This window comes from Cetorhinus maximus, chromosome 5, assembly GCF_964194155.1.
Source record: "Cetorhinus maximus chromosome 5, sCetMax3.hap1.1, whole genome shotgun sequence".
In the NCBI taxonomy this organism is placed as follows: Eukaryota; Metazoa; Chordata; class Chondrichthyes; order Lamniformes; family Cetorhinidae; genus Cetorhinus; species Cetorhinus maximus.
The window spans coordinates 164,903,936-165,480,651 of NC_135883.1; the positions used below are offsets into that span (position 1 = coordinate 164,903,936).

The 576,716-nt window shown below is 44.0% G+C and overlaps 2 protein-coding genes and 1 non-coding gene across 13 annotated transcripts; 1 reads left to right on the forward strand and 2 right to left on the reverse strand.

The window, feature by feature from the left end:
• Positions 1–11,228: 11,228 nt before the first annotated feature.
• disp1 (dispatched homolog 1 (Drosophila)) lies at positions 11,229–468,531 on the reverse strand. 11 transcript variants are annotated; one of them, XM_078542763.1, is made up of 12 exons: positions 468,468–468,531; positions 460,108–460,191; positions 385,019–385,128; positions 286,576–286,695; positions 237,996–238,079; positions 174,693–175,269; positions 57,073–57,102; positions 49,863–49,986; positions 37,461–37,588; positions 31,688–31,785; positions 21,079–21,176; positions 11,229–16,679 (listed from the first exon to the last, which is right to left on the reverse strand). In XM_078542763.1, exons 6-12 carry the CDS (start codon positions 175,229–175,231, stop codon positions 13,806–13,808), a joined length of 3,891 nt encoding a protein of 1,296 aa, XP_078398889.1. In that variant the 5' UTR covers positions 175,232–175,269; positions 237,996–238,079; positions 286,576–286,695; positions 385,019–385,128; positions 460,108–460,191; positions 468,468–468,531; the 3' UTR covers positions 11,229–13,805. The 11 variants fall into 11 exon arrangements, with proteins under 11 accessions (XP_078398889.1, XP_078398888.1, XP_078398886.1 ...); XM_078542762.1 differs by having other exon boundaries at positions 460,108–460,195; positions 468,468–468,510; XM_078542760.1 differs by lacking the exon at positions 468,468–468,531 and adding an exon at positions 468,205–468,387.
• Positions 468,532–469,398: 867 nt separating this feature from the next.
• Positions 469,399–469,480, forward strand: trnas-gcu (transfer RNA serine (anticodon GCU)). Its single transcript has one exon. It is a non-coding gene; the product is annotated as a tRNA-Ser (tRNA).
• Positions 469,481–530,921: 61,441 nt separating this feature from the next.
• Positions 530,922–541,962, reverse strand: LOC144681076 (protein FAM177B-like). The gene is made up of 4 exons (XM_078542785.1): positions 541,820–541,962; positions 540,227–540,293; positions 537,390–537,487; positions 530,922–531,706 (listed from the first exon to the last, which is right to left on the reverse strand). The coding sequence occupies exons 1-4, from the start codon at positions 541,883–541,885 to the stop codon at positions 531,482–531,484; spliced, it is 456 nt and encodes a 151-aa protein (XP_078398911.1). The 5' UTR covers positions 541,886–541,962; the 3' UTR covers positions 530,922–531,481.
• Between the last annotated feature and the right edge of the window lie 34,754 nt (positions 541,963–576,716).

Genomic DNA, 576,716 nt, shown 5'->3' on the forward strand with positions numbered 1-576,716 from the left:
TTGCAAGCACGAGCTGGTTGGGTACAGTCTGTACCTTGCCTGTTGTAAACAGCGGAAGGGACATGCTGTTTGATACAATCCTCCAGTCTTTGGGATGTATGGCCTACATACCTAACATCACACTGGCACTGAAATTCATATACCACATGTGTTGCAACTGTATAGAGCAGCGTGAAACAGTTGCTTCACCTGTTACTCAAATTTTTAAGAAAGCTTACCCTTCCAGGGTAATTTGAGGAAGACTGAGCACTTATCAGGGCCAAAAGTGACGGCCTTAGGCCTATTCATGAGTTTGCACCATATACAGTGTGAAATGTTTAACTTAAGGTACAAAAGCAAGGAAGTTAAGGGGAAAGAATTTGAAGATCTACAGGGATTGGGATTAGCTAAATTGCTTTTGTAGAGAGCCAGCACAGGTTTAATGGGTCGAATGGCCCCCTTCTGCATTGTAACCATTGTGATTCTAAGTTCTGCTCCTGCAAAATCTTTTTTTTTACTCCTTCACGGGATGTGGATGTTGCTGGCGAGGCCAGCATTTGTTGCCCATCCCTAGTTGTCTTTGAGAAGGTGATGGTGAGCTGCTTTCTTGAACCGCTACAGTCCATGTGGCGTAGGTACACCCACTGTGCTGTTAGGACAGTAGTTCCAGGGTTTTGACCCAGCCACAGTGAAGGAATGACGATATATTTCCAAATCAGGATCGTGAGTGGCCTGGTGGGGAACTTCCAGGTGGTGGTGTTCCCATCTATCTGCTGCCCTTGTCATTCTAGATGGTAGTGGTCGTGGGTTTGGAAGCTGCTATCTAAGGAGCCTTGTTGAATTCCTGCAGTGCATCTTGTAGATGGTACACACTGCTGCTACTGTGTGTCGGTGGTGGAGGGAGTGAATGTTGGTGGATGCGGTGCCAATTGAGCGGGCTGCTTTGTCCTGGATGGTGTCAAGCTTCTTGAGCATTGTGGGAGCTGCACTCATCCAGGCAAGTGGGGAGTATTCCACCACACTCCTGAACTTTGCCTTGTAGATGGTGGACAGGCTTTGGGGAGTCAGGAGGTGAGTTACTCGTTGCACGATTCCTAGCCTCTGACCTGCTCTTGTAGCCACAGTATTTATATGGCTAGTCCAGTTCAGTTTCTGAAAACCTCTTGTATACCAGGGCATCGAAAGGGTGAACCTTCCACCTGCCCCACCCCACCATTAACATCCAGGGATTTCTAAGAAATACCTTCTCTTTCTCATCTACAAACCGATCCTTCATAAAATCATTCTCAGCCATGAAGTCAGCAATCATACATATGGAGACAACAATCACCTTGATCTCTTCTGGCCTCTTTACAGTCTCTGTGCTGATTAATTGGTCTTCCTGCAGTCTGGAATGAGCTGCAGTTCCTCACCTCCACCACAAACTCCTTGCCCTCGTACATGATTCAATTTCCCTTTCGGGCCACTTTCTCAGCCTGACCTAGCCTGTTCAAAACTTTGCCATCCTAAATAATCCCAGGCTAAACTTCAAATCCCATTGGTTCTGTTGAAGGGTCGTGAGGACTCGAAACGTCAACTCTTTTCTTCTCCACCGATGCTGCCAGACCTGCTGAGTTTTTCCAGGTAATTCTGTTTTTGTTTCAAATCCCATATACTGTCACAGCCCAAAGGCCATCAACTATCACCTCCATAACATCACCGACCTCCATCTAGCGGGCACTGAAATCCTCATCCATGCGTTTGTCTCCATAAAATGACACCCATCCAACCCTCTGCTGCCTGCATCTTCTTCCAAGTCCTGCTCCTCCGTCACCCCTTTTGTCACTGATTTAAATTAGTTCACAGATCCCCAAAACCTCCAATTAAAATTTCACATTCTTGTACTTATATCCTCCCTATTCTGATAACCTCCTCCAGCACTGTAGCTTTTTGAGAACACAGTGTTCCTCCAATTATGATCTCTTGTCCATCTCCAATTCTTTATCCCATTATAGTTTTTTTTTAATTCATTCATGGAATGTGCTAGCCCATCCCTAATTGCCCTTGTTCCGAGGGCATTTAAGAGTCAATCACATTACTGTGGGTCTGGAGTCACATATAGGGCAGACAGACCAGGTAAGGACGGCAGATTTCCTTCCCTAAAGGGAGGGAACATTAGTGAACCAGATGGGTTTTTATGACAATCAGCAATGGTTTTGTGGTCATCATCAGACCACAAATGGATTCAAATTTCGCCATCTGTCTTGGTGGGATTCGAACCCAGGTCCCTGGGGGATTACCCTGGGGCTCCGGAATACTAGTCCAGTGACAATACCACTCCCGGCTATCCAGATCCAAAACTATGGAATTTTCTCCCAAAACCTCTCCATCTTCATACGTTCTACAAGAGCCTCATTAGAACCCACATCTGGCCAAACTATTAATCACCCCTCCTATTATGTCATTCTCCGAATATGTTTGTGTGACACACAGAATCTACACTCCATATAATTGAGCATGTGATTAATAAATAAGGAATAAGTACCTGGCACTGTGTTGGACATGTGACTCAGAACTCATTTCCACAGCATGTAACATATTTGTATGCTCGCTGGTAAAATGGTGAGATGATCAGCAGAGCTTGAGAGTATCTTTTGATCGTTGAGAGTATTTTGCTTCCTTGGTTACTAAATAGAGATAGATGTTTGTCAGGGAAATATGAAATATGCTTACATGTATTGTGAAAGGCACTTTCTACTAAAATTAGTCAGTGGCTGAGAAAGTGCAACAGCAGTGAAAACATCCACCAGTTAGCAGTTTCCATTGGATAGGACATCAATGAGACAATTCTGCATGATAAAGGCACCCACGCACCAACCCCCATCCTACCATCCAGCGTGTGACAGTGTGTCCTCACTGCCCCACTTCCCCAGAGACAGGGTGTGACAGTGTGTCCTCACTGCCCCACTTCCCCAGAGACAGGGTGTGACAGTGTGTCCTTACTGCCCCACTTCCCCAGAGACAGGGTGTGACAGTGTGTCCTCACTGCCCCACTTCCCCAGAGACAGGGTGTGACAGTGTGTCCTCACTGTCCCACTTCCCCAGAGACAGGGTGTGACAGTGTGTCCTCACTGCTCCCTCCCCAGAGACAGGGTGTGACAGTGTGTCCTCACTGCCCCACTTCCCCAGAGACAGGGTGTGACAGTGTGTCCTCACTGTCCCTCCCCAGAGACAGGGTGTGACAGTGTGTCCTTATTGTCCCTCCCCAGAGACAGGGTGTGACAGTGTGTCCTCACTGCTCCTCTTCCCCAGAGACAGGGTGTGACAGTGTGTCCTCACTGCCCCACTTCCCCAGAGACAGGGTGTGACAGTGTGTCCTCACTGCCCCACTTCCCCAGAGACAGGGTGTGACAGTGTGTCCTCACTGCTCCCTCCCCAGAGACAGGGTGTGACAGTGTGTCCTCACTGCCCCACTTCCCCAGAGACAGGGTGTGACAGTGTGTCCTCACTGTCCCTCCCCAGAGACAGGGTGTGACAGTGTGTCCTTACTGTCCCTCCCCAGAGACAGGGTGTGACAGTGTGTCCTCACTGCTCCTCTTCCCCAGAGACAGGGTGTGACAGTGTGTCCTCACTGCCCCACTTCTCCAGAGACAGGGTGTGACAGTGTGTCCTCACTGCCCCACTTCCCCAGAGACAGGGTGTGACAGTGTGTCCTCACTGTCCCACTTCCCCAGAGACAGGGTGTGACAGTGTGTCCTCACTGCCCCACTTCCCCAGAGACAGGGTGTGACAGTGTGTCCTCACTGCCCCATCCCCAGAGACAGGGTGTGACAGTGTGTCCTCACTGCTCCCTCCCCAGAGACAGGGTGTGACAGTGTGTCCTCACTGCCCCACTTCCCCAGAGACAGGGTGTGACAGTGTGTCCTCACTGCTCCCTCCCCAGAGACAGGGTGTGACAGTGTGTCCTCACTGCCCCACTTCCCCAGAGACAGGGTGTGACAGTGTGTCCTCACTGCTCCCTCCCCAGAGACAGGGTGTGACAGTGTGTCCTCACTGCTCCCTCCCCAGAGACAGGGTGTGACAGTGTGTCCTCACTGCCCCACTTCCCCAGAGACAGGGTGTGACAGTGTGTCCTCACTGCTCCTCTTCCCCAGAGACAGGGTGTGACAGTGTGTCCTCACTGCCCCACTTCCCCAGAGACAGGGTGTGACAGTGTGTCCTCACTGCCCCACTTCCCCAGAGACAGGGTGTGACAGTGTGTCCTCACTGCTCCCTCCCCAGAGACAGGGTGTGACAGTGTGTCCTCACTGCCCCACTTCCCCAGAGACAGGGTGTGACTCCCAGCTTGAATGCGAGAAGAATGTTTAAGACTAGTATCATAAACTTAAATAAGGGCAACTATGTGGACATGAAAACTGATCTAGCTGAAATGAACTGGGATACTAGGCTAGAGGATAGATCAGAGATGCAGTGGCAGACACTTAAGGATAATTTCAGTATACTCAGAATAAGTATATTCAAACTATTGAGAAAAATTCTAAGGAGAGGACCCACCATCCATAGTTAACTAAAGTAGTTAAGGAAAGCATCAAACTTAAGAATAAAGCATATAACTGCACAATGATGAGTGGTGTGTCAGATGACTGGTCGGAATACAAAGAACGGCAGAGAATGACTAAAAGGTTAATCAGGAGAAAGAAATTAAGAGTATGAGAGGAAGTTAGCTAGAAATGTTAAAACAAAAGCAGGAGTTTCTATGGGTATTTAAAAACATCAAGTACCACTACGTGCTGAGGTTCTACCTGTCCCCGGTGTTGCGAAGGATGGGTATGGCCACGCTGCCGCGGAACGCTCCAAGTAGTTGGACCGTGCCGTACCACCTGTCCCTCATGGAAAAATTTATGCAGAGAAACACCTTTGACCACAAGTCCATCAGGCAGTGGTTGGACAAAGATGCAGTGGTTTTTGTCGAGGTTCATCCCGAGCAATTCTGTGACACAGGACTTTGTGCTCTACGAGCTGGTCCCAGGGACACACACTGAGACAAACATCAACTGCAGCTGGAGGATCATCAACTCGGTGAAAGACGCTCTTTGGTCTGCCCGAAACTTGTTCCAGTGCAAAGAATTGTTGAAGATAATGTCCTAGAGGCCCTGCGGGAAAAGGAGAGGGTGGATCCTGTGGGATGGTTCCCCAAGCAGACTGTCCCAAAGTCATTTGGCAGAATGCCTCATCGCCAGAACTTTCCAACAAGCACCAAGATGTAGTTTGGCTGGTGGTGAGAAAGGCCCTCCCCATCAGATCCTTCCTGCACGCCAGGAGTCTCACCCCCTCTACACATTGCCCTCGAGGTGGCTGTGGTGGGGAAGAGACTGTTGTTCACCTCCTTGTGGAATGTGCCTTTGCAAAGGAGTTCTGGAGAGAGACAAAGTGGTTTCTGTCGAGGTTCATCCCGAGCAGTTCTGTGACACAGGACTCTGTGCTCTACGGGCTGTTCCCAGGGACACACACCGAGACAAGCATCAACTGCAGCTGGAGGATCATCAACTCGGTGAAAGACACTCTTTGGTCTGCCCGAAACTTGTTGGTCTTCCAGTGCAAAGAATTGTTGCAGACTGGCACATTCCAATGTCCAGGAGTACTTGCTGAGGGACGCACTAAAGCTTGGGGCAGCCGCTGCAAAGGTGCAACGGGGAAAGGTCGCTGTCTAAGACCTTTCTGCCACAGGGCACCGAGGGGCTGGGAATTGTATAGACCTCTCCAGCTGTATGACTCACAAGGAATGTATGCAGTGAGTACTAAATGTATCATAATTGTACTGAAGCACTTCAGAGTGCAACGTGATCTATGTCGATAACTTGAATACCATTGCACTGTCTGTAATGGCCTTATTGAAATGTCTGTAATGTTCATTGATTGTATTGAAGCACCTCATGATCTATGTGGAAAAGTTGAATATGATTGCACTTTTTGTGATGGCCATTTTGAAATGTTTTGTAATGTTCGTTCAGATATTTTATGAATAAAGTATATTTTTCCAATATAAAAAAAAACTTTAAAAAGGAAAAGAGTAAGTAAAGTGAGTGTTGGTCCTCCAGACAGTGATATTGGGGAGTTAATAGATAATAAGGAAATGATGGGTGAAATTAACAAATATTTTGCTTCTGTCTTCATTATAGAGGGTATAAAAAACATTCCAGTAATAGCTGTAAATCAGGAGGTGGAAGGGAGAGGGGAACATGGTGAAATTACGATCACTAAGCAAGCAGTACTGAGCAAACCGATGTAGCTGTGGTCTGACAAGTCTCCGGGTCCTGACAGACTTCATCCTAGGGTTTTAAAAGAGGTGGTTAATGAGGTAGTGGATGCGTTGGTGTTAATTTTGCAAAATTTGCTAGATTCTGAAAAGGTTCCATCAGACTGGAAAGTAGCAAATATAACCCCTCTATTCAAGAAGGGAGGGAGGCAGAAAACAGGAAAGTATAGGCCAGTTAGCTTGACGTCTGTCATGGGGAAGGAGTTAGGATTGATCATTAAGGAGGTTATAGCTGGACACTTCGAGAAACTCAAGGTAATAGGGAAGAGTCAGCATGGTGAAGAGTTAAGTAAAATGAGTGTTGGTCCTCTGGAGAGTGAGAATGGGGAGTTAATAGTGGATAATAAGGAAATAGCGGATGAAATGAATAAATATTTTGCTTCCATCTTCACTATAGAGGATACAAAAAACATTCCAGTAACAGCTGTAAGTCAAGAGGTGGAAGGGAGAGGGAAAATTGGTGAAATTACAATCACTAGGGAAGTGGTACTGAGCAAACTGATGGAGCTGCGGGTTGACAAGTCTCCGGGTCCCGATGGACTTCATCCTAGGGTCTTAAAAGGCTAACAAGGTAGTTGATACATTGGTGTTAATTTTCAAAAAATTTGCTAGATTCTGGAAAGATTCCATCAGACAGGAAAATAGCAAATATAACCCCGTTATTCAAGAAGGGAGGGAGGCAGAAAACAGGAAACTACAGGCCAGTTAGCTTGACATCTGTCATGGGGAAGGTGTTAGAATCGATCATTAAGGAGGTTAAAGCTGGGCACTTCGAGAAACTCAAAGTAATAGGGAAGAGTCAGCATGGTTTTGTGAAAGGGAAATCATGTTTAGCCATTTTATTGGGGTTCTTTGAAGGAGTAACATGCGCAGTGGATAAAGGGGAGCCTGTAGACATGCTGTACTTGGATTTCCAGAAGGCATTTGATAAGGTGCCACATCAAAGGTTTATGCAAAAAATAAAAGCTCATGGTGTAGGGGGTAACATATTAGAATGGAAATAAGATTGGCTGGCTGGCAGAAAACAGAGAGTATGCATAAATGGGTCTTTTTCTGATTGGCAGGATGTGACGTGTGGAGTCCCACAGGGGTCTGTGCTGGGGCCTCAACTTATATCAATGACTTAGTTGAGGGGAATGAAGGTATGGTAGCTAAATTTGCAGATTTGCAGAAATATTTTTTTTTTATTAGTTCATGGGATGTGGGCATCACTGGCTCAGCCAGCATTTATTGCCCATCCCTAATTGCCCTTGTTCACAGGGCATTTTAAAAGTCAACCACATTACTGTGGGTCTGGAGTCACATGTAGGCCAGCCCAGGAAGGACAGCAGATTTCCTTCCGTAAAGTACATTAGTGAACCAGATGGGTTTTTATAATCGGCAATAGTTTCATGGTCATCATTAGATTCTTAACCACAGATTTTTTTTTAACTGAATTCAAATTCCACCATCTGCCATGGTGGGATTCGAACCCAGGTCCCTAGAGCATTACCCTGGGTCTCAGGGTTACTAGTCCAAGCAGAAGGATGGGTAGAAAAGTAAAAACAAAAACAGAATTACCTGGAAAAACTCAGCAGGTCTGGCAGCGTCGGCGGAGAAGAACAGAGTTGACGTTTCGAGTCCTCATGAAAAGTATGTTGTGAAGAGGACAGGAGGTTGCAGACGGATGTAGATAGGTTGAGTGAGTGGTCAAAAATCTGCCAGATGGAGTAGTGTAGGAGAATGTGAAGTTGTTCACTTTAGCAGGAAGGATATAAAAGCAGAGTATTACATAAATGGAGAACAGCTGCAGAATTCCAAAGTGCAGAGGGATCTAGGTGTTCCAGTGCATTTTTTAAAAATTCGTTCATGGGGTATGGGCATCGCTGGCTAGGCCTACATTTATTGCCCAGCCCTAATTGCCCTTGTTCAGGGGGCATTTACGAGTCGACCACATTGCTGCGGGTCTGGAGTACATGCAGTAAGTACAGCAGATTTCCTTCCCTAAAGAACAATGGTTTCATGGTCATCATCATCAGATTTTAAACCTTAGATTTTTACTGAATTCAAATTCCACCATCTGCCATGGTGGGATTTGAACCCGAGTCTCCGGAGCATTATCCTGGGCCTCTGGAACACTAGTCCAGTGACAATACCACTATGCCACCACCTTCCCTGAAGCACTAACCCTCCCTTCACGGCTGAAGTTTAGAGCAAGGTCTTGTCTCCCTGTCAGGGAATTGAACCCCGGTCACCTGCTTGATAGGCGGGGATACCAACCACTATACTAACATGAGTCACAAAAAGTTAGTACGCAGGCAGAGCAAGTAATTAAGATGGCTAATGGAATGCGATCCTTTATTACAAGAGGAATTGAACATAAAAATAAAGATATTATGCTTCAGTTATACATGGCATTGGTGAGACCTGTCATGAAACTATCATGTTTTCATAATATTATTGTGGGGTATTGTAAAGTAGGCTTATGTTTGTGTGTGTGTGAATGGTTGTGTCTGTATGGCTGATTTAATTAAATTAGAGACGGATAAACTGCAAAGTTGAAATTATCAAAAGAGTTAGATGCAAAAGGGCATTTGAAATGCTAATGAGTGAGCTAGGGTAAAGTCAGCAGATAGGGTTTGAATGAAATATGCATTTTAGGATAAGTGGAGAGGTGTTTGGTTTTCAAGGAGACATGGTAGGACGTTTACAACTAACAAGATAAATAAGGCAGGTTATTACATTGATTTTTCCCCAAAAGTGCTGACCATATTGATAACATAAAAGATTTTTAAATTATGGGAGAAGTTGCGTTAAAAGCCTTTGGAATTCCACTGTCGATTGGGTGCTTGTGGTAACCTTGCTGAGTTGTCTGACTGTGAAAATCTATTTTGGACTGTTGCCTTAAAGCGAGTGTGTAGTTGGGAGAATAGTTAACTAGGAATTTTGGGAATTGTTATAATATTAAGTAACCGTGTCATTGTAGTCTTGTGTATGTGTTTTATTCTTTACCTTTATTAATAATTTTTACAATAATTTTAATTTAATGTTTAAAATCTCTAAAGGTGTTAGTGGACTCATTACTTCTGAATTCAGTGCACAAATCTTCTTGTAACAAATACAAATGGCAAAACTGTTGTGATAGTGTGGCCAAGTTTCCCTTGTGGATTTGGTCAGCATGGCAAATATCACCTGCCATATCATAACAGATCACATCTCGAATATTGTGTGCAGTTTTGGTCTCCTTATTTAAGGATGTAAATGCATTGGAGGCGGTTCAGAGGAGGTTTATTCGATTGATACCTGGAATGAGCGGGTTGTCTTATGAGGAAAGGTTAGACAGACTGGGCTTGTTTCCACTGGAGTTTAGAAGACTGAAGGGTCACTTGATTGAAGTTTATAAGATCCTGACTGGTCTTGACATGGTAGATGAGTAAAGAGTGCTTCCTCTTGTAGGGGAGTGCAGAACTAGGGGCATTGTTTTGTAAAAAAAGGGCTGCCCTTTTAGGACAGAGATGAGGAGAAATTTTTCCTCTCAGAGGGTTGTGTGATTTTGGAACTCTCCAACTCCGAAGGTGGTGGAGGCAGGGTCATTGAATATTTTTAAGGTAGAGGTAGATAGATTCTTGTTCGGCAAGGGAATCAAAGGTTGTCAGAGGTAGATGGAAATGTGGAATTCAAAACACAAACAGCTCAGCCATGATCTAATTGAATAGTAGAGCAGGCTCAAAGGGCCGAGTGGCCTACTTCTGCATCTATTTCATACATTCTCATGTAGGCATCGCTGGCTAGGCCAGCATTTATTACCCAACTCCAATTGCCTTTGAGAAGGTGCTGGTGAGCTGCCTTCTTGAGCCGCTGCAGTCCATGTGGTGTAGGTACCCCCACAGTGTTGTTAGGGAGGGAGTTCCAGGATTTTTACCCAGTGACAGTGAAGGAGCAGCGATATATTTCCAAGTTGGGATGGTTTGGTATTCTTGTTCTTCTAGGTGGTAGCGGTTGTGCGTTTGGAAGATGCTGTCAAGGGAGGCTTGGTGAGTTCCTGCAGTGCATCTTTTAGATGGTACACATTACTGCCACTGTGTGTTGGTGGTGGAGGGAGTGAATATTTGTGCATGGGGTGCCAATGAAGCAAGCTGCTTTGTCCTGGATGGTCAATGATGAAGCAGCTGAAGATGGTTGGGCCTCAGACAGTGAGTCCCTACTGACGCCTAGGGTGTGACAGTGTGTCCTTACTGACCCCTCCTCAGAGACAGGGTGTGACAGTGTGTCCTTACTGACCCCTCCCCAGAGACAGGGTGTGACAGTGTGTCCTTAATGTCCCCAACCGAGAGGCAGGGTGTGACAGTGTGTCCTTGTTGCTCCCCACCCAGTGACAGGGTGTGACAGTGTGTCCTTACTGTACCACCTTGGTGAGACAGCAGTGTGCCCGTGTATCTCAGTTGTGGTCCCACCCTGGGAAACGTATTTGCTGAGGCCAGACATGCACTTTTCCACAGGGATTTACAGAGCAAGAGCAGCAGCAGCCCTGGAACCACGCTCCTCCACACCTATCCTAACGCTGTACTGTGGGGGAGTAAGGATGGAGCTGCTAGGGGTAATTCATAGAATCAAAGACTCCCAAGCTGGAAAAAACAAATTCTAATCTTTACCAGCTCTATTGAAAATCACAATTCCCATTCCAAATACTGACCCACACCCTACCCTTACAATGCATAGGAAGACCAAAAGGTAGGCTGGGAGCAGGACTTTCATGTGGCAAGGGCAGGCATGGGAGAGAGAAAGAGGGAAGAGAGCTTGAAGAGGGGCAGTAGCATGAATAAAAAGGATACTGAAACTCAGCAATTAAGAGGAGCTTTTCAATTGCACAGTATCAAACTGGGAATCATCTTCATTTTCATAGCAGCAATAATTGTAAATCCCCAATGTGTTTGAGTAAATACATTGCTTTCCTTGATAATGCATACACAACAAATAGGAATATTTAGTTTAATAGCTGTAGTAACATTTTTTAAATAGCAGAAAGCATACATTAAGAATGCAAGTATTAAATTATTCTCCCGGTACTTAACTCGGGTCAAAAAGAATAAAATAAAAAGGGGAAACGGACGGGAGGTGAATGGGTTCATTGACTGAATGTTTCAACTTCACCGTTGTCACTAATTGCTCCCGATATGTGTACAAAAACCTGTGTGTAAAAACGTGATATGGTCACAGTTGGGCCTGACGTTTGCTGGAACCGATGGTATATGGTGGTGGAGGGGCGGTGAGGGAGCAGAGAGAGACACTACTGACCCAATGGATAATGATGCACAATATTCTGAAAGCTTTGGTGGGGACTGGCCCACTTTTATTCTTGGGGGTCAAGAGATTCGTGCCTGGATCAAAGATTTGTAATGATGTCCAAATCAATAAACTGGACTGAGTCATCAGTAATTAAGTGAGCAGTGGTTATGACAGGGTGAATTAGTGTTAATAGATGGTTGCATGGTTGCAAAAACCATTTGTCTTGAATGGTAGATGTACATTGACAACACTCTCCAATGGGCAGAAGGTGCTGGATTCCCAGCTCCTTCGAAAAGCAAACATGGGTGGTGCAGAGAATGGGGTGCCCCCTTTTATTGCACTTCCAACATGGTGTTGGCAGCATCACACTGTGACAATGAGAAATCTAGAGCAGCCCTCTTCAGGGCATTGCTCTCCCAGGAGCCCCACCAAAGGAGAGTTGTCCTACAACAGGTTTTATTCCAAAACAACAGGGAAGGGAGGATAGCATGGAGGTGACACAACGTACTGGGGCAGCACAGAGTACTTGGGCACAAGTACAATCTCCATTCTCTGCATCAGCATTATGAAAGGGAATGATGGTGGGGAGGGAGGGGTAGGGAGAAAGACAGTGTGTCTCATCCCTCGGTCTCCTTTTTGCAGCCAAATAAAGTAGCAATAGATAGACTTTGAAACCTTCCTCTTTGCAGCAGGTTGTGCCTGGGCCGGTGTGGGCAAGGAAAGAAATTAGGGAATTGTTTTTATTCCAGATTTAAGCTTCCAAGAAATTAGTTCCAGTGGGTCATTTTGTTTTTTTATGTCAGCAGGACAGTGGAGCTAGGATAAAGAATAGGGTAAAGAATCCAACATGCCTGCTTTAATACTGAGCCATAAGAACCAAGGTCATCTTTAGTTCCATCCTTGGTTGTTGCTGAATTAGCTGGATGACGGGAGAGGAGGTATTTGTGATGCTGTAGTTGGCATCAGTATCCTGAGGTCAGGGTGAGTAGGTTTTGCCAATTTTCCTGCTTTCGATGGCTATTCAAGAACTCCTGCTGTAAAGTGGGGAGGTGTGGAGGAGCTGGTGTGAGGATCTGATCTGATTAACTGTAACGCCTGTCTCCCCATCTCATAGACTAACAGCCTGCTAACATTGGCATGATGCGGGGAATAGCCTAACAGATAAGAGCTGTTGGCGCCTGCAGAACAGTACCCCAAAAAGATGTGCTGAGGAAGATCGGGAAAAAAATAACTGGAGAAAGAAACAAAGACTTCCCTTTAAAAAGGAATTATCATGGCACCATCTCTGTCTTACATAAGTGTCTTTAACTGCATCTTATTTCAGTTTTTACTGTTGGGCGTCGCTCCCCTCAGCCCTTGTCCCTCTCCCATCCCACCCACCCCTTTGAAAAGGCATTGAGACATGTGCCTTCATCTCGAGGTAAAGCACTCTCGCAGTGTTCTCCCCTCTGTACACAAAGGGCTCACTGATTAGTTCTGAATGCCTTGTCCAGACAGCAGGCACGCTGGCTTCATTCAGCCTTTGGAAGAACGGAGTCGATACAATTGCACTTTGTTATCACTGGGGTTCAGTTGCTGGGCTGTGACATATGGCAGCAAATGGAAACGAGGGCGCGCCGTCCCTGAGTGCTGGAATCCTGTCCGGTTCGGTCCCGGCCAGGAGGGTTCCGTTTGGCCGGAGCGTTGGGCCCCGTTACTACTTGGCCCGTTTTAATTTGAGAATGTGGCTCTGCCATGAGAGCATGCGCTCTCTGTCCATGATGTCTGTGTTAGCTGTTCTATTAAGACCCCTTTGGTTTTGGCATGTGCTGTCCTGAGGAGTTGCCATTATTAACACAGGGACAGAAGGAAAGAGTACAGGGTTTGGTGTCTGCAGCTGTCCAGAGAAGATGCTGCTGTCTGAAGGGTCCCGTGGTTGCTCCCACTTCCAAACCCCTCGTCCCCACTGGACAGTGGGAGCTATGAGATTTTTTGGCTTTTAAATCTCTTGTGGGGCTGGAAGACAGGCAGAAGTTTCCAAATGGAGAACTTTTCAGTACCTGCCTCTCTGTATGAAGCATGGCAGTGTGGTGGGCAAGGTGATTGGGGGGAGGGGGGGTGGTTGTAGCAGAGGTGGCACATGGCACATGAGCACGTGCACAACATTCTGGGCGGCCCAGCGGTGGCATCTAGTTGCCCCTGAAGAGCTGGGTGCCAAGGAAATGGGATGATAAACCACACGCAGTCCACTGACTACAGAGACTCCAGATCGCCCCAGTCGGGGGCTTTAATGGGGGTTGGCATGTACCCGGGCGGTGACGCTCTCCAGCGAGCTGGGGATGCTGTTCAGCCGTGTGCTGATCTGGACAAACCGGACCTGAGGCAGCGCTGGCTTGGCTTGGGCTGACAGGTTAGTTGACCCCCGGCTTGGTGTGGCAGGGCGGTAGGCGGGTATGCGGGTTCCATTTAACAGCCGGGGATCAGTGCCCAGCACTTCGCCATCACCACTGGCGTCTAGCTTCTTCTCACCAGCCTCACCACCCTCACTGGCAGCCAGGGGCTCCAGTTCGTAATGCTCATGTTCCATCTCCAGCCGGTCTCCCTCGCCAGCTGGCTGGTGCTTGTGGACACGGCAGACCCTCTTGCCCTCCTTCCGTCCGCGGCCAGCATGGGGAGGGGATGGCTGAGGCAAGCTGTGGCATTGCAACCTTTTGGGCAGGGGGATCTGGCCGCAGGAGCCCTGTGGCCCCAGGCAGCGACACATACACTGGAAGAAGAAGGTGGCGAAGCCCCAGCTGATGCACATGATGAGCATCATGAAGGTTCCAAGCTGTGTGTAGGCCAAGACAGTGGAGGGCATCATCATAGCACCAGCTACAAAGGTGGTTAGGGCAGCCATGGCGATGGCAGACCCCATCCGGCTCAGGGAGAAGACCACCTTTCCCTCGCGGTCCGACTCTGGGGCCAGACGGTAGGCCACACCATAATGCACAGCAAAGTCAACAGCCAAACCCACAGCCACAGAGATGGTGACAGACTCCAGAACGTTCAGCTCCCAGCCCAGCAGTACCAGTGAGCCCACTGTGACGAAGATGGTCCCGGTGATGGAGACAATGGCGTACAGGCTGATCACCACGTTGCGGGTGGTGAGTAACATGACGCTGAAGGCCACAGCCACCGAGAGCCCCATGGCCACCAAGGTGCCATCCGAAAGGCTGTCCTGAAGATCGAAGAACTCCAGGCCGCTGACGAACCAGCCGTTGCTGAGGCCAGCCGGAGCAGCTTTCAATTCCTCCATGATCCAGGCATCCACCTCCTTGTAGAAATGATTCATCTTCTCGTAGGCCAGCGTGAAGAGGTAGGTACTCTGAAATTCCAGGACCACAGCTCGGATAGTATCATTGATGTCAAAGCGGGGCCCTGGTGTCTTGCTGTCCAAGTGGTAGCCAGTACTACGCTCAAGCTCCATAATGGCACGTTTGATGCACAGCTCAAAAACCTCTTGCTTATAGGGGAAGGTGGACTGACTGCAGCATGGATACAGGGTGGGCTCCTCGCAGTCTTGATTCTCCATCCATTGCCGGAAGGTCTCGACGAAGCAGCTGGTGAAGTCCTGCTCATCGGTCTGGTGGAAGAAGGTCTGGTTCCTCAGCCGTTGGCAGAAGCGCAGGAGCCACAACTGGGAGGTGGGGCTGGCCACATCGAAGGTAGCGTCCAGCCGCAATCGACCCTTGTTATGAGGGTTGAGTGGGTCACCACCATCCACAGGTGCGATGCCCCACACCAGCGTGATGGGCATGTGCAGCTCCTCACCATGGTGTACCCGCTCGAAAACAAAAAGCCGGCGGAACTCCGCATCGTAGCGCTCAAAGGGGTGTGACGAGCGAAACACCTGGAACTCGGAGAGCTCCAGCGACGGCAACTTCATCTTGGGGTCGACGCAGACGATGTAAGCGCCACCAATGGTCAGGGCCAGGAACCAGCACAGCCAGATGTAGCGGAACTTGATGACAATGCAAGGCAGCACCTTCTCGAAGAATATCCGGGACGTCTCGGATGCAGCCAGCAGAAGGCTCTGCAACTTGCGGCATAGTCGCGCTGGCCAGCTGTCGCGGTAGGCCCGCTGCCCGGGCTTCTCACCGCACTGGAAAAAATGCAGCAAGTAGCGTTCGTGCAGGACCACCACTGCTGGGAGCCAGGTCACCATTAAAATGTAGTTGACCAGAATGGCGGTGCCAGCATAAACGCCGAAGCACCGGATAGCGGTGATGTTGCTGACATAGTTGGCATAGAAGGCAGCTGCGGTGGTGAAGCTGGTGACAAACATGGAGAGGGCTGCATGGTGCAGGGTGACACTCACTGTTTCTGCCAATTCTGCCTGGGGCTTGTCAAACTTAGTGTGGTTCCAAACATCGCACAGCACAAAGGCATCATCTGCCCCGATCCCCACCAGAATAATGAGCGCCGTGAGGTTCATGAATGGGAAAAATTTGAAGCCAAAAACGATCCTGTAGAGGAAGTAGGAGACGATCAAGGAGCTGATGATGGCGAACATGGTCATCAAGGTGATGAACATGGATCTAGTATACATGCACATTATCAACAGAACAATCGCAATCGCAATGGCAGGATACACGGTATCCATCAGAAGGTAGTCCTGGAACAAGTTGTGCTTGATCCCAAACTCTATTCCTGCAATGGTGGTGACACCATCTGAACAGTTCCAATTCTCAAAGTTGTCCAAATAAATGCCCATCATGCTTTTCCCTTTCTCTGTGGGGATGAACAGCATGCTGTACTTTAATGCTGGAATCACATAGTCCAAGGTCTGGGGGCTCAAGAAGTCCTTGTCCACCAAATAATGGAGAATTTGGTAGACGGCATTATATTTGGTGCACTTGCGTGGCACAGAAGTGCACTTGAGCTGGTCTTTGCGACGGGTGGTCATGTCCCAGCAGTCAGGCCCCAGAGTCCCGTTGTGGTAATATTTAACGCAGGAGCGGAGGAGTTTTAGCGTGTGTGCCACGTCTCGCTCAGTGATCTTCTGGCAGGAGGATCGGTTGTTGAGGATGGCGATGTAGTTGCCCAGTGTCCAGCTGGGGCAGCAGGAGGCAGCCGACGTCCTCTGGCAAAGGTCCCCAAACTGAAAGTGTGAACGGATCTGCAAAGAAAAAAAATTCAAACCAGTTTTAAATATTGTGGAGTATTGTGTACAGTTCTGCGTGCCAAATTATAGGAAGGATGTGAACACATTGGCGAGAGTGCAGAGGAGGTTTACAAGAATGGTTCCAGGGATGAGAAATTTTAGCTATGAGGATAGATTGGAGAGGTTGAGACTGTTCTCCTTGGAGAGAAGAAGGCTGAGAGGAGATTTGATAGAGATATTCAAAATCACGAGGGGGCTGGACAGAGTAGATAGGGAGAAGCTTTTCCCACTCATAAAAGGATCGAGAACAAGGGGGCACAGATTTTTAAAGTGATTTGCAAAAGAAACAAATATGACGTGAGAAAAAAACTTTTTCACATGAGTGGTTTGGGTCTGGAATGCACTGCCTGGAAGTGTGGTGGAGGCAGGTTCAATCGAGGCATTCAAGAGGAAATTAGGTGAATTTTGAATAAAAACAATGTGCAAGGGTACGGGGAAAAGGCAGGGCAATGGCACTAGGTCATAATGCTCATCTGGAGAGCTGGTGCAGACATGATGGGCCGAATGGCCACATTCTGTGCCGTTAAGGGTCTGTGATTTCCATATATAAACTGGGTTTTTTGGGTTTGAATTTGTTTTTAAAATCAGTTGTTTAAGGAATTGAATAATTACCGAACTGTCTAGATTCATTTCTAGGCCTGTAGTGTTCCTCAAAGTGGAGGGGATTTGAGGAGATTTTATTGCCTGGAGGGATGGTGGAAGCAGATTCAATAATAACTTGAAAAATAAATTTTATTGAAAAGTTTGCAGATCTATCGGAAAAGAGCAGATTCAGGGTGGTGGGGTGGGTAAGTTACTGGGGGTTGTTACTAATGGAGTTCTTTCACAGAGTCGGCATGATTGCCGAATAGCCATCATCTCTGCTGTGCATTTCTGATTCAGTTTCCTCATACCAGGCAACATTGTAGCTTAATCTACGCTGCATCCTCTCTATCGCCTCAACAACATTCCTTTAGTGTAGAGCCCACATCATTCTAACTATGGTCTTGGAATGGTTTAGACTCCCCGTGTCAAATTCCATGCATCTTACCATAAAACCCTGTGTTCTATGAGCTTTTTCATGGCCTTGACCACTTGAGCTGCTGCTCTTCATGTCTTATGAACATGAACACCCAAATACTTGCTTTTCCATATCACCCAACCTCCCTCCATTTACTGTTCAATTAATGGAGAAATCTGGAGGGCAAAAATCAAAGGGAATTTAAAAAAGGCAAATCTCTAAACAAAATTATTTCATTCCAAAAATAATTCCAATCCTATTATGAAAACTGTTAAAGCAGATGCTACAAATGGGTTCAAGAGGCTAGAGAGGGAAAGGAAATGAGGGATATGATGCACGACAGTGAACTGGGCAACACAGGAGATGCTGAAGTAACGACTGAGGGTGGTAGATGTTTGGGATTCACTACCTGGTTTGGTGGTTTGGTGATGGAGGCAGAAACCCTCAACATTTAAAAGGCACCTGGATCTGCACCTAAAGTGTTGTAACCTGCATGGTTACGGACCAGGTGCTGCAAGGAGAGGTTAAAATGAGCAACTGTTTTTTTTTTATTTTTTGGCTGGCGCAGGGCTGAATGACCTCTTTCTGTGCTGTAACTTTTCTATGGTTCTGTGAAACATAGAAACATAGAAAATAGGAAGAGTAGGCCATTCAGCCCTTCGAGCCTGCTCCGCCATTCATTATGATCATGGCTGATCATTCAAGTCAATAGCCTCCGACTTTCTCTGCATACTCTTTGATCTCTTTCGCCCCCAAGAGCTATATCTAACTCCTTCTTGAAAACATACAATGTTTTGGCCTCAACTACTTTCTGTGGGAGCGAATTCCACAGGCTCACCACTCTCTGGGTGAAGAAATTTCTCCCCGTCTCAGTCCCAAATGGTCTACCCCATATCCTCAGACTGTGACCCCTGGTTCTGGACTCCCCCACCATCGGGAACATCCTTCCTGCGTCTACCCTGTCTAGTCCTGTTAGAATTATATAGGTTTCTATGAGATCCCTCATCATTCTTCTCAACTCCAGCGAATATAATCCTAACCGACTCAATCTCTCCTCATATGTCAGTCCCGCCATCCCAGGAATCAGTCTGGTAAACCTTTGCTGCACTCCCTCTATAGCAAGAACATCCTTCCTCAGATAAGGAGACCAAAACTGCACACAATATTCCAGGTGTGGTCTCACCAAGGCCCTGTACAATTGCAGCAAGGCATCCCTGCTCCTGTATTCGAATCCCCTCGCTATGAAGGCTAACATACCATTTGCCTTCTTTACACCTGCTGCACCTGCATGCTTACCTTCAGCGATTGGTGTACGAGGACACCCAGGTCTCGTTGCACATTCCCCTCTCTCAATTTATAGCCATTCAGATAATAATCTGCCTTCCTGTTTTTGCTACCAAAGTGGATAACCTCACATTTATCCCCATTATACTGCATCTGCCATGCATTTGCCCACTCACTCAGCTTGTCCAGATCACACTGAAGCATCTCTGCATCCTCCTCACAGCTCACCCTCCCACCCAGCTTTGTGTCATCTGCAAATTTGGAGATATTACATTTAGTTCCTTTAGCTAAATCATTAATATATATTGTGAATAGCTGGGTTCCCAGCACCGATCTCTGCGGTACCCCACTAGTCACTGCCTGCCATTTGGAAAAAGACCCGTTTATTCCTACTCTTTGTTTCCTGTCTGCCAACCAGTTTTCTGTCCATCTCAATACACTACCCCCAATCCCATGTGCTTTAATTATACATGCTAATCTCTTATCTGGGACTTTGTCAAAAGCCTTCTGAAAGTCCAAATAAGCCACATCCACTGGCTCCCCCTCATCAACTCCTTACATCCTCGAAAAATTCCAGTAGATTTGTCAAGCATGATTTCACTTTTGTAAATCCATGCTGACTCTGTCCGATTCTGCCACTGTTTTCCAAGTGCTCAGCTATTAAATCTGTTATAATGGACTCTAGAATTTTCCCCACTACTGACGTCAGGCTGACTGGTCTATAATTCTCTGTTTTCTCTCTACCTCCTTTTTTAAATAGTGGGGTTACATTAGGTACCCTCCCATCTGTAGGAAATGTTCCAGAGTCTATAGAAACTTGGAAGATGACCACCAATGCATCCACTATTTCTAGGGCCACTTCCTTAAGTACTCTGGGATGTAGACTATCAGGCCCTGAGGATTTATCGGCCTTCAATCCCGTCAATTTCCCCAACACCATTTCCTTACTAATACTGATTTCTTTCAGTTCCTCTCTCTCACTAAACCCTGTGTTCCCCAACATTTCTGGTATGTTATTTGTGTCCTCCTTTGTGAAGACAGAACCAAAGTATGTATTTAGTTGGTCAGCCATTTCTTTGTTCCCCTTTATAAATTCCCCTGTTTCTGACTGTAAGGAACCTACATTTGTCTTCACCAATCTTTTTCTCTTCACATACCTATAGAAACTTTTACAGTCAGTTGTTATGTTCCCTGCAAGCTTACTCTCCTACTCTATTTTCCCCTTCTTAATCAATCCCTTGGTCCTCCTTTGCTGAATTCTAAACTGCTCCCAATCCTCAGGACTATTGTTTTTTTAAGCCAATTTGTATGCCTCTTCCTTAGATCTAATACTATCTCTAATTTCCCTTGGAAGCCATGGTTTGGCCACCTTTCCTGTTTTACTTTTGTGCCAGACAGGAATAAACAATTGTTGCAGTTCCCCCATGCGCTTTTTGAATGTTTGCTATTGCCTATCCACCATCATCCCTTTAAGTAACGTTTTCCAATCCATCATAGCCAACTCGTGCCTCATACCATCATAGTTTCCTTTATTAAGATTCAGGACCCAAGTCTCAGAATCAACTACGTCACTCCCCATCTTGATGAAGAATTCTATCACATTATGGTTGCTCATCCCCAAGGGGCCTCGCACAACTAGATTGCCAATTATTCCTTTCTCATTACACAATGCCCAGTCGAGGATGGCCTGTTCTCTAGTTGGTTCCTCAACTTATTGATCCAGAAAACCATCCCGAATACACTCCAGGAATTCCTCCTCTACGGTATTGTTACTAATTTGATTTGCCCAATCTATTTGCAGATTAAAGTCACCCAAAATTACATATGTTCCTTTATTACATGCGTCTCTAATTTCCTATTTAATGCCATTCCCAACATCACCACTACAGTTTGGGGGTCTATATACAGCCCCCACTAATGTTTTTTGCCCCTTAGTGTTTCTCAGCTCTACCCGTACAGATTCCACATCGTCGGAGCTAATATCTTTCCTCACTATTGTGTTAATTTCCTCTTTAACCAGCAATGTATGTATATGGTGTGTGTGATAATATAACGTCAGTCTGTACATACCCTGGTATTGTCGAGATTGCACATCGATTTAATTGATTGTGTTCGCCACAAGTTCTCCCCATCCGCTGAGGCAAATACGACTCGAGAGTATCGATCACCTATGGGGTAGAGCATGGAAGTAATGAACTTGTGAAGACCTTCAGCATGCAGCAAGTCACCCACCATCATGACTTGGAAATATATCACCATTCTTTCACTGTCGCTGGGTCAAAATCCTGGAATTCTCCAAAAGCACTGTGAGTGTACCTACATCATATGGACTACAGCAGTTCAAAGCAGCAGCTCACCACCACCTTCTCAAGGGTGAATGAATTTTTAAAAAAGTACCCCCATGGCTTACTAAGTTAAGGGTAAGGCAATTACATTACTGGATTACGAACTGAGAGGCTGGGTGTGAGTAAAGGGTAAGGTATTGTGGTTACAGTACTGGACTATAAATCCAGAGACCTGGAGTATTTGAACATGAGTTCAAATTCCTTCTTGGTAAGTAAAAAACTAGTATTATTCAAGGGAAAGGGTCCAGGCAGTTGTTGCATTGTTGTAAAAATTCAACTGGTTCACCAATATCCTTTGTCCGTCTGGCCTATATGTGACTCCATTGCTACATCAATGTTATGTTAATTGTATATCATACAGACTCGAAAAGTTAACTCTGTTTCTCTCTCCACAGGTACTGCCAGATCTGTTGAGTTGTTCCAGCACTTTTTGTTCTTATTTCAGATTTCCAGCATCCAAAGCATTTTGCTATCATCATTGAAAAAGGTGCTATTGGTTGGAGATGCACAATATGTAACGTGTGTCTGTAAATCAAAGCCTGTAAGTGTATGAAGGCCAGACTCCAGTTCTATCCTTCACTGCCTGGCGATCTGAGTTGTAACATGTTACTGACTCTTGACAATCTCTGGTAACTCTAGGGATGGGCAATTGCTTTGTGGAGCCAAGCCGTACAGTTGGAAGGGCTATGCTGAGTACAATTGGAATCATTGTTTATGGGGAAAGAATCAGGGCTCCTGTTCCTGATCATTGTGTGTGATCCCTCATGAAAATGTCATGTATGAGGGTGGTAGTGAGAAGTGATTGCGAAGCATTCTGGGAGAAGTCAGCGCAGTCACTGCAACTCAGAAGGGGATCGAGAAGAAGGACACCTGCCCTTAGCAGGAGGAAGAGCATCCAACAGAGGGCGGTAGTGAGAAGTGACTAAGAAGCATTCTGGGAGAAGTCAGCGCAAGCAGGGGGAGTGGCGGACGGTGAAGAACAAGAAAAGTAAGAGGGAGCGAAGAAGAAGCAAAGGCGTTTCCCAGAGAAGCGGCAAGAGGCGTCTCCCATCCGACACGGATGACAAGGGCAGCAGCTCTTCGGATGAGGAAGTGCCAGAGCGGCACCGACAGAAGAGGCGGCAAAGCTCCAGGGCGTTGGAGGACGAGACACCCGAGCTCCAGAAAATTGGAGACAACAAGGAGACCAACGCACCCCAACTTTGCCTGCAACCTGAGGAGGCCAGTGCACCACAGCCCCTGGAATCTGGGAGCAGTGAGGCAATCATCGCACCCCAGCTCCAGGAAGCCGGGAACAGCAACCCCCCAGAGGGGGTGAGTTTTGGAGAAGCTTCTCCAGCAAAGGTCATCTCAAAATCCGCTCACTACGTGAACCTCCAGATGCCACTGGAGCAGAACACGGCCAAGGAGATCTACCTCAGCCCATCCAAAGTGAAGGAATTTGAGCTCACTACGGGTATGAAGGAGCAGACTAAAGGTCTGGGACTCTCAGAGACAGTGGGTTTGGTAGGAGAATAAATGCTTTAATATGGGTTTAAAGATTGTATCCATAAATGTGCGTAGCATTAAATCTACTACGCGATGTGTTGCGACCTTGGACTACCTAGCCAAGGTCAAAGCTGACCTGTTGTTTCTGCAGGAGTGTGCGATACCGCACCTCAGCTCCTACAGGCAATGGTCACGATGGTGGTCCCACGGGCCATCGATCTGGTCGGGCGGAAACGACTCTCGTTCCTCCGGCCTGGGTATTCTGCTGCGGGGAGGCAACTTCACCGTCTCCGAGGTCAAGGAGGTGGTGGGCGGGCGACTCCTGGTAGCAGACGTAATGTACAAGAACGCTCCACTCTGGTTAATTAACGTGTACGGCCCGGCACAAGGGGCTGAGCGGCTGGAGGTTTTTCAGCAGCTCCCACTGCTGCTGGCGACCTCCAGGCCGGTCATTCTGGGCGGGGACTTCAACTGCATCATCGATGAGGCTGGACGATCCGGCAGGGCCGGAAGCAGATTGGACGCTACGTCCAGATCCCTGATGGAAACAGTTAAGGATGCCAAGCTGCACGACGTCTTCAGCAACCCTGCAGACGGAGCGCAGCGTAGATACACCTGGTCGCGGCCAGACGGGTCCATTCGTTCCAGGATAGACTTCCTGTTTGTGTCCCGTGCATTCACAGTCAGATCCACCGACGTCAAGCCGGTGTTCTTCTCTGACCACTGCCTCCTACTGGCGGACTGCCACTTGGAGGAAGACCTGAGGGTGGGCAGGGGGGCATGGAAGCTAAATGTGCAACTGCTGACCCCAGAGAACATTGAGGAGCTCAAGAGGGATTACAAAGGTTGGAGAACCGTGAAACCCCTCTTTGAGTCCCTGACACACTGGTGGGAAGTGATCAAGGGAAGCATCAAGAGGTTTTTCATCCTCAAAGGCACCCAGAAAGCTAGAAAGGAACAGAGGGAAATGTCCCGACTCCAGGAAAAGATGCAGAATCTGCTCCGGCTGCAGTCGATGGGGGTCGATGTCAAGGAGGAGCTCCAAGAGGTGAAGGGCCAGCAAGCCTCGCACTTTGCCTCGGAGGCCTCCAAGATCATCTTCCGTTCCAGAGTCCGCTCCGTGGAGCAGGATGAGACGTGCTCACGTTTCTTCTTCCAAAAGGTACACAGAGAGCGCTCTGTGATCAGCAGCCTGAAGGAAGAAGACGGCTCAGTAAAGTCATCACGGTCCGACATTCTGAGGATCAGCAAATCCTTTTATGCCGGACTGTATGACGTGAAGCCCACGGACAGCACGGCCTCCCAGTCCTTCCTGTCCTCTATCACGGAGGTCCTAGACCACAGTACGCGGGAGAGCCTAGACAAACCGCTAACTCCTGACGAACTGACTAAGGCCCTCGAGTCCTTCGAGAAGAGTAAAACCCCCGGAAGCGACGGCCTGCCGGCGGAGTTGTACTCGGCTCTGTGGGACTTGATCGGCCCAGACCTGCTAGAAGTGTACGAGAGTATGCTCCTGGCCGGCAGCATGTCAGAATCCATGAGGAAAGGCATCATCACCCTCATCTACAAGCACAAGGGGGAAAGGGAGGAAATTAGAAATTGGCGACCCATTTCACTGTTGAATATGGACTATAAGATTCTGTCCAAGGTCATCGCCAACCGGGTCAAATCCGCTCTGGAATTGGTGATTCACCCTGACCAGACCTGCTCTGTGCCAGGCAGGAAGATCTCTGACAGCCTGGCGCTGCTCAGGGATACGATTGCCTATGTACAGGACAGGGGTGTGGATACCTGCCTCATCAGCTTGGATCAGGAGAAGGCCTTTGACAGAATATCGCACACCTACATGGGGGATGTGCTCTCCAAAATGGGCTTTGGGGAGGGAATTCGAAATTGGATCCAACTGCTCTACACTAACATCAGTAGCGCAGTCTCAATCAATGGGTGGGAAACAGATAGCTTTCCGATTAAATCTGGAGTCAGGCAGGGCTGCCCTCTCTCGCCTGTCCTTTTTGTGTGCTGCATAGAACCCTTTGCCGAGTCCATCAGGAAGGATCCGGGCATAAGAGGGGTGACGATCCCAGGCAGTGGAGGCACTCAGGTAAAAGCCTCCCTGTACATGGACGACGTCGCCGTCTTCTGCTCGGATCCGCTGTCGGTGCGCAGACTGATGCACGTCTGCGACCAGTTCGAACTGGCCTCGGGAGCCAAGGTAAATCGTGGGAAGAGCGAGGCCATGTTCTTTGGGAACTGGGCTGACCGATCCTTTGTCCCCTTCACTGTCAGGGCTGACGGCCTGAAGGTGCTGGGGATATGGTTCGGAGGGACCGGGGCATGCGTTAGAAACTGGAAGGAGCGAGTGGCTATGGTGAAAAGGAAACTGGGCATGTGGGAGCGACGCTCCCTCTCCATTGCAGGTAAGAACCTGGTCATCAGGTGTGAGGTACTCTCGCTGTTGCTGTACGTGGCGCAGGTCTGGCCCATTCCACACTCCTGCGCGATGGCGATCACTCGAGCCATCTTCCGCTTTATCTGGAGGTCGAAAATGGATCGTGTCTGCAGGGACGCGATGTACAAGCCTCTAGATAAAGGGGGAAAAAACGTGCCCAACATCGCCCTCATACTGATGGCCACCTTTGTGTGCGGCTGCATCAAGCGGTGCGTAGACCCTCAGTACGCAAACACCAAGTGTCACTACGTGCTGAGGTTCTACCTGTCCCCGGTGTTGCGAAGGATGGGTCTGGCCACGCTGCCGCGGAACGCTCCAAGTAGTTGGACCGTGCCGTACCACCTGTCCCTGGTGGAAAAATTTATGCAGAAAAACACCTTTGACCACAAGTCCATCAGGCAGTGGTCAGCACGTAACGTCCTAGAGGCCCTGAGGGATAAGGAGAGGGTGGACCCTGTGGGATGGTTCCCCGAGCAGACTGTCAAAGTCATTTGGCAGAATGCCTCATCGCCAGAACTTTCCAACAAGCACCAAGACGTAGCTTGGCTGGTGGTGAGAAAGGCCCTCCCCGTCAGATCCTTCCTACACGCCAGGAGTCTCACCCCCTCTGCACGATGCCCTCGAGGTGGCTGTGGTGGGGAAGAGACCGTTGTTCACCTCCTTGTGGATTGTGCCTTTGCAAAGAAAGTCTGGAGAGAGATGCAGTGGTTGCTGTCGAGGTTCATCCCGAGCAGTTCTGTGACACAGGACTCTGTGCTCTACGGGCTGTTCCCAGGGACACACACCGAGACAAACATCAACTGCAGCTGGAGGATCATCAACTCGGTGAAAGACGCGCTTTGGTCTGCCCGAAACTTGTTGGTCTTCCAGCACAAAGATTTGTCCCCGACCGATTGTTGCGGACTGGCACAATCCAAAGTCCAGGACTACGTGCTGAGGGACGCACTAAAGCTTGGGGCAGCTGCCGCAAAGGCGCAATGGGGAAGGGTCGCTGTCTAAGACCTTTCTACCACAGCGCACCGAGAGACTGGGAACTGTTTAGAGCCCCTCGGGCTGTACAGATCAAAATGAAAGGCTGTAAATGACTGTAATATTGTTTGTACTGATGCACCTGGTGATACATTTTGTAAAAGTTTAACCTGGATTGTACCCTTGTAATGTTGTTTTTGAAATGGTTTTGAATGTGATTGAAGATTTTTATGAATAAAGTATATTTTTACAAAAAAAAAAAAAAATTCTGGGAGAAGTCAGCGCAGTCACCGCAACTCAGAAGGGGATCGTGGAGACGGACCCCTGCCCTTAACAGGAGGAAGAGAATCCAAATGAGGGCGGTAGTGAGAAGTGATTGCAAAGCATTCTGGGAGAAGTCAGCAGTCACCGCAACTCAGAAGGGGATCAAGGAAGACTCACTGTCAAAGAACGGAATAGCCCCAAACATTACATTGCTGCAGTGTTTCCATCCCTTCCTCCTCCTCAAACCAAAAAAAGAGAGAGAGAGGGAGAGGCAGTACCCTTCAGGAGTGCACCAGACCTGTGAGGGACACTATTCCGAAAGTGGATTTTTAAAAAAGCACCTGATTGGTGAGTAATTCCTGGTGAGTTTTTTTTTTCTATCTATTAAAGTAAATCATTGCTTAATACTGAGGTAGGAGCAAAAAATTTTTTTTAAAAGTATAGAGTAGTACTGTACAAGTATAATTAGTCAAGAAACAAGGTTCCTAGCTAACATAAATAAGGCCCCGAGCTAGCATATTTTTTAAGTGAGTAACCAGCTTAGTCGAGAGGGATGTCATGGCAGGAGAACTCAGGCCCGTGATATGCTCCTCCTGCAGGATGTGGGAAATGAGGGACGCTTCCAGCGTCCCTGGTGACCATGTGTGCGGAAGGTGTGTCCAAATGCAACTTCCAGCTAACCAGATTTCGGAGCTGGAGCTGCGGGTGGACTCATTGTGGAGCATCCGCGATGCTGAGCAAGTCATGGATAGCACGTTTAGCGAGGTGGTCACACCACAGGTGAAGATTACACAGGCAGAAAGGGAATGGGTGACCATCAGGAACAGTAAAAGAGTCAGGAAGGTAGTGCAGGAGTCCCCTGTGGTCATCCCCCTCTCTAACAGATATACCGCTTTGGATACTGTTGGGTGGGGGATGGCCTCTCAGGGGAAAGAAGCAACAGCTAAGTTCACGGCACCATGGGTGGCTCTGCTGCTCAGAGGGGCAGGAGGAAAACAAGTGGAAGGGCTATAGTGATAGGGGATTCAATAGTTAGGGGCACAGACAGACACTTCTGTGGCCGCAAATGTGAATCAAGGATGGTATGCTGCCTCCCTGGTGCCAGAGTCCAGGATGACACGGAGCGGCTGCAGGACATTCTGGGGAGGGAAGGTAAACAGCCAGTAGTTGTGGTACACATTGGTACCAACGACATAGGTAAACTAAGGGATTAGGACCTGCAAGCTCAGTACAGGAAGTTAGGAGATAAATTAAAATGCAGGACCTCAAATGTAGCAATCTCAGGATTACTCCCAGTTCCACGTGCTAACGAGAGCAGGAATAAGAGGATAGACCAAATGAACACGTGGCTGGAGAGATGGTGTAGCCGGGAGGGATTCAGATTCTTGAGGCACTGGGACCGGTTCTGGGGAAGGTGGGACCTGTACAAACCAGACGGGCTGCACCCAGGCAGAGCTGGGACCAGTGTCCTTGAGGGGGCTTTTGCTAGTTCTGTTGGGGAGTATTTAAACCAGTATGGCAAGGGGATGGGATCCCAGGAGTAGGATCAGATAGGTCAGATTCAGATCAGAAAAATGGAGGTAGAACATTGCTAGGGACATTGTGATAGACATGGAGTTACAGGAGAAGCCAAGTTTAAAAAGTGTCCAGCAAGGGAAATTGATGGGGTTAAACTGTTTATACTTCAATGCAAGGATTATTACAAACAAGGTAGATGTGTTAAGGGCACAGGTAGACCCATGACAGCAGGGTGTCATTGCTATAACGGAGACCTGGCTAAAGGAGGGACAAAACTGGAAGTTTAATATCCCTGGTTATAGAGTCTTCAGACACGATAGAGTAGGAGATAAAAAAGGAGGGGGGTAGCACTAATGGTTAAAGAATCAATTCCAGTTGTGAGAAGGGATGATATACTAAATGGGTCAACAAACGAGGCTTTAGGGATTGAGCTTAGAAATAAAAAAGGGGCAGTCACACTACTGGGAGTATACTACAGACCCCCAAATAGTGAAAGGGAGATAGAAGAACAAATATGTAGGCAAATTTCTGCTTGTAAGAACAAGAGGGCAATAATAGTAGGAGACTTCAACTATCCTAATATCAACTGGGATTCAAACAATATTAGCACTGAGGGAGAAAAATTCATTCAGTGTGTCCAGGAAAATTTTTTCAACCAATTAGTGACAAACCCAGCGAGAGGAGATGCAATTCTAGACCTAGTCTTGGGGAACGAAGAAGGGCAAGTGGGTGAAGTGACAATTGGCGACCATATCGGGGACAGTGATCTCAATTCAGTTCGATTTAACATTACCATTGAAAAGGACAGAGATAAGGCAGGAGTAAAAGTCTTGAACAGGGGGAAGGCAAATTTTGTAGAAATGAGAAGGGACTTGGCTGAGGTGGACTGGACAGCACTGCTGGTGGATAAACCAGTGGAAAACCAGTGGGAAGTACTAAAAAGCGAGATCCTAATTGTACAAAGTAGACATGTCCCCAACAAAAATAAGAGTGGTACTGCCAAATCTAGACCCCCCTGGTTGTCTAGAGGAATACAGGGGAAGATCAAACAGAAAAAGAAAGCGTACGATAGGCACAAAGAACTAAGCACTGCAGATAACCTAGACGAATATAGGAAGTGCAAGGATGAAGTAAAAAAGGAAATAAGGAAATCAAAGAGAGGGCATGAAAAAAGATTAGTAAGTAAAGTTAAAGATAACCCAAAGATGTTTTACCAATATATTAATGCTAAAAGGCTAGTTAAGGAAAAAGTGGGACCTATCAGAGATGAAGATGGAAACATGTGAGTAGATGCAGAGGCTGTGGTAAGGGTTTTGAATGAATATTTTGTCTCCGTGTTTACAAAGGAAAGGGAGGATGTAGATATAGTAGCCCAGGAGGAACACTGTGAGATATTGGACGGGATAGTCATAAAGAGAGAGGAAGTACTCGAAGGGTTGAAATCCTTGAAAGTTGATAAGTCACCAGGGCCAGATGGATTGTTTCCGAGGCTGCTGAAGGAAGTCAGGGAGGAGATAGCAGATGCTCTGAGGATGATTTTCCAATCTTCACTAGATACAGGGGAGGTACCGGAGGACTGGAGAAATGCAAACGTAGTTCCATTGTTTAAAAAGGGATCAAAGGAAATGCCAAACAATTATCGGTCAGTTAGTCTTACATCGGTGGTGAGCAAATTAGCAGAATCAATCCTGAGAGATAGGATTAACTGCCATGTGGAAAGGCATGGACTAGTCAGGGATGGTCAGCATGGATTTGTTAAAGGAAGGTCTTGCCTCACAAATTTGATTGAATTCTTTGAGGAAGTGACAAGAAGGGTTGATGAAGGTAGTGCAGTGGATGTTGTGTACATGGATTTTAGCAAGACATTTGACAAGGTCCCACATGGCAGATTGGTCAGGAAAGTAAAAGCCCATGGGGTTCACGGTAATGTGGCAAACTGGATAAAAGGTTGGCTTTGTAACAGGAAACAAAGGGTAATGGTTGATGGATGCCCTTGCGAATGGAAAGTTGTCTCAAGTGGTGTTCCACAGGGCTCGGTGTTGGGACCCTTGCTGTTTGTGTTATATATTAATGATTTGGACATGAACGTGGGGGGCACAATTGGGAAATTTGCAGATAACATGAAGATTGGCCAAGTAGTGGATAGTGTAGAGGATAGTCATAATCTCCAAAACGATATAGATGGGCCGGTGGAGTGGGCGGTAAAGTGGCAGATGGATTTTAGCATAGAGAAGTGTGAGGTCATACATTTAGGGAGGTCAAACAGTTACAGAGATTACACAATAAATGGGAATATACTAAGAGGGGTAGATGGAGTGAGAGATCTTGGCGTACAAGTACACAGGTCCCTGAAGGCAGCAGTTCAAGTAGACAAGGTTGTAAAGAAGGCATATGGAATGCTCTTCTTCATTAGCAGAGGTATAAAATATAAAAGTAAGGATATAATGTTGGAATTGTATAAAACACTGGTGAGGCCACAACTGGAGTATTGTGTGCAGTTCTGGTCGCCACATTACAGGAAGGATGTAATAGCTCTGGAGAGAGTGCAGAGGAGGTTTACAAGAATGTTGCCAGGATTAGAAAAGTGTAGCTATGAGGAGAGATTGGGTAGGTTGGGGTTATTTTCCTTAAAACAAAGAAGGCTGAGAGGTGACTTGATTGAGGTGTACAAAATTATGAGAGGAATAGATAGAGTGGACAGGATAAAATTGTTTCCCTTGCTGGAGGATTCTAGAACCAGGGGACATAGATTCAAGATAAGTGGCAGAAGGTGTAGGGGGGACATGAGGAAGAACCTTTTTACGCAGAGGGTAGCGGGTGTCTGGAATTCGCTGCCCAAGTTGGTGGTAGAGGCAGAAACCCTAAACTCTTTTAAAAAGTACCTGGATCTGCACCTTAAGTGCTGTAAACTGCAGGGCTATGGGCCGGGTGCAGGAAGGTGGGATTAGAAAGGGCACCTGGGTGTCCTCGGGCTTGCATAGACAAGATGGGCTGAATGGCCTCCTTCTGTGCTGTAACCTTTCTATGGTGGGTGAGGGAGCTGTCTGGATCTGGTGTGAAGTCCTCCATGGTATAATGTTACGGCAATACCATCTAAGGAATAGACACTTGGTGTTTTATGCCCTGGGTGCCAAGGCCATTGGCACTTTACATCCTTTCATGTTGTCTTATGCCATGTGTATAAGTGGCATAAGGAAACAAAACTGGAAGGATGAAAAATAACATATATACCAAGTGATTGCAATATTGTAATATATCCTTTCCTGTACACATTTTCTTTGTCAGAGCATGTGTATGGTTTCATCTCCTGATGCAGTCATCATACTCCATTTGCTGCTGTTTTTTCTGACCTTAATCAGCTAGCTGCCCCAGGATAGGAGCCAGTGATTTACAAATATTTGGCAATCTACTGAAACTTCCCTAACATTTAGCCTCCATTTGGCTTCAGGACGTGCCGACTTAGACAGACCTCATCTCCTGAGCAGCGTGATTAGAAAGGGCAAGTCAAGCTAAACACAGCTGTCAACTTAGGTACTCAACAACACAACTTGGCTCCAGACCTTAAGATAGACATGAACAATGTTGCTGACGATCGATTAGGTGTTTAAACAAGGCTAGGTAGCTCTATCAAGAGCACAACACTTACTTGGAACATCACAGAAGAAACTGTCCTTGTGGAAATTCCACTCTGCCTGCCGCTTGTCTCTCTCATAGGGATCATCTGACCACCTGTCTTCTCGATGGCTTGTACAAAATCAGAAAGCAGATATAAAATGAAGAACCATTGCTACAAATAAATGAGGGGGACTTTGTATATCTCTCCCCTTTCATTTTAATACAGTACAAGAATGCATCTTTGTCGGAGTAACCAGTAACCACAAATATTAGAACATAATGGGCACCATATTGCTTTGTTTTGACTTTATAAAAGCATACATCAGTCCAGAAATTACTGCTGGTGATCTTGGAATTTGAATGCTCATCACACTCAAATGACAGTTGATGGACACTGGTGGTGATAGCCCTGTTATGAGTGGCTTAATGTCCCCTCAAGGAGTGTTTGCTAATATCTCTAATAGCAATTTGTAGCTTAGTACATTATATCCATGTATAACAGTGATTATTTAACAATAAATAGCAGTAGTCTAAAGGGCAGAGAGGATCAAGAGTTTCCAGAGTGTATTCAGGAGAATGTTCGACAGCAAAATGTTTCCAATCCAACAAGAAAGTAGGCACTGATGGACCTGGTTCTTGGAAATGAGGTGGGCCAATTGAATCAGGTGTCAGTAGGGGGATATTGTATCATAAGATTCAGATTTGTCATGGAAAAGGACAAGGAACAAACCAGAGTAAGAATAATTAACTGGGGGAAAGCCAACTTCAATGGGGCAAGGATGGAGTGGACCCAGATAAATTGGAATCAAAAGTTGGCAGGAAAAACTGTAACAGAACTGACTGCCTTTAAAGAAGAGACAGTTTGTGCACCAACAATGTACATTCCCACGAGGGGGAAAGGCAGGGCAAACAAATCCAGAGCTCCCTGGATGACAAAAGAGATAGAAATTAAGATGAAGAAGAAAAAGTGTGCACATGACAGATGTCAAGTGGATAATAGAATGGTGAACCAGGCTAAATATAGAAGGTTTGGAGGGGAATTGAAAAAGCAAATAAGACAAGCAAAGAGAGAGCAGCTAATATATAAGTAAATAGTAAAAGAGTGGTAAAGGGAGGAGAGAGGCTGATAAGGGATCAAAAGGGGGATTTGTGCATGGAGGCAGGGGGCATAGCTGGGGTATTAAATGGGTGCTCTGCATCTGTCTTTACCAGGGGAGAAGATGCGGCCCAGGTCATGGCGAAAGAGGAGATAATCCAAACTTTTGAACGGTTTAAAATTGGTAAGGAGGAGGTCTTGGTTAGGATGTCTGTACTTGAGAGCTGATGAGGCACCAGACCAGATGAGATGCATCCAAGGATACTAAAGGAAGTGAGAGAGCAAATTGCAGAAGCACTGGCCATAATTTTCCAGTCTTCCTTAGACTCAGGGGTGGTTCCAGAGGACTGGAGAATTGCAGATGTTACACTTTTAATCAAAAAAGGGTGTAAAGGTAAGCACAGCAACCACAGACCAGTCAGTTTAACCTTTCTGGTGGGGAAGCTTCTAGAAATGATAATTCCGAACAAGATCACAGAATTGTTACAGCACAGAAGGAGGCCATTCGGCCCAGCATGTCTGCACCGAATGAGCAACTCACCTCATGCCATTCCCCTACCTTCACCCCATAACCCAGCATATTCCTCCTTTTTAGATAACATATGAAAGTACAAAATAGGAGCAGAAGGCCATTCGGCCCCCAGAGCCTGCTCCGTCATTCAATGAGAGCATGGCTGATCTGTTTGTGTTTCGAATTCCACGTTCTCATCTACACCCGATAATCTCTGATTCTCTTGCCTAACAAGAATCTATCTACCACCACCTTAAAAATATTCAATGACTCCACCTCCACCTACTGAGGCAGAGAGTTCCAAAGTCACACAACCCTCAGAAAAAATTTCTCCTCATCTCTGTCCTAAAAGGGCAACCCTTAATTTTAAAACAGTGCCCCCTAGTTCTGGACTCATCCACAACAGGAAAGATCCTTTCCATGTCCATTTTGTCAATACCATTCAGGATCTTTTATACTTCAATCAAGTCATCCCTCATTCTTCTAAACTCCAGGGGAAACAAGCCCAGTCTGTCACACATTTCCTCATAAGACAACTCACTGATTAAACCTCCTCTGAACCGCCTCCAACACATTTACATCCTTCCTCGAATAAGGAGACCAAAACCGCACACGATATTCAAGATGTGGTCTCGCCAATGCCCTGTATAACTGAAGCATAACAATTGCAAGATCTGAGGCTTCTCCACTATTGTCCGCTCAGTCCATTTACCTGCTTCACTCACGGTTACATCCTCCTGTCCCTCACTGCTGACCAAAACATACAACCATGTTCTAAGAGGCATGCCCGTCTTCTGGAACAAAATGTAAAGCTATTTCTCCCCCTCCCTTTTGCTGTGCAGTGTCTGCAGTTTGGCTTCCAGGTCAATAATCCTGATCCGGAATTCTTCAAGCTGCTTACACTTTCTGCAGACGTGTTTGTCATGGATTGTCTTGATGTCCAAAAGATCCCACATTCCACAGCTGCAACATAACACCTGTCCTGCCATGGTTACTTATGTTATTTAGTTAACTTAATTTAATTACTCACTTAATTAACTTAGAATAATTCCTACGTATACTACACCTCTTTCCCCCATGCACTGAATTGCTACGTGAACCTAATTTGCTACTCACTCAGTCTCTGTCTCACTCTGGCATAGTCGCCTGTCTCCTTGCCCGCCCCTTACTCAACAGTCTAATTTTCTTTTGAATGCCTTGATTGAACCTGCCTCCACCACACTATCAGGCAGTGCATTCCAGTCCTGAACTACTTGCTGTGTGAAAAAGCTTTTCCTCCTGTTGTCATTGCTTCTTTTGCCAGTTATTTTAAAGCTTTGCCCGCTTGTTCTTGATCCTTTCACAAGTGGGAACAGTTTCTTATCTATTCTGTCCAGGCTCCTCATGATTTTGAATACCTCTATCAAATCTCCTCTCAGCCTTCTCTTCTCCAAAATTAATAGTCACTTGGGCAAATGTGGGTTAATTAAGGAAAGCCAACACAGATTTGTTAAGGGAAAGTCGTCTTTACATAACCTGCTGGAGTTACTTTGATGAAGGCTGATGAGGTAATGCTGTTAATATGATATATGTGGACTTCCAAAAGTCATGTAATAAAGTGCCTGTGAGAATGGATGTTTTTCAAAAAATATTTTAGGGGAATATTGTGTTATTCTGTAAAAAAAGGCTGTGTGTGTGTGTGTGTGTGTGTAGACAAGTGTTTGACAGGAACAAAAATAGCTGGAAAAACTCAGCAGGTCTGACAGCATCTGTGGAGAGGAATACAGTTAACGTTTCGAGTCCGTATGACTCTTCATCAGACCTGCTGAGTTTTTCCAGCTATTTTTATTTTTGTTTCAGATTTCCAGCATCTGCAGTATCTTGCTTTTACCTTAGAGCTTGACAGGAGTCAGGTTGTTTTGGGCGGGGTGGCTTGGAAACATGAAAAGGTTAGAGGTGTTCAGTTTGTGGTACAAGGCAATAGATTAGATCTAACATTTGCATTTTTAGAAAAGTTGAGAGGTTGTTTGAATATCAAAGGGGAGTCAGAGCTGCCAAGAAAATGTTTACATCTTGCAGGAGTTCATAGGTAAACAAGTAGCAGGGATGTGATATTTTATTGACCCAAAAGCAAAGACCAGTTGGAAACATGAAAGATTTGGAAGGATATGAGTTTCAAAGAGGTGTATGTGAACAATGGGACAAGCCAGTGAAGTCTTGGGCTGCAGCAAACAGTTTTAATCTGAAGTGGATTCCACCACAGAGCGGAAGAGGGTAAAGGTCATGTGGTACACCTTTACTGAAGCTACAGCAGTTTGCCTTGTGTAATTTTACTGGATTTCATCTATAAGGAAGTGTTGCCTAGAAAGTGGTGACTTGTGGGTTTGACCAAATAGAGAGTTTTTGGGGGAATGTTTTGTAAGACTAACCTTAATTGTGTAACTGTAATCTTGTGTGCTTAAGTTTTCTTTTATATTTTGTGAATAAAACTTTGACTTTTAATTTTTTAAAAACCCAAACGTGTTACTGAGTCTCTTACTGCTGAGATCGGTACAGCTTCTTCTCATTATCAGAACACAAAAAAAAAGGTTAAGGCCCATAAGCCAAATTTCCCTCTGGGATTTGGTTTGCGCAGCAATTAACATCAACTATGGTCATAACAATGCCAAACAGACTTGAGAGTAAAATTAGAGCTCATGGACTCAAAGGGACAATAGCAACATGGATGCGAAATTAGCTGAGAGACAGGGAACAGAGTGTAGTGGTTAATGGTTATTTTTCGGTACTGGAGGCAGATTTATAGTGGAGTTCTCCAGGGGTCGGTGTTAGAAACCCTGCTCTTCCTGGAATATATTAATGACCTAGACCTTGGTGTACAGGGCACAGCTTCAAAGTTTGCAGATGATTTAAAACTTGGAAATATTGTGAACTATGAGGATAGCGTAGAACTTCAGAAGGATACAGACAGGTTGATGGAATGGGTGGACAAATGGCAAGTGAAATTTAATGCAGAGAAGTGTGAAGTGATTTATTTTGATAGAAGGAAAGCAGAGAGAGACAATATTAAATAAAAGGTACAATTCTAAAGGGGATGCAAGGACCTGGGTGTATACGTACATAAATCATTGAAGGTGGCAGGACAAGTTGAGAGAGCAGTTAATAAAGTATACAGTATCTGAGGTTTTATCATTAGGAGCATAGAGTACAAAAGCAAGGAAGTTATGTTAAACTTGTATAAAACACTGGTTGGGCCTCAGCTGGTGTATTGTGTCCAGTTCTTTTGGAAAGATAATAAGATATTAGAGAGGGTGCAGAAAAGATTCACGAGAATGGTTCAAGAGATGAGGAACTTCAGCTACGTAAATGTGTTGGAGAAACCCGAAGTGTTTTCTTTGGAGAAGGTTGAGAGGAAATTTGATAGAGGTATTCAAAATTATGAAGGGTCTGGACAAAACAGACAGGGAGAAACTGTTCCCATTGGTGGAAGGATCAAGTTGGTGATTGGCAAAAGAGGTAATGGTGACACGAGGTAAAACTTTTTCATATGAGTGGTTAGGATGTGGAATGCACTGCCTGAAAATGAAAGGCAGACTCAATCAATGTATTCAAGAGGCAATTGGATTATTATCTGAAAAGGAAGAATGTGCAGGGCTATGGGGAGAAGGTGGGGAGTGGCACTGGTGAATTGCTCTTTCAGAGCCAACGCAGACACGACTGGCCTCCTATTGTGCCGAAACCATTATGATTCTATGTTAAAAGAATAGGAGAATTTCAAACTCAATCAATTATTTTGCAAATGCAGTCACTGTTCCTTTAGCAAATGTTGAATCCTCTCCCTCCATGAATGTCTGGCTTTGCCGAACTTCCTCCTTGGTTATGCTGATCTGTTGGTCTCCCCAAATCATACACTCTTACTGTTCAGTTTCAATAACAAGGTCCCAACATCAAACTGTCCTGCTGTGAAATCAACAACAGGATGCCAAAATATCCATTTGGGAAAATAAAATTGGCTGATTTGTCAGTTCTCAAGAAAACCTCAATCTGTGCAAACTGCAACCCTTTCAAAAGGTTTTTGAAGCTTGTTACAACATATTTTTCCTGGGATACAAAACGTATCTGTTGCACTAAAAAAATCTGGCCAAATTCTCATGGTTTGATGCCCTGGTCCCCGAATACATATATTTTTACATGCTGTACTTACTGAGTTATGTAACTCACCTCTTGGCTTGCTCCTCCGCATATTTGAAAGGATAGTTTGCAAGTGTCGCTTGATACCCCGTGTTTTTCACCATGTTATTCCAGGTGACTAATCTCTGACCAATTGCTGTTCCTCTGGGTTCAAATCCCTGCAAACATTCCACAGCAAAATGTCATCTTACCAACAGGAAGCATTTCATTCCCTCCTCCAAAGGTGCAAACTAATGCGCCACTGTTGCACACCAACCAACATTTTCAACATGTTTAATGTTTTTTCTTCCATTCCTTCCCTTAGTACTTACTCATGCTGCTGGGGTACGGTTCTTGCTGCCAGGAATATAGTTCCTGCTGCCCTCTGCTTGCTCACTTAAGTTGCCATTTGATGGAGGAGGTACATGGGATTAGAACTACTGTTCGGGGAAGGATTGACACCAGCTGGCTGGACTGTGCAAGAGGCTTAAAAGAGAGCATGGCCAGGTTAGTCAACCACAGACAACACGGCCGTCAAGCCCTATTCAGTTCTTAGAATCCACATGGCACTTTTTGGCAGGGGCCATGAGATTTTGCCAATAGAGCCCCTGCTGCCATGCTGCCTGAGACCAGCTAGCTGAGCAGAGGCCTGGAATAAAACTGGGAAATTGCTGGTGTGTGTGGCTAGTACTGTACTCAGCCATCAAGGAAACAATCATTTGAGGATATCTATGGCGCATTTAAATTATGCTCGACTACCAGCTGAAAACAAAACTATTCATGAAACTGGTGCCTGCCCCAACCCTCCACACAATAACCTTGAGTAAGAAAAATAGCTACAAAATAGAGGTCTGACAACGTCTCCTGTTCAGCTAGCTGTTTGCAATGCATTGGACTGACGCAAGTCTAATTCTTCCTGTTGCATCCTTCCCAGCCTCCTGTAGGTGGCGATCTATCCCATCAACAGCAAAAAGTAGACAATCCAAACGTTCTGCTGAATTATCACCTACATTAGAGGAAGCGCATCGATGTCGTTAGCAAACCCTTGTTATTACATGTTATGCTTTAGAATTGCTCATTAGAATCAGCTCATTAGAATAGAAGGACCCAATTATATCTTAGAAACATCACAAGACTGTTCACATACATAGTTTGCGGTCTTTAGTCAGTCCCCAGCTCCTCAAAATTATAGAATCATACAACACAGGAGTCCACTCACCCCCTCATGCCTGTGCTGGCTATTCAATTAGTCCTATTCACTGCTTTTTCCCCATGGCCCCACAAATATTTATCAAATTTCCTTTTGAATTTTATTAAACCTTTTTCCACCTCTCAGGCAAAGGATTTCACATAACTACTCACTGGTCGGAACGGTCCTAGAAATCGACAAAGTCCGATATTGGGTCATACCTAGCACAATGGAAGATGGTTGTGGTTGTTGGAGGTCAGTCATCTCAGCTCCAGGACATCACTGCAGGAGTTCCTCAGGGTAGTGTCCTCAGCCCAACCATCTTCAGCTGCTTCATCAATGACCTTCCTTCCATCATAAGGTCAGAAGCGTGGATATTTGCTGATGATTGCACAATGTTCAGCACCATTCGCAACTCCTCAGATACTGAAGCAGTCCATGTCCAAATGCAGCAAGACCTGGACAATATCCAGGCTTGGGCTGACAAGTGGCAAGTAACATTTGCACCACAAAAGTGCCAGGCAATGACCATCTCCAACAAGAGAGAATCCAACCATCGCCCCTTGATGTTCAATGGCATTACCTTCAATGAATCCCCTACTATCAACATCCTGGGGGCTACCATTGACCAGAAACTGAACTGGACTAGCCATATAAATGCTGTGGCTACAAGAGCAGGTCAGAGGCTAGGAGTTGTGTGACGAGTAACTCACCTCCTGACTCCCCAGAGCCTGTCCACCATCTACAAGGCACAAGTCAGGAGTGTGATGGAATACCCCTCACTTGCCTGAATGAGTGCAGCTCCCACAACACTGAAGAAGCTCAACACTGTCCAGGACAAAGCAGCCCGCTTGATTGGCGCCACATCAACAAACATTCACTCCCTCCACCACCGATACACAGTAGCAGCAGTGTGTACCATCTACAAAATGCACTGCAAGAATTCACCAAGGATCCTTCGACAGCACCTTCCAAATCCATGACCACTCCCATTTGGAAGGACAAGAGCAGCAGATAGATGGGAACACCACCACCTAGAAGTTCCCCTCCAAGTCACTCACCATCCTGACTTGGAAATATATCACTGTTCCTTCACTATCGCTGGGTCAAAATCCTGGAACTCCCTCCCTAACAGCACTGTGGGTGTACCTACACCACATGGACTGCAGCGGTTCAAGAAGGCAGCTCACCACCACCTTCTCAAGGGCAACTAGGAATGGGCAATATATGCTGGTGTAGCCAGCGATACCCACATCCTGTGAATGAATAAAAAGGGTGGGGAAATCAGTGTGTAACCTGCCGATGGCAATGGTGGTTTTTTCTGCCTTAGTGTGTGCCATTTTGTTTAAAAAATTGAGAGGCACAGGTTTCACATCGGATCACTGGCAGGGCAGCCTCAGATTCCCCCGCCCCACCGTGACCGCAGGCCTTCAATAAACTGGGCGCCATATTTAAAGGCTGTCCCTGGGCACAGCTAGCAATCTTCAAGGGACAGGAAGCTGCTGGGAACTGATGGCTGCCAAAGAGCTGCCCCCCAAATTTAACGACGCCTCGCTCGAGTGCCTACTGGATGCAGCGGACGCCCGCTGCAATGTTCTCTACCCCCTCTCTGGGCAAAGAACCTCATCCAAGGTGACAAATCTAGCATGGGAGGTGGTGGCAGCGGTGGTCAGTGCCAACAGCTTCCAAAAGAGGACAGCCACCCAGTGCCGCTTTTGGTAAGGTCCCGCATGGGAGACTGATAACGAAAGTAAGAGCCCATGGGATCCAAGGCAATATGGAAAATTAGATCCAGAATTGGCTGAGTGGCAGGAAGCAGAGGTGATGGTTGAGGGGTGTTTTTGTGACTGGATGCCTGTGTCCAGTGGGGTTCCACAGGGATTGGTGTTGGGTCCCTTGCTGTTTGTGGTATATATAAACGATTTAGACTTGAATGTAGGAGGGTTGATCAGTAAATTAGCGGATGACACGAAAATTGGTGGGGTGGTAGATAGTGAGGAGGATAGCCTTAGATTACAGGAGGATACAGACAGGCTGGTCAGATGGGCTGATCAGTGGCAAATGGAATTTAATCCGGATAAGTGTGAGGTGATGCACTTGGGCAGGGCAAACAAGGCACGGGAATACACGATGAAAGGTAGGACCCTGGGAAGTACTGAGGATCAGAGGGAGCTTGGTGTGCATGTCCACCGGTCCCTTAAGGTAGCGGGACAGGTAGATAAGGTGGTTAAGAAGGCGTATGCGATATTTGCCTTTATTAGTCAAGGCATAGAATATAAGAGCAGGGAGGTTATGCTGGAACTTTATAAAACGCTGGTTAGGCCACAGTTAGAGTATTGCGTGCAGTTCTGGAATCCGCATTATAGGAAGGATGTGATTGCACTAGAGAGAGTGCAGAGGAGATTTACCAGGATGTTGCCTGGACTGGAGAGTTTTAGTTATGAGGAGAGATTGGATAGACTGGGGTTATTTTCCCTGGAGCAGAGAAGATTGAGGGGGGACATGATTGAGGTGTATAAAATTATGAGGGGCATAGATAGGGTAGACAGGAAGGAACTTTTCCCCTTGGTGGAGGGATCAATAACCGGGGGGCATAGATTTATGGTAAGGGGCAGGAGGTTTAGAGGGGATGTGAGGAAGAATTTTTTCACCCAGAGGGTGGTGGGTATCTGGAACTCACTGCCTGAAAGGGTGGTAGAGGCAGAAACCCTCATAACATTTAAGAAGTATTTGCATGTGCACTTGTGATGCCATGGCATACAAGGCTATGGGCCTAGTGCTGGAAAATGGGATTAGAATGGTTAGGTATTTGTTTGACTGGCGCAGACTTGATGGGCTGAAGGGCCTTTTTCTGTGCTGTAGACCTCTATGACTAAGATAAATGATCTCCTCCGTTCCACCAGGGTAAGCCACTCTTCTCATCATTCTCAACTCACACACTCACAAACCCATCACACATCCACAGGGATTTCAATCACTTCCAGGTCAAGGGCCATCACCATTCACTCTCTCACGCACACCTTCATCTGGCCTGTGAATCATGTCCTCATCCTGTCCATGCCACCACTCAGCACCCACACATGCCAGGCATCCTCCTCATCTGACATTCTCTCCATCTGTATTCATGCATGGCAAGCTGTCACACAAGAAGAGGTTGCAGACTGGTGGAAGAGTGCCTGATATCAAGGTCCTCTGTTTCAAAATAGAGCCATGCAGCTGGCTGGCGACGATCTGGACCGTTCCTGTGATGACGTTGAGGTTGGCGGCCAAGTGAGGATCCAGCACTGACCCCAGCAGCTTCAACTTCTCAAGCCAATGAGGGTGCCACTGCCATACAGCAGGGCCCCAAAAGCAGGCCAGGGCCCTCCAGGTCTCAGCCCTCCAGAGGACACCTGCCAAGGTCATCACAGACAACAGGGCGTAGAGTCAGCAGGCCACCTCACCTGTAGGTGTCAAAGGAGCATCAAGATATACTAGCAGGAATAGAAAAGGTCAAGAACGGTGTTTATCACTTGTACTAAATGCTGACCATTGTAAATACACTCCCAAAAATGTCTCATCTCTGTGTGTGCTCTCAGTACCTTAGAGGTGGGTCTGCACCCCGCCTCTCTACCCCACCCCTATCTCGACACCATTCCTGACAGGTGAAGCTGTGGTGCTGAAGGGAAGAGGTGATGAAGCCTGCCAAAGGATCAAGTTGTCTTGTTCATGTCAAAGTCCATGTGCCTGCTGTGTCTCAGCAGCTTCTCCACGATATGAGCCTCTTCACAGAGTGCATGTGCGCTGCCCTCAGCTAGACAGGTGTCAAGATGTTCCCAGTTGCAATGTGAAGATCTCAGGAGTGTCCTCACTGCGTCTCATCATCATCCTACTGGAATCTTGTGGCAATGAGGGCCTCATGAGTAAGCCTGCCTCATCTGGCCAATGCAATGGCCTCATTGCCTGCATCCTCTCCTTCCAGGACCTCATCACCCTCATCCCCTTCGTTTTCTCATCGGAGGACACATGAAGCTCTTGCATCTCCTCATCATCCAGGTCCTACCCCCATTGCATCACCAAGTTGTGTAGTGTGCAGCAAGCCACTATGATGCATGACACCCTCTGGGGAGTGTACTGGAGTGCTCCGTCAGATCTGTACAGGCACCAGAACCTCATTTCCAGGATGCCAATGGCGTGCTCAACCAAACTCCCCAGGAGACTGAAGCTGCTGCACGGGCATCATCAGCCACGTCCTTCGTGGGTAGCCCTTGTGCCCAAGGAGCCAATTCTGCATCCTGTGTGGTCCCTGGAAGATGTCAGGGAGACCTGCTGAGGATGTACGAGTCATGGATGCTTCCAGGGTATCTTGTACACAGATGCATGACCCATTTGTTATGGTTGCAGACCAGCTGAACATTGAGAGAGTGGAAGCCTTTGTGGTTCACATACTGGACTGCTTGTTGCCAGGGAGATTTAAGAGCCACATGAGTGCAGTCGATGGTACCCTGCACCTGTGGGAATCCGGATGTCTCAGCAAATTCCAGCGCTCTTGCTTCCTGGCTTGCTTGATCTCTGTTGAAGTTGGCAAAGTTGTGTGCCTTGGGAAAAAGGGCGTCTGTGATGTCCTGGATACATTTGTGCGTGGAGGTTTGTGAGTGGGTAAACAGAGTGCAGCTGAGGAAACTGAGAGCAGACTTGGAGTTTGGTCAGCGGGGGATTTTGGTGAAGGGATGAAGGAGGTGATGTGTCAAAGCTGCAGCATGTGGGTGTTCCTGGATAACATTGTGATCCAGGGCAAACACGTCTGCAGTAAGTGTTTGCAGCTCGAGGGACTTCGGCTCAGAGTCATTGAGCTGGAAGCTGAGCTGCAGACTCTGCGACACATCAGGGAGGGGAAAAGTTACCTGGACACTTTATACCAGGAGGCAGTCACACCACTTAGGATAGGGTCTTCTGATTTGGTCAGTGGTCAGGGACAGGAGGGTGTGACTGTGAGGGAGGCAGGTAAGAGGGCCCAGAGGGCACGAGTGCAGGAGTGTCAGCTTCTGCAATTGTCCAATAGGTCTGAGGTTCTCTCATCTTGTTTGGATGAGAGCGGGGGCTGCGGGGTGGATGAGCAAACTGACCATGGCATGGAAGCCATTCAAGTGGGGGGAGAAAAACAATGTCGTGGTAGTAGAGGACAGTATAGTGAGGGGGATTGACACTGTTCTCTGTAGCAAAGAGCGAGAGTCCAGACGGCTGTGTTGTCTGCCCGGTGCCTGGGTTTGAGACATCTGCTCAGGGCTGGAGAGGAACTTGTAGTGGAAGGGGGAGGATCTGGTTGTTGTGGTCCATGTAGGTGCCAACGACGTAGGTAGAACTAGTAAAGAGGTTCTGCATAAAGAGTATGTGGAGCTAGATACTAAATTGAAAAGCAGAACCTCAAAGGTTATAACCTCTAGATTATTATCTGAGCCGCATGCAAATTGGCACAGGGTACAGAAAATTAGAGATGAACACTTGACTGGTGTGGGAGAAGTGGGTTCTGATTTGTGGGGCACTGGCACTAGTACTGGGGAAAGTGGGGGCTGTATCGTTGAGATGGTTTACACCTGAACTGTGTTGGGACCAGTGTTCTTGCAAATCGCATAACTAGGAAAGTAGAGAGGGTTTTAAACTAAATAGTGGGGGCAAGGGATCAAATGTGGAAAGATGTGGTATATCAAAGAGTGGAGACAAGGTAAGAAAGGAAAATAGTAATATGGGAAATGAGGGCCGGAGAATGGTAGGAAGCGCCAGAGGGAAAAACCTAAGAATGCACCAAGAATCAAGACTAGATGTCACAAAGATAACAATAAGTCAAAACTAAAGGCTCTGTATCTGAATGCACTTAGCATTCATAACAAAGTAAATAAATTGATAGCGCACATTGAAGAAAATAAATATGTTCTGATAGCCATTACTGAGACGTGGCTGCAGGATGACAAGGATTGGGTCCTAAATATTGAGGGGTATATGGCCTTCAAGAAGAATAGGAAGCTAGGTAAAGATGGAGGGGTAGCACTGTTAATCAAGAATGGCATTTGCAATAGTTGGAGATGACCTTGGTTCAGGAGATCAGGATGTAGAATCGGTTCGATTGGAGATGTGGAATAGTAGGGGAAAGAACTCACTAGTGGGAGTGGTCTACAGGCCCCCTAACAGTAACCACAATGTAGGGCGAAGTATACAAGAAGAATTATTGGGTGCTTGTGATAAAGGATGGTAATAATCATGGGTGACTTTAATCTACATATAAACTGGAAAAATCAGATTGGCAGTAGTAGCCAGGATGAGGAGTTCATAGTCTGCTTTCGAGATAGTTTCTTTGAGCAGCACGTTCTGGAACCAACCAGTGGGCAGGTTATATTAGACTTGGTATTGTGTAATTTGACAGGATTAATTAATGTCCTCAGAATAAAGGCACCCCTAGGTAGCAGCAACCACAATATCATTGAATTTTACACCCAGTATGAAATGGAAGAGAGTGGGTCTAAAATTAGTATTTTAAACTTAAATAAGAGCAACTATGTGGGCATGAAAGCCAAGCTAGCTGAAGTTAACTGGTTTACTGAAGAAAAATGCGAAAGGGAGGACCCACCATCCATGGTTAACTAAAAAAGTTAAGGAAAGCATCAAACTTAAGGAAAAAGCATATAACTGCACAAAGATGACTAGCAGATCAGATACTTGGTCAGAATATAAAGAACGGCAGAGAAAAACTAAAAGGTTAATCAGGAGAAAGAAATTAGAGTATGAGAGGAAGTTAGCTAAAAATGTAAAAACGGATAGCAAGAGTTTCTAAAGGTATTTAAAAGGGAAAAGAATAAGTAAAGTGAGTGTTGGCCCTCCAGACAGTGACAGTGGGGAGTTAATAGTTGATAATAAGGAAATGGCGGATGAAATGAACAAATATTTTGCTTCTGTCTTCACCGTAGAGGATATAAAAAAGATTCCAGTAATAGCTGTAAATTAGGAGGTGGAGGGGAGAGAGGAACTTGGTGAAATTACAATCACTAGGGAAGTAGTACTAAGCAAACTCATGGAGCTCCAGACTGACAAGTCTCCGGGTCCAGATGGAGTTCATGCTAAGGTCTTAAAAGAGGTAGCTAACGAGGTAGTAGATGGGTTCGTGTTAATTTTCAAAAATTCGCTAGATTCTGGAAAGGTTCCATCAGTAGCAAATATAACCCCTCTATTCAAGAAGGGAGGGAGGCAGGAAACAGAAAACTATAGGCCAGTTAGTTTGTCATCTGTCGTGGGGAAAGTGTTAAGAGTCGATCATTAAGGAGGTTATAGCTGGGCACTTAGAGGAACTCAAGGTAATCAGGAAGAGTCAGCATGGTTTTGTGAAAGGGAAATCATGTTCAACCAATTTATTGGAGTTCTTTGAAGGAATAACATGCACTGTGGATAAAGGGGAACCTGTAGATGTGCTGTACTTGGATTTCCAGAAGGCATTTGATAGGGTGCCACATCAAAGGTTGTTGCAGAAAATAAAAGCTCATGGTGTAACATATTAGCCTGGATAGAGGATTAGCTGGCTAGCAGAAAACAGAGAGTATGCAAAAATGGGTCTTTGTTCGATTGGCAGGATGTGACAAGTGGAGTCCTGCAGGGGTCTGTACTGGGGCCCCAACTTTTTACAATTTAAATCAATTAGATGAGGGGAGCAAAGGCATGGTAGCTAAATTTGCAGACAACACAAAGATAGGTAGGAAAGTATGTTGTGAAGGAGACATAAGGAGTTTGCAGACGGATATATATAAGTTGAATGAGTAGGCAAAAATCTGGGCAGATGGAGTATAATGTGGGAAAATGTGAAGTTGTTCAATTTGGCAGTAAGAATAAAAAAGCAGAGTATTATTTAAATGAAGAATGGTTGCAGAATTCCGAGGTGCAGGGGGGTCTAGGTGTTCTCGTGCATGAGTCACAAAAAGTTAGTGTGCAGGTACAGCAAGTAATCAAGAAGGTTAATGGAATGCTATCATTATGAAAGGAACTGAATATAAAAGTAAGGATGCTATGCTTATACAGGGTATTGGTGAGATCGCATCTTGAATACTGTGTGCAGTTTTGGTCTCCTTATTTAAGGATGTAGATATGCTGGAGGTGGTTCAGAGGAGATTTACTAGACTGATAACTGGAATGAGTGGATTGTCTTATGAGGATAGGTTGGACAGGCTGGGCTTGTTTCCACTGGAGTTTAGAAAAGTGAGGGGTGACTTCATTGAAGTATACAAGATCCTGACTGGTCTTGACAAGGTAGATGTAGAAAGGATGTTTCCTCTTGTGGTTAGGGGGAACTTTATGGGCTGTCCTTTTAGGACAGAGATGAGGAGAAATTTTTTCTCTCAGAGGCTTGTGCGGCTTTGGAACCCCCTGCCTCAAAAGGCAGTGGCGTCACTGAATATTTTTAAGGCAGAGGTAGATAGATTCTTGTTAGGCAAGGGAATCAAAGGTTATCGGGGTAGATGGGAATGTGGAACTCGAAACACAAACAGATCAGCCATGATCTTATTGAATGGCAGAGCAGACTCGGGCTGAATGGCCTCCTTCTGCTCCTATTTCGTATGTTTTTATATATCCTGCAAAGATCCCCCGTGGGGCTCTGGAAGGAGCCACTGCTGTAGAAATTGAGTGCAGCAGTAACTTTAACTGCCACGGGCAGTGGATGCCCTCCAAGATCCCATGGTGCCAAATCCTACAGAAGGTGGCATATGTGCGTGACCAGTTCCCAACGCACAGGCGTTGGGGGCACTGGTTCTCGCTCATCTGCAGATAGCGCATGCGCCATCTATAGACCCTGAGCCTAGCGATGTGCCTATGAATGATGACTCTATGGGGTACATCCTCTGCATGCCCCTTGGTCTTCAGGGTTCTGCTCCTCCCTTTGGTGAGCCAGGTGCCTCCGTCGCATTCTTCGCCTTCTTCTCTCCTGCCTATAAGCAAGCAGGCAGACAATGAGATCATCAGGCTCCATGTTCCTGATGGTCTCCTCACTGCAGTGTCAAAGAGAGAGGCGCAAGGGTCAGCAATTGTCACCTAAGGACCCCTCTTGGTCAAGTCATCACCTGCGGCTGCCTCTAAAGACTCCTTAACACATGCCAGAGAGTCCAGATCACCACATGGATGCCCTGTGTTTAGTGCGCATGATTGTTCACCATGCCCCCACCCAGCACCTCCCCACACGATATAACCGAGTAGCGACAGCTTCAGCTACTCGACTGCGTCCTGAAATCTCATCTCATGCACAGGTATTGTCCTAACCTGCACTCCAAGGCTTCGCGGTTTGCTTAGACCATGAGGATGACTTTTCAATGTCAACTGAAAGATAATGCAAGGGACTTGGGAGCACATCCCTCATCAGTGTTCGATGGCCATCTTTCCCAAGCGGATCCTCAAGCTTGCCTCAATGGTTCTGCAGCACTGTAGCATTCATTCAAGTTTGAAGTGTGTGCACGAAGGGTTAACTGTAGATAAGCAATTATTGGCACTGTCCAGAATTAGTGCAATTGAGTGGGCACAGTTGCCCCTGACTCCAAGCATGTCAATTGAGCTCAAGCTACATGCTCACAGCTGCAGAAGAGTTCTCATCTTTGACTCGTTTTGGCACTTGCACAGCCGTTTTCTCCACCCCCCCCGGCATGTGTTTCTGTTCAAACTTTGGTCTGTGCTGCCATGAGCCCCCCCCATTGCACTGCAGCCCTTACCCTGATGTTCCCTTCTCCCTGGCACTGTCGTCCCTGCCTGGAGGTTCCCTTCTCCCACTTCCCCTCTGGCACTGTAGCCCTTGCCCTGACGTTCCCTTCTCCCTGGCACTGTCACCCTTGCCCCAGCATAACAAACCAGCCATGAAGAAGCCGCTGTGGAGGCTCGCCTGTGACCAACACTACCCACCCCCACCCCCAGAAACTGCAGAGCTGCTTCCTTGCATTGGGATCATCGCAAGCACTGCACAAAGTTGTGTCCACTAACCTCCGAGTTCCCCTTTGAGTTCAGGTTACCAGGTGCGTGCCTTTTAAAGACAATTGTAAATCATGCTATCGTAAAATCACACCGACGTGGGCTTTAAATATGATGTGGGGGATGATTCCAGTATGTGGCCTCAATAATGCGATACAGATATGTTCAAATTAAGTTCCCGACTTCTGATGATGGAAACATAGCCTGCCATTGATGGGGGGAGGGGACAATCACTACGCCGGGAAACAGGCCTACGGCCTTCCCACACGATTCTCTGATCTCGCCACCGACCACACCTGACACGATTGGGCGCGGGAAATCCTGGCCACTGTCTATAAAACAATCTCTCCTCATCTGCCCTCTGTTTCTTTTGGCAATTATTTTAAACCTGTGTCTTCTGGTTATTGATCCTCCTGCCTTTGAAAACAGTTTCTCCCTACTGTTTAAAATAATTCACACAAAGTAAGTTCACACTAAGTTCAGCGACATGCCATGTTTGCAGATAAATGACATGCCCATTTTGTTCACAGCAACCTCCCATAAAAGTAATAGGAAGAATGACCTGCTAAACCAGTTTCTGACAGTGTTAGACAAGGGAACGTTAGCCAGGTCACTGCGAGAATTGCCTGTTCTTCTGTGGATTCTGCTGTGGAATATTGACTGCCCTCTGTTTAACATTGCGCCCAAAAATTGAAAGCAGAAGTGTTGAAATACCCCTCCCAGCAAAAAACCATGAAGTTCCAGTGATGATATGAACAAGCAGCGCTGCTGACAGCAACTGGAATAACAGAATATAATCCTCACTGTTTATCCAGCTGTGATCTAACTTTACAGTAGTGTCAATAGCTGTTGTTAAATACATCAATACATTGCAGTCTAACTACTGGAACTGGAGATGGTGTTTTAATTGCTCGGTGTTGAATGCTGAGCTGCAGGTCATCCCACTCATGTCCAGTGGTGAGTGTGATTTGATCTTGATCTGGACTGATGTAACAACTATTTATAAATTAAATTGTGTCTGCTCATCTCTCAGCTCATCTCTTTGCTTTATTTCTTGCTCCCCCAATAATATGCATTTCTAGCAGAAGTCACTGGATAGTGGCAGCCACATCTGATGTTTTCTTCTTTACTCCTGTGGCGGTGTGGATGCTCATGATCCCAAGATGAGCTTCCGCCATCACAGAAACCACTATTTCCACCTAGAAACTACAAAGCTACATTAAAGGGAATAAGGTTGCATTGATCTTTAGAATTTGATGCAGCTTCAGTTACTTCAGAGAAAAGGGTAAATCACTCACCAGCAGTGGGTCAGAGAAGTCTGGAAGGTCTGGTACCAGGATCCCAACCAGTGCACATATCACTATTAGCACTGTGCATAGCCCCAGGACCACCACTGGCCAGTCAGCAATTAGAGCTGCGTAGCTGTAAGGCGGAAACACCATCGTCACATCACACACAGTTTACAACATGGCATCTCTATTTCTTAGAATAAAACAGCGCAAATATCTAACTCTGTAGACTGGACTTCCAGAAAACTTTGCACCACGAGGAACCCAGACAAATATTTTTTTAAAAAGCGCCATCAACTGAAGGTTGAAGTAATAGTTCCAAAGGCTTGTATTCCTCCAGGATTTGATGAGGTGCTAATGTTTTACATGTGAACATTGTGATGAGCATCTACTTCATGGTTCATGTTAGTACTTTAGAGGTAATGTTTAGTTCTGGGAAGATTAAAGTTTAACTATAAAAATTAGGATAGATGCAATGAAAACAACTTGGAGTCTATTACAATTAAAAGGTTGGGGCCATGTTGACTTAAGGGGTTAACAGCTGGAAAGGAAAGACCATAAAACAGTAGGTGGACTTACTTAGCTGGAGAGCTGGAGACATGATGCCTACATTGCTTGTAAAAATGTTCAGTCCAGGGAGATGTTTTGTTTTGGGAGTTGGAGCTAAATTAGTTCAAAAGCATTCTGTGAACCCTAAAAGAATACATCTTCATGGAGATGGGCGGAGCTTAAGAAAGTTCTCTGGTTCCTATTTAGGTTAGTGATCTGCAGTAGCAGAATAGGCTATTCCAAAAGGGTGCTGCTGTTAGCAGGCTCCAGGCAGATAGAGCTCAAAGAGGCCCTGGCAGCCAATAGTCCAGCTGTTGTTACAGTTTGGACTTTGTGTGGTTTGCAGCTCACAGAGAAGTCTTGGGGGGATAAGAAGGTGGCAGAAGGTCACTGGTTCTGGGCTGGAGGTAGTTAAGGTTCAGGAGAAGCCCTAGGAGCCATCTATAGCTCTGTGCAGCCAGGAAGCTGGAGTCTGGAGAAACCCAGGGGCAGTGCTACCTTAGTGAAGCTACTGGTTTGCAAAAGAGTTGGAAATGTGCCAGTAATTAGAAGATGGAGTGCAGCTTTGTGAATCCTGTGGAAAGCAGTCTCAGGAGAAGAGATTGAAACATCAGGAGGTGAGCATTCATTGAGTCCAAGTCGGATAAAAGCAAAATACTGTGGATGCTAGATTCAGCTCCACCTGCCCCACCCCCCTTTAACAGTATAACTTTCATCATATTTCCACTTCTCTTCAGCACTGAAGAAGGGCCATACGGGCTCGAAACGTTAACTCTATTTCTCCCTCCACGGATGCTGCTAGACCTGCTGGGCTTTTCCAGCATTTTCTGTTTTTGTTTCAGTCCAAGTTGGAGTCACTTCTGAGGGAATTCACAGACTAGATCTTTGAAAGTGAGGAGATAAAATCCCTCACGGGGAGACAGTTTTAATGAGATTTTGTGACTCACAGGGAACACTGATGTCTGGGTAGGTTCCTGAGAAATCCGTGGGATTGGTCTTAGTCGCATCTGCATTTAATGGTGGTGTGGTATGTTTGCAGTTTGCCTGTGTATTCATATTTACCTCATGTTAATTCTGAATATTAGAGTATAAGATATATATTGCAAATGGCATTACTTTTCTGATTCTGTAAAGTTTGTTTTGGAATTTCATGGCTTTATTCTCCTAGTGGGTAACTGCGAATTCAAACTTTGTCTACTTTAAATAAAAAGGTACTGGTCCCTACCTGGATCATAACTCAACAATAAAGTTAGCAAATGTCACTTAAGAGGATAGAGAAATATCTAGCTGAAAACAGGAATGGAGCTGGTTGAAATAGATGGGGATAATCACTCTTTGGGCATGATAACAGTCGCTGCTGGGCTTGGAGAAGCAGGTTATTGAGGTCAATGTTGAATGGTAGGAGAATACTTTGGAGTTTTCATAAGATCAAAAGAAATAGGAGGAGTAGGCCATTCAGCCCCTTGAGCCTGCTCCACCATTCAATAAGATCATGCCGATCTGTTTGTGGCCTTTCCTAGTCCCCCCCGCCCATAACCCTTGGCTTCCTTGTAGATCAAAAATCTGGAATTCTGAAATAAAAACAGGAAGTGCTGAAAATCTAATTCAGCCTTGAATATATTCAATGATCCAGCCTCCACTGCTCTCTGTGGAAGAGAATTCCAAAAGCTAATGACCCTCAGGGAAGAAATTCTTCCTCATCTTCTTAAATGGGAGGTTCCTTATTTTTAAACTGTGCTCCCTAGTTCTCGATTCCCCTTCAGAATCTTATATGTTTCAATAAGATCACCTCTCATTCTTCTAAACTCCAGTGAATATAGGCCCAACCTGCTCAACCTTTCCTCATAAAGCAATCCCTTCTTCCCAGGAATCCACCTAGTGAACGTTCACTGAACTGCCTCCAATGCAAGTAGATCCCTTCTCTAGTAAGGAGACAAAATCTGTATACAGTACTCCAGGTGCAGCCTCACCAAATTATAGCAAGGCTTCCCTACTTCTATATAAAACCAAAATACTGTAGATGCTGGAATTCTGAAATAAAAACAGAAAGTGCTGGAAATACTCATGAACTACATCTGTTCAAGATGGTGGCCAAGGGCAAATAGGGATGGACAATAAATGCTGGCCTTGACAGCGATGCCCACATCCCGTGAAAGAATTTTAAAAAGGCGGTGGTGTAGTGGTAATATTAATTGACTAGCAATCCAGGGGCCCAGGCTAATGCTCTGGGGAGATGGGTTCAAATCTCACCATGGCAGTTGGTGGAATTTAAATTCAATGAATAAAAATCTGGAATTGAAAGCCAGTCTGTGATGGTGACCATGAAGCTATCATCAATTGTCGTAAAAACCCATCTGGTTCACTGATTTTTTAGGGAAGGAAATCCCCAATCCTTACCTGAGCTGGCCTACATGTGACTCCAGACCGACAGCAATGTGGTTGACTCTTAACTGCCCTCTGAAATGGCCTAGCAAGACACTCAGTTGCGAAATTGGGGATGGGCAACAACTGCTGGCTTTACCAGCAACACCCATATCCCATGTAAGAATAAATTTTTTAAAACTTGGCCCCTCATTCCCCCCTCACTGGAACCTGGCAGCCTTAACCAGGTGAAATCCCCACTTTGGTGTCCAGCTTCAGCGATGATCTCCATTGGGGATTGCCCAGCAATGACCCAGCAATCACTCCTGCCTAGCACTGCTGGGATCACAGAGCTGCCAGCCATCCGATTGGCCAGCAGCTCTTTGAGGCAGGACGTCCTGCCTGAGAAGTGAAAATCCTGACTTCATCCTAAATGACAGTGGGGCAGCTGTTCTTCTCCCAGGCGAGATCCCCACTGAATTTTTGCTGGGGAGGCCCCCCAGTTTAAAAATTTATTCTTATCAGCAACATCCATATCCCATGTAAGGCCAGCAGTTGTGAGGGGAAGAGTGAGGTCGGGAACCAAAGTGCCCTTAAAATCCAGCCCAAAAGCGCTACTTGCCAAAAAAGACAACTAAAGAGACAAAAAACATAGAAAACGCATACAAAAAAAAGCACAGATCCTTCCTTCCTGACTCCACACCCACTGCACCATTTCCCATTCTGCATGGATTTATCTTGCTCAACTGCAGGATAGGCTTTCAATATTTAAGACCACTTGCTCCAGGTTTCCATGCATGATGCTAGCCCTGGAACCAGAATGTGTATCTGACTACTAATAAGTTATGCATAAAGCTTGGCAGAGGCACAACAATTAGCTCTAGATCCTGCTGAGAATGGAATTTCCTTTCAGAAAGGTTTGGCTCTGTTCAGTGTCTGTGGAACCCACCCAAGGAAAAAAGAAAGGTTGACAGTCCTATATTTAGAGTGCTTCTTCACAACTTGAACTTCCTGCGATATGTTGACAGACTGAACAAGAACAGACCACTGACTTTGGCACAGGGACACGTCACACGAAGAAATGCAGGGCAATCAAATCAAACAGCTACTTCAGAATTAACTGTGGCGATTAAAAGTGAGGTCAATATGTGTTGAGGGTATTACGGGATATGGAGGGAGGCAGGAAAGTGGGATGCTAAAATATTAGTGGAGTACGCTCAATGGATCAAATGGCTTATTCCTGATCCTATAGTTCTCACTAGCTTAGTTGGTTAAGGCAGCAAATAGCTGAGCCATACTGAAGATACAGACTCAATCCCCCAAATATAAAATAAAAACAGAAAATGCTGCAGAAAGCAGGTCTGGCAGCATCTGTGGAGAGAGAAACAAAGTTAACGTTTTTAGCGTGTATGGCTCTTCTTCAGAGCTAAAGAGAAGTAGAAATGTGATGGAATTTATTCTGTTTAAGAGGGGGTAGAGCAGGTGGAGCAAAACAGAAGGTCAGGGATATGTGGGAAATAAGGAGAAGTTTGATAAAGATATCATGGACACAGGCCAAAGGGAGTGTTAAAGACTATAGAAGGTGCTGATAGTGGCAGAAAGGTAAGATAGCAGAATGTGTTATAGCAGAACAAGGGTGAACGCTTTGTGAAAGCACAACATAGAAACAAGTGTCAGATGACCCTGTGTGGTTGGGGGTGGGGGGCTGGGAAAAAGGATTTTTTTTTCTCAAAATGAATAAATAAATAAATAAAAACAGGAAAATAATTCAATCAAAAAAGGGGTAAAGACGGAGGGGAGAGTTTATGGTCTTAATTCGTCGAACTCGATATTAATTCCAGAAGGCTTTAAAGTGCCTAATTGAAAGATGAGCTGCTGTTCCTCCAGTTTGCATTGGGCTTCACTGGAACATTGCAGCAGGCCAAGGACGGACATGTGGGCATGAGAGCAGGGTGGGGTGTTGTAATGGCAAACAACAGGAAGGTCTGGGTCACGCTGTCAGACTGAGCAAAGGTGTTCCGCAAAGTGGTCACCCAGTTTGCGTTTAGACTCCCCAATGTAGAGGAGACCGCATTGGGAGCAGCGAATACAGTAGACCAAACTGAAGGAGGAGCAAGTGAAGCGCTGCTTCACCTGAAAGGAGTGCTTGGGGCCTTGGACGGTGAGGAGGGAGGAGGTAAAGGGGCAGGCGTTGCACCTTCTCTATCTCCCTGACTCAATCCCTGTCTGTGCTGAATTAACCAATCTCACCTAAGAGTGGTGTTAGAGGTTGGGAATAAATTGGCTAGGGTGTCCATTCTAGTTATTGTGGTTAAGAAAAAAAATATTCATTCATGCGACATTGGTATTGTTGCCAAGGTCAACATTTATTACCCATCTCTAATTGTCCTCAAGAAGGTGGTGGTGCTGAGCTGCCTTCTTGAATGTGGGTCTGGAATCACAAACAGGCCAGAGTGGGAAAGGACGTCAGATTACCTTCCCTAAATAACATTACTGAACCAGATAGGTATTTACGACAATCTGGTGCTTTCATGGCCACCATTACAGACAAGCTTTTCAGTTCCAGATTTATTTATTAATTGCATTTAAATTCCCCCAGCAGTTGCAGTGGGATTTTAACCCGGGTTTCTGGATTATTAATCCAGTAACATAACCACTGTTACCATACTCCTGACTGTTATCCCCTATCCAGCAACCCAGAGATATGGGTGCAGATCTCAGGCAGAAGCAGATGGGACTCGGCTGACAATAAAGGCTTCTTTTGATTGGAGGTTAATAAAGTAAAAAACAATTGTCCTCATGCTGTTTGAGAAACTATTCCATCTCAGTGTTCTCAAATGTGCAATAATGCTATTACATTGTTACCTCCAGGTGTCTATGCATAATACGGTTTCAAAAGTAGAGGAAAGGATAGCATAATCATGACATTCTTCCTCTGGGTATCTTTCACATTCTTAGTGGATATTAATCATAGAGTATTTGTTGGAGTATCTGTGGCACCTAATGGTGGGAGAATGGTAGCGCACAAGCTCCAAATTCTCCCAACAACTATTAAATCATGAATTCAATAAAAACAAAATACTATGGATACTGGGAATCTGAAATAAGAACCGTGAATGCTGGAAATACTCAGCAAGTCAGGCAGTATCTGTGGACAGAATAAAGTTAGCATTTCAGCTTGATGACCTTTCAACCTTCCAGTTCTGATGAAAGGTCACTGGCCTGAAATATTAACTGTTTCTCTCTCTGCAGATGCTGCCTGACATGCTGTGTACTTTCAACCTTTTCTGGTTTGATGTGCTGTGTATTACACAGACTAATATGATAATTTCTGCAGTTGCCAGCTCAGAATACTGTTATAATTATGAGGTTTATGAGATTTTATATTTTGTGACTGTAGCTTTAAATTTAAAGTAAATGAAGGGGGTCATGTGGCCTTTTCTGCAGTTTGCCTGAGAGCAAGCCTGGGTGGTAGAGATCAAAGGAAGGCTCAGATTGTCTTACTGACAACAAGGTGCAATACATTTATGCTTGGAGACAGTAGCAGCAGTCTCTGAGTATGCCAGAATACCTGAGTATAGCATGAATGCCGGAGTCTGCCAAAATCCCAGAAAGGTGTTATAGGTATTGGGTTGTAAACAGTTGCACTGTAAACTTTCCATTTACTTCTAAGATGAAAGGAGTTGGGATCAAAGATAGTTAATTAGCATTTCTCCCTAGATACAAGGCTAATGTGCTTCACATTGCCATGTGGAAGAGGGAAGAGGAAGCCATAGTTGAGATCAGGTTACAGGCTTCCCTACAAATCCATGAATATCACAGATAGACAACAGTTGGGTTTGGGGTGGTCTGAGAGCTGGAGAGCAAGAAACAGAGGCAGCCAGTTCTGCATCTGAAGCAGAGAAAATGCTGACTCTACTGTTCACCATACAAAATCCAGGCGGGAGCTTGTTCAGATTGGGTGACCATGTTTGCAAGGGTTTAAAGGAGGTGAAAGATTCACCTATCTTGGGCTAGTGGGAAGGAAGCTGCAGTGTAACCCTCACAGTGAAAGTCAGTTCTGCAACCCACTGGAAGCTGGGAGCAACTGTGGACTGTTTGCTATAAGGACGTTAATTCTGCAGAGATTACGATATGTGATAAGTATAAAAGAGAATGTACCTTTCTGTAATTTAAAGTATAAATTGCCTACAAAAAGAAAATATTGAACACTGCTCTGCACATATGGCCCCAGGTCTCAGACTGGAACTGGCTGGGAGCTCTGTACAAGACATATTTGGCAGCAATGCTAGTACTCTAAGCCACTGACCTTCGGGGAAATCGGAAAGGCCTTGGAGGTCTGAAAGGAAAACACAAAGAAGTAAAGTTAAATGCACATGCTAAAAAGTGATCATTATTTTAATTAAAAAAACATTTCCACACTTTTCTTCCTTTATTCTTTCATAGGATGAGGGCGTTGCTGGCAAGGTCAACATTTGTTGCCCATCCCTAATTGCACTTGAACTGAGTGGTTTGCTAGGGCAGTTAAGCGTCAACCACATTGCTGTGGTTCTGGAGTCACATGTAGGCCTGACTGGGTAAGGACAGCAGATTTCCTTCCTTTCAGGACATTAGAGCACCAAACAGGCTTTTACACAATCGATGATAGTAGTCATGGTCACCATTATTGAGGCTAGCTTTATATTCCAGATTTATTTAAGTTTAAATTTCACCGGAAGCCATGGTGGGATTTGAATAAGTGTTCCTAGGGCATTAGCCTGGGTCTCTGGATTACTAGTCCACCATCCCTCCCTAACTTCCCTGCCCTCCCCTTGTTTCACCCCAGGTAGGAGAGGTTGGGCCAACAATCTAAAAGTTATTAGGAGATAGGAGGATTAGCAGTAATCCCATGGGAACTCTCTCTGCAATCTTCCTCTCTTCTTTTGGGAAGGTTCATGTGGCATCTCCCTTCTGTAATACCACTTAACATTGATGACTGCCAGATTGGTAATATAGTACTGGATGACATACAAATCAGATCTCAAATGCGCGAAGCCAGTGCCTCAATGTGACGCTGCAAATATTACAACAACAACTTGCATTTATATAGCACATTTAACATAATGAAACATCCCAAAGCAATTTCACAGAGGCAGTTATGAGACAAAAGTTGACACCGAGTCACACAGATAGTTTTTCAGGCTGGTGACCAAATATTGGTCAGAGAGGCTGGAATTGAGGAGCGTTCTAAAGGAGGAGAGAGAGGCAGAGAGGTTTACTGGGAAACTTCCACAACCAAATGGTAAAATGAAGGAAGCAAAGGTGGGCAGAAAAGCATTATCGTCACACTGATGCTCAGTTGCTAAGTGTGCCTTGTGGTATTGTATGAGCCCTACAGACCAGGAGGCTCATGAGTTACATCTCTGATCTGTGTGAGATAGTTGATCTCAGCTGTGGCAGAGATGGGGGTTCAACGTTGTCTGGGTAAAGAGAAGGGGGGCAGGTATTGCTCTGATCCTGAGCACTGCGTCAAGCGAGGACAATGCTCTGAAGGAAGGTCCTCGCCCTGAAATGTTAACTCTGTTTCTCTCTCCACAGATGCTGTTGGACCTGCTGAGTATTTCCAGCATTTTCAGTTTTTATCTCATATTTCAAGGATCTGCAGTATTTTGCTTTTGTCCCAGCAGGAGTTACTTGTTTTAGCAAAGAAACCTGGCAGTGACTGAAACCTTTGGTATTTTTGGCCCCTCTCAGTAGGATTACAGTTGCAGTTTGGGAATAGTGTAATTTACCATCTGTTCTTACAAGCAGCAATAATTGTTAAATAAACTTCCAAGAGCCTCCAAATCCTCTAGTGTACCCTGTAACCTATGTTGAGACACCTACATCTCAGCTGTACAAACAGAGTGAATCAGCTGTTGATGAAGTTTCAGCTTGTCTAACAGGGAAACTGCTGCCTTCACCTCCCCAGTTTAAACACTTAAGCTGTTGCAGATTCTATTCACTGTTGCTCACTACAATTGTACTGAAGGCTGGACCAGAGCTACTGGCGGTTGGCTCCTTCGCTGCTTTAAAGTGTGTGTTATGGACTGGCAAAAAAATACAAAGGGCAGGACCATCCCAGATTTACACTGCGAAGTAGCCGGCGTGAAAAAGGACGTTTTACCTGCTGGTCGATGGATGCCCTTGCGAATGGAAAGTTGTCTCAAGTGGTGTTCCACAGGGCTCAGTGTTGGGACCCTTGCTGTTTGTGTTATATATTAACGATTTGGACATGAGCATGGGGGGCACGATTGGGAAATTTGCAGATGACACAAAGATTGGCCGAGTAGTGGATAGTGTAGAGGATAGCCATAATCTCCAAAACAATATAGGTGGGCTGGTGGAGTGGGCGGTAAAGTGGCAGATGGATTTTAACATAGAGAAGTGTGAGGTCATACATTTAGGGAGGTCAAACAGTTACAGGGATTACACAATAAAAGGGAATATACTAAGAGGGGTGGATGGAGTGAGAGATCTTGGCGTACAAGTACACAGGTCCCTGAAGGCAGCAGTTCAAGTAGACGAGGTTGTAAAGAAGGAATATGGAATGCTCTCCTTCACTGGCAGAGGTATAGAATATAAAAGTAAGGATATAATGTTGGAATTGTATAAAACACTGGTGAGGCCACAACTGGAGTATTGTGTGCAGTTCTGGTCACCACATTACAGGAAGGACGTAATAGCTCTGGAGAGAGTGCAGAGGAGGTTTACAAGAATGTTGCCAGGATTAGAAAAGTGTAGCTATGAGGAGAGATTGAATAGGTTGGAGTTATTTTCCTTAGAACAAAGAAGGCTGAGAGGTGACTTGATTGAGGTGTACAAAATTATGAGGGGAATAGATAGAATGGACAGGATAAAATTGTTTCCCTTGGTGGAGAATTCTAGAACCGGGGATATAGATTCAAGATAAGTGGCAGAAGGTGTAGGGGGGACATGAGGAAGAACTTTTTTACGCAGAGGGTAGTGTGTGTCTGGAATTCGCTGCCCAAATTGGTGGTAGAGGCACAAACTCTAAACTCTTCTAAAAAGTACCTGGATCTGTACCTTAAGTGCTGTAAGCTGCAGGACTATGGGCCGGGTGCAGGAAGGTGGGATTAGAAAAGGCACCTGGGTGTCCTCGGGCTGGCATGGACAAGATGGGCTGAGTGGCCTCCTTCTGTGCTGTAACTTTTCTATGGTTCTATGGCTGCACTTGCGGGTTTTTGCACTGTATCGTCCCAATCCCGTCTCATTAATCATGCATTCCTGGGAAACACGCCATTTCGCTGGCGAGCGGCTTCCGATTCGCCCGTCACACCGTCACCTCACCACTTCCTCACACCGGGACCCATATTTAAAGTGCAGCCGCGTGCACACCTCTCAGTGCTTCCAGCCCAGGATCGCTGCACAGAAAACATGGTCCTGAGAGGAAAGGAGACTGCAGCCCCCCTAATTCAGTGATACGTCCCTGGAATGTCTTTTGGACGCAGTGTAAGCCTGCCGCGATGTCCTCTACCCCAGCTCTGGGAGATGGCCAGTAAGCATGGCCGCCAATCCTGCATGGGAGGCAGTGACAGTGGTGGCCAGCGCCAACGGCCTGCAAAAGAGGACAGCCACCCAGTGCAGAAAGGGGATGAATGGTCTCCTCTGTCCTGCCAGGGTAAGTCACTCTCCTCATCACTCTCAACTCACACACACACCCACTCACCAGCCCACCACACATCCACAGGGATCTCACACCTCAGGAGAAAATACCACTAACTCTCACACACATCCTCACATCTCCATCAGGCTCATATCCTCTGGAGCTCACGTCCTCATCCTGTCCATGGCTCCATTCACCACACAAACATTCCAAGCGGTGCCATGTGACCTGCTCACACTCTCTCCATCTGTTTTCATGCAGGAGAAGCTGGCTGACAGCAGCAGGGAGAAGTCCCAGGCTCGGGGTGAAGTGGCCCACATTAGGCCCCTCACTCACTTTGAGGAGCATGTTGTCCCGCTGACTGGCGAGGACTTGGACCGTGCCTGTGGCAACGGTGAGGTTGGCTGCGAACACCCACCTGAGGATTCCGCACCACATCATCTATCTCATTGCAACTGTGAGTGCTCTCTCTCTCCTGCTTTGCCATGTACTAGTTATCTCTACTTTGATTCACAGGGAGCTCTGTGAAGTGACTGACAGCCTCGGCCAGCCAGTCCCTCAGCTCTATCCAGATCCTCACCTCCAGTCAAGAGGACACCTCCTCCATTGAAGAGCTGGAAATAAGCAGCCTGAAAGACCTGTCACAGTGCTTACCCACACCCTCCACCAGCGCAAAGACACACACCATGGTGGGACCCAGATCAAGAGCAGGCTCAGGTTCACAATCTGGTGGTCGCCGCACGGAGATATGTCCATAGCAGGAGGAGGCAGGTTCAGTTGAGCCCCCGGCACTTGCAGGACTGTTAGGGAAAAGGCATCTATGAGGTCCGAGTCAGATGACGAGCCTTTGGATTCAGCCTTCCAACTCATTGTGGGGAGTCAGCAGAAGCTGGGGGAAGATCACGCAGAGCTGTTGGAAGCCCTCAACAGAGTGGCACGCGAGTCGGAGGAGTATGTCCGCCTGCTGTCTGATGAAGTGGTACCCACATGTATGCATAGGAAGGTCTTCATGGGAAGGATGATGGACGCCATGGAGACCCTGGTCCAGCAGAACACGGGGTGTGCTTAGACCTGCACTCCATCACAGTAGCCATTGGCGTGTTCCTTTAGTGGCAATGTGAGAGGGAAACAGGGCACAGCAGCATCTCTCCAGGTGCTCCTTCCCCTCAAGGAGTCAGGCCAGGGTCCTCGGGCAGCCCAAAGGGAGGAGCAGCAGCTGGACAACCCCAGGTCATCCAGTCAGGAATCTCAGAGGCTGTCCTCTCCCTCTGAGTCCCTTTTGCTTCTGCCCCCACCACAGCCTCATCATCTGTCACCACAGAGGAAGCAGCTAGCCCACAAGAGGACAGCCTAAGCAAGCCTCGGCTCCCCCAGAGGACCCATGCCAAAGTCATCAGAGGCAACAGGGCCAGCCAGTGCACAGGCTGTCTCCAACCCTGCTGTGGATGTCAGGGAAGCACCTAGAAGAACTGGTAGGCCTAGAAAAGTTAAGAATTTCTGATCACAAGTGGTTGCACGGGTGAACATATTTTGTCACTTTATAATCTGAAAATATGTTCGTTTTCATTGAATAATATGTAATGCTGTCTTTCAGCTTCATTTACAAGCTTCGTGAGTCCTTCCACTGCATCCCCTCCCTAGTAGCAGTTCAGAGGCATGCAGCTGGCCCACGAGTGATTCTGGAGGGGGAAGTGCGTGTGTGACAGGGTCTTTTGGAGCCACATGCAAGCACTCTCCCACGCACATGAGGCCTTCCTCCATCACACTCATCTCAATGTTCTGAGCATTTTCAATGCTGCCTGTTGGGGTTCTCTTTCAGTTGTCCATCTGAGCTGACCTGCATCTCCACCCACCAACTAACTGCACTCCCATACAACACCTGGTCTCCCAACACAAAGCTCCTTTCACTTATGATTTTGCAAGATGGTACTGTTGAAACACGCCCTTAGCTCCCCTGTCCTTTCCCCTCCCCCAGTCACCCATGTCCTTTCTCCCATCACTGTTTACCCCTCTGGCATCACCTCCCCATCGTCACCTATGAGCCAGGACCATTTTCTTTCCAGAATGTCCAGGTGAACGTGCACATGCCCTACCTTCCTGAGAATCCCAACCCCATCCACATTGATATCCCTGACCTCCTCCTTCCCACCCTTTGATTCCATGTCAGCCTCTGAATCACTACCAGCCACCCTCGCTGGCTCTTCTACCGCTACGGTTACACCTTCACCCTCCCATCCTACCAGCTCACTCTGCCCTCTCTCATTCTTACCATTCCTTCCTATCACGCCCACCCTCAGTTCACTCCCTAGGAGGCAGTCATCGACTCCACAGACCCCTCCCTTGCATGTTCACCTGGACATCCCACCCCTCCCACCCCCACACCCCACCCCCAGCACTTTACTCTTTCCTCCGCCCTTTCCGCAAACTCCCTCCTCCCCTGGGACTTCTTCCTCCTCCGGGACTCCATCCCCCGTGAACTCCTTCCACCCTCCCCCCACCGACTCCTGCTCCCCTCCACAGTCCTTCCCCCTCCAAACTCCTTCCCTTACACCTTCCTCTCCAGTTGCCGCACTCTCCACTTACACCCTTCTCCCCTGTACTTCCTCCCACCTCCCAACCTCAGCCCCCTGATACCATCATTTGCCCCCCTCCCGACACCATTGTTCCCACACTCCCAACCTCACTCCCCCCGGTACACCCACCTCTCCCAGTCAAACCTAGACCTTCCTCTCCCCCACCACCGCCCCCCTCCCCCTCCGGTACACATTTCTGTCCCACTCAGAGCTGGACCTTCCTCTCCACCCCCCTGACAATCAACCATAGCAGACCATGGCCAAGATACTGATGTCCTGAAGCAGATCCTCAGCGGTGTCCTTCCACCTTCCATGAGCTGCTCCACAGCAGAGCCATGTCCATCAGAACCAGCCAGCATGCGATGCACGTGTTCCTCCAGGGTCCGGTCGCAGTAGTGCTCCAGCATCTTCTGCTCCTTGGATGTCCGCGATGTGAGCAAGGCCCTGGCAGTAAATCCTGACTCCTGCACATCACACTTGTCAAGTCATGTTCTGCACCAGCGTGTTTTCCTGCCAACATGGACAGTAAATTTGATGTTGGGGGAATGATTCTGGTGAGCAGGGCTTATATATTAAAATTACGTTCCTGACATCTGGCAGTGGGAAAGGTGGCCCGCCATTAATGGGCGGAGTGGACAGTTGCAAACTGGTTTCATGACAGCATGAAACCAATTTTTGGCCTTCCTGCATATAGTCTGTTCACGCCCGCTATGACGCCTGACGCCAACAGGCATGGAAAATTCCGCCCAAAACCTGTAAGAAGTTTGCACATGAATGTTGCGTGGTGTATTACTAGGGAGAGACCAGCTGATACACTGCACTTGGAACTGAGCACTACACCTGTGCAGGCATTCCAATTTCCACTCTTTCACCATTTTCCCTCAAAAATGTCCTCCTGGTTAAGGTGCAGCTTCATACTGGATCACTGTTCCACAGGCACTGGCAATGTACCTCTTGATACATTATCTTTATATGTGGCTATTTCAATGTGTGAGAAAACCCTAGCTGGGTATGATCCCATTCTTTCTGCCCATAGCCAGAGTCACTGAATGGCGATCAGGGCCTGAAATCCAGGGTCTTTTTTATTTTTGCGGAATCCAGGGGTGCTGCAGCATCCAAAAGCTACCAGCTCCAAATCATACTAGTAATATTTTCCTCTGTTGTCCTCTCTTTTCTCCAATCTACACCCCTACTCCACCTCCAGCCAGGAAGCTCGCCTTAGCTAAGGAACAGTCCCCTAGTCTGTGCCACTGCCATTCAATGGATCGTGGTTGATCTGTACCCAAACGCCTTGGTTCCATATCGCTTAATACTCCTGGCTAGCAATGAATTCATTACTCCCAGATTTTAAGTTATTAATTAAGCTAACATCTACTGCTTTTTATGGAAAGATTTCCACACTTCCATCAGCCTTTTTGAGAAGAAATGTTTCCTAACTTTTCTCTTGAATGGCCTGGCTCTGATTTTATGGTTGTGCCTCCTTATCCTAGACATCCCCATCAGTGCAAAAAGCTTCTCGCTCTACACTATCAACTTCTTTCAAAACCCTTAAAATCTCAATTAAATCAGCCCTTAATCTTATACACCTTGTTTATGTAATCCCTCCTCATAATTTGACCCTTAGAGCCCTGGCAACTTTCTGTTGAATCTGCATTGCAGTCCTTTCGAGGCCAATATATTCTTTCTAAAATGTGGTGCCTAGAGCTACACAGTGTTGAGGCAGAAAGCAAAGCCTACCTGATGTACAACATAAATCCAATAGCTAGGGATGCATTGTATGACTTGAAAGAAGCCAAGGTAGTCGTGAAAAACACAGCACAAATAAACAATGGATCAATGTATGTGAAGAAATTCGAACTGCCAGTGATGATGGAAATCTATGTGCTGCGTATGATGGGATGAAGGGGGCATTTGGTCCTACCATCACTAAAGTTGCCTCTTTGAAATCAGCAGATGGTGAATATTCACTGACAGGAGCAAATGGATGTACCACTGGGTCGAACACTACTCTGAGCTGTACTCTGTGAGACGAACAGCTTCCTGTCTGCACTTGAAGCTCTCCCACAACTTTCTGCCGTGGCCAAATCAGATGCAGAATCTTCATTGCTTGAGCTTCAAAAGGCTATTGATTCCTTAGCAAGCAGAAAGACACTTGGAAAGGATGGAATTCCAGCCAAACTGCTTTAGCACAGAAAAGTTCCATCTGCTGCCACACTTGCATGACCTCCTTCTTCTCTGTTGGAGGGCGGACATACGTTGATGCAAATATCATCATGTTATTAAAAAACAAAGGCGACAGAAAGGATTGCAACAACCACAGGGATATCTCACTCCTCAGCATCACTGGGGATGCTTTTGCTAGGGTCATTCTGAAAGAACTCCATCAACCAGTAGACCGAGTGTATCCAGAAGCAAGTGCAGTTTCTGTGCTGGCAGATCTAAAATAGGCATGATCTTCCCCATACGCCAACTACAAGTGTAGGGAACACTGCATACCTCTCTACCTTACTTTTGTAGGGCTTGTGAAAGCATTTGACTCACTTTGCAGAACAGAACTATGCAAAATTTTTGAAAAAACACTGGCTGTCCACCAAAGCTCCTTAGTCTCATCCAGTCCTTCCATGACAACATACATTGTACTGTACAGCTTGATGACCCAACTTCCGACAGTTTCAGAGTGAAGAATGGAGTCAAACAGGGCTGTTTCTTAGCCACCACTTTGTTTTTCTTCTCTTTATTCTTTCATGGGATGTGCGCATTGCTGGCAAGGCCAGCATTTGTTACCATCTCTAACTGCCTTTCAAATGAGTGGCTTGCTCAGCCATTTCAGAGGGCAGTTAAGAGTCAACCACATTGCTGTGGAACTGGAGTTACATGTAGCCCAGTCCAGGCATATGGCATATTTCCTTCCCTAAAGGTCAGTAGTGAACCAGAAGGGTTTTTACAACAACTGATGATAGTTTTCATGGTCACCATTATTGAGACCAGATTTATTCATTGAGTTTTTAAAATTCCATCAGCATCCATAGTGGGATTTGAACGCATGTCCCCAGGGGATTAGCATGGGACTCTGGATTACTAGTTCAGTGACATTACCACAAGCCACTATCTCCCCATTTCTCTCCATCTTCCTGACTTTTGCCTTCCCTGCAGATATGAAAGGAGTTTACCTGCATACTAAGTCAGACAGCATGCTGGAGGATCTGTTCAGACTGGAAGTGAAGACAAAAACACAGCGCATCTTGACCAGAGAAGTTCTCCATGCTGTTGATGGCACTCACACAGAAGCTCAGCTGCAAAGACCCATGGATTTGTCTCTCCAATGCCTGTCACTTGTTCTCCCTCATTATAAGTGGGAATACCATCACATGGAAGTTCCCCTCCAAGCCACACGACATCCTGACTTGGAAATATATCGCCGTTCCTCCACTGTCACTGAGTCAAAATCCCGGAACTCCCTCCCTAACAGCACTGTGGGTGTACCTACACCACAGGGACTGCAGCGGTTTAAGAAGGCAGCTCACCACCACCTTCTCAAGGGCAATAAATGCTGGCCTAACCAGCGATGCCCACATCCCATAAATGAATTTTAAAAAGTCTCTAGAAAACAGTGGTTGTGGGACAGGGTGTCTGTCACATTTCTGCCCTCAATCAAAGCATTCCACTGAAAATGGTTAGCAAATTCTACTACCTTGGGTCCACAGTGACAGATATGACTTGATGCAGAACTCAATACACACATAGGGAAAGCAGCTACCACAGGCTGACCCTTAGAACAAAGATGCTGGTTTATTGTTTTCTCAGCATCTTGTTGTACGGATGCGAAGCATGGAGGACTTATAGCTATCAAGAAAGGAAGCTCAACAATTTTCATCTTCTCGCCATCTCACAGAAGGACAAAATCGCTTACATAAAAGCCCTCCCAAAAGCAAATCTCCTAAGTAGGCTAGCACTCATCAAGCAGAGGCAACTTCGCTAGCTCGGGCATGTTTGCAGAATGGAAGACAGATGCATTCCCAAGGATATGCTGTATGGGAGGCAGCTGGAGCCAGAAGACCAGTAGGATGTCCAAAGCTCTGGTTCAAGGGTGCTTGCAAGTGAGACATTAAGGCCCTAAACATTGATTTTCACACATAGGTGACACTAGCCAACAACAGAGGGACATGGCGACATTATCTGTGGCATGTGCCACCATGAGGATTGGTGGCTACAGCAGCTTGGCAACAGTTGCCAACACTAAAAATAGCACCCATAATGCCCGATAACGACCTCATATTTTGCACTTGTGGGATAAACCTGCATTTTACAGTCTGGTGTCTTCAGCCATCAGAAATGAATCATGTGAAATTATTCCATCACCAATGGATTGACTGCATGTTCATCATCTTATGTAGATGGAAGGATGCTGACCAACACACCTGATATGATCTAACCAGGTATTTGTATAGGTGTAGCAAAACCTCCTCTCCTTTATGTTCTAGCTCTCAGCTCCATTGCCTTTTGGATTATTTTTGTACCCGATGACTATATTTTATTGAACTGTGTGCATGGGCCTCTGAATCTCTGGACCTCTAAAGTTAGTAAGGTGCCTGTTCCAGGACCTGAGGGAAACCATTTTGTAACCAACCATTATGAAAGCAGTACTGGGATCTGACTCCCTCTCTGAGGCTAACTCTCTGCAGGGAACTGCCTGCTCTCGACTTCATTCTGCTTGAAGGCATAATCTTAAAATTAGAGTTAGGCCATTCGGGGGTGACATCAGGAAGCAACAAATCATACAAAGGGTTGTGTAAATTGGAACTCACTACCCTACAAAAAGCTGCTGAGGCTGGGGTCAACTGAAAACATCTAAACAGTATGAATAGATTTTTGTTACAGAACCAAGCGAAGTTAAAATACAGATTAGCTATGATCTAATTGAATGGCAGAACAAGCTTGAGGGACTGAATGGCTTAATTCTGTTCCTGAGTTAAGCAGACGGTGACTATGGAGATAGTTTAGGAACCGACACTCAGTTCCTGAGTCACAGCAGGTGGGCGAGTGGTGGTAGTCAACAAAAGAAGGGAATATCAAAGAGAATATGGTCACGCCTAGCTAGTCCTCACCACTGACTAGCTGTCTGGCTGGGAGTAAGTTGTGCTCCTCCACCTTCAGCTGCAGAGTTATACAGTCAACAAGAACCAAAGGGATTCAAATAAAAGAAAAGAGATGGAAGCTTTCTCAAAGACACCATAATATTGCAAGCCACCCAGAAATAGGAGCTCCATAAAAATTTAAGAAATGCTGTAATTGAGAACAGACGGAGCTGTGAATAAACAAAGATCTCAAAGGAACTAGGCCACAACTGACACATCAATTTAGATCTTCAATATACCTTTTATTGACTGCTACATTTCTTATGTTGCAATAGTAACTGCACTTCAAAATAAAGTACTATACTGGCTGTAAAGCACTTTGGGGCGTACATGTTGAAGCTGTGAAAGTCGTTATATAAATCCTTTCTTTTTGGTATAACCAGTACACCTAATGAGATGGAATACAAGCACAGAGCAGGGGTGGTGGGGGGTGCAATGCTCTCTAATCCAATGCCTTGACTTCAGGCTTATTTCTGATTCTTGCTATCTGATGGTCCATTGATAACAGAAGTTCAATTGTAGCATCTTCATTGCTGCTCAAGCAGAGTAGCAGTTGAATTTGGGACCTTTCTGGCTTATACTCACTCAGCAGAACAATATGTGCATGTATTTATCATTTGTTTAATATACAGCAGCAACACAATGGAGAAGCTAGTTAGAAAACTGGCTACGAGGCTTAGTAAATCTGGAGAGTTTGCTTGAAGGGTGCTTGAGAACCGTGAATCGAGATCCACTGGCTTGAGCATTGAACTAAACTCAAGATAGAAGCAACTTTTAGTAGGAGAACCATAGAGGCTTATAGGACAAAAGGAGAACATTCAGCCTGTCCTGTTTGTGCTCACCCTTCAGAGGCGTCAGGGCAATGGAGGCTGTGCTAAAGGGTTCTGCATTCAATATAAAGGGGGTAACTTGAACCCTCTTCTTTAGCTGTGAGAAAGAAAGACAGACTCAAAATGTCCCAAAGAGCCTTACAGCCAATGAAGTATTTGTGAAGTATAATTACTGTTGTAGTCCAGGAAATGTACCATCAATTTGTGCACAGCAAGATCCCACTAACAGCAATATGCTATGTTTGAAAGTGGTTTCCAAAGGCAGACTCGGAATCTTGGTCCGCAAAAGACTGCAACATGAAGAAAGTCAGTGAATTCTTTCTACAAACAGAACAGGACGATTTCATCAGGGTATTCCTCATTAACAGGCTATAACCGGAGCTATTATAGGAAACAGGTTAAAGTTTACTGCCTTGACCCCAGGGGCCTGTGAGAGTCATGCAAGCCCTGCGGTCTGTGCAGATCTTAACATTTACCAAAAACAAGGAAAGATTTATTTTCTGACAGACAAACATAGTCCTGTGTCCAAAACAATTATTGCAATTTAAATGGTCTGAGAAGGAAGGTGGACTGTATGAGCACAGCTATTAAATCTCCTCAGGCACTTTCACCCCGTCCTGGGGTTTATGTTTCAAAACATACCTTATGAATACAATGAAACATGGCAGTTACTTCAAAGCGCCTGTTTAATTGATGGAGCTATCTGAGCTATGCAATAATGAGCAAGTGAATCACGCTGATTGATAGTTTTAGACAAGTGGGCAAATGCCCTCAGGAAGAGCAGGCACAGCTGCTGCCTCACTCACACAGCTGTCTCAGCATGTGCCAGTTTGGAACCACTGCACCAAATTCTCAGATCAGAAGATAGACTAATCCACTCTCCTCCCCTCAGATACAACTAGATGGAGGGCAATGGTACTTTAATATGGCCATGGGACACTGCCTTTTCATTCATGTCCCTCGGAAGACACATTGTTCTATTAAGACGTGGATCTCAATTCTTATGGGTGTAAATGAGGAGCAGGGAGGAGGTGCTGGGAGTAGCAGTGGGAAAGATAGAAACCAAACCTAACAAAGATATCAAAGTTGCTTTAAGATATATGAACGTACGAGTTAGGAACAGGGATAGTTCACTCGGCCCTTCGAGCCTGCTCCTCCACTCAATACATTGAGTCTCTGTTTCTGGAGACTCCTGTAAATTGTGAAACACTATCAGGGGCACCCTGTAAATGCTAACACATGCCCAGAGACTTCAGGAGACCTCCTTTAAATACTGACACACTCCAGGGGACCCCCTGTAAACAGTGACACACTCCCCAGGGACCCCTTGTAAATACTGACGTATTCCTGGGGAGCCCCTGTAAATAGTGACACACTCCCCGGGGAGCCCCTGTAAATACTGACACACTCCAGCGTACCCCTGTAAATACTGGCCCACTCCCAGGGACCCCTTGTAAATGCTGATCCACTTCTAGCGACCCACTGTAAATACTGAGACACTCCAGGGGACCCTCTGTAAATACTGACACACACCCGAGAACCCCCAGTAAATACTGACACACTCCAGGGGACCCTCTGTAAATACTTCACACACCCGAGAATCCCCATTAAATACTGACACACTCCTGGGAACCCCCTGTAAGTACTGACACACTCCACGGCACCCCCTGTAAATACTGACACACTCCACGGCACCCCCTGTAAATACTGACACACTCCACGGCACCCCCTGTAAATACTGACACGCTCCACGGCACCCCCTGTAAATACTGACACACTCCACGGCACCCCCTGTAAGTACTGACACACTCCACGGCACCCCCTGTAAGTACTGACACACTCCACGGCACCCACTGTAAGTACTGACACACTCCACGGCACCCCCTGTAAGTACTGACACACTCCACGGCACCCACTGTAAGTACTGACACACTCCACGGCACCCCCTGTAAATACTGAAACACTGCTGGAGATCTCCTCTAAACACAGATGAACTCCCAGACAGTAGATTTGTTGAAACCCAGCTTTGAACTCAGCAAGTGACAACAGATGTAATGAATTTGGAGCATCACAGATGCCAGTCTTCGGCCAATTCGAATCACTCCACGTGATATCAAGAAAGAGCTGAAGGCATTGGATACTGCAAAGGCTATGGGCCCTGACAATATTCCAGCAATAGTGCTGAAGACTTGTGCTCTGGAACTTGCCACGCCCCTAGCCAAGCTGTTCCAGTACAGCTACAACATTGGCACCTACCCATCAATGTGGAAAATTGCCCAGGTATGTCCTATACACAAAAAGCAGAACCAATCCAACCCGGCCAATTACCACCCCATCAGTCTACTCTCGATCATCAGTAAAGTGATGGAAGGGGTCATCAACAGTGCTATCAAGTGGCACTTGCTTAGCAATAACCTGCTCAATGACGCTCAGTTTGGGTTCCACCAGGGCCACTCAGCCCCTGACCTCGTTAGAGCCTTGGTTCAAACGTGGATAAAAGAGCTAAACTCCCAAGGTGAGACGAGAGTGACTGCCCTTGACATCAAGGTAGCATTTGACCGAGTGTGGCAACAAAGAGCTCTAGCAAAACTGGAGTCAATGGGAATCAGGGGGAAAACTCTCCATGGTTGGAGCCATACCTAGCACAAAGGAAGGTGGCTGTGGTTGTTGGAGGTCAGTCACCTCAATTCCAGGACATCACTGCAGGAGTTGCTTAGCGTAGTGTCCTAGGTCCAACCATCTTCAGCTGCTTCATCAATGACCTTCCTTCCATCATAAGCACGGATGTTTGCTGATGATTGCACAATGTTCAGCACCATTCGCGACTCCTCAGATACTGAAGCAGTCCATGTCCAAATGCAGCAAGACCTGAACAACATCCAGGCTTGGGCTGACAAGTGGTAAGTAACATTTGCGCCAAACAAGCGCCAGGCAATGATCATCTCCAACAAGAGAGAATCTAGCCATCACTTCTTGATATTCAATGACAATCACTATCACTGAATCCCCCACTATTAACATCCGAAGGGGTTATCATTGAACAGAAACTGAACTGGACTAGCCATGTAAGAGCAGGTCAGAAGCTAGGAATCCTGTGGTGAGTAACTCACCTCCTGACTCCACAAAGCCTGTTCACAATCTACAAGGCACAAGTCAGGAGTGTGATGGAATACTCCCCACTTGCCTGTATGAGTGCAGCTCCCACAACACTCAAGAAGCTTGACACCATCCAGGACAAAGCAGTCCGCTTGATTGGTACCACATCCACAAATATTCACTCCCTCCACCACTGACGCACAGTAGCAGCAGTGTGTACCATCTACAAGATGCACTGCAAGAATTCACCAAGGCTCCTTCGACAGCACCTTCCAAACTCACAACCACTACCATCTAGAACGACTAGGGCAGCAGATAGGTGGGACACAACCACCTGGAAGTTCCCCTCCAAGTCTCTCACCATCCTGACTTGGAAATATATCGCCGTTCCTTCACTGTCACTGGGTCAAAATCCTGGAACTCCCTCCCTAGCAGCGCTATGTGTGTACCTACACCACATGGACTGCAAGAAGGTTCAAGAAGGCAGCTCACCACCACCTAGTCAAGGGCAACTAGGGGTGGGCAATAACTGTCAGCGAAGCCCAAATCCCGTGAATGAATAAAAAAAAATGCATTTACATCCTTGCTTAAATTGGAAGACCAAAACTGCACACAGTACTCAAGGTGCAGTCTCACCAATGCCCTGTATAACTGAAGCATAATATCCTTACTTTTATGTTCAATCCCTCTTGTAATAAAGAATAGCATTCCATTAGCCTTCTTAATTACTTGCTGTACCTGCATACTAACTTTTTGTGACTCATGTACTAGAACACCTAGATCCCTCTGCACCTCAGAATTATGCAGTCGTTCTCCATTTAAGTAATACTCTGCTTTTTTGTTCTTCCTGCCAAAGTGAACAACTTCACATTTTCCCACATTAAACTCCATCTGCCAGGTCTCTGCCCACTCACTCAACTATCTGTATCCATCTGCAACTTCCTCATGTGCTCTTCACAACATACTTTCCTACCTATCTTGGTGTCATCTGCAAATTTAGCTACCATGTATTCACTCCCCTCATCTAAGTCATTGATGTAAATCGTAAAAAGTTGAGGCCCCAGTACAGACCCCTGATGGACTCCACTCGTCGCATCCTGCCAATCAGAAAAAGACCCATTTGTGCATACTCTCTGCTTTCTGCCAGCCAGCCAATCTTCTATCCATGCTAATATGTTACCCGCTACACCATGTGCTTTTATTTTCCGCTATAATCTTTAATGTGCCACCTTATCAAATACCTTCTGGAAATCCAAGTGCAGTACATCTACAGGCTCCCCTTTATCCACTATGCATGTTACTCTTTTAAAAAACTCCAATAAATTGTTTAAATATTATTTTCCTTTCACAAAACCATGCTGACTCTTCCCTATTGCCTTGAGCTCTTCTAAGTGCCCAGCTTTAACCTCCTTAATGATCAATTCTAATAGCTTCCCCATGACAGACGTCAAGTTAACTGGCCTATGGTTTCCTGTTTTCTGCCTCCCTCCCTTTTTGAATCCACAAATATTCACTCCCTCCACCATCGACACACAGTAGCATGTACAAGATGCACTTCAGAAACTCACCAAGGCTCCTTAGACAGCGCCTTTCAAACCCACGATACTGCCATCTAGAACACAAGGGCAGCAGATACATGGGAACATCACCACCTGGAAGTTCTCCTCCAAGCCACTTACCGTCGCTGTCGCTGGGTCAAAATCCTGGAATTCCCTTCCTAACAGCGCTGTGGATGTACCTACACCACATGGACTGCAGCGGTTCAAGAAGCAGCTCACCACCGCCTTCTCAAGGGCAATTAGGGATGGGCAATAAATATTGGCCAAGCCAGTGAAGTCCACATCCCTTGAATGAATAAAAAAAGGCAAAATACAGCTACTGAGCCACTTACTGAGGTTGAATCACTGGGACGCCCACCACCCCCTGCACCCCCAACAGTTACCACGCTAAATCTCCCTTATTTCACAGATGCTTTGGACTTCTCAGTGGGTTTACAATCCTGCTGGAATAAGGGGGTTGGTTTCAGCAGTATAGTTATGGGAAGCAAGCACATGGGCTTCATTCTACCACCATCCTAGTTAAATAAGTGCCAGTTGAAAAAAAAACCTTGAATCGTTCCCAGCAGTGATAGACCTGTACCCACTAACACTTTAAGGTACAGTAAAGTCCCACCATTCACAACTTCCTCTTTCGCGAATTCGCTTATCCATGCAGAAGTCTTTGTAGTTCACCCATTGTGGGTCCAATGATCACTTATCCACGGTTTTAAAAATAAAAAATAGAAAATGCCGAAAAAAAGAAAAACCGCCTATACAAAGTTTAAAAAAGGAAGGTTGATGTGTTTCCTGAAGTAGAAAGTGCGCACTGCGTGTGCGTCATCTGCTGTTGTTTGCATGTGGTTGTTCCTTGTTGCTAAGATTTAATTCCTGATCACAGTCCACCTCCACTGTCAAATAAAGCACTGTAAGTGTGACAAATTTCACATTTTTCTTGTTTTCTTGTTTTATTCAACAATTTCTCCAGTAAATTTTTGCCTAAATTTATTAAAAACAATTTTTATTGCCTTTGATCTTTTATGCAGGTAAGATTTTAGGATGGCTGGAACCTATATAATTGACACCCATTGTAAAGTGTGTTCGTCATTCGTAATTTTGCCATTTGTGAGGCTTCGCAGGAACGTAACCCTCGCAAATGGCAGGACTTTAGGTGTATCGTTCAAAATGCTCGCCAGGCACAGCCCATGTTCAGAAAGACAAAATCTATTATATTCTTCAGTGGTTTTCACTGCTGGATAGAGTATAAATGTTTCCCATCATAACGCTTTACTGAAATCCAAAGCAAGTATCTAAGCTACGTAGACCAAAAAGATTGTATGCTCTATTGTCAGTCTATGTCAAGTTCGCTCATCTCTGCTGGGGAAGGAGAGGTCAGTGGAGGTGCTACAACTAGTGTCATAACCCCAGGTTGGGAAAGGGAAATATTCCTGTGTTTCCACTCCTGCTCATTATCCAGGATCTCTGTTGTACGTGTGCATGTGAATGCAGGAGAATCATAAGAAATAGGAGCGGGGGTAGGCCATTCAACCCATCCAGCCTCCTTTGTCATTCAATAAGATCATGGCTGATCTGATTGTGGCCTTAACTCCACTTTCTTGCTTGTCCTCCATAACCCTTGGCTCCCTTGTCAATCAAAAATCTGGCTAGAACTCAACTCAACTGTCCAACAACCCTGGAATCACTCAGGAAGCATTCAGATGTCATGCTAGGCAAGGGATCAGTTTCTATAAGACATGAGCAAGGGAAAAATCATCTGTACTTAACATTGTAATCCCACTTCCTCCCTTCAATCTGTCAAGGTGTATGAGAAGACTGGCTTTTTTGATGCCTGTTATGACTGCTCTTCCCAGAATAAGCACAGGAGACCATTCAGCCCATCGTTCCTATGCCGGTTCTTATAAAGAGATACTCTATTAGTCCTAGGCCTGTGCTCTTTTCCCAAAGCACTGCAATTATTCCTCTTCAAGTGTTTATCCAATTCCTGTTTGAATCTTACTATTACTATTACAAGAAGCTTAATGCCATCCAAGACAAAGCAGCCCACTTGATTAGCTCCCCATCCACAAACATTCACTCCCTCCACCACTGACACACAGTAGCAGCAGTGTGTACCATCTACAAGTTGCACTGCAGGAACTCACCAAGGCTGCTTCGACAGCACCTTCCAAACCCACAACCACTACCATCTAGAAGGACAAGGGCATCAGACGCATGGGAACACCACCACCTGAAAATTCCCCTCCAAGCCACTCATCATCCTGACTTGGAAATATATCACCGTTCCTTCACTGTCGCTGGGTCAAAATCCTGGAATCCCTTCCTAACAGCACTGTGGGTGTACCTACACCACATGGACTGCAGCGGTTCAAGAAGGCAGCTCACCACCACCTTCTCATGGGCAATTAGGGATGGGCAGTAAAAGCTAGCACATACCATAAATGAATAAGTAAAAATCTGCTTCTATTGCCCTTTCAGGCAGTGCATTCCAGATCATGATGTGTAAAACAAAAAATCCCTCATCTCTCATCTGTGATTTTTGACATTTACATGATAATGTAAAACCATTTTGACATGGTAATAAGGTAACAACTTGTTGAATTTGACTCATGACCTCCAGGCCATGACCACTACTCTGTTGCACCCGGGGCTTAAGTGGCTGTTAGATGAGGGTGGAAATCTGCCTCATCTGGGATCCCAAGCAACACATGAATAATGATTGTGATTGAGGTACCACCATATAGCTGCTGGTGGCCATAGAACTGTACCCCAGGGGACAATGCTTTCAAGAGGAGGCAAGGAAGAACATTTTGTAAGAGGAAAATGATGTGGGCAAAAGGAAATGATTCAGCATTTCTCTCTGTAAAATATACTACAAATCTATAAACCATAGGAAAAGGTCTTTATATAGGTCTTCATGTGCCCAATGCATAAAGTTAGAAGCCAGTTACTATTCAATTTCTCAGGGCCAAGACCATCTTGGTCGATTTAAAATCATTGTGGAAGGTTCAGGTCAAGGCTGCAAATGTTAAAGGAAACAGCAGAAAGTCAATGCTCCCTTTGTGTCATTACCTTTAATATTCATATACGTGGGATAGGAGTCAAACTTTGAAGCCTTGAAAAATCCTTCCAAAAACAGGAGTCGACTTGTACAGCAAGTATAAAAGTACAGCAATCATACCAATCATCAAATGGGGCAGCACATATATTTCCACTCTTTGTGAAGGTTTTTTCTCTGTCAAACGTCCATCTATATTCCATTCAGTGTGAACCTTGAATGGCTTTTGAGGCTCACATCCAAAGCTTGAACTACAGGCCTTGGACCCCTGGTACAACTGCAATTTGGGTGTTATTTCTTCGCAGGCACCTCTTGATCTCATCTGTTATATGGGATCTGAACATGACCCACGCCAATAAGCTGTGTTCTTTGCATAGGCCACTGGGACGCCCATTCCACACATTATCAATCCACAACTTCACTCCAACCTCATCCATCCAACCGCTGTCATGACATGCACAAAAACCTTTACAGGAACTTGATTTTTGGCATGGTTTTATGTTTGAAAATTACCACAGGCTTTAATTTAATTCTGTCAGGAATGCAGGCTAGTACCACCATGAATCTTGTCTTCTCCAGGCCTCTGGTTTTCATCAGAACTATTTTTGAAACTTTCCACTCCACAGTTCGTTTGCTGGGCATATCGAAATTTTCATCCATGTTGCCAATATGACATAATGGGTACTTGTGTTTTTGTTACTGTCTTACGATGAATCGCTGGGAACTGATAATTTTGGCACTGAGGTTTTTTGGTAATTTCTGAGCGACATTGATCTTCTGCCCCAACACCAGGCATTTTCGTTCCATAAAGTGGCTACACAAACTAGTTGTTGCCCTGAAAACTTTGCTGGACTCAGGGTTTGATTTGGTCCACTTAAGTGGTGATACTTATTATTTAGTTTTGCATTTCTGGTGGCCATAAAACCATTCTGATGATTTTCGAGGACCCATTCCGATGCATGCTTTTCAAGATCAGGCCAGTTGGCTGGTCCCTATTTTCATGGTGCATTTGGTCTTGGGCATCTTGGGCAGATTCCTTATTCTTCCATTCTCGCACCAGTTTTTCACTAAAACTGAATTCTGTCGCTGCAGCAGTTTTTTGACGGGTTAGAAACAGTTACTACTTTTAGCTTGAAACCAGCTTCATACTTCATTTGGTTTTGCCAGAGGACCCACTTGGGTTTGTCGTTCACCACATGTTGTCTGCTGTGAGCGCGTCTTAAACTCCTACGCATCTTCTTGGTAACATGCCCCATATCACCTGTTTGATTGCATGTGTCGACTGACAAGGTGAGTGAAACACGTACTTTAAAGGTGAAAAATCACAGAATCACAGCATTGTTACGGTGCAGAAGGAGGCCATTTGGCCCATCGTGTCTGCACCAGCTCTCCGAATAAACATCATGACTTAGTGCCATTCTCCCGCCTTGACCCCGTACACTTGCATTGTTTCTATTCAAATAATCATCTCATACCCTCTATCAAATCTCCTCTTAGCCTTCTTCTCTCCAAGGAGAACAGTCCCAACCTCTTCAATCTATCTTCATAACTGGAGTTTCTCATCCCTGGAACCATTCTTGCATACCTTTTCTGCACTCTCTCCAATGCGTTCACATCCTTCCCATAGTATGGCAGCCAAAACTGTACACAATAAACCTCTAGCTGAGGTCTAACTAGTATCTTATATAAGCTCAGCATAACCTCTCTGCTCTTGTACATTATGCCCCTATTAATAAAGCCTATACTATATGCTTCATTAACTGCTCTCTTCACCTGTCCTAACACCTTCAATGATGTATGCACATATATACCCAGGTCCCTCTGCTCCTGCACTCCCTTAAGAATTGTACCCCTTATTTTATATTGTCTCCCCATGTTCTTCTTGCCAAAATGAATCACCTCACACTTCTCCGCATTGAACTTCATCTGTCGCCTATCTACTCACCCCACCAACTTGTCTATGTCCTTTTGAAGTTTTATACTGTCCTCCTCACAGTTTACAATGCTTCCAAGTTTTGTATCATACGCAAACTTTGAAATTGTCCCTGCGCAGCAAGTTCTAGGTCATTAATATACATCAGGAAAAGCAAGTGTCCCAATACCGACACCTGGGGAACTCCACTACAAACCTTCCTCCAGCCATTACCAATGACCATTGACCATTACCGTTTTCTATCACTCAGCCAATTTTTTATCCCTGTTGCTACTGTCCCTTTTATTCCGTGAGCTACTACTTTTCTCACTAGTCTGTTGTGTGGCACTGTATCAAATGCCTCTTGAAAGTCAATGTACACAACATCAACAACATTACCCTCATCAACCCTTTCTGTTAGCTCTTCAAAAAACACCAACAAGTTAGTTAAACACGATTTCCCTTTTAGAAATCCATGCTGGCTCTTCCTAATCAACCCACATTTTTTCCATGTGACTACTAACTCTATCCCGAATAATTGTTTCTAGAATCTTGCCCACCACTGAAGTTAAACTGACTGGTCTGTAATTGCTGGGCTTATCCTTACAACTTTTTGTGAACAAGGGTGTAATGTTTGCAATTCTCCAGTCCTCTGGCACCTCCCCCGAGTCTAGGGAAGACTGAAAGATTATGGCCAGTAGCCCTGCAACTTTCATTACATCCTTCAATATCCTTGGATGCATCTCATCCAATCCTGGTGTCTTGTCAACTTTAAATACCGACAGTTTATCCAACACTTCCTCCTTATCAATTTTGAAAACTTCTAGTGACAGAGTTTCCTCCTCTGTCACCGCAACCTCGGTAGCATCTGCTTCCTTGGTAAAGACAGATGCAAAGTATTCATTTAACACCTCAGCGATGCCCCCTACCACGTTTAAGTCCCCTTTTTGGTCCCTAATTGGCTCTACTCCTTTTACCACCCCCTTACTACTTGAAGATTTGATAGAAGACTTTGGTTGCCAGTTTTTTCTCATAATCCCTCTTTGCTTCTCTTATTTGCTTATGCACCCTATATTCCGCTTGGTTCTCAATTGTATTTTCTACTTGACACCTTTCATAAGCACACTTTTTCTTTTTATCTTAATTTCTATCTTCTTTTTCACCCAGTGAACTCTGGATTTTTTTGACCTGCCTTTCCCTTTTGAGGGAATATACCTTGACTGTGCCCGAACCATTTCATCTTTGAAGGTAGCCCATTGTTCAGCTACAGTTTCTCCCACCAATCTTTGGCCCAGCTCCGTTCTTGCTCCATTGAAGTCAGCTCTCCCCCAGTTAATTATTCTTATTCTTGATTGCACATTGTCCTTTTCTACCTTCATCCTAAACCTTACAATAAAATGATCACTGTATCCTAAATGTTCCCCCACTGACACTTGATCTACTTGGCCCACCTCATTTCCAAGAACCAGGTCTAACAGTACATCCTTTCTTGTTGGACTGGACATAAACTGCTGTAGAAAAATCTCCTGAACACAATCCAGGAACTTTTGCCCCTCTCCGCCTTTTACACTATCACTGTCCCAATCTACATTCGGGTAATTCAAGTTCCCCACTATAACTACTCTATAATGTTTGCATCTCTCTATAATTTCCCTGCAGATTTATTCATCTACATCCTTCCCACTAGTTGGTGGTCTATAGATTGAGCAATGCAATTGCACCCTTTTTGTTCCTTAGCTCTAGCTAAATTGATTCTGTCCTTGAATCTTCTGGGGCATCCTCTTTCTCCAGCACTGCAATTCTCTCCTTAACCAGTACTGCCGCCCCTCCTTCTTTTCTTCCTTTCCTACCTTACCTGAGCACCTTGTACCCAGGAGTATTTAACACCCAGTCCAGCTGTTCCTTGAGCCAGGTCTCTGTTATCGTCACAACATCATATTTCCACGTGGCAATCTGCACTTGTAACTCCCCAATCTTATTTACTATACTCCGTGAATTCACGTACATGCACAGTAACCCCGATTTAGACTTCATGACTTTCTCCTTTACTCCGATTCCACCTATTAATGTACTATCCTCTATACTAGTGCTATCTGTCTCCCTCCAATATTTTGTGCACCCTGGTATTCCTCTCTAATATTCTCTCCTGGTTCCCACACCCTTGCCGAGTTAGCTTAAAGCCATCCCAACAGCACTAGCAAAACACCCCATAAGGAACTCAGTTCCAGCTCTGCTCAGGTGCAACCCATCCGGCTTGTACAGGTGCCAATTTCCCCAGAGCCAGTCCCAGTGCCCCAGGAATCTAAAGCCCTCCCTCCTGTGCCATCTTTCCAGCCACGCATTCATGTGCCTTATCCTCCTATTTCTGTACTCACTGGCACATGGCACTGGGAGTGATCTGGAGATTACTACATTTGAGGTCTACTTGCTAATTTTCGACCTAGCTCCCTAAATTCTGATCGCAGGACCACATCCCCCTTCCTACCAATGTGGACCACGGCCTCTGGCTGTTCACCCTTCCCCAGAAGAATGTCCTGCAGCCGCTCGGTGACATCCTTGACCCTGATACCAGGGAGGCAACATACCATCCTGGAGTAATGTCTATGGCCACAGGAAAGCCTGTCTGTTCCCCTAACTAATGAATCACCTATCACTGTTGCTCTTCCTTTCTTCTTCCTACCCCCCTGTATAGCCGAGCCGCTTGTGGTGCAACAAACTTAGCTCTGACTGCGCTCCTCTGAGGAACCAGCACCTCCATCAGCTTCCAAAACGGAAAATTGATTTGTGAGTGGGACCCCAGGGGACTCCTGCACTACCTGCCTAGTTCTCTTGGACTGCCTGGCGGTCACCATTCCTGTTCTGCCTCCATGCTCCTAAGCTGTGGTGTGATCACCTCTCTGAACGTGCTGTCCACGTAGCTCTCAGCCTCGCGGATGTGCCACAGTGACTCCAGCCACCGCTCGAGCTCTGGAACCCGGAGCTCAAAGTTTTGGAGCTGGCAGCACTTCCTGCACGTGGTTGTCCAGGACACCAGTAGCGTCTATGACTTCCCACATATTACAGGACACACATTTCACTTGACTGAGCTGCCCTGCCATGTCTTAACTTTATTTTATTGTGGTTTATTTATATTACTTTATTGTATTGGCCTTGACTTTCCTTTATTCCTGGTATTTCTCACTTAAATCCAAGTATAGCTACTTCTCTAAAAACAATGCGCTTTTCTAATTTACAGAAATTTAAAGACAGTCCTTAAGTCCTTAACAGCAGTTTCTTATCAACAATGAACTTACGGTTTTCCTGTGATATCACCATTTGTTTTTTCTCACTCTCCTTTCAATCTCAATACGGGCCAGTTCCGACTGGCTGACTGGTCCCACCGCCTCTCAGGTAAGTGTAGGCCTCAAGCCTTAGTTCAGATTTATATTCTCCCACTCTGGGTTGCTTCCTTGCAGGTCCACCGCCCCTCTGATTCCCAAGCTAAGTAATGTAGGCCTTAAACTTTGGTCCCAATTTATCCTCTCTCGTTCTGGGTTGCTTTCTCGCAGTTCCGCTGCCTCTCCGACTCCCAAGGAAAAATTCAGCTGACTCCTAATGGGAGTCAGTATAGAATTCCTCGGCAGAAAACAGGGTTGACTTATGTGCCAAGTATAGGCCTAAACATGAAGTTTGGCCCTGAAAAAGTGGTCTTATATGCCAAGTCGACTTATATGTTGCAATCTATAGTATATCTGCAAAATGACCACCACAGGACTGTGGATCTTTTGGTCTCTTGAAGCTTCAGTGAATCACCTACACACCAAATGTGCTTTTCCCCCTCAACCCTTTACTTCAGCATGATTTCATGGGTACCTATCGCCCTCTACTATCTCTCGTGTGCAAAACTAAACAATGAATATTGTTAGGCTATCCAATTGTGGGGACTGTTAAAGTTAAGCACAATGCTGCTTTTGCATGAACAAAAATATCCCAAACATACAATTAGCAGACACTGGATAACAATGGGCCAATTTCAGCTAAGTAAAAACTTCATGCGCAGGGTCATTTGGAACCTAACAGGTCAAAGGTTGGTTGAGACACTAATGGAAAACTTGTAAAGATGCAAAGTGTACAAACTGCACAAAATGTCAATCTAATAAAAAGTCATTGCCACACTACTACACTGACACTAGATGTCAACATAACACGGTGCTGAAGAAGTAGGAATACCTGACTGACCTTAGAAAACGACGCTAAAAAGGGAGAAAACACAGGGTTCTGGCTGCAACCTGAACAGTAGAACTCTTGACCTCACCCAGTGGTTACTATCAACTAGACTTTCTGACCTTAAGAGGGCACAGCTTCACCTTAGTAACAGAATAACACATTGTTCATGACACATTAAAAAGCATATTGGAGCCTCGCTTTATATACAGATATATAGAGCACGAAAACAAGGAAGTTATGCTAAATAATTATAAATCACTAGTTGGGTGTCAAAATGTAATAATTTTCATAATGTTATTGGGATTTATTGTAAAGTAGGAATATTGGGGTCTCGATAGTCTGTATGTGTGTGTGGGACTTACTTGATTTAAGACAGCTGGTCTGAAGGCTTTGATGTATCAGAAGAGAAGCTAGGTTTGAAATGCTAAATAAGTAAACATGGTGGAAGTTTTAGAATGTGAGGTATAAAGAAAAATTTGCATTTTTAGATAAACCAGAGTAGTTTGAATTTCAAAAGAGGGTGAACTATTACACTTGGCCAGAAGAAGCCAAACAGTGTGTTTATTTTTCCCAAAGCTTACTGATAAAATCGGTACTATGAAAGATTTTTATTATTAGATAGGTAAAGTAGCAAAATTGAGGGCTGTTTGCAGGATATATTTGAAACCTTGCTGGTTTGGAGTTGGTGAATCTTAAGGTTATGAGCACGAGAAGCACTTTGAATTCAGGAGTTGGTGTTTTTTTTAAAGTGATGAGGCTGTAATATGGCTTCGGCCGTTGCTGAGACTTGTCTGGGATTGGATAATGAGAGGGTACTTGAAAATTTAAATGTAATATTGAGTTACCTTCCAGACAAGTGTCAAAGTGATTTGGAGAAGTTATTGCAGTCACACAAAGCGATTTACGGGAATACGCTGGGGAAGACAAATTTAGCTATACATGGGCCTGAATTTTTCCCGCGTCGGGCAGGCTCAGGCAGAGGTGGTCACGGAGCCTCCCGCACCCGCAATCTGCTCCGCACCGCGATTTCACAGCCAATTAAGGCCCGCCCAGCTGAGCACTACCTGTGCGGGTGGGGGGAGCAGGGAGAGTCAGGTCCAGTGCTTCAATCTTCTTCAGATCTGCCTCAGGGAGATTCCTGCGCTTTTTACAGAAATTATTAAAAAGATTAAAAATTTAATGAAACATGTCCCCTCATATGACTGTGTCACATGAGATGGGACATGTTTTTATCTTTCACAAAAAGTTTTTATTCAATTCATAAAAACTTTAGGAAACCTCATCCTGCTCGTGGATGAAAAAAACGTAAAGGCCACTTGGCCTTTTCGCCTGCCTGCCAACCATTAGGTTGGACGGGCAGCGTAAATTTCAAGTTAATGTTGTTGCTAATGGCCTTAATAGGCCTTTTAATTATCAGCGGGCATGCAGCCAACTCCGGCATGCACCCACCGAACGAAACATCACGAGACTGTGCGATGACGTCGGGACACACCCCCGACATCATCGCGCGTCATTTTACATTCCAGCGTGTCGGCTCCGACCCCGCACACCGAATGTAAAATCCTGGCCCTGATGTGTGTAGAAGTTTTATCTTCGATAAGGCAACATCCTTATAGATCAAATCCGGCAAAGTTATCACAAGTACAGAAAGAAATTGAATTCATGCTTCAAAATTATATCATTGAGTCTAGTTTCAGTAACTGGAGTTCACCTATTGCGCTGGTACCAAAACCAGATGGAAAACAAAGGCTGTGTGTGGGCTACCAAAAGGTGGATGCAGTGACAAAAGCAGATTCGTATCCTATAACACGGTTGGAAGATTGCATTGAGAAAGTGGGACAATCGAAATTTATCACAAAGATTGACTTGCTAAGAGGATATTGGCAAGTACCGTTATCGGAGAGAGCAAAGGAGATATCGGCTTTTGTGACGCCAGATGGACTATCAGTTTAAAGTCAGGCCATTTGGTGTGAAAAATGCACCTGCAACATTTCAAAGACTGACAAATAAAGTAATTGCAGGACTGACCAGCTGGAGTAGTGTGTCTGATTCTGGGCACCGTACTTTATGAAGGATGTCAAGGCCTTGTATGGGGTGCAATGATTGTTTATTAAAATGGTACCAAGAATGAAGGACTTCAGTTACGCAGAGAGACAGGGGAAGATGGAACTGTTCTCCATAGAGAAGAGAAGGCTAAGGGAAGATTTAACAGAGGTGTACAAAATCATGAGGGGTTTCAATAAAATAAATGGGGAGAAGTTGTTTCTAGTGGCAACAGGGTCAGCAACCAGAGGACACAGGTTTATATTAATTGGCAAAAGAGCCAGAGGGCATGATGAAAATTTTATTTATGCACAATGAGATGTTATGATTTGTAATTAACTGCCTGAAAGAATGGTAGAAGCAAACTCAAAAATGACTTTCAAAAGGGAATTAGATAAATACTTGAAGGGGAAAATTGCCCAGCTCCGGGGAAAAAGCAAGGGAGTTGGACTAAATGGATAATTCTTTCAAACAGCCGGCACAGAAATGATGGGCCAAGTGACATAAAGCGCTGCATGGTTCAACAATTATATGATGTAATATTCTGTCCTTATAAAAGATCAAGCCCTGTGATTAACCATGAGCAATGTAATGAAGATCCATTGGAACGTACAGTGTGTTAAATGTGCTGTTCATCACTGCGCCAACCTCTCCATCTGGACTTTTTCAACCTGACAGTGGACTACTAGTGATTAGATAAGAGTGTCTGAACATTTGCCAGCTTCATAATCCTTGGATTGGCCAGGGGTGGAGGGTAGAACCAATCTCACAGACACCAAGCCCCAACACAACATTCCAGTGTTGTGAGCTAACTGTAATTGTCAGGAAAAAAACACCATCTCTCTCTTGCCCCCATGACTCATCTTGTAATCACTAATCCTGATTTATCACATCTTCTGGGCTTTTCATCCTTTCTGGCACTTTGTACTATTGGCCTCTGCCATTTCCCTAAGTTTCTTAAAAAAGAAAATCAGACTAGTGCTGATCGGTTTACCATCTGGAGCTCTCTCCAAGTTTCCAAGAGCTATCTATGTTTAAGCTGCTTTTGTTGCTGTATGATGCTGGTTCAGCAACACCAATTTCAATTGGAGCAAAGTCAAGAAGCTGTAGCATGAAATCATGCCATATTTCCTAGTAGGCCCCAGTTCAAAGCTGTCAAGGCCTTGGATGGCGTGCCATTACATTTAAGAATACCAGCACAGTAGGGATGCTAACTCTGATTGATTTGATTCCTGAAGGTTTTATAACATGATCTCCCACTTCCTAGCATCCTGCTTAGTCAAACAGCTGTTTACAACTATTAAACAAGTGCTCAAAGAAAATGAATAACACACAATTTTTTTAATGCCCCTCCGGGGTGGGGGGGTGAGAGAGCCCCCCACATCAAGGCAGCATTTGACCCAGTGTGGCATCAAGGAGCCCTAGCAAAACTGGAGTTAATAGGAATTGGGGGAAAACTCTCTGCTGCTTGGAGTCATGCCTCACACAAAGGAAGATGGTTGTTGGAGGTCAATCATCTCAGTTCCAGGACGTCACTGCAGGAGTTCCTCAGGGTAGTGTCCTAGGCCCAACCACCTTCAGGTGCTTCATAAATGAGCTTCCCTCCATCATAAGGTCAGGATTGGGGATATCCACTGATGATTTCACAATGTCCAGTACCATTCACAACTCCACAGACACTGAAGTAGTCTATGTCTATATGCAGCGAGTCCTGGACAATATTCAGACTTGGGCTGATAAATGGCAAGTAGCTTTCAAGCCACACAAGTGCCAGGCAATGACCATCTCCAACAAGAGAGAATCTAACCATCTCTCTTGACATGTAATGACGTTACTATCACTGAATCCACCACTATTAACATCTTGGTGGTTACCAATGACCATAAACTTTGCTGTATCTTTGCCTTCAACCGTTTCTTGATATCATGTAGAGTGAATTGAATTGGCTAAAGACTGACATCTGTGATGCTGGGGACTTCAGGAGGAGGCTGAGATAGATCATTCACTCAGCACTTCTAGTTGCAAATGCTTCAGCCTTATCTTTTGCACTGGTATGTTGGGCTTTCCCATCATTGAGGATGGGGATATTTGTGGAGCTCCTCCTCCAGTCAATTGTTTTAACTATCAACCACCATTCACATCTAGATGTGGCAGGACTGCAGAGCTTAGATCTGATCCGTTGGTTATGGAATTGCTTAGCTTTGCCTATAACTTGCTGCTTATGCTGTTTGGTACGCAAGTAGTCCTGTGTTGTAACTTCACCAGGTTGACACCTCATTTTTAGGTATGCCTGGTGCTGCTCCTGGCATACCCTCCTGCACTTTTCATTGAACCAGGGTTGATCCCCCGACTTGATGTAATGGTAGGGTGGGGGATATGGCAGACCAAGTTACAGATTGTGGTTGTATACAATTCTGCTGCTACTGATGACCTACAGTGCTTCATGGATGGCATGTTTGAGTTGCTAGATCTGTTCAAAATTGATCCTTTTTAGCATGGTGGTAGTGCCACACAACACGATGGAGAGTATCCTCAATGTGAAGACAGGACTTCGTCTCCACAAGAACTGTGTGGTGGTCACTCCTACTGATACTGTCATAAACAGATGCATCTGCGACAGGTTGATTGCTGAGGACAAGGTCAGTTAGGTTATTCCCTCTTGTTGGTTCCCTCACCACCTGCTGCAAACCCAGTCTAGCAGCTATGTCCTTTAGGATTGGGCCAGCCTGGTCACTAGTGGTGCTACCGAGCCACTCTTGGCGATGGACATTGAATTCCCCACCCAGAGTACATTCTGTGCCCTTACCACTCTGTGCTTCTTCCAATTGGTGTTCAACATGGAGGAGTATTTATTCATCAGCTGAGGGGTGGGAAGTACGTAGTAACCAGCAGGAGGTTTTGTTGCCCATGCTTGAACTTATGGCATGAGACTTCTCATGGGCTCCAGTGTTGATGTTGAGGACCCCCAGGGCAACTCCCTCCCAACTGTATTCCACTGTGTTGCCACCTCTGCTTGGACTGACCAGCTGGTGGGCCAGGACATACCCAGCAATGGTGATGGTGGAGCCTGGGACATTATCTGTAAGCTATGATTCTGTGAGGATGACTATATCAGGCTGTTGCTTGACTAGTCTGTGAGACAGCTCTCCCAATTTTGGCATTAGTCTCCAGACGTTAGTAAGGAGGACTTTGCAGGGTCAACAGGGCTGAGGTTGCCATTGTTGTTTCCGGTGCCTAGGTCGATGCCGGGTGATCCGTCCAGTTTCATTCCTTTTTTGTGAGTTTGTAGCGGTTTTGTTACAACTGAGTGGCTTGCTAGGCCATTTCAGAGGGCATGTAAGAGTCAACCTCATTGCTGTTGGTCTGGAGTCACATGTAGGCCAGACCAGGTAAGGGCAACAGATTTCCTTCCCTAAAGGGCATTAGTGAACCAGATGAGTTTTTACAACAATCGACAATGGTTTGATGTTCATCATTAGGCTTTTAATTCCAGATTTTTATTGAATTCAAATTCCACCATCTGCTATGGCGGGATTCAAACTCGGGTCCCCAGAGCATTACCCTGGGTCTCTGGATTACTAGTCTAATGACAATACCACTACACCATTGCCTCCTTGGCCAGCTTTAGCAAGGGAATTGTACAATGTGCCCAGTCATCCAACTATTCCGCAGTCCACTAAAACGCTCATTGATTTGCAGTCTGCACGAGAGGTGAAAAACTCTGGAGCACTGGGTGGCACTTTAATGCCTCTGTGTTGCTTGAGTGGGCAGATAAGCTCGAGGCCTGGTCCACACATGTCAATGTGACTACGTCTGAACTGTGTCAGTTGCAGAGGAATGGTCACTTTATACAAGGTTTCCCTAATGCATTGCTGCTTCCCTCACTAGCTTCAGCACTACCTTCAACTGCAGGACAGCCCCTGCCCACCCCCCAAAATCCCCTCAACTGCAGGGCAGCCCTTGCCCCACCCCCCCGCCAGGTCGTCTCAACCTTGAAGTCCAACAGGTGATCCTCACAAGCACTGCGTTTTGTTACTGTGCACTCACCTCCGAGTTCCCCTCAAAGTGGAGGTGTCAGCTGTGGCTCAGTTCATAGCACCCTCGCCTTTGAATCAGAGGGTTGTGGGTTCATGTCCCACTCCCGGAAACCAAGAACTGTGATTGTACTCGAAAGAGTTGCAATCTGTGACTGGTGATAACGCGAAAGAGTTTCCCCTCAAAGTGGAGCCCAACAAGTGCACGCCTTATATATGCTGTTGTGAAACACGTTGGCGTGCAATCACATGGGGATGTGATTGCGGTGGGTTGGCCTTATAATGATATGCAGATGTCTAACAATGAGGTTCTCGATGTCCAGCGGTGGGAAACGTGGTCCGCCATTGACGGGCTGAGCGGACGGTCGCAAACTGGTTTCATGACATCATGAAACCAATGTGTAGCTTTCTCGCCATATTGTCCCCTCATGCAGCCGAACATGCCCAACGCCAGTGGGCATGGAAAATTCTGCCCAATTACTTCAAAACATCTTAAAGCAGAGCAACTTAAAACGTGATGTATTAAATTCCACCTGCCTACTTGCCTGCCCATTGTATTAGCCTATTTATGTCATGTTGCAGGCGATTTGTATCATCCTCACCGTTTGTCACTCTTCCAAGTTTGGTATTGTCTGCAAATTTTGAAATTCTACTCTGTATTCCAAAATGGAAGTCATTTATGTATAGCAAAAAAATACAGTGGTCCTAGCACTGATCCCTGGGGAGCACCACTGTTTACCAGCCTCCAGTCTGAAAAAATAACCACTTACCATGACTCACTTTTTTCTGTCCTTAAACCAATTTTTTTTATCCGATTGGACACTGACCCTCCTATTCCGTGAGACTCAATTTTGTTAACTGTCCTTTTATGTGGTACTTTATCAAGTGATTTCTTCAAATCCATGTAGACTATATCCACTGTATTGCCTTTTATCAACCTTTTCTATTACTCAATGAAAAAATTCAATTAGGCTAGTCAAGCATGATCTGCTTTTTACAAATCAGTGCATAATTAACTCTCCAAATGTCTGTTGATTTTTTTTCCCTGTGTATTGTTTCTAAAATATTACCTATTATTGATGTTAAACTAACTGGCCTGTCGTTGCTCGAATTTTTCTACATCCTTTCTTGAATAAGGGTGTACGCTTGTCACTCCAATCCTCTGGCACCTCCCCCGTATCATTATGCAGGCAAACAACAGTCATTATCTGCATTTGTCTTTGCTTAGTCTTGCACAAATACTGTCAGATCCTAACATCCAGGACCTACGCAGCTACTAAGGCAGTAGGCTGGGAAGATCAAACAGACTGCCCACTAAGGGATCAAATAAGGCCAGATCAGAGGTAATAGCCATTGGGACAGTGAATAAGGCCAAGGATTGGGGGAATGGTCATTGAGGCAGTGAGTGCAGCCTAGATAGAGGGAGTACAGCCATTGAAACAGCTGTAAGGCCTGGGTAGCAGGAGATGGGTCATTTAGGTAGTGACCATCTGGCATCAACCTGCGCACCAAAAAAGACAACGGCGCCTCCAGCCTTGATAACCCTGCAAAGTCCTCCTTACTAACATCTAGGGGCTTGTGCCAAAATTAGGAGAGCTGTCCCACAGACTAGTCAAGCAACAGCCTGACATAGTCATACCCCGAAATCATACCTCACAATGTCCCAGACACCACCACCCCCATCACTGGGTATGGCTTGTCCCATGGACTGGACAGACCCATCAGAGGTGGCAGCACAGTGGTATACAGTCAGGAGGGAGTTGCCCTGGGAGTCCTCAACATCAACACTGGACCCCATGAGAAGTCTCATGGCATCAGGTCAAACATGGGCAAGGAAACCTCCTGCAGATTACCACGTACTGCCCTCTCTCAACTGATGAATCAGTGCTCCTCCAATTGAACATCACTTGGAGGAGGCACTGAGGGTGGCAAGGGCACAGAATGTACTCTGGGTGGGGGGCTTCAATGTCCATCACCAAGAGTGGCTCAGCAGCACCATTACTGACTGAGCCCTAAATGACATAGCTGCTAGATTGGGTCTGCAGCAGGTGGTGAGGGAATAACATACATGACCTGATCCTCATCACCCTGCCGCAGGTGCATCTGTCCAAGACAGTATTGGTAGGAGTGACCACCGCACAGTCACTGTGGAGATGAAGTCCCGCCTTCACATTGAGGACACCCTTCATTGTGTTGTGTGGCACTACCACCATGCTAAATGGGCTAGATTTCGAATAGATCTAACAAGTCAAGACTGGGCATCCATGAGGAGCTGTGGGCCATCAGCAGCAGCAGAATTGTACTCGAACACAACCTGCAACCTCATGACCCGGCATTTCCCCCACTCTTACCATTACCATCATGCCAGGGGATCAACCCTGGTTCAATGACGAGTGCAGGAGGGCATGCCAGGAACAGCACCAGGCGTACCTAAAAATGAGGTGTCAACCTGGTGAAGCTACAACACAGGACTATTTGCGTGCCAAACAGCATAATCAGCATGTGATAGGCAGAGCTAAGCGACTCCACAGTCAAAGCGTCAGATCTAAGCTCTGCAGTCCTGCCACATCCAGTCATGAATGGTGGTGGACAATTAAACAATTCACTGGAGGAGGAGGCTCCACAAATATCAATGAAGGGGGAGCACAGCACATCTATGTAGAAGATAAAGCTGAAGCATTTGCAACAATCTTCAGCTAGAAGTGCCAAGTGGATGATCCGTCTTGGCCTCCTCTGGAGGACCCAGCATCACAGATGCCAGTCTTCAGTCAATTCGATTCGCTCCACATGATATTAAGAAACAGCTGAAGGCACTGGATACTGCAAAGGCTATGGGCCCTGACAATATTCCAGCAATGGTAATGAAGACTTGTGGTCCAGAACTCACCATGCTCCTAGCCAAGCTGTTGCAGTACAGCTGCAACACTGGCACCTACCCAGCAATGTGGAAAATTGCCGAGGTATGTTTTGTACACAAAAAAAAGGACAAATCCAACCTGGCCAATTACCGCCCCATCAGTCTACTGTCGATTGTCAGTAAAGTGATGGAATGTGTCATCAACTGTCAGACGGCACTTGCTTAGCAATAACCTGTTCACTGATGCCCAGTTTGGGTTCCGCCAGGGTCACTCAGCTCCTGGCCTTACTACAGCCTTGGATCAAACATGGACAAAAGAGCTGAACTCCCGAGGTGAGGCGAGAGTGACTGTCCTTGACATCAAGGTAGCATTTAACTGAATGTGGCATCAAGGAGTCCTAGAAAAACTGGAGTCAATGGGAATTGGAGGAAAACTCTCCACTGGTTGGAGTCATATCTAGCATGAAGGAAGGTGGTTGTGGTTGTTCCAGGACATCGCAGCAGGAGTTCCTCAGGGTCGTGTCCTCGGCCCACCCATCTTCAGCTGCTTCATCAATGACCTTCCCTCCATCAGAAGGTCAGAAGTGGGGATGTGCGCTGATGACTGCCCAATGTTCAGCACCATTCCCGACTCCTCAGATACTGAAGCAGTCTATGTTCAAAACAAAAACAGAACTACCCGTAAAAACTCAGCAAGTCCGGCAGCATCGGCGGAGAAGAAATCAGCTAACGCTTCGAGCCATCATGTTCAAATGCAGCAAGACCTGGACAATATACAGACTTGGGTTGACAAGTGGCCAGTAACATTTGTGCCACACAAGTGCCAGGCAATGACCATCTCCAACAAGAGAGGATCCAAACATCGCCCTTTGACATTCAATGGTATTACCATCACTGAATCCCCCACTATCAACATCCTGGGGGTTACCACTGACCAGAAACTGAACTGGACTAGCCATATAAATACTGTGGCTACAAGAGCAGATCAGAGACTAGGAATCCTGCAGTGAGTAACTCAGCTCCTGACTCCCCAAAACCTGTCCACCATCTACAAGGCACAAGTCAGAAGTGTGATGGAATACTCCCCACTTGCCTGTTGGATGAGCGCAGCTCCCACAACACAAGAAGCTCGACACCATCCAGGACAAAGCAGCCCGCTTGATTGGCACCACATCCACAAACATTCACTCCCTCCACCACCAACGGTAGCAGCAGTGTGTACCATCCACAAGGTGCACTGCAGAAACTCACCAAGACTCCTCAGACACCATCTTTCAAACCCACAATCACTGCCATCTCAAAGGCAAGGGCAGCAGATACATTGGACCACCACCACCTGGAAGTTCCCTTCCAAGCCACACACCATCCTGACTTGGAAATATATCGCCATTCCTTCGCCGTCACTGGGTCAAAATCCCGGAACTTACTCTCTCACAGCACCGTGGGTGTACCTACATCACATGGACTGCAGCAGTTCAAGAATGCAGCTCACCACCATCTTCTCAAAAGCAATTATGGATGGGCAATGAATGCTGGCCCACGCCCCATGGATGAATATTAAAAAGACAAATATCCTTCCTAAATTGCAGCGGCCAGAATGGGGCGCAATACTTTAGCTGAGGCCGAACTACTGACTTATACAAATTCAACATAATCTTCTTGCTCTTGTACTTTATGCCTCTATTAATAAAAACCCAGGATACTGCATGCTTTATTAACTGCTCTCTCAGCCTGTTCTGCCGCCTTCACTGATTTATGCACATATACATCGAGGTCCCTTTGCTCCTGCACCCCCTTCAGAGTTGTACCCTCTGTTTTATATTGTCTCCCCATGTTCTTCCTACCAAAATGAATCATTTCATATTTCTCTGCATTGAACTTCATCTGCCACCTGTAAATGAGCCAACTGATTATATTAAATTGCTTGTTGTGTATGTATTAACACACTCAGGATTGTTCAGCAAGCACTTCCTAATCGGACAATCACATATAACAGTAGACATTTTGTTCTGGGTTTTGCAAGTGCAGGTCTTTAGGGAAGGAAACCTGCCATCCTTACCTGGTCCTGACCCATAGCTATGTGGTTCAATCTTAACTGGCCTCTGAAATAGCCTAGCAAGCCACTCAGTTATATTAAAGGGATAGCTCCTCATCAACTTCTCAAGGGCAATAGGTCCTAGCCTTACCAGCGATGCATGCATCCTGTGAATTAATAAATAAGCGTGTGTGTGTGTTGTATGTATATACTTGTGTGTATGTGTGTGTATATATACTTGTATGTGTGTGTGAGTATATATACACGTGTGTGTGTGTGTGAGTATATATACACGTGTGTGTGTGTGTTTGTGTATATTTATATATATATATGTATACATATTGCGTGTGTATATGTGTGGTTTGCATGTGTGCATAGTGGCTTGTGCTGTGTCTTCATGATGCAGTGCAGTTGAGATCAGAGCAAGAACCTACATCTGGATTCAATGCCCTTCTAAAATCTTTTTAAAAGAAAGCACTATATTCTGGGACAATTCAAAATCCAATGGAGACAAATTTTAATGAGAGTAAGACAGTAAAAATACAGACAGAGTGAGGTTTTATGTATTTTCCCCACAATCCCTCGTGGTCGGAAACAACTATTCCAATCTGCCACCAATGGTCAATAGCTGACAATTACATAAAAGCTCACATCATGACAGCAGATCAACAATAACTTTCACTTCACTACTCCTTTAAGGAGGAATGCTTAAAGCAATAAATCCAAAAAGGGATTCAGGAAAAAATTATCGACCCAGAGAGTAGTTAGAATGTTGAACTCATTACCATGTGAAGTGGTTGAGGTGAACAACATAGATGTATTTAATTGGACTGAACAAGTAGATTAAGGAGAATGGGACAGAAGGATATACTGATAGGATTAGATGAAAAGTCGTGATAGGAAGCTTGCATGGAACCTAAACACTGATATAGAGCAGTTGGGCCGAATGGCCTGCTTCAATGCTGCACATTTTATTCAATATTATTGCAGTTCTACCTTTAGTCTTTTCTCTCTGCAAAGCATCAAAGAATGGTTTCTGGATCCGTACCAAGGTATTTTGCCACTGGCAGGTGAGAGGCATGCTGGGCAAGTGGGAAGGAGTGGAGGTTTGTCTCTGTCTCCCTCCTTCCTTCTATCTAGCTAGGCTGTGCTTGGAAACAAAAGTTATTTCAAGGTTGAAACAAAGTATTCAAAAACTGAATTGATGCAGTTGTGGTGGGAGGGTTAAAAGGTCATAGTATTTTCCTTTTACCTTCTAATAGGGAATTTGTGGAATGTGGTAATTAGAGGTTGCTATGGAAGTCAGAGGCAGAGATAACAAAAAGCCACAGGTTGGAATGTTCCACCACAGGGATGCCTTTTGGAGAGGCCATTAAAGCTCCTTTAGAAGTGGCTAAGGATGTGAGCACTACAAACAGATGTGGGATAAAGTGTAAAGGAAGAGCCGTTAGGGGCAATGTTACTTCAATTAGTGTCAATTTATTTTAGTTTCTGGAAGAAATTCATCTTAATGTATTATGGCTAGAACCATTATAAAAGCAACTTTTGAGACTGAACATCTTGCAAATTCTATAAGTAATAGAAATGTCCCCCTCCCCAAAATCCATCTATTTGATCCAGTCAGTCATTACAATATAAATCAACATGAATCCACATTTGATATTTCTGACAGGGTTGATGAAAAAATATTAGCAATTATGTGCCAAGTTAGCTGCTGTCAATTGGGACAGTATTTGAGCGAGCTACAATTGGTATCAATGCCTCATACCAGGCACTGAAGGCAAAAACAATATGAACAGCAGAGGCCCCACTTCTCACTGCTATCCAGTGACCCGGCTGTGATTATTCTATGATCTCTCGGACGTAAGGTTTGCATGAGGACAGGATAAGCTGTAAGGTCCCTATGGTCAAATAACACACTCGCACTCACTGGCTGCAGTCCTGTATGGACAATAAACATTTGAGAGAGGTATCAGAGGAAGGCAGACCAGCAACCATTTGGACCATCAACAGAATGACATTGTGGTAAAAAGGTCATTCAGACTAACCAGTCCTTTTTTTATTCTTTCACAGGATGTGGGTGTCGCTGGCTAGGCCAGCATTTATTTCCCATCCCTAATTTCTCTTGCGAAGGTGGTGGTGAGCCACATTCTTGAACCGCTGCAGTCCATGTGTTGTAGGTACACCTATAGTGCTGTTAGGGAGGGAGTTCCAGTCTGTTTTGGTGTTTATTCTCCACGAGCAGTAATCTCATGTACCTGTCTAGTTCTTTTCACTTCGCTTCAAACTGCCTATCTAGCTTTCTTTTCATTGTTGACCTGGTCTCTGCTTCAATGAACAAATGGCAATACACTCCACAACCTCTGGGTAAAAAGATTTCTCCTGCTCACTTACTTAAATCTTATACATTTAATCTTGCATTGATCCCCTTGTTCTAATCCTTCAACTACTGTTAGCAGTCTGTTTCTATCTGCTGTGTTTCATCTCTTCATTACAAATACCTCCATTAAAATCTCCTCTTTTAAAGTCCTTCTTTATTACTTGTATTTCCATATACAAAATTCCTGACCTTGGGTCAATTGAGGCCCTTAAGCGGCCAATTAATGGCCTCAAGGGCTTCATCCTGCTGCCGTGGGTTTATTGGCAGTGGGGAGCCCACACCACATGATGATGCTGCCTGGTATATAATGGCAGCCTCCCTGGTGGAGGGGGTTCTTGATTGGACACTCTATACCCCAACCCCAAGTGGCAAGGGTCATTCCTCTCTAAGAACCTCCCCCGCCCTCCAATCCTCGAGTCTGCACTGGGAGGTGAGTGAGTGAGCAAGTGAGTGAGTGACTCCTTTCTTTTTCTGCTTTTTTTCAGCCTCCAATATATGGCTCTTACTTCGGTACAGGGGAGAAAGCTGATTGGCGGGTAACTGGTAAGTTATTCTACTTATTCTAAGTGTAATAAATAGTTTTTAAAGTTATGGTATGGCAGGTCAGCTTGGCCGAGTGGAATGTACATCCTGTGGTATGAGGGAAGTCATGGACGCACCATGTGTCCTAGATGAACACACCATGTGTCCTAGATGAACACATCTGCAGGAAGTGTAACCAGCTTCAGAAGCTTGAGCTCCGGGTTTTTGAACTCTAGCAGCAACAGGAGTCACTGTGGTGCATCCGCAAGGCAGAGAATCACATGGATAGCACGTTTAGGGAGGTGGTCACACCACAGGTTAGAAGCGTACAGGCAGAGAGGGAATGGGTGACCTCCAGGCTTTCTAAGAGAACCAGCAGGTAGTGCAGGAGGCCCACAAGTCTATCTTACTTGCTAATCGGTTTTCCATTTTGGATACTGGTGAGGGTGATGGTTCATCAGGGGAATGCAGCCAGAGCAAAGTCCATGGCACCACAGGTGGCTCAGCTGCACAGGAGGGGAAGAAGAAGAGTGGAACAGCAATAGTGATAGGGGGTTCGATAGTCAGGGGACCAGACAAGCATTTCTGCGGCAGTAAATGTGAATCCAGGATGATGTGTTGCCTCCCTGGTGCCAGGAAAAACGGTGTCACAGAATGGCTGCAGGACATCCTTCTGGAGAGGGCAAACAGCCAGAGGCAGTGGTCCACATTGGTACCAATGACATAGGTAGGAAGAGGGATGAGGTCCTGAAAGCAGATTTTAAGGTTAGGAACAAAATTAAAAAGGACCTCAAGGGCAGTAATTTTAGGATTACTCCCAGTACCACTTGCTAGTGAGCATAGGAATAGAAGGATTGATCGATTGAATACATGGCTAGAGAACCGGTGTAGGAGGGAGGGCATCAGAGGCATTGGGACTGATTCTGGGGCAGGTGGGACCTGTACAAGATGGACAGGCTACATCTTAACAGGACCGGGAATAACATCCTTGCAGGGAGATTTGCTAGTGCTGTTGGGGAGAGTTTAAACCAACTTGTCAAGGGGATGGGAACCTGAGGGGTAGCTCAAATTTGAAGGAAGTAAAGCTGGTAATAGAACATAGAAAAGTAGCAAGTGAAATTATAAGGTAGCACCAACTAAGGTGAGCTTCAACTAAGCTTAGAATGTGGAAGTGTGTCAAAAAGACAAAGCTAAGGGCATGCTGCCCAAATGCAGCATTCGCAATAAGGTAGATGATTTAAAGGCACGAATAGAGATAAGTGGGTATGATCTAAATGAGATAAATGGGTATGATCTAATTGCCATTACGGAAACGTGGCTACAGGGTGACCAAGACTGTGAACTGAATATTCAAGGATATTCGACATTTAGGAAGGACGGAGGTGGTGGTGTTGCGCTGATAATAAGGGATGGGATCAGTACATTAGTAAGGGAAGATCTCAGATCGGAAGAACAATGTGTGGAATCTGTTTGGGTGGAGCGAAGAAACAGCAACGGGCAACAAGGACTGGTAGTTGTTTATGGGCCACCAAACAGTAGTAATAGCGTGGGGCATGGTATTAATCAGGAGATTAGAGAAGCATATAGCACGGGATGGTGGAATTGTCATACCAGGAGAGACTGAGGAGACTCGGCTATATTGTCTAGAATTTAGAAGATGAGAGCTGATCTCACTGAAGCTTACAAAATCCTTATAGATACAAAATAGATACAGGAAGATGTTTCCCTGGCTGGGGGAGGTGGTCTAGAACCAGGGGACACAATCTTAGAATAAAAAGTAGGCCAGTTAGGACTGAGGTCAGGAGGAATTTGTTCACTCAAGAGGGTGATGAATCTTAGGAATTCTGTACCCCAGAATGCTGTGGAGACGCAATCGCTGAGTTTATTCAAGCCAGAGATTCTAGATATTAAAGATATCAAGGGATATGGGGATAGTGTGGGAAAATGGCATTGAGCTAGCAGATCAGCCATGATTCCTATGTTCCTTTAGCGAGGAATCAACTAGAGAATGTGCTATTTTAGATCTAGTATTATTTAATGAAAAAGGGCTAATTAGGAATTCTGTTGTAAAGGAACTTTTAAGGATGAGTGCCCATAATATGATAGAAATTTACATTGTTTGAAAGTGAGGTAGTAGTTTGAAGCCAGGGTGTTAATTTGAACAAAGAAAATTATGAAGGTATGAGGGGAAAATTGGCTGAGATGGATTGGGAAAATACATTAATAGATATGATGGTACACAGGCAATGGATAGTCTTTAAAGAATTATTACATAGTTCACAGCAACTATACATTCCTTCAAGACACAAAAATCTAAAGCAAAAAGATTGTCAACTGTGGCTAACAAAGGAAGTTAAGGATTGTATAAGATTTAAAAAGGCTTATGAAGTTGCCAGAAATAGTAGTAAACCTGAAGATTGGGAGTACTTTAGAATATAGCGAGGGAGGATCAAGAAACTGATAAAGAAAGGGAGAAAAGAATAGGAATGTAAACTAGCAAAAAATAAAAACAGACTGTAAAAGCTTCTATAGGTACATAAAAAGGAAACATCTGGCAAAGACAAATGTGGGTATATTACAGGCAGAGTCAGAAGAATTTATAATGGGAAATTGGGAAATGACAGAGAAGCTAAATGATTACTTTGTGTCTGTCTTCACTGAGGAAGATACAAGAAATCTCCCAGAATTGGAGATCCGAGGGACTAGGGAGAATGAGGAATTGCAGGAAGTTAGTATTAGTAAGGCGGTTGTATTGGAGAAATTTAAGGGACTGAAGGTTGATAAATCCCTGGGACCTGATATTCTACATCCCAGGGTGTTGAAAAAGGTGCTATGGAGATAGTGGATGCGTTGGTGATCATTTTCCAGAATTCTATAGATTCTGGAACAGTTCTGCAGATTGGAAGGTAGCAAATGTCACCCCACTATTTAAGAAGGGAGGGAGAGGGAAAACAGGGAACTACAGACCTATTAGCCTTATATCAGTAGTAGGGAAAATGATAGAATCTATTACAAAGGATGTGGTAAATGGACACTTGGATAACAATGATCTGATTGGGCATAGTTAACATGGATTTATGAATCAAAAATCATGTTTGACAAATCTGTTGGAGTTTTTTGAGGAGGTTACTAACAGAATTGATAAAGGGGAGTCTGTGGATGTTGTATACTTGGATTTTCAGAAAGCTTTCTTATTGACACAGAGGGTTGGTTAGCAAAATTAAAGCACATGGGATAGGAAATAATATACTGGCATGGATTAAGGAATGGCTAACAGGCAGAAAACAGAGAGTAGGAATAAATGAGTCATTCTCACATTGGCAGGCTGTGACTAGTGTGGTACTGCAAGGATCAGTACTTGGGCCCCAGCCATTCGCAATATATAGCAATGATTTGAAAGTGGGGACCAAAGGTAATATTCCCAAATTCACAGATGACACAAAGCTAGGTGAGAATGTGTGTTTTGAGGAAGATGCAAAGCGGCTTCAAGGGGATTTGGACAGACTTAGTGAGTGGGCAAGAACATGGCAAATGGAAGATAATGTAGAAAAATGTGAGGTTATCCCATTTTGGTAGGAGGAATGGAAGTGTTGAGTATTTCTTAAAGGTTAAGAGATTAGAAAGTGTAGATGTACAAAGGGACCTGGGAGCCCTTGTGAATACATCGCTGAAAGCTAACATGCAGATGCAGCAGGCAATTAGGGAGGCTAATGGAATGTTAGCCTTTATCGCAAGAGGATTTGGGTACAGAAGTAGCGAAGTCTTGCTTCAATTGTATAGAACCTTGGTCAGACTGCTGTGTCCTTATCTTAGGAAGTATATTATTGCCATAGAGAGAGTGCAACGAAGGTTCACCAGACTTGTTCCCAGGATGGTGGGACTATCCTATGGTGAGGGATTGGGGATACTAGGCTGGTCTTCTCTAGAGTTTCGAAGAAGTGATCGCATTGAAACCTACAAAATACTTTAAGGGATAGGTCGGGTAGATGCAGGTACGATATTGCCCCTGGTTGCAGAATCCAGAACCGGGGACACAATTTCAAAATAAGGGGGAAGCCAAAGGATGGAGATGAGGAGATTTTATTTTACTCAGAGGGTTGTGAATCTTTGGAATTCTCTACCCTAGGGGGCTGTGGAAGCTCAGTAATTGAGTTTAAAGCAGAGATTGACAGATTTCTAAATACCAATGATGTAAAGGGGATGGGGATAGCGTGGGGAAAAAGACATTGAAGTAACTGATCAGACATGATTGTACTGAATGGCAAAGCAGGCTCAATGGGCTGAATGGCCTACTCCTGCTCCTACGTTCCTAAACTGAACCCACCGCCACACATCAGGGCCCGCCTGACTGGCCTTGGTGAGACTGTCTGCCCATCTCTTTTTCAGGCCTCTACTGATGCTTCTGGTCTGGGGCCTGCTGCAGTCCCAGCAGTGGCCACTGCTGGATATAAAGCTGCTGGCCCTCTTATTGGAGACAGGATCTTCACTTTTAAATGCCCAGGAACCCTAATGGCAGGTTTCAATGCGATCACCTCTCATTGTTCAAAACTCTAGAAAATACAGGCCTAGTTTCTCCAGTTTCTCTTCGAAGGACAGTCCCGACATGCCGAGAACAAGCTAGTGAATCTTTGTTGCACTCCCTCTATGGCAATAATATCCTTCCTAAGGTAAGGGGGCCAAAACTGCACTCAGTACTCCTGGTGCAGTCTAACCAACGTTCTATACAATTGAAGCAAGACTTTGCTACTCCTGTACTCAAATCCTCTTGTGATAAAGGCTAACATACCATTAAATTAAATTCTGTTGGGGCTCCTGGAAACGGCCACACAGGGTTGACACTGGCTTTCTAGCAAGTGAACCTGGACAGTGACACGGCCATCAAATTCGGCTAATTATTTCAAGTAAGTAGCATGGAGTCCAGTTCTACAGACGACTGCTTTGATAGAGTACTGAACTCTGGGAATTTGGAGAATAATGGTAATTTTAAGGGTTTTAAGAATTGATCTCTTTCTAAAATCTAGTTAAGTTTTGCATTTAGCTTAACTTTCACCTTAGCATTGATGGGCAGCTGAAATTTGCTGCTTGCAATTCCTGCTCCATGTGGGAACTTCAGGAAACTTGATGTGTCTTGGGGAACCAATTGTGCAGGGAGTGTCTCCAGCTACTGGAGCTTGAGCTCAGGGTTTTTGAGCTCGATGGGAAGCTGGACTCACTGCAGAGCATCAGGGAGATGAGAGTTTCTTGGATTGTATGTTCTAGGAGTTGGTCATCCCACAGGCAGTATGTAGTGTGTAGTATTATGTAGCAGTAGTCCCACATAATGTGCTGCCTCCCTGGTGCCAGGTAAAGTACATCATAGAGAAGGTGCAGAGTATTCTGCAGGGGGAAGGGAGTGAGCCTGAATTTGTGGTACATATGTCAGCACCAACAACAAAGAGGTCAGGTTTTAGGTCCTATAGTCAGATTTTCAGGAGCTAGAGAGGAAGTTAAAAGGCAGGACCTCAAAGGTAGTAATCTCTGGAAAAACTTGCAGTGCCATGCACTGACAGCAGTAGAAATAGGAAGATAGGGTGGATCAGTGTGTAGTTTGAGGCATTGTGCAGGAGGGAGGGCTTCAAATTCTTGGGGCAAGATCCACCTATTCAAAAGGGACAGTTTGCATCTCAACAGGACTGGGACCAATGTCCTCAAGCGTAGCTTCATAAGTATGGTTGACTAAAGTTGAAATTAAATTGGCAGGGGGTGGGTACCAGGAGGCAAAAATAAATAAGAGGAATAGGGTGCAGAAGAGTGGGAGTGTGTTGAATAGTACTACAGAGGAGAGTAGTACCCTGTAAGCTGGGAGCCTAAGAAGGGTTACGAGGAATACAAGGACAGGTTTAGAATGCATGTATGTGAATACAGAAAGTGTGGTAAATAATGCTGGTGAGCTAAAAGTGCAAGTAGCCATTTGACAATATGATGGATTGTCAATAACAGAAACGTGGCTTAACAATGGTGAGGACTGGGTACCTAATATTTACCAAGTCTAAGGGCAGCATATTACGAGGAAGCAGGCATTTGCCCCCCTGGAAGCAAAGTCAGTGAGGAGTTGACCCACTCCACGCCAGCCTGCCCCGCAGCCATAATGTGCTGTGGATGGGCTAAATAGGCTGCCAGTGGGACTTCCACTGGGGCGGAAGTCCCGTCCTCGGGAGCTACCAGCCAATTGGATGGCCAGCAGTCCCGGTAGAGCAAAGAGGACATCAGTGGGCACTGCCAGAACTGCAAGCAGGCCCCAAAAGGCCCACGGATCCTGGAGCAAGGCAAGTCCAGGGTCTTGGGCATGGAGGATGTGGGTAGTTTAGGGAGGGGAATGGGAGGGTGGGGGTGCTGTGTTTTATGAAGCAGGTGGATGGGAAGAAGTGGAGGCACTATCTTAGGGGGGGCTGGCCCCGATGCACAAAGGGCATCCGCCCCACCCTTCCTTCCCGCCCTTTTAAAAAGTTTTTTGAAAAGGATGGCCTGCCCACTCCCGTGTTTATGGTGTGGGCAGCATATTATTGGGGTCAATTGGCTTGTTAACAAGCTCATCCACCCTTGATTATTTCAGCACCCGCCCACTCCTTGTATTATGTGGCTGAGCTCGGGGATAGAAAGGAAGGTGGTGGGGTTGGCACCTACTTTACGTTCCCCCTGAACCCCCCACCAAAAACACGCCTGGTAGGGGCACATAAAATCCAGCCTTAAGTGTTCAGAAAAGATAGGGAAGGGAGAAAGGAAATTGGATGGCAGTACTGATTAGGGAAGACACATTAGAATTGGAAAGGGAGTACGTCCTTGACAGGGTATGGGTAGAATCCATATGGTTAGAGTTGAGAAGCAAAAAGGGTATAATCATGCTACTGAGGATATTTGATTAACCTCCTAATAGTGAGAGAGAGACAGAGAAGCAAATCAGAAAAATGGAGATCTGCAGAAACTATAGAGTGGTGATACTGGGGGACTTTAATTACCCAAGTATCGATTGGAATATAAACAGAAAATGCTGCAAAAACTTAGCAGGCCTAGCAGCATCTGTGGAGAGAGAAACAGAGTTAACGTTTCGAGGCTGTATGACTCTTCTTCAGAGCTGAAGAGAAGTGGAAATGTGATGAAATTTATACTGTTTAAGGGGGGTGGGGCAGGTGGAGCTGGATAGAAGGCCAGCGATGGGGGCTAAGGGGAGATTGACAAAGATGTCATGAACTGAAGGACAGAGGGAGTGTTGATGTTGATGGTAGTTCTAAAAATGGTGCTAATAGCGGCGTAAAGGTAAGAAAGCAGAATGTGATTATGGAAGAACAAGGTTAGCATTGTGTGAAAGAACAACATGGAACAAGTAACAGATGGCCCTGTAGGGGATAGCGTGGGGGGAGGGGGTGGTGGTGGGAAAAAAAGGACAGAAAATGGGATAAAAAAAGGGGATAAAACCACAGATAAATAAATAAAAATAAGTGGATAAAAAATAAAAATGAATGTAGAAAAGAGGGGATGAAAAAAGGGGGTCAGGATGGAGGAGAGAGTTCATGGTCTGAAGTTGTTGAACTCAATATTAAGTCCGGAAGGCTGTAAGGTGCCTAATCGGAAGATGAGGTGCTGTTCCTCCAGTTTGCATTGGGCTTCACTGGAACATTGCAGCAGGCCAAGGACGGGCATGTGGGCATGAGAGCAGTATGTGGCAAGCGACTGGAAGGTCTGGGTCATGCTTCCGGACAGACGGGAGGTGTTCCACAAAGCGATCACCCAGTCTGCAGTTGGTCTCCCCGATGTGTAGAGGAGACCACATTGGGAACAGCGAATGCAGTAGACCAAATTGAAGGAGGTGCAAGTGAAGCACTGCTTCACCTAAAAGGAGTGTTTGGGCCCTTGAACGGTGAGGAGGGAGGAGGTAGTGGGGCAGGTGTTGCACCTTCTGCGATTGCATGGGAAGGTGCCTTGGGAAGGGGATGGGGTGTTGGGGGTGACAGAGGAGTGGACCAGGGTGTCCCAGAGGGAACGATACCTGCAGAATGCTGACAGGGGAGGTGAGGGGAAGATGCGTTTGGTGGTGGCATCATGCTGGAGTTGGCGGAAATGGCGGAGAATGATCCTTTGAATGCGGAGGCTGGTGGAGTGAAAAGTGAGGACAAGGGGGACCCTATCATGGTTCTGGGAGGGAGGGGAAGGTGTGAGGGCAAAGGCGTGGGAGATGGGACACGGCTGAGGGCCTTGTCAACCACAGCAGGGGGGCGGGGGAACCTCGGTTGAGGAAGAATGAAGACATGCCAGAAACACCGTTTTGGAAAGTGGCATCACCCGAACAGATGCGACGGTGGTAAAGGAACTGAGAGAATAGGATGGAGTCCTTACAGGAAGCAGGGCCAGTCAAGATAGTTGTGGGAGTCGGTGGGCTTGTAATGAATGAATATTGGTGGACAGTCTATCATGAAAAATGGAGAAGAGAGGTCAAGGAAGGGAAGTGTCGGAGATGGTGAAGGTGAGAGGGGTGGAAATTGGAAGCAAAATTGATAAATTTTTCCAGGACCAGACAAGAGCATGACGCAGCACCAAAACAGTCATCGATATACCGAAAAAAAGAGCTGTGGCAGGGGGCTTGTGTAGGACTGAACAAGGAATGTTCCACATACCCCATAAAGAGACAGGCATAACTGGGGCCCAAGCGGGTATCCACAGCCACATCTTTCATTTGGAGGAAGTGAGACAAGTTTAAGGAGAAATTGTTCAGTGAGAGAACAAGGTCAGTCAGGCGGAGGAGAATGGTACCATTACCATCAACACTCCCTTTGTCCTTCAGTTCATGACATTTTTGTCAATCTTTGCCCCCACCTATCCCTGACCTATCCAACTCCACCTACCTCACCCCCCCTTAAACAGTATAAATTTCATCACATCTCCGCTTCTCTTCAGCTCTGAAGAAGGGTCATACGGACTCAAAATGTTAACTCTGTTTCTTTCTCCACAGATGCTGCTAGGCCTGCTGAGTTTTACCAGCATTTTCTGTTTTCGTTTCAGATTTCCAGCATCCGCAGTATTTTGCTTTTATTGACTGGAATAATGTTAGATGAAAAGGAAAAGAGGGGGAGAAACTGAAACATGTTCAGGAGATCTTCCTTGACTAGTATGTTGTCAGTCCTATTAGAAAGGAGGCATTGCTGGATCTGGTGCTGGGGACTGAAGTGGGCCAAGGTAGGGGAACCAAAGCCTAGGCTCCTTAGGTGACAAGGGAGATAGAGGGTGTATGATGAAAGTCAGGTAAATTCTTCAAGTGAGAACCAGGCCAAATAAAATCAGTTGAGAGGGGGAGCGAAGGTGAAAATAAGACTAGCATATGGGAATAGAACAGCAGTTAACTTAAAGGAAACCCAAAAATCTTCATATAAATAGTAAGCAGGTAATAAGAGGAGGGGTAGGGTTTATTAGGGGCAAAGATATTTGCTTAGAAGTGCAGGACAAGGCTAGGAAACTTAATGAGTACTTTGTATTGGTGTTTTCCAAGAAAGAGGATGCTGACAAAATATTGGCAGAAGCAGAGGTAATGGAGGTGATGAATGGGGTGAAAATCGAGAGGAAGGATGTACAGGAAAGGCTGGCTATGCTTAGAGTGGATAAGTCAACTGGTCCAGATGCCTTGCATTCCAGGTTCCTATGGATAGTGAGAATGGAGATAGCAGAGGGGCTTGTCACAATCTTCCAATCTTTTCTAGATACAGGGGATGTGTCAGAGGACTGACAGTGGCAAATATAACCCCGTTTTCAAGGAAGGATGTAAAGACAGACCTAGCAACTGCAGACCAGTCAGCTTAACTTTAGTGGCGGTTAATGTTTTTAGAAGAATAATCAGGTGAAAACTCAACAGGCGCTTGGAGAGGTTTGAGTTAATTAAGAGTCAACATTTGTAAATCACATTATGTTTGTCCAACTGAATTTTTTGATGAAGTAACAGAGAAGGTTGATGACGGTAATGCAATGGATATTGTCTATATGGATTTTCAGAAAGCATTTGACAAAATACCACATAAATAGCTGGTCAACAAAATTGAGGCTATGGTCTTGGGTCGGTGACAGCTCGGATAAAAAACTAGCTTAAGGACAGAAAACAGGGAGTTATGGTAAATGGTTGCTTTCAGACTGGAAAAGGGGTAGACAGTGGTGTTCCCTAAGGGACCACTGCTTTCTTTGATGTATATAAATGACTTGGATATTAGAATATAGAGTACAATTTCAAAATTTGCCAATGATACCAAACTTGGAGGGGTGGGAAACATTGAGCATTATACCAATCAAGTGCAACAGGGTATAGAAAGGCTAGCAGAATGGACAAGTGGCAGATTGAATTCAATATAGAGAAGTGTGAGCTGATGCATTTTGGCAGAAGTGATAGGGAGAGACAGTGCATAGTTAATGACAAAGTTCTAAAGATGGACCTGGGGGTTTATGAACATAGATCTTTGAATATGGCAGGACATATTGAGATTAGTTAACAAAGCATGTGGGATCTTGGGCTTCATGGAGGTATTGAGTACAAAAACAGGGAAGTATGGGGTTGGGCATAGTGGTAATTTCACTGGACCAGTCATCCAGTGACCTAGGTGAATGCTGGTAGAATTTAAATTCAAAGCTAGTCTCAGCAATGGTGAACACGAACTATCATTGATTGTTGTAAAAACCCATCTGCTTCACCAATGACCTTCAGGGAAGGAAATCTGCTATCCTTACTTTGTCTAGCCTACATGTGAGTCCAGATCCACAGTAATGTAGTTGACTCTTAATTGCCCTTTGAAATGGCCTAGCAGGCCAGTCAGTTCAAGGATAATTAGGGCAACAAATGCTGGCCTTGCCAGTAACCCTCTTATTCCACAAAAGAATAAAAAAACACCTTTATAAAACTCTGGTCAGGCCACAACTAGAGTATTGTGTCCAGTTCTGGTCACCACACTTTCGGAAGGATATGAAGGTCCCTAAGAGGGCGCAGAGGAGGTTTACCAGAATAGTTCCAGGGATGAGGGATTTTAGCTACAAGGTTAGGTTGGAGAAGCTGGGTTGTTCTCCTTGGAGCAAAGAAGATCTGATTGAGGTGTACAAGATAGGATAGACGAAGCAAAGTTGCTCCCATTAGCTCCAAGGACTAGGGGAAACAAATTTAAGTTTTTGACCAAGAGATACAGGGGCGATGTGAGAAAGAACTTTTTCATGCAGTGAGTGTAACTCACTGCCTACGAGGGTGGTAGAAACCGAGCTGATCAATGATTTCAAAAGGAAGCTGGATGGGCAGTTGAGGAAAATAAACTTGCAGGGCTAAGGCAAGAGAGTAGGGTAATAGGACTGAATGAATTACTCTGCAGAGAGCTGGCATGTCTTGACAGGCTGAATGGCCTCCTTTGCTGTAATCACTCTATGATTTTATGAAATGTGGTTTAACTATGGTTTAGACTTCTAGTGTCATATTCTATGCCTCTTGCCATAAATCATAATCTTTTTCATGGCCTTAACCACTCGTTCTGCTGCTTTTCGTGTCTTGTGAGCCTGAACCCCTAAATACCTTGGCTCTTCCACGTCAGCCAACCTCGCTCCATTATCATTATACCATTATTAGAGGAATGGAGAAATCTGGAGGGCAAAAATCAAAAGGAATTTTAAAAAGGCAAAGCTCTAAAAATCCATTCCAGTCCTATTGTTTTTCCTTGTAAAAGATGTTAGGGATGGTGAACTCTGATTTTTACTGTAGCAATTGACTGTCACATAGATTTAATCTGCAAACAAAATCCATTTGCCCTGAGCTGCAAGTGTCCACATGTGCATCTCTACCACCACAGGATTCAGATATTTTCTAATTTGTCCTCCTATATTTCATGTGCTGGTAAACCCGAGAGGCTATGATTGCAAGATAGTCATTAATAAATCATCATTATCATATCTGCTCTGTCCGAAGGCTCATAACCTTCTCCAGGACACACTGTCCTGTGTTAGTCCTTCCATTTTCCAAAACTTCCTTCAATTTCCAAGCCATCCGGCATTGATATTCTCTTCCTTGCTTTTTTTTTCTTGAAATCTTCCTTCCATAATGTCTTTTACTAGTCGGTTTCCTCTTGAGATGTGCTCTGGCCACTCTCACTAACTTTTCCTAACTTACATTCAGCAAATTTCTTTGTTCATTCACTCTCCTCAACACTTCATCATTTGTTATTTTCTGTTCAGCTGATCATTTCTATTTTCCTCCAAACCCACATTTCAAAGCTATTTAGCAAGTTGGTCTCTTCTTTCCATCAGGTCCAAGTTTCACACCCATACATAACTCTCCAAATCAAGCTCTTTACAAGTTGCTATTTGAGTTGTTTATTTCAGCTTTCCATTCAGCAACTTTCTCATCCTACTAAATATAGTCTTTCCCATTGCTATTCTTGTTCTTATTACTGTGTTGCATCTGCCAACTGCAGATGTTATGCTTCCTAAATACTTGGATTCTTGCACCTGTCCTAGTTTTTTCCTTTTATGAATATATAAATATTTCTTGAAATATGCATCACTTTGGTTTTGCCAATATTCACTTTCATTCCAAAGTCTATGCCTACTGTTACCAATCTACTAGTGCTTGTAATCATTCTATGCTTGCTACAAATGTTTTGTCATCTGTGAATTTTATCATTTACACGCCCCCACCCCCCTACCTTCCCCCACCCTAATCTTAACCCCAGACTCTGTGTCCTCAAATGCTTTTTAAATCATTGCTTCTGCATAAACATTGAAGAGGACTGGTGATAAACATCATGCTTATTGAACTCCTCTTCCAATTATATATAGTTCCAACTCCCCATTAGGCACTCTCACTGTTTCTGTTTGTCCCTTATACAGATTTCTTATGAGCTGTCTATTTCTTCACTCTATTCCAATGTCGTTCAGTGCTGTCAAGAGCTTAATCAAGTCAACCTGATCGAATGCTTTTTCAAAATTAACAAAACAAACATATACTTCCTGTCCAAACTGCGTTCACTCATTAATCTTATAATACCAAATGCTCCTCTCATCCCTCAAAAAATTCCATCAAATTTGTTAGGCATGACCTCCCTCTGACAAAGCCATGCTGACTATCCCTGATCAAACCTTGCCTCTCCAAGTGGAGATAGATTCTCTCCTTTAGAATTTTCTCTAATTGTTTCCCTACCACTGATGTGAGACTCACTGGTCTGTAGTTCCCTGACTTATCTCTACAAACCTTCTTAAATAGCAGAACCACATTAGCTGTTCTCCAGTCCTCTGGCACATCTCCCGTGGCCAGAGAGGAATTAAAGATTTGGGTCAGAGCCCCTGCGATCTCCTCCCTTGCCTCCCTCAGCAGTCTGGGACACAAAAAGTCCAGACCTGGAGATTTGTCCACTTTTAAGCCTGCCAACACCTCCAATACCTTGTCACCCACCTATATGAAGTTGCTCAAGAACCTCACAGTCTCTCTCCCTGAGTTCCATACCTTCATCCTCATTCTCTTGGATGAAGATGGATGTGAAATATTCGTTCAACACTCTACCGATGTCCTCTGGCTCCACCCATAGATTTCCCCCTTGGTCCCTAATGGGCCCTACTCTTTCCCTGGTTATCCTCTTCCCATTGATATACTTATAGAATATCTTGGGATTTTCTCTACTTTTACCAGCCAGGGCTTTCTCATATCCCCTCTTTGCTCTCCAAATTGCTTTCTTAAGCTCCACCCTGCAATTTCTGTACTCCACTAATGCCTCTGCTGATTTGCTTCCCTTGTACCTGCTAAAAGCCTCTCTTCTCTTTTCCTTCTCATCGTATCCTGAATATCTCCGGTCATCCATGGTTCTCTGGGCTTTTTACTCCTTCCTATCACCCTAGAGGGAACATGTTGAGCCTGTACCCTCCCCATTTCCTTTTTGAACGCCCCCCACTGCTCTTCTGTAGATTTCCCCACCAGTAACTGTTCCCAGTCTACCTTAGCCAGATCCTGCCTTATTTTACTAAAATCCACTCTCCCCCAATCCAAAACATTTTTTTGCAACTTGTCTATTTCTTTGTCCAGAACAAGCTTAAATTGAACCATGTTGTGGTTGCTATCACTAAAATGCTCCCCCCACCACCACCTCAGCCACCTGTCCGGCTTCATTCTCCAGAATTAGGTCCAGCACTGCGCCGTCCCTTGTTGAACCCTCTACATATTGACCTAAAAAGTTCTCCTGTACACATTTCAAGAAATCCACTCCATTCAAGCTCTTAACACTATGTCTATCCTAATTAATATTGGGAAAGTTGAAATCACCTAATATAATTACCCTATTGTTATTGTTTTTACACATCTCCGCTAATTGTGTACATATTTGCTCCTCAATTTTCTGCTGACTATCCGGGGGCCGATAATAAACACCTAACAATGTGGCTGCCCCTTTTTGATTCCTAAGCTCTACCCACAAAACTTCATTCGATGCCCCCTCCAAGATATCATCTCTCCTTACTGCAGTAACTGACTCCTTAACTAATAATGCAATGCCTCCTCCTCTTTTACCCCCTCCCCTGTCTCGCCTGAAGTTTCTATATCCCAGAATGTTGAGCTGCCAATCCTGCCCCTCCCTCAACCACATCTCAGTGATGGCTACTATATCCATGTGTCAATCCTCACCCTTAACTCATCTGTTTTACCTGTAATACTCCTGGCATTAAAGTAGAGGCCATCCAGCCTTGCCTTACTCCCTTGAAACTTAATGCAGCTGTACTCCGTCTGACTTGATTGTTTTACTGTATTATGATGTGTCCCTATTCTGCTAACATTCTGTGTCCCCTCCCCCTGCCGAATTAGTTTAAACTCCTCCCAACAGCACTAGCAAACCCATCCACAAGGATGTTAGGCCCGCTCTGGTTCAGATGTAGACCATCCCGCTTGTACAGGTGCCACCTTCCCCAGAAACGGTTCCAGTGATCCAGGAATCTAAACCCCTCCCTCCTGCACCAACTCTTAAGCCACGTATTCATCTGCGCTATTCTCCTATTTCTGAGCTCGCTAGCACGTGGCACTGGGAGTAATCCAGAGATTACAACCCGAGCGGTCTTCCCTTTTAGTCTACTGCCTAACTCCCTGAATTCTTGATGCAAGACCTCATCCCTCTTTCTACCTATGTCATTGGTACCAACATGTACCATGACCTTTGCCTTATCACCCTCCCCCTTCAGGATGCCCTGCAGCTGCTCAGTGACATCCTGGACCCTGGCACCAGGGAGGCAACACACCATCCTGGAGTCACGTTGACAGCCACAGTAGCGCCTATCTGTTCCCCTGACTATAGAATCCCCTATTACTATTGCTCTTTCTCCCCTCCTGTACAGAGATAATAAACAAGGGACACTTCGATTGAAGGGAGTGAGGTGGGGGTTGGGGAGGAGGGGTGGTGCTGGTGAGAGGGGGGGCCCTTAACAAGAATCCAGTTAATGAATAAAATAAGGGGAATTTAAACCTGTCATCTTCAAGTCACCTTGTGGCTGAAAGTGGAAGCATAGTGTGGCTGCGCAACTCACAAAAACACATAGGGAATTGCAAGAGGACACTCCAGGCTGTCATCCAAGTCACTAGCCAATCAAGGATGTAGAAATACAGGACAATTGGCATCCTGGGAAGACGAAAAGAGACACAGGACAATCCCATTTAAAGGACGAGATGGTTGGTCACCCTGCCGGCATAGGCCAGTTGGGCTGAACAGCCTGGTTCTGTGCTGTACATTCTAGGTAACTCTTATATTAGACAGAGACACAGAGTAACTATTAACTATTCTGGTGATATGAATATCCAATCCAAGCACTGTATCCTGGTTGACAAACTGCACAACATTCACTGCTGTTTAAAGAATTCCTCTGGGATATGGGTGGGTGGGGGGTGGGGAGAGGGTAAGAAAATCATTTAAATGCAAAGGTAAGACCATGAAATGCTGGAAACACAAAGCAGCAGACCAGACAGCCCCTGGAATATTGGTTTAGTGGCTTCATCTCCTGATAGACAAACCTTCTACAATTGGTGATAGCAAAATTGACTTTGGATCCAAGAAAGACAAATAAATAAATGGCGAGAGGTTAAAAGCTGAGAAGAAGTAAAGGGACTTAGATGTCCATTTACAAAAATCATTAAAAGTTGGTGCACCTGAATAAAAAATAATCACACAGGCTAATGGAATATTGGCCCTTATCTTGAGGGAGTTGGAATTCAAAAGGAAAGAAGTGAGGCTTCAATTGAACAGAATTCAGTTCTGGGCACCAGATCCCAAAAATATAATGGCCTTGGAGAAAGTGCAGTCCAATTTCACCTGAATGACACCAGGTTTTAAAGCGCCAAATTATAGGGCAGTTTCATTTAAAAAAAAAGTCCTTTGACTTTATATGGTTAAGGGCTGATCTAATCGAGCTGCTTAAAACGATAAAAAGTTTCATTCCGTAGGGTGGATATGGAGAAAATATTTCCTCTGGTGGGAAAAAATTAGGCAAAGGCCATTTAACAGTAAAATCAGGAAGTACTTTGAAAGTCTGGAATTTCTCTTCCCATAAAATGCGTTGGGTCAACTGAATTTTTAAAAAAGAGATTGATAGATTTTTAGTGGGTAAGGGTATTGAGGGATGTGGAGCTAAGGTGGGTAAACGTGGTTGAAGGAGTGGTCATCTAGGATCTAACTGAATGGTGGAAAAGGCTTGAGGGGCAGACTTCTCTTTCCACATTCTAAAGTAAATCTGCTGGTTCCATTAAAGCTGGAAGCCAGGAAGACAATCTCTTTTCCTTACTGGGTCAACTTGGACAATGTCTAGTGAATTTGGTAATTTACTTTGGCATTATCAGTGAGATCTGTGTGTTGGGTATTGGTGGTTTAGCACAGGGTTACCTGCAATTTAAATGTATCTAGAGCGAGGTCAGTATTTCAGCTAGGGGCCTTGGGTCAAATCATCTTCCTCTTCTCTGCCTAGGAGCTACAGCATAATTCCAGCATTTTCCATTTTCTTTCAGATTTTGAGCATAGGTTTTATTTCATCTTATTTAGATGCAAAATTCTGACACAAACTGTTCTTTTGTTTTGAAATATACATTTGTCATAATTAACAAAATATTGAAGCTAGTCAATCCACACCAATTACTGTGAAAATAGCAGCTAGCATTCAAGTGTAATATTTGTGTGCCATGTGTACAGAAGGGTGCTGAGCTTTGCCTCCACAAATACCTCCCAATAGACAAAAAAGAAATAAAAAAGTTTCCAATAACAATAATCAACCCAAGTTGATGATTAATCCCACATGTCACCTACCAGCTGTGGGAAGATGCTAGTGAAGCAATGTAGATAATTTCCGTTGCTTTTGTAATTGACTCAATGAACACTTGACTGAAAAAGGGCCATGATACAAGATTTAAAATGCCCATTTACACCAGCTATACCTAAAGACAGTTAACAAGATTACAAAACTAAAATAATTGAATAATTATTCTTTACTTCACATTCACAATCTTGCTTTCCAAAAACCCATGGGATGAATCGATAGCCCTATCACAGATATCATTTCACATTTCTCTGCATTTTATTTCATCTGAGATCTATCTGCCCAATCTACTGTCTATATTCACAGAATCTTAACAGCACAGAAGGAGGCCATTGGGTCCATCATGTCTGCACCAGCTCTCCAGATGAGCATTATGATCTAGTGCCATTGACCTGCCTTTTCCCCATACCCTTGCACATTGTTTCTGTTCAAATAATCATCTAATATCCTCTTGAATACCTCGATTGAGCCTGTCTCCACCACACTTCCTGGCAGTGTATTCCAGACCCAAACCACTCGTTGTGTGAAAAAGGTTTTTTCTCATGTCACATTTGCTTCTTTTGCAAATCACTTTAAATCTGTGCCCTCTCGTTCTCGATCCTTTTACAAGTGGGAACAGCTTCTCCCTATCTACTCTGTCCAGCCCCCTCATGATTTTGAACATCTCTATCAAATCTCCTTTCAGCCTTCTTCTCTCCAAGGAGAACAGTCCCAACCTCTCCAATCTATCCTCATAGCTAAAATTTCTCATCCCTGGAACCATTCTTGTAAACCTCTTCTGCACTCTCTCCAATGTGTTCACATCCTTCCTGCAATATGGTGCCCAGAACTGTACACAATATTCCAGCTGAGGTCTGAGTGTCTTATATAAATTCAGCATAACCTCCCTGTACACTATGCCCCTATTAATAAAGCCCAGGATACTATATGCTTTATTAACTGCTCTCTCCACCTGTCCTGCCACCTTCAATGATCTATGCACATTTTTTTTTATTCATTCATGGGATGTGGGCTTCGCTGGCTGGGCCAGCATTTGTTGCCCATCCCTAGTTGCCCTTGAGAAGGCGGTGGTGAGCTGCCTGCTTGAACCGCTGCAGTCCATGTGGTGTAGGTACACCCACAGTGTTGTTAGGAAGGGAGTTCCAGGATTTTGACCCAGCGGCAGTGAAGGAACGGCGATATATTTCAAAGTCAGGATGGTGAGTGACTTGGAGGGGAACTTCCAGGTGGCGGTGTTCCCATTTATCTGCTGCCCTTGACCTTCTAGGTGGTAGCGGGTTTGGAAGGTGTTGTCCAAGGAGCCTTGGTGAATTCCTGTAGTGCATTTTGTAGTTGGTACACACTGCTGCTAGTGCGTCAGTGGAGGAGGGAGTGAATGTTTGCAGATGTGGTGCCAATCAAGCCGACTGCTTTGTCCTGGATGGTGTCCAGCTTAATTAGTGTTGTAGGAGCAGCACTCATCCGGGCAAGTGGACAGTATTCCATCACACTCCTGACTTGTGCCTTGTAGATTGTGGACAGGCTTTGTGGAGTCAGGGGGTGAGTTACTCATCACAGGATTCCTAGCCTCTGACTTGCTCTTGTAGCCACAGTATTTATATGGCTAGTCCAGTTCAGCTTCTGGTCATTGGTAACCCCCAGGATGTTGATAATGGGGGATTCAGTGATGGTAATGCCATTGAACATCAAGGGGCGATAATTGGATTCTCTCTTGCTGTAGATGGTCATTGCCTGACACTTGTGTGGCACAAATGTTACTTGCCACTTGTCAGCCCAAGCCTGAGTAATGTCCAAGTCTTGCTGCATTTGCACATGGACTGCTTCAGTATGAGGAGTTGCGAATGGTGCTGTACATTGTGCAATCATCAGCGAACATCCCCACTTCTGACCTCCTGACTTTTGCTCCTACGTCTTATGGCCTTAAGAAGCATTATAGCAACTTACCAAAGCTCCTTCGATAGTATCTTCAAAACCCATGACCTTTACCACCTCAAAGCACAAGGTCAGCGTAAGTGTGGGAACTGCACCACCAGCAAGTTCCCCTCCAATTCACACACCACCCCGACTTATAACTGTAATCACAGTTCCTTCATTGTACCTGGCTCAAAATCCTGGAACTTCCTCCCTAATGGCACTGTGGGTATACCTACACCAGTTGGAATGCAGTGGGGTTAAGAAGGTGGCTGACCACCACCTTCTCAAGGGTAATTAGGGATGGGCAATAAATGTTGGCCTTGCCAACAACACTTACATTCCATGAAGGAATAAAAAAAATAAGTTAGGCTAACTGATCTATAGTTATCTGGTTTATACCTTTCTCCATTATTGAACAGATGCTACATTTAGTAACCCTCCAGTCCTATGGCACAAATCTCAGATCCAAAAGATTGTCATCAGAGCCTCCACTATTTCCTCTCTGACTTCCCTCATATTTTAGGATAAATGCCACCAGGGCTCCACTGTCTTTCTCACTTTGAGATCCATATTTATCCCATCTAATTGTTCTGCCTCTTCCACTTCCAGCATTTCAATTCCACTACCATGCTCTCCTGTGAGCACCAAAGCAATAATATAAAGGAAAGGACTAAAAGAACTGCTGAAAGCCATAGAAAGAAACAAGAAAATGGCATATAACAGGTTTCAAGAAGTACTGTGCATTTTAGGAATTAACATCGAAATTCTTTGAATAGCTAACTCTGTAGTTTTGTGATCCAGTGTGGAACAGTCCGACAGGTTACAGATTGGACTCTTTGGGCTGGATTTTCGCAGAGTTATGGAGACTCCAGGGACCAAAAAAATGGCAGGCAGGAGTTGGATCTGGAAATCCCACCCTCATTTCCAACAGATCCTACTTTTGTCGGCATTGGAAAGGGGGCGGGACATGCCTCACACGTGGAAAACCCAAACTCAGCAGGGCCATTTGAACTCAGTGCTGAGTTTGGGTTGGAGTAACAATGTGGCAGTCATAAATTTATGGAGGGAGACATAAATGCTCATTGAAGTGCAGATAAAGTCTGTATAATTGTCAAGCTGTGAAGTTATTTAAATCCCCAGCCCTTTATAAATTTAAAAAAACAGCCTACTTATGTGAGCTGAAAAAAATCTGTTCTAACAGTTGCAATAGCTGTTTATTGACATTACTCGAAGGGCTATTTTTATATCATTATTAATGTTTGGCTGCTTTCCCCAACCTTCAATTATCTAAGCAGGGGCTCCCAATTTCACAGTTTGATTGACAGCTCAAACAGGTTATTGAAGAATTAGCTGTCTTTGATGTGAGGTTATGAGTTCAAATCAGTTTATAAGAGATTAGTACTTGAGGGGCTTCTAAAGTTTTGAACAAGAGTACTTATTAAAAAAATAGTGTGAAGGCTGTAATGGATATTTAGACTTTTATTTCATCTTAACATGACTTCTGAGGTCTGTCCATGGTGGGTTCTGAGTGAATTGGCATGGAGGGTGTACGGAGAAATGGTGGTGGATGGGTTGGCATGAGTTGGCACAGGGACTACATGGGCCATAGGGGTAGATGGGGTCATGAGTTGGTCTGGTGGGCATGGGGAGTGGGTGAGGGGGTGATGGGGTGTGATGGGTGAGGGCTAGAGTGCCTAAAATTTAAGGGAACAACTGGGATCAAGTCCCAGCGAACCAAGGCAGGCTTTTTAAACAGCCCGCTTTTGGTATTTGGCAACGTTGAATTCAGTTCCTAACAGCACTATGGGTGTACCTACACCGCATGGACCAGCGTGGTCCAAGAAGGCGGCTCACCACCGCATTCTAAAGGGCAATCAGGGATGGGCAATAAATGCTGGCCTTACCACATCCACTGAAAGAATAAAAATGAAAAGCCCTTATGGCAGCCTCTAATCCATGTCGGGGGACGGCTGGCCCGAATCCATCCTGCACCCGCGCTCCCCCAGAGCGAAAATCAGGTCTTTTGGCAGACTTTATCCCGAGGCGGGTTTGCCTGGCAGGGAAATTTCCCGATTTGCACTACCCGCCTTAGGAGCAAAGATCTGGCTCTTTGTCTGTGCCAGCTAGCTGAGCTCAGTTGCGCCATGACAATACATGTTAGAGATGAGAAGGTATTTCCAGAGGGATCTGAACTGATGACCAATGATACCTGTCGGAGGTGTGTATGTGCATGCAGTAAGGGGAAAAGCAGTGATTTACCCACAAGGTCGAATAGCCTGTTGTGTTCCGAATATACGCTTTCACAGGCAGAATGACCCACTTGCGTGGGGGCCAGAGACTGCCTGTGCACGAGTGGGCACCTTCATGGGGATGGGGGAAGCATGGGATGTGATGGCTGCATTTGTCTCACTCACAGTAAAATCAGCCAGACAAATCACTGTATAGAACTGAATGTCAGAATTTACAAACCATTTAATTCTTGTTTTTCAACCACCGAAAATAAATGTCAGGGGGAGAAAGAAATCATCTCCCTGAAGGCAAAAGAAAAAGAACAGCTGATACTGCTGTTTTCCCAATTTTATTTACTATCATGCTGACATTTTTTTTCATAAAACATAAGCAATATAAATTTATGTAACTGCAGCAGTGAATACTGCAAGACAATATAGATGAAGCTACTGCATTTACTAACCTGACATCATCATAATCTGAGATTACAGCAGCAGCACTCCATGATGCTGTACTACTGCTCTGAAAGATTTCTATTTTTTGAATTCATTCCTGGGGTTGTGGGCATCGCTGGTTAGGCCAGCATGTACTGCCCATCCATAATTGCCCTTGAGAAGATGGTGGTGAGCCACCTACTTGGACTGCTGCAGTCCATGTGGTGTCGGCACACCCAGCGTTCTGTTAGGAAGGGAACTCCAGGATTTTGACCCAGCGACAGTGAAGGAAGGACAAGATATTTCCAAGTCAGGACGGTGTGTGGCTTGGAGGGGAACTTCCAGGTGGTGGTGTTCCCATGTATCTGCTGCCCTTGTTCTTTTAAGTGGTAGAGGTCGGGTTTGAAAGATCAGAGGAATTTGGTGATTTGCAGTAGAGCATCTTGGAGATGGGTGAGGTTGGGTCTCGGTTTAGCTGTGATGTCCTAACAATTAACCTATCTACTCAAACTTACCATAGGTTGAGAAATGGGAACTGCGGCAGGGTAGAGAAAGCAGTCTGGTGTCAATAAAACAGTTAACTAGTGAGCATTGGATTCTGGAAAGGAGGGGCAGAAATCGCAAGTGCCTAAATAAATTCAGGTTAGGTAAATCATCAACAGCCTGGCTCAGATAATGAGTAAAGTTCTCAGGCAGGTGTTCCTCCAAGTGGCTGGCACTTCATCATGCTTTTTTCTTATCACTCATACACCTCTTCCAGCAGATGCAAGGGTGAAAGATTTCATGAATAGCACAGACGTGAACATCTCCCTCTAATCTGTTTTTCATGAGCTCTAGCAGGAGTTAAATGATCTGTGGCAAATGGGAGTTAAAAAATAAACTGCAATGAATAACTTTTTAAATAATTGCGCCCTTGTGGAAGGCAAGTTTGCAGTTGAAAAGGTAGAGAATGTTTCTGGGAATGATTTATACAGCAACAATACTCTGATAAGTTGACAGCCGGTCTCACACTCAATTCAAAGTGAGGTCTGGTCTCTGTGCACTTGGGATTTTACTTCCAATATTTATATATTTCTTTTCCTGCCCTCCCAACCTCAGTCAAAAGGGTGAGAGGAGACTTGTGTGAAGTGTAAAGACTGGCACAGACCAGTTAAGCTGCAAAGTATTTCTAGCCCTAGGACCTCAAATCCACCTCCAATGGCATAATGCACTGGGCAGTGGATGGTGGGCAAGAGTGGGAAGGCCATTTTTTTCACCCAAGTTGGTGAAAAAGTGGGAGGGAAGGGGTGGGATGCACATACTTTGGGAGGGTGCCTTTGTGCATGTTGGGGGCACCCCCATCCCTTAAGATCGTAACACTGCACCCCCCCCATCCCGGCTTTGTGGCTCCCCTCCTAGCTTCCAAATCCGACCCCACCACCCCCTCCTCACCCCCCTCACTAGGGTGCCCGATCCCTCCCTGCCCAAAAACTCCAAGACTTAGCTGTCTCCGCCATCCATGACACTTCCTTGTGAGCCTCTTTGCAATCCCAGCAGCACCCACTACTGAGGTCTGGCACTGCTCGAGGCTGGGGCTTCTTTCCACTGAGGGATGGAAGTCCCACCCTGATCTTAAGACTGCCCTGCAATGTGTCATCACTGCAGGGGAGCCTTTGTTTTGGGTCAGTTGGTTTCTGACTGACTTTTCTTCCAGTGTGAAGCAGGAAAAATTTAGCCCTCTAAATCCCAGTCCCTTTCTATTTGTGACCATGGTGTATTATCTCTTCTCATTTTCCCTCTGTAGCCTTTGACACTGTCAAGCACACTATCCTCCTCAAACAACTCTCCTTAGCTGTACAGATCAATGGGACTGCCCTCATTTGGTTACACATTTGCTTATCTCATCATAGCTACAGCATCTCTAGAAACCACTTGTCTGTCCACCCCTGCACTGTTAACCAAGATCTATCCTTGGTCCCCTTCTCTTCCTCATTAAGGTGTTAGCCCTTGAGATATCCATGCACGGGGTCAGCTTCCATAAGTATGCTGATGACACCCAGCTCTACCTCTCCACTATCCTCCCCCTGTGCCATCACAGTGCATCCCACATCCAACCTCAGTTGAGCTGCAATTTCCCTTGTTAATAATCAGCAAGATTGAAGTAATTATCTTAAGCCTTCTCCACAAACCTCGTAATCTTTCCACTGACTGTCCCCACCCTCACCAACTGTCTCAGGCACCTTTCCTTTAATTGATTCATGGGATATGAGCATCGCTGGCTAGGCCAGCATTTATTGCCCACCCCTAATTCCCCTTGAGTGGCTTGGAGGGGAACTTGCAGGTGGTGGTGTTCCCATGTGTCTGATGCCCTTGTCCTTCTAGATCGTAGCAGTCATGGGTTTGGAAGGTGCTGTCTAAGGAGCCTTGGTGAGTTTCTGCACTGCATCTTGTAGATGGGCCACACTGCTCTACTGCACATTGTTGTGGAGCAAATGTTTGTGGATGGGGTGCCAATCAAGTGGGCTGCTTTGTCCTGGATGGTGTTAAGCTTCTTGATTAGAACTATAGAAAAGTTACAGCACAGAAGGAGGCCATATCTGCTTTCTGATTTTGTACAAGCCATCGAGAAGACAGGTGGTCAGATGATCCCTATGAGAGAGACAAGCGGCAGGCAGAGTGGAATTTCCACAAGGACAGTTTCTTCTGTGATGTTCCAAGTAAGTGTTGTGCTCTTGATAGAGCTACCTAGCCTTGTTTAAACACCTAATCGATCGTCAACAACATTGTTCATGTCTATCTTAGGGTCTGGGGCCAAGTTGTGTTGTTGAGTACCTAAGTTGACAGCTGTGTTTAGCTTGACTTGCCCTTTCTAATCGCGCTGCTCAGGAGATGAGGTCTGTCTAAGTCGGCATGTCCTGAAGCCAAATGGAGGCTAAATGTTAGGGAAGTTTCAGTAGATTGCCAAATGTTTGTAAATCACTGGCTCCTATCCTGGGGCAGCTAGCTGATTAAGGTCAGAAAAAACAGCAGCAAATGGAGTATGATGACTGCATCAGGAGATGAAACCATACACATGCTCTGACAAAGAAAATGTGTACAGGAAAGGAAATATTACAATATTGCAATCACTTGGTATATACTCTATTTTTCATCCTTACACGTGGCATAAGACAACATGAAAGGATGTAAAATGCCAATGGCCTTGGCAACCCAGGGCATAAAACACCAAGTGGCTATTCCTTAGATGGTATTGCTGTAACATTTTACCATGGAGGACTTCACACCAGATCCAGACAGCTCCCTCACCCACCATAGAACCATAGAAAGGTTACAGCACAGAAGGAGGCCATTCAGCTCATCTTGTCTATGCCAACCCGAGGACACCCAGGTGCCCTTTCTAACCCCACCTTCCTGCACCCGGCCCATAGCCCTGCAGTTTACAGCACTTAAGGTGCAGATTCAGGTACTTTTTAAAAGAGTTTAGGGTTTCTGCCTCTACTAACAACTTGGACAGCGAATTCCAGACACCCACTACCCTCTGCATAAAAAAGTTCTTCCTCATGTCCCCCCTACACCTTCTGCCACTTATCTTGAATATATGTCCCCTGGTTCTAGAACTCTCCACCAAGGGAAACAATTTTATCCTGTCCACTCTATCTATTCCCCTCATAATTTTGTGCACCTCAATCAAGTCACCTCTCAGCCTTCTTTGTTCTAAGGAAAATAACCCCATCTTATCCAATCTCTCCTCATAGCTACACTTTTCTAATCCTGGCAACATTCTTGTAAACCTCCTCTGCACTCTCTCCAGAGCTATTACGTCCTTCCTGTAATGTGGTGACCAGAACTGCACACAATACTCCAGTTGTGGCCTCACCAGTGTTTTATACAATTCCAACATTATATCCTTTTATATTCTATACCTCTGTCAATGAAGGAGAGCATTCCATATGCTTTCTTTACAACCTTGTCTACTTGAACTGCTGCCTGCAGGGACCTGTGTACTTGTACGCCAAGATCTCTCACTCCATCTACCCCTCTTAGTATATTCCCATTTATTGTGTAATCCCTGTAACTGTTTGACCTCCCTAAATGTATGACCTCACACTTCTCTAAGTTAAAATCCACCTACCACTTTACCGCCCACTCCACCACCCATCTATATCGTTTTGGAGATTATGACTATCCTCTACACTATCTACTACTCGGCCAATCTTTGTGTCATCTGCAAATTTCCCAATCGTGCCCCCCATGTTCATGTCCAAATCGTTAATATATAACACAAACAGCAAGGATCCCAATACCGAGCCCTGTGGAAGACCACTTGAGACAACTTTCCATTCGCAAGGGCATCCATCGACCATTACCCTTTGTTTCCTGTTACAAAGCCAACCTTTTATCCAGTTTGCCACATTACCCTGAATACCATGGCCTTTTACTTTCCTGACCAATCTGCCATGTGGGACCTTGTCAAATGCCTTGCTAAAACCCATATACACAACATCCACTGCACCACCATCATCAACCCTTCTTGTCACTTCCTCAAAGAATTCAATTAAATTTGTGAGGCAAGACCTTCCTTTAACAAATCCATGCTGACCATCCCTGACTAGTCCATGCCTTTCCACATGACAGTTAATCCTCTCTCTCAGGATTGATTCTACTAATTTGCTCACCACCGATGTAAGACTAACTGGCCTATAATTGTTTGGCATTTCCTTTGATCCCTTTTTAAACAATGGAACTATGTTTGTGTTTCTCCAGTCCTCCGGTACCTCCCCAGTATCTAGTGAAGATTGGAAAATCATCCTCAGAGCATCTGCTATCTCCTCCCTGACTTCTTTCAGCAGCCTCGGAAACAATCCATCTGGCCCTGGTGACTTATCAACTTTAAAGGATTTCAACCCTTCGAGTACTTCCTCTCTCTTCATGACAATACAAAGAACAAAGAAAAGTACAGCACAGGAACAGGCCCTTCGGCCCTCCAAACCTGCGCCGATCATATTGCCCATCAACTAAAACATTTTGCACTTCCGGGCTCCGTATCCCTCTATTCCCATCCTATTCATGTATTTGTCAAGCTGCCTCTTAAACAACACTATCGTACCTGCTTCCACCACCTCCTCTGGCAGCGAATTCTAGACACTCATTACCCTCTGCGTAAAAACTTGCCCCGCACATCTCCTCTATAGTTTTCTCCTCTCACCTTAAATCTTTGTCCCCTAGTAATTGACTCTTCCAACCTGGGAAAAAGCTTATGACTATCTACTCTGTCCATGCCACTCATAATTTTATAAACTTCTATCAAGTCGCCCTTCAATCTCCATCGCTCTAGTGAGAACAATCCAACTTTCTCCAACCTCTCCTCATAGTTAATAACCTCCAGACCAGGCAGCATCCTGGTAAACCTCCTCTGCACCCTCTCCAATGCCTCCATATCCTTCTGGTAGTGTGGTGACCAGAATTGCATGCAAATTGGACTATCCCATCCAATATCGCGCAGTGTTCCTCCTGGACTACTATATATATATCCTCCCTTTCCTTTGTAAACACGGAGACAAAATATTCATTCAAAACCCTTCCCACAGCCTCTGCATCTACACACAAGTTTCCATCTTCACCTCTGATAGGTCTCACTTTTTCCTTAGCTAACCTTAACTAACCTTTTAGCAACATTTATTGTCGTTAGAGCTGCACTCATCCAGGCAACTGAAGAATATTCCATCACACTCCTGGCTTGTGCCTTAAGATGATGGACAGTATTTAGGGAGTCAGAGGTGAGTTACACACAGCAGGGTCCCTAGCCTCTGGCCTGCTCTTATAGCCACAGTATTTATATGGCTAGTCCAGTTCAGTTTCTGACCAATGGTAACCCCCAGGATGATGATAGTGGGGGATTCACTGGCGATGGTAATGCCATTGAATGTCAAGGGGCGACGGTTAGATTCTCTCTTGTTAGAGATGGTCATTGCCTGGTACTTGTGTAGCAAGAATGCTACTTGCTACTTGTCAGCCCAAGCCTGGATACTGTACAGTTATTGATGCGCTGCATTTGGACATGGATTGTTTCAGTATCTGAGTAGTCGCAAATGGAACTGAACATTGCACAATCAAGAGCGAACATCCCCACCTCTGACCTTAGGATGGAAGATGGTCATTGATGAAGCAGCTGAAGATGGTTGGGCTGAGGACACTACCCTGATGAACTCCTGCAGTGATGTCCTGGAGCTGAGATGACTGACTTCCAACAACTACAACCACCTTCCTTTGTGCTACGTATGACTCCAACCAGCGAAGAGGTGTGACACAATAGCAGTAATGATTTCCATTGACTCCAGTTTTACTAGGGCTCCTTGATGCCACATTCAGTCAAATGCTGCCTTGACGTCAAGGGCAGTCACTCTCAGCTCACCTCGGAACTTCAGCTCTTTTGTCCACGTTTGAACCAAAGCTGTGATGAGGTCAGGAGCCGAGTAACCCTGGCGGAATCCAAACTGAACATCATTGAGCAGGGTATTGCTAAGCAAGTGCCACTTGATAGCACTGTTGATGACCCCTTCCATCACTTTACTGATGATTGAGAGTAGATTGATGGGGTGGTAATTGGCTGGGTTGGATTTTCTTGTGCAATTTTCCACATAGCTGGGTAGATGCCAGTGTTGTAACTGTACTGGAACAGCTTGGCTAGGGACGTGGCAAGTTATGGAGCACAAGTCTTCAGTACTGTTGCCGGAATATTGTCAGGGCCCGTAGCCTTTGCAGTATCCAGTGCTGTCAGCTGTTTCTTGATATTATGTGGAGTGAATCGAATTGGCTGAAGACTGGCATCTGTGATGCTGGGGACCTCCGGAGAAGGCCAAGATAAATCATCAACTTGGCATTTCTGGCTGAAGATTGGTGCAAATATTTCAGCCTTATCTTTTGCCTCCACGACCAAAGTTTCTTAATATTCACTGACTTTGATTCACTTGGGGTTTTTTCTATATTAAAGGTGTTAAATAATGCAAAATGCCGTTACTGCTATTGTGTCACATGTACAACAAATGTTCTCACCAGACAAAACCTGTCTGGAAAAGTAAAACCTCGAATTTCTTGAGCTTGTCCTTTCCCCCACTTCAAAGTTACTTGGCATAAGAACCTCTCACGGCCACCAATAACCTTCATTGAATTGGAATTGCAGGTCTGGTTGGATCATATAACCACTTGCCTTCCTCTGCCCCTTCCTCACAGACCTGCCATTGGTCATCCACTACGTCCAGCCTCACAGAGTACTGCCTTCACATGCCAATTAGAAAGTGAAGCGAGACTTCATCACCCATGTGGATGATTCTTTGCTGTCAGAGAACATTATTCCCCCCCTACCCCATATCCAATATTATTCTAATAGTAAACAAAACTGTTCAAACAAAATTTTAAAAACATCATTGCCTGTATGGTTTTTCTCCTAAGTTGCTTTCAGTGGTATCCTTGAGATCAGTAGTTAATCCTTGGAGACTCCCGAACAACCCTGGAGGCTTGGCAACCCTAAATGAAATTCTAGTGACAACACTGAAGTGTGGGCTGAGACTTGGAGGTTCACCCTCAAGATTAGGGAGCCTAGTTCTACTAATGGAGCTTTGAATTGAAGCCAGTTAGTTCTCAAATGGAAATTGAAGTGGTAAATGAGAGTGTTTTGATAGAAGTGGACAAATTGAAAGGCTTCCAGTTGTCTAGAATCATCATTCTCCATAGCAAATTCAGATGATTTGTCTGGAAATGAACAGCTTCTTTGTTATTGGATAGGAAATGTAGCAGTTTGCATCCTCCTGCTGGGTTAAAGGTTACACCTGCCAACATTATATTCCTTTGCTTCAAAAGAAAAAGCCCAAAATTCTGTAATGAGAATATCACTGCATCAAAAGTACCTCACTCTGGCCATGATAATCATTAGCAGCCATTCACTGACCAACGGGGAAAAATTCAAAAATTTGCAGCTCAGCTTCTGTTAACATTAACTTGCAGGTCAAATACCTGGATGGGCACCAGGGAGTTGTTACAAGGTTGGAATTTAATGGAGAAAGGGTAGATATGTAAAATAACATAACTGGGAATGATTGCATAGTTGGAATGTAATATCGGGCCTCAGATGATCTCTGTATGTAGAATAATGGACAGCTGAGTATTTCAAAGCTAGAATCTAATTGTAGGTTTCAGATATCACAAACCATAAGAGTGAAGCTTGAGCAGTCTCATATTAAATTACAGCAATAAGATAACTGTTGATATTTTTTCAAAATGTAGACAATTAGATTTTTGACTTTTTCCTCATCTAAAAAAAATCATGCACTATATTGACAATCTGACAATGGTTTATTGTTGTCATTTCAAGCTTGCTCTACATCATCAGGGGTTCAAGAAAAAAAAACAGCTGCTTTACCACATCAGTACTCCCTGTACTCCACTCTACCCAAAGACCATTCCACCCAGATGTTGTAGGGGTATCCATTGATGTCACTATCTTTGACCACACACTATCTATAGATGGGTTTGTATTGAATTCAGTCTCACTACTTAGCTGCATGCTGAACTTGTGACCGCTAGGTTGCTGTACTATAATGCCACAACCCCAAGGTCAGGTTGCTGCAGCCAAGGAGACTGGAGGTGCTACTCTCCAATAGCTGATACTAAACACGGGGATGTTTGGTGTCCTAGTTACTTGGCACCTTTTCAAGATCAGTGCCCAAAAAATGGATTTTTGAAAAATGTCCCAAGAAACAGAAGACCATCCAGAACCCAACAGCAGAATAAGAGTCGATGAGAAGCAAAGGGAAGTTAACAGGGGAGAATGTTATATCCAAAAAGTGCTCATTTTTTGTAAAAGTTGTTTGATTACATGATATTCCTTCAACAATTTTGAAAAAAGTCATCTGCAGCACTAACGTGGAGGCCCTTCAGGGGACACACCCTCCCTGCTGGGCTACAATTATGAAGAGTGTTCCACAGTCTGTGAAACGGCTTCATTGGAAACAGCAGTGGCATAAGAACTGTTCCAGAGGCATGTGACCCCCAGGAAATGACTCAATGCTTTGTGGGTGCAATCCTCTTTAGAACTTCCAGTGTCACTTTCTGTAACGGACATCACTAGGGCAAACAACAGTGAGAAAGACTGTACTGTGAGCTCTCTGCTCTCCATGTCAGTGATGATGCTGCATTTTAAAATGACAAAAGGAATATTATTTTCTAATGTAGAAAGGAGCAATAAGGCTTTAGGGCAAAAGTAGTCCACCTACACACTTCTGTTCCCATTTATTGCAGAATATCTTAAGATGGAAAGGTGTTCATGAACAATGGGGTATCTTCAACTGGTCTCCACTACAACTATTCTACCTCAAAGCTGTTTCTCACAGTGGGCAGAATTTTCAGGTTGGCATGCAGGCGTGCACCTGACCCACTCAAGTATAAAATAGCGTGTAATGACATCGGGTGAGTGTCCCGGCGTCATCCCGCGCTCGTGCGATACTTTGGTCAGCAGGGCACCTGCCGACAATTTAGAGAGTGATTGAGCCCATTTAAGATGTAATTGTCCCCGATTTTTTGTGGTTCGTCCAACCTCACAGTTGGCGAATGGGCAAATCGGCCAGGCAGCCTTTGCATTTTTCATGAAACCTCATTCAAGGGCGGGATGAGGTTTCCGTTATTAAATTTTAAAAAACCTCTGGACAGAGTTTTTATAATGTATATCTTCAGGTGATTGTGCTGCTTGGACATTTTTGTTCTGATTTTAAAATCTTTATTTAATATTTTTTAAGCCTTCAGCTCGAGGCAGCTCTCTGCCTTCAGGAAGCTTTCATTCCTCACTCACCCACGCCCACATCAGCGCCTGCCCTCCTCCCACCCCAACACCTCCGGCCGCGCTGAGCATTTCAGCGTGTGCTTCACGCTGGCTGGCTGTTAACAGTCCAGCCATCGTGAAATCACAGTTGGGGGCCGATCGCGGGCGTCAGTCCGTTCCCCGGCCGCTCCTGGGCTAGCCAATCGCACCTGCACGCCGAACTAAAAATGCTGCCCAGTATCTTTTTTGTGTGAGGGTGTGAAACACTTATCCTTCCCCACTCCCCAAGTGCCATAGTCAAAAGGCTGGTGTTCCACTCTCAGAAGGTACTCAATGATGCTCTGACTTGAGAGTTAGAGTGTACAGACCCAGAAATGGACACCCACAGTAAGGCTGGGGAATCGAGACTTGAATCCAACCACTCTGCATTCCAACACCCTGCAATACTGTATCTATCATTGGTTTAATCAGGCTATTATTTTGTAGTACTCAGGCTGCCACTTAATAAGTGACTTAGTGTTTCAATGGGATAGATCTGTGCCAGAATTCTACCTCTATTGATCTCCTTTCCAGTCAAAATGTTTTTCCTTCAACAAATTGTAATCAGCGTTAATTGCGTAATGGAACTAATGAGCTGCTTTATAATAATGAAAAAAATCAAGTGGAAATATCTACCGCTAAAGCCAGCAACTTTCCAGACATACCATTAGAATAAAGCTCTTCCAACTCTTATTATGTGAAACAAAACCAGAAAATACTTAAAACACTCAGCAGATGAGACAGTATTCATGGCTAGAACAAACAAGTTAATGTTTTAAAACAGCAGGATCTGCACCCAAAACATTAACTTAACTGTTTTCCAGACAGATGCTGTCCTTTCTTTCTTTCATGGGATGTGGTCATTGCTGGCAAGGCCTGCATTTGTTGCCTATTCCTAATTGCCCTTCAGAAGGCGGTGGTGGCTCATCTGTTGAGTATTCCCAGCATGTTCTGGTTTTGTTTTGAGGATTCTAACATCTACAGTGTTTTTCTTTCCTTTCAGTTCTAGTGTTACCTTGATGGACTGTCTGATTTCACCCCAGTTTTCAATGCACTGCCTGTCTTCCCCCCATAGTCTTCACCCATTCTTGCCTCTGTCCTGATGAGTGCAAGATTAAAAGCTTTGACAGCATGTTTCTTTTCTCAGCAATACTCAAGACTGAATACTTGAGTGGAGGAGAAATAGCTCAGTGCTATCTAGATGTGTAAGTTAAGATGTTGGAACAGTAGAAAAAAAAATTCCATCAGGCCCAAAAAGCCTGACCCTTTTTGCTGCCAGAGACACACTGCCCACCTCCTCCTCCTATCCTTCAACTCTCTCTCCAAAATCTGATCCCAGGGACTCATGGGCCCATTCAGGCTATCAGCTTTTATTGGATTTCCGCAATGATTTTTTCCACAACAGTATCACTGTTTGGGACAAAGTAAAGTTAGGCCCATCACTTCCTCGTCCTTAGTGGTACTTTGAACAAAATGAACAATTCACCAGAAATCAGTTTGATCAGTTCTTGATTGCATGAGTTAAGTCATTTTGAACTCTCCTCTTCTACCAATGCAACAATTAACCTTTCCTCATAAGTTGTTGATAATGTAGCTCACATGTAGCCCACTTACACTTGCTAGAAGCTACATATATTCATATGCACAGACCTGTCATCTGCAAGCAAAAGGAATATGGCCAGATATTGCACCTTTTGTGAATAAACAAAAGCTTGGGGGACAATAGCTCCCGGTGCATTCACCATGGCAATATCTTGGCCAATCAGAGTTTATTTACCAACTAATCAGCACCCCTTTTCTCATGCAGTGTAAATTGTTGTTCTCTTTGAAATTTGGAGGTTTCTCCTGTAGGCTCTTGCTCAGTCCAGAAGCCATCCTAGTACAATGATATGATATCTTGCTTCTAAATTTACAAAATGGGTTGAGACTTTTTTTATTATTCATTTATGGGATGTGGGCTTTGCTGGCTCGGCCAGCATTTAGTACCCTTCTCTAGTTGCCCTTGAGAAGGTGGTGGGGAAGCTGCCTTCTTGAACCACTGCAGTCCATGTTGTACACCGACAGTGCTATTAGGAAGGGAGTTCCAGGATTTTGACCCAGTGACGGTGAAGGAACGGCGATATATTTCCAAGTCAGGATGGTGAGTGACTTGGAGGGTAACTTCCAGGTGGTGGTGTTCCCATCTATCTGCTGCCCTTGTCCTTCTAGATAGTAGTAGTCGTGGTTTTAGAAGGAGCTGTCGAAGGAGCCTTGGTGAATTCCTGTAGTGCATCTTGTAGATGGTACACACTGTTGCTACTGTGCGTCAATGGTGGAGGGAGTGAATGTTTACAGATGTGGTGCCAATCAAGCCGGCTGCTTTGTCCTGGACGGTGTCAAGCTTCTCAGGTGTTGTTGGAGCTGCACTCATCCAAGCAAATGGGGAGTATTTCATCACCTCCTGACTTGTGCCATGTAGATGGTGGACAGGCTTTGGGGAGTCAGGAGTGGGTTACTCGGCGCATTATTCCTAGCCTCTGACCTGCTCTTGTAGCCACAGTATTTATATGGCTAGTCCAGTTCAGTTTCTGGTCAATGGCAACCCCCAGGATGTTGATAGTGGGGGTTTCGGTGATGGTAACGCCATTGAACACCAAGGGGCGATGGTTGGATTCTCTCTTGTTGGAGCTGGTCATGGCCTGACAGTTGTGGCGCGAATGTTACTTGCCACTTGTCAGCCTAGGCGTGGATATTGTCCAGGTCTTGCTGCATTTGGACATGGACTGCTTCAGTATCTGAGGAGTTGCAAATGGTGCTGAACATTGTGCAATCATCAGCGAACATCCCCACCTCTGACCTTATGATAGAAGAAAGGTCATTATGAAGCAGCTGAAGATAGTTGGCCCGAGGAACACTACCCTGAGGAACTGCTGCAGTGATGTCCTGGAGCTGAGATGACTGACCTCCAACAACCACAACTATCTTCCTTTGTGCTCGGTATGACTCTAACCGGCAGAGCATTTTCCCCCGATTCCCATTGACTCCAGTTTTGCTCGGGCTCCTTGATGCCACAGACTGTCAAATGCTGCCTTGATGTTCAAGGACAGTCACTCTCGCCTCACCTCAGGAGTTCAGCTCTTTTGTCCTTTTTTGAATCAAGGCTGCAATGAGGTCAGGAGCTGAGTGGTTCTGGCGGAACCCATACTGGGCGTCAGTGAGCACGTTATTGCTAAGGAAGTGCCACTTGATAGCCCTGTTGATGACCCCTTCCATTACTTTACTGATGATCGAGAGTAGACTGATGGGGCGGTAGTTGGCCGGGTTGAATTTGTCCTGCTTTTTGTGTACAGGACATACCTGGGCAATTTTCCACATTGTTGGGTAGATGCCAGCGTTGTAGCTGTACTGGAACAGCTTGGCTAGGGGCGCGGCAAGTTCTGGAGCACAAGTCTTCAGTACTATTACCAGAATATTGTCAAGGCCCATAGCCTTTGCAGTATCCAGTGCCATCAGCCATTTCTTGATATCACGTGGAGTGAATCGAATTGGCTGAAGACTGGCATCTGTGATGCTGGGGACCTCCGGTGGAGGCCAAAATGGATCATCCACTCGGCACTTCTGGCTGAAGATTGTAGCAAATGCTTCAGCCTTATCTTTTGCACTGATGTGCTGGGCTCCCTAACATTGAGGATGGAGATATTTGTGGAGCCTCCTCCTCCAGTGAGTTGTTTAATTGTCCACCACCATTCATGACTGGATGTGGCAGGACAGCAGAGCTTAGATCTGATCCGTTGGCTGTGGAATCACTTAGCTCTGTCTATCACTTGCTGGTTATGCTGTTTGGCATGCAGGTAGTTCTATGTGAAAGCTAACAGAGAGAAAATAGTGGAGCTGGGACATAGAGAGGGAGAAAATAGCGGAGCTGGGACACGGAGTGGGAGAAAATAGCGGAGCTGGGGCATGGAGTGGGAGAAAATTGCAGAGCTGGGACATGGAGTGGGAGAAAATAGCCAAGAACCAGCTGGACTGGAGCGGATTTTAATTCTTGTGTTGCGGAATATTCTCAAGTGTGTTTTAATTTAAAGTTTCTTCAATGCTTAACTAATCTACTGGAGTTTTTTGAGGATGTAACTAGTAGAACAGATAAGGGAGAACCAGTGGATGTGATGTGATTTCAAGAAGGCTTTTAATAAGGTCCCACTAAGAGGCTAGTGGGCAAAATTAAAGCACATGGGATTGAGGGGGTAATATACTGGCATGGATTGAAAATTGGTTGACAGACTGGAAACAGAGTGTGGGAATAAATGGGTCTTTTTCTGGGTGGCAGGCGGTGACTAGTGATGTACCACAGCGATCAGTGTTTGGGCCCCAGCTATTCATATATATATAAAACACCTGGTTGAGGGAACTAAATGCAATATTTCCAAGTTTGCTGACGACACAAAACTGGACGGGGTTGTGAGTTGTGAGAAGGATGCAAGGAGGCTTCAGGGCGATTTTGACAAGTTGTGTGTGTGGGCAAACACATGGCAGATGCAGTATAACATAGATAAATGTGAAGTTATATGTTTCAGTATAAAAAAACAGAAAGGTAAAGTACTATTTAACTGGTGATATGTTGGGAAATGTGGATGTACAAAGGGATCTGGGTGTCCTTGTACACCAGTCAATGAAAGTAAACAGGCAGGTGCAGCAAACAATTAGGAAGGCAAATGGTATGTTGGCCTTCATTGCAAGAGGATTTGAGTTCAGCAGTAGGGATGTCTTACCGCAGGTGTATAGGGCCTTGGTGAGACCACACCTGGAGTATTGTGTGCAGTTTTGGTCTCCCTACCTAAGAAAGGATTTACTTGCCATACAGGGAGCGCAGCGAAGGTTCACTAAGCTGATACCGAGGATGGCAGGATTGTCGTTCGAGGAGAGATTGGTTTGACTGGGCCTGTATTCACTAGAGTTTAGAAGAATGACAGGGGGTCTGATTGAAATGTATAAAAATCTAACAGGGCTAGACAGACTAGTTGCAGGGAGGATGTTTTCCCTGGTTGAGGAGTCTAGAACCAGGGGCCACAGTCTCAGGATATGAGGCAGGCCATTTAGGACTGAGATGGGGAAACATTTCTTCACTCAGAGGGTGGTCAACCTGTGGAATGCTCTAACACAGAAGGCTGTGGAGGCCGGGTCACTGAGTTTATTCAAGAAAGAAATTGATAAATTTTTGGATATTTGGGGCATCAAGGGGTATGGAGAGGAAGTGGGAATATGGCATTGAGATAGAGGATCAGCCATGATCATATTGAATGGCGGAGCAGGGTCAAAGGGCAGAATGGCCTACTCCTGCTCCTAGTTTCTATGTTTCATCAGGTTGACACCTCATTTTTAGGTACGCCTGCTGCTGTTCCTGGCATACCCTGCTGCACTCTTCATTGAACCAGGGTTGATCCCTTGGCTTGATTGTAATGGTAGAGTGGTAGATTGTATTAAGAGTACAATTCTGCTGCTGCTAATGGCCCACAGCGCCTCATGGATGCCCAGTCTTAAGTTGTTAGATCTGTTCGAAATCTATCTCATTTAGCACGGTGGTAGTGTCACACAACACAATGGAGGGTATCCTCAATGTGAAGGTGGGACTTCATCTCCACAACGATTGTGCAGCGGTCACTCCTACTGATATTGTCATGGACAGATACATCTGTGGCAGGTAGGTTGGTGAGGATGAGGTCAAGTATGTTATTCCCTCACCAGCTGCCGCAGACCCAGTCTAGCAGCTGTGTCATTTAGGTCTTGGCCAGCTTGGTCAGTAGTGACGCTACCAAGCCACTCTTGGTGATGGACATTGAAGTCCCCAACCCAGAGCACATTCTGCACCCTTGCCACCCTCATTGCTTCCTCATGGTGTTCAACACGGAGAAGCACTGATTCATCAGCTGAGGGCGGGCGGTACGTGGTAATCAGCAGGAGGTTTCCTTGCCCTTGTTTGACCTGATGCCATGAGAGTTCATGGGGTCCAGAGTCAATGTTGAGGACTCCAAGGGCAACTCCCTCCCGAAAGGTGTGGACCACCTTTGCTGGGCCTCTCTTGCAGGTAGGCCAGGATATACCCAGGGATGGTGATGGAGTCTGGGGCTTTATCTGTAAGGTATAATTCTGTGAGGATGACTATGTCAGGCTGTTGCTTGACACAGCTCTCCCAGTTTTGGCACTAGCCCCCAGATTTCCTTCCCTAAAGGACATTAGTGAACCAGACGGAATTTTACAACAATCGACAATGGTTTCATGGTCATCATTAGACTTTTAATTCCACATTTTTATTGAATTCAAATTCCACCATCTGCCATGGCGGGATTCGAACCCAGGACCCCAGAGCATCACCCTGGGTCTCTGGATTATTAGTGCAGCGACAATACCACTATGCCATCGAGGGCGGTACAGAGAGGAGGTAGAGAGGAGGGGGAGAGAGGGGGGCGAGAGAGAGGGGGGAAGGGAGAGAGAGGTTGGGGAGAGAAGGGGGAGAGGGTGGGGAGGAAAGGGGCAAGAGATGGAAGGGTGAAGAGGGCGAGGGGAGAAGAGGGAGGAAAGGGGAAAGGGAGCGGGAAGTGGGAGGGGGAAGAGGGCGAAGGGGAAGAGGGTGAAGGGGAAGAGGGCGAGGGGCCACAAATAGAGGTACATGATTTAGATTTAATCGCCATTACAGAAACATGGTTACAAAATGATCAAGTTTGGGAAATAAATATTCCAGGGTACACAATATTTGGGAAAGACAGACAGAATGGCAAAGGAGGAGGGGTACCCCTGATAGTGATGACATAAGAACATTAATGAGAAAGGATCTGGCCTCAAAAAGCATGATGTAGAATGAGCATGGGTGAAAATTAAGAATAGCAAGAGTCAGAAAACACTAGTGGAAGTAGTTTATAGGCCCCCCAACGATAGTTATACAATGGGGCAGAGCATTAAACAAAAAACTATTGGAGCATGTAACAAAAGAAATGTGATAATTGTGGGGACTTTAATCTTCACATTGGCTGGGACAACCAAATAGGCAAGAATGACCTGAAAGATGAGTTTGTAGAACGTTTTTGTAAAAGTTTCTTGCAACAGTATGTAGTGGAACCGACTAGCAATAAAGCTATCTTAGATCTAATATTGTGTAATGAAACAGGATTAATTAGTTATGACATAATTGAAAGATCCACTGGGAAATAGTGATCATAATACCATCAATTCCATGTTATGTTTGAAAGTGACATGCTCCAATCACAAACAAAAAGCTTAAACTTAAACACGGCCATTTACATATGTATGAGGTGAGAACTGACACAGGTTAATTGGGTACCACTTAAAGGTAGGGAGGTAAATGAACAATGGGAAACATTTAAAGAAACAATTCAAAACGTACAACAAAAATACATCCCATTGAAGAACAAAAACTCAGTGGGAAAAGACCCATTCGTGGCTCACTCAGAAAGTTAAGGAAAGTATCAGATTAAAAGAAGAGGCCACAATGTTGCAAAAAACCAGCAGCAAGTCTGAGGATTGGGAGTATTTTAGAAACTAGCAAACAGCAGAGAAAAAGTATTGGAGAAACTTATGGGACTAAAATCTGACCAATCCTGGAGATCTGATGGCCTATACTCTAGGGTTCTAAAAGAGATAGCTGCAAAGATAGTGGATGTTCTAGCCATGATTTTCCAAAATTCCTTGGATTCAGGAACTGTCCCATTCAATTGTAAGTCGGCAAATGTTTTATATCTCTTTTCAAGAAAGGAGGGAGAGCAAAAACAGTGAACTGCAGGCCAGTTGTTGGGAGAGTGCTGGAATCTTAAGGAAGCCTGAACAAAGCAGAATATGATTAGAACAAGTTAGCATGGTTTTATTAAAGGGAAATCCTGTTTGACAAATTTAGAGGTTTTTGAGGGTGTAACTAGTAGGGTAGATAAAGGGAACCAGTGGATGTAGTATGCCTGGATTTCTACAAGATATTCAATAAAGTGCCACACAAAATGCTAATAGGCAAGATAAGGACTCAAGGAGTTGGGGGTAATATACAGGCATGGATAGAGGATTGGTTAACAGATAGAAAACAGAGAATGGGCATAAATGAAGATTTTCAAGTTGGCAGGCAGCGAATAGTGGAGTGCCACGAAGATCAGTGCTGGGGCCTCAGCTATTTACAATCTATATTAATGACTTAAATGAAGAGACAGAGTCTAAGTTTGCTGATGATACCAGACTAGGTGGAAAGATAAGCCAGGGAGGACACAGAGGGACTGCAAAGAGATACAGGCAGGTTAGGTCAGTGGGCAACAAGATGGCAAGAGTATAATATAGGGAAATGTGAAGTTATTCACTTTGGTTGTAAGAATAAAAAAGCAGAATATTTTTTAAAAGTTGAGAAACTTATAATTGTTGATGTTCTAAAAGACTTGGGTGTGCTGGTATAAGGAACGCAGAAAGTTAGCAAGCAGGTGCAGCAAGCAATTAGGATGATTCAAACCATTGGGTGTGATTCCACGATTGGACAACATTTGCTAAACAATCAGAATTATGCTGATAACCAATTTAAGATCATCAGTCAGGCTTGCAATGTGGCGCACTTACATGGGCTAGAAGCTACATTAATACACAGGGCCCTGTACTTTGCAGACAGAATGAAAATGTACACACGTTGTGCCTGTTGAACAAAATAGGTGATAACCATTCTCGGGTTCATTCCCCAGGGTAATTCCTTGACCAGAGTCAATATGCCTGGTTTGAATTTAACAAAGCTTGGCAATTAACTGTCATTCATCAGTTAACTGGTTCATTCTCCATGGCAATGCCTCTACCAATCAGAGTCTACCTGCCAACCAATCAGCATTCACTTCTCATGAAGTATAAATTGTTGTATAAATTTGGTATTCTTGTGCATTGTCCTGATGAGTGGATGACAAACAGCTTCGATAATGTGTTGTTTTTCAGCAATACTTGCAACATTCTCTAAAACTAGACAATTACTTAGTGTTATGAGCAATGTATAAGTTTAAGTTGAACTTATATATTTGGTTGTGTGTTAAATGAAAAATGGTCTCAGTTTCAGTTAGGTTTTGTTTATGAACCTTGGTGCCTGGCTGTCTGGATAGACTTGTGACTAAAAGATTAGGTCTATTGGATTTGTTCATATATATATTTAATGAGATCTTATAACCCCTGAAGTTAAATAGGTGGGTTAAAAGGTGTTGAAAGTTCAGTGATTCTAGAAAATAAAACAAAGTAGAAAAGTTTCACTGTTGCCTAGCGACGGTGATCCAGGGACGCAGGCACAGAAAAGACAGGAGTGTTTGGAGTTTGTACGTGTTAGAGAGACGACAAGGATTTGAAGCTCTCTGAGCAGAAAAACCACAAGGCTAGTGGGACAGTAGTTAACTGAATAATTAGTTATGGGACTCAGTAAAGTGATCAGTTTAGCGGAGGTGCTACTGGAAGACTGAGTTTAGGAAACTCATTTGTTTGCTCTGCAGTTGACGAAACAGTGAGTTTAGAGTGCGTTTTTTGGGTGTCTCAGGGAGAGACAGGAGTTGGGTGAGAAGCATCAAGTGTAATGCTCAGGAATCCACCGGAAGAAAACCATTTGCAACTGTGCCATGCCCAAGTGAGAAGCCTTTGTGTCAACTCTTCACTGGTTTGTGTGTCTGTAACGATATTGCTGGGGTAAAGGAATAGTGGGAATTTGAATTGTCTTCTTGTTTGTAAGGAGATCTTTTAAACCATTTTGTCTTGTGGTAATACAGTTTACTTTTCTCGATTTAATAAATATTTTATTCTTTGCATTAAAAGTTCTTCAGACTCCTGTGAATTTGTTCAGTAACTTTACTCCATGGTTTCTAAAAAAAAGTTAGGATCTATCATGCCAGGTTTCACCTTGGGATCTGACTTGTCCAGTATTAACAGCAGCTGGGATCATAACATTAGGGAAGGGGCAACAAGTAATGTTGTGGAGGTGGAAGCAAGCAGCTTTACTGGTGGAGACAATACAGGGCCTCATGCTGAAGTCAGGGTTAACCAATACACTAGTTAACGTTTTGAGTCCGTTTGACTCTTCTTCAGAGCTCTGAAGAAGTCATACAGTCTTGAAACATTAACTCTGTTTCCCTCTCCACAGATGATGTCAGGCCTGCTGAGTTTTTACAGCATTTTCTATATTTATTTCAGGTTTCCAGCATCCGCAGTATTTTGCTTTTGCTTTGACTAATACACTAGGTTTATGAATCTCAGATAGTGGTCCTGAATGGGATTGGAATAGGTGCCTAAGGAGTTGATTTTGAGGTGGAGGATGAGGGTGATGATTTTGTCCTTCTCAATATTGATAAAGCTGTCACTCATCCAAGAATGTTGCACAAATGATCAGACAGCACTGGGGCAGTCGATGCTGTAGTGTAGTGTTAAAGTACTGAAGTAGAAACCTATTGCTTGTCAGTTCAAATCCCATCAAGTATTGTGTCTGAACCAAAATATTGTCAGTTGGCTATTTTACTACAGGAGCATCACATTGTAGGGTATATTAGTATAGCAACTCAGATTTCAAATCTCACCATGAAAAATTATAAAACTGAATCCAATAAACCAGATAATTTGTGGGCTGACACCAGAATAAAGTGACCTTGAAAGATGGTGAATTACTGTAAAAATCCAACAACTTCATAATTCTCTTCAGATGGGGCAACATTCCACCCTAACCATGTCAGGTGTAGATGTGACTAATCCCACACTACACAGTTGACTCTTAATAGCTCTAAATGGTTTACAAACAATCACCTTCTTAGGGCAATTAGGAAGGTTGTATATAGTGACATCCCTATTCCCAGCCAGGGTTCCAAAGTCCACCCCCTCGTCCTCGCCATGGAACCTGGGCAAAAAGGAGGAAAGGGTCAAACAAAACAGGGTGAAGGACTGTGAGACTCCTTAAGTCCTGGGCCGCTTCGGCTACTGTGAGGGACAGTTGGGAACCCTCGAAATCCTTGGCAGACGGGGCTCTGGCAAACAAGTCCTCAACAGCAGAACAGGCGCAGGAGGATCTGCCACCTGGAATCTCAACAGCTGTTCTGGCAGATGAAGGCTGCAGCAAAACGAAACCTCCAATTATCTTGGATTCCTTGCCACTGGATCATGGTTTCGTTGTCAAGGCACCTGTGGAATCTGGTGAGCAATGGTTTCTCCACGCTAAAAGCTGTCAGCACAGGCATCATTCTTTAAAAGCACATCTTCCAAGCCTTCAGCTACCAGCAACGGGAGTGGGATTATGTTGTCTGGAAGCTTCCAGTCATGATCTGGTAGAGAGGCGGCAGTTACAAGATAGTTGTCTAACAATTGGACGAGGCAGGGGTGCCTTTTGGCAGCATTAATTGCGACTTGAGTAGCCCTCTTCAGAATCCACTCTGCTCACCCCTTATTGGGGAGGGGGCTAGAAAAGGTGCCCTAAAGATAGTCTGCCTGACTTGTCCCAACTGGATATCCGCATCCAGAGGGATCATCTTCTGCAGTAGAAAAACACAAAAGATACAAGTAGTAAAGTTTGGGACCTGGAACATCAGAGCTATCATGGACACACCAGTGAGTGAATGCCCAGAGTGTCACACTGCATTTACCAACCGAGAACTCGGGTGATATGACATCGACATTGCTGCTCTGAGTGAGAGCTGGAAAGCACCAGCTCGAGGAACTCCGATGAAGTTATGCTTTCTTCTGGAAAGGGAAATCAGGAGGAAAACGCAGAGTTCACAGCAATGGATTTGCTGTCAAGAATGAACCTGTGAACTGGCTTCAAGCTTCCTCTTGGAAGAAATGAGCACCTCATGACTCTTCATCTCAAACTAGTAAGGTGCCATTTTGCCATTGTGGTCAATGTATGCGCCCCAACTCTGGACGCCAATGCTAAAACCAAGGAATATTTCTATGCCAAACTTGACCAAACTCTCTGTGGGGTTCCAAAGGAGGACAGGCTTATTCTTCTTGGAGACTTCAGTGCTAGAGTTGGAAGAGATTGGAATGATTGGCAGGGAAGGAATTGGAAATGTCAACTCCAACAGCATTCTTCTCCTTACCAAATGCATAGAATATGGGCTTATTATCACCAATACCCTGTTTCACCAGAAGAACAAGTACAAAACGCCATCCACAATTACATCATCGGTGCCCAGAATCGCAAAGATACCCCCACCACCAGAACAATGACAGGGGCTGATGACTGCTGGACTAATCACCAACTTATTCGTTCAATTATGTCCACCAAGCTGGCTCCCACACAATGAGTGCAACAGATGAGATGTCACGAAAGATAAACATTGAAGCTCTGAAGGATCCAGTCAAATGAGACTGTTTTCAACAATGCCTTAACTTTCAAACTTCAATCAAGCACAGAAGTGTCCACAGTGCTTGGGATGTCTGTAAGGCCAAACAAAATCAATGCCTGCAAAGAGACCATTGGATTTTCTGTCTGGAAACATCAGGATTGTTTTGATGAAAATGATCAGGATATCAACGAGCTGATTGATCGCCAGTGCAAGATTTTCTGTGCCTGGCAGAATGACCCAAACACAAAGCAAAATAAACTGGCTTACCAACAAGTAAAGGCTGAGGTACAAAAGTACACCTGTGACATGAAGAACATCTGGTGGGCAGACAAGGCAAAGAAAATTCAACAGCTCACTGACATGAATGATATCTGTGGCTTCTTCATTGCCAGAAAGAACATTTATGGCCCAAGTACTCAAGGACCAGCTCCTCGAGGCCCAAGGATGGAGACCTGATCAAGGAAAGAAAAGCTGTCAATGCCTGCTGAAGGGAGCATTTCAATTAAGAGTCAATTTGACAAATATTTTCAACTTTATCTCACAACACCCAGTTAGAGGCGAGTTCGGAACTCGCCAACGCCTATGGAGGCGATGAAAGCTATCATACAAGTGAACAACAAAGCAGCAGGTGGTGATGGAATCCCCACTAAAATCTTTAAGCACAGAGGAGAGTAACTAACATTACAGCTCTATGCCCTTATCCTATAGATCTGGAATGAAGAGGAAGTCCCAAATGATCTTAAAGATGCAATGATTGTGCCAATCTTCAAGAAAGGGGAAAAATTCAACTGTGGACATTATGGAGCCATCTCCCTGCTTTCCATTGCAGGAAAGATCATTACAATAACAGCTACTCCCTGAATCGCAATGTGGGGTTAGGCCATCAAGAGGCACAGCCGACATGATTTTTACAGCCACCCAGAAAAATGTCACAAACAACATCGACCTCTTTATATAACATTCTTTGACTTGACAAAAGCCTTTGACTCTGTAAATTGAAAGGCACTCTGAAAGATTCTGAAGTATGGATGTCCTCCATAATTTGTTACCATCCTTTGTCTGCTTCATGATGATATGCAAGCGGTGATTCTCAACAATGGATCCATTACAGCCCCTTTTCAGGTTAAGACAGGAACAAAACAAGGTTGCGTCATCGTTCCAATTTTTTTTTGATCTTCTTGCTGCCATGCTTGGTCTGACTAGAGACAAACTCCCCGCTGGAGTGCGGTTTACTTACTCAATGGACGATAAACTGTTTAATCTCAGACGACTCCAGTCAAAAACCCCGACCTCAGTCATTGAGCTCCAATACACTGATGATATTGCAGGAAGTTCCATGTCAGAAATGGATTTCCAGAGAATTGTAGACATGCTCACTGAGACATATGAGAAGATGGGACTTACACTCAAAATTCAGAAGACCAAAATCCTCCATCAGCAAGCACCAAATGCACATGCCCCAGCCCCATTGATTAGGATTCATGATGAGCGCCTGGAGAATGTAGAACTCTTCACCTTGGAAGTTAGCTTTCACAGAAGGCGGATATTGATGAAGAAATCCAACATCGCCTGAAATCTGCTGGTGCAGCCTTTGGCCACCTGAGGAAGTAAATATTTGAAGTCATGATATCAAAACTGAAACCAAGCTCATGGTCTGATGTGGTCCTGATCCCCTTCTTACTGTATGGGGCTGAAACATGGACAATGTTTAGAAGGCACCTCAAGGCACTGGAGTCATACCATCAAAGCTGCCTTTGGAAGATCTTGCATATTAAGTGGGAGGACAGACGCATCAACATCTCATAAGTGTCGATGGTATGATCATCCGCCATCAGCTTCTTTGGGTTGGTCACATAGTTCGGATGTCAGATACCAGACTCCCAAAGCAGGTCGTCTTCTCCCAGCTCAGTCAGGGCAGATGCACCAGAGGAAGACAGAAGAAGCACTCTAAGGATGTGCTAAAGCCAACATGGAGAAATGCAACATTGATACTCCTGGGAGACCAGATTGAACCAGATGGCAGCAATGAATGTGGGAAGGATCCTAGCATTTTGAGAACTAAAGACAACACAATGAAGAGGAAAAGCGAGAGCGGCAAAAAGAACGTATCATGATCCAAACTGATAATACACGACCAGAGATCCTACATGACAACAAATACCCTACGTGCCATAAAGTCTGCAGATCCCAAATCGGCCATCTTGGACTCATGGAAGGCAATCATCCTTGCTCGTGAAGGATAGCCAATAATATAATACTATTCCCAGCCAGAATGGAGATGATTCACTCACTCCCCATTTTACACACACAATTTGTATTAATTATCCTTCACTCACTGCATTTTGCTGGGAAAATAATCCTGCTTTATCAGGAGATGTTGCTGTAGCTTCTGTCACGAGTTCTGTTTGAGAGGATTCATTCTAAATAGACTAAAGTAAATAAAAAATAAAGTAAATAAATAAAGTGAATAGAATATAGTAAATAGGCTGTTTGCTATAGTGTGCTGTTGAAATAAACTGTTTGCTGTGTAAAGTGACTATGTTTGCTGCAAGTCCTGCCTAAAGTCATGCCCCACCTACAACTCATTAGCTGACACAATGGTGTCAAAATACACTCTGCACTAGGAAAGAAGACTAAATGCAACTTTGTTCAGTAATCCTCAGAATAAAAGAAAAAAAATGAATAAAGGGGAGAAAGCTGTTTGTCAATTGGCATACATTGTGTGCCCATGTGAATAAGATGGGGGCAAATATAATCAGTTTTAATAATAAGTTTTTTTTATATTTGTTCATGGGATGTGGCCATTGTTGGCCTAATTGCCCTTGAGAACTGAGTGGCCATTCATTCTAGGCTATTTCAGAGGGCATTTAGGAGTCAACCACAGTGCGGTGGATCTGGAGTCACATGTAGGCCAGACCAGGTAAGGACGGCAGCAGATTTCCTTCTCTAAAGGGCATTAGTGAGTGTCCATTAGTGAACCAGATCAACAATGGTTACGATAATCGACAATAGTTTCATGGTCATAGTTAGACTTTCAATGTTTATTGAATTCAAATTTCACCATCTGCTGTGGTGGGATTTGAACCCAGGTCCCCAGAGCATTACCCTGGGTATCTGGATTACTAGTCCAGTCACCATCACCATCACTAGAGAAAAAGTACTGAGCAAACTATTGGGATTAAAGGGTGACAAGTCCCCAGGACCTGATGGCCTACATCCCAGGGTCTTAAAGGAAGTGGCAGCAGAAATAGTGGATGCATTGGCTATAATATTCCAAAATTCCCTGGATTCTGGAAAGGTTCCAGTGGATTGGGAAAATGCTAATATAACGCCCTTATTCAAAAAAGAGTGAGGAGGCAGAAAGTAGGAAACTATAGACCAGTTAGTTTAACGTCTGTCGTTGGGAAATTGTTGGAATCCATTATTAAGGAAGTAGTAATGGGGCATTTGGAAAGTCAAAATGCAATCCGTCAGAGTCAGCATAGCTTTATGAAGAGTAAATCATGTTTGACTAATTTGCTAGAGTTCTTTGAAGATGTGACAAGCAAAGTGGATAATGGGGATCCTGTAGATGTCGTATATCTGGACTTCCAGAAGGCCTTTGGTAAGGTGCCGCACGAAAGATTAACACACAAGATAAGATCACATGGAGTTAGGTGTAATATATTAGCTTGGATAGAGGACTGGCTAACCAATAGAAAGCAGAGAGTCGGGATAAATGGGTCTTTTTCTGGATGGCAAGCTGTAACTAGTGGAGTGCCACAGGGTTCGGTCCTTGGGCCCCAACTATTTACAATCTATATTAATGACTTGGGTTCAGGGATAGAAGGTACTATAGCTAAATTTGCAGATGACACCAAAATAGGTGGGAAAGTAAGTTGCAATGAAGAAATAAGAAATTTACAAATGAATATGGACAGGTTAGGTGAATGGGCCAAAATTTGGCAGATGAAGTTTAACGAGGATAACTGAGAGGTTATCCATTTTGGTTGGAAGAATAAAAAGGCAACTTATTATTTAAATGGAGAGAAACTTCAGAATGCTTCAGTGCAGAGGGACCTGGGTGTCCTCATGCATGAAATCGCTGAAAGCTGGTATGCAGGTACAGCAGGTAATAAGGAAGGCAAATGGAATTTTGGCATTTATTGCTAAAGGAAGAGAGTATAAAAATAGGGAAGTGTTGTTGCAACTGTACAAGGAGTACTGTGCACAGTTTTGGTCCCCTTACTTGAGGAAGGATGTAGTTGCACTGGAGGCGGTTCAGAGGAGGTTCACTAGATTGATTCCAGAGATACGGGGCTTGTCTTATGAGGAGAGATTGAGCAGTTTAGGCCTATACTCGCTAGAGTTTAGAAGGATGAGAGGAGATCTGATTGAGATACATAAGATGCTAAAGGGGATAGACAAAGTAGATGTGGAGTGGATGTTTCCCCTTGTGGGGCATTCTAGAACGAGAGGCCATAGTTTTAGGCCAAGGGGTGGTAGATTTAAATCAGAGAAGAGGAGGAATTACTTTTCTCAAAGGGTCGTGAATCTGTGGAATTCACTACATCAGAGCACAGTGGATGCTGGGACGCTGAATAAATTTAAGGAGGAGATAGACAGACAGATTTTTAATTAGTAATGGGTTGAAAGGTTATGGGGAGAGGGCGGGAAATTGGAGTTGAGGCCGAAATCAGATCAGCCATGATCGTAATGAATGGCAGGGCAGGCTCGAGGGGCTGAATTGCCTACTCCTGGTCTTACGTTCTAATGTCCAGTGATGATGCCATTACACCACCGCCTCCCGTGTAAAGGCGGTAAATTCATTGCCAAAGATACAGTGGCTACATTCAGAAGACAGGAACAGAACCGTGTCTTCTTGTTCATCCTTTGAGGCAAAGATGACAATGATAATCACTGGGGGTATTTGTAAGGTTCTGGTGGGTGTGTAGGTGATTGCTAAGGCTGATTTGCACCCAGAAGGCTCTGCGCAAATAGGACAAGATAATGCAGATGATTGAATTATGATCCGGTAGCTGGCTCAGGATTTCCACTCCTTGCATTTTCTCTCTGCCTCTGATATGCGCTTGCTTTCAAAGAAGGCCTCGCCATTTTTTATTTGGTTGTGCCAGGTGCAGCAATCCTGGGCGAGCTTCTCCCAGGACCCAAAGTCAATATCAAAACTCCTAAGTGAAACTTTAAAAGTGTCCTCTTTAGCACTTCATATGATCAGCATCACCAAAGACTCAAGCTCTCCTTTGGATCACTTTGGTAAGCGAACGTCAAGCGTTCTGGCTACATGATTAGCTGAACTCCGTTGCGGCTATCTCAGTATGGTGTGGATGCTTGACGTGCCACCTCAATTGAGCACCTCAGTGTCTGGTATTTTGTCCTGCCATCTGATCTTCAGAAGCTCCCGAAGGCAGCTCAAGTGAAAGTCATTGAGCTTCTTGGCATGACACTGGTATACAGTCCAGGTCTCGCACGCGTGGAGCAGAATGGGCAAGCCTATTGCTCTATAAACTTTCACTTTGGTAGGAAGATTTACTCATCTTTGTTCCCAGGACCATGTGACAGAAGAACAAAGGAAAGGCATTAGATTAGGCATGGTCAACCTCATCAGCTCTGTCGTGTAGGTGAGAAGGATGAGTAGGGATTAACTACCATATTCACAAAGGGTGGTCATCATGAATTTGATTGGAGCTAAGATAAAAGCAAAATACTGCGGATGCTGGAGTTCTGAAACAAAAATAGAAAATGCTGGAAAAACTCAGCAGGTCTGACAGCATCTGTGGAGAGGGAAAAACAAAGTTAATGTTTCAAGTCCATGTGACTCCGCTCTGAAGAAGGGTCAAATGAACACGAAACGTTAACTTTGTTTTTCTCTCTCTACAGATGCTGTCAGACCTGCTGAGTTTTTCCAGCATTTTCTGTTTTTGTCTCATGAATTTGATTGGACCCATTTCAGTGCTATGAGAAGTGTAAAACCTTGACTGGGGAATTTGAACAGGGTGTTTAAGGTGAGATGCACGATTGAGCTGGGAAGCAATAATATATTCAAGGATTTTAAAGAAAAGGGAATTGGAAATTTGGTGGTAATTGGCAAGGGCGGAAAGCACAAACATAGATTTTTTTTGTCCATAAGTAGAGTAATAATCACGGTTTTCCAGGGAAGTAGAAAACAATGACTGAGGAGAGAAAACCAATGACAATGTCAGCTAGCATGGAGAAAGGGCAGCAAGATTCAATGCCAACAGGAAAAAATTGGAGGAAGGGTGGAATTAAAACAAATATTGTTTGTTAATATGGAAAGTATTCAAAGCCTGGGTGCTTGTCTATTTGTAAAAACATTTTCCAGTTACCTGCTGGTGACAGATCAATTTGGTCTTGCTTCCCACACTGCATTAGGGATTACAAGCCATCATCTGTTTAAATAAGATTTGTCATGTGTGACACCATGATGAAGCATGAAGTTAAATTTAAAACACTTTAGTGCGGTTTGTAATTATTCTCTGGATTGTTTATGCATTCTCAATAGACAGGATTTATTGACTGTCACTATTACCTCTCACTTTTATAGCCTGGGTCTATCACCCTTGGGACTGAGCTAGCAATAATAAATCTTTACTCCAATTCTGCGGGACTGTGAACCTGTACTACTCGGGAAGCCAAAGTGATTTCATCACCTGTCAACTCCTACAATTAATGTTGCATTCACTTAACAAGTCTTGGCAGTAGTTGGTCCCTATTGCCCCTAACCATCTCTTTATCAGAAACCTTCTGCAGTTTATGTAACCATTTACCAAGACATCAGCACACTTCACCATGACCACTTATTTTTAATATAGTTGTCACAGAATGATACAGCACAGAAGACGACCATTCGGTCCATTGTGTCTATGGCAAGTGCTATTCAATTAGACATGCTCCCCAGCTCTTTCCACATAGCCCTGTAATTCTTTACCGCCTTCAAGTATTTATTTAATTCCCTTTCGAAAGTTATTATTGCATCTGCTTCCACCACCCTTTCAGGCAGTGCGAAATCTTAACTAGATGTGTGAAAAAAAATTCTCATCTCCCCTCTGATTCTTTTGCTAATTACTTTAAATCTGTGTCCTCTTGTTACTGACCCACCCACTTCCTTTCTCCACCAGTGGAAAGAGTTTAGCGGTGTCTTGAATTATAATAAATCAAAACAAAAATAAGTCACAGGTCCCTAAGTGGTTTAGTTATGCAACATGCCTGGTGTGGCACTAAGCCATATAAAATGAGGAGGGCCCCAAGTTTGATTGCCTGAATTAATTGATTTCAGCTGTGGCACAATAATTGGCCTCAGCATCCCTGCACTAGCGCGGAGAAACGATGAAGCATAGGTTAAATACAATGCAATGCAAAGATCCCTATAATCGAGCGACATGGTCATGGGCCATCTGCGACCCATTTCCTCTTAACTCTTAGCAAACTTGCCACTCTCCATTCGTTACCTGTCTGACTGCAGATGTTGGCCAAACTGAGATTCTCTCTCTTTTTCTTGCTCTGCAGCAAAATAATGCAATGGAAAGCTATAGAAAAGCAGGATTATCGCAGCTGCTATAAGGAATCCCAACAAAGCAGTTTAATATAACAACCGGTCTTTTTGCTCCTGTGGGTAAGTGCCTGGCCTCCAGTTGACAACTGGCTACAGTGACCTGGCTGAAAGACATAGGTCATCATGTGGGGAATTGCAGATACCGATCCATCAGCCATCATTCTTTAATTCCTCAGAAGACTCTATCAGGCTTTTCAGAGAACTGTCAATATTATTGCGAGTTTGTGCCAAATTATGGACATCTGTGAACCTACAATATCTTGGAACTGGGAACTCACTATGCAGAAGTCTCAAGTGTCATCCTCTTCAAGTTTTCCACAGCATGTGATATGGTTGACTATTCTGTTCTTTTTCAATGTTTGTCCTCCAGCAGACTTCAATGGACTGCCCTTGCACAGTTCCATTCCCACCTATCTGTAAGCAGCCAGTATCTCCAGCGATGGCTTCCCTGCCCTCCTCTGTGATCTCTGTGATCCCTCAAGAATCCACCCTTGGCCCCTTCTCCTCTTGCTTATCTATATTCCACCATTCAGGGTCACTCACATGTAGCCAGCATTTATGTCTACACTGATATTACCCAGTCTTCACTTTTATAATGTTTTGGCACAGCTGATGGTAAATGCTGAGCTGCTCAAATTCCAAAGGGAAACCTGAAACAAAAGCCACAACTATTCTGCAATTTGTATAAATCTCCAGATGTGTGCCTAGAATTCGGTAGCAATAAGACCAAGTCGTATAGGTTTCTTACAAAACTAAATTAACCTTTATTAATAGAAGAAATGATTTTCAAGAGTGACACAAATACATACATAGATCTACAAATTACTATGATAACTTCTAAATCCCCTAATTAATCTAACTCCCAGTTATACTTTTGTTAAGGCAACAGTAAGACACACAGATTTTAAAAGATTCAGGCAAAGAAACATGATACCCTGAACAAACCAATTCAAAGTGAGTTTTCTTAACTTCAGTTCTTTGTAGACAGCAGCTTGAGGTGTAGATGCTGAAGGCTTTTCACATTTGTTAGATCTTAGAATGCCTGCCCTTACACACAGCCTCCTCTCCTTTATCCATATTTTCCCCTTTGATTGCAAGTTCCCATTGTTTCACTATGCCTTTGAACTTTACCTTTCTAATAATAAAAATCTCTCATTGTACCAATTTTACCAGTAATCTTTGGGAAAAATAAACACACTGTTTCTTAACTTCCCCTAGCTAGGTGTAAGATTTCACTCCCTCTCTTTGAATTCAAGCTAGTCTGGCTTATTTAAAATTCAAATGTTCCCTTTACCTCTTACATTCTACAATTTCCCCCACGTTTACCTACTTATCATTTTAAAACTAGCTTATCTTCTGACACATCAAAGCCTTCAGACCAGCTGCCTTTATTTCAATTAAGTCACACACAGACACACACACAGACACACACACAGACACACAGACGTGGAGCCACAGACACAGGCCCTACTTTTACTCTATTTAATAATAAATTCCAAAAACATTGAGAGAATTATTATATCTTCCAGACGATAAACCTTTGTCAACCCCTTGACAGCCTCTGTGCTAACAGGTTACGTGATTTACACAAAGTGAGTCACAACCTCACCTAACCCAAAATTAAGGAAAAGGAGAGAAAGGAGAAAAAGATCAACAGAATTATCTTCAGTCCCAGCACAAACTTGGCTGACTTGCCACTGACTCCATTTCCCCTACCCACACCCTTTCTCAAGGCATCTGCTTGCAATCTTGGCATACTATTCATTCCCAAGTTGAGCTTTAAATGCTATTATTTAATCCAGCATTAATTTCACCTCCACCACTCTGCACCATATTTAGAACCCCCACCACTGATGCTACATCATCTTTAGAATCAATTACTCGAATGCTAGCCTACTATCCTCCACCTTTCAGTACGATCCTCCACCTTTCAGAAACTCCAACTTATCCAATCCTTTGCTGCCAGCATGTTATTCTGTACCAAGTCCTGCTGCCCATCACCCAGCCCTCACTAATTCACATTTACTCTCAACCACCCAAAGCAATAAGTTCAGAATTCTGGTTCTCATCTTCCCAAAGGCTTGCCCCATCCTATTTTTGCCATGGCTTCTAGTTCTAGATGCAGCTTTAGCATAACTGAGGAATTGGTCAGTAGATCATGAAAGAGCTTCAAGAGACCTGGCAAGGAGGTGAAAGAAAAACAGTAAAGGATTGGAGATGTTTCAGATTTACACATATAGTCACTTGGTAGTACAAAGCTCGAGTATTGCTGAAAAAAGAGACATTCTTTTGAAGCTTTTCATCTTGCACTCATCAGGGCAGACACAAGAATGAAATTTCAAAAGGAACAACAATTTATGCTGCTTAAGAAGATAGTTGGCTGGCTCGCAAGTAAGCTCTGATTGGTCGAGACGTTGCCATGGTAAATGCACCAGCTAGTTATTGTCGCCCACGCTTTTGCCTATTCAAAAAAGGAGCATTGTCTGGACATATTCCTTTTGTCTGCAGAGGACAGATGAATATGAATATATGTAGCTTCTACCAAGCAAAAATGAGCTACATTGCAAGCCTGACTGATAATCTTAAATTGGTTGTTAGCATAACTCTTAGCACATATTGATCAGCAATCTCGTAAATAGGGTCCAAGCCATTTGCTCACCATGCAAGTTTGACGCCAAAAGCAGGAGATTGGCACTAAGTTAAAATGCTCAGAGAGCCAGTGCAGACACGATGGGCCGAATGGCCTCCTTCTACATTGTAACAATTCTATGATTCAGCTCTGAAGAAGTCATATGGACTCGAAACTTTAACTCTGTTTCTTTCTCCTCCGATGCTGCCAGACCTGCTGAGTTTTTCCAGCATATTGTGTTTTTATTTCAGATTTCCAGCATCTGCAGTATTTTGCTTTTACATTTAAAAGACAGTTGCTTCCAGCTGTTTTTTTTTTAAACTTTGATAATCTGATTTCTTGAGTTTTGCTGAAAAAAGAGACATATCGAAGCTTTTCATCTTGCACTCATCAGGACACTTTGCAAGAATACTGATATAAGGGAAAAACAACAATTTATACTGAATGAGATGAGAGTGCTGATTGGTTGGCAAGCGGACTCTGATTGGTAGAGGTGTTGCCATGGAGAACACACCAATTGATGGTGACTGATAATTAACTGCCAAGCATTGTTTGAAATTTAAACCAGGCAGTTTGACCTTGATTGGTCAAGGCATTGCCCTGAGGAATGAGTCAGTGAATATGTCACTTATTTTGTTTAACTGAAACTGAAATGTGTGTACATATTCTTTCTGCCTGCTAGAATAGGGCCCTGTGTTTTAATATATGTAGCTTCCAGTACACACAAATGCGCCACACTGCGAGTCTGACTGACAATCTTAAATTGGTCGTCAGCGTAATTCTTAACACGCTGAGGATTATTTAGCAAATGTTGTCTAATCGAGGAATCACATCTAATGTTGGACACTGTGTTTTGAATTTTGCAAGCACGGGCTGGTTGGGTTAGGTCTGTACCTCGCCTGTTGTGAACAGCGGAAGGGACATGCTGTTTGATACAATCCACCAGTCTTTGGGATGTACGGCCTACATACCTAGCATCACACTGGCACTGAAATTCATATACCAAATTACTCATTTGTGTGATAGGCAGAATGTCTTTTAAGCTTGATGGCAGCATCCTGTTAGTGGCGAATACCATAATAATATTGTTATAGTATTGTTATAATATTGTTGGTTAGCACACTGTCCTTTCATTGCTGGAATCTAGTGGATTTCCTACCTACACTACCATGGTGAACCTTCTTTTTGAGCTTGACCAAGCTGAACCCAGATTTCCATTCTTTCTCACAAAGTGGGCATGCTGCAAACGATAGCATTTCTGACCCATCTCTAGTTGCCCTAAGTTTGATATGATTGACGCAGTGTGTGAAAGCCCAAGGCACAAAACTGGCCTGAAATGAGGCAAGAGAGAGCTTGCACTATGCATTGTTGCCCTTGGGCCTTGGAAAAATCCCAGTGAATGAGTGATCTGAATATAACTCTACTGGAATGGATGGCAATGGAAGAGTTGAAGTTACTCTTGGCTGTGGTTAGGGGCGACCAGGAAATTGCAAATAAACAAATTATACTTCAAATTTGATTTCCGAGTGAAAGTTAATTGTGGAATCAATAAAAAGTTGTTGTCACACAATCAGCTTCCAGTGCTCCAAAGTTGTTCATCAAGCTCCCCAATGACTTCACTGGGAATGTTGAGTGTGGTACTGAGCCATGCAGGCAGCAAGGTCCCAAGTTTAATTCTCAGCTCTGTACTGTTCAGCTGACCTAACTGCAGTGGAATTGCAGTGTAGGCCAGGCAAGGGGAAGTTAAATCAAGAGGGCACCACTGCTGGTCACCCCCCCCCGCCAGTGAGCACATCCAGAAAATGAATTACAAATGGTATAATGTTGGATTGTGACACTGATAGCTATCAAATAGCCTGCCAATGCTAACTGTTCAGGATCAAAGATAGTCATTCTGGGAAGGTACTGGGAAGGCATGAAACAATGCATTCAAAGAGGAGTGGACAAAGGGGTGAGGAATTGGATTTAAGAGTATGCCAACCAATTTTTAATATCTACCATTCCTCCGTCAAACTGATTATAATACTTCTCTTGTTGGCATGAGAATACATTATCAGCATGGTAACAATATGATACAATTATAAGTTTGCTACCAGAGTGAAAGTGATGGTATTGGATATCACTAATATTGATGGGCAGCACAGTACAACAAAACCACACTCCCTCCCTGAACACAAGAATAATTCTCAATCTATAGACAACAGAGTGGGGGGTGCATCACCAGTAGAAAGAGTAAATTATTAACTAATTGAAAAAGGAATCAGTGCAAAAGATAAGGCTGAAGCATTTGCTACAATCTTCAGCCAGAAGTGCCTAGTGGTTGATCCATCTCGGCCTTCTCCGGGGATCCCCAGCATCATAGATGCCAGTCTTCAGCCAATTCAATTCACTCCACGTGATATCAAGGAATGGCTGAAGACACTGGATACTGCAAAGGCTATGGGCCCTGACAAGATTCTGGCAATTGTATTGAACAATTGTTCTGTGTTCCAGAACTTGCCATGCCCCTAGCCAAGCTGCCCCAGTACAGCTACAACACTAGCATCTACCCGGCTATATGGAAAATTGCCCAGTTATGTCCTGTACACAAAAGGCAGGACAAATCCAACCCGCCAATTACTGCCCCATCAGTGTACCCTCCATCATCAGTAAAGTAATGGAAGGGGTCATCAACAGTGCTATCAAGCGGCACTTGCTTAGCAATACCCTGTTTGCTCATGCTCAGTTTGGGTTCCGTCAGGGCCACTCAGCTCCTGACCTCATTACAGCCTTGGTTCAAACATGGACATAAGAGCTGAACTCCAAGAGAGTGACTGCCCTTGACATCAAGGCCGCATTTGACAGAGTGTAGCATCAAGGAGCCCTAGCAAAACTGGAGTCAATGGGAATCGGGGGAAAACTCCCCACTAGTTGGCGTCTTACCTAGCACAAAGGAAGACAGTTGTGGTTGATGGAGGTCAGTCATCTCAGGACATCACTGCAGGAGTTCCTCAGGGTAGTGTCCTCGGCCCAACCATCTTCAGCTGCTTCATCAATGACCTTCCTTCCATCATAAGGTCAGAAGTGGGGATGTTCGCTGATGATTACATAATGTTCAGCACCATTCGCAACTCCTCAGATACTGAAGCAGTCCATGTCCAAATGTAGCAAGACCTGGACAATATTTAGGCTTGCGCTGACAAGTGGCAAGTAACATTTGCGCCACACAAGCGTCAGGCAATGACCATCTCCAACAAGAACGAATTCAACCATCGCCCCTTGATGTTCAATGACATTACCTTCACTGAATCCCTCACTATCAACATCCTGACCAGAAACTGAACTGGACTAGCCATATAAATACTGTGGCTACAAGAACAGGTCAGAGGCTAGGAGTTGTGCAACAAGTCACCCATCTCCTGACTCCCCAAAGCCTGTCCACCATCTACAAGGTACAAGTCAGGAATGTGATGGAATACTTCCCACTTGTCTGGATGAGTGTAGCTCCCACAACACTCAAGAAGCTTGACACCATCCAGGACAAAGCAGCCCACTTGATTGGCACCACATCCACAAACATTCACGCCCTCCACCACCAACACACAGTAGCAGCAGTGTGTACCATCTACAAGATGCACTGCAGGGATTCACCAAGGCTTCTTCGACAGCACCTTCCAAACCCACAACCACTACCATCTAGAAGGACAAGGGCAGCAGATAAATGGGAAAACCACCACCTGCAAGTTCACCTCCAAGCCACTCACCATCCTGACTTGGAAATATATTGCCGTTCCTTCACTGTCGCTGGTTCAAAATCCTGGAACTCCCTTTCTAACAGCATTGTGGGTGTACCTACACCACATGGACTGCAGCAGTTCAAGGCGGCAGCTCACCACCACCTTCTCAAGGGCAATTAGCGATGGGCAATAAATGCTGGCCCAGCCAGCAAAGCCCACATCCCATGAATAAATAAAAAAAAAGGAACCACTTCACTCCCACAAATACAGGGGCAGCTGTACTTAAACACACATCTTAGCCTTTCAGAGACAATGACTGAGGTGAGGGATAAAGGGCATGGGAATTGCATGTTCAAACACTGTTTAGCTTGACAGTCACAGCAACAGTGTGGAAAGGTCAAAAGGTCACGGCTTAATAGCAGAACACTTCATGCCAGTCGGCGGCTGGTGTGAAATTCAGAGGCTATTAGTGTAGAGCAGTAATGACTCTTCCAGAACTCATACTAATGGATCGGGTCCCCTTTTCCTGGGGGCAGATGGAGTGAAACAATATGTGTTTTGTGTCATCACTTTCAGCTGGTGATATTGAGGGGGTGGGGAGTAAACCAATGTCACATTTTAATACGAATAATGGTTTGATTAAAGGCAGGACATTTGCTGTCCAATGTTTTCAGAAACAATTTTTTAAAAAAAAAATTCACCAATTTCCTCCCACTTGTTCTTAAAACACTGACTTTTTGTGATACTGATCATAGGCTCTCCTGTACCTCATAAGCAGCCGCTCCACATCTGAGCCACTGACTTGAAACACTGACAGCTGTCCATTGACAGCATTCCAGGTGAGCCTAATTCAGTCCTCATGTAACATCCATCCATGTGCAGCTGTCAGCAGTGAGTACCAGCAAGTGGGCAGGAGCTGGAACCCCAGCAGATTCTCCTCACATTACCCTCACCCCCCCCCGCCCACTCAACATAATGACTGTAGTGTTTCTTCTGGTGCCTGAGCACAGATTAATGGGTGAACTGGGGACCTTCAGTTCTGTAAAGCTCAGATCTGCACCAGCTGTCACTTTTCCCCATTAAGTCAGTGGAGATACTGGAGACCTGCTTTTAACTCTCTAGCACTATGTTATGCACAAGTTTGTTTGTTGAGGGGACTGGGTCATTTATGTTAATCCTTACAAAGTTTCCTGCTTTCAATAATATTTCTCCAGGCAGTTGCTGGGTGGAGGCCAGGAGCTTCCGACATGGAAATCCCAGTTAGGAAGAGCATTAACTGCGGTAATAGAGGCCAGTCAGAAGCAAATTTGTTGCAGCCACCTGAAAGGGAGGTGGGCCAAATATGACCACTAAATAGTATTGTGAGCAATATTTGAAAAAACATTAGCTGATACGGAAGAAAATTGGTGCAAGTTTGTAATTTGGTTTGTCATTTGGAATGGATAGGATCAAATGAGCCCAAGTGCCTTCTTCGTCATTTTTTTTTGGGAGTGTAATTCACCTGCATTAAATAGTCTTTACCGTTGCACCAGCTACAATAACTGCTTAAAAGCAACCATATTTAATATCCCATACTGCACTGCATATCCACTGAATGAAATACATTTGAGTTTCAGCAAACTACTTTCATCAGAGTTAGTAAACTGTTCCAAATATCCAAGAAATGTAAATGCCCATTTAAGGTTAAAATATTCACCAAGGCCCCTGTGCAGCTCGTTTCCCATAAGCAGAGAATCATTAAACCCCGTTATGACCAGAATACAAAAACAGATTTGGGACTCTCGATGCACATTTTTCTGGATTACAAACCCAATTCTTGGGCATTTTTCTACTCTCTTTCCCTTTAGTTTTACTTTGTTACACAATTTTTCCTTTTATAATCATTTCATGGGATGTGGGCGTTGCTACCTAGGCCAGCATTTGTGGCCAATCCCTAATTTGTCCTCGAGAAGGTGGTGGTTAGCCGTATTCTTGAACCGATGCAGTCCATGTGGTGTTGGGACACCCAGAGGGTTGTTAGGAAGGGAATCCTAGGATATTGACCCAATGACAGTGAAGGAACGACAATATAGCTCAAAATCAGGGTGTTGAGTGAAAGGGTTTGAGAGAGAAGGCAACTGTCTTGTGAAAGAAAATAAGGCTGGGCTTTCCTCAGCATCAGTTCTCCCAATGTTCCGACAAGCAGACAGCTTCCCTTGCAGAGAGCCAGCAGGGGCAAGTCGAGCTGAATGTTCTCCGTCGATGGTGTAACCATTCTATGGCTCTATGATTTTAATTGTGTTCTTAAACTCACATGCTACCCTTTTGTTTCAAAGTGCATTGATATATCAATAATGCATGTCCCACATCACCCCACAGTCGTACATTTTAAAAGTTTTGCTGAATAAAAGAGTCATGCTGTTGAAATTTTTTGTCTTGCACTCATCAGGACAGTTGCAAAAATGTCAAATTTCAAAGGGAGCAACAATTTATACTGCATGAGAAAAGCATGCTGATTGGTTGGCAAGTTGACTCTGATTGGTTGATGTGTTGCCATGGAGAATTTTTTGTTTAATTCAAAAAAAAGCACAATGCCTGGACATGTTCCTTTTACCTGCAGAGGAAAGGTCCCTGAATATGAATATATGTAGCTTCTAGCAAGCGTAAGTGAGCCACATTGCAAGCCCAACTGATAATCTTAAATTGATTGTTAGTGTAATTCTTAGTACAGTTGGGATGGCTCAGCAAATGCTGTCTAAGCACGGAATTACATTAGACATTATGTTCTGAGTTCTGCATGCACAGGCTGGCTGACTACGGTTACCAATTTACCTACTACGAACAGCCGAAGGGACATGCTGTTTGATGCAATCCGCCAGTCATTGGGATGTATGGCCTATGTACCTGGAATCACACCAGAACTGAAATTCACATACCACATTACTCATGTATGTGGTAAGCAGAATGCCTTTTGTTAGCTTGACAGCAGTGCCTGTTAGTGGAAAATACCACTTGTGTTGCTAAGGCATAGTGGCAGTGTTAAACGGTTAGCTTCACCTGTTGCTCAAATTTTTGAGATGCATTCCCCTTCCAGGGAAATTTGAGGTAGACTGGGCAAATTTCAGATCAGATAGTCGCGGCCTTAGGCCCATTTGTGAGTATGCGCAATACACAGTGAGCAATGATCTGATCAGGGTAGCCTTGAACCCACAGGATAGCTTTGATGTGCCCTATTTTGGCATCAAGCTTGCATGGTGAGCAAATGGTGATCTCTATTTACGAGATTGCTGGTAAGGCCAATCTTATAGCATGTGGAGTTATACGACATTTGCGTCACTATATCATGGCAAGTTAGACACGTCACCAATTTCTGAATCTGTATTTATTGGCCGCAGTCGAGTTCAGCTTTAATGACACCATTTATGCCCAAATAGATGGAGTTACCATGGGATCCCCTCTAGGCCCAGCACTCACTAACATTTTTGTCAGTTTCCACAAGAAATGCGCTCTCGATGGAAGGACCCCTAATCTCCTACCCCTTGTATATTTCCGGTACGTAGATGACACGTATTTTTTCACACTGCTACTACACAGTAACAGGACAAGAGGTATTTTCCGCTGCTGTCAAGCCAAAAAGACCTTTTGCTTACCACACAAATGAACAATGTGGTATATGAATTTCAGTGCTAGTGCCTTATTTGTTCATTTGACTATTAAATTTGTTTCAATTTATTGTTTCTAGAAACTTCCCCCACCACTGAAGTTAAACTGATTGGCCTGTAAGTGTTGGGCTTATCCTTACACCCTATTTTGAACAAAGGTGCAACATTTGCAATTTTCTAGTCCTCCAGGACCAACCCTGAGTCTAAGGAAGACTAAAAAATTATGGCCGGTGCCTCTTCAATTTCCACTCTCACTTCCCTCAGGATACTTGGATGCATCTCATCCGGTCATACGAACATTGAATTAGGAGCAGGAATGGGCCACTTGGCCTCTTGAGCCTGCTCCGCCATTCAATAAGATCATGGCTGGTCTGATTTTAACCTCAACTCCACATCCCTGCCGAACCCCGATAACCTTTCAACTCCTTGCTTATTAAGAATCTATCTACATCTGCCTTTGGAAGAAGAGAGTTTCAAAGACTCATGACACTCAGAAAAAGTTTTTCCTCTTAATTGAGCAACCCCTTATTTTTAAACTGTGACCCCCTACTAGATTTTCCCACAAGATGAAACATCCTCTCAACATCCACTCTGTCAAGACCCCTCAGGATCTTATGTGTTTCAATCAAGTCGCCTCTTACTCTTCTAAACTCTAGCAGATGCAAACCTAACCTGTTCAGCCTTTCCTCATAAGACAACCCGCCCATTCCAGGTACTGTTTAGCAAACTTTTTCTGAACTACATCCAAGGTTTTTACATCCTTCCTTAAATAAGGAGACCAATACTTTTACACAGTATTCCAGATGTGGTCTCACCAATGCCCTATATAACTGAACATAACTTCCCTACTTTGGTATTCAATTACCCTCACAATAAACAATAACATTCTATTAGCTTTCCTAATTACTTACTGTACCTGCATATTAATCTTTTGCGATTCATGCACCAGACATCCAGATCCCTCTGCATCTCAGAGCTCTGCAATCTCTCACCATTTGTATATGCTTCTTTTTTATTCTTGCTGCCAAAGTGGACAAATTCACATTTTTCCACATTATACTCCATTTGCCAGATCTTTGCCTACTCACTTAACCTATCTATATCCCTTTGTAGCCTCCTTCTGTCCTCTTCACAGCTTACTTTCCTACATACCTTTGCGTCATCAGCAAATTTAGCATCCATACCTTCGGTCCCTTCATCCAAACCACTTATATAAATTGTAAAAAGTTGAGGTTCCAGCACTGATCCCTGTGGCATACCACTCATTACAACTTGCCAACCAGAAAAAGACCCATTTATGCCTACTCCGCTCCCTGTTAGCTAACCAATCTCCCATCCACGTCAATATGTTACCCCTTACACCATGAGCTTTTATTTTCCACAATAACCTTTGATGTGGCACTATATCAAATGCCTTCTGGAAATCTAAGTACAGTACACCCATCAGTTCCCCTTTATCCCACAGTACATGTTACCTTCTTCAAAGAACTCTAATAAATTGGTTAAACGTGATTTCCCTTTCACAAAATCATGTTGATTCTGTCTGATTACCTTGAATTTATCCAAGTTCCCTGCTAGAACATCTTTAATAATAGCTTCTAATATTTTACCAATGACATATGTTAAACTAACTAGCCTGTAGTTTCCTGATTTCTGTCTCCTTTTTTGAATAAAAGAGTTACATTCGCTATTTTCCAAGCTAATGGAACCTTCGCCGAATCTTGGGAATTTTGGAAAATTAAAACCATCACACGAACTGTCTCACTAGCCACTTCTTTTACGACCTTAGGATGAAGTCCATCAGGGTCTGGGGATTTTTCAGGCCACAGCTCCAACAGTTTGCTAAGTACCACTTCCCTGGTGATTGTAATTTTCCTGAGTTCCTCCCTCCCTTCTAATTACTGATTTATGGCTATTTAGACTCTCAGACATTTACAGCACAGAAGGAGGTCATTTGGCCCACTGTGTCTGCGCCAGTCAACAAAGATCTGACAACACTAATCCCATTTTCCAGCGCTTGGCCCATAGCCCTGGAGGCTACGGCAACGCATGAATATCTAAATACTTCTTAAATGTTACGAGTGTTTCTGACTAAACCACCTTTCAGGCAGTGAGTTCCAGAGTCCCACTATCCTCTGGGTGAAAAAATTTCTCCCCAACTCCCCTCTTAGCCTTCTACCTCTTGCTGTTTCTATTGTTTCTTACTGTGCTATTTCTGTTACTTGTATCTCTATTGTGAAGACCGATACAAAATACCTGTTCAATTCATCTTCTGTCTCCTTATTTTCCATTATTAATTCCCCAGGCTCACTTTCTATAGGACCAATGCTCACTTTGTTAACTCTTTTCTTTTTTAAATATCTATAGAAACTCTTACTGTCTTTATATTTCTAGTTAGCTTTCTCTTGTACTCAAATTTCTCCTTCCTTATTAATCTTCTTTCATTTTTTTAATATTCTGTCCAATCCTCTGACCTGCCACCCGTCCGTGCACCATTATATGCTTTTTCTTTAAGTTTGATACTATCTTTAATTTTTTAGTTAACCATGGATGGTGGGCCCTCCCCTTGGAATTTTTCTTTCTCATTGGAATGAATCTATTCTGTGTATTTTGAAATATCCTCTTTAATGTCTGCCACTGCATCTTTACTGTCCTATCCCTTAACCTAATTTGCCAGTTCACTTTAGCTAGCTCTGCTTTCATGCCCTCATAATTGCCCTTATTTAAGTTTAAAATACTAGTCTTAGACCCACTCTTCTCTCCCTTAAATTAAATGTAAAATTCAATCATATTATGATCACTGCTACCTAGGGATGCCTTCACTATGAGGTCATTAATTAATCCATTCCTGTTGCAAGACACCAGATCTAGTATAGCCTGCTGTCTGGTTGGCTCCAGAACATGTTATTCCAAGAAACTATCCTGAAAGCATTCAATGAATTGCTCATCGAGGCTACCTTTGCCTATCTAATTTTTCCAGTCTATATGTAGATTAAAGTTCCCCATGATAATCATTTTACCTTTCTGACAAGCTCCCATGATAATCGTCATACCTTTCTGACAAGGTTCTGGTGCGTTATCAACTTTAAGCACAGATAACCTATCCAATATCTCCTTTTCAATTTTAAACCCATCTAGTGTCTGAATTACCTCATTTTTCACCATGGCCTGGGTAGCATCTTTTACCTTCGTAAAGGCAAATGCAAAGTATTCATTTAAGACCTCAGCTATGCTCTCTGCCTCCATGTTTAAATATCCCTTTTGGTCCCTAATTGGCCTTAATCCTCCTGTTACCACATTTTTTGCTATATATGTGCCTATAGAAGACTTTGGGGTTCCCTTTTATCCAACTGCCAGTCTGTTTTCGTACTCTCTCTTTGCTTCTCTTATTTTCTTCTGCACCTCTCCTCTGAATCTTCTATATTCAACTTTGTTTCCAATTGTATTTTCTACCTGACAGCTGTCATATGCACAGATTTTCTTCTTTATGTTAGTTTCTATCTCATTTGTCATCCAGGGAGGTCCGGATTTGTTTCCCGGCCTTTCGCTTTCGAGGGAATTTACCCGAATCATGTCTTCTTTGAAGGAAGCCCATTGATCAGCAACCATTTTCTTGCCAAACTTTGACTCAAATTTATTTGGCACAGGTCCATCTTATTTACCCCATTGAACATGGCTTTGCCCCAGTTAGAACCATAGAAAAGTTACAGCACAGAAGGAGGCCATTCAGCCCACCTTGTCCATGCTAGCCCGAGGACACCCAGGTGCTCTTTCTAATCCCACCTTCCTGCACCCGGCCCATAGCCCTGCAACTTACAGCACTTAAGGTGCAGATCCAGGTACTTTTTAAAAGAGTTGAGAGTTTCTGCCTCTGCCACCAACTTGGGCAGCGAATTCCAGACACCCACTACCCTCTGTGTAAAAAGGTTCTTCCTCATGTCCCCCCTACAACCTTCTGCCACTTATCTTGAATATATGTCCCCTGGTTCTAGAATTCTCCAGCAAGGGAAACAATTTTATCCTGTCCACTCTATCTATTCCCCTCATAATTTTGTACACCTCAATCAAGTCACCTCTCAGCCTTCTTTGTTCTATGGAAAATAACCCCAACCTATCCAATCTCTCCTCATAGCTACAATTTTTTAACCCTGGCAACGTTCTTGTAAACCTCCTCTGCACTCTCTCCAGAGCTATTACGTCCTTCCTGTAATACTGCACATAATACTCCAGTTGTGGCCTCACCAGTGTTTTATACAATTGCAACATTATATCCTTACATTTATATCCCATACCTCTGCCAATGAAGGAGAGCATTCCATATGCCTTCTTTACAACCTTGTCTACTGAACTGTTGCCTTCATTGACCTGTGTACTTGTACGCCAAGATCTCTCACTTCATCTACTTCTATAACTGTTTGACCTCCCTAAATGTATGACCTCACACTTCTCTATGTTAAAATCCATCTGCCACTTTACCGCCCACTCCACCAACCCATCTATATCGTTTTGGAGATTATGACTATCCTCTACACTATCCATTACTCGGCCAATCTTTGTGTCATCTGCAAATTTCCCAATCGTGCCCCCCACGTTCACGTCCAAATTGTTAACATATAACACAAACAGCAAGGGTCCCAACACCGAGCCCTGTGGAACACCGCTTGAGACAACTTTCCATTCACAAGGGCATCCATCGACCATTACCCTTTGTTTCCTGTTACAAAGCCAACCTTTTATCCAGTTTGCCACATTACCCTGAATCCCATGGCCTTTTACTTTCCTGACCAATCTGCTTTGTGGGATCTTGTCAAATGTCTTGCTAAAATCCATGTACACAACATCCACTGCACTACCTTCAACAACCCTTCTTGTCACTTCCTCAAAGAATTCAATCAAATTTGTGAGGCAAGACCTTCCTTTCACAAATCCATGCTGACCATCCCTGACTAGTCCATGCCTTTCCACATGACAGTTAATCCTCTCAGGAATGATTCTACTAATTTGCTCACCACCGATGTAAGACTAACTGGCCTATAATTGTTTGGCATTCACTTTTTAAACAATGGAACTACGTTTGCATTTCTCCAGTCCTCCGGTACCTCCCCTGTATCGAGTGAAGATTGGAAAATCATCCTCAGAGCATCTGCTATCTCCTCCCTGACTTCCTTCAGCAGCCTCGGAAACAATCCATCTGGCCCTGGTGACTTATCAACTTTCAAGGATTTCAACCCTTCGAGTACTTCCTCTCTCTTTATGACTATCCCGTCCAATATCTTGCAGTATTCCTCCTGAACTACTGTATCTACATCCTCCCTTTCCTTTGTAAACACGGAGACAAAATATTCATTCAAAACCCTTCCTACTGCCTCTGCATCTACACACAAGTTTCCATCTTCATCTCTGATAGGACCCACTTTTTCCTTAACTAACCTAATCTTTCTTCATGCTCTTTGATTTCCTTATTTACTTCGTCCCTGCATTTCATGTATTTGTCTAGGCTATCTGCAGTGCTTAGTTTTTTGTACCTATTGTATGCTTTCTTTTTCTGTTTGATCTTCCCTGTTTTCCTCTAGACAACCAGGGGGGGGTCTAGATTTGGCAGTACCACTCTTATTTTTGTTGGGGACATGTCTACTTTGTACAATTAGGATCTCACTTTTTAGTGCTTCCCACTGGTTTTCCATTGTTTTATCCTCCAGCAGTGCTGTCCAGTCCACCTCAGCCAAGTCCCTTCTCATTTCTGCAAAATTTGCCTTCCCCCAGTTCAAGACTTTTACTCCTGCCTTATCTCTGTCCTTTTCCATGGTAATGCTAAATCTAACTGAATTGTGATCACTGTCCCTGATATGGTCGCCAACTGTCACTTCACCCACTTGCCCTTCTTCATTCCCCAAGACTAGGTCTAGGATTGCATCTCCTCTCACTGGGTTTGTCACTAACTGATTGAAGAAATTTTCCTGGACACACTGCATGAATTTTTCTCCCTCAGTGCCCCTTATATTGTTTGAATCCCAGTTGATATTAGGATAGTTGAAGTCTTCTACTATTATTGCCCTCTTGTTCTTACAAGCAGAAATTTGCCTACATATTTGTTCTTCTATCTCCCTTTCACTATTTGGGGATCTGTAGTATACTCCCAGTAGTGTGACTGCCCCTTTTTTATTTCTAAGCTCAATCCATAAAGCTTCGTTTGTTGACCCATTTAGTATATCATCCCTTCTCACAACTGGAATTGATTCTTTAACCATTAGTGCTAACCCCCCTCCTTCCTTATCTCCTACTCTATCGTGTCTGAAGACTCTATAACCAGGGATATTAAGCTGCCAGTTTTGTTCCTCCTTTAGCCAGGTCTCCGTTATAGCAATGACATCCTGCTGCCATGTGTCTACCTGTGCCCTTAACTCATCTACCTTGTTTGTAATACTCCTTGCATTGAAGTATAAACAGTTTAACCCCATAAATTTCCCTTGCTGGACACTTTGTAAACTTGGCTTCTCCTGTAACTCCATGTCTATCACAATGTCCCTAGCTAATGTTCTACCTCCATTTTTCTGATCTGAATCTGACCTATCTGATCCTACTCCTGGGATCCCATCCCCCTGCCACACTAGTTTAAATACTCCCCAACAGAACTAGCAAAAACCCCCGCAAGGACACTGGTCCCGGCTCTGCCTGGGTGCAGCCCGTCCAGCTTGTACAGGTCCCACCTTCCCCAGAACCGGTCCCAGTGCCTCAAGAATCTGAATCCCTCCCGGCTACACCATCTCTCCAGCCACGTGTTCATTTGGTCTATCCTCTTATTCCTGCTCTCACTAGCACGTGGAATTGGGAGTAATCCTGAGATGACTACATTTGAGGTCCTGCATTTAATTTATCTCCTAACTTCCTGTACTGAGCTTGCAGGTCCTCATCCCTTAGTTTACCTATGTCGTTGGTACTCATGTGTGCCACGACCACTGGCTGTTTATCTTCCCTCCCCAGAATGTCCTGCAGCTGCTCCGTGGCATCCTGGACCCTGGCTCCAGGGATACCATCCTTGATTCACATTTGCGGCCACAGAAGTATCTGTCTGTGCCCCTAACTATTGAAACCCCTATCACTATAGCCCTGCCACTTGTTTTCCTCCCGCCCCTCTGAGCAGCAGAGCCACCCACGGTGCCGTGAACTTGGCTGTTGCTTCTTTCCCCTGAGAGGCCATCCCCCCCCCAACAGTATCCAAAGCGGTATATCTGTTAGAGAGGGGGATGACCACAGGGGACTCCTGCACTACCTTCCTGAGTCTTTTACTGTTACTGATGGTCACCCATTCCCTTTCTGCCTGTGTAATCTTCACCTGCGGTGTGACCACCTCGCTAAACGTGCTATCCACGACTTGCTCAGCATCGCGGATGCTCCACAATGAGTCCACCCGCAGCTCCAGCTCCGAAATCCGGTTAGCTAGAAGCGGCGTTTGGACACGCCTTCCGCACACATGGTCACCAGGGACGCTGGAAGCGTCCTTCATTTCCCACATCCTGCAGGAGGAGCATATCACGGGTCTCAGTTCTCCTGCCATGATGTCCCTCTCGATTAAGCTAGTTACTCCCTTAAAAAATACGCTAGCTCGGGGCCTTATTTATGTTAGCTAGGAACCTTGTTTCCTGACTAATTATACTTGTACAGTGCTGTTATTTTTTTTAGCTCCTACCTCAGTATTAAGCAATGAATTACTTTAATAGATTGAAAAAAACTCACCAGGATTTACTCACCAACTTTTTTTAAAATCCGCTTTCAGAAGAGTATCCCTCACAGGTATGGTGCACTCCTGAAGGTACTGCCTCTCCCTCTCTTTTTTTTTATGTTCTCTTTAATATCGCCACCCCTCCTCCTTTGTTTCCTTTCCTATCTTGCCTGTATCTAGGGATATTAAACACCAAGTCCTGCCCTTCTTTGAGCCAGGTCTCTGTTACAGCCACAACATCACATTTCCACTTGGCAATCTGCACCTGTAACTCACCAATCTTATTTACCACACTCCATCCATTCACATACATGCACAGAGACGCTCATTTAGACTCTTACTTTCCCCTTTACTCTGACCCCACCTATTAAATTACTATTCCCTACTCTAGTGCTATCTGTCTCTCCCAGTATTCTGGGCACCTTGGTATTTCTCTCTGATTTATCTCCTGGTTCCCACATCCTTGCCAAGTTAGTTAAACCCCTCCCCAAAAGCACTAGCAAAACACCCCACAAGGAACTCCGCCCCAGTTCTGCTCAGGTGCAACCGTTCCGGTCTGTACAGCTCCCGTCTCCCCGAGGGCCTGTTCCAATGTCCCAAGAATCTAAAGCCTACCTCCTGCATCATCTTTCCAGCCATCCGTTCATCTGCTTTATCCTCCTATTTTGATACTCACTTGCGCATGGCATAGCAGTAATCCGGAAATTGCCACTTTTAAGGTTCTGCTTGCTAATTTCCTACCTAGCTCCCTAAATTCTGACTGCATGACCCCATCCCTCTTTCTACCTAGGTCATTTGTACTAATGTTGACCATGACTGCTGGCTGTTCACCCTTCTGCTCAGGGTGCTCTGCAGCCAGTGACATCCTTGACCCCAGCACCAGAGAGGCAACACACGATCCAGGACTCACATCTGCGGCCACAGAAATGCCTATCTATTTCCCAAACTATTGAATCACCTATCACTATTGCTTTTCCAGTGTTCCTTACAGCCCCTTTACAGCTGAGCCACCTGTAATGCCATGGTTTTAACTTAGCTGCACTCCCCAGGTGAACCATCAGTCCGGTCAGTATTCAGAACTGAATACTGGTTGGAGATTCGGATGCACTCAAGGGATTCCTGCCTATCCCTTTTTGACTGTCCGGTGGTCACCCATCCCCTCTCTCCCTGCATAATCTTAAGCTGCAGGGTGACCACCTCTACAAAGATGCATCCATACAGCTTTCAGCATCAAGGATCCTCCACAGTGATACCAGCTGCTGCTCAAGTTCCACACCACGGAGCTCAAGCTGCTACAAACTGTCAACACTTCCTGCACATGTGCTTATCCAGGACATGGAAAGCATCCTGGAGATCCCACATTGTACAGGAAGGGCACTCTTGAGGCCGGAGCTGCCCTGCCATTTATTTATTAACTGATAGCCTTGTTAGTGCGAATAACCTTACTACTGGTAATAAACCTTACCAATACTAATAAAGCTTTACTAATACGAATAAAACTTACTACTATCAATAAATCTTATTAATAATGATAAACTATACCAACACTTGGTATACCTTACTAGTGGTACTAAACCTTTCTTGAGAATAAAAAATAAGATTCAGCAGCTACACTCACTCATTACTGGTAGTTAATATTTTTAACCTTTTTTTTAAACTCCAAGTTGTTCAGACTCGGTCCCTAAGCAGCAATGCTCACTAGCCAATCACGTTACGGCTTTCCTATGATGTCACTATTCGCTTTTTTTCAAAATCAGGGTGCCCCTGGGATTTTCTCGCTGCCTCTCTCCCCAAAGGTTAAGTGCTGAACTCCCACTGCTTTCATGCCCAATCTCTCGCCGCTTTCACTCCCAATCTCTAGACTAGTATTCTAGAGACAAGGGTAATGCTCTGGGGACCTGGGTTTGAATCCCCCCATGGCAGATGGTGAATGTGAATTCAATAAAAATCTGGAATTAAAAAGTCTGATGACGACCATGAAAGCATTGCTGATTGTCATAAAAACCCATCTGGTTCACTAATGTCCATTAGGGAAGGAAATCTGCTGTCCTTACCTGGTCTGGCCTACATGTGACTCCAGACCCACAGCAATGTTGTTAACACTTAAATGGCCTCTGACAAAGGCAATTAGGGATGGGCAATAAATGCTGGCCTAGCCAGTGATGCCCACATCCCATGGACTAATAAAAAAGAACTCTCACCGATTTCACTCTCAAAATCTCGCTCTTGTCCTTAATACCTAGAATCATTCAATCTCTCTCTTGAACATACACAACGACTGAGACTCCACAGCCCTTTGGGGTACAGAATTATAAAGATTCACCACCCTTTGAGTGAAGAAATTCCTTCTCATCTCAGTCCTAAATAGCCTACCCCTTATTCGGAGACTGTGTCCCCATGGGGACAACCCAGCCAGGGGAAACACCCTTCCTGCATCTACTCTATTGAGCCCTGTAGGATTCTACATGTCTCAATAAGGACACCTCTCATCCTTCTAAACTCTAGACAATACTGGCCAAGTCTCCTCAATCACCGTGCATAGGACAATCCCGCCATCCTGGGATTAGTCTGGTGAATCTTTGTTGCATTCCCTCTATGGCAAGTATATCCTTCCTTAGGTAAGGAGACCAAAACTGCACACAATAGTCCAGGTGCAGTCTCACCAAGGTTGTATACAATTTGCAGCAAGACTTCCTTATTGCTGTACTCAAATCCTCTTGCAATAAAGGTCAACATACCATTTGCCTTTGTAACTGCTTGTTGCACCTGCATGTTAGCTTTCAAGGACAAGGACACCCAGGTCCCTTTGGACATCAACACTTCCCAATCTCTTACCATTCAAGAAATGCTCTGCATTTCTGTTTTCCTACCAAAGGAACTTCACATTTTTCCACATTATATTTCATCTTCCCACTCACTCAGCCTGTCTGAATTCCCTTGAAGCCTCTTTGCATCCCCCTCAAAACTCACATTCCCACTTAGTTTTGTGTCATCAGCGAAGTTGGAAATATTACATTTGGTCCCCACATACGTTGATATAGATTGTGAGCAGCTGTAGCCCAAGCTCTGATCCTTGTGGTACCCCACTAGTCACAGTCTGCCAACGCAAAGATGATCCATTTATTCCTGCTCTCTGGTTTCTGTCCATTAACCAATTCTCAATCCATGCCTGTATATTTCCCCCAATCACATGTGCTCTAATTTTGTCTGCTAACCTCTTGTGTGGGATCTTATTGAAAGCCATCTGAAAATCCAAATATACCACAGCCACTGGTCCCCCCATTATCTATTCTGCTGGTTACATCTGCAAAAAACTCCATCAGGTTTGTCAAACATGATTTTCCTTTCATAAATCCATGTTGACTCTACCCAATCCTACCATTATTTTCAAAGTGTCCAGTTATCACATCCTTCATAATAGATTCTAGCATTTTCCTTACTACTGATATCAGGCTAACAATCTGTAGTCCTCAGTTTTCTCTCTCCCTCCTTTCTTAAATAGTGTGGTTACAGTTGCTACTTTCCAATCTGCAGGAACCATTCCAGAATCTATAGAATTTTGGAAGATGACCACCAATGCATCCACTATCTTTACAGCCACTTTTTTCAGCACTCTGGGATGTGGATCATCAGGTCCAGGGGATTTATCAACTTGCAGCCCCCTTAATTTCTCCAATTTTTACCAATACTAATTTCTTTCAATTTCTCATTCTCCCTAGCCCCTTAGTTCTCTAGTACTTATGGAAGGTTTTTGGGTGTTTTTTTCTGTGAAAACAAACACACTGTTTTTATTTAGTTTCTCTGCCATTTCCTTACTCCCCATTATAGATCCCCCTGTCTCTGCCTGTAATGGGCCCACATTTGTCTCTGCTAATCTATTCTTTTTTCGTACCTAAACAAGTTTTTACAGTCCACTTTTAGGTTTTGCATTGGTTTATTTTCATATTCTATTTTCCCTTTCTTCATCGGTTTCTAGGTCCTCCTTTGCAGAATTCTAAAAAAACTCCCAATCCTCAGGTTTACCTTTTTTTTGGCAACATTATAAGCCTCTTCCTTTGATCAAATACAATCTTTAACTTAAATAAAAGCAAAATACTGCGGATGCTGGAAATCTGAAACAAAAATTAGAAAATGCTAGGAAAACTCAGCAGGTCCAACAGCATCTGTGGAGAGAAGAGTCTGGAGAGAAGCTCTGAAGAGCCATACGAACTCGAAACGTCAACTCTGTTTTACTCTCCATGGATGCTGTTAGGCCTGCTGACAATCTTTAACTTCCCCTGTTAGCCATGGTTGGATCACTTTTCCTGTTGGGTTTTTGTGCCTCAAAGGAATGTAAGTCTATGGTAAACCATGTATTAATTCTTGAAATGCTAGCCATTGCCGGTCTACCATCACACCTTTTAATGCAGTTTCCCAATCTACCACAGCCAACTTGCCCCTCATATCTTTGTAGTTTCCTTTGTTTAGGTTTAAGGCCCAAATGTCAGATTGAAAAGTTACACACCAAATTACACACCTTAATGCTCTCTATCCTGATCAGATTTGAAAAGTGCCCAGTCTACCTCAAGTGAAGAGTATTCCATCACATTCCTGACAGGGCACTTATAGATGGTGAATCTGCTTAAAGAGTGAAGTGAGTTGCTTGCCACAGAATTCCCAGCCTCTGACCTGCTCTTGTAGCCCACAATACTTATATTGCGGGTGTAGTTAAGTTTTTGGTGAATGGTAATCCCCAGGATGATGATGGTGGTGGGGGACTTAGCAATGGCAATGCCACTGAATGTCAAGCAGGGAATGGTTAGATTCGCTACTGTTGGAGGTGGTCATTGCCAGGCACTTGTGCGGCGTGAGTATGAATTGTCATTTATCAGCCCAAGCCTGAATGTTGTCCAGGTTTTGCTGCATGTGAGCATGGGCACTGTTCAGTTTCTAAGTTGCAAATGTAACTGAACGCTACATCAGCAAATATCCTCACTTCTGATCTTATATTGAAGGGAAGATCCTTGATGAAGCAGCTGAAGATAGTTGGGGTTAGGGCACTACCCTGAGGAACTCCAGCAGTGATGTCCTGGAGCTGAGATGACTGATCTCCAACAATCACAACCATCTTCCTTTGTGCTAGGTATGACTCCAACTAGTTCAGAGCTTTTTTCATGATACCCATTGACTTCAATTTTATGAGGGCTCTTTGATGACACACTTAGTCAAACGCAGTCTTGATGTCAAGGACAGTCACTCTCACCTCACCTCAGGAATTCAGCCCTTTTGTACACGTTAGGGCCAAGGCTGTAATGAAGGCAGGAGCTGGGCAAGTAAGCAAGCTATTGCTGAACAAGTGCTGTTTGATAGAACCATAGAGTTGACAGTGCTGAGAGATGATTTTTTTTTGACAAAAGTCCTGAGTAGTGCTGGCACTTGGACAGATTAACCCTCTCCCTCCCAAAAAAGATTACTGATTGCATTGCTTATTGGAAAATAATGGAAATTTCAAACATTTCAGAAAGAATATTTTTAACCGATAATGCTTGAGGTGGAATGTCTCCCCCAAATATTAGAAAAGAAAAATGATCTCCTATCTTCACCAATTACTGATGACATAAGTTATCCACTGAATAGCTGTCACAAGCAAAGCTTGCTCTGTGCTACAGGAAGGAAGATTCCATAACTTTTCTAAGGTTCCTGCAACAGTTCCATGTAAAATTCTGCACACTGTTGTGAACAGCTCTGCTCTCTCATTGTGAATTTACAAGGGTTCTGTGAGAAACTTTGCAGGTATATGTTTAACAATCATCAAGGCAATGAGGCCATCACAAGGAACCAATGAAGTTTGATGTTCCAGTGTGAGTAAAATGCTGCTAGTGAACAGTCCACATTCATTAAAATAAAATGTTTTGTTTAAATCACAATTAGAATCAAAGAAGAAACTACTCCTCCCTGCTGAGCTACAATTTTAGACATCAATTAGCCTCTAGCACCTCATCCAAGTCAATATTCTTCAAACATGAGTCTAAGGCAGAAAGTTCTTGCAGGCCATTCTACCACAATAAGCATCACTGTAAAGTCAGATCTTCTGCCCAGGTCGCAGCACAGGAGGAGCCCATTTGGCCTCATGTCCATTCTGGTTCTCTGCAAGAGCAATTCAACTAGCCCCAATCCCCTGCACTTTCCCCACTGCCCTGCAAATATTATCTCTTCACGCGCTTATCCCATTTCCTTTGCAAGTGTGGTGTGCCTTCACCACACTCTCAGGCAATGTTTTTCAGGTATCAGCCAATCACTATGTAAAAAGGTTTACCCTAATATTTTGTTCTTTTGGAATTGGTGAACTCTGGTTTTCAGCCCTTCTGCCGACGAGAACAGTTTCTCTCTACTTTGCCGAGACCCCTCATGATTTTGAACACCTCTGTCAAATCTCCTCTCAACCTTCTTTATTCTAAGGAGAACAGCCTCAGCTTCTCTAATCTATCCATGTAACAAGTCCTTCATCCCTGGAGCTATTCTTGTAAATCTTTTCTGCATTCTCTCTAAAGCCTTCACATCCTTGGATACAAAACTCCAGTTGACGCTGAACCAGTGGCTTAGAAAGGTTCACCAAAATTTACTGCTTTTGTATTGTATGCTTCTATGTATAAAGCCAAGGATCCTGTTTGCTTTTTTTAACCACTTTCTTAATTTGTCCTGCCACTTTCAATGATTTGTGCATCTATCTCTGTTCCTGGGCTCCTTTAGAATTGTATCCTTTAGTTTATACTGCCTCTCATTGTTTTTCAACCAAAATGTATCACTTCACACTTCTCTGCAATAAATTTCATCTGTCACATGTCCACACATTCCACCAGCCTATGTCCTCTTGAAGTCTAACATTATCCTCCTCACAGTTCCTGAGACTTCCAAGCTTTGTGTCATCTGGAAATTTTGAAATTGTGCTCATTCACCCAAGTGTAGGTCATCAATGTAAAGAAAAGCAGTGGTTTAGTACTGACACACCTGGGGAACACCACTAAATACCATCCTCCAGCCCAAAAAACCATTCACTCTGTTTCCTGTCACTCAGCCAACTTCAATCCATGCTGCCACTTCCTCTTTTATTCCATGGGCTTCCACTTTTCTGACAAGCCTTTTGGAAGTCCATGTACAGCGCATCAGCCACATTAAACTCATCAACCCTCTTGTTAAACCCAATTACCTTTAACAAGTTCATTCTACCTTTCCTTAATTAATCCACACAGTTGACGACTGTTAATTTAGTCCCAGATTACCACCGAGGCTGAACTGACTGGCCTGTAGTTGCTAGATTTACCCTTACACTTTTTTTGAACAGGAGTGTAACATTTGCAATTCTCCAGTCTTCTGGCACCGCCCCGCTGTCTAAGGAGGATTGGAAGATTATAGCCAGTCCTAATTTCCTCACCTCCCTAACTTGTTCAGGCAGCTCAACTGTTGTTGTAGTTGAGATCAGAAAGACAACGAAGATTAGGAATCAAAGGCAAGATCCTCTGGTCCCTATGGCTCAATGCGAAGGTGGGTAATTAATTTACTCATTGAGTCATCTGAGGACTCAAAATGAAATTAAAACATACATTGCAATTCTTTGGCAGCCTGCAGGAATACCTACAGAACAACCTGGAGTCTGCATTAGGGCTAAACAGTGACCTTAAATGGGCACTATTGTAAGGAAGGCACCGCTTGCTAATGTTGGCAAATGGCCTGTTTCCAATGTTCTAATAATGTGCAGCACAGCAAACTGGAAAAGCAACACACCAGGGCACAGCTGATTTACCACGGCATTAAAAACCTAGTCCCGGCTGTATCAATGTGGGGAGCTGCTGAGCAGATATCAAGAACTTTCCTAAAGGAAGAAAAGTCATCAGGCAGCTGTTATTAGTGATATCGCTGGAGGGGTGGGAACAGGCAACTTGTTCACCTGACTGCAGATAGTTCATGTTTAGGAATCAGGAGACAAACAAATATTGAAAGGTAATGCTGTCAACTAAGCTTATTTTGTGTATTTGCATCTATACTAAGGCCATTACATGTAAATGACATGCAGTACATTTCATATGGGGGCCAGGTTAGCTCAGTTGGCTAGCATGTGCTCAGAATAATGCCCACAACATGGGTTTGATTCCTGTTCTGGCTGAAGTAGATTTGGGTCCTCCTCCTCGCTCTGCCCCTTAGAGTGGAAGGCAATGGCAAACCACCAGTGACAAAAACTGCCAAGAAAAATGGCTCAGGATGAAGTAAACAATGAGCTAAGGACCTGCTTTCAAGCAGAATGCACATAAATGAAATAAAAGTTTCATATGCAATGCTCAAATTACTTCCACTGCTAGTACTTTTAACCACTGGTACCGCAACCTAGTGTTATACACCTTAAAATATGCTTTCCAAATACAGCCCAAGTTTGAAAGAATAACATTTATAAATGTGCAGTTGGGTTGACGATGTACAAAAGAGAATGAAAATCAAATCACACCACATTCCAAATGCTTGAACTGAGCTGCCCTCTGAAGTACGTCTTTCAAATAAGGAGAGCTTACCGCAGGCAAAGTGCACCCAGGACCCAGACAGTCAAATTGTTTTTTTTTTTAAAAAACACAGCACCAGACACATTTTTGAAGACAGAGCTCACAGGTTATTTTTATTCACTGAATCTTAATTTTCTTCCAACCCCACAGTAGTATTTGGGATTACCAACAGGAAAATGTTCATTCATTATAAATGTGAAAGCTTGCCTTGATGGAGCATACCTGATGTTGCGGACGTGTTGCTGTGGCACAGGTTGATGCTGGAAATGGTCAGGCCATCGATGGTGAAGACAAAGGGGAGCGTGATCGATGAGAGATGAGGCAGGCTGAAGACAGCAGCTGGCTGGATGGATAGGGGAAGTATTTTGGCACATAGATGTCGGGTACTCGGAGCGAGCTTGCAGACAAGAGGGAGTCAATGGAGAGGTGATGGTGGTATTTCCCAAAGAATGGCAATCTGGTTGGTTACTGTGACAACACAAGGGATGATGGTATGGACAATGGTGGCAACATTGTGGCAGCAGTGGCACTGGTCTTTGGTTATTTATTGTGCTGTCTGGAAAGAGAGAAGGCTTAACAGTGCCATTTGGCAGCGTACCACTGTTCTGACTCACTTTTGTCCTTGAGGTCTCCTTGGCTGACAGCTGCTGGGAGAGGTGGTCTCCATCGCAGGCTGCAGGGACGCTGTTACCGTTAGCATTTGATGGGACACTGCCATTGCTCTGAACCATGAAGTCACCATTCCCGTTGCTCATAGCCATGCTCTTGTTTCACCAGCTTCTTCACATCCGTCACACGTCTGAAAATAGAGCACAAACAAAACAAGATGTTAAAAATACTTTCAGTTAAAAAGACATTGGGAAAACCTCAATCTATCGAAATTCCTGATCCCATTGAGTAACACAAGGAAATGATTCAAACATTCACTATCCCTTCACCCCAGCTGTCTCTTTACAGACACATACAAATTCAGAAAGATAAAACAATTTACCGTATCTGTCTTATATTATACTCAAATATTCAGAGTAAATATGTAGTATATGTGAACCAACTGGTGAACTGTGGACAGGCACACCATGCTCCAAAGTTAATGACAGAAGCGCCCAAAGCAGATTGTTTGGATTTCTCAAGAACCCACCCAGAAGCTTGTCACACTGTAACTCTGTTTTTCTCACAAGGGTCTCCAATCTCCACGTTTGAAGAACTTGCCTTGTAATCTCAGCCAAAAGTAACTTCCACTCGGGCAGCTTCGACAAGAATCCACCTCCAGGATTTCAATGTCATCTTCTGAGATTCCTTTCCCCTGGATCTGCACATACACTCAAGCTTCACCTTCCAAGCACAATTTCAAATCTTCAGCCATGCCAAGCACAACTGCTTCAAAGGGTGCCTTTGTCCTTACGGCCTGCAGCACGGAGTCACCAATTCTGGGCTGCCCTCTCGGAACTTCAAGGCTTCTTTCGAGACCACTTTGCTTCAGGTCTGCTCCCTGCAGCTCTCTCTCTTTAATTTGGAGTCAATTGCTCTGCTCCTTTCTCTGAACTTCGTTTAACAGGATCTATTTCTGATCTCCGTCCTTCTCCTTTACCTAGGAATGTCTTCTAGGATCTGTTTCTGTCCAACTCCCTTGTTTGGAGCTTTCTTCTTGGTTTGCGACCTCTCCCCGTCTCCCTCCCCATGTCCTGCCCTGTGGGACATCATCTCTGCAATGGCGCGCCTCTTCAGGTCACCTGACCTGCAGTTCCACACTTTCACACTTTTCCTCTTCTTTGTCTTCTGCGCAGGTGCGCAGGGCCACTTACTGGCCTGAAAATGTGAAAAATACCAACTGTGCATGTGCGGCCCTTTCTTGGCTGACGCACGCGTAGAAGTCCCGAGGCCCAACAGGAACTGTAGTTCCCAAACCACAACTCTGATTTGAACTTTTTTTTCCCTTTTTTTTGTTTCTTATAACAGGTAGACAAATGGGTATGCAGAGCAGAAAGTACGTTTGTGGTGTGGTGAACAGAATGGAGACAATACTCCAAGTGCAATCCAACATTGCATTGTAAAGTCTTAATGTGTGCTATGGTTTTCTTGTTGCCCACTCACCTAACCTGTCAATATCGCTTTGCAGCCTCTCTGTGTCTTCCCTGCAGCTTACCTTTCCACCTAGCTTGGTGTCATCAGCAAACTTAGATACATTACTCTCTATCTACATCTAAGTCATTAATATGGATTATAAATAACTGAGGCCCCAACACTGATCTTTGCAGTACTCCACTATTCACTGCCTGCCAACTTGAAAAAGCCTCGTTTATGCCCACTTTGTTTTCTATCCATTAACCAATCCTCTATCCTTTCTAATATATTAAGTTGGTTACGTAATATATGCATTGGTTGTCATCTTCCAAAACTCTGTAGATTCTGGAATAGTCCCAGCAGATTGGAGGGTGGCAAAAGTAATCCCACTATTTAGAAAAGGAGGGAAGGAGAAAACAGGAAATTACAGACTGGTTAGCCTAACATCAGTAGTAGGGAAAAATGCTAGAGTCTATTATAAAGGATGTGATGACAGAACATTTATAAAATATGAATGGAATTAGAAAAATTCAACATGGATTTATGAAAAGGAAATTATGTTTGACAAACCTGCTGGAATTTTTTTGAGGACTTAACTAGTAGGATAGATAAGGGAGAACCAGTGGATGTGGTGTATTTGGATTTTCAGAAAGCTTTTGATAAATTCCCACATAAGAGGTTAGTGTGTAAAATTAAAGCACATGGGATTGGGGGTAATATATTGGTATGGATTGAGAATTGTTTAGCAGACAGGAAACGGAGTAGGAATAAATGGGTCTTTTTCAGAATGGCATGTGGTGACCAGTGGGGTACCGCAGGGATCAGTGCTTGGTCCTGGCTATTCACAATATATATCAATGACTTGGATGAGGGAACCAAACGTAATATTAACAAGTCTGCTGATGACACAAAACTAGGTGGAGTATGAGTGGTGAGGAGGATGTAAAGAGGCTTCAAAGCGATTTAGACAAGTTGAGTGAGTGAGCAAATACATGGCAGATGCAGTATAGCGTGGATAAGTGTGAAGCTATCCACTTCGGTAGTAAAAACAGAATGGCAGAGTATTGTTTAAACGGTGACAGATTGGGAAATGTTTGTGTACAAAGGGGCCTGGGTGTGCTGGTAGACCAATCACTAAAAGCAAGCATGCAGGTGCAGCAAGCAGTTAAGAAGGCAAAGGGTATGTTGACCTTCATTGAGAGAGAATTTGAGTACCGGAGCAAGGTTGGAGGCAATGACGCAGTGGAATTGTCACTGGACTAGTAATCCAGTGACCCAGGGTAATGCTCTGGGGACCCAGGTTCGCCACGGCAGATGGTGGAATTTGAATTCATTAAAAATCTGGAATTAAAAGTCTAATGATGACCATGAAACCATGGCTGATTGTACTAAAAACCTATCAGGTTCACTAATGTCCTTTAGGGAAGGAAATCTGTCGACCTTACCTGGTCTGGCCTACACGTGACTCCAGACCCTCAGCAATGTAGTTGACTACTAAATGCCCTCTGAAATGTCCTAGCAAGCCACTCAAACTGCTACAAAGTCACAAAAAAGGTATGAAACCGGACGGACCACCCGGCATCGACAATGACAATCTCGACCTTGTAAAAGTCTTCCTTACTAACATCTGGGGGCTAGTGCCAAAATTAGGAAAGCTGTCTCACAGATGAGTCAAGCAACAGCCTGACATGGCCATCCTCACAGAATCACTACCACCATCATCCCTGGGTATGTCCTGTCCTACCGGCAGGACAAACCCAGCAGAGGTGTCGGCACAGAAGTATACAGTCAGGAAGGAGTTGCCCTGGGAGTCCTCAACGTTTACTCCGGACCCCATGAACTCTCATGGCATCAGGTCAAACATGGGCAAGGAAACCTCCTGCTGATTACTCCATACCTCCCTCAGCTGATGAATCAGTGCTCCTCCATGTTGAACATAACTCGGAAGAAGCACTGAGGGTGGCGAGGGCACAGAATGTACTCTGGGTGGGGGACTTCAATGTCCATCACCAAGAGTGGCTCGGTAGCAGCACTACTGACCGAGCTGGCCAAGTCCTAAATGACATAGCTGCTAGACTGGAGCTGCAGCAGGTGGTGAGGGAAGCAACAAGAGGGAAAAACATACTTGATGTCATCCTCACCAACCTACCTGCCTCAGATGCATCTATGACGGTATCAGTAGGAGTGACCACCGCACAGTCGTTGTGGAGATGAAGTCCCGTCTTCGCATTGAAGATCCCATCCATTGTGTTGTGTGACACTACCGCCATGCTAAATGGGGTAGGTTTCGAACAGATCTAGCAACTCAAGACTGGGCATCATATGAGGCGCTGTGGGCCATCAGCAGCAGCAGAGTTGTGCTCGAACACAATCTGAAACCTCATGGCCCAGCATATCCCCCGCTCTCTCATTACTATCAAGCCAGGGGATCAACCCTGGTTCAGTGAAGAGTGCAGGAGGGCATGCCAGGTGCAGCACCAGGCATACCTAAAAATGAAGTGTCAACCTGCTGAGGCTATAACACAGGACTTGCAAATGCCAAATGCATAAGCAGCAAGTGACTGACAGAGCTAAGCGATTCCACAACCAACGGATCATTTCTAAGCTCTGTAGTCCTGCCACATCCAGTCATGAATGGTGGTGGACAATTAAACTCACTGGAGCTGGAGGCTCCACAAATTTTCCCATCCTCAATGATGGAGTATCCCAGCACAACAGTGCAAAAGATAAGGCTGAAGCATTTGCTACAACCTTCAGCCAGAATCAGGGGGAAAACTCTCCACTGGTTGGAGTCATGCATAGCACAAAGGAAGGTGGTTGTGGTTGTTGGAGGTCAGTCATCTCAGCTCCAGGACATCACTGCAGGAATTCCTCAGGATAGTGTCCTCGGCCCAAACATCTTCAGCTGCTTCATCAATGACCTTCCTTCCATCGTAAGGTCAGAAGTGGGGATGTTCGCTGATGATTGCACAATGTTCAGCACCATTCACGACTCCTCAGATACTGAAGCAGTCCATGTCCAAATGCAGCAAGACCTGGACAATATTCAGGCTTGGACTGACAACTGGCAAGTAATATTTGCGCCACACAAGTGTCAGGCAATGGCCATCTCCAACAAGAGAGAATCCAACCATCGACCCCTGATGTTCAATGGCATTACCATCACTGAATCCCCCACTATTAACATCCTGGGGATTACCATTGACCAGAAACTGAACTGGACGAGCCATATAAATACTGTGGCTACAAGAGCAGGTCAGAGGCTGGGAATCGTGCGACGGGTAACTCACCTCCTGACTTCTCAAAGCCTGTTCCCATCTACAAGGCACAAGTCAGGAGTATGATGGAATACTCTCCACTTGCCTGGACTCAAGCTACACTCAAGAAGCTTGACACCACCCAGGACAAAGCAGCCCGCTTGATTGGCAACACATCCACAAACATTCACTCCCTCCACCACTGACGCACGGTAGCAACAGTGTGTACCATCGACAAGATGCACTGCAGGAATTCACCAAGGCTCCTTAGACGGCACCTTCCAAACCCACGGCCACTGCCATCTAGGACAAGGGCAGCAGATAGATGGGAACACCACCACCTGGAAGTTCCCCTCCAAGTCACTCATCATCCTGGCTTGGAAATATATCGCCGTTCCTTCACTGTCGCTGGGTGAAAATCCTGGAACTCCTTTCCTAACAGCACTGTAGGTGTACCTACACCACATGGACTGCAACGGTTCAAGAAGGCAGCTCACTACCACCTTCTCAAGGGCAACTAGGGCTGGGAAATAAATGCTGGCGCAGCCAGCGAAGCCCACATCCTGTGAATGAATTTTTTAAAAGTCCCACTGCAGCTGTACAGAGCCTTGGTGAGACCACACCTGGAGTACTGTATGCAGTTTTGGTCTCCTTACTTAAGAAAGGATATGCTTTCAGCGAAGGTTCACCAGGCTGATTCCTGATGTGGCAGGATTGTCAACCCAATCTCTCCTCATACTAGACCCGTATCCACTGGAGTTCAGAAAAATAAGGGGGGATTTCATCGAAACGCATAAAATTCTGACATAGTTGGACAGACTGAATGCAGGGATAATGTTTCACCTGGCCTTGGGGGGGGGGGGGGGGGGGGGGGCTCTAGAACAAGGGCTCACAGTCTCAAGATATGGGGTAGGCCATTTAGGACTGAGATGAGGAGAAACTTCCTCACTCAGAGGGTGGTGAACCCGTGGAATTCTCTACCACAGAAGGCTGTGAAGGCCAAGTCACTGAATATATTCAAGAGGGAAACAGATTTCTAGACAATAAAGGAGTCAAGGGGTATGGAGTGAGAGTGGGAGTATGGTGTTGAGATAGAGGATCAGCCATGATCACATTGAGTGGCGCAGCAGGCTCAAAGGGCCTACTCCTGCTCCTAATTTCTATGTTTAGCCCCAGCTCAATGAGCCCTTATCTTACCTATTAACCTTTTGCGTGGCATCTTATCGAATGGCTTTTGGAAATCCAGGTATACTACGTTTACTGGTTCCTTCTATCTACCCTACTAGTTACTTCCTTAAAAAATTCTAATAAATTTGTCAAACAGGTTTTCCCTTTAGAAAAACCAAGTTAACTAGTTCTAATCATACTATGATAAAAGCAAAAAACTGCGGATGCTGGAAATCCAAAACAAAAATAAAAATACCTGGAAAAACTCAGCAGGTCTGGCAGCATCTGTGGAGAGGAACACAGTTAACATTTCGAGTCCGTATGACTCTTCAACAGAACATACAATGTTTTTCTAAGTGCATTGTTGAGACTTTTTTCATAATAGGTTGCAGCATTTTGCCAACAACTGATGTTGGACAAACTGGCCCGTAGTTCACCATTCTCTCTCTCCCTCCTTTCTTGAAAAGCAACCAACCAACTTCCAATCTAATGGGACCATTCCCAAACCTAAGGAATTTTGGAAAATTGTGGCTAGATCATCAACTATTTCTGCAGCTATTTCTTTTAGAACCCTAGAGTGTAGGCCATCAGTTCCCGGGAGCTGACATCTTCTCACAGAAACATAGCTGCGTGTCCAGGATGTCCAAATTTCTATATCTCAAAAAGATAGAAAGTCAGTGTTGTGATTGGGGTGAAGTTGCCATTTCTTTTAGAAAAGGAATAAAAGTAGGGAAGCAATGAAGTATTTAGGACTGCCAATTCTGGTTGGATGTATTCTTGGGAATTTCATGACATGTCCTGTCTCCAACTGTCTCACCCAGTAAAATCACCTTTTGTTTTACCCATCTCCCAAAAATTAATCAATGGAAGTGTTCAAAGAACATAAAAATATTATTTCAAAGCCTCTGTGATTTTTATTCAGAGTTGTTTGTGGCAGTGTCCTGAAGATTAATCTTTAATTCCTGGACAATTCAGGACAATCCTGGAGGGTTGTCAACCCTAAATATATTGTAAATGGTGAAAACAATATGGAGACACTGGCTCCAGATAAAGTTTATCACAAGCACCACAGCATTTCTAGGAATGTTAATAGATCACCAAACTGAAAGAGTTCATATTATGCTACTCAATACCTACATTTGTGTAATAAAATCACAATGACAGCCATTGAAAGCTTTATGCACATAAACCATGGTGCATTGAGGCACAGAGTATAATATGAAAGTGTTTAGGATAAAAGTGACAAACAGGTGGGAAGGCCATTGACTCTCCACTAAAGGTTCAGGAGGCTGCACCAAAAGTGAAAAGGTGTGCTGTACAATATTTATCTCTCATCTGACACCTAAAAGAGATTACCTTGTCAGATATCCCATTGCCTTTTGTGGGATCATGCTGTGTGCAAACTGGCTGTCACGTTTGCCTGCAAACAAAGGTCACAACTCTTCAAAAGCACCTCATTGGTTGTAAAGTGCTTTGGGATGTTCTGAGATTGTGAAAGGCATTATATAAAAGCAAAATTATTATTACTGAAGGAATTAAAGCAAATAAATCAGAAAATGCTGGAAATACCCAGGTCAAAGTATTATATTTCCAGCATATTCAGTTTTATTTCAGATTTCCAGCATCCATATTATTTTGTTCGTTCAGATGAAAGGAACCCAGTCACAGCTTTCACCGTAATTGCCTTCAATTGTTTTAATTTTAGCACTATTAAATCATATCTGAAAAAGTCCAAGACTATCAGCTGCAGCTACACAAGCACCTTCAAGGTTTTGACTCTGCATCTTTCTAAGGAATTAAATGGACACTTTAATGGACGAAAGGCAAACAATCAGCATGTATAGAAATGATCAAACAGCAGCCTCCACCTGCTTCTGAACTGAATTTGAAACGTACAAAAGCTATGCAAGGCTGTATTTGGCACAAGAGTGTGTGCATCCCCAGATTAAACAAGATCCCGAAAACCAGAGCCTGGGGTGGGGCAAAGATAGCTGTTTCTTGTTGCTCTTAAGTATTTTAATTATTGGAAGTGCAGACTCGGCAGCTGCCAGGTGTTAACTGAAAACACAAACTTCAGTCACAGGCTTTTTAAATGCCAGTTTTGTTTGGGTAGGCTGAAGAACCACTGGCTCCACATCAGAAAAAAATTAGATTGCATCAAGTATTTCCACCTCACGGAGATATCTTAAATAGGGCATATTATGCTACTCAATTCAGCTTCTATAGCATCTGCAGCCATGACAAAGCTGAGGCTGTTGACTTTTTAGACCTTTTAGGTATATACAGCATTTTCTATTTTATATCAAACTTCCAACAGTCAGAATTTTTCTCTTTACCTACATACAAACTAGGAGCAGGAGTAGGCCACTCAGCCCTTCGAGCCTGCTTTGCCATTTAATAAGATCATGGCTAATTTGACTGTAACCTCCTGCCTACCCACAGTAACACTGCCATCTATGATGCTGGGGACCTCAGGAGGATGCTGAGATAGAACATTATTAAGGGGAGTCAGTGGCATAGTGGTAATATCATTGGACTAGTAATCCAGAGGCCTGGGTGAATGCCCTGGTGACATGTTCAAATTCCACCACCCAGCTGGTGGAATTTAAATTTAATTCATTCAATTACTTAATACAAAAAAATCTGGATTATAAAGCTAATCTCAATAACACTGTCATAAAATTATCATTGATTGTTGTAAAAACCAATCTGGTTCACTAATGTCCTTTAGGGAAGGAAATCTGCCATCCTTACCTGGTCTGGCCTACATGTGATCCCAGACCCCACGGCAATGAAATGGCCTAGCAAGCCACTCAGATGTAACAAATCGCTAAAGTCAAAAAAGAATAAAACTGGATGGACCACAGACAATTGACTTAGGAAATGACACACAGCCCTGTTGACCATGCAAAGTCCTCCTTACTAACATCTGGGGGCATGTACCAAAATTAGGAGCTGTTCCACTAGTCAAGTAATAGCCTGATATAGTCATACTCACCAAATTGTACCTTACACCTAATGTCTTATCACCACCATCACCATCCCTGGGTATCTCCTGTCCCCACTGGCAGGGCAGATCCAGCAGAGGTGGTGTACGGTGATATACAGTCTTTGCAGTCAACTACATTGATTTGAAACCCATGACATCATGGCATCAGGTCAAACATGGACAAGGAAACCTCCTACTGATTACCACCTACTGCGCTCCTTCAGCTGATGAATTAGCACTCCATGTTGAACACCACTTGGAGGAAGCACCAAGGGTGGCAAGGGCACAGTAGCACCACTACAGATCAAGCTGTGTCAGTACATATCTGCTAGACTGGGCCTACGGCTTATGGTGAGGGAACCAACAAGAGAGAAAAACCTACTATACCCTATCCTCAGGTGCATCTGTCCATGACAGTATTGGTAGGAGTGACCACTGCACAGTCCTTGTAGAGATGAAGTCCCACCTTCATATTGAGGATACCTTCCATTGTGTTGTGTGGCACTACCACTGTGCTAAATGGAATAGATTCAGAACAGATCTAGTCGGTCAAAACTGGGCATGTATGAGGCGTTGTGGGCAATCAGCAGCAGCAGAATTGTATTCGACCACAGTCTGTAACCTCAACCAGCAAATCCCCCGCTCTACCATTTCCACCAAGCAAAGGGATCAACTCTGGTTCAATGAAGAGTGCAGGATGGCAAGCCAGGAGCAACATCAGGCATATCTAAAAATGAGGTGTCAACCCTGTGAAGCTACAACACAGGACCACTTGCATACCAAACAGTGGAAGCAGCATGCAAAAGGCAGAGCTAAGTGATCCCACAGCCAACAGATCAGATCAAAGCTCTGCAGTCTTGCCACATCCAGTCGTGAATGATGATGGACAATTGAACAACAGGAGGAGGCGGCTCTACAAATATCCCCATCCCCAAATGACAGGGGACAGCAAATCAGTGCAAAAGACAAGGCTGAAGCATTTGCAACCATCTTCAGCCAGAAGTGCCAAATTATGAACAGTTCCTTCATTAAGTGCACTAACAGACTAGCTTTAGATAGAAGCAAAATATTGCAGATGCTGGAAATCTGAAACAAAAACAGAAAATGCTGGAAAAACTCAGGTCTAACAGCATCTGTGGAGAGAAAAAACACAGTTGACATTTTGAGTCCATATGACTCTTTTCTTTAGCTCTGAAGAGTCATACGGACTCGAAACATTAACTGATTTTTTTCTCTCCACAAATGCTGTTAGACCTGCTGAGTTTTTCCAGCATTTTCTGTTTTTGTTTCAGGCTAGCTTTAACTTGCGAGAGTAGAGTGTCTGAGGTAATATCTTTGGATCAGTTCTTACTCCTGATGATGAGAATGGAATCTTGTGACTGGAAACTGATCGAGGAAGTTTGAGGTGAAGAGCAATTGCCTAGTCTGCAGATGGTACGCACAACTGCTATTACTATGTAAGCGCTCACTCTGTCTTCTTTTTTAGTGCTTTAAACTAAATAGTTGGTGGGAGAGGGAGAGTTCACGAGGGGAGATTTGAAAAGTTAAAGAGAAAGGAAAAGGCAATAACGCAGAGTGGTGATGCAGGTAATGATAACCAGAGTGTGACAAAAAGAACAGAGAATACAAACATAAGGGCACACCAACAAATAAGGTCAGAGTAGGGAAAGACTGTAAAGAGAGAGAATTAAAAGCTCTTTATCTGAATACATGAAGCATTCCCAAACAGGTTGATGAATTGATAGCCATTACAGACGCATGACCATGGCTGGGACCTGAATATACAAGGGTATTTGACATTTTGGAAGGACAGGAAGAAAGGAAAAGGAGGTGGGGTGACTCTATTAATAAAGGATAAGATCAGTAAGGTAATGAGAAATGATCTTGGATCGGAAGATCAAAATGTAGAATAGACTCCTAGTTACACAATAGCAGAGAGCACAAATCAAGAAATAACGGGGGATTGTAAGAAAGGTATTGCAATTATCGTGGGAATTTTAATCTGCATACAGATTGGATGAATCAAATTGGTAAAGGTAGCCTGAGGATGAGTTCAGAGAGTGTATTCAGGGTAGTTTCTTAGAACAATATGTTCTGGAACCAACCAGTGAACAGGCTATGTGACACTTGGTAATGTGTAATGAGACAGGGTTAATTAATGATCTCATAGTAAAGGATCCTCCAGGTAAGAATGATCATAACACATTAGAATTTCATATTCAGATTGAGGGTGAAAAATTTAGGTCTGAAATTACTGTCTTAAAAGTAAATAAAGGCTATTGTCATGACTCACTGGGGATAGTGCACTGTAATATCAAGCCCCACTGTTTCCCGAGCCACGACAAATGTGAAAAGTTTGATCAAACCGCCTGATTGCCCCAATTCTACCTAACTGTTTAATTTAGGTTAACAGAATACGATTGCCAGGTTTGTAAACTTAATAAGTAAATAACTGTTTATTGAACAAACTGTCATTAACCAGTGGCAAAGAAAGAAATATGAATTGCTAATTTCTAACTCTATAACTTAAACTCCACCTCTTCTTAAATCCCTATACACAGACATACAAGACACATAAGATACACAAAAAAACATGGATTTTAAGGGTGGGATAAAACAGTTCAATAGCACCAATTCTGGAGTACAGGATTTGATGGGTTGATATGATCAATCTCTTTCAAATTCCTTTCAGTTTTTATTGATGACACGAGGTGGTCTTCTAGCACTTTCAGTATTTGGTTCACTGGTTGAGCACTTGCCTTTCAACGTCTCTAACATTGATTTCCCCCCTTGCCTCTTGACAGGGGTTTTCAGACAGAGAGAGAGAGAGAGCAGGTTATAAAGATATGAGGAGAAAAAGCCAGCTAGCTATTATTGTGGAATTATTGGAATCTTTCACACACAAGAGAAAGAGATTTTAGATCTTGTTCCTTTCCAGCTAGAAGCTATTCTTCTGCACTGCCCTCACACAAAGCCTGGTCATCTGGTCAAGAGCCAATTAATTAAAATGTTGCTTCCAGGTAGCTCCCTTGGTCCAGGGCTCCTTTCCAGCACCATCTGGTCTTTCATGGCACGTTTTGTTCCAGGACTGCAACATTGTATATGTCTCTCATCCTGTTCCAGCGGGCATGTCATTCAAACTGCAGCCATTATAATTTTAATCCATAGTCCAATGAAAATAAAAAGATATGTTCTTTACAACAATCCAACAGAAATAAAAATATATGTTCCTTATACAATTATAAGGGTATGAAGATGCAGTTGGCTAAAGTGGACTGGGTAAATAGTTTAAAAGGTAAGATGATAGAAAAGCAGTGGCAGACATTTACTGAGATATTTCACAACTCTCAACAAAAATATATTCTATTGAGAAAGAAAGACACTACGAGGAGTTTTCACATATCAGTAACTGACTCAGGAAGTTAAGGATGGTAACAAATTGAAGGAAAGGGTGTTCAATGTTGCAAAGATTAGTGGTAGCCCAGAAGATTGGGAAAATTTTTGAAACCAGCAAAGGAGGATGATGAAAAAAATAAGATGGAGAAACTGGAGTGTGAAAGAAAACTAGCAAGAAGTATAAAAAGAGACAGTAAAAGCATTTACAAGTATATAAAAAGGAAAGACTTGCTAAAGTAAGCATTGATCCCTTAGAGAATGATACTGGGGACTTAATAATGAAAAACAAGGAAATGGCAGAGACTTTGAACAAGTATTTCGTAGCTGTCTTCAAAGAAGACACAGAAAGCTTCCCAAGAATAGCAGAAAATCAAGAAGCAAAAGGAAGGGAGGGGCTTAAAACAATCACAATCACTAGAGAAAAACAACTGGGAAAACTAGTGAGACAAGGAGAACAAATCCCCTGGACCTAATGGCCTGCATCCTAGGGTGTTAAAGGAATTGGCTGCAGAAAAAGTGGATGTATTGGTTGGAATCTTCTAAAATTTCCTAGGTTCTGGAAAGTTCCCAGCAAACTGGAAGGCCACATTTGCTATTGCTATTTAAGAAAGGAAAAACACAATGCAGAAAACGATAGGCCAGTTAGTTTAGCATCTGTCATTGGGAAAATCCTAAAATCCATTGTTATGGAGGTAGCAGCAGGACTTTTAGAAAATCATAACACAATCAGGCAGAGTCAACATGGTTCCGTGAAAAGGATTTGGTTCAAATTTATTAGAGTTTTCTAAGGATGTAAGAAGCTGGGTGGATAAAGGGAAACCTGTAGATGTAGTGTATTTGCTTTTGCAAAAGGCATTCGATAAGGTGCCACATAAAAGATTACTGCACAAAACAAGGGCTCATGCTGTTGGGGGTGATATATTAGCATAGGTAGAGGACTAGTGATAGTTTAAGTAAGTTATATGTGTATTTGGGTGTGTTAGAAATAAGGTATAGCTTTAAGTTTAAGTTTAATTTTATATTTCTGTATTTTGTGGGTTAAAAGAATGAAACCGGAGTTCTAGTTTCACTTTAAAAGATGCCTGCATTTTAATGAGATTTTATGACTCTTGAAGGGGAGTTAAAACAAACAAGGTAGAAAAAAGCTGTGCTGTTGCCCAGCAACAGGGGCCCAAAGAAAAGGCCCCACATAGACAAAGAAACTAAAAGCAGTTTGAGTTCAGTTGAAAGGAGACGCCAGCAGAAACAGCAAAGGAGAGGGACAGATAGCAAGTCCTAAACTGAAGTTGAAGCCAGCACCAGGAGAAGTAGGACACAGAAGAGGGAACTGCAAGGAGAAGTTTCCAAAAAACTAAAGAAGAAAGTCCCCAAATCCAGGGGAATGGAACAGGAAAGATCCAAGAGGACAGTTACGTCAAAAGACAAGGACAGGAACCTAGAATGGTCCTGTTAAGTGAAGTTAAGAATGAGGAGCAGAGAAATGCTCCAATTTCTAAACAGAGAAGCTGCAGGATGCAGGTTTAAAGCAATATAGGCTTGTGAGAACCCACAAGACCCAAGGAGACAGCCAGGTCTGTACCTCTTTACTATGGGCACGTGAAGCAGTGGGGGGTGTTCTATTGGTACAGCTGAGTATATGAGAGAGGATGCATGGAAGGAAAAGTTTGAATGCATGTGATGATCCAGGGGAGAGGAATATCGGAAGGAGAGTTCGAAACCCTGGAGGTGCAGCCTTGTGGAAGGCATCTGAGAAAAGGCATTGTTTGGGAGAGGATTCCAAAGCGGGATCTTTGAGAGCGGAGATTGGAAACCCTTGCGTGAAAGACGGAGTTCAGTGAGACCAGTTTGCTCATTATGTGACAAGCGTCTGGGGATGGGGGAAAGAGTTGACGAGGCATCCATAGCATCCATTTGGCATGGCATCTGTCACTTGGATTCAAAGTATGGTGTGTCTGAGCACAGGTTACCTATTGGTTTACATGGACTGCGTACTTACTGTGAACAATAGAGTATAAGATAGCTTTTGTAACTTGTGTTATCCTTACGAATCTGTATATATCTGTAAAGGTATAGTTGTGAATGAAAGAGTATTGTAATATCATTCATATTTTCTTGTTTAATCAATGTTTCATTCTTTTGTTAAAAGGTTGACTCCTGTGACTCTGTTCAGTAACCGCCTTCTTGGTTTCCAAACAAAAAAATAAAGTTAGGGTCCATCAACCGGGTTTCACCCTGGGGGTCTGGCTTGTACTGTAGTAACATCAGTTGGAGGCTGATAACAAAGTGGGGCTCGTCTGGAATTATCGTTATATGGTGAGATCTCCTGTGGGATTAGAAATCCATGGCTTTTGTTGGGATCGGTGAATCCTTAAAAAGAAAAACGTGTGTGTGGAGGTACTGAGGTACTGGACATAGGAATTGGAGCTGCTGTGAGGTATGTTATACAGGTTGGAATTCTAAATAGCTTTGAAGACTTTTTGTTTTAACAGATGAAAAACTTCACACTGACTGGTTTACAAAACTTAATCAATTTTTAACCAGGAGTCAGCTAACAGAATTGGCGAATAAGCTGGAGTTAGAATTACCCATAGGAGCGAGGAAAGCAGACATAGCTGAGATAATAGTGCAGCATTTGAAATTGGAAGGGATACCAGAGAGAGCACGTCCTCCAGGAGATGAGTCAATTGAATTGGCTAAAATTCAGTTGCAAATGAGAAATCTTGAATTGAAGGAAAGAGAAAAAGAGGAAAGGAAAAGAGAAAGAGAGGAGAAGGAAAGAGAGCATTTCAAAGGGAGCAAGCAGAAAGGCAGGAGAGAGTAAGGGAGCAAGATAGGATAAGAGAACTTGACCCCCAGAGGGAGAAGTTATCAATAGAGGAAAGATAGAAGGAACGAGAAAGGGAATACAGGCATAAGAGGCTAGACTTTAAAAAAATGGCCTCAGATGCTGAGGAAGGTTCTGATAGTGAAACAACCACCTCCGGCCCAAAGCCCAGTGAGGAGTTTTTTAAATTTGTGCAAGCTCTTCCAGAGTTTAAGGAAAGGGGTGTAGAGATCTTCTTCATCTTGTTTCAAAAGGTGGCTAAGCAAATGAAGTGGCCAAAAGAAATTTGGACATTGCTCCTACAGTGTACGTTGGTGGTATGCACCATGAGGTATATGCACCGCTGTCAGACGAGGTGTCTGTGGCTTATGATGCAGTAAAAAAGGGTATTCTGAGTGCGTAGGAATTAGTCCAAGGCATACAAGCAGAAGTTTTGTCACATAAGGAAACAGCCAGGGCAGACCTATATTGAGTTTGAGAGGGTAAAGCAAAGTAATTTTGATCGTTGGATATGGGCATTAAAGTTGGAGACAACGTATTAAGCTCTTAGAGAAATAATTCTTTTAGAGAATTTAAAGATTCACTTCGTCCTGTGGTTATAATCCATGTTGAAGACCAGAGGGTTAAAACAGCTAGACAGGCAGGGGAGATGGCTGACGATTCTGAACTAGTCCATAGATCTAAAACCTTTTTCCGTCATCCTCACAAACCCGAAGGATAGAAGATGGGAAGGTGAAAGGAAGGCAAGTAGCCAGGGAAGAGAAGGGACAGTTGGCATTTCCCAGGAAATTCCTCCCTAGGCCAGAAAGGAAGGTGCTGAGGATGGCATTGACATTCAAAGGCCTAAGTGTTTCCTTTGTAACAAGGTGGGACATGTTCGGGCAGATTGCTGGAGATTAAATGGTAGACCTATTGCAGTAGTAGGAGTGCCTAAGAAATCCGCAGGAAAGGTTGCATCAGAAAAGGAAATGGTTGTTAAAACTGTAGCAGGTGAAACATGTTCCCTCAGAACTGACAGGAAAGGGGGATATGAATCAGGATAGTCCAAAGAATTCTTCTTTGATTACTGGTGAAGAAAGTCAGGTTATTAGAGAGTCTGGATGTTTTGTCTCGAAGGAAGATGTGTTCCATTACTCTTCCAATAAGTAATCAGATTAAAATTTTGAAAGATACTGGAGCAGATCAATCATTGATGGTGGTTGATGATACAGTGTGTGTTCTGGGTAGTTTTATGAAGGAAAGTGAATTAATAAGAGGTGTTAATGGAATTTATGAATCTTTTTTTTTGTAGAAAGTCAACTTACATAGTCACCTTGTGAACAGAACTGTTATGGTGGGAGCTATTCCTAAATCACCCATTGAAGGGGTAGATTTTATTCTGGGTAATGATTTGACTAGTGGAGACAGTAACGTGGCAACAACTGTATTGTAGCAGACAGTTGGTCATGTGAATCTTAAGAAACCTCAGAAAACTACTGTGGCTAAACATGAAACACTAATTGCAGATAACAAGCAGTTGAAAGAAAACCTGATTAATGTAGAAAACCAACTTCCATGCGTAAAAGAGGAGTTTGCTAATGAAAAACAAGAATGGGTGAGAACAATTGAGAATCAGTCACAGAAAGTAGAAGACTTGGCTGAGGACTTGAAATGTCTAAACGATAAACTTGTAGAAGCAAATTTAATAAAGGTCAATCTTCAGTTAAAACTTGATGAACTTCAAGCATCAGAAGTCTCTATGAAGTTTCTATGAAATATCATGGAAAATGCCTTGAACAGGAAAATGAATTGTGGGTAAAACAGAATAATTGGTTGAATGCAGAATTAAAAACTAAAACTAGAATTTCATCAGGAAAAGAGGAATGAGATTCTTGAACTTCAATGCAATCTGGAGAAAATGAAAGAAGAGGAGATGTGCGGTATGGAGTGTCACAGTTCCGAAGTTGTTCGTGTGTATAAAAATTTCTTGCTGAATTGTGGTCTAGCTGAGCAAAGAACTGATCCAAGTAATAGTAGTGATGTATCAACTTCAGTAATGGACAATATGAAAACAACTGAAGCGCCTGCAGAATTGGAAATTAAGAATTATCAACAAAAAGGACTGAAAGTGCGAAATGACCCATTCAGGTCAATGACCAGAGACAATGATTTACAAGTGCTTGTCAGTGTTAATACACAAAATACAGCAGCTGGAATTGAGACAAATAGACGGTATGCAAAAGACCATTCAAAACTTGTAGAGAAGCATGAAACAATTCATGGATTGTGCAAAAAAGTTGAAGGATTAGAATGAACTATGAAACTCCAAAGGGAGAAAATAATTGACATTGCTCAAAGGGAAGTGGAAAAGACATGTTTGAAATAGGATTGGGAGAAACAAGATCATAAAAAGTTTAACGATCAAACAAAGTAAGAGTACGAAACCCTTTTGTGTGAACATAAAAAGCATCTCAACATCATTCTTGAAACGGCGAAAAGAGATTTTGACTAGAGAAGAAATGGGATGTTAATGCACAGAAGTGCCATATTGACTTTGCTAAAGTCAAATGAGGATTTACCACATTAGAGTTCGGAAAATGACATTGAGGATGGAATTACTCTTACAGCTAACGAAAAGAATGATTGGGCTATGGACTTAAATGAGTCAAAGACTGGAAATAAGAGGGAAAAAGAAACACAAGAGTTGAGTTAGGATAATGCTATGATGTATAAATTCTACTAATCTTGTTACATTTATTGACTTTCAGTGCATTTTTGTAATTGTACAATATGATGTGTAGTTGTGAAACGCGATGGAAAATTTATGTGTGTAGTATGTAATAAGCTATTGTTGGTGGTTTATGATAAGTTTGTGTGAGGTGGATGTAAGGCCATTGTAATAAAACTTTCACTGTTGTGAAGCTTTCTTCTTTAAAGGAACTGGCTGCAGAAATCGTGGATATATTGGTTGTAGTCTTCTAAAATTTCCTAGATTCTGGAAAGGTCTGATCAGACTGGAAAACCACAAATATAACACCGCTATTTAAGAAAGGAAAAACAGAATGCAGGAAACTACAGGCCAGGTAGTCTAACACTTGTCATTGGGAAAATTCTAAAACCCATTATTATGGAGGTAGAAGCAGGGCTTATAGAAAACCATAAAACAATCAAACAGTCAACATGGTCAGAGTCAACTGTCTAAATAACAGGAAACAAAGAGTCGGGATAAATGAGTTATTTTCAGGTTGGCAAACTGTAACTAGTGGGGTGCCACAGGGATCAGTGCTGAGGCCTCAATTATCTACAGTGTATATGGGTGAATGATACAAAGATAGGTAGGAAAGCAAGTTGTGAGGAGGATACAGAGAGTCTGCAAAGGGATATATCTGATTAAGTGAGTGGACAAAATTTGACAGTTGAAGTATGATGTGGGAAAATGCAAGGTTGTAGACTAGGCAGGAAGAATAGAAAAACAAATTATTATTTAAATGGAGAGAGAATGCAGAATGCTGCATGTGCAGTATGTGGTTGTCCTTGTACATGATTCACAGAAATTTGCATGCAGGTAAAGGAAGTAATTAGGTATGCAAATGGTATACTGGACTTTATTGCAAGGGGGTGGAGTTTAAAATTAGGGGAGTCTTGCTACAGCTGCACAGGTCATTGGCGAGACCACACCTGGAGAACTTTGTACAGTTTCAGTCTCCTTACTTAAGGAGAGATGTACTTGCAGTGGAAGTAGTTCAGAGAAGGTTCACTAGGCCGACTCCTGGGATGAAGAGGTTGTCTTATGAGGAAAGGTGAGCAAGTTAGGCCTATACTCACTAGAAGAATGGGAGGTGATCTTATTGAAACATAAAGATTCTGAGGGGGCTTTACAGGGTAGATGCTGAAAGGATGTTTCTGTTCATGGGGGAATCTATAACTAGGGGACAGAGTTTAAAAATCAGAGGGCACCCTTTTAAGATGAGGAGGAATTTCTTAAGAGGGTCATTAGTCTTTTGGAATTGTCTTCCACAGAGAGCAGTGGAGGCTGAATCATTGAATATATTATGAATATTTTCAAGGCCGAGTTGGACAAAATTTTGATAGACAAAGGAGTCAAGGGTTATGGGGGACAGGCAGGAAAGTGGAGTTAACGCCACATTCAAATCAGCCTTGACCTTATCGAATGGCGGAGCAGACTCGATAGGCTGAATGGCCTACTTCTGCTCCTATTTCTTATGCTTTTATGATCTTTAAATTAATAAATAACACCACCTCACGCTCCTGGACAGGATAGAAGAAAAAGCTTGTCATCTATTCAATGATCCTTCTCTTAGCTCTTGCATCAAACCATTCTCTCTCGCCCCACTGTTTTCTTTCTTCTCTCCATTATAGCAGTGTTACTGTGAACAATGCTTCCTCCCTCAGCTTTCCTCTCCTCTCTGTGACAAAATGCAAGTCACATAGAGTGAAAAAACGAAGCTACAGTCTGAGAAGTGTCCCTTTATTACAACTCTCATGTTTCTTGCATCCAAACCAACTTCCTGACCATGCCAAAAGCCTGCCTCCAATGACTTGCATCTTAAAATAAAGCCATTAATCTCATGTGTAGAAGAACATAAGAAATAGGAGCTGCAGCAGGTCATTTAATCCTTCAGGCTTTCTCCACCATTCAATAAGATCTTGGTGGATCTTATCAACTGTGTGCTGAAAATCCATGCATGAAATCTATGAATTTGCCACTTTAGTTACCAGCAAACAGCTCTACTAGTGAGCTTTACATAATTTACCTCTAATAAATGCTATGCTAACGTTCCAAATCAGATTACACTGTTCCAAGCACTCAGTTTATCCCAGATGATGAATTTTCCCTCCACTAATATTAAATTCACTGGCCAGTAGTTAATTGGCTTCTCCCTTCCCCCCATTTTGAATGTATGTCTAATATTTGCTACCTCCCAAACATCTGTAGCAGCCATCCTTGGAAGATCAGAACTAATGCACCCCAATTTTCCAGCATATATATCTTTTAATTTGCTTAGCTGGAAAACATCTAGGTCTAGACAACTGCATTCTGTTGCTGTGCCCTTTTTATCTATTGTCATAACAAAAGGCCATCAATATAAGATAATCATCAAGGAATCTAATAAGGAATTCAGAAGAAACTTCATCTGGAATGTACTGCCTGAAAGGGCAGTGGGAGCAGATTTAATAATAAGATTCAAAAGGGATCAAATTGGATAAATACTTGAAGAGGAAAAATTGCAGAGCTATGGGAAACGAGGATCAGCCTAGGGCTAATAGGGAAGCTCTTTAAAAGGACCAGCATTGGAAAGATGGATTGAATGGTCTCCTTCCATGATCCTGAGAAGAATGGTCACAACAGGCATTAAAAAAGCCAGTTTTCTCATACGCCTTGACAGGTTGAAGGGAGGAAGTGGGATCACAAAGTTAAATACAGATAATGTTTCTCTTGCTCATGCTTTTTGAAATAATCCTTTGCCTAACATGACATTTGACTACTTCTTGAATGACTCCAGGGTTTCTGTCAGATGAGTTGAGCTCTAGAGAGATTTTTGATTGGCAAGGGTGTCAAGCATTATGGGGGACAAACAGATAAGTGAAGTTAAGGCCACAACAGATCAGTCATGATTGCACTGAATGACAGAGCAGGCTCGATGGCCGAATGGCCTACTCCTGTTCCTAGTTCTTATGATCTTATGGTCTTTACACAAAGAGTGATAAAAATGTGGAATTCTCTAAGACTGGTTAAAGTGAATAGTAAGATGCATTTAAGGGGAAGCTAGATAAGCATTTGATAGAGAAGGAAACAGAGGGTTACAATGATGGATTTAGAGGAGGAAAAATGGGAGGAGGCTCCAGTGAAGCATAAACACCAGCATGGACTGGTTGGGCCGAATAGCCTGTTTTGACAGGGTATATACTAAGTAAAACTGTTTTCCATCGAGCTACATCCTCGCCTACAATGCTTTTCTTTTTGATGCAATGTCAAAAAACCTTAGCTTTACGTAGAATTTACAACACAAAAAGAAGTCATTCAACCCAGTATATGTTCGTCCTTTTCCTCCACACAAGCAGTCATCTTAATCTCATTTGTCTGCTCTTTTTCCATTTCCATTTATCTACCATAAAACTTTTTTTCACGCTCCCTCTTTGTTACTTTTTATAATCCTCCTTCCTGCCATTTTCCCTCAGCCTAGTTATAGTACCAAAGCAAGTAGATGGACTTATAACACAGATCAACCATGACCTAATTGAGTAGTGGATCAGGTTCCAGGGTCCTAATGGACTATTCCTGTTTCTCTATTCCCTTACAAAATTGGATCAGCTGTGAAAAAGAGGTGCACTCAAAATGCTATGCTGTCTTTCTCTGGCATCCCTCCAGGAATAGGCCACTTGGTCCTCCAGCCTTCTCCGCCATTCAATAAGAGCATGGCTGATCTGAATGTAACCTCAGCTCCACATTCCGGCCTACCCCCGGTAACCTTTCACTCCCTTGTTAATCAAGAATCTATCTAGCTCTGCCTTAAAAATATTCAAAGACTCTGCTTCCACCTTTTGAGGAAGAGAGTTCCAAAGACTCTCAACCCTCTGAGGGAAAAAATTTCTCCTCATCCCTGTCTTAAATGAGCGACCCCTTATTTTTAAACAGGCACCCCTAGTTCTAGATTCTCCCACAAGAGGAAACATCCTCTCCACATCCACCCTATCAAGACCTCTCAGGATCTTAAAGGTTTCAATTAAGTCACCTCTTACTCTTATAAATTCCAGTGGATACAAGGCTAAGCTGTCCAGCCTTTCCTTATAAGACAACCCACCCATTCCTAGTATTAGTTGAGTAAACCTTCTCTGAACTGCTTCTAACACATTTACATCTCCCTTTAAATAAGGAGACCAGTACTGTACACAGTACTCCAGAGGTGGTCTCACCAGTGCCCTGTACAACTGGAGCATAACCTCCCTACTTTTGTAATCAATTCCCCTCACAATGAATGATAACATTCTATTAGCTTTCCAAATTACTTGCTTTACCTGCACACTAATGTTTTGTGATTCATGCACTAGGACACCCAGATCCCTCTGAATCCTCTCACCATTTAGATAACAAGCTTCTCTTTTATTCTTCCTGCCAAAATGAACGATTTCACATTTGCCCACATTATACTCCATTTGCCAGATCTTTGCCCACTCGCTTAACCTATCCATATCACTTTGTAGCCTCCATATATCTGCTTCACAATTTACATTCCTACCTATCTTTGTGTCGTCAGCAAATTTAGCAGCCATTCCTTTGGTCCCTTCATCCAAGTCATTTATATAAATTGTAAATTATTGAGGCCCCAGCATTGATGCCTGTGGCACACCACTCGTCACATCCTGCCAACCAGAAAAAGACCCATTTATGCCTACTCGCTGCTTCCTGTTAGCTAGCCAATATTCTATCCATGCCAAATTGTTACCTCCTTTTATTTTCTGCAATAACCTTTTGATATGGCACTTTATCAAATGCCTTCTGGAAATCTAAATACAGTACATCCATTGGTTCCCTTAAAGCACAGCACATGTGACTCCTTCAAAGAACTCCAATAAATTCCCTTTTACAAAACTGCATTGACTCTGTTTGGTTGCCTTGAATTTTTCTAAGTGCCCTGCTATAACATTTTCAATAAGACCTTCTAACATTTTCCCTATGACAGATGTTAGGCTAACTGGCCTATAGTTTGCTGCTTTCCATCTCCCTCCCTTTTTGAATAAAGGAGTTATATTTGCTATTTTCCAATCTAATAGAACCTTCCCGTATCTAGGGAATTTTGGAAAATTAAAACTAGTGCATCAACAATCTCACTGGCCACTTCTTTCAAGACCTTAGGGTGAAGTCCATCCGGACCTGGGGATTTGTCAGCCCGCAGCCCCAACAATTTGCTCAATACCACTTCCCTGGAGATTATAATTTTCCCCGAGTTACTTCCTTCCTTCCATTTCCTGATTTACAGCTATTTACAGGATGTTACTTGTGTTCTCTATAGCGAAGACCAAAGCAAAATACCTGTTTAATTCATCCGCCAGCTCCCTACTTTCCATTATCAATTCCCCAGACACACTAACTTTTTTAGAGTGGGCCCTTCCCTCGGGATTTTCTCTTTCCCATTGGAATGTATATATTCTGAAATATCCCTTTAAATGTCTGCCACTGAACTTCTATTGACATATCCCTTCACCTCGTTTGCCAGTTCACTTTAGCTAGCTCTGCTTTCATGCCCTTAAGTTTACTAGTCTTGGAAATACTCATTTCTCCCTCAAGCTGAATGTAAAATTCAATCATATTATGATCGCCGCTACCTAGGGTTGCCTTCACTAGGGTGTTATCAATTAATCCTATCTCTTTGCTCAATACCAGGTCTAATTATAGCCTGCTCTCTGGTTGGCACCAGAATGTGCTGTTCTAAGAAACTATTCCAAAAACATTCTATGAACGCATCTACGCTACCTTTGCTCATCTGATTTTTCCAGCCATATTTTATTTCAGATTTTCACCACTCAACAAGTGATTTTCTTTTTCATTTCTGGTGCAATATTTGGCTGCAAGGTACAGTTGCTATATTCATTGCCTCTCCGAGCAGAAACACACTGTACAGTTGCAGGGGAATTCACCTGCTATACTGTACTCCGCAATGCAATTTTCAACAACATCCACCAGTACACGATGGAACTGAGCAATTAATTCAGAACTTTCAACAGGCTGGTCTGTAAAAACAGACCAGCCTGCTTTAACTGAAGAGCGCAAAATGGAAAGGGAGCAATACTATCCCACTGCCAGGGGGTTTTTTTATTCATTCAAGGGATTTGGGCATCGCTGGCTAGGCCAGCATTTATTGCTCATCCTCAATTGCCCTTGAGGTGATGGTAATGAGCTGCCTTCTTGAACTGCTGCAGTCCATCTGGTGCAGGTACACCCACAGTCCTGGTAGGAAGGGAGTTCCAGGATTTTGACCCAGCAAAAGTGAAGATCTGTTTCTTAACATCCTTAATCTGCCTTCTTTAGCTGAAGAGCACAAAACGGAAAGGGAACAGTACTGAACATCAGCATCCCACTGGTAGGTGGTCTGTAAGTGGAATGCCAGAGGCAAGACTGCCAAGGGCTAAGCTAAGAGAGAGGCAAGTGACAGACTGTCTCCTCACATTCCTGTTTATATTTCCATATAGATTGGGCAAATCAAATTAGTAACAATACCGTAGAGGGGGAATTCCTGGAGTATATACAGGATGATATTCTGGACCAATACGTTGAGGAACCAACTAGAGAACAGGCCATCCTAGACTGGGTATTGTGTAATGAGAAAGGAGTAATTGGCAATCTAGTTGTGCTAGGCCCCTTGGGGATGAGCGACTATAATATGATAGAATTCATCATCAAGATGGAAAGTGACATAGTTGGTTCTGAGAATAAGGTCTTGAATCTTTACAAAGGAAACTACGATGGTATGAGGCTCGAGTTGGCTATGATAGATTGGGAAACGTTACTTAAAGGGATGACGGTGGATAGGCAATGGCAAACATTCAAAGAGCGTATGGGTGAACTGCAACAATTGTTTATTCCTGTCTGCCGCAAAAGTAAAACAGGAAAGGTGGCCAAACCATGGCTTACAAGGGAAATTAGAGATAGTATTAGATCTAAGGAAGAGGCATACAAATTGGCCAGAAAAAACAACAGACCGGAGGATTGGGAGCAGTTTAGAATTCAGCAAAGGAGGACCAAGGGATTGATTAAGAAGGGGAAAATAGAGTAGGAGAGTAAGCTTGCAGGGAACATAACAACTGACTGTAAAAGTTTCTATAGGTATGTGAAGAGAAAAAGATTGGTGAAGACAAATGTAGGTCCCTTACAGTCAGAAACAGGGGAATTTATCATGGGGAACAAAGAAATGGCTGACCAACTAAATACATACTTTGGTTCTGTCTTCACAAAGGAGGACACAAATAACATACCAGAAATGTTGGGGAACACAGGGTTTAATGAGAGGGAGGAACTGAAAGAAATCAGTATTAGTAGGGAAATGGTGTTGGGGAAACTGACGGGATTGAAGATCGATAAATCCCTAGGGTCTGATAATCTACATCCCAGAGTACTTAAGTGGCCCTAGTAATAGTGGATGCATTGGTAGTCATCTTCCGAGATTCTATAGACTCTGGAACAGTTCCTACAGATTGGAGGGTAGCTAATGTAACCCCACTATTTAAAAAGGGAGGTAGAGAGAAAACAGGGAATTATAGACCAGTCAGCCTGACATCGGTAGTGGGGAAAATTCTAGAGTCCATTATAAAAGATTTAATAGCTGAGCACTTGGAAAACAGTGGCAGAATCGGACAGGGTCAGCATGGATTTACGAAAGGAAAGTCATGCTTGACAAATCTACTGGAATTTTTTGAGGACGTAACCAGTATAGTTGATGAGGGGGCGCCAGTGGGTGTGGTTTATTTGGACTTTCAGAAGGCTTTCGACAAAGTCCCACATAAGAGATTAGCGTGTAAAATTAAAGCGCATGGGATTGGGGGTAGTGTATTGAGATGGGCATTGGGAAAACTGGTTGGCAGACAGGAAACAAAGAGTAGGAATAAATGTGTCTTTTGCCAAATGGCAGACAGTGACTAGTGGGGTACCACAGGGATTGGTGCTGGGTCCCCAGCTATTCACAATATATATTAATGATTTAGATGAGGGAACTAAATGTAATATCTCCAAATTTGCAGATGACACAAAGCTGGGTGGGAGGGTGAGCTGTGAGGAGGGTGCAGAGATGCTTCAGTGTGATTTGGACAAGCTGAGTGAGTGGGCAAATGCATGGCAGATGCAGTATAATGTGGATAAATGTGAAGTTATCCACTTTGGTAGCAAAAACAGGAAGGCAGATTATTATCTGAATGGCTATAAATTGAGAGAGGGGAATGTGCAACGAGACCTGGGTGTTCTCGTACACCAGTTGCTGAAGGTAAGCATGCAGGTGCAGCAGGCGGTCAAGGCAGCAAATGGTATATTGGCCTTCATAGTGAGAGGATTCGAGTACAGGAACAGGGATGTGTTGCTGCAATTATACAGGGCCTTGGTGAGACCACACCTGGAATATTGTGTGCAGTTTTGGTCTCCTTATCTGAGGAAGGAGGTACTTGCTATAGAGGGAGTGCAGCGAAGGTTTACCAGACCGATTCCTGGGATGGCGGGACTGACATATGAGGAGGAATTGAGTCGGTTAGGATTGTGTGCGATGGAGTTCAGAAGAATGAGGGGGGATCTCATAGAAACCTATAAAATTCTAACAGGACTAGACAGGGTAGATGTAGGAAGGATGTTCCCGATGGTGGGGGAGTCCAGAACCAGGGGTCACAGTCTGAGGATACAGGGTAGACCATTTAGGACTGAGGTGAGGAGAAATTTCTTCACCCAGAGAGTGGTGAGCCTGTGGAATTCGCTACCAAAGAAGGTAGAGGTCAAAACATTGTACATTTTCAAGAAGGAGTTAGACATAGCTCTTGGGGCGAAAGGGGTCAAAGGATATGGGGAGAAAGCGGGAGCAAGCTATTGAGCTGGATGATCATCCATGATCATAATGAATGGCAGAGCAGGCTCGAAGGACCAAATGGCCTACTCCTGCTCCTATTTTCTATGTTTCCATGTTTAGGAAGACAATACACAGGGATATTGTGGATAGGTATTAATGTCCAATGATAGGACTCCATTCATTTATTTCATTATATCATCAGCTCTCTGCAGGCTGGTAACTGAGAGGATAAATAGACACACAGGAAAATTAAAAGAATGAAAACAGAAAATAGATAGACCTAAAGTGAGGTACGTGCATTTCAAATTTATATGGAGTTTTGAAAGGAGAAACTTTCCCCTGGTAGAAGAGATGGTGGGCAGAGGACACAGATTAAAGATAAATGGCAATAGAAGAGAGCTGAGGGGATTTTTTTTAAATACAGGAGATTGTTATAAATAGTTGTTTGGTAGTATAGAACTTGAGTATTGCTGGAAAAAAGAGAAATGTTGAAGCTTTCATCTTGCACTCATCGGGACACTTTACAAGAATATCAACATAAGGGGAAAACAACAATTTATACTTTATGAGGAGTGGTAATTGGTTGGCAATGGACTCTGATTGGTAGAGGCGTTACCATGGAGAATGCGTCAATGATGGTAACTGACAGTTAACTGCCAAGCATTGTTTAAAATTTAAACCAGGTAGCTTGGTCCTGATTGGTCAAGGCATTGCCCGGAGGAATGAGACAGCGGATGGCTGTCACTTATTTTGTTTAGCTGAAGCCGTGTGATGTTTGTACATGTTCTTTCTGTCTGCAAAGAACAGGGCCCAGTGTACTAATATATGTAGCTTCCAGCACACGCAAGTGTACCACACTGCGAGCCCAACTGACAATCTTAAATTGGTTGTCAGCATAATTCTTAGCACACTGAGGATTATTTAGCAAATGTTGTCCAATCATGGAATCACATCTAATGTTGGACCCTGTGTTTTGAGTTTTGCAAGCACAGGCTGGTTGGGTCAGGTCTGTACTTTGCCCATTGTGAACAGCAGCTGGGACATGCTTTTTGATATGATCCACCAGTCTTTGGGACGTATGGCCTTTTTGCCTAGCATCATACTGGTACTGAAATTCATATACCACTTTAGGGTATATGTCATGTGACACAACCCCCCTAGCTGGGAGAACCAGTTATACTTTCTTGCTGCACTGCAAATCAGTCTGCCATCTTCCATGTACCAAGCAGCAGCACAGAAAAGGGACTCTGTACAGGTTTAACTGTCTGGCCCCCAACTACACTGTTTCTACTGGAACTTACACACCATCGCCTACAAGACTGATTCATCTCCACGTGCATATTTCATCGTGGAAGTCAACTCTACTGGAAAAGTGAATTATCCAGCATCAGTTCAGCTTGTTGACCTCATGAGGGAATACCCCATTGGATTATGATTCTGGACTTTGGACTCAAGTGAAATAATAATTCTTGTGCTCTGTAGGCTTTGCCTTGTAAATCTTTCATACTCTATCCCTTGTTTATTGTACGAATACACAGGGGGCTTTGTAGAGAAACCCCCCTCCCGCATTTTGAGTGAGTGCGAATAAACTAACCCTCTAAGTTCACTCTATCTCGAGTTTGCTGTGGGGTTATTAATAGAAATTGGATCAAATCAAAACTGAGGGGCTAGGAAAAACACCATAGCTAATAAAAGGGGAAATCAAGATCAAAATACCTTTGTGTTTATGGATGGGTGCTGAGAGGAGAAATCAGGAGGTGTTTAAATTAAACCCCTTCCTAACCGTAACAGTACCCCAAGGGGCCACCAGTGGGTCCCTAATTTTCACTTTCCACATGCATCCTCAGTATGATTTACAGGCATGGGCTCAGTTTTCTGAGCAGAAACAGCTCAACTTTTCTGCCATCACACTCGACTGCTCAACTGGAAATGTGCTGTATGACTGCAAGATTAACATCACATCAACATCATACCCTGGATGAGCAATAGCCTGTACAGCACATTACCAGCAATGTCAACAGCATCCTGTCTGTTGTCTCCAAATCTTGATCGCTAAGTGTTTCAGGATATCGAGGATGGAAAAGGTGCTCTATTAAATTCAAGTTCTTTCTTTCTTTGATCTGTTCTGAGTGAACTGATCAGTGCCAGAGTGAAAGTGAGGGAACTGCAATTTCCCTCAGTGCATCTTGGCTGATGGAAGAGAAGGAAGACATGAGAGCAGACAGAGGGAAAAAAACAATCTGGTTATTGTTCTTGATCATCATTCAGCAACCCGTGCTGAAAGATATGAATGTGGATAGAATAGGGTCAGATTCAGCTGTCAGGATCCCCATTCATTAAAACATAAGAAATGTGAGCAGCAGTAGACCTAATGCCCCCTTGAGCTTGCTCCACCATTTAATAAGATCATGGCTGAACTTCTACATCAACTTCACTTTCCTGCCTGATCCTCAAAATCCTTTCTTGCCTTTGTGCCCCAAAATCCAATGATCTGTCTCAAATATACTCAAAGCAAGATTCTCCAGGAGTTAATTTAAGACCAGTCTGTTGTGATTTTATAATGACATAAAGGCATCAATCACTCATAAGGAATGGTGTAAACATATTGTGGGTTCATTTATTAAGATAAGGTGCATGAGAAGATATACACATGCATAGAAAGCTTGAAGTCATCAGCAGCAGGGCAGTGTGTGCTGTGTTCTACTGCAGGCCAAAGTGAAACTGAGGCTGGATCACATGACAAACTTCCTCTCTAGAAATGGCATGCTGCTATCCCTTAAAGGCATACTACAACATCCACCTTTCTTTTTAAAGGTACTTTCCCTTCTTCCAAAGAAGTAGAGCTATTTACAATACATGTTCATGTTTAGTTACCATTACTGGATTGGTGAAACTATGAGTCTCTAAAGTGTAGAGGTACTCTGCTGGTACGTCCCGATCTTGTAATGGTAACCTTGTATGGAGGTTTCTTTAATTGCTCAAAGTGATCTGTGGAATTGTCATTCTTAGATGTTGTTCCTGTTGCATTTGGGATCTTGTCCTAGTTGCAATAGGACTGGGCAGTGGCTGAGGAGCTGGAATGGATCCGATTTGTCCACGGTTACATCTCACTGTTGCGCTTTTGCGTGTAATGACTTCATAGGATCTTGGTGTGGAACAAATCTTGTCACCTCGACTGGTTGCCACATACTTCTGTGAGATCCTGGGTGTGAACTTGTTGTCCCATCTATAAACTTGGCAATTTTGTACCCGTTTTTGTATTGCAGTTTTAAAAGTTGCTCTCTAGTTGCTGAGAGAGTAGAATGGGTAAGAGTAGGTAAATTGATAAGCGCTGGTCTGCCAAACATGAGCTCTGCCAGTGATGGGATAGTTGTACTGAAAAGGTGTCACTCTCGGATGTTACATTGCAATGTGTTGATTTTGCTTGGTCTGTTTACATTTGAGAATTAGGGATTTTACCATGCGAATCATTTGTTCAGCTAGGCCATTAGATCCAGGGTAATGAGGAGAAGTAGCAGCATGACCGATGTTCTACTTCTCTCACATATCCTGAAATGGCTTAGCATTAAATTGCAGACCGTTATCCGCAATGATCTCACTAGGCACACCAAATAAACTGAAGATAGCACTTAAGAGTGACAGTTGTGCTTGACGTATTGTGCAGTTGTCAAATAATGGGGTGCATGTTATAGTAGTTGACGATGACAATTAAGTCAGTATCATGGACATGAAAGAATCGGATGCAATTTTGGACCAAGGATGGGTAGGAACTTCATGCGGAATCAATAGTTCTTTGTGCTGACTTGGCATATATTCTTGATATGCCTTGCACTTTTTGACAGTGACTTCAATGCCATTGTTCATACCTAGCCAATAGACTGTCCCTCTTGTGAGTCTTCTCATCCAATCTATGCCCATGTGAGTGATGAAGTTGTTGACGAATTTCAGGGTGCAAAAATTCAGGTATGATGACCTGCCTGCCTTTAAAAATGACTCTGAGGGAGATGCCTAGCTCATCCCAATAAGGCCAAAATGGCCTCATGTGTTTGTTGACATTCTGAATTTAAATCAGGCCATCCTTAATATTCCTCAACTTCTGTATTGTGAAATCTTTCACTGTTTCTTCTTGTAGCTGCTAGCCTTTGTGTTGCGCAAAATGTACCAAATCAATTGAGAGACTTGCATTCACCTGTAAGTGTAACATTTCAGCTCCCTTGAAACTGCCAATTTTGTCGAAATATTCTGGATATTTCGATATTAGGTCGTAAACTGAGCTGATAGAAGTAGTTTCTGAGGTTGATCTGCCATGAGGTCTGACTGATTCCACGGATTGTCACCAGTGCGAGGTCACAGCATGCCGCTGTACACTGTGATCGTCGGGCCTTTAGCATTCACAATATAGAACATTTGTAACACCCAGGAGGATTGATTGTACATGCACTCCAGAACCATGGAGCCTGCATATGGAATTAGTGATGTGTTGTCTGCCACAAGTTGTGCAGTAGTGGGCTTCGCCATGGCCTTCCATGTATGTGGATACATGTCTTTTAGAATTTGCAGGGGTAGTATGTTGGCACTTGCCCCATGTCATTCTTGGCCGATAATGAATAGTTGTCAGCTTCCGTAGGACAGATAATTTTAACCTTGGCAAACACTTCCCCGAGATTGATGGTGTGAAATACGTGATCACCGCTCATCATCTCAAGATGCACATCATAGTCATTTTCTGGTTTGTCAAATACCTCATTCATACATTTCTGACAGGATACCGGATGGTCATTCTTATTGCTTGAAGGTACCCAATGTGTATGGTCGATTTGGATCAGTACACGGCTCTTTGCAGCTGCATCAGCCTTTGCTCTATTGCACTGTGCTGCCAATGGCCTTTTCTACCACACACCTTACAGAATTGTTGGAAAGCTGGGCATTTCCTTGATGCATGCAGAAGGCCACACCTTCCATATGTGATGCTCGAATTAGGTATTCTAGTGAATGTGTCAACAATTGGGGTGGTACTTCGGACCTGTAAACTTCATTGACCTGCAAGGATCGCTTTGTACTTACGTCTATCCTTGGGTAGGTCTCCAATGCTACATGTTTTGGGCTTGCCTAGCAGATCTTTCTAGAATTCTTCCATGGGAGTGGAGGTGACCACTAACTCAACAATTCTGTCTGCTGTCTCTTCCTTTTCTCTGCATATGCCAATGAAGTGGTCTATGTATTCTGCAGGCTGTTGTCGAAACGACATGAACTCTAGTCAATGAATGTGGAAGCTTAACCTGATACTGAACCGGTCTACAGTGTAGCCCATAGCTTTTGAGGGTCCTTTATCTCTTCTTCTGTTAATCCTGATGTGTTCAGCCTGTGTAGGCCTTCATTCCCAATTGCTTGGTGAATTTTTACGGCTTGCTTGTCTGGTTCAGACACACATGAATCAAGAAACCATAGCCCTGTATGCTGTTTAAAGATTTTGAATTTGAATAGGTCAACTGCATCCCAATTCAAGCAGTGGACATTTTTACAATATACCTTTGACCTTCCTCCTTGTTTTTTTAACTAGTTATAATCGCAACCTTCTCTGGCCCGATTTTATGTTGGGTTTTGTTTGGTTTTTTTGGTTCAGCTCTCCCTCGCTATCAATCTGGCCCAGATCCTGCTCACTTGCCTTTCCTGACTGAGCTTACCTGGTGCTCGTCCTCTCGACACACTGTCCCACTCGCTGAACTGACAGGTTACATGCTGCAATCTCACCATGAGAGATCCGTCTGCTTACCAGCTCTTTACTTGACCACTATCTCGGCTTGTGTCTTCAAATCTGTGTCTTCAAATTGGTGTGTAATCACCACGCTGTTTTGGTACATGAGAACATACATACATGGAAAGAAAGCTTGAAGACATCAGAGCTGTGCTGTGTGCGCTATTTTTTGTTCATAGGCCAAGAGGGACTGAGACTGGATCACATGACACACTTCCCCTCTAAAGATGGCATGCTGCTATCCCTTCAAGGCATATTACAACACATTCCTCTTTTTCACATATATTAAATGCCATGGACTTAGGTCTCCAGGGCATAACTTCAAAATTTGCAGATGACTTGAGACTCAAAATGCAGTAAATGATAAGGATAGTAAGCTTCAGGAGAATGTAGATAAACTGGTGAAATGGGCAACAAATGACAGATGAAATTTAAAGCAGGAAAGTGTGCGATGATACATTTTTGTAGGAAGGAAGAAGAGGGGCAATATGTACTAAATGGTATAATTTTATAGGGGGTTCAGGTAAACCACTCTTTAAAGGATGCAGGATGCAAGTTGAGGAAGGCTGTTAAAAAAGCATTTGGTTCCTTGGCTTTACTAATAGAGGCCCAGATTTTGTGGTCAGTGGCAAAGCGGTGACACTTGCTGCTGACCTTGATAAAAGCTGCTCTTAGTGATCTAGCAATCTCTGTGGTGTGGTTTTCCTCTTTACTGATGGCAATTTATATCTGGTGCCAAGACGAAGGGGATCTCTTGGTATGCAACAGCAGTAATATCAGCAAGCAGGTAAACAGTTTAACACAGCGAGAGGAGAGCCGGGATCCTTACAGTTTAACACAGCAAGAAGAGAGCCTGGATCCTTACAGTTTAAAACAGTGAGAGGAGAGCCGGGATTTTTACAGTTTAAAACAGCGAGAGCAGAGCTGGGATCATTACAGTTTAAAACAGCGAGAGGAGTGCCTGGATTTTCACAGTTTAAAACAGCGAGAGGAGAGTCTGGATTTTCACAGTCTAAAACAACGAGAGGAGAGATAGGGTTTTCACTCTGTTAAACAGCGAGAGGAGAGCCGGGATTTTTACAGTTTAAAACAGCAAGAGGAGAGCTGGGATTTTTTACAGTTTAAAAAAGCAAGAGGAGGGCTGGGAGCACACAGAGAGTTGACCTGCGTAAGAAGGGCAGTGACGGCAGGAGATAAAAAATGGGCAGCAGAGAGCTCCCTCAATCTGTTTCTACCTGTCAGGGCCGACGTGTGACGTCACAGGAAAACAGGTAGGAAAACACTCTTCTGTGTCTCTTTTGATTGGCCAAATGGTTTTAAACAGATGTTATTAAGGCTGAAGAGTACAGTTAAGAAATTCACCTGTAAAATATTTAACATCCAAATTCATTAATTAAATAGAATAGAGATTGCTGGGCAGGTGATGTGTTGCAGCTGTAGTATGTGGGAGCTGGTGGACACCGGTGCGGTCCACAGTGACCACATCTGCAGCAAGTGTTGGCTGCTCAAGGAACTTTGGCTCAGAGTTGATGAGCTGGAGTCTGAGCTGCAGACACTGACACATCAGGGAGGGGGAGAGTTACCTGGACACTGTTTCAGGAGGCAGTCACACCCCTCAGATTAATTATATCAAATTTGGTCAGTGTTCAGGGACAGGAGGGTGTAACTGCAAGTGAGGCAGGTATGGGGATCTAGAATTTAGCTTTGGAGGAGCCTCAGCCGGTGCCCTTGTCCAATAGGTACGAGGTTCTTGCTCTCAGTGTGAACGAGAGCACAGGCTGCAGGGTGGATGAGTGAACTGAGCACAGCACTGTAGTACAGAGCACCATTCAAGTGGGGGGAGAAAAGAGAAATTTAGTAGTAATAGGGGATAGCATAGTTAGGGAAATAGACACTGTTCTATGCAGCAAAGACAAAGAGTCCCAAAGGCTGTATTGCCTACCTGGTGCCAAGATTAAGGACATCTCTTCTGAGCTGGAAAGGAACTTGGGAGTGGGAGAGGAAGGATCCAGTTGTCGTGGTCCATGTAGGTACCAACAACACAGGTAGGATTAGGAAAGAGGTTCTAAGAACATAAGAACATAAAAAACAGGAACAGGAGTTGGCCATTCAACCCCTTAAGCCTGTCCCGCCATTTAATAAGATCATGGCTGATCTGCCCCAGGCCTCAACTCCTCTTTCATGCCAGCTCCTCATAACCTGCAACTCCCCGATATTTCAAAAATCTACCTGCCTCCTCTTTAAATACTTTCATTGATCTAGCCTCCACAACTCTCTGGGATAGAGAATTCCAGGCATTCACTACCTTCTGAGAGAAGAAATTCCTTCGCATCTCAGTTTTAAATGAATGTTCCCTTATTCTGTAACTATGTCCCCTAATTCAAGATTCCCCCATGGAAACATCTTCTCAACATCTAGCCTGTCAAGCCCCGTCAGAGTCTTGTACGTTTCAATAAGATCACCCCTCATTCTTCTAAACTCTAATGAATAAAGGCCTAACCTGTTTAGCCGTTATTGATAAGTCAACTCCTTCATCCCAGGAATCAGCCTTGTGTATCTCTTTTGAACTGCCTCCAGTGCCAGTATATCCTTTCTTAAATATGGGGACCAAAACTGTACACTGTACTCCAGGTGCGGCCTCACCAACACCCTGTACAGCTGTAACAAGACTTCCCTATTTTTAAACTCCACCTCCCTAGCAATACAGGCTAAAATTCCATTTGCCGCCTTAATTACTTGCTGCACCTGCATGCTAACCTTTTGTGTTTCATGCACAAGAACACCCAGATCCCTCTGTGCTGCACTTTTTTGGAGTCTCTCTTCATTTAAATAATAGTCTGCCTTTTGATTCTCCCTACCAAAGTGCATGACCTCACACTTTCTTACATTAAACTCCATCTGCCAAGCTTTTGCCCACTCACTCAACCTATCCATACCCCTTGCATATTCCTTATGTCACCATCACAACATGCCTTCCCACCTATTTTTGTATCGTCAGCAAATTTGGATACATTACACTCTGCCCCCTCTTCCAAGTCATTAATATAGATGGTACATAATTGGGGCCCGGGGACTGATCCTTGTGCACTCCACTAGTTATGTCTTTCCAACCTGAAAAAGGCCCATTAACCCCGACTCTCAGTCTTCGGTGTGTTAACCAAGGTTTAGTGCTTTTTAACATTCATTCATGGGATGTGGGCATCGTTGGCTAGGCCAGCATTTATTGCCCGTCCCTAATTGCCCTCGATCATAGGGCATCCAAGAGCCATCCACACTAATGTGGGTCTGGAGTCACATGCAGGCCAGACCAGGCAGGGATGGCAGACCTCCTTCCCCAAAGGAACAGTTGGGCCTCCACGACAATCGGCAACGGCCTCGCGGTCATCATCAGAACCCCAATTCCGGATTTCCATTGAACACAAGCTCCACCATCCGCCATGGCGGGACTCGAACCCCGGGTCCCCACAGCACCACCCTGGGTCTCTGGAACACCCATCCAGATACCGCTATGCCACTGCCTCTCCAAATAATGCTATTATACCACCACCTCCCCTGTGGGCCTTACAGGATTGAAAAGAAGCTGAGTGAAGTAAATTGTTTAATAAATACTCTAGATAGAAGAAAGAAACAGAGAGTGTGTCATGTAAAGGCAAAATACTGTGGATGCTGGAAATCTGAAACAAAAAGAGTCTTTCTTTCTGTCTTTCTCTCCACAGATGCTGTCAGACCTGCTGAGTTTTTCCAGCATTTTGTGTTTATGTGTCATGTAAATATGCTTAAAAAGTACTGACAGGGAAGAGGACCAAAAAGAGGTATTAGTGGTGGCAGATAAAAAGAAAGAGGTAGAAATGAAGGATTCTGAAATTGATTTTCCTCTAATCAAATTGGATAATGAGGGAGTACTTGAAAATTTAAATGTAATATTGAGTTACCTTCCAGACAAGTGTCAGAGTGATTTGGAGAAACTATTGCAGTCACACAAAGCGATTTGTGGGAATAAGCTGGGGAGGACAAATTTAACTATCCATGATGTGTAGAAGTTTCATCTCAATAAGGCAACATCCTTCGAGATTAAATTCCACAAAGTTATCACCAGTACAGAAAGAAATTGAACTCATGCCTCAAAATGACATAATTGAATCTAGTTGCAGTAACCTATTGTGATGGTACAGAACCTGGGTAGAACACAAAGACTATGTGTGGACTATCGAAAGGTGAATGCGGTGACAAAACCGGATTCATACTCTATACCACGGTTGGAAGATTGCATTGAGAAAGTGGGACAATCAAAATTTATCACAAAGATGGATTTGCTAAGAGGATATTGGCAAGTACCGTCATCAGAGAAAGCAAAGGAGATATTGGCTTGTGTGACACCAGGTGGACTATATCATTTAAAGTCGTGCTGTTTGGTATGAAAAATGCACCTGCAACATTTCAAAGACCGACGAACAAAGTAATTGCAGGACTGTGCAATTGTGCTGTTTACATTGACAACTTGATAGTTTTCAGTCAAACGTGGGAGGAACATTTACAACATCTGGAAGAATTATTTAATCGATTACAAGGAGCTAATTTGGTGATGAACTTGGTTAAAAGTGAATTTGCAAGAGCGTAAGTTATATATCTAGACCATGCCATTGGATATGGCAAGGTGGCTCTGAGAAACGTGAAAGTGAAAGCTATCATGAATTTCCTCATGTCTACAACAAAATGAGAAGTTTTGAGATTTCTGGGCATGAGTGGGTTTTACCAGAAATTTGCACCAAATTTTAGCAGTGTGGTTACTCCATTGACTGAACTACTAAAAAAGAACAAGAAGTTTCATTGGAAACGGGAGCGTCAAAAGGTATTTGACAGTTTTAAATCTGTATTGACTCCGACACCAGTTTTGGCAGTGCCCAATTATGCCAAGCAATTTAAATTAGCCGTTGACGCAAGCGAAATAGGCATTGGGGCTGTACTGTTACAAGATGAGGAGTCTGGAATTGAGAAACCGATAGGAATATTTTTCACGGAAGTTGAATGTACAACAGAGAAGATACTCAATGTTCAAAAAGGAGACTCTGGGTCTGGTGTTAGCATTGCAGCATTTTGAAATTTACGTTTCAGACAATTCGTCAGAAACATTTGTTTATACAAATCAATCTTTTCTGGACAAGTTTCGAGACAGAAGTGCAAGGCTCTGCTGAGGGGCTACAAGCAGCTCAGGGCTAAATTAAAAAGAACTACAAAGGTATATAAAAAGAAAGAGTAGCTAGTGAGCGTGGGACCCTAGGAGGATGCGCCTGGAGAATTGATAACAGGGAACAGGGAAATGGCCGATAATTTAAACCAATATTTTGCATCGGTCTTCAAGGTGGAGGACACTATAAACATTCCAAAGATATCAGATAAGCAAGGAGCTAATGGGAGGAAAGATCTTGTAACAGTCTCTATCACGAGGGACAAAGTATTTTATTACAAAGTACTGGGGCTAAAGGCAGCCAAGTCACCAGGACCTAATGGTCTGCATCCAAGGGTTTTAAAGGAAGTGGCTGCAGAGCTAGTGGAGGCATTGGTCGAAATATTCCAGAATTCACTGGATTCCGGGAGGGTCCCAGCAGATTGGAAAACCGCTAATGTGATGCCCGTGTTCAAGAAGGGAGGGAGACAAAAAGCAGGAAACTATAAGCCAGTCAGCATAACATCTGTTGTTGGGAAAATGCTAAGAGTCCATTATTAAGGGAGAAATAGCAAGACATTTAGAAAAGCTTAACACAATCAAACAGTCAATGTGGCTTTGGGAAAGGGAAATCATGTTTGACAAATTTGCTAGAGTTCTTTCAGGATATAACAAGTAGAGTTAATAAAGGATAACCGGTAGATGTAGTGTACTTGGATTTCCAGAAGGCATTTGATAAGGTGTCACATAAAAGGTTATTGCACAAGGTAGGAGCTCACGGTATGGGGGTAATGTATTAGCATGGATTGAGGATTGGTTAGCACACTGAAGACAGGGAGTCGGGATTAATGGGCCTTTTTCAGGTTGGAAAGGCGTAACTACTGGAGTGCCACAAAGACCAAACCTAGGGCATCAATTATTGACTATCTGTATTAACGGCTTGGAAGAGGGGGCAGAGTGTAATGTATCCAAATTTGCTGATGATATTAAAACAGGTGGGAGGCCATGTTGTGATGCGAACATAAGGAATCTGCAAAGGGATATAGGCAGGTTGAGTGAGTGGGCAAAAAGCTGGCAGATGGAGTTTAATGTAGGAAAGTATAAGATCATGCACTTTGGTAGAAAAACACAAAAGGCAGACTACTATTTAAATGAAGAGAGTCTCCAAAAAGTGCAGCACAGAGGGATCTTGTGCATGAAACACAAAAAGTTAGCATGCAAGTAATTAAGAAGGCAAATGGAATTTTGGCCTGTATTGCTAGGCGTTTGAATTTAAAAATAGAGAAGTACAGGGTGTTGACTTATCAAGAACGACTAAATAGGTTAGGCCTTTATTCATTAGAGTTTAGAAGAATGAGGAGTGACCTTATTGAAACATACAAGATTCTGACGGGGCTTGACAGGCTAGATGTTGAGAAGATGTTTCCACTAGTGGGTGAATCTCAATCTAGGGATATAGTTACAGAATAAGGGGACACTCATTTAAAACTGAGATGCGAAGGAATTTCTTCTGTCAGAGGGTAGTGAATGTCTGGGATTCTCTACCCCAGGGAGTTGTGGAGGCTAGATCACTGAAACTATTTAAAGAGGAGGTAGATCAATTTTTGAAATATCAGGGAGCTGAGCGTTATGAGGAGCTGGCACAAAAGAGGAGTTGAGGCCCGGGGCAGATCAGCCATGATCTTATTGAATGAGGGGCCGAATGGCCTACTCCTGCTCCTTTTTCTTATATTCTTATGTAAACAGCCAATAACATTGAAGTATACAGCATACTAGGAAGTTAAAATGGCTTAATATCCTTCACTTTTAATTTACATTTTCAGATAGTTTAATAAATGACGATGATTGGATTAAGATAGAAGCTAAATAAAGATTAAAAAATTATTTTCAAAATATGCAGAATTTTAACATTTTGGGCAAATTTGATATTTCACCATATAAAACTAGCTTTTCAGGGACAGTGGGAAAATTTGAAGGTGATTATGAAGTTGATACACTGTTTAAAAACATCTCATTCAGTGAGACGAACAGCTTAAGTGACAAAAGTTCTTGTCAATTCAATTGATTTTCCATTGATTGCAATCTGAGAGTGCCTCGACAATGCATCCTCTTGAGAAGTACAGAACCACTGACCGCAACTTCTAGATTTCTGCATTCTACTCACATGTGCGGACCCCAGAAGTTGCTGTCAATTTCAGTGGAATAACAACAGCGAGAGCTGACAGTTTCACTATTATTACCACCACAACCTCTCAGCCATGAGAAAATAAAAGCAAGGAACTTAAAAACCTTCATTAAGGGGGCGATAAAAGGGACAGAGTGATGGGGCAAAGGGGGAGGGGGCGCTCAGAGTGACACAAGGGGGTGGACGCGTATGGATGCAACAAATTCAATAGCTTTGAGATTCTAAGAAAGGAGACGAATAGCTGTATGATGAGCTTGAACCTCCACTTACCAAAACAACTTAGTTCCAGTACTAACCACAAATGAGCTGGTGAGATTGAATCCATTCTATTCAGAGTACTTTATTTGCCACCCACATGGTTCAGGAATTTGCACTGTTTTCTACTGGAATTCACAGCTGATGTTGGCCGCTGGGAGCTACTATCTTATTCAGGCATTCTTGCCTCAAGGTTCCAGTTGACTGCAAGATTTCCATCTGTTTCATCTTGAGAAGCATTGTTTTCTTTTAAAAAGTGTCCAATTCAAAGAGGTTAACAATTCTAAAGAGAAGGCATATATTGCCATGATGTTGCATTTGTATAATTAGTACCAGGGTAAAATTGCTAACAAGAGATGTTAAGGATTCTATCAGATCAAAGGAATAGGCATATAAAGTTGCCAAAAAAAATAGTAAACCCAAGGAATGGGAGCATTTTAAAATTTCAGCAAAAGAAAAGTATAAAAACGGACTGTAAAAGCTTCTATTGGTATGTAAAAATGAAAAGGTTGGTAAAGACAAATGTCTTTTGCCCCTATCACTATTGCTCTCCCACCCTTTATCCTCCCCCCACGTGGCTGAGCCACTCGTGGTGCCACGGACTTGGCCCTTGCTACACTCTGCTAAGAAACCATCTTCCCCAGCAGTATTCAAAACGGAAAATCTGTTAAAGAGGGAAATGAACCCAGGGGATTCCTGCACTACCTGCCTAATGCTTTTACTCTGTCTGGCGCATTTACTCTGCCTGGCGGTCACCCATTCCCTTTCTGCCTGTGCACTCTTTACCTGCAGTGTGACCACCTCACTGTACGGGCTATCCATGAAGGTCTCAGCCTCACGGTGACTCCACAGCCACAACTCCAGCTCTGAAATGCAGATTTTGAGTAGTTGTAGCTGGAGCCACTTCCTGCACACCTGGTCACCGTGGAAATGTCCCTGACTTCCCACATCGCACAGGAGGAGCATTCCATGTGGCTGAGTTGCCTTGCCTTGACTTACTCTTAATTACTTCCTTTACTTTTCCTTCCTCTAGTTTAAAGAATAATAAATATATACTAGGGACCTTACTTTTCTTCTTATACTTTAAACACTACTTAATCTTAATTAATTTTATTTTGATGACAACCTTACAGCTACCAATAAATTGTACCAGTATTAACAGATAAATCAGCAAAACAAGTAAAACACTCACCAACCAATCAGTTACCTAGTTCCCTACAACATCACACTTGATCTTCTCCAAACTTGTTCGGTTCTCTGAGATCCACACCAGCAGCAGCAGCAGCAGCAAGCTCTTCATTCTTCCTGGCTCCACTCTTGTTCTTTCTCACGCTCTTTATTCCTCCCGGCTCCACACTGTCTCACTCTTTTATCCTCCCGGCTCCGCTATTGGTCTTTCTCACTCTCTTTCATTCTCCCGGTTCCACTCTCGGTCTCACTCTTTTATCCTTCCAGCTCTGCTCTTGGTCTCACTCTTTCTCATGCTCTTTTATCCCCCTGGCTATGATCTCCGACTAGTGGAGCACCACAAGGATCAATGCTTGCGCCCCAGCTATTCACAATCTATATCAATGATCTGGGTGTGCGGACCAAACGTAATATTTCCAAGTTTTCTGATGACACAAAGCTTGGTGGGAATATGATCTAGGAGGAGAATGCAAAGAGGCTTCAAGGAGATCTAGACAGATTAAGTGAGTGGGCAAGAACATGGCAGCTGGAATATAATGTGGGAAAAGGTGAACTCATCCACTATGGTAGGAAAAACAGAAACTCAAAGTATTTCTTAAAAGGGGAGGGATTGGGAAATGCTGATGTTCAAAGGGACCTGAGTGTTCTTGTTCATAAGTCACTGAAAGCTAACATGCAGGTGCAACAAGCAATTAGGAAGACAAATGGTATGTTAGCCTTTATTACAAGCGGATTTGAGTACAGGAATAAGGAAGTCTTGCTGCAGTCATAGAGAGCCTTGGTGAGACCACACCTGGAGTTGTGTGCGCAGATTTGGTCTCCTTACTAAGGAAAGGTATACTGGCCTTAGAGCGATTGCAATGACGGTTCACCAGACTAATCCCGGGGTGGGTGTATTGTCCAGTCAGGAAAGGTGGAGGAGGCTGGGTCTGTATTCTCTAGAGTTTAGAAGAATGAGAGGTGATCTCATTGAAGTGTGCAACATTCTCACAGGGCTCGACAGGGTCGATGCAGGAAGGATGTTTCCCCTGATTAGGAGTAGGGGGAGGGTGCTAGAACCAGAGGATACAGCCTCAGAATAAGGGGTAGGTCATTTAGGACTGAGATGAGGAGGAATTTCTTCACTCAGAGGGTGAATCTTTGGAATTCTCTACCCAGATGGCTGCGGAGGTTCAGTCATTGAATATGTTCAAAGCAGAGGTCGATAGATTTCTAGATACCAACGACATCGAGGTATATGGGGATAATGCAGGAAGATGGTGTTGAGGTAGATCAGCTATGATCTAGTTAAATGGCAAAGCAGGCTCAAGGGACCAAATGGCCTACTCTTGCTCATCTGTTCCTATGTCCCTAAAACATACATCATGCTCCCACACAAATAGCTGGGACATTCAAAAGAACAAGCAGTGCAGTGTGACACAGAGTAAAAAGAAATGCAGATGCAGTGTGAGCAAGGTACAAATGAAGAGTAAGATAATAGGGAAAAAGAATTATTGGGGCAGCGTGCCACTTAGAAGGAGTACTATTAGGAGAGACTGACACTCAAAGAGGGAGATAACATGTCGAGAAGGTCCAAAGCTTCAGCACAGAAAGAACTGGGGAATGAAAGGAGAGATGTAATAAAAGCAAACTCAGTCAAGACAGAAGAGAGGCAAGTACGCTCAAGGCACATACTTCATACCCAAACTTTATATTTAATAAAGAAACTCCCTCCCGCACTCCATCCACCACCACCTGACACTCCTCTGAAAAAACTGGAGTCCCAGCAGCTGCCCTCCTGTGTTTTCAACCTTGAAACTTAACGGATCCACCGAAACCTAGGAAAGTTATTCGGAGGATGATGTAAGAAACAAGTTTTCTTAGGGCTACTGAGAAAAACAATGAAATAAAACCTTGTGCTATAAGAACACATGTTTAACAAAAAGGTGACTGAGTGGAAACTGTACCAACGCCAGCGGGTCTCAGAGTCTCTGACACTTTACGAGACAGAGTTTACTATATTTCAGTAAATACTATCAGATTTTCTTTTATAAAGCATTAACTCAGTAATTATTTGCTATGAAGTGGGATGACTTGCTTCTAAAATGTGGACCAAAATAATATCCCAATGTATTGCATTTTACTGCATCACACGCACTCAATTTAACCACAAACTAACACAAGTTAACTGGTTTAACACATCAGAAACAGTAAAAATTAGGAATAAAGAGTTTACAGACCGTACATGATCTGAGAACAGAAAAACTCTTCTCAAATAAGACAGAAAAATGACTGACGAATAATCCTGGGATATGGGTCCCCTAAAACAGAGCTCTTTTACAGTATTTTTTTTAACTGCCAAGCCTACGGGGAAAGAAATACGATCCACAGCACTGGAATTATTCTCCCCACTGTTCGCTACAACTTCCAAAGCTTCTCTAGTTGCTAGTGTAGGCTCTGCATTGTTTATCAGACGCAAACACTAAGAGCAGCCAGTTACTACTTTCTGCTCACCAGAAAAGGCAAGCACCCAAATTTACCTTACCTCCTCCTCTTAAAGTAGATTCAGCAAATATTTCCTCTCACTCCCAAAAGATGAGAATTTCACATAGCCCTGTGCTGTACAAAGTTCTGTAACAGTGCAGTACATCAGGAATGTGCAGCACATAAAAATTACTGGTGCTGACCTGGTAACACAAGGGAGCTGAAGTCTCAATGACAGGCATGTGTTGATCATTTGGGGTTGGACAGGTTACGTATGGGGCTGGAACTTTTAAAGTTAGGCAATTCTTCGTGTAAATGACAGCTAAGTTTGTTTGCAACTTAAAACTCAAGTGTTCAGCTTAATGGGAACAGCTGCCTCCATGTGTCATGTACCTGGCACAAGGTTAGCAGCCATGAGAAGGGAGAAAGAGAGCGCGGGGGGAGAGCTCAAATAAACTGGGTGGAGAGCATGTGCTGGACCGAGGGGCAAAAGGGGGTGACCAAGCACAGCAAGCGAGGGGGGGGAAACAAGTGAAGAGGGCAAGTGAGGGTAGCGAATGGCGCAAAGGGCGGCAAGGGTGGGGGGGGGGGGGGGGGGGTGGCGGCGGCGAAGGGATCGAACCAGGGCGAAGGGAAGGGAGTGGAAAAGGGGGAGGGCCAGAGGGTGGGGTGTCAGATGGTGGGGCAGGGGGCTAGAGGGCGGAGTGGAGGGGAGGCGGGGATCATAGGGCAGGGCGGCCGGGGCGGGTGGCATGGTGGGGGCTGAGTACGGGAAGGGGGTCTGGGTTGCGGAGGGCAGGACGGGGGTCCGGGGACCAGGAGGGCAGATGGCATGTGCTGGAATGAAGGGAAAAGGGGGGTGAGTAAGCACAGTGAGTGAGGGCGGCGAGGGGGGTGGACAAGCAAAGGGGGCAAGTGAGGGCAGCATATGTCGCAAAGGGTGACGAGGGGTGGGGGGGGAGCGAAGTGGGCAAGCTGGGGTGAAGGGCAGAGGGAGGGCTCAGAGGGCAGGGCAGGGCAGGGCAAAGCGACGAGGGTGGGGCACAGAGGGTGAGGGGGCAGCGAAGGTTCCAATGTTACAAAAACACATTTGTTTATTTAATGTCCACATGGACAAACGTTGAACCAATGAACTATCATGTGCTAATATAATTAGCACTAAATGTCTTTTGACACTAAAGGACACTTTGGGCTGCTTAAAGCCTACCAACACAACTGAGTTAAAGCAATGCTTGAAACAATTCTTAAAACTTCGTCAACATACAACAAAGATTTTGGGCGATTAAATTGGATCACTCTCTCTCTCTCTACATAGCATCCTCATTGGATGCAGGTTGTAAATCATGGCTCAAGCCATGAGCTCACTATGGGGCAAGGTGAGGAGGCAGACTCCAAGAACTACCTCAACCAGTGCGGGGATTGAACCTGCGCTGTCAGCTTTACTCTACATTATACCCTAGCCAGCTGAGCTAAATGACTCCTTTAGCCCCTGAGAACAAGTGAGGGGATCATGATGCACAATTAACCAGCAGCCATTGATTGAAATGTAGGCTGCACGCCAACTTCATGCTGCCTGCTTATTGGAATAAATTGCTGCATGCAGTCAGCACCAATAGTGCTGTTCATTTGCTGCACACATCAGTAGAGGCCCAAAATCATAACTTTCTAGCAACACTTAAAGAGGATTATCGCCTATCTATTTCTTATTTCCTATTTACTATTGAGTTTTTTGTTGCCTGATTTTTATGTAATTTTTGAGCTTTCTCAGACTAATCGTCTCCACATTTTGGCTGCTGCTCCAGACCTGAGCCCATAAATCCTTCCACTTTTGCTCTTTTGTTTTAACTTCTTTTCTCCTTACCTCGCCTAGACCCTCCCTTCTATTGTCACTCCTTATCACTTCTCCACTCAGGTACCAATTCCCAGTTCCCTACCCCAATCCCTTCGGTATGCTCAACCTTCCTGCTCTCTTGCCATTGTCCCAGGCATGACTCCCTCTTAGATAAGCATACGGCTTCCCACTGTGTGTCGCTCTTCACATCCTCCGAAGAATTTATTGAACCACTCAGCACTGGCTCATTATGAGTAGCAATCCCAACTGCCCTATCCCACTCTCGTTGACCTTCCTGCCCAGTGCACCCAATAGGGGCTAATCTCGCCAATCTCCTTTCTGTTCAACTCACCTCTCCCACTGATGACCCTGTGGACTCTTAACACCCCTCTACACATCTCCCTCTAGTATTCCCATTCACTTGTGAACAAGTCTCTTGTCATTCATGGACTTATTGTAATGACTGTATCCATTACACCTTGGCCTGACCTTCTACTCCTCTGGCATATTTTCCTCCTTTGAGCATCACACCTTGTTCCACCTCTCTTTTAAAATCGTTCTCCATCTGCCACCCAACTACAATAAAAATTGGGCAGAGGGCAGTTTTAAAGTGTTTTGCAAAAGAAGCAAATACGAGGTGAGAAAAAACTTTTTCACAGCGTGCAGTTATGGTTTGGCATGCACTCCCTGGAAGTGTGGTTCAATTGAGGTATTCAAAAGGGCATTGGATGATTATTTAAATAGAAACAATGCACAGAGTTACGGGGAAAAGGCAGGAGATTGACACTAAGTTAAAATGTTCAGACAGCTGGTGCAGACACAATGGGCCGAATGGCCTCCTTTTACACCATAACAATTCTGTGATTCTCACTGAGATAGCTTCACTGATTTCTTCCCTCAGCCTCTGCACCAAACAACTTCTCATCCTTGATAATTTCAATCTCCACCTCAACTCATCATGTTTTCTCTTCTCTGAGTTCACTGCCTCCTTATCCTCCCCAAATCTCTCCTCTCCATGTAAACTCTCCAACCCGTATTCAAGATCATACCCTTAACCCTGCCTTCTCACGTGTTCTTGCTAGGCCCATCATATCAATCACAAATAAGGTCATCTCTGTTCACTTCCTCATATTACTCATCACCTGCATCCCCTTTCCACGCCCCACCCCAATATCCCCGTACCTCTGTATTCATCCCTGGACAAACCTATCCCCCAGTTCACTTAATAACTGCAATTTCAAAACCCGACCTATACAGCCTTTGGTCCTCCGTTTGCCACAACATTCCTGCAGCTACTGACTGGCTAAATGGCACCCTCACCATCGCCTTTGATGTCCTATCCCCAATAAAACCATTACTCTCTTCTGCACCCTAGCCATTCCTCTGGTGTAGCTCTCATCTCCTCTCCCTTACATCCAAGGGATACAGACTTGAAAGGATATGGTGAGCAACTGGTTTAGCCATCCACTGCCAGATCTGGCTGGACCACTTAAAACCTTATTTACTAAAACTACTCATTATTCCAGGATCATTCTCGAAAGCAAGGATAACCGCTGTCTTTGCTTCTCTACTGCAAACCATTTACTTAAACCTCTCTCCCCTTTCCCCTCCACCCTCATCTCCAATTACAGGAGCAATGAACTCAGACTTTTTTGTCACTAAGATTGAGACCGGCTGCCTCTGCCACATCTCTCCTTTCCACTAACCCACTTGGCTAAACTTCTACTTGCCATATCCCTGACCTTGCATCTTTCTTTAGTTTCTCTCCCATCTCCCCTCATTCCCTCTCTCAGCTTATCTTGTCTATGAGACCCCACTCCCTCAACCCCATCCCCACTAAATTGCTGACCACCCAACTTTCCTTCCTAGTCCCCATGTTAGCTGATATTGTTAACCGTTCTCTCTCTTCAGGTGTTGTCTCTCATGGGATGTGACATCGCTGGCAAGGTCAGCAGTTGTTGCCCATCCCTAAATGTGCTTAAGGTGGTGGTAAGCCACCTTCTTGACCTGTCTGGAATCAGGAGTCTTGAATTAAGGGAAAAGTCATTCAGTACCTGCCACACCACTCCCTGTAGACCTATGTAGTTTAAAACTGTGGAAAGCTCAAGCACTTTGTACAATCATAGCAACAGCCAAAAGAAAATCAACTAGCAAACAACCCGTAACCAACTGATTATCCCTTTAAATAGCACGGGGTGGGTGCGTGGTGGTAGGGAGGAGGGGTCTTTCCAGCTGCTTAACACATGTTCAAGATGACATCAAATCAGTGCTGCAAACTAATTAACATCATGATCTGCCTGCTCTGCATACTTCCAGCAAACATTAGCTGTGTGCGCATTAACAACTTTATGAATACAGAGTCCTGTGTTATTTACAACAGAACAAAGAACACTACCGAGCCTGATTTTGTGCCCCTTGTATTCAAAACAAATCCCAGCCCTCACTCTAGTTCTGAAGTCACTGACTCACCCTAGGCTATAACTTTCATGAATGCTGCCCCTCCAATATTTTGCCCAGTGCTCACTGTTCATCTGAGTGCAGCAAGTGTCAGTAGGCTCTGAGACTTGGAGGAGCTCGATAGAAAAGGCCAGTCTAGCCCTTACCTAATGCAGGTTCTACAGCAGAAATTGCCAATCAGCCAGAAGGACTGAAAACTTTCCCTTGATTTTCACCTCTATAATTCAGGAGGTCCTGAGGCTAATGGCGTATGCCAGCCAAATGTTACTGCGCATTAATGTGGTCAGTATTTGATTTGTTTGCGATAACGTTCAAGGTTAAATAGCAGGACATGAACAATGGCCACTTGGTTGAAGCAATTAAGGCTGCTAGTAATCCACCAATCCATCCCTCAGAATGAGACCGTCCCTTCAGGACTGAAGAGAAGATGACCTGAGGGAGGGAAAAGGGAATAGAAGCCAGCAGGGACCAGCTTTCAAGATGTGAAAATGGCTCCATTTCAAAGAGTTAAGGTGGCCAAATGATGGAACTGAACTGAAATGTTGCTCATGGCAAAAACAAAATGCACAAATAAAGTCAAGTTCCCACTTGCATGTTAAAATGGATATGAACACATCAGAAGCTAGAGTCTATGCAGTTCAACAGAGCTTGGGCACAGTGTATGTAATCTGACACTGGTGCTTCTGAATTCATGAGAGGAGAAAATGATTTCTTCTATGTCATTCTGTATTAACTCATTGAACACTGGAACTCCCAGTCATTTTGGTGAATTCAACTCGCCTTTACACCACCAATTACAAAGTGAAAGTACTCAGACACCACTAAACACTACTAAATGAAGTTAGATCAAAATACAGTAATAGCCCAAGGCAGGACAGAGTTTCATAGAAATTACAGCACAGAAACAGGGCAGTTTCTTGTTTCTATTTGAGAGAGTCTAGTCCCTGAGCAGCAAGATGTAGCTTTTGCGTCTGTGACTTGTGGCACACCCCTGGTACCGGATAGGTCACCATGTGAGGGACACATTGAGCATACGTCAGGCACTTACTCGCCTAAATGTTGTCCAGGTCTTGCTGAATATAGACACGGACTGTTTCAGTATCTGAGTTGTCGAGAATGGTGCTGCACATTGTGCAATCATCAGCGAACATCCCCTCTTCTGCCTTTATGATGGAGTGAAGATGGGTGGGCCTAGGACACTGCCCTGAGGAACTCCTGCAGCAATGTCCTGGGGCTGAGATAACTGACCTCCAACAACCACAACCATCTTCCTTTGTGCTAGGTATGACTCTAACAAGTGGAGAGCTTCCCCCCGATTCCCATTGACTTCAATTTTACTAGAGCTCTCTGATGTCACACTTAGCAAAATGCTGCCTTGATGTCGAGGGCTGTCACTCTCACTTCACCTAGTTCAGTTCTTTGGCCATATTTGGACCAAGGATGCAATGAGGTCTGGAACCTCGTGTGCATGGCAAAATCCAAACTGAGCATTGGTAAGCATGTTATTGCTGAATAAGTGTCGCTTTGTAGCATTGTCAATGACACCTTCAATCACTTTGCTGATGATTGAGAGTAGACTGATGGGGCGGTAATTGGCCAGATTGGACTTGTCTTGCATTTTGTGGACAGGGCATACCTAGGCAATTTTCCACGCTGTCGGATAAATGCCAGTGTCACAGTTGTACTGGAACAGTCTGGCTAGGAGTGCAGCGAGTTCTGGAGCATGTCTTTAGTACTATGCCCAGGGTATTGGCAGTGAACATATGTATCCAGAGCTTTCAGCCGTTTCTCAATATCATCTGGGGTGAATCGAATCTGTGATGCTGGGGACCTCAGGAGGAGGTCAAAATGGATCATCCACTCAGCAATGCTGGCTGAAGATGGGTGAAACATTTGCAACTCTGTCTTTTGCACTGATGTTCTGAGTTCCCCCGTCATTAAGGATGGGGATGTTCATGCAAACTCCTCTCCAGTTAGCTGTAGTTTCAGCAGGTTGGCATTGTTCCTGGCATGTTCTTTTTCTTTTTATAAGATGGTTATGTTTTAAATAGTTTCTTTTAATTCAAGGTAAAAAAGGGCATGTGACCTCCAGCTAATTCTGCCCAGCGATAAGCTGATTTGATGTGGCTAGCATGGGATAGGGGGACTCAGGTCGCGTGCAATTGAGATACGTGTTTTCGATGTTAAACGTGGCACAAAGAACGGGGGGGGGGGGGTGTGAGAAAGAGAGAGAGGAACATTAGTTGCTGCAGAGGGGAAAAAGCTGTTTTTCTGATAGCTACCAGGCAGAATAAGAATGAGAAGATGTACTCTGTTGGCAGAGGGGGAACCCGTGGAAATTTAAGGGCACTGGAAGATAGGTCCTGGTATGACCAGAAGGAGGATACAGCCAAGTTAGCTATACCACTGGAAGTTGGTTCAAGATTTCTCAGAAGACTGAGGGAAAGGGCTTAGACAGTCACTGGACATAATGCCTCAGTGAAATGGGGAGAAGCGAGCCTGTTGGAAGCTGGGAGTAACTTTAGACTGGCTCTTGTAAAGACTGCAATTCTGCCGAGAGCATCTTGCAACTGTGGCGTGGGATTTTCCAGTGTGTTAAAATGCTGATAAGGGATGTATTTTCTGCGGTTCAGTGCATTAGTTGCCTCTTAAGCAATGTTTAGTTATGTTGATTTTAGTTTGTTTGTTACAGTAAAAGTCTTAAAATATGAAATCCTGTTGTGTGATCCTTTGAGTTGATCACTGGGAATTCAAATCTTTTATAAGTTATTATCCAAGGCGATCATTTCTTCCTGAGCTCCTCATTGATCCCCTAGCACGTTGTTAATGGTTGCGAAGAATATGCTGGACCTTGAGATTACAGATTGTGGTTGAATAAAATTCTGCTGAATGTTGTCCAGGTCTTGCTACATGCAATGACTACTTCAGTATCTGAGGAGTTGCAAATGGGACTGAACACCATGTGATCATCAGTGAGCTCACTTCTGACCCTATGATGGAAGGAAGGTCATTGATGAAGCAGCTGAAGATGACTGAGCCAGGGACACTGCCCCAAGGAACTCCTGCAGCAATGTCTGGGGGCTGAGATAATTGACCTCCAACAACCTGTGCTAGGTTTGACACCTGCTAGTGGAGAATATTTCCCTTCATATACAGCTCAGCACTAATGTCCACTTACTTCCCAAGTCTCAGGGTAAAACTTAACGACTTTCAAGGGAACAGGAATGTGATGCAACAATTTTGTACAAGTAGGAATACATTGCAGACACACTTCACTTGTCCATATCAGCCTTTTCATATCAGTACTATAGCATAAAACCACCAAAACAATGTAGTCCATAACAAATTAACCCTTACATTAGCCTCCCTTTTCAACTATAGAATCTGCAGAAAATCCGTGACTAACATCAGTCTGACCCATAAAGTAACCTGAAATGCTACAAATAACTACTTTCTAACAGCTTTATGTCCTCAGGTCATGAGGGCCGTCTTGTGATAGACACACAGTAATGAATAGGTGAACTCAGCTGCATGCAAATACATGCTTTTCCAGGCTAAAAAAATAAAACAAGTGTTGGTATTCAGAATACTTTGCACAAAGTGAGTGTCTAGTGATTATGAATCCTGGGTCTTTTTGCGGGTAAGGAATGAGATAAACTTGTGTCAACAGTCATTTTATGTATTTGCGTTGTGGGAGGAAACAAAATAATTTCCAGATCTCAATCAGCTCAATGACAACATCTGTGTTTTAGGGTTTTCAAAAATGCTTTAATCTATATTTTGGATTTTAATTGGTTAATTATTAGATTCCAGCAGGTTGAACACAAGGAACAAAGAATTTTGTAATGTAATCAGAGTTCCAGTGAGCCATTTGGCAAACTGTCTAATGGATCAATGACACACTAATTAGGCACCAACCTGTACAAGTTGGACAGCCTATCAATTTTAAAAGGGCTGATACTGAACAAATCCTCTGTCACTAGATGTGGCAGACACATTTAATGAACACCATCGTACTAAGACATGTGGTTACATTAGTTTTATTGCACCATTTTTTTCTTCACTTTCATTCCTTAAATTATTCATGTATGTAAGCAGACAAACTGTTAGTTGCTTAGGTACAACCATAAATAGCCATATGGGAATATGGGGGAAGATGGTGGTGGCATAGTGGTAATGTCACTGAACTAGTAATCCGAATGGCCGGGGGACATGGGTTCAAATCCCACCATGGCAATTGGTGGAATTTTAATTCGATTAATTAAAATCTGGAACTGAAAGCTAGTCTCATTAAAGGGGACCATGAAGCTATCGATTGTCGTTAAAAACGCATCTGGTTCACTAATTTAAGGGAAGGAGAATCTTTACCCGGTCTGGCATACACGTGATTCCAAACCCACAGCAATGTGGTTGATTCTGAACTGCCCTCTGAAATGGCCTAGAAAGCCACTTAGTTCAAGGGCAATTAGGGATGGGCAACAAATGCTGGCCTTGCCAGCGACGCCCACATCCCATGAAAGAATAAAAAAAGTGTATTAGCATGCATCATTAACACTACTGCTTGTGCAATAGGGATAGGAGATATACACATAACACAGGGAATAATAATAAGTGGAGAATCAATGCAAATGCATTGTGCTTATATATCGCCATGTAATATCGAGCAGCTCATTCTTTGGAAAAAATTAGACTTGAAATGCCTTTTGGTCAAACTTAAAGTTCCAACCTGCACTGGGAAAAACCGAACCAAGGGAAAGTTAGGAGGTGTGTGTGAGGGATCATGTAGTCATCTTCTGCAATGTCCAGCAATAGCAATTAGTTACCTTGAGAAAGAAGGGGAGATGTGCGTTTCAAGGCAGTATTTTAAGATTGGAAATGATGGGATTCTCTGCCTGACCTGCAGAGTAAAGTTCATGATTCTCTTGGAGATCATCCACCCAGAGACATACTTGATTTACTTTAACGAAAGGCACTTTGGAAGATCAAACTCTCTCACCCCTTCAGCCTTTATTTTAAAAGACGTGTCAAATTTTCTTCCCTCCAATTGTGAAGGCATCCAATTCTTGTCAGGGGACATTTCCCTTCTCTACTACTTCCAGATAGTGATTCTTCACACAACAGAGGGGGCATCACAACTCATATCTTTTGCCGACATTGACAAAAGTGCACTTTTCATGAGATTTCTCTAGCCAGTGATCATTAGGGGGAACCCCGGTTGATTTTTCCCTCTGTAGTTCAGGGGTGCTAAGGCAGCATTACTGATATCCCAGGTAAGGTCTAAAATATGGCATAGATCAGGAATGGCTCTTTTACCAATGAAGTCATTGGGAATGTCCAGTAGAGATGCTCTTAATATAGCAGATGCTGAACACTTGACTTACACACAATGGGCTGGATTAAATGCAGCTGGTCGCAGTGGGAAAGATGGCAGCTGGGTCCACTTTGTTGCGGGAGAGGCCGTACGTCAGTCTCCTGGCAGCGGGAAAACTCCTGCATTAAGTTGGAAGCAGGAATGGGCACATGGGGGAAACTTGCCCGCTCGAGGTGGGCTGTCAATTAGGCTCATTATTGAACTAATATGCATCAATTATCCCTGAGCCCACTGGAGCTTGGTGGTGGCTCAGGGATTAAATGCAAGTGGCATGGCTTTTCCAGCGCCTCCAGAAGGTGACCAGGTGAACCCCATCAGGTTTTCCTATGGCCTCCTGGGGGAGGGGAATCCGTCTTTCAAAGGCACTTAAGCGTCCAATCGAGGGACCTGGCATTGGGCAGCTGAGTGGCTGCTGAAAGTCAGCCCCCTGCCCTTGCCTCCGATCCCCCTGTCCGTCCTCTCTCGCAACCCCCATCCTGCCCTCACTCACCTGGGTCCCTCGACGATTATGGGTTCATTACTGGCAGCAGCCACTGCTCCCGGTGGTGCTGCCTGTAATGGAGAGCTGCCAGCCTCTGACTGGTTGACAGCTCTCAGCAGGTGGGATTTATTTCCACCCCAGAAGTCCTGAATCCCAGGAAGACCTGACACTGGCCACTTTCTGGTTGGACTTCTCCAACCAGTGGGCTGAAACGAAGTCAATTACATTAAATTCCACTGAATATTTGGGAAAGCCTGCACCAATTAACTGATTGGATAAAGAAAGACTTGCACTTCTGTAGCACTCTTAATGATCTCAGGACATTCCAAAGCACTTTACCACTGATTAAGCACTTTTTGAAAAAAAAAGTGGCCCCTATTGTACTGTAGGAAGCTTGGCAGCCAAATTGCACACAGTAAGGTCCCACAAACAGCAGTAAGATAATAGCTAGGTAATCCATTTTTAGTTATTGGTTGAGGGATAAACATTGATCAGGGAAAATGCCCTTCTGCTTTTCTTTGAAATAATGGGCTGGAAGCTTTCACATTGTCAGGGGGCAGATGGAACCTCAGTTGAACATTTTATCTGGAATGTCAGGCTGGATTACATACTCATGTGTCTGGCATGGGACTTAAAGCCACAACCTTCTGACTCAGAGGCAAGAGTGCAATGCACTGAACCACAGCTGATAAAGAAGAAAAACTGCTGATTGAAAATCTGAAAAGCTGCAAACGCACAGCAGCTCCATCAACAAAGAGGAAAGATGGGCTAACACTTCAGGTACAGATCTATTCTGTTCATGGGTTTACACCTGAAATGTTAATCTGTCTTTTGTCTTTTCAGCTGTGTAGTTAGCATCTCCTATTTCTATTAGTTGAATACCTTCATTATCAGGGTGTAGCAACTACAGAATGATTCTGTCTTTTGATCTTCAGCAGGGTCTAATAAGGGAATTAGTTGCAATTACAAACAAAATTGTATGGGAATTAAGAGCTTAGAGTAGATGTCAAAAAAATACACACTGGCTGCAGGGGCCTGAAGTGAAATGTTTCCTCACCTAAAAACATTTACCTTTTAAAATGTCACAACAAAGACATTTTCTATAAACTCAGAAACTCAGGTGAAGGACCAAGGCCAATGGTCCTCAACATCAAAGGTGAAAACAGTTAACAGAAGAGATGGTGAATGAATAAAATGATCTGGTGATGTCCAGTTCAGCGTTTAAATGACTGCAGGTTACATGAGAAAGGGAAAGCTGGGGAAGAAGAGGTGATTTGAGGTTTGGAGTTAAGAGTAGTCAGCAGTCACGATTACAAAATGAGGAGGAGGATAGGTGTGCAGGATGGCCAGGTATAACACATGTCCTATAACTTTTGTGAAAGACAGAAAAGATTCAACCAAAATACTACAGATGTTGGAAATCTGAAATTAAAATTCAAAGCATTGGAAATGTTCAGGTTAGGTAGCGTCTACACAGAGAGAAACAGAGTTAATGGGTGGGATTTTCCCAGAACTACACTAAGTGCGGTAGTGGGCGGGTAAAATGGAGTCCTGCCCGCTGACAAAAGTGGTGTATTTTCAGGCCGTATCTTCCCAGGCCCACCTCATTATTTACGCATTCCCAGGAAACATGTCGTTTCCATGGCGGGTAGGCTCTCATTCGCCCACTCACCATCACTCCGCTGTTGCATCACGCCAGCTACCATCTTTAAAAGGCAGCTGCCGGCAAAGTGCTCATCACCACTGCCTGGGAGATATGGCCAGCAAAGGCAAAAGGACTGCGGCCCCCCGCTTCAACGATGGGTCCCTCGAGCGACTGCTGGATGCCGTGGAGGCCTGCCGGAATGTGCTCTACGCCCACACTGGCCGCAGGATGGGTAGCAATGTCACCAATCTGGCTTGGGAGGCGGTAGCAGTGGTGGTCAGTGCGAACGCCCTGCAGAGGAGGACAGCCACCCAGTGCCGCAAAAGGATGAATGATCTCCTTCCTTCCGCCAGGGTAAGTCACTCTTCTCACCACTCCCAACTCTCTCTCACTCACAAACCCATCACACACCCACAGGGCCCTCACTCACTGCCAGTGCAAGGGACATCAAAATTCACTCTTCCACACACAACGTCATTGTCCTCATCCAGTCCATGGGCCACTCACCACCCACACAGGCCAGGCATACTTATCATCTGGCCCGACGGGCATCCTGATACGCTCTCCCGATCTCTATCCATGCAGGACAAACTGGCTCACAACAGGAAGGAAAGGTCACAGACAGGTGGAGGGATGACGGAGATCAAAGTTCTGACAGAATTCAAAAATGGAGCCATCCAGCTGGCCGGCAATGACCAGGACCGTTTCTGTGCTGACAGTGAGGTCGGCGCTGCTCTACCACATGACAATCCAGCAGTGCAACATCCATCAGACAACCACACTGTGAGTGATGTGTCCTCTTTCACAGGCCACTGCCATGCATAAATTATCTCCCCTTGCTTTCACAGGCACATCTGGGAAACAGCCGATGGAGTCCAGGACCCAGGGCCTCAAATCAAGCTCTGAAGAAACCTCTGAAGAGGAATCTGGAGGCACCCTCCCTGAAGTCCCATCACAGCGCTCACCCACACCCTCCACCAGCACAGAGACACACACCTCGGTGGGACCTAGATTTAGAGTAGCCTCAAGATCACAATCTGGTGAGCACATCGCACTTTCTGATCCACAGCAGGTTGAGGCTGGGACTTCCCAGGTCCCCGGCACTCGGAGGATTGCTGGAAGACAGAGCGTTGCTGAGGTGATAGCGCCGGCATTGCAATGCACCGAGGTCAACACTGGCAGGATGGCGGCCGTCATGGAGACCTTGTTCCAGGACGTCACTGCTGCGCAGGCTTAACTCCAGCGCTGATGCCATAGTTGGCCTCCAACAGTGAGTATGAGAGAGGGTTGCTGGGCAACTCGATCTCACTCCAGCTACCCCTTCCACTCATGGAGTCAGCCAGGGGCCCTCGGGCACCCACAGGGAGGAGGATCAGCAAGTGCACACTCCGGGGCCATCCACCCAGGTGACTCTGGGAGTGACCGGCCCATCCGAATCCCCTCTTCCTGTGACCTCCGCAGCTCCAGCTTCACAGGCCAAGGAGGGTGCCACTGCCATACAGCAGAGCCTCGAAAGCAGGCCAGTGCCCTCCAAGTCTCGGCCCTCCAGAGGACGCCTGCCAAAGTCATCACAGTTGGGCGTCACAGTCAGCAGGCTGCCTCCATCTCTGCTGTGGAGGTCCGGGGAGAACCAAGACAAGGTTGGGCAAGTTAGTAAAAGTAGTTGCACAGCCTGGCCATAGCTGTTGATCACTTGTACATACTGTTCACTGTTGTCAAGAAACTCTTAAAAATGTCTCCCTGCCTGTGGCTCCTTGTTCTGATGAGCAGTGTTCTTGTCACTCAGATGTGAAATCTTTCTGCACAAGATAAAAGGCAGGTGTCTCAGTTTAGGGCCTCTTCCCTGTGCTCAGCGCAGTCTTCAGAGCACAGTGATGGTCCAGCCTCACACTCCCTGGGAACATTACTGATGCCTGCACCTCGGCGGCGGTGGTCATTGCTGCCAGAACATAGTGGGCAGGCGCCACAGAGTGTTCTCATATTCTGTGTGCTCTCAGCACCTTTAAGGTGGGGCTGGCCCCCATCACACCAGCGTTTATGACCAGTAATGCTGTTGAAGGGCTGGGGTGCTGAAGGAAGACACAGCATCAGGTGCATCTAAAGTTTCATGGCTGCATCTCAGAGATGGCCTCAAGCAAGCGAGCTGCCCTGGGCCAGTCAGGAGTCTGGCATTCTCACCGGCTATGTGAAGATCTATGGAGTGTCCTCACTGCATGTTGTCATCATCCTCCTGCGATCGAGCGACTGTTAGGGCTTCCACTGCATCTCCGTGACAGGAGCATTCTCACAGAGGGTATTGGCGCTGCCACAAGCCAGACTGGAGTCAAATGTTCACAACTGCGATGTGAGGATCTATGGGGACACCTCACTGCATGTCGTCATCGTCCTCCATAAATCTGGCAGCTATGAGGGTCTCCCGAGCGCACCTTCCTCGTCTAGCCAGTGCAAGAGCCTCATCCCTGTTGTCATCAACACCCAGGACCCCCCTGACCCTCATCCTCATTGGCGTCCTCCTCATCCGAGGAGACGTGCAGCTCCTCCATCTCCTCCTCAGTCAGCTCCTCTCCCCGTTACAACCTGGTGCTGCAAAGGGTGCAACAGATGACGACGATACGTGACACCCTCTGTGGACAGTATTGCAGGACTCCAGCAGACCGGCTCAGGCACCTGAACCACATCTTCAGCATCCAGATGCTCTGCTCCACCAAGTTGCGAGCTGCTGCATGGGCCTCATTATAGCGTCGCTCTGCTGCAGTCTGAGGCCGCCGCACGGGTGTCATCAGCCACGGCCTCTGTGGGTAGCCTTATCCCCAAGGAGTCAACCCTGCAGCCTCTGTGGATCCTGGAAGACTGCAGGAATCTGCGAGCGACTCAGGATGTAGGAGTCATGCACACTCCCTGGAAACCGTGCATAAACCTGCAGGATGCATTTCTAATGGTCGCATATCTGTTCAACCTTGCAATTGAAGAAGTCCACTGAGTGTAGTGATGGAGACCTAAGCACCAGATGAGTGCAGTCAATCGCACCCTGCACCTGTAGGAGTCCCGAGATCAGGACGAATCCAATGGCCCTTGCATCCTGGCTGTCCTAGTCCCGGGCAAAATGCACAAAGCTGTGTGCCATGGAGAAGATGGCATCCTTGACCTCATGGATGCATTTGTGTATGGCGGATTATGAAATCCCACAGAGGTCACCCGTGAAGCCCTGAAAGGAGCCACTGGCATAGAAATTGGGCACTGCGGTCACTTTCACAGCCACTGGCAGTGGATGCCCTCCATGTCCCCTTGGCGCCAGGTCCTGCAGTAAGTGGCAGATGTGAGCCACCAGGTCCCTAGGCTTGTGCAGTCGTCAGCGACACTGGTTTTCAGTCATCTGCAGGAAGCGTCTAAAGACCCTGGGTGTCGCTAGGTGCTGACCAGCCACGGCTCACTGTCGCTCCTGGGCAGCGTGTGCAGGAGCCCCTGCTGCTCCTTCTTCATGAGATTGCTGCTCCTGCCTTAGCGCAGCCAGGAGCCTCAGTCGTTCTCTCCTCAGTCTCCTATGGTCTCTGTAGGCCATCAGGCATACAGCTAGGTCACCAGGATCCATGATCCTGGCGTGGTCCTCCTACAGCACGAAAGCGAGAGACATGTGGTTATCATGACTATACTTAGTACCTTTCCTGGCCCTGTGTGACCGTCCTTTAACATTTCCCAGAGAGTGGCTGGTCACCCCTCAGATGGCCAGAGGTGAGTGCGCTGCCTGGCTGCCCTGTCAACCTGCGACATGGGGGACAATGGTCCAAACTGGGATGCTGGGATTGCAAGGGGCTGTGAGCGCCTCCAGCAGTGACTGCTACATGGCCAGCATTGGCGAGGAGATTGTACAATGTGTGCAGTCCAACTGCTCCGTGGTCCAATAAAGTGGTGGCGGGCTCGAAGTCTGTGTCGGGGGGTTGGGGGGGTAAGGTATGGAGTGCTTGGTGGCCTTTTGGCGCCTCAGAGTTGCTGGCATGGGCGGGTAAACTAGGAGCCTGACCCCAATCATATCACTGTGGTTGTGCCTGATCTGTCTTAATTGCAGAAGCATGGTCAGTTTATACAGATGTCCCTAATGCATGGCCACTCCCCTCGCTTACCCTGCCCCACCTCGGCTGCCTGTACGCACGATGCAGCGCCAGGGCAGCGCTTGAACCCCCCCAACTCCTCAGCAGTTGCCTCCGGGGCCAGGCATCAGTTGCCTCCGCCCTCCCGGTGCCCCTGAGGCCTGTAAACAACGGGAGAGCTGTGGAGAACGCTGCTGCTCACTCACCTCAGTTCCCCCAAATTGAAGGCCGCCAAGTGCACGTTGCCTGTGTGCTGCTGTGAAACACGTTGGCAGGAACGGACGATACGGTGGGGTTCCAAGCGCCTGGCGGGACGGCCTTTTAATTATATGCTAATGTATTACAATTAGCTCCCTGCCAACTGATGGCGGGAAACGCAGCTCACCGTCAGCAGGCTGAGCAATGTGGAACAGGTCCCGCCATATTTTCCGCTCACGCCACCTATCACACCGCCAGCAGACTCAGAAAATTCCACCCAATCTCTCAGCTCATCGCTTCTTTTGCATTGTTTTTATGTTGAACAGGCTGGGGCTCTTTTCTCTAAAAAAAAGAGGCTGAGCAGGTGACCTGATGGACATCTTCAATATTATGAAGGGGGCTCAGTAGGGTACACGTCGAGAAGATGTCTCCACTTGTGGGGGAGACAAGAACTAGCGGCCCTAAGTATATGATGGTCACTAATAAACCCAAAGGGAATTCAGAAGAGCCTTCTTTACCTAGAGAGTGGTGAAAATGGGGAACTCACTACCGCTGGGAGCGGTTGAGGCAAATAGCACAGATGCATTTAAGGGGAAGTTGGATGAACACATGAGGAAGGAATAGAAAGATATGGTGATATTATGAGGTGAAGTAGGGTGGTGGGAGAAGGCTCATTTGGAGCATGACCATAGGCATGGGCTGAATGGCCTGTTTGTGCTGTAAATTCCAGGTATCTGGGTTTTCAATAGCTCTAGTATGAAGATGGCAATGGCAGCACACCGCACTGAGGCAACAAAGTATGCTAGGCAGTTTCAATCCTCCCAGAGTGTCCTTTCTCATGTCATTGCAGAAGATCAAAGGAGTCAAACACTTTCCCATAAGTGAAAATCAGAAGGAACTTCTGCTAGGTTGCTCTCATGCAAATTCTAACAGGTGGCTCAAGGACGGCAGTCTAACTTGCATGCTCTTCCACCATAAACAAACAAGGAAAATTCACAGGTGACACAGTCTTCCAAACCCCGCGGGAGCAGCTTTGGAAAGAGGGGCATGAATAAAGTTAGGAAGTTGTGTGCGTCAGGTCAGATACCTAATGTGTTCCTGCCTCTGTGCATCTTTGCTGGAAGTAGGTGCAAAGTGGCAATGGCCACCTGCCCAGCAGTGGCAGGCAGCCAATTAAGGACCCATTTAAAGCTAAGTTGCAGATGATGCCAAGATTTTCCCGGCATCGGATCAACCCCACGCTCAGTCAGGAGGCCAGCAGTAGCTTGGAGGTGGCCTCCCAGTGGCAGGCAGGAGAGTTGTCAGTGTAGCCTCTCACTGGTCCTACTATTGTACTGCATGAACACAAACACTGCAGCCTGGGCCATGACCATTCTTCTGATGGCAATTACCCTCCGCACGGATGGCCCTCAGAGCCATGGGCCTTCCTTATGTTTAAATCTTAAACGGACTTCCAAGAAACGATCCCAAAACCTGAAATTTTTGATTCTGCCCTATATTCCTAGTATACATACCATTCCCTTTATACTTCTACTTAAAACAAACAACTAACAAAGATAAACTTTTTAATTATTGTATTTCATGCTGAGGTGCAGGTGTCGTATGCTATCTAGGCAAAAAAAAAATGTACAAGACTAAACTGGAATTCTAGAAAGGAGCAGAAAGAACCGTAGGCTGTTTACATATGTTGTACTAATGAATTTTTGCTGATGTTACAGTTGCCACATTGGCAGCAATCAACAGACTGAATGGGCGCAGCTAAACTTAGAATTATTCAAATATATACTGAAGTGCAAAGCTAGCAGGTTAACAGATATCGAGGTTAGACAAAAACAAAAGCTGCAAATGTCAGAAATCTGACACAAAATCAGATCTGTTAGAAATGCATAGCAGATGTGACAGTATCTGAAAAGAGAAAAGGAAGTGAAGGCTAAGCAGTTTAAAAAGAAACCCTGCAGGTTGGGGGGAATTATAGCATTAGGATTTTTCTGAATACATCCAATGTTCCCCATAACCGTTATATGTTTGTGACAATCATTTCATTTTAAGTATACAGAGGTCTAATGATACGCAGATGAGAAATTCTTCAGTAAAACAGTGTTTAACTGTTCCCAACCATTTCTGCCAATGAAAACATTTTAGCCCCCTTCGAACAACAACAGTGCCCAGCGCTGGCAGAAGCTGCTTATTTATCTTAAGTTGAGGTCTGGCTTTTGGTACTTAGGAGACAGCTAAAATCTAGTAATGAATTGTAAGAGATGGGTCAAAACATTTTTTTTTTTTTAAAAAGAGTCTCTCCCTTTCAAGTACAGACACTTTCACATTAAATATCACCAAATCTACCATGTGGTAAGTGGGGGGATGCACTGTTTGATACACAGGAGCATTGCACCAGATAAAGTAGAATGTAAATATGTGCCCCTTTAATGCCAGAAGCCATTAATGCTCTGCATTCCTGAAATGAATGATGGGGAGTTGCAGATGAATTTAAGGATAGCAAAAGATGCAGCTATGAAATAGCACTGTCTCATCTACAGTGCCATCTTGAGATGGTTCCCATGAACCGTCTTATAGTGGAATCCAAATGTATTGTGGCTGCAAGAGCAGATCAGAGGCTAAGTGTTCTGTGGCAATGGCTCACTTCTTGATTCCCCAAAGTCATTCCAGCACCTACAAGGCACAAGTCAGGACTGTAATGGAATATTCTCCACTTTCCTGGGTGAGTGCAACTCAAGAAGCTCAATACCATCCAGGGCAAAGCAGCCTACTTGACTGGCATCTCATCCACCAACCACCTTAAACAATCATCTGCGCAACATGGCTGCAGTGTGTATCATTTACAAGATGCAATACAGCAACTCACCAAGGCTTCTTCAACAGCACCTCCCAAATCAACAACCTTGATCACCTACAAGGACAAAGGGAACAGATGCATGGGAACACCACCTGCAAGTTCCCCTCCAAGGCACTCACCATCCTAACTTGGAACTACATCACCATTCCTTCAGTGTGACTCAGTTAATCCTGGAACTCCCTCCTTAACAGCACTGTGAGTGTACTTTCATGTGTACACTGCATGCAGGGCTCACCACCACCTTCTGAAGGGCAATAAATGCTAGCTTTGCAAGTGACTCCTATATTCCGCAAATGAATTTTCTTTTAGAAAAATCTAGTTCAGAGTTATTAAATTGTTTCTACTTTGTTGTATCTTACCTCTCTGGCTACGAGAGCAGGTCAGAGGCTGGGTATTCTGTGGTGAGTCTTTCACCTCCTGACTCCTCAAAGCCTTTTCTCCACCTACAAGGCGCAAGTCAGGAATGTGATTAGAAAGGAGTTACTGTTGGGAAGACCAGGACTAGGAGTCAATCGCAAGGCAATAATAACCGAATCAAGTGTGGAAAGAGTAAATTTATTCAGATTGAAATAAATTTGCCTATGTTTAAGAATTACACAAGAATAAGAAAGAAGTTTTCATGAACCCCTTAAAAGGGACATATATCTGCATTATATTTTATGTGATATTATTCTGTAAAGACAGTATTTTTCTATACTTTCCATTATCTTTAACTTTCATTCCTTAGTCTTTATTCAAGTCAAAGATGCACACCAAGATGGCACACAAGACACAACAAGCTGGAGGTAGGTACCTAACATGTAGTACCACAGATAGCACGGTATGGGTGGTCCAGTTTGTCCAACAGCTTGTTAGCACAGGGTAGGGTCGGGGGCAATGGTTCGACAGCACTATCCAGAGATACTGTGCATTTTGCGGAACAGGAGGGGTAGAACTGTAAAAGTTTGGTTCTCAAAGGATTCCTGGGGTCAAAATTAGAGGGTGGGGGGGGGCAGAGGTCTTCTGGGAAGGGTTCTGGCAGCATTGGTTAGTACCAGATCTCTGCAAGAGACAAGGACTTAAGTATTTGCTGCTTGGTACCTGGAAAATGATTTCCTCAGCTTTACAAGTAAAATTCCACTCTTCATCTCTGACACTCAAACAGTACATAAATGGTTGCCAAAATTGCAATTTTTAAATTTCAACCCAGAATCTTTTTCTCATCAGTAATCCTTGCATCTTGTGAAAGATGAGACAGCAGTGCTTACATAGTCCTATATAGGATCAGAGAATGACGGCAACACAGGAGGCCATTCAGCCCATCATATCCATGCTGGATCTCTGCAAGGGCCACTCCTGTATGGCTTTTCTCCATAGCCTGCAAATATAGTCTATTCAGATAATTGTCCAATTCTCTTTGAAAGCCACGACTAAATCTACCTCCACCACACTCAAGAGGCAACGCAATTCAGCTCCTAATTTGCCACCTTCAAAAGTTCTATCACAATGCCTCTGGTTCTTTTGCTAATCATTTTAAAATCATTGGGTGTCCATTGGTTCTTGATCCTTCAGTGAAGGGGAACAGTTTCTGCCTATCTACTCTGTCCAGAATCCTCAAGGCTTTGAAAATCTGTACCTCTATCAAATCTCCTCCCTAGAGAAGAGGGGGTTGAGAGACAAGCCCCAGCTTCTCCAATCTATCCAGGCAACAGAAATCCCTCAACCTGGAATCAGTCTTATAAATCTTTTCATAGACTCATTTTCTGCATCTTCTCTAATGCCTTCACGTGTTTGCTAAAGGTTGGAGCTCAGCATTAGACATAATATTCCAGTTGACGCCAATAGTGTTTTTATAAAGGTTCTCCATAATTTCCTTGCTTTTATTACCTATGCATCTATTTTTCAAGCCCAGGATCCCCTCTGCCCTTTTAACCAGTTTCTCAATCTGTCCTGCCATCTTCAATGGTATGTGCATATGTACCCCTTTGTCCCTCTGCTGCTGTACCCCTTTGGAATTATACCCTTTATTTTATGTTGCCTGTCCTCCTTTTTACCAAAACGTATCACTTCACATTCTCTACATTAAATTTCATCTATCATATGTCCATCCATTCACCAGCTATGGCCACTTGAAGTCTATTACTATGCTCACAGTTGACAACACTTCCAAGTTTTGTGTCATCTGCAAATTTTGAAATTGTGCCCTGCACATTAAAGCCCATATCACTAATATAGATCAAATAAAGCAGTGGAAACCCACTATCTACCTTCCTCCAATCCAAAAGATAACTGTTTCCCACTACTCTCCATTTCTTGTCACTCAGTTAACTTTGTATCCATGCTGCTGCTGTCCCTTTTATTCCACAAGCTTTATCTTTGCAGACAAAGCCTATTATGTGGCACTTTATCAAATGCCTTTTGCAAGTCCATTTACACCACATTAACTGCATGATCCTCATCAGCCCTCTCTGTTATCTCATCAAAAAACTCAATCAACTTAATTAAATAAGGTTTTCCTTTAACAAGTTCTAATCCGGCTTTCCTTAATTAATCCACATTTGCCCAAGTGACAGTTAACTGTGTCCAAGGTTACCTGAAAGCTTTCCCATCACCGAGGTTAAACTAAATGGCCTGTAGTTATTGGATTTATTCGTCTACCCTTTTTAGAACCAAGGTGGTCTTGGACCACCCTGTATCTCAGAGGATTGGAGGATTAGAAGGAGGATCCTGAGAGGGGAGGACCCTGCAAAAGGAAGTCAGCAGCACCGAGAGAGTGCGAGGACGACGACCCTGGAGCAGGCAGTCAGCAGCACCTAGAGGAGAGCGCAAGAGGAGGACCCAGGGATAGGCAGTCAGCAGCATCTAGAGAGTACGAGGGGAGGACCCTGGGTCAGGCAGTCATCAGCACCTAAAGAATCTAGTCTATACTCAAGTAGGAGTAAGGGTAAAATAAAAGCATATCCTATTTAGTTAAGATATATCTGGGGAGCTCAGTCCCATGATTTGCACATCCTGTGCTTTGTGGGGAATCCTAGACGCTCCTGGCGGTCTGGATGACCATGTGTGCAGGAGGTGCCTCTGACTGGAGCAACTCGAGCTCTGGGTTTTGGAGCTTGAGCAGCAGCTGGGGGCACTAGGGTGCATTCGTGAGGCTGAGGGGTTCATGGAGAGCACGTTTCAGGAGATGGTCACCCCGCAGCTTAAGGGGCTGCAAGTAGAGAGGGAAGGGGTGACCGCCAGACAGAAGAAGGGGACCAGGCAGGTAGTGAGGGAATCCCCCGACTGCATCTCACTCACAAATCCTTTTTTGACCTTGGAAAACGGTGAGAGTGACGGTTCCTCTGGGGAGGCCGAACAGAGCAAAGGCCATGGCACTGTGAGTGATCTAGCTGCTCGCGGGGGGCGGGGGGGGGGGGAAGGACCAAGTGTGGAAGGGCAATAGTGGTAGAGGATTCGATAGTGAGGGGAGTAGACAGGCGCTCCTGTGGCCGTAGACGTGACTCCAGGATGTATGTTGCTTCCTGGGTGCCAGGGTCAAGGTTGTTACAGAATGGCTGCAGGACATTCTGAATGGGGAGGATGAACAGTCAGAGATCGTAGTCCATGTTGAGACCATTGACATAGGAAGAGAGAGAAATGAGGTCCTGCAAACAGACTTTAGGGAGTTAGGTAGGAATTTGAAAGGACTTCAAAAGGTAGTAATCTCCGGATTACTCCCGCACCACGGAGTAGTGAGAATAGGAACAGAAGGATAGAGCAGATGAATGCAGGGCTGGAGAGATGGGAGGAAGGGCTTTAGGTTCCTTAGGGACTGGGACTGTTTCTGGGGGAGGTGGCACCTGTACAAGTTGGATGGGTTACATCTGAACGGGAATGGGGCCAACATCCTCGCAGGGAGGTTTGCTAATGCTGTTGGGGCGGAGTTAAACTAAATTGGCAGGGGGATAGGATCCTGAAAAGTAGTTCAGAGAGGAGGGAAGCTGAGATGGAATTAGAAGCTAAAACGCTAGTGAGTGAGTCTGGTGGTGAGTTGCCTTCTGAACCACTGTAGTCCATGTGGTGTAGGTACACCCACAGTGCTGTTAGGGAGGGAGTTCCAGGATTTTGACCCAGTGACAGTGAAGGAATGGCGATATATTTCCAAGTCAGGATGGTGAGTGACTTGGAGGGGAACTTCCAGATGGTGGTGTTCCCATTTATCTGCTGCCCTTGTCCTTCTAGGTGGTAGTGGCTGTGGGTTTGGAAGGTGCTGTCTAAGGAGCCTTGGTGAGTTCCTGCAGTGCATCTTATAGGTGGTTGAGGGAGTGAAGGTTTGTGGATGTGGTGCCAATCAAGCAGGCTGCTTTGGCCTGGATGGTGTCCAGCTGCTTGAGTGTTGTTGGAGCTGCATTCATCCAGGCAAGTGGGGAATATTTCATCACACTCCTGACTTGTGCCTTGTAGATGGTGGACAGGCTTTGAGAAGTCAGGTGGTGAGTTACTCGTCGCACGATTCCCAGCCTCTGCCCTGCTCTTGTAGCCACAGTATTTATATGGCTAGTCCAGTTCAGTTTCTGGTCAATGGTAACCCCCAGGATGTTGATAGTGGGGAATTCAGTGATGGTAATGCCATTGAACATTAAGGGGCGATGGTTGGATTCTCTCTTGTTGGAGATGGTAATTGCCTGACACTTGTGTGGCGTGAATGTTACTTGTCAACTTGTCAGCCCAAACCTGGATATTGCCCAGGTCTTGCTGCATTTGGACATGGACTGCTTCAGTATCTGAGGAGTCGCGAATGGTGCTAAACATTGTGCAATCATCCTCGTACATCCCCACTTCTGACCTCATGATGGAAGGAAGGTCATTGATGAAACAGCTGAAGATGGTTGGGCCTAGGACACTACTCTGAGGAACTCTTGCAGTGATGTCCTGGAACTAAAATGACTGACCTCCAACAACCACAACCATCTTCCTTTGTGCTAGGTATCATCACATTGTTATTCATGGGAGCTTGCAATGTGCAAATTGGCTGCTGTGTTTTTGACATTACAACAGTCATTACACTTCAGAAGTAATTTAGAAGGTGGCATAGTGTATAGTCACTAGAGACCCAAGCTACTGCTCTGAGGACATGGTTCAAATCCTGCCGGTGGAATTTAAAATTCATTAATAAATGTGGAATTGAAAGCTACTCTCAGTAATGATGACAATGAAACTATTAATTGTCATTAAAAACCCATCTGGTTCACGAATGCCCTTTAGGGAAGGAAATCTGTCATCCTTACCTGGTCTAGCCTACACGTGACTCCAGAAGCACAGCAATATGGTTCACTCTTTAACTGCCCTCTGAAATAGCCTAGCAGGCCACTGAGTTGTACCAAACTGCTAAAGAAAAGTTGAACCAGTTGTACTGCAGTGGTTCAAGAATGCGACTCACCAACACCTTCTCAAGAGCAGTTAGGATGGGCAACAAATGCTGGCCTTGCCAGCGACACCTTCATCCTATAAAAGAATAAAAATGTCTGTAAAGTGCTTGTCTGGTGGTCATGAAAGATGCTATACAAGTGAAAGTCCTTTTCTTCTATTTTTAAAAATGATTCTCCTGCCCTAAGGAGAATAACCTCAGTTTTGCCAGTCCCTGCAGTTAACTCTTCCCCCACCCCTGGTACCATCCCAGTAAAATTTTGTTATTCATTCATGGGATGTGGGCATCGCTGGCTAGGCCAGCATTTATTGCCCATTCCAAATTGCGCTTGAGAAGGTAGTGGTGAGCTGCCTTCTTGAACCATTGCAATGCATGTGGTGTAGGTACACCCACAGTGCTGTTAGGGATGGAGTTTCAGGATTTTGACAGTGAAGGAACGGCGATATATTTCCAAGTCAGGATGGTGAGTGGCTTGGAGGGGAACATCCAGGTGGTGCCCTTGTGGTAGTGGTCATGGGTTTGGAAGGTGCTGTCTAAAGAACCTTGGTGAATTCCTGCAGTGTATGTTGTAGGTGGTACACAGTTCTGCTACTGTGTGCTGGTGGTGGAGGGAGTGAATGTCTGTGGCTGGGGTGCCAATCAAGTGGGGAGCTTTGTCCTGGATGGTGTCAAGCTTCTTGAGTGTTGTGGGAGCTGCAGTCATCCAGGCAAGTGGGGAGTATTCCATCACTCCTGACTTGTGCCTCGTAGGTGGTAATCAGGCTTTTGGGGAGTCAGGAGGCAAGTTACTTGCCACAGGATTCCTAGCCTCTGCCATGCTCTTATAGCCATAGTATTTATATGGCTGGTCCAGTTCAGTTTTTGGTCAATGGTAACCCCCAGAACGTTGGTACTGCAATATTCAGTGATGGTATTGCTATTGAACGTCAAGGAGCGATGGTTAGGTTCTCTCTTGTTGGAGATGGTCATTGTCTGGCACTTGTGGCATGAATGTTACTTGCCGCTTGTCAGCCCAATCCTGAATATTGTCCAGATCTTGCTGCATTTGGACATGGACTGCTTCAGTATCTGACGAGTCATGATTGGTACTGAACGTTGTGCAAACATCAGCGAGCATCCCCACTTCTGACCTCATGATGCAAGGAAGGTCATTGATGAAGCAGCTGAAGCTGGTTGAGCCCAGTACAATGCCCTGAAGAACTCCTGCAGTGATGTCTTGGAACTGAGATGATTAACCTCCAATAACCAGCTAGATATAACACCAACCAGTGGAGAGTTTGCCTCGATTCGCATTGACTCCAGTTTTGTTAGGGCTCCTTGTTGCCACACTTGATCAAATGCTGCCTTGATGTCAAGGGTAGTCACTCTCACCTCACCTCTGGAGTTCAGCTCTTTTGTCCATGTTTGAACCAAAGTTGTAATGAGGTCAGGAGCTGGGTGGTCCTGGCAGAACCCAAACTGAGCGTCAGTGAGCTGGTTATTGCTACGCACTTGATAGTACTGTTGATGACCCCTTCCATCACTTTACTGCTGATCGAGAGTAGACTGATGGGTCAATAACTGGCTGGCTTGGATTTGTCCTGCTTTTTGTGTGCAGGACATACCTGGGAAATCTTACACATTGCCAGGTAGATGCCCGTGTTGCAGCTGTACTGAAACAGCTTGGCTAGGGGTGCGGCATGTTCTGGAGCACAAGTCTTCAGTATTATTGCCGTAATATTGTCAGGGGCCATAACCTTTGCAGTATCCAGTGTCTTCAGCTGTTTCTTGATATCACATGGAGTGCATCGAATTGGCTGAAGACCGGCATCTGTGATGCTGGGGACCTCCTAGGTGGCCGAGATGGACCATCGACTTGGCACTTCTGGCTGAAGATTGTTGCAAGTGTTTCAGCCTTATCTTTTGCACTTATGTGCTGGGCTTCCCTATCATTGAGGATAGGACATTTGTGGAGCCTCCTCCTCCAGTGAGTTGTTTAATTGTCCATCACCATTCCTAACTGGACGTGGGAAGACTGCGGAGCTTAGATCTGATCCATTGGTCATGGAATCGCTTAACTCTGTCTGTCACTTGCTGCTTTATGCTGTTTGACGTTCAAATAGTCCTGTGTTGGAGCTTCACCAGGCTGATAGGTATGTCTGTCGCTGCTCCTGGCATGCCCTCCTGCACTCTTTATTGAACAAGGGTTGATCCCCTGGCTTGATGGTAATGGTAGAGTGGGGGACATGCCGAGTCATGAGATTACAGATTGTGTTCGAGTACAATTCTGCTGCTGCTGATGGCCCACAGCGCCTCATGGATGCCCAGTCTCGAGTTGCTAGATTTGTTCAAAATCTATCCCATTTAGCACGGCGGTAGTGCCACACAACACAATAGAGGGTATCGTCAATGTGAAGGCGGGACTTCGTCTCACAATGACTGTGCGCTGGTCACTCCTACCAATACGGTCTTAGATAGATGCATCTGCATCAGGCAGGTTGGTGAGGATGAGGTCAAGTATGTTTTTCCCCTCTTGTTGGTTCCCTCACCACCTGCCGCAGACCCAGTTTAGCACCTATGTCATTTAGGACTCAGCCAGCTCGGTCAGTAGCCATTCTTGGTGTTGGACATTGCAGTTCCCCACCCAAAGTACATTCTGCGCCCTTGCCACCCTCAGTGCTTTCTCCAAGTGGTGGTCAACATGGAGGAACACTGATTCATCAGCTGGGAAGGTTTTTGGCGGGGGGGGGGCAGTGGTTTGTGGTAATTATCCATCGACACCGAGGCCTTCCTATAATGTGGTGCCCAAATTTGAACTTAGCACTCCATCTGAGACCTAACCGGTGTTCTATAAAAGCAATCTGTGCTTTTTGTTTTTCTCCCTGTTGCTCTGTAAAGTACTTAAAGATACTCAATGTAAGTTTCACTTTAATACACATTTTGAAATTCATTCTGCACACTTTACTCAGATAATTTGGAAGAAAGACCCAAAGAAGTACTACAGGCTGAGAATAAGAATTCTCTGACTTGGGCTGACAAAATCAATCTTGTGCGTCCTGGGCATCAAGAACTTCGCCACTCTGAATGACTAACATAAAACTTGATTTTCACTGCAAGTGTTGATCAGTCTTAATCAGTATTAAATGGTCATATGCACTTGTGATGATGCAAGAACGGTTGTCAGCACTTAGAGCTAACACAGCAACAACTTGCATTTCTACAGTGCCTTTAACATAGTAAAACATTCCAAGGCACTTCACCGGTACATTATCAAACAAACTTTGATACTGAGCCACATAAGGAGATACTAGAGAAATTATTAAAACCTTGGTCCAACAAGGAGGTTTTGAGGAGTGTCTTAGAGAAGGAAAGAGAGGTAGAGAGTCAGGGGATTTAGGGAGGGAATTTTAGAGTTTGCAACTTAGATAGCTGAAGGCGTAATTGCCAATAGAGCAGCTGTGAAAATCAGAGAAATGCAAAAGGCCAGAATTGGAGAAACTCAGATTTTGGATGGTTGGAAGTCTGGAGGAGGTCAGAGAGATAGGGAGGGGTAAGGCCACGGAGGCATTTGAAAACAAACCTGACAATTTTTAAAACTGACCATGAGCCAGTGTAGGTCCTGAGGTGATGGGTGGACAGGACTCAAGTGATTTAGGGTACAGGGGGCAGGGCAAGATGAGGCCACCTATTGTAGATTACAAAGCACCGATTCATTTGAGCACTGGGCTCAATTTCACAAGCGTAGAAGTCGAGCTGGCGATCCAGAGTTCTGAAGCTTTAGCTTCACGCATGAACATTGACTCCAGCACATGGACTCCAGCAAACATAACTGTCATTGCATGGGCTATCCTTGAAGCAACTCACCCCCAAACCGTAATTTAGCCTTCAAATTCTTTCTCACCAATATCCAACAGACGAGAACATCAAGGAAAATTTCACACAAGTAGATCAATCAAAAGGGGACTCTCTCAAATCGCCAGCCTTCAATGTGTTTAGAAGCTATTACAATTGAGAGCCTCTCCCACTGCATATGGTACAGATAAGTTTTTTTCTCCAGAAAGTCAAAACATATCACAATGGAGATTTTCAAATCCAGATGGTTTTGTTTAGACAAAATTCAAGGTGAGCCACATGTTTTCACAATCCTTACCCTAAGTTCTCATGATCAACTACAGAATCACACGATAACTATTTTATGAAACAGCTATTATTGCCCTATAATGCAAGGCTCATCAGTTTATTGATGATACTGATCAGTGGTTTGTAAGCAATTCATAAAGATGGAATACAACTTTTGTTAAAATGAAGGACGAAAACAGAGTAGATCTGCTGCCTTTCAAAGGGATGGGTTAAAATGAACAACTACACCAGTTGTATCAACCTGTAACATACAATTTATCACATCAAATCTCCTAAGAATGCTTTGAAAGTCCTCACTATTTTCACACTTAGACTGCAAAAGAACCACAGAAATTCCTGTCTCCCTAAGGCAGACAGTTTTACAAGTTTTCAGCACACGTTTGGACACTGAAAGAAACACCACTACTCTAATAAAACTACTCAAATGTCAAAAGACCTTTTTTACAGCACCTAGGTCTGAAAGGCAGATTTTGAACATAGCCTTTTAGTCCATTCCCTCCCTTTCTTTGTTAGATTCTTAAACTTCCTTTCCCAAACCAATCTTATCATATCCATCGCTCCTGGTCCTTTTATCCTCTCTCCCCTCTGTAACGTACCTTTTGTGACCTCCTAGCTGACACCCAATATTTTGGAGGTGGGGACAAGGCTTAAAATTAGGATTTCACTGACAAAAAGCAGAAATCAGAGACATGAACAATTGCCATGGTCTTGCAATCCCAATTAATTGACTAACAACTTTGGTAAACAGACCATGGCTCCTGCAATCCGGAAGTTGTACTGTTTCTGTAATTTGCCCGAAGAGAGTGTGCACAATGAAGATCAACAGTTTCCTATTTGCAGAAATCTGCATCCTGGATTAAACATACACTATGCTGCCAAAATACCTTGGAATGCTAGATCTTAAACTAAACTATAAACTTATAGAGCACAAAAAATCATATTTATGTACAATTAAATAGAAATATGAAGCATAAAAGTTTGACAAGTATTTTAGCTGTGTCTCAGTTGATAGCACACTCACCTTAAAGTCAACAGGCTGTGGGCTCAAAACCCAACTCCAGAGCCTGGAGCACATAACCCAGACTGACACTCCAATGCAGTACTGACTGAGTGTTGCACTATTGGAACAGTGTCAATCCCCCTCACTATACCGTCTTCTACTGCCATTACATTCCTTTTCGCTCCCCCTATTTGAATGGCTTCCTGTACCACAATGCCATGGTCAGTTTGCTCATCCATCTTGCAGCCCCCACTCTCATTCAAACAAGCTGAGAAAACATCAAACCCTATTTGACATTTGCAGAGGCTCACACTCCTGCCCTCTGGGTCCCTTTACCTGCCTCACTCGCAGTCACATCCTCCTGTCCCTAGCCACTGACCACATCAAAAGACCCTATCCTAAGTGGTGTGACTGCCTCCTGGAACAAGGCATCCAGATAACTTTCTCCCTCCCTGATGTGTCAGAGTCTGCAGCTCAGCCCCCAGGTCAATGACTCTGAGCCAAAGTTCCTCAAGCCACACTTACTGCAGACGTGTTTGCCCTGGATCACAATGTAATCCAGGAGCAGTCATGCAGACATGACACATCACCTTTCCTGCTAACTTTAAGGTGGGGTTTTAAATAATCACTTAGTTATATTATTCACTTACTTATGTTGCTTTTTTATATATTTTATTAACTTTACGACCAATTTGTGTATTATTTTAAACCTTAGGGATAGAAGAGATCTTAAGCACTCATCAGATACTCACCAAACAGCTAGCTCTTTTCTCTGCAGTAGAGAAAGAACAAACTCCCACAGAGTGAGAACGACAGAAAAAGGAAACCAACACCTCCTTTACCCCACCCCCTTCACTGAACTCCCCTTCCCACCAAACTCCAAGTCTGCATCAGTTTCCTCAGCTGCACTCCATTTGCCCTAACTGGTGGAATCTGGTTACTTCTAGCCCCAGTTCAGTTGGCTATAAATGCAGGCCTCTTTAGTGCAACCTTGGAAAATAGAGTGCAGCTGAGGAAACTGAGTGCAGACTTGGCGTTTGATGAAGGGGGGTTTAAAGTGTTAATTTTGCTCTTAAAATCTAATCTAGTCTGTAATTAGCAGTAACTGGGAAGTACTGTGTAAGATGGCCAAGTTCTTTTTTTATGCAGTTTAGATAGGGTAAACACACACACTGCTGCGAAAGCTGCCCTATCAACACCTTGGGGTTACCAGTGACAAGAAACTGGAGCAGCCTCATAAATACTGTGGCTACAAGTGCAGGTTGGAGACTGAGAATACTGTGACAAGTAACTAACCTCCCGACTCCCCAAGGCCTGTTCACCATCTACAAGGCACAAGTCAGGAATGTGATGGAATACTCTCCACTTGCCTGGTTGAGCGCAGCTCCAACAACACAGAAGAATTTGACACCATCCGGGACAAAGCAACCCGCTTGATTGTCCCCAATCCACCATCATAAACATTCACTGCCTCAATCACAGATGTAGCAGAATGTACCACAAACGAAATGTCAGGGCTCCTTCAATAGCACATTTCAAACCTGCAAACTCTAGCACCTAGAAGGAAAAGGGAAGTACACATACCACCAGCTGTAAGTTCCTCTCCAAGACACACAACCATCTTGACTAGGGACATTATCACTGTTCCTTCAGTGTCACTGGGTCACAATTCTGGAACTCCCCACACTGTGGGTGTACCTATACCACATCGACTGCAGCAGTTCAAGAAGGTGGCTCACCACCATCTTCTCAAGGGAAATTAGAGATGAGCAACAAATGCTGGCCTAGCCAGTGATGCCTAACTCCCATGAAAAAATAAATAAAAAAACAAATCTACTGTCCATATCCGAGCTTGCACTAAGTCATAAGAACATAAACAGGAGCAGGGGTAGGCCATAAGGTCCTGGCCAACCAATGCTCCCCATGTAAAATTCTATCCGAAAGCAAAATACTGTGGATGCTGAAATAAAAACAGAAAACGTGGAAATACTCAGCAGGTCATGCTGATGTAAGATCACTGACCTTAAGTTTGTTTAACTTTGTTTCTTTTTCCACAGATGCTGGGAAATAGTGATCATGATGCAACTGAATTCCACGTTAAGTTTGAAAATGACTTAATCTATTCACAAACGATAATCTTAAACTTACACAGACCCAATTACATAGGTATGTGGGGACAGCGCACTAAGGTTGATTGGGTAAATAGACTAAAAGGCATGGCAATAAATAAACAGTAGGAAACATTTCAAAAAAATTCAAAATGTTCAACAAAAATACATTCCATTGAAGATCAAAAGCTCAGCGAGAAAGATCCATCCTTGGCTCACTAAGGAAGTTAAGGATAGTATTGAAAAGAAGAGGCTTACAATGTTGCAAAGAACAGTAGTAATCCTGAGGATTAGGAGCATTTTATGAACCAAAGGGTCACCACAAAGTTGAAAAAAAAGAATATGAGAGTAAACTAGCCAAGAATATAAAAAACAGATTGTAAGAAATTTTACAAGTATATAAAAGGAAGAGGGTAGCTAAAGTAAATGCTGATCCCTTAGAAGCAAAGACATGAGAAATTATGATGGGGAATGAGGAAATGGCAGAGACTTTGAAGAAATATTTTGTGCCCATCTTCACACTATAAGATACAAGTTACATGCAAGAGATAGAGGGTAACCCAGGGACAAATAAGAGTGAGGAAATTAAGGTAATTAGTATCAGCAGACAAATCATACCAGAGAAACTCAAGGGACTAAAATCTGACAAATGCTCAGGACCTGATGGCCTAGATCCTAGGGCTCTAAAAGAATGTAGCTGCAGAGATAATGGATGTACTGGCTATGATTTTCCAAAATTCTTTAGATTCTGAAATAGTCCCAGCAGGTTGGAAGTTAGCAATTGTAAAACACTATTGAAGACAGAAGGGAGAGAGAAAACAGGGAACTACAGGCCAGTTAGTCTAACATCAGTTGTCAGGAAAGTGCTATAATCTTTAATTAAGGAAATCTTAACAGTGCAATTAGAAAATCATAGCATGATCAGACAAAATCAACATGGCTTTCCAAAAGGGAAGTTCTGTTGGACAAAGTTATGAAGAGCTTTTTGAGGGTCAATAAAAGGGAAGCAGTACATGTAGTCTCTGGATTTCCAGAAGTCATTCAATAAGATGCCATGCAAAAGGTTAATACACAAGATAAGGACTCAAAGTTGGGGGCAATATATTAGCATGGATAGAAGATTGGTTAACTGAAGCAAGCAGAGAGTAGGGATAAATGGGGCATTTCCAAGTTAGCAGGCTGTGACTAGTGGAGTGTCACAAGGATTAGTGCTGGGGTGTCAGCTATTTACGATCTATATGAATGCTTTAGATGAAGAGATAAAGAGTAATGTATCAAAGTTTGTTGATGATACAAAGCTAGGTGGGAATGTTAACCGTGAGGAGTACACAGAGAGGCTGCAAAAAGACAGACATGTTAAGTGAGTAGCCAAAAGATGGCAGGTGGAGTGTAATGTGGGCAAGTGAAAGATTGTTCACTTTGGTTGCAAGAATAGAAAAACAATATGTTTCAAAAGGCATCAATCTTGGACAAGTCGATGTTCAGAGATTCTTGGGTATACTTGTACAAAAAACACAAAAAGTTAGCATGCAGGTACAGCAAGCAATTAGCAAGCAAATGGCACGTTGGTCCTTATTGCAAGGGGATTGGAGTACAAGAATAAAGAAGACTTGCTACAATTGTACAGGGCTTTGATGAAACCACACCTGGAGTAGTGTGCAATGTTAGTCTTCATTTTTTAAAGGAGCAATATACTTTCATTGGAGGCAGTACAGTGAAGGTTCACGAGATTGGTCACTGGGATGAGGGGATTGTACTATAATGAGAGGCTGAGTAAATTGGGCCTATATTCTCTGGAGTTTAGAAGAATGAGAAGTGATATCATTGAAACCTACAAGATTATTAAGGGGCTTGACAGGGCAGATACTAAGATGTTGTTTGTCCTGGCTGGGTAATGCAGAACACAGGGGCACAGTCTCAGGATAAAAGGCCAATCATTTAGGATTGAGATAAGGATAAATTTCTTCACTCAAAAGGTTGGGAATCTTTGGAATTACCTACCTCAAAGGGTTGTGGATGCACCAGTGAGTATATTTAAGGCTGAGAGAGACAGATTTTTAGTCTCTCAGCAAATTAATGGATATGAGGAGGGGGCAGGAAAGTGGAGTTGAAGCCCAATATCGGCCGTGATTGTATTGAATGGTGGAGCAGGCTCGATTGTCTTCTCCTGCTCCTATTTCTTATGCTCTTATGATGCTGCCTGACCTGCTGAGTATTTCCAGTATTTCCTGTTTTTATTTAAAATTCTCATCCTTGTGTTCAAATTCCTTTATGGCCATCTCTAACCTCCTTCTGCCCTATAACATCCAAAACTCTCCATTCCTCCAACTCTAGCTATTATGTGCCTTCCCCTCTCCATTGGGACATTTTTCCAATGTTAACTGTGCCATATGAACACAAGTTATTGTTGTTGTTGTGTTTGTTAGATGGTAGAAAGAGAATCAGTGTGGGTTCTCAACCCTGATCACTATCCAATGACTCTTGTTAGACATGTATATGTGCATGGATATTGGACAAGGTCAGTCTTGGATGTGTTCCAGGTTCCTCACTGTATAGGTGCAAAGTAGCACAGGTTCTTTAGGCATAGACTGTCTTGGACCTGTGGTGACAATATGCTCCAAACTGTGCCTCCAAAGCACTGGCTTTTTCACAGCCACAGGAATCACTTAATTAAAATAAAACCATTGCTGCCTGCTCTCTACCTTCTTCAGATTATATGAAGAATTCTTGGGATTTTCCACTCCTTTCCATCACCCATCCTGAAACAAAATACAATTTATACAGCAGAATAATTTCTCAAACAGAATTACAGCCAAGCAAGCACGCTACTCACTAGCTTTTTGTCGAGAGCTGCAGCCCCCCAGCTCAAGGCTACGACATACGGCATTACAGGCTGACAGAATGCATGTCTGTACTTGCAGCTGCTGAGTACTGATTCCACTTGTGTTACCGCAGGTTATCAAGTGGAGGTTAGACATTTCCCCACAGGAAGGGAAAGAAAAACAACTAGATGACCCTTATGGCTTTCTTCGATACTTCTATTTCAAGAGGTCCTATCTGATTACTCTATGGATGCTGGGATGATCATGCCACCTAAGAGCATTGCCTTGTCTTCTCTTACTGTTAAAAAACAGAAGGAGGAGAGAGAACTGTTTGCAATCTCAGCTCGGTCAGCAACTCTCACCCCTGTGGGTCGTGATAGGAGACAAGCTGCAAGTGTCTTGATGGATGCGCTTGTCCTGAGAAAATGTGCTTCAAGGCAGTTTTTAATTCCCTATAACATAATTTGAGCATAGTCCAAATCCTTGAGTCTGAGGATCTTTCATGCACACACACCCACAAAAAAAAATCACAACACAGAAAGCAGAGGACCAGGTTGCAAAAGGCTTTTCAGCATCAGCTGCAGGCTCATCATCTTGTAAAATACAAAGGGAAATCTAGGCCTTTTTAAATACCAGGATAAAGAAAAACAAGTTTTGTGCATTACAATCTTGAATTCGACTGTCCCAAATAAATAAATCTACTAGCCAGGTTAGCCACCCGGAGAGATGTGTTCACCAAACACTTGTCTAGGAAGAGGGAGATACTCCACACCACAGTCCCACGCAGCTTCTTCACACTTACCAAACCTCTCAGAGATTAAGAAATACTATCACATAATGGTTATCCTTTCAATTAGCAACATCAGTCAAGGTTTGGATTTCACTTCCTGTAGCTAAGACAGTCTCCAAGAAAAGGCCTTCTTTACACTTTTAAATATTTGCCTTTAGGCTCTGTTTTAGTAATCCCCTTTTTGCTAACTACAGGGTAAAATCCTTCAAGTCGTGAACACAGTCTCAGTCATGTTTCTCTCTGGGGCCTGGGAACAGTTCAACATGCAAAACAACCCATCAGCGATATTTATTTATGGGCGAGAAAGAATCAATACAATAGCTCTATTTAGCATTAAGGAAATTAGATCAATAGTTTTTTTTCCACAGCTCACACTGACTTCCCATAGTGGAGAACTAAAATTCTAGCGTGACATGCCCTTACTACCATGACATCTCGATTAGAAACTTGTATTACGTTCCCCTGGTGGGAAAATGCATTATCTGGAGCGAGTCTAGCGGCACCGAGTTATAACGAGTGGAAAAGGTCTCAAAACTGACAAGTGACCTATAATGAATTAGGTATTCCCAACCCAGGTAGCAGCAAGAGTACAACTGGACTGAGGGAAGCAAAAAGGGCATTGGTTGAGAAAATCAGTCAAAATCACTTCTGATCAGCAACAGCTGCACAAAAGCATGTACATGGAATCAGATAGCACAGAAGGAAACCATTCAAGCCATCGTGCCTGAGCCAGCTCTTTGAAAGTCCCTCTCCCCTGCATTTTCCCGATAGTCCTCGTGCATGTGAGAAAACATGGCTTCACTATGATGCCTCTCAGGGTTGGGCTGCCAAATGCTCACTGCCAAGGCTTAAGAATGTTCAATCGTAAGGTTGCTGACATGTCTGTACAGAACAGCATCTTTAGGCGTAGATGGGAGAAAACTTTAGGAGATGTAAAGTATGAGAGGGAATAAGATCCCAATCAAATCTAACTAAAGGTTTTGCTAGACATAAAAAAAACTGCAGGAAAAAAGTTTTAAATTCTTTCACATGGCTCGATTACATCACCATCAAGCATGTATCCAAAAAACTCCCACCAAAAGCCCTAAGGTTCCCAAGTCTTAAAAACTGCCTTTTAAAAAAGTTCAATGGCTAACCAATGCAGCTAGAGAATAAGAAATATGTATGGTATATTACTGCCCATAAAACCATAGAACATGGATTATGTTGCTCTAACCTTTTTTGCATCCCCCTCCCCCACTTCACGTAAAGAAAGCATTTAGCTATTCCAGTTCTTGTTCCCTCTAATTCTCATCTTGACCCACACTGCATCTTTACTTCTTTCTCTTTGTCTTTATAAACCTTCTTAAAATACTTATTTTACCAAGCTTTCAGTCACCTCCTCCGGCACCACTGATTTGTACCTGTTGCTTTATTCCTTTGATCTTTTCACTCCCTTCCCATCTGTGAAGCCCCAATGGGACTTTGATGTTTTAAAGGTTCAGTATAAACTAAAGTTGTTGCCCCCACTTGCTTGAAGCATGACGAGCTCATATTCTACAGCAAAGACACTGGCCAACTTTACTGCAAGGCTTGTTACAGAAAATGCAACAAGATCAGAAAGTTGATTTTCTGAAATTTAATGAACACTAACTTATCTCAGGTGGCAATCCTCACAGATTGTCTGGAATCTGCAAGCAGCTGCCATATTTAGTTGCTGAGCTGTCCTGTCCTTTTCAGCCACTGCTCCAACTCCCCCTTGATATGCCCTGAAGTCGACTGAACACTGCTTCTTTTGATCAGCAGTTCCTTATTACCTCAAACCAATATCGTAAACAGGGCTACGTATATTTATCGATTTAACGAATATTTTTGTACTGAAATTTGAAACAAGATTAGTTAAAATATAGTATCCAAATGTACAAACATACTCCAACAAAATCCTGGCTATAGCCCTGGCGCTAAAATTCTGGTTTATACGTAAAAGATTTCAAAACCTACGTTTACCATAGTTTTAATGCTATCTGTAAGATTCTGAAATCTTGAGAAGAGTCTGGAGATGATAAACAGAAACACAGAAAAGGAAAGGGAGTAAGTGAGAATGAAAAAGTATAAAAAGTTGTGGGATGGGAGGGATGAGAGCCAGCGCAGAGCGGAGCGGGCGAGCCAGCGCAGAGCGGAGCGGGCGAGCCAGCGCAGAGCGGAGCGGGCGAGCCAGCGGAGAGCGGAGCGGGCGAGCCAGAGGAGAGCGGAGCGGGCGAGCCAGAGGAGAGCGGAGCGGGCGAGCCAGAGGAGAGCGGAGCGGGCGAGCCAGAGGAGAGCGGAGCGGGCGAGCCAGAGGAGAGCGGAGCGGGCGAGCCAGAGGAGAGCGGAGCGGAGCAGAGCGGGCGAGCCAGAGGAGAGCGGAGCGGAGCAGAGCGGGCGAGCCAGAGGAAAGCGGAGCGGGCGAGCCAGAGGAAAGCGGAGCGGGCGAGCCAGAGGAAAGCGGAGCGGGCGAGCCAGAGGAAAGCGGAGCGGAGCGGGCGAGCCAGAGGAAAGTGGAGCGGAGCGGGCGAGCCAGAGGAAAGCGGAGCGGAGCGGGCGAGCCAGAGGAAAGCGGAGCAGGCGAGCCAGAGGAAAGCGGAGCGGGCGAGCCAGAGGAAAACGGAGCGGACGAGAAGGCGAGAGAACAAAAGCCAGTAAGAGGCTGAGCAGGTGAGAGGGTGGGCAGGGGAATGCGCGAGAGAGCAGAAAGCAGAGGAGGCAGCAGATCGGGCGAGAGAACGAAAGGCCAAAAGGGCGAGAGAACAAAAGGTAGGGTGGGAAGGGGAACACAGAGCGCGGGAAGGGGAGCCCGCTATAAAGAGAGTTGGGGAGAGCACACGAGGGAGGGAGGGGGAACAGGCAAGAGTGATTGGGGGAGCAGTCGAGGGAGTGATAGGCGGAGTGTGTAAGAGAGCAAGAATCCAGACTGTGGGGCCACTGGAGCACAGCGCAAGCGTGTACTGCGCACGAACAAGAGACAAAGATCTAAAATACGGGACAATGGCCATCCCAGCAGCAAACAATCCGGGTCAAACGTAAAACTGGTCTGGAGGAACACCATGCCCTGTACTATTGAAAGGTCAGGCAGGGTGACCAGCTGTCGGGGAAAGAATTAAGAGACACTTTGGCATAGCAAAGCTGTCGGAGCTGGATGGGTTGGGGGTTGTCTGCTGAACCCAAGGGTGGGTGAGGCAGGGTGGGTCTGCGGAACTTTAAGATTGGGCCACCAGGAGGAGAGTGTGCGTGCACAAGATTTAAAGGCCTAAATTACGGGACAAACTGCATCCCGAAACAATCAACCCGGGACATGGGTCAAGCACCTCAAATATAGGACAGAACTGTAAAATCCAGGACTGTCCTGCAGTCGGCCTTGAACACACACTGCAGGAAGCCTCCTACTTTATGTGGGCGAAGTAGTAAAACTCATCCATAACCAGGTGGAGAAAAGTGCGCACACAGTATATATCCTGAGCATTTGAAAGCTTTGTACTGTACAGATTCTTAAGCAGCTTCCTGACTGGATACAGCAGAAATCCCTTACCCCAACCTCCTCCACTCAAACTGCCCACAGTGTGCAATATTGAGGGAAAAACACTTACACACCTTCTTGCTAGCTACAGGCCAGCAGGAAAAGGAGGCTAAAGACAAATTGCTTGCCAAACCTCTCATCTGGAAATGTTCTCAACCATCCTGAACATAATCAAGAAGAGGGGAAGAGAAACTCACCATGAACATTATGGTGGAAGAGAATCATAGCATGGTATTGCACAGAAGGCTATTCAGTCTATGCTGCCTATGCCAGCTCTTAGAAAGAGCTATCCAGTTAGTTCCATGCCTGTTCTTCTCCCATAGTGCTGAAAAATTTCCTCTTCAGGTATTTAGCCAGTTCTCTTTTGAAAATTACTTATATTTGTTTCTGCCTCTGATTCAGATCATAACAGAAGAAAGTCATTAACTGAAGTTGTCAACTGAATGCTCCCCAAAGACCTTGTCTAAATCACCTTCAGTAGTCGCTGGTGTTGTTTCTCCAAGGGTAAGTTGTTGTCACAGACACTATGACTACAGTGGTCCCTGAGGGAGAACAAACACAGCACTGGGTCCCAATGTGCACAGTGAGTAAGGTGCTCGATTGCAAGTGCCACAGATGATGATAGCTGAATTTTTAAAAAATTCGTTCATGGGGTGTGAGCATTGCTGGCCCATCCCTAGTTGCCCTTGTTCAGAGAGCATTGTAAGAGTCAACCACATTGCTGTGGGTCTGGAGTCACATGTACACCAGACCAGGTAAGGACAGCAGATTTTCTTCCCTAAAGGACATTAATGAACCAGATGGGTTTTTACAACAATGGGTTTCATGGTCACCATCAGGCTTTTAATTCCAGATCTTTATTGAATTCAAATTTCACCATCTGCCATGGTGGGATTCGAACCCCAGTCCCCAAAGCATTACCTTGGGTCTCTGGATTACCAGTCCAGTGGCAATACCACTGTGCCACCACCTCCCCAAATTCAAGTAACTGGAATAAATAACCCATTATAACAGCACAGAAAGCATTTCAATTCAAATGTACTGCTTTGCTGAACACTGACTTCAAATAAAAGCATTGGAATTGCAACTTCAAGTAAATGTTTATAAATGCAAATCAAAGGCCAGAAAATTTCACTGAGTGACTGGGTTTGAAGCTAGTTATTCTTTTCTGCTGGTAGAGCCTTCAAACAAAGTACCAAATTCCACTGAATTTCTCCCTCTGCCTCCCATCCTTACTCATTCCCCTGTTGTTCAGCTGCATCTTTGCATCATGTTGCAGCTTTCAGCTTTTCCCACTCATCTATGCCAAAGATGGATTTTATTCCACTCTAGGATCCACATGTCCCCAGGCTACAATTCAGCAATTATTTTAAGTGAATGAAAATTGAGGAATGATTTATTAAAAAGATTCACTGAAGGGTGTGTAACATTGGCACTTACACACACTTCCATGAAAAAGAGCTCGAAACTGCTAATTCCTTCACTTCTGACTATTAAAGAAATTTATGAACTCTTTTCTGCCCCAGAAACCAATACAGACCCTGTAAACATATTCAGGGGCATAGTATTCAGAACAAACAGAAAAGGAGGTAACGTAGCCACATGTCAGGGAGAAGTCAAACAATCACTGACTCATTACGGTACAGAAAGTGGTCATTCGGCTCAAGTCAGTCCATGCCTGCTCTCTGGAGAATAATCCAGTCAATCTCATTTCCTGGCTCTATCCCTGTAGCCCTGCAAGTTTATTTTTCCCTCAAGTGTCCATCCACTTTCTTATGAAATCACTGACCATCTCTGTTTCCACTATCCTTGTAGGCAGTGACTTCTAGCTTATTACCACTCGCTGTAAAAAGTTCTTCGGCACATCCTCCCCCCAACCCTCCACCTCCTGGCATCTTTTGCCCAAAACCTTAAATTTGTGTTCTCTTGTCAGAAACAGCTTTCGTCTACCTTATTCAAACCTGTCATGATCTTGCACACCTCTATTAAATCTCCTCTCAACCTTTGCTCCAAAAAGAACAACCCTACTTCTCCAACCTAACCTTGTAGGTAAAAACCTCCATCCCTGGAACCATTCTGACAAATTTCCTCTGCACCTTCTCAAGGATCTTCACATCTTTCCTTAAGTGTAGTGACTAGAACTGGACCCAATATTCGAGTTGTGGCCTAATCAGAGCTTATAAAGGTTCAGCATAACTTCCTTGCATTTGTATTCAATACATTTTTTAAATGTAGCCTAAGATCCCATATTCTTTACCAATTACTTGCTCAATATGTCCTGCCACCTTCAAAGATCCATGTTATTTTTTATTCATTCATGAGATGTGGGCATTGCTGGCTTGTCCAACATTTGTTGCCCATCCCTAATTGCCCGTGAGAAGGTGGTGGTGAGCTGCCTTCATGAACCATTGCAGTCCATGTGGTGCAGATACACCCACAGTGTGTTAGGAAGAAGGTTCCAGGATTTTGACCCAGTGACAGCAAAGGAACAGTGATATATTTCCAAGTCAGTATGGTGAGTGGTTTGGAGGGGAACTTCCAGGTGATGGTGTTCCCATGTGTCTGATGCCCTTGTCCTTCTAGATAGTAGCAGTCATGGGTTTGGTAGGTGCTGTCTAAGGATCCTTCGTGAGTTCCTGCAGTGCATCTTGTAGACGCTGCTGCAACTGTGCGTCAGTGGTGAAGGGAGTGAATACTTATGGGGTGTCAATCAAGCCGGCTGTTTTGTCCTGGATGGTGTCCAGGTTCGAGTGTTATGCTGTGGGAGCTGCACTCATCCAGGAAAGTGGGGAGCATTCCATCACACTCCTGACTTGTACCTTGTAGATGGTAGACAGCTTTTGGGGAGTTAGGTGGTGAGCTACCCACTGCAGGATTCCTAGGCTCTGACCTGCTCCTGCAGCCACCGTATTTATATGGCTAGTCCAGTCAGTTTCTGGTCAATGGTAACCGCTGATAATGGGGGATTCAGCAATGGTCGTGCCATTGAATGTCATGGGGCGGTGGTTAGATTTTCTCTTGTTGGAGATGGTCATTGCATGGCACTTGTGTGGTGTGAATGGTTTTTACCGCTTGTCAGCTCACACCTGGATATCGTCCAGGTCTTGCTGCATTTGGACACGGACTGCTTCAGTGTCTGAGGAGTCACGAATGGTGCTGAACATTGTGCAATCATCAGCGAACATCCCCACTTCTGACCTCATGGTGGAAGGAAGGTCATTGGTGAGGCAGCTTTTTAAAAAATTCATTCATGGGATATGGGCGTCACTGGCTAGGTCAGCATTTATTACTCATCTCTAATTGCCCTGGAGAATGTTGTGGTTAGTTGCCTTGTTGAAACTCTGCTGTTAAGGAGAGTTTTCCAGGATTTTGACCCAGCAACAGTGAAGGAACGGCGATATATTTCCAGGTCAGGATAGTGAGTGGCTTGTGGGGGTGAACATCCAGGTGATGGTGTTCCCATGTATCTGTTGCCCTTGTCCTTCTAGATAGTAACGGTCGTGGATTTGGAAGGTGCAGCCTAAGAAGCCTTGGTGAGTTTCTGCAGAGTATCTTGTAGATGGTACACATTGCTGCCACTGTTCGTCAGTGGTGGAGGGAGTGAATGTTTGTGGAAGGGGTGCCAATCAAGCAACTGCTTTATCCTGGATGGTGTCAAGCTTCTTGAGTGTTGTTGGAGCTCTCATCCAAGCAAATGGAAAGTATTCCATCACACTCCTGACTTGTGCCATGTAGATAGTGGACAGGCTTTGGGGAGTCAGGAAATTAGTTACTCTTCACAGAATTCCTAGCCTCTGACCTGCTCTGGTAGTCACAGTATTTATGTGGTTAGTCCAGTTCAGTTTCTGGTGATGGTTGGGCCCAGGCCACTACCCTGAGGAATTTCTGCAGTGATGTCCTGGAATTGAGAGGACTGACCTCCAACGACCACAACCATCTTCCTTTGTGCTAGGTACGACTCCAACCAGCAGAGAGGTTTCCCCGATTCCCATTGACTCCAGTTTTGTTAGGGTTCCTTGATGCCACACTTGGTCAAATGCTGCCTTGACATCAAGGGCAGTCACTCTCACCACACCTTGGGAGTTCAGCTCTTTTGTCCATGATTGAACCAAGGCTGTAGTGAGATCAGGAGCTGAGTGGCCCTGGCAGAGCCCAAACTGAGTGTCAGTGAACAGGTTCTTGCTAAGCAAGTGCCGCTTGATAGCACTGTTGATGACCCCTTCCATTACTTTACTGATGACCAAGAGTAGGCTGATGGGGCAATAATTGGCCTGGTTGGATTTGCCCTGCTTTTTGTGTATAGGACAAACCTGGGCAATTTTCCACATTGCCGGGTAGATACCAGTGTCATACCTGTACTGAAACGGCTTAGCTAGGGGCGCGGCACATTCTGGAGCACAAGTTTTCAGCATGTGAGGAATGGATTTTTAAAATATTTTTGAGGAATATTGGTTTTTCTGTGGAGAAGGCTCTGTGTATCTGTGTGTATATGATTTAATTAAGCTAGGCAGAGATTAATAGGGGACAAGATGTCTGGGGAACTTGAAACATAAAAGGGATAGAGGTGTTAGGTTTGAGGTACAGCGAAATTGGTTAGGTCTAACATTTGCATTTTTAGATAAGTTGAGAGTTTGTTTGACTATCAAAGGGGAGTCAGAAGTAACAAGAAACATGTTTGTATCTTGAAAGAGTTCCCTAGGTAAATTGAAGGGGACATAGGGCAGAACTTTTCCGTCACCGTGCAGGGGGCAGGACCCACAAGCCAACACATAAAATGATGCAGGTTGACATCAGGTGGAACTCCCGATGTCATTTACATTTTCAGGTCGGCGGGCACACAGCCAAGTTGGCTGCGCTCCCGCCGACCTGTCAACGGCCAATTAAGGCCATTAAGAAACCAATTCAGCTTATTAATGGAGCTGCCCATCCAACCTTAAGGTTGGCGGGCAGGCCAGGAGCCCAGGCGGGCTTGATAAAAAAACATGAAACCTCATCCACTGGCAGGATGAGGCTTCATGAGGGTTTTTAAATTTTAATGAAAGATTGCAAAAAAAAAGTTATGGACGTGTCCCAACTCATGAGTGTCACATGAGAGGACATGGCAGGGAAAATGTTTAAACTCCTTCATTAAAAGTTTCAAAACGGAGCCGATCTCCCTGAGGCAGCACTTAGACTTAGGGAGGTCTGTGCGCTCTTGCGCATGCACGGAAGAGCGCACTCCCGGCTGAGGGAATCCCCCCACCGCCCGCACAGAGAGCACATAGCGCTTCCTGGCAGACGTTACGCTGGGCAGGCCTTAATTGGCCCGCCCACGTAAAATGGAGGCATGCCCCCGACCAGGGCCACCAATCGGGAGCCCGACTGCTCCCACTCTTCCCCCCCACTGGGGGGAAAATTTTTCCCATAATATATTTCATTGACCTGAAAGCAAAGACAAGATAGAGACATGAAAGATTTTACATTTGGAAGAGTTGGAGTTCAAAGAGGTGTGAGAATTATGGATCTGAGATGAAAGAGGAAAAAAAGTATTTTGGAGTTATTGTGCTATGAGATATAGCTGGGATAGCAGTTGAGCTGGAGCTGTTGAGGTAGCTGCTGGAGCTGAGTTGGGAACTGTTAGCTCTGGGCTGGCAGGAGATGCCATTTGAACCAGCTATCCAGTCAAGCCAGCAAAGTCTTGGGCTGCAACTAGCAGTTTTATTCTGAAGTTTGGATTCCACAGCAAAGTGGGAGAGCATTGAGAGGTCATGTGGTATGCCTCTATTAAAGCTACAGCAGTTTACATTGGGTAACATTACTGGATTTCTTATAGTTAAATATCCATAAGGGAGTGTTGCCTGGACGGAGTTTACTTGTGTGTCTGACCAATTGGAGACTTTTTTGGGGGGGAAATGTTTGTAAGGCGAACCTTAGTTGTGTAACTGTAATCTGTGTGCTTAAGTTTTCTTTTATTCTTGTTAATAAAACTTTTACTTATAATTTTTAAAGTCCCAGAAGTGTTACTGGACCTCTTATGGCTAAGATCAATGTCTTCTTCTCATTCTCAGAATACAAAAAGATGGGTATGGCTCATGAGCCAAGTTTCTCTCTAGGATTTGGTTTGCGTAGCAACTAACATTGGCTGTGGTCATAATAAGTACTATTGCTGGAATGTCAGGGCCCATAGCCTTTGCAGAATCATGAACCCCCAGGTCCTTATGTCCCTGCACACGCTTCAGAAAAGTGTTATTATTTCTATACTACCTTTTCCCATCCCAAAGTGCATCACTTCCCACTTTTCTGCATAAAATTCCATCTGCAATTTGTCTGCCTGGTCTGATAGCCTATCTACGTCCTGTTGCAGTCGATTGGTATTATCCTCACTGTTTGGCACAACTCCAAGTTTGATATCATCAGTTAATTTTGAAGTTTTACTCTGTTTTGCAATATGCAAGTCATTCATATATCAATAAAGTCAGTGTTCCCAGCAAAGACCCTTGGGGAACATGATTGACTGTCTACCATCCTCCAATCTGGAAAAAAGTTGCAAGTAATTGAAACGGAGGCTGTGGGAGTTGGGAAGCTACAGAAAGAGCAACTCTGGTTCGAAATTTCTAGTGTGAAAAGAATCAATTCTAATGCAATGGATATGCTATAGATCACCAGGTCAACACAAGGAGAACTAGCACTATGAACAGCAAAGTACAATGTCTCAGAGCAGGAATGTTATGTTAATAGGAGATGTCTATCAACTCAATATCAATTGGAAAACTCAAGTAGTTTAGAGTCAGAGTTGGTGAATGTGATGCTTGATTATTTCAGGACTCAAATGCGCAAGAGAAGCCACAAAAGGCAGTGCTCACCTTGACCTGGGATTTGTAATTGACCCAGACAACGTACTGAATGTACACAATGTGCCACAGTTCCCCTGGGGATCAGGGTCCACAGGATGAGCAAGTTTATCATGAAATGGGTTCAAATTAAGCCCGGGAACAAGGTTTAGAATCAGAAAATGGCCACGTTCCAGGCAAGATTTAAAATAAACGGATTGGAGGAAGACAATAAAAAACAAGATCAGCAGGTCAGACTTCAGGCCTGACACTAAACAGATCAATAAAAAATGGAGTAAGAGGAAGAATTACCTCAACAAATCCTGCAGGGAGAAAGGAGGAAATGAACACAAGATCACACAAAATAAATCACAAAAGATGACCAGAGGGGCAAAGAAAGGCCTAGAAAGTGGAAACAAAGCATAACCACAGCAACAACTTGCATTTATTAAGTGCCTTTAGCATTGTAAAATGTTCCAAGGTGTTTCACAGGACTGTTATTGGATAAATATATTGACACTGAGTCACAGAGATATTAGAGCAGATGACCAAAAGCTTGGTCAAAGAGGTGAATTTGAAGGAGCGGTGCACATTTATTTAATACTTCAATACCAGGAGGATTATCAGAGAAAAACTGACATTAAAAGATGCAAACGGACTTGGGCACAAGATAGTAAAAATTCCAAATGATTACTTCTTCCAAGCATTCACAAGGGAAAACAACATGCCCTCTTCAGAAAAAAATAAGAGTATAAAGGCAACATTTAGGACTTTGGTATAAATGCGATGGAAGTTTGTCTAAAACTGAAGTTACGTAAAGTAAATGCCTAGTGTTAGATCGTATTTATTCCAGAGTGTTGGGAGAAATGGACAAGGAGATTTGTGAGGCACTGACAGTTATTAGCGAATGAGTCAATGAACATTAGGGAGATTGGAAACAAGCTAATAAGGTTCCTTTTTCAAAAGGAGTGACAAAATAAACACAAGTAACAACAACCCAACATGTCTTCAAATCTGTGTAAAATAATGGAATTTAGTAGGAGTGAACCTGAAGATTATTTACACAACCACCCAGTACATAAGCATTTACTATGGTTTTAGATGGGGAAGATCCTACCTAACCAACCGACTTGATTTTTGTAAGGCAAGTCAACAACCCTCAAGTACTCTGTGGAGAACCCAACCAAGTTGCATATTTTAGGCTTTAGAAATGTAGTTGACAAAGTTCCTTGAAAAGATTGAAAATTAAATTGAAACCTAGGGATTCTGCGCAAAACTTGGGTATGGATAAGAAATGGTTGATGGATGGAAAACTGGGAGTACTATTTGGGGGTAAAAGAGGAAAATTCGAGTGGGGCACTCCAGAGCTTGCTACTAATATGGCTGCTTTTCTGATTTACATCAATGATGGATTAAGAACTCCATATAAGTTGGTGAAATTTGCAGCGGTTACCCAACTGGGAGGGCCAGTGGAATAGGAGGCAGCCCAACAATTACATAATGAGCTGAATGCAAGTGAAATTAAATTTAATGCAGACAAGTGCAAAGAAAGCATTGGAAAAAAGGAGGAAAAATAGTTGATGCGCATACTTCATGAACGGCATTGAAATTGCTAGCAGTGATGTTGTAAGAGACCTTGGAATCTTAGATGATGCTCAACATGTTCAATCACTCTAGTGTAACAATCAACAAACCTAGGTTAACTGCGGATGCTGGAAAGCTGAAACAAAAACAGAAAATGCTGGAAAAACTCAGCAGGTCTAACAGCATCTGTGGAGAGAGAGAAAGACAGAGTTAACGTTTCGAGTCCGTATGACTTCTTCAGAGCTAAAGAGAAATAAAAACGTGATGAAATTTATACTGTTTAAGGGGGGTGGAGCAGGTGAAGCTGGATAGAAGGCCATCAATAAACCTAACAATGTTGAACTATTTAATTGAAACTGTAGAATACAAGTCAGAGAAAGCAATGTCAAAACTATAGAGCGCTCTGGTCAGATCTCACCAAATACCGCGTTCATCTCCAGTCAGGGCAAAAACAAAAGACCTTCAAACACTGGAAGCAACGAGGGAAATTTTAGTGTCAGGCAGATGAATTATGACAAAAGACTGTAGATGGATAGGTTTTTCAGCATGCAAAAGGAGCATTTTACAGGTTATCTTAGAAATTTCTCCTCAAGTTCTCCGCCCGAAGGCAAGTACTTATTCACTGAACCACGGCCAAGTGCCATGATTTTTTTTACTACAGGTAGGGTGAGAAGGTAGGCCCTGAGTTCACCTTGGCCAGAACGGGGACCAAACCCTGTGCTGTTGGTGTTAATCTGATCCACACGCTAACTGTCTAGCCAACTGAGCTAACCGTCCCTTCCCTTAGAAGCTTATGAGATAGTAAATGGTACGAAAAAAATTAATCTGGAATATTATTTTAATCTAAACTGTGGTAATAGTTGTTTGGTGGTACAGAACTTGAATATCGCTGAAAAAAAGAGACATCTCTAAGCTTTTCATCTTGCAATCAGGGGACTTCGCAAGAATACCAATATAAAGGGGAAAAAAAGCAAAATTAAACTGTAAGATAAAAGCAAAATGGATGCTGGAAATTTGAAATAAAACAAAATGCTGGAAAAACTCAGCAGGTCTGAAAATTCTGTTTCTCACTCCACAGATGCTAACATTTCAAGTCTGTATGACCCTGCTTCAAAGCTAAAGAGAGGTAGAAATGTGATGAAACTTATATTGTTTAGGGGGTGGGGGGGGGGGGCATGGGTGGAGCAGGAGAAGCTGGATAGAAGACCAGGAGAGATTGACAAAGATGTCATGGATGAAAAGACAAAGGGAGTGTTAATGGTAGTGGTAAGGGCTAAAGGAGGTGCTGATAGTGGCATAAAGGCAAGAAAGCAGAATGTGTTAATAGCAGAACAAGTGTAACCGCTCTATGAAAGAACAACATGGAACAATTAACAGATGGCCCTTTTAGGGGTGGGGCAGGTGGTGGGGGCAGTGGTTGGGGAAAAAGGATGGAAAAGGGATAAAAAGGGGATTTAAAAAATGAATAAATGAATAAAAATGGATAAAAAAAAAAATAGTTATAAAAAAGGGGGGATTTAAAAGGGGTGAAGGTAGAGGAGACAGTTCATGGTCTGAAGTTGTTGAACTCAATGTTAAGTCCGGAAGGAAACAATTTAAACTGTATGTGAAGAGTGCTGATTGGTTGGCAAATGGACTCTGATTGATAGATGCGCTGCCATAGAGAATGCATGAGTGATGGTGACTGATGGTTAACTGCTAAGCATTGTTTGAAATTTAAACATCTTGGCCCTGATTGGTCAAGTCATTGCCCCCAGGTGAGTCAGCAAATGGCTGTCACTTACTTTGTTTAGCTGAAACAGGCGCAATGTACATGTACACAATCAGAGTCCACTTGCCAACCAATCAGTCCTCTCTTTACACACAGTATAAATTGCTGTTTTCCCCTTATATTGGTATTCTTGCAAAGTGTGCTGGTGAGTGCAAGATGAAAAGCTTAGACATGTCTCTTTTTTCAGCAATAAACTGGCAGTAGGATAGGGAACACAGGCTCAAACTAGTAACAGCAAACACTAACAGAAATATTAGTGGGCTCCATTTTGCAGAGAGTGACCAATATTTGGATTAGGCTTCCCCAAGCAGAATGCTAGGATGTAAGCTATGCCAATGGTGGAAACATAAGGTAGTTATTATAGACGAATTTCCTCATTCTTCTTATGTATTTTATGAACATTTCTGGTTTGCTGATAATTCATTTGAAAACTAGGCAAGAAGAGTATTTCAAAGACACAACTGCTACTATGAAAAAACTGGTAATGTAATGAATGTGTGTGCTGTTGTCAGGTAGTGAAAGGAATCAAGTTCAGCTGTTATGCACATACATAGTTCAACATCCTATGGCCCTCCATTGCCAAGACTTAAACACAAAGAAGGGCCAAGAGAGAAAGATAGCAAAGAGAGAGAGTCAGTGACTCTGAAACCATACCCCATCACGAGTCACTGTCTTAAAGGGAAGGCAGGAGAAATGGAGATACAACTGAGAAAAAAAACAAGTTTCGTAAATGAATTCTCTCGAAAATGCACTTTTTACATCCCAGAGGAGGAATTCTAACTGCTACTGCTGCATTCGAGTGCAATTACAGGACAGTTGGCTCGCTGAGCATTAAATTCATTTTACAATATATGCTCTGGACACAAAATTAAACACCCCAAGCTCCAAAAATAAATATCCCTCAAATTTTGAACAAAAAATTTTAGATTTACATGGTCCAGAACCAAGGGGTTATAATTCTCAGGATAACCTGAACAAGCTGCTGTTCTTTTCTCCAGAAAATAAAACAACTGAGGGGGGAGCTGATGGTGATTTTAAAGTTATAAAGGGGTTTGATCGGACAGATAGAGGAAAGATGTTTCCACTTGTGGGGGACACCAAAATAAGGGGTAATGAACATAAGATAGTCACATAATAAATTCAATAGTGAATTCAGGAGAAATTCTTTACCCAGAGAGTGGTAGGAATATGGAATATGCTACCATATGAAGTGAGTGTGGCATTTAAGGGCAAGTTAGATAAATGTGAGAGAAAAAAGAATAAAAGGTTATGCTGATAGGGTTAGATGGAGTAAGGTGGGAGGAGGCTTGTTTGGAGCATAGACGTTGGCAGACAATTGTGGGGCTGAATGACCTATGTACTGTATATTCAATGCATTCTACATAATTACAATCATTTCATATTGAATTCAAGGATAGAGTGTTTAGGGTCCAGTTACAGAAATGCTGGGCTAAATTTCAGAGAGTGGAAGTGTTTAGTCAGGATGCTATTATGAGTTGGGGCAGGCTTGATTGAATTGGCTGGTGCCCATTCATTTTTATAGGTTTGTATGTTTGAATGGTTAATTCAGAAGTAATAGCTTTAAATTCTGCAGTTGTTCTGGAGTGGAGTAGTTGCTATAAATATAATTATAGAACTTAATGCAAACAATCCACCTTTGAGGCAGGCAGTTGGTGGAACTCCCAATAGAACTTTAAATCCAGAATTGGTCATCACTCACATAAGTATGTTGAAACTTTGCAGCACCTGTAACACGTAAATAGAAACAAAGATGTTTACAGCACAGAAAATGCGCATTCAGGTCCACTGGAGACGAGAAGCTTCAGTTAACTGGAGCGGCTAGAAAAGCCGGTGATGTTCTCCTTACAGCAGAGGGAATGTAAAGAGATTTTCTTGAAGCCATAGTCATACTGGCACAGAAGACAACTGTTTGACCCATACAGTCCGTGCCAGAATTGCCACATATTCAAAATTATGAAGGGTTTTTAAAAGAGTAAAGATGCATAAATAGTTTCAGCAGAAATTGAACTGGACTAGACATATAAATACTGTGGCTACAAGAGCAGGTCAGAGGCTGGAAATTCTGTGGAAAGTAATTCACCTCCTGACTCCCCAAAGCCTGTCTACTATATGCAAGGCATAAGTCAGGAGTGTGATGGAATACTCTCCACTTGCCTGGATGAGTGCAGCTCCCACAACACTCAAGGAGCTTGACACCGTCCTGGACAAAGCAGCGCACTTGATTGGCACCACATCCACAAACATTCACTCCCTTCACCACGGATGAACAGCAGCAGCAGTGTGTACCATCTACAACATGCACTGCAGGAGCTCACCAAGGCTCCTTAGACAGCACCTTCCAAACCCATGACCGTTACCATCTAGAAGGACAAGGGCAGCAGATACATGGGAACGCCGCCGCCCCCCCCCCCCCCCACCCCCCCAAAGACAATCACCATCCTGACTTGGAAATATATCGCCGTTCCTTCACTGTCGCTGGGTCAAAATCCTGGAACTCCTTCCCTAGCACCACATGGACTGCAGCGGTTCAAGGAGGCAACTCACTACCATTTTCTCAAGGGCAATTAGGGATGGGCAATAAATGGTGACCCAGCCAGCAACATCCACATCCCGCAAATGAAGGAAAAAAACTATTTCCAGTGGCAGATGGATCAGTAATCAGGGGGCATGGATTTAGAATAATTAGTAAAAGAACCAAAGGCGAGGTGAGGGGACTTTTTCTTCTTTTTTTTTTAAATGCAGCAAATTTTTGTGGCCTGGAATGCACTACCCGAAATAGCGGTGGAAGCAAATTAAATAACAACTTTCAAAAGGGGGTTGGATAAATAATTGTGGGGAAAGATTTACAGGGCTAACAGAGAGGTAACATTGGGAAATGGTGCAGGATGGGGAAAGGCCTGCCACCCAACCAGATGCAGATTGGGGGCAGCCACAGGGGCTGCTAAGTGCTGAGGGATGCTGTTTAAAAGGCCCACCTTGGTTCCCCGGGATTTTGTCCCAGTTGTTTGCTCACCTTTTAGGCCCTCCAAATATTGGCAAGACTTGCTATGGGCAGTCTGCATATTCCCCAATGGAAGGCCAATACCATCCTCTTCACTCAGGAACCATCAGATACATTATCCCTGCAATGCAATACTGACATCAATACCCTACCATAACCTTTTTTTTTTAATTTTAGAACCTTACAGCACAGGAGGTGGCTATTCAGTAGATCATGCCTGTGCCAGCTTTTGAAAGAGCTATCTGATTAGGCCAATTCCTCTTCTTTTTCATCATAGCTCTGTAAATGTTTCACCCTTTAAGTATTTATCCAATCTGTACTGCAACACATCCAGTGCCTGCCTTCAATGGCCCTCGCTCCTATTTTTTTTATTCATTCATGGGGTGTGGACCTTGCTGGGTAGGGCAGCATTTAATGCCCATCCCTAATTGCCCTTGAGAAGGTGATGGTGAGCTGCTTCTTGAACCACTGCAGTCCTGTGGTGTAGGCACACTCAGTGCTGTTAGGGAGTTCTAGAATTTGGACCCAACAACAGTGAAGGAACGGCGATATGATTCCAAGGCAGGATGATATGTGGCTTGGAGGGGAACTTGCACATGGTGGTGTTCCCATGCATCTGCTGCCCTTGTCCTTCTAGGTGGTAGAGGTCACGTTTTTGGAAGGTGCTATTGCAGGAGGCTTGGCGAGTTGCTGCAGTGCATCTATTAGATGATACACACTGCTGCCACTGTGCATCGGTGGTGGAGGGGTGAACGTTGAAAGTGGTGGATGGGGTGCCAATCAAGTGGGCTGCTTTGTCCTGGATGGTGTCGAGCTTCTTGCGTGTTGTTGGAGCTGCACTCATCCAGGCAAGTGGAGAGTATTCCATCACACTCCTGTCTTGTGCCTCGTAGATGGTGGACAAGCTTTGGGGAGTCAGCAGGCGAATTACTTGCCGCAGAATTCCCAGCCTCTGCCCTGCATTTGTAGCCACGGTATTTACATGGCTAGTCTAGTTCAATTTCTGCTTAGTAGTCAATATCACTCTGATGCACCACTAGCCAGTGCTTAAAGAAATGGGACAGTGGGAAATACATATATTGGAGAACAGTGTGTTGGGTCCCTTATCGCAATCAGTTCTGTGCTGCTAATGCACATTCTGATCCCAAATCACAAACCAGCTGAGCAGTACTTCCACTGGTTAATGGCTAAACACATCACCAGAATCTGATCTCGGCCAGAGTACTGCCTCAGTGCTCACGCACAAAGAAAGGACAAAAATCAACCAGGATTTTCACTCTGGCTCATATCCAGTGACTCAGAGTGCACATGCACTAGCAGGATGAAGGGGTCAAGTCTTACTGTGATGCCCTCTGCAGTTGAATGACTTGCTGATGCTCATTGTTAAAGTTCCACCCTTGAGGACTGTAAATCCATACTCTAAGAACAATCAGGACAGGAGAACACTTTTGAAATGATAGCTGTCTTAAATGGAGATAAATGGGATTGGGCTTTATATACTTATTAATAGGTTAACACATTGAATTTGAAGCTGAAAAGAGTCAAGAATGAGGGCCATTTCTTCTGTTTCAAAGTATAAGGCATAAAATTTTATAGTGAATACTCACTGCAGGAATATATATCTGCCTTTAGCAACTACTGTGTATGGTGCAACACATGTTGGCACGCTGCTGGCCACAAATCAGAGCAAAGCAATAAGACGGCTAAAATATGGCTGCAGATCAGCAGCACTGGGAAGGAAGCCTGGGCTTGAACAGGAAGCGCTAAAGACCCTTTCCAACATTTTCTCAAATAGAAAGCCAATAATTTTGGTCAGAATGACAAAAAATAGGGAATCTGAAAACTCAGCTTGAGCTTCTTTCTTTCTTATTTTAAATTTTTTTTCTGAAAATGGATTCAGTGAAACTTTTAAAGCAAATACATATTTATTGCTTTTACACAAATTGTGTAGTGCCCTTCCATGAAGATTCTAAGAGCATGTCAAATATAGAGGTAAGAAACTTAAAAGAAAATAACTCATGAATTTACACAACATAATCACATTATGCTCTGAAATAGTTCTATTTAGCTCTAAGTTACAGATCTTAAATTCAATTCCGCCTTCATATATAAAACATAGCAAATCTCAACAGTGTAAAAAGCACGATTCATAATCATAAGCTGTGTAGTTCCACTTACTGTAGTGTCTTGGGGATGTACGACAAGGAATTAAACACTGGTGCTGAGTTCCCTAGGGCATTTCTTCACCCAGTTTAAATGCCCACAGACCCTTTTTTTTTTTACAGCTCTGAACTCTGCACACACCCATGCTCTTACAAACAGAATTGGTCTGCACTTTAATGAACACAGTCCACAGCTTGGAAGCTGACAAACCAGAGCTGCAGCACATTGCCTGAGACCCACCACCCCGTAGAGTAGCTCCCAGCTTACAAGCTTGAATCACAAGGACGATAACTGGCTCCCTGCCACTGGTCCCATCCCATTTACTTCTATTTACATCCCTTTACTGGGAACTGACAAACCTCTGGCGAGATGAAGGAAATGTTCCTGGTGCTTTCAATAAATTAGAAGAATTAAATTTACTTTGCTCTCCTCCAAAGTACATGTGTGAAAGCAAGCAATGCTTTAATAAAAAAAACGAAGCAAGCATTCATTGTCACTTCAAAAAGAGATAAATTTGCTTTGAGAAATAGCCTCGAGTTTCAAGCCTGAATATAAAGCTGTGTGATCAGGAAGCTGAGCTCTTTCACCAACTCGCATCTTCAGTGCGATCTCCCTGGAAATCAAGCAATCATCAGTCTTTTGAAAACCTCAACAGCATTATCTAGTAAATCAGCGCACAAGCTTTTTCTGTGGCTGCCTCTTTATTTTAGAGCTGCGGCTCAATGCCACAAAGGAAACATGTCTTCAAAACAAAAATAAAACAAACCCTGACACAAAAATATCTGGACATTCACAGCTATTCTCAAAGTCCTTAAAAAACCTTAACCAGTAATGGAAAGTCTGTGACTCCTAAATGTTTCTATTGTCACTTCAATAGAAGATACAGGGTGAAAGAAAGAGGAGATGAGTGAGTGGTGAGTGAGTGAGGTGAGTGAGCAAGTCAGGTGAGTGAAAGAGAGAATGTGGGGGGAGGGGGGCAACACTTAGCACGTGATCCCAACAAACTTTCATTTCCTTCTGTGAATCCCATTGTCAGATGGTCCTGTTAAATATTTACCCTTCCCAGATTACTAAAATGGGATGAAATGAGACTCTTTGTTGTTCGGGCCATTTGCACAATTCTGTGGTACCAAGATAAAATTCTCATGCCTTCACTGGATGAAGGACTGTTGCAGCTAGTATCTACAGCAGGACAAAATGGGTTCTCAACCTTCTTTGATACTCTTCTGGGAAACGACACCATTCTTCCAGCAGTAAAGCTAAATTCTTTTGCTCAACCATTCAGCTGCTCTGCTGGAAGACTGTAGCTTAATTTTATTATTTTTCATCAGGGATGGTCAGGATAGGGAGAAAACTAGGACAGAGTTAGGTTTATTTTTACAGATAGATTTCTTGGTACAAAAATCGCTGAAATTACACTAGGGTGCATCATTCAGCTGACTTGATAGAGACAGTCTGGATCAAATTGCAGTTACCCAAATAGACCATTTTATGTAACACCTGTTTGCTCTTCCTCATATAGATATAATAGTTCTTTAAGCTCTTCACACAGAGCTCTAATACCTTGTTTACACAGCGGCTGCCGGGTACCTCCTTTGGCTTTGCTGTGAATTGCAATGCAATGTGCAAACACGTACCACAGCATCAGACCTTCTTGATTGTGGGAACTGAACTCAGTCAAACTGAGCTGCACACACAAAGAGGAATACATTCATACTTAGAGCCCACCCACCTCCCCACTCCTCCAAAACAACTAACATACTGTTCAGATAGATAGTCCGGCAGCATTAACCTTTACCTTCCAAACATACACACTCTTTAGAGTTATGCTAAAGGAAAGAAACAACTACTTTATCTTAAAAAATATAATGGCCGAGCTTACTGGGTGACTCCGTATGTAAATGCACCACCACCTGGTAGTGTAGTATTCAGCCCTGTAGACCAGGAAGATCCTACCTTCCATCATTGATTTGTGCTGAACCAGCTAGTCTAAGCTGGTGCAGTGGTAGAGAGGAAATAGCTGGAACATAGGAACAGAGAACGCAACTTACCTCCACATATCCCTTAATACATTTGGCTAACAAAAATCTATCAATTTCAGCTTTAAAATTAATAATTGATCTCACATCAATTGTTGTTAATGGAAGAGGTCCAAACTTCTACCACCCTTTGTGTGTAGAATTGTTTCCTAATTTCACTCCTCAAAGGTCTGGCTCTAATTTGTAAAAATGACTGTGCCCTCTAGTCCTAGGCTCCCCCCATTCGCAGAAATAGTTTATCTTAATGAACCCTATCAGGTTCACTCGATATCTTGAAAACGTCACTCAAATCACTTCTTAAACTTCTAACTTCCAAGGAATACAACCTTAGTTTGTGAAATCCCTCCTCTTAATTTAACCCTTGGAGTCCAGGTAGTGTTCTGGTAAATCTATGCTGCATTCCTTCCAAGACCAATACACCATAAATTGCAGCATATAAATCGATCTGGCATATAAAACAACACCATTTATCCAGCCCCAAAAACCATGTTTTTGCATATACTCGGCAGATAAGTTGACCCCCTTTCCAACCACAGCATGCAATCTCATTTGCAGTCAGCCTCAATGTTTCCCCCCACAAATGTGCGTTTTACTTACTGGTACCTTGTAACTGGGCATAAGGGATCAAGCAGGCAATATGCACTGTGTTGCAAAGGTGTACGGGAGTTTAAGACAAGCCACTCTTTGCATTGGAAGCAGATGACATTTCAAAACGGCAACCATTCACACCTGCATTTTACTTACGTATAAGTCAACCCCATTTTTGGAGGGATTTTTCCAGGCTTCAAGGGTTGACTTATACGCCGACATTTACAGTACCCTTACTAAGGCGTGGTGCCCACAACAGTTCATAGGTGTGGTCTATCCAGGGCTTAGTATAATTGTGATCTGAGTGTCCTGTAGGACTGGAGTGGGGGAAGGTTGGGTATGGAGTATTGATGGCTCAATCAATTAGAGCTCCATTTACTGATCATTGTTCAATGATTCCTGTGGGAACGTGTACGTGCGGGGACATCTGCTAATTCAAGGATTGTGATGCACCATGATTGATCAGGAGGTAGTGACGATTTACTTTTAGACTCACCTGCGTTGCACTCTCCACCATTGGAATCATTCTCCGGAATATCTGTGGAATATACTCAGGTCAAGCTACCTCTTTCTATGTAACCTGCTTCCACCAGTGTTGAGCATTTTCTCTGAAACTCTCCCTTTATACTACCTTTAATTTATGCCACCTAATAGCTGACTCACCAACCAACGGAACTAGTTTCTCCCAAGTTGTTTTCGTCAAAACACTCAATTTTGAACGCCTCACTCAGATCTCCTCTTAGCTCAAATAAAAGGAGCTGCAATTTCCTGTTTTCGAGTGAGAAAGCTGTACTTTTCCATGTCTGGAAAAGTGCTGCTGAACATGTGGAATCTGACAGTATCTGGGTTACTGTTAAGATTGGCTTGGAGTAGTTAGGGTGAGTGGCTGTGGAAGCTGAATCCTTCGTAAGTTTCAAAAAGAACATGGATTAACATTTGAAAAAGGAAAAACTGAAAAGGTTATAAGGGTTGGTCAGAGAACAGGATTGTGGATAGCTCAGGATGGCCTGATTGAACTCCCGTGCTGTAAAGTTTTATACTTCTAGGAGTGTTTTTAAAGGTCTTACGCTGATAAAAAAAGACAAAGAAACAAAACAGACAGAGAATGGAAACTGAAGAAAACTTAAAACCACGTTGATTGCTGAGGTTAAATTCTCCAATATGAACAAAGTTCCACTAGCAGATTTGTATTTTGTTTAGCATTTCCTGTTGAATTAGTTGAAGCTTGGGAAGCATAATAAATCTCCCTGCCACAGTGAGTCCCTGATTTCATTGCAACTGTTGCCAAAGTCTATGCCATCAACAAGCTTCATCAGGATTGTGATGGAATACTCACCACTTGCCTGGAAGGCAACAGCTGCAACACTCAGGAAGCACAACACCATCTGTTTAACAGAACGCTCTGTTTGATCGGCACCCCTGCCATTCGAGTTGATGTCCACCCACTGACATCTTGTGGCTTCTCTGTGTTCTATCTATAGATGCACTGAATCAACTCACTAAAGTTATTTTAACAGTACCTCTCTCCTGCAACCTCCATCTGCAGGAAAGACAAAAGCAGCAATATTGTTGGCAACACCATCACCTCTAAGTCACACATCAGCCTGATGTCAATACTATAGAATCCCCTACGTAACACCATCATGGGAAAACCATCACAAGCACTTAGCAATTCAAATAGAATTCCCACCATCACCTTCCCAAGGCATCAAGGAATGGGAATAAACGTAGCCTTGCCAACATGTACACAAGCAGCAACAACTTCACAGAAAGCAAGTTAATACATCATCACCATTTTATTTCAATGAGTATCTGAAAACAGGAATTCAATATTTCTGTCAATCTCATCTACTTTTAATTCCAAATCAATGCATTAATTTATTTTATATTACTAATCCCATAAGCCTCAATTTAAATCTTAAAAATATAATTTCAAGTAAAATTAAAAGATCTGGTTCAAAAAGTGCAAAGTGGGATGATCATGGAGTGGTAAAGTGATGTCAGGCTGAGGTTTCAAAAAACCTTCACACTGCAGAAAGAAGCGGTGAGTGAAAAGTTTAATCAACTTTGAAGTCCTGGGAAGGAAGGGGTTAAGACTAGGATATTATGACAACACAGTGAGAATGTAGGGAGGAGAAAGAACGTGTAGAGGCTGGCTTATTGGCAGTTTAACAGGACAATTACCCAGTACTATGTTTATGTTCCCTCGAGTGTAGAAGATGGTGAGGTGATCTAATTAAGATTTTTTTAATTACAAAGGGATTCAATAAGGTAGATGCAGGGAAATTATTTCCTCTGATGGGAGAAAACCAAAAAAGAGGGTATAGCCTTAAAATATATGCTACATTGTGAAATCAATGTGCACTTTTTCCACACAAAGAGTTGTGGAAATCTGGAACTCTTTCCCCTGTGGATACTCAGTCAATTTAAATTAAGAATGAAATTCATGATATTTTTGTTGGGAAAGGATATTTAGGGATATGAAGCAAAGGTGCATAAATAGAACTGAGATATAAATCATCCAAATAAATGCATATTATAGAGGCTGTAGTAACCATGATCTAATGGAATGGCAGAACAGGCTCCAGAATTTTAATGTCCCATTTTGAAAGGGGATGGAAGCAAATTCAATTATAATTTTCAAGAGGGAATTGGATAAATTCCTGACAAGGAAGAATTTGCAGGGTTGTGGGGGAAAGAGCAGGGGGTGTTGAAATTAATTAGATAGCTCTTTCAAAGATCCGGCACATGTATGAATGAGCTCAATGATGTCTTTCTGTATTGTATGATTCTATGCTATTCCTGTTCCTATTACACAGCTCCTCTGGGTAGAGCTGCTTGGTTATGTAGTAGCTGCATGGAGAGTACATTACAAGCTGGTGGCTGAGAGAAAATAAACCCAGTCCCACTAGCAACATAAAGACAATATGAGTGAAACAAGTGGCATTTTTTCCTGTAAACTATATCCTCAAAACTTATTCTGTTCATGACTGCTATTTGTTTTAACAGTTTCGCATTATGTTTCAAACATGCATGTTATTCTAGCTGTACAATAGTGTTAGTGTAAGATCTGATAACATGACTCCTAAATGGCAGCTTAAGATTGTATAAGTATAGCAGAGAAGAGAATCTTGTTTTCAAATCTCTCCATGGCCTTGCCCCTCTCTATCTCTGTACCCTCCTTCAACCCTACGACCCTTTGAGTTGTGGTTGAGACTGATCAAGGATGAATTGAGTATGCAGTTTAATGTGTGAAATCACTGCTGATGAAATTATTATATTTGCATAATTTGACATATTTACCAATGAATCATAGTTGCATTGGCTGCTCATGGGACTGACTACAAATCAGCAGTCTGGAGCCCACATGTATTGTTAAAAACCTCTGCACAACCAAAGCTGTTGATACTTAATGATCACAATCAAAAGTACAAGCCACATGCTCCTTGCATTATATTACAATACCAAAAGAAACCTTCCACTGTCAGAGTTTCAAGATACCAAAGTATTAGCACAGTGCCAAATCTAGGTAACTCCAGCAGTTAGGCCTAAGTTTTGCGCACATCAGGCACGCTTGATCGGTGGGCCCGGAAACAGCCGCGATTTCCAGGTCCGGCTGTGATCGGACCCTGAATGCGATTTCACACTGGCAGCCAGCATGTAATGCGTGCTGAGAGAGGTTCAGTGCTGCTAGAGGGGGTTGGGAAGAGGGTGGCCAGCAGGAGAAGTGAGGGTGCAGGCGGGCGCTTCCAACAAAATCCCTGACACTTGACAACTGCCTCGTGGAGCTGCAGCATTGGTCCAATGAAATTTCACCAAAAAATCCACAAACTCTCTGTGTAATATAAATTCAAGCAACTGACAGCAGAACTCATAACACCTCAGCCCTAAAACATATTTTATTTTATTTCTTCCCGGACATTCTATCCTGCCCTGGATCGAGTATGAAGTGAAAACGTGAAGGCCGCCTGGCCGATTGGCCCGTCCGCCAACCGTAAAAGCGCAAGGGCCATGTAAAATCTCTGACAATTACTTCCTTAACGGGCTTAATTGCCTGTTTAATTGTTGGCGGGCACACTTCCGATTTTTATTGAATTCAAATTTCACCATCTGCCTTGGTGGGATTGGAAGCATTACCCTGGGTTTCTGGAATACTAGTCCAGTGACAATACACTATGCCACCGCCTCTTCAGGTAACAATGTAGGTTTTATGGTTAACAGTGCAAATGACTAACTTAGTACAAAAAGATTAAGTAAGAGTGAGCAGGAAGCATCATGGATTAACTAGTATAAAGGGTACGGTATGTATCCAAAACATCACTTTGCAGAATAAGCAGCGCGGGCAAGAAAATACAGCTGGTGTAGTAACTCACCATGTTCCTTAGAACTTTAGATGAGAATCTTATGGCATGATTTCAGGCGTTTAAAAGTTTAAAATGGTTAACTGGAGTCACTACCAAGTAACTACTGATCATAGGAACCATGGAAAAAAGTGACTTAGGCAGACAACCTAGTGCAATACTGAGGAAGTATTGAACTGTCAAAAGTGACCGGCTTTTGAATGAGGTGTTAAACTAAACCCTGTCATGATCTCACTGAATGGCGGAGCAGACTCGATGGACCGAATAGCCTACTTCTGCTCCTACGTCTTATGGCCTTATGATCCATCTGCCCTCTCAGGGGGTTATAAAAATCCAATGGTACTAACTCGAAGTGGGCAATATTTATCCGTCAGTCAACTTCATCAAAACAAATTATCTGATCATTTTCTAATTGCTGTTTATGAGACTTTGCTGTGAGAGCGCGCGCGGAGAGCGCGAGAGAGAGCGAGAACTCTTTTCCGTGCTGGTCCACAACACATATTCTGCACATTTACAGTATGAGAAGGAAAAATGCATTTATAACAAGGACCTTGCTGTGCGCAAATTGGCTGCCAGGATTCCCTACATTACAACATTATACTTCAAAAAGTACATCCCTGGCTGTTTGCAGTGACCTCACATTGCAAAAGGTGCTGTATAAATACAAATTCATTCTTTCTTTTTACTGTTTACATTAGAACTGGACAAAGAGAGCTTTGACCATTTTTTAAACAAATACAACTGCACGTGGTACACTAGTTACATCATGTCCTGTGACCAAAAACAGGCAAAGTATCAAAGAATGGTCAGGTGACATTGATGGGTCACCACAAGGCATGACAATGACAATATTTCAGGGAGACCACAGTGCAATACTGAGGTCTTGTGTGTTTCAATTCTAACTAAAATAAACTGCTGCATTGCTAATCATAGGAACTTGCAGCACAGGAGGAGGCTATTTCATGCCTGTGTTGGCTCTTTGAAAGAGTAGTCATGTTTAGTTCCACACCCTCACGTTTTCTGTCCATAAACCTGTAAGGTTCCTCAGCTTTGTGTACCTGTGCCTATTCTCTTATATGAAAACAAAATCAATGGAATCAGCTTCCTCCAATTTTTTTTTCCAGGTAGAGTGTGCAGATCCCAGTGAACCTGCTGGAACTGAAGACATGGAAGTCAAGCTCAAGGCTTTCAATGGTCCACCCAGCAGGCTGGTTCCACAGAACTAGAGAGGGTGCGTATGAGTCGTGCTTTTAGTATAAGACTTGAGCACAAAAATCAAGGCTAACCACGGTAGCTGGCGGAATTTAAATTCAATTAATGAATCTGGAATTGAAAACCGGCCGCCAGTCTTTGGGACATACGCGGCCTTTTATACTGGCACTGAAATACATATACCACGTTACTCATTTGTGTGATAGGCAGAACATCTTTGTGGCTTGACAGCATCATCCTGTTAGTGGCAAATACCACTCATGTGGTACTGCTAAGTTGCAGCGTGAAACAGCTAGCTTCACCTGTTGCTAAATTCAAGAGATACCTTGCCCATCCAGGGCAATCTAAGGTAGACAAGACACTTTTCAGGGCTGAAAGTGACAGCCTTAGGTCTGTTCATGAGTTTGCATGATATACAGCGCAAAATAATCTAATCAGCGTGGCTATTATCCTGCAGGATGTCTTTGAGGCTCCCTATTTCAGCATCAAGCTTGCACAGTGAGCAAATAGCTTGGGCCCTATTTACAAGGTTGCCAATAAGACCAATCTTACAGCGTATGGAACTATAAGAATCCCAACTGGCCAATCACTGGTCAAAGCTGTTCGCGTTGGGCAGGGTACAGACTGTACCCAACCATCCTGTGCTTGCAAAACTCAAAACACAGTGTCCAACATTAGACGTGATTCCGCGATTGGACAACATTTGCTAAATAATCCTCAATGTGCCAAGAATTATGCTGACAACCAATTTAAGGTTGTCAGTTGGGTTCGCAATGTGGCACATTTGGCTTTTTAAAAATTCATTCGTTTTACAGGATGTGGGCATCCCTGACTAAACCAGCATTTATCGTCCATCCTAATTGCCCTCATGAAGGCGATGGTAAGCCGCCTTCCTGAACTGCTGTAGTCCCTGTGGTCATGGGTAGGAAGGTGCCTAAGGAGCCTTGGTGGGTTTCTGCAGTGCATTTTGTAGATGATACACACTGCTGCCACTGTGCATCGGTGGTGGAGGAGTGAATGTTTGTGGAAGTGGTGCCAATCAAGCGGGCTGCTTTGTCCTGGATGGTGTCAAGCTTCTTGGGTGTTTTTGGAGCTGCACTCATCCAGGCAAGTGGAGGGTATCCCATCACACTCCTGACTTGTGCCTTGTAGATGGTGGACAGGCTTTGGGGAGTCAGGTGAGTTACTCGATGCAGTGTCCTAGCTTCTGACCTGCTCTTGTGGTCACAATATTTATGTAGCTGGTCCAGTTCAGTTTCTGGTTAATGATAACCCCCAGGATGTTGATAGTCGTGGATTCAACGATGGTAATGCCATTGAATGTTAAGGGGCAATGGTTAGATTCTCTCTTGTTGGAGATGGTCATTGCCTGCACTTGTGTGGCATGAATGTTACTTGTCAATTTGTCAGCCCAAGCCTGGATATCGTCCAGGTCTTGCTGCATTTGGACATGGACTGCTTCAGTATCTGAGGAGTCGTGAATGGTGCTGAACATTGTGCAATCATCAGTCAACATCCCCACTTCTGACCTTATGGTGGAAGGCAGGTTATTGATGAAGCAGCTGAAGATAGTTGGGCCTAGAACATTACCCTGAGGAACTCCTGCAGTGATGTCCTGGAACTGCTGTGATGACCTCCAACAACCACAACTATCTTCCTTTCTGCTCAGTATGACTCCAACCAGCAGAAAGTTTTCCCCCTGATTCCTGCTGACTCCAGTTTTGCTTGTGCTCCTTGATGCCACACTCGGTCAAATGCTGCCTTGATGTCAAGGGCAGTCCCTCTTAGGATCCTGTTCTTTCTGTCTGCAAAGAACATGTACATACATGGTGCCTTTTACCAGCTAAATAAAATAAGTGACAGCCAGTGACTCATTCCTCAGGGCAATGCCCTGACAAATCAGGATCAAGCTGCCTAGCTCAAATTTCAAACAATGCTTGGTAGTTAGCTGTCAGTCACCAACACTGGTGCATTCTCCATGGCAACACCACTTTCCAACCAATCAGCACTCTCTTCACATGCAGTATAAATTGTTTTCCACTTACGGTGGTATTCTTGCAAATGTCCTGATGAGTGCAAAGCTTAAACATGTCTCTTTTTTCAGCAATACACAAGATGGAAGACAGAATATCTGCTAAACCATTAGTTCTTACTACAATTGTGACACTAGGCACTTGATTAATAAAATTCGGCAACAGCAACTGGATAAAACAAGATTAGAAATTTAGTGGAAAAGCACTTAAAGCAGAGCCAATTATTCCCCTCCACAAAGAGTTAGGGCATCAGGAGAATGTCATGTCTCCAAAAGCTATGGTGTAAAATTCAGGAGCTAGTTAGAAGGCGATTGAGGAGCATACACTGTACATCAGCTCAAGACCATGATTGTGAGTCCTTCGTATGAGACCTTAACAAGGTCTGCAGTCTGCCTGTTTATTTGGCCAATGCATATCCCTTGGCACTATTTCAAAGCCCAGCAAGGAATTCTCGGTCACCTGGCCAACATTCCTCCCTCTTGTAAAAATGAAAAACAAAAATAGATTAACTGGTCTTTCATCTCATTGTTGCTTGCGGGAATAACTGCAGGTTTTATCTATGCAGTCAGTTCTGCATTTCAAGTACTTTGAGATGTTTCTGAGGAATTACGAGATGATGCATAAAAGCCTTTCTTCTACTTTCTGTGCCGTCTTCTCCACACTATTTCTTCTCCCAATCAACGTCTTAAGCTGACGTACAGGGTATGCTTCTCAGTCGCCTAACTATCCCTTGAATTTTACACCATAGTCTTTGCTTCTGTTGGTTGATGACTAGGTAAAACAAGATTAGAAATTCAGGGGAAAGCACTTAAGCAGAGCCAATTATTCCCTTCACAAAGAGTGAGGAGCAAGGCAGCAAATCAGGAAGAAGGATTCAGAAGCATCAAGAAGCATCAGTTAAATTAGCAACATGATCATGTTCAAAACACGAGAGGAGGAAAATAGATTTAATGTGAGCAAATGCTGTATTAACTTTCCAATCTGCTGTAAAGTACTTCAATCTTTTCTGCTGTATTAAATTATATTATATGATTACATCCCTACAATAGTACACTTATATTCTGATTTAATAATGTGCTCTGGCTACACTAGAAAAAGCTGACAAGTTGCTATAGTACATTAAGCAATTGTCCTGTATATCAAACCACAGAATTAATACGTATAGAGAGGCAGGATAATGGATGCCTGGGAGGAAAGATACAAGAACATAATTCAAATCTAGGAATTCTGATGATGTTATAAATCATGAAGCAAAGGCTGTCGATTATGGACACTTACAGAACCCCATCACTGGTTAACTTAAAGAAGCATCCAAGAATGTGTCGAGTTTGAGTTGTCAGTCTTGCCTCTGACTCTGAAGGTTCAGGGTTCAAGTCCCACTCAGATACTTGAGCACAAAATCTAGAGAACTGGGACTCCAGTCTAATACAGAGGTCTTAAGTGTCTTAATTCCAGCAACACATCAGTTTATTTCAGTTAATCATGGAACTTGGAGCACAGGAGGTGGCAATTTGGCCTACCATGCTGGTGTTGACTCTTTGAAAGAGCAGTTATCCACACTCCCCCTGCTTTCTGTCTGCAAACCTGTAAGTTCCTCAACCACATGTACCTTTACATATTCCCTTATGGGGGGGAGAGAAAAATCAATGGAATCAGCTTCTCCAACCTATTTCCTTTTGTATACTATTCTTCTATTTATAAACCCGAGTACCCATATGTCTTTTTAACTACATAATCAATTTGCCCTATCAATAATGATTTGTATATATGGACACCAAGGTTTCTCTGCTCATCTATACTTTTCAAAATTGTCCCATTTATACTTTACTGTCTTTCTATATCTATCCACTCAAAGTGCATCACTTCACACTTCTGTGCATTGAACTCCATCCTCCTGCGTATTTTACGATCCGATCTGTCATCCTGAATTCGACAACTACCCTCATCACTATCTATTACATTGCCAATTTTCTACTGTAAATCTTATAATGCTGCTCCCTGCACCCAAGTCTAGATTGTTTATAAAAAGTGAAAAAAAGTAATGGGTCCAAAACTGACCCTTGAGGAACAGCACTGCAAACCCAAATCTGAAAACCATCCATCCATCACAATTTTCCATCACTAAACCAATTCCATATCCATACTGCTGCTTTCCTCTTAATTCCACCTTATTAACAAGTTTCCTTATGGTAACTTGTCAAATGCTTTCTGAAGTCTATATAGACAACAGGTACTGCATAACCTTGATCAACCAATGAAATACTTTGTGAAGCCACTATTGTGGTATAGGGAATCCCAGCAGCCAATGTGCGCTCAGCAAACTCCCACAAACAGCAATGTGATAATGACCAGATCATCTATTTCAGTGATGTTGATTGGGGGATAAATATTGGCCAGGACACCAGGGATAACTCCCCTGCTCTTTTTCAATCTTTTACATTCACCCCAGCAGGCAGATGAGGCGTCGGTTTAACATTTCATCTGAAAGATGGCACCTCCAACTGTGCAGTACTCCCTCTGTACTGCATTGGAGTGTCAAACTTGATTTTGGGGTTTGAACCTGGAACCTTGCAATTCAGAAGCGAGAATGCTAACAACTGAGCTATGGCTGACAGTGGTGAAGGATGACCTGAAGTAAAACTACAATCAGCTTGAAGCACCCACTTCCACAAAAGGAGAGGAGAAAATAGAACTTGGGAGAAACTGGGCAATGACTTTTATATCCTAAATACCAGGTTAATCTTCTTGCTTTTCCTGCAGTCTGGCCATAAGTATGATTGAGGTGACCACAACAACAGAACAAAGAGACTGGAGCCTTAAATAAAGGCAGTGAATTCAAACATAATCTCATAAAACATACAAGTTTCCCATAAACAAAATCATATTTACCTCAAACAATCCGCAGCCTTCATGGGTTAAGAATTTCAAGAGAACAGAAAAAACAGCTATTATTTCACATGAAGCACTCCTTGCCAACTTGTAATATGACCGAACCAACAGATGTACAACATTAAAACAGCACAGGACATACCAAAAGCAGTATTCATTTGTCACACAGCTTAACTGGTCAGACTCTATAATCCATTCCCATCGTCCCACAACAGGCAATTTCTTTACTCAGAAAAGCTGCCATCAGACCATAACAAATTAAATTGGATCTCAAATAAAATCCTCTTTTTTGATGACTACAACTGTTCTAAGACAAAGAGAATGACACCATCTAAATTGGGACTTTTGTTAATGAAAAATTATTTCTTTTAAATTGAATACTTTGAGTAAATAAATGAAAGAAACGGAGACACCTCACATTAGCAGAGTGAAATTCTGCAGCAAAATGCTTTTCAAAATCTTAAAATAGTAAACGCATTGGATAATTTCAGAGTGATGCATACAATTCAGTCTTACACAACAGACTCACTACACAAATCAATATGGCTTTTTGTAGGCTGAGAAGGGGGGCAGTGGTTGGTGGTGGTGGTGGCATTAACAGTAGTTCAAATGCTAACATACCACTCTTGGGAAAGTGGGTCACTTTTGGGTAATATGTGAGCTAAAATTAATAAGTTTCAACTGAACGTGTAAGTGTCAGAACTTCTTTACCTCTTCTGTTGTCTCACTCTTTCCAACACTGGATGATGGGCCTTGAATCTCCACCCAAATTCCTTAATGAAAATGACATATGGCTAAAATTGCTGACATGGTGTGTCCTTGGCTGTTGAGCTATCAAAGGGGAACAGAGAAAGGAGAATGAGTGTGTTGTTAGCAATAAATATCTTCATGACTACTTCCCCCAGTGGCTCAGTTGATAAAGCCAGCAAGGAGGTGAACCAAACAGACCAAGAGGGTTCCAAATTTGATTAACTAATCTCAGCCTAGGTAGCCATAGAGAAATTGGCTTCAACACTGCTGGTAATGCAAGGGAAAGCATACCAGCTACCCATTAGAAACATATAGAAAACAGGAGCAGGAGTAGGTCATTTGGTCCCTCAAGCTGCTCCGCCATTCAACATGATCATGGCTGATCCTCTATCTCAATGGCATACTCCCACTCTCTCCCCATACCCCTTGACACCTTTAGTGACTAGAAATCTATTTCCTTCTTAAATATATTCATTGATTTAGCCTCCACAGCCTTCTGTGATAGACAATTCCATAGGTTTACCACCCTGAGTGAAGAGATTTCTCATCTCCATCCTAAATGGCCTAGCCCATATCCTAAGAGTGACCCCTTGTTTTAGACACCACCCCGCCCCCCCAAGAGAAAACATCATCCCTGCATCCAATCTGCCCAGCCCTATCAGGATTTTATACGTTTCAATGAGATCCCCTCTCATTCTTGTAAGCTCCAGTGAATACAGGCCTAGTCGACTCAATCTCTCCTCATATGACAATCCTGCCATCCCAAGAATCAGTCTGGTGAACCTTCACTGCACTCCCCCTATGGCAAGTATATCCTTTCTTGGGCCAGGAGACCAAAACTGCACACAACACTCCAGGTGCAGTCTCACCAAGGCCCTGTACAGCTGCAGTAAGACATCCTTGCTCCTGTACTCAAATACTCTTGAAATGAAGGTCAACATGCTATTTGCCTTAACTGCCTGCTGCACCTGCATGTTTGCTGTAAGCGAATGGTGTACAAGGACACCCAGGTCCCTTTGTACATCTTCATTTCCTAATCTATTGCCATGTAAATAATACTCTGCCATTTGGTTTTTCTACCCAAGTGGATAACTTCACACTTATTCACATTATGCGGCATCTGCCATGTATTTGTCCACTCACTCAACTTGTTTAAACTGTCCTGAAGCCTCTTTACATCCTCCTCACCACTCACATTCCCACCTAGTTTTGTGTCATCAGCAAACTTGGAAATATTAAATTTGGGAGAACATGGAGAGACAATGTAAAATAATGGGTGAAATTTTGAAGAGGGTACGGGAGTAGAATGGCTTGGGTGTATATGTGCATAGATCATTGAAGGTGGCAGAACAGGTGGAGAGAAGGCATATAGTATCTTGGACTTTATTAATAGGGCATAGAGTACAAGAGCAAGGAGTTTATGCTGAATTTATATAAGACACTCGTTAGACCTCAGCTGGAATATTGCGTACAGTTCTGGGCACCACACTACAGGAAGGATGTGAACACATTGGAGAGAATGCAGAAGAGGTTTACAAGAATGGTTCCAGGGATGAGAAACTTCAGCTATGAGGATAGATTGGAGGTTGGGACTGTTCTCCTTGGAGAGAAGAAGGCCAAGAGGAGATTTGATAGGGATGTTCAAAATCATGAGGGGGCTAGACAAAGTAACTAGGGAGAAGCTGTTCCCACTCGTAAAAGGATCGAAAACGAGAGGGCACAGGTTTAAAGTGATTTGCAAAAAAAACAAATGTGACGTGAGAAAAAACTTTTTCACACAACGAGTGGTTCGGGTCTGGAAGTATGGTGGAGGCAGGTTCAATCAAGGCATTCGAGAGGGCATTAGATGAATATTTGTACAGAAACAATATGCAAGGGTACAGGGAAAAGGCAGGGCAATGGCACTAGGTCATAATGCTCATTTGGAGAGCCGGTGCAGACACGATGGGCTGAATGGCCTCCTTCTGTGCCATTAAAATTCTGTGACTTTGTGGTTCTTTCATCCAAATCACTAATATTGTAAACAGCTGGGGCCCAAGCACTGATCCCTACGGTACCCCACTAGTCACCAGCTGCCACTCCGAAAAAGACCCATTTATTCCTACTCTCTATTTCCTGTCTGCTAACCAGTTCGCAATCCATGCAAATATATCACCCCCATTCCCACATGCTTTCACTTTGCACACCAACCTCTTCTGTGGGACTTTATCAAAAGCTTTCTGAAATTCCAAATGCACCACATCCACTTGTTTTTCCTTATCGAAGCTACTAGTTACAACTTCAAAACACTCCAGCAGGTTTGTCAAACATGATTTCCCTTTCATAACTCCATTTTGAATTTGTCTAACTCCGTTGATGTTTTCTAAGTGTCCTGTTATCACATCCTTTACAATAGGCTCTAGCATTTTCCCTACTACTGATGCTAGTTAAAACTGTGCATCACTTAACAACAACAACTTGCACTTATATAACACCTTTAATAGGAACAGGAGTAGGCCATTCGACCTGTCGAGCCTGCTCCACCATTCAATTAGATCATGTCTGATCATATACCTCAATGTCACTTTCCCGCACCATCTCCATATCCCTTTATATCATTTGTCTCCAAAAATCTATCGATTTCTGTCTTGAACCTGCTCAATGATTGAGCTTCCACCGAAATGTAATGAAATGTCCCAAGACACCTCACAGGAGCATGATAAAACAAAGAATGATACCGAGCCACATATTAGGTCACAGGATCAAAAGCATGGTCAAAGTGGAACGTTTTAAGGAGCGTCTTAAAGTAGGAAAAGTGCAATCGAGAGGCGGAGAGTAATAAGGAGGGAATTCCAGGGCCTGGTACCAAGGCAACTGAAAGCATGGGCACCAAAGGTAGAACAATTATAATTGGGAATGCACAAGATACCAGAATTAGAGAGTACAGATATCTTGGAAGATTGTGGGGCTGGAGGAGATTACAGAGATAGGAAAGGGAAAGGCCATGGAGGGATTTGAAAATAAGGATGAGGATTTTAAAGTCAAGATGTTGCTTGACCAGGAGCCAAATTAGATCAGTGAGCACAAGGCATCAGGACAGCGAGCGTCAGGAATGTGTTGGAATAATTGAGTCTAGAGGTAACGAAGGCATGAATGAGGGTTTCGGTAGCAGATGAGTTGAGACAGGGGCAAAGTCAAGCAATGGTACAGTGGTGGAAGTAGGCGCTCTTAGGGATGGCTCAAATATGAGGTTGGGGGAGATGGTGGCGTAGTGGTAATGTCACGGGACCAGTAATCCAGAGACCCTGGCTAATGCTCTAGGGACTTGGGTTCAAATCCCACCACCAACTGGTGGAATTTGAATTCAGTTAATAAATCTGGAATATAAAGCTAGTCTCAGTAATGGTGACCATGAAACGATCATCAATTGTCGTAAAAACCCATCTGCTTCACTAATGCCCTTTAGGGAAGGAAATCTGCCATCCTTATCTGGCTTGGTCTGGCCTACATGTGACTCCAGATCCGCAGCAATGTGGTTGACTCTTAACTGCCCTCTGAAATTGCCTAGCAAGCCACTCAGAACAAGGGCAGTTAGGGATGGCAACAACTTCTGGCCTTGCCAGCAACGCCCACATCCCATGAAAGAATAGATCATCTCGGGATCAATTGTAACATCATGTTTGCAAGTAGGTTGAATTAATCTCAGGCTGTTGTCAAGGAGAGGGATGGAGTCAGTAGCTAGGGTCAGTAGCTAGAGTGTGAAGTGGGGGACCAAAAACAATGGCTTCAGTCTTCCCAATATTTAAGTGGAGGAAATTTCTGCTTATCCAGTACTGCATGTTGGATAAACAGTCTGATAATTTAGCCACGCAGTGTATGGTGAAGTATATGATCGGTAGTCCCTTTGTACCCCTGTCAGCCGCATATCCATGTTAGCACAGGTGTGGAAAAGAATCACTGGTCTCCCATGCAACTCTTACTGAGATGTCGCCAAGGAGCTGGCAGTGCACACCAGCAGGCACACCCTGGGACTGACGTACTAGACTAAATGAGGGGATCAGCAATTTCACAAGATGCTGTATGAGGGATGCCAGCCTTTTCGAGTGCATGAAACATGGACCAGCACCTGAGATAGAGGAACTCATTACTCAATCAATGGATCAGAAGGTGCAGCAGCAAGAGGTGTCCAGGAGATGTTCACAGAAATCAAATAGATTTTCTGATGATCAGGGAGAGGTACAACAGCATCAAAAATGTCTTCACTTACCCAGGTGCAGACATCAATTCAGATCACTGCCTCCTTGTAATGAAGATGAAGATCAAGATGAAAATCCCAAAAAGAAATCCCATGAAAAACCAAGCCAACCTAGACAGACTGGGTCTAGGTGTGAAGAAGAAATATGCTGTGGAGGTCACTAACAAGAATGGAGCTTTACTTCAGGAAGTGACAGATGAAGAGCTTAGTGAGGAGGAAACAACTGGAAGGCACTAGGAAAGATTGAAACAGAGCATAAAACATGCAGTTTCATGAATGACACAGTGAAAGGCATTTTAACAGCAAAGAAACTGAATCTGAATCTTAGGAAAAGAATGCTAAAGTACTACATTTTGTCATCTATGTTATATGTCAGAGAGATATCAACAAAGAGACTATTGATAAGTTGAATGCAAGTGAGATATGGACATATAGAAGGATGTTCTTCATATCCTACACAGACAAAGACCAAGGATAAAGTGCTGGAAATGGCTGGAAAAAAGAAATTAGTGCATAACATCAAAGAGAAAAATATACAATACTTTGACCACATCATTAGGGCAGATGGAAATAATTATTAGAAGGAAAGATCGATAGAGTATGTAGGAGAGGCAAGTCAGGGGAGAAACGGATGACGGATATAATGGACTGGATGCAGTTGACTTACACGTAATGTGCTAGGGCAGCACAGTAGTAGAGGAGTCAAGAGAGGTGGTGGTGAGTTAGTGCAGGATGTCATCATCAGCATACATATAAAAACCCTTTAAAAATGGCGGAGGGAATCAATCCCGGGATTCCCACTCTGTTCCCAGGGCCAGCGACTTTAACTGGCACAGGAGAAGGGTGCAGGTAGTGAGCCCGCACTCTGCGCTCCTTACCTCGGCAGTTCCATTGCACTGCAGGCATTTCAATTTTCATCGAGTCAGGCCAGCTTCGAGAACTCGTGGTTCACCCTCCTCAGAGGAGTCTAGAACCACAATCTGAATATGGGAACCCTTTGAAAGGTCTGTTTATGCTCCCTCCATGTCCCCCATGCCACCTCTGTGCCCCTCACCCAGTATGCACTATGTACAGAATCAATGAGTCTTGAAATGCTGATGAAAAAGAACACCCATTTAGAAATCTGCTTTGTAAAAGACTGCTGCTTTTACAACCCTATAAAAGTGTCAATCAGACATTATAGTATCAATAACAGATGCTTTACCCTCATTTCACAACCTTAATCTTGTCCAAATGAACATACAGACACTGAAAAAACAGCTCAAAAGGGTAACTTATTATAACCTCAAAGATGTCAATCAATCGAAATTAACACTTCAACCTGCTAAGCTAATCCATGAGTCTTGAGCACATCCAAACACTGATGATGAAGCTACCTCGACATGAATTTTTTTTGTCCCTGCATGCTTTATAAGCTCGCACCCGTGGCGATTGTAACATTCAGTGCACAGGATGTTCCAATACTTTTTACATTTTATCCTGCCTAGGAAGAAGGGCAGGACCGTCTTGGAGTGTTCTGATAGGACACCATGATCAGTGAAAAGCAGCTCAAGGGTCAGTCAGTTTTGGTCAGTCAGAGAGTCAGGAGCAGAGGGAAGAAGCTTCATGCAGCTAAAGTGCCTCTGTTTGCTCTGAGGAGCTGGGTTTGGGGCTCAGTGAAGCCCTGAGAACCATTTGGTAGCTCCATGCAGTTGATGCTCAAAAGAAGCCTTGGGAGCCATTTGGTGATTCCATGTTGCAGGCCTTTGGGGAAAAGGGTGCTGAGGTTGGCAGGCCCCAAGTAGTGAGGGCTCAGGAGAAGCCCTGGAGAGCTGAAAGGCAGCGGAAGGTTGGTGACTCCATGCTGCAAGCCGTTGGGGTATAGGTAACTCTTTGGAGCAGTGGCGTTCTGCTCAGCATGGTTAAAGAGCTGCAGCTGTGCCAGTAAGTTGGTGCTGAAGTGCAGCCTCGAGAAGCCAGTGGAAGTAGTTTCAGAACCAAACATACAAATTAGGAGCAGTAATAGGCCACTCGGCTCCTTGAGCCTGCTCCATCATTCAATAAGATCATGGCTGATCTGATTGTAACCTCAACTCCACTTTCCCACCTACCCCCGATAACCCTTCACCCCCTTGCTCAGCAAGATTCTATCTACCTCTGCCTTAAAAATATTCAAAAACTCAACTACCAGCACCTTCTGAGGAAAAGAGTTCCAAAGACTCAGAAAAAATTTCTCCTCGTCTCGGTTTTAAACAGGTAACACCTTATTTTTAAACAGTGACCCCTAGTTCTCAAATCTCCCACAACAGGAAACATCCTCTCCACATCCACCCTGTCAAGACCCCTCAGGAGAAGAGATTAAACCATCAGGAGGTGTGCACTCATCAAGGCAGTCCGAAGCAGGGCGACTTTTGGAGGGAATTCCGAGGCTAGATCTTCAAAAGGGAAGAGTGAAGATTTGCAAACCCTCATAAGGAAGGCAGAGTTTTAATGCGGTTGTGTAACTCAGTGAACACTAACGTCTGGGTGGGTTGCTGAGAAATCTGTGGGATCTATTTTGGTGGCATCTATTATTTATTGTGCAGTACAGTGTGTTCAACCAGTTTGCCTGTTATTACCTCACATTAATTCAGAATGTTAGAAAACAAGAAAGATATTGTAAATTGTTTTACTTTTCTGACTTTGAAGTTTATTTTGTTTGTTCAAAAACTGTGGAACTTCGTGGCTTTTTTCTTTTGGCAAACACCTGGGATCTCAAACTTTGTCTATTTTAAAGAAAAAGTTACTGGCCCCTAACCTGATTGTACCAAAATCTTTTGGGGTTGGTCCAGGATCATTACAACCATGAGAAAGAGATATCTGGTCATCTGTTTCTGTTGATACAGTTGATATACTTTTATAGTGGTGTAAGAACCGCAGTTTTTTCAAAGCAGATTTCTGAAAGGGTGTTGTTTTCAATCAGCATTTCAAGATTTGTCACTATTATCATATGGCTCATTGGTTCCGTACATATTGCATACTGTGTGAGTGGGCATGGAGGGGGAATAGATAGGGAATGGAGGTGGCATGGGAGTTTGGGGGGGGGGAGGCATGAGGAGGTGTGAAGGCATGTGAAGGATGAGAGCCAGAGGGCCTAACAGCCTTTAATACAGCTGGGACGAAGTTTCAGAGAACCAAGGCGGGCCTTCTAATCAGCCCGCCATGCCACTCATGTCTCCTTGGCAACATCCAATCTGCTTCCGGGGTCAGCTGGCTCAACTCGATCCTGCCCTCACCTCGCCGGAACGAAAATAGCGCGTGCAGAGGCCATTTATATGGAGACGGTCTGCCGAGTCGGGGAATCTTCTGATTCAAACTTCCCACCTCATGAGCGAAACTCCAAATCAATACCCTTGGATTATGTTGCTGAGGGGCAGTAAGCAGATGAGGATGGGGCCAAGGGTAGATCCTTGGGGGGGACAGGATGTGAGAGCAGGAAGAGAAGCCATTGCAAGTGATTCTCAGGCTACAATTAGATAGATAAGAATGGAACCACATGAGAGCAGACCACACAGCTGGACAACAGTGGAGAGGCATTGGAGGAGGATAGTGTGGTCAACCTCATCAAAGGCTATGGACAGGTTGAGAAGGATAAGTTTACCTTTGTCACAGTCACATAGGATGCAATTTGTGACATTTATAAGAGCTTTTCCGGTATTGTGGTAGAAGTAGAACCTGATTGGAGAGTTTTCGAGCATGGAGTTCTTGGAAAGATGGGAATGGATTTCAGAGGCGACAACTTGGGAGAGGAAAGCGAGGTTGGAGATTGGACGGTAGTTTACAAGGACAGTGGGGTCAAGGGTTGGTTTTTTTTGAGAGGGATGATGACAGCAGGTTTAAAAGAGAGAGGGGCAACATATGCAGAGAGAGAACCATTTACTATATCCGCTAACATGGGGGCCAGGAAAGTTGGGTGATCAGCAATTTAGTGGGAATAGGATCGAGGGAACAGGAGGTAGTTGAGCTCAGAGAAGGCATGAGGGACAGGATAGAAACTAGAGAAAGATGTGAATTCAGAGTTAGAGCAGGGGGAACAATAAAGGAAGTCTGGCTGGTGAGCTAGTGGAAGGGACGCAGCAGAGGCAGCTGATCGGATAGTCTCGATCTTAGTGACAAAGAAATCCGGGGAGTGAAGGTGGAGGGAGCAGAGGAGAGGGGTTAAGTAGATGGCTTACAGTACAGAAAAAAGCTGAGAGTTATCTTTGCCTTCCAGGATGATCCTGGAATAGTGAGCAGCTTAGAACAGGAGACCAGCCAGATCTGGCGGTCAATGGCTAAACCAGCTTTCAAATCTGTGTCCCTTGAGCTTAAGGGAGCAGAGATGAGGGCTGTACCAGGGGAATGGCCTGGGTGAGAGAGAGTAATGGTTTTTATTGGGGACTAGGATATCAAAGGTGGTGAGAGTACAGTTGAGTAAATCAGTGGCTGCTGAAATATTGTAGCAAACAAAGGGCCAAAGGCTAGATAACTGGGATTTTGAGATTACAGTTGTAAGTGAATTGGAGGATAGCTTTTTCAAGGATGGATCCTGAATGAAGTAGGGTTGGGCCATGTGATCAGAATGAACAACACAGCACTGAGGCTGTCAGAAAATTCTGCTACAATGAATCTACAGTGACAGACAAACTCTCTCTTGACAAAGAGCTCAGCACGTGCATTGGAAAGGCAGCAGTTTGGCCGACTAACAAAACGTGCATGGAAAAACAACAAACTGACCTGCAGGACTAAGATGCTTATCCACAAGGCCTGTATCCTCAGCACATTGCTGTATGGCAGCGAAACCCAGATAACGTACACCTAACAAGAAAAAAGGCTCAATAACTTCCACCTCCGGTGTCTACGTCACATTCTTGGCATCGGGTGGACAGACAAAGTCACCAGTAAAGCATTCCTCTTTAGAGCAAACATGCCAGGCATGCAAGTAGGAAACTCTCAATCACGACAAGTGGGAAACTTTAGCTAATGATTGATGCAAATGCCGACACCAGCTGTGGGCAGGAATTCATCACAATGATGTGTGTTTTCAGAAGCTTCAACAGACAACCTCATGTTTTCATTTGTGGCAGACTTTGCCTTTCCAGAATTGGCTTGTTCAGCCATCAAAGAAGCACAGCAGATGATCTCATCTGACTTCACCAAAACTCTGAGGCTGTATTTCCATCATCTCTTGCAGATGGAAGGATGCAATCAGGGTTGGGGTGAGGAAGTGGGTGGTGAGTGATTCAAGGAAGTGAATAGAGAAGGCCTTATCTGTACTGAAATTGATTATGATATGATTAGCAAGAACATGTTAGATAGCAAGGGGTGGTCATGTATATGAGTTGGGGAATTTACATATAGACAGAGACTTAGAGAGGATAATTCAGAGGACAGAGAGCATGATGAGTTGAGATGGAGTAATCACTGAGGATGAGAAGTCATTCGGTGCAGAGGTTGAGGGAGGAAAGCAGTGAAGATAGCTCGGTGAGAAAACTATTGTGCTTGGGAGGCAGATAAAAAATAATGATTTTGAAAGACAGGTGAGGGGGTGGAACAAGGTGAGGAGCTGCCAAAGAAGTAGGGGGTCAGGCCAAGGTGTGATCTGGTGATAAGCAACATGCTGCCACTGCAACCATATTGACAGGACAAGTGATGGGAGATATAGCCATGTGGCAAAGCTTCATTCAAGGGGGAAATGTCATCACTCCTCAGCCAGGTTTCCGTAATGGCCATGCTATCGATCCAATCATCCACAACAAGTTCACTGACGACAAGGGCCTTGTTCAGAAGTAAACGTGCATTCTGGAGGAAGATGTGGAGAGTTGAGAGTTGATCCACTGGCAGAGCCCATAGGGTCAGCAGAGGGAGAGACAAGTTGAACAAGAAGGAGATGGCAAGGTTAGCCTCCAGTGGGCGCATTGGGCAGGAAGGTAAATGAGAGTGGGATGGGTTAATTGGGGTTACTGCTCGTAATGAGCCAGGGCCAAGTGCCTCAATTAGCCCTTTGGAGGATGTCTAAACATAAAGGGATGCTGATCTAACACAGAGTCAAGCTGAGGAGGGTGGCAAGCGAGCAGAAAGGTTGAGGAGTACTGAAGGATTGGAGGAGGGAACTGGGAGGGCAGAATGCCTGAGAATGGGGCGGTGAAAGGGGGCATGACAATGGAAGGGAGGGCTCTTGGAGCAGTAACTAGAAAAAGAAGTTAAAAAGAGCGAGTAAAAGTGGAAATATATTGATGGGCTCGGGTCTGGAGTGATAACCAAAACACGCACGCAAATGGATGCGGGGAGAGTGCAAGTTACATAAAAATAAGGATACTTAAAAACCTGACAGTAAACAGACAATAGGAAATTTATGGTGATAATACAAAGGGTTAGGCTTAGGGTTAGTCCAAAGTTGGAAACCCTGTGTTGGAATAATGATGACATAGGAAGGTTGGAATCACAGAATCATTACAGTGCATAAGGAGGCCATTTGGCCCATTGTGTCTGCACCGGCGCTCTCAGCATTTTAACTTAGTGCCAATCTCTTGCCTTTTGTTCATAAGCCTGCATATTGTTTCTATTTAAATAATCATCAAATGCCCTCTTGAAAGCCTCAAACTAACCTGCCTCCACCAGGTAGTGCATTCCAAACCCTAACTACTCACTGTGTGAAAAAGTTTTTTCTCACCTTGCATTTGCTTCTTTTGCAAAACACTTTAAAACTATGCCCTCTGGTTCTTGATCCATTTACAAGCAGGAACAGTTTCTCCCTATCTACGCTGTCCAGACCCCTCATGATTTTGAAAACTTCTATCAAGTCTCCTCTTAGCCTTCTCCTCTCCAAGGAAAACAGTCCCAACTTCTGCAATCTTTCCTCATAACTGAAGTCTCATCCCTGGACCCATTCTTGTAAACCTCTTCTGCACTCTCTCCAATGCGTTCACATCCTTCCCGTAGTGTGGTGCCCAGAACTGTACACAATACTCCAGCTGAGGTCTAACCAGTGTCTTATATAAGTTCATCAAAGCCTCCCTGCTCTTGTACTCTATGCCCCTATTAATGAAACCTAGAATACTGTATGCTTTAGAAACTCTCTACCTGTCCTGCCACCTTTAATGACTTATGCACATATACACCCAGATCTCTCTGCTCCTGCACACCCCTTAGAATAGTATCCTTTATTTTATACTGCCTCTCCATGTTCTTTCTACCAAAATCACCTCACACTTCTCCACATTGAACTCTATCTGCCACCTATCTGCCCACTCCACCAATGTGTTAATGTCCTTTTGAAGTTCTACACTGTCCTCCTCACAGTTTACAATTCTCCCAAGTTTGGTGTCATCCGCAAACTTTACCCAGAGAAATGGTCCCCTGTACACCAAGATCTAGATCATTTATATATATCAGGGAAAGTAAGGGTCCCAATGCCGACATGAAGCAATGACCTTTGTCTAAGTTTGGAGACAGGTGAAACAAGTGAAGTCCACAAGCTGTTTAAGGGTCCAGTGTTGGGGGACGCACTAATGGAGAGTAAAGGCAAGGATCAGGCCTAATTATAACACCCTGTCACAGTTGAACAGGTCGTAAAACTGGGGGTGGAGACTACTCCAGCTCTGGAAACAGAACAGTTCATTAGTTTCTTCTGTTATCATTGTCAATGGTGATATCCTTCAGATAACAGAGGCTCCATCTGTTCCACTGGACACTAAGGATCTCAAGTCACTATGAAGAAGAAAAACAAGTTTCCTGATGTCCTGGAAAACATTCTTCCCTCACACCCAGACTTGTTTGATTGTTGGATCCTGCTGTACACATAATGGCTGCTATGTTTATCTACATTATAGCAAATACATTTCAAAAGTAGCAATAAAACAAAGAACAAAATATTTATAAAGCACGTTTTACAACCTCAGGATGTCCCAAAGCGCTTCACAACTAATAATGTATTTTTGAACTGCAGTCACTGGTGTAAAGTAAAGGAAAATAATTTATCTGTAAAATGCTTTGGACAGTTCCAAGAGGGACGATAAGGTGCTATGTAAATGAAAATCTCTCTTTCATTTATTGCGTACAAATGCCTAAAGAAGTTTTGGATGAGTGGTGAAGAATCCTTCCATGTTAAACAAAAAGATGCTCTCATTCATTGCAGTGAGAGCTTGTTCAACACAGATTTACAAATACTGTGCATGCCTGTCTTTTACTTTCCTGGAAAAAGAGGGGTAGGGGAGGCAAAAAAAACACAAACCCGCAAGTAAACAGAGCAAACAACACTGGGAAAACTGATAGTTTTCTCAGAATTCAATCCGAAAAGCAAACTCTCGAGTACAAAACAAGCTTCTTCAAAGCTGCATACCATAGGTAAATATTTACCTGTATTCTCTGTAGAAACCTTGGCAAATTGTACAATGGCCGAGGTGGCCAGTAGACCTTACAATGCTTTATTGATCAAAGGGAAAGCTAAATGAAGCTTCATCCTACTAGGAAGTATTTACATTTGTTTTAAATACCCAGGAGTAACACAACTATAATCCTTATGTTCCCTTTCTATAGAAATGAATTAACCAAGTGCCCGTGGAGATACCCATGGTGAACTGAAGAAATCAGTTATATTTAAAGCATTGACTGGGTAGAATTGGTTGAGGAGGGGTGGGGTGGAGATCGGGGACAGAAGGAAAGGGAAAAGGGGGAGAAAGGAAAAGGGAGGGCAAGAAAGGGGGACGGGGGCATGAAAAGGGGAGGCCAAGAAAGGGAAGAGTAGAAGGGTAAGAGGTATTTAACAGAAGGCAGGGCAGCGAGAGTGCAAAGAAGGCAGGAATGGGATCGTGTGTTGGTGAGAGGAGAAGGCTTCAGGAGCTGAGGGTAGATAAAGAGCACATAAGGCCAGAGGTTACAAAAACAGTAAAAAGACAGAACTAAAGGCTCTGTATCTGAATGCACATAGCATTCATAACAAAACATGAATTTATTATATTTGACAGCACAAATAGAAATAAATATATATGATCTGATGGCCTTCACAGAGGCATGGCTGCAGGATGACAAAGGCTGGGTCATGAATATTCAAAGGTACATGACACTTAGGAAGGATGGGAAACGAGGGAAAGGTAGAGGGTAGCTCTATTAATTAAGAATGACATTGATACAAGAGAGAGAGATGACCTTAGATCTGGAGATCAAGATGTAGAATCTATTTGGGTAGAGGTGAGAAATATTAAAGGCAAGAAGTCACTTGTGGGAGTGGTTTATAGGATCCGTAACAGTAACCACGCTGGAGGACAGAGCAAACAGGAAGAAATAAATGGGGGCTTGTGAGAAAGGTACTGCGATTATCATGGGTGATTTTGATCTACATTTTGATTGGATGAATCAGATTGGCAAAGATTGGCCTTGATGGTGAGTTCATAGAGTGTTTTCATGACAGTTGCTTAGAGCACCAACCAGACAGCAGGCGATACCAGATCTGGTAATGTGCAATGAGACAGGATTAATTAATGACCTCATAGTCAAGGCACCCCTAGGTAGCAGTGATCATATGATTGAATTTCATATTCAGTTTGAAGGAGAGGGCTGTGGATCTAAGTCTAGTGTCTTAAACTTAAATAAGGGCAATTACAAAAGAATGAGGATAGATTTGGATAAAGTGAACTGGGAAATTAGGTTAAGGGATAGGTCAGCACAGATGCAGTGGCAGACATTGAGAAAGGAAAACTTAAGGGAAAGATGCACCATCAATGGTTAACTAAGGAAGTTAAAGGTAGCATCAAATTAAAAGAAAACGTGTATAATTCAGCAAAGATTAGTGACAGGTCAGAAGATTGGACAAAATATAAAGAATATCAAAGAATCACACAAAATCAGAGTGCAGAAGAGGCCCTTCGGCCCATCGAGTCTGCACAGACTCGTGAGAAACACCTGACCTACCTACCTAATCCCATTTACCAGCACTTGGCCCATAGCCTTGAATGTTATGATGTGCCAAGTGCTCATCCAGGTACTTTTTAAAGGATGTGAGGCAACCTGCCTCCACCACCCTCCGGGTAAAAAAGTTTTTCCTTACATCCCCCCTAAACCTCTTGCCCCTCATCTTGAACTTATGCCCCCTCGTGACTGACCCTTCAACTAAGGGAAACAGCTGCTCCCTATCCACCCGTCCATGCCCCTCATAATCTTGTACACATCGATCAGGTCGCCCCTCAGTCTTCTCTGCTCCAACGAAAACAACCCAAGTCTATCCAACCTCTCTTCATAACTTAAATATTTCATCCCAGGCAACATCCTGGTGAATCTCCTCTGCAACCCCTCCAGTACAATCACATCCTTCCTATAGTGTGGCGACCAGAACTGCACACAGTACTCCAGCTGTGGCCTCACAGTTGTACAACTCCGACATGACCTCCCTACTTTTGTAATCTATGCCTCGATTGATAAAGGCAAGTGTCCCATATGCCTTTTTCACCACCCCACTAACATGCCCCTCTGCCTTCAGAGATCTATGGACACACACGCCAAGGTCCATTTGTTCCTCAGAACTTCCTAGTGTCATGCCGTTCATTGAATACTTCCTTGTCAAATTACTCCTTCCAAAGTCTATCACATCACACTTTTCTGGGTTAAATTCCATCTGCCACTTATCTGCCCATTTGACCATCCCGTCTATATCTTCCTGTAGCCCAAGACACTCAACTTCATTGTTAACCACCTGGCCAATCTTTGTGTCATCCGCAAACTTACTAATCCTACCCCCCACATAGTCATCTATGTCATTTATATAAATGACAAATAATAGGGGACCCAGCACAGATCCCTGTGGTACGCCACTGGACACTGGCTTCCAGTCACTAAAGCATCCTTCTGTCATCACCCTCTGCCTCCTACAACTAAGCCAATTTTGAATCCACCTTATCAAATTACCCCGTATCCCATGTGCCTTTGCCTTCTTTATAAGTCTCCCATGTGGGACCTTGTCAAAGGCTTTGCTGAAATCCATATAAAGTACATCAACTGCACTACCCTCATCTACACACCTGGTCATCTCCTCAAAAAATTCAATCAAATTTGTTAGGCATGACCTCCCTCTGACAAAGCCATGCTGACTATCCCTGATCAAACCTTGCCTCTCCAAGTGGAGATAGATACTCTCCTTCAGAATTTTCTCCAATAGTTTCCCTACCACTGACGTAAGACTCAATGGCCTGTAGTTCCCTGGCTTATCTCTACAACCCTTCTTAAATAGCGGAACCACATTAGCTGTTCTCCAGTCCTCTGGCACCTCCCCCGTGGCCAATGAGGAATTAAAAATTTGGGTCAGAGCCCCTGCGGTCTCCTCCCTTGCCTCCCTCAGCAGTCTGGGACACAAATCATCCGGACCTGGAGATTTCTCCACTTTTAAGCTTGCCAACACCTCCAATACCTTGTCACTCCCTATATCAATTTGCTCAAGAGCCTCACAGTCTCTCTCCCAGAGTTCGATATCTTCATCCTCATTCTCTTGGGTGAAGACGGACGTGAAGAATGACTAAAAGATTAATAAGGAGGGAGAAATTAGAGTAACAGAAGAAAGCTAGCTAGAAATATAAAAACAGGTGGTAAGAGTTTCTACAGGTACTTATACCGGAAAACAGTACAGTGAGCACTGGTCCGAGTGCATGTGCCTGGGGAATTAATAATGGAAAATAAGGAAATGGCGGATAATTTGAACAAATATTTTGTGTCTGTCTTCACTATGGAAGACATAAATAACATCACAGAAATAACTGTAAATCAAGAGGTGAAGTGGGGCAGGAACCTAAAACAAATACAATCACCAGGGGAACGGTACTAAGAAAATTACTGGAACTAAAAGCTGACAAGGCCCCAGATCCTGATGGATTTCATCCTAGAGTCTTAAAAGAAGTGGCTGCTGAGATAGAAGATGCATTGGTTTTGATTTTCGAAAATTCTCTAGATTCTGGAAAGGTCCCATCAGATTGGAAAATAGCAAATGCGAGTCCTCGATTCAAGAAAGGAAGGAGACAGCAGGAAACTACAGCCTAGTTAGCTTAACATCTGTCATCAGGAAATTGCTGGAGTCTATTGTTAAGGAGGTTATAGCGGGGCACTTAGAAAATCTCAATGCAATCAGGCAGAGTCATCATTGTTTTATGAAAGGGAAATCATGTTTGTCTAATTTATTGGAGTTCTTTGAGGGAGTAACAAGCATCATGGATAAAGGGGAACCTGTGGATGCAATGTACTAGATTTCCAGAAGGCATCTGACAAAATGCCACATCAGAGGTTTCTATCAAAAAGGAGCTCATTGTGTAGGAGATAACATATTAGCACGCATAGAGCTAACAGGAAACATGGTAGGGAAAAATGGGTAACTTTCCATTTGGCAAGATGTGACGAGTGGAGTACCACAGGGATCAGTACTGGGCCCCAGCTATTTACAATTTTATATCAATGACTTGCAAGAAGGGGCCAAATGTATAGTTGCTAAATTTGCTGATGACACAAAGATAGGTAGGAGAGTGAGTTACGAATAGGACAAAAGGAGTCTGAAAAGGCATTTAGATAGGTTAAGTAAGTGGGCAAAAATTTGGCAGATGGCGTATGATGTGGGAAAATGTGAACTTATCCACTTTGGCAGGAAGAACAGGAAAGCAGAATACCATTTAAATGGAGAGAAATTGCAGAACTCTGAGGGGGGAATCTGGGTGTCCTGGTACATGAATCACCAAAGTTAGAATGCAGCTACAGCAAGTGATTAGGAAGGCAAATGGAAAATTGTCATTTATTGCAAAGAAATGGAATATAAAAGTAGGGGTGTTTTGCTATAGCTGTACAGGGCATTGGTCAGAGCACATCTAGAGTGCTGTGTTCAGTTTTGGTCTCTTTATTTAAATGCGTTAGAAGCAGTTCTGAGAAGGTTTGCTTGACTGACACCTGGGATGGGGATGGGGATTGGGGGGGGGCAGCGGCGTTATCTTATGAGGAAAGGTTCATTAGGTTGGGCCTGTATCCAATAGAGTTTAGGAGATTGAGAGGTGATCTTATTGAAGCATATAAGATTGCGAGGAAAATTGACAGGGTGGAAGCTGAAAGACTGTTTCCCCTAGTGGGAGAGATTAGAACTAGGGGGCACCGTTTAAAAATAAGGAATCTTCCATTTAAGACAAAGATGGGAAGAATTTTTTTCGCTTAGAGGTTGTGGGCCTTTGGAACTCTCTTCCCCCGAGAGCGGTAGAGACAGGGTCATTGAATATTTTTAAGGCAGAGGTAGACAAATTCTTGACTAACAAGGGAGTCAAAGGTTATTAGGGGTAGAAGAATGTGGAGTTGAGGCTACAATCAAATCAGCCATGATCTTAATGAATGATGGAGCAGGCCCAAGAGGCCAAATGGCACATTCCTAATTCATTCATACATACGTAGGTAGAGAGTGGAGAAAAAGCAATGGATTGCTGCACTGGAGAACACAGAAAAATTGATATAAATGCAACATACTCATGTTAAGAAAGAGAATGAGAAAAAGAGAGAAAGGAAGGAAAAAAAAGAGGAAGAAACAGACAGGCAGAATTCAAAAAAGGGTGACAGAAGGAAAGAACAAAAAAAAGGAAGGACTGGGGAGAAGGGAGGGATGAAAAGAAAGAAATGTGGAATGAAAAAAATAGAAAAAAGGAAAGAGAGAAAGAAAATAAGGGAAAGCAAGGGCAGAAGGAAAAAAATAGAAAGAATAGAAAGAATGATAGGATGGAAAGGAAAGAGAGATGTGCACTTATATTGTAGATTTTAGAACAGGATCCAAAGCATTGTACAGCCAATGAAATACCTTTGAAATGAGGTTATTGCTGTAATATAAGAATCTGTCAAGTTATTATAAATTGAAGCCATAATATACAAGAAAATGAGTAAACTTTAAAACAAAATGCACTCAGTGGGGACATAGAGGCCCCAAGAGAGGCTGGAGTAGACTAGCAGGACCAGCCAGAAACCCAACTTGTTTTTCTTAATTTTAGACAGGAACAAGACTGAAAGGCAGCAAGATTTAGCAAAGATGAAACAAAATTAAATTTAAAATGTAAAAATAATAAGAATGGTACACTTCAAAATGATGACTTATTGACAAGAAACCAAGACATCAGGTGGCGTCTGTGAAACATGATGCAGTCCATATCCAAATGCAGCAAAACCTGGAAATATCTAGGTTGGACTGACAAGTGGCAAGTAACATTCACACCATACAAGTGCCAGGTAGTGAACAGCTCCAACAAGGGAGAATCCAGCCATCATCCCTTGACATTCAATGGCATGACCATCACTGAATCCTCCACTATCAACATCCTGGGGGGGTTACCATTGACCAGAAACTGAACTGGACTAGCCATATAAATACTGTGGCTACAAGAGCAGGTCAGACGTTAGGAATCCTGCGGCGAGTAACTCACCTCCTGATTCCCCAAAGCCTGTCCACCATGTACAAGGCACAAGTTAGGAGTGTGATGGAATATTCCCCACTTGCCTGGATGAGTGCAGCTCCAACAACACTCAAGGAGCTTGACACCATGCAGAACAAAGCAGCCCACTTGATGGGCACCTCATCCACAAACATTCACTCCCTCCAACACTGATGCACAGTAGTAGCAGTGTGTATCATCTACAAGATGCACTGCAGGAACTCACCAAGACACCTTAGACAACACCTTCCAAACCAGGGCAGCAGACACATGGGAACACCATCACCTGGAAGTTCCCATCCAAGCCACTCACCATCCTGACTAGAAAATATATCACCATTCCTCCACTGTCACTGGGTCAAAATCCTGGGACTCCCTCCCTAACTGCACAGTGGGTGTACCTACACTGGAATGCAGTGGTTCAAGAAGGCAGCTCACCACCACCTTGTCAAGGACAATTAGGGATGTGCAATAAATGCTGGCCCAGCCAACAATGCCCACATCCCATGAATGTGAATTTTTTAAATTCACAAAGTCTGGGTAAGTGGGTCATTTAATGCTCCATCTAGTGGTAGAAATGTGAAGCTATAAGTGTGATAGCTACCAAAATGATGCCATCCTGGTGCTCCCCAATTATAACAGAACGATGAAGTCCTAATAAGATGTGCATGATATTCATGCAAATTTTATATATTATAGATAATTAACATTTTGCAAATTTGAAATAAAAACAGAAAATGTTAGAAAAACTCGCAGGTCTGGCAGCATCTGTGGAGACAGAAACAGAGTTAACGTTTCGAGTCCAATGTAATTTCTTATGTAAATTTGAGTTCAAAAACAAGCAATTCATTTTGTCAGGAAGAATGAGGGTAAGCAATACAAATCAAATGATGCAACCCTTTAAAAATTGTATGTACTCAATTTCAGAAGATAGCAAGACAAGTTGAAAGGAATGTTAAAAAGGCATCGGGATCCTTGGTTTTGTAAATAAAGTGCAAAAATAAGGAAGTTATGCTGAACCTTTATTTACGGTAATTCATGAAAGTACCAGAGGCAACATTAGGGAAAACATTCTTACGCAGTAAGTTATAATGATTTGAATGTTTTGTTTGAAAGGGCAGTGGAAGCAGAATTCACCAAGACTCCTTAGACAGCACCTTCCAAACCCATGGCCACTACCACCTAGAAGGACAAAAGCAGCAGGTAGATGGGAACACCAACACCTGGAAGTTCCCCTCCAAGTCACTCACCATCCTGACTTGGAAATATATCACCGTTCCTTCACTGCTGCTGGGTCAAAATCCTGGAACTCCCTTCCTAACAGCACTGTGGGTGTACCGACACCACATGGACTGCAGCGGTTCAAGAAGGCAGCTCACCGCCACCTTCTCGAGGGCAACTAGGGATGGGCAATAAAAATGCTGGCCCAGCCAGCGAAGCCCACATACCATGAATGAATTTTTTTTTTAATTGTTTATAATCTGCTAATGCGGTTTGAAAGTGGTCACTTTGGTGAGGAATCCTGAGGACGTCCTATGGAAGTGTACCCTATCATGAGAGTAGATTAAACACAGAAGAGAAGTCAAGAGGAAACTTGAAAGAGTGAAAATAATGGAGAAAATACTCCCCTCATCCTTGAAAGGGGAGAATCCAAATAGGAAGGAGTTATGAAATGGTACAATAATAAGTTTCCCCCAACTCCAGAGGCCACCATTAATCTTGGCTGAACACAGCCTGTGAAGTGCATAGTACAAGAAATGTTGAAAACTTGTTTTCAGTGAACAGCATGGGCTACCTCTGTTGGATGCTACAGTCGAGTCATAAAGAGAGGGAGGGACTTAAAGCTATAGCTGTGTTCTCAGAGGGAGCTTAAAGCTACAGCTTAGTGTTCTCAAGGCCAGCTATACACCAGTGCCCATGGCACCTAATCAATAACTTTTAAACAAAATTTGAATCTCTCCTCTCTGCCAGTAACTCTGTGGAATGTTTCCAAAGACATCAGCAGTCCTCCAATTATCCTAGGATATGGACATTGTGAACGCTGGAAAACTTGGGAGGGCATTACTTAAGAGTTCAATTTTGTCCAAATTCAATCTCTACACTGTCTAGTGATAACAGAACCATAACTCTCAATATCTGAGTACACAAATACTTACTCTTTATAACTGTAACTCATCACCGAGTCATATGGTTTTAGGTTCAAGTCACTCTCCAGAGACTTGAGATAACCAAGACTGACAGTCCAGCATCGTACTGAGGGAGTGCTACACTGTCGGAAGTGCCATCTTTCAGGTGAGATGTTAAACCAAAGCCCTCCCTTTACACTCTCAGGTTGTCAAAATAGTCTCGAGGAAATATTCAAGGAAAAATACAGGAGCTCTCTCTGGTGTCTTGGTCAATATTAACCTTTAACCAAAGCCTAAAACACATCATCTAGTCATTATCTCACCGCTGTTTGAGAGACATTGCCACATAAAAACTGGCCCGAAGCATTAACTCTGTTTCTCTCTACACAGATGCTGTCAGGCCTGCTGAGTACTTCCAGCATTTCTATTTTATTTGAAATAAATGATAGCTTTGCCAGCGCTGCCCACTAAATTAGTTTACTGAAAATTTGGATTAAATACTCAATGTTTTATAAATCTAACTAATGGTAAAACTTATAAAGAAAACACTGACATTGACATAACACGACACTGACATTGTGAGCATTTAATGAAAAAATAAATTTGGTGTTGATAAGCATACAACATACCCTCATTCACAGGCACTTTGAGGCAACCAATAAACCTAAATGGGCAACTCTCATTTCACTCGAAAACACCATCAACATAATCTCAACCTCTCAATTTGTTTGATCGGTGACAAGGACTCACCCTCCACTTCTCTCGTTGCCATTTTCTCTCTCTTACGTTTTGAAGTGGTGCATATGTAACAGTTTACCCAAAGGACACGAAGGTTGGGGGATTTTGGGGGTGGGGGAAAGAGGATTAACTCTACCCCCATACCGTGCCCTTTCCCTGATCAAGCGCTGCTTTCGTTTAACCAAACAGGCATTTGTAATAAATGATGCTCATGTTGTTCTTTAATTTCTGAATCAGTGCCCAGAAGGTAAGCATACGGTTTGAATTTCCTTTCAGAACGCTCTTCTTTAACCAGTGGAAAAAAAACACATACAGCTGTATCTCATAATTACAGGCAGAGTGCCTTATTTGAAACATCCTTTTCATTTAAATATCTATGTCCATTGTAAGCAACTCCCTGGAGCTTTGGATGGAGAATGATTCTCTTCATAGATTAATTTGTTCTATATTTAGCTTGGATTATTAAGACTACACTTGCTACTGCCCTGCTGCGTAAGCACACTGCAGGATGATATATCGAACTGGGATTCCAACTGCTGCTACAGGACATTGGGCATTTTTCCCTTAATCCCTTCAACAGACAAATGCAGACAAATAAAATAAATTACACTAATTGTACATCACAGAATACATTTCTGAACAATCCTCAATATAGAAGCAGGATCTGATATATCATTTTTTTCTTAAAAATCTTTTAAACACTGTATTGCCTGTTCAAATGAAAGTGACCTCCAAACACACAAAAAGTTACCCAACCAATCAGAGAAACTACAATGGTAGTTGCCCTATTAGTGTGACAGCGATGGGTCAGTAGGTGAGTGAGGGGGGAGGCGATGGCATAGTGGTATTATCACTGGACTTGTAATCCAAAAACCCAGGGTAATGCTCTGGGGATCCAGATTCGAATCCCACAATGGCAGATGGTGAAATTTGAATTCAATAAAAATTATCTGGAATTGTTGATTGTTCACTGATGTCTTTTAGGGCAGAAAATCTGTAACTCCAGACCCACAGCAATGTGGTTGACTCTGAAATGACCTAGCAAGCCACTCAGTTCTCAAGGGCAATAAATGCTGGTCTAGCCAGCGATGCCTCCATCTCATATACAATGAATTCAGTTTAGGCAGGTTCTTACGTTCTAGATAGTCAATGGTGCGCCAGAGACGAGGGCAGACGGTTAGAAGGAAAATTATAGGAGAAATGAATTCTGAGACTTGGTCAGAATCAAAATTTACCCAAACCCTGCACTAAATACAACAGCTGTCTTCAAGTGGCCATCTTCAGTTCTTTTGGTGGAATAGAATTAAGAAATGAAAATCAACTTTCCCCGAAAATATTCTCCCTCAATTTACCAATGCACCCCAACAATACCTCAGAAAATATTCAGGTCTCCCATGTCAGTTCCAATTATGCATATATCGAAGAACCTGATTGAAAGGTATGTTCCAGTGGTGTATTAGCACCACTCACCAACAGAACCACCACAAACCCTATCTCAATGAAGACCAGGGTCAAACAAGGCTGCATCACTGCACCAACTCTCTTCTCTATTTTCCTCATTGCAACACTGTACCTCATCTCCAGAAAATTAGCCACAGACATGGAGATAATCTACAGAACAGACTGGAAACTGTTCAGCCTACACTGCCTTCAATCCAAAACTAAAATCACTCCAACCTCAATCATAGAGCTTCAGTATGCCGATGACACTTGTGTGCGCTCACTTAGAAACTGAGCTCCAGGTCAATGATGACTTCTTCTCCTAAACATATGAGAAAACAGACCTTTAACTAAACAGCTGGAAAACTAAGGTCCTCTTAAAGCCAGTTCCCACATCACAACACCACCCCCTGGTGAGATCCTGGAAAATGAGGACATTTTGTGTGTCTTGGGAGCCTTCTTTCAATGAAAGCAGTCACAGCAGATGAAAATTCATCATTGCCTTCAATATGTCAGCTCAACCTTCAGCCGACTGAGAAACAAAGTATTCGAGGGCAAGGATCTCAAACCCGAGACTAGTGTCATGGTTTACTGGGTAGCAGTGATCCCCACACTCCTTGTACATAATTGCATTAGACGTAGTTCAGGGAAGGTTCATTTAACTGATTCCTGGAATAAGGGGTTATCCTATGAGAAAAGGTTGGACAGGTTGGACCTGTATCCATTGGAGTTTAGAAGCATGAGAGGTGATCTTATTGAAACATATATGATCCTGAGGGGACTTGACAGGGTGGATCCTAAAAGGATGTTTCCCCTTGAGGGAGAGGCTAGAACTAGGGGACACAGTTTAAAAATACAGTGAGGGGTCTCCCATTTAAGATGGAGATGAGGAGAAATTTTTTCTCTTCATGATGACACAATCAAGAAATTTGTTTGTGGAGTTCTTCCCCAGAGGCAGGGCCATCGGATATTTTTAAGGCTGAATTAAATAGATTCTTGGTTAACAAGGGAGTCAAAGGGCATAGGGGGTAGAAAGAAAAGTGGAGTTGAGGCCACAATCAGATCAGCCACAATCTTATTGAATGGCAGTGCAGGCTCGAAAGGCTGAACGGCCTATTCCTGCTCCTAATTCATATGTTTATATGCTTCAGAGACTTGGACAACCTACAACAGGCACCTCAAAACACTAAGTAGAACCAACAGCAGCGCCTTCAAAAGATCCTCCAAATATAGAGGCAAGAAAGGTGATCCAACCGCAGCGTCCTCTCCCAAACCCAACATGCCCAGCATCGAGACGCTAATCACTCAATCACTGGGCAGGACTCCCAAAGCAACTGCTCTATTCAGAACTCAGTTGCGGCAGGAGAATCCCAGGGACGACAGCGGAATCGCTTTAGGGATCTCCTCAAACATCACTGCCAATTCATGGGAGTCCCTGGCCTGCGACCGAGCAAAATGGAGAAGGCTCGTCTAGGAAGGCACTGAGCACATCAACAGACATCATTAGGAACATGCAGCAACCAAGACAAGACAGCAGAGGGAGCACACAAACCTCCAATCAACCCTTCTACCCAACCCTTCAAGTACCACCTGCCCATATTCGTGTTGGACTGGAAACATACTGCTGTAGAAAGTTCTCCTAAACACACTCTAGGAACTCTTGCCCCTCTCTGCCCTTTACACTACTACTATCCCAGTCTATATTCAGATAATTAAATGCCCCTGTAATTTCTAATTTCCTTGCAAATTTGTTCCTCTACATCTTTTCCACTAGTTGGCGGCCTATGGACTACACCAAGCAATATAATTGCACTTTTTTTATTCCTTAGCTCTAGCCAAATAGATTCTGTACTAGACTGTTCTGGGACATTCTCTCTCTCCAGCACTGCAATGTTCTCCTTAACCAATGCTGCCATCTCTCCTCCATTCCTGTCTTTCCTAAACACCTTGTATCCAGAAATATTTAACACCCAGTCTGTGAGCCTAGTCTCCGTTATTGCCACAATATCATATTTCTACCAGGCTACCTACGTCTGCAACACACCAATCTTATTTACCACAGTTCTCGCATTCACATACATGAAATGCAGTGCTGTTTTTGGCTGCAGCTGGAGTTTGGTGACTGAGGGAGTTCGGTGAGAAGGGAGGAGGTGCTCCTTTCTTTTTCTCAGAAAGAACAGCGACGGCCTTGGTAAGTAGGTACTAGTGAGTAAATTAGAAAAGTGTAATATTTTTAAATAAGTTGCTATACTTGGATTTAACTGAGAAGCGTCAGGAATAAGGGAAATTTAGGGTCAATGTAATAAAGTAATATAAATAATCCAAAATAGAATAAAGTTAATGTAAGGGAAGTAAGCTTAAGGCATGGCAGGGCAGCTCAGTCAAGTGGAATGAGTGTCCTGTAATATGTGCGAAGTCATGGACACTACCGGTATCCTAGATGACCACTTGTGCAGGAAATGCTGTCAGCTGCAGAAACTTGAGCTCCAGGTTTCAGCGCTCGAGCAGCAGCTGGAATCACTGTGGTGCATCTGCAAGGCTGCGAGCTACGTGGATAGCACGATCAGATAGTTGGCTGCAGCTTAAGGGCCTGGAGACAGAGAGGGAATGGGTGACCACCGGGCCGTCCAAAAGAAGTAGGCAGGTAGTGCAGGAGTCCCCTGGGGTCCCCCTCACAAATCGGTTTTCCGTTTTGGAAGCTGGGGAGGGCGCTGGTTCCTCAGAGGAGTGCAGTCAGAGCCAGGTTTGTGGCACCAAGAATGGCTCGGCTGTACAGGAGGAGAGGAAGAAGAAAGGAAGAGCTATAGTGATCTGGGATTCATTGGTTAGGGAAACAGGCAGGCGTTTCTGTGGTTGTGGAAGGACTCCAGGATGGTATATTGCCTTCATGGTGCCAGAGTCAGGGATGTCACAGAGTAGCCGCAGGACACTCTTCTGGGAAGGGTTATCAGCCAGAGGTCGTGGTCCACATTGGTACCAATGGCTTAGGTAGGAAGGGGGATATAGTCCTGCAATCAGAATTTAGGGAGCTAGGTAGAAAATTAGCAAGCAGGACCTCAAATGTAGTAATCTCCGGATTACTCTCAGTGCCGTGTGTCAGAGAGTACAGAAATAGGAGGATAAGGCAGATGAATACGTGACTGGAAAGATGGTGCAAGAAGGAGGGCTTTAGATTCCTGGGACACTGGGACTGGCTCTGGGGGAGTTGGCACCTGTACAAGACAGACAGTTGCACCTGAACAGAGCTGGGGCTGAGTTCCTTGCAGGGCGTTTTGCTAGTGCTGTTGGGATGGTTTTAAACTAACTTGGCAGGGGTGTGGAAACCAAGAGAAAATATTAGAGAGGAATACCAGAGTGCACAAAATACTGGAAGGGACAGATAACTAACTATTCTCTATACTAGTGCTAATAGGTAAAGTTGGGGCAAGGGAGAAAGTAACAAAATCTAAATCAGGGTTACTATACATGTATGTGAATGCATGGAGGATAGTAAATAAGATTGGGGAGTTACAGGCACAGATTGCCAAGTGGAAATATGATGTTGTAGCAATAACAGAGATCTGGCTCAAGGAAGGGCAGAACTGGTTGTTAAAAATTCCCAGGTACAAAGTGTTCAGAAGAGATAGAAAGGAAGGGATGGAGGAGGGGTGGCAGTATTGGCTAAGGAGAGCATTGCAGACCTAGAGAAAGAGGATGTCCCAGAGGGCTCAAGGACAGAAACAATTTGGCTACAGCTAAGGCACAAAAAGGGTGCAATTACATTGCTCAGCGTAGTCTATAGACTGTCAAATGGTGAGGAGGACGTAGAAGAACAAATCTGCAGGGAAATTACAAAGAGATGCAAGCAATGGGTGACTTTAATTACCCAAATGTAGACTGAGACAGTAGTAGAGTAAAGGGTGGAGAGGGGCAAAAGTTCCTAGACTGTGTTCAGGAGAATTTTATACAGCAGTATGTGCCCAATCCAACAAGAAAAGACACACTGTTGGACCTGGTTCTTGGAAATGAGGTGGGCCAAGTAGATCAAGTGTCATGGGGAAACATTTAGGAGACAGTGATCATTGTATTGTACGTTTTGGGATGATGGTAGAAAAGGACAATAGGCAATCCAGAGTAAGAATAATTAACTGGACAAGAGCTGACTTTGATGGGGCAAGAACGGAGCTGGGCCAGATAGACTGGAACCAAAGATTGGCAGGAAAAAGTGTAGCTGAACAATGGGCTACCTTCAAAAAAAGAATTGTTTCAGGCACAGTCAAGGTATATTCCCTCAAAAGGGAAAGGCAGGGCAAACAAATCCAGAGCTCACTGGATGAAAAAAGAGATTGAAATTAAGATAAAGAAGAAAAAGTGTGCTTATGACAGGTGTCATGTAGAAAATACAATTGAGAACCAAGAGGAATACAGACGGTTCAGAGGGGAGGTGACAAAGCATATTAATGAAATGAGGGGGATTATCAGAAAAGACTGGCAGCCAACATGAAGAGGAATCCCAAAGTCTTCTATAGACATATAAATAGTAAAAGGGTGGTAAAAGGAGTAGGGCCGATTAGGGACCTAAAAGGGAATTTTAGAGGCGAAGGGGCCATGGCTGAGATATTAAATTAATACTTTGCATCCATCGTTACCAAGGAGGTAGATGCTACCCAGACCGTGGTGACAGATGAGGAAACTCTGTCATTAGAAGGGTTCAAAATTGATATGGAGGATGTGTTAAATAGACTGTCCGTGCTTAAAGTTGACAAGGCACCAGGACCGGATGAGATGCATCCAAGGACCTTGAAGGAAGAGTGTGTAGAAATTGAATTGCAGGGGCACTGGCAATAATCTTTCAGTCTTCCCTAGATTCGGGGGTGGTGCCAGAGGCCTAGAGAATTGTAAACATTACGCCCTTATTCAAAAAAAGTTGTAAGGATAAGACCAGCAATTACAGACCAGTCAGTTTAACTTCAGTGTTGGGCAAGATTCTAGAAACAATTATTCAGGATAGAATTAGTAATCACATGGAAAAATATGGGTTGATAAGGAAGAGCCAGCATGAATTTCTAAAGGTGAAATCATGCTTAACTAACTTGGAGTTTTTTTGAAGAGGTAACAGAAAAGGTCGATGAAGGTAATGCTGTTGATGTGGTGTAGTGGTGTACATGGGCTTTGAAAAGGCATTTGACACATTGCCACACAACAGACTTGTGAGAAAAGTTATTGCTCGTGGAATAAAAGGGGCAGTAGCAACATGGGTACAAAATTGGCTGAAAAATAGGGAGCAGAGAGTAATGGTCAATGGATATTTTTTGGGCTGGAGGAAGGTTTGTAGTGGAGTTCCCCAGGGGTTGATATTGGGGCCCTTGCTTTTCCTGATATATATTAATGATCTAGATTTTGGTGTGCAAGGGACAATTTCAAAGTTTGCGAATGATACGAAGCTTGGGAGTATTGTGAACTGCAAGGACGACGGTATGGAACTTCAAAAGGACATAGACAAGATGGGAGGCAGATGAAGTTCAATGCGGAGAAGTGTGAGGTGATGCATTTTGGTAGGAAGGACATGGAGAGACAATATAAAATATGGGGTGAAATTTTGAAGGGGGTGCAGGAGCACAAAGATTTGGGTGTATATGTGCATAGATCATTGAAGGTGGCAGGTCAGGTGGAGGGAGCAGTTAATGGAGCATATAGTTCCTGGGCTTTATTAATAGGGGCATAGAGTACAAGAGCAGGGGGGTTATGCTGAATCTATAAAAGACACTCATTAGACCTCAACGGGAATATTGCGTACAGTTCTGGGCACCACATTATAGGAAAGATGTGAACACATTGGATAGAGTGCAGAAGAGGTTTACAAGAACGATTTCAGGGATAAGAAACTTCAGCTATGAGGATAGATTGGAGAGGTTAGGACTGTTCTCCTTGGAGAAGGAGGCAAAGAGGAGATTTGATAGAGATGTTCAAAATCATGAGGGAGCTGGACAGAGTAGATACGGAGAAGCTCTTCCCACTCGTAAAAGGATCAAAAACGAGAGGGCACAGACTTAAAGTGATTTGCAAAAGCAGCAAATGTGATGCAAGAAAAAGCTTTTTCATACAACGAGTGGTTCGGGTCTGGAATGCACTGCCTGGAAGTGTGGTGGAGGCAATTGAGGCATTCAAGAGGGCATTAGATGATTATTTAAATAGAAACAATGTGCAAAGGCATGGGGAAAAGGCAGGGCAATGGCACTAAGTCATAATGCTCATTTCCAGAGCTGGTGCAGACATGATGGGCTGAATGGCCTCCTTCTGTGCCATTAAAATTCTGTGATTCTGTGAACTGCAACTCTCTGGTGTCAAGGATCTGTCAGAATGAAGTAGCAGGAACCTATTCTATTGTAATTCTATTTTCTTAACAAGCTCACAAGCAAGTGAGAAGCCACATCACCCACAAAGTGAAAAAGGAAAAACCTGACTAACAGTAAAAAAAAAATGCATACTCATGTATACACAAGGGGCCAAATGTATGTGTCTGGATAGGGCATTACTGCTCTATTAAGAATGCCTCAAATTATGGATTAGAGATTCAAAACCAGATATTCCACATGAACTGCCATTCGAAGACTGACAGCAAAGCCACATTCCAAGGTGGTGAACGGGACAATTATAACACTGCAATTTTAGTATGATTCAAGCAAAGAGCATTTTGTAATAGTGCCAATCCTTGAAGTTAAAAAAAAAAATCCCATATGATCTGGAGGTCTCAACAATTAACTAGAAGAGTCAGAGTCATTATGATACAAAAGGAGGCCATTTAGCCCACCAAGTCCATGCTAGCTCTCTGTGGAGCAATCTAGTCAGTCCCATTCCTGCTCTATCCCTATAGCTTTGCAAGTTTATTTCCTTCAATATTCCCCCTACGTCCAACTTCCTTTTGAAATCATTAATCCTCTTTATTTCCATCCTCGTAGGCAGTGACATCCAGTCATTATCATTCGCTGTATAAAAAAAAACTTTTTTTCACATCCCCCCCCCCGGATCTCTTGTCCAGAATCTTAAATCTATGTCCCCTAGTCCTTGTACCAAAATTAACTGTTATGAAGTAAAATTATTCAATAGAGGCACTGAGCTTTCCAATGATTTTATTCCACATTTAAATATTGTGTGGGTCATTGCTTATACACATAGATGTGACCATTAAATACAAGAATCATAATATAATTGTGAATGACTTTTGATGATCCAAATAATCATATTTTCTTACATTCCTGTCTGTTCTGCATAGCAGTCTCAAAGGGAAATGCAAACCATCCCCAGATGTTAGAAAACTTCACAAAGTACTTTTATATTTGGTGCTTCTTTAATTTGTAACACAAGAGAGTGACATTTGTGCTGCTTGCATTTCCATTGCTAAAACTGGATCATTTATCCCTATTGCTAAATTAAAGTACCAAATGTAGAAGCATCCTTTAGATATCAAATATGTCCAACTAGTGTGTGAATGACTGCATAATCATATTTAAATAGCAATAAATAATAATGTTTTTAAATCAATTACTCAGATCCAATCTTTTATGAAGTTAAATCTAAAAGTGGAATTTTTGAAGATAATTATTAATTTATTAAAATTGAATTGGGCATGGTAGTAAAACATCCACTGCTGCTTCAAACCATAGCTACAAAATATTTGGTGAACGTCACTGTGGGGTTGATACTGAGGCACTCACCATCCTTCTTGTACAAGGATACAGGTCTGTCCAGCTCCTGATCTCAGTTGTTTTCAGTGGAAGATGCCAAGCACAGGCAGTCAGGCAGCCCTTCGGGAAATAGGGGTGGGGGGTGGAGAAAGAGTGGAGAGTCTGTAGTGTTGTTTGGTGTTAAAGGGGGCATTGTAGTAGATTGGGAGCACTGCACATCCATCCTCTCAGCAATAGGAAAACAAATTCCATAGTTTATCATTGATATTTCAGAGATCAATATACCAACTCTATCTAACTGACCCATTAATGAAAGGGTCAGTAATTGAGCTGATTATTGGCTACGGGTTTCAACAATCACTTCAACACATTAAAGCAGTAGATAAGCCATAGGAGCTGCCGCACTGAAAAATAATGCTGCTTTTAGGATCAGTGCTAGGGCCTCAGCTATTTACAATCTATATTAATGACTTAGATGAGTAGACAAAGGGTAATGTATCTAAGTTTGCTGATGATTCCAGGCTAGGTGGAAAGGTAATCTGTGGGGAAGCCACAGAGAGGCTACAAAGAGATATAGACAGTTTAGGTGACTGGGCAAACAAGATGGCAGATGGAGTACAATATGGGGAACTATGAAGTTATTCACTTTGGTCTTAGAATAAAAAAGCAGGATGTTTTTTTAAAAGGTGAGAAACTTCTAAGTGTTGATATTCAAAGAGACTTGGGTGTGCTTGTACTAGGAACACAGTCAGCATGCAGGAGCAGCAAGCAATTAGGAAGGCAAATGGAATGTTGGCCTTTATTACAAGGGGATTGGAGTACAAGGGTAAAGAAGTCTTGCTCCAGTTGTACAGGGTTTTGGTGAGGCCACATTTGGAATACTGTGTGCAGTTTTGGTCTCCACATTTAAGAAAGGATATACTCGCATTGGAGGCGTTACGGCGAAGGGTGGCTAAATTGGTTCCTGGGATGAGGGGGCTGTCCTATGACTAGAGGCTAAATAAATTGGGCCCATATTCTCTGGAGTTCAGGAGAATGAGAGGCAATCTCATGGAAACCTACAAAATTCTGAGGGTGCTATTTAGGGTAGACGCTGAGATTGTTTCCGCTAGTTGGGGAGTCTAAAACATGGGGCACAGTCTCCGCATAAGGAGCCAATTTTTTAGGACTGAGATGAGAAGAAATTTCGTCACTCAAAGGGTTGTGAATCTTTGGAATTCTCTACCCCAGAGAGTTGTGGATGCTCCATCATTGAATACATTTAAGGCTGAGATAGACATATTTTTGGTGTCTCAGAGAATTAAGGGATATGGGGAGTGGGTAGGAAAATGGAGTTGAAACCCAAGGTCAGCCACGATCCTATTTAATGGCGGAACAGGCTCGAGGGGCCATGTGGCCTACTCCTGATCCTATTTCTTATGCTCTTAGACAGCTCTGGTGCTGTCACCTCTCAACAACATGTGTCAAGCAGACAACAAAACCACAAGGTACTCTTGCTAATTTTTCTATGGCCAGAAGATGGTTTTACATGCCACTGGCCTTTTTGAGCACTGGCTGTCTAGGAGTTGTGCACTGGGAGCCAGTGACCATAACATGGCAAGTTCTAAATAAAATCAACTGTAAGTGCTGACATTTTACTGTACCATGCTGCAAAAGATCATTCACTTTATAATCCAAACAGTCAGTGGCTCATGAACCAACTGGCAGACATTTCTACAATAAAAACAGAAAATGCTGGAAAAACTCAGCAGGTCTGGCAGCATCTGTGCAGAGAGAAACAGCTAATGTTTCGAGTCAAATATGACCCATCAGAAGTTCTGAAGATGCTGCCAGACCTGCTGAGGTTTTCCAGCATTATCTGTTTTTATTTCAGATTTCCAGCATCTGCAGTATTTTGCTTTTATTTTAGATATTTCTACAAACCTAGGTGGGTGACTTGGTGACACTTATTTCTGCAATGACTGTATTATTGGTCAAAAGGAAGTGTGTAAGTATAGTCAAGAGTAACTCTCATTCACACTCAGCCACCAACTACAAATTCCCCACAAAGGAGATCAGGAACCCCTTGTGTGAGGTTTATTCCAGCATGTCTATTATTTCACGTTACCACACACCTCAAATTGATTTTCTTTTTAAAAAAAAAGTCAACAAGTGCTTTATGGCATGTGCTTGTTCTTTCACACAACTGGTGCCAAGATCCTGACACAAGACTTAAACATTTTTTTTCTCAGCTTTAAGTGTTGATCATTCCTATTGAAAGCTATGTAAGTGTTTCAAAAGAGCAGCATTCATTATGCTTAACATCACAGCAACATTGCTGAGCTTCCCTATAAAAGCTGCACAGAAAAGATAAGTGCACTCAAAACAAACCCAATACTGTAACTTCAATGGATTCCCTTTGCCTGCTTGGCATAGTGCATCAAGAATGTTTGGGTAGTGCTCAGGGCAATTTGCCTGAGCACTAACCAGCATCTGTGTCCCAAGATTAATGCAGCTGGATACAAGAGAGCTTTAGTAAGGTGATGTCAACATTCTGCTAGTGCTCCAGTCTGCAGAAACCTATTACTCACTGCTCCCAAGTTTTAACAAACAACGAGAGTCATTACGATAATCAGCAGCTCTCCTAAAACATTAACTCATTTCCCAACGACATAGACAGTAAAATGGACAAGTGAAGGTAACTGTCAGGTATCAAACATCTCTAGCACATCCCTTAGATTGAATAATCTTCACTTAGGGATCTAGATGAAGGCTTTGAGCATTCGTGTTTCCCAAAAAGTAGCAAAAACACTCACCCAACATTAGGTGTACAATATAACCTGAACCATCAATATTTAGGAGTAGTTGAGGTGACTAGCATAAATGAATTTATGGAGAAGCTAGATGATCACGAGGGCGAAAGGAATAAAAGGCTATGCTGAAAAGGTTAGATGAAGAGCAATGGGAAGAGGTTCGGATGCAGTATAAGTTGGGCTGAAAACAGGTCATTTCTGATCTGTCAATTCTACGTTTATCATTTTTTGGCAATTCCACTTAAATAAAACTTAAAATGTATCCAAGGAAGAGAAGGCCGACACCACAGACATCAGTGTTATCACTTTCAGCTTCCTAACATGACCTGACAGCAGAGATGATTCGCACAGTTTGAATTTTTTCTTGAACTTACAAAATGGAATATGTCAGTTCTATTTTGCATTTCTCTCAGGGCATGTAACACTAACAAGACTACATTTATTGCCTATCAACTACTACCCTGCAAATGAGTGTCTTGTAGATGACTTCAATGGGTATCAAGGGTCATGCACTAGTGTAAGACTAGAGCACATGTAAGCCATACAGGTTCCCAGAACAGGTGAATAATGTCATACCCAACCTGATACAGCTTCCCTGGAAGAACATCTCAGGCTTAAAGTTTCAACTAAAATAACACTGACCAATTAACCCATAAGGTTCCTTAATAAAAGAAACACACAACTTCACAAATCAATGGTTGCTGAATAAACCATTGACAGCTTTTAGTAGGAAACCAGCTGACTTCTAACAGCCAGTACAAATGAGGGTTGAAAAGGCTGGTGTCTACACAAAAAAAAACGGATGGTTGGTGAGTATGATTATAACAGATGCAATATTGGATAACACAGCAGTTTAAGTTGTGACAAGTGTGTGCCCTCTGTCCTCTTAGGTACTTCTTTTCACATGTTACATGTCAGCCAATTGGATTTCACAGAAAACCTGAATTGCAGGATGTGATCCCAAAACACTAACAGAAGTTCTGAAATTCAGTGTGATAAAAATTTAGCTTATTTAGTCATCCTGGACAGTGGGCTTGGTCATTGGCCTTTATTCAGGGCTATTTTCCAGTTGTCAGCTCTTATGATGCTGTTAGCCAGCTTTTCAGTTGAATCATAGCATGTACATGTCATTCATTTAGCACTAACCTGCAGGCAACAAGCTCCAGACTGAGCAACAGAGCCACCATTGTATTCCATGAAGTAATATTTAATCAAGGAGGATTCCTTCTTTCAATTCTATGTCCCTAATTCAGAAATATTCTCCAGCTGTACATTCCTACACCAAATATTATTCAGACACCAGGTTATTCTTCATTTACTGCTCCATTATCCATGGATTTGCATTCAATTCCTACGTCCTTTCCTCCTCTCCCCTAAATTCATCCACTTCAGCTCACTTCTGACAATCAAAAGCTTCTTTCTTCAACTCGGACCTTCACATTCCACCCTCAAGCTATTAGTTTCCCCTTCCTTCCCCTATTGCTCATTGTCCTGATTTTCCCAAACTGTGTGAAGTCCTTTAAGGTATCTTGATGGGGCCTACAGAAAGTTTAAATATTTTTCATTTGTTGAGTTGTATGCTAAAATGTGTTATAAACAGGGGCAGGAGGGGGGGGGAATTAATTATTTGATATCTGCTATTGGCTCTGCAGGCTTCGCAGATAAGGATCAAGAGGTTTAACAGGATTCATCATCAAAAATCTACTGGATAGAGTTCCTGCATAACAGAAAATTATATTCCAAAACAAAAAAATCAAAACATTCAGACTCCCAAAGTTGAAAGACTGCATCTAGGAGTTGAAATCAATGTTTACTGTCAGAATAACCATTTTCAGTCTAAACCACTAGTCACTAGTTACAATGAATGTGATCAAACATCACTTCCAAAATTAGCTCAAATCAATTCACCTCAAGACTTTTCGTCAATATTCCATCTCCTGTGCTACAGTTCTATCCAATAATTATTTGGCTCTATGAACAAGAGAAAATATGCTGCCTTTGCAGTGATAACTCTGCTTCTGATAGCAAGGAGTTCAGATAGTAGACATTATAAAACTCACATTACTACCATCATTCCCACCACCAAACCGCCAATCCCCAAGCTTAACCACAATATAATTAATGAGGTTGTATTGATTAACTCAAAGTTTTCAATCTTGACAGCACAGTACTTATTCAGGCCTGCAGCACCGGACTGCTAAATGAAGTCCAGGGGTGAAGCGGAAATGCTAAGCCAAGTGCCCAGGGCAAGAACAGAAGTTTTACATTAGGCAGCAATAAATATATCATATCAGCTTGTCACAGCAGGAATCTGGAGCAGAATATTGTTCAGTTCCCCAGTTTCACTTGTGTCACTATTTAACATTGCGCCACCAATAATTTTTCCATCATCTTGCCAAATTCTATATATATATATATATATACACACACACTTTTTAAACTGGAAACCCCATCACCCTTATCGAAAGGTACCGACTCAAGCAAGTGTACACTCCACTGTGCCAGCCTCCATTCAGTACCTCACCCAAGCTGCATGTAAACTGCACATGTAAAGCTAGTGTTATAAATGCTATATTTTATAATACGGTTTTAAACTGTCCCTTTTAATTTAAGTTAAAACAGAATGCCCTGGAAAGGGGGATAGTGTGAAGTTGTATTGAACTCTGCCTGGTGACAAGCCCATGTGATCTGATTGCCATGGGGACAAAGGGGCCAATGCCAAGCCCTATTGAAAGTCAGGTGCAAGCTTTAACACCTGAACACAATGGAGGAGCAACCGGCCTTGCTACATGCAGACATACAGGACAAAACTTTCCAGTCCCCATGGAGGGGCCGGCGAGCCATTGAAATCTCCGTTCACACTGGTGGGACTGGAAGATCCCACTGGCATGAGGCATTGAAAATTCCAGCCACTGACTCAGTCAATCAAACAAAATGTTTCAGGGGGAGACGACCCACAACAGGCGCTGCTACGCCAGGCAGAAGAAGAGGACTGCTTTTGGGTTTGTCATGAAACTAATACTTTTCATAATATTACTGTCAGTTTTTGGTTGTCAGTAGAATCGATTTAATTAAGTTAGAGTCAGATAGACTGTAAGGTTGAAATTAACAGAAGAAGTTTGGTGTAAAAAGGCATTTGAAATGCTAATGAGTAAACATAGATGAGGGCAGCATGCAGAGTGTGAAGGAAATTTGCATTTTAAGATAAGTGGAAAGGTGTTTGGGTTTCAAAGGGATGGTAGGATGTTTACAACTAACAAGATAAATAGGACAAGATTATGATGTTTATTTTTCCCAAAAGGAAAGAGACCATATTGACAACATGAAAGATTTTTATATTATGGGAAAAATAAATTTCCAAAGACCTGTAGAACAATGGAATTTACGGATTAAAGAGAAAGAAAACATATATAAAGAAGGATAGAAGACTATGTGGGGTGTGGCCATGTGAGATTGAAACGTACACAGTGTGAAGTAGTCCTTGGGGAAAAGCGTCCAGCCACTTTAACAGAAGTCTGCTGTGTCCAGTAACTAAAGTTGTATTACAAGCCTTTGGAATTCCACTGCCAACCTTGCTGGGTTGATTTTATAATTTCAAATCTTTTTTGGACTGTTGCCTTAAAGGGGGTATCTAGTTGGGAGCTTGTTTATTAAGACTAACTAACCGTGTAACTGTAATCTTGTGTGTTTATTGTTTTGTTTTTTATCTTGTGTTAATAAATGTTTTAACTTAATTTTAAAAATCTCCAAAAGTGTTAGTGGACTCAATTCTTCGGAATTCAGTGCATAAACCTTCCCATAAGAAATACAAATTGCAAAATCATTATAATAGCATGGCCAAATTTCCCTTGTGGGTTTAGTCTGCCTGGCACTTAACACATCATAACAGGTTAATCACCAAGCAGAGTGCTGGTGAGGGCAGAACCCCCTGTTCAAAGGAATGAAGCTTGCTGTGGAGAGTTGGAGATCAAAAATTCACCAGAGTGTGTCTTGCTGCTAGAATTGCATTCAAGTATACTCAAAGTTGAGTGAAGGAGACTTTGTTTAAAAGGACACTGAAAGATTCATCCTGGCTGGCAGGCAGGCAGGGAGAACAGACTGTTGAATCACTGAGAAACATCCAGGACATTAAATACAGGCTAATTATCAGTTGAGAATTTGTCATAACATATAAACATGGCATGGGGTTTTCAGCTATGTTAAGAAGTTAATGAGGATACTTTTCCTGTAGTTTAGTATATTAATTGCCTACTAAGTAATGTTTAGTCAATGTCGATTTTAGTGTGTGTGTTACAGCAAAAGTCTTAAAATGTGGGATCTTGTCTTGTGATCCTTTGCGTAGGTCACTGGAAAATTCATATCTCTTTTTTAAAATTATCGGTCTCTACGGGGATCGTATCACTAGACAGACTGTTCAAACAAGGGTGGATTATGACATCCACATGATGTTAACAAATGTGCATGATCCAGATGCAGTCACTAACAAGCACTAATAAGCAGAAGCTCTGGTCAATTTTTTCCTCCCTTGTCTGAAGTAAGCGGTGGCCAATTGTAGTCACCCTACCCTCAACCTGGCTGATGTCAGCTAATTCATCATAGGCTTGAGACCATGGCCAGGATGTTCCTGTTGGCAAGCGAGGGGCAGGGCCCGCTCGCCGACGCGTAGAATGACGTGCGGTGACGTTGGGAGGAATTCCCAATGCCACCGCGTCCCACTTAAATTTTCAGGTAGGCGGGGGCTCAGCAAAATCAGCTGTGCACCCGCTGACCTGTCAATGGCCAATTCAGGCCATTGATAGAGTCATTAAAGTAATTAATGGACCTGCCTGTCCAACCTTAAGGTTGGTGGGCAGGCCAGGAGCCCTGGCGGGCATTAGAAAAAGCATGAAACCTCATCCATGGGCGGGATGAGGTTTCATGTAGGTTTTGAAAAATTAAATTGAAGTGTTTTTAAAAGTTATGGACATGTCCCAACTCATGTGACAGTATCACATGAGGGGACATCAGAGAATTTTTTTTTTCTATTTTTAATATACAGCCGATCTCCCTGAGGCAGCACTTTGCCTCAGGGAGACGAGTGCGCTCTTTTGTGCGCATGCGCGAGAGAGCGCACTCTCGGCTCAGGGAATTCCCCCCACCCGCACAGGGAGCGCATAGCACTTCCGTGTGGACATCATCTGGGCGGGCCTTAATTGGCCTGCCCGCCATTTTACGTTTGGAGGCTCCGATCAGAGGCACGCCTCCGCGCGCCCGCTCTTCAACTTCCCCCCCGACAAGGGGAAAATTCTGCCCCATGGATAAGAGCTAACATGTCTGTATAACTTCAAGATATGCATTTATCAACTCGTACATCGGTTAACATCACTTCTTTCAGTTGTCAGCCTGACTCAGTTGGTGCACTCTCAATTTTTTTAATCTACTGACAGAGCTACCATGTTTGTGTAACTTCAGCAGATATGATGGGCGGAATAGCCTCCTTCTGCGCTGTAACAATTCTGTGATTCTGTGCTTTACCAACTCACTCATTGGTTAACATCACTCCTTTCAGGAGTCAGCCTGACTCAGTTGGTTGTATTCTCAACTTTTTTAATCTACTGACAGAGATGAGTATCACAGAATCACAGAATTTTAACAGCACAGAAGGAGGCCATTCAGCCCATTGTGTCTGCACTGGCTCCTCAAATGAGCATTATGACCTAGTGCCATTGCCCTGCCTTTTCCCTGTACATTGTTTCTATTCAAATATTCATCTAATGCCCTCTTGAATGCTTCAGTTGAACCTGCCTCCACCCACACTTCCAGGCAGCGCATTCCAGACCCGAACCACTCGTTGTGTGAAAAAGATTTTTCTCACATCACATTTGCTTCTTTTGCAAATCATTTCAAATCTGTGCCCTCTCGTTCTTGATCCTTTTACGAGCAGGAACAGCTTCTCCCTCTCTACTCTTTCCAGCTCCCTCATGATTTTGAATATCTCTATCAAATCTCATTTTAGCCTTCTCTCCAAGGAGAACAGTCCCAACCTCTCCAACCTATCCTCATTGCTGAAGTTTCTCATCCCTGGAACCATTCTTGTAAACCTCTTCTGCATTCTCTCCAATAATATGACGCCCAGAACTCTACACAATACTCCAGCTGAGTAGCCACAGGTTAAACTTATAAAAAAGGGAAACCTTCCCATAATCCCTGAAAGTAATTTAACAAGAGTTCAAGGTATTGATTCAACATTAATTTAATATATGCTTCAACCCTGGTCATCTATATGTGACACTCCCAATGTATTCCAAACAGTATTTAGCCATCTCAACTGGACCAAATATTTATAAAGCTGTTTCTTTTAAACACTAGATACTTCTGATGGGGAATTGCTTGTACATGCTTGGTGATATTGCAGTCAAGGCCTCTAATCCTAAAGCCTTTGTTAAATGGCCTGATCACATTCATGTTACTTGTAGATGTAACATTCCCGGAATGTGATAAGTGATTTGCTATTCTTCAGAAATCAGCATTTTTACTACCTCTGGGACTTTTTATGCCAAACTGCAGTACTCGGACTGCACATTACACTGCATGCACCAACAGCAGAGATGTTTACAAGATGTTGCACCAAAATTTGGCCTAATCAAAAGTCCTGACTCCTTAGAAAGAAACAGATTAATTTCCCTTTGCTATTGTGCAGAGTTTGGGGTGTTACTTAACAATCAAAACTGCCTTCCCTGGTTTTATCTGATTTTCAGGATTTTCTGTAATAACTGATAGACTCAGTCAATACCACCATATTGCATTAACTGGCTGTGTACATTTTTATTTTCATATTATAACAGTTTATTGAAATTTTTATTTATTTTATCACATTAATTACTCTTCCCCCTCTGGTTACAGTGGTTCTGTTTAATGATGGAATTGGGGAATAATTAGAGAAATAGGATCTGTAGGATAATGGTGTATATTAGACTAAGTCCCACGAAGGGATAACTATAATAGTTTATGATATCATAGAAGGAAGTGACATATACTAATGTGATCTGAGAGTCCAGGAGAAAACAGCATGGAAAGAAGCTAGTGTAAAGGAGTGTTCTCATAACTGTAAATCTGTTACAATAAAGTTAAGAATGTTTGCAGCTGGCATTGAAATTAATCCAACCTAACAACACAATAATATAGACTCAGAAGGCAATGGCAAATGAGGAAGACTATTTAGTTCATCCGTCCAGAAAGGCCCACAGACCCTCCATTACAGAATCCAAGAAGGTTATGCTGATCGGATTGGATGAAGGTGGATAACAGACAACTTCTGGAGCCAGCCATGGCTCAGTTGGTAACTCTTGACTGAACCAGGTGATTGTGGGTTCACATTCCACTTCAGGATTGACCACAAAAATCAAGGCTGACATTTTAGTGCAGTACTGAGGGAGTGCTGCACTGTCAGAGGTGCAGTCTTTCAGACATTAAACCAAGACCTTGTCTGGCCCCCCAAGTGCATGTAAAAGATCCTATGGCATGATTTTGAAAAAGAGCAAGGGCCTTATCCCCAGTATCCTGGCTAACATTTATCGTTCAATCAACATCACAAAAATAGATTATCTGCTCATTATTCCATTGTTGTTGCAGGAGCTTAATGTGTGCTAATTGGCTGCCATTTTTCCTACATTAAAACGGTGACTACACTTCAAAAGTACATCATTGGCTTTAAAATACTTTGAGATGTCCAGTGTTATATAAATGCAAGTCTTTATTTTCTTTCTTTTTCACAAATACCAGCATAGACCATGTACTATAAAGAATATTGTGGATCAGTCATAACTTTATACCAGAGATAACGTTCACGTCCATGACCTTTTATCAGTTCTGATGAAAGGCCAAAAACCTGCTTAGTTAATTCTGATTTTCCCTCTATAGATGTTGCCCAACCTGCTGTGTATTTCCAGCATTTTCTGTTTTTATTTTATAACAAATTTACTCTACTTTATTACAGAGGGGTGGCAATGATAAAAGTCAATAATGCTGTAATATTACACTCCTGGTCACGTCTGCTGTTGTTATGGTTTCCATTAAAAGGGAAATTCTTGTGAAAGTCAATCGAGCACCCACTGCAGCTAACAAGACAGTGTTTGAAAAGAAGGTCCTGAGATAGCTATGTGAGGAAGTTGGCTTCAAATCACCTCCAATATGGCAAAGGCAATTTAAGGTTAGAGTGCCAAATGCATGTTTTAAGTGCGCCTAATTTTAAGGAGCCTAATACAGAAAGGCCACATTTTGATAGCTGCAGGCTGGTTGGTAACAGTGATTCTCCAGTGACTTTCCCCACAATGAGGCAGGGAAAGAAGGTAAACAAAAATATACATTTGGGGATTAAGGGGTTTAAGTCAAACCAATAATGCACCGTGCATCAAGAAGAAACACAAACAGTGATAGCACAGAGGAGGCCATTCAGCCCATCGTGTCTGTGCCAGCCACAAAAAAAGCTAATCAGCCTACTCCCACTTTCCAGCTTTTGGTCTGAAGCTATCTAGGTTACAGCACTTTAATCTGAGGCCCTCTATGCTCTCTCAGGCAAATGTAAAAGATCCCATGGCAAGACTTCAAAAGGGAAGCGAGAGAGCTCTCCTGAGAGAGAAAGCAAAATTGTACTCTCATCCCATGAATTCACCCTCCCAACAGTTCACTTCAGCCTGTATCTGGAATTAATAAGTTATTCATGCCACAGTGCTTTACCATACCAAATGGAAGTGTTTAAATTACAATATGCTTAGTGAGGCATCTCATTTCCCTCTCTCTCTATTACCTAAATTGATGCCATATTTTGCCTTTATTGTTTTGCAGTGTCTGCAGGCTGATCCATGTTCCAGCAAAACAAAACTATTAAAATAAAGTCCGTGCTAAATTTTATGCTACTGCTGTACTTGGGACTAGGAAAGGGAGAATTATTTTTGAAATTCTTCTCATGGTTTATCAAGAAACAAACCATAAAAGCCACAACATCTGGAAAACCTGCTAAAATGAGATTAATGAGATTTGGGACAGCTGCACAGATAAAGTATTATGTCAATCCCTTTAGGACATAGAGGAACCAACATTCATAACAAATTCCAAGAAGTGATTCTTCATGATTAGAAAAAGGCTAAGCAGCCACACCCCTAGATTTTCTCTTCCTCAGGCCCCCGCTTTATTACTTGGATGAATTACATCTCCCTTTAGTACCCAATATAATTCTCTGATTTTTCTTAATTACTTGCAGTTTTTAAAAATCTCCCTTCAGTACTCCCAGTATTTGGATGTCACATAGGACCAGTAGGCTACTTAACCTCTCAAACCAGTTTTGTCATTCAATGGGATCATGGCTGACTTGATGCCTAATTCCATATAACCATCTTTGCCCTATATTTCTTAATATCTTTGGTTAACAGGAGTCTATGAATCTCAGGTTTAAAATTAACAATTGGTCCAGCACCAATTGTTGTTTGCGGAAGAGAGTTCCAAACCTCTACCATGCTTTGCATGAAGGAGGGTTTCCTAATTTCACTCCTGAAAGCACTGGATCTAATTTTTAGACTATACTCCTTAGTGCCCAACCAGAGGAAACAGAGTACAGAGAAACTATCTGTTCCCTTTAATATCTTGAAAACATCGAACAAATCACACTTAACCTTCTAAATTGGGAATACAACCCTAGTTTTTGTAATCTCTCTAGGTAATTTAACCCCTAGAGTCCGGGTACTATTCTAGCTGCATTCCCTCCAAGGCCATTATACCCTTACCAAGGTGTGGTGCCTAGAACTGCTCACAGTACTCCAGGTATAGTCCAAGCAATTTTTTAAAAATATATAGCTGTAGCATAATATCTACCCCCTTTTATCCTAGTTCTCTACTCAAAGACCAAACAGTCCATTAGTCTTTTTCATTATTTTATATACCTGTCATGACATTTCAATGATCCACGTACATGGACACTAAGTCTCATTGAAGCTCCATTGTTTCACCATTTAGAAAGTATCCTTTTCTATCCTTTTTGGACCAAAGTGGATGAACTCACATTTGCCTACACTGATCTTCATTTGACACCGTTTTTCCCCATTTAAATCTGTTAACAGATCTTTGTAATTTCAAACTTTCATCTACACTGTTTAGAATTCCACTTGTGTCATTGGCAAATTTGGATATATAGCTTTTTATCCCATCAAAGTTGTTCACAAATATGAATAGTTGAAGACACAGTATAGATCATTACATAACAACAATAGTCACTTTCTTCCAATTAGAGTATATGCCATCATCCCTACTTCTGTCTCTTACCAGTCAGCCAATTTTCTAACCAGTTCAATGATTTGTCTTCAATTCCATGAGCTACAACTGTAGCCAGCAGACTCTTATGATGTGTTTTATCAAATAGCTTCTGGAAGTCTATATAAATAACATTCATACACATTCCCATGTACACTAGTTTAGTCACTGCTTAAAAAAAAAATCAGGTTTGTCAGACAGGCAGACCCTTTATAAGTCCATGCTGGATCTATCTGATCAGCTGAAAATTTTCAAGGTGTTCAGTCTCTCTATCGTTAATTAATGACTCTAGTAATTTCCCAACAACAGGCGTTAGGTTAACTGGTCTATAATTCACTGGTTTCCCTCTCACCTTTCTTAAATAATGGAGTGACACACACAATTTCCTAGTCTAAAGGAACAGTTCCTGAATTGAAAGAACCCGCCAACCTACTTGCTTTAAAACTTTGGGATGGAAACCATTTGGCTCCTGAGGATTTGTCACTCTTCAAGTGCCATTATTTTGTTCATTACTATTACTTTGTTTAAATTAATTCTGCTGAGTCCCTGTCCCTGTTTGAACATTAGTTTCTTTGGGATGCAGCATGCTGACCTACTCTTAAATACTGATGCAATTCAACGTCTATTTCCATGTTTTCATTGATAAATCTGTTAGCAGTTGAGGGGCCCACATTGCTCCTGACTACCCTCTTTTTCCTAATATAGCTTTAAATATTGGTATCCTTGCTCTCCTTCCAGTTATTTGAATTGTCAGTTGTCCCTCGATTCATGGATGATGTCTACGCAGGGTCTTGAATTTCTGCCATGGTCTTCATGTGGTTGAACAGGTTGAGTTTTGATCCACATATCTTTGGGCACGAGGTAGGATGTCCCATGAGGTAGTGGGATCTGGAGTGCAGTACTTACTTTCTTTCCTTCTCAGCCGCTGCTCTGCCTCATCATTAAGGCATTGGGACACAAAGCACGATACAGCTTGGACAACTTGTTGCCATTCTGAACAATTGGTAGCAAGCTCCTCCCAGTCATTAATGTCAATGCTGCCATGCCTCAAGGAGAGCCTAAGGGGGTCTTTGAAGCATTTTCTTTATCCTCCCTGGAACACTGGCCTTGAGAAAACAGGATCTGGGGGGTCGGGGGGGGGCGGGGGGGACACACACACCGTTTTCAGCCATCTGGACACTGTCCAGTCCATCAAAGTTGATTTTGCAAGAGTTTTGCCTGTGTGCTTGTGGACCTGACTTCAAGAAGGACACTAGGTTTGTTTGGTCCTCACATTGAATCCTGTAGGTGCAGCTGATGGAACTTCGAGGGCTGTGTTGCTGATACACAGTCCAGGTCTCACTGCAGTACAGGATGTAGTGGCAACAACTGCTCTGTACACTTTCACTAACTTGGAGGTTTTTGTTATCAAACAGTCGCTGCTGTAGTTTGTGGAAGGCCAAGCTGGTGCAGCTGATCCGATATTGGATCCCCTCGTCATTGGTGACTGCCAGGAAATGGGAAGTGCTCAACATATTCCAGACTCTCTCCTTCAACATGTATGGGAGGTGGAATATTTGGTCGACCAGGTGTAGGTTAATATACGAGTTTTGTTTTGACAACATTCACAAACCGAATTTCTTGTATGCAGAATTGAAGACATCAAGACTGGTTTGTAAATCTGGTGCAGAACAGGCAATGACTGCAGTCATCTGCAAACTGTAGATTATGGCCTAGATTTTCAGCTCGGTGGGCAGGCATGATCAGTCGGCCCAGGATCGGCTGGGAAACGGACCACCGGCCGCGATCAGCTCCCGACCATGATTTCACGCTGGCTGGCCGTTAATTGGCCAGCCAGTGTGAAGCGTGCTGAAAAGCTCAGCGCTGCCAAGGTGGGAGGGGGAGGAGGGCGGCCGAAGACATCAACACGGGTGCGGTTGAGCGCTGAGAGAAAGCTCCCTGAAGGCAGACAGCTACCTCAGGGAGCAGCAGACCAGAAAACCATGAAATAAAGTTTTGAAAATCAGAAAAAAAATGTCCAAGCATCACAATCAGGCACCTGAACTTATAGATGATAAAAATACTGTCCGCAGATTTTTATTTCATTTAATAATGGAAACCTCATCCTGCTTTTGGATGAGGTTTGATGAAAAACGAAGAGTCCGCCTAGCCAATTCACCCGTCCGCTAGCCGTAAGGTCAGACGGGCCATGAACAATCGGATACAATTGCACTGTTAATTGTCAGTGGGTGCACTTCCAACTTTTGCGCATGCCGGCTGAGCGAAATATCGCACGAACATGGGATGACATCAAGGCGCTCGCCCCATGTCTTTGAGCACTATTTTATGCCCACTCGTGTCAGGCGCACCCACCTGCGAGGTGTAAAATTCTGCCCCATGTATATCTCTGATGGTCAATTTAGTTTTAGCATGGAGGTGGCTGAGGTTAAAGAGTTATCCATCTAGACAGTATTTCATACTGACACCAGAGGGCAGTTGATCTTTGATGGGGTGAATAGCCACTGTCAAGTAGATTGTAAATAGCAGAGATGAGAATAGTCATAGACAAAAGTTCTGAAAATTAGTGGCCAAAAGCAAAAAGGTCTGAAAATTATTTATTAATCATGTAATTATAGGATTTTTTATGATCTGTAGTGAAATGCAAATGCTTCTAAGCCATTTCAAATAGGTGGAATTATTAGACTTCAAGTGGATAAAAATACTAGTTTTTCCTTTGTTTACCTTTTATTACCTTCAAGGTTGTGGACCAATGCCATTGTCATCTGTTCCCATGACAAACCCTGCTCCCTAGCCACCAATTTCATCCCTCTCTGAGGCTAAACCAGATTGTCCTGACCCCAAGATGAGCTTCCAATCATATATCTGCATAATCACTAAGATCACTTATTTTCACCTCTGGAACATTGCCCATCTCCATCCCGCCTCAGCTCATCTGCTGCTGAAACCCTCATCCACGTCTTTGTTACCTCTAGGTTTGACTATTATAATGGACTCCTGACTGGCCTCCCACATTCTATCCTCTTTAAACTTGAGGTCATCCAAAACTCTGCTGCATGTAACAAGTCCTGTTCACCTATCGCCCTTGTGCTCACTGATCTACACTGGCTCCTGGTTAAGCCTCTACTTTAAAATTCTCATCCTTGTTTCCAAATTCCTCCATAGCCTCGCCTCTCCCCATCTCTCTAATCACAACTAGCTCCACAATCCTCCAGGATATCTGTGTTCCTTAAATTCCTGGCTCTTAAGCATCCCTAATTTTAATCGCTCTACCGGTGTTTTTTTTATTCTTTCACACGATGTGGTCATCACTGGCTAGGCCAGCATTTTTATTGACCATCCCTAACTGCCCTTGGCTGTTGCTGCCTTCTTGAACTGCTGCAGTCCCTGTGGTGTAGTTACACCCACAGTGCCGTTAGGGAGGGAGTTCCAGGATTTTAATCCAGCGACAGTGAAGGAACAGCGATATATTTCCAAGTCGGGAGGATGAGTGGCTTGGAGGGGTGGCCATGCCTTCAGCTGCCTAGGCCCCCAAGCTCCAGAATTCCCTCCCTAAACCTGTCCGCCTCTCTACCTCACTTATCCTCCTCTCAGACACTCCTTAAAAACTACACCTTTGACCAAGCTTTTGGTCATCTGTCTTAATACCTTCTTCTGTGGCTCAATGTCAAACTTTGTTTTATAATGCCTCTGTGAAGTACCTTAGGACATTTTATTACATTACAGCCCCTTTACAAACACAAATTACTGTTATGTACAGATAAACTTCGAATCACTGTAGCGAATTTCTCCAAACAAATGGTGGCAGATATAATCTGCAAACTAATTCAAGCTACGTTTCTAAAATTCATATTTTTGCCTTGTTTTGCAAGGTTTGCTAAAACAAAATTACAAATTGAGCGCTATGTCTTCAATCAATGCAGTTGCTTATGTTAATTTTCAATGATGCAGTTCAACTTACCTTGCTGATTAATAAAGTAAAGCAGCTTAAGAGAAGAGAGAGATTAGGGTACAAATAGAGGAAAGACCGACTACCCAGTGTCTTTATAACCAAGAAAACAAATTTGCCACACTGAAGTTCAGCAAAACTGTCCCCCACCCCTAAACTCACATAGCTGGTCTGAGAGAGATGGGCCTTGGCCCGAAAGCCAAGGATGCACAACAGTTTGAAAGGGAGCTCTCATCAGTCGTTGCCTCAAAGGGAATCAGGGGTTATTGGGGAGGAGATTTAAAAAAAAATGTTTGCCCAGGGCAGGCCTGACCTGGAAAGTAGATGCAATCAGCAGGGGGAAAAGGGGAAATAAAAGCTGCACTGTTGTACCTCTGCATGATGCTTGCGAACTGCACTGTCTGGACGTTGGCTGCTAGCTGTCCGATTTCCTCACAGTCAGGAGGCCAAGCTCAGGGATGTCCCACCCGCCCAGCCGTCTCACGGTCCAGGCCACATGCGATCTTGAAACTGTGCCTGCTCTTTGTGACATTCGCACACCGTGATCAATCCCTCCCTCTTCATCCAGCAGCTTGCACTCGGCACCACATCTGACAAAGTCAACAATTGCAAGGGCAGCCGGGGCAGGCACGTAGTGCACAAACATCCCCTTCTTTCAGATTCAATAGCAAGACTGTTCCCTTTCTGTTGTTGCTTTCGTAACTGATATATTTCAAATAAAACTCTGGGGAGGCAGAGGTCAGAGAAAAAAATTAAAAGGGCAGAATTCCATGATCCCAAAGTTGGAATTCTGACAAATAGGAGAAATTTGTCACTTCGGAAATAGTATGGGAGCTATCACACAGCCTTGCTTGACTCCAGTCTGGATTTTGAAGGCATCTGTTTTGGATCTCCCACTCGAGATAGTTGCAGACTTATCATCATTGTGGTGAAGTTTCTTGGACATTCAAATCTTTGTAGCGCAATCCACAGAGCCTCACGATTTACTGAGTCAATTGCTTTGGTCAGGTTGATGAATGCAATAAAGAGTTCTTGGCAATAGAAGCTGAAAATACTCAGTGGGTCAGAGATGAGGGGTATAGACAGAGTAAATGCGAGTAGGCTCTTTCCACTTAGATTAGGAGAAATAAACACGAGAGGACATGGCTTTAGGGTGAAAGGGGAAAAGTTTAGGGGGAACATTAGGGGGAACTTCTTCACTCAGAGAGTGGTGAGAGTGTGGAACAAGCTACCATCTGACGTGGTAAATGCGGGTTCACTCTTAAGTTTTAAGAATAAATTAGATAGATACATGGATGGGAGGGGTCCGGAGGGTTATGGACTAGGTGCAGGTCAATGGGACTAGCGGAATAATATTTCGGCACAGACTAGAAGGGCCGAATGGCCTGTTTTCTGTGCTGTAGTGTTCTGTGGTTCTATGTCTTTTTTTGCCTCGACCAAGGATTCTCCCCACCTGCCCCCCACCATGGTTGACAGGGCCCTTGACCACATCCGCTACATTTCCAGAAATTCTGCTCTCTATCACCCCCCACCCCTTTCCCTCCCTCCCAGAACCACGATAGGGTTCCTCTTGTCCTCACCTTCCACTCCACCAGCCTCTGCATTCAACTGATTACTTTCTACCAATTCCAGTGTGATGCCACCACCAAACCCCCTTTCAGCATTCCGAAGGGACCATTTCCTCCGTAATACCCTGGTCCACTCCCCGCTCATCCCCAAAACCCCGTGCCCTTCCCTTGACACATTTCCAAGCAAACACAGGAGATGTAACAACTTTTACCTCCTCTCTCCTCACCATCCAAAGCATCAAATATTCCTTCCAGATGAAGCAACAAGTTACATGTAGACGAAATGCAGATTGGGTGACCACTTTGCAGAACACCTCCATTCAGTCTTCAAGCACGACCCTAAGCTTTTGGTGGACTGTTTTAATTCTCTGCCTTGCCCTCACACTGGCATCTCTGTCCTTGGCCAGTTGCACTGTTCCAGTGAAGCTCAAAGTAAGTTTGAGGTTTAGCACCTCATCTTTTGATTTACAGCCTTCTGGACTCGACACTGAGTTCAAAAATTTCAGGCCATAAATTCTGTCCCTCTCTCTCCCCCCCTCCCCCTGATTTTGTTTACTTTGCATGTTTCAGTTTTTCTCTTATTTTTGTTTTCAGACAGCTTTACAGCTGCTCACAGCATATCTTTTGTTCCTTTTCTTGCCCTATCACCATTCCCTTTGGCCCTGTAAGACTAACCCATCTGTCATTCAATCTCTCCTGCCTTCCACCCTATCACAGACCTTCCTTTGTCCTTGTCCCACCCACCCCTTGCTCAAATCCGACATCTCTCATCTTTCCCAGTTCTGAGGAAAGGTCTTCTACCTGAAACATTGACTCTGTTTTTCTCTCCACAGATGCTGCCTGACGCACTGAGCATTTCCAGCATTTTTTCGTCTTTGTTTCAGGTTTCCAGCATCTGCAGTATTCTGCTTTTCGAAGAGTTAATGTTGTTGTTCTGGATATTTTTCTTCGACTTATCTGACAATAAATGTTGGAGGTACCTCGGGATGGTCTAAATCCATACTGTGTCTCAGGATCTTCCTCCTTCCTCTAAATACTGTACACACAGTACTTAGAAGTTACATATCCCACCAACACTTCAAAATCACATCTCCCCCAGTACAGCATTTACTTAGATGTCACATCTCCCTCCAGTATCACCAAGCTGTACTATAGCCTGCCATGTTTAAATGCAAAAGCAGAAAATCTCCTTCCCCACCTGGAGCAAACAGATCTTCATTAGAATCTGCAACTCACTAGGAAGTAGACAGCAAATATCATTTGTTGACGTGTCAAGTAAAAGTTCTTTTAATTTTGTTTCGAAAATAAACAAATGTTCAGGGAAAACCTTTAAATCCAGAAATAATTTATCGCGAGATGAAAGAAATGGTATCTATCCATAAAAGGTTCTCCATTAAATAAAACACCTCCAAGATCTGTTGGATTACTTTTAGGCTCCAGTGCACACACTCAATTTGGAAGCAATCTGGAACATCTGCTTCGGATTTCGTTCACACCTGCAAAGTGGCAATCTCACTAACCTGAAGAAAAGCAAAGCAGCATTTGTGGTAATGCCTGCCCCCCTCCCTCCGTCCAGCCCAACCCATGGCCTGCCAGTGAGTACAGCTGGAGGAAAGATCCCTAATTACCAGAACGCCGAGTGGATTATAATTACTGCCTAGCTCCAAGATACAAAAAAACAAGCTCCTTAATCAAAACCATCTTGAAATATGATCAATTAAACTGCATACTGTGAACCTTTTAAGATAAAGTCCAGTTATAAAAGTTTACAAAGGGTGGGAGGGGGTGGCATATGGAATAAGTTTCAAAATCCATCTACAATAAATTTTGGTCCCATTAGTTGTATCTATACAGCTGGTTCCCATCAGAACTAACTCAAAACACCAGTGCAGTTCCACCTGGGGTGTAAAATGTTATGTAAAAGTGTCGCTTATCCAGCTGTAAAATAACTCAATAAACCCTTCTCTAACTCTATGTCTGTCCACCCACTACCATTCACTCAGATTTTCCTTGCAGCACAACACATCAAAGACTTTCATGTTAACTGATGGAGCTGGCATGGTTAAGCAGAAAGTAACCTAGGTTCTCCATTTGGTATTACTTCAAAATCCTTTACCACCAGTAATGAAAATAAATCCAACTGAAATAACTAGTCTGCAAAGGTTGTGAGAATAATATCACCTCCAAGTCGCACACCATCATTACCTGGATGTGTATTGCCATTCCCTCTTCATCACTGATCAACAGCTTGGAGTTCCCTTTTTAACTCCATTGAGGGAGGATTATGACCAGAAACAGTTCATGAGGGAGGCCACCACTATCATTTCAGAGTGGTTTAGATATGGACAATAAATACAGCCTTGCCAGCATTGCTCACACCCCAAGAACAAAGGTGTGGCCCAAGGGAAGGACTGGTGGGGTGTTGAGGGATTGGTGGGGTGGTAATGACAGGCCTAACCAGTCTGGGCTGACAGGTCTGAAGGTTTGACTTCTAGAAAGCTTACGTTCACCCACTCTCTCCAATTTGTTTGCTTGGCTGCTGCATATGCACATGAAAGACTGTGTGCTCCTGTATTTATATGCAGGTGTAGGGACATACCATATGCATGTGCGCAGGAATAATAAACAAGATTTTAATATGGCATCCAACTAATTTAACATCTTCAAAAGCTAAGTCTAGCCTTTACTCTCAAGATCACAAGATAATTACAGATTTGAAAAGCCATTCATTTAATTCATCCATCCAAAGAGATCCTAACATCAAATTGTTTCTTAAATGATTCTGGGGCTTTTGCCTCTACTACTCCAACTAGACGTTAATTCACACATTGATCACTCTTTTTGTAACAAAGAACTTCTTGATATCAGTCCTAAAATTACCACTTCCTGTTTTTATATCTAAAATTACCATTTATGGGTTTAAACCAAGTAATATCTCTGGTAAACTTTGTTTATATCCTTAAAAATCATAGCACTACAAGATCACTCATCAGATGTCTACTTGCAAAGCTGAAAAGCTGCAGTCTATCCCACCTTGTCTTATAACTCAGACTCCCCTCCTCTACAATGCTTAAATTACTTGCCCATATCTTGGCAACTAGGAGAGATGCTATCTGACTAGATCCCCAAACAGTATGATTATCTCCTCTGACACATTCTACTGTTTGGGCTATGTATAGGGAGATATTGAGGTTTTAGAGAGGCTACAATGCGGTTTCATTGGGATGCTGCCTGGTATGAGGAAATGCAAATATAAAAGATGATTTGAAAAATTGAGGCTTTTTTCATTACAACACTGATTACAAGATGACATGTTTTCCCTGGTTGGGTCAAGAATGCAGGAGATTTAGATCAATGGACAGAAGAAACTTCTCAACACAAAGTTGTGAGACTGTGATTATCACTTCCCCAAATTGAGATGGAGGTAAAAACATCAACATTCAAGATTAGGAGATAGGTTAATGAAGGAAAAGGGGGATCAGGCTTTTCAAATGTGATAGACAAAATGCTCACACGGAGTATAAATGCTGGCAGACTGTTTGAACCAGTTTTATATTGTGACTTCAATGCATTTTTATACAGTTCAACATCCTTCTTTTAAAATTCTTTCATGGAATGTGGGCATCACTGGCAGGGCCAACATTTGTTGCCCATCCCTAATTGCCCTTTCTCTGTGGCTTGCTAGGCCATTTCAAAGGGCAGTTAAGAGTCAACCACATTGCTGTGGAGTCACATGTAGGCCAGGCCAGGTAAGGATGGCAGGTTTCCACTCAGAATTACACTGGCAAACTGTGTCCCAACATCCTTTTCTCCAAATTCTTCCATGGCCTTCAATGCATTCCACGCCCCACCCACCACCTTCTAAAAGCTTTTGTTCCAGTTATTATTCCTCTGGTCTGATTCACTGCTCATTTCCACACTCTCCTTCCTCCAAAGGACAGTCTGTCAATCATGCCTTACTCTCTAAAATTCTGCTCCAAAAGCTGTTGAATGCGTTGCATATTTTTATCTTCAAAAGCCATTTTAAAGCTTCGCTGTTCCAGTTGCACCTTCAATCTCCTCTCACCTCCCTGTTAATTTCTTTGTTTGTTGCTTCATATCTCCTCTCCTCTCTCCCACTTGAAAATGGTAATTTAGCTGAAAACCACTATGCTGTGATCATAAACAGAAACTGAACTTTAATCTTTCTCCCAAGCCTTGCCCAAAGGTACTGAAGTTGACCACTGGCCTGAACTAGGCCCCCAACTCTGGCCAGAGCGGTTAACTCAACACAAAGCAGATCAACTTAGGACATTCCAACTACAGGGTACCTACAAATCCTACAACTTGTGTTCACATAGTTTTTTTGGAAAAATAAATATGCCAAGGCACATCATTGTATGTCTCTGGGAAAGGATTCCAAGTCAGGATAGGAAGATTGTAAGGTTGGTCAAAACAAAAAAGGAGTTTGAGAGTTGAGAGCAAGGGAAGGAATTCCAAAGTATAGCACACAAGTCACTGAAAGTTCTTCCAACAATTATGGAATGAAGGGAGATGGGAATGCACAAAAGGTTGGCCAGTTTGGATTCCGCCAGGGTCACTCAGCTTCTGACCTCATTACAGCCTTGGTTCAAACATGGACAAAAGAGCTAAACTCCTGAGGTGAGGTGAGAGTAACTACCCTTGATATCAACATACGAACATACGAATTAGGAAGAGGAGTGGGCCACTCAGCCCCTTGAGCCTGTCCACCTTTCAATAAGATCATGGCTGATCTGAATGTAACCTCAACCCCACCTGCCTGCCCCCAATAACGTTTCACCCCCTTGTTAATCAAGAATCTATCTAGCTCTGTCTTTAAAATATTCAAAGCCTTTGCTTCCACTGCCTTTTGGAGGAAGAGAGTTCCAAAGGCTCTCAACCCTCAAGAGAAAAAAATTCTGATCTCAGTTTTAAATAAGCAACCCCTTATTTTTAAAAAGGGTGACCCCTAGTTCTAGATTCTCCCACAAGAGGAAAATTCCTCTCCACATCTACCCTGTCAAGGCCCCTCAGGATCTTAAGCCATTTCTTACTCTCCTAAATTCCAGGGGACACAAGCCTAACCTGTCCAGCCTTTCCTCATAAGGCAACCTGTTCATTCCTGGTATTAGTCTAGTAAACCTTCTCTGAACTACTTCTAACGCATTTATGTCTTTCTTTATATAAGGAGACCAGTACTGTACACAATACTCCAGCTGTGGTCTCACCAATGCCCTGTACAACTGAAGCATAACCTCCCTACTTTTGTAATCAATTCCCCTCACAATAAATGATAACATTTAAATGATAAAGGAAGATGCTTATGGTTGTTGGTCAATCATCTCAGTTCCAGGACTTCACTGCATCACCGCAATATTCACTCCCTCCACCACTGATGCATGGTGGCAGTGTGTGCCATCTACAAGGTGCAATGTAGCAACTCACCAAGGTGCATTTGACAGCATTTTCCTGTGAGCCCTACCACCTAAAGGGCAAGGGCAGCAGATGCATGGGAACACCACCACCTGCAGGTTCCTTCTCAAATCACTCACCATCCTGACTTGGAACTAAATCTTCACTGTCACTGGGTCAAAATCCTGGAACTCCCCCCCTAACAGCACTGTGGGTGTACCTACACCACATGGACTGCAGCGGTTCAAGGTGGCAGCTCACCACCACCTTCTCGAGGGCAAATAGGGATGGGCCTAAGCGACACCCACACCCTGTGAAAGAATGTGAAAGTAAACAAAACATGTAAGAATGCTTTTCAGCGTGATGAGGATGTGAGATCCCTACCACCTAAGAGCTTTTTATAAATGCAATTTTGTTCTTTTTCTTTGTTTTCCAAATGCACTAAACATCTTCCCTATATTAACTAAGTTCAGACTAAGAAAACCTTTTTTTAATTCTTTCATGGGATGCGGGTGTTGCTGGCAAGGCCAGCATTTGTTACCCATCCCTAATTGCCCTTGATCTGAGTGGCTTGCTATGCCATAGCATTGCCGTGGGTCTGGAGTCACGTGCAGGCCAGGCCAGACCAGGTAAGGATGGCCGAATTCCTTCCCTAAAGGGCATTAGTGAAGCAGATGGGTTTTTACAACAATTGATGATAGCTTCATTGTCGCCATTACGGAGACTAGCTTTATATTCCAGCTGCTGTGGTGGGATATGAACCCATGTCCCCACAGCATTAACCTGGGCCTCTGGATTACTAGTCCAGTAACATTACCACTCTGCTGCCATCTCCCCTACTCTCTTCTATCTGCCTGCTGCAGACTACAAACTTTTGAAACAAGCCTAATGCCTCCTAATTGCTATTCCCTGGTTGCCTTATCTTTTTTATTGCTCTAACTGTAAAGAGGTTTCCTCGGATTTTCAATCATTTTAAATATCATTGCAATGCTAATTTTTAAGCAACACCTTGCGGCATTGTGAAACAGTTTGGAGCTTGTACTTCTGTAGATGTGACAATTCCAGTGTCTCGGTGGATTAGTTGTTTCCTGTGTTTGCTAGATCTTGATTTAAGTTGCTGTGCAGTAAGACACTCAGCAGGCTGATTTTCAAGAAACGCATGGATTGACGAGAATTTGAGGGTCCATTAGTGAAATTTTAAATTTTACAAAAAAGAATTAAATATTCTTTATTTTGATTAACTGCATGAGAATTGCTCCTACAGTATGTTCTACTGTCCTATCATTTTTATCCACAGTGTTATTTTGAAAGGCAGAATTTCCATTATACATTTTTTTGAAGGAAAGCTATATTTTTAACTTCCACGAAAAGATCCTTGATCATCTCAATATTCCGCAGTTCCTGTTGTTAAGTCACTTTCTGGCTTCCCCTCATTCTTCCTCTGCAACCTCCTTTTTTTAATTCATTTTTGTTTGCGGGATGCGGGCTTCGCTGGCTAGGCCAACATTTATTGCCCATCCCTAATTGCCCTCGAGAAGGTGGGGATGAGCTGCCTTCTTGAACTGCTCCAGGCCCTGTGGTGTAGATATACAGTGCTATCAGGGAGGGAGTTCCAGGATTTTGACCCATCAACAGTGAAGGAATGGTGATATTACTCCAAGTCAGGATAGTGGCTTGGAGGGGAACTTCCAGGTGGTGTTCCCATGTATCTGCTGCCCTTGTCCTTCTAAATGGTAGCAGTTGTAAGTTTTGAAGGTGCTGTCTAAGGAGCCTTGGTGAGTTCTGTAGTGCATCTTGTAGATGGTACACACTGCTGCCACTGTGCATAGGTGGTGGAGGGAATGAATGTTTGTGGAAGGGCTGCTTTGTCCAGGATGGTGTCAAACTTGAGTGCCGTGGGAGCTGCACTCATACAGGCAAGTGGAGAGTATTCCATCACACTCCTGACATGTGCCTTGTAGAAGGTGGACAGGTTTTGGGGAGTCAGGAGGCGAGTTACTCGTCACACGATTCCTAGCCTCTGACCTGCTCTTATAGCCACAGTATTTATATGGCTGGTCCAGTTCAATTTCTGGCCAATGGCAACCCATGTTGATAGTGGAGGATTCAGCGATGGTAATGCCACTGAATGTCATGGGGTTACAGTTGGATTCTCTCTTGTTGGAGATGGTAACAGCCTGACACTTAAGGAGCAAATGTTACTTGCCACTTGTCAATCCAAGCCTGGATATTATCCAGGTCTTGCTGCGTTTAGACATGGGCTGTTTCAGTATCTGAGTTGTCATGAATGGTGCTGAACATTGTGCAATCATCAGTGAAAATCCCCACTTCTGACCTTATGATGGGAGGTCATTGATGAAGCAGTTGAAGATGGTTGGGCCTAGGGCACTACCTTGAGGAACACCTGCAGTGATGTCCTGGGACTGAGATGATTGCCCCCATCAACCATAACCATCTTCCTTCGTGCTAAGTATGACTCCAACCAGTGGGGAGCTTTCCCTGTGATTCCCATTGACTAATTTTGCTAGGGCTCCTCGATGTCAGGGGCCTCTCACCTCACCTCTGGAATTCAGCTCTTTTGTCCATGTTTGGACCAAGGCTGTAATGAGGTCAGGAGCTGAGTAGCCGTGGCAGAATCTAAACTGAGTGTCAGTGAGTAGGTAATTTCTGTGTAAATGCCATTTGATAGCACTGTCGATCACCCCTTCCATCACTTTGCTGATGAATGAGTGACGATTGATGAGGCAGTAATTGGCCGGGTTGGATTTGTCCTGCTTTTTGTGGACAGGACATATCTGACAATTTTACATTTTGCCGGGTAAGTGCCAGTGTAGTAGCTGTACTGAAACTGCTTGGCTAGGGACGTGGCAAGCTCTGTGGCACAAGTCTTTAGTACTATTGCCAGAATGTTTTCAGGGCCCATAGCCTTTGCACTATCCAGTGCCTTCAGCTGTTTCTTGATAACATGTGGAGTGAATCGAATTGGCTGAAGACTGGTGTCTGTGATGCTGGGGACCTGAGGAAGAAGTCAAGAAGGATCATCCACTTGGCACTTCTGGCTGAAGATATTTGCAAAGGTTTCTGCCTTCTCTTTTCCACAGATGTCATCATTCAGGATCACAATATTGTGGAATCCCCTCCTCCAGCGAGTTGTTTAATTGTCCCCTACCATTCATGACTGGATGTGGCAGGACTGCAGAGCTTAGATCTGATCTGTTGGTTATGGGATCACTCTGTCTATCAGCTCTGTCTATTGCATGCTGCTTCTGCTATCCGGCATGCAAGTAGTCCTGTGTCACCAGGTTGAAACCTCACTTATAGGTATGCATAGTGCTACTCCTGGCATGCCCTCCAGCACTCTTCACTGAACCAGGGTTGATCCCCAGGCTTGATGGTAATGGTAGAGTGGGAGATATGCCAGGCCATGAAGTTACAGATCGTGGCTGAATAAAATTCTGCCGTTGATGGCCCATGGTGCCTCATGAATGCCCCATTTTGCTAAATCTGCTCTGAGTCTATTCCATTTAGCACAGTGCTAATGCTACACAACATGTACCCTCAATGTGAAAGTGGGACTTTGTCTCCACAAGGACTATGTGGGGGTCACTCCTACCAATATGGTCATGGACAGATGCAACTGCGACAGGTAGATTAGCGAGAATAAGGTCAAGTAGGTTTTCTCTCTTGTTGGTTCCCTCAACTCCTGCCACATACCCAGTCTATCCGTTATGTCTTTTAGGACTCAGCCAGCTCAGTCAGCAGTGATGCAACCGAGCCACTCATGGTGATGGAACTTGAAGGACCCCACCCAGAGTACATTCTGTGCCCTTGCTACCCTCAGTGCTTCTTCCAATTAGTGTTCAACATAGTTAGTAACGAGCACTCTGCAGGGCTGGGTCCTCGGGTGCCTTGGTTGATGCCGGGCTATCCGTCCAGTTTCATTCCTTTTTAACTTTGTAGCAGTTTGATATAGCCGAGTGGCTAGGCCATTTCAGAGGGCATTTAAGCGTCAACCACATTGCTGTGGGTTTGGATGACAGGTATCCTTCTTTAAAGGACATAAGTGAACTAGATGGGGTTTTACGACACTTAGACAATAGTTTCATGGTCACCATTAATGAGACTAGCTTTTAATTCCAGATTTATTATTTGAATTTAAATTCCAACAGCTGCCATGGTGGGATCTGAACCCATGTCCCCAGAGAATTAGCCTGGTTCTCTGGATTATTCGTCTAGTGACATTATCATTACACCACCGCCTCCGCACAATCAATGGGTTACTTCCGTAACATGGACAGTGTTATTATGTACACATACGTACATATTAACATATGAATTAGCTGCAGGAGTAGGCCACTCGGCCCATTGAACCTGCTCTGCCATTCAGTAAATTCATGGCTGATCTGGTTGTAATCTCAACTCCACATTCCTACCTACCCATGATAACCTTTCACCCCCTTGCTTATCAAGAATCTATCTAGCTGTGCCTCAAAAATATTCAAAGACTCTGCTTTTGAAGAAGAGAGTTCACAACCCTCAGAAAAAACACCCTCCTCATCTGTGTCTTAAATGGGTGACCTCCTATTTTTAAACAGTGATCTCTAGTTCTAGATTCTTCCACACCCTTTCCACATCCATGCTGTCATGAATCTTATGTGTTTCAATCAAGTCGCTTCTTACTCTTCTAAACTCTAGCGGATCCAAGTCTAACCTCTCCAGCCTTTCCTCTTAAGACAACCTGCCCATTCCAGGTATTAGTCTAGTAAAGCTTCTCTGAACTGCTTCCAATGCATTTACATCCTTCCTTAAATAAAGAGACTAATACTGTACATAATGCTCCAGATGTGGTCTCACCAATGCTCTGTATAACTGAAGCATAACATCTCTACTTTTGTATTCAATCCCCCTTGTAATAACTGATAACATTCTACTGGCTTTCCTTATTACTTGCTATACCTGCATACTAACCTTTTGTGCTTCATGCACTAATACACCCAGATCCCTCTGCATCTCCGAGCTCTGCAATCTCTCACCATTTAGATAATATGCTTCTCTTTTATTCTTCCTGCCAAAATGGACAATTTCACATTTGCCCACATTATACTCCATTTGCCAGATCTTTTGCTCACTCACTTAACCTATCTATATCCCCTTGCAGCCTCCTTATGTTCTCTTCACAACTTCTTTCCTACCTATCTTTTATTCATCAGCAAATTTAGCAACCATCCCTTCATCCAAGTCATTTGTATGAACTGTACAAAGTTGAGAGCCCAGCAATGATCCCAGTGGCATACCACTTGTTACATCTCACCTTGGCTCAGTTGGTAGCATTCATGCCTTTAACAGTTGGAAACATTCAGAGGAACTTCAGAGCAGACTTCCCTTTCCTGTAGTATTCCAAATTAAGAATGCTGTCCAAGGCCCTTTGCCCCCTTATTTGGGAGGTTAATGCAGAGAGGAACAATACAGCCAAAAAATGTCTTCTCCATTTGCGCACAGCCAGAAATTTGAAAACATAAAATGCAGTAAAACAGAAGAAACCCACTACAAGTACCTAAATCTTCAGAACACATGCATATTTTTGCCTCAGTGCCCGCTCCTATTATTGCAGCCATATTGAAGGGTCACTACAAAACTCGTCCGAAACTGACCTAAAAGCAGAAAATTGTTATAGTATTAAAGGACCCTTTTTAATGTAACACATGTCTGTACTCCGAATGAGACCCTGACAAACAGCAAATTTCTCCCCTGTGGAACACGGTTCAACAAGCACAGAACAGCTGCTCTCAGCCTTTCAACTAAAACTTTAGCAACATTTCGAGTTTAGTTCCAAGCTCCTAAACAGTGAAGTGCCATTGCAGTTAATTATCTGGACATTAAGGAATCTCACAGCCTTCAGTAATGAACAGCTGCCAAATTTCACAAACATCAATTTAACAGAGCAATAAGTTTTCTTCCCTGCCACCCAGTCTCAGCAGTCTGAGTTGTTGCCTAAATTCAGTGTCTAATGTTCAAAAATATTTTGTTCGCTGAGTCCCTGACAATGTTTCCGACATACACACCTGCTTGTTCACAATTTTGAAGATCCACATAACATTAACCAAGTAGTTTTTCAGCAACAGGGCTGGGGCTGGGGTGGAGATAGACTGAACTGCTAATTCTCTATGTCGATGCTTCACTGCTTTAAGCTCAGATCTATATTTACAATGAAGGATAATGGGTGCCAGTGGCTTGTGAGGTAATAGTAAGGAATCCCACTCCCAGTCACTGCCCTATGTGTCTCTTGTGGAAAGGAGCATATCTATAGGGGCTGACCATGGGCAGGGTCTGGCTCAGCTGTGATGCCCCCACAGTTGAACAGCATGCCAATACACAGGTTCACAGCTGAAGAATGTCACTCAGGAGGCCCCACCTCCAAGAAAGGAGGAAAGAAAAATGGAGAAATGGAAGAACAAATGAATATTCCAATATCCACCCCCCAACCAAGTTGGAAAACACACCAATACTTATTCCCTTGTAAAGGCAGATGTTGTACTGACTTCAAGAGGGACTGAAAGCTCTTTTCAAGGCTTGTACCTATGATATTATTCAATCAACTAAAGCATCCATTCATAAATTGGTTGCCAATGGATAGTTGCTGACCTGACTTGTAAAAGAGCGAGTTTTAGTCTTTTGTTGGTAGCACTATCCTCATTCCCTTTCTGAAGTGATCAATTGTTTATGCGACAGCTATCACTGCTGCCAAACATAACAGGCCTGGTTGGATCGCTGCCAGCTAAGCTCCAATAGACAAGTTGAGGCCAGGAGGCTTCGGGGGAGGGGGAAAGATGGATAAGCAAGAGTAGAACATCCTCACAGATACAAACAGTTTCAAAAAGGCTCTTGTAGGTTTCCATATGTAATGTCATTCAGATGAGACGTTAAACCAAGACTCTACCTGTTCTCTCAGATAGGGGTATTAGATCTCATGACACGATATCATAACAGCATAAGGAGTAGTAATACTATACAGCCCTTCGAACCTGTTTTAGCGTTCCATATGATCATGGCTGATCTACCCCTAATGCCACTTTCCCTCCCGTTCCCCATATCCCTCAACTCCCTGACACCCCAAAAATCTGTCCATCTCAGCCTTAAATATGGTCAACAATGGAACATCCACAATGTCTAGGGTAGACAATTCCAAAAAAGATTCACAATCCTTTGAGTGAAGAAATTTCCCCTCATCTCAGTTTTAAATGAGCAAACCCTTATCCTCAGACATGTTCTAGATTCGCCAGCCAGGGGAAACAACCTCCCAGTATCTACCCAGTCAATTCCTTTAAAGGCTTGTATGTTTCAATGAGATCACCTCTCATTCTTCTGAACTCCAAAGAGTATATGCCCAATTTACTCAGCCTCTCACCATAGGACAATCTTGTCATTCCAGGAACCCATTTAGCGAATCTCCGCTGTACTGTCTCCAATGCAAATATAACATTCCTTACACATGGAGACCAAAACAGCACAGTTTTCAAGGTATAATCTCACCAAAGTTCGATTCAATCGTAGCAAGACTTCCTGATCCTTTCACTCCAATCTCCTGGTAATAAAAGCTAACATGTCATTTGCCTTCCTAATTGCTTGCTGTACCTACATTCTAACTTTGTTGCTTGTAGGAGTACACCTGAGTCTCTCTGAACATCAACATTTAGAAACATCACACCTTTTCAAGATATTCTATTTTTTTATCTGCATCACCAAAAGTTCTAACCTCACATGGCCCCACATTATACTCGATTTGCCACATTATTGCACTAACCAGGAGAATTTCTGCCCATTCAAGGATGATGTACCAGAGGGCAGTCTCCACCCATGAGACAATATCCCAGCAGAAATCATCTTCAGCTCCACCCATGTCAGAATCATCTACTAAAACCTGCAGCAATATCAGAATTAGAGGCATATTCTTTGAAATAGCCATTAGTTAAGAGTTAAAACTGTACATGACTTGCATTGAAACAGTCTTTAATGAAGGGCAATTGCTAGAACCATTACTAAGGAGGCTATAGCAGGATATTTAGAAAATCATAATGGGATCAGGCAGAGTCAACGTGGTTTTTTGAAAGGGAAATCATGTTTGACTAACTTATTACAGTTCTTTGAGAAAGTAACAAGCAAGTGGATAAAGGGAAACCTGTAGATGTGGTGTACTTAGATTTCAAAAAGGCATTTGACAAGGTGCCACATCAAAGGTTACTGCACAAGATAAGAGCTCATGGTTTAGGGAGTAACATATTAGCATGGATAAAGAATTGGTTAGCTAACAGGAAACAAAGAGTAGGGATAAATGGGTCTTTTTGGGGTTGGCAAGCTGTAACTAGTGAGGTGACACAGGGGCCAGTGCTGGGGCCTCAGCTATTTACAAACTATATCAATGATTTGGATGAAAGAACCAAACGTATGGTGGCTAAATTTGCCAATGACACCAAGGTAGGAAGTAAAGAGTCTACAAGGGGATACAGTTAGATTAAATGAGTGGGTGTTAAGGCGCAGCTGGTGGTAAATGCTGAGTTATTCAAATCCCAAAGGAAAACTTGAAACAACTGCCACAACTTGTTCTGCAATTTGTATAGATTTGGAGAAGTGTGCCCTGAATTCAGTAGTAATAAGATCAATTCTTATAGATTTTTACAAAACTAGATTAAACATTTATTAATAGAAGAATGACTTTAAATACAGACATAGATCTATAAATTACTACTATGATAACTTCTAAATCCCCTAATCTACTCCCAGTTACACTTTCATTATGGCAATAGTAAAACACACTGATTTTAAAAGCCCCAGGCAAAGAAACATGATACCCTGAACAATTCAACTTCCAAGTGAGTTTTCTTAACTTCAGCCCTTTGAAGACAGCAGCTTGGGGTATGGATGCTGAAGGCTTTTTCACACACTTGTAAGATCTTAAAAATGCCTTCCCTTACCCAATGCCCTTGCTCCTTCTTTATACATATCTTTCTCTTTGAATGCAAATAATCATTATTTCACTATGTCTTTGGGCTTAATCTCCCTGATAATAAAAACCATCTCATAGCACTAAGTTTTACCAGTAATTTTTGGGAAAAATAAACACACAGTTTCTAAACTTCTCCTGTCCAGGTGCATATTTCACCACTCCTGTGAAAACAATCTAGTCTGGTTTATTTCAAAATGCAAACGTTCCCTTGACACCTATGTTTCTAAACTTCCCCATGTTTATCTAATTAACATTTCAAACCTAACCTCTCTTCTTAGATCAAAGCACCCAGACTATCTGCCTCGAATTCAATTAAATCTCACTCTCACACACACACATACACATAGATACATCCCACTATTACTAAAATTTACAATAAATTCCAATAACATTGAGAGTTATTATATCTTCTTGACAGCGGGCAAAAATTTGGCAGATGGGAGTACAAAGTGGGAAAGTAATGAGCTTCTCCATTTTGGCAGGAAAAATAGAAAAGCAGTAAAGTAATTTAAAGAGAGAGATTGCAGAACTCGGTGGTGCAGAAGGATCTGGGTGACCTGGTACTTGAATCACAAAAAGTTAGCATGCAGGTACAGCAAGTGGTGAGGAAGGCAAATGGAAGGTTGGTGTTTATTGCCAGGGGAATGGAATATCAAAGTAGGGAACAGGGCCATGGTGAGATCACATCTGGGAATGCTGTGCACAGTTTTGGGCTCCTTATTTGAAAAAGGATCAAACTGTGTTAGAAGCAGTTCAGAGAACTGAAGGCCTTATCTTATGAAGAAAGGTTGAACAGATTGGGCCTATACCCATTTGAGTTTAGAAGAATGAGAGGTGATCTTATTGAAACAAGATCCTGAAGGGACTTGATGGGATACTGAAAGGATGTTTCCTCTTGTGGGGAGACTAGAACTAAGGTACACAGTTTAAGGAAAAGAGGTCTCCCTCTTAAGACAGGGGGTGGGGGGGACGACGACTTTTTTTTCTCTCTCAGTTGTTAGTCCGTCAAATTCTCTTCCCCAGAAGGTAATGAAAGCTGGGACATTGAATTTATCCAAGGGTGAGTTAGACAGATTTTTCTTGGACAAGGGAGTCAAAGGTCATGGGGTGGTTTGGCCGTGGGGGGGGGGGGGGGGGGGCATGATCTTATCAAATGGCCTGATGGTCTACTCCTGCTCCCAAGGTCCTATGTCCGATGGAGAAAAACATCCAAAACCAGTTTGTTAAAGCTTAAATCAGACCAAAAAAATCAGCACCAAACCAAACCAAAAAGAGGTATTTGGAGTGGTGATTAAAAGTTTGGTCAAAGTTTTGGCTTTTAGGAAAGTTCTTCAAAAAAGGTAAATTGAAAGATTTTGGAGGTAATGCCAGAGCTTAGGGCTTAGACATGTGGGGCAGATAGAGAGTGGGATGCTCAGGAGGCCAGAGTTGGAAGAACACAGGAGTTTCAGATTGCTGTAGGGCTAGGGCATGTTAGAGATAGGAAGGAGTAAGGTGGTTTGAACACAGGTGATATTGTCGCTGCACTAGTAATCCAGAGACCCAGGGTAATGCTCTGAGGACCTGGGTTCGAATCCCACCACAGCAGATGGTGGAATTTGAATTAAATAAAAATCTGGAATTAAAAGCCTAATGATGACCATGAAACCATTGTCGATTGTTGTAAAATCACATCTGGTTCACTAATGTCCTTTAGGGAGGGAAATCTGCTGTCCTTACCTGGTCTGGCCTACATGTGACTCCAGACCCAGAGCAATGTGGTTGACTCTTAAATGCCCTCTGAGCACAGGCAATTAGGGATGGACAACAAATCCTAGCCTAGCCAGTGACACCCACATCCCATGAATGAATGAAAAAAAAACAAGGATTGGACATAAATTTTATGCATGGTGAGGAGGCGTGGTGGCTAGGAGCCAATGCAGGTCAGCAAGCAGAGCTGGGATAGGAGAGTTTGGCTCAGTATAGTACGCGTATCTCCGAGTTAGAAGGTAGGAAATTTATTCCACCTGTCGCACACAATGTAAGCCAACGCTTCAGTGCAGCACTGCAGGAGTGCTGCAATTTTAAAGCTGCCACATTCAGATGAGACATTAACTGAAGCCCTTTGCATTTGTTTTGGCGGGTGTAAAAGTTTCCAATAGTACAATTCAAAGAACAGCGGATGAATTATTTTAGTACCTTGGCAAACTCTTATACCTCAACCAATACCACCAAAAGAGAATATCTGATCATTTACCTTATGCAGTTTGTGGGATCTTGCTGTGTGCCTATTAGCTGCTGTGTTTGTCTACATATACTAAGTCCCTATTTAAAGTTGTGGTTGCATTCCTCTGGAGGTCCCCAGTATCACAGATGCAGTCTTCAACCAATTCAATTCACTCCACGTGATACCAAGAAACGGCTGAAGGCACTGGATACTGCAAAGACTATGGGCCCTGACAACATTCCAGCAATAGTACTGAAGACTTGTGCTCCAGAACTTGATGTGCATCTAGCCAAGCTATTCCAATAGAAGCTACTGGCATCTACCCGGCTATGTGAAAACTTGCCCAGGTATGTCCTGTACACAAAAAGCAGGACAAATCCAACCCGGCCAATTATCATCCCATCAGTCTACTCTCGATCAACAGTAAAGTAATGGAAGGAGACATTAACAGTGCTATCAAGCGGCACTTGCTCAGCAATAACCTGCTCACTGGCGCTCAGCTAGGGTTCCGCCAAGGCCATTCAGCTCCTGACCTCATTACAGCCTTGGTTCAAACATGGACAAAAGAACTGAACTCCAGAGGTGAAGGCGAAAACTGGAGTCAATGGGAATCAGGGGAAAACACTCCACTGGTTGGAGTTATACTTAACACAAAGGAAGACGGTTGTGGTTGTTGGAGGTCAATCATCTCAGCGCCAGTACATCACTGCAGTAGTTCCCCAGGGTAGTGTCCTAAGCCCAAACATCTTTAGCTGTCTCATCAATGACCTTCCTTCCATCATAAGGTCAGAAGTGGGGATGTTCGCTGATGATTGCATAATGTTCAGCACCATTCGTGACTCCTCAGATAGTGAAGCAGTCCATGTCCAAATGCAGCAAGACCTGGGCAACATCCAGGCTTGGGCTGACAAGTGGTAAGTAACATTCGCACCACACAAGTGTCAGGCAATGACCATCTCCAAGAGAGAGTCTAACCATTGCTCCTTTACGTTCAATGGCATTGCCATCACTGAATTCCCCACTATCAATATCCTGGGGGTTACCATTGACCAGAAACTGAACTGGACTAGCCATATAAATACTGTGGCTGCAAGAGAAAGTCAAAGGCTAGGAATCTTGCAACAGGTAACTCACCTCCTGACTCCCCAAAGCCTGTCCACTATCTACAAGTCAGGGGTGTGATGGAATACTCCCCACTTGCCTGGATCAGTGCAGCTCCCACAACACTCAAGAAGCTTGACACCACCCAAGACAAAGCAACCGGCTTGATTGGCACCACATCCACAAACATTCACTCCCTCCATCACTGACGCACAGTAGCAGCAGTGTGTACCATCTACAAGATGCACTGCAGGAATTCACCAAGGCTCCTTCGTCAGCACCTTCCAAACCCTTGACCACTACCATCTAGAAGGACAAGGGCAGCAGATAAATGGGAACACCACCACCTGGAAGTTCCCCTCCAAGTCACTCATCATCCTGACTAGGAAATATATCACTGTTCCTTCACTGTCGCTGAGTCAAAATCCTGGAACTCTCTTCCTAACAGCACTGTGGGTGTACCTACACCACATGGGCTGCAGCAGTTCAAGAAAATAGCTCAACGCCACCTTCTCAAGGGCAACTGGGGACGGGCAATAAATACTAGCCAGCGAAGCCCACAATCCGTGTATGATTTTTTTTTAATCGTAACTTTAAGTGAAACAACTTTAAATGAATCATGGGTTCCCATAGGAATCAATGTTAAAGCCAGAGTTAGGTTCCTTCGGACATTTCTTGCTCGTACAGGTTGAAATACTGTACCATACATGGGCAGCATTCCTAGCTGAAATAACTTGCAAAACAATATACATCACTAAATATAAAAGAAATACAATTTACAAATTAAATTATTTTTTAAAATTACAGTACTCACATCAGTGCACAGATTGACCAGGCTCTATCTAGTGGCAGAAGCTCGTCAGTGCAGTTAAGCAGCTGAAGTCCTGACTACCTGTACCTACAAATATCTGCCACTAGATGGAGACAAGAAATTAGTGCAGGTTCAGGAGTGAAGTCAGGAGCAGAGCCAGGAGTCGGGAGCCATTGAAGAACAGACCCAAAGACATGTAAGAATGGAGGCTGGGACGCAAGGGTTGGGGAGCGGGGGTGGGTGGGGAGGTGGTGATGGAGGGGTGGGAAAGAGTTGGCATTGCCAGGAGGCAGGTGGGGGAGTGGGAGGATGGTGGCAAGAATGGAAGCCCTGCGACAAAAGTCATGAGAGCAGACAGGCCGCAAAAATCTGTGGCAAATGACATTAAGATGAAACTGAATGTTGAAACAGATATACTGACATTATTTTATTAACGATGTTAAAGTGAAACACCGTTAAGTGACAACTTACTGTAACAATTACTGAACCTCAAATGATCCAGTGTTTGTGAAGCACTTCGTGATTTCACAGGATGGGCTATATAAACACAAGTTACTCTTCCTTAGTGTAATTGTTGTACGTTTTGAGTCACCCTAGAGCAGTCAGGAGACATTGAGATTTATGTCACCTTCTATACCGGAAATGGAACTGTATTCTAGACACTAGTAATAAAATATAAAATCCTAACACAGAAGTCTGTTTTAAATCACAGCGCACACTGCTGGTTTCGATTGGATGCATGATGGCTGCCTGCCATGTTTGCCATTGAAGAGGAGATCTAGCACAGCCTTTCAAAAATTGTCCAGCCAGGTCTTCAACAGCAGAGGTCTCCAAGAGAGGACAAAGGCTTTGAGTCTGCAGCACCGTTGTTGTCACCACCCTTCTATGTGGCTGTGAGACTTGGGTCACCTACCACAGACACCTCCGGACACTGGAGAATTTCGACCAGCAATGTCTCCGCAGGATTCTTAAAGACACGTGGGAAGACAGATAAACAAACTACAGCATTCCCACTGGAGCCAACTCCCCCAGCACCGCAATGACGCTCCAGTGAAATCACTGCTGCTCTGGACGCTGCATCCACATGTCAAATAATCAGCTTCCAAAGCAGATCCTCTTTTCACAATTTAAAGGGTGGCACCCAATCTCAAGGAGGAGAGTGTAAACATGTTAAGGACCCTCTGAAAGCCTAACTGAAAAGGGGACAAATTGGCATTAGTGCACGGAAGGAATTTACCACAAACTGTACCACATGGCATCTCCTCACCCAAAAGCTGCAACACTGTCAGAAACTGACTGCATAAACTCTGCTGCAGAGCAGTGACCTAAGCAGAAGGGGAGGAGGACCCTGGCTTGAGAACCACCCCCCCCCACCGACCCCGCCTCCCTCCCCCCCTCCCCCCCTTCCTCAGGGCAATCTTGGTCTCTCTCTCTGCCCAAAGACCTGTGGTTCCAGGATTGGCTGCTGAGACACCGGAGGACACACAAATCATGAAGCCTGGAGGACATCATCCTCGCTGAGTGCATGACAACAACAATCTATAACCTGACAAGCAGGGGCCACACCTCCACATGCCATGGGGCAAAACAAGATTTTTCTCTGTAGTTAATGTTCACATTGCAATGATAATTACGGGTGGTTCTACTGCAGTGCACGCTGCCACAGAGCAGTTTGCAATCGGCAATTCCACGAAGCCTCCAAAGGTTAGCGCTAAGGGTTACTGCAGTAGAGGTGTGAAGAAATGCTAATTAATACCAGCAATTGGCACTATGCATTAAAAACACACACTTGTGCAAACAGTTGTAGTAAGTAGCATGGAAGCAGACTCAGCAGAGCACAGCTTTGACAGAGCACTTAACTCGGGAATTTAGTGAGCAAGGAAATTCAGTGCAGTGAGAGAAAGGGTGCTGTTCTGGTCTTTTACAACATAAGGAGTTGTCCAAGAGAGGAAGGGAGACAGCAAGACATGAGTTGAGGTCCACAGGTATTAATTTGGTGAATATGTAGGTGATTGGTTGGTGAGTTTTAAGGTTTTAACTAGGACATGGGAGATATAAGCATAGTCTTAAATTAGGAAAGTGGCAAATATAAGCACAGTATTAAATTTATAACTTTAGTTAAACCACTTAATATAACTAAAAATAATCATTGAGTCATATTTCAAAACTTGAAACACAACAGAGATGGCAGGGCAGGTGATGTGTTACAACTGTGCCATGTGGGAGCTTATGGACAGCAATGTGGCCCGCAGCAACCACATCAGCAGTAAGCGCCTGCAGCTCAATGAACTCGACTCAGAGTTGTCAAGCTGGAGGCTGAGATTCGAACACTGTGATGCATCAGGGAAGGGAAAAGGTACCAGGACACTTTGTTCCAGGAGATAGTCACACCCCTTAGGCAAATACTCCAGATTTGGTCAGCGTTCAGGGACAGGATGGTGTGAGGACAAGTGAGGCAGGGATGGGTATCCAGAAGTAGCACTGGCAGAAACCTGAGCATTTGCACTTGTCTAACAGGCGTGAGGTTCTTGCAGCCTGTCTGGGCGAGTGCAGAAGCTCCGAGGAGGATGAGCAAACTGACCACAGCATCATGGTACGAGGCAGGGGGGGCGCATGCAAATTGGGAGAGGAAAAAGGAATGTAGAATGTAGTACAGTACAGTTAGGGACATAGATACTATTCCCCGCAGACAGAGAGTGAGTCCAGAAGGCTGTGTTACCTACCTGGCCAGAGTTAAGGACATCTCTCAGTGAGAAAGGGAGCAACTGGAGTGGAGAGGAAGGATCCAGTTGTTGTAGCCCAGGTATATATCAACGACATAGGTAGGGCTAAGAAAGGCAGCTCACAACCACCTTCTCAAGACCCATTGGAGATGGGCAACAAATGCTTTGCCAGCGATGGACACATCCCATAAAAGATTGAAAGAAAGCGGTTCTGCTATGGGATTATGAGCAGCTAGGGGCTAAATTAAAGAGCAGAACCAAAAAAGGTAATAATCTCTAGGTTACCACCTCAAGCACAAGCAAATAGGCTTAGGGTAAATAAGATCAGAGGGTTGAATGTGTGGCTTAAAGGTTGTTGTGGGAGAAATAGATTTCCATTCGTGGGGCATGAGCACTAGTACTGGGGAAAGAGGGAGCTGTTCGACTGGGATGGGCTTCACTTGAACTGCTCTGGGACCAGTGTCTGAGTGAAGAAAATAACTGGGCCTGTAGAGAGGACATTATTTTAAATAGTGGGGTTGTGGGTTCATATGTGGTTTGGGGGGGGGGGGTGGTTTAGAAAGTAATCAAGAAAGGACAAGGCAATAGTGCAGTGTAGTATGGGTAATGATAACCAGAGTATGACAGGAAAGGACAGAGTGTACAAAAATAAGAGTGCACCAGCAAATAGGGTCAGAGAAGGGAAAAATGGTAAACAAACAGACTTAAAAGTTCTTTAACTGAATTCCTGAAGCATTTGTAACAAGATAGATGAAGTGATAGTGCAAATAGAAACGAATGGGTATAATGTGATTGCCAGTGTTACACGGTTGCAAAGTGACCAGGGCTAGGCACTGAATATTTGCCCTTTCGAAAGGATAGAAAGAAAAGGAAAAGGAGTTGGGGTAGCTCTGTTAATAAAGGGATGAGATCTGTGCAGTAGTGATAAATGATCTTCGAAAGATCAAGACAAATTAGAGTGGAGATTAGAAATAGCAAGGGAAATAAATCACTGGTGGGTGTAGTATTTGGGCCTTTAACAGTGGCTACAATGTGGGACAGATCAATCAAGAAATAATGGGGCTTTTTACAAAGGTACTGCAATAAGCTCGGGCAATTTTAATCTTCATAGATTGGACTAATCAAATTGGGAAAGGTAGCCTTGATGATAAGTTTGTAGGGTGTATTTGAGGCAGTTTTTTTTAGAACAATACATTCTGGAACCAACCAAGGAACAGCCTATTTCGGCCCTGATAATGTGTAATATGTCAAGATTAATTAATGACCTCATAGCAAAGGATCATCTAGGAAGAGTTACCATAACATGATGAATTTCACATTCAATATGAAGGTGAGAAATTTGGGTCCGAAACCAGTGTCTTCAACTTAAATGGAGGCATGTCAAATGTAGACTGGGAAAATAGGTTAAAAGATAAGATTGCTGATAACAGTAGCACACAATTAGGGAGATATTCCATAGCCCTCAACAAAGATATATTCCATTAAGAATATCCCATCAGTAAAGTAATGGAAAGTGTCATCATCAGTGCTATCAAGCAGCACTTGCTTAGCAAGAACCTGCTCACAGACACCAAGTTTGTGTTCCACCAGGGCCACTCAGCTCCTGACATCATTACAGACTTGGTTCAAACATGGACAAAAGAGCTGAACTCCCGGGGTGAGGCGATAGTGACTGCCTTTGACATTAAGGCTGCATTTGACCAAGTGTGGTATCAAGGAGCCCGAGCAAATCTGGAGTCAATGGGAATCAGGGGGAAACTCTCCACTGGTTGGAGTCATACCTAGCACAAAGGAAGATGGTTGTGATTGTTGGAGGTCAGTCTTCTCAGCCCCAGGGCATCACTGCAGGAGTTCCTCAGGGTACTGTCCTCGGCCCAACCATCTTCAGCTGTTTCATCAATGACCTTCCTTCCATCATAAGGTCAGAAGTGGGGATGTTTGCCGATGATTGCGCAATGTTCAGCACCATTCACGACTCCTCAGATACTGAAGCAATCCATGCCTAAATGCAGCAAGACCTGGGCAATATCCAGGTTTGGGCTGACAAGTGACAAGTAAAATTCGCACCACACAAGTGCCAGGTAATGACCATCTCCAACAAGAGAAAGTCGAACCATCGCCCCTTGACGTTCAATGGCATTACCATCACTGAATCCCCCGCTATCAACATCCTGGGGGTTACCATTGACCAGAAACTGAACTGGACCAGCCATATAAATACTGTGACTACAACAGCAGGTCAGAGGTTAGTAATCCTGCGATGAGTAACTCACCTCCTGACTCCACAAAGCCTGTCCACCATGTACAGGCACAAGTCAGGTGTGTGATGGAGTACTCCCACTTGCCTGGATGAGTGCAGCTCCCACAACACTCAAGAGGCTTGACACCATCCAGGACAAAGCAGCCCCGCTTGATTGGCACCCCATTCACAAACATTCACTCCTCCCACCACCGACGCACAGAAGCAGCAGTGTGTACCATCTACAAGATGCACTGCAGGAATTCACAAAGGCTCCTTAGACAGCACCTTCCAAACCCACAACCACTACCATCTAGAAGGACAAGGGCAGCAGGTAGATGGGAACACCACCACCTGGAAGTGCCGGTGGGGCACTTCCATCCTGACTTGGAAATATATCGCCGTTCCTTCACTGTTGCTGGGTCAAAATCCTGAAACTCCCTCCCTAACAGCACGGTGGATGTACCTATACCACATGGACTGCAGCGGTTCAAGAAGGCAGCTCATCACCACCTTCTCAAGGGCAGCTAGTGATGGGCAATAAATGCTGGCCCTGCCAGTGAAGCCCACATCCAGTGAATGATTTTTTTTTTAAAAAGACAGACAATGGGAAGGATTTACCATCCGTGGCTAACTAAGAAAATGAAGGATCAAACAGAAAGAAAAGGCAAACAATGCAGCGAAGACTAATGGCAGGCCTGAAGACTGAGAAAATTTTTGAAAGCAGCCAAAGTGACTAAAAAAATTTAAGGACGGCGAAGTTTGAATATGACAGTAAACTAGCAAGAAATATAAAAACAGTAAAAGCATCCTCAATTATATAAAAATAAAGCTAAAGTAAATGTTGATCCCTTGAAGGATGATACTGCGGAATTAATCATGGGAAACATTGAAATGGTAGAGATTTGAATAAGTATTGTACACCTGTCCTCACAGTAGAAAAACAAAAAAAAATCCCAATAATAATAGAAAATCATGTGGCATAAGGGAAGGAGGAACTTAAAACAATCACCATCACCAGAGGAAAAAGTACTAGGAAAATGAATGTGATTAAAGGCTGACAAGCTAAAGGCTAGGCCAGCATTTGCTGCCTACCCAACTGCCCTTACCTTCTTGAAGCACTGTAGTCCATGTGGTGTAGGTACGCTCAGTGCTGTTAGAAATGGAATTACAGGGTTTTGACCCAGCGATGGAATGGGCGCGTGCAAGGGGGGAGGGGAAGAACAGGGGGCGCATAAGATGGGGAAGAGCTGGGGTTGGCAGGGGGGGGGGAGAGAGAGAGAGAGTAAATGAGAAAAAAAGGGAAAGACTCTGAATCTGAGCTTGTGTGACTAGTATTTAGTTCTCATCATATCTTTAGAAACGTCTTGAAGCATTTGAAATAATGAAATGCAGTGCAGAGACTCATGAAGGCAAATATGATCACCATCTTGCACACATCAAGATCTCCCTCCTAACCAAAATGTGAATGCCAGTTGTTCATGATCTTGCTTGAGAGAATAACATTGGACAGGGCATCAAGGGAAATCGCAGCTCTTTTTCCAATAGTACCACATGATCTTTTACACCCACTTGAGCCACTGAAAACTGGCAGGATCCATGTTTCTCATCTCATCCAAAGGACTGCACCTCTGCAAATGCAGCACTCAGTGCAGTGCAATGTCAGCCTAGATTATGAGCACAAGTACTGGAATGGGTTTGTGTCTAGACATTTTGACTCAGAATTAAGAGCATATGCTCAATATTCACAGAAAGAGAGAAAAAAATCAAAAGCCTGGCAACTGACCTCAAAAAACATCTGAACAGTTTGTTGTAGAAGTGTATAATATTGCTAACCTTTCTACATATTGCAGCACCTTTGTGGCTGGCAGGACAGCATCTGCATTGGCAGCTTGCAGGCCATTAGCGGAACTCTTTCCGAGGTTTGTATACAAATAGAAAATAAACATCCACAAGACCTCAGCCAGCAAACTCTCAGAAGGAAAACAGGACAAACATGGGTAACTAGTGTTTCACAAATAAATAAATCTGCTAACACACTGCTTGCTGTCATATTAGCTGCTCTGATTATTAATAGCCCATGTATCTTTGAAAGGGAAATAAACATGTAAGAGCTGTACAAGAGGTGACAGATGAATCAGTGCTGATCCCTTGTATGGATCATCTTTCAAAAGAGAGGCGTTACACTCTTGACCCTAATGAGCTGTTGTGCCAAGTGATTTATGTGGAGGTTTGCAACAGGCACTTCTGTGCTGTGTATCTACTCATTGTTCAGGAGCTCAGAAGTGCCAGAAAATCATTCCAGAACTGGGCTTTTGTCCACTTGATTTCCACTCTATTGTGATTGATGATGGATGAAGTCACCTGAATGATTACAGCAAAACAGTAGCAACACCTCCAACCATGCCTCCCAGACATATAGAAGAGATAAGCTTGTTAGGAGAACATAAAACAGTCAGCCACCTGCAGTTGACCTGCCTCCAGACCATCTTAATCCTATCTGAACACAGAGTCAGAAGGCTCAAGTTTCCAAGTCACTCTCCCTTCGACCTTGATCACATTATGGAATTGTCTCAGGAGCTAGTCCTGAATTTGGAGAAAGTCTGGACTATAAAAAGGAGCCACAGGAGATACAGAACCAACCTCACTCACATCCTCATAAGGTGATTTTTGCTTCCTGCCTCCATAGGCTGGGGGCAGGCGACACAGACAGCAGACAGGCGTAACAAAAACAGAATTGAAACAAAAACAGAAATACCTGGAAAAACTCAGCAGGTCTGGCAGCATCGGCGGAGAAGAACAGGACAGGCATATCTGGCCTACACTGATTTTCCACTTTCTCCCATGGATCATCAACTGTGACGCAAGGAAAAGTCATGGCCAGGAAGATATAGTTACACTATACTGGGTGAGCATAAACCACTTAAACTCTAATTGTGATGTTATTTCTAATGCTTGGTACCATAGCAAAATCAGGGCAAATATGGAGTGCTAGCAACCTCGCTCTCAAAAGAATTTCTTTCCCCCATTTGTTTTTGGGATGTGAGCAAGGCCAGCATTTATTGCTCATCCTTATTGCCCTTGAACCACCTTCTTGAAGCACTGCAGTCCATCTCATGCAGGTACACCAAAGTGCTGTTAGGGAGGGAGTTCCAGAATTTTCACCAGCGACAGTGAAGGAACACTGATATAGTTTCATATCAGGATGCCGTGCAGCTTGGAGGGAAATTCACAGTTGGTGAAAAAAATAAAATGTTATCAAATAATAGATAATATAAACAGACTGGGATTGTTTGAAAAATCTGCACTGGCTGTGACATAACTGTCTAATCACAGGTCACTATTTGGAAAGTACTTAAAACATTAGTTATTCCACAACAGCAAGGTTAGCATTAATCCATCTAACCAATTCATGTCCTTGACACTTGCCTTGAGTGCCACAAATCTTGGTTGCATCACCCAATATTCATAACGTGCTCTACCATTCTGAACGCACGTTTGGCAGAAGAGCCATGCTCATGCAACACAAGCGAAGCTTTCCCACCCTTTGCAATAGAGCACACTTGCCAGAGGATCTGACCCAACTGGATGAGAGTTCAATGACCTCAATAGCTTGTTACTGCTATTCAAAACAAACAGATGGAGAATAGTTCTTTTGCCAACAGATTTTGCTTGTGCTTCTCTGTGTAATACTTTCAAAAGTGTCAGAGACATCTTGGGTCACTTTATAGCTACTGCAACAGAATCTGTTTCCCCAATGTTCTTAAATTTCTTCCTCCTCGATCTCTGCAAATCTCGTTTATACAACTGGAATGGAAAACCAGATGGGAATTCTCAAAGCTGGTCACACTCAAAAAACCTAGACGTCACCTTGTTCGTCACCTTACACTGCTATGGGAAAATAGCATGGGAGTGAAGCTAATTGGATAGCTCTTTCGAAGAGCTGGTACAGGCATGATGGGTCAAATGGCCTCCTTCTGTACTGTATAATTCTGTGTTCTTCCCTAGATTGAATCTAGCTACCCCCTGGCTAAGAAGGTTCTAAACAACCTGTATTCAAGGATCAGTCAATTATATTCAGTTGTCCAGCAATGACAAAGGAAACAGGGACAACAGAGGTGAATCCTCTCCAGTTACTGAGACTCACTGTGAAGTGATCCTAGTGCCAAATGTACTGCCAATCACTCTGATGACAAGTGCTAGAGCTTCAGTATCTAGGTCCATAAAGTCTAACCTATAGGTAGGCTTAAATCTTAGCCCTAATTTGGACAGAATTCAATGACAGTCAGTAGCACGTAGCCCCTATTTATGTTTGATTTCAGCGTTATGTTTTTTCCAGAGACTCATGGCAAAATGAATGCATTCTCCAATAGAGATACTGAGCTGAGAGTCATATAAAGCTTCATGTGCCAATGTGTTGCATTACTAAGCACTCTTCGTACATAAAGATGTCGCAAAGCTCTTTACAGTTGAGGAGGAAAGGCAACAGACACCAAAGAGCAGAGAGAAACGGAAAATGGAGAGGATTAGAGACAAAGTCCAAAGGCACAGTAGAAGTGAACTGTTAAAAGAGGTTCTTCAAAGCAGGAGAGATGACCAAGTACCCGGATTAAAGACCACTGCAGAGGTCAGGAGGATCATGCTCAGAAATAGTGAAGCACAAGACGAGCAGGAGCCCGCGTCAGAAGAGAAAACGGTACAAGTGAGCTTACAAGAAGAGCACTAAGGATGGGTGGGTGAAGATACTGTGGCAGCAAATGTGCACAAAGCAAGCTGTCATAACAGCAGGAGATAAAATAACCAGCTACTCTTTTTTCATGGCATTGATTAAAGTATAAAAGTTGGGCTGGATACCAATGGAACTCCTCTTCTATTTAAAAATAACAAGGAATGTTTTATGTCTCTCTGAGCAAGCAGATGGAATCCTAGTTTAACATCTCATCCAAAAGATGACAATTCCATACTGCACCCTACAACCTACTTTCTCAAAGGCAAGAGTACGACAACAAGTTGTATTTATATAAAAGCAAATCACTGTAGTTGCCAGGATTCTGAAATAAAAACAGAAAATAGTGGAAGTGTTCAGTAGGTCTGGCAGCATGTGTGCAGAAAGTAGAGTTAACGTTCCAGGTTGATGACCTTTCATCTGACCAAAACCTGTTTCTCTTTCCACAGATGATGTCAGGCTTGCTGAATATTTCCAGGCTGTTTGTTTTTATTTCATTTATGTAATATCTTTAACAAAGTAAAACGTTCAAAGGCACTCCATAGGAGTGTTATCAAACAAAATTTGTCATTGAGGCATACAAGGAGATAGTGAACAGGTTATCAAAAGCTTCGTCAGAAGCAGGTTTTAAGGAGTATCTTAAAAGGAGGAGAGGGAGGGCTTTCCAGAGCTTAAGGGCCTAAGCAGCTGAAGGCAAAGCCTGGGATGAAAACCAGGGATGAACCAGAATGTAGGGGCAGAAAATCTTGGAGCTTTAAAGGGCTGTTATACCAAGATGAAAACTGTGGAAAATTACCCTATTTCTCTAAATTTCTCCAGAAAAGGACGGAGCTCCAAAGGCAAGATGAGAATTGACTGCCATTGACATCAAACCAGCATTTGACCAAGTGTGGCATCAAGGAGCCCTCGCAAAGTTGAAGTCAATGGGAAATGTGGGACGGGGGGAAGCTCTTCACTAGTTAGAGTCATACCTATCACAAAGGAAGATGGTTGTGGTTGTTGGAGGACAATCACAAACCCAGCAGTGTGATGGAATATACTCCACTTACCTGGATGAGTGGAGCTCCAGTAATAGAAGCTTGACACCATCCGAGACAATGCAGACTGCTTGATCGGCATCCCATCCACCACCTTAAACATTTTCTCCCTCCAATGCCAGCACACAGTAACAACAGTGTATACCATCTATAGGGTGTACGACAGCAATTCGCCAAGTTTCCTTCGAAAGCACTTCCAAGCCCTTGATTTCTACCACCTAGAAGGACAAAGGCAGCATGATCAGCTGCAAGTTTCCCTCAAAGCCACTCATCATCCTGACTTGGAAACATATCATCGTTTCTTCACTGTCGCTGGGTCAAAATCCTGGAACTCCCTCCCTAACAGCACTGTGGGTGTACCCACACCACATGGACTGCAGCGGTTCAAGAAGGCAGCTCACCACCACCTTCTCAAGAGCAGTTTGGGGTGGGCAATAAACACCGGCCTAGCCAGCAATGCTCACATCCCAAGGACGAATAAAGAGAAAACATGGGCTGCTGTGTTCTGAGAAAGTGATACTTTCACTTGGTAATGCAGAATTTAAATATTGCTGAAAAGAGAGAGACATGTTATCAAAGCTTTCTGTGTTTGTTCTGATGCGAAATTTCAAACAATCATAACAATTGTTTGGTCGGCAAGTTGACTATGAATGGCTGTTCTCCACATCGTAACATCCCAGCCAGAGTCGAAATGTCAACTGTAGTTTTTTCCTATAGTATAAATCGTTGTGATTGTGAAATTTGGCATTCTTGTGTTTGTCCTGATGAGTGCAAGACAAAAAGCTTCTGCAACATATCTCTCTTTTCAGCAATATTCAAGCTACATTTGGTTGAGGCAGGGAGTGTGAGTGAGAAATAGTGACTGAGGCAAAGGACATTGAGGAGGTCAGAAGCTGTTTTGGGTAACGGACTGGGTGCGTGCAGGAGAAACTCGGTTAAGGGTTGTGCAACATTTTAAAGATCTGCACCCCCAACTTTAACCCGAGGTGGTTGATGAAATAAAGAACAAATTTCGCTCCCCTTTCTATTTTTCACAGAATCAGAATCTCAGTGCAGAAGAGGCCCTTCGGCCCATCGAGTCTGCACCAACACGTGAAAAACACCTGACCTACCTATCTAATCCCATTTACCAGCACTTGGCCCATAGCCTTGAATGTTATGACATGCCAAGTGCTCATCCAGGTACTTTTTAAAGGATGCGAGGCAACCCACCTCCACCACCCTCCCAGGCAGCGCATTCCAGACCACCACCACCCTCTGGGTAAAAAGGTTTTCCTCACATCCCCCCTAAACCTCCTGCCCCTCACCTTGAACTTGTGCGCCCTCATGACTGACCCTTCAACTAAGAGGAACAGCTGCTTCTTATCCACCCTGTCCATGCCCCTCATAATCTTGTACACCTGGATCAAGTTGCCCCTCAGTCTTCCCTGCTCCAACAAAAACAACCCAAGTCTATCCCAAGTCTATCCAACCTCTCTTCATAACTTAAATGTTTCATCCCAGGCAACATCCTGGTGAATCTCCTCTGCACCCCCTCCAGTACAATCACATCCTTCCTATAATGTGGTGACCAGAACTGCACACAGTACTCCAGCTGTGGTCTCACTAAGGTTCTATACACTCCAACATGACCTCCCTACTTTTGTAATCTATGCCTCGATTGATAAAGGCAAGTGTCCCATATGCCTTTTTCACCACCCCACTAATATGCCCCTCCGCCTTCAGAGATCTATGGACACACATGCCAAGGTCCCTTTGTTCCTCAGAACTTCCTAGTGTCATGCCGTTCATTGAATACTTCCTTGTCAAATTACTCCTTCCAAAGTGTATCGCCTCACACTTTTCAGGGTTAAATTCCATCTCCCACTTATCTGCCCATTTGACCATCCCGTCTATATCTTCCAGTGGCCCAAGACACTCAACTTCACTGTTAACCAACCAGCCAATCTTTGTGTCATCCGCAAACTTACTAATCCTGCCCCCCACATAGTCATCTATGTCGTTTATATAAATGACAAATAATAGGGGACCCAGCACAGATCCCTGTGGTACGCCACTGGACACTAGCTTCCAGTCGGTAAAGCATCCTTCTGTTATCACCCTCTGCCTCCTACAACTAAGCCAATTTTGATTCCACCTTATCAAATTACCCTGTATCCCATGTGCATTTGCCTTCTTTATAAGTCTCCCATGTGGGACCTTGTCAAAGGCTTTGCTGAAATCCGTATAAACTACATCAACTACACTACCCTCATCTACACACCTGGTCACCTCCTCAAAAAATTCAATCAAATTTGTTAGGCATGACCTCCCTCTGACAAAGCCATGCTGACTATCCCTGATCAAATCTTGCCTCTCCAAGTGGAGCTAGATTCTCTCCTTCAGAATTTTCTCCAATAGTTTCCTTACCACTGACATGAGACTCACTGGCCTATAGTTCCCTGACTTATCTCTACAACCCTTCTTAAATAGCGGAACCATATTAGCTGTTCTCCAGTCCTCTGGCACCTCCCCCGTGGCCAGAGAGGAATTTTTGCGCCATTTGCACAATTTTTCTGAATCCACGTCATCAACATAAGTTAGAAGCCAGCGTGGTCCCAACACCAAGCCCTCAGTCACCCCATTCAGTAATTTCTTCCTCTTGTGCTGATATGGCTCTTCCAATAAGTACCTGTTGCTTTCTACTAGTGTCATTTTTTAAAAATCCATTCTGAAGCTTTAAGCTAGATTCTCCAACCTTGTGTTTAACTAGTAAATTCAGTTCAGGGTTTTGGAAATGAACAGGAATTTCTTGTAAGGAAAACAAAAATTGCTGGAAAAATTCAGCAGGTCTGACAGCACCTGTGGAGAGACAGACAGAGATAACATTTCAACTCCATATGACTCTTCTTCAGATCAGCTATTACAGGTTAGAGAGGGTGAGAGGAGCAGAGAAATTGAGACGGCTGACGGAATTTCTTGTTGCTGCTTCTAAAAGGAGCATAAGTACATCAACCCAGACACTCAACAAAACTGGGATAAGGAAAGTGGTTTAAGTGTATTAAAAAAGAACAGGAGTAGAGGGATGGATTTTAAAAAAAACAAGAACCTTCAACACTTGCAAGCAATGTACAACATACCAAGGAGGGAGAGCCCCTCATTCTGAAGAGAGCAAAAGGCATTAGATTTTTAAAATGACTCCCAAAAAAAATTGGGTCTGTTACTCGGGAGGTAGGATTACTTTGGAAAGAATTCTTGATCAATGTGCAAGCATATCCACAAAGCTCCTACAGATGATAAAGTGATGGCTTCTTGCTTCACTGGATTGCATCTTAAGACACATTCATTAATTTTCACCTTTCAGTAACTGAGAATTCAAAAGTTTTCAACATTTGTTTTTAAAAGTAATGTCTCAAGTTGGCATTACTGGAGCAGCTTAAAGGAAGATGGTTACAATTATCAAAATAAAATGGAGGGTAAGGAATATTTCATAGTAATGTGCACTTCATACAGATACACAGAAAGCACAGAGGAATAGAACAGAAACTTACAGCATAAGAGGCGGCCATTGGGCCTATCATACTTTTGCCAGCCGAAAGAGAGCTATCCAGCCTAATGCTAAATGAGGAAATCATCTTGCATTTCAAAGTGAGCCTGAAGGTTTGTGTTTCAATAATTTTATTGCAATGTTTTAATACATGAACTAGGACTAAGATAATAAAATCAGAAAATCAAAAAGCATAGTAGGAAGCCATTCCGCCCATCATGCCTGTGCTTGCTCTTTGAGAGAAATATTCAATTAGTCCCACATCTGCTCTATTCCCAAAATCCTGCAACTTTTCATTCTTCAAATAGCTTGGCTTTAGTCCCAAGCAGGGAAAACTGTAATTGTTTTGAAACATCATTTTTTAAAATAATTGCTATGTACCCAGACATCCCCCTCATCTCACATTAATCAAAAGTGCTTTTCAAATAACCTTTTTCTGATAAAGGTTAGCAGAGTGGGTGCAGTTGGAGAGATCACGTCAGGGGGAATCCTGCTGAGGGAAACATACAATAGGTGATCTCCAATAATCCAACTGACGAAGGAGAAGCCCGTGGAGAATATAAAGAAAGTAGGAAGAAACTTAAGCAAGGAGTCAGGAGGGCTAAAAGGTGTCAAGAAAAGTCATTGGCAACCAGGATTAAGGAAAATCCCAAGGCCTTTTATACATATGTAAAAAGCAAGAGGGTAGCCAGGGATAGGGTAGGCCCACTCAGGGGCAGAGGTGGGAATCTGTGTGTGGAGCCAGAAGAAATGGGAGAGGTACTAAATGAGTACTTCTCATCAGTATTCACCAAAAAGAAGGACTTAGCGGTCGATTTGTCTAGGGAAGAGTGTGTAGATAGCCTGGATCATGTTGAGATCAAAAAAGAGGTGTTAGGCATCTTGAAGAATATTAAGGTTGGTAAGTCCCCAAGGCCAGATGGGATCTGCCCCAGAGTACTGAGGGAGGCAAGGGAGGAGATTGCTGGGGCCTTGACAGAAATCTTTGTATCCTTACTGGCTACAGGTGAGGTCCCAGAGGACTGGAGAATGGCCAATGTTGTTCCATTGTTTAAGAAGGGTAGCAGGGATAATCCAGGAAATTATAGGCCGATGAGCCTTACCTCAGTGGTAGAGAAATTATTGGAGAAGATTCTTCGTGACAGGATTTATTACCATTTGGAAGCAAATGTACGTATTAGCGAGAGGCAGCATGGTTTTGTGAAGGGGAGGTCATATCTCACTAACTTGATCGAGTTTTTCGAGGAAGTGACAAAGATGATCGACGATGGAAGGGCAGTGGATGTTATCTACATGGATTTCAGTAAGGCCATTGACAAGGTCCCTCATGGCAGACTGGTACAGAAGGTAAAGTCGCACAGGATCAGAGGTGAGCTGGCAAGATGGAGACAGAATTGGCTTGGTCATAGAAGACAGAGTGTAGCAGTGGAAGGGTGCTTTTCTAAATGGAGAGCTGTGACTAGTGGTTCCGCAGGGATCAGTGCTGGGACCTTTGCTGTTTGTAGTATATGTAAATGATTTGGAGGAAAATGTAACTGGGCTAATTAGTAAATTTGCAGATGACACTAAGGTTGGAGGAGTTGCAGATAGTGAAGAGGATTGTCAAAGGATACAATGAGATATAGATCGGTTGGAGACTTGGGCGGAGAAATGGCAGATGGAGTTTAATCCAGACAAATGCGAGGTAATGCATTTTGGACGGTCTAATACAGGCAGGAATTACACAGTAAATGGCAGAACCCTTAAGTGCATCGACTGGCAGAGGGATCTGGGTGTACAGGTCCACAGGTCACTGAAAGTGGCAACGCAGGTGGATAAGGTAGTCAGGAAGGCATATGGCATGCTTGCCTTCATCGGCAGGGGTATTGAGCATAAAAGCTGGGAAGTCATGCTGCAGCTGTATAGAACCTTGGTTAGGCCACACTTGGAATAGTGCTTGCAATTCTGGTCGCAACGTTACCAGAAGGATATGGAGGCATTGGAGAGGGTGCAGAGGAGGTTTACCAGGATGCTGCCTGGTCTAGAGGTTATTAGCTATGAGGAGAGGTAGGAGAAACTCGGATTGTTCTCACTAGAGCGACGGAGATTGAGGGGCAACTTGACAGAAGTTTACAAAATTATGAGTGGCATGGACAGAGTAGATAGTCAGAAGCTTTTTCACAGGATGGAAGAGTCAATTACTAGGGGACATAGATTTAAGGTGAGAGGAGAAAACTTTAGAGGAGATGTGCGGGGCAAATTTTTTTTACACAGAGGGTGGTGAGTATCTGGAATTCGCTGCCAGAGGAGGTGGTGGAAGCAGGTACGATAGTGGTGTTTAAGAGGCAGCTTGACAAATACATGAATAGGATGGGAATAGAGGGATATGGAAGTGCAAAATGTTTTAGTTTGACAGGCAATATGATTGGCGCAAGCTTGGAGGGCCAAAGGGCCTGTTCCTGTGCTGTACTTTTCTTTGTTCTTTGAGTTCTCCTTCCAATTAATCCCCTCCTTTTGCTCAGTAACTACTGATTCCATGTAAGACCTATCACCCCTTGTGTGGGTTTAAAGCAGGTCAAAACGCCCCAGTTTTTCAGCGGTTAGTTCCAGCAAGACATATAGAAAAGGAAGACCCCAGGTTTGATCTTCAGGCTGTGCCAAGTCGGCTGATCTCAAGCTTTTATTTTATTCGTCACGTGATGTGGACGTCGCTGGCTAGCCCAGCATTTATTGCCCATCCCAAATTGCTCTCAAGATGATGATGGTGAGCTGAGGTGTCATTAGGGAACTTGTATGGTCATAAAACCTTAGGACCACAGAATCAGCTAGGGTCCCTGTCCTCAGCCTCCTGATGCTTGAATGCAAAAGGTGGACAGGGATGTAAAATATGGGCTTGGGGTAGGAAAATAGATAACTTTTTTAAAATTGAGCCGTTAACTTACTGCCAAGGTTTTAGCAATAAAAATGCCCAGTAACATAATTGCTGGTTACCTTTTAAGGATATGTTTTACAGTTAATATGCTGTGAAAGTCATGCTGTAGCCAATCTCTGTGTAAGGAGTGCTGTACAGACATCATTGTTGAACTGTGGCCTGACTTCAGATTTACATGACATTTGATTGCACACCAAAGCAATTGACTGTGTATGTTGCACTACAAGAGTTTTCTAACCAACAAGATTAAACTATAAAGAGTGTGAGGCTCAGAATGTCCATCAGAAACTAACAGTATATTTTTAAGAAACACGCATCAAGAGCAGGCCTGTAAAGAAACTGCGCAAGTTTTTTTTCACAAGCCACTGTTGAAACAGAGATGCTCCCAATTCAAGGATTGCTTAACTAGATCAACATCCAGGGGGTTACCAATGACCCGAAACTGAACTGGACTAGCCATGTAAATACTGTGGCTGCAAGAGCAGGTCAGAGGCTAGGGATTCTGCAGAGAGTAACTCACCTCCTGACTGCCCAAGGTGGAAATTTACAGATCAAAAAGGAGGAAATATATTTAAAGAAGGATGGAAAGCTGTATGGGGTGCGGTCATGTGAGATCTTGAAAGGTGACTGTGTGAAACAGACTTGTGGGAAAAAGCCTCTCGCAACCCTGGAGAAGTTTGCTGTTCCAGTTCCAGTAACCAAAGTTGTGTTAAAAGATTTTGTAGTTTCACTGGCGAGTGAGGAGAGAAGCTGTGAAATATCTCCCTTATAGAAACTTCCCTTATAGTGGATGTTTGCGGTAACCTTGCTGGGTGTTCTGTAGATTAAGAATCTATTTTGGACTGTTGCCTGAAAGGGATGTGTAGTTGGGAGTCTAGTTAAGTAGAAATTTTGGAAACTGTTATAAGACTAAACAACTGTGTAACTGTAATCTTGTGTGTGTTTAAGTTTTCTTTTCTTAATAAATGTTTTAATTTAATCTTTAAAATCTCTAAAGGTGGCAATGGACTCAATACTTCTGCCTTCAGTGCACAAACCTTCTTGTAATAAATACAAATTGCAAAATCGTTGTGAATGCGTGGCCAATTTTCCCTTTGGGATTTGGTCAGCTTGGCAAATACCATCTGCCATGTCATAGCATGCTCCAATCCCCTTGCAATAAAGGACAACATGCCATTTGCTGTCTTAATCACTTGTTGTACCTGCATGCTAACTTTCTGTTTTCCTTGTAGGAGTACACCCAAGTGAATAACCTCACACTTCCCCACAAATGCTCCATCTGCCACCTTGTTGTTCACTCACTTAGTCTGCCTACATCTCTTTGCAACCTCTCTGTGTCCTCCTCACAGTTTACATTTCTAACTAGCTTTGTATCATCAGAAAACTTGGATACATTATCCTCAGTCCTTTCATTTAAGTCATTAATATAGATTGTAAATAGCTGAGGCCCCAGCACTGACTCTTGCAGCACGCCAGTAGTGTTCCAACTTGAAAATGTCCATTTATCTCTACTGTTTCTTGTCCATTAACCAATCCTCCACCAAATTACCATCAACTCCATGAGCCCTTACCTTGCACATTAACCTTATCAAACACAATTACAGTTCCAATTACAGATCAGTAAACACAAGGCTTTCAATCCTGGTACCACACAGTTCTAAATGCTTTCTCCAACCTCAGAATTTGGCTGCTAAGTTTATTGTTATACTATTGGATGTTTTTTCACAGTTCACCTAAACATAGAATTAACAGTTCACACAACCACTGTTACACTTCACCAAACCCTTACTGAAAGTAATGTACAGCATAATTATATGAAAAATATGAAACTATTTTCCCCAGTTTTAGAAACCTGGCATAGTCTCAACTGAGACTGATTTTCTATATTACAGCAGTGGAAAACAGACAGCAAACATTAGCCTTCCTGCTCATGAGGAATTCTGTGATTTCCTGTTATTTGCCTGCTGCAGATTCCATATTTATATGACATCTGTGCCATTCTGAAGGCATGCCACAGAACAGAAACATCCCAGTTGACTCAAGTCTTGCTCATAGATGCTATAAAATCCCACTTCCAATTTATGTTGACAAATCCATTTACAGTAAATCAGGATTAAAACAGATTTCTTCTCAGCATTTATTTTATGCCAATGTACACTACACTGACTTGTCCATGGTGAACTGGTGGAATGCTGGGTTTCAGCGCAAAAATATGCTCTAACAACTTATTTTTCATTATTCATTGATAGGATGTGGGAATCACTGGCTAGACCAACATTTATTTCCTAATCCCTAATTGCCCTCGAGAAGGTGGTGAACTACCTTCCTGAACCACTGCAGTCCATGTCTGCATTCAGCACCTTTAACAGGCGAAACATGATATGGTTACTTAAAACATGAGAGAAATGGACATTGAGCAGTAACAAGAGATGAGAAGGTTTGGTAGGGAGGGGTGCAACAATGGTGACCAAAGGCACAGTTGATCATCAGCTTTGCGTAGGCTCTTAAAAGTAGTGTGACAGAAATGGGAAGTAGAGAAAGAAAGATATATACAATTAGAAAAGTGTTGGGTATGAATTAGGATATAGAACTGGGGAAGGTTGCAGTGAGAAGGCAAGACAAGGATATGGAGGTATTTACAGACCAGGTGGATGATTTTGAATCAATTTTGTGGTGGTGTGGTAATGATGGGGCTGGACTGTAGGGAGACCCTGCAGATGGTGACAGTGGGAATGTCACTGGACTAGTAATCCAGAGGCCCAGGCTAATACTCTGGGTACACGGGTTCAAATCCCATCATGGCAGCTGGTGGAATTTAAATTCAATTACTAAAATCTAGGGGAGACAATGGCGTAGTGGTAATCCAGAGACCCAGGGGAATGCTCTGGGGACCTGGGTTCAAATCCCGCCATGGCAGATGGTAAAATTTTAACCCAATAAAAAAATCTGGAATTAAGAAGTCTAAAAATCCATCTGGGCAAAAACCCTTTAGGAAGGAAATCTGGCCTACATGTGACTCCTCAAATGCCCTCTGAAATGGCCTAGCAAGCCATATCAAACTGCTACAAAGTCACAAAAAAGGAATGAAACCGGATGATCCACCCAGCATCAACCTAGGCACTGGAATTGACAACTGTCGACCCTGCAAAGTCCTCCTTACTTACTGGGGGCCAGTGCCAAAATTGGGAGAGCACAGACTAAATCAAGCAACAGCAACCTGACATTATCTGTAAGATACAACTATACCCTAGACGAGACCATCACCATCCCACTGGTGGGACAGGACATATCTAGCAGAGGTGGCGGCACAGTGGTATACAATCGAGAGGGAGTTGCCTGGGAGTCCTCAACATCGACTCTGGATCCCTCATGGCATCAGGTCAAACATGGGCAAGGAAACCTCCTGCTGATTACCCTCCCTCAGCTGATGAACCGATGCTCCTCCATGTTGAATACCACTTGGAGGAAGCACTGAGGGTGCCAAGGGTGCAGAATGTACTCTGGTGGGGGACTTCATCACCAAGAGTGGCTCGGTAGCACCACTACTGACTAAGCTGGCTGAGTCCTAAAAGACATAGCTGCTAGACTGGGTTTGCGGCAGGTGGTGAGGGAACCAACAAGGAGGGAAAAACATACTCATCCTCTTCAACCTGCCTGCCGCAGATGCTGCCCATGACAGTATCGGTTGGAGTGACCACTGGCACAGCTGTTGTGGAGACGAAGTCCTGCCTTCACATCGTGTTGTGTGACACTACCACAATACTAAATGAGAAAGATTTCGAACAGATCTAGCAACTCAAGACTGGACATCCATGGAGCGCTGTGGGCCATCAACAGCAGCAGAATTGTACTCAAACACAATCCTTAACCTCATGGCCTGGCATATAGGCCATTCAACCATTACCATCAAGCCAGGGGATCAACCCTGGTTCAATGAAGAGTGCAGAAGGGCATGCCAGGAGCAGCACCAGGCATCCATAACAAGGAGGTGTCTAACTGGTGAAGCTATAACGCAGGACTACTTGCGTGCCAAACGGCATAAGCAGCAAGTGATAGAGCTAAGCGATCTCATAACCAACAGATCAGATCAAAGGTCTGCAATCCCGCCACATCCAGTCATGAATGGTGGTGGACAATTAAGTAACTCACTGGAGGAGGTGGCTCCACAAATATCCCTATCCTTAATGATGGAGGAGCCCAGCACATCAGTGCAAAAGATAAGGCTGAAGCATTTCATAGAGTCATAGAGGTCTACAGCACAGAAAAAGGCCCTTCGGCCCATCGAGTCTGCTCCAGTCAAACAAGTACCTAACTATTCTAATCCCATTTTCTTGCACTAGGCATAGAGCATTTCCTACAATCTTCAGCCAGAAGTGCCAAGTGGATGATCCATCCAGGAGGTCCCCAGCATCACAGACGTCAGTCTTCAACCGGTTCAATTCACTCCACGTGATATCAAGAAACAGCTGACGCACTGGATAGTGCAAAGGCTATGGGCCTGGACAATATTCCAGCAATAGTACTGAAAACTTGTGCTCCAGAACTTGCTGCACCCCTAGCCAAGCTGTTCCAGTACAACTACAACACTGGCATCTACCTATGTGGAAAATTGCCCAGGTATGTCCTGTACACAGAGCAGGGCTAATCCAACCCAGCCAATTACCGCACCATCAGTCTACTCTCAATCATCAGTAAAGTAATGGAAGGGGTCATCAACAGTGCTATCAAGCGGCACTTGTTTAGCAATAACCTGCTCACTGACTCGAGTTTGGGTTCTTCCAGGGCCACTCAGTTCCTGACATCATTACAGCCTTGGTTCAAACATGAACAGGAGAGCTGCACTCCCAAGGTGAGGTGAGAGTGACTGCCCTTGACATCAAGGCTGCATTTGACCGAGTGTGGCATCAAGGAGCCCTAGCAAAACTGGGGTCAATGGGAATCAGGGGAAAACTCTCCACTAGTTGGAGTCATACCTAGCACAAAGGAAGATGGTTGTGGTTGTTGGAGGTCAGTCATCTCAGCTCCAGGACATCACTGCAGGAGTTCCTCAGGGTAATGTCCTCAGCCCAACCATCTTCAGCTGCTTCATCAATGACCTTCCTTCCATCATAAGGTCAGAAGTGGGGATGTGCGAGGATAATTGTGCAATGTTCAACACTATTTGCGACTCCTCGGAAGCAGTCCATGTGCAAATGCATCAAGACCTGGATAATATCCAGGCTTGGGCTGACAAGTGGCAAGTAACATTCACACCACACAAGTGCCAGGCAATGATCATCTCCAACAAGAGAGAATCTAACCATTGTCCCTTGACATTCAATGGCATTACCATCACTGAATCTCCTACTATCAACAGCCTGGAAGTTACCACTGACCAGAAACTGAACTGGACTAGCCATATAAATACTGTGGCTACAAGAACAGGTCAGAGGTTAGGGATCCTGCAGAGAGTAACTCACTTCCTGACTCCCTAAAGCCTGTCCACCATCTACAAGACACAGCTCAGGAGTGTGTGATGGAATACTCCCCGCTTGCCTGGATGAGTGCAGCTCCCACAACACAAGAAGCTCAACACCGTCCAGTACAAAGCAGCCCCGCTTGATTGGCACCACATCCACAAACATTCACTCCCTCCATCACCAACACACAGTAGCAGCAGTGTGTACCATCTACAAGATGCACTGCAGAAATTCACCAAGGCTCCTTAGACAGCACCTTCCAAACCCATGACCACTATCATCTAGAAGGACAAGGGCAGCAGACACTTGGGAACACCACCACCTGGAAGTTCCCCTACAATCGCTCACGATGCTGACTTGGAAATATGTTGCTGTCCCTCCACAATCACTGGGTCAAAATCCTGGAACTCACTTCCTAACAGCAATGTTGGTGTATCTACACCGCATGGACTGCAGCAGTTCAGGAAGGCAACTCACCATCACCTTCTCAAGGGCAACCAGGGATGGACAATAAATGCTGGCCCAGCCAGCGAAGCCCACATCCATGAATGAATGAAAAATCTAGAACTAAAAATAAGACTCATTAATGATGACTACGAAACTATCATCGATTGTCATAAAAACCCATCTAGTTCACTAATGTACATTAGGCAAGGAAATCTGCCATCCTTGAAAAAACTCAGCAGGTCTGGCAGCATCGGCGGAGAAGAAAAGAGTTGACGTTTCGAGCCCTCATGACCCTTCAACAGTCATGAGGACTCGAAACGTCAACTCTTTTCTTCTCCGCCGATGCTGCCAGACCTGCTGAGTTTTTCCAGGTAATTCTGTTTTTGTTTTGGATTTCCAGCATCCGCAGTAGTTTTTTGTTTTAATCTGCCATCCTTACTTGGTCTGGCCTACGTGTGACTCCAGACCCACAGGAATGTGTTTGACTCTTAACTGCCCTTTGAAACAGCCTAGCAAGCCACTCAGTTCAAGGGCAATTAGGGATGGGAAACAAATTCTTGCCAGTGAAGCCAATATCCCATGAAAGAATTTTAAAAAAAGACATGGGAGCCACTGGATGTCAGTGAAGACAAGAAGTGAAGAGTGAGCAGCAATTAATACATGAAAGTATGAGAGTGACAAAGTTCTGAATCTAATGGAATTGATGTAAGGCTTGGAAGGCCAACAAGACAGCATTTGAGAGCATACTACCTGTATTACTAGACTGGTAATTCAAAGGCCAGGATCACAGCTATCTGGTCTCACCGTCTTTGCAAAATTTGGCAGGAGAGCCTCCTGGTCCATGTAAATAGGTGACATCTGTCCTCCTCTCCATCTCTGCCACCAAGGCCTCCAATGCAGCAGCGGAAAATCATGGAGCCCGCTTTCTGCTATGTTGGACCATTATTGAGTGTTCTGTGGGTCGGTATAACAAGACTTCAAAATCCTGCGTGGGTTTTTGAATTCAGTTTGACAATCTAGAAATAAAAAGCTGGTATCAGTAAAACTGGCACACTAATGCCCTTCAGGAAAGGAAACCAGGAGCCTTTACCTATAGGCCTAACAAGGTAAGGGCTCCTGGTTTCCTTTCCTAAAGGCTATTAGTATGCCAGTTTCACTGATACCAGCTTTTTAGGCATATGTAGGCCTGACAAATTCCACGTCAAAATGGCTGACTTTAAAATACCCTTTGAAATGTCCCAGTAAGCTACTCAGTAGTATCAAACCTTTCAATAAGATGACACAACACCAACTGCACAAGGCAATGAGGTATGGGCAATGAAGCGCACTTATCCTGAGAATGAATAATTTTTTTTTTTAAAAAGTTGAACCTTGAGATGGCAAAGCTGTGGCTGAGTCTTCTGGAAGTGGTTGGGGTTAGATAGAGGCAGAGGCAGAATGGATGGCATTAAGAAGACAGAAAGAGGGAATCTTAGTGATGCAAGGTTTGAAGCTCCATTCAAGGAGAAATAGAATGCCGACATCATGTGCTATTTGGTTCATCCTGAAAAAAATTAGGCAGGACAGGGGATGGAGCAAGGACCAAAACAGATTGTTGAAAACAGAAGCACCTCAAATGCTCACATTGTGGAACAAAGTGGCTTTCAGCTCTCTCCATGGGGATCTTCCGCCATTACGTTAGGCAGGAGTTAGGAAGCAACAGGAGTAAGCCATTCAGCCCATCAAGCTTTTTCCACAATTCAATTAGGTCACTGTTGATCTCAGTTTGACCTACATCCGCCCACGTTCATTCTGTGACCCTTAATATTCTTGCCTAACAAAAGCCTAAATATCAGCTTTGAAATTGTCAATTGACCCACAGCTGTTTTTATTAAATTTATTCCTGGGATACGAGTCTCGCAGGCAAGGCCAGCATTTGTTCCCCATCACTAATTGCTTTTGAAAGTGGTAGTGAGCTGCCTTTTTGACCACTCAGTCCATGTGGTATAGGTGCACCCGCAGTGCTGTTAGGAAGGGAGTTCCAGGATTTTGACCCAGTGACAACGAAGGAATGGTAATATAGTTTCTGATGGTGTGTAACTTGGAAGGGAACTTTCAGCTGGCATGCATCTGCTGCCCTTGTCCTTCTAGGTGATAGAGGGCAAGAGTTTGGAAGGTGTTGTTGAAAGAGCCTTGGTGAGTTACTGCAGTGCACCTTGTAGATAGTACACATTGCTGCCACTGTGCATCTGTGGTGGAGGAACTGAATGTTTAAGGAAAGGGAGCCGATCAAGCAGTTGCCTTATCCTGGACGCTTCTGAGCTTTTTGAGTTTTTGTCCAAGCAAGTGCAGAGTATTCACTCCTGACTTGTGCCATGTAGAGGGTGAATAGGCTTTAGGGAGTCAGGGGATGAGATACTCACCACAGAATTCCCAGCCATTGTCCTGAGGAACTCCTGCAGCAATGCCCTGGGGCTACAATAATTGGCCTCCAATAACCACAACCAGTCTCAAAAGCTTTTTATTTAGGGGGTAGACAAAAAAAAGAGTTCCAATATTTCCAAACATACAATGGTAAATTGCATCTATATTGTGCTTTTAATGTAATAAAATGAACCAAGACGTTTCACAAGTATGTTACCACATGAGCTGCACAAGATGATATTCGAACAGATGGATGACCAAAAGGTTGATCAAAGAGGTAGCATTTTAAAGAGCATTTTAAAAGAAGGAAAAGTGGTAGAGATTTAAGTAGGGAATTCCAGAGTTTAGAGCCTAGGCAGTTGGCAGCATGGTTACCAATAGCGGAGCATTTAAAATTAGGGATGCACAAGAGCCACATCCCTTTGTGTGAAGAAGTACATCCTGATATCATCCCTGAATGGCCTAAATCCTCACCAGAGAAAATACTTTCTATTTACCCATTATCTCCTTTATTAATCTTAAATACCTCAATTAAGTGACTCTCTATCTTCTACACTCAAGGGAATATAAGCCTAGTCTATGCAGCCTGCCCTCATTATTTAACCCTTCCAAACAGAGTTAAAGTTAGAAATCATGGGCCAGGAACAGAACTAAACATGATATTAAAAAATGAAAAATCTCACCATACTGCTACTTAAATTTGTGTCTCTCTTACAGTCTGGCATGATAAAAATGAAGGAAATGTCATCATTGCCAACATCTGGTAATGCTGCCAGCCTTTGGCAACACAAACCGCCTGGTCAGCTTCAGTTCCTTCCTGAAATACCATTTTTTAAATGTACTAAATAACAGACATGGGCAAAATTTAATCTCTCTCTGGAGGGGAGTTCCAAGCTGGGGGAGGGGTGGCAGTTTGATCAGGTGGAAGGATGCAAGATGGGAACTCCATTGTCCATGCTTCCCTCCGATTTAAGTCCTGGGCTGGAAGGCTTCCCGCCCTTTTGCCAATTGAGGCCCTTAAGTGGACAATTAATGAGCCCAAAAGGGCTTAATTTCCTTGGGTCAATGTTTTGGTGGCAGGCATAGGCCCCCATCCGCCCTCATTAAATTCGGCCGATAGAAACATTGAACAGCAATGTAAGAAATTAATAAATATGATATTTTTGCCCACTGCTAAGTCAGCTCTAGTAGAAAGTTATTCCATACAAATGGTGTGATAATATCCCATGTATACTTAACAATTATGAAATCATAGAATGACACCACACATCAAGCCTGTGCCAGCTCTTTGAAAGAGCTATCCAATTAGTTCCACTCCCTTGCTCTTTCCCCATAGCCTTCGAAATTCCTTCCTTTTCGAGGATATATCCAATTCACTTTAAAAAGTTATTATTGATTATATTCCCTTTATATTACCACTTGTTCTTTTGCCAATTACCTTAAATTTTGACCAGCGGTTACCAACCCTTCGGCCACTGGAAACAGTTCCTCCTTATTTATGCTATCACAATGCTTCATAATTTGTACACCTTGATTAAATCTCCCCTTACACTTCCTGTGTGGAGAACAATGGCTGCGAATGCGCAGCAATAAAAAAAATCAGGAACGCACAATAGGCCAGAATTTAAAAAACACAGATCTCAGAGGCACTAGGGCGGAGGAGGCTAGATAGTGAATATATAGGTAGTGAATGGTGAGGCCACTAGACAAGCAAGGGTCAGAATTTTAAAATTGAGCTGCTGCTGGACCGAGAGCCAATGTAGGTCAGCAAGCACAGCAGTGTTGGAGCTTGGTGTGAGTTAGAACATAGGCGGCAGAATTCCAGGGCAAACTGTAGCAGCCAAACTGAATTCAACTAACTGCTCAAACTGGAATCTTCTGATCTGCATACTTTAGTACCTGGGGGCCAGTTAGCTCGATGGTTCGAGTGTGGTTCAATACCAACAGCACAGGGTTCAATCCCCATTCCATCTGAGGCAGACTCAGGGGACAACCTCTTCACCTACCGAGTAAAGGTCACGAAATGTATATAGCCATGGATTGGCGAATAATTGCCACGGAACTGCCTTTGGACAGAGAACTCACGATGGTGATGATACCTTAGTACTACACAAAGCAGGGATTCTTTAACTTGCTTAAGGTGCTGTTTGCGAAATATGATCTGTAATTCAGGTATTCAGGTAAGCCGTTAAACCAAGGCCCCATCTATCCTCTCAGGTGGATGTAAAAGATCCCATGACATTATTTCGAGAAAGAACAGAGTTCCCCTGCTGCCCTAGCCAATATTTATCCCTTAATCAACATCACAAAAAACAGAAATAAAAACAGAAAGAAGGGTCATACAGACTTCAAATGTTTCTCTCTCCACAGATGCTGTCAGACCTGCTGAGTTTTTCTAGCATTTTCTGTTATTATTTCAGATTTCCAGCATCCGCAGTATTTTGCTTTTATCACAAAAAAAAGATGATCTTGTCATTATCACATTTCTGTTTGTGGGAGCTTGTTATACGGAAACTGGCTGCAAAATTTCCTACATTACAATACAGCACCTCAGAAGTGCTCCACTGGCTATAGAGCACTTTGAGACATCCAGTGATCACGAAACACACTGTATAAGTACAAGCTTTTTTTTCTCTAGGTGAAGCTGACAACCAAACACAAAACAACATTTTACAGTATATATTTTGGTAGTGCATTTTCCAAAGGATTATATAAGTTGTTGTTGATTATGCAAGACATGATGGCAATGGACCTGAAGCACTGATCGATGCTCTGCACTATTACATATGAAGCCTCCAACCTAAAGGTAACCCACAGGTATCCAACTGTCATTCATAGATAGGCAAAGGACTGAGGTTAACAACATGAGCACACAAACCACAGGTCACAAAATCAACCCCCATTGCAATGAAATTCTTTGTAATAGGCTTTGCTTAAAAATGTTTTGCTGGGTAAGTGCCTTCAGCTTACAGCTATATCTTAAAGGGGAAAATAAATTTAACATATCCAAAGTTCAGGATTTTTATGCACATCTAAATTAGGGTCAGTTGCACTAAATAAAATGAAAGGCAAGGAAGGCATTCTAGATCTTAAAACTTGCCCGAGACACCACTCACTACAAATCAGTTACTGCAACAAAACTTGTTCTGATGCTCATCTCCTTGTAATGAGCAATATCACTGCTTTTTTCTTTGTTTATATATGCTGCTTTTGGAAACTCAATTATAAGTTTCTGAGCTGCCAACATAAATTTTTCATAGTCACAGTTTTGATGCTGTCTTCGAGTTCCATTTATAATAGTAAACAGGTATCTCACTTGAGTGGATACCTTATTTTTTGAAATAGGAATTGCACAGCAGTTGTAATTTTGAATGTATAATGTTTTTATTAAGTGCTTGAAAGGAATATTTCAGGAATAGAGCCTGTAGTGCACGGTGCTTCATGTGTTCATATTAACAATACACAGCTCATCACTACAACTCATCACTACAACCTTGGTATTTTTCAGGTTGGGCATGGAAGCAGGACAGATCAGGGGGGAGGCAATAGCGTAGTGGTATTGCTGCTAGACTAGTAATCCAGAGACTCAGGCTAATGCTCTGGGAACCTGGGTTTGAATTCCGCCACGGCAGATGGTAGAATTCAAATTCAATAAAAATCTGTAATTAAGAATCGAATGATGGCCATGAAGCCACTCAATTGTTGTAAAAACCCACCAGGTTCACTAATGTCCTTTAGGAAGGAAATCTGCTGTCCTTACCTGTTCTGGGCTACATGTGACTCCAGACTCTTAAATGCCCTCTGAATTAGGGGATAGGCAACAAATGCTGGCCTGGCCAGCAACGCCCACATCCCATGAACAAAACAAAATCTCTGCACCTCTCTCCTCCCTGAAATTCATTGATAGCAATGAGCAGCTGATTGTGAGAACACAAAGCACAGATTGGTAAAAGTCTGTTCAGCATATATGGGCAATTTATTCTATAAAAATGAAAGACTTGCATTTATATACCACATTATACAACCCATCCCAAATTGAAGTCCTTTGCTTTTTTAAAAGTATAGTCACTGCTGTAAGAAATGAACCATGGGCCTTATTTCATCTCCTGTGGGAAGATTTCTGTAGTTTGTCCAAATCAAGCAATATTGTATTTCAGAGCCTCTGACCTTACATCTTACACTATTTATACTTGACCGCCCCTCACCTTCCTTTGTCCAGTGCCAAGAAAGCAGGAACCATCATGTGCTAAAGAAAATGTTGGAAATACACAGCATCTGTGGAGAGAGAATTAGCAAAGTTTACAGTTCAGGGTGATAACTGAAATGTGAACTCCGTTTCTCTCCACAGATGTTGCCTGAGTATTTTCAGCATTTTCTGCATTTATTTCAGATTTACAGCTTTTGCAGTGTTTTGCTTTTGTACAGTCACATCCTCCTCAGCATTAAATCATCTCTGTCTGCATATATCCTTATAATCCTCAATCCTATTTCTAATATTCATCAAGACATTCCTTTGAAGGTAAGGTATGAAAAATTGTGGCCTCAGCTAAGATCTATACAAAATCAGAGTAACTAGTTTTTGGACTATATATCTTTGAGGTACAACCTGTTGTTAATAGGTTGACGTTTACTGAATATTTCAGGTGAATGCCAAATAATCACATCCAAAACTATTTTCCACCATATTAGCACAAAATTTGCCACAAGCAGCAACAAAAAGTGCCGATGTGAAACATATTTTCACCATGCACCCATAATGAATGGGCTCTTTTAGGGCCTTTACATCACTTCTTCTTGTCAGCACCATTTGGTACTGAATACACTCCTCCATCCAGCACAGGCACAATGGGCTAAATGGTTTCCTCTATGCTGCAAGATCCTGTGATTCAGTTTGTGTTAATGTTAGAGGCACTATGAGTCTAATGTGAATCATTCCCCACTTCCTCCCACTTATAGTTTAATACCATGCTCAGTCTCACATTCCACCCAAGAATAAACTAAAACTTCGTCCACCAAGGCAAATAAGCTGGAGTTAAGTCAGTGATGGAATCAGAACTGTTTAGCATCATGTGCTCAGCTGCTTATCCTACTATGCTACTTTGGAGTTCATTATCGAACTGTCATGCAACATGCTATCCTTCTCAACCCTACCATATTACATAATTCTCAGTCAAAAACCCCAAAAAGACTTACAGTTGTTCGAAGGCAAAGTTTATTTTGGGTCAAGCACAAAGGTGATCAAATGAGCAAATATTTTCCAGCTGTTCCATTTGCATCGAGTAGACCAGCACACCTTCAGCAATCTGAAAGGAGACAAGAGAGTATTTGTTACATCAGCACAGTATGGGAAGTACATGTTGCAACAGATTAAGGGAAATCATGAAAGCTGGAAATTGGCAGTAGTCAGTCAGAACGTGAAAAAAGGATCTGCTGATACTTTAGTGGCAACTCTTCATCAGAACAATGGGGTAGTATGTCAAAGTACACACTGAGGTACAAGCACAAGCACCCATTCCCACATGGTGAAGCATAAATCTGTCATGGGTCAGTCAAGACATGAAACACTAAGCCACAAGAAGGGCGAATGCCCCAGGTTGCTTATGACAATTCAGGTGTCAAATTATTGGTGGAAATCTGCGAATATAGGAACAGATCCCTATCCAGCCTTTCAGATGGGGTTAGTATATTCAAAAGGGAAATTAAGGGGGAATAAATAGGCAAGTAAAAAAGAAAGCACAATATTGAGAGGGATTAGATCTGCACAATACTGGCACAGTCACTTAGTGGGAAAAAGATGAACATGATTTCACACACTGGGGACAGCAAACAGCTGACACAGAGAAAGCGCAACATTATTATGCGGCATCCAGCTACGTAGTTACAACCTAATAATCTATCATGTGCTCTGGCTCTTCCAGGAACACAGAGGCACCTATGCTTCAAGTATGCCATAAATTGCAGTCTGCAGGCTGGTTGTTGAACAATTAGCTCCCTGATGGCTCAGTAGATAGATGCAACCAGCTGATTTGGTAATGAACAATTGAGACCGGATCTGTACTAAGTTAACTCATCTCAGCCTTGTAGGAGTTAGGATGGGGGGGTTGGTATCTGCTTGTGCAAATGTGAATATTTTGCAGGGGGTGGGGTAAGAGAATAGGATTGGTCTCAGCTCTTATATTAATGGTGCTGTAAAACAATAAGAAAAAAATCAGCCTTCAAGTGACAAATGAAATTGTGCTGTAAATCAATGGTGACACACCAACTTGTTTTATTCACCAGAGCACATTTAATCTCTACTTGTCATTAGGAACATTTAAGAAAAATCATGAGTGAGAAACTACGTTGCACCCTTCAGTGGTGCCATACTTTAGTACATGAAGCCAAGGCTTCACAGAAGTATATCTTTTCTTAAGAATGCTTGGCAAGTTTTTGGGGTGAACTGGTGTTAGAGGCCAATTACATTATGTTTTCAGCCATTGTCAGCATATAACACAAGACCAACTACATCACTGATTACAGAATGAAGCTCTTTCTGCACTGCACAAGCACAGACCATAATTTGGAACACTGATTATTTTCCCCACAGAGACATCTTGGGAAAACAAGATAAAAGCAAAATACTGCAGATGCTGGAAATCTGAAACAAAAATAAAAATATTTTTCCTCAGTTCTGATGAAGAGTCATACGGGCTCGAAATGTTAACTGTATTCCTCTCCGCAGATGCTGTCAGACCTGCTAAGTTTTTCCAGCTATTTTTATTTGGGAAAACAAGTTACTTGTAAATTTATTTTAAAGTAATGCATTTACACCAATATTTAAAAAGAGACTCAGATGATGGATAGATGAGGTGGTTAATCTGCTGGCTCCGAAGTTTTCTCCAAACACTAAATAAGCAAATCAATTAATACAGAAAATGTTGGAAATATTTAGCAAGTTCAGCAGCATTTGTGGAGTTAGTGTTTCAGGTCTGTGGCCTTTCATCAGTACCATCTTTAGCTGCTTCATCAATGACCTTCCTTCCATTATAAGGTCAGATGTGGGGATATTCCCTGATGATTGCACAATGTTCAGCACCATTTGTGACTCCTCAGATACTGAAGCAGTCCATGTCCAAATGCAGCAAGGCCTGGACAACATTCAGACTTGGGCTGACAAGTGGCAAGTAACATTTGTGCCACACAATTGCTAGGCAATGACCATCTCCAACAAGAGAATCTAACCATCTCCCCATGACATTCTATAGCATTGTCATCCCTGAATCCCACAACAACAACCTTGGGGTTACCATTGACCAGAAACTGAACTGGACCAGACATACTAATACCATGGTTACAACAGCAGGTCAGTTGCTGGGAATTCAACCCCCGTGGAAAGTAACTCACTTCCTGCCTCCCCAAATCCTGTCCACATCAACAAGGCATAGGTCAGTGTGATGGTACAGTCTCTACTTGCCTGCAGCTCCATTAACACTCGAGAAGCTTGACACCATCCAGGACAAAACAGCCCTCTTGATTGGCACCCCATCCACCACCTTAAACATCCACTCTTTCCACCCATACACAGCACACACTATTGCCACTATCTATAAGATGCACTGCAGCAATTCACCAATACTTCTTTGATAGCACAAGGGCAGCAGACTCATGGGAACAACACCACCTACAAGTTCTGCTCCAGTTCACTCAGCACCCTGATTTAGAACTATATCACTGTGCCTTAACTGGAACCCGTCGTGAGTCAAAATCCTAGAACTCCCTCCCTATCTAAGCCACATGGACTACACCACCTTCTCAAGGAAAATTAGGGATGGACAATAAATTTTGGTCTGTTGGGATGTTCACATCCCATGGTTGAATACATTTTTTGAAAAAACTTAAAGCTAAAGTGCAATAGGTTTAAGCAAGTGAAAGGGGGAGAGTGGGAAAAGAGCAAAAGGGAAGGTCTGTGATCAGGTGCAGGAGAGGAGAGATTAAATGACATGCTGGTTGGCTGTGCAAGGTCAAATTATGAAACAAAAGATGTGCCTAGATCAGGTGTAAATGACAGAATGATGTCACCCGATGTCACTTTTAGGAGATTTAACTCCTCGCAAGCACCCAAACTTGCCTCCCCTTGCCTGTAAAACATCCACCTCTCCAACCCATTCCCATCATGTTGGAAAGTTTCTTTTTATCATTCATTCACAGGATGTGGGCATCGCTGGCAAGGCCAGCATTTATTGCCCATCCCTAGTTGCCATTAAGAAGGTGGTGGTGAGCTGCCTTCTTGAACCGCTGCAGTCCATGTGGTGTAGGTACACCCACAGTGCTGTTAGGAAGGGAGTTCCAGGATTTTGACCCAGTGACAGTGAAAGAACAGTGATATATTTCCAAGTCAGGATGGTGAATGGCTTGGAGGGGAACTTGCAGGTGGTGGTGTTCCCATCTATCTGCTGCCCTTGTCGTTCCAGGTGATAGTGGGCGTGGGTTTGGGAGGTGCTGCCGAAGGCGCCCTGCAGTGCATCTTGTAGATGGTACACACTGCTGCCACTGTGTGTCGGTGCTGGAGGAAGTGAATGTTTGTGGATGTGGTGCCAATCAAGCGGGCTGCTTTGTCCTGGATGGTGTCAAGCTTCTTGAGTGTTGTGGGAGCTGCACTCATCCAGGCAAGTGGGGAGTATTCCATCACACTCTTCACTTGTGCCTTGTAGATGGTGGACACGCTTTGGGGAGTCAGGAGGTAGTTACTTGTCACACAATTCCTAGCTCCTGACTTGCTCTAGTAGCCACAGTATTTGTATGGCTAGTCCTGTTCATTGTCTGGTCATCTGGACATGGACTGCTTCAATGTCTGAGTCGTCACGAACGGTGCTGGACATTGTGCAATCATCAGTGAACATCCCCACTTCTGACCTTAGAATGGAAGGAAGGTCATTGATGAAGCAACTGAAGATAGTTGGGCCCAGGACACTACCCTGAGGAACTCCTGCAGTGATGTCCTGGAGCTTAGATGACTGACCTCCAGCGATCACAACCATCTTCCTTTGCGCTAGACATGACTCCAATCAGCAGAGAGATTCCCCCTGATTCCCATTGACTCCAGTTTTGCTAGGGCTCCTTGATGCCACACTCGGTCAAATGTGGCCTTGATGTCAAGGGCAGACACTCTCACCTCACCTCAGGAGTTCGGCCATTTTGTCCATGTTTAAACGAAGGCTGTAATGAGGTCAGGAGCTGAGTGGCCTTGGCAGATCCTAAACTGGGCGTCAGTGAGCAGGTTATTGCTGAAAAAGTGCCGCTTGATAGCACTGTTGATCACCCCTTTGCTTTACTGGCGATCGAGAGCAAACTGAAGGGGCAGTAATTGGCCTGGTTAGATTTGTCCTGCTTTTTGTGTACAGGACATAGCTGGGCAATTTTCCACATAAACCAGGTAGATGCCAGTGTGTTAGCCGTACTGGAACAGATTGGCTAGGGGCTAACAAATCTTCCCTGGTTGAGGCTCAATAAGGTGATCCAGAGTTAAGGTAGCACAATCAACCCAAACTGAAGCTAAGGCTAAGGAAGTTCCAGAATATTATATTAAAAATGGAATTCTAATGAGGAAGTGGAGACCTCTTCACAGGCCTGCAGATGAGGAGTGGACACTTGTTCATTAGGTAGTGGTACTGCCCAAATACCATAAGAAGATATTCCGGAAAGCACATGAAATTCCTTTGGCAGGACATTAGAGATATGGAAAACTCAAGCGAACAAACTGGCAGTTTTACTGGACAGGTCTTCATAAGGACATACGGTGCAGTTTTGTAAAACATGCCATACATGCCAGATGGCAGGAAAACCACTACATGCAATCAAATCGGCAACCTTTTTTTTAAATTCGTTCATGGGATGTGGGTGTCACTGGCTAGGCCAGCATTTATGACCAATCCCTGATTGCCCTCGTTCAGAGAGCATTTAAGAGTCCACCACATTGTGGGTCTGGAGTCACATGTAGGCCAGACCAGGTAAGGGCAGCAGATTTCCTCTCCTAAAGGACATTAGTGAACCAGATCAATAGACTTTAATTTCAGACTTTTACTGAAGTCAAATTTCACCATCTGCTGTGATGGGATTCAAACCCAGGTCCACAGAATAGCACCCTGGATCTCTGGAATACTAGCCCAGTGACAATACCACTATGCCACCACTTCCCCATACCAGTTTTTGAAGAACCATTCAGCAAAGTGTTAGTGGACTGTGTGGGACCGTTACCAAAAACGAAAGCAGGACACCAGTATGGATATGCCAACTCAATTTCCAGAGGCCACCCCTTTAAGAACAATTATGGCTAAAGTAGTGGTAGAGAAGTTAATACAATTTTTACTTGATATGGATTACTGATAGAGATCCAGTTAGATCAAGGAGCAATTTTATGTCTAAAATTTGTCAGAACATAATGAGTAGCTTGGGTATAAAACATTTAAAGTTCACAGCATATCATCCACAAACACAGGGAACTTTAAAGAGGTACCATCAAATTCTCAAAATAATGATTAAAGCATATTGTCATGAATATCCCAATGATTGAAACAAAGGACTGGATTTTCTTTTATTTGCTACCCAAGATTTACCAAATGAATCTACTTATTTTAGCCCTTATGAATTAATTTACAGACACGAGATAAGAGATCCTCCGAAATTAAGGAAAGAAAAGTTTTTAGGAGAGAAAGACAAATCGTCTATTTTAGATTATGCTTCGTGTTCCAGGGACAGTTCATGGGAGCCTGCAAAGTGGCTCAAGAACATCTTAAAAGTTTCTCAAACAAAGATGAAAGAATGGGTAGATAAGTAAGCTGTGACCTGGATATTACAACCAGGGGATGAAGTGTTAGTATTATTGCCATTACAGGGGATCCTCTGAAAACACGTTTCAGTGGCCCATACAAGGTAATTAAGAGGGTTAGTGAAGTAAAAATTTGATAAATAGCCCAGATTGTAGGAAAGAATCAGTTGTGTCATCTCAATATGTTAAAACGATACCATGGCAGGGAGGAAGATAGGAAAGAGCAAATATGTCAGGTTGTAAGCATAGTGGAGGACAAAAGAGTGAAAGTGAGGCAGGAGGCTTCAGACTGTTCACAAATTGATCCTCGTAACATTGAACTATTAGGGCAGTTAGATACCATATTTTCATACTTAAATATAGGACAACAAGAGGATCTAGTGAGGTCATTTACAGAATTAAAAGGATCTGTAGGGATAAACCAGGGTCTACAATTTTAGCCACATATGATGTGGATGTAGTGGAATTTTCTGCTATAAAGCAACAACCTTATTGTTTAAATCAGAGAAACAAGCTCAAGTGACTGCAGAAATTCAATATATGTTAAAAATCACCTAATTGAGCCTAGTAAAAGCAGCTGATGTTCTCCAGCAGTGTTAGGCATAAACTTGATGGGTCAAACAGGTTCTGCTTAGACTAAGGTTAATACAGTAACAAAAATGGATTCCTATCCAATCTACCATCTAGAAGAATGTCTTACATAGAAACATAGAAAAATGGAGTAGGCCATTCGGCCCTTCGAGCCTGCTCCGCCATTCATTATGATCATGGCTGATCACCCAACTCGATAGCCTGCTCCTGCTTTCTCCTGATAACCTTTGATCCCTTTCGCCCCAAGAGCTATATCTAACTCCTTCTTGAAAACACACAATGTTTTGGTCTCAACTACTTTCTGTGGTAGCGAATTCCACAGGCTCACCACTCTGGGTGAAGAAATTTCTCCCCATCTCAGTCCTAAATGGTCCACTCCGTATCCTCAGACTGTGACCCCTGGTTCTGGACTCGCCCACCATCGGGAACATCTTTCCTGCATCTACCCTGTCTCATCCTGTTAAAATTTTATAGGTTTCTATGAGATCCCCCCCCTCATTCATCTGAACTCCACTGTACACAATCCTAACTGACTCAATCTCTCCTCATATGTCAGTCCCGTCATCCCAGGAATCAGTCTGGTAAACCTTCGCTGCACTCCCTCTATAGCAAGTACATCCTTCCTCAGATAAGGAGACCAAAATTGCACACAATATTCCAGGTGTGGTCTCACCAAGGCCCTGTACAATTGCAGCAAGACATTCCTGCTCCTGTACTTGAATCCCCTCGCTATGAAGGCCAACATACCATTTGCCTTCTTTACCGCCTGCTGCACCTGCATGCTTACCTTCAACGACTGGTGTACGAGGACACCTAGATCTCGTTGCACATTCCCCTCTCTCAATTTATAGCCACTCAGATAATAATCTGCCCTCCTGTTTTTGCTACCAAAGTGGATAACCTCACATTTATCCACATTATATTGCATCTGCCATGCATTTGCCCACTCACTCAGCTTGTCCAAATTACCCTGAAGCATCTCTGCATCCTCCTCACAGCTCACCCTCCCACCCAGCTTTGTGTCATCTGCAAATTTGGAGATATTACATTTAGCTCCCTCATCTAAATCATTAATATATATTGTGAATAGCTGGGGTCCCAGCACCAGTTCCTGCAGTGCCCCACTAGTCACTGCCTGCCATTCGGAAAAAGACCCATTTATTCCTTGTTTCCTGTCTGCCAACCAGTTGTCTATCCACCTCAATACACTACCCCCAATCCTATGTAATTTAATTTTACATGCTAATCTCTTAAGTGGGACTTTGTCAAAAGCCTTCTGAAAGTCCAAATAAGCCACATCCACTGGCTCCCCCTCATCAACTCTACTACTTACATCCTCAAAAAATTCCAGTAGATTTGTCAAGCATGATTTCCCTTTCGTAAATCCATGCTGACTCTGTCCGATTCTGCCACTGTTTTCCAAACGCTCAGCTATTAAATCTTTTATAATGGACTCTAGAATTTTCCCCACTACTGACGTCAGGCTGACTGGTCTATAATTCCCTGCTTTCTCTCTACCTCCCTTTTTAAATAGTGGGGTTACATTAGCTACCCTCCAATCTGTAGGAACTGTTCCAGAGTCTATAGAATCTCAGAAGATGACTACCAATGCATCCACTATTTCTAGGGCCATTTCCTTAAGTACTCTGGGATTATCAGGCCCTGGGGATTTGTCAGCCTTCAATCCCATGGAAGAGGTGTCAGCTGTGGCTCAGTTCATAGCACCCTCACCTTTGAATCAGAGGGTTGTGGGTTCATGTCCCACTCCTGGAAACCAAGAACTGTGATTGTACTCGAAAGAGTTGCAATCTGTGACTGTTGATAACTCGAAAGAGTTTCAATCCCATGGAGGTGTCAGCTGTGGCTCAGTTCATAGCACCCTCGCCTTTGAATCAGAGGGTTGTGGGTTCATGTCCCACTCCTGGAAAAACCAAGAACTGTGATTGTACTCGAAAGAAGTTGCAATCTGTGACTGTTGGTAACTCGAAAGAGTTTCAATCCCATCAATTTCTCTAACACCATTTCCCTACTAATGCTGATTTCTTTCAGTTCCTCCCTCTCACCAAACCCTGTGGTCCCCAACATTTCTGGTATGTTATTTGTGTCCTCCTTTGTGAAGACAGAACCAAAGTATGCATTTAGTTGGTCAGCCATTTCTTTGTTCCCCATTATAAATTCCCGTGTTTCTGACTGTAAGGGACCTACAGTTGTCTTCACCAATCTTTTCTCTTCACATACCTTTGGAAACTTTTACAGTTAGTTTTTACGTTCGCCGCAAGCTTACTCTCGTACTCTATTTTCCCCTTCTTAATCAAACCCTTGGTCCTCCTTTGCTGAATTCTAAACTGCTCCTAATCCTCAGGTCTGTTGTTTTTTTCTGGTCAATTTGTCTGCCTCTTCCTTGGATCTAATACTATCTCTAATTTCCCTTGTAAGCCATGGTTTGGCCACCTTTCCTATTTTACATTTGAGCCAGACAGGAATAAACAATTGTTGCAATTCACCCATACGCTCTTTGAACGTTTGCCATTGCCTATCCACCGTCATCCCTTTAAGTAACATTTCCCAATCCATCATAGCCAACTCACATTTCATACCATCATAGTTTCCTTTATTAAGATTCAGGACCCTAGTATCAGAATCAACTACATCACTCTCCATCTTGATGAAGAATTCTATCATATTATGGTCGCTCATCCCCAAGGGGCCTCACACAACTAGATTGCCAATTATTCCTTTCTCATTACACAATACCCAGCCTAGGATGGCCTGTTCTCTAGTTGGTTCCTCAACGTATTGGTCCAGAAAACCATCCTGTATACACTCCAGGAATTCCTTCTCTACGGTATTATTAATAACTTGATTTGCCTAATCTATATGCAGATTAAAGTCACCCATAATTACAGATGTTCCTTTATTGCATGCGTCTCTAATTTCCTGTTTAATGCCATTCCCAATATCACCACTACAGTTTGGGGGTCTATATACAACCCCCACTAACATTTTTTGCCCCATAGCATTTCTCAGCTCTACCCATACAGATTCCACATCATCGGAGCTAATATCTTTCCTCACTATTGCGTTAATTTCCTCTTTAACCAGCAATGCAACTCCACCACATTTTCCTTTTTGTCTGTCCTTCCTAAATACTGAATACCCCTGGATGTTCAGTTCCCATTCCTGGTCACCCTGCAGCCATGTCTCCATAATCTCAGCTATTTCATGCCTGTTTACATCTATTTGCGCGGTTAATTCATCCTCTTTATTGCGAATGCTCCTCGCGTTAAGTGTCTTGACAGGGTTGGCAGTACCATTGTCTTACTAAGATGAATTGTTGAAAGGATACTGGCAGGTATCTTTAACGTCGCGAGCTAAGGAGATATCGGCTTTTGTCACGCCTAATGGGCTATACCAATACCGAGTAATGCCACTCGGTCTAAAATATGATTCACTTTTCAACGACTAATGAATCAGGTGATTACTAATGTTCCTAACTGTGGGGTTTACTTGGATGATGTATTAGTTTATAGCAACATATGGAAAGGCCATTTAAAACAACTGGAAGCTTTATTTAAACAATTACAGTCAGCAAATCTAGTAATACACCTTGCAAAAAGTGAGTTCGCAAAAGCACGCGTAACTTATTTTAGGGCATATCATAGGGCAGGGACAAGTCTTTGCCAAGGACAGGGAAGGTACAGGCTTTGATGGAATTCCCTAAAGCTAAAAGGGAAACCATGAGATTTTTAGGGATGTGCACTTTCTTTTGTAAATTTGTGCCAAACTTCAGCACAATAGCGACTCTGACGGATTTTATTGCAAGAGAAAGCAAAGGTGGTATGGTCAAGAGAGTGCCAGACAGCTTTTGAGAAGCTGAAGGCGGTTCTAACTAATGAACCAGTATTAGCCATCCCTAATTTCACTAAACCCTTCAAGCTGACAATCAATGCTAGTGACTTAGGGGTGGGTGCAGTCTTATTGCGAGAAGATGAATCGGACACAGGGAAGCCTATGCTAAGTCTGAAAAAACAAAATCGGCATCAAAAGAGATATTCTGTGGTAGAAAATTAAACCCTGGGATTGTTACTGGCTCTTAAGCATTTTGAGGTACATATCCCTCATGGCTGTAAAGAAACATTATTATATACTGACCATAACCCTTTGGCCTTTATGGAAACATTTTAAGTCTCAGATGACAGACTGTTCTGGTGGAGCTTGCTCATACAGCCCTATAAACTTAAAAATTGTTCATATTGCTGGAAAAGATAATATAATCGCTGATGCATTATCAAGAATGTAAACTTGTTTATAATTGTCCAGAAAGCAGGAAAGTCAGAAAACCGAATCTGTATAAGGAATGAATGGCTGAGTGAGTGCCTGTTTGAATTTTGTTTGATATGTTGTACATATCTTTTTCTGTACAGCTTGCAATGAAACACTTTTGGAAATGGTGCTTCATCTCTTAAAGGCGGAGGCATGTTGGAATCATATTTCTCAAGGCTGAATTTACAAAATGGAAGAACTTGGCATTAACTGTACATTTTGATGCTAGCCTGGGATTTTTTAAAAGAAGTTCCTAAGTTGACCTTGGAACTTTCAACAAGCAGGGCTCTTCCGAGAAATGTCTGCAGTCCTTACCTGGTCTAGCCTATATGTGACTCCAGATCCAGAGTAATGTGGTTGACTCTTAAATGCCCTCTGAAATGGCCTAGCAAGCTACTCAGTTGTATCAAACCAATAAAAAGTCAATAAAAAGAATGAAACCGGACAGACTACACTGCACGCCCTAGGCACTCTAAACGACAACAGCAAACCCAGCTCTGCGGACCCTACAAAGCTATCCTTACTAGCACCTAGGGGCTAGTGCCAAAATTGGGAAAGCTGTCTCACAGTCTAGTCAAGCAACAACCTGAAAAAGTCATACTCACAGAATCATACCTTATAGATAAAGTCCCAGACACAACCATCAGCATACCTGGGTATGTCCTCTCCCACCGGCAAGACAGGCCCAGCAGAGGTGGCGGCACAGCCAGGAAAGAATTGCCCTGGGAGTCCTCAAAATCAACTCTGGCCCCCATGAAGTCTCATGGCATCAGGCCAAACATGGGCAAGGGAAGCTCCTGATTATCATTTACTGCCTCCCCCTCAGCTGATGAATCAGTGCTCCTCTATGTTGAACACCACTTGAAGGAAAGAGAGGGTGGCAAGGGTGCAGAATGTACCTTGGGTGGGGGACTTGAAAGTCCATCATCAAGAATGACTCGGTAGCACCACCATAGACCGAACTGGCCCAGTCCTAAAGGACAAAGCTGCTGGACTAGGTCTGCTGCATGTGATGAGGGAACCAAGTGGGAAAAACATACTTGACCTCATCCTCAACAACCTGCCTGCCGCAGATGCATCTGTTCATGACAGTATCAGTAGGAGTGACCACAGCACAGTCTTTGTGCAGACGAAGTCCCACCTTCATACTGAGGGTGCCCTCCGTCGTGTTGTGTGGCACGACCACTGTGCTAAATGGGATAGACTTCGAACAGATCTAGCAACTCAAGCCTGAGCATCCATGAGCCACTGTGGGCCATCAGCAGCAGCAGCAGCAGCAGCAGAATTGTACTCAGCCACAGTCTGTAACCTCATGGCCCAGCACATCCCCCACTCTATCATTACCCCCAAGCTAGAGGATCAACCCTGGTTCAACGAAGAGTGCAGGAGGGCATGCCAGGAGCAGCACCGGGCATACCTAAATATGGAGGTGTTAACTCGGTGAATCTACAACAGAGGACTACTTGCATGCAAACAGCAAGTAATGGACAGAGATAAGCGATTCCACAACCAACGGATCAGATCTAAGCTCTGCAGTCCTGCCACATCCAGTCGTGAATGGTGGTGGACAATTAAACAACTCACTGAAGGAGGAGGCTCCACAAATACCCCCATCCTCAATGATGGAGGAGCCCAGGACATCAGTGCAAAAGGTAAGGCTGAAGCTTTTGCTACAATCTTCAGCCAGAAGTGCCGAGTGGATGATCCATCTCGGCCCCCTCTGGAGGTCCCCAGCTTCACAGATGTCAGCCTTCAGCCGATTCAATTCACTCCACGTGATAATAAGACATGGCTGAAGGCACTGGATAGTGCAAAGCCTATGGGCCCTTTCAATATTCCGGCAATAGCACTGAAGACTTGTGCTCCAGGACTTGCCGTGCCGCTAGCCAAGCTGTTCCAGTACAGCCACAATACTGGCATCTGTCCAACATTGTAGAAAATTGCCCAGTAATGTCACAAAAAGCAGGAAAATCCAACCCAGCCAATTACCGCCCCATCAGTCTACTCTCGATCATCAGTAAAGTGGTGGAAGGAGTCATCAGCAGTGCTATCAAGCAGCACTTCCTTAGCAATAACTTGCTCACTGATGCTCAGTTTGGGTTCTGCCAGGGTCACTCAGCTTTTGACTGCATTACAACTTTGGTTCAAGCATGGGAAAAAGAGCTGGACTCCCGAGGTGAGGCGGGAGTGACTGCCTTTGACATCAAGGCAGCATTTGACCAAGTGGCATCAAGGAGCCCGAGCAAAACTGGTGACAATGGGAATCAGGGGGAAAATTCTTCACTAGGTGGAGCCATACCTAGCACAAAGGAAGATGGTTGTGGTTGTTGGAGGTCAGTCATCTCAGCTCCAGGACATCACTGCAGGAGTTCCTCAGGGTAGTGTCCTAGGCCATCCTAGGTCATCAATGACCTTCCTTCCACCGTAAGGTCAGAAGTCAGGATGCTCGGTGAATTGAACTAAACTGGACTAGCCATATACCGTGGGTGGAAAACCTCGGTTCAGGAAGAAGGAGGACATGTCAGAGGAACTATTTTTGAAGGTAGCGTCATCAGAACAGATGCGACGGAGGCGAAGGAACTGAAAGAATGGGATGGAGTCCTTACAGGAAGCGGGGTGTGAGGAGCTGTAGTCGAGGTAGCTGTGGGAGTCGGTAGGCTTGTAATGGATATTGGTGGACAGTTTTCCACCCACGGTCGTTGACAGGGCCCTCAACCATGTCCGGCCCATCTCCCGCGCATCCGCCCTCACGCCTTCTCCTCCCTCCCAGAAACATGATAGGGTCCCCCTTGTCCTCACTTATCACCCCACCAGCCTCCACATTCAAAGGATCATCCTCCGCCATTTCCGCCAACTCCAGCATGATGCCACCACCAAACACATCTTCCCTTCACCCCCCCGGCGGCATTCCATAGGGATCGTTCCCTCCGGGACACCCTGATCCACTCCTCCATCACCCCCTACTCCTCAACCCCCACCTATGGCACCTCCCCATGCCCACGCAGAAGATGCAACACCTGCCCCTTCACTTCCTCTCTCCTCACCGTCCAAGGGCCCAAACACTCCTTTCAAGTGAAGCAGCATTTCACTTGCATTTCCCCTAACTTAGTCTACTGCATTCGTTGCTCCCAATGCGGTCTCCTCTACATTGGAGAGACCAAACGCAAACTGGGCGACTGCTTTGCAGAACACCTGCGGTCTGTCCGCAAGAAAGACCCAAACCTCCCTGTCGCTTGCCATTTTATCACTCCACCCTGCTCTCTTGCCCACATGTCTGTCCTTGGCTTACTGCATTGTTCCAGTGAAGCCCAACGCAAACTGGAGGAACAGCACCTCATCTTCCGACTAGGCACTTTACAGCTTTCCGGGCTGAATATTGAATTCAACAACTTTAGATCTTAAACTCCCCCTCCCCCCATCCCCACCCCGTTTCCTCCCCCTCCCTTTTGTTTTTTTTTTGTTTTCAATAATTAATATAGATTTTTCTTTTCCCACCTATTTCCATTATTTTTAAATCTACAACTAATACCTTGTCAATCTTTCCACCCCACACCCACTAGAGCTGTACCTTGAGTGTCCTGCCATCCATTCTTAATTAGCACTTTTCTTAGATAATATCACCACCTTCAACACCTCTTTGATCCTTTTGTCTGTGACATCTTTTGATTATCTGCTCCTATCACTGCTTGCTTGTCCCTACAACCACCCCACCCTCAACTTCTCTCCCCCCGCCCCCCACCTTAAACCAGCTTATATTTCACCCCTCTCCTAACTACACTTCAGTTCTGTTGAAGGGTCATGTGGACCCGAAACGTCGACTCTTTTCTTCTCCATCGATGCTGCCAGACCTGCTGAGTTTTTCCAGGTAATTCTGTTTTTGTTTTGGATTTCCAGCATCCGCAGTAGTTTTTTGTTTTTATCTTTAAGTTTGAACCTCTGGTGAGAGCTTCCAGACATCCACTGGGACCACACGAGGGAGCTCCAGGTTGACAGTGTTGAGACCCTGTGGACTTCATCCTTTATTTTAAACCAACCATCCTCCAAAGCCCACCACTGCAGAGAGACTGTCTGTATGTGTGCCTATGTGAGCCCTGGGGAAATTCTTTAGGAAGAGATAAATAGATATACTTCCCGATTACAATTGTACGCTAAACAATACTTGTAACTTGTTAAAAGAAGTTGTGTTTTAAGAATAAATTAATCATTCTGACTTTTTTGAAAAAAGCCTGGTCAGAGTGCCTTTTCTTCTGAATTATAGGCACAAAATTGGCCATTTCGGTGAGAAAATTAGTGGTTTGGCCTGTGGAGTAATGGGACTTGATAATTCCACCCACCCTGGTCTTAACAGTAGTGTCTGGGGCATTGTAAGGTATGACTCTGTGAGTATGAGTATGTCAAGCTGTTCCTCGACTTGTCTGAGGGGCAGATCTCCCAGTTTTGGCACAAGCACACAGATGTTGTAAGGAGGCCTTTGCAGGTTTGCTGGCTGTGCCATTGTCGTTTCCTGTGGCTAGGTCGATGCCAGGTGATCCATCAGCTTTTACTTTGAATTTTCTGTAATGGTGCACTCCTAGGCTATTGCAGAGGGCAGTTAAGGGTCAACCACACTGTATGCGGTCACATGTAGGCCAGGCCAGGTAAGGATGGCAGATTTCCTTTCCTGAAGGACATTACTGAAGCAGATGAGTTTTTAAACGACAATTGGCAACAGTTTTGTGGTCTAATTACTGACAATAGCTTTCGATTAATTTACCTGAACTTACTAATGAATTGACTTTTAAGTTCCACCAGCTGCCGTGTTGAGATTTGAACCCGAACATTAGCCTGGGCCTCTGGATTATAACTCCAGTGTCATTATCATCAAACCACCATCTCCCCTTGAGATTCAAATCTCTTACAGGAGCAACATCCACAAAGATATGTACAGCACAGTTGAATTTGTAACACTGATGTATAGTCTGCATGTGCAGGCACATTTATTTCTATCCTATTTTCTTTGAAGTCGAGTTCAAACGCTGCAGCAGTTCAAGGCGGCCCACAACTAAGTTCTCAGGGCAATTAGGAATGAGCAATAAAATGGAGACTTGCCAACACTACCAACATCTTAAGAAAAAGGCAGATAAAATGTATCATGAATTGTTCATTCAATTATTCTGGATGCTTGTTTTCTAACCATTTTAAGGAGTAGATTATCAAGTTGGGAATGGGAATTTCAATTTCAGTGTTTAAGGGGAGTACTCAATTTTTGGTCATCTGATCCTTCATACCAGAATTAGAAGTTCATTACAGTGAAACTACATCAGTAATCAAGCATCCTGTGAAGCAATTTAGTTGCCTCCTCCCTGTCTTGATGGGAGTGCCTTACCTGTTCAATTCAAAATATAGGAATCATGAGCATAATTTATCAAAATTTCATAACTAGATATTGTATTGAGAATAACAAGTAAATTTGCAACAATCACAACAGTGAAATCCTGTATGTGATCTATCCCATGGTTCAGTGAGTAAAGGCAGACTAGAGTAGCAATGAGCAGTGGGTCTGAACACGGTTTGAGTGGAGTTAGCCAAGAGGATGCTACAATTGGCTTCCATTAGCACTACTGCACTTCATTTCCTTTCCAAGGTGTGGCCTTTCACTGCTCTGTGTTAGATTTGGGAGCATCTTTTGTTACTGGTTCCAGGCTGGGATTGGCAAAAGCCTGGGACCAGGTTACAGGCCTGTTACAGGGATTGCACATGAAAAGCCAGGAAACTCCTTGATTCTCTCCTCTCCGGAATAATCCGAGGTATGGTTCCTCAGTGGATCACCAAGTGGTTAATTTCTGTGAGCTGAAATAGTGAAGAGTAGCAGCATTCAAACCAAGCCTGGTCATATGCTCATTCATCATTTACTTTCTGGCAAGGGCCCTGGATTATGGTGGTCAGGAGCAGGGCCCACAGCTGGATTTTTCTTCCTCTCTCCTCCCCTAACCCCTTTCCCAGGACCACAAAAGCCAAATGCAGCACCCCCACCACCATAGGAGGGAAAATAAAGCCAACTAAAGAAAACAAATGTTCACACTTTAGCTGGGCCCTCATACACAGCAGAAGGTAGCTCAGAAATGAGTGACCAGATAAAAATCAACAGTTTGCACCAACCTGCAGTAGAGTCACAGAGTGAGACTGCACAGAAACAGGCCCTTTGGCCCATTGTGTCCGTGCCGGCCATCAAGCACCTATCCATTCTAATCCCATTTTCCAGCACTTGGCCCGTAGCCCTGTATGCTTTGGCGTTTCAAGTGCACATCTAAATACTTCTTAAATGTTGAGGGTTCCTGCCTCTACCACCCCCTCAGGAAGTGTGTTCCAGATTCCAACTACCCTATGGGTGAAAACATTGTTCCTCAAATCCCCTCTAAACCTCCTGCCCCTTACCTTAAATCTATGCCCCCTGGTTATTGACATCTCCACTAAGGGGAAAAGTGCTGTTGAATATATTTATAAACACAATAACATGGGCTATGCTTCTCAAACTTGAATTAAAAATGGTTTTCTTTTCAATTCTTATTTTTGGCACCTGGTCAACTCCTCCAGCTTGCCTGGCACCTGCTTCCTGCTCACCCATTTTCTGTGCCAACTCCTCCAGCTTGCCTGGCACCTGCTTCCTGCTCACCCATTTTCTGTGCCAACTCCTCCAGCTTGCCTTGCACCTGCTTCCTGCTCACCCATTTTCTGTGCCAAAGTTACTGCGCCAAAACTGTACCCAGTCACAGCATAAACATACTTAATTAGTGTCCAATGAAGAAAATGCCCTAATTAAGGTAAAAAAAAATGAGAATTCAGCTGAAAGCTTTGCAAAAAAAAGCAGGAATAAAAGGGATTCTTTAATCAAGTGCACTCCAATTGGAACCAAAACAAAGCAAGACTACATTGAAAGTACTTCTTGTACTCTTATTAAAGGAACTGTGGGGGAAATCTCATGGCACACACATACACACCACAAAATAACAGGATGCAAGTCCATGCTTACAAACACCACATGGTGAATGCCCATTTTGCCTCGTGCTGTCATACTACTCTCCTATTTCGGGCATTTCAGTGACTGTTTAAGGGTGGTGACCACCATCCCTCGCTTCCCTTTCTGCACCAACATGTGGGAGACTTCTAGCTTGATGCTACTTCCATGAGCAGACAAGTGCTGTTTGTTGGTGCTAGCAACTAGAAAGTGGGGGGAAGGGAGGGAAGGGTAAAACTCCAAGAAGTATGACTAATGGGAAACAAAGCAGCAGGTTAGCGTGTGGGGGGTGGATTCAACTTCATGGAAAATTATGATAAAACTGAAAAGAAAGGAGAGCCCAGGAGAGGCTATTCAAGTCCCCAGAACACAAAATAGGACAGAGTGTTCGGAAAGGGCGAAGAATCTAACTTCAAGCACATCATACAAAAGGGCCAACAATGAGAAAGGGGACGGGAAATACAGGACTGAGGGTGTTGTATCTGAACGCACGCAGTATACGAAATAAGGTAAATGAGCTTGTGGCGCAGATTGAAATTGGCAGATATGATGTGGTGGGCATCACGGAGACATAGCTGCAAGGGGATCAGGACTGGGAGCTAAATATTCAAGGATATACATCCTATTGAAAAGGTAGGCAGGTTGGCAGAGGGGGTGGGGTTGCTTTGTTAGTAAGAAATTAAATTAAATCAATAGCAAGAAACAACGTAGGGTCAGATGATGTAGAATCTGTGTGGGTAGAGTTGAGGAACCGCAAAGGTAAAAAGACCATAACGGGAGTTATGTACAGGCCTCCAAACAGTAGTCAGGATGTGGGGCACAAGATACACCAGGAGATCGAAAAGGCGTATAAGAAAGGCAAGGTTACAGTGATCATGGGGGATTTCAATATGCAGGTAGACTGGGAAAATCAGGTTGGTATTGGATCCCAAGAAAAGGAATTTGTGGAATGTCTACGAGATGGCTTTTTGGAGCAGCTTGTGGTGGAGCCCACTAGGGAACAGGCAATTCTAGATTTAGTGATGTGTAATGAGGCAGATTTGATAAGGGAGCTTAAGGTGAAGGAACCCTTAGGAGGACGTGACCATAATATGATAGAATTTACCCTGCAATTTGAGAGGAAAAAGCTGGAATCAGATGTAACGGTATTACAGTTGAATAAAGGCAACTACAGAGGCATGAGGGAGGAGCTGGCCAGAATTGACTGGGAGATGAACCTAGCAGGAAAGACAGTGGAACAGCAATGGCAGGAGTTTCTGGGAGTAATTTGGGAGACACAGCAAAAATTCATCCCTAGGAAGAAGAAGCATGTTAAAGGGAGGACAAGGCAACCAAGGGAAGTCAGGGACAGCATAAAAGCTAAAGAGAAAGCATACAATGCAGCGAAGAGCAGTGGGAAACCAGGGGATTGGGAAGCCTACAAAGACCAACAGAGAACAACTAAAAAAGAAATAAGCAGGGAGAAGATTAAATATGAGGGTAAACTAGCCAGTAATATAAAAGAAGATTGCAAGAGTTTTTTTAGATATATAAAGGGTAAGAGAGAGGCAAAAGTGGACATTGGGCCACTGGAAAATGACGCTGGAGAAGTAGTGGTGGGGAACAAAGAAATGGCGGAGGAACTGAATAGGTACTTTGCGTCAGTCTTCACGGTGGAAGACACAAGTAACATCCCCAAAGTTCAAGAGAGTCGGAGGGCAGAGGTGAGTATGGTGGCCATTACCAAGGAGAAGGTGCTAGGAAAACTGAAAGGTCTGAAGGTGGATAAATCACCTGGACCAGATGGATTACACCCCAGAGTTCTGAAGGAGATAGCTGAAGAGATAGTGGAGGCATTAGTGGTGATCTTTCAGGAATCACTAGAGTCAGGGATTGTCCCAGAGGACTGGAAAATCGTTAATGTAACCCCCCTGTTTAAGAAGGGAGTGAGGCAAAACACGGGAAATTACAGGCCGATTAGCCTGACCTCGGTCGTTGGTAAGATTTTAGAGTCCATTATTAAAGATGAGATTTCTGAATACTTGGAAGTGCATGGTAAAATAGGGCAAAGTCAGCATGGTTTCATCAAGGGGAGGTCATGCCTGACAAATCTGTTAGAATTCTTTGAGGAGGTAACGAGTAGGTTAGACAAAGGAGAGCCAATGGATGTTATCTACTTGGACTTCCAGAAGGCCTTTGACAAGGTGCCGCACAGGAGGCTGCTCAGTAAGATAAGAGCCCATGGTGTTAGAGGCAAGTTACTAGCATGGATAGAAGATTGGCTATCTGGCAGGAGGCAGAGAGTGGGGATAAAGGGGTCCTTCTCAGGATGGCGGCCAGTGACTAGTGGAGTTCCGCAGGGGTCAGTGTTGGTACCACAACTTTTCACTTTATACATTAATGATCTAGATGAAGGAACTGAGGGCATCCTGACTAAGTTTGCAGATGATACAAAGATAGGTGGAGGGACAGGCAGTATTGAGGAGGCGGGGAGGCTGCAGAATGATTTGGACAGGTTAGGAGAATGGACAAAGAAGTGGCAGATGGAATACAACGTGGGCAAGTGTGAGGTCATGCACTTTGGTAGGAAGAAAAGAGGCATAGACTATTTTCTAAATGGGGAGAGAATTCAGAAATCTGGAGTGCAAAGGGACTTGGGAGTCCTAGTCCAGGATTCTCTTAAGGTTAACTTGCAGGTTGAGTCGGTGGTTAGGAAGGCAAATGCAATGTTGCCATTTATTTCGAGAGGACTAGAATATAAAAGCAGGGATGTGCTGCTGAGGTTTTATAAGGCTCTGGTCAGACCACATTTGGAATATTGTGAGCAATTTTGGGCCCCGTATCTCAGGATGGATGTTCTGGCCCTGGAGAGGGTCCAGAGGAGGTTCACGAGAACGATCCCAGGAATGAAAGGCTTAACATATGAGGAACGTTTGAGGACTCTGGGTCTATACTCGATGGAGTTTAGAAGGATGAGGGGGGATCTGATTGAAACTTACAGAATACTGAAAGGCCTGGATAGAGTGGACGTGGGGAAGATGTTTCCATTAGTAGGAGAGACTAGGACCTGAGGGCACAGCCTCAGAGTAAAGGGAAGACCTTTTAGAACAGAGATGAGGAGAAACTTCTTTAGCCAGAGAGTGGTGAATCTATGGAATTCATTGCCACAGAAGGCTGTGGAGGCCAGGTCATTGAGTGTATTTAAGACCGAGATAGATAGGTTCTTGATTGGTAAGGGGAGAAGGCAGGAGAATGGGGTTGAGAAACTTATCAGCCATGATTGAATGGCAGGGCAGACTTGATGGGCCGAATGGCCTAATTTCTGCTCCTATGTCTTATGGTCTTATAGCAGGCAGTGGTAGTATGTGGATTGTATTATGAATTCCTGGAAGTTTTTAATGGTTCCCAAATGCAGAGTGCACATTCTGGTGGCTTGGAGAACAATATATTATGAGCCAAGATCAACAGTGCAGGACATCACAGTTGTCAGGTCAAAATCCTGGAATTCCCTTCCTAACAGCACTGTGGGTGTACCTACACCACACGGGCCACAGCTATTCAAGACGGCAGCTCACCACCATCTTTTCAAGGGCAACTAAGGATGGGCAATAAATGCTGGCCCAGCCAGCGAAGCCCACATCCCGTGAATGAATTAAAAAAAGACGACGACATCGGAGGAAAAAAATGGGATAAATCAACAAGCAGTGATTAGGTAATGTCAAACTCAGGTTTTACAGATCTTAAGATTGTAGAGTAAGAGAAGGCTGGGGAAGGCAAGGAATTTAGTAGTTCTGAGAGATTATAGTAAAGAAAGGAAGGAGACAGGACAATGAATCCAGATTTCAACTCATGAGGATTTAGGTAGATGGGTGTTTAAGTGTGATGACTTATTTGGAGCTTAAAAGTAATGAACGTTAAGAGCAGCAGCCATTATAGGATTGACTGAGATAGAAGATGCAAGAGGAAGCTTGTTCCTTGTATGTCTTTGAGGTGTAATATATGAATAATTTCCCAACAGTCTATCATTGCCAAAATGAGTGTGCTCTGAAATTAGCAGGATTACCCTCACAATAAGTCACCGAAAGCACCAGAAATTTCAAGTGCATAGAAAAGCTGCACTGGGATAAAAGTAAAACATGAGAAAATCAATTAAAGTAGTGCAGAATATTATGCAAAAAGGGAATCATACAAAGTACTGTGGCTAATTAGGGACTATTCCACCCTGCTTAGAATTCAAGTTCTCAACCACCTCAAGTCTTTTCTCTCAAAAAACACCGTCTTGGTAATTTTTTTTCTGCCTTTGAAAACTGACTATGGTTTCTGGATTACGTTTCCAATCAACTTTCTAATTTTTCTACTTCTGCTCGATATCTATTGTCTCCTGTGAGAAGCGACTTGACGTGTTTATTACTTTATAAGATGCTATATAAATAAAAAAGTGACTATAACCACGTTGATGGTTTTTTAGCAGGAGCCAACCTGTCCTGCACTTTAAACCTATCGATCACCTTCTATACAGAAGATATGAATTAGGAGAAGTGGGCCATTTGGCCCCTTGAGCCTGCTCCACCATTCAATAAAATCATGGCTAATCTGACTGTGGCCTCAACTCCAGATTCTGCCTACCCCGGATTGACTCCCTTGTTAGTCAAAAATCTAAAGCTTTCTACCTCTGCCTTAAAAAAAATTCAGTGACACTGCCTCCGCTGTCTGGGGAAGACAGTTCCAAAGATTCACAACACTCAAAAATTTCTTCTTATCTCGGTCTTAAATTAGAGAGCCCTTACTTTTAAACTCCGTCCCCGAGTTCTAGTCTCTCCCACAAGGGGAAACAACCTCTCAGCATCCACCCTGTCAAGTCCCCTCAAGATTTTTTTAATTCATTCATGGGACGTGGACATCGCTGGCCAGGACAGCATTTGTTGCCCATCCCTAGTCGCCCTTGAGAAGGTGGTGGTGGGCTGCCTTCTTGAACCACTGCAGTCCAGGTAGTGTAGGTACACTCACATTGCTATTAGGGAGGGAGTTCCAGGACTCTGGACAGAGCGACAGTGAAGGGACGGTACTTTAATTCCAAGTCAGATGCCAAGGAGCCTGGGTGAGTTCCTGCAGTGCATCTTGTAGATGGTGCACACTGTTGCCCGGTGCATCAGCCATAGAGGGAATGAATGTTTGCAGATGGGATGCCAATCAAATAGGCTGCTTTGTCTTGGATGCTGTCAAGCTTCCCGAGTGTTGTTGGAGCTGTACTCATCCAGGCAAATGGAGGGTATTCCATTACACTCCTAACCTGTGCCTTACAGATGGTGGACAGGCTTTCAGGAGTCAGGAGGTGAGTTACTGGCCATAAGATTCCTAGCCTCTGACCTGCCCTTGAAGCCACAGTATTTATATGGCTAGTCCAGTTCAGTTTCTGGTCAATGGCAATTCCCAAGGTGTGGATAGTGAGGGATTCAGTGATGGTAATGCCATTGAATGTCAAGGGCGATGGTTAGATTCTCTCTTGTTGCAGATGGTCATTGCCTGGCGCTTGTGTGGCACGAATTTTACTTGCCACTTGTCAGTCAAAGTCTGAATAGCCCATTTGGACATGGGCTGCTTCAGTATCTGAGAAGTCATGAATGGGGCTGAACATTGTGCAGTCATCAGCGAACATCCCCACTCCCCACAGGGAGTTGTCCCCCCACCTCCGATTCCCATTGATTCCAATTTTCCTAGGGCCCCTTGATGCCACACACAGTCAATTGCTGCCTTGATGTCAAGGGCAGTCACTCTCATCTCACCTTGGGAGTTCAGCACTTTTGTCATGTTTGCACCAAGGCTGTAATGAGGTCAGGAGCTGAATGACCCTGGCAGAACCTAAAACTGAGCATCAATGAGCAGGTTATTGCTAAGCAACTGCCATTTGATAGCACTATTGATGACCCCTTCCATGATTTTACTTATATGTTTCAATAAGGTCGCCTCTCAATCTTCTAAACCCCAATGGATAGAGGCCCAAACTGTCTAACCTTTCTTCATAACATAATTTGCCCCATCCCAGGTATCAATCAAGTGAACACCAGATGAACGCATGACTGGAAAGATAGTGCAGGAGGGAGCGCTTCAGATTTCTGAGGCATTGGGACCAGTTCTGGGAAAGGTGGGATCTGTAAAAGCCGGACGGTCTACGTCAGAATGTCCTTGCAGAGAGATTTGCTAGCACATTTAGGGAGGGTTCAAACTAAATTGACAGGGGGGTGGGATCCTGAAAAGTATTTCAGAGGGGAGAGAAGCGGAGATTGAATTGCAAGATAAAATGTTAGTAAGCAAGTCTGGAAGACAGAGGAAACATAGGCTAGATAAGAAAGAAGTGAGTTTAGCAAGGCTAAATGGAATATATTTTAATGCAAGGACCCTTAGGAATAAGACAGACGAGCTGAGGGCGCAGATAGGCGCGTGGGAGTATGACATCATAGCTATGACCGAGACTTGGCTAAAAGGGCAGGGTTGGCAGCTCAACATTACTGGTTATAGGGTATTCAGACGAGATAGAGAGGGGGATGGGGGGGGTCGCAATATTGATCAAGGAATCAATTATAGCAGTGAGGAGGTTTGATATCTTGGAAGCATCATCAAATGAGGCCATATGCGTAGAAGAAACAAACACCAAAGGGGCAAACACGCTGTTGGGTGTGTACTATAGGCCCACAAACAAACAAACAAACAAACAAACAGACAAACAGGGAGAGATAGAGGATCAAATATGTAATCAAATTTCAGAGAAGTATAAGAATAATAGGACAGTAATAGTAGGGGATTTTAACTACCCAAATATTAACAGGAATAGTTTTAGTGTGCAGGGTAGGGAGGGAGCAAAAGTCTTAACTTGCATCCAGGAGAACATTTTTAGCCAATACGTGGAAAGCCCAACAAGGGAGAGGACAGTTCTGGACCTAATATTCAGAAATGAGCCCGTCAGATGGAAGGAGTATCAGTAGAGGGGCATTTGGGAAATAGCGACCATAACTCAGTTAGATTTAGGATAGTTATGGAAAAGGATAAGGTTGGACCAGGAATAAAAGTTCTAAACTAGGGAAAGGCTAATTTTACTAAAATGAGATACAATTTGGCCCAAGTGGACTGTGAGCAGCTACTTGCAGATAAAAAACTGTGCCAGAGCAGTGGGAGGCATTCAGGGAGGAAATAGCGAGAGTACAGGGCAAATGTGTTACCGGATCAAGTCTGGAGAGCCCTGGATGTCAAGGGACATAAAGATTAGGATTAAGAAAAAAAAAAGAGAGAAGCTTATGGCAGAAACCAAAGGCTCAATACGGCAAAGTCCCTAGAGGAGTAGAAAAAGTGCAGAGGGGATCTTAGAAAGGAAATTAGGAAAGCCAAGAGTGCATAAGAAAGCATTGGTGGGTGGAATAAAGGAAGACCCAAAGGGGTTGATAGATAGATCGATAAAGACAGGGAGATGGGGAGACAGAGTGTGAGAGTAGGGCCAATTAGGGACCATGGAGGTAATCTTGTGTATGGACCCGGAAGATGTGGGTACAGTGCTCAATAAATACTTTGCATTATCTTCACGATGGAAAAGGACGACGCAGGTAAAGACATCAGGGTGCAGGATTGTGAAATATTAGAGTAAATTATCAAGAGAGAGGAGGTACTAGCGGGTTTAGCAGCCTTGTAAGTGGATAAACCTGCAGGCCCGGATGAGATGTATCCCAGACTGTTGAAGGAGGCAAGGGAAGAGATACCAGGGACCCTGGCAGTAATTTTCAAATCCTTTCTGGCCACAGGTGAGGTGCCAGAGGACTGGAAAACTGCTAACTTTGTCCCACTTTTAAAAAAAGGGAGCAAGGGGTAGATCAGGAAATTACAGGCCAGTCAGCCTAACCTTGGTGGTGGGGAAGTTACTAGAAAGAACTCGGAGAGACAGAAAATATCTGCACTTGAAAAGACCCGGATTAATCAGGGATAGTCAGCATGGATTTGTTACGGGGAGGTCGTGTTTGACAAATTTGATTGAATTTTTTGAGGAGGTAACCAGGAGTGTTGATGAGGGTAATGGATTTGATGTGGTCTACATGGACTTTAGCAAGGCTTTTGATAAGATCCCTCATGGAAGACCAGTCAAGAAAGTAAGAGCCCATGGGATCCAAGGCAAATGGTACACTGGATCCAAAATTGGCTGAGAGGCAGGAAGCAGAGGGTGATGGTAGAAGGATATTTCTGTGACTGGAAGTCTGTTTCCAGTGGGGCTCGGTGTTGGGGCCCTTGCTGTTTGTGGTGTGCATAAATGATTTGGACTTAAAATGTAGGGATATAATCAAGAAGTTCGCAGTTGACACGAAAATTGGTAGGGTGGTAAATAGTGAGGAGGATAGCCGTAAACTGCAGGAGGATATCAATGGACTGGTCAGGTGGGCAGAGCAGTGGCAAATGGAATTCAACCCAGAAAAGTGTGAGGGAATGTGCTTGGGAGGGAGCTAACAAGACAAGGGGTTACACTATGAATGGTAAGACCCTGGAAAGTACTGAAGATCAGAGGGACCTTGGTGTGCATATCCACAGATCCCTGAAGGTAGCAGGGCAGGTAGATAAGGTGGTTAAGGCGGCATATGGGATACTTGCCTTTATTAGCGAAGACACAGAATACAAAAGCAGGGCACTTATGCTGGAACTGCATAAAACGCTGGTTAGGCCACAAACGGAGTACTGTGTGCAGTTCTGGTCGCCACATTATAGGAAGGATGTGATTGCACTGGAGAGGGTGCAGAGAATATTTACCAAGACGCTGCCTGGGCTGGAGGGTCTAAGCTATGAAAAAAGATTGGATAGGCTGGTGTTGTTTTTCCTGGGAGCAGCGAAGGTTGAGAGGGGACCTGATAGAGGTGTATAAGATTATGAGGAGTTTAGATAGGGTGGATAGGAAGGCACTTTTTCCATTAGTAGAGGGGACAATAACCAGGGGGGCATAAATTTAAGGTTAAGAGGTAGAAGGCTAAGAGGGGCGTCGAGGAGAATTTTTTTCACCCAGGAGGTGGTGAGAGTTTAGAACTCACTGCTTGAAAGGGTGGTTGAGTCAGAAACTCTCATTATATTTAAGATGTATTTAGATATTCACTTGCGTTGCCATAGCCTCCAGGGCTATGGGCCAAGAGCTGGAAAATGGGATTAGTGTAGTCAGATCTTTGTTGACCGGTGTGGACACAATGGACTGAATAGTCTCTTTCTGTGCTGTAAACATCTATGAGTCAATGAGGAGGGGTCACATACTAAATGAATCATCAAGTGAGTCCATATAGGTTGAGCTCAGGAATAAAAAGGGGGCAGCCACACTACTATGGACCCCCAAATAGAGAGACAGAGATAGGAGAGCAAATATGTAGGCAAATTTCTGAGTGCAAAAACAATAGGGCAATAATAGTTGGGGACTTCAACAAACATAATATCAACTTTTTCATATTCTGAAACCGAGAAGGTGTACCGATCTCAACACTTAAGTGGTCCAGTAACACTTTTGGGATTTTAAAAATTAAAAGTAAATGTTTTATTAACTAAAATAAAGGAAACTTAAGCATACAAGATTACAGTTACACAATTAAGGTTTAGTCTTACAAAACATTCCCCAAGAACTCCCTACTTGGTCAAACCGACAAGTTAACAACTTCCAGGAAACACTCCTTTATAGATGTTAACCATAAAAGAAATCCAGTAACATTACACAAGGCAAATTGCTGTAGCTTCAATAAAAGCGTACCACATGAACTTAACCCTCTTCCACTCTGCAGTGGAATCCACTTCAGAATAAAACTACTTGTTGCAACCCAAGACTTTTCTAGCTTAACTGGATGGTTGATTCAAGCTGCATCTTCTCTCAGCCAGAGCTCCAGCTATCTCCAGCAATCTCCATAGCTCCAGCTCAATAGCAACTCTAAAATACCATTTTTTCCCCTTTCATCTCTGTTCCATTGTTCTCCCACCTCTTTGAAACTCAAACCCTTCTAAATATAAAGATATTTCATGTTTCCATCTTGTATTTTAAAACAAAGACAATATCTCCACTACTATTTACCAATGGAATTCCTGCAAGATGCAAACATGTTTCTTTCCACTCCTGTCTCTCCTTTGATATTCAAACAAATGTTCAACTTATCTAAAAATGCAAACGTTAGATCTAACCTATTTACTTGTGCCTCAAACTTAACACCCCTATCCTTATCATGCTTCCAACCCTATCGCATGGGCGCACACAGCACAGACACACTACTTTAAACAACATCCATTCACACAATAGTTCTGGTCACCACATTATAGGAAAGACAAATTGCTCTGGAGTGAGTACAGAGGAGATTTACAAGAATGTTGCCAGGGCTGGAAAATTGCAGTTATGAGGAAAGATTGGATAGGCTGGGGTTGTTTTCCTTGCAACTGAGGAGGCTGAGGAGTGACCTCATCCTCACCACTTACCTTCCCACCTATTTTTGTGTCATCCACAAACTTAGCGATACTCCACTCACTTCCCTCATCGAAGTCATTAATATATATTGTAAATAATTGTGGCTCCAGCACTGATCCATGTGGCACTCCACTAGTTATAGGTTGCCATCCTGAAAATGCCCCCCTTATCCCAGCTCTGTCTAGTTTGAGCCATTTGAAAGGTTGCTCCATGAGCGCACCCTATTCAGGTAAACACTAAGTCAGTACGTTATGTGTTTTTTAAAAATGGCATTGAAGACATATTTGGGGGTAATGGTGGAATTCAGCCCGAACAAAGAGGACTGGTAGAATTACAAACAGAGGTTACAGGACTAGGTGCACATATCTAGTGAAATTGGAGCGAGAATTCATCAGTATCATGTAGATCATTTGCTTGAAGGAGGAAATCTGATGGAGGGAGAGCATGATAAACTTCCTATAGTCCAAATTCCTCTCACAGTCAAAGAGAAAGTCAGAAAGAAAAAGAAAGTTTGCCGTTATCTCAGAATCCACCAGCAGAGCAAAGTGAGCTTGGGTTTTTGATTAAAACAAATCACTCAATGTCACAGTCTCAACCATTAAGTGGAGTTGGTAGTCAAAGTCAAAGTTCAGGTTTGACACAGTCAGAGATGTTGAGAGAGCAGAGTCAAGCTAATGGAAATGGGAGAAGAGACTCAGACAGAAAGAGAAAGAAGCCAGATAGATTACTTGAAAGTTATTTTTATTATTTTCATAATGTTACTGGGATTTAAAGTAGGAAAAGTGGGGTCTGGAGAGAAAGAGAAAGACCAAGAGAGCGAGAAAAAGAAAAAGAAAAAGAAAAAGAAAAAGAAAAAGAAAAAAAGAAAGAAAGAAAGAAAGAAAGAAAGAAAGAAAGAAAGAAAGAAAGAAAGAAAGAAAGAAAGAAAGAAAGAAAGAAAGAAAGAAAGAAAGAAAGAAAGAAAGAAAGAAAGAGAGAGAAAAAGAGAAAGAAAGAGAAAGAGAAAAAGAGAAAGGGAGAGTGTGTGAGTGTGTCTAAATTGAATTAAAGACAGCTGGTCTTAAGGCTTTGATGTATCATAAGAGAAGCTAGGTTTGAAATGCTAAATAAGTAAACATGGCTGAAGTTTTAGAATGTGAGGTGTAAAGGAAAATTTGCATTTTTAGATAAACCAGAGTAGCTGAATTTTAAAAGCGAGGGTGAAATGTCACACTTAGCCAGAAGAAGCCAACCAGTGTGTTTATTTTTCCCAAAGCTTACTGATAAAATTGGTACTGTGAAAGATTGTCAGAAAGATAAAGTCTAAAGACAGATTGGAACAATGGGATTTACATTAAAAATGGAGAAACATGTACAAAGGAGATGAGGTTCTGTGTAAGGAGAAGGTATTCTCAGATCTAACAAGTATGAAAAGCCTCCAGCCTCTATGTCCCAAGCTGCTGCCTATAGGAACCGAAGCTGAGAGAATTCACTGTGAATATCCCTGTCCAAGGTACTGTGCGCTTTGCTTGGGTCTGTTAAAGTCTGTTTTGTTTTTACTATTGCCTTAACAGAGGTGTAACTGGGAGTTAGATTAATTAGGGGAGCTAGGAGTTATCATAGTAGTATTTTGTAGACCTATGTATGTGCTTAAAATTATTTCTTTCATTAATAAATGTTTAATTTAGTTCTGTGAAAAAACCTCCAGGACTCAGAATTATTACTGAATTCAAGGCACGCATCTCGAAATAAAAATACAAATTGCAAAACAGTTGTGGCAGTTGTTCCAAGTTTCCCTCTGGGATTTGAGCAGCTTGGCATTTACCATCCGCTGTGCCATAACACATGGGATGTGGGCGTCGGTGGCTAGGCCAGCATTTATTACTCATCCTTAATTGCCCTTGAGAAGGTGGTGGTCAGCTGCCTTCTTGAACCACGGCAGTCCATGTGGTGTAGGTACACTCACTGTGCTGTTAGGGAGGGAGTTCCAGGATTTTGACCCAGTGACAGTGAATGAGCGGCAATATATTTCCAAGTCAGGATGGTGAGTGACTTGGAAATATATCGCCATGTTTGTAGGAAGGAAGGAGGAAAATGTTCGTTTCATTATTTCTTGTCAGATGATATTTGTTGTTTCACACATACTGGAATTAAGGAAAAAAATTTTTTTGAACATGTACATTACTCTGGTAATCCTCCTCCTTCAAGTGCCAAGCTCTAAGAGAGAGCTGGTGACCACAGACTTCCATTGGATTGGTCAATGATTATGCTTGGCAAAGTACTGCAGTGGTTTGCCGTTGCCTTCTGCAGTACGCTGGCCAGGAAACTTTTCCAGTCTTACCACCTGCCGACATGAATATTGGAAGGATTCACAGGTTGATAATCAACCTATCTGGCCATGTTATAAATGCACTTTCTGTGGCCCTCATGTCATGAAATGGGACTTGAATCTGGAGCTTCTGGCCCAGAGGTAGGGATGCTACCACTGCGCCACATGACCCCCTAGCACTCTGGTAATATTGGTCATATGTTTTTGCTGTGATTACAATAACAAATTTGCAACCCAACCTGTTAAATTTCAGGTATTGTTGATGTTGGTTTAGTCATATTGTATTCTGGGGGGAAATGGGAAAAATGGCAAATGTACAAGTTTTTTTTAAATTGGGGGAAGAGAGAGTAGTATATAGTAGAGCTACCCTCTCTGCTCTGTTGGGGAGGTATACATAAATTAACTTGTTCAATAATGGCTGCTGGCAGTTGAGCTTGTGTGAGCCCTACTCAATGCAATACATAACACCTTTAGTCCTGAACAATTAACATTTTTGTTATTCAATCACTCCCATCCTATCACAGACTTCTCCTTTTGTCTTTTTCTAACCCTCCTCATTTCACCTCCTTAAAGCCTATGACATGTCTAACTTTTCCCAATTTTGATGAAAGATCATCAACCTGAAATGTTAACTCTGTTTCTCTCTCCACAAATGATGCCAGATCTGCTGAGTATCTTTATTTCAGATTTCTGGGTTATGTATTAATTTGCTCTTGTAGATGGTGGCATTTGCTGATTAAATGAATAAAAGATGCAAAAAGAGATTAGCTTTGAAGAATTGATTTCCACTGGAAATCATATGATATGAAGATGATCAATGTATAGTGTTTCAATTAATGCATTAAAAACTGTGAACATAGAGCAATGGTATACACCAAAGCACATAGAAAGGTTAATGGCAGCATCCACTCTAAGGCCCTATTGGACATCTTGAAGAATCTTCCTTAGAAGAAAATGTTGTCACATTTGGTATTATACAGTGCCAAGTCGTACAAATAGGAGTCAAGCCATTGTCATGAAGCATGGATCAACTTCAGTTAAGGGGTGTTTTTTTTTTATTCACTCATGAGATGTGGGCGTTACTGGCTAGGCCAGCATTTATTGCCCATCCCTAATTGCCCTTGTTCTGAGGGCATTTAAGAGTCAACCACATTGCTGTGGGTCTGGAGTCACATGTAGGCCAGACCAGGTAAGGACAGCAGATTTCCTTCCCTAAAGGACATTAGTGAACCAGATGGGTTTTTACAATAATCGACAATGGTTTCATGGTCATCACTAGACTTTTAATTCTATTTTTTTTACTGAATTTAAATTCCACTGGGTCTGAACCCGGGTCACTACCGTGGATTACTAGTCCAATGGCAATACCACTACGCCATCGCCTCCCCGTCGCCTCAAAAGAATCATAGACTTATTACTTTGTTGTAACAAAACATCAAAATCTTGCTAAATGTAGGAAGCAAGTCAGACCTAAATTATAGAAAAGTCTCCTCCCCTTAAATATGTAAAGAGAACATATTAATATCTCTGATTTGGGCAAAGTTCAAGAGGTATATAGCCATTAATTGCACTTGACAATTAGATTACTGGCTTGATATAATTCTTTATATTTAATACCTAAATAGGTTTCATTAACCCTCCAAATCACCACCCAAATGCAATTTAAATTCCATTATATTAAGGCTTCAAATCTAAACCTCCAGGTTTTACAAAAGGCAAAGATGTTGACTGGAGCCAAAGTCAACCATAACTATTTAAATAAAAACTTATTAAAGTATTTACCACAGGAGATGTGTTTTTACAGCATAGTTATGTCAGAACCATGTCTGAATAAATGTCAGCATAGTAAAGTGCAGGACTGGAAGAAAATCACTTCAATCCAACTGATCACATCAGAGTTTAAAAATATCCTACTCTTATCTCGCTTTTATTTATTTAATTTTAATTAACTTTAATAAGAATTTTGTACTTCAATCATTTATTTTAATAAAGTTATCCAGTTCCCCTTTTAATTTGATGACATTTTCCCCTCCACCATTTCCCTGGGCAGTCTGATCCATCATGCCATTCCTGGCTGGTCTCCCACAACCTACCCTCCATAAACTGGGGATCATCCTGAACTCTGCTGCCCATGTCTTCACTTGCAGCAAGTCCCTTATTCCTTATCATTTCTCTGCTCACTGACTCAACCTTGGCTCCAGGTCAAGCAACATCTTGATTTTAAAATTCTCATCCTGGTTTTCAAATCCCTCCACAGCCTCACCCCTCACTATCTCCATAATCTCTTCCAGCCCCACAACTTTCATATCTGCACTTCTCTATTTCTGGCCTCATGTGCATTCCCAATCATAAACACCGCCACCATTGGTGACTATACTTTCAGTTGCCTAGGCCCCAAGCTCTGGAATTCCTTTCCTACACCTCTCCACCTAGCTACATCACTTTCCTCCTTTAAGACACTCTTTAAAACCTACACCTTTGCCCTTTTGGTCATCTGACCTAATATCTCCATGTGGCCCAGTGTCATACTTGGTTTTCTAATGCTCTTGTGAATTGCCTTGGGACATTAAATTACATCAAAGGCAGTATGAGTTGTTGTGAGCATGTGTGTGTGCACATGTGTGGTGTGTGTGTCAGGGTCTGTGACTATGTCAAACAATTTATTACAGTTCATCTTCCCTAGATCACAAAACCTAAAAGCTTCAATAAGCTTTCTCTTATCCAGTCCACATATCATGTAACTTATGGCTCCAGTACTTGATAAATGTATTGAATCTTTTCTCATCTCCATGCATCAATTTTTGTGCACAGTCAACTACAGAAGAGCTGCCCTCAAAGTAAATAATCAATTACTTGAGTAGCAACAAACATACAGTAGCTTTGTGTGTATTAAAGCATTTACTATTAAAGCCAGCAAAACACAGCTCCAGTTAAAGCCAGGTCTCGATAACTTTAAATGCAGTACAAACTGTCAAAAGTTGGGAAGGTTTTAAGCGGCCTTCCTCTCCAAACCCTTAACACAGAACATACCAATCTGTTTGTTTTGTAGACCTGTTGCACACACCAAGGCCTATGATCTTTGTGTGTGGCATTATTCAAGATTTAAAAACAACCTCTGCATTTAAAGGAAAACACCGCACAGGTAGTGTGTTCTGGATATGCCACTCTAATTAACCAGTGAGTGCAGACTGCAGCAGGGCTTTAGGCAGCAGCAGAACCTCCTAAGAACATAAGAAATAAGAGCAGGGGGTAGGCCATTCAGCCCCTCGAACCCGCTTCGCATTCAATAAGATCATGGCTGATCTGCTTATGTTTCAAATTTCACATTCCAATCTACCCCAATAACCTTTGATTCCCTTGCCTAACAAGAATCTATCTACAAAAAACTACTGCGGATGCTGGAAATCCAAAACAAAAACAGAATTACCTGGAAAAACTCAACAGGTCTGACAGCATCGGCGGAGAAGAAAAGAGTTGACGTTTCGAGTCCTCATGACCCTTCAACAGAACTGAGTAAAATTTGGAGAGGGGTGAAATATAAGCTGGTTTAAGGTGGGGTGTTGGGGGGTGGGGGGGGGGAGTGGTTGTAGGGACAAGCAAGCAGTGATAGGAGCAGATAGCAGATAATCAAAAGATGTCACAGACAAAGGAACAAAGACATGTTAAAGGTGGCGATATTATCTAAGACAATGTGCTAATTAAGAATGGATGGCAGGACATTCAAGGTACAGCTCTAGTGGGGGTGGGGTGGAAAGACTGACAGGGCATTACAGGTATAGATTTAAAAATAATGGAAATAGGTGGGAAAAGAAAAATCTATATAAATTATTGATAAAAACAAAAGGGAGGGGTTATACTTAATGGCTGCACCATCCCAGCAGTACACAGTGTTTGATACTCTTTTGAGTTATCAACAGTCACAGATTGCAACTCTTTTGAGTACAATCACAGTTCTTGGTTTCCAGGAGTGGGACATGAACCCACAACCCTCTGATTCAAAGGCGAGGGTGCTATGAACTGAGCCACAGCTGACACCTCCACTTTGAGGGGAACTCGGAGGGAGGGGAAAGAAACAGAAAGGGGGTGGGGATGGAGGAGGGAGTTCAAGATCTAAAGTTGTTGAATTCAATATTCAGTCCGGAATCTATCTACCTCCACCTTAAAAATCCCTAAGAGAAAAAATTTCTCCTCATCAGTCTTAAAAGGGCGACACCTAATTTTCAAACAAACAGTGCCCCCTAGTTCTGCACTCCCCACAAGAGGAAACACCTATTCCACGTCCACCTTGTCTATACCGTTCAGGATCTTATTTACATCAATCAAGTCACTCCTCACTCTTCTAAACCCCAGTGGAAACAAGCCCAGCCTGTCCAACCTTTCCTCAGCTCATTCCACGTAATAATCTAGTAAACCTCCTGAGTTACCTCCAACACATCTACACTCTTTCTCAATTAAGGAGACCAAAACTGCACACAGTATCCAATATGTTGTCTCACCAATGCCCTGTATAACTGAAGCATAACATCCTTATGTTCAATTCCTCTCGCCATAAAGGCTAGTATTCCATTAATCTTCTTAATTACTTGCTGTAACGGCATACTAACTTTTTGTGACTCATACTAAAACACCTAGATCCCTCTGCAGCTCAGAATTCTGCAGTCGTTCTCCAATTAAGTAATACTCTGCTTTTTTTATTCTCCCTGCCAAAGTGAATATTACATTTTCTCACATTATACTCCATTTGCCAGGTCTTTGCCCACTCACTCAACCTATCAGTATTCCCTCTGCAACTTCCTCATGTCCTCTTCACAATAAACTTTCCTATCTATCTTTGTGTCATATGCAAATTTAGCTACCATGCCATCACTCCCGCATCCAAGTCATTGATGTGAATTGTAAAACGTTAAGGCCCCAGCACAGGCCCCCGCTGGACTCCACTCGTCACATCCTGCCAATCAGAAAAGGACCCATTCATGCATACTCTGTTTTCTGCCAGACAGCCAATCTTCTATCCAGGCGAATGTGTTACCCCCCCTACGCCAGGAGCTTTTATTTTATAACTTTTGATGTGGCACCTTATCAAATATCTTCTGGAAATCAAAGCACAGAAGTCTACAGGCTCCCCTTTATCCACAGTGCATGTTACTCCTTCAAAGAACTCCAATATATTGGTTAAATATGATTTCCCTTTCACAAAACCATGCTGACTTTTCCCGATTACCTCGAGTTTTTAATAAGTGTCCAGCTATAACCTCCTTAACACACGTCAAGCTAACTGTCCTAGAGTTTACTATCAAATTGGTCAGACATGACCTCCCTTTAACAAAACCATGCTGACTGTCCTTGATTAATCCCTGTCTCACTAAGTGTAGACTAATTCTGTCCCTCAGAATTGCTTCCAATAGTTTTCCCACCACTGAGGTTAGCCCGACTGGTCTGTAGTTCCTTGGTTTATCCCTTCCTCCCTTCTTGAATAACAGTACCACATTGGCTGTCCTCCAGTCCTCTGGCACCTCTCCTGTGGCCAGAGAGGTATTGAAAATTATTGCCAGCACCCCTGCTATCTCCTCCCATGCCTCACTCAACAGCCTGGGATACATTTCATCCAGGCCTGGAGATTTATCCACTTTTAAGCCTGCCAGACCACTTAGAACCTCCTCCCTTTCCATCCTAATTTCTCTAATTATATTACAGTCCTTCTGCCTGATTTCCATACCCACATCATCCCTCTTATTTGTGAACACCAACACAGAGTATTCATTTAGAACCCTACCTACGTTTTCTGGCTCCACACACAAATTACCACGATGGTCGTTAATGGGCCCTACTCTTTCCCTAATTATCCTCTTATTCTTAACGTACTTGTAAAATAACTTTGGAGTTTCCTTTATTTTATCTGCCATTGTTTTTTCATGCCCCTTTTTTGCTCTCCTAATTTCCTTTTTAAGTTTCCCCCTACACATTCTACTCCTCTAGGGCTTCCGTTGTTTTGAGTCCTCGGTATCTGCCATAAGCTTCCCTTTTTCTCTTTATCCAATCCTGTATATCCCTCGACATCCAGGGTTCCCTGGATTTGTTGGGCCCACCCTTTGTCTTTACTGGAATATATCGGCCCTGTACTCTCCCTATTTCCTTCTTGAATGAGTCCCACTGCTCTAACGCAGATTTACTTAAAAGTAGCTGCTCCCAGTCCAATCTGGCCAAATCATATCTGATCTTATTAAAATTGGCCTTCCCCCAATTTAGAACTCTGATTTCTGGCCCACCCTTGTCCTTTTCCATAACAACCTTGAATCTAACAGAGTTCTGATCACTATCTGCAAACTGCTCCCCCACTGATATCTCTACCACTTGCCCGGCTTCATTCCCTAAAATTAAGTCCAGGACCGGCCCCCTCTCTTGTAGGACTTTCTACATACTGAATTACTAGTGATAATTTCACCAAGTTCTCCTCTCCCTTCCACCTCCTGATTTACAGCTATTACTGGAATGTTTTCTGTATCCTTTATAGTGAAGACAGAAGCAAAATATTTGTTCATTTCATCCAATATTTCCTTATTATCTACTATTAACTCCCCACTCACTCTCTAGAGGACCAACTTTACCTATTCTTTTCCTTTTTAAATACCTGTAGAAACTCTTGCTATTCATTTTAATATTTCTAGCTAGCTTCATCTCATACTCTAATTTCTTTATCCTGGTTAACTTTTCGTCCCTCTCTGCCATCCTTTATATTCTGACCAATCATCTGTCCTGCCACTCACCTTTGCACAGTTATATGCTTTTGCCTTATGTTTGATGCTTTCCTTAACTTCTTTAGTTAATCACAGATGATGGGTCCTCCCCTTAGAAATGTTCTTTATAGTCGGAATATACTTATTCTGAGTATTCTGAAATATCCCTTAAATGTTTGCCACTGCTTCCCTATTGATCTATCCCCTAGCCTGGTATCCCAGTTCGCTTCAGCTTTCATGCCAACACAGTTGCTCTAGTCTTAGGCCCATTCTTCTCCCTTTCAAACTGGATGTAAAATTCAATCATATTGTGGTCGGTGCTACCTAGGGGTGCCTTCACTCTGAGGTCATTAATTAATCCTGCCACATTACACAATACCAAGTCCAATATACCCTGCTCTCTGGTTGGTTTCAGAACATGTTGTTCTAAGAAACTCTCTCGAACATTCTAAGAGCTCCTACTGCCAGTCTGATTTTTCCAGTTTTTGTGTGGATTAAAATCACTCATGATTATTGCTGTCCCTTTATCACAAGCATCCAATATTTCTTCTTGAATACTTCATCCTGCATTGTGATTACTGTTAGGGGGCCTGTAGACCACTTTCACTATTGAATTTTTCCCCCTACTATTCCTCATCTCCACCCAAACCGATTCTACGTTCTGATCTCCTGAACCAAGGTATCTCTAACCATTGCACAAATGCCATCCTTGATCAACAGTGCTACCCCTCCACCTTTACCCAGCTTCCTATTCTTCTTGAATGTCATGTACCCGTCAATGTTCAGGACCCAATCCTTGTCGTCCTGCAGCCACGTCTCCATAATTGCCATCTGATCATATTTATTTATTTCAATGTGTGCTATCAATTCATTGACTTTGTTATGAATGCCATGCACACTCAGACACAGAGCCTCAAGTTTTTTTTTGTTATCTTTGTAACATCTAGTCCTCACTGTTGCTGTATTCATAGGTTTTTTCCTCAGTCCCTTCCTGCCATTCTCTGACTCTCATTTCCCATATTACTATTATTGTCTCCTGCCTTGACTCTACCCCTTGATTTGCTACATCTATCCAAGCTTGATCCTTCACCCCCTGGTTTAGATAAAAGCCTAGTTATGTGATTTACGAGAACAATAGTCCCAGCATGGTTCAGGTGTAGACCATCCCAAGGTTACAGCCCCCACTTTCCCCAGTACTGATGCCAGTGCCCCACAAACCAGAACCCACTTCTTGCACACCAGCCTTTGAGCCACACATTCACCTCTCTAATCTTATTTGCCCAATGCCAGTATGCATGTGACTCAGGTAATAATCCAGAGATTATTACCTTTGAGGTTCTGCTTCTCAATTTGGTACCTAGCTCCTCATACTGATTTTCCAGAACCTCTTTCCTTGTCCTATCTATGTCGTTGCTACCTATATGAACCATGACAACTGGAACCTCCCCCTCCCACTGCAAGTTTCTTTCCAGCCCTGAGCAGATGTCCCGAACCTTGGCGCCAGGCAGGCAACATAGCCATCTGGGCTCACTCTTTGCTGCAAAGAAGAGTGTCAATCTCCCTCACCATATTATCCTCTACTATCACTCCTCATTTTCAGAGGAACAACAATGGAACAGTTCCAAAAAATATATTTGAAATTGTTTTAAGGATATATTAAATGGTTTGGAGAATTTCAAAAATCTAAACAATGTATTAAATTGTTTAAGGAGTAAGGCTTTAAGTTTGAAGAAATTACTATCTACAGTTAAATCAGGGTTTAAGGCTGCAGAAAACCACTGAGATAAACAAGGAGCAGCAGTTGGTATGCGCTGCAATTTCCAATTCTTTAACGTCGCAAAATCATCCCAAATCACATCATGTGAAAGAGAACAATCCAAACCGAAGAAAGGAAGTGAGTGGACAAGGAAACCAAGATAGCTTTACAAAACGTTTTTGTCGTAACCTGTGATTGAAATCAGTAGCATTGAGATTTAGGAAATGAGCTCCAAAAAATAAGACTTAAGATAGCTGGAAATTCCACATCTAAGTGAAACAGAGTCAAAGGAGCATAAGAAACCGCAGATGCTGGAAATCTGAAATAAAAACAGAAAAAGCTGGAAGTGGTCAGCAGGTCTACCAGCATCTGCTGAGAGAGAAACAGACTTGAGTCCATATGACCCTTCTTCAGAGCTGACTCAACCTGCTGAGTTTTTCCTACATTTTCTGTTTTTAATTCAAAGGAGCATGGGCTTGGGTTGACAAGCTCTACTCGAGGAGCTTACAGAAACAAAGTGAGACAATGTCACGGCAAAAAAGATGGGATTTGCAATTCATTGTGCTGCCACTGGACAAAGTGAGCATTAATGGGATGGATTCAGGTGGCAGAGTTTTAGATAATTTGGAGTTTGTGTTGGATGGAGTTTGAGAAGCTAACAAAGAAGGTATTTGGGAAGTTAAGTCTTGAGGTAACAGAAGCCCAGATGAGGATTGGGGAACGGAGGCAACATTGTAAAAATACAGTAGTCATACAAGCTCTTAGCAACGGATAGAATATGATAAGAATCCAGGGAAGGCAATGGAATGAAAAAAGGTGCGAACAAGTAAAAAGGGATGGATCAACAGGGGGGAATAAAAAAGAGGAAGACAAAAGTACACGCGCAGCTTCTTCCCTCATTCTAATATGGTTTGTCGGCTTTTAAAATTCAATTTTAACAAAAAGGCTGTCATTGTGAGGGCGAGGAAAGTGACAATGTATTGATTACACACTAGCACCTTTTTTGGTGATCTTTGAACTTCAAAATGCATTAAGCCGACAGGGAGAAAGAGAAAGAGAAAGAGATCGAGCATTGGGGAGCAGTGAGAGACTGGGGGAGGGGTGGGAAACAAAACCAGCACATTGATAGAAACAGACACAGGAAAAAAACTTACATTTATATTTGTGCTTTACACAACTATCAGACAGCTCAAAGTGCCTTACAGCCAATGAAGGGTAATTAATGTTATAATGTAGAAGAGAGAAAGACGCAAAAACACAAATAAAGCGAAATGTAAATTCTTTCATTCTAATTTGATTTTTTTTTCAAAAACCTGGGCTTTGAAAGGAACCAAAGCCTCTGAGGAAAATAAACGCCAAGGGCGAGTGTGGAAAAAGAGTGAGAATAAAAAAGGGGTAGGTGAACAGTGCAGTCAAGTTAAGAAGAATGGGTCAAGAGGAATGCAGAGTTTTGACCTCATTCTAATATGATTTTTTTGCTTTTAAAATTCAACTTTAACAAAAAGTCTTTAAGGGAAACCTGAAGAAAAAGTTGAAAGGAGACAGAAAAAAGGTAGAACAGGAGAAACAGCAACTCAAAAGGTATCAGGGATAGGCGAGAGTGACCAAATGAATTAAATGAGAACTCAACAGAAGATTACTGGTACAGCAAGTCCCCGCTTTTATGTTGTTGCATTTAATGTCTTTCTGCTTTAATGTCAGGTTTATAATGCAGCCAGTATGTGTGCTGAACATCGCAACTTCCAAATTAACATTGTTTCGCACCTGGCTTTATGTAGCATCTTGCGGACTGATCACCACCATCTTGGAGTGAGTGCCAGCGAGAGGCATTCAATTGTGTGTCATCAGCTGCTTTTGCTGAAAATTGTACAGTACAGTGCTATAAGAAGAAACACTATACCCACTGTATTTTTTTTCCCTGGGGTAAAGTTGAAACCTTGAGTGCTCACTTTTGTCCAGTACAGGTGCAGCTCCTTACTCTGTAATCCCCTGTTAATTTTGGAGTCCCAGGTATGGATGCTGTGCATTGGGTGAGGTAGAGAGGCTTTTTAAAGTTGGTGAGAGGGGCATTTGCTGTAGGTTACAATGCTGTCCTAGGCTCAGGGGCTTCTTTTGGCAAAAATTACAAGGCTTTTTAGGAGGAAAGGGAAAGCCAACAGGTCCTGACTCTGCAATCTTCTGATTAATTTTGGAGCCCCAAGTTGTTCAACTTTGCAGTGGGCAAGGTAGAGAAGCCATTTTAAAGTCATTTGAGATTATTTCAAATTTGTGATTTAATGCTTCAATCCCTTTGAATCACTTCTAAAACACGAGTCAAAAACACCCAAAATATGATAATAGCGAGACTGCTGCTACTAAGAAAAGCTATCACTTTAAAAATGAAGTTAGAGGTTTTAAAATGTTTTGAGGCTGGAGAACAACCAGTTGATATTGGTATTGTAGGCGGTAATCCAAACATGGTGATGCTAACAAAAATCAAACAAAGTGCGCAAAGTGTTACACCTTTAAGTACCAAGTTGGATTAGAAGTAGCATCATTGAAAATATGTAGGAAATCTTGTGGCGCAGTGGTTGCACCCCTACCTCTGGGCCTGAAACTCTGGGTTCAAGTCCCATGCCAGGACTTGCTGGCCACAGGAGTGCTCATGATGTGGTTTAAGGGGCTGATAATTTGCCCAGGTATCCTTCCACTATTTGCCAAAGGGAAAGGTTTGTGAAGATATGCTTAAAAGAAAGTATGGAAAGACCCTTGGCAGTCCAGATCAAAAACCAATGCAAGCTGGCTTAGTTTGATGGTCATCCAAGCAAATGCTAATAACATCTACGACTTACAAAATGAGTAGAGTGAGAGTTCAGTGTCAGAAAGTTTCAATGCTAGCCGTGGTTGATTCAAGCGTTTCAAGAAACATTCCTATTTGCACAACATAAAAGTATGCAGCAAAGCGACTAGTGTCGATATTGAAGCAGCTAATGAATTCCCTGCCTATTTGAAGATAATCACTGAAAAAAAGGTGGCTACTCACTAAAACAAGTCTTCAACGTTGATGAGATGTCACTTTATTGGAAGTGTATACCACAGAGAACATTCATCTCCAAAGAGGAGATGGTAGCACAGGGACTTAAACTTGCCAAAGATCACCTGACTTATCTGCTTGGTGGGAACGCTTGTTAAGCTCCTTAGCCAGACCACAAGTTGTTGGTAGATATGGTTTGTAAACAAAAGTTTGAGATTTAAGATACTTGCTCAGTGAATAAAGCCACAAGATTCCATGGATTTTGAGCAAAAAAAAAAGCATTACAAGGTCAGAAAGATTAAACAATTTACATGTCTACTTTATACTCGAACATTAAGGGTAAATATGAAGTACATATAATTCACAAGCAAACTGTGGTCGAACACACCACACTACAAAATAAATAAATGGCAGATGTGACCAAAACAGAGTCCACAGATTTCTCATTAGCCTACCCAGACATCAGTAACGCTGAGTCAACCAATCTCATGAAAGATTCCTGTCTTAACCTTTCAATTCTCTCTACAAGTTGCTCCAACTCTGATGGCCTCAACAACAGCCCACCTTGTAGGGTCTCAATGACATCTCAGAATCTCACAGTGCAGAAGAGGCCCTTCGGCCCATCGAGTCTGCACCGAAACGTGAGAAACACCTGACCTACCTACCTAATCCCATTTACCAGCACTTGGCCCATAGCCTTGAATGTTATGACGTGCCAAGTGCTCATCCAGGTACTTTTTAAAGGATGTGAGGCAACCCGCCTCCACCACCCTCCCAGGCAGCGCATTCCAGACTGTCACCACCCTCTGGGTAAAAAAGTTTTTCCTCACATTCCCCCTAAACCTCCTGCCCCTCACCTTGAACTTGTGTACCCTCTTGGCTGACACTTCAACTAAGGGGAACAGCTGCTCCCTATCCACCCTGTCTATGCCCCTCATAATCTTGTACACCTCGATCAGGTCGCCCCTCAGTCTTCTCTGCTCCAGCGAAAACAACCCAAGTCCATTCAACCTCTCTTCATAACGTAAATGTTTCATCCCAGGCAACATCCTGGTGAATCTCCTCTGCACTCCCTCCAGTGCAATCACATCCTTCCTATAATGTGGTGACCAGAACTGCACACAGTACTCCAGCTGTGGCCTCACCAAGGTTCTATACAACTCCAACATGACCTCCCTACTTTTGTAATCTATGCCTCGATTGATAAAGGCAAGTGTCCCATATGCCTTTTTCACCACCCCACTAACATGCCCCTCCGCCTTCAGAGATCTATGAGCACACACGCCAAGGTCCCTTTGTTCCTCAGAACTTCCTAGTGTCATGCCGTTCATTGAATACTTCCTTGTCAAATTACTCCTTCCAAAGTGTATCACCTCACACATTTCAGGGTTAAATTCCATCTGCCACTGATCTGCCCATTTGACCATCTCATCTATATCTTCTTGTAGCCCAAGACACTCAACCTCACTGCTAGCCACCCGGCCAATCTTTGTGTCATCCGCAAACTTATTAATCCTATCCCCCATATAGTCATCTATGTCGTTTATACAAATGACGAATAATAGGGGACCGAGCACAGATCCCTGTGGTACGCCACTGGACACGGGCTTCCAGTCACTAAAGCAGTCTCCCGAGATTTCATTCCCCTGGATTTCCAAGTTTACACTCAAACTCAAAATAACAACTTCAGCTCCTCAGCCACGCCGAGCAGAACACTACTGCTCCGAAGGGTTACCTTTGACACAACGGCCCACAGCACAGAGTCAGCAAACTTCAACTGCCTTCTTGGATCTTCAGGGCTTCTCCAGAGCCCTCTTCAATTACCAGGACTTTCCTTGTGCCCTCTTCACTTAAAGTCTGCTGCCCACAGCCCTTGTCTCATTTGGAGCAGTTTTTCTCTGCTCCTCTTTTTAAACTTAACTGGGATCTTTTCCTGTGCCTGTCCTGTCTCTGGGACCCTTCTTTTGGGACATCTTCCTGTCGCCTTCTCTCTTGTCCCCTAACTTGGGCACTTGCTGGCAATGGTGCTCTGCACCCAGTCACCTGACCCAGGTTTTCATACCATTTTTCTTTATGCATAAGCCCAAAGAATTTAAGGATTAAGCTCTGTGCATACACTACCTGCTCCCAGACGGTGCATGCACTGACACGCGAAGACTGTCAGGACTGAGCATTCCCAGCCTCTGTTCCTGATGAGCAGCTAAGTGTGGCTTTCATAACAAGCTGCTGAAGGAGGTTTCAAATTTAAGGCCTTATTAGTCGTGTACCAGTCCAAGACACCAAGGACTTTGAAGAGTTACTGCAAGGAACATGTGTGCGTCATTTGGCATTGAAATAAGAAAGCCTAGATGATGGGGGCACTCTTTCAAAAATAGTTCTCTGTATGCCATCCTTGCCTGGAAGGCATATCATGCCAAAGAAAATATAGTCTTCAAGCTATTGTTCCTCTTAAATAACTCCCCAGGTCATCCAATCAATCTTGGTGACGTGCCCGTAAACATGAAGGTAATTTTCCTGTTGCCCAACACTACAACCCGTGGATCAGAAGCAATATTCAGGGCCTACCACCTAAACAGTAACTTCTCCCAGCTCATTAAGGAGACACATGGCGAGAATGTGCCAACAATCAGGGAATTTTGGCATGCCTACATCCTCCTCATGGGCATCGACAATATCATTGATTCATCCGATGAAGTAATGTTGTCGTGTTTGAACAGTGTGGTGGAAACCGTGGCCTGAATGTGTATGTAAGCGACCACAGATGATCTCATGATGCCGTCCCCGAAGTTCAGTGCGAAATCATCACCTTGGCGAAGCAAGTTGGCTTTGATGAAGTGGAGGAGGCTGACGTGGTGGAATTGCTGGAGTTTCACAGGAAGAAATTATCCAATGAAAATTTAATGCAGTTGGAGATTGCACTGAAACACCAACCACTCGAATTCTGTCAACAAAACAATTGTCAAGAACTTGCAACTCAAAGAGACAATGGAAATCTTCACTGAGGATTTCACCGAAATTGAGCTCCAGGTCATTATCCTCCGAAGCAGATGAGAAAACAGGCCTTTCACTAAACACCAGGGGGTGGGGGGGAGTCCTCTTCCAACCAGCTCCCACACATCCTTCTCTGGCACTTCCCATTACCCACACAGGCCAAATAATAAAGATTTTACTGTTGTGAGGAAGCAGCTTTTGGAAAAATTGAAGGGCATTGAATTTTGGACATTCTTCCTCCAGAGTTATTTTTTAAAAAGTTTACGATATTAATTCAGGCTGTGAATATGCTATTCTTGAGTAAACCATGCGTCAAGATAGATGTCCGGCAGGGAGCATCTGGAGAGGAAAGAAATACTTTGTATATCCAAGTTAACAAAGAACTACTATTGCCAGGCTAAAGACTCTTGCTGATGGGTGAAAAACACCTAGCCTAAGAGAAGTATTCTCTGAGCATCTGAGTCTTTAAAAACTCTCAGTCAGAAAGGGAATGTGTGTGGTTGCCTTAGAAGCAAGCTGCAAGGAAAAGACTCTCTTTCCCTCTCTCTGCTCCACCTTTGTGTTGAACTTTCCTCAGATACATCTCATCAGGATAACTCATTTGTATTTTTGAAAGTCTGCAAAGTTGTGATAAGTAAGAGCCATCAAGGACAGTTTCACCAAAAAATCCATCAGAGGGAGCTTCCAAACCTATTGTGACCAGAATTCTGTTAAAGATCTTGACACTGTTGATGTTTGAATTTTATCCTTTTAAAATAAACTCTCTCATCCTTCAGCCTCTGCAGGGGACTGCATTTGTTGTGTCCTGTTCTGTGTTTGAGTGTGTGTATATGGTGGGGGGATCCAAATATCAATTCATTTTAAAGGGGAAAATCGTTACACATCTGAACAACAACTTGTATGGTAACCAGCTTATTAACTTGTTAAAAAGTAGCTTGTTTTATAATAAATCAATTTTTTTGTCTTTACTGAAAGAAGCCTGGTTAGGGTCTTTTTATGCTTGGAATAACATTATCAAAGGGTAACAATTGGCCAGTTTGTGGGTGAATTAAACATTTAAACTATTGTTGCAACCTGTGGAGAAAGGGGGCTAGAATTAACTGTGCTGAATTAACTTCGCTCTCCTCCCATCATGGTCTGTAACACTGTACATTAAAAATCTCATGTCAGCATGTACAGTCTATAAAATTTTACCATTATGAATCCTGATATCTACATTTATAACATAAATTGCTTAAAATTGGTGTGTTGCATTGATACACTCCCCGCGGCAATTCTGCAGCACGATTCCTTACAGTAATTGCAGTGTCACAAGTTTGTGGAATCATAAAAAAATAAGGGCAGAACATGCGACCACAGGTCCAAGTAGCTCCTGGATTCTAAAGTCACTTCACCTGAAGGCAAACAATCAAAAAACAAACTGCCTAAAAAGCAGGAAACAATATTTGTCACATGTATAACATGACTGACAAGAATCCAGCACGGATTCAGTGCTTGAACCATTAAACTACACAGATTATATAAATATCAAAAACAAAGCTTGTTAAATTTGCTAACACACTAGAGCTAAGAGAGCATAGAGAGTATATAGCAATAGATCTGAAGATGATTTTAGCTTCAACATGCCTTTGCACAGCAAATGGTTTATGGCCAAGGATATTAAAAAAACAACAGCCAAGATTCTAGAATATATTGCCTCAACAAGAGAGAGTTCAAATCTACAGATGTTATGCTAAGACATAAATGAATTTGAGAGTCAGACCACAGCTAAAGTACATGTTCAAATCATGTCATTCTAACGAATCTATACATGCATTGGAAAGGATGGCAAGAATATATGGATATATATTCTGTGCCAGCTCTGACGTCAAATAAATATAACACACCCGTACTATAATCTTCTCTGCGCTTAACTTTTAAACTAAAGGAGTTAACCTACTTAACAAAGTGTACAGAGGAATTGTGTGTGTTATGATCCCAGCTGAGGTTACCACTGGACAAGCCTGACCCCAGGGCGGAACACAGCTTGATAGATCCTAACTTTTATTTGTTACTTTAGATACGTTGAGGGGGGGCTAGTGAACAGCCACTGAGTCAGCTCTTGAACTTTTAACAAAAACATAAAACATTTATTAAGAAAAGATGAACTATAATGCAATACTCCTTCACCTTTACAGATATATACAGATTTGTTGAAAGGATAACACAAGTTACAAAAGCGATCTTATACTCTAATGTCCACAAGTAAGTACACAGTCCATGTAAACCAATAGGCACCCTGTGGTCAGACACAACACACTCTAAAACCAAGTGACAGATGCCACCTCCATCAAGTGCTATGGATCTCTCCTCAACTCCCCCCAGACACTTGTCATACCGTGAGCCAACCAGTCTTACTGAACACCGTTTTTCACACAAGGGTTTCCAATCTCCACTATCAAAGAACTCACTTTGAAATCTTCTCCCAAACCGACGCTCTCTCTCTCAGATGCCTTCCGCAAGGGTTCACCTCCAGGGTTTCAATCTCTGCTTCCGATGCTCCTCTCCCCTGGGTCACCACATGCGTTCAAGCTTTCCTCCACACACTCTCTCTCACTGACTCAGCTGTCAACAGTACACCACTGCTTCATACTCCCATAGCAAAGAGTTACAGACCTTCAGTTGCCTCTTTGAGCCTTCTGGCTTCTCACAAGCATTTATTTCTTTAAGCTTGAAGCCTTTCTCTGCTCCTCACTCTTAACTTCACTACAACAGGACCTTTTCCAGGTTCCTGTCCCTCCTTTGGCTAGAAGGTCTGCTTGGGACTTTCTCCTGTCCCACTCTCCTGGATTCTGGGGTCTTTTCTTTAGCTTGGGACTGGCTATCTGTTCCCTTTTCTCCAGCCTCACCTGGCAGCTACTTTCAAAACCAACTGAACTCACAAACAGCTTCCAAATCAAACTGCTGTTTATAGTTTCTTATGTGTGTCAGTGGGAGGGACCTGCAAATGTTTCAACCTTGTCTTTTACACTTATGTGCTGGGCTCCTCCAACATTGAGGATGAGGATATTTGTGGAGCCTCCTCCTCCACGTAGTTGTTTAATTGTCCACCACCGTTCACGAATGGACATGGCAGGACTGCAGAGCTTAGATCTGATCCGTTGGTTGTGAAATCACTTCGCTCTATCTATCGCTTGCAGCTTACCCTGTTTGACATGCAAACAGTCCTGTGTTATAGCTTCACCAGGTTGACACATCATTTTTAGGTATGCCTGGTGCTGCTCCTGGCATGCCCTCCTGCACTCTTCTTTGAACCAGGGTTAATCTCTGGCTTAGGGGTAATGGTAGAGTGAAGATATACCAGGCCATGAGGTTACAGATTGTGGCTGAAAAAAATTCTGCTGCTGTTGCCCACAGCGCCTCATGGACGCCCAGTCTGGAGTTGCTGGGTCAGTTCCAAATCTATTCCATTTAGCACGGTGGTAGTGCCAAACAACACGATGGAGGGCACCCTCAATGTGAAGATTGCACTTGGTCTCCACAACGGCTGTGCAGCGGTCACAGTTGGCGAGGATGAGGTTGAGTGTGTTTTCCCTCTTGTTGGTTCCCTCATCTGCCACAGATCCAATCTAGCAGCTATATCCTTGAGGACTCGGCCAGCTCAGTCTGTGGTGGTGCTACCGAGCCACTCTTGGTGATGAACATTGCAGTCCCCCACCCAGGATACATTCTGCACCCTTGCCACCCTCCAAGTGGTGTTCAACATGAAGGGGTACTGATTCATCAGCTGAGTGGGGGGGGAACGGTACGGACAGCAAGGAGGATTCCTTGCCCATATTTGACCTGATGCCATGAGACTTCAATGTTGAGGGGTCCCAGGGCAACTTCCTGCTGCCTGTATACCACTGTTAGTAAGGAGGACTTTGCAGGGTCGACAGGACTGAGTTTGCCGATGTGGCTTCCAGTGCCTAGGTCAATGCCAGGTAGTCCGTCCGGTTTCATTCATTATTGACTTGCTTTTAGCCGTTTGATATAGCTGATTGGCTTGCTAGGCCATTTTAAGAGTCATTGATGTGGGTCTGGCTTCACATGTCGGCCAGACCAGGTAAGGATAACAGATTTCCTTCTCTGAAGGACATTAGTGAACCACATGGATTTTTACATCAGTCAGCATGGTTTCATGGATATTAGACTCTTAATTCCAGATAGTTTATTGAATTAAGATTCCATCATCTGCCTTGGTGGGATTTGAACCCAGGTCCCAGCTCTGGATTACTAGTCTGGTGACAATACCACTATTCCACCCAGATCAATCAACTAACTGGGGACTTGAGAAAAAGATTCCTTAGATACATGATTGCTTCCGGTCTGGCTAAAAAGGCAGAAGTTAAACAAGTTAACACGCTGCTTTATTCGGTAGGCCCGATAGCCAATGTTATTGCTAGACAAGGAATGAAATGAATTATCTGCTAAATTTGAAGATGGGAGGATGAGCTGTGAGGAGAATGCAGAGATGCTTCAGTGTGATTTGGACAAGCTGAGTGAGTGGGCAAATGCATGGCAGATGCAGTATAATGTTGATAAATGTGAGGTTATCCACTTTGATAGCAAAAACAGGAAGGCAGATTATCTGAATGGCTATAAATTGAAAGAGGGGAATATGCAATGAGACCTGGGTGTCCTCATACACCAGTTGCTGAAAGTAAGCATGCAGGTGCAGCAGGCGGTAAAGGCGGCAAATGGTATGTTGGCCTTCATAGCGAAAGGATTCAAGTACAAGAGCAGGGATGCCTTGCTGCAATTACACAGGGCTTTGGTGAGACCACAGCTGGAATATTGTGTGCAGCTTTGGTCTCCTTATCTGAGGAAGGATGTTCTTGCTGTAGAGGAAGCGAAGCGAAGGTTTACCAGACTGATTCCTGGGATGGCAGGATTGACATATGAGGGGAGATTGAGTTGGTTAGGATTATATTCACTGGAATTCAGAAGAATGAGGGGGGGCATCTCAGAAACCTATAAAATTCTAACAGGACTAGACAGGGTGGATGCAGGAAGGATGTTCCCGATGGTGGGGGAGTCCAGAACCAGGGGTCACAGTCTCAGGATACGGGGTAGGCCATTTAGGACTGAGATGAGGAGAAATTTCTTCACCCAGAGAGTGGTGAGCCTGTGGAATTCACCACCACAGAAAATAGTTGAGGCCAAAACATTGCATATTTTCAAGGAGGAGTTAGATATAGCTCTTGGGGCAAAAGGGATCAAAGGATATAGGGAGAAAGCAGGAACAGGCTACTGAGTTGGATGATCAGCCATGATCATAATGAAAGGCGGAGCAGGCTCGAAGGGCTGAATGGCCTATTCCTGCTCCTAGTTTCTATGCTTCATTCGATGTTTATTTTAACCTGAGAAACAACACAATCCTCAAAAGGGCTAAATTTAATAAGTGCTTCCAGCAGCCAGGAGAGCCTGTCGCCTCATTCATTAATGATCTGTAAAGGATGGCTGAAGGCTAGGAGACCTAAAATTTGGCCCAACAAGGATAGAATAGTTGCAGAAGTGGTGGGTGTCACACTCTCAGACATGCTGCAAGTGAAAGAAGATCTAACCCTCGAGAAAGCTACCCAAATTGTTAGACAGGCTGAACCCCATGTACAGCACAGGCCCATTTTAAGAGGAGAAAGTAAACTGTGGTACAAAGGAAAACCCACAGTCCAGTTAGTTAAACAGCACAGAAACAGGGACATGTCAGGCCAAGGGAAGCAATACCCTAGCCGACCAGTGGAGTGACTATGCCAGCGCTGTGGAGCAAAGCACCCCCACAGGCGCGATCACTGTCCGGCAATTTCAGCCCAGTGCTTCAATGCAATGGGATTGGACACTTCGGCAAACTGTGCAAGGGCAAAACATCTAAACACACAGAAGACCCAAAGATGATTCATGAGGCTGAGACTGCACACCAATATAGTATACTCAGCCATGCTTCTTGCGTAAGGTCAAAGATGGTCTCCACATTCACAGCCTTCAGCCATCATATACAGATGGATTTAGTTTTGAAATACAGACATTTTGGTGAATGGGCCATCTCACAAACTTCAAATTCAGCACAGCGGCCAGTATTACGGTCCTGTTGGTCAGAGAACATGGCTGGTTACCCAATGGTTGATGCCACCCAGACACACCTATACAGAGCAGGAGACATAAAGTTCCCAGTGAAAGGCACCCTGCAGGTGACACGGAAGTACAAGGATAAAAGAATCCGAGAGGCCCTGCTCATGCTCCACAACCAGGAATGTTCACTACTAAGCCATAAGGCTTGTGTCGAACTTAACCTTCTACAAAAAATTGACCCAACAAGGGCTAGCTTCAAGTATAAAAGTGAGTTCCTGAAGCTCTTTACAGGACTGGGACAACTGATAAACATACAAGATCACACTGAGGGAGGATGCTAAACCCGTGTGCCTATTCACGCCACAAAAGATTCCTCACCCACTCATGAAGCAAGTGCAGCAGCAGGACAAGATGACAAACATGGGAAGAAGGGTCATACGGACTCGAAGCGTTAACTCAGTTTTTCTCTCCACAGATGCTGTCAGACCTGCTGAGTTTTTCCAGCATTTTCTGTTCTTATTTCAGATTTCCAACATCCCTAATATTTTGATTTTATGTTTACAAACATGGGAGTCATCCCCCTATTCACACAACCAACCGTGTGGTGTACCAGGAATGGTCCCAGTCCCAAAACCGAACAGGTCCATCGTATTTGCGTCGACTTGACACAGCTCAATAGAGCCGTAGCCAGAGAAGAACATCCCATGTCCTCAGTGGACAAAAGCCTGATTAAACTCTGAGCACGGTATTTTCAAAGCTGGACGCCAACAACGGCTTTTGACAACTTCCCCTTGACGAAGAGTCAAAGCTGCTGACCACACTCATGACCCCCCTTTGGCAGATTCTGCTTTAACTGCCTGCCATTTGGAATCACTTTACGTTAGAAATATTTCAACGTATGATGTCAGCCATGTTGCAGGGCTTATAGGGGGTCTTTTTGCCACATGGGCGATGTATTGGCTCACAGTACAACAGTGAAGGAACGTGACAAGAAACTCACAGCAGTCTTAGAACACCTGCAGGAAGCAGGGCTGACGCTGAATGAGAAATGAGAGTTCTCCAATACATCAATACAGTTCTTGGGCTACATCATCAGCAATGAAGGCATCATGGCGGGCTCACAGTAAACCAAAGCTATTACCAAGTTCCCAACCGCATCCTCAATTCCAGACCGCCAGCGTTTCTGGGGGATGGTGAACCAGCTGACAAAATTTTAACCAAAGATAAAAGCAAAATACTGCAGATGCTGGAAATCTGAAACAAGAAAACAGAAAAAGATGGAAAAACTCAGCAGGTCTAACAGCATCTGTGGAGAGGAAGGTAGAGTTAATGTTTCGAGTCCGTATGACTTCTTCAGAAATTTTAACCAAATTTGGCATAGGTCACAGAACCTTTGAGGCATCTGCTTAAGACAGACCAGGTATGGCACTGGGACTCCCATCAAGAGCAAGCATTCACTTATATCAAGGCGGTGCTGCTCTCCATTGACATTCTGACACTCTATGATCCATCCCTGCCGACCAGCATAGCAGTGGATGCTTCATCCACAGGCCTTGGAGCGGTCCTATTCCAGGGACAACTGAATGGAAGTTGATAGCCAGTTTACTACACTTCCAGAGGGCCTATGGGCACAGAGATGAGATACGCTTTCATAGAAAAGGAAGCCCTCGCAGTCACATGGGCATACAAGAAGTTTTCAGACTATATCATCGGCCTCAAGTACACAATAGAAATAGAACATAAACCACTAGTTTCATTACTGGTTGAGAAAGAGCTAGCAAAGATGCCTCCCAGAATCTAGAGGTTCCGCTTATGAGACAGTATACATTCCAGGTAAAAACCAAACAACAGCAGACACACTTTCCAGGGCCACAGCAGGCCTTCCGACAAAACAGGGTGTCAATCTGATCATAGACCTGGAAGTGTACTCCCAACTAACACAGATCACTTGCCAGCAATCACAAAAACTCCAATAGATTCACCAGGAACAAATGCATGATGAGAATTGCGCCCAAATCCACTACTACTGCCAACAAGGGTGACCAAGCAATGGTACCATGAAAGCTTGGTTCAAACAACAAAAAACATTTAATGGTCATAGACGATCTCCTGGTCTACAATGAGCAACTGGTCATCCCAGATTTCCTTCGGCCAGAAATACTTGGAAAAAAAAATACACCAGGGCCACCTGGGCATCACCAAGTGCAGGATACCGGCCCAATCCTCTATCTGATGGCCAGGCATTTCAAGGGCTTTTGAGGGCAGCATGGCAAACTGTCAAGTGTGCGCACAGCACAAGCAGGACCATCCCCATACAGTTAGCTACCAGGCCATGAGAGAGGCTGGGCTCGGCATATTTGTCTTCAACAGCAAATTGTTCCTTATAGTGATGGATTACTTTCCCAAATGAATTGAGGTGAAAAAACTATATACAACTACTACAGAGGCACCGAGAGGCGTTCACAAGTCATGGCACCCCGATCGAGATAGTGTCCAATAACAACCCACAATTTCAAATGAGTACTTCATGCGCTTTGCCACCATATCCAGCTTCCACCACTGCACCAGCTCTGAGATACTCACAGTCAAATTAGGAAGGTTGAAAGAGGGGTCTGCACTCAAAGCCCCACTAAAAAAGAATGAGGACTTTCACACGGCACTGTTAACTTACAGGTCCACCACATTACAATGTGGTCTGACCCCATTCAAACTCCTGATGAGCAGGAAACTCCTCACACAACTTCCAATCCTGCCAAAAAGAACTAATATCAGGGTTGGTAACCATAGATTATCAGGACATCCAAGCAAGAGGGCAGTCCTACAGGCAGAAGCAGGCTTCCGCCTGCAATAAAAGGTACTGTGCCCGACACTTGCCACAACTACAAAAGGATGACAAGGTCTGGATTAAAGACCTTGAGAAAGAGGGTACTAGCAGGAAGGACGACGATCAACCTCAGTCCTGTCTGGTTGGCACACCAGAGGGTACAGTCAGTAGAAACAGGAGGATTCTCCTCCTCATCCAGAGACTGCTCTTTCCCCCAGTACAGTGGAGAGACATCCAGGAAGACTCCCAGATCCCAGAATAACCTCCAAATCAACAGGGTTTAGCTGCAATGACAGAGCCTACCACTCCTTTGACAGTGGTGCAAATGAGGTATGGAAAAGTTAGAAGACCTCCAGACCTGAATCTATGAACTCAGAGATTGGTGGGGGGGGGGAGGGAAATGGGGTAGTAATAACACTAAATACATGGGGTAAACTAGAATAACTTGAAATACATTGAATAAAGACTTGTTGGCGGTTGGGGGGGAAAGAGTTGTAGTATAAGGGTCTGGCATATATAGGGTTAATGTGGTACTGAGTACAGTACTGCCCACACAGTGATATAAGAGAACACATGACTCATATCTAGGGGTCAGTCTAGTGTTGGACAGAGCTGTGTGCACAAGCAAGCATGGAGACAGCTCCTAGCTTTAACCCTTTATACTCTTTTGAGTAACCAAATAAACAATTAAAAGGGGACAAATTAACAAATTAACAGGGCAGCCCCTTAAGGGTAAACTGCAAAAGGCAAAACCCCCTTTACTGTATATACATACATAGTTCTTGCAGTTAATAAATACTTGGTTAACCTACTTAAGACTATGAAGACTTCATTAAGACCTATCGAATGGTACCCAATACCCTACAACAGAATATATGAAGGTGAACTCCAAGATCATATTACATAAACTGTACCCCAAACGAGCTCAACAACTTTCACTCCCCACATCATCCATCCATCCATCCATCCAAGAGGGAAGCACAACAGTCCTCTTTCCTAGGTCTGGCCAAGAGCTAATTTATGAACCTCTAAATCCACAGTATTTCCAGCACAAGAAATCTGAAAATATTTAAGCACTTCTCTCATGAGCACCACTATGCTATAAAAATGTACAAGTACTTCATAAAATACTTACATGGATGTAAATGCAGAAAAGACAATAGAAAAATCTCAAAGACTCTGCTTGGAAGGACAGCGGTGGCTAAAAATTGCACTCTAAATGCAGCTGGAGGGATAGGTACAAGAGAATGAACTTTAATGGGCTGAAAAGCCATTGCCTGACTTTGTCATAAAACGAAAATCATGAAATGTTGAGAATTTAAAATGAAAATGAGCACTGGTTATTCTGGGATCTGGGTGTCTTCCTGGATGTCTCTCCAGTGTCCTGGAAAATAGTGGAAATGCACAACAGCTTGATCAGCATCTGAAATATGAAGACCAGTTAACATTTCCAGAGGGACCTTTCATCAGAGCTGACTACATATAACCAAGGTATTGGTGATTCTGACCCAGGATCAAATATTTAAAAAGACACACATGCCTTTCCCCATTGTTAGGGATTTACACTATGGATGTCCTTTGATTAGCAACACTGCTCAGATTGGATCAATTCCTTCTTGGCAGCTACGACAGCTCACTCTGTACACCATACATCAAACTGTACTGCACAGCCAGGATTTCCCACAGCAAATGGATGCAGAATTTCTTTATGCCTTGTTTCTCCATCCTATTCTGGCTATTTTTGTTCCATATGATAAAGAAAATAGTGGATCTAAACAAATTGTTCATTATGAGAAAAAGAATTCAATACTAGAAGTCACTTTAAAAATTAGAAAGTAGGGAAGTCAATTAGAATTTTCCTACCTAAATAATAAAGGGTTGGAGAACCTGGAAAAGTCAGACCTGGCCAGTGGGTTCGAGACACAATCAAATACATTTCTCAGGAAAAGAGATTGATGAGCAGATGGAGTTGATCTGTCAAAATGGATAGATGCATTGGGCATTCCCAAAAATTCTTATCTTATAAAACGGTAAAGAAAATGCTCCATAAGGAAAACAAAAACCTAGGTCACACCCTCTGAGATAGAGTGCATGGTACGGACTTAGCATGCAACTTCTGACTGAAAGTCTATACCTCTTTAAGGATACTCGCTCTTTAAAAAAAAAGATTCAGCAAACACTTAGAAAATGCAATATAGAAATTTTGGCAGGCTGATCATCACAGCAAAATTTAAAAGCAGCAAACCAGTCAGAATACCAGAGTTATAATTACAATGCAGGATTGACGTCATCACCAAATCAATTATTGGCAAATTTATCAAGAGTCCCATTTCTTCAATACCTAGCATTGTAGGAAATGCACCTTAATTCTGATGGTTTTCAGCTTTTGAAGAACAATGACATACTAGTCAAAGAACAACAGTCCATTCTTTTCACAGAAAGAAATAATATTTTTAAAAATAAGACATTGTCATTTTCTTCTCTCTGAAAAATGTTGACCCCTTGTTAAGGTTATGTCAAACAAACAAGTCTGTTGCTGATTGACGTGACCATTTCTCATTAAAGGAGTCTCAATGGAAAAGGTAAGCATCGTAGCTTTACGGGTAAGGTGGGGCAACAACAAAAAAATGTGAAGCTCAAATCTAAACTTTCTCAACAGTTAGTATAATAATTCCAGTGGGCTGGAAGGAATGGTGGCACATTACAGAAAAAGCCAAAACAAAAACAAAATTACCTGGAAAAACTCAGCAGGTCTGGCAGCATCGGCGGAGAAGAAGAGTTGACGTTTCGAGTCCTCATAGAAAAAGCCAGTTGGTTTTTATTGAATATGTGTGCTCAGATGCAAGGGATGATGCAGACATGAGATAAAAAAAATGCTCTGATTTTCATAAGCAGTCCACAGAACCATAGAAAGGTTACAGCACAGAAGGAGGCCATTCGGCCCATCTTGTCCATGCCAGCCCGAGGACATCCAGGTGCCCTTTCTAATCTGACCTTCCTGCACCCGGCCCATAGCCCTGCAGCTTACAGCACTTAACGTGCAGATCCAGGTACTTTTTAAAAGAGTTTAAAGTTTCTGCCTTTACCACCAACTTGGGCAGCGAATTCCAGACACACACTACCCTCTGCGTAAAAAAGTTCTTCCTCATGTCCCCCCTACACCTTCTGCCACTTATCTTGAATCTATGTCCCCTGGTTCTAGAATTCTCCAGCAAGGGAAACAATTTTATCCTGTCCATTCTACCTATTCCCCTCATAATTTTGTACACCTCAATCAAGTCACCTCTCAGCCTTCTTTGTTCTAAGGAAAATAACCCCAAACTATCCAATCTCTCCTCATAGCTACACTTTTCTAACCCTGGCAACATTCTTCTGAACCTCCTCTGCACTCTCTCCAGAGCTATTACGTCCTTCCTGTAATGTGGTGACCAGAACTGCACACAATACTCCAGTTGTGGCCTCACCAGTGTTTTATACAATTCCAACATTATATCCTTACTTGATTATATTCTATACCTCTGCCAATGAAGGAGAGCATTCCATATGCCTTCTTTACAACCTTGTCTACTTGAACTGCTGCCTGTGTACTTGTACACCAAGATCTCTCACTTCATCTACCCCACTTAGTATATTCCCATTTATTGTGTAATCCCTGCAACTGTTTGGCCTCCCTAAAGAGAATAAATATTGTATTTCCAAAAGTTTGAGTGTGCCAAAATTTTAATGTATCTGTAATGTATATAACAGCATACATTTGAATCCAATAGATACAATTTTGCAAAGAACGGTCCTTCTACAATCAGAATGTTTACACCATGATTTCAATGAACTGTACATGAACAGCCAAATTGCGTGAGATGGGGAAAGACAGAGAAGGCGCTGGATGATAGAGTGGATTAGATGCTGACCTTTCACTGCAAGAATCTGGATTCAAATCCAACCCCAGCTGGTAGAAAGAAATTGCCTGCTTTCTGACGTTAAGGCACCTATGTTAAATAAGTTTAGGTGTACTCAATCCACTCAGATAGGCCTAACAATGGTCAGCATAAGTGCAAAAGTACCACATTGATCAATCAGGAAAGGGGTACTCTTATGAAGTTGGGATTGAAATACACTGGCAGGCGGTGTTATTCAATAAAAATAGATTGTATTCAAAAAACACCTTTAACATATCTCAAAGCACTTCATAGGAGCACAACTAGACAAAAACTGACACCAAGCCATCGAAGGAGACATTAGCACATGATCAAAATTTTGATCAAAGAGATAGATTTTAAGAGTATGTTAAAGAAGGCAGCGGAAGAGATTCAGGTAGGAAATTCTACAGCTTAGGGCTTAGACAGCTAAAGGTGCAGCCGTCAATGGCGGGTGGAGCTTTGGTGTGGAATGCACAAGAGGTTGTGCTGCTAAGTTGTTCTGTGATACGAATCACAAGGGGAGGGGGAGTTTAACCTTGACATTTCATTCCAGGAGAGGGTCATACCTCCGAGGATTGGGTCGTCTGATTTAGTCCATGGTCAGGGACAGGAGGGTATCACTGCAAGGAAGGCAGATATGGGGATCGAGAAAGTGGAAGCGGAGGAGCCTCATCCCTTGCAGTTGTCCAACAGGTTTGATGTCCTTGCAGCTTGTAAGGATGAAAGCAGGGGCTGCATAGTGGATGAATGAACTGACCATGGCATGGTACACGAAGCCATTCAAATGGAGGAGTTAACAGAAATGTAGTGGAAGTAGGGGACAGTACGGTCAGGGGGATTGACATTGTTATTTGCAGCCGAGAGCAAGACTCCAAAAGGCTGTGTTGCCTGCCCTGTGCCAGGGTTTGGACGTCTGCTCAAGGCTGGAGAGGAACTTCCAGTGGGAAGGGAAGGATCCAGTTGACATGGTCCATTTAGGTACCAATGACACAGGTATTGCTGAGGGAGTATGAGCAACTCGGGGATAAATTAAAAAGCAGAACCGCAGAGGTAACAATATCTGGATTATTACCTGAGCCATGAGCAAATTGACATAGGCTAAATAAGATTAAAGAGTTGAATGTGTGGCTCAAAAGATCGTTATGGGAGAACAGTAATACCTGTAAATCAGGGGGTGGAAGGGAGATGGGAACTTGGTGAACTTACAATTACTAGTAATTCAGTATGTAGAAGGTCCTACAAGAGAGGGACCGGTCCTGGACTTAATTTTAGGGAATGAAGCCGGGCAAGTGGTAGAGATATCAGTGGGGGAGCAGTTTGCAGATAGTGATCAGAACTCTGTTAGATTCAAGGTTGTTATGGAAAAGGACAAGGGTGGGCCAGAAATCAGAGTTCTAAATTGGGGGAAGGCCAATTTTAATAAGATCAGATATGATTTGGCCAGGTTGGACTGGGAGCAGCTACTTTTAAGTAAATATGCGTTAGAGCAGTGGGACTCATTCAAGAAGGAAATAGGGCGAGTACAAAGCCAACATATTTCAGTAAAAATAAAGGGTGGGCCCAACAAATCCAGGGAACCCTGGATGTCGAAGGAAATACAGGATTGGATAAAGAGAAAAAGGGAGGCTTATAGCAGATACTGAGGGCTCAAAACAGCAGAAGCCCAAGAAGAGTATAGAATGTGTAGGGGGAAACTTAAAAAGGAAATTAGGAGGGCAAAAAGGGGATTGGAAAAAACAATGGCAGATAAAATAAAGGAAACTCCAAAGTTATTTTACAAGTACATTAAGAGTAAGAGGATAACTAGGGAAAGAGTAGGGCCCATTAAGGACCATCGTGGTAATTTGTGTGGAGCCGGAAGAAGTAGATAGGGTTCTAAATGAATACTTTGTGTCGGTGTTCACAAGTGAGAGGGACGACGTGGATATGGAAATCAGGCAGAAGGACTGTGATATAATTAAAGAAATTAGCATAGAAAGGGAGGGGGTTCTAAGTGGTCTGGCAGGCTTAAAAGTAGATAAATCTCCAGGCTCGGATGAAATGTATCCCAGGCTGTTGAGTGAGGCAAGGGAGGAGATAGCAGAGGCGCTGGCAATAATTTTCAATACCTCGCTGGCCACAGGAGAGGTGCCAGAGGACTGAAGGACAGTCAATGTGGTACCGTTATTCAAGAAGGGAGGAAGGGATAAACCAAGGAACTACGGGCCAGTCAGTCAGTCTAACCTCAGTGGTGGGAAAACTATTGGAAGCAATTGAGGGACAGAATTAATCTACACTTGGAGAGGCAGGGATTAATCAAGGACAGTCAGCGTGTTTTTGTTAAGGGGAGGTCATGTCTGACCAATTTGATTGAATTTTTCAAAGAGGTGATCAGGTGTGTAGATGAGGGCAATGCATTTGACATAGTCTATTTGGACTTCAGCAAGGCTTTTGATAAGATCCCACATGGGAGACTGATGATGAAGGCCCATGGGATCCAAGGCAATTTGGCAAATTGGATCCAGAATTTTCCGAGTGGCAGGAAGCAGAGGGTGATGGTCGAGGGGTGTTTTTGTGACTGGATGCTTGTGTCCAGTGGGGTTCCACAGGGATCGGTGTTGGGTCCCTTGCTGTTTGTGGTGTATATAAACGATTTAGACTTGAATGTAGGATGGTTGATCAGTAAATTCACTGATGATACAAAAATTGGTGGGTGGTAAATAGTGAGGTGGACAGCCTTACAGGATTACAGGAGGACACAGATGGGCTGGTCAGATGGGCTGATCAGCGGCAGATGGAATTTAATCTGGACAAGTGTGAAGTGATGCCCTTCGGCAGGGCAATACACAGGAAAACACGATGAATGGGAGGACCCTGGGAAGCACCGAGGATCAGAGAGACCTCAGTGTGCATGTCCACCAGTCCCTTAAGGTAATGGGACAGGTAGATAAGGTGGTTAAGAAGGCATATGGGATACTTGCCTTTATTAGCTGAGGCATAGAATATAAGAGCAGGGATTTTATGCTGGAACTGTATAAAATGCTGGTTAGGCCACAGCTGGAGTACTGCATGCAGTTCTGGAATCCGCATTATAGGAAGGATGTGATTGCACTAGAGAGAGTGCAGAGGAGATTTACCAGGATGTTGCCTGGACTGGAGAGTTTTAGTTATGAGGAGAGATTGGATAGACTGGGGTTATTTTCCCTGGAGCAGAGGAGATTGAGGGGGGACATGACTGAGGTGTATAAAATTATGAGGGGCATAGATTGGGTAGACAGGAAGGAACTTTTCCCCTTGGTGGAGGGATCAATAACCAGGGGGCATAGATTTAAGGTAAGGGGCAGGAGGTTTAGAGGGGATGTGAGGAACAATTTTTTTCACCCAGAGGGTGGTGGGAATCTGGAACTCACTGCCTGAAAGGGAGGTAGAAACAGAAACTCACATAACATTCCAGAAGTATTTGGATGTGCATTTGCGATGCCATGGCATACAAGGCCTAGTGCTGGAAAATGGGATTAGAATAGTTAGGTACTTGTTTGATCGGTGCATGCTCAATGGGCCAAATGGCCTTTTTTGTGCTGTAGACCTCTATGACTCTAAATGGGTTTTGATTCTTGAGGCACTGGCACCAGGGCTGGGGAAAGTGGGCACTGTAAGGTTGGGACGGTCTTCATCGGAATCATGCTGGGACCAGTGCACTGGCATAACTAGCATGGTAGAGAGAGGGCTTTTAACTAAATAGTGGGGATGAGGGATCGTATGAGGGAAGATCTAGCAAATTAAAGGGAGAGGACTAGGCAAGACAGTAAGATCGCAATAAAGGGTAATGATAATCAGAATATGGCAGGAAGGGTCAGGGCGTACAAATAAGAGAGAGTCAGCAGATAAGGCTAGAGTTTGCAAAAATAGTAAAAAGACAGAACTAAAGGCTCTGTCTCTGAATGCCCGTAGCATTCATAACAAAACAGATGACTTATCAGCTCAAATAGAAGTAAGTATGTATGATATGATAGTGAATACAGAGGTGTGGCTGCAAGATGACAAAGGCTAGGACCTGAATATTCAACAGTATATGACATTTCAGAAGGACAGGAAGCGCTCTGTTAATTAAGGATGACATTAGTAGAGAGAGGTATCTTAGTTCTAAAGATCAAAATGTAGAATCAGTTTGGCTAAGACATAGCAAAGGTAAGAAGTCACTTCTGGGAGTAGTTTATAAGGCCCTGAACAATAAATACAATGTAGGCGGGGTATACAGGAAGAAATAATAGGGGTGGTGGGGATGGGGGCTTGTGAGAAAGGTCTGGCAATAACCATGGGTAATTTTAATCTACACGTGGGTTGGACAAATCAGATAGGCAGGGGTAGCCCAAAAGATGAATTCACAGAGTGTTTTCAGGGCAGTTTCTTAGAGCAGCAACTGTTAAGAGCCAACTAGAGAGCAGGCTATTCTAGATCTGGTAATGTGCAATGAGACAGGATTACTTAATGACCTCACAGTAAAGATGTTCCACGGTAGCAAAGATCATAATATGATTGAATTTCACATACAGTTTGAGGGAAAGAGGAGTGGGGCTAAGGCTGGTGTTTTAGACTTAAGGAAAATTATGAAGGCAGGAAGACAGAGCTGGCTAAAGTGAACTGGGAAATTAGGGGCAGGCATTTAAGGAAATATTTCATAACATTCAGCAAAGATACATTCTCTAGGAGAAGAAAACATCATCCGTGGCTAACGAAGGAAGTTAAAGATAGTATCAAATTGAAAGAAAAAGTGTACAATTTCCGCAAAGATTAGTGGCAGATCAGAAGATTGGATAGAGTATATTTTTTAAAAGCAAAAATGGCTTAAAAAAAAATGAGGTGGAAGAAATTCGAGCATGAGAGATAGCTAGCTAGAAATTTCAAAACAGAAAGTAAGAACTTCTACAGGTATTTAAAAGAGAGAAGAGTAACCAAAAAAGAGCATTGTTCCTCTAGAGAGACACAGATCAGGGAATTAATAATGGAAAATAAGGAAATGGCAGATAAATTGAACAGATATTTTTCACCTGCCTTCACCATGGAAGATATAAATCCCAGAAATAATTATAAATCAAGTAGTAAAAGGGAGGGAGGAACTTAAAATAATTACAATTGCCAGGGAAATGGTACTGAGAAAACTATTAGAACAAAAGGCTCAGAAGTCCCCAGGTCCTGATGGACTTTATCCTAAGGTCTTAAAAGAAGCAGCTGCTGAGATAGCAGATGCATTGATTTTAATTTTTCAAAACTCCCAAGATTCTGGAAAAAATATCAGATTGATATTCAAGGAGGGAGGGAGACAGAAAGCAGGAAACAACAGGCCAGTTAGGTAACACATGTCATAGGGAAAATGCTGGAATCTATTATAAAAGGAGGCTGTAGCAGGGCACTTAGAAAATCTCAATGCAATCAAGCAGCGTCATCATGGTTTTGTGAAAGGGAAAGTGTGTTTGACTAATTTATTAGAGTTCTTTGAGGAAGTAACAAGGAACATGGGTAAAGGGAAACTGTATATACTTGGATTTCCAGAAGGCATTTGGTAAGGTGCCACATCAAAGATGTGACACACAGAATGACCTCATGGTGTAGGGGGTAACAGATTAGCATAGATAGAGGATTGGTTAGCTAACAGGAAATGGAGAGAATGCATTAATGGGTCATTTTCAGATTGGCAAGATCTAACAAGTAGAGTGCCACAGGGCTCAGTGCTGGGACCTCAACTATTTATAATCTATATCAATGACTTGGATGAAGGGACCCAATGTATGGTTGCTAAATTTGCTTATGACACAAAGATAGGTAGGAGAGTAAGCTGTGAAAAGGACATAAGGAGTCTGCAAAGGGATTTAGTTAGGTTAGGTGAGTGGTCAACAACTTGGCAAATGGAGTATAATGTGGGAAATGTGAACTTGTCCACCTTGGCAGGAAGAATAGAAAAGCAGTATACTATTTAAATGGCGAGATTGCAGGACTCTTGAGGTAGAGGAATCAGGAAAAGTTAGTAAGCAGGTACAGCAAGTGATTAGGAAGGCAAATGGAATGCTGTCGCTTATTGCAAGAGAAATGAAATATAAGAGTAGGCAAGTTCTGCTACAATTGTACAAGGCATCTGGTCTATAGTTTTGGTCTACTTATTTAAGAACGAACATAATTGCATTAGAAGCAGTTGGGAGAAGATTCACTTGACTGATTCCTGGGGTGAATGGTTTATCTTATGAGGAAAGGTTAGACCTGTAGACATTGGAGCTTAGAAGAATGAGAGGTGATCTTATTGAACCACAAGGTCTTGAAGGGACTTGACAGGGTGGATGCTGGGAGGATATTTCCCCTTATGGGAGAGACTAGAGCTAGGGGTCATAGTTTATAAATAAGGGGTCTGCCATTTAAGTTGGAGATGAAGAAAATGGTTTTCTGAGAGTTGTGAGCCTGTGAAATTCTCTTTCCCAGAGTATTGGAGACAGGATCATTGATATTTTGAAGGCAGAGTTAAATTGACTCCTTGTTAGTCAAGAATCTAAGGGTACAGGGGGCAGGCAGGAAAGTGGAGTTGAGGCCACAGTCAGATCAGGCATGATCTTATCAAATGACAGAGCAGACTTGAGGGGGCGAATGGCATATTCCAGCTCCTAATTGGTACATTTGTATGACAGAGTGAGCTTGCAGGTGGAAAGAGACCTGACCTCAACTTGGTGCTCACTTGGGAAGAAAATTGCTACTGATCTTTTCCTAAAAAGATCATAGTATACAAACTATATATAGTATATATGAACATTTCCTGCGACATTTAAATCTTTTTTAAAATTAAGTTGAGTATTCATTTTTATTGCAGAATGCTACCACCGTCCAAGTTTTTGTTTGTCATAAATTAAGACAGACAATTGAATCTGGTTGACTTTCCCAGATTAAATGTTTATTCGGGTAGTGGAACCACACAAAGCATGTATAATAGGATTGCCATGTACTTGCTACATGTGAAACAAACTTCAGTAGGAGCTGCAACTGTGATATGCTTACTGTACCTGAAACTGTTATTCAAACACTGAGTGACAGCATGTAATACAAAATGTACTATACAACTGGCACGGCTTGTTTACCCTTTCTTCATACTTTTTCTGGAAGATTCCCCCAAACCATACTATCCTTAACTTACCAGGTAGGCGAGTGAGTTAGAAAAAGGCAACTTTCTACTGGACCCCTGTTACCTTCACTCTTCAATCAGGTACATTACTTTTTTTTAATAATAGCAAGTCTCTGGCCCATCCCCTGATTTTTGACCCACTTATTTTCCCCCACCTTCACTTATTTTTGTCCCATTATCGATTCATTTATCAATTTTTCCAACTTAAATTCCAAGTATTATTTTTATGTCAAAAATTCCACCAATCCCAAATTTCTATCCCCAACAGCTAAAGAAAAAAATTCACAGTATCACAAAATCACAGAATCATTACAAGGGTGCAAGAAAAGTAGCAAGAATAAAGAGGGATACTGCATACTACAGGAAAAAACGTGCCAACACTGCTCAAAACTGTTTTCTCAGCAATACCGTGGTTTTTTTAGATTTCCACTTTAAATACTGAATCGACACTGGAGACACACACAGACTGCCCAATTTACGGCGGACCTGAGTATTAATTATATAGGTGGAAGCCCTTGATCTTATTTGAAAGATAAATCATTAGCTGAAGAAAAAAATACAACCTTAAAAATCACTTTGCAAGATCATTGTGATTTTTGGTATGTACCGGACAAGGGTGGGTGGCAAAGATTTGACTCAAAGAAATCCCTAAATCTTTCCCCAGCTGCATTTAGATTTCTTGAGCCTATCATTTCTTTTAATTACTATTACCTATCGTTTTTGTTTTCCTCTTCTCCTCCCACTCACCAACAAAAACAGGAAAAGAAAAAAATTAAAAGTAGCATTAGGACAGCAACATGGTAAACAGATAGAATCCAGGTTAGGGAGGGGAAACAACAACTTGCATTTAGAAAGCAACATTAATATGGTACAACACTCCAAGATGCTTCACCGGAGCGTTATCAGACAACATATTATCCAGAGCCACAGGAGGAAATATTAGGGCAGGTGGCCAAAAGCTTGGTCAAAGGTGCAAGTTTTGAGGAGTGTCTTAAAAGGGGAAAGGGGCAGAGATTTAGGGAGAGAATTCCAGAGCTTAGTGCCAAAGCAACATAACGCATGTCTGCCAATGGTGGAGAGATAAAAATCAGGGATGCTTAAGTGGGCTGAATTGGAGCGGCATAGCACTTGGAGCATTGTAGGATTAAAGGACGTGAAGAGCTCGGGAGGATGAGGCTATGGAAGGAAACCTACTTGATCATCATACAGGAGTCCAAACAAACAAGCAAGCAGGACTAGAAGTTGGGAACTCCTGCTCAGAAGATAACTTCCTACACTGCTATTTCCACTGATTGACAGTAGTTGTACTGCAAAGCTGTGTAGTAATCATAATGACAACCTAATTTCCTTGCAAATCATTCAGTTGCACTGTCAGCAGCACTGAGACAGTGCTATTTCTCTATGTTGAAGGCAAGGTATAAATGAAAGTTACTGATGCATATTCAACTTTATTTACCTCAGACATTTGTTGTACGGTTTTCCATTCAAAATTCCTTCTCCAGGTCATTGATCTTCCTCACTGAACCCTTCTATTCTTTTGCTAACAACTGATCAGTCTTTGAGGTTGCAGACCCTCAATGATCAGAAGCTCTGGTCATTTGGAGTGCAATAGCAAAAATATAACCTGGTCTCTGCCACATCCCTCAATAGCACAAAGAAGATAGTCATAACAGAAAAGGAGGTGGCTATTCAGGTCATTTAGACCAGACCAATTCTGTACAGCAATCCAGTCAGTTCCATTCACCTGCTCTATCCCCGCAGGCCTGCAAGTTTATTTTCCGATTTCCTTTGGGATCATTGATTGTTTCCACTTGCACATCCTCATAAGCACCGAAATCCAGATCATTACCACTTGCTGCTTAAAAACGTTCTCTCCCATCCCCCTACATCTCTTGCCCAAAGCCTTAATTCTGTGTCCCCTAGGCTTTGCTCCATCAGATAATGGGAACAGCTTTCTTTATTTACCTTATCTAAACCTACCAATCTTCTATACCTCTATTAAATCTCCACTCAATCTCCTTTGCTCAAAGGAGAACAACTTTACCTTCTCCGGCTCACCTGGTAGCTAAAATCTCTCATTCCTGGAACCATTCTAGTCAATCTTCTAAGGACTCTCACATCCTTCCAAAAGCATGGTGACCAGAACTGGATGCAATACTCTAGCTGTAGTCTAAACAGAGCTTTATGAAGTTTCAAAATAACTTTCCTGCTTCTGTAGTCAATACCTGTATTGATAAAGCCTAAGATCCCAGGTGCTTTGCTAAACCCTCTCTTTCTTTTACTCTCTCTCTCTCAATATCTCCTGCCACCTTCAAAAGATCAATGAACATGCACCCCTAGGTCCCTCTGTTCCTGACACACTTTAGAATTCTGTCATTATGTCTAGATTGCCTCTCCCCATCCCTTCTGCCAAAATGCATCACCTCACACTTCTCTGTATTAAATTCCATCTGCCATTTGTCTGCCTATTCTGCTAGCCTATGTCCTGTTGCTGTCAATTTGTATCATCCTCATGGTTTACACACCTCCAAGTTTAGTCTCACAGGCAGATTTTGAAATATCACTCTGTATTCCAAGCCAATTTTATTTCAAATCAAAAAAGTAGTGGTACTGACCCTTGCGGAACACCACCCTCCAATCTGAAAAAGAATCATTTACCACCACTCACTGTTTTTCTATTCTTAAGCCAATCTTTTCTTAAATCCAAGCTGACACTGATCCTCCTATTCCATTAGGCTCAATTTTATTAACCAGCCTTTTAAGCAGTACTTGGACAAAGGCTTTCTTAAAACCCATATTGACAACATCCACTGCATTACCTTCATCAATCTTTTCTGTTCATCAAAAAATTCAGTAAGATTAGTCGAACACAATCTGCCCTTTCCAAATCCATGGTGGCTCTCCTGACTGAACTCAAACCTCTCCAAGTGCCTGTTCATCTTTTTTTCACTGATCATAGTTTCTTAAACCTTTCTCCACCATTGATGACTAGCCTTTAGTTACTAGTTACATTATTTCTTGAACAAGTGTGTCACATTTTCTACTTTCTAATCCTCTGAACCTACCCCCATATAGAGGCAAGAGTGGAAGATTATAGCAAGCCCTTCTGCTACTCCGCCCCACTTCCTTTAGCAACCAGGGATGCAAATCATCTAGACCATGCATCTTATCCACTCTAAGCATAGCCGGCCTTTCCAGTATATCTCTATCAATTTTCACCCTATCCATTACCTCTACTGATATTTTGCCAGCATCTGCTTCCTTAGGCAGCACTAACAATACACTGTCATGAAATGCATCAATCTTTGTGACTCTGGGTGCTAAATTAGCAGTTTGTGGAGATTATAACATTTAAGGTACAGGATGTTCCAATGCTTGTTTCATTGGTTCCTGCCTAGGGTGAGAACCTCAGAGTATTTGGATAGGTCACCAGATCAGTTCATGGATCAGTGAACAGCTCTTCTTGACAGCCAGAAGTGTCACAGACATAGGGACAAGAATAGCTCCCATTAATTAAGTTAAAAGAAGGCAGCAACAAAATACCCTCCGAATTAAAGAAAGAGCTGCAGAGAGCAGACTTTAAGTAAAGAGGGCCATTGGCACAAAGGTACCCCTTTGGAGCAGTTTTGTTCTCTTTAGCATGGCCATAGATCTGAAAGTGTGCTTGTGAGTTAGTGTTGAGTGTACACGGGAATCCAGGGAGGAAAAATCTCCAAAGGCAAGATTGAAGCCCTGTGAATTGGACCACTGTTAAAGCCATCTGAATGGGTGCGACTTTGAGAATTCCAAGGAGGGATCTTCAAAAGTGAAGCTGGGAATCCCTCGAGAGAGAGTTTTCACAAGAGTGTTTGACTTGGTGTTTACTGACATCTGGGTGGGTTCTTGAGAAATCCATGGATTCTATCTTGGTTGCATCTGTCATTTACTCTGTAGTGTGGCGTGTCCGACCAGTTTGTCTGCTAATTCACATGTACTTCATTCTCTAACATTCAGGATCAGTAAAAGATACATATTGTGAACAGTTTTATGTTTCTGAACTTGTATGGTAAGGTTTGTTTTTGTTTGTTTAAAATCTGTGGAATCTTGTGGCTTTATTCCAAAAGCAAATGTCTTGAATCTCAACCTTTATCTACTTTAAACAAAGTATTATTGGTCCCTAATTAGATCTCCCCCACCACGTACCGGGTTCTGACCAAGGATCGTAACAATACTCTTAAGTATTCCAGCCTTACCCTGCACCTCTAAGCATATATCACCTTCTTTGTCACCAACAGGCCCAACCCTGCCTCTTATTACCCACTAACTATTTACATGCTGGTAGAGGAATTTTGGGTTCATTTTTATGTTAACTATTGTTCTATTTTCATATTTTCTCTTTGCCAGTCTTATTTCCCTCTTCACTTCCTCTCTCAACTTATTGTATTTGGCCTGGTTCAACTTACCTGACATATATCATACACCCTTTCTTTTTTGCTTCATCATATTCTCTACCTCCCTCAACATTGTAGGAACCCTGGGCTTTGGTTCCCTTACCTTTCCCACGGGTTACAATGTACCTGGCCTGTACCTGAAATATCCCCACCTTAAAGATAACCCATTGTTCCAATACAGACCTTCCTGTCAAACTTTGATTCCATTCTACCTTAGCTAGATTCCCTCTCATTCCATTGAAGTTTGCCCTCTTCCAAATAAGAAGTTCTACTTTAGATTGCCCCTTGTTTTTCTCCATTATTAATCAAAATCTTATGATAAAATGAGTACTCTAACCCAAGTGTTGTCTCACAAATACTTGGCCCACTTGGCCATTCTCATTCTCCAGCACCAGATCCAACAATGCCTCCTTCATGGTTGGACCAAGAACATACTGGTCCTGAACACATGTCAGAGGTTGGTCCCCCTCCCATCCTTTTAATCTATTATCCCAATCAATATTTGAGGAATTAAAGTCCCCAATATAACCACTCTACAGTACTTTCACATTGTGATTTTCCTGCAGATTTTCTCCTCTATTGCTCTGACTATTTGGAGAACCATAGAATATCCTCAGTGGTGTGATCATACCCTTTTTGCTTCTCAATTCCAATCAAATAGATTTTGTCTTTGCCCCCTCAAGGATATCCTCTATTTCCAACACTACAATATCTTCCTAATTAATACTACCACCACACCATTTTTTCCTATCTTTCCTGAGCACCTTGTATCCTTGAATATTAAGAGCCCAGTTTTCACCATTTTTAAGCCAGATTTCTGTTACTGCCACTACATCATATACCATCATGGCTATTTGTGATTGTAACTCAACCATATTCACCACACTCTTGTGCATTTACATACATACAATCTAAACTTGCCCTTGTACACCTCATAATCCTTATTAGTATGCTCCTGTTTGATATGGTACTACCTTCTCTAGCACTATCCAACATACTCAATCCTTTATGCTTCTTATTCCTCTTTTCTGTTTCTATGTGCTGGTGCCCAACCCCCTCCCAATGTAGCTTAAATTAAAGCCACACTAGTGAACCTTTCAGGGAAGACATGGTCCCAGTCTTGTCGAGGCGCATCCTATCCGTTTCAAATAGGTGCAAACGTCCCTTATAAATAGGAGGTTTCTGTTCTAGAACTGGTTCCAATGTCCCAAAAAACTGAAGCCCTCCCTCCTGCACCATGCCTCAAGCCACACATTGATCCTCCCTATCTTCCTATTTCTACTCTCAGTGTCACAAGTCAGTGAGGGCATCCAGTCATGACTACCTTTGACATTCTACTTTTTAAACCTCTCCCAGGCTCCTGAAAATCTGATTGACTCAATACCTTCCCTCTCAATGTCATTGGTAATGACATGTACCACAAGTTCAGGCTCACTCCCTTACCCCTGTTTAATATTCTGCACACTCTCCATGATGTCCTTTACCCTGGTACCAGGGAGGCAAGCATCATGATGACAGTTACAGAAACATCTATCTGTTCCCCTAAGTACGGAATCTTATACAATTTTTTAAAAATGTATTCATTCATGGAAAGGTTATACTGCTGGAGCATGAGCAGCTAGGGACTAAATTAAAAAGCAGGAGTATAATGTGGGGAAATGCAAGGTTGTCCAGTTTGGCAAGAAGAATAGAAAAGCAGAATGTTATTTAAATGGAGAGAGTTTGCAGAATGCTGCAGTACAGAGGGATCTGGGTGTCCTTGTACATGAATCACAGAAAGTTAGCATGCAGGTACAGCAAGAAAATAAGGCGGCAAATGGTATGTTGGCCTTTATTGCAAGAAGAATGGAGATTAAAAGTAGGGATGTCTTGCTACAACTGCATAGGGCATTGGAGAGACTACCCTCAAGTGGTGTGCATAGTTTTAGTCTCCTTGCTTAAGGCAGGATACATTTGCATTGGAAGTAGTTAAGGAGAAGGTTCACTAGACAGATTCCTGGGATTCAGGGCTTGTCTCAAAATGATTGAGCAGGTTGGGCCTATACTCTACTGAGTTTAGAGGAAGAGGTGATCTTATTGAAACATGTATGACCCTGAGGGGGCTTGACAGGGTAGGTGCTGAGAGAATGTTTCCTCTTGTGGGGGAATCTATAACTTCAGAGCATAGTTTAAAAATTAGAGGTCTCCCATTTAAGATGGAGAAGGGGAGAAATTTCTTTTCTCAGGGTTAGTCTTTGGAATTCTCTTCCCCAGCGAGCAGCAGATGCAGGGTCATTGAATATATTCAAGGCTGAGTTACGTAGATTTTTGATCAACAAGGGAGTTATGGATTATGGGGAACAGGACATTGCAGTAAAGCCACAATCAGATCAGTCATGATCTTATTGAACGGTGGAGCAGGCTCAATTGACCAAATGGCCTACTTTTGCTCTTATTTCTTATGATTTTATGAGAAGCTCTTCGGAGGAGAAATCAAAATCTCTCCATTGCTAAAGCTGTTTCCTCTATATGTCCCTTTACTTCCTCTTAACAATTCTTATTTCTCCAGAATGACCAATTCTGTCTGAAACTAAGCCACTTATATTTGGAGAAATATTTTCAGCACACGAACATATGAATTAGGAGCAGGAGTAGGCCACTTGGCCTCTCGAGCCTGCTCTGCCATTCAATAAGATCATGGCTGATCTGATTGTAACCTCAATTCCACATTCCTGTCAACCCCCCATAACCTTTCACAACCTTCCTTATCAAGAATCTTCCTACCTTAAAAATATTCAAGGAATCCGCTTCAACCACCTTTTGAGAAAGAGCTCCAAAGACTCACGACCTTCAAAAAATTTCTCCTCAGCTGTCTTAAATGGGCAACCCCTTATTTTTAAACAGTGACCCCCGAGTTCTAGATTCTCCTACAAGAGAAAACATCCTCTCCACATCCACCCTGTCAAGGCCCCTAAAGATCTTATGTTTCAATCAAGTCGCCTCTATCTCTTTGAAACTCCAGAGGATACAAGTCTTCCTCATAAGACAACCCACCCATTCCAGGTATCAATCCAGTAAACATTCTCTGAACTGCTTCCAATGCATTTACATCCTTCCTTAAGTAACAAGACCAATACTGTACACAGTACTCCAGATGTGGTCTCATCAATGCCGTGTATAGCTGAAGCATAATCTCCCTACTTTTGTATTCAATTCCCCTCTCAAAAAACAATAACATTCTATTAACTTTCCTATTATCTGCTTTACCTGCATACTAACCTTTCGCGATTCATGCACTAGGACACCCAGATCCCTCTGCATCTCAGAGCTCTGCAATATCTCACCATTTAGATAATATGCTTCTTTTTATCCTTCATACCAAAACGTACACTTTCACATTTTCCCTCATTATATGCTATTTGCCAGATGAGTAAGAGTGGGGCTTATAGAAGACCAAAAAGGGAACCTATGTGTAGAGGCAGAGGAGGTAGGTATATTTCTTAATGAATACTTTACATCTGTCTTCATAAAAGTGGGGGACCTTGCAGACATTGTAGTTAAAGAGAAAAGTATGAAGTATTAGATGTGATAAACATAGAGGAAGTATTAAGGTGATTAGCATCTTTGAAAGCGGATAAATCCCCAAGGTCGGATGAAATGTACCCCAGGCTGTTAAAAGACAGTGCGGACATTGCAGTGGGCCTGACCATCATTTTCCAATCCTCATTGGCTGTAGATGAGGTGCCGGAGGATTGGAGGTCTGCTAACGTTGTACCTTTGTTTCAAAAGGGAGTGAGGGATAGACTGAATAATTACAGGCCAGTCAGTCTGACCTCGTAATAGACAAATTATTAGAACCAATTCAGAGAGACAGAATAAACTGTCATTATGAAAGGCATAAATTAATCAAGGGCAGTCAGCATGGATTTGTTAAACAAAGTACATATCTGACTAATTTGATTGAATTTTTCGAGGAAGTAACAAGGGGGATTGATGAGGATAGTGCAGTTGATGTGTTTTACATAGATTCTAGCAAGGCTTTTGACTAGGTCCCACATGCCAGACTGGGTGAAAAAAATAAAAGCACATGGGATCCAGGGGAACGTTGTAAGCTGGATATAAAATTGTTTCAGTGGCAGGAATTAAGGGGTAATTGTTGATGGATGTTTTTGTGACTGAAAGACTGCTTCCAGTGGGGTTTGGCAGGGCTCAGTACTCATTCCCCCGCTTTTTGTGGTATATGTTAATGATTTGGACACAAATGTAGGGAGGTTATGCTGGCACTATACAAAACATTAGTTAGACTACAACTTGAGTGCTGTGTGCAGTTCTAGTCACCTCATTATAGAAAGGATGTAACTGCATTAGAGAGAGAGCACAGAGGAGATTTACGAGGATGTTGCCAGGACAGAAAATTGCAGCTATGAGGATAGATTGGATAGGCTGGAGTTGTTCTCCTTGGAACAGAAGAGGCTGAAGGGAGATTTGATTGAGATGTTGAAAATTGAGGGGCCCGGTTAGAGTAGATGGGAAGAGCTTATTTACATTAGCAGAGAGGTCAGTGACTAGGCAGCATAGATTTAAAGCGATTGGTAGAAAGATTAGAGGGGAGATAAGGAAAATATTTTCTACCCAGACGACTGTGGGAGTCTGGAACTCACTGCCTTAAAGGGTAGAAGAGGCAGAAACCCTCAACTCATTCAAAAAGCTGTCTGAATCTGCACCTCAAATGCACCTGAAGGGCTATGGACCAAATGCTGGGAAGTCGGATTGGGCTGGGTGGCTCATTTTTTGGCCGACGCAGACACAAGGGGCCAAGTGGCCTCTTTCTGTGCCGTAAACTTTCTATGATTCTATGTAATCCAGGTTGACACTTCACTAGAGTACCACATTGAAGAAGGTGCCATTTTTCCAATGTAAAGTTAAATCAAGGACTCAACTGTCTGCCCAGATGGACATAAAAGATTCCAAAGCAAAATATTCAAAAAACTGAGTTTTCTCAGTGTCCTGGTCATTGTTTATTCCTCAACCAACACCAGCAAAAAGATTAAACTGGTCACGTATCTCAGTGTGGTCCCTCAGCTTTTTTCTTCTTAGCATGCCTTGCGAGATCATTTCAATTAATAGTCAGCCACATTGTTGGGAACTGGAGTCACGTATAGGCCAGATGGAGAAAGGGGGCAAATTTCCTTCCCTGAAGGACATGAGTGAACCAGGTGAGTTTTTACAACAATGTAGTAAGTTTCATGGCCACAAAGTGACCAGTTTTTCATTCCAAATCTCACTTCTAAAAAAAAAAAATTACTCCTGCATGGGATATATGTGCATTGCTGGGAAGGCCATCCCTAATCAACTTTGAACTGAGTAGTTATTTCAGAGGGCAGATAAGAGTCAACTACATTGCTGTGGGTCTGGAGTCACATGTAGGCCAGGCAAGGATGGCAGATTTCCTTCCCTCAAGGTTTTTATGACAATCAATGGTAGTTACATGGTCACCATTACTGAGACTAGCTTTCAATTACAGGTTTATTAATTGAATTTGAATTCATCCAGCTGGCAAGGTGAGATTTGAACCCACGCCCCCAGAGCATTAGGCTGGGCGCCTCTAGATTACTAGTCTAGTGACATCATCACCCCAAGTGAAGTGCTCTATAATTGGGAAAAGCAAAACCAACAAGAAGGTTTATTCATTTTAAAGCTAATATTTTCAATCGAAGTTTTGGTCAACTCTCTCGTCATAGCTTGTCTCAGTTCGTTCTCCACACTCCTAGCATACCTCAGGACATTTTCCTGTATAAAGGCACTGCTGGTAAAGGTAAGCTGCTGTTGATTCCCCACACTCCTTTGCACTTGTTCAACCTTTTGATTTCATCAGCAATAATCAATTTCCCCAACTGATCTATTAGGTAGTACACATCACTGAGATTTCATAAACTTTATAGAAGTTAATGTATTATTTATTACCTTGTGTTATTTTCCTCCCAGTAGAGATGGATATGCACCAGGGACTGCAATTCTTTTGGCAATTCGCTTTCTATTCTTCTCCATCTATCTTAATAAGGAATAAAAAATTATACATTATAATTTTGATTATTCAAATGTCTTCAGTCTCTATTTAATACTCAATTCAACGTATGTGATGTACATCATACCAAGAAATCATCTGATTCTGTGGAAACACAATATTTCCCCACGTAAAATAACTTGGCACTTCATTTGTCACATATTTCCAAATGTTAACAATCAACCTTCTGACATATCCCAAGGTTTAGCTAAGTCAAACTTACTTGCTTACTGTTCCTTTAAAAAATTATATGCACATATCTCAATAGTTCAGCTAGTAAATGGTATATTTCAATATTTAGGGAACTGGTTTCCCTCATGCTATACATCTCATCTCCCTCCACTCAAGCTCATTATTGTCACTGTTCCATCCAACTCAAATTTCCTTTTCTCGTTTTCTCCTCTCATTCTTTATCGAATCCTCCTGGGGTATGATTTTACAAAAGGAGAAAAAAAAAGACTTGCATTTCTATAGCACTTTTCACAACTTTCCAAAGCACTTTACAACAGTGACTACGGTACTTAATTGACTGTAATGTAGGAAACGTAGGAGCTAATTTGCTCACAGCAAGCTCCCATAAACAGCAATGTGATAATAACCGGATAATGTGTTTGTGATGTTGACTGACATATAAAATATTTGCCAGGGCACTAAGGATAATTCCCCTGATACTCTTCAGAACAGTGCCATGGATATTTTACATCCATTCGGGAAAGCGAACAGGGTCTGTTTAACATCTCATCTTCATCAATACTTAACTGGAATGGCAGGCAAGACTTTGTGCTCAAGTCTCTGGGGTGGGACTTCATTGAATCATGATTCATGAATTGAACCAGACTTGATCCATAGTGCTACCAACTGCACTTGTAGCCCTTGGTACCTTAGCCAAGTAGTTACTCGTCACTGCATGGGTTTGGAAAGTTTTTTTGGAAAGATTATTCAACAGTTGAGCCTCATCCTTTCCTCACCAATATCCACATATCCATATTTTCTGACTGTGTTGTGGGGGGTGGGGGTTGAGGGAGGGAGCAGAGGTGCCTATAGCAAGCACATGGTATATACCAGCACAGAGTTAGATTATTCAGCATGACTGGTCCATGCCAATGTTTCTGCTCCACTCAAACCTTTTCCCATTTTTCCTCATCTAATTCTATTAGCATAACCTTGTGTTCACTTCTCCCTCAAACGCTTATCTAGCTTCCCCTTAAAAACATCTATACTACTGTGTTCTTGAGTTCTGCATTCTCATCATCCTCTGAGCAAAGAAGTTTCTTCTGAATTCTCCATTTGATTTTTTGTGATTATCTTATATTGATGGCTTCTATTTTTGCTCTTCCCCACAATCTCTGGGATTACTCTGTCAAAACTTTTCATAATTCTAAAGACATCTATTAGGTCAATCTTCAGTCTTCTCTGTTCAGCTGAGATCCAGCCTGTTTATCCTATTCTGATAGCAGAAATGCATGGCTATTATCTACCATCCTGGTAAAACTTCCTTACACCCTCTCCAGTGCTTCCACATCCTTTATATATTACGATGGCAGAACTGTACACAGCAATCCAATTGTTTTGAACCTTGGCCAAAGTACAAGTTTAGCATAACCTTTCAATTCTAGAAAGAAACTCTAATACTTGGCTTGTTTTTGTTAAATGGTGTTACTGATCTGCACTGCAGTTTTACTGATGTTTATTTGTACTCCCAGGTCCCTTTGCTCTTCTAGTTCATTTAGGTTCTATTTTCCAAGTAATATGTGGACCAGTTAAGAATGAGGTCCACTTTCCCAGCCATTGTCCAGGAATTCAGAAGTCAACAATAGCACCTCTACAACTGACCAGCTGCAAGCAGCTAATTCAACACAGACTAGGAATTAAACCTGAGACTTTAAAGTTTACATAGCTCAGTTTGATTAAACAACTAAGCAGCCAAGAAGCCACAATTCCACAGTTCTGCACTCTGCCAAGAGCTCGGATCACTTTGAAGGTGGGTAACAAAGTCTATGGAGCCCAACACTCACCCACATTTCTTCTTGTTTAATTGTTTTAATCTGCTGTCTGGGTGGTTTCTCAGTCTCTTTCTGACCCACCCCCAACTGATTTAAAAAGGTGAGGGGCAGTTAATACTTACAAGATTTTTTCTATGCATAGAATATTCTCAGGTCAGGAATTGCAGAGTTATAATAAAGCTCCCTCCTCTCTGCTCCAATACTGTGCCTTTCCCCTCCGCCCCCCCCCCACCAAGTTAAAACCTCCGCCACTTCACAGCAAAGCACCAGCATTTTCATTACCTGACCTATCAATCTGTTCAACTCCTTGAGAAGGCACTAACTTGCCCTCACATAGCGCCTTTAACATAAAAGCAATTCAGAGACAAGAATAACTGATCAGTGAAGGGAGAATGACTGTTACATCTTGTGGCTTCCAGAAGTCTGAAATAATCACACTTTTAGACACAAATACTGGAGCTTACATCGAGTATCTTTTTCAGACCTCCATGCACGTTTTTTCTCTTTATCCTTTGATGGAATGGGGGCATCATTAGCAAAAGCCTGTATTTGTTGCCCCTGAACTGAACATTTCAAATGGTAATCGTACCCTGACAATTTACACTTGCTTTCAGCCATACTTCACAAAAGCTACTCAGACTGTAATCTTCTGTCTGAATTTTTTTTAAAGTTTCTAACCTTCACTGTTAGGCAACCATTCTGTTACCATGTTCAACTTCACTAACTGGCTGTCAGGTGTTTAAGACCAGAAGCCAACCTTTATTCAGTTTTAGATTTATTCACAGAGTGAAACATTACAAGTATACAGCACCTAACTCTACTCCCACCCCAGTGTCATTAAGTGTCTCTTTATAACTACTCAAGGAGTCATCAAATCTCCACCAGACAATTAACAATTTATCCAACAGTGTGGAAAATTGTCCAGGTATGTCTTGTCCTTGAAAAGCAGGAAAAATTCAATCCCACCACTCACCCCACCATCAGTCAACTCTCAATCATCAGCAAAGTGAACCAAGGTGTTGTTGACACTACTGACAAGCAGCACGCACTCTGCCATAACCTGTTCACAGATGCCCAGTTTACATTCCTCCAGAGCCACTTGGCTCCAGGCTTCAATGAAGCATTGGTCCAAATGTGAACAAAAGAACTGAATTCCAGAGGTGAGGTGGGTGCAACTGCCCTCAGCATCAAGGCAACATTTGACCAAGTATGGCATCAAGGAGCCCGAGAAAAATTGAAGTCTATGGGAATCAAGGGGAAAAACTCTCCACTTATTCAAGTCAAACCTAGCACAAAGGGAGAGGGTTATGACTGTTGGTGGTAATCATCTCAGGCATAGGACATTGTTGCATGAGTGCCTCAGAGCAGTGTCCAAGGCCCAACCATCTTCAGCTACTTAATCATTGACTTTTGTTCCGAAATAAGATCAGAAGTGGGGATGTTGATTGAAGATTTCACAGTGCTCAGCACCATTTGCAACTCCTCAGGTACTGAAGCATGGGAACCCCAATATCGGCAAGTTCCTTTTCAAGCCACACACTAGCCTGACTTAGAACTATATCACCATTCCTTCACTGTCACTCAGGCAAAATCCTGGAACTCCTTCCCTAACAGGATTATAGGTGTGCTACACCACATGTGGTGGCTTAAGAAGGCGGTTCACCACCAACTTTAGGAGCAATTTGGGATGGATAATAAATACTGGCCTTACCAGCGATGCTCACGTCCCACAAGCAAATAAAAAGGCTTTAATTTTGATAATTAGATAGCATGGCAGTGGTTGAGGAGCCTTAGCAATGGCAGAAAGATACAGTTCATTATCAGCATACATGTAAAACTTGACCCTATGCCTACGAATAACATTACCAAGGGAAAATATAAATAAGGAAAAGAAGGAGACCAAGGGTAGAGCCTTGAAGCATATTCAATGTAACCACCCAGAGAAGAAACCATTTTAAGAGTTGTCTCAACTGAATTGGATAGGGATAAGTGGAACAAAACTAAAATTGCACCACAAAGGGTAGGTGGCCCAAGCTCAGTTAATTTCATGTGGAGTGAGGAGGGAGGTTAGGGCACTGCAAGTGGATCTTGTGGAAGAAACAAGCATGTGAATGAAGGCTGGAACAAACAGGGCAGAGGAAGGGGAGAGGTGTCCAAGGTGGCCAAAAGGCTGTTAAGCTGACCAACAATTTAGGTTTACTTTGTGAACTTGTACCCATTAGAAAGTAAGAGAATACAATCTTTGATATATAACCTTACAGCCACAGAATTACACATTTTGTCCTGTGAGTTCAAGCCGTTCTTTTGAAAAGTAGAAGCAAGTTGAAGTTTTAAAAGTGGATTCAAGGTTAGTCACCATTTGTTGGGTTTATGAGAGAGACAGGCTAACTTTCAGCGGCTGTCCTTTTTCCATGTCTGCATGTTCAGGCCGTGAAAGAACAGAGGGGGCAATGATGTCATCACTATGACAGCCATTCAGTATTGCAGGCCAAGTATAAACATATGGTGACTGAGCTCAGTCTACACAGGGAGCAATGACGTTCCACAATGACAGACAAGGACGGCATTATTGGTCCCATGAACAGTGACTGGACCTGACATACAGGGTCATAGACCTTGTTTTCCTACATGTCACATCATAACTATATTCACCATATCAGAAGCGTTTTTGCAGCCTCACCACCAGAGTATTTTTTATTTGCTTCTGTGATAACAAAACAGCAAAGCATCTCCACAACCCGAGCTATTCTTTACAGCATAGTTGTACCCAGGAGTTTTAATGGCAATCTTAATAGTATAACTAGTAGACAGAAGTGCAGCCATAAATGTGATTTTTTTTGTTTACATTTAAAACCACAGCTACCAAGGATGATTCCAAACCAGACAGCTTACAGTTCACAGCTATTATTAGCTTACTAAATGTCCCTTTTGCTTTGTGGTAAGATTGGGAATTGGCTGTGGTGGAAAAAAATAGCCAATCAAAAACTCCGTTTACCACCAAAACATTATACTCTGCTTAGGGCTTCTATAAGCTGCACAGGAAAACTATTTACAGTGCATTCCGTTTTACTGCTCATTATGTACTCAGTGACGTTATGCTTTGGAAACCAGACTCACGTGTGAAAACAGCAATGTGTAAATTTCACTCCCCCTTCACTGGATTTCCAGTTTCAAACATGTCTCCAAAGGCCAGGTAAACCAAAGAGTTGAAAGAAGATTGGGATGTGTAATTTAGTATAACTGGAAAGTACATTGCAACAGCCTCCATTTATATGATGTCTTTAATGGAAAAAGATTACATACAACGTACAGCACTGAAACAGCCCATTCCGCACAACTGGTCTGAGCAAGCATTTATTCTCCTTCTGCCTCTCTTCATTTAACCTGATGAGCATAATCTTCCACAATCAAACTTCTCTACCCAAAGAGAAGTGAGAATGTGGAATGTACGACCACAAAAAGAGTGGTTGAGATGAACACCATACATGTTTTTAAGGGGAATTTAGCCAAGTACAAGGGAGAAAGGATCAGAGTGATATGCTGACAGGGTGAGATGAAGGGTGGGAGGAGGCTCGTGTTCAATCTAAGCACTGTCATAGACCAATTGGACTAAATGGCTCGTTTATGTGTTGGAAATTCTACATAATTTTACGTAATGTACCAAGACATTTCACAGGTAAATTCAGAGAAAGCTGAGCCAGAAAGTGAGAAGTTAGAGGGGGTAACTGAAAGCTAGGATAAGATTTTAGTTTTTAAAGACCATGAATGGTAAATAATTGGAATTCAAATGTTGAAAATCATTAATTATGGATGTGTATTCCTGCAGTCAAATTTAATTTGCTTTAATTGAAACTGGAATGTTTTCTAAAATGCTTTTGGAGAATGAAGGGCTTCCTTCAACATCATGAGGATATAAAGTTGATAGAATCAAGCAAAAGAGATTGCTACAGATTAAGAAGCATAAAAAACCCTGAAAAATATAGTAGTCTTTCATATTTTAACAAAAGATAGGCAAATTATTTTTGGCATATCAGGAAATCTTTTAGCAATGCTCAAAATAAGAAAGCACTGAGCTCTTACTGCAGTCATGTGCATCATTATATATTCTCTCTGCCTGGCTCCAGGCAGCCTGGCCAAACAATAATAAAGCACTTGGGGTGGAACTTCCCACACTCTCAGCTTGTTTATCCTAAGTAAATAAATAGTAAGATAATATTTCCGACCCACTGAATTACTTTTTAAAAAAATTCAGCCCAGGTCGCTTTAGACCCAAAACTGGCAACATTACTAAAACAGAGAATTGAAAATATCCACTCTCCCATCTTTGCCCCCTGCAATAGAAATTATAACGTTATTTGTCATGCAGGATACACAAGACTGTTTCTATAATTTGCTTTCAAACTTCTTCTTTCTTAAAATAGTTTAAAATGAGAGCTGATCATTTGTCACATTCCAAACCTTAAAAACTTAAACACACGTTTTCCATTCAAATCGTATAATTTAACTATCAACCTACAGAGACTTCTACAGACAGAAGTTCTAATAATAGAATTTTTTCTAGACTTCCATTTTTTTCCTGGGTACTTGAAAGTGCTTCCTGACTGCTTCCTGCCACAGCGTGAACAAAAAGTTAAGTCCTAAACTAACTAACTGCAATGATGAGTTAAAGGTTATGTCAAAAATGAAAATTGCCATAAGAATTTTTGATGCTAAGTTAATGTTCGGCTTATCAGAAGACATTCAAAACACCTTTTGCAAATAAATTTCAAAATAAAAATCAAAGAATGGATCTTATTAAAATCTCAGCTTGGAAGAACATGCAGTAGCTCAGTGAGTTAAAGGCTGACCCCTCACTGCTGAAACCTGATTTTGATCCCGGTTTAAAAAGATGGATAACCTCATCCTCTAGGTACTAGCTATAAGGTTCCTACACTTGATTTTGAGCAGTCTAAACCCCTTCCCATCATACAAAATTGACTCGGAAGCACGACAGGATGGCTTATTGTGGGAAATGGAAATGTGTTGTTAATGCAGCAAGAGATGCTGATACTTGGGACTCAGTAGCCAGAATCTTACTCTGCAGTTGAATGCTAAATGCTGACGTTCATTTCCAGAATGGGATAGATTCCATTTTCAACATAAACTTCTCCAAGTCAGGTTTGGAAGAGTAGGCTGGATAGACTAATGGTTTTCTCCTGTCCTAAAAAAAGCTACATTGCTATGATACCCAAACAAAATCACTGTATGGAGCGAGGTGAATCCCTTGTTAGCAGTAGTACTCAAATTATATATTTACATAACTTCATAGGTCACAAAAATGCATCCATTCAGGCCGACGTCTGCAGCTTTGACAAACCATTCTTAAAATAGCGTCGTGGATCTTGCGAAATGCTATTTTTTTTTAAAATCCAGTGTGCTATAAATTGCAGTGCACGAATTGAAAATTATTTAAATTTCGTACAGTGAATATCTTGCATTTTACTTTAAGTCTTCATTGTTTACAAAGGTGATTTCTCACGGCACATTTGCAGAATGAACACTTAGTTCGGTTAAACTTGGGTTCCCAACACTTCGGCTTGTTTCACTTCTGGCCCCATAGCAACAAATCTGTGCTTCATTCATACTTGGGGGAAAAAAAAGTATTACACAAATGCATTTACATTTAAATGTTAGAAATATTTAAACTTGATACAGAAACATGCAATTTGGTCCCCATTAGTTCTGAAGTTAACACATACAAACAGCCGCTAGATGATTGGACAGAGATGTAGGGACGGCCGATAGTTTGTTATGGGGCAGGTTTTTAAAAAGCTCAGTCTCAACTCCTTGATTTAAGGCCTGGTTAGAAATTCATACAAATCAGTAACTGGTCGTTTTTTTAAAAAAAAAAGAAACCACTGAGCCCCACGGAACTTTTATCGCCTCTTTCCTTTCGGTCAGGTAGAAAAGTTATTGCCTGGCCACAAGAGCTCAGCATGTTTCTCAGAGACATACCTGAGGAGGGAATGGTCGATGAGACTCTGGGCTCCCACACACTTTCTCCAAGTCTCCCTTTCTTCTTCAGTCTGAGTGAGTGAGTGAGTGCAGTTTTTTCAGTCAGCAAAGCACCAGCAACTAAAACCTAAACCTTTGCGTCCTGGCTCAGACGCAGTTCCCCCGGTACACTCCAGCCGCCGCCACCACCACCACCAACGAGTAGGAGGCGGCGCAGGACAACGGCAACTAACACGACGACGTCGCTGACGACAACAACTTACCCCCGTATTGACGTTTCGCTAAATCGCCCTCAAACAAACTCGCTGGCGCGGAACGCTGAGAGGAGGCGGTCGCTTTCCGCTGATTGACAGCTTTATTGACCATTGGTAGAGGCCGTTCGGACTGCTGCCTCTTTATGATTGGTCTATGGTATGTCAGAGAGCGCTATGGCCCCGCCTTCCACGAGGTCCCACCCCCCCCCAGCCGGCCCCCTCAAACGAGTTTATCACCCCGCCTCCTGTTTTGATTGACGGCCAATGATAAGCGGGATAGACGGCTGTGCCGACCCCCTTGGCTGACTACTTCTGACCAATCCCAGTACGAACTCGCGGAAAACGCGACTCAACCTATCTTGATTCCTCGAGGCAATGCTGAAACCTAACTTGATGATGCCGGCTCCGAAGTGAGTGACGGCGCATTGGGCTAATCGGACGGAGGAGACTGAAGGAAACTAGCCAATGCGGGCGTGAGAACGGGGGGGGGGGGGGGTCTTGGAGCCCGCCCCCAACCCCATTTGCCCTGCCACCGAGGGCTGAGGGCGCGAGCCAGCGGGGGAAACGCAGTTAGAAACAGGCACGTGAGAAGATGTATTCAAACTAAAGTCCGTTGCCGTTATTCAGTTTGCTTTCTCAAGTAACTTTTCATTCAGGACCGAGGCGACCTGACACTATCTGGGAGCTGTTGCTTGCCTCAAGCTGAGGTGACGGCACTTGGCAGCGGGCTGTCCCCTTTCCCACCCCCCCCCCCCCCAGCCCCGGTAGCGCGGCTGATCAGTTAAATCATAAATAAATCGGAAGTGGGGGGGGGAGAGAGTGAGAGGAGAGAAAGTCCCTGGGATTTTATGGCGGACAAAAGCTCTGCGAGTAGTCACAGTGACAGACGGTCAGAGATAGTTGTTGCAGGAAGAGTAGGCCCTCCGCTGTTTTTCGACGGGACGAGGTGGCCGAGTGGTTAAGGCGATGGACTGCTAATCCATTGTGCTCTGCACGCGTGGGTTCGAATCCCATCCTCGTCGGATGTCACATTCCCACCCGACTCAATGTGGGGAGGAGGGTGCTTTTTTTTCTTGCATTCAAATGGTTCCTCAATTTAAAAAGAAAACGCATTCGCCGCTCCAAGTTGCTCCCCCGTGTGAGGAAAGTGAGAACAAAGTTTAACCGGCTTGTTTTAAACACGAAAGAAAGCCATGTCTCTGCCGCCGTGAAACTGCGCCTGCGAAATTTTTTTTAAAAAAGGTGCATATTCATATTTTTTGAGTGAGATCCGTCCGCTTTTTCCTTGGGTCCTGGTGCGTAGACTATTTGGCTTGGAACAGCAGAAATCGGAAACTCGAAAGTTGTGTCAGTTTGAAACCCACTTTAATTGGCACATGCCAACATTAAAACATCGCACACTTGCAAAACAGCAGCAAGTGCCTGCAAAGTTAATTGATATCGTCAATTATACAACAAGCACTGACCCAAATTCCATCTTTTTAACACAAGATCCCAGCCTGGATAAGAGCGAGGAAAGGCCTTTTCACTCGTCTATGTTGACAGGAAAGAACGGACAATTTTACCTTCCCGTAACATTATCCAACCTATCTTTAGCCTGCATGGTCCGATCCAGAAGTCAACTTCCCATATTGATTATTTGTGTGTGAAAAATAGTCCTCGTCTTGCTTTTCACCAGTTTGCACCCGTCGTACTGCCATGGTTTAATTGGTTCTGGATTTATCTTTTCTATCATTTAATATTTAAAATATTACTACGATGTCATGTCATCTGCTTTCAAGGATGAAAATCTCAGAAAAGGTTGATGAAGGAGACCCAAACTGGGTATGCACATCAATTCCTGTCCTTGGAACATTATAGTCGATATTGGAGAGCAGTTTGTGAATCCGCCGATTGCCTTATTTCTTCTTCCTCCCCTAAAATCTGAATGGTTATTAGGGGATAAATTACCTCAGAAAACAACAACTCGCATTTTATAAATGTTATAGTAACCTTTAAAGTAGTAAAATGTCCCAAAGCACTTCACAGGAGTTTTAACAAAACTAAATTTGACACCAAGCAATATTAGAGCTGATGACCAAAAGCTTGGTCAGACGTGGGTTTTAAGGATCAGTTTGTCCGAGCACAGAGGCGGAAAGGTTTAGCGAGGAAATTACAGAGTTTAAGGGTCTAGGCAACTGAAGGCATAGATGCCACTGGCGGAGCAATGCAAATCAGGGATGCACAGGCCAAAATTGGAGGAATGCAGAGATCTCAGAGAATTATAATGTCAGAGGAATTGCAGAGATGGAGAGGGATTTGAACATAAGGATGAAAATGTTTAAATTCTCATTTATATAGCTATACCTATATTTCACGATGCTACCTGTTTTAAACTGCATTAGAATTGATTGTTAATGCAACTATTTAAAAATATGTACAAAAATGCATAATTATAGCACAACTATGTCATAAACATACAAAATCAAAACTGAAAATGATCTATAGTTTAAGATCCAGGAAAGAATTTGAGATATTTTCAATAAAAGCTGTATATAGAGAGAGAGAGAGTTTGATGTGACTCAACTAAATCATTGTTGGTAAGCTATTCAATCCATTTAAGGCATTTTGCTAAAATAATCCTGCCAAAATATGCACAAGTATGCTTTCTCGTTGCAGTTCTTGGACAGTGATTAGTCGCAGGAACCTTGGCTGATGTTTTTTCTCTCCCTATAGCACAGGGCAGTGAGGTAGTAGCACACCTACCACTGCCCAGCTAAAATAAGCTGTGTCCTGCCCTTAGCCTCCCTCCCCCCAACATTTCCCCCACAATTTGTTTGGCTCAGTTAACATTGGGCAGGGTGCTTACCAATCAAAACATTGATGGAGCTCTAAATATTACTTGCCTGCACATCAGTTTGATTTTAATTTTGTTAAAGGCTTGTGCTTAATGGAAAAGGAATCTGGCAACGAGTCAAATATTTATAGAATATTTTTGTTTCAATTTTGCAGTGATCAAATGTGTTCTTGTTGCAGTTATTACTAAACACTTCAATTTATTACTTTAAAGTAATTTTCTTTGGCATATCCCTGACAATTAACAATTTAATTTGTTGTGATCACCATCCTTTTATCTAAATCCACTTTTGTTACTCGTGCTAATTTATATAGGCTACAACATAAAAGCTTGCTCTTTAATTATAAAGCTCTGCATCAAAGTGGCCCAGTCTAATATAATTCCACCTAATGAGTGGATTTCACTGAAAAATCGTGTGTATGTTAAAAAGGTTTTGATGTTCATGTCTATATGTATTATATTGCTGTGATGTATCCAGTTCGATATAGCCTGTTCTGATATATGAGTATATGCAAAACAAAAACAGAATTACCTGGAAAAACTCAGCAGGTCTGGCAGCATCGGTGGAGAAGAAATCAGTTAACGTTTCGAGTCTTCATGACCCTTCGGCAGAACTTTTAGCTTTTAGCTTTTTGTTTTTATATCTATGAGTATATGCAGTCTGATATGACATAGGGAATGATACCATTCTGCAAACCAAAACTGCTATCCCTACCCAGTCTGACTTCGCCTGACTCTAGTTCACATGAAACAAAGACCGAAAATACTGGAAATGCTCAGCAGGTCTGGCAGTATCTATGGGGAGAGAAACAGAGTTATTGTTTTAGGTCGATGGGTAGAATTTACTGTGCCCACTGGTGTTGGGCATCATGGCGGGCATGAGTGAACAATATGGCAGGAAGGCCAAAAATCAGTTTCACGCTGTCGTGAAACCAGTTGGCAGTCGTCCACTCCACCCGTCAATGGCAGGCCGCATTTCCTACCACCATCAGGAACTTCATTGTAATACATCTGCATATCATTATAAGCCCAGCTCGCTGAAATCATCCCTCCACGATGGATCATCCAAGCACATCATGCCAACGTGTTTCAAAACCGAACATAAGCGATGTGCACCTGGCGAGCTGCCATTTGCTCTGGACTTCGAGGCTTATTTAACTAGCTTGTTTCGGTCAGCACTCATGGTCATCAGCGCCAGGCTTTATAGGCAGCACCACATCACTTTTAGGGGGTCTACTTACGAGACCAGCCCTAAGGTGGGGGGTGCTTTTCAACAGCTTCAGGGTTATGGCTTGCTTTGGGAAGCAGGGAGAATTGACCTGAGGCAAGGGAAGAGGCTGCAGGGCTAGGGCATTACTGGGGAAGGGGGATATCCCAGGATGTGTGTGGGGATACATGTTGATCTGTGTGCAAGTGGCCTCAAGAGGGTGAGGGCTGAGGAGGCAGTCTCCAGAGGAGATGAGGCCAGATGGAGATGTGAGGGTTTGTGTGAGAGTGTGAGTGGTAATGTCCCTTGAACTGGCAGTGAGTGAGATGCCAGTGAATGTGTGATGGGCTTGAGTGTGTGAGTTTAGAGTGATGAGATGGTTGCCTTACCCTGATGGCACGGATAAGATCATTCATCCATTTTCTGCACTGGATGGCTGACCTCTTGTGTGCAACGTTGGCACTGATCACCACTCCCACCACCTCCCAAGCCAGAGTGGTGGCACCGATGGGACTCCTGCGGCCAGAGCGGGGGTGGAGGAGGAGGCTCCAACAGTGTCCAGAAGACATTCCAGGGATGCGTCACTGAATCGGTGGGGCTGCAGTCTTCTTGCCTTTTGGGGCCATGTCTTCTGTGCAGCAGTCCTGGGCTGGAAGCACTGAGAGGTGTATGCACAGCTGCACTTTACATATGGCGCCAGGCGTGAGGTGGCGGCTGTGGAGGCCAAGTCACTGAATATATTTAACAAGGAAATAGATAGATTTCTAAACTCTAAAGGCATCAGGGGGTATGAGGAGAGAGCGGGAGTATGGGGTTGAGACAGAGGATCAGCCATGATGAATGGCGGAGTAGACTCGAAGAGCCAAATGACCTACTCCTGTTTCTATGAATCGGTGGTTGCCCACCAACAAAACAGTATGTTTCTTGGGAATGCTTGATTGAGGAGGCGGGATTGGGATGATACGGCGTGAAGAGCCGCCATTGCAGCCAGTGGGTAAAACTTTCTTCGTTCTGCCCCCTGTCACAGAACTGGGGGAGACGTTAGAAATGTGATTGGCTTTAAGCAGATGAAATGGGGAGCGTGGGCAAAGAACGAAAGGGAAAGTCTGTGATAGGGTGGAAGACAGGAGAGATGACATGACAAGAGTTGTGCATAATCAAAGGGAGTGGTGATGAGACAAAAAAAGAAATAAAGAACAGGAGCGCTTAGAACAGGTGTGAATGGGAGAATAATAAACAGCTGCCATCTGAAAGCAGAAAACAAGATAAAAACAAGGGTAAGAATGAACTGTGCAAATAAAAGGAAACAAAATGGAGCCAGAGATACAATCTGAAATTGTTAAACACCCTGGCTTCATCCATGTCTTGTGGTTCCTAGAAGTTCAAATTAACCACTTTCAGACACAAATACGGGACGTTTTTGTCAGGTGTGTTTTAACCATGTGCAATGGAATGATACGTTGTTACTTTGGTACACAGACAGTGGTACAGTAGTGAGTGATGTAGCATCCTGGATACTGATGTATACATGTGCATAACAACATAGTTTCTAATTCTGAATAATATAACAATATAACATTCTTTTAAAAAAATATAATGCCTGTATAAGTCAATATAACTATTCCAATCATTGACTTTTTTATATTGTAGCAACTAAAAAAATAACTTGAGCCTTTTTAGCTTGTTTACTTTACTCAAAAAAATTAGTCACAGTATTGCTTAGGTGGTAGGTGTTGTGCCTCCATCTCGTGAATTTGCCATTCTTTGCTCTCAGTGGTGAGTTGGCATATTGTACTGGCGATGTGTGCGTGTTGCTCCTGGTGTTGTAGGAGCTGTGTCACTTATTAATGTTACACCACTTGTTGGTGTTGGTGATGCTGTTGATGTTGTCTCATTTGTTAGTGATGTTGCTGCTTTTTATAATTACATTTCCTGCTTTACCAGCTCTGGTGTGGGTCGAATTTGGACTCTGTTCCTTCTAATTTTATTCTTGATGATATAAGACTTTGGAGTCTCACTAACCACTTTTGCAGGGTTCCAACTTTTAAGGATTGCAGAGTGACAGGTTTCTTTCTGTTGTAGTATGACAGACAGAGATGACTCGCATACTGTTTCTTTGAATTTGCTGAAACTCCTCCCATTTGACCCTGACCACTGGTACAGGGCAGCAGATAGATGGGAACACCATCACCTGCAAGTTCCCCTCCAAGCCACTCACCATCCTGAATTGGAAATATATCGCCGTTCCTTCACTGTCGCTGGGTTAAAATTCTGAAACTCCCTAACAGCACTGTGGGTGTACCTACACCACATGGACTGCAGCGGTTCAAGAAGGCAGCTCACCACCACCTTCTCAAGGGCAAATAGGGATAGGCAATAAATGCTGGCCTAGCCAGCGAAGCCCATATCCCGTGAATGAATTTTTAAAAACTCAGCGTCTTCTCTCATCAGCTCTTTGTTGTGTGTTCTGACATGTGAGGTATGAAAAAAGACATGTACCAGATCAAGCCAAAAAAATTTCTCAATTCTTTCTTGTTTCCTGGAGCTTCTATCCCAGAGATAGCTGTGACTTTTTCAGGACTTGGATTGACTCCATCAGTCTGTACAGCATTTCAAAGAACTGCCATTTTATCACCTTCACAATGCATTTGTCTGCATTTAGTTTGATCCCAGCTCTCCTGGTTCTCTCCATGACTTCATGTAGATGGTCTTTTCCATCTACACTATAGATCTGAATATCATCAGCTATGCCGATTGCTCCTTTGCACCCGCTGTATGTCTCATCTGTTTTGTGGTGAAACACATCCTGGCTCACTTTAAGGCCAAAAGGTAGGTGCAGGGATTAATACTGTCCAAAGGTTGTACTGAATGTTGCCAACAGCAATGATTCATCATCAAGCTTCTCGTTCCAGTAGCCATTTCTGGCATCAAGCTTGCTGAAAACCTTTGCCCCTGCAATTGCTGTTGTGATCTCTTCCAGCGTTGGAGCAGGATAGTAATTTCTCTTTATTGCTTCATTAAGATCTTTTGGATCCAGGCAAATTCATAGCCATCTGTTTTCCTTTCTCTCACAATTATGGAATTTACCCAATCTGTAAGCTCTATGACTGTGGCAATCAGTTCCTTTTCTTCCATCTCTTGGAGCTCTCTTTCAAACTTTCATTTTAGTTCTATTGGTGCTTTTATATGTGGGATGAATCTTTGGTTTCTGCAATGGATCAATAGTGATGTGATACTTAAAATCTTCAAAGCATCCAGCCTTCTTATCAAAAAAACCTGGATATATTTGAACCAGATCGTTCTTGCTTCAGATTGGGGAGTGCTTTTCAATGAGTGTACTACCTTTAACCCTCAGTGATGCCTCCTTCCTCTCATGCTTTACTGAGATCAGCTGCAGCTTTTCACAACAGCTGAACCCAAAGAAAGCAGAACCATCTTCCAGTGATGTGCATTTAATACCTTTTCCTTTATGTGTGCTTTGGGTCCTTCCTAACTTCAAATCTCAATTCCAAGTTATGTCATCACCATGACGTTGCTTTCATTTGCTTTCAGAATTTTGGGGGTCTAAACAGGATGATGTTACTCTGTGCTACCATATCAAGCTTCAGACTTATGGTTCTGGGCTTATTTCTCACCTTCTTCCTAATCGGAATAGTTTAGTGAATTTATTTTCTCTGGAAACTCACACTTGCACCCTGACATTTCATGGAGGTGTATAATTCCTATGTCTATTGTGTCCTCAAACTCATCATTTTTTTTAGTTATTGCCCATCCCTAATTGCCCTGTTCAGTGGTCTCATTTAAGAGTCAACCGCATTGTTGCGGGTCTGGAGTCACATGTAGGTCAGACCAGATAAGGGCAGCAGATTTCCTTCCCTATAGGACATTAGTGAACTAGATGGGCTTTTACAACAATCAGCAATGGTTTCATCATCAGGCTTTTAATTCCAGATTTTTATTGAATTCAAATTTCACATTCTGCCATGGTGGGATTCAAACTCGGGTCCCCAGAGCATTACCCTGGGTCTTCTGGAATATTAATCCAGTAACAATACCACTACGTCACCGCCTTCTTCCCCGCCAGGGTATGGATTTATTGGTTTCTTTCCTTTCTCATTCACTTATTTTCTTCCTTTGTTCTAACATCTTTTCTCAGTGATTGGGCTTTCCACAAGCTCTACTATTTGATCCGTATGCGGAACATTTCTTTCTGTTTGTGAACTCAGGTGGTCGTCTACATCTGTTGCACGTCTTTCTCTATCTGGTGTACATTCCTTTGTTGCTGTTTTACTGCGTCAACTCTGCTGCCTTTTCCTTGACTTAACTGAGAGCTAGCCATTTGGATAGTCAGCATCTTCATTTGTCTACTTGTGGTTCCATGTGCTCTGGCAATGTCACTAGTCTGCAACTTGTCTTTTCCAACCAGAGCTTTTTGTACATCGGGGTGTACAGAGCCCCAAATGAGCTGACTACCAGCCCTTCATCTGTTTCTTTGAATTTAGACTTGCTGGCTAGATCTCTCAGTCTTGTTAAGAAAGCGTCAATTGGCTCGCCTGGTTCCTACCTTAGGCTCCAAAATTCACATCAGTGGATCCGATAATTTGACTTTAGCTGGAGATGTGTGATGAATTTTTTAAAAATTGTCTGGATTTTAACTGTCACCCTCACTCATTTCCCAGCTATTGAAAAGATCTAAACCTTTCCTGTCTACAAAATAGATGTAGCTAACCCTTTCCTCTTCGCTAGTGCTTTTTATAAAACTACTAAATCTCAATTTGCACTTTTTTTTGAACTTCTCAAATGCCTCTACAACACCATCAGCCTGTCGACTGACCCTGGGCTAGAGCTACGCTTTCAGTGCTGCGGTGGCAGCCATTTTGTTTTTGCATGATTCACTCAGCGGAATCGTCCCAGATTTGTACAATGTGCGGTAGTGGGCAGGGAAAAAGGACGTTTTATCCACCGGCCGTAATGGCGTTTTTTCATGCCATATCGTCCCATTCCCAGTGCATCCTGCCTCATTAACAATGCATTCCCTGGAAACACACCAAATTGCTGGTGGGGCGATCCCTGATTCGCCCGCCCCAGCCTCACCTCAGGCCATCAGTAATCCGTGTGCCTTATTTAAAGGGTGTCCCTGAACAGAGCCAGCACTCACTAAGCGATCGAAAGCTGCTGCAAAGTCATGGCTGCCAAAGGGAGGAAACATGCTGCCCCCAAATTTAGCGATGCCTCCCTTGGGCACCTCCAGGATGCAGTGGAGCCCCGCCATGAAGTCCTTTGTGCCCAGTCTGGGTAAAGACCAGCAAGCAAGGTGACAAATCCGGCATGGGAAGCGGTGACAGTGGTGGTCAGTGCCAACACCCTGCAAAAGAGGACAGCCACCTAGTGCTGAAAGAGGATGAATGATCTATGTTCCACCAGGGTAATTCACTCTTCTCATCACTCTCAATTCACACATTCACAAACCCATCACACATCCACAGGGATCTCACTGACTGCCAGTTCAAGGGACATCACCATTCACTCTCTCACGTATACCTTCACCTGCCCTACAAATCATGTTCTCATCCTGTTCATGGCACCACTCACCATTCACACATGCCAGGCATATTTATCATCTGGCCAGGCAGGCATCCTGCTTACACACTCTCCATCTGCCTTCATGCAGGACAAGCTGGCACACATCAAAAGGGAGAGGTCGCAGACTGACAGAGGAATGCCTGACATTGAGGTCCTCACAGACTTTGAAAATAGAGTCATCCAGCTGGCCGGCAACAACCTGCACCATTCCTGTGCTGACGGTGAGGTCGCCAGTGCTCAACCAAATGAGGATCAAGCAGTGCAACATCCATCAGACAACCATGCTGTGAGTGAGTTCCTCTGTTCCATAGCCTCCTGCCATGCTTTTGCAGGCACATCTGGGAAGGGGTTCCACGAGCCAGATCCTCGACTCAAACCCCAAAGACACTCCCCAGAAGAAGAACCTGATGACAGCATCATTGAAGACCTATCACAGTGCCCACCCTCACTCTCCACCAGCACAGAGACACACACGTCAGTGGGACCTAGTTTGTTGGTAGCCTTGGGGTCACAATCTGGTGAGCACGTTGCACTGCATTGTCTGATCCATGGCAAGCGGCAGCAGGGATTTCCCATATTTCTGGCAATTGGAGGAATGCTGGAGGCCAGAAATCTGCTGAGTCTGAGTTAGGTGAGGAGCCTCTGGATTCAGTTATACCTCAGTTGCTGGAGCTGCAAAGGCAAGCTCAGGAACATCAGGAAGGGATGTCCGCTGCACTCCTCAGATTGCAAGGCACGATGGAGGAGTCCATCTGCCAGTTGAGGTGATAGTGCTAGCATGCCAATGCACAATACTGGTAGGATGGCGGCCACCCTAGAGACCTTGGTACAGGACATTGGTCCTGCATTGCTGCGTGAGCTGCACTCCATCGCTGACGCCATAGTTTACCTCCAATAGTGTCAACGCGAGAGGGGTGCGGGACCACTCGATCTCACTCCAGCTGCGCCTTCTCCTCAAGGAATCAGCCAGGGGCCCTTGGGTACCCATAGGGAGGAGGATCAGCAGGTGCATACCCCAGGGCCATCCACACAGGTGACTCCAGTAGTGTCGGTCCCATCCGAATCCCCTCTTCCTGTGAGCAGTGTTGGTGTCACTCAGATATAAAACCTTGGTTCCTGTTCAAGATAAAGGCTGGTGTTTCAGTCCAGGGCCTCTTCGCTATGCAGTGTGTAACCTTCAGACCAAAGTGATGGCCCAGCATCAGATTCACTAAACACATTAGTGATTCTGCACCTTGACGGTGCTTGTTATTGCTGCCAGAATGACTTGGGCAGGCATCACAGAGTGCCATGATTCTCCCTGTGTGCTTCCAGCACCTTTGAGGTGGGGCTGGCCCCCCTCTCTTCAGCATCTGTGACCGGTGACACTGTGCTCCTGAAGGGGTCAAGTGCTGAAGGCTGACAAAGGATCAGATGCATTTAAAGTTTCACCGCTGTGTCTCCATGGTATGACCCTGATCACAGAGCGTAAGTGAGCTGCCCTCAGCCAGACAGGAGTCAGACATTCAAAGAGGCAATGTGAAGATCTGTGGAGTGTCCTCGCTGCATGTTGTCATCATCCTCCACAAATCTTGCAGCTCTGAGGGCCTCCTGAGCACGCCTGCCTTGTCTGGCTAGTGCAACGGCCTCATCATTGGCATCCTCATCGTCACCCCCTTCAATGTCCTCCTCATCAGAAGATACATGCAGCTCCCCATATCCTCCTCAGCCAGGTCCCCACCCCCTCCTTGCAGCACCAGGTTGTGGAGCACGCAGCAAGCAATGATTTTTTAAAAATTTGTTTATGGGATGTGGGCGTCGCTGGCTAAGCCAGCATTTATTCCCCATCTCTAATTGCTGAGAAGGCGGTGATGAGCTGGCTCCTTGAACCGCTGCAGTCCATGTGGTGTAGGTACACCCATGGTGCTATTAGGGAGGGAGTTCCAGGATTTTGACCCAATGACAGTGAAGGAACGGCGATATATTTCCAAGTCAGAATGGTGAGTGGCTTGGAGGGGAACTTCCAGGTGGTGGTGTTCCCATGTGTCTGCTGCCCTTGTCCTTCTAGATGGTAGCGATGATGATGCGCAACATCCTGGGGCCTGTATTGCAGTGCTCCACCAGACCTGTCAAAGCACCAGAACCTCATTTTCAAAATGCCTATCGTTGGCTCCACAAAAGTGCAGGCCATGGCATGAGCCTCTTTGTATCATCGCTTTGCTGCACTCTGAGGCCACCGCACGGGTGTCATAAGCCATGTCCTCTGTGGGTAGCCCCCTTGTCCCTAAGGAGCCAACCCTGCAGCCTCTCTGGTCTCTGGAAGATGTTCGGGATCTGAGACATGCTATGGATGTAGGAGTCGTGGACGTTCCCTGGCAATAATGTGCAGACTTGTAGTGTGTGTTTGCAGTGGTCACACACCAGCTGAACATTCAACCTTGTGGTTGCCGTAGTTGACTGCTTGTTGCCACGGAGATCTAAGCACCACGTAAGTGCAGTTGATGGCCCCCTGCACCTGTGGAAAACCAGAGATCTGCGCAAATCCTAGCACTCTTGCTTCCTGGCTTACCTGGTCCCAGGCAAAATACACAAAGTTCTGTGCCTTCGCGAAGATGGTGTCTGTGACGTCCCGGATACATTTGTGCATGGATGCTTGCAAGTTCCTGCACAGGTCACCTGTGGAGCCCTGGAAGGAGCCACTGGTGTAAATATTGAGGCCGCGGTCATTTTCACGGCCACTGGCAATGGATGCTCACCGTGTCCCCATGGTGCCAAATCCTGCAGCAGGTGCCATATGTGACTAACCAGTTCCCAATCTTCGGCGACAGTGGTTCCTAGTCGTCTGCAGGAACAACAGACGCCGTCTATAGATCCTGGGTCTAGCGAAGCACCTACAAGCGACAGCTCACTGTGGAATGTGTAAATTTGACGTGGGGGTTGATTCCGGCGAGCAGGACTTATGATTAGATGCAAATTTATTAAAATTATGTTCCTGACGTGTGGCGGCAGGAAACATGGACCACCATTGACAGGTGGAGTGGACAATCGCAAAAATGCTTTCACGATGGCATAAAACCAATTATTGGCCTTCTCTCCATACTGTCCCCCCCACCTGCCCACCATGACACCGATGCCAAAGGGGCAGGAGGAGAACATCAGGATCATGGAGCCTGGTGATTTAATGGTATGCCTCATGGCTTACCGGGAGCAGAGATGAAGAAGAAGAGAGGTCTGCCCGAAACTTGTTGGTCTTCCAGTGCAAAGAGTTGTCCCCGACCAAGTATTGCAGACTGGCACATTCCAAGGTCCAGGACTACGTGCCGAGGGATGCACTAAAGCTTGGGGCAGCCACCGCAAAGGCCCAATGGGGAAAGGTTGCTGTCTAAGACCTTTCAGCCATAGTGCATAGGGCTGGGAAAGGTATAGATCCCTCAGGCTGTACAGCTCACAATGAATGTATGCATTGAATACTAATTGTATTATAATTGTATTGAAGCACCTCAGAGTGCAACATGATGTATGTTGATAACTCCAGTACCATTGCACTGTCTGACTGTCTGTAATGACCATATTGAAATGATTGTAAAATTCATTGATTGTATTGAAGCACCTCGTGATCCATGTGTAAAAGTTGAATCTGATTGCACTTTTTGTGATGGCGGTTTAATGTTTACGTTTTGTAATGTTCTTCCAGATATTTTATGAATAAAGTATATTTTTCAAATGAAAAGGAGACAGCAGCAGAGGTGCCTGGCTCGGCAAAGGTAGGTACACCTTCCTCAGTTTTTTCTCTCTGGTACTAATTCAGGTTGACTTTTCTCATTCTAATTTGGTATTTATTTTGTTTATAATGTTTGGATTTTACTTGGAAACACTCGCTGCCAACTTGTGCTTCCCAGAAGTTCAAACTAATCACACTTTGAGACACAAATACTGGAGCTTTCATCGAGTCTATTTTCCAGATGTCACCACGTGTTGTGGAATGTGGCATTGTTGCTTTGGTAGGAATATAGACCAGGAGAAGGCCATTCAGCCCGTTGAGGCTGCTCCGCCATTCAATACGATCATGGTTGATTGAACAAAATGGCTTTTACCCACACTATCCCCATAACCCTTTACATTATTGTTAATCAGAAATCTATCAATCTCTACCTTAAACATACACAATGACTGAGCTTCCGTGGCCCTCTGGGGTAGAGAATTCCAAAGATTCACAACCCTCTGTGTAAAGAAATTTCTCCTCATCTCGGTCCTAAGTGGTTTCCCCCTTATTTTGAAATTGTGTCCCCTGGTTCTAGACTCCACAACCAGGAGAAACATTTTACCTGCATCTAACTTTAAGTATTTTGTAGGTTTCAATGAGATCACCTCTCATTCTTTAAAACTCTAGGGAATACCCAGTTTCCCCAATCTCTCTTCATAGGACATTCCCGCCATCCCCGGTGAACCTTTGTTGCACTCACTCTATGGCAATAATATCCTTTCTGAGGTAAGGAGCCCAAAACCGTACTCTAGGGTGCAGTCTAACCAAGCTTCTATACAATTGAATCAAGACTTCACTACTCCTGTACTCAAATCCTCTTGTGATAAAGGCTAACATTCCATTAGCCTCCTTAATTGCCTGCTGCACCTGCATGTTAGCTTTCAGTGACTTATGGACCAGGACACCCAGGTCCCTTTGTACATCTACACTTTCTAATCTCTTACCATTTAGGAAATACTCTGCACATGTGGATAATCTCACATTTTTCCACATTATATTCCATTTGCCATGTTCTTGCCCACTCACAAAGTTTGTCCAAATCCTCCTGTCGCCGCTTTGCATTTCCCTCACAACACATTCCCACCTAGCTTTGTATCATCCACGATCTTGGAAATATTCCATTTGGTCTCCACATCCAAATCATTGATATATATTGTGAACAGCTGGGGCCCAAGCACTGATCTTTAAGTACCCCACTAGTCACAGCCTGCCAATGTGAGAATGACCCATTTATTCCTACTGTCTGTTTTCTGCATATCAGCCAATCCTTAATCCATGTCAGTATATTGCCTCCTATCCAATTTTCTCTTATTTTGCTAATCGATCTCCTGTGGGGGACTTTATCAAAAGCCTTCTGAAAATCCAACTATACTATGTCCATCGACTCTCCTTTATCAATTTTGTTAGTAACATCCTCAAAAAATTCCAACAAGCGCCAAACATGATTCCCCATTTGCAAATCTATGCTGACTATGCCCAATCAGATCATGATTATTGACGTATCCATCTATCACATCCTTTATAATAGATTCTAGCGTTTTCCCTACCACTGATGTAAGGCTAACAGGTCTGTAGTTCCCTGCTTTCTCCCTCCATTCTTAAATAGTGGGGTGACTTTTGTTACCTTCCAATCTTCAGGAACCATTTCAGAATCTATAGAATTCTGGAAAATGATCACCAATGCATCCACTATCTCGATAGCACCTCTTTCAATACTCTGGGATGCAGAATATCAGGTCCCAGGGACGTATCAACTTTCAGCCCCATTAATTTCTCTAATACAACCTTCTTATTTATACTAATTTCCTTCAACTCCTCATTCTCCCTAGTTCCTTGGATCTCTAAAATATGGGAGATTTCCTGTATCTTCCTCTGAAAACAGACACAAAGTAATCATTTAGCTTCTCTGCCATTTCTCTATTCCCCATTTTGAATTCTCCTGACTCTGTCTGTAATGGGCCCACATTTGTCTTAGCTAAACACTTCCTTTCTACATACCTATAGAAGCTTTTACAGCCCGTTTTTATGTGTTTTGCTAGATTGCATTCATATTCTATTCTCCTTTTCTTTACCAGTTTCTTGGTCTTCCTTTGCTGTATTCTAAAAACCTCCCAATCCTCAGGGTTACTACTACTTCTGACAACTTTATAAGTCTTTTCTTTTAATCTTATATAATCCTTAACTTCCTTTGTCAGCCACAGTTGACTGACTTTTTGGGGGTTTTTGCACCTTGAAGGAATGTATAGGTGCTGTATGCTATGTAATAGTTCTTTGAAAGCTATCCATTGCCTATGTACAGTCACACCTTTTAATGTATTTTCCCAATCCACCTCAGCCAATTTGTCCCTCATACCTTCATAATTTCCTTTACTCAACTTTAACACCCTTGCTTCAGAGTGAACTACCTCACTTTCAAACACAATGTAAAATTCTGTCAAATTGTCACTCATCCCTAAAGGTTCTTTTACAACAAGATTATTAATTAGCCCTTTTTCATTACATAATACTAGATCTAAAATAGCCTGTCCTCTACTCAGCTCCTCAACCTACTGCTCTAGAAAACCATCCCTAACACACACCAGAAACTCGTCTTCCACAGCATTAGTGCTCGATTGGTTTACCCAGTCTATACGCAGATTGAAGTCACTCATGATTACAGTATTGCCCATGCAACATGCTTCTCTCATCTCCTGATTCATACCATGCCCCACATTACTACTACTGTTTGGTGGCCGATAAACAACTCCAACTGATGTTTGCTGCCCTTTGCTGTTTCTTAGCTCCATCCAAACAGATCCCACACATTGTTCTTCCAATCTGAGATCCTCCTTTACTAATACACTGATTCCCTCCATTATTATCAGCGCAGCTGCACCTCCTTTCCCCTCTTGTCTGCCCTTTCTAAACATCGAATATCCTTGAATATTCAGTTCCCAGTCTTGGTCACCATGCAGCCATGTTTCCATAATGGCAATTATATCATTCCCATTTACCTCTATTTGTGTCTTTAGTTCATCTACCTTATTGTGAATGCTGCGCGCATTCAGGTAGAGTGCCCTTAACTTTGTCTTTTTGACATCATTCCACATTTGAAGCATACTCAATGCTCTGCTTTGTTTCTCCTGCCTCTGGTCTCACTACTATTTCCTGTTACCAATGTTACTTTCTTCCAATTTGGGCCACCCCTCAGGTTCCCACCTCCCTAACAAACTAGTTTAAGCCCACCCTAACAGCACTAGCAAATCTCCCTGTGAGTATATCAGTCCCAGCCCTGTTAAGATGTAACCTGTCCAGCTTGTACAGGTCCCACCTGCCCCAGAATGCCTCTGATGCCCTCCCTCCTACACCAGTCTTCCAGCCACATATTTAATCGATCTATCCTCCTATTCCTATGCTCACTAGCACGTGGCACTGGGAGTAATCTTGAGATTACTGCTCTTGAGGTCCTGCTTTTTAATTTCCTTTCTAACTCGCTGAAATCTGCTTTCAGGACCTCAGTCCTCTTCTTACCTGTGTTGTTGGCACCAATGTGGACCACGACTTCTGGCTGATCCCCCCTTCCCCCCCGAAAGGATGTTCTGCAGCCACTCCGTGACAACCTTGACCCTGGCACCAGGGAGGCAACACACCATCCTGGAGTCACGTTTACTGCCGCAGAAACGCCTTTCTGACCCCCTGATTATGGAATCCCCTATCATTATTGCCCTTCCATTCTTCGTCCTATCTCACCTCCCCTATGCAGCTGAGCCACCAGTGGTGTCATAGGCTTGGCACTGGTTGCAGTCCTCTGAAGACCCATCGCCCTCATCAGCATCCAAAATGGAAAACCGATTAGGAAGCAGGAGAGGCACAGGGGATTCCTACACCACCTGCTGGGTTCTCTTAAACTGCCTGGCAGTCACCCATTCCGTCTCTGGCTGTACACTTCTGACCTGCGGGGTGACCACCTCCCTGGACATGCTATCCACGTAGTCCTCTGCCTCGCGGATGCACAACAGTGACTCCAGCCGCCGTTCAAGTTCCGAAATCCGGAGCTCAAGCTTGTGCAGCTGGTGACACTTCTTACAGATGTATTTGTCAGGGACACATGGTGCATCCACAACTTCACACATACTACAGGATGTACACTCCACTTGTCAAAGCTGACCTGCCATCCCATAACTCTAAAAACTATTTATTACACTTAGAGTAAGTAGAATGAGCAGAATAAATTACTAGTAACTTAACTTTACTGCACTTCCGCTAACTTTATCTTACTTTGGTTTACTTTATTTCACTTTCACTTGATTTAACTTTATTTCCCTATTGCTAGTGTTCCTTACTGAAATCCAAGTAGCTACTTCTCTATAAATGATACGTTTTTCTAGTTTTAAGCTATTTAAACACTCCCTGACAGCAGCTTCTCACCAACCAATGAACTTACAGTTTTCCTGTGATGTCATTCCTGGATGTTAATTTTTCAAACTTAGTCCGCTGCCTGAGTAGAGGCGTCTCTCCCAGGCCCGGTTGTCTCCACTCTTGGAAGGTGACTGAAGGCCTTGCTCTCTATTTATCTACTGCCCTCTATTTATCCACTGCCTGAGTAGAGGTGTCCCTCCCAGGCCCGGCTGTCTCCACTCCCAGAAGCTGAGTGAGGCCCCGAGCCTCGCCCTCTATTTATCTGCTGCCTGAGTAGAGGTGTCCCTCGCAGGCCCATTTGTACACCCTCAACTAAATTAGGGAACGAGCTGGGAATGAATTAGTATTGTGTTAGCAGTATTTTTTTTTAATATTCATTAATGTGATGTGGGCATCACTGGCTGGGCCAGCATCTATTGCCCATCTCTAATTGCCCTTGAGAAGGTGGTGATGAGCTGCCTTCTTGAACCGCTGCAGTCCATGTGGTGTAGGTACACCCACAGTGCTGTTAGGGAGGGTTTTCCAGGATTTTGACCCAGTGACAGTGAAGGAACGGCGTTATATTTCCAAGTCAGGATGGTGAGTAGTTTAGAGGGGAACTTCCAGGTGGTGGTGTTCCCATCTATCTGCTGCCTTTGTCCTTCTAGATGGTAGTGGTTGTGGTTTTAGAAGATGCTGCCTAAGGAGCCTTGGTGAATTGCTGCAGTGATAGTACATAAATTGAAAGAGGCTATTATATTGTTGTAGATCAGCCCCAACTATCAATTCTATAATTAATCATTAGAGAGGACATTGGTAAATAAAACGAAAATAACTTCAGATGTCTCACATTTAAGTTAAAAGAGAACTTGGTAAATTTGAGTTCATCCAAAACTCTGCTGCCCAAATGCTAACTCACACCAAGGGTGGAATTTTATGCCCCACCCTTGGAGCAAGCTGGCAGGTGGGAACAGGGTGCCATGGTGGCAGCGCTGTGCCCATTACCTGCCTGCCTCTGCTGGTATTTTACCGGCAATGCGAGATGTCCACACACCTTGCGGCCTTTTTGTGGGCTGAGTGGGGTCCCTCATCCAACAGAGGCCCATGTCCCCAGCCTGACCCTTGCAAAACCACAAACATACTTCCTCATCCTGCCTCGTGACTCTTCCTCAATGGGGCCTGCCTGTAGACCCAGCAGTGCTCCCAGTGGCACTGTTGGGACATGAGGGCTGCCAGCCCTCTGATTGGCCATAGGCAGGACATCCTCCCAGATGGGGGCATAAGCCTCACCCTGAGCTAATTAATGGTCTGATGACCATTAAATTGTTCCAGAGCGACCAGAATCACATAGTGCAGAGGAATGTTATGACGTGCCAAGTGCTCATCCAGGTACTTTTTAAAGGATGTGAGGCCCAACCCACCTCCACCACCCTCCCAGGCAGCGCATTCCAGACCGTCACCACCCTCTGGGTAAAAAACGTTTTTCCTCACATTCCCCCTAAACCTCCTGCCCCTCACCTTGTACTTATGTCCCCTCGTGACTGACCCTTCAACTAAGGGGAACAGCTGCTCCCTATCCACCCTGTCCATGCCTCTCATAATCTTGTACACCTCGATCAGGTCGCCCCTCAGCCTTCCCTGCTCCAACAAAAACAACCCAAGTCTATCCCAAGTCTATCCAACCTCTCTTCATAACTTAAATGTTTCATCCCAGGCAACATCCTGGTGAATCTCCTCTGCACCCCCTCCAGTACAATCACATCCTTCCTATAATGTGGTGACCAGAACTGCACACAGTACTCCAGCTGTGGTCTCACTAAGGTTCTATACACTCCAACATGACCTCCCTACTTTTGTAATCTATGCCTCGATTGATAAAGGCAAGTGTCCCATATGCCTTTTTCACCACCCCACTAACTTGCCCCTCCATCTTCAGAGATTTATGGACACACACACCAAGGTCCCTTTGTTCCTCAGAACTTCCTAGTGTCATGCCGTTCATTGAATACTTCCTTGTCAAATTACTCCTTCCAAAGTGTATCACCTCACACTTTTCAGGGTTAGATTCCACCTGCCACTTATCTGCTCATTTGACCATCCCGTCAATATGTTCCTGCAGCCCAAGACACTCAATCTCACTGTTAACCACCCAGCCAATCTTTCAATGGGAGGTGTAAATTCACAGTGGTTTTGTGTTGTGAATGCCTATTCAAAGGAGAGCATTCAACACACGGTCGTTTACAGTTTAACGAATTTCTGGAAGTATGTTCAGACATGAGTTAATCCTTTGAACAGAAATCACAGAGGGCCACTTGGCTTTCTGGCAACCATTTTGAGAGGACACAGTGTTCACTTCTTAAAGAGACCACATTGGGATTCTTGAAAGTTAGGAATATGATATCTTTACTGGGCATGACAGGAGCATAGAAGCAACAAGAGAGGGAAGGTCAGAGGAGCAATTGATCACTGTAGCTTTGGGTGCATTCGTCTGCACTCTGATGTAACCCAGTATTATAATACAAGTGGTTGTTAGTCCCCTTTGTCACTGTGCTGTAGAAATTGTATATCTTGTACAGGCAGACTCAGGTTACCTGGAACATGTGATGAAAGTGTTTGAAAGGATTGGATACATACTTGGAGTCAAGGATTCCAAATGGGATGTGCTTTGGTCATACAACTATCCCTTTGTCAAGCTTCAATCAATTCTGGAAAACCTTGCATCCCATCTGAAATATAGATATTTAAATAAGGGAAGAGTTAACAAAGTAAGTGTTGGTCCTATAGAAAGTGAGCCTGGGGAATTAATAATGGAAAGTAAGGAGATGGCAGATGAATTGAACAGGTATTTTGCATCGGTTTTCACTGTAGAGGATACAAGTAACATCTCAGAAATAGCATGTTAATGGGAGGGAGGGAGGAACTCAGGAAAATTACAATCACCAGAGGAGTGGTAATGAGCAAATTGTTGGAGCTGCAGGCTGATAAATCCCTGGGTCCTGATGAACTTCATCCAAGGGTTTAAAAGAAGTGGCTAGTAAAATAGTTGATGTGTTGATTTTGATTTTCCAAAATTCCCTAGATTCAGGGAAGGTTCCATTAGATTGGAAAATAGCAAATGTAACTCCTTTATTCAAAAAGAGAGGGAGACAGAAAGCAGAAAACTACAGGCCAGTTAGCTTAACGTCTGTTATAGGGAAAATTTTAGAAGCTGTTATTAAAGATGTAAGAATAGGGCACTTAGAAAAGTTTAAGGCAATCAGGCAGAGTCAATGTGGTTTTATGAAAGAGAAATCAAGTTTAACCAACTTATTGGAATTATTTGAAGGAGCCACATGTGCTGTAGATAAAGGGGAACCGGTGAATGTACTGTACTTTGATTTTCAGAAGGCATTTGATAAGGTTCCACAGCAAAGGCTATTGCAGAAAATATAAACTCATGGTGTATGTGGTAATACATTGGCATGGATAGAAGATTGGCTAGCCAACAGGAAACAGAGAGTAGCCATAAATGGGTCTTTTTCTGCTTGACAGATGTAACAAGTGGTATGCCACAGGAATCAGTGCTGGGGCCTCAACTTTTTATAATATATATGAATGACTTGGATGAAGAGACTGTTAAATTAGCTGACGACACAAAGATAGGTAGGAGAGTAAGTTGTGAAGCGGATGTAAGGACATAGATAGGTCAAGTGAGTGGGCAAAGACCTGGAAAATGGGGTGTCATGTGGGGAAATGTGAAATTGCCCATTTTGGCAGGAAGAATAAAAAAAAAGCATATTTATAGAATATGATTGCACTTTTTGTGATGACCATTTTGAAATGTTTTGTAATGTTCTTTCAGATATTTTATGAAAAAAGTATTTTTTTCCAAAAAAAAGTATCTGTTCTTATCAGTTTGACACAATAGGGAAATGTCGCTGTCTAAGGCCTTTTTGCCATAGTGCACCGGGGGGCTGGGAATTGTATAGACCCCTCGTGCTGTATGCCTCACAATGAATGCATGCAGTGAATACTAAATGTACCATAATTGTATTGAAGCACCTCAGAGCGCAACATGATCTATGTCGATAACTTGAATACCATTGTATGCCTGTCATGACCATGTTGAGATGCCTGTAATGTTCATTGATTGTATTGAAGCACCTTGTGATCTATGTGGAAAAGTTGAATATGATTGCACTTTTTGTGATGGCCATTTTGAAATGTTTTGAAATGTTCTTTCACATATTTTATGAATAAAGTATATTTTTCCAAAAAAAGCATAGCATCTAAATGCTGAGAGATTGCAGAGCTCTGACATTCAGAGGGATCTGGGTGTCCTAGTGCATGAATCACAAAAGCCTAGCATGCAGGTACAGCAAGTAATTAGGAAAGCTAATAGAATGTTATAATTTATTGCGATGAGAATTGATTACAAAAGTAGGGAGGTTATGCTTCAGTTGTACAGGGCACTGGTAAGACTACATCTGGAGTACTGTGTACAGTATCAGTCTCCTTATTTAAGGAAAGATGTAAATGCATTAGAAGCTGTTCAGAGAAGGTTTACTAGACTAGTACCAGGAAATGGGTGAGTTGTCTCATGAGGAAAGGTTGGACAGGTTAGGCTTGTATCCTCTGGAGTTTAGAAGAGTATAAGAGGTGGCTTGATCAAAACCTTTAAAATCCTGAGGGGTCTTGACAGAGTGGATGTGGAGAGGATGTTTCCCCTTGTGGGAGAATCTGGAACTAGGGTTCATGGTTTAAAAATAAGGGGTCGCTCACTTAAGACAGAGATGAAGAGAATTTTTTTCTCTCAGAGGGTTGTGAGTCTTTGGAACTCTCTCCCTCAAAAGACAGTGGAAGCAGTGTGTTTGAATATTTTTAAGGCAGAGCTAGATAGATTCTTGATTAACAAGAGAGTGAAAGGTTATCGGGGGTAGGCAGGAGGTTACAATCAGATCAGCCATGATCTTATTGAATTGTGGAACAGGCTTGAAGGGCTGAGTGGCCTACTCCTGCTCCTAATTCATATATATGTATATCAGGCAGGGCAATTGCTCCTCATCGCTATTTGGTGACCCTTATTAAAAAATGCTGTGCTTGCTGTGGGCAGGATCAGACCTCCATAGCTGAACTGCACAGCAAGAATCAGTGTCTTTGAATAAGGAGAGGATAAAATTAGATTGCAAGAACAGTTGAGAGCTATTATCAAATGTAGCTTTTATTAATGCTTGGCAGCTTTGTGATGTGAATTCTAATATAGGACATGTAAGGATGAGAGCTCATCACTGAGTTCAACGTAGAAGACTGGAAAGGGATCAGTTTAATGTTGTTTTATATATTATGCACAATGAGCTATCAGAAAATGTTATTCCATGAACGATGTATCCTAAATGTGGGGTTTAAATATGATGATATTTCATTGGAATTCTCATCTAATGTGTAGACAAGAAACACGCTAACAAGCTTTGGGTGGAGAAAAGCAATCTGCACAGAGGAATCAGAGTAATGTCTCTCCAGGGTAAGTGCATGTGTCTGTAATGTCTGAACTTCTCCCTATTCACAGCCAAAAAATTTACTTTTAAAGTGCAGTAGCCAATATATGAACAGCAACGTTTCACAAACAACAATGAGATATTGGTTTTGGTAATGTTGGTTGAGAGAGAAATATTGGCCAGGATACTGAGGGAATAGTGCCGCAGGATCTTTAAAATCTATCTAAACACACAAGGACTTGGGCTGGAATTTTGGTGTCGGGTGTTATGGCAGGCAGTGGGGGGACAATATGACAAGAAGGCCTAAAATCAGTTTCACGCTGTTGTAAAAGCGGTTTGCAATCATCCACTCCACCTGTCAATGGCAGGCCGGATTTCCCTCCGCCACACATCGGGAACCTAATTTCAATACTTTAGCATATCATAAGCCTTGCTCGCCAGAATCATCTCCCCATGCTGGATCATCAGGGCACATTGGCGTGATTGCACGCCGATGTTTTGCACCATTATACATAAGCGATGTCCACCTGGTGACCTGCACTTTGCTCGGGACTTCAACATTTGTTTGTCTACCTTCCTTCAGGCAGCATTCGCAGTCATCACCACTGGGCTTCGCAAGCCGCACCGCATCACTTTTAGGGGGGTTCACTGCCAGGTCTCTACCTACCAGACCAGTATAAGGGGGTGGCTTTTCAATGGCTGCAGGGCTAAGGCTTGCTTGGGGAAGGGGGAGAAGTGGCCTCAGTCAAGGGAAGCTGTTGCAGGGTGAGGGCTGTACTGGGGAAGCGGGATATCCCAGGATGTGTGTAGGGGGGCACATGTTGCTCTGTGCAAGTGGCCTCAAGAGGGTGAGGGCTGAGGAGACAGTCTCCAGAGGAGATGAGGCCAGATGGAGATGTAAGGATGTGTGTGAGAGATTGAGTGGTGATGTCTCTTGACCTGGCAGTGAGTGAGGCACCAGTGAATGTGTGATGGCCTTGTCAGTGTGTGAGTTTAGAGTGATAAGACCCTGGCGGCTTGGATGAGATCATTTATCCATTTGCTGCACTGGATGGTCAACCTCTTGTGTGCAGCATTGGCACTGACCATCTCTGCCACCGCCTCCCAAGCCAGAGCGGTGAGACTGATGGGCCTCCTGCGGTCAGAGTGGGGGTAGAAGACATCGCAGCGGGCCTCTACGGTGTCCCAGGGATGTGTCACTGAATCGGAGGGCTGCACACCTCTTGGCTTTTGGGGCCACGTCTTCACCGGAGCAGTCCTGGACTGCAAGCTTTGAGAAGTGCACACGGCTGCAGTTTAAATATGGCGCCCTGCGTGAGGAAACGGCGAGATATCGGCGAGGCGGTCAAACCGGGCGCCCGCCTGTCAGCGAGACGGCATGTTTCCTGTTGCTGCATAATTAATAAGATGGGAATGGGACATTGCGGCCGGCAGGTAAAACAACTTTTTTCCCGCCCGCTACCGCACTTTGTGTAAATCTGGGACGATTCCACCCTCAGTTTCACATTTTATCTGAAAGAAAGCACCTCTGACAACGGCACATTGTCTCAGTACTGCATTGAAGTACAAGCCTTGTGTATGTGCTGGAATGGGACTTGAACATATACCTTCTAACTTCAAGGTGACATTGCTACTAACTGAACCAAGCTGATGCACATACACCTCCCTTTCTTTCTTTATCTTTGTATTTACCTTTGTGGCTCTGTTAGTGTTTTCATTCTGTTGGAAGCATAGATGGTAGAGCCCTGTGAACTGTATCCAAAAGTGTCAATGGCCGACAGCCTTGCTCGCTCCCCAAAAACAGGATCCCAAAGCAACCAGCTGTCTGTGTCTTTAGCCTTAAACAATGTGCCTCTTAGAATTGAAAGTTGCATTTTTGTGATCCAGGAGTTGGGGGCAGGATTTTCCCTGGTTCTGAACATTGCTGTCAGGCTCAAATGGGAGTCAGAAGTCCAAACCACGTGGGAAACAGTCACCCAATGTGATTTTCCCTGGAGCCAGTGACGGATTTACAGTTAGTGGGGCCATGAACTCAGCTCCATCTTCGGGCATTTCCCCCCCAGCCCCCGCCAGGTTCCCCTCCCCATCTCCCCCCCGGCACCCCGGGACCCCCCCCATACCCACCGAGAACCCCGCTCCCCCCAGATGTCGGGACCTGAAAGATGAAGCCAAGAAAATACATTAATTGATCAGTGCTTCTCACATACTCCTCTCCCCCCACCACCTTTACACACTCTCTCCCCCAACCCAAACCACCCTCACGCACTCTCTTTCTCCCCCCCTCACCTAAGGTCCTCTGCTTCCTGCTGTCTCTCTTGGGGTCCTTCCGCTGCCTCGCCAGGGGTCTGCTCCCACACCCACACACTGCCACACCCACACACTCACTCACTCCCACACCACATTAGGAAGGAGGTGGCATTGTGGTATTTTCACTGGACTGGTATCCAGAGCCCCAGGGTAATGCTCTGGCAGATGGTGGAATTTGAATTCAATAAAAATCTGGAATTAAAAATCCTGATGCTGACCATGAAACCATTGCCGATTGTCGTAAAAACCCATCTGGTTCACGAATGTCCTTTAGGGAAGGAAATCTGCTGTCCTTACCTGGTCTGGCCTACATGTGACTTCAGACCCGCAGCAATGTGGTTGACTCTTAAATGCCCTCTGAAGAAAGGCAGTTAGGGATGGGCAATAAATGCTGGCCCAGCCAGCGACACCCACATCCCATGAATTAATTTAAAAAAACCCACACTCACACCCACGCACACGCTCACGCTCACTCACTCTCGCACACACACTCAGTCACTCCCACACACACTTAACACTCACTCACCCGCAGGGGTCTGTACTGGGGCCTCAACTGTTTACAATTCGTATCAATGACTTAGATGTGGCGAGCAAGGCATGGTAGTTAAATTTGCAAGTGAGACAAAGATAAGTAGGAAAGTGTGTTGTGAAGAGGACGTAAGGAGGTTGTAGATGGATATAATAAGGTTGGGTGAATGGGCCAAAATCTGACAGATGGAATATAATGTGGAAAAATGTGAAGCTGTTCACTTGGGCAGGAAGAATAAAAATGCAGAGTATTACTTAAATGGAGAACGACTGCAGAATTCCGAGGTGCAGAGGGATCTAGGTGTCCTGGTACATGAGTCACATAAGGTTAGTATGCAGGTACAGCAAGTAATTAAAAAGGCTAATTGAATGCTAATTTATTACGAGAGGAATTGAACATAGAAGTAAGGGTATTATGCTTCAGTTATACAGGGCATTGGTGGGACCAGATCTCAAATACCCCTGTGCTGTTTTGGTCTCCTTTAAGGAAGGATGTAAATGCATTGGACGCAGTTCAGAGGAGGTTTACTAGATTGATACCTGGAATGAACAGGTTGTCTTATGAAGAAAGGTTGGACAGACTGGGCTTATTTCCATTTGAGTTTAGAAAAGCGAGGGGTAACTTGACTAAAGATCCTGACCAGTCTCGACAAGGTGGACGTGGAAAGGATGTTTCCTTTAGTACGTAATTCCAGAACTAGAGGGCATTGTTTTAAAATTAGAGGTCGCCCTTTTAGGACAGAGATGAGGAGACATTTTTTCTCTCAGAGGGTTTTGCGTCTTTGGAACTCTCTGCCTCAGACGGTGGTGGAGGCAGGGTCAATGAATATTTTAAGACAGAGGTAGATAGATTCTTATTAGGCAAGGGAATCAAAGGTAATTGGGGTAGATGGGAATGTGAAATTTGAAACACAACAGATCAGCCATGATCTTACTGAATGGCAGAGCAAGCTTGAGATACCAAATGACTTACTTCTGCTCCTATTTCGCATGTTGGTAAATGGCAGAGAACAGAGGAAGATACTAAAAACTTCCCAGGAATACTAGAGAACCAAGGGGCAAGAATGAGGAATTGAAAGAAATTAGTATTAGTAAAAAAATAGTACTGGAGAAATTAATAGTACTGGAAAAAAAATTGTACTGCAAGTTGATAAATCCCCTGGATCTGATGATCTTCATCCCAGAGTGCTGAAAGAGATAGTGGATGCTTTGGTGATCATTTTCCAAAATTCTATAGATTCTGGAATGGTTCTTGCAGATTGGAAAGTAGCAAATGTAACCCCACTATTTAAGAAGGAGAGAGAAAGCAGGGAACTACAGACCTGTTAGCCTTACATCAGTAGTAAGGAAAATGCTAGAATCTGTTATAAAGGATGTGATAACTGGATACTTACAAAACAATGGTAGGATTGGGCAGATTCAACATGGATTTATGAAAGGGAAATCATGTTTGACAAACCTGTTGGAGTTTTTTGAGGATGTAACTAGCCAAATAGATAAGGGAGAACCATTGGATGTGGTGTATTTGGATTTTCAGAAGGCTGCTTTTGATAAGGTCCCACACAGGATGTTAGTAAGCAAAATTAGAGTACATGGGACACTGGCATGGACTGAGAATTGATTAATGGATAGAAAACAGAGAGTAGGAATAAACAGATCATTCTCAGATTGGCAGGCTATGACTAGTGAGGTACCACAAGGATCAGTTCTTGGGCCCCAGATGTTCACAATCTACATCAACAATTTCTGTGTGGGGACCAAATGTAATATTTCCAAGTTTGCTGATGGCACAAAACTAGGTGGGAATGTGAGATGTGAGGAGGACGCAAAGAGGCTTCATGGGGATTTGGGCAGGCTAAGTGAGTGGGCAAGAACATGGCAGATGGATTATAATCTGTAAAAATGTGAAGTTATCCACTTTGGTAGGAAAAACAGAAATGCAGAGTACTTCTTAAATGGTGAGAGATTGGGGAATGTTAATGTCCAAAGGAACCTGGGTGTCTTTGTTCACAAGTCACTGAAAGTTAACATGCGGGTGCAGCAAGCAATCAGGAAGGCAAATAGTATGTTAGCCTTTATTTCATGAGAATTTGAGTATGGGAGTAAAGAAGTCTTACTGCAATTGTACAGACCCCTGGTGAGACCACACGTGGAATACTGTGTAAAGTTTTGGTCTCTCAGGGAAGTAAGGGATATGGGGTACGGGCAGGAAAATGGAGTTGAAGCCCAAGATCAGCCTTTGGAAGGATATACTTGCCATAGAGGGAGTGAAAGGAAGGTTCATCAGACTGATCCTTAGGATGGTGGGATTGTCCTATGAGGAGAAGTTGAGAAGACTGAGCCAATCCTATTTCCTATGTTCCTAGTACTTTTGGCTCAGTGACAGTACTGCCCTCAATGACAGCATTTTTGGCTTAGTGACAGTACTGACTTAGTACACAAGAACACAAGAAATAGGAGCGAGAGTAGACCATATGGCCCATCCAGCCTCTCTCTCAATTCCATACGATCATGGCTGATCTTGGGCTTCAACTCCATTTTCCAGTCTGCACCCCATTGCCCTTACTTTCCTGAGAGATCGAATATCTGTCTATCCCAGCCTTAAATGTATTCAACAGTGGAGCATCCACAACCCTCTAGGGTAGAGAATCCCAAAGATTCACAACCCTTTCTTTAGGTGAAGTAAGTCCTAAATGATCAGCCCCTTATCCTGAGACTGTGCCCCGGTGTTTTAGACTCCCCAACCAGCGGAAACAATCTCTCAGCATCTACCCTATCAAGCCAGTTCAGCATTTTGTAGGTTTCAATGAGATCGGCTCTCATTTTTCTACACTCCAGAGAATATAAACCAAATTTACTCAGCCTCTCATCCTAGGATAAGCCCCTTATCCCAGGGACCAATTTAGTGAACCTTCACTGTACCACCTCCAATGCAAGTATATCCTTTCTTAAATGTGGAGACCAAAACTGCACACAGTATTCCAAATGTGGTCTCACAAAAACCCTGGACAATTGCAGCAAGACTTCTTTATTCTTGTACCCCAATCCACTTGTAATAAAGGCCAACATGCCATTTGCCTAAAATAAAAACAGAACATGCTGGAAAAACTCAGCAGGTCTGGCAGCATCTGTGGAGAGAGAAAGAGTTAACTGATCAAGTCTGTATGACTCTTCTTCAGAGCCATTTGCCTTCCTAATTGCTTGCCGCACCTGCATGCTAACTTTCTGTGTTCCTTGTACAAGCAACACTTAGAAGTTGCACACCTTTTAAAAAATAAACTGCCCTTCTATTCTTATGACCAAAGTGAATAACTTCACACTTCTCCACTTTATACTCTGTCTGCCATCTTGTAGCCCACTTACATAATCTTCCAAATCTCTTTGCAGCCTCTGTGCCCTCCCCACAGCTTACCTTCACACCTGGCTTGGTATCATCAGCAAACTTTGATACATTACTCTCTGTCTCTTCATCCAAGTCATTGAGCAGAATCATCCCACGTTTGCACGAATGTAGAGTACCGGGTGGGTAAAACGACGTTTTACCCACCACCGCAATGGCAGCTTTTCACGCCTTATTGCCCCAAACCCACCGCATTAATTATGCATTCCTGGGATACATGCCGTTTCAATGGTGGGCGGGCTCCAATTCACTTGTCTTGCTATCAACTCGCTGCTTCATCACGCCAGGCACCATATTTATAGTACAGCCGTACTCAGTGCTTCCAGCCCAGGACTGCAGCAAAGAAGACATGGCCCCAAAAGGCAAGAAGTCTGCAGCCCTCGAGCACCTTTTGGACACCGTGGAGGCTGCTGTGATGTCCGCTACCCCCGCTCTGGCTGCAGGAGGGGCAGCTACATTACCACTTCGGCTTGGTAGGCTATAGCAGTGGTGATCAGTGCCAATGTTGCACAGAAGAGGTTGGCCATCCAATGCAGATAGAGGATGAATGGTCTCATCTGTGCAGCCAGGGTATGGCAACCACCTCATCATTCTAACCCCACTATTTCAAAAGGGAGGTAGAGAGAAAACAGGGAATTATAGACCAGTCAGCCTGATGTTGGTAGTGGGGAAAATTCTAGAGTCCATTATAAAAGATTTAATAGCTGAGCACTTGGAAAACACGGGCAGAATCGGACAGAGTCAGCATGGATTTACGAAAGGGAAATGATGCTTGACAAATCTACTGGAATTTTTCGAGGATGTAACTAGTAGAGTTGATGAGGGGGAGCCAGTGGATGTGGTTTATTTGGACTTTCATAAGGCTTTCGACAAAGTCCCACATAAGAGATTAGTGTGTAAAATTAAAGCATGGAATTAGGAGTAGTGTATTGAGATGGATAGAAAACTGGTTGGCAGACAGGAAACAAAGAGTAGGAATAAACGGGTCTTTTTCCAAATGGCAGGCATTGTGGGGCACCACAGGGATCGGTGCTGGGACCCCAGCTATTCACAATATATATTAATGATTTAGATGAGGGAACTAAATTAATATCTCCAAATTTGCAGATGAGACAAAGCTGGGTGGGAGGGTGAGCTGTTTTTATATATAAGTTAACACACTGCTTTATTCGGTAGGCCCGATAGCCAACGTTATTGCGAGACAAGGAATGAAATGAATTATCTGCTAAATTTGAAGATGGGAGGGTGAGCTGTGAGGAGGATGCAGAGATGCTTCAGTGTGATTTGGACAAGCTGAGTGAGTGGGCAAATGCATGGCAGATGCAGTATAATGTTGATAAATGTGAGGTTATCCACTTTGATAGCAAAAACAGGAAGGCAGATTATTATCTGAATGGCTATAAATTGAGAGAGGGGAATGTACAATAAGACCTGGGTGTCCTCGTACACCAGTCGCTGAAGGTAAGCATGCAGGTGCAGCAGGCGGTAAAGAAGGCAAATGGTATGTTGGCCTTCATAGCCAGAGGATTCGAGTACAGGAACAGGGATGTGTTGCTGCAATTATACAGGGCCTTGGTGAGACCACACCTGGAATATTGTGTGCAGTTTTGGTCTCCTTATCTGAGGAAGGATGTACTTGCTATAGAGGGAGTGCAGGGAAGGTTTACCAGACTGATTCCTGGGATGGCGGGACTGACATATGAGGAGAGATTGAATCGGTTAGGATTATATTCGCTGGAGTTGAGAAGAATGAGGGGGGATCTCATAGAAACCTATAAAATTCTAACAGGACTAGACAGGGTAGATGCAGAAAGGATGTTCCCGATGGTGGGGGAGTCCAGAACCAGAGGTCACAGTCTGAGGATATGGGGTAGACCATTTAGGACTGAGATGAGGAGAAATTTCTTCGCTCAGAGAGTGGTGAGCCTGTGGAATTCGTTACCACAGAAAATAGTTGAGGCCAAAACATTGTATGTTTTCAAGAAGGAGTTAGGTATAGCTCTTGGGGCGAAAGGGATCAAAGGATATGGAGAGAAAGCTATTGAGTTGGATGATCAGCCATGATCATGATGATGGTGACTGACAGTTTACTGCCAAGCATTGTTTGAAATTTAAATGAGAGCGCAGCATGCAACCACCATCAGCGACACACAATCTGGGGGGTACTGGAGTGCGCCCCCGGAGCAGTCCAGGCACTGGAAGCACATCTTGAGAAGACCGATGGCTCTCTCCACCATAGCTCTTGTGGTGCTGTGGCTCCTATTGTACCACTGCTCAGCTTCTGTTCTTGGATGTTAGAGAGGCGTCATGAGCCACCTTCTGAAGGGATAGCCCTTGTCACCCAACAGCCAACCATCCAGCCGAGCTGGAGCACTGAAGAGCCCCGGCACCTGGGAGTGTCTGAGGATGTAGGCATCGTGGGAGCTGCCTGGGTACCTTGCACAGATTTCCAGAATCAGCATCCTGTGGTCACACACTATCTGCATGTTCATGGAGTGGAAGCCCTTCCTGTTGACGAAGGCACCGGGCTTACCTGCTGACACCTTGATGGCCACACGTGTGCAGTCTATTGCACCCTGGACACTGGGGGAAGCCAGCAATGGCCGCAAAGCCTCTTGTTCATTGTGTCTGGCTTGCCTGGTCCCAACAGTAGTGGATGAAGGTCAATGCCCAACTGAACAGAGCGTCTATAACCTGCTTGACACAAGTGTATACAGCTGATTGGGAGACTTCACAAAGATCACCCACCGAGCCCTGGAAGGAGCCAGAGGCATAGAAGTTGAGGGCAGCTGTGAGCTTCAGAGCCGCTGGCATGGGGTGTCCACCCACACAGTTAGGAGATATCTCAGGGCCAATCATCTGACAGATGTAGTTGACTGTCTCCCTTGAAAGACGGAGCCTCCTTCGGCACTGCACCTCAGTCATATTGAGGTAGCTGCTTCGCCGCTTGTATACCCTGGCAGCAGGATAGTGGCATTTTCTGCAGCCCCTTCCACCTTGGACAACCTCTTGGCCCTGCACCCCTTGTGCCTGCGCCTGTCCTCCCAAAGGTGGCTCCCCTGGCCTTCTCCCCCTTCTAACCCTCCCTTCCTCCTCAGAGGAGGTGCCTCCAGTGGAGAGTTCAGCTCCCATTCCCAGGCTAAGTGAAGGCTTCCTGAAACCTGCAGGGCCAAAAAAGATTTGTCACTGCAGAGTGCTGACCTGAAGGGTGTGAGTCCAGACCAAGCAGCTGATATGCATTTTGAAGTATTACAGATCACACAGGCAAGTATCAGCAACTTTGAAACATCAATATTTGACAGAGGACACTCGCGACCCCACTGAGCCCTCTTATCCCACCCATGGATGAGGTTTATACAAATGTGTCCTACCCGCCTGCCTGTTACACCCTTGCACCGACCCGAAGATTGCACGGGTGCCGAAAAATCACCTTCGATTGGCGCCTCAAGGGCATTAAGTGGCCGGTTAATTAACAGCGGGCGCACATCAGGGATCATCGCGCACCTGCCCAATGAAATATCGCAATAGTGCACAGTGACATCAGGACACTCGCCCGACATCACCGCGCGTCATTTTATGCACGGGCGTGTGGGGCCTGTATCTGCACGCCAATGGGAAAATTCTGCCCACTAACTTCGGATGGTTCCGCCGGGGTTGTACCAATAGTTACTCAGGAAAAGTTAGAAGAATTAAAACCTCTTCTAACTTCTGAGTAACTATTGTAAAGACCCAAACCGACCCCACCGGACTCCCCCACACCCTCTGCAGAACTCTACCCACACGGGAGTCTCCCCATCCCCATGACCTTCAATGCCCCCCGCCCCTCATCCCTGGACTTCTGACACCCCCCACCCACCGACTTCCAACACACCCACTCCTCCGCCTTCCGACCTCTGACACTCCCCCGACCTCTGATACCGCCCACCTCCCAACCTCCAATACCCCCCACTCCCCTGATCTCTTACACCCCCTTATATAAAGACAAAAAACTGCGGATGCTGGAAATCCAAAACAAAAACAGAAATACCTGGAAAAACTCAGCAGGTCTGGCAGCATCGACGGAGAAGAACAAAGTTGATGTTTTGAATCCTCATGACCCTTCAACAGAACTAAGTAGAAATAGGAAAGGGGTGAAATATAAGCTGGTTTAAGGGGGAGCGGGGGGGAAGAAGGGGGCGGTGGTTGTTGGGACAAGCAAGCAGTGATAGGAGCAGATAACCAAAAGATGTCACAGACAAAAGAACAAAGAGGTGTTGAAGGTGGTGATATTATCTAAAAGAATGTGCTAATTAAGATTGGAGAGCAGGACGAGCAAGGTAGCTCTAGTGGGGATGGGGTGAAATAAACGATGGGTGGAATACATTTAAAAATAATGGAAATAGGTGGGAAAAGAAAAATCTATATAAATTATTGGAAAAAACAAAAGGGAGGGGGAAGAAACGGGGTGGGGATGGAGGAGGGAGTTCAAGATCTAAAGTTGTTGAATTCAATATTCAGCCCGGAAGGCTGTAAAGTGCCTAGTCGGAAGATGAGGTACTGTTCCTCCAGTTTACGTTGAGCTTCACTGGAACAATGCAGCAAGCCAAGGACAGACATGTGGGCAAGAGAGCAGGGTGGAGTGTTAAAATGGCAAGCGACAGGGAGGTCTGGGTCATTCTTGCGGTCAGACCGAAGGTGTTCTGCAAAGCGGTTGCCCAGTCTGCGTTTGGTCTCTCCAGTGTAGAGGAGACTACATTGGGAGCAGCGAATGCAGTAGACTAAATTAAGGGAAGTGCAAGTGAAGCGTTGCTTCACTTGAAAGGAGTGTTTGGGCCCTTGGACGGTGAGGAGTGAGCTTTGCAGAACACCTTCGGTCCGTCCGCAAGCATGACCCAGACCTCCCTGTCGCTTGCTATTTCAACACACCACCCAGCTCTCATGTCCACATGTCCGTCCTTGGTCTGCTGCAATGTTCCAGTGAAGCTCAACGTAAACTGGAGGAACAGCACCTCATCTTCCGACTAGGCACTTTGCAGCCTTTCAGACTTAATATTGAGCTCAACAACTTCAGATCATGAACTCTCTCCTCCGTCCCCACCCCCTTTCCGATCCCCCTTTTTTCTAATAATTTATAATTAAAAAATATATATATATTTTTCTTTCCCACCTATTTCTATTATTTTAAATTTATTTCCATCCATTGTTTTATCTCCACCTTTTAGCCCATTTTGATCCCTTCCCCCCTACCCCACCCCCATTAGGGCCATCTGTCACTTGCTCGTCCTGCTTTCTACCCTTTATGTCACCATTAGCACATCCTTTAGCTAATATCACCACTATCAACAACCCTTTGTCCTTTTGTTCAAGACATCTTTGGCAATCTCTTCTTTGCCTCCACCTATCACTGGCCATCTATCCAACTCTACCTGTCCCACCCCTTTCACCTCATTTCTATTTTTCTTTAGTTCCGTTGAAGAGTCAGACGGACTCAAAACGTTAACCGTGTTCCTCACCGCAGATGCTGTCAGACCTGCTGAGTTTTTACAGCTATTTTTGTTTTTGTGGGCAATATACAATTCTTTCTTGACAGAACTTGAAAAGGTCTGCACTGAGAGGTTGTTTCCCTGGATGATCATTTAGGACTGAGATAAGGAAAAATTTCTTCATTCAAAGAAATGTGAATTCTCTACCCCAGAGGGTGTGAATTGTCCATCTTTGAATATATTTAAGGCTGACCTAGACAGATTTTTGACCCTCAGGAAATTAAGGGATGTGGGGAACGGGCAGCAAAGTGGAGTTGAGGCCAAAGATCAGCCATGATCATATTGAATGGCAGAACAGGTTCAAGAGGTCATAGGGTCCACTCCTGTCCCTATTCCTTATGGTCTCTGTTCCCATTAAAAAGTAGTCATTGATGTATGTAAGAGTGGTCACCTGGTGCAGTTATATTGATGCAGTTGAAATGACTTATTACCAAATATAAGGATTTTAATGAGTGTCCAGTCCTCCACCTGTAAGTAACCTGATTTAAAATCACTAAAAATTACTTTAAAAAAGCTATACTGAACCATTAAATACTTTCAATGGTCTACACCAATCAGTTTCTTAGTAAGTTAAATATTTTTGATATGAAAAGCTTCTAAAATGTGCCTACTAGTGGTTGTGCGCTTAAGAAAATGAGTACAATATAAAGAGCATTTCCAAACCAATGCATTTGGTGGAATCTTGCAATTTCAACCCACGGGACAGGCTTGATTCGAGTGAATTGAAACTTGAAACAGTGGAAAAGATTTTGAAAAACACAAATGTAAGTGATTTTAGGATGGGTCTAATTCACTTTTGCTCAAAATTCGGTGTTCTTTAGTGCCCATCCAGCTGATTCTACCGAATTGCACGAATACAATGAGCAGAAAGTCTGCCCATGCAAAGTGCAGCGAAATGGAGACTGCGGCAGCACAAAGTCCTTGCTCGTGTTGTTGGGAACAAACATTTGTAATAGGTCTGCAGCACCCCCAAGTGTAACTTTTTGGCAATGCAACTGTTATATGGGCAACAACGCTCTTCCAATAAGAACAGGTGGTACAATATGGAAATATCATGCAAATTATCTTAGATTGCAATGAAATTCACTTCAGCATCTTACGCCCAACTTGTTATTTATTGTATATTTACTTTTACAACTAATGTACTCCCACTAGGCTGGATGACTGTGGTTATGGTACGAAGAAGAGCAGTACAGACCAGAATTGTCACAGGTTTGATGCCTGGCCTGTGCTGAGTCTGCTGACCTTAATTAGGAGTGATTGACTGACTTTATAGTGAGGATGCAAAAGCTTAGATATCTTCCCAACAGAAGATGCCAGGGTTCTTTTATTTTTTTCAACAGCTGGTGTTTGGACCTTTCTGTATATCAAGGTGAGGAAAGTCTGTGATGAGAAATGGAAAATTTTTGTTACCCCACCCACCACCAGCATTCTCAGATTGAGTTAGATACGGGATGAGACTGACCCTTTTGTGCCCTCATAAGGTGCCCTAATCTCCAGGTTCAGAACATCACCCAATCGGCCAATTAGATCTACTTCCATTTCCTGCATTCGCTATCTTTATGGCATTTCTCAGTGACAGATTTTGCTGAATTTGGACCATGTTGAGCCTGCATTAGAAAAGAGAAAAGACAGTTTAACATTAACCTGCCACCTCTTTATAGATGCTGAAAGACCTGTGTATGTTTCCTCCTTTTACCTCATTTTAGTTTGGTTAGCTGCAACGTGCATGTTGGAGATAAAAGGTTAGGGTGTATGTGCTAAGGGTGTGATGTTGAGGAGCAGCAGGGGATCCTTTGGAGCACAAGGCAGTTTTAATTGAAACAGGAGATCATTTTCTCCTTGAACATATATCTCAAATCCTGGCCAGTCTCTGATTTGTATTTCTGCTTTTTCTAAGGTTTTGCAGCCACGAGTATTACCCCTTTGATCTGACCAATGTGAAAAAGTATTTGGTAGCAGATGATTATATCCCGACCTGGCAGGTGAATGTGAATCCATTTTACACACAGCACAAGTGTAGAGTGCATTTTTAATCTTCCTTCAAGCAGTTGAGAAATCTAAAGGAAAAGTGAATCTTGTTCTGATTTACATCCTTAAATGCAGCACTCACATTTCCAAGAACTCATTTGACTCCAAGACTTGACCAAATGATCTAGGCTGGCACTTTGGTATAGAGCTGAAGGAATGCTGCATTGTTGATGGTGTTAAACCAAGTCCCTATCCACTAACTCTAGTTGTTCAAGTGGATACTAAAGATTCCACGACATTATTTATTTGGATAACTCTGTGGTAGTGCTCTCATCTCTGAGTCAGAAAGCTGTGGATTATGGCCTTGTAGCCGCAGTACGGAGTATATAATCTAGGCTGATACTTCAATGATGTGCTGAGAGAGTACTGCACTGTCAGAGGTGCCATTGTTTGGATGTTAAGCTGAGGTTCCTTCTGTCCTCTCAGGTGGATGTAAGATATCCTATGGCACTCTATGAAGAAGGGTGGGGTAAGGGGGGGTTGGGTGGTGGGGGCGGGGGGGTGGGGGTCGGTGCTGGGGAAGTGTCCTGGCCAATATTTATCCTTCAATCAACATCACTAAAACCGATTATCTAGTTGCTCATTGTAATTTGTAGGACCTTGTGTATAAATTAGCTACAATATTTCCCCACAAACAACTGGTACTTCATTGACTGTAAAGTGTTTTGGGACATCCTGAGGTTGTGATAGGTACTATACAAATGCAAGTTCTTCTTTCTTATTTGAAGGATGCTCTCTTGGTGTCCTGGCCTATGTTCTCCTCTCAACCAACAGCACCAGAAAATGGTTGAGTTGACAGCATTGCAAAGAAAAATTAGATAAATATTTAAAGTAGACAAAGATACAGGGGAGAGCAGTGGGTTTAAATTTGGATTATTTTGCAAGGAGCAGGAATGGATACGTTGGGGCCAAAAGGTCTCCTGTGTTATCATCTTCTATTGTTCTGTTTAGCTATCCTTCTGAACCCTTTCCCCTTTGTTGGGCTATGTGCAGCACTTCCTAACTGTAACAGGCCTGATATCCAGCAGTCAGCAGGAGGAGGAATCTGGGTGCAAGCTCTCCCAGCTCATGAACATTATTTTCACGCAGAACAATGAGTGATTTAATTGGTAAGTGTGGGTTCTCACTGGAGAAAATCAACGTGTAACCAGAGACCATTTATTAAATCAAGATGTTCTTTAAGAGCCTAATGCTTGTCAGATGAGAACACCTAGTGAGACTTTATTCAGATGCCATTATTACCAACTGCTTACAATCAGATGAAGTATAGCCACAAACAATCACTGAACTTCTTTCTCCAGAGACATGATGAGTGCTTAATTGGATAATATTATTAATTTGGATTAGCTGTTGGCACACTCATCCCAGTCAGTTTAAAGATAACTAAAATAAGGCTCGCTTGGCCTACAATTTCCTCGATTATTCATTTCCCCTTTTTGGACTGGGATGCATCATTTGACACCTCTGGTTCTTTGGCACAATTTCCATTTCTAAAAATGTTTGGTAATTACCCATGGGGAGCAAGTGGGAAACTTGTTTATGGGATCACTATAGTCATTCTTCAACAAAATATCCTCCGTATGTTATGATAAATCTGCTCTCCCGACCACCTACAACCAGCCCCTCTGTATGCATATCTGACTAAATTGTGCACAGTTAAGGCGGTTAAGTTTCTTATTAATTGCTACCCAGGTGGCTGGAGTAACAGTTTCCATTGCTCAAAGATAGAAATCTAGCTATTGTGCTGCTTTGTCCTTCAGATGAGACATTAAACTGAGGTCCTGCCTACCTGTTCACATGGACATAAAAGATCCCATGGCAATTTTTAAAGAAGAGAAGGGAGATCTTGCTGAGTCAAAATTCATCCCTCAACCAATGCCATCCAAACAGATTGGCAGTCTATTTCTCACTTGCTGTTTGGAAATTAACTGCGCATTCATCCATAAAAGAATTGACTAGGTTTCAAAAGCAAGCCATTTGCTGCAAAACACTTTGGGCATCTTGAGGTTATGAAAGGAAAGTCAAAGGATAATTGTAATTCTAATTCTATCTCATGAATAACCAAAACCTGCCCTTGCAGTATGTGGAGGATGTTTTCTCCAAAGAGGCAGACTTTGCAAAAATGGCAGCCATTGTTTTTAATGGTGTGAAACCTTGGGAAAATACTTGGCCCAACACTTTAAGTAACTATTACCTATGCTTACCAGTGTATGCTAGGTGGAAAAATTGCTCATTCCTTATTCAGTTGCATTTCTATCATCATTTATATTAGGCCATCATCCCAAGAAACTCTGGTCTCAGATAAGGAACGCTTTCCAGGAACATTTCCTAATGAAAGAATTAAAGCCAATAAAATATGTACCAACTATAAATCTACAAGGTATATGCCATCATCAGACTAATCTGCTTTTTGTGCAAGGTGCAGTTGTTCAGAGCAAACCTGGGAATTTTCCTGCAGTAATCTGGCTCACCTCAACATTTGAATGCAATCAGAAATTGTATTATGTTCCAATTTCAAACCCTTCACTAACTAGAAGAATAGGAAAAATAGGTGTATGGGAACACCATCACCTCCAAATTCCTGTTTCAATTCACATCATTCTGATTTGGTCATAGTTCACTGAGTCACAAACCTGGGAAACTCCCTACCTAACACCATGGTGGGAGCACCTTTCCTACGCGGACTGCTGCATTTCAAGAAGACAGCTCACCACTACCTTCTCGAGGGCAACTTTAGATGGGCAATAGATGCTGGGCTTGCCAACAGCACCCACATACCAAGAATGATTCAAAGATAATAACTTTTTCCCAAATCTAACTACTTTCATCTCCTTTTATCCTGAAGTGCAATGATACTTAATGGGATTCTTTTCACAGGTGCCTTCTGGTACTTCATCCTGGCTATTTGACTAGGGTAAGGAGATTTATCATGATAAACCTGATTTAACCCTCACCTATACTCGTACTTCCTGGTAGGAACAGCAGGCTGATTTCTTTTCTCTAGATATGGTGTTACATGTGCACCCATCCAATTGATAGAAGAGTATTCATTACACTCTGGACTTGTGCTGTAGATTATGAAGAAGCTTGCAGAGATCAGGAGACGTACTGCTTGTCACCTATGCTCTGTTTTGCTCTTGTAACTATGGTATTGCTATGATTAATCCATTTAAGCTTCTGGTCAATAGTGACCTCACCCCCACCCCAAGATTTTGATAGACTCAGGAGGATGATGACATTGAAGGTCAGGTCCTGTTATAGGCTGAAACATGCTGCTTCATTATCACAGGGGCTGTGAATGGAGCAGGATACTGTAGAAATGTCTGACAAACTGCCTCACCACTGACCTTATAGCAGACACAAGGGCCAGGGTTTTCTGGTCCCACCCAAAGTCAACAGACCTTCAGCTGGTCTTCAAATTTTCCGCCCCACCCACAATGATTCCCACCATGGACGGGACTGGAAAACCTGTCCCAAGGTCATGGATGAAACAACTGTTGATGTTTGGTCCAAGGACACTTGCCTGAAGAACTCCTGCATCAATGACCTTGGGTGGCAACAATCGTCCTGTTATTGATTTTGGTGGTGGGAAGGGTGTGGGTGGGGGGGGGGCTGGTTCCTTTTATTTGCTTAGGGTTGGTTCCTGTGACTTTGTTGTTGATGAAGATGTGAAAGTTTACCTAATGGAGGTATGCAGCTGTTGCACTGAGTTATATAACTGCTCAATTTATTGGTCTGGGGACACATTGTTTTAAACTTTGCCCTTTAATTTAAATCAGGATTTCCTTTCCTCACCTGAGGGGATTGCCTCTTGCTCAGGTACATTACCTCACCCAGTGATCATTCTCCATTTGTGAGCCTGGACATTGAGTGTTGGAAGGTTTTATTAATCCTAGAAGGCATTAGGACCAAGTCCAATCCTATCCTGATCTAAAGTGTGCACACATGTACTTTCCAGCCTGGGTCACTGAATACCAATCAGCAGTGGAACATTGGAACAGAGAAATAGGCCATTCTGCCCCTCAAGCCTGTTCAGACATTCACTGAGATCATGGTTGATCTGTGACCAAACTTCCTATATCCACATTTGTTTCATATCCTTTAATGCTTTTTGATAAGAAAAATCTATCAATCACAGATTTAAAATTTTTTGTAGCTTCAATTCTGGTTTGCAGAAGACAGTTCCAAACTTCTATCACTCTTGGTGTGTAGAATTGTTTCCTAATTTTACCCTGTAAGGTCTGGCTCTAATTTTTAGACTGTGCCCTCCAGTCCTAGACTCTCCAACCAGTGGAAATAATTTGTTTAGATCCAGTGATTGCACAAAATTCAGCACCATTTGCTACCCCTCGGATACTGAAGCATCTTATGCCCTTATGCAGGAAACCTGGACAACATTTAGGCTTTTGCTGATAAGTGGCAACTGATGTACGCTGACAACTGTCAGGCAATGACCATCTCCACCAAGAGCTGATCTGACTATCTTCTTTGACATGCAATGGCATTAATATCACTGAATCTGTATACAAGATGCACTACAGCACCTCACTAAAGTTCCTTTGACACCACCTTCCAAACCCACGACCTCTACCACCTAGAAGGGCCCCATGAAGTCTTATGGCATCAGGTCAAACATGGGCAGGGTAACTTCCTATTGATTACCACGTATCACTTCCTGCACCTCCCCTCAGCTGATGAATCAGTGCTCCTCCATGTTGAACACCACTTGGAGGAAGCACTGAGGATGGCAAGGGCGCAGAATGGGTGGAGGACTTCAGTGTCCATCACCAAGAGTGGCTCGGTAGCACCACTACTGACCGAGCTGGCCGAGTCCTAAAGGACATAGGTGCTAGATTGGATCTGCGGCAGGTGGTGAGGGAACCAACAAGAGGGAAAAACATATTCGACCTCATCCTCACCAAACTACCTGCCGCAGATGCATCTGTCCATGACAGTATCGGTAGGAGTGACCAGCAGATAGTCGTTGTGTAGACAAAGTCCCGCCTTCACATTGAGGATACTGTTTATTATGTTGTGTGGCACTACACCATGCTAAATGGGTAGATTTTGAATGGATCGAGCAACTCAAGACTGGACATCCATGAGAACTGTACTCGAACACAATCTGTAACCTCATGGCTTGCCATTTCCCCACTTCTACCATTACCATCAAGCCAACGGATCGCCCCTGGTTCAAAGGAAAGTATAGGAGGGCATGCCAGGAGCAGCACCAGGCGTACCTAAAAATGAGGTGTCAGCTTGGTGAAGCTATAACACAGCACTTTTTAAAAATTCATTTACAGGATGTATGCGTCACTGGCTAGGCCAGCATTTATTGTCCATCTCTAATTGCTCCTGAGAAGGTGGTGGTGAGCTGCCTTCTTGAATCGCTGCAGTCCATGTGGTGTAGGTACACCCACAGTGCTGTTAGGAAGGGAGTTAGAGGATTTTGACCCAGTGACAGTGAAGGAACGGCGATATATTTCCAAGTCAGGATGGTGAGTGGCTTGGAGGGGAACTTCCAGGTGGTGGTGTTTCCATTTATCTGCTGCCTTTGTCCTTCTAGATGGTAGAGGTTGTGGGTTTGGAAGGTGCTGTCTAAGGAGCCTTGGTGCATTCCTACAGTGCATCTTGAAGATGGTACACACTGCTGTTACTGTGTGTCAGTGGTGGAGGAAGTGAACATTTGTGGATGGGATGCCAATCAAGTGGGCTGCTATTTCCTGGACAGTGTCAAGCTTCTTGAGTATTGTTGGAGCTGCACTCAACCAGGCAAGTGGGGAGTATTCCATCACACTCCTGACCTGTGCCTTGTAGATGGTGGACAGGTTTCGGGGAGTCAGGGGGTGAGTTACTTGCTGCAGGATTCCAAACCTCTGACCTGCTCTTGGAGCCACAGTACTTATATGGCTGGTCCAGTTCAGTTTCTGGTCAATGGTAACCTCCAGGATGTTGATAGTGGAGGATTCAGTGATGGTAATGCCATTGAATGTCATGGGGTGATGGTTGGATTCTCTCTTATTGGAGATGGTCATTGCCTGACACTTGTGTGGCACGAATGTTACTCACCACTTGTCAGCCGAAGCCTGGATATTGTCCAGGTCTTGCTGCATTTGGACATGGACTGCTTCAGTATCTGAGAAGTCGCAAATGGTGCTGAACATTGTGCAATCATCACCGAAACTCCCTACTTCTGACCTTATGATGGAAGGAAGGCCATTGATGAAGTAGCTGAAGATGGTTGGGCCGAGGACACTGCCCTGAGGAACTCCTGCAGTGATGTCCTAGAACTAAGGTGATTGACCTCCAACAACCATAACCATCTTCTTTTGTGTTGGGTATGACTCCAACCTACAGAGAGCTTTCCCCCAATTCCCATTGACTCCAGTTTTGCTAGGGCTCCTTGATGCCACACTCAGTCAAATGCTGCCTTGATGTCAAGGGCAGTCACTCTCACCTCACCACTAGTGTTCAGCTCTTTTATCCATGTTTGAACCAAGGCGTAATGAGGTCAGGAGCTCAGTGACCCTGGCGGAACCCAAACTGAGCGTCAGTGAGCTGGTTATTGCTGAGCAAGTGCCACTTGATAGCACTGTTAATGACCCCTTCCATTACTTTACTATTGATGGAGAGTCGACTGATGGGACGGTAATTGGCAGGTTGGATTTGTCCTGCTTTTTGTAGACAGAACATACCTGGGCAATTTTCCATAGCTGGGTACATGCCGGTGTTGTAGCTGTACTGGAACAGCTTGGCGAGGGGCATGGTACATTCTGGAGCACAAGTCTTCAGTATTATTGCCGGAATATTGTCAGGGCCCATAGCCTTTGCAGTATCCAGTGCCTTCAACCGTTTCTTGATATTACGTCGAGATATAATCCTGAGCACAGAGTGCAAGTGAGCTGCCCTCAGCCAGACAGGAGTCAGGCATTCACAGAGGCAATGTGAGGATTTATGGTGTCTCCTCATTGCATGTCATCATCATCCTCCACAAATCCAGCAGTATGAGGGCCTCCTGAACACGCCTGCCTTTTCTGGCCAGTGCAATGGCCTCATTGCCGTCATCCTCGCCTTCAAGGACCTCCTCACCTTCATCCCTGTAGACGTCGTCCTCATTGGAGGAGACGTCCAGCTCTTCCTCAGCCAGCTCCTTTCCTCGTTACAGTGCCAGGTGCATGACAACGATGGTGATACCCGCCTTGGACTATATTTCAGGACTCTACCAGACCGGACCAGGCACCGGAACCTCATTTTCAGCATCCCGATGGTCTGCTCCACCAAGGTGGGAGTTGCAGCATGAGCCTCGTTGTACTTTCGCCCTGCTGCAGTCCAAGGCCGCTGCACAGGTGTCATCTACGTGTAGCCCTTGTCCCTGAGGCGGCATCCCTGCAGCCTCTGTGGACCTTGGAAGGTGTCAGGAATCTGAGACCGACTCAGAATGTAGGAGTTGTGGACACTCCCTGGGAACCGTGTACAGACCTGCAGGATGCGTTTGTTGTGGTCGCACACCAGCTGAACACTCAGCGAGTGGAAACCCTTGCAGTTGACATAGTTGACCGCCTACTGCCACAGAGATCTGAGTGCCACGTGAGTGCAGTCAATGGCAGCCTGCTCCTGTGGAAAACCTGATATCTGGGCAAATCCCAGCATTCCTGCATCCTGCACTGCATCACAGTAGCCATGGGTGAGTTCCTGCAGTTGCAACGCGAGAGGGAAGCAGGGCACCTTAATGTCCCTCCAGGTGCTTGTTCCTCTCAAGGAGTCAGACCTGGGCCCTCAGGCATCCGAAGAGAGGAGGAGCAGCAGCTGGACACCCTTGGGTCATACACTCAGGAATCTCAGAGGCTGTCCACTCCCTCTGAGTCCCCTTTGCTTGTGACCCTTTCAACCTTGTCCTCTGTCACCACAGAGGGAGCATCTGACCACAGGAGGACAGCCAAAGCAAGTCGGGGCCTTAAAGGCCTCGGTTCTCCAGAGGACCCACACCAAAGTTATCAGAGGCAACAGGGCCAACCATTGCACAGGCTGTCTCCACCCCTGCTGCAGATGTCAGGGCAGCACCCAGAAGAAGTGGTAGGCCTAGAAAAGTTAAGAATTTCTGATTACAAGTGGTTGCATGGGTGAACACATTTTGTCACTTTATAATCTGAAAATATATTCACTTTCACCGAATAATGTGTTGTGGTGTCTCTCAGCTTCATTTACAGGCTTCACGTGTTCTCCCCCTGCATCCCCACCACTAGCAGTTCAGCTGCACACACCCAGCCCATGAGATTCTGGAGGGAGAAGTGTGTGTGTGTCAGGGCCTTTCAGAGCCTCGTGGAAGCACTCTCCCACACACACGGATCCTTCCTCCACTCATCTCAATGTCCCAAGTCTACTGGGGTTCTCCTTCAGTTGTCCATCTGAGCTGACCTGCATCTCCACCCACCCATTGATCATACTCCCATGCAGCACTTGTTCCTTCCCGACACAAGGCTCCTTTCACTTTTGGTTTTGCAATATGGTAATAATATAGTATGTCTTCAGCTCACCCGTCCTTTCCCCTCCCCCAGTCACCCATGCCCTTTCTCCCCATCACTGTTGACCACCCTGGTATAATGTTCCACCTCCCCACCGTCACCTACCAGCCAGAACCCTTTTCCTCCCAGGAAATGGAGGTGAACTTGCATGTTCCCTACCTTCCTGGGAATCCCACCCTCATCCACATTAACCTCCCTGACCTACCCCTTCTCATCCCTAGCATCTGTGTCTGCCTCCAAGACCCTACTAACCACCCACGCTGTCCCTTTTACTGCTACTGTCGCACCTTCACCATCCCACCCTACTGGCTCACTCTGCCCTCTCTCATTCTTACCATACCCTCCTACCACATCCACCCTCATTTCGCTCCACAAGAGGCAATCATTGACTCAACAGACCCCCTCCCTTACACGTTCACCTGGACATCCGCCCACCTTACTCCTTCCTCCCCCTCCTTGCTCTTTCCTCCACCCTTACTCCTTCCTCCCCCAGACTCCTTCCTCTCCATTGACTCCTCCCCCTCCGAACTCCTTCCTTCCCCTGGATTCCTACCCCCTTGCAAACTCCTTTCTTCTCCCAGACTCCTTCCCCCCTCCAAACTCGTTCCTCCCCATGGAGTCCTTCACCCCTGCGAACTCCTTCGTCAACCCGAAATCCTGCCCCCCTCCGAACTCCTTTCTCCAGCCAATGTCCTTCCCCTCCTGAGCTCCTTCCCCCCACTGAACTCCTTCTCTTACACCTTCCTCCCCATTACACCTTCCTCCTCAGTTGCCGCTTACTCCCCCATTACACCTTCCTCCTCCCGAAATCCCTCCCCCACCAACCACACCCCCCCGACACCATCGTTCTCCCCCAACCCGCCCAACCTCAACCCCCCGGCACCATTGTTTCCTTCCCTCCCAAACACACACCCCCAACACCATCGTTTCCCCCCTTCCCAACCTCACACCGCTCCTCGCACCCCCCAGCCCCTCCCAACCCCCGGTATACCTTCCTCTCCTGGTCAAACCTAGACCTCCCTCTCCCACTAACCCTGGTACACCTTCCTTTCCCACTCACAGCTGGACCTTCCTCTCCACCCCCTCAACGGTCATACGTAGCAGACATGGCCAAAACACCAATGTCCCAAAGCAGACCCTCAACAGTGACCTTCCACCTTCTGTGAGCTGCTTTGCGGCAGAGCCATGTCCATCAGCATGTGATGCACGTGTTCCTCCAGGGTCCAGTTGCTCTAGTGCTCCAGCATCTCCTGCTCCTTGGATGTCCACGATGTGAGCAAGGCCCTGATGGTAAGACCCGACTCCTGCACATCACACTTGTCAAGACGTGTCCTGCACTAGTGTGTTTTCCCGTCAACGTGGGCAGTAAATTTGACATGGGGTGATGATTCCGGTGAGCAGGGCTTATACATATGCACATGTATTAAAATGACGTTCCCAGCATGCGGCGGCGGGAAGGATGGCCCGCCATTGTCAGGCGGGGTGGACGATTGCCAACTGGTTTCACAGCGGCCTTCTCGCCATATTGTCTGCTTACACCTGCCATGACGCCCAACACCAACAGGCACGGACCATTCCGGCCACAGTCTTTAAATAGTGCAGGTCTCTTAATGGTATACATGTGCGTTGCCATTGGCTATTCGTCTGGATGATGTTCCTTGTCCGGAGAGTGTCGATTCAGTGGCATTTGTTGCCGTGGTACCTGTTGTTGTTCCGTTTCCATTGTTGGGGACAATTGGACCTCTGGGAGTGATGGTCATTCTCCACTTTGTACAACTGATGAGATCCCATCTTCCTGACTTGCCAACTGCGAGAAATAGCTTCGCTAGTTGTTTATATATGCCTATGGTTGCGCCAGTATATTTGGTTGTTCACTTACACTGCATATGATTGAGGTGACAATTTCTCTACGCATGTCCCAAATTTCCACATGGGCTGACTCATGTTGAGAGCGTTGAAGGTTTGTACCCTGACTGGCTGTCCAATGCTCAGCTCTGGCAGTGGTTTGGCAATCTTGTCAAAATGAAATTTGGTTTTAGACCATAAGACCATAAGACATAGGAGCAGAAATTAGGCCATTCGGCCCATCGAGTCTGCTCCGCCATTCAATCATGGCTGATAAGTTTCTCAACCCCATTCTCCTGCCTTCTCCCCGTAACCTTTGATCCCCTTACCAATCAAGAACCTATCTATCTCGGTCTTAAATACACTCAATGACCTGGCCTCCACAGCCTTCTGTGGCAATGAATTCCATAGATTCACCACTCTCTGGCTAAAGAAGTTTCTCCTCATTTCTGTTCTAAAAGGTCTTCCCTTTACTCTGAGGCTGTGCCCTTGGGTCCTAGTCTCTCCTACTAATGGAAACATCTTCCCCACGACCACTCTATCCAGGCCTTTCAGTATTCTGTAAGTTTCAATCAGATCTCCCCTCGTCCTTCTAAACTCCATCGAGTATAGACCCAGAGTCCTCAAACGTTCCTCATATGTTAAGCCTTTCATTCCTGGGATCATTCTCATGAACCTCCTCTGGACCCTCTCCAGGGCCAGCACATTCTTCCTTTTCTGCCATTTCCCCTTGATTTTTTCACTCACGCCTGTTACTACTTCTGGTTTCAATAGCCTTTTTACTATTGGAAGAATAGTTTATGTGCGGCATGACATTAGTCTTTGGACTGGACTACTTTCCATACCTTCAGTCAGTGTGTTCTGATTTGCTCAATTTCTTGATAATTCCTTTGGCGATTTTCACTGCCGCCTCAGCCTTTCCATTCAACTGGGGATAGTGCAGAGATGATGTGTAGTGTTTAATTTCCCAATCCTTTGTGAAGCAGCTGAATTCTTCACTCGTGAACTGAGGGCCATTGTCACTCATCACAATGTCTGGAATGCCGTAACAACTGAGGTGTGCTTTCAGGCAATCTCCTGTCATCGTTGAATTCAGCTGGTCTAATTCCCAGTTGTCAGAATAGTAGTCTACAGTGACAAGATAGACAGTTCCTGCTATAGTGAAGAGATCTACTCCCAGCTTCATCAATGGCCTGTCTGGGATGTCATGCTCCATCAACAGCTCTCTCTAGCTTGTTTAGCTTAGTACTCGATACAAGCGCTGCTGTGGCCCATGTGGTCTTTAATTTCATTGCTCATGTTTGGCCGGTGGAGCACTTCTCTTACCTTTCTCAGACCGGATTCAATTCTTTGATGGCTTGTATGGATGTGCTTCAGCATCTCTCCTCTCATCTCCTTAGGGTTGATGACTCTATTTCCTTTGTACAAGATGCCATCTTGGGCTGTCAATTGATCTTGTAATGCCCAATATGGTCTTGTGACCACAGGTGTGACCTTGATGCTCTCGGGCCATCCTTTCATCACTACTTCTTGTAATGCTTGGAGAGTTGCATCGTGTTGGGCAGTTTGCTTTATTTGAGCAAGGCACTTGTCTGACAGATTCAGTGTCTTTGCTGGGTTGATTAGTTCCAGATCATGTTGAGCTGCTGCTTCACGTTGAATCTGGAAGATTTCACATTCTGTTGCAGAATCCTCAACTTTCTTTGTGGGGAGCATTGCTTTTGACAGCATGTCTGTGATGTACATCTGTTTCCCTTGCTTGTATTTCACATCCAGATGATATCCCTGTAAGCGAGGTAATATTCTTTGCAGATGCTTTGCAGCAGGTTGTAGTTGTTTGAGAAAAATGCTTTGAAGTGGCTTGTGGTCGGACTCCACTGTTACTTTGTCTCTCCAAAGCAGGTATTGATGAAATTGCTCACAAGCAAAAACAATAGCCAGGCACTCTTTCTCAATTTGAGCATAGGGTCGTTCCATTTGCACCAGTGTTCTGGATACAAAAGCAACTGAATATCCTTGCTGCATTAGGGTTCCTCTAAGACCTGTCTCACTGGCGTCAAACTGAAAGGTGACTTCATCACTGATGTCATAGTACTTCAGCACTGATGTTGTTATCACTAGTTGTTTGATTTTAGTGAACCCTGCTCCTTGTTCTGTGGCCCAATACCACCGCACCTCCTTGGCAGTGAGCTTGCATAATGGTTCTCACACTGACAACAAAATGGGCAAAGATTTGCTAAATAGTTCACGAATCCAACACATTATTGCACTGATTTCACATCTGTTGCTGGCTGCATTGTTACGACAGCTCTCACCTTGTCCAGGACAAAGCAACCCGCTTGATTGGCACCCCATCCACAAACATTCACTCTCTCCATCACTGACGCACAATGGCAGCAGTGTGTACCATCTACAAGATGCACTGCAAGAACTCACTCAAGGTTCCTTAAACAGCACCTTCCAAACCCATGACCGCTACCATCTAGAAGGCCAAGGGCAGCAGACACTTGGAAAAACCTGCAAGTTCCCCTCCAAGCCACATACCATCCTGACTTGGAAATATATTGCCGTTCCTTCACTGTCACTGGGTCAAAATCCTGGAACTCCCTCCCTAACAGCACTGTGGGTGTACCTACACCACATGGACTACAGCGGTTCAAGAAGGCAGCTCACCACCACCTTCTCAAGGGCAATTAGGGATGGGCAATAAATGTTGGCCTAGCCAGCGACGCCCACATTCCATGAACAAATAATTTTTAAAAAGGATCCGGATGAAGATCTGTTGCTATTAATACATGATCTATGCACTTGACTTCAGGCACCTTCAATTACAATTTTTTCTTGTTCAGCTTCAGGCTCATCTGGCGAGCTCTCTCTAGCAGTCGTATCAAATTCTGATCATGGTCAGCTATGGCTTCTTCCATTGTGTCTCCACATCCGTAGACTTGTAGATCATCCACTATTGCTTCCACTCCAGGAAGATCACTGACTACCTCATGCTGTCTGCGTTGATACTCTTCTGGAGCCATGGAAATGCCAAATAGCATGCGCAACCATCTGTATCTCCCGAACTGCATCAAAAATATTGTTAGAAAGCTGCTGCTATCATCCAGCTTCACTTGTCAATAACCATCCTTTGCATCTAGGGTAATAAAGATCTTTTGCCTTGGCAAGTTGCGGCAAAATTCCTTCAATGGTTGGTTGGGGTAGTGAAATTTCTTCAGCATTTATTTAGATCATTTGGGTCTAAGCATTCTCGCAGCTTTCCAGGTTGCTTCACTGCTACCATGCTGCTAATCCAGGAGTTATCACTTTCATGATTACTCCCTTCTTTTCCAGCACTTCTATCTTGTCTTTTGTCTTTTAGGATTGACTGGAGGGTGGCTGGAACTCTTCTTGGCAGATGCTGAATTGCTCTTACACTCTTATCTACTTCTAGATGATATTCTCCTGGTAGACATCCCAACCCTGTAAACATATCCTTGTACTCCTCTAGGATCTGTTCGGCAGTCAATAGTTTTGTGTGCTGCGACATGTTGTAAATCTCTCTTGGCACATCCAGGGTTACCAGTCCAAGCTTTTGACTTGCTTCAGTCGAGATGAGTGGCTGTTGCATCCCATCTATGAGCTGGAAATCTAAATCTTCCTTCTTACTCTTGCATTGGGCTCTCAGACTAATTTGTCCTCTCAGTATTAGTATCGTGCCATCATATAGCCGCAACCTTACTTTCGAGGGCTTCATTTTCAGATCGCCACTTTGTTCAGGTCTGTCAAGGTCATGATATTGCATGATGCACCTATGTCTATCTGATACTTCTTGTTTACTTGATACTCTCCTGCGGTCATCATTATAACAGTCACGAACCATTTATCACCTATACTTGTTCGTGTATAGTGCTTCATCAGACTCTTCTGCTGATATCGCTCCATATCTGTATAGGCTTGTTTTGCATCTTTCTAGCCAAACACTTGTGGGCTAAATGATTCGGCTTCTTGCAGTTAAAACACTGCTTTCCCACGTTGGGCAATCCTCTTTTTCCTTTGTATGATGTCATCCACAGTATTTGCACCCTGCCCTTGGTCTGTGATTGTTCTGCTCTTTTGGCCTGGACTGTCTCTCAGCATATCGTATTTCCTGGTCTGTTCTGCCATACATGTGCTCTAATTGACTTTTTACAAGCTCCACATTTCTACAGACATCTGTTGCTTTCCTGAGCATAGGTTTCTCCTCTGTCAGTAGACTTGGTCTCACTGTGGGGTCTCGTAGGCCTAAGACTGTTCGACCTTTAATCAGATCACCTTTTAGTTGTCCGTATTCACATGATCCTGCAAGCTGTGTTACTACAGTCACATACCGATCAATGGACCTGTTTGCACGTTGAGCTCTTGTGTTGAATACATAGCATTTGTAAGTAATGTTCACTCAGAGTTCAAAATGTGCGTTCAAGGCATTCAAAATCTCTGTTGTCTGCTTCCTTTGTTTGTTGGATAGATTTAGGGTGGAATACAATTTCTAGTAGTCCCTCCCCAGCAGTGTTAGAAATGTGCTACTCTTATCCATTCCAGCTTAATTAAATCTGTTACCAGCTCATAGTTTTGCCATTGTAAGTGGAAAACCTGCCAGTTCTGCCACATATTGCCTTTCATTTCTAACGGAGCTGGGAGGGGGATGCTTACAACAATGTTAACTCACCCAGTATTTCTCTTGCAGCTTTTGGTTTGTTTTCGCTTTTTCATGTCCTTTTTTAGCAGCTTTTAGCAGATTTGAACATTTCTGTGTGCCTTTCTGTGCTGTGGCTTCTCTGCAGCATTTCTAGTGTTTCAAAACTCTATTTTAAATCCCACTTCTGATCACCATGTTTCGAGTTCAATGATTTCAGCGCTTTCTCATTGAGAGTCCTTATTGAACTGTTGTAAAATGACAACTTACAGAGAGATTGCCTCATGGCAGAAGTCACATGATTACGGCAGGCCAAATAGGACAGGTAGTGCTGTTGCATTTCAAAACCCAAACAAAGCTAGCATTTACATTTCTCAGCTATATTTCTGTTAAGCTAATTTTCTGACTTCCAAGGTTCCTCCCCATGTTCCAACAATGTCTGATAAGCTTATGCCCAAATCCTAAACTTTGGTGAAATAAAAATATGGCAAAGTTTTTCACTGATTGGAGGGAGATGTTTAATGACCAGCACTACATACAAGGCATTTCCTACTAAAATTAGTGGCTAAAAGGGTTTTGCGGTAGTAATTCCTGTGGCTGCCCAGCAGCTTCGATAGATAACATTGCATTAGTGCAATAAGGAGCACTTCTTTGACCAGTGCTAGTCCTAACACCTTGGGTGGGCATATGAAGAACTGAGGAATGTTAATTCTCTAGAGTGTCCATTCCCAGGACTCTTAGTCTATTAGTGGGTTTTCATAGTTTGTAACTTCTTCCAGTGTACCATCAAAAAGTAAAGGTAAAGTGCAAAGAAATATCAGTGGTAATAACAATTTGGCCACATGTAGAAAGTTAGTTCCCCAGTGGGCTTAGGTGATAAAGGTAATTGCAATACAGCTATACAGACCAGGAGAACCCAACTGAGTTCAGATTTACACCAGGAGCTGGTATGTTTCATTTCTAGTGAAAGCCCTGTTCATTTTTCTTTGTAGGTTGCGTTCAATACACTAAACCTCGTGGGTGTTGCCAAGAAGAGTGGAAGGAGTGAAGAAAAGAGGTAAAGGAGCTGGAACAGGATAGCTACTGATGGGTAAGGGATGGGGGTGGGCAGGCGCCACAGCTGAAAACAACCTCCTCCCTTCGAAATTGACAGCTCAATTTCTTCCTCCATTAAGGCAGCAATTCACTCGTTCCTGGTCATTTTTAATTTAGCTGATTTCTCTGACTTGCGTAAAGGGTAGCATCTAATTGAGATGATGGGGGTCTGACCCGCCAGCTGGAGAAGTGGATCAGCAGCAAGGGCTGAAGAGTTGGCTCACAGCGGGCCTACCCCTCTTCCTGATGCCAGGTCCCCCTTCAGGCACTGAGTGCCTTTAAACGAGGGACTTTCCCCCCACACTCTCCCAGGAGTCCGCAAGCAAACACACTAGGGTGTTTGCTTTTCAGATTCCTGACTGCCCTGCCCCCTGCTAGTTAAATACCGGAGATGGCAGGATGAGGCCCTTAAGTGGACATTAATTGCCCACTTAAGAGCCTCAATTGGCATGGAGCCCTATTAAATGCCACCCCCACCTCCAAACACGTCTCGGAGGAGAACATTAAATCCTGCCTACAGCGTGTGTTCTGGTTCAGTGTTGGAAGCTGTCACGCCAAACTGGAGATATAAGCTAATGTGGTTAGTGTCCTGTTAAACATGTAATCTGTGGTTATGTAAATGAAGCCATACGCACCAGACTGGATGTTTACTATTGTGTGTTTTTTGATGACACTAAAATTCAATATGACAAAGGCGTTGCCTGGTGTTGCCAGCAGCCTGAACCCTCTGTGTGATTTTTTTTTTTATTGATGACTTAAGGAAAAGCTAAAAAGGCAGGAGATTGAAACACTTCCCATTTTAGACACCCAAGAAGCCATTTAATTTTAGTGTGCAAAATTAAAGCACATGGGATTGGGGGTAATATATTGGCATGGATTGAGAATTAGTTAGCAGACAGGAAACAGACAGTAGGAATAACTGGGTCTTTTTTGGAGTGGCAGGCGGTGACTAGTGGGGTACAGCAGGGATCAGTGCTTGGGCCCCCAGCTATTCACAATATATATCAATAATTTGGATGAGGGAACCAAATGTAATATTTCCAAGTTTGCTGACAACACGAAACTTGGTGGGAATGTGAGTGGTGAAGAGGGTGTGAAGAGGCTTCAAGGAAATTTAGACAAGTTGAGTGAATGGGCAAATATATGGCAGATGTAATATAACATGGAAAAGTTATCTACTTTGGTCGGAAAAACAGAACAGCAGAATATTACTCAAATGGTGAGAGATTGGGAAATGTAGATGTACAAAGGGACCTGGGAGTCCTTGTACACCAATCACTGAAAGCAAGCATGCAGATGCAGCCAGCAGTTAAGAAGGCAAATTGTACGTAGGCCTTCATTGTGAGAGAACTTGAGTACAGGAGCAAGGATGTCTTACTGCAGCTGTACAGGGCAGCTGAAAGCACACCTGGCACATTGTGTGCAGTTTTGGTCTCCTTACCTAAGAAAGGATTATACTTGCCATAGAGGGAGTGCAGCAAAGGTTCACCAGACTGATTTCTGGGATGGCAGAATTATCATATGAGGAGAGTTTGGATCGATCGACCAGGCCTGTATTCACTGGAACAAAAATAAAAATACCTGGAAAAACTCAGCAGGTCTGGCAGCATCTGCGGAGAGGAACACAGTTAACGTTTCGAGTCCGCATGACCCTTCAACAGAACTAAGTAAAAATAGAAAAGAGGTGAAATATAAGATGGTTTAAAGGGGGTGGGGGGTGGGTGGGGTAGAGCTGGATAGAGGGCCAGTGATAGGTGGAGATAGCCAAAAGATGCCATAGACAAAAGGACAAAGAGGTGTTGAAGGTGGTGATATTATCTAAGGGATGTGCTAATTAAGGGTAGAAAGAAGGACAAGCAAGGTACAGATAGCCCTAGTGGGGGTGGGGTGAAGGGAAGGGATCGAAATAGGCTAAAAGGTAGAGATAAAACAATGGATGGAAATACATTTTAAAATAATGGAAATAGGTGGGAAAAGAAAAATCTATATAAATTATTGGGAAAAAAAAGGGGGGGGATCGGAAAGGGGGTGGGGATGGAGGAGAGAGTTCATGATCTAGAATTGTTGAACTCAATATTCAGTCCGGAAGGCTGTAAAGTGCCTAGTCGGAAGATGAGGTGCTGTTCCTCCAGTTTGCGTTGAGCTTCACTGGAACAATGCAGCAGGCCAAGGACGGACATGTGGGCATTAGAGCAGGGTGGAGTGTTAAAATGGCAAGCGACAGGGAGGTCTGGGTCATGCTTGTGGACAGACCGAAGGCGTTCTGCAAAGCGGTCACTCAGTCTGCATTTGGTCTCTCCAATGTATCACTGGCCCTCTATCCAGCTCTACCTCCACCACCCCCCCCCCCCCCCCCCCTCCTCCCTCACCCCCCACCCCCCCCACCGTAAACCAGCTTATATTTCACCTCTTTTCTATTTTTACTTAGTTCTGTTGAAGAGTCATACGGACTCGAAACATTAACTGTGTTCCTCTCCGTAGATGCTGCCAGACCTGCTGAGTTTTTCCAGGTATTTTTATTTTTGTTTTGGATTTCTAGCATCCGCTGTATTCACTGGAGTTTAGAAGAATGAGAGGAGATCTCATTGAAACATATAAAATTCTGACTAGGCTGGACAGAATGGATGCAGGGATGATGTTTCTTCTGGCTGGCGGGAGGGGTCTAGAACAAGGGGTCACAGTCTCAGGATACTGTGGGCCATTTAGGACTGAGATGAGGAGAAACTTCTTCACCCAGAAGGTGGTGAACTTTTGGAATTCCCTACCACAGAGGGCTGTGGAGGCCAAGTCACTGAATATATTTAAGATGGAAATAGATAGATTTCTGGACTCTAAAGGCGTCAAGGGGTATGGGGGAGAGAGCGGGGGCATGGTGTTGAGATAGAGGATCTGCCATGATCATATTGAATGGTGAAGCAGGCTCAAAGGGCTGAATGACCTACTCCTGCTGCTACCTTTTTTCTATGTTTCTATTTCACAAGAGTGTTTTCGGTTTTGGAGCTCACAAATGCAAGCTGGGGCGGAGATAGTGCCATACAACCATGGTCACAATTCTCAAACCCATGGTCACTGTGAGCCTGTACCTGCTGCAGAATCTCTCATCATCAATGCATCTAACACTAAGACTGAACACCACTGCATTATGAATAGCACAAATTGAATGGAAAGTTTACTGCACTCTGCCCAAACAATATACCTTATTCGACAACCTCAGAAGAGTTGTCCCTACTATGCCCTTTGAGTGAGACTGCCAAATTAGGAAGCATTTTCTTTACACTGACAGCCCTTAGAATGGATCATCCATTTAAAACCGTCACTCAGGGTGAGAACAGAAATCGGAAGTGGTACTTTATGTGGAAAGTTGTTTGAGCTTAGAATGCTTTGCCACAGAAGGAGGAAGATCCATGAACATCCCCATGCTCAATGATTGTGGAACCCAACACATGAGTGCAAAAGACAAGGCTGAAGGGTTAACAACCATTTTCAGCCTGAAATGTGGAGTGAATGATCTATTCCAGCCTAATGTCATAGTAAAAGTGGGAAATAGTGATCATAAGACAGTGAATTTAATGCTAAGTTTGAAAATGACATACTCCAATCACAAACAAGAATCTTAAACTTAAAGCCAATTATATAGGTAAGGGGGGAGGCCTGGCTAAGGTTAATTGGGTAAATAGGCTGAATGGTATGGAGGGAAATGAGCAATGTACAACATTTAAAGAAACAATTCAAAATGTTCAACAAAAACACATTCCATTGAAAAACAAAAACTCAGCAAGAAAGACCACTCAGGCTCACTCAGGAAGTTAAGAATACTATTAGATTAAAAGAACAGGCTTACAATGTTGCAAAAAACAATAGCAAGTCTAAGGTTTGAGATCCTAATGTCCTTTAGGGAAGGAACTCTGTCATCCTTACCTGGTCTGGCCTACATGTGACTCCAGACCCATAGCAACGTGACTCTTAAATGCCCTCTGAAATGGCCTAGCAGGCCACTCAATTGTAACAAACCACTACAAAGTCACAAAAAAGGAATGAAACCGGACGGACCACCCGGTATCGACCTAGGCACCGGAAACGACAATGGCAATCTCAGCCCTGTTGACCCTGTAAAGCCCTCCTTACTAACATCTGGGGGCTGGTGCCAAAATTGGGAGAGCTGTCTCACGGACTAGTCAAGCAACAGCCTGAAAAAGTCATCTCACAGAATCATAACTTACTGATAATGTCCCAGACGCCACCATCACTATCCCTGGATATGTCCTGTCCCACCGGCAGGACAGGCCCAGTGGAGGTGGCAGCACAGTTGTATACAGTCGGGAGGGAGTTTACCTGGGAGTTCTCAACATTGACTCTGGACCCCATGAATTCTAATGGCATCAGGTCAAAGATAGGCAAGGAAACCTCCTGCTGATTACCACGTACCGCCCTCCCTCATCTGATGAATCAGTACTCCTCCATGTTGAACACCACTTGGAGGAAACACTGAGGGTGGCAAGGGCACAGAATGTACTCTGGGTGGGGGACTTCAATGTCCATCACCAAGAGTGGCTTGGTAGCACCACTACTGACCAAGCTGGCCAAGTCCTAAATGACATAGTTGCCAAACTGGGTCTGCGGCAGGAGGTGAGGGAAGCAACAAGAGGAAAAAACATACCTGACCTCACCAACCTACCGGCTGCAGATACATCTGTCCATGACAGTATTGGTAGGCATGACCACAGCATAGTCACTGTGGAGATGAAGTCCCACCTTCACATTGAGGATACCCTCCATTGTGTTGTGTGGCACTACCACCGTGCTAAATGGGATAGGTTTCGAACAGATCTAGCAACTCAAGACTGGGCATCCATGAGGCACTGTGGGCCATCAGCAGCAGCAGAATTGTACTCGAACACAGCCTGGAACCTCATGGTCCCGCATATCCCCCACTCTACCATTACCATCAAGCCAGGGGATCAACCCTGGTTCAATGAAGAGTGCAGGAGGGCACGCCAGGCATACCTAAAAATGAGGTGTCAACCTGGTGAAGCTATAACACAGGACTACTTGTGTGCCAAACAGCATAAACAGCAAGTGATAGACAGAGCTAAGTGATCCCACAACCAGCGGATCAGATCTAAGCTCTGTAGCCCTGCCACATCCAGTCGTGAATGGTGGTGAATAATTAAACAACTCACTGGAGGAGGAGGCTCCACAAATATCCCTATCCTCAATGATGGAGGAGCCCAGCACATCAGTGCAAAAGATAAGGCTGAAGCATTTGCTATAATCTTCAGCCAGAAGTGCCGAGTGGGTGATCCACCTCAGCCTCCTCCTGAGGTCCCCAGCATCACAGATGCCAGTCTTCAGCCAATTCGATTCACTTCACATGATATCAAGAAATGGCTGAAGGCACTGGATACCACAAAGGGTATGGACCCTGACAATATTCCAGCAGTAGTACTGAAGGCTTGTGCTCCAGAACTTGCCACGCCCCTCGCCAAGCTGTTCCAGTACAGCCACAACACTGGCATCTACCCAGCAATGTGGAAAATTGCCCAGGTATGTGCTGTACATAAAAAGCAGGACAAATCCAACTCGGCCAATTACCACCCCATCAGTCTACTCTCCATTATCAGTAAAGTAATGGAAGGGGTTTTTAACAGTGCTATCAAGTGGCACTTGCTCAGCAATAACCTGCTCACTGACGCCCAGTTTGGGTTCCGCCAGGGTCACTCAGCTCCTGACCTCATTACAGCCTTGGTTCAAACATGGACAAAAGAGCTGAACTCCTGAGGTGAGGTGAGAGTGACTGCCCTTGACATCAAGGCAGCATTTGACTGAGTGTGGCATCAAGGAGCCCTAGCAAAACTGGAGTCAATGGGAATCAGGGGGAAAACTCTTCGCTGGTTGGAGTCATACCTAGCACAAAGGAAGATGGTTGTGGTTGCAGGAGGTCAGTCACCTCAGCTCCAGGAGATCACTTCAGGAGTTCCTCAGGGTAGTGTTCTAGGCCTAGCCATCTTCAGCTGCTTCATCAATGACCTTCCTTCCATCATAAGGTCAGAAGTGGGGATGTTCGCTGATGATTGCACAATGTTCAGCACCATTCGCGATTCCTCAGATACTGAAGCAGTCCATGTCCAAATGCAGCTAGACCTGGACAATACCCAGGCTTGGGCTGGCAAGTGGCAAGTAAAATTCACGCCACACAAGTGTCAGGCAATGACCATCTCCAACAAGAGAGAATCCAACCATTGCCACTTGATGCTCAATGGCATTACCATCACTGAATCCCCCAGCATCAACATCCTGGGGATTATCATTGACCAGAAACTGAACTGGACGAGCCATATAAACACTGTGGCTACAAGAGCAGGTCAGATGCTAGGAATCATGCAACGAGCAACCCACCTCCTGACTCCCCAAAACCTGTCCACCATCTACAAGGCAGAAGTCAGGAGTGTGATGGAATACTCTCCACTTGCCTGGTTGAATGCAGCTTCTACAACACTCAAGAAGCTTGACACTGTCCAGGAAATAGCAGCCCACTTGATTGGCATCCCATCCACAAATGTTCACTTCCTCCACCACTGACACACAGTAGCAGCAGTGTGTACCATCTTCAAGATGCACTGTAGGAATTCACCAAGGCTCCTTAGACAGCACCTTCCAAACCCACGACCACTACCATTTAGAAGGACAAGGGCAGCAGATAGATGGGAACACCACCACCTGGAAGTTCCCCTCCAAGTCACTCACCATCCTGATTCGGAAATATATTGCTGTTCCTTCACTGTCACTGGGTCAAAATCCTGGAACTCCCTTCCTAACAGCACTGCGGATGCACCTATACCACATGGACTGCAGCGGTTCAAGAAGGCAGCTCACCACCACCTTCTCAAGGGTAATTAGGGATGGGCAATAAATGCTAGCCCAGCCAGTGAATCAGACGTCCCATGAATGAATTTTAAAAAGTGCTTTAGAAGCCAGCAGAGGACTACCAAAAAGTTAAAAAAGGGAAAAAATAGATTATGAGACTAAACTAGCTAGAAATATGAAAAGAGATTGTAAGAGTTTTTGTTAGGATACAGGAATGAAGAGAGTTAAACTCCTTAGAAGCAGAGACAGGAGAAATTATCATGGGGAATGAGGAAATGGCAGAGGCATTGAATAAGTATTTTATGCCTGTCTTCACAGTGGAGGACACAAAGTTTCATACCAGAAATAGATGGTAGCCTAGGGGCTAAAAAGAGTGAGGAGATTAATATCAGCAGTAAAAAAGTATTGGAGAAACTTAAAGGACTAAAATCTGACAACTCCCATAGATATGAAGGCCTACACCCTAGGGTTTTAAAAAGATAGCTGCAGAGATAGTGGATGTGCTGGAAATATTTTCCAAAATTCCTTAGATTCGGGTACAGTCGATTCGGGAGCGCTCCCACTATATTCTAGGTTGTTAAACGTTACAGCACTTTCCATGAAAGGAGGGAGAGAGAAAACAATGAACTATAGGCCATTTAGCCTAACATCAGTTGTTGGGAAAAGGCTGGAATCTATTATTAAGGAAGTCTTAACAATGCACTTAGAAAAGCATATTATGATTAGAACAAATCAATATGGTTTTACTAAAGGGAAATCCTGTTTGACAAATTTATTAGGGTTTTGAGGATGTAACTAGTAGGGTAGATAAAGGGCAACCAGTAGATGTAGTACACTTGGATTTCCACAAGGCATTCGATTAGGTTACACACAAAAGGTTAAGAGGCAAGATAGGGGCCCACGGAGTTGGGGGTAATATATTAGGATGGTTAGAGGATTGGTTAATGGATAGAAAGCAGAAAGTGAGCATAGATGGGGCTTTTTCAAGTTGGCAAATCATGAATAGCCACAAGGATCAGTGCTGGAGCCTCAGCTACTTACAATTAATATTAACGACATAGACCAAGACAGAGAATAATGTATCAAAGTTTGTTAACTATACAAAACTAGGTGGGAAGGTTTTTTTTATTCAGTCATGGGATGTGGGCATCACTGACTAGGCCAGCATTTATTACCTATCCCTAATTGCCCTTGAGAAGGCGGTGTTGAGCTGCCTTCTTGAACCGTTGCAGTCCATGTTGCGTAGGTACACCCACAGTGCTGTTAGGGAGGGAGTTCCAGGATTTTGACCCAGCGACAGTGAAGGAACGGCGATATATTTCCAAGTCAGGATGCCGAGCGGCTTGGAGGGTGTGATGTTTGTGTTTAATGTTTATGCTTTTTTGGAAAAGGACATTTTAGTTAAAAAGAATTGTTAGAAAAACCTGACAATCAGGTGTGCCAAGTCCTGGATGTATTGCCCTCTGGTGGAGAATAAGGAATAAAGGAACCTTCTGTTTTTCATACAGGAAGTTGGAGTTCAGAAGCAGATAGCTGTGTGTGTATTCTTAATTGTTAAGAAGTGACAAAAAACTTCAGAGGGGAACTTCCAGGTGCTGGTGTTCCCATGTATCTGCTGCCCATGTCCTTCTAGATGGTAGCAGTTGTGGGTTTGGAAGGTGAGTTTCTGTGGTGCAGCTTGTAGGTGGTATACACTGCTGCCATTGTTCATCGGTGGTGGAGGGAGTGAAGGTTTGTGGATGGGGTGCCAATCAAGCGGACTGCTTTGTCCTGGACGGTGTCAAGCTTCTTGAGTGTTGTGGGAGCTGCACTCATCCAGGCAAGTGGAGAGTATTCAAGCACACTCCTGACTTGCACCTTGTAGATGGTGGACAGGCTTTGGGGGTGAGTTACTCGCTGCAGGATTCCTAGCCTCTGACCTGCTCTTGTAGCCACAGTATTTATATGGCTAGTCCAATTCCATTTCTGGTCAATGGTAACCCCCCCCGCCCCCTTCCCCCCCCCCGAGGATGTTAATAGGTTAAGCAATGGGAAGCTTCCCAAGGCTCCAATGGTATGTTACTTATAACTGAATACTTTTCAGAAGTACCCTTGTGCCTAAGGTCCCTGGACTTAAATCAGCAGGGTTTGTCCTTACAGGAACAGGGGTGTCTGCCTTCCATGTCAGGCAAACAGAAACTCCTATCTGCAGGGAATGTTTGGGCTTGGGTTTCCAATTAGGTCAGACACTCAGCTGGTCAAAAAGCAGAATGGCATCCTGAGTTATTTGTCAAAAGATTAACTAGATAACTGGTTTGCAAGCTCTCACATATTCTGAGTAGGTAACTGAAAAATGCAAAGTCTAGCTGAGCTCTGCAGACTAGCAACACTCTTAAGTTCAGTCTTTGCGCTGATCTCAGCTGCAAAATGGATGGTCATTATGTTGTGGTTTTTATAATGGTATAAAGGCAACAAACACTCATAAGGGATTGAGTAAACACATTGTGGGTTCATTTATTTAGACTAGACACAGGAGTAAATATATACATGGATAGGAAGCTTGAAGATATCAGCAGGACAGCTGTATATACTGTCTTCTGCTCACAGACCAAAGTGAAACAGACTGGATCACATGACACTTCCATTCTAGTGATAGCAAGCTGCTATCCTGTAGAGACATATTACAACACATTATAGCCAACAAACTTTAGTAGCCCTGGACTGGAGAGAAGAGAAAAGAATGTCAGATAGAGTTCCCATTCCTGATCTGTGTCCAGCGATTGTACGTATGTGTTTGAATACCAAGTGAGGACAGGGTCAGCTGTAATGCGCTTCATGGTTTAACAGCTTGCTGATGCTAACTGTTTGGTTCAAACATGTAGAATAGCTGTGAGGCACTGCAGGATGTTTAGCATCCATGGAACAATAATCTGCTATATCAGCACAGGAGGGGGAAAACTTATGGGAAGCTTTCAGTCTCAGTGTAGGCCTTCATCTAACACTACAACCAACCTGTTACTGAGCCTGTTAAGGAAGTAATCAACAACTGGGTCATTGGCTGCTGTCCACTTTTATCTGATCGGTCATTTCTGCATTGTCTTCCAATGCTTCATTGTTGTAACATACTGTGTGCTTGTTGTCTGGCCTGCTGTCAACTCCTGATCTCTCCACCATCTTCAAAGTCCCATATTGAGAAGTCTGGAGTGGGAAATGCTGTTTCTCATTCGTTTTTACTTCCTCCATGACTGTCATTTCATCACCGTCTTCATAACCTTCCTAGAAATAAAGAGCAACATTTTCATCTTGAAATTCATTAAAAAAAACTGCATTACTTTTCTTGCTAATTTTCCGTCCCTCTCTTCTGCACCTGCCCTCCCCTCCTTTCTCCCTGCCCTGCCCTGTCCTCCCCTCCTTTCTCCCTTCCCTGTCCTCCCTCCTTTCTCCCTTCCCTGCCCTCCCCTCCTTTCTCCCTGCCCTGCCCTGTCCTCACCTCCTTTCTCCCTACCCCGTCCCTCCCCTCCTTTCTCCCTTCCCTGCCCTCCCCTCCTTTCTCCCTTCCCTGCCCTCCCCGCCTTTCTCCCTTCCCTGTCCTCCACTCCTTTCTCCCTTCCCTGTCCTCCCGCCTTTCTCCCTTCCCTGTCCTCCCCTCCTTTCTCCCTTCCCTGTCCTCCACTCCTTTCTCCCTACCCCGTCCCTCCCCTCCTTTCTCCCTTCCCTGTCCTCCACTCCTTTCTCCCTACCCCGTCCCTCCCCTCCTTTCTCCCTTCCCTGTCCTCCCACCTTTCTCCCTTCCCTGTCCTCCTTTCTCCCTTCCCTGTCCTCCCTCCTTTCTTCCTTCCCTGTCCTCCCTCCTTTCTCCCTTCCCTGTCCTCCCCTCCTTTCTCCCTTCTCTGTCCTCCCACCTTTCTCCCTTCCCTGTCCTCCCGCCTTTCTCCCTTCCCTGCCCTCCCGCCTTTCTCCCTTCCCTTTCCTCCCCTCCTTTCTCCCTTCCCTGTCCTCCCGCCTTTCTCCCTTCCCTGTCCTCCCCGCCTTTCTCCCTTCCCTGTCCTCCCACCTTTCTCCCCTGTCCTCCACTCCTTTCTCCCTTCCCTGTCCTCCCTCCTTTCTCCCCTGTCCTCCCTTCCTTTCTCCCTTCCCTGTCCTCCCGCCTTTCTCCCTTCCCTGTGCTCCCTCCTTTCTCCCTTCCCTGTCCTCCCGCCTTTCTCCCTTCCGTCCTCCCTCCTTTCTCCCTTCCCTGTCCTCCCGCCTTTCTCCCTTCCCTGTCCTCCCTCCTTTCTCCCTTCCCTGTCCTCCCGCCTTTCTCCCTTCCCTGTCCTCCCTCCTTTCTCCCTTCCCTGTCCTCCCTCCTTTCTCCCTTCCCTGTCCTCCCGCCTTTCTCCCTTCCCTGTCCTCCCACCTTTCTCCCTTCCCTGTCCTCCCTCCTTTCTCCCTTCCCTGTCCTCCCCGCCTTTCTCCCTTCCTTGTCCTCCCACCTTTCTCCCCTGTCGTCCCCTCCTTTCTCCCTTCCCTGTCCTCCCTCCTTTCTCCCTTCCCTGTCCTCCCTCCTTTCTCCCTTCCCTGTCCTCCCCACCTTTCTCCCTTCCCTGTCCTCCCACCTTTCTCCCTTCCCTGTCCTCCCTCCTTTCTCCCTTCCCTGTCCTCCCCGCCTTTCTCCCTTCCATGTCCTCCCCTCCTTTCTCCCTTCCCTGTCCTCCCCGCCTTTCTCCCTTCCCTGTCCTCCCCTCCTTTCTCCCTTCCCTGCCCTCCCTCCTTTCTCCCCTGTCATCCCCTCCTTTCTCCCTTCCCTGTCCTCCCTCCTTTCTCCCTTCCCTGTCCTCCCCGCCTTTCTCCCTTCCTTGTCCTCCCACCTTTCTCCCCTGTCGTCCCCTCCTTTCTCCCTTCCCTGTCCTCCCTCCTTTCTCCCTTCCATGTCCTCCCCTCCTTTCTCCCTTCCCTGTCCTCCCCGCCTTTCTCCCTTCCCTGTCCTCCCCTCCTTTCTCCCTTCCCTGCCCTCCCTCCTTTCTCCCCTGTCATCCCCTCCTTTCTCCCTTCCCTGTCCTCCCTCCTTTCTCCCTTCCCTGTCCTCCCCGCCTTTCTCCCTTCCTTGTCCTCCCACCTTTCTCCCCTGTCGTCCCCTCCTTTCTCCCTTCCCTGTCCTCCCTCCTTTCTCCCTTCCCTGTCCTCCCTCCTTTCTCCCTTCCCTGTCCTCCCCACCTTTCTCCCTTCCCTGTCCTCCCACCTTTCTCCCTTCCCTGTCCTCCCTCCTTTCTCCCTTCCCTGTCCTCCCCGCCTTTCTCCCTTCCATGTCCTCCCCTCCTTTCTCCCTTCCCTGTCCTCCCCGCCTTTCTCCCTTCCCTGTCCTCCCCTCCTTTCTCCCTTCCCTGCCCTCCCTCCTTTCTCCCCTGTCATCCCCTCCTTTCTCCCTTCCCTGTCCTCCCCGCCTTTCTCCCTTCCCTGTCCTCCTCGCCTTTCTCCTTTCCCTGTCCTCCCCGCCTTTCTCCCTTCCCTGTCCTCCCCGCCTTTCTCCCTTCCCTGTCCTCCCCTCCTTTCTCCCTTCCCTGTCCTCCCCGCCTTTCTCCCTTCCCTGTCCTCCCCTCCTTTCTCCCTTCCCTGCCCTCCCTCCTTTCTCCCCTGTCCTCCCCTCCTTTCTCCCTTCCCTGTCCTCCCGCCTTTCTCCCTTCCTTGTCCTCCTCGCCTTTCTCCCTTCCCTGCCCTCCCCTCCTTTCTCCCTTCCCTGTCCTCCCCTCCTTTCTCCCTTCCCTGTCCTCCACTCCTTTCTCCCTACCCCGTCCCTCCCCTCCTTTCTCCCTTCCCTGTCCTCCACTCCTTTCTCCCTACCCCGTCCCTCCCCTCCTTTCTCCCTTCCCTGTCCTCCCACCTTTCTCCCTTCCCTGTCCTCCTTTCTCCCTTCCCTGTCCTCCCACCTTTCTCCCTTCCCTGTCCTCCCGCCTTTCTCCCTTCCCTGCCCTCCCGCCTTTCTCCCTTCCCTTTCCTCCCCTCCTTTCTCCCTTCCCTGTCCTCCCGCCTTTCTCCCTTCCCTGTCCTCCCCGCCTTTCTCCCTTCCCTGTCCTCCCACCTTTCTCCCCTGTCCTCCCCTCCTTTCTCCCTTCCCTGTCCTCCCTCCTTTCTCCCCTGTCCTCCCCTCCTTTCTCCCTTCCCTGTCCTCCCGCCTTTCTCCCTTCCCTGTCCTCCCCTCCTTTCTCCCTTCCCTGCCCTCCCTCCTTTCTCCCCTGTCCTCCCCTCCTTTCTCCCTTCCCTGTCCTCCCGCCTTTCTCCCTTCCTTGTCCTCCTCGCCTTTCTCCCTTCCCTGCCCTCCCCTCCTTTCTCCCTTCCCTGTCCTCCCCTCCTTTCTCCCTTCCCTGTCCTCCCGCCTTTCTCCCTTCCCTGTCCTCCCGCCTTTCTCCCTTCCCTGTCCTCCCACCTTTCTCCCTTCCCTGCCATGTCCTCTTCCTCCTCTGCTTCATCTCTTTCTTTATATAAAGAAGCACTTTGAGATGATTTACTGTTAATTCTCATCCTTGTTTTTAAATTCCTCCATGATTTTGCCCCTCCCTATCTTTGTAAACCCCTCCAGCCCCACTACCCTCTGAAATATCTGCACCCATCTAATTCTGGCCTCTTAAACAGCCCTGATTTTAATTAGTGGCCATGCCTTCAGCTACCTAGGCCTGAAGCTCTGGGATTCACTCTCTAAACCTCTCTGCCTCTGGACCTCACTTTCCTTCTTTAAGGTACAACTTATAACCCATCTCTTTGATCAAGCTTTTGGTCATCTGACGCAATATCGCCTTGTGTGGTTCAGTGCCCTTTTATTTTATAATGCTCCTGTGAAGTACCTTTGGATGTTTTATTACATTAAGTGTGTTATATAAATATATAAGTTGTTGTTATAAAACAGTCTACAGATAATCTAATGATAATTGTACATTGTTATCAGTGTTAACTGGTCTATTGAACATCTATCGATGATTGTATATGATTACTGATGTTAACCAGATGGAAATCTTATGGCAAGACCTGGACAATATCCAGGCTTGGGCTCACAAGTGGCAAGTAACATTCGCGTCACACAAGTGTCAGGCAATGACCATCTACCAGGGCCACTCGGCTCCTGATCTCATTACAGCCTTGGTTCAAACATGGACAAAAGAGCTGAACTCCTGAGGTGAGGTGAGAGTGACTGCCCTTGATATCAAGGTTGCATTTGACTGAGTGTGGCATCAAGGAGCCCTAGCAAAACTGGAGTCAATGGGAATCGGGGGAAAACTCTCCACTGGTTGGAGTCATACCCAGCACAAAGGAAGATGGTTGTGGTTAGTGGAGGTCAGTCATCTCAGCTCCAGGACATCACTGCAGGAGTTCCTCAGGGTAGTGTCTCGGCCCAACCATCTTCAGCTGCTTCATCAATGACCTTCCTTCCATCATAAGGTCAGAAGTGGGGGTGTTCACTGATGGTTGCACAATGTTCAGCACCATTCACAACTCCTCAGATACTGAAGCAGTCCATGTCCAAATGCAGCAAGACATGGACAATATCCAGGCTTAGGCTGACGACCAGCAAGTAACATTCTCACCACACAAGTGTCAGGCAATGACCATCTTCATCTGACAAGAGAGAATCTAACCATTGCCCCATGATGTTCAATGGCATTGCCATCACTGAATCCCCCGCTATCAACATAGGGGTTACCATTGACCAGAAGCTGAACTGGACTAGCCATATAAATACTGGGCTACAAGAGCAGGTCAGAGGCTAGGAATCGCGTGACAAGTAACTCACTTCCTGACTCTGCAAAGCCTGTCCACCATCTACAAGGCACAAGTCAGCAATGTGATGGAATACTCTCCACTTGCCTGGATGAGTGGAATTCCCGCAATATTCAAGAAGCTTGACACCATCCAGGACAAAGCAGCCCACTTGATTGGCACCACATCCACACACATTCACTCCTTCCATCACCGACACACAGTAGCAGCAGTGTGTGCCATCTACAAGATGCACTGCAGAAATTCACCAAGGCTCCTTTGACACCACCTTCCAAACCCACAACCACACAATCTAGAAGGACAAGGGCAGCAGATGGATGGGAACACCACCACCTGGAATTTCCCCTCCAAGTTACTCACCATCCTGACTTGGAAATATATCGCCGTTCCTTCACTGTCACTGGGTCAAAATCCTGGAACTCCCTTCCTAACAGCACTGTGGGTGTATCTACACCACATGGACTGCAGCGGTTCAAGAAGGCAGCTCACCACCACCTTCTCAAGGGCAACTCGGGATGGACAATAAATGCTGGCCCAGCCAGCAAAGCCCACATCCCATGAATGAATATTTTTTTTTAATTGGTAAACCGTCTCAAAAGTTTTACACGAATACTGATCTACAGTTATCAATAGGTTATTGGTGAATCTCAAAGATTTGACCCTAACATAGGAAAAGGAGGAGGCCATTTAGCCCTTCAAATCTGTTTCAGGACCTGATGGCCAAGGAAGATGTGTTCATAATGCGGCCAAACAGGTTGAGTATCAATCTGTAACACACACCAATGGCAGACAGTATAAGCAGAGAGCTTCCTGGTTAACCATGTGATGGAAAGCAAGTTGGAACCTCTACCATCACTATCCATAGCTCCAGATATGCATGTAAAAGTGCATGTTGCCACAGCAACTTGGATTCCCTGAGTGAACTGTAACGCACCACCACTACTGGTGTTAAATGGTCTGTTGATCACCTATTAATAACTACATACTGTATTAATAATTGTGTAGATCATTTGAGACAGTTTATCGAGAACCTGTTGATAATTGTGTTTTAATATTAAATAGTTTATCAAAACCTCTAACTGTCCACCAGGATTAGTGTGAAATATTTGAGGCAGTCCATCATTAACCAATAATTCCACCTTGTTTAAATAATGATATACAATGAAACACATAATTAATCTGGTAATTATAGGCATTAAAATATTTGGGTGACCTGGTCTTGAACATTGTAGTATTCATCTACTGCATATTGGTATTTGGCTGATGTCAGTCCGAACAGGTTGGCCAGTTTTTCTCCAAGGAAGTCACAGGCTAGGAGAAAAGAAATGATGAAATGTCACAGAAATGCAGTTACAGTGCCAGCCTCTCACAGCTGTCAGTTAAAACAAAACATAGATAAGGAAGATTGCAGGTTCAATCCCTGGTTTGTGCTGAGTAATGTAGTAGTCTCCTTCAATGCTATAAAACTTCTATAGTACATACAGTACAGCTGTTTGGTGTAACAATTACACTGACACTCAAACTCCCAACCACCTCTATCTTAAAACATCCACCGCTCATTCTATCTCTCTCCTAAAGAAACCACCACTCATTCCATTTCTCTGCTAAAGTATCGACGACTCAGTCCATTATTAAATCACCCACCATTCACTCCATATATCAGTAAATTCTACCTTAACCTGTGGTTCTCATTCAGAATTTGATAAATTAGCTGATCGCAGGCAGGTCTCTTGCTGTTAGGAATATAGACCAGGAGAAGGCCATTCAGCCTGTCGAGCCTGCTCCGCCATTCAATACGATCATGGCTGAGCGAATACTTCAATGCCTTTTACCCACACTATCCCCATAACCCTTCACATTATTGTTAATCGGTAATCTATCAATCTCTCCCTTAAACAGGCTCAATGACTGAGCTTCCGTGGCCCTCTGGGTTAGAGAGTTCCAAAGATTCACAACCCTCTGAATAAAGAAATTTCTCCTCATCTCGGTCCTAAGTGGCTTCCCCCTTATTTTGAAATTGTGTCCCCTGGAATCTAGATTTCCCAACCAGGGGAAACATCTTACCTGCATCTACCTGTCTACTCCTTTAATACTTTGTAGGTTTCAATGAGATCACCTCTCATTCTTCAAAACTTTAGGGAATACAGGCCCAGTTTCCCCAATCTCTCTTCATAGGACAGTCCCGTCATCCCCGGAACAAGTCTGGTGAACCTTTGTTGCACTCCCTCTATGGCAATAATATCCTTTCTGAGGTAAGGGGACCAAAACTACACACACTACTCCAGGTGCGGTCTAACCAAGCTTCTATATAATTGAAACAAGACTTCACTACTCCTGTACTCAAATCCTCTTGTGATAAAGGCTAACATTGCCTGCTGCACCTGCATGTTAGCTTTCAGTGATTTATAGATCACTGAACATCCAGATCCCTTTGTATATCTACGCTTTCTATTCTCTTACCATTTAGGAAATACTTTGCACATCTGTTCCTTCTACCAAAGTGGATAACCTCACATTTTTCCACATTATATTCCATCTGCCATGTTCTTGCCCACTCATTAAGTCTGTCCAAATCCTCTTATAGCCGCTTTACATTGTCCTGACAACTCACATTCCCACCTAGCTTTTTATCATCCACGATCTTGGAAATATATCGTTTGGTCCCCACATCCAAATCATTGATATATATTGTGAACAGCTGGGGCCCAAGTACTGATCCTTGCGATACCCCACTAGTCACAGCCTGCTAATGTGACATTGACCCATTTATTCCTACTTTCTGTTTCTGCCTGTTAGCCATTCCTTAATCAATGGCAGTATATTGCCTCCTATCCCATGTGCTTTTATTTTGTTAATCAACCTCCTGTGGGGAAATTTATCAAAAGCCTTCTAAAAATCTAAGTATACTATGTCCATCGACTCTCCTTTACCAATTTTGTTAGTAATATCCTCAAAAAACTCCAAGTCCGTCAAACATGATTTCCAATTCACAAATCTATGGTGACTATGCCCAATCAGATCATGATTGTCCAAATATCCATTTATCACTCTATAACAGATTCTAGCATTTTTCCTACCACTGATGTAAGGCTAACTGAGATGAGGAGAAATTTCTTCACTCAGAGAGTGGTGAGCCTGTGGAATTCGCTACCACAGAAAGTAGTTGAAGCCAAAACATTGTATGTTTTCAAGAAGGAGATAGATATAGCTCTTGGGGCGAAAGGGATTAAAGGATATGGGGAGAAAGCGGGAACAGGCTGTTGAGTTGGATGATCAGCCTGACCGAATGGCCTACTCCTGCTCTTAGTTTCTATGTAACAGGTCTGTAGTTCCCTGTTTTCTCTCTCCATACTTTCTAAAATAGTGGGGTGACTTTTGCTACCTTCCAATCTTCAGGAACTATTCCATAAGCTACAGAATTTTGGAAAATGATCACCAATGCATCCACTACCTCTATAGCAACCTCTTTCAATACTCTGGGATGCAGAATATCAGGTCCCAGGGACTTATCAACTTTCAGTCCCATTAATTTCTCCAATACTAGCTTCTTACTTATACTAATTTCCTTCAACACTTCATTCTCCCTAGTCCTTTGGATCTTTAAATCTGGGGGATTTCCTGTATCTTCCTCAGTGAAAACAGACACAAAGTAACAAAGTAATCATTTAGCTTCTCTTACATTTCTCCAATCCCCATTTTGAATTCTCCTGACTCTGTCTGTAATGGGCCCACATTTGTCTTAGCTAAACACTTCCTTTCTACATACCTATAGAAGCTTTTACAGTCCGTTATAATGTTTTTTGCTAGATTGCATTCATATTCTATTCTCCCTTTCTTTACCAGTTTTTTGGTCTTTCCTTGCTGTATTCTAAAAACCTCCCAATCCTCAGGGTTACTACTACTTCTGACAACTTTATAAGCCTTTTCTTTTAATCTTATACAGTCCTTAACTTCCTTTGTCAGCCACAGTTGACTAACTTTTTGGGGTTTTTGCACCTTGAAGGAATGTATACGTGCTGTATGTATAATGTGCTGATATACAATACTCACTGAATAATGATGTCCTGGCAAACTTCATCACCCAAAACAGCAGGAATTGGCTCCAGGGGAGTGCGGACTGCAAGACAATCAAGAGATGAACAGTCACTTTTCACAGACAATTAAAACCTTCAACCAAAGTGAATATTTTCTGAGTGCACTCAGGTGTATACAGTAGCACTTTTCTCCTGTGATCCCTACTCATCAAGAGGCATACTAACATTCATGGTATCTCATCTGAGTAACTAAATGGAATTAAAAGGCTAATCTCAGTAATAGTGACCATGAAACCACCATTCATTGTTGTAAAAAAAATACTATCTGGTTCACCAATGTCCTTTAGGGAAGGAAATCTGCCAAACTAACCTGGGCTGGCCTACATGTGACTCCAGACCCACAGCAATGTGTTTGACTCTTAACTGTCTCTGAAATGGCCTAGCAGACACTCAATTCAAGGACAATTAGAGATGGGCGACAAATGGTGGCCTTGCCAACGATGCCCACAAGCCATGAAAGAATAAAAAAAAAATTCTAGTTGATCCTGGACCATGGACTATGAGCTTATCTGACCTACCACAGAGCACTCCCTGGACAAACGCCTATTGCCCTTCTCCTGGTCCCATTGATCTTTTGAAAGATATTTTTGACTACATTTCCCATTTTTTTCACGTGACTATCTCCTTCATCACCCCATGAAGAAGAGGGTGGGAAGCTGATGGTGAAAATAGGCAGCAGGCTGGTGGGGTGGGTGAAGGTATGGACAGCGAGTTGTGGGGTAGGTTGGAGGTACGGGCAGTTGGTGAGGTGCATGAGTGGTTGGGTGTAGGACAGCCAGTGGAGGTGGCATGGGTGTTGAGGGGGATGGTGGGGTGTATAGGAAGCTGGTTGGGGATTGTGCAGGAAGCTGGTAGGGGGAGTGCATAGGAAGTTTGTGGGGATGGAATGTGGGAAGCTGGGTGAGGCGTATGGGCAGCTGCTGCGGGTGTGAGGTGGTGGGGTATAAGGGCTGCCAGCGGGGTGGTATGGAAAACTGCTGTGATGTATGGAAATCTGACTGAGAGGTATTGCAATTTGGTGGGGTGGTATGAGTATCTGGTTGGGAGGTGTATGGAAAGCTGGTGGAGTCATATTGGGAGCTGGTGTGATGTATGGGAGACTGGTTGGGAGGTGTATTGGAATCTGGTGGGGCAGTATGGGAAGCCTGTGGGGTGGTATGGAAAGCTGGTGGGGGCAGGAGTGGGAAGCTGAATAGAGGGCTTTGGGAAGCTGGTGGGTGTATTGGTCACTGATGGGATATACTAAAGTTGACAGATGGGCAGCTAGCATACAAAGGATACGTGTGTAACTGTGCAGTCCACGGCTCCTAATGCAAAATTGTTTAATTCAATTATTGGATCATTATTTTTGCTGCAAGAAATTACTGAATTATTGGACAACTGTATTCAGATTGCTGAAATAAAAACAGAAGATGCTGGACTCGAAATGTTAACTCTGCTAGATGCTACCAGACCTGCTGAGTTTTTCCAGCATTTCCTGTTTTTATTTTAGCTTTCCTGTAGTATTTTGATTTTGTGTATGTATTCGGAATGCTATTGGAGCACTTACAGAGTTGACTGTCTCTAAAACTTTCTGCTCTTCTTCAAGCTCCTCTTCAGTGCTGTATTCCTCCATAGTTTCTCCACTTGAAAAGTGAATGAGTCTTTTGGGTTCTTGTTTTCCTACCTCCAAGTCTTCAAGTTCAGCTCTCTCTGTCTTTAAGAGTAATTAAACTGGAGATTAGATCAGTTTGCCCTGTACACAGAACAAGTGAAGTACAAGGCAGTGATGTGGCATTCTGAAATCCCATGGCACTGTGTGATGGAACAATAGGACGCAACCTGACAATTTTTGAGTTCCCTATCTTGGCCATGTGATAAAATGGAAGCACTGAGCAGAGGGCAGGTGCTATCCACAGGAACAAAAACAGAAGTTGCTGAAAACACTAGTCAGGTAAGGGTGTATCTGTGGACAAATGGATGTAAGTCAACTGCCAATCTTAAGAAAGGGTCTAAGACCTGAAAGTTCAATTAATAAACTTATCAATGATACAGTGCAGAAACAGGCCAATTAGCCTTGCTCTGTGTACTCTTTCCCCATAGCCCTGAAAATTATTGTTTTTCAAGCATTTAGGCAATTTGCTTTTGAAAGTTATTATTTAATCTATTTCCTCCACCCTTTCAGGCAGTTAATTCCAGACTCCTGTTTCTCTATAGATGCTGCTTGAGCTGCTGAATATTTCCACTTTTTTGGGGTATTTTTTTTCAGATTTCCAGCATCTACAATATTTTGCATTTTGTTAGCTAAAAGGTGATTGGTTAGCGGAGGATTTAGGAGCTGCTCAGTGCCTCACCACCAGTCAGGTTGTCCTGAATTGTCACAGACCCTGTAAAGAAGTTATAATCTGACACACACACGCAAGGCTCACGTCCTGCGTTTCACAATGCTTCAGTTGAGAATAGTTAAAATATTTTGCAATATTAGGTACTTGACTCTGATCAGGTTTGTTACACAGTGAGCAATGATTGACAGTTTGAAAAAATTTTCACATCTTGGCAGTGGCCAAGGTTAGTTGATATGAGCAAGGAAGGCGCCATTTAAAAATTGGTGGACGGTGGTGGTGAAAAATTATTTTTTTTTAAAGGAACTTAGATAATTTGAAACTTGATTAACTGATTCAAAGGGAGAAGTATATTTTTCACACAACTTATATAAACATGAAATAGTACAGCAGAGAAGGAGGCTCTTCAGCCTACTAAGTCTACACCAGCTCTTTCAAAGGACAATCTATGTAGTCTTACTCTCCCACTCTTTCCCCATATCCCTGCAATTTTTTTCTCCTTCAGGTATTTATCCAATTCCTTTTTGAAGGCTACTATTGAATCTGTATCAGGAGTACATTCAAAATCCTAACCATTCAAAAGCATGTCCACTTCTGGGTCTTTGACCTTAAATCTGTGCCTCTGGTCACTGGCCCCTCAGCCATTGGAAACTGTTTCTCTTCATTTATTCTATCTAAAGCCCTCATGATTTTAAAGACCTCTATAAAATCTCCTCCATACCTTTTCTTGAAGAAGAACAGCCCCAGCTTCTCCATTCTATCCACTTAACTAGTTCCTCATTCCTAGAACAATTGCAGAAAATCTCTTTGATATCCTATAGAATCAGGGAATGTTTACAGCACAGAAGAAGGCCAATCAGCCTGTCATGGCTGTGCTAGTTCTCTGAAGGAGCAATGCACTTAGAGCCACTCCCCTGCCTTCTCCCCGTAGCCTTCTACATTCTTCCTTTTCAGATAATGATCCAATTTCATCTTGAGTGCTTCAATTGAACCTCCCTCCACCTCACTCTCAGGCAATGCCTTACAGACCCTAACCACTCATTACGTAAAAAGTTTTTCCTCATGTCACCATTGCTTCTTTTGTCAATCGCCTTAAATCTCTGCTCTCTGGTTCCCGATCCTTCCACCAATGGGAACTGTTTCTCCCTTTCTACTCTGTCCAGACGTCTCATGATTTTGAATGACTCTATCAAATCTCCCCTCAACCTTCTCCAACGTCCAACTTCTCCAATCTTTCTACGTAACTGAAGTTCATCATACCTGGAATCGTTCCCATGAATTTTTTCTGCACCCTCTCTAATGCCTTCACATCCTTCCAAAGTGTGGTGCTCAGAACTATCAACATCCTGGGGGTTACCATTGACCAGAAACTGAACTGGACTAGCTATATAAATACTGTGGCTACAAGAGCAGGTCAGAGTCTCAGAATCTTGCGACAAATAACTCATCTCCTGACTCCCCAAAGCCTGTCCACCATCTACAAGGCACAAGTCAGGAGTGTGATGGAATACTCTCCACTTGCTTGGATGAGTGCAGCTCCAACAACACTCAAGAGGCTTGACACCATCTATGACAAGGCAGCCCACTTGATTGACACCCTTTCCACAAACATTCACTCCCTCCACCACCAATGCACAGTAGCAGCAATGTGTACCATCTACAAGATATACTGCAGAAACTCACCAAGGCTCCTGAGACAACACCTTCTCAACCTTTCCTCATAAGACAACCGTTTCATTCTAGTGAATCTTATCTGAACTGCCTGTGATGCAAATATATTCCTCCTTAAATAAGGAGACAAAAACTGTACAAAGATGTTGGCTGTCACTTGATACATGAATGACGTACATTCGAACATACATACGAGCAAGGAGTAGGAGTAGGCCATTCAGCCCCTCAAGCCTGCTCAGCCATTTAATAAGTTCATGGCTGATCTGATAGTAGCCTGAAATCTGCATCCCACCCACCCCGATAACCTATCACCCCCTTCCTTACCAAGAATCTACCCACCTCTGCCTTAAAAATATTCAAAGATTCTGCTTCCACCACCTTTTCAGGAAGAGAGTTCCAAAGACACTCAGCCCTTTGAGTGAAAATATTTGACCTCATCTCTGTTTTAAATGGGCGACACCTTATTTTTAAACAGTGACCCCTAATTCTAGATTCTTCCACAAGATGAAACATCCTCTCCACATCCACCCTGTCAAGACCCCTGAGGATTTTATATGTTTCAATTAAGTTGCCCCTCACTCTTCTAAACTCCAGCGGATACAAGCCTGGTCTGTCCAACCCACCCATTCCAGGTTTTAGTCTCATAAACCTTCTCTGAACTGTTTCTAATGGATTTACATCCTTCCTTAAATAAGGTGACCAATACTTACACAGTACTCCAGATGTGTTCTCACACGTGCCCTGTACAGCTGAGGCATAACCTCCCTACTTTTGCAATAAATGATAACATTCTATTAGCTTCCCTAATTATTTGCTGTCTACTGAGGGTAACAAATTTCTGCCATGAGTCTTCATATGACTGAACAGCTGATTCTGGACCTGCAGATCCGTGGCAGGACATTGTATGAGGTAACAGGATCTGGAGCGCAGGATTTCCTTCCTTTTCTTCTCTGCCCCCCCTCTCCCTCATCAATAAGGCATTGGGACTCAAAACTTGATGCAGCTTGATAGACACATTGCTCCCATTCTGAACAATTGGTAGAAGCTCTTCCTGGTCATTGAGGTCAGTGCTGGTGTGCTTCAGGGAGAGCATCCGTGTCTTTGAAGCATAGTTTTTTATCTCCCCTGGAAAGTTAATCACTTGGGAATTGAGAAGGCGTGATGCGGCAGGGCAGAGTCCAGTCCGTTGAAGTTGATTTTGCAGGAGTTTTGACTGAATGATTGTGAGTCTGTCTTCAAGAAGGAGGAGCATTTGTTCGACACTACTTTAATTGGTTCTGGAGGATGGAGGATGCACGAAGGCATTGCTGATGGAATTACTCCAGTGCTCTTATGCATTGCTGATATGCAGTCCAGGTCTCACTACACTACAGATGCCTAGTAGCAATGACTGCTCTGCTTCTGTTGGCTTGCGAAGATCTTTTTTTTAATTTATTGATGCATAGGATGTGGGCATCGCTGGCTAGGCCAGCATTTATTGCCCATCCCTAATTGCCCTTGAACCACTGTAGTCTATGTGTTGTCGGAACACTCACGTACTGTTAGGAAGGGAGTTCCAGATTTTTGACCCACCAAGAGTGAAAAAACAGCGGTATAGTTCCAAGTCAGGATGCTATGTGTCTTGGAGGGGAACTTCCCATACATCTGCTGCCCTTGTCCTCCTGGGCGGTAGAGGTTGTTTTGCAAGTGATGTCAAAAGAATCTTGGTGAGTTGTTGCACTGCATTTGTAGATAGCACACATTGCTGCCACTGTGCATTGGTGGTGGAGGGAGTGTGTGTTGAAGGTAGTGGATGGGGTGCCAATCAAGCGGCATGCTTTGTCCTGCATTGTGTGGAGCTTCTTGAGTGTTGTTGGAGCTACACTTATCCAGGCAAGTGGAGAGTATTCCATCACACTCCTGACTTGTGCCTTGTAGATGGTGGACAGGCTTTGGGGAGTCAGGAGGTGAATTACTCACCGCAGGATTCCTAGCCTCTGACCCGCTCTTGTAGCCACAGTATTTATATAGCTAGTCCAGTTCAGTTTCTGGTCAATGGAAAGCCCCAGGATGTTGATAGTGGGGGATTCAGTGAAGGTAACGCTATTGATTGTCAAGTTAAGATGGTTAGAGTCTATCTTGTTGGAGATGGTCATTGCCCAGCACCTGTGTGGCGTGAATGTTACTTGCCACTTCTCAGGCGATTCTGCCCTAAGTGCGCTGGCGGGTGGGTAAAACGTTTTTCACGCTGTATCGTCCTAAGCCGGCCATATCATTTATTTGCTCCCAGGAAACAAGCCGTTTCCATGGTGGGCGGGCTCTCATTCAGCCGCCCACCATCACACCGCTGCCGCATCGCGCCAGGTGCCATATTTAAAGTCCAGCCACAAGCACACATCTCAGTGCTTCCAGACTAACACTGCTGCACGGAAGACATGGCCCTGAAACTGAAGAAGACTGCAGCCCCCAGCTTCAGCGACATGTCCCTCAAGTGCCTTTTGGATGCCATGGAGGCCCGCCGGGATGTCCTCTACCCCTGCTCTGGCTGTAGAATAGACAGCAACAGCACTAACCCAGCTTGGGAGGTGGTGGCAGTGGTGGTCAGTGCCAACGCCCTTCAAAAGAGGACAGCCACCCAGTGCTGCAAGAGGGTGAATGATCTCCTCCGTTACACCAGGGTAAGTCACTCCTCATCACTCTCAACACTCACACTCACAAACCGATCACACATCTACAGGGACCTCACTCACTGCCAGTTCAAGGGACATCACCATTCACACTCTCACACTCACCATTATTGTCCTCATCCCATCCATGGGACCACTCACTACCCACACAAGCCAGGCATACTTATCATCAGGCCTGGCAGGCATCCTGCTTACACTTTCTCCATCTCTATTCATGCAGGACAAGCTGGCACACGACAACAGGGAGAGGTCACAGACCGGTGGAGGAATGCCTGAAATCAAGGTCCTCAAGGACTTTGAAAACAGAGCCATCCAGCTGGCCGGTGAGGATCTGGACCGTTCCTGTGCTGATGGTGAGGTCAGCGCTGCTCTACCAAGTGAGGATACAGCAGTGCAACATCCATCAGACAACCATGCAGCGAGTGATTTGTCCTGTTTCACAGGCCACTGCCGTGCACTAATTATCTCTCCTTGCTTCCATAGGCATACCTGGGAAATAGCCAAGAGAGTCCATGACCCAGGGCCTCCAATCAAGTCCTGAAGAAACCTCTGGAGAGGAATCTGGAGGCACCCTCCCTGAAGCCCCATCACAGCGCTCACCCACACCCTCCACCAGCACAGAGACACACACCTCGGTGGGACCTAGCTTTAGAGTAGCTTTGGGATCATAACCTGGTGAGCACATTGCACTGTCCGATCCACAACAGGTGGAGGCAGAGGCTTCCCAGGTTTCTGGCACTCAGAGGACTGCTGGAGGCCAGAACGTTGCTGAGTCCGAGTCAGATGATGAGCCTCTGGACTCGGTCATGTCACAGTTACTGGAGCTGCAAAGGCAAGCTCGGGAACATCAGGAAGGGATGTCCGCTGCACTCCTCAGATTGCAAGGCATGATAGGGATTCTGTCCATTTTCACTCTGAGGTGATAGCGCTGGCATGCCAACGCACCGAGGTCAACACTGGTAGGATTGCGGCCACCATGGAGGCCTTGGTCCAGGACTTAGCTACTGCACTGCTGCGTGGGCTTAACTCCATCACTGGTGTCATAATTGGCCTCCAACAGTGTGTACACGAGAGGGGTGCTGGGCAGCTCGATCTCACTCCAACTACCCCTTCTGCTGACAGAGTCAGCCTGGGGCCCTCGGGCACCCATAGGGAGGAGGATCAGCAGGTGCACACTCCAGGCCCATCCACCCAGGTGACTCTGAGAGTGTCCACCCTATTCAACTCCCCTCTTCCTGTCACCTCAGTAGCTCCAGCTCCACAGGCCGAGGAGGGTGCCACTGCCACGCAGCAAGACCCCAAAAGCAGGCCTCCAAGTGTCGGCCCTCCAGAGGACGCCCGCCAAAGTCATCACAGGCAGTCAGCAGGCTGCCTCCACCTCCACTGTGGATGTCCGAGGAGCACCAAGACGTAGCGGCAAGATTAGAAAAGTTAAGGAGAATTAGTTGCACAGCCTGGGCATGGGTGTTAATCACTTGTACATACTGTTCACTGTTGTAAATAAACTCCCAAGAATGTCTCCCTGCCTGTGGCTCCTTGTTCTGATGAACAGTGTTCTTGTCACTCAGATGTGAAACCTTTCTACACAAGATAAAGGCAGGTGTCTCAGTCCAGGGTCTCTTCCCTGTGCTCTGTGCAGCCTTCAGACCAAAGTGATGGTCCGGCCTCTCACTCTGTGGAGACATTCCTGATGCCTGCACCTCGGTCATTGCTGCCAGAATGTAGTTGGCAGGTGCCACAGAGTTCTCTCATTCTCTCAGTGTGCTCTCAGCACCTTTAAGGTGGGTCTGGCCTCCATCTCTTCAGCATCTGTGACCAGTGATGCTGTGCTCCTGAAGGCCTCAGGTACTGAAGGCGGACAAAGGATCAGATGCTTCTAAAGATTTTCATGGCTACGTCTCTAAGATATGACCCTGATCACAGAGCGCATGCGATCTGCCCTCAACCAGACAGGAGTCAGACATTCACAGAGGCTGTGTGAAGATTTATGGAGTGTCCTCAGTGCATTTTGTCATCATCCTCCTGTGATCGAGCGACTGTTAGGGCCTCTACTGGATCTCCATGACAACAGCATTCTCACAGAGGGTATTCGTGCTGCCATAAGCCAGACTGGAGTCAAACATTCACAGATACAATGTGAGGATCAATGGTGTCTCCTCACTGCATGTCATCATCTTCCTCCACAAATCTAGCAGCTATGAGGGCCTCTTGAGCGTGCCTGCTTGTCTGGCCAGTGCGAGGGCCTCATCGCCGTCATCGTCACCTCCGAGGACCTTCCTCACCCTCATCCCCATCAGAGGAGATGTGCAGCTCCTCCATCTCCTCCTCAGCCAGCTCCTCTCCCCGTTGCAGCGCCAGGTTGTAAAGGACGCAGCAGACGATGACGATGCGTGACACCCTCTGGGGACTGTATTGCAGGGCTTCACCAGACTGGTCCAGGCACCGGAACCTCATCTTCAGCATCCCGATGGTCTGCTCCAGCAAGTTACGAGCTGCTGCATGAGCCTCATTATAGTGTCGCTCTGCTGCAGTCTGAGGCCGCTGCACGGGTGTCATCAGCCACGGACTCTGTGGGTAGCCCTTGTCCCCGAGGAGCCATCCCTGCAGCTTCTGCGGACCCTGGAAGACTCCAGGGATCTGTGACCCCACTGAGGATGTAGGAGTCGTGGACACTCCCTGGAAACCGTACGCACACCTGCAAGGATGTGTTTGTGGTGGTCGCACACCAGCTGCACATTCAGCGAATGGAAGCCCTTGCGGTTGACATAGTTAACCGTGTGTTGCGATGGAGACCTGAGCGCCACATGGGTGCAATCGAATGCACCCTGCACCTGTGGGAAACCCGAGATCTGGGTGAATCCAATCGCTCTTGCACCCTGGCTGTCCTGGTCCTGGGCTAAATGTACAAAGCTGTGTGTCCTCGTGAAGATGGCATCCGTGACCTCATGGATGTATTTGTAGGTGGAAGCTTGTGATATCCCACAGGGGTCACCTGTGGAGCCCTGAAAGAAGCCATTGGTGTAGAAATTGAGGCCACGGTTACTTTCACAGCCCCTGGCAGGTGGGTGCCCTCCATGTTCCCGTGGCACCAAATCCTGCAGCAGGTGGCAGATATGACCGACCAGTTGCCTAGACATGCGCACTCTTCGGTGACACTGGTTCTCAGTCATCTGCAGGAATGAAAGGCGGTGTCTATAGACCCTGGATGTCATTAGGTGCCACTCTGCGATGGCTCACTGTGGCTCTTGGGAAATGTGTGTGGGAGCCCCAACCATCCCTTCTTCCTGAGGTTGCTGCTCCTGCCTCTGTGCAGTCAGGAGTCCCAGTTACTCTCTCCTCCATCGTCTTCGCACTCTGCAGGCCATCAGACATACAGCTAGTTCACCAGGCTCCATGATCCTGATGTACCCCTCCTGTAGGATGAAAGATAGAGACATGTGGTTAGTATGGCTGCATTAAGAACCTGACCTGGTTAAGTGTGACGGCCCCTTAACGCTTCCTGGAGAGTGCTGGCCAGAGATTATTGCACTGCTTGGCTGCCTGAAACCCCACCACTTCCACCCCAGTCCACCTGACCGATTGGCGGCAGCTTTGCCCACTGGACTGCAGGCTGTGCTGTCAGCTCAGGCACAGGCATTCTCCTAACCCACACTGCAAGGCTGCCCTGTTAGCTTGAACCATGGGGGAGACTGGTCCAAACCGGGATGCGGAGATTGCAAGGGGCTGTGAGCACCTCCAGCAGTGACTGCTCCAAGGCCAGCTTTAGTGAGGAGATTGTACAACGTGTGCAGTCGTCCAACTGTTCTGCCGTCCACTAAAATGCTCATGAGTTTCCAGACTGTGCCGGCAGGAGGCGGGTGGGAAGCTCTGGAGCACTTGGTGGCACTTTGATGCCTCTGCATTGCTCGAGTGGGCTGGTAATCTAGGAGCCCGACTTCAACCATATCAATGTAGCTGTGCCTGAACTGTCTCAGTTGCAGAGGAATGGTCACTTTATACAGGTTTCCCGAATGCGTGGCCGCTTCCCTCACCCACCCTGCCCCCCACCCCAAATGCTTGTGCGCTATATTCAACAGCAGGGCTGCCCTTAACCCCAACCCCCCGATGCCCCTGAAGCTTGAAGTCCAACAGGTGACCCTGGCGAGAGCTGCACAACGTTACTGTGTACTCACCTCCGAGTTCCCCTCAAAGTGCAGCCGCCAAGTGCACACCTTTCACGTGCTGTTGTGAAACGTGTCAGCGTGCTTTCCCGCTGACGTGGACGGAGGGCTGGCCTGATAATGATATGCTGGTATATCACAATGAGGTTCCTGATGTCCGATGGTGGGAAACGCGGCCAGTCATCGGCAGGCTGAGTGGATGGTCGCGAACTGATTCCCTGCCGTTGTAAAACCAATCGCGCCATATTGTTCGCTCACACCACTGATCACGCCCAACGCCAGTGGGCACAGAAAATTCCGCCCATAGTCTTTGTTGCCAGATAACTCCAAGAAAATGTGAAGAAGAACACCAGGAATTCTACTGCATTCATCGACCTGGCCAAAGCATTTGATTCAGTAAATCGCGAGGCTCTGTGGATTGTGCTTCAACAATTTACATGTCCAATAAATGTCATCACAATCTTGTTATTGTATCATGATGATATGACTGCAACTGTCTTGAGCAGGAGATCTGAAACTGACGCTTTCAAAATCCAGGGGTCAAGCAAGGCTGTGTGATAGCTGCCATCTTATTTATAATCTATCTGACAATGGCTATTCACCTCATCAAAGATCAACTGCCTTCTGATGTCTATTAAATACCCTCTAGGTGGAAAACTCTTTAACTTTGGTCGCCCCCATGCCAAAACTAAAATGACCACCATAGACATATATGATCTACAGTTTGTAGTTGACTGCAGTGTCGTTGCCCACTCTGCACCAGACCTGCAAGCTACTCTCAATCTCTTCAATTCTGCACACAAGAGACTCCGCCTGTCTTCGAATGTTGCCAAAGCAAAAATCTCATATTAAGCCACACCTGGTCAAACAAATATTCCACCTCCCAAACATGTTGAACAAGAGACTCTGGAAAATGTTGAGCACTTCCCATAATTTGGCAGCCACCTCTCTCAAAAGGTCACCATTGTACGCAGTACTCTAGGTTTACAGATTACAGAAATAGGGAGGTGTGAGGCCATGTAGGGATTTGAAAACCAGGATCAGAACTTTAAAATAGAGGCATTGCCAGACAGGCATTCAGTGTAGGGGCAGAAACAGAATATAATTGATGTATTGTTTTTGGTTTTGATTTATTTGTTTCATTTACATAAAGATCAGACTGTATGTTTGATCCAGATCAAATAGGTTTACATCCTTGACTAAATTAGTAACATTGATCGTTTGTTCAGTGGGGAAAAAAAAACTTTTGCCTTATTGTGGAGATCAGAATGGTGGTTTCAGATATGCAAAGTTCCCAACATTACAACAATGGCTACACTTCAAAATTATTTAATTGGCTGTAAACTGTGCAGGGATGTCCTCAGGTCATGAAAGGCTCTAAAGAAATGCAATTATTATTTTTTTAATCTTTTGCTCTTTCTATCTTTCTTCCTATATTCCTAGATATTTGCCATTTTATTTGTAATGTTGTTTTTAATTGAGTCCACTTTTTAAAAATTCATTTACAGGATGTGGATGTCACTGGCTAGACCAGCATTTATTGCCCATCCCTAATTGCCCTTGAGAAGGTGGTGGTGAGCTGCCTTCTTGAACCGCTGAAATCCATGTGGTGTAGGTACACCCACAGTGGTGTTAGGAAGAGAGTTCCAGGATTTTGACCCAGCGACAGTGATGGAATGGCAACATCCCAAGTCAGGATGGTGAGTGGCTTGGAGGGGAACTTCCAGGTGGTGGTATTCCCATGTATCTGCTCCCCTTATCCTCCTAGATGGTAGCAGTCATGGGTTTGGAAGGTGCTGTCTAAGGAGCCTTGGTGAATTCCTGCAGTGCATCTTGCAGATGGTACACACTGCTGCTACTGTGCATTGGTAGTGGTGGAGGGAGTGAATGTTTGTGGATGTGGTGCCAATCAAGCGGGCGGCTTTGTCCTGGATGGTGTCAAGCTTCTTGAGTGTTGCTGGAGCTTCACTCATCCAGGCAAGTGGGGAGTATTCCATCACACTCCTGACTTGTGCCTTGCGGATGGTGGACAGGCTTTGGGGAGTCAGGAGGTGAGTTATTCACCACAGGATTCCTAGCCTCTGACCAGCTCTTGTAACCTTTATGACCACAGCCAGTGTTAATTGCTGGGCAAACCATATCGCAAAAGGAAACTTTGCTTACGGGCCACAGCCTTTTGTTTTGTATTCCGATAATGTGAAGACGGCGTATCCAATCTCAGCAGTAAGAAATCCAATAACACTTTTGGGTTTTTAAACATTTAAAATAAAAATTTTATTAACAAAAAAAGAAAACTTGCGCACATGAGATTATAGTTACACAATTAAGGTTAGTCTTACAAAACATTCCCCCAAAAACACTCTACTTGGTCATACCCACAAGTAAACACTTTCTAGGCAACACTCCCTTATAGGTGTTTAAATATAAAAAATGCAGCAATATCACACAAGGAAAACTGCTGTAGCTTCAATAAAGGTGTACCACATGACCTTTACCCTCTTCCATTTTAGGGTGTGAAATTCACTTCAGAGTAACTCTAATATACCTTTTTTCTCTTTCACCTCAGTCCCATTGTTCTCACACCCCTTTTGAAACTCAAAACCTTCCAAATATAAGATCTTTCATGTTTCCATCTTGTCTTTGCTTTTGAGTCAATAAAAATATAATACATGTTAAACAATGGACTCCTGCAGGATGCAAACATTTTCCATGTTACCTCTGACTCCCCTTCGGAATTCAAACAACCTCTCAACTTATCTGAAAATGCAAATGTTAGATCTAACTTATTTACTTGTGCCTCAATTTAACACCTCTTATCCTTTTTATGTTTCCAAAACTCCAGACAACCTGACTCCTATCAACCTCTTGCACAGCTTAATTAAATCACACATAAAGAAACACTCACCCAGCCTTCTTTACTGAATAGCACAATATTTCCCCAAAATATTTTTAAAAAACATCCATTTTCACAAGCCATGGTATTTATATGGCTCGTCCCATTCAGTTTCTGGTCAATGGTAACCCGCAGGATGCTGATATTGGGGGATTCAACAATAGTAATGCCATTGAATGCACCACACCTCATTCCCTCCCATGGCACCTTCCCATGCAATCGCAGAAGGCGCAACGCCTGCCCCTTTACCTCCTCCCTCCTCACAGTCCAAGGGCCCAAACCTCCTTTCAAGTGAGTCAGCACTTCACTTGCACCTCCTTCAATTTGGTCTACTGCATTCGCTGCTCCCAATGCGGTCTCCTCTACATTGAAGATACCAAACGCAGACTGGGTGACTGCTTTGCAGAACATCTTCGGTCTGTAAGCAAGCATGACCCAGACCTCCCTGTCGCTTACCATTTCAGTATATGACCCTGCTGTCATGCCCACATGTCCGTCCTTGGCCTGCTGCAATGTTCCAGTGAAGACCAATGCAAACTGGAGGAACAGCACCTCGTCTTCCGAATAGGCACTTTACAGCCTTCCGGACTGAATATTGAGTTCAACAACTTCAGACCATGAACTCTCTGATGATCAAGAGTAGACTGATTGGGTAGTAATTGGCCGGGTTGGATTTGTCCTGATTTTTGTGTACAGGACATACCCAGGCAATTTTCCACATAGCTGGGTAGATGCTAGTGTTGTGGGTGTACTGGAACAGCTTGGCTAGGGGCGCGGCAAGTTCTGGAGCATAAGTCTTCAGTACTCTTGCTGAAATATTGTCAGGGCCCATAGCATTTGCAGTATGCAATGCCTTCAGCATTGATATCATGTCGAGTGAATGGAATTGTCTGAAGATTTGCATCTGTGATGTTGGGGACCTCCGGAGGAAGCCGAGATGGATCATCCACTCGGCACTTCTGGTTGAAGATTGTAGCAAATGCTTCAGTGTTCTCTTTTGCACTGATGCGTTGGACTCCTCCATCATTGAGAATGGGATATTTGTGGAGCCTCCTCCTCCAGTGAGTTGCTTAATTGTCCACTGCCATTCACAACTGGATGTGGCAGGACTTCAAAGCTTAGATCTGATCCGTTCATTGTGGAATTGCTTTGCTCTGTCTATCACTTGCTGCTAAAGCTGTTTGGCATGCAAGTAGTCCTGTGTTATAGCTTCACCAGGTTGACACCTCATTTTTAAGTATGCCTGGTGCTGCTCCTGGCATGCCCTCCTGCACTCTTCATTGAACCAGGGTTGACCTCCTGGCTTGGTGGTAATGGTAGAGTTGGGGATATGCCAGGCCATGAGGTTACAGATTGTGGTTGAGTACAGTTCTGCTATTGCTGATGTCCTGTAGCGCCTCATGGATGCCCAGTCTTGAGTTGCTAGATCTGTTCGAAATCTATCCCATTTAGCACAGTGGTAGTAAGAACATAAGGTGCCCCTCGAGCCTGCTCAGTCATTCAATAAGATCATGGCTGATCTTCTTGTGTTTCAATTTCCACATTCCCATCTACCCCCGATAACCTTTGATTCCCTTGCCTAACAAGAATCTACCTAGCTCTACCTTAAAAATATTCAATGACCCTGCCCCCAATACTTTCTGAGGCAGAGAGTTCCAAAGCCGCACAACCCTCTGAGAGAAAAAAATTCTCTGCGTCTCTGTCCTAAAAGGGTGACCCCTAATTTTAAAACAATGCCCCCTAGTTCTGGAATCATCCACAAGAGGAAACATCCTTTCGACATCCACCTTGTCAATACTGTTCAGGATCTTGTATACTTCAATCAAATCACCCCTCACTCTTCTAAACTCCAGTGGAAACAAGCCCAGTCTGTCCAACCTTTCCTCATAAGACAACCCACTCATTCCAGATATCAGTCTAGTAAACCTCCTCTGAATCGCCTCCAACGCATTTACCTTCTTCCTTAAATGAGACCAAAACTGCGCGCAGTATTCAAGGTGCAGTCTTACCAATGCCCTGTATAACTGAAGCATAACATCCTTACTATTATGTTCAATTCCTTTCATTAAAAGGATAACATTTCATTAGCCTTCTCAATTACTTGCTGTACCTGCATACTAAGCTTTTGTGACTCATGAACTAACCACCTAGAACCCTTGCACCTCAGAATTATGCAACCGTTCTCCATTTAAGTAATATTCTGCTTTTTTTTTCTTCCTGCCAAAGTGAACAACTTCACATTTTCCCACATTAAACTCCATTTGCCAGATCTTTGCCCACTAACTCAACCTATCTATGTTCATCTGCAACCTCCTCATGTCCTCTTCACAACATACTTTCCTACCTATCTTTGTGTCACCTGCAAATTTAGCTACCATGTCTTTGCTTCCCTTTTCTAAGTCATTGATATAAATTGTAAAAAGTTGAGGCCCCAGCACAGACCCCTGTGGGACTCCATATGTCACATCCTGCCAATCTGAAAAACTCCCATTTATGCATACTCTCTGCTTTCTGCCAGCCAGCCAATCTTCTATCCATGCTAATATATTACCCCCGACACCATGTGCTTTTGTTTTTCATAATAACCTTTGATGTGGCACCTTATCAAATGCCTTCTGGAAATCCAAGTACATCTACAGGCTCCTCTTTATCCACAGTGCATGTTACTCTTTCAAAAAACTCCAATAAATTGGTTAAACATGATTTTTCTTCCACAAAACCATGCTGACTCTTCCCTATTGTCTTGAGCTCTTCCGAGTGCCCAGCTATAATCTCCTTAATGATCGATTCTAACAACTTCCCCACGACAGACTTCAAGCTAACTGGCTTATAGTTTCCTGTTTTCTGCCTCCCTCCCTTCTTGAATAGAGGGGTTATGTTTGCTATTTTCCAGTCTGATGGAACCTTTCCGGAACCTTTCCAGAATCTTTCCAGAATCTAGCAAATTTTGGAAAATTAACAGCAGTGCAACGACTACCTCATTAGCCACCTCTTTTAAGACCCTAGGATGTAGTTCATCGGGACCCGGAGACTTGTCAGCCCGCAGCTCCATCAATTTGCTCAGTACTGTTTCCCCAGTGATTTCAATTTCACCAGGTTCCTCTCTCACTTTCACCTCCTAATTTGCAGCTATTACCAGAATGTTTTTTGTATCCTCTATAGTGAGCACAGAAGCAAAATATTTGTTTATTTCTTCCACCATTTCCTTATTATCTACTATTAACTCCCCACTGTCACTCTCAAGAGGACCAATACTCTCTTTACTTACTCTTTTCCTTTTTAAATACCGTAGAAACTCTTGCTATCCATTTTAACATTTCTAGCTAGCTTCCTCTCATACTCTAATTTCTTTCTCCTGGTTAACCTTTTAGTCATTCTCCGCCGTCCTTTATATTCTGACCAATCATCTGTCATACCACTCATCTTTGCAGAGTTGTATGCTTTTTCCTTAACTTCTTTACAGGTGGTGTGTCCTCCCATTAGAATTTTTCTTTATAACATGAATGTACTTATTCTGAATACTCTGAAATATCCCCTTAAATGTCTGCCACTGCTTCTCTGTTGATCTATCCTCTAACCTAGTTTCCCAGTTCACTTCAGCTAGTTCGGCTTTCATCCCCACACAGTTGCCTTTATTTAAGTTTAAGATACTAGTCTTAGACCCACTCTTCTCCCTTTCAAACTGGACGTAAAATTCAATCGTATTGTGATCGCTGCTACCTAAGGGTGCCTTTACCCTAAGGTCATTAATTAACCCTGTCACATTACACAATACCAAGTCTAATATAACCTGCTCTCTGGTTGGTTGCAGTGCATACTGGTTCAAGAAACTATCTCAAAAGCATTCTAAGAACTCCTCATCCAGGCTATTACTGCCAATCTGATTTTTCCAGTTTTTATGTAAATTAAAATCACCCATGATCACTGCCATCCCTTTATCACAAGCACACAATATTTTCTCTTGAATACTTTGTCCGACACTGTGGCTACTGTTAGGAGGGCCCTTACAATTCCTCATCTCCACTCAAAGCGATTCTACATCCTGATCTCCTGAACCAAGGTCATCTGTAACTATTGCACCAATGCCCTCTTTGATTAACAGGGTTACCCCTCCACCTAGCTTCCTATTCCTCTTGAATGTCAATATTCAGGACCCAGTCTTTGTCGTTCTGCAGTCACGTCTCCATAATTGCTATCAGATCATATTTATTTACTTCAATGTGGGCCATCAATTAATTTACTTTGTTATGAATGCTATGTGCATTCAGATAGAGAGCCTTCAGTTTTGTCTTTTTGTTACCTTTGTAACATCTAGTCTTGACTGTTGATGTATTCTTAGGTTTTTTTCTCTCTGTCCCTTCCTGCCATTCTCTGAACCTCATTTCTCATATCATTATTTTGCTCTCCTGTCTTGACTCTACACCTTGAATTGCTACCTCTGCCCAAGCTTGATCCCTCACCCCTCTTTAGTTTAAAGCCCTCTCTACTTCCCTAGTTATGCGATTTGCGAGGACACTTGTCCCAGCACTATTCAGGTGTTAACCGCCCCAACGGTACAGCCCCCACTTTCCCCAGTATTGATGCCAGCACCCTACAAACTGGAACCCACTTCTCCCACACCAGTGTGCCACATAACACGATAAAGGGTATCCTCAATGCGATGACGGGACTTCGTCTCCACAAGGACTGTGTGGTGGTCACCCCTACTATCACAACCAGGGACGAAACACGGCCAAAAGGTTTTGGGAAACCAGCACGGATGCAATGAGTTGAAAAGCCTTCTGTGCTGTAACAATTCTATGATTCTAAAGAATAAATTGAGCTGAAATTGCTGCGCAGAACTCTGTTCGCTGACTTTATAGGGCTCTTGAATATAATCAGAAGCTGTTCTCACAAAAGGTTAGTTAGCTTCATAGACCATGGGCGTTTACAGCACAGAAAGAGGCTATTTGGCCCATTGTGGCCGCACAGATCAACAAAGATCTGACGACACTGATCCCATTTTCCAGCACTTGGCCCATAGTCTTGGAGGCTAAGGCAACACAAGTGAATATATAAATACTTCTTAAATGTTACGAGAGTTTCTGACTCAACCACCCTTTCAGGCAGTGAATTCCAGACTCCCACCACCCTCTGGGTGAAAGAATTTCTCCTCAACTCCCCTCTTAGCCTTCTACCTCTTACCTTAAATCTATGCCCCCTGTTTATTGACCCCTCTACTAATGGAAAAAGTGCCTTCCTATCCACCCTTTCTATGCCCCTCACAATCTTATACACCTCTATTAGGTCCTCTCTCAACCTTCGCTCCTCCAATGAAAACAACCCCAGTCTAACCAATCTTTCCTCATAGCTCAAACCCTCCAGCCCAGGCAGCATCCTGGTAAATCTCCTCTGTACCCTCTCCAGTGCAATCACATCCTTCCTATAATGTGGTGACCAGAACTGCACACAGTACTCCAGCTGTGGCCTAACCAGCATTTTATACAGTTCCAGCATAACCTCCCTGCTCTTGTATTCTGTGCCTCGGCTAATAAAGGCAAGTATCCCATATGCCTTCTTAACCACCTTATCTACCTTCAGGGATCTGTGGATATGTACACCAAGGTAATTTCCAGGGTCCTACCATTCATAGTGTAATCCCTTGCTTTGTTAGCCCTTACCAAGTGCATTACCTCACACATTTCGGTTTGAATTCCATTTGCCACTGCTCTGCCCACCTGACCAATCCATCGATATCCTCCTGCAGTTTACAGCTATCCTCCTCATTATTTACCATCCTACCAATTTTCATGTCATCTGCGAACTTCTCGATCCTATCCCCTACATTTAAGTCCAAATCATTTATGCACACCACAAACTGCAAGGGACCCAGCACCAAGCCCCACTGGAACTTCCAGTCACAGAAACATCCCTCTACCATCACCCTCTGCTTCCTGCCTCTCAGCCAATTTTGGATCCAATGTGTCACTTTGCCTTGGATCCCATGGGCTCCTACTTTCTTGACCAGTCTGCCATGAAGGACCTTATCAAAAGCCTTGCTAAAGTCCATGTAGACCACATCAAAAGCATTACCCTAATCAACACTCCTAGTTACCTCTTCAAATTTGTCAAACGTGACCTTCCCTTAAATCCATGCTGACTATCCTTGATTAATCCGTGTCTCTCCAAGTGCAGATATATTCTGTCTCTCAGAATTCTTTCTAGTAACTTTCCCACCACCGAGGCTAGACTGACTGGCTTGTAATTTCCTGGTCTATCGCTTCATCTCTTTTTTAATAATGGGACAACGTTAGCAGTCCTCCAGACCTCTGGCACCTCACCTGTGGCCAGAGAGGATTTGAAAATTACTGCCAGGGCCCCTTGCCTCCCTCAACAGCCTGAGATACATCTCATCCGGGCCTGTGGATTTATCCACTTTTAAGGCCGCTAAACCCACTAGTACCTCCCCTCTATGTTAATTTCCTCTAATATTTCACAGTCCTCCACCCTGATGTCTATACCTGTGTCTTCTTTTTCCATTGTGAAGACCAATGCAAAGTATTCATTGAGGACTGTACCCACATCTTCCAGGTCCACACACACATTACCTCTATGGTCCCTAATTGGCCCAACTCTTTCCCTAGTTGTTCTCTTGTTCTTTATATATTTAAAAAACCCCTTTGGGTTTCCCTTTATTCTACCCACCAATGCTTTCTCATGCACTCTCTTAACTTTCCTAATTTCATTTTTAAGTTCCCCCCTGCACTTTTTATACTCCTCTAGGGACTCTGCCATATTGAGCCCTCAGTATCTGCCACAAGCTTCTCTTTTTTTCCTTAATCTTAACCTTTATGTCCCTCGACATCCAGGGTTCCCCGGACTTGGTCCCCCCCTTTGTCTTTACAGGAACATATTTGCCCTGTACTCTCGTTATTTCCTCCTTGAATGCCTCCCACTGCTCTGACACAGTTTTATCTGCAAGTAGCTGCTCCCAGTCCACTTGGGCCAAATCGTATCTCAACTTAGTAAAATTAGCCTTTCCCCAGTTTAGAACTTTTATTCCCGGCCCAACCTTATCCTTTTCCATAACTATCCTAAATTTAACTGAGTTATGGTCACTATCTCCAAAATGCTCCCCTACTGATATGCCTTCCACCTGCCCGGGTCCATTTCGGAATATTAGGTCCAGAACTGCCCCCTCCCTTGTTAGGATTTCTGTGTACTGGCTAAAAAAGTTCTCCTGGATGCAACTTAAGAATTTTGCTCCCTCCCTACCTTGCACGCTAAAACTATCCCAGTTAATATTTGGGTAGTTGGTTACTATTACTACCCTATTATTCTACACTTCTCTGAAATTTGATTACATATTTGATCCTCTCTCCCTGACTGTCTGGGGGCCTATAGTACACACCCAATAGTGTGTTTGCCCCTTTTGTGTTTTTTGCTTCTACCCATATGGCCTCATTTGATGATCCTTCCAGGATATCATCCCTCCTCACTGCTGTAATTGATTCCTTGATCAATACTGCGACCACCATCCCCCCCCACCCAGCCCCCCGCCACCCACCCCCCCAACTCCTATCCCCCCCTCTATCTCATTTAGATACCCTATAACCAGGAATGTTGAGCTGCCAATCCTGCCCTTCCTTTAGCCAAGTCTCGGTCATAGCTATGATATCACACTCCCATGTGCCTATCTGTGCCCTCAGCCCGTCTATTTTACTCCTCAGGCTCCTTGCCTGAGGATATATTAAAATATATTCCATTTAGCTTTGCTGAACTCACTTCTTTCTTATCTAGCCTATGTTTCCTCTGCCTTCCAGACTCACTCACTAGCGTTTTAACTTCTAATTCCATCTTAGCTTCTCTCCTCTCTGAACTACTTTTCAGGATCCCACCCCTCCTGCTAATTTAGTTTAAATCCACCCCAAAAGCATTATCAAACCTCCCTGTGAGGATGTTGGTCCCATTCCTGTTCAGGTTTAACCCGTCCAACTTGTACAGGTCCCACCTCCCCCAGAAATGATCCCAATGCCCCAGGAATCTGAAGAGCTCCCTCCAGCACCATCTCTCCAGTCACGCTTTCATCTGCTCTATCCTTCTGTTCCAATGCTCACTACTGTGTGGTACCGGGAATAATCTGGAGATTACCACCTTTGAAGTCCTTCCAAATTCCTACCTAACTCCCTGAAGTCTGTTTGCAGGACCTCATTTCTCTTTCTTCCTATGTCATTGGCCCCAACATGGACCATGACCTTTGGCTATTCACCCTCCCCCTTCAGAATGCCCTGCAGCTGTTCCGTGACATCCTTGACCCTGGCACTCAGGAGGTAACATACCGTCCTGGAGTCAAGTCTACGGCCGCAGAAGCACCTGTCTACTCCCCTCACTAATGAATCCCCCATCACTATTGCCCTTCCACACTTCTTCCTCACCCCCTGAGCAGCTGGACCACCCACAGTGCCATGGTCTTGGCTCTGTTTGGCCTCCCCAGAGGAACCGTCACTCTCACTGTTTTCTAAGGCTGAAAAATGATTTGCGAGGAGATGCACTCGGGGGATTCCCTCACTACCTGTCTGGTCCCCTTCTTCTGTCTGGCAGTCACCCATTCTCTCTCTGCTTACACTGTAACAAGGGGAGGTGGTGGTATGGTGGTAAAGTGGTATTGTCACTGGACTGGTATTCCAGAAACCCAGGGTAATGCCCTGTAGACCTGGGTTCAAATCCCACCATGGCAGATGGTGAAATTTGAATTTAAAAAAAATCTGGAATTAAAAGTCTGATGACAACCATGAAACCATTGTCAATTGTTGTAAAAACCCATCTGGTTCACTAATGTCTTTTAGAGAAGGAAATCTGCCGTCCTTACCTGGTCTGGCCTACACGTCACTCCAGGCCCACAGCAATGTGGTTGACTATAAAATGTACCCTGAATAAGGGCAATTAGGGATGAGCAATAAATGCTGGCCTAGTCAGTGATGTCCACATCCCATGAATGAATTTTTAAAAACTTCCTTAAGATGTGGGGTGACCACATCCTGAAACGTGCTATCCACAAACCTCTCAGCCTCATGAATACATCGTAAGACCCCCATCCGCCGCTTAAGCTTGAAAACCCGGGGCTCGAGTTGCTTCAGTCGGAGGCACCTCATGGTCATCCAGACCACCAGGAGTGTCTACAATTTCCCACATAGTGCAGGATGTGCAAATTATGGGACTGAGCTCCCAGACATATCTTGACTAAATAGAATGTGGACCCTTGCTTTTTTTTTATTCATTCACAGGATGTGGGCTTCGTTGGCTGGGCCAGCATTTATTTCCCATCCCTAGTTGCCCTTGAGAAGGTGGTGGTGAGCTGCCTTCTTGAACTGCTGCAGTCCATGTGGTGTGGGTACACCCACAGTGCCGTTAGGAAGGGAGTTCTTGGATTTTGACCCAGCGACAGTGAAGGAACACCGATATATTTCCAAGTCAGGGTGGTGAGTTGCTTGGAGAGGAACTTGCAGGTAGTGGTGTTCTCATCTATCTGCTGCCCTTGTCCTTCTAGATGGTAGTGGTCGTGGGTTTGGAAGGTGCTGTTGAAGGAGCCTTGGCGAATTCCTGAAAGTGCCTCTTGTTGATGGTACACACTGCTGCTACTGTGTGTCAGTGGTGGAGGGAGTGAATATTTGTGGATGTGGTGCCAATCAAGCGGGCTGCTTTGTCCTGCACGGTGTCAAGCTTCTTAAGGGAGCTGCACTCACCCAGGCAAGTGGGGAGTATTCCATCACACTCCTGACTTGCACCTTGTAGATGGTGGACAGGCTATGGGGAGTCAGGAGGTGAGTTACTCATCGCACAACTCCTAGCCTCTGACCTGCTCTTGTAGCCACAGTATTTATATGACTAGTCTAGTTCAGTTTCTGGTCAATAGTAACCCCCAGGATATTGATAGTGGGGAATTCAGTGATGGTAATGCCATTGAACTTCAAGGGGCAATGGTTAGATTCTCTCTTGTTGGAGATGGTCATCGCCTGACACTTGTGTGGCGTGAATGTTACTTGCCATTTGTCAGCCCAAGCCTGGATATTGTCCAGGTCTTGCTGCATTTGGACATGGACTGCTTCAGTATCTGAGGAGTCGTGAATGGTGCTGAACATTGTGCAATCATCAGCGAACATCCCCACCTTTGATCTATTTGTGTATAGACTAGATGCTAGATCCTCCAGGTGCTGCTGACTGCCCGTCCCAGTGTCCTCTCCTTACACTCTCCTGTAGGTGTTGCTGGCTGCCTGTCTCAGGATGGTCCTCTCACACTGTCCTGTAGGTGCTGCTGACTGCCCATCCCATGGTCCTCTCCTCACACTCTCCTGTAGGTGTTGTTGGCTGCCTGTCCCAAGATGGTTCTCCCGCACTCTCCTGTAGATGCTGCTGACTGCCTGTCCCAAGGTCCTCCTCTCACACTCTCCTCTAGGTGCTGCTGACTGCCTGTCCCAGGATGGACCTCTCGCACTCTCCTCTAGGTGTTGCTGACTGCCTGACCCAGAGTTCTCCTCTCGCACTCTCCTCAGCCTATTACTGCTTTTCTCACTGTATACATGTTCAGTACTTCTATTATTTACTAATTACTGTGCTTCATATAATTTCACGCAAGTAATAATATTCAGTATTTCAAATCTGTTAATTACAGAGAGTTTAATAATGTGATACCAGACTGTTAAATCCAGCAAGTAGATTACTAGAAGCGGAGTAATTATTCTCTCCTCAGGTACAATACCTCTGAAGACAAAGCATAGCATTTGGACACCATCTACTTACAACCATTGAATCATTAACAACATTCTAACGGAAGCTAATGACGAATCTCTGAACTGGAACTCACTGAAGTTAACATAAACTAGGAAACAGTATTAGAAAAATAATGGCACTAAAGATTGACAAATCCCCATAACCTGATGCTTTCCACTCCAAGATTAAAGGAAGTATGTGAAGAAATTGCAGATGCTTCAGTTATAACCTTCCCCAAAGTTTTCTCAATTTAGAAATTGCAGAAGTAACTCCATTATTTAAGAAAAGTGAGAACCAAACTATTAAATTATTGATCAGTTAGTCAAACATCCGTTGTGGGAAAGATCTTGGAATCTATAATTAAGGGTAGAGTGGTTGAGCATTTAGAGAAATTTGAACTGATTATAGCGAGACAACATGGGTTTGTAAAGACTAAGTATGCCTAATAAAACTAATTGAATTTTTTGAGGGAATAACTAAAATAGTAGACAGGGAAATGTCAATGAATGTATTTATGTGGACCTCCAAAAGGCATTTGATAGACTTCCAGTTGATAAAGTCTAGTTTGCATTTGTTGCAAAACCTCATCCACGGGCAGGATGAGGTTTCGACCAGTGAATTAAAAAAAAAATACAAACTTTTAAAACTCATTTGCAACATGTCCCTGCTCATGTGACAGTCACATGAGGGGAACATGTTTTCCTTATTTTTCAATTGTTTATTTTTAATGTTAGAAACCTTCAGTGCCCTAAGGCAGCTGTGTGCCTTCAGGGAGCTTTCACTGAGCACACCCGCGCGCATGCGCTGACTTTCGTACTCGCCCTCCACCCCCCACCCCACCCAGGCAGGGCTGAGCATTTCAGCGCGTGATTCAAGCTGGCTGCCCGTTAATTGGCCAGCCAATGTGAAATTCTGGTCAGGGCCCAATCGCGGGCGGCGGTCAGTTTTGCCTGCCCGCTGTGCCCATCCGACAAGATAAAAGTCCTAGCCATGGAATTGAAGGTAAATTATTGACCTGATTCCAAAATTAGCTGAACAACAAGAGACAGAGAGTAGGGATAAAGGGCGGGTACTCCAATTGGCAGGATGCAACTAGTGATAACCCACAAGGATCTGTATCAGGCCCTCAGCTATTCGCCATATTTATTAACGACTTAGATGATGAAATAGAAAGTCACATATCCAACTGTAATGTTCCACTTCAATCTACAATGTTTACAACACCATCCATCTTTGTCATCAGCAAAGAGATATTGATAGGTTAAGTAAATGGATAAAACTGTGGCAAATTAATTTCTGTGTAGGCAAATGTGAGGTCATCCACTTTGGATCTAAAAAGGGTACTTTCTAAATGGGAAAAGCTAGAAGCAGTAGAGGTACATAATGACTTTGGGAATCAGAATACATAGATCATTAAAATGTCATGACAGGTATAGAAAATAATCAAAAAGGCTAATGGATTGCTAGCCTTGATATCTAGAGGACTAGGGTACGGGGAGGTAGAAGTCATGCTTCATCTATACAAAACCTGGGTTTGATCATCTGGAATATTGTGAGCAGTTCTGGGCACCACACCTTAAAAAGGATGTATTGGCCTTAGAGGGAGCGCAGCACAGTTTTACCAAAATGGGCCTGAATTTTACCCTTGGCATGCATGTGTGATCGGCAGGCCTGGGACTGGTCAGGAAACAGACTGCTGACCTCTATCGGCCCCCTGACCACGATTTCACGCTGGTTGGCCAATTAACGGCCAGCTAGCATGAAATAGGCGCTGAAAAGCTCAGCGCTGCCGGGGCGGGGGTGGGGAGAAAGCAGGCGATGATGTCACCGCGGGCGCGGGTGAATGCTGCGAGAGAGCTCCCTGAAGGCTGGCAGCTACCTCAGGGAGCAGCAGATCTTCAAATGACCAACTAAGTATTTAAAAAGCTGCAAAAAAATGTCCATACATCACACATCAAGCACCAGAAAATATACCTCATGAAAATGCTGTCCACAGCTATTTATTTTTATTTTATATCATAATGGAGATTTCATCCGCCTCTGGATGAGGTTGGATGAAAAACGTAAAGGCCGCTTGGCTGATTCGCCCGTCCGCCAACTGTAAGGTTGGACGGGCCACGAAAAATTGGAGACAATTGCGCCATTAATGGGCTTAGTTGCCCTCTTAATGTTGGTGGGCGCACTTCTGACTTTTGCGCGCACCCGCTGAGTGAAATATCGCGCAAGTGCGCGATGACATCAGGACGCTCGCCAACATCATCTCGCGCAATTTTACGCTGGTGGCCTGCCTTGTGGCAGTTAAAACACACAGGCCTGTGGCCTCACTTCTCTTCTCAGCGCCATCTTTTCTAGCCTGAGGAGGGTACCCTGTGTTTCCAGCTGTTCATTCTCTCCCATGGGTGCCCAGTTTCCCATCGCTCTCCCACTTTCTATCATTTTCAGTTAGTTGGGGGTGACTAGGGAAGGGTTTCCTTTGGGATGAGGGTTTGTGGACAAGCTCATAATTATCAGCCAGGCGGCTGCCTCTCTAGCCCCGTTACTCTCTGTTCCTCTGTGTGAGTTCTTATTGGGAAGGGTATGGAGCTTTTGAACTCCTTGAGGAGAATTATCTCACAAAGGTGGTAGGTGGCCTCAATTTTAAGCGCCTGTACCCACTGGTCAAAAGTGAGTTGCTTAAGTCGTTCAAATTCCAGGTACGTTTGGTCAGGTCGTTTCCTGAGGGAATGGAATTTCGGACGGTACGCCTCCAACATTAACTGGCACTCAGTTAAAACAGCCCTTTTTACTGCCTCAGAGCTTGTTGCCCTTTCCTCAGGCAAGAGGGAGTAAACTTTGTGAGCTTTTGCTGTCAGCTTACTGTGCAATAGCAGGGACCAGTGATGGGCTGGTCACTTTAACAGCTGAGCTAACCTTTCAAAAGAGATAAAGAAAACGTCCACCTCTTCTTCATCAAACTTAGGGATTAAATGGGCAAATTTGAATAGCTCAGGCCCTAAGTCTGAGCTCGGGGTGGTTCCCTCACCAGGGGTGTCTTCAATGGGCAAAGTGGGATCCTTCCTTCTCAGCTCGAGCTATTTTAATTTAAACTCCTTTTCCTTTTCTCTTTCCTGGAATTCTCTCTCTTCCTCCTCCTGTTCCTGCCTCTCTCTCTCTCTTTCCTCAAATTCCAGTTCCAATTTCCACTGCACCAATCTTCATTTCTCTGCCGCTATTTATCTGTTTCAGTGTCCTCATTTTCCACTTCTAGATGTTTCGACACCCGTTTTAAAATTTCCATTTTTCTGGCTTTCAGGCAAAATTCCACCTCTAGCTACACCTTTTAATTCTTCCAAGGACAGTGTCCTTAACTTCTCGTCAGTTATCTCATCCTGATCCATGAAAGCATTGACATCGAATGTGGATATTTTAGCACTTTAGTATTGCAGACCCAAGGAAACCTTCTGCAGTTTTTAAATTGCTTTTGAAGCAACAATTTACTTTCCCCACTCCAATTCTTTCACCAGTCTGTGGGAACGATCCCGGACACGGGTCCCTCCATTTTTGTTATGACCAGGTGAGAATGGGTGAACTGGCTTCACACTATTCAAACCCCTGGTTGGTCACAACAAAAGTTTAAGTTTCTTTTTCACGAGGATATGCCTTTTCCAAATCAGAATGTATTTAACTATTTAAGCTGTAAGCAATAAGGAGCCAATCAAACAAGGTTTTCTTGAGTCAAAGAAAGAGCAAATTTATAAACCAATAAACCTGAGAAAAATAATAAAAATGCAATGTCAAACATTCGGCCCTCATGCGGTCATTACACACCCACACCCCGATACACATACACAGACACACACACACAGATACATACACACACACACACACACAGATACATACACACACACACACACACACACACATACACACACACACACACACACACACACACAGATATACACACACACACACACACACACACAGATACACACACACACAGATACATACACACACACACACAGATACACACACACACACACAGATACACACACACAGATACATACACACACACACAGATACACACACACAGATACATACACACACACATACACAGATACACACACACACACACAGATACAAACACACACACACACACAGATACACACACACACACACAGATACATACACACACACATGTATCAGAAATAAGGGGAGTTAGAGTCCAATAGAAAAAGGTAAAAGAATATACAGTTAAGTGCCCTTTGATTGCCCTTGAGGCATAGATTTTAAAACCTGTGGCTGGGCAGGTTAGCTAGTTTCTTGGATGCAGTCAGATGTAGAAGGTGTTACAATTATTAAGAGACCTTGGTTTGCTAGTAGGTTTCTGTTAGAGTTGGATTCTTGATCCAGTCATCATAATTATTCCAAAAGAGAGAGGGGGAGAGAGCAGCCTTCAGTCTGCTTCCTCTGCTGAAGACTTTCTTGACACCGCCTGTGTCACTTGCAATCTCTCTCTAGTGACTGGGCAGCCTTGCCTTGAAATACTTCACCCATTGTGTATTTCCAAGAGGTTTCGGGTGTGTCTGTCTGTGGCAACTATTGTTTCAATAACCAGTGCTTTGCATTTTTAATCCCTCTTCCTTAGTTACGAGTTTGGATGGGTCTCTGGATTATAGGAAATGTCTCTCTCGTCACACTCCCATGAGGGTGATTTGTTTGTTTGTGTGTGTAGGCACTAAGAGGATGTAGAAGGGTGATTAATTCTGTTCTTTTTAGTATTATAGACGTCTTGCTGGATAAAGTTGTTGTGTGAAGGTTTTTGTTGTTGGCATTTATTGAGTGATGTCGGCCAAGGGGACTTTGAGATGGGGAGTCGGAAGTGGATGTACTGTAAGGGAACATTGGGAATGGAGCGAAATGAAGCGAAACCTCACTATACAGTCCTTCTTACTTCATCCAGTTGCCGTGGTGTATATTCCCTCCTGCTTCCCAGGTGACCTCTGGATCCCAGGATATACTGGCTAGACTCTCATTATTGTAAAGCTGTGGAGGATGCAGCACAGTACTTCAAACTTGGAAACCCTCTGGGGCATGTATTGGAGAGTCACATAGTGAAACTATTGATTGAGGAGCTATATAGCTAACTCCACAATATTGCGTGTGGCTCTAAGGCTCTCAGTGAAAGCTCCCTGACCTCGTGTGGTGGGATGGCTGAGGGGAATCATGAGCGATGTGTAGAGGGGAGTATCCCTTGTCACTGAGCAGCCATCCTTTAACATGGGAATTGGTGGGAATTGCTAACTGTCACAGGGTAAAAGCCTTGAGGTGCTGCAAGGATAGTGGACATTCACTGAGATGAATTACTTTGTGTGGTCACATTGACTGAGGGTAGCCCTTGTGTTTGCAGTACCCTTCCCTATTCAAATGGGGGGCACCCAGAGCCATCTGTGTGCAGCTGATAATGCCCTGCACCATCAGGAAGCCAAGTATCCTGACAAACCCTTCATCCTTTCATCCTGGACTTCACTCCTCAGAGAGAAGAAGATGAAGTCCCCTCTCCTCCTGAGCACCCACGTCACCTTCTGAATAGTTCTGTGGACAGAAAATTGTGACATGTTGCTAATGTTGTCAGCTGCCGACTGAAGGAACAAGTTACAAATGGGGAAATAGCGATGGTGATCTTCACTGGCACTGAGAGGACCATCCTCACCCTGGTTTGAGGCTCCAGGTCTTCATGAAGGAAGTGGCACAACTATGTCACTGTCTCCTTAGTGAAGTGAAGCCTCCTGAGGCACTGCTCCTGGCTCATCCAAGGTAGGAGTGATGGTCCTGGAAGACTCTCTCACAATAGGACTATCTAAGGAGAACCCTCCATCTCGTCCTTCCTTGTAGAGGTTCCATCTCTGCCTCCTCCTCCTCCTTCTCTGCATGTCCTGATCATCTTGGAGAACAAGTGACACTGCAACTAATGCCCCATAACTCCTGTGGCCAGCAGAAACCTTCAAACTCCTCCAGCAATTCACCACAGTGCATCCACCAATTTTGTTTGAGCACAAATAAGTCAAAGACACTTTGGCAGCAATGGGCTGAGTGGCCTTTAAACAGCCTCAGAACAGGGCCCATTTTAGTATTCCTGTGTTGCATAAACTCGTTGATGTCTCTGACTTCATCCTCTTTGGGCATGCACAGGGGACACACTTGCATCACTCCAGCAGCGTTTCCTGCCCTTTAATTCTATAGGTGTGCCTGCTTGGTGTCACTTTCCACAGCATGACTGTAGACAACTTTGGATGCAGAAAGCTTTAGTCAAATATTCTTTCAACAATTACTGTCCAGGCCCATACATGAAGAATGACCACTTGAGTGAAACGCCAGAGGGTATCACTGAACTGCACCCCATCATGAACTTGAGCCTTCAGGAGCGGTTAAAAAAGTGCAATCAATTTTGCCCCCACGAATTCCTTCATTGTAGTGTGGGCGGGTTGAGACTTTGTTAAAGGAGACAGACTGGCTCCACCTTTGCACAATGACCATAAACTGGGGTGGTTTACCCAATGGAATTTTGTGGTACGTTTCTAACTCAAAGATTAAGAAGTTTCAGGATGTGATTCTCTAGTCTCAGCTGCCCTGATCTTAGCCAGGGCACTGCAAGGAAAGGAAGCTGCTTCAGACAGGATTGCAGCTTTTGATTGCTGTTACAGCTACTGCAAATTGCACGGTTGGTGCCTGAGTGTGGATATCAGATGATCCTGCTCAGCTGCAAAGCCCTTCATAGTCAAATAGCTAGCTGACACATATCATCCAGGCTGCTCCACAATAAGCATGACCATTTTAGCAGGGATGACAAAGGCTGCCTGTCCCTGGTGGTATTGACAGTGGACTAGTAATCCAGAGACCCAGGGTAATGCCACGGGGACCTGGGTTCAAATCCCACAGCAGAATTCAATAAAAATCTGGAATTAAAATTATGACCATAAAACCATCATTGACTGTTGTAAAAAAAAACACATATGCACTTTATGGAAGGAAATCTGCCATCCTTACCTGGTCTGGCCTACATGTGACTCCAGACCCAATGTCCTCTGAAATGGCCTAGCCATTTGAAAAAGATCAAACAATGGCCTATCAAACCACTACAAAGTCACAAAAAAAGAAATGAATCACCCAGCACTGGAAAAGATTGCCCTGTTGGGAGGGAGTTGCCCTGGGAGTCTTCGGCATTGACTCTGGACCCCATGAAGTCTCATGGTATCAGGCCAAACAAGGGCAAGGAAACCTCCTGCTGGTTACCGTACTGCCCTCAGCTGATGAATCAGTGCTCCTCCATGTTGAATACCACTTGGGTGGCAAGGGAAGAGAATGTACTCTGGGTGGGGCACTTCAATGTCTATCACCAAGAGTGGCTCGGTAGCACCACAACTGTCCGAGCTGGCTGAGTCCTAATAGGCATAGCTGCTAGACTGGGGCAAGGTCTACGGCAGGTGACCTCATCCTTACCAACCTGCCTGCCGCAGATGCATCATCTGCCCATGACAGTATTGGTAGGAGTGACCATGGCACAGTCGTTGTGGAGACGAAGTCCCTCCTTCACATTGAGGATACCCTCCATTGTGCTGTGTGGCACTACCACCATGCTAAATGGGATAGATTTCAAGACTGGGCATCCATGTAGGCCATCAGCAACAGCAGAATTGTACTCAAAAACAATCTGTGACCTCATGGCCTGGCATATCCCCCACTCTACCATCACCATCAAACCAGGGGATCAACCCTGGTTCAATGAAAAGTGCAGGAGGGCATGCCAGGAGCAGCACCAGGCATACCTAAAAATAAGATGTCAACCTGGTGAAGCTATAACACAGGACTACTTGCATGCCAAACAGCTTTAGCAGCAAGTGATAGACAGAGCAAAGCAATTCCACAATGAACGGATCAGATCTAAGCTTTGAAGTCCTGCCACATCCAGTTGTGAATGGCAGTGGACAATTAAACAACTCACTGGAGGAGGAGGCTCCACAACTATCCCATTCTCAAAGATGGAGGAGTCCAACGCATCAGTGCAAAAGAGAACACTGAAGCATTTGCTACAATCTTCAACCAGAAGTGCGGAGTGGATGATCCATCTCGGCCTCCTCCAGAGGTCCCCCAGCATCACTGATGTTAGTCTTCAGCCAATTCGATTCACTCCACGTGATATCAAGAAAAAGCTGAAGGCACTGGATATTGCAAAGGCTATGGGCTCTGAAAATATTCTGGCAATAGTACGGAAGACTTGTGCTCCAGAACTTGCCGCGCCCCTAGTCAAGCTGTTCCAGTACAGCTACAACACTGGCATCTACCCAGCTATGTGGAAAATTGCCCAGGTATGTCCTGTACACAAAAAGCAGGACAAATTCAACCCGGCCAATTACTGCCCCATCAGTCTACTTTTGATCATCAGTAAAGTAAAGGAAGGGGTCATCAGCAAGCGGCACTTGCTTAGCAATAACCTGCTCACTGATGCCCAGTTTGGGTTCCGCCAGGGCCACTCAGCTCCTGACCTCATTACAGCCTTGGTTCAAACATGGACAAAAGAGCTGAATTCCCGAGGTGAGGTGAGAGTGACTGCCCTTGAAATCAAGGCCGCATTTGACCAAGTATGGCATCAAGGAGCCCGAGCAAGACTGGAGTCAATGGGAATCAGGAGGAAAACTCTCTGCTGGTTGGAGTCATACCCTAGCACAAAGGAAGATGGTTGCGGTTGTTGGAGGTCAGTCATCTTAGCTCCAGGACATCACTGCAGGAGTTCCTCAGGGTAGTGTCCTCAGCCAAACCATCTTCAGCTGCTTCATCAATGACCTTCCTTCCATCATAAGGTTAGAAGTGGGGATGTTCGCTGATGATTGCACAATGTTCAGCACCATTCCCAACTCCTCAGATACTGAAGCAGTCCATGTCCAAATGCAGCAAGACCTGGACAATATCCAGGCTTGGGCTGACAGGTGGTAAGTAACATTCATGCCATACAAGTGTCAGGCAATGACTGTCTCCAAAAAGAGAGAATCTAACCATCGCCACTTGATGTTCAATGGCATTACCATCACTGAATCCCCCACTATCAACAACCTGGGGGTTACCATGACCAGAAATTGAACTGGACGAGCTATATAAATACTGTGGCTACAAGAGCAGGTCACGGGCTAGGAATCGTGCAATGAGTAACCAACCTCCTGACTCCCCAAAGCCTGTCCACCATCTACAAGGCACAAGTTGGAAGTGTGATGGAATACTCCTCACTTGCCTGGATGAGTGCAGCTCCCACAACATTCAAGAAGTTTGATACCACCCAGGACAAAGCAGCCCGCTTGATAGGCATCACATCAACGAACATTCAATCGACACACGGTAACAGCAGTATGTACCATCTACAAGATGCACTGCAGGAATTCACCAAGGCTCCTTCAACAGCACCTTCCAAACCCATGAGCACTACCATCTAGAAGGACAAGGGCAGCAGATAGATGAGAACACCACCGCCTGGAAGTTCCCCTCCAAGTCACTCACCATCCTGATCTGGAAATATGTCACCATTCCTTCACTGTCACTGGGTCAAAATCCTGGAACTCCCTCCCTAACAGCATTGTGGGTGTACCTACACCACATGGACTGCAGTGATTCAAGAAGGCAGCTCACCACCAACTTCTCAAGGGCAACTAGGGATGGGCAATAAATGCTGGTCCAGCCAGTGAAGCCCAGATCCCGTGAATGAATAAAAAATACATTGGGAGTGAAAGGAAATGTAGTAAAAATTCTAGTTCCGCTTCAAGCCTGAATCTCCCTATCCCTACATGAATTAGGAATTTATTGTAATATGCAGCCATCAGGGCACTAATATATCCTAGAACCATACAAAACTTTTATTCACGGATGCGGTATGAAATTATTTAGTGCTCAAAGATGGACAGAGTTCTGATTACCTGAACCTATTAAAAGTTCTCGAAAAAATCCAGAGGCCAAACAGTTAACACTTTAGAAATGACACATTTACTCAAAGCTCCTATTGTTTACTCTAAAGGATGGGCTTCACTCAAACACAGGTACACACAATACACTTTGCAGAGTCACCCTGCCTTTTACTCACAGCTTGCTTTTTTAAAACCAAACCAATGTAATTGCAATGTAATAAAGTAGCAGCACACACCCTAACCCTATAGGAATAGATAGCACTGATCCTAACCCTACAGGAATGGGCAGCTTGACCCTAACCCTATAGGAATAGATAGCACTGAGCCTAACCCTATAGGAATAGATTACACTGATCCTAACCCTATAGGAATGGGCAGTACTGACCCTAACCCTATAGGAATAGATTGCACTGAGCCTAACCCTATAGGAATGTGTAGAACTGAGCCTAAACCTATAGGAATGTGCAGCACTGACCCTAACCTTATAGGAATGGGCAGTGTTATAGAGTTGATTTTCCAGGCAACTTTTCTTGGTGGAAACATTGAACTTTATGTACAAGACAGCAACAGCAGCTACATGTGTGCATCAAACTCTATAACTAAAGAAGAACTCCCTTCTGGAGGCTCATCACGCTGCTAACTCATTGGTTTACACAGATCATGTGATCTTACAACACAGGATTATTTTTAAAGCTACAGTCCTACGTTTATCAGAACTATAATTACTACATTCCTCCCCCTTTAAGTTTTCTGTACATTTTGTACTTACAGGGATATTTATCTCATGACATTACAGTATTTACACAGGTCATGAAATTACAAGTTCAGTCTTTCAGGCGGTTTCCTGATCCATGTGGAACGTCATAGCTACACAGCCTCTGACACTTTGACAGGAACCACATTCTCTAGCACCACATTAACATCAGGTACCTTATTAGGCACAGCCAGTTCTGTGTTGTTCACTCCGACAGAGACATTGGGCATGTCTGTCCTTGGTTGAGCAACTTCAACAGGGACTACAGGTTCAGCAATGGTTACAGATGGAACGTCATTTTGTTGGGGTATCTCCCTTCTTCTTAAATGATCCAGATGCTTACAGGTGACCTGGCCCTCCACTTCCATGTGGTATGACAATGGTCCAGTCAGAGAGCTCACTTTACCAGGTAACCACCTCGGTCCTCTACCGAAATTCCTTACATATGCTGCTTCTCCAACAGTAAATTGTCACTCACAACTATGCAAACATCAGTCGCTTTTTGGTTCTCTTGACTATTCTCCACCCTCTGCTCCAAATTGGGAAGTATCAGGCTTAGTCTTGTTCGAAGATGGTGCCTCATCGATAACTCTGCAGGTGTTGCACCTGTCGTGCTGGGGGGAGTTATCCTGTAGTGAAATAGGGAACAAGCAAGTTTTCTTTTCAACAATTCACCTGTTAACTTCTCCATTTCCTAAAAGTTTACACCGTTCTTTCTGCCAGTCCGTTAGATGATGGATGATATGGTGCAGTCTTCATGTGGTTGTTACCATTCAGACTGACAAACCTTTGAAATTCAGCACTCGGTGAATGCAGTACTAATATCTGAGACGATTACTTCTGGCAATCCATGGATAGAAAAGCTTTGGCATAGTTTTTCAACCTGATGTTGGCGACTGAGGTTGGTGCCCAGGCCGCTCCCATGGGCGTAATGGCAACTTTTGTAGCTGTTGGCATTGCACACAGTGTTTTACCACCTTCTCAATATCATGTCCATCCCCGGCCACCAAAGATAACTTCACGCTATCATCTTCATTCATGAGATTTCTGGATGGGCACTGTGTAACTCTACTAAGAGTGGTTCCCTTCCTTATAAAGGAACTACTACACATGCCCCCCATAACAGAATACCATCTTAACTGCTCATTTCGTGTTTTCAGTTGAAAAATGGCTTCAATTCATCAGAGACTGGTTCCTGGGACCATCCATGTAACACTTGGTCTCTCGCTCGAGACAGGGACTGGATCACGATTCATCCAGTTTCTTATCTGCCTGGCACAGACTGGTGAGGAAATTTATCACTAATACGAGC

Bases quoted from the DNA above. Each gene is read 5' to 3' on its own strand.
- LOC144681076 (XM_078542785.1), bottom strand. From the start codon at position 541,885: ATGGAGGAATACAGCACTGAAGAGGAGCTTGAAGAAGAGCAGAAAGTT. The intron at 540,294-541,819 runs GTAAGTGCTCCA...ATTGTCTTGCAG, and splicing joins TTTTAGAGACAGTCAACTCT to TCCGCACTCCCCTGGAGCCA. The intron at 531,707-537,389 runs GTCACCCAAATA...CTTTATTTCTAG, and splicing joins ACTACAATGTTCAAGACCAG to GAAGGTTATGAAGACGGTGA.
- disp1 (XM_078542763.1), bottom strand. From the start codon at position 175,231: ATGGCTATGAGCAACGGGAATGGTGACTTCATGGTTCAGAGCAATGGC. The intron at 37,589-49,862 runs GTGAGTGATTTA...GAATGTTTGCAG, and splicing joins ACTTCTCTGACCCACTGCTG to GGATTTGAACCCAGAGGAAC. The intron at 31,786-37,460 runs GTGAGTTACATA...ATTTTGTACAAG, and splicing joins GCGGAGGAGCAAGCCAAGAG to CCATCGAGAAGACAGGTGGT.